The sequence below is a fragment of the Streptopelia decaocto genome, assembly GCF_964273445.1.
Source record: "Streptopelia decaocto genome assembly, chromosome: 8".
NCBI classification, from domain to species: Eukaryota; Metazoa; Chordata; class Aves; order Columbiformes; family Columbidae; genus Streptopelia; species Streptopelia decaocto.
The window spans coordinates 17,859,318-18,375,657 of record NC_138662.1 but is presented as its reverse complement, the minus strand read 5'-3'; the positions used below and the strand labels follow the sequence as shown (position 1 = coordinate 18,375,657).

Below are 516,340 nucleotides of genomic sequence, written 5' to 3'. Positions count from 1 at the left end.
ACTATTGTTGTCTGTGCTGTTTGCTGGGTGAATAAACAAAGGACTTCAATCTCCAGCCCTGATTTTCCTGTGATGAATGCTTTGTAAATGCTGATGGATGGATCAGGGAAGGATAGAAAGATAAAAGTCTGACACATCTTGCCAGTACTGAATTCATATACGGATTGAAAGTGAAGTGTAATTACCACCCAGATCAAATTCTTTCAAGAGCCAGAGCTGTCTAGTCCAACAGCAGATATTTATTTTTAGGGCTGATCTTTGTGGGTTTTATTAGCAATGCTGCCTTCCCTGGGGTAAAAGCAGGGGAGGGAAGAACACAAAATCCTCTTGAGCTTCCATTGTTACAACAAGCTATGGAAAGCTTACAGGAGAAACCTTAATTCTGAGAGCAAGATATATTTTTGTGATGTTCCTTTTGAAATATTCTCAGCTTTAAATTGGCTTGAGGAATCAGTGTAATAAATCTGGCATTTGAAAACTAAATGATGTATTTAGAGAAAACGTAACTTAGTAACTCAGATAAAGGGTATGATAATGAATGTTTTTCATCAATTGAGACAGTCCCGGGCAGTTAATTTTACCAGTAATCATGATGTATAGATAAAGAGGTTTGTATAATGGGTCAGTTCAAACCTAGATATGTCTCTGTTCGCTATAGCTACACAAGAGGAAGGAGTTGGACCTGTCCTGCTAATAGGAACCCTTGTTTAGCAAATTTGAAAACCATTGCCAGGCTGTGACCTGCATTCCTTCTGTATTTGGATAACAAGCAGTAACTTCTTTGTTACATTCAACTGGGTTGTAGGAATTGAGCAATCTGAAGGTGAGTTATGGATTTTTTTTTTTTTGCGTGGGCTACTCAGATCGTAAAACTGAAGAGATGAACTTGGATGTGTTGTTAAACAACAAATCGTCTAAAGAACCCGGAGTGAGATCCCAGCAACGTGATTTCACCACCTCTAAGTAGATGCTCATATTTGTCTTTGCCATCTGGGGAGAAATCAGACCTGCATAAGACTTTCAAAATATTCTGAGGGTTTCAGCTGAACATCTCTATACAAAATCAGGTTTTATTTCTGCAGCATTTTGTCTGAATAGGACTGTTCTGCCCAGCAAAGCTTAGTAACTGCCTACTTATTATGTGCTAACATCCTAGTGCTGGAAGGTATTTGTGCTTAAACACGTTGAATCACAGACCTCTAGCAGTTGCTCTGAAGAACCTTCCAGTTAAAGCAGAAATAAACATTTCTTTGTAGTATTGTTTTTCAAAATAGGTTTATAGGGAGGATGAGAATAAAAAAAGAATGAACAGCATAGAATTCCTGGTTAATATTCACAGCAGCACATAAATGAGAGGAAGCAAATGGATATTTATTTAGAGAGAGGTGGCCACTTTTCACCCCTGGCAGCCCGTCCTTGGCTGTGTGGGCGCTGTGGAATCCCAGCTCCTGCTCTCCAGCCTGGGCTCCACTAGATGACGCTGTTGGACAGAGTTTGCTGGAGAAGGGCTGTGCCCGACCTCCTGCAGCCCTGGCTGCTTTGCGGTGACACTGGGAGCAAAACCAGCGCTTCTGTGTCAGACAGGGGCTTTGTCTCATGGATTTGCTGTGTAACTGCATAGGGAGATGCTGAGAATGAAGAATAATAATAATAATAAAAAAACCACTCTGAGAAGTACTGTAAATGTGTCAACTGGTTGATCTGGGATTACAGGCAGGATTCAGGATTCCTACAAGTCCAAATGAAGAGGATGGAGTTTCAGCTTTGCTGTGATACCTGTAGTAGCAGTTCGGGGCTCATGGCTGTGTTAACAGCTGAGTTCTTTACATTCTTGTGCATATATATAATGCAATTATTGCTTACAGGTGGCTCCAAGCCTATCATGACCTGTCTGTAGCTCTGAAAACACAGAAATTTTCATCCTGGGAGCAGGAATTAGGTCTTAAGCAGATGTGGTATCCCAGGTGTTAGAAAGGAGGATTCCCCCCTATAGGGGAAATGGGATTCAGTGGCCAGGGTTAACATGTTGAAGTTTGTGGCTGCCAATCCAGTGGGAAGAAGAATATATTAGAATTGATTTTGGTTTTTTCCCAGCTATGTCAATACGCTTTTCCTCTGACATGCTGTTTCTATCATTTCTGGACAGATATTGAAGTTCTTATGTAGTAGTGAATAAAACAAGACAAGTGGATCAGGAGCTTCTAACCTCTGTCTCAGGACTTAAAAGCAAACGTCCATATAATTTCCTGACAGTTGACAGGTTCATACTGGATAAAAGCAAATGCTTTCAGCCATCATAAACCAAAGTTCTTTATTACACAGTGTGGGAAATGCTGCAGTTGATCTTGTTTCCAGGTTCTTTTCAAGACATTTGGGATAAATTACTGTATAAAAGAATGCTTTTACAGTCTCTTTACAGTTTGTTTACATTTTTAAGAGTAAAGGCTTCTTAAAGGCAGCCCTTCAGGAGCGTGCATGTGTGGAACGGTGCGATGCCACTGTGATAACTCCCAGTGCGGAGCCACCTGCGTGCATGTCTTATGTATCCAGATGTTTAAGAGCATACAGCCTTGAGGGTGACACAGGTAGAGATGCTTTGGTTACATTGTGAACTGGCACATGGGGTGTTGTCTGTGACCTGGTACAGCTGAAGCAGATGTCAGGGTGACGCTGCAGGCTGTAATGGCAGGTGCAGCTGGATGGAAATGGGACCTTCTGGTTGCACCCCCTGATTTTCCACTTCTTTGAGTTTGTTTTTCCCATATTCCTGTGGGCAGTTGGGTGGCTGTTTATGCCACCTGACCTCTTGATATGTTGGTCAAGACAAGGCTCAGAATGCAAGGGAGTGTCAGGAAGATGTGCCAGGAGAGGGTCAGGTTGGACATTAGGAAAAGGTTCTTCACCCAGAGGGTGCTGGACACTGAACAGGCTCCCCAGGGAGGTGTCACGGCCCCAAGCCTGACAGTGTTCGAGAAGAGACTGGACAACGTCCTCAGACACACGGTGTGAACTGTGGGGTGTCCTGAGCAGGGACAGGAGCTGGACTTGATGATCCTTGTGGGTCCCTCCCAACTCAGGACGTTCTATGAATCTATGACATGGGAACGCCTGCAAGGCTTCAGAGCTTTCCTGTTCCAACAGGGCCGTATCCATTCCTGCTCCACCCACCCTGTTAGGATGCCCTCTTCTGGTGTAATAGCTTCTCTCTCCTATCCTTTGGCTATCGTCTCACAATGAAAAATACATATTCTGTATTACCCAAGTTGCTTAGGAAGACCTATACATACCTTGCTTTTTATTTTTTTTTTTAATGATGTTGCTAAACAAGACCCTCTATACTTACCAAGAATAAGTAGAATTTAATGGCAGGATGAGCATTGCAACGTTTGTAAAGGTCAAGACAATGAAGAGGTCCATAGAAATTCTCTCCCAACTTAGGAGAACAAATCGCAGTAGAGAGGGTGCCAAAGCTGAACCAAGTCTTGATTAGCCCTGAAATTCAAGGACATCTGGATCCAGATAAAAAGCTGTGGTCAGCTTTCTTCTCTAAATGAACTGAATCCAGACACCCTTGGACTTTGTGTTGAGCCAGTTCTGGAACCCACCCCCCTCTCTAATCTTAATTGATCTATGTCCCTTTTTGTGTGGAGCTAAATTAAGAGAATTTGGCATTCTCATAAAGTGGCCAAACCAAACACTCAAAACTTGGGAAATGTAAGAATTTAAGTTGTTGCTGCACATTGACTACAGCCTTTATGCATATGCATTATGGTATTGTCTTTAATCACAGGCTTGCATACTATTAAAACTCAGCCCTGCTTAAAGTGCGGGATGGATATTGCTCATTTAATGAGCAGCTATTTAATATTTTCTTTTATCTTCATTGTTCAGTATGTACCCCATGGCTTATTTACTGCGCACTATTCAAAGCCTATTCTGAATACAGAATTATTAATTTCCTCGGGAGCGTTCCTTCAGCAGGCATCGTTATTGTATCTGGGTGCTTCACAGACATGAAATAATCTATTTTCACATGCTTCAATGAAGTGAGGGGATACTGCACCCCTACTGACAGATGGCAAACAGAGATATGAAGATTAAAAGGAAACTTTGCCAAAGCTTTTTGAGTGTTTTGGGACTTTTTTTTTCTCCTGAGTTCACGACTCTGCGAAATATTTTATATATTCAAAGCATAGTTTCTACCAATTCCAGTTCTAGCTGTGAATGCTCAGCAGTTTTGTAGATCAGGGTCTCCTGTTGGGTCCCTAAGAGGATGAATGACATGCTGTGAAAATGTGAGTTGATTTGCTTAGCAACACGTACAAACACTGTGGGTGGCATACAGTTCTGCAGGAGCTGCTTCATGCATCTTTAGGAGAGGCTTGGACTGATAAGCAGAAGGAGAAGAGGCTCAGTTCCCCTACTCCCAGGTGAATTCCCAAACGCCTTTCTCCAGCTGAACCCTGGCCATGAATCATCTCTCACCTTCGCCTTTGTCACAGCTTCTCTTTCCAAGTCTGACTTTCCCTTCTGGAGGCTCGTGTCCCTGGTAAGAGAGGTTTCCCCAGAAGGCAATCCAGCTTAAGAGCTTAGTTTGGTGATGGTGACCAGCAATCCAGTGGGGTAAGTGCTTTCCCCATTGATGACAGAGGCACCTGAAGGACACCACCCTCACTAGGCTGAAGTTACTCCTGGTAAATGACCTACATTTCCATCTCTGTAGCCGCTCTTCAGCCCCACTCAGTGCATTTCTTGGCTGTATTGTCTCCTTCCCCCTTCCTCCATCCCTGGTTCTTTCACCCTATGCAGCCCTGTGCTCAGTTTTTACGCATCGTCCAGTCCTTGCCTCAAAGTGTTTCAACTGGTTTCTTCCCCTTCCCATTAGTTTTCTACTTTTTACCTTCTGCATCAAGACAGTTTCACCATCAGTCCCACTGGCTTGGCAGCAAGCTGCTCATTAAAAACGTGACCTGTGGACCTTCCCCTGCCTTTTAATGCCGGGATGTATCTCAAACAGGTGGGAATGAGACTATACAGAAGAAGTTCCAAAACCTAGTCCTGAGTGCTGCATGCTCAGCTTAGAGATGTAAGTGCACACGTGCACATCTTGCCCATATGAGTGCTGCTGGGAAATGGAGATTCGTAGTGAAAACAGCTTGTTTTTACAAACTTACCCAGTATTGTAGATCTTTTCCCTTTCAAGAAATATTGATTAAAGTCTTTGAAACACAGTTTCTGAGTTTCCCAGGAATAGCATGAAACACTGAAACGATAAAAACTCTTTTCTCCTTCAGGATCTTTTTTAAGTATAGAGATTTCTAGATTTTGTCTTAAACATGACCAAAACAATGTATTTTTCTCCTGTCTCATTTGGGCTAAAATTTTCCTTTAAATAAATAAATCAGCCTAAGAGAGATACTCAGCATGGAAAATTTCAGACTGGATAGCTAAAGGCTGGCAAAGTTTTCGGCAATTGAAAAGAGGATTTTCTAATGAATGGGAAGTGTCAAGCAACCTTAGTAATAACTGATGCTACCATCCCTTGCTTATTATAAGTACAATTATCAAATGTTTCAGTAAAATAGTCTCTGTCCCAGAAAGAAGTTCCATTTTAGTGCCATATCCCTCAGGCTTAATACCTTTGTTACTAAATGAAGCCTTGATTGCCAAGCTCTAAGTACTTCAAAAGGAATGTTCTACTTAATTCCCATTCACAGTTGTAATTCGTGACGAGTCTGAATGTCGAGTGCACCTGTCAAGGTGCTGGTTGTGTGTACAGTATTGCTGGCAACAGGGACTGTAGTAAAACATGTAGAATAAATGCCACAGTTCAAGTGTTTTCCTGAGATAATGGGAATATTAGTCAATTAGAGCAATCCAATCAAAATCAGAGATAACAGGGCAATGAGGTAAGTGGCACCGCTGGTACCTGCGCAGTGTTTTCCAGAGAAACAGCCAATGTCACTCCCCAGTCTCAAGTGACACTCGTCTGGTGGGGAGAATCTTAGCAGGGAAAATGAACACAGCGTATCTGTGGGTAAAGGTTATTGAAAGCTGAGCCCGTCTTAATTTTGAGGGTGTGTGTGTAGATGTGTAGGCGACGATGTGTTCTGAGATGGGTTTTCAGATATAATTCAGAGATCAACTGCAAGGAAACCAAAATCAGGAGCTGTTTTCAGTTAAAATGTCTTGTAGGGGGGTATGTCAGGATGGGATGTTCCCCCTCAACTGACTTCTGGCCTTGGGAAAATCAAACACATTTTTCTGCTTTTTGCCTTGTTCTCTCTTTAAAAGCCAAAGCAGCATAGAGGGAATTGGACCAAATTCCTCTTTTAGGATGCTGCTTATTAAGTTATGTTTGGTTCCACCGATGTATCAATAGGGTTTATTTTCAAGGCATTGGAACTGGGTGGCTGTGTTTGAAAACCTGGCTTGGCTTGCAGAATCCTTACAGATGCTAAGAACAAAAGGATCTAGTCAGAGTCCAAAAACTGCACAGTCCATTTGCAGAGTGAATTAAAAGGTGGTTCATCCAGCATTTGATTTTTAGTCTTAGAAATGAGAACCGGTAAGGAACAATTTACAAGAGACATTGCCTGCAGTACTTCATTCATAGGGGCAATGCAAACCAAGTATCTTGACACTTCATCAGATCTTTAACTTGATTTCATTTCTCCATCTTGTGGCAACATGCTAGATCGCTTATAAGCCATCAGCTTCCAGCACCGAATAGAGCAAATACGTAGGAAAAGTCAGGAAAGACAAAACAGACACACAATACAGGAGGATAAAATGGTAAGCTAGGAAAATGGGTTGGCAACAGTATAAGACCTAGAAATCTATTGTGTTTTTACTATATAGAAATACACGATTTTTTTTCTGTGCGGTTTATGATTTTGATAGACTGGTTCTGCACGCCATGGAAAGTTCCTACCATCAACAGCTCTGCTGCTTCCCAGGAACCCCAGTTTGCAACACTTCCTTTGATCTGGATTTGTCTAAGAAAATGACTTAAAGTTCTACCTAAAGGGATGGCTGCATTTTCCTAGAAGTACTCTTCTCAGACCAGAACAAATTACCAATAACAACCTGAATAAATGTCCAAACCACTTTCTGATGGTTCCTTATATGTCTTTCAGTGGATTTTCATCTCTCACCTTAAGATTTCCTAACCCACGGCCTTCCCTGTAGGCACCGAACTTTTAGCTGATTATGACCAGCTTCATTCTATGTAATACTTTCTTCTTTCAGTAGTTTAAAAAAATATACCTATTGATTTGGTTTAAATTGTCAGGACACTTATTTTCTTCTCCTGAAAACAGATACTATAGATTTTTACTTCAAGGTAGTTATAACTGTAGACTAAAGTAACCCTGTTCTTCAGCTTTAAGTAAAATTCATTCTCCTCTCCAGACTCAGAACTGAAAGTACATATTTAGAATCAACCCAACTTTTATTTGACCAACCCCAAATTTGCATAAATTTTAGGTATGGATATGAATCTAGGATTTAATTTTGTGACTCAGATTAATCTTTAGAGGGGAAAACCCTGTGTTCCAGGTTCAATTTATGGTTGATGTGAGATTTCAATAATAATGACTAACTGAAGAATAGAGTAGAATGCCTCTTGGGTTTTCCCGCGAAGAGCTTTTCTTTGTTTTTATAAATATATATATATATACACACATATATATATAGTAGCAGTGGACAACAGAGGCCCTGGGCAGGAGATTTCAGGCACCAAGTGGAGTTTTCTCCTAAATTACTGTCGTTTTCAACACTGTTTGCCAGCAGCTGGCAGAAATACTTCATGTAAATATTGTTTTAAACTGCTTTAAACTCTAGGAATGGCGGCTTTGTTGTCTTTACCGACCAATTTCATGTGATCTTAACAAAATATTGACTTCAAACACAATCTTTGTCCCTGAGTTTGGACTCCCCTGACATTCTGTCCGTGACTCCTGCACTGTAAGTCTAGTCTCAATGCATCGGATCCAGCTGCTTTTCATCGCATGATGACAATGATAATGATTTGTTTCTAGGGAAATACTAGTAAAAAACAAAATCAATGTAATTTTTGGTACTTCATAGATTACATAAGAGTCAAGAAGGTCCCTTTGTGAAAGTGTTTAAAACATGCCGCTTCAGACACGTGGTCACGTTCCTGTTCAAAAGCAGATTTCTCTTGTCCCACAGCGATCACCCATGGAATGACATTCTTCCCTCACTGACCTCCAACAACTTCATGTAAGTGGGTAAGGTGGAGGAGTTCCTGACCCTTCGGTTGACGCCTTTGTCATTTGACTGTGCTGGCTGCCGCTTAGTTTGTCAATGAAAGTCCGAACACCCCATGTTGTGCTGGAGGAGATGACATCTCCTTGTCATTCCCACAAAGCATTCAGGTCTGTTCCCCCAGAGCACAAGGGCAGCGCTCCCAGTGAGGGGCAAACAGGCCTAGGAAGCGTTTTCTTCACCAAGTATCTGTTCAAACTGCTCTCCGGTGTCTCCAAATACACCGCTCATTTTCATCACACTATTTCTTCTGTTGCCTCAATACACAGGCTCCTGCAGGGACAGCACCAGCTCCCTGAAAATACTTAGAATAATATATGATTTCACTTGATATATTCTGTAGGCATATTTGTCTATTTGTAAGATACCTCTGGCCTCTTACTTTAGCATCTTCACTTATGTTTTGAAATATCTGGGTGTTCTTAAATATATATATTACATCTCCTACGTTGCTTGGTTTGCTTGGCATAAGAGACAACATTGCAGCTGTTGCTGGGTAGGACCCCATTTATGATCCAATTTTTAGATGCGTTTGATGACAGACAAAATTGCTATTTAAAATCAAACTATCCACAAGCACGGGAAGGATTTGAACAATGAATGTATCTCTTTGTATATAATTTCTGTATTTTCCAAACAGCAATATTTTTGTTGTTAAAGAAGATCAGAAAGTTGTTTATAGTCTCTCAATAAGGACGAAAACACCTGATGTTTTTCTCCTGTGACCGATACGCTCAGCTCTTGGGTGGTAGGTGTTACAGATGCTACAGTTAAGTACTTTTAGGGGCAATCCAAGGCATACTTGCTTTTATTTTAAAGACAAACAGCATCTTTTCTTCTTTTAAGGTGATTATTGAGTGCACCCTGTGTGACACTTCTAATGTTTAATTGTCTACATGGCCATAAACAACCCTGGAGTTGTGATTCATTCCCATTGCTTGCTGCTCTAATGCTTTGTGATATACTTCTGAAGCCATCAAATGCAGAACTGGGAGCTGGACACTATGCAGTCTTGTGTCCTGTTCTGTCCACACCTGTTTGTATCCTAAATTGTCCCCATGGTGTAATGTGTCACCTGGAAATGTGCTACTGGGAAGAGTCTGAGCGTGATGTTTTGCTCCATAACCAAATTTGGGGTTTTTTGGTTTTTTTTTCTTTTTTAAATCTGCTCTGGAAGGATATTTTTTTTGGTAGTATTTTAAAGACAAAAGAACATGCCCATCTTTTTAGAAGAATAAATAGCAATATGGCTAATTTATAACCCATTTTAATAAATCAGGATCAGAGACTAAAACTGAAAAGTTTTCCAGTGAGCACAACTGTGAGAACCGAGTCCTGTAGCTGCCAAGGGACACACATGCATCATTTGCAGCCTACACTTGTCTACCCAGCCCATCCACATCTGAGCTGTGTCTCCGCAGAAATAATAATCCCGGTGACTTTCAGACACTTAGAGCTTTGTGACGCTTTCTGTAAACAAAAGAAAAACAGCCAGCCTGGAATGGGCTAAGTCAGATGAACTAAAACAAAGACATCATCAACAGAATGGTACTTTAAAAATTCATTTCGAATAGACTAGAGTGTTATCCCAGATTTATGGTGATTGTGACCCTTGAAGCTCTCGCCAAGTTCATATGCAGTTTGTGTGTGGTTTTTGAACGCTCGGCACAAAGTGACATTGAGAGGGGTTTTTTTTCACATGCTTTGCTTCTCCCACTCATTCAAACACCCCGAGGCTTCTCACAGAATAATTTCAGATGCTGTTAGCTAATATGTTCATCTGCATAATTTCATCTTTAAGATTTTCTCCCTATTAAATGTGTGATTGGTATGAGGTTTTGGGGAGGTCATTATGTGAAATGTGATCTTAATGAAGGGGATGAAGGGGACTGGGGATTCACGTGTACATCTTGAAGAGCCCCACCGCAGTGCTGCGAGACTTAGGAGCTGCCTAAGGTGCACTTACGCCAAGAGACGAATGACTGAGGGAAGTGGGGGCAAATCGAAGGGTCCAACCAATGCGTACAATGCAGAGGTCAGGATGAAACTAAAGGTTTCCTAAAGCGCAGCAATTGGATTTGGAAAACTTTGACTCATGTCTTTGCGAGAGTGTTTCCCCCACCAGATGTATTACACTAATTACTTTGCTTTTAAAAGTAGACCCGTCTTAACCCAAGCTTAAGCTGTGCTCTTGCTGTGATGCCCAGGAGGAATCAACCAAGTCAAGTAGCATTTAGAAAGAAGATGACATTACTCAAAACCATTAAGCTGAACAGTAGTAACTTGTAGTAGTAACTTAAGGAACTTGTCAGGAGCTTTCTGACAAGACACTTTTTCTCCAAAAATGTTGATTTGTGAAGAATCAGCTGGAGCAGATGTGGAAGTCAGCCCTACCACCACTTAGCTTGCAGCAAAGGTGCTACAGAACTCATCTGCAATAAGACTGAGCCAGGATTCAACCCAGCTCTAATTAGCAAGAGGGACCTGAGCCTGGCTTTTTGCTGCCAGGCCATAAATCGATGGTCTCCCATGTCTGCACATGCTCTCACTACTTTTGGCCCAATTTGTATTAAAGTATCTATACAAAATAGAAACTCCCAAATAGAAAGACTGGGTCAGAAACTGATTAAAAACTAATAGTTGCGACATTTAACTGGAATGACCCAGGGACAAGTCCTAGGCCTGAGTCACGCAGAGCAAAGGCTTGAGTTTGTACTTTCCCCGTTCCTTGTGAGCACACAGGGTGCTGAGCAGGTGGAGCTTTCTAATATAGGCATTTTCTTTCTCAGCCCCTGGCCTTGGCTTTTTGCAGCTTGTTTTTGCACCTTTACAAAGGCTTGGCTTAACTCCCGCTTTGTAGAGAGCCAGCTACGGCGAGACCCTGACCCTGAGCAGGACCTCTGGCTGGAAATGAAGCGCGTGGGCAACGTGGGTCGTTGCCCTCTGGAACTCAGCGCTTGCCAGAAAACAAGCAGCTGCTATCAGGTGAGGGACTCGCACCCGTAGTTTCAGTGGAAGAGGTCAGTGCCGTGGATTTGAGGGCACCCCGTTCAAATCCAGAGGGGTTTGACTACGGACCTGAACATCACCCTTAGGGATTTAAGGAATAACAGGCTGACTGAAGCCCTGTGTCAAATAGTTGCCGTTTCAGTGCTCTCTGAAGGGGTGTTTGATACAGGACAACCTGTAGTAGTACCTGTGTGGCTGCATCAACAACATTTTTCTGTCCTAATGTAGCCTAAGGGACATCAGCATTAAGGGCATGGTGACATACTGAAAGACATGCTGGGGGATGCAGCCAAGGTGCTTTATTCACCCGGAAAGAAATCTATTGATTCTAGGAAAGAAGAGAAGGTTTTATCAGATTTTTCACCTGTCTGACATGTAGTTCAGATTTTGAGGCTTAAACAAGCCCGTGCTCCTGCTTTCTGCTCTCCAGGATTCTAAGGGTTTTGACTAAGACAGGATTATTAAGCCCAGGGTTTCATGGAATTGTAAATAAGGGTAACAATACCGGAGCCAGCGCAGTACATTGTGTGCTCCCTGCATATGAAACAGGTGGAAACTTTCTAACCATATCGGTTATAGGCCCTGCAGAATCACTTCTCATTATGTCCTCAGGCTGCACTTTCAAGATACTTAATGTTGTTTTTAAGCCCCTTAAGCCATGTAATTTGTGAGTTTTGTATGTCTTTAATAAAAATTGACATTTCTAGGGCCTAGTTTGAAGAGAAAAATCTCGGAATTAAATCTCCTCAATGGTTCGGATAAGAGCAGATTGAAGGGGGGGAAGAAATAAACACAAACAAGCAACCTGAGGGGTCCTGATTTTTAAGCCACATCACTGGTTTTGGCAGACTGGACTTGGTGTTTCTGTAGGATAGGCTGATATAAAAACTGCATTTAAAATGACATAGATGATAAACAGTAGTGGGAGAAAGTTGCATATACAGCACAGGAGGGAGACAAATGAGGGATCAAAGGCATCATAGTGAGGGAAAGGATTTCAGGAAGCTGAAAGAATAGCAAAATAAAAAAAGAGGGCAAATTCTAGCATGATAAAAATGAGAACATTTGGAGTTAACAGCCTGGCATTCCGACACTATTGGTGAAGCTGTTGCAGCTTTGCCGTGTTGGCCACGTCCTGTGTCATTATGGATGTTGTGCTGTAAGGGTCAGTGTGTTGTCCATTTAGACTGGCACTCCTAAACAGCACAAGCCGCTGAATGGCAATTTCTAGTCACAGAGGTGTAAATTGTGTGCGACATTAATGTAGCACCAACAACTAAAATGTTTCCTTGCAATGTCATTAGAATGGGAAATGGATTGTAATGCAAGTCTGGAGGGAACTGAAGTGATGCTGCTTGAATGTGAAATTTTAGCGGGGGGAACAACTTTGTACTAGTCCAAGGTTATTGATTATAGCATTTAAAGTGTGAAATTCTGCGGAAAGCAATTCCTAAGAGAGTTGGTGTGTGGAGCCCAGCAGCACTATGATATGTGAGATATAACAGGAAAATTGTTTCAATGCAAGTCTGCAGAGACAAGGAACAATGTCACTTTACACGGAAAAATTATTGCAGCACAAGTCCACAGAGACCTGTAACAATACTATTGGGTGTGAGATTCTGTGGGAAATGAATTTCAGTAATGCTCTGTTGGGCTGAATAAGGTTATTAGATTATAACGAGAAAATTATTGGATGGAAAGAGGGCTCAAAGAAAAGCCACAGAACAGATAAGCGTCAGTAAGTTTTCTTTTGAGGCAGCAAAGATACACAACCTTTCCTGTTTCTCAAGCAGGGGAGGCTCAGCTTGGGTTCCCAAGGAAATGTTGTGGATTTTAAGTACTCGATGATCCGCTGGGCCCCGGGATGGCTGAGGAGCAGGTAGAGGACAGGACATCAGCCTCTTTTCCTCCTTGGGCCTGTCTGCTCCCCGGTCTGTGCCTCTGATGGGAGCACATGGATCAGTTCAGAGAGTTCACACCTCGGAGGCAGCCGCCGATCTGTTTTGCTCTGCAAAGCTCAGCACAAACCAGTCCAGACTGCAGGTATGGGAACGAGCAGCATGTCAGGGAAATTGTTTTCTCTTACTCACTTCCTCCAGCACCGTTGTAGCAGGCCCGGTGGGGCGTGCTTGATCCAGATTTGTTTCAACAGCTCATGGTGTGTTACACAAGTCTGTTACTCTCCCTGTGTCCAAACATAATCACAGTTTAGGGAAATTTGAGCTCAAGTCATCCTGGCTGTCTACGAACCTCAGGATTTCAACAGCTTATCAGGTAGCTGAGGTTTGCCTTCGAATCTGAATTTCATAGTAGCAGCCAAACTATCTCAGCATGAGAGTACACCAAAACAAGATTCTCATTTTAAGAAGAGAAGGACAGTTTCCAGGCAAGTGATTCACCTCAAGTCCTGTAAGCACCAAGTTTTGGAAGACAGCATTAAGTAACATCTTTAGCAGATGAGGTTATGATGAGACAACCGGAACATTAGGTGTTCCCGATGTACCATGGATATAGAAACAGCTTTTAACTGCCAAGGTCATCAGCACCCAAGAAATACCATAGATAGGTGGGAACAGGAGGTGTGAATGAGTGGTCTGATTCAGTTATGTGTTTTGAGAATAAGCTCTTAAAGCCACATTTTATATAATTTATAAGTAGGACTTTCCATAACATGACTGTAAGAAGCTGTTTGTAAATTTAGTGGTGCTTGTTATATTGATATGAAGACAATAGCTACAAATAGGACAATACCATAAAGCATTACTGACTTGCTAGCCAAAGTGCAACCTTTTCTGCAATGACAGCTCTGCATGGTCTCGCCGTGTTCATTATAACATGGTTGGTTTCTCTGACTGAAGCTTGCTGAGCGATCTTCTTCATGGCAATCCATTTGTTCACCAGTTCCTTCCCCCGTTATTCCAGCAAGAGACCTAAACTACTTCTCATCTGTCATGAATTTCTGTATAAAATCATCCATGTTCTTGGCAAATGTCATGTCCCTCTTCTTCAGCAAAAATAAAGAATTATTGCTCAGAGAGCCCAGAAAGACCTGTTTGTCTGAAAGGAAGAAATCAACATCTCCGAGACAAATAAATTGTCTGTGTCACAACCTGTGTCTCACATTTCTTCTGAGGCTGGGGAAGTATAAAGGTCCAACTTTGGAAGGACGTTGAGATGCAAGAATCAATTCGTGTCCGTCTATAGTTCTCAAGATATATTGATGTAAAATTTAAGGAAGGCACCATGCAGTGGTTTGTGGTTTTTTTCTGTAACTATCAGCAGAAGCAGTAAATCATATGAAGAAGCATGTAGTCATGGCAAATGACTCAGTCCTTTCTGCTAATGAAAGCAGAGGCTTCAGTTCCTGTCTTACAGGGTAGCTGATTGATTTACAATATAACAGCTTCTCTTTCAGGCTTCCCAGTATTTGTGTGCAAATAGATTTGGAATGAGAACTGATGAAACCTGAAGATAGGGACTAGATTGTGATCTTAATTGCTTCTGAAAACGGTCTTTTCAGATTTTCTAGATTGCAAAGGTGGAAAAGCCCACATATAAAACCTTGTAACAATTCGGTGGAATTTTTTATTGTTGTTTGAATTAATCGCCTGTCATTAATCTTGATCCTTTGGAGAAGATGGACAGCCTGTGCCCCATTCTCTTCCAGCAGAGCTCCCTGGGCTTTCAAACTTTCTCTTGAAAGGGCAGAGGAAATCTTATCTGTTGCGTTTCATCACAGCCACGTTGGCAAAGGATCTTGGGGACGTTCACAGCATAGTTGGAAGCTACATAAAAGCAGAACCTCTTATTATTATAGATGACTTGGGTTTAGATGTATCCTCCCAAGATCTTGGAGCCGCAGCAGCTTATTCTTGTTTTGATCAGCTTTGAGCTGATTCTTGATTGTCGTGGATGGGAAAGCAGCAGCAAATCTGCCTTCCCTGGGGATGTATTGGGTGGATGCTGCATGTGAGAACCCTGGGAGATTTTCCTCCCATGTACTCTGAGCCAATGGGCCCCATTTACACAGAGGGTCATTCTACACAGAGAAACTACACAGACTTAACAAAATTATTTCCCAAATCCCTACTGTAGATCGGTACATATCTGTTACATGGATGTACTTACACTCATTTAACTGAGTATCAGATCGACTAGAAGCTCACTAGAGGAACAAAGCTTTATAAAAAACATCATCTCTGTGTTTGTGTACAGCAGTTGGGGCTGTAATTCAGATTTTCAGCCTGGCAAATCTTCATCTCAACTCTTTGTATTTAAAGGAGTCACTGAATTTGCATTCAAAGAAGGGCAGAAACAGAATTTAGTTCGTTTAGAATTCCCGATTCTCTGTTGCTTGATTTCCCAGTCTTTACAGTGCATTAATATTCACTTCTTATCTTAAATTGTTCATCGCTCTTTATTTTAATAGCTAGTTAGCCCGCCGTATTACAGCACAGTATATTCGGAAACAGTTTATGTGACCTTCTCTTAATACTGAGAAAAGCAAATGAAGAATCAATTATACTTGTTAGTCAATGAAGAGAGAAGAAAAGTAAATCAACTTAGGCTGTAGCAAGGTAATTGAAACTAAACATGAGCTAAACCTTTATGTAGAACACTTCAGCGTGGATCAGGATGCCTGGGGAAGTTGTGGAATCAGCGGAACAGGAGATCAGAGACTGACCAGATACCTGCGGCTCAGAGAATATTGGGAGATAAGGAAATCAGTGATGCTGTGTGTGAGGAAGCACTTTGGACTAGATCACAGGTTAATATTTCATTTCAGCTTAAACAACCATATGTCCATCCCTCTGTAAAATAAAATGTCCTTGGGTTCAAAAAGGAGAATGAATGTAAAGAAGGGAAATTGGGTGAAGAGCAGAAATTACCAGATCATCTCAGTGCTGGAAACATCCCATTTGTCCTTCCCCCCAAATCGGAGCAACGAGAGATCTACACTTTGATGTTAATTCTCATCTATACAGTCTAGAGCACACATACAAATCCAGTAATCCTGTGTGCTTCTGAAGCGCAGATTGCATCTCAATTCCCAGCGGTGGAACAAAGAATCTTGATGGATGTCAGAGACCCATCAGAACAACCCTACAACTCAGGCTTCTGAACACCACACGCAGGCATCGCACTGAGAGCACACGCAGCCATTGCTTTCCTCCAAAAAGCCAGCATTATTTTATTATTTCAGAGCCTTACATAACTGCGTGGTGAAAATGAGAACACAGATCGGGGCCACAAAACATTCAAGCAATTCTCATTGCAAAAGAAACATAAGCTTCAGCATCCATCAAACAATTCTCCCTCCAAATGAATAGTGAACGTACAAACCCACCATCTCAGCTTGTGTTCCTTTGCAAAAGAAAGCCCTCTGGGGTTATTAAAAATAATAATAAAGTCATCCAGGCTCCCAACAGACAGCATTTGAACATCATGTCAAGTTCCTATAAAGTAACGCAGCAACACCTCCTTTTACTAATTTCCCTAAATCCCTCGTGGCTTCTCACTGCTGCAAATTAAGCCCACATTCCTTTTTGTCACCCTAGCAAGAACTGCAGTCCCAGTGTCCCCTGTGTGCAGCTCTTTGAGGTCGGATGCTTTGGGCTGTCTGGTTGTTCCTCACGCCTCCCGCTGCGGGGCCCGATATTTGCCCTGCCCCGTCATTCTGCCTGTGCCCCCCAGCCTGTTCCAAATGACTGTTCCTCCGCAGGGTGTCTCGGAGGATGACTTGGTTGGGACAATGTGGGGTCAGTGACAGCATCAGGCGCGTGTTGAGTGATCTCATGGGGAGGGAGCAACGTTCTGCTGAAGGCAGCAATCTTCTGCTTTTCGTTTTAATTGGATCTTCACTCTCACGGTTTGGCAAAGCCCGGCCTGAGATCTCTGCCGTGCCCAGCGCAGATGTGGCCATCTGTGTTCAGTTTCTCTTTGGCTCTGTAGTTCTTTTAATCCCAGTTTTACCTTCCCTCTGTGCTCATAACTCCATCTTTATTTTGTTGTTACCCTGTTCCCTGCATATTCCCAACCAGCTCCTTCCCATTCCTTCCTTTATGGAAAAGCACCACGCTCACAGAAACCCACCAGCTTTTCAAAGGTGAGTCCCCATGTGCTTCTGAACCGAATCCAGAGAAAGCAGAGAAGTGTGGCTAATAGCGGGGACACGTATCATTTCTCATCTCTGAGAGCCACGAACGGTCGGAGCAGGAGCTCAGTCTTGGCATTAGACAGGTTCTTAGGTGGCTTTTGGGGAGCACAAAGCAGCTTCTTTGCAGTGAGGTCTTTCCTGTGGGATGTGAGCGAGGACTAAATCTCAGTCAGCCTTTTAGTTGTCCTAATTAAGGACCTTGTGGTCTTTGATTAGGGTAACAGCCACAGTACTACTTGTATTTCAGTGGCAGTGTTGGGGTTCACCAAGAAAGCCGCACACTTTGAGGGCAGGTCTGGGAACATCCATTATTTCATCAGCTTTGGGAGTAACATGTAGTGGGTAGAACCAGAGGCTGGCTATGTTTCCCTGCACCATTGTCTCCACCAATGTCTTCTGCAGACGTATTTCACCTTGTTGTACTTCGATTTTTCCACACTCGTCTTCATAAAAATAAAGATAAATAAATTTGTCCCCCCATGTGAAGCATTGGCATGGCATTGGGTGAAAGACATAACATTAGCATGAAGTGTTATGGTCATTTCTATTCATTCAGTGAGCACATTCAAGGGAAGTTTGTTTAAACAAGTGCTGCTTTGCCTGATTGAACAGTCAGCCAGGAATTAAGCCGCTCAGAGATGGATCTTTGGCCTGGTGCCACCATCATGAAGGTCACATCAAGGGCAAGTGGGGCTCCTCTTTCCCCACGCTAAGATACGGCACGGCAGTAAATACTCATCAAAAATTAGCATTCCACGTACAGACAGGTGGCAAATGTATGTAAGAAACCCAGCTTCCAGAACAGCGTGGTTTTCAAAAACCCTTGGTGACAGAAAAAATATCTAAAGTGGTAGGAAAAGAGACTGAAAGAAAATGTTGCAGCTGTTAGCACACTGAGAACTGGTGGTGACTCAGGTGTAGCTGAAACTGAAGGCACAGAGTACGTTTGCTGATGGTTTTGTATGAAAGCAATCTGCAGGTGAGAGGGAGAATGTCCATACATGATTTCCCTTTCTTTATTTTTCTCGACAGGCATGTTTTTTACCTGTTTGTTTGATTCCCATGAGATCTTCTGAAATGTCTAGAGAGCATCGGGGTGAGCAGCTCTGTGAACCTTTGGTGAAATGGGGCTGCAGTAGAGACAGAGCTGTGCAGACAAGGAGGGCCAAACCTTTCAGAAGCCGTCAGGAAAGCAGATCAACACCTCCCCTTTGCTGGGAGGATTGGCCCATGAGCACTTTCTGCACTGCGTGCCCACCAGTAATCCATGGAAGGGCATTTTTTGGCTAGATTAGAGAATGCATCATGGTGTCAGCAGCTGTGACTGTTTGGTGGGGTGAACTAATTTGGGCTTTTCTCCCCAAGCTAGAACTTGCAGTGGGGACTGTCACCAGGAGATGCTTCCAGATAAAGCCTGGCCCTTTTTGAGGGTTGGATGGCAGCAATAAAGCTTTGCCACCCCTCCGACCATCACTGCTTAGCGCCTGCAGGCTCACCGTGCCCCAGCACACCAAGCTCTGCTTTGTCAGCAGTAGCTGTCACTTCATCCTCCTGCTCCGAGCCTCTGAGGGCTTAAAAACAATTATTCTAGAAGTGCATGAGCAGCCAAGGGAGTCTGTGTGTCTCCTCCTCCCCCTCTAGCCCTCTTGACACAGGGCAGGACATACTTTCATCCTATAGCCCCAAAGCTGATTTGCTGTGTGAAGCGGCTCCAGTCAGATTTCTTTCTTGGATCAATTCCCTGGCCTGACTTAGGTGCCCAGAATGTGTGTCGTATGCTCAGCAGATCCCACCCAGGCAGTGATTTAATCTGACAGTTATACTTATTCATGGTGACATCCCGGGCAGGCAGCAGCGGCACAGAATGTTCAGGCAGCGCAGGGAGGAGGACGTGGGACCGACGGATGGGTGGATATTGGCAGCACCGCACGCCAGAGCCCGGCCGAACTCCTGTCCCCAGCGGGTCCCCTTCCTTTGCCTGCTCTGCTCCGAAAGGAGCTGGGCTGGTTTTCCATTCAGCGCATCCCGGTCCAGTTGCTCCCAGAAGGAGCTTGTTACACACAGATACACACTCAATAGGCTCCCTCAAGCAGAGTAAATGACGTGTTTGGAGAAAAAGGGGAGGGAAAAAGAAGAATTGCAAAGCAGCCAGCATGATGGGGCTGTCGCCTGGCTGCTTTTTTGGGGGATCGCAAGTGTGCAATTAGCATGGGGAACCATGGCATTTTTTTAAAGACACCCACTGCAAGTTCCTGGTGGGAGCCTGGGCTGGTAATTTATTTTTCACACGAGCGGTTCCATGGCCAAGTGAGCGGCTGTGGGAACTGAGCTGTGGTGGGGCCGCACTGACTGAGCCGGGAGACCTGGGAGACCAGCTGCATTGAGGATTTTTCTGTGTTATCTGTGCATATTTGCAAGGGTTTTTTTAGATGTTGCAAATTTTTAGAGCTGGTGATCTTTATGTGATGTCTGGCCAAGTGACACTTGGATGTGCATCTCTGGGGTCAGAGTCAAGGTCAGGTTCTTCTGAGGTTCTTTACCCAGGGAGATGGATCCCTAATAATCCTGCCTCCAATCCCGTCCCTTCCCCCTCATCTTTATCTCAGGTCCATGATGGTTTGATGGTAGTTTCCTCCTTCTCCTGGCTACAAGGCGACTGTCCTGAGTCCTCCCCCTTTACTCTCAACAAGATCACTCGTGATTGCCATTCAGATCCTCCGCTGACCCACATAGCAGTTGGCATCTGTAGGTGGAAAGATATAATCACAGGCTGAGGATCAAACTGGATACAAAAGGCTGGTGATGGGGAGGGCTTTTGGCACAGCCATGGAGCGTGTGCTCGCCCAAACAGCCCAAAAAAGGACAAAAGGACATTTTTGCTCCCCGAGACCCTGTTGTCCCGCTAGAAAATCGGTTCCTCCAAGTTATTATTGAATTGAGAAATTAGATCATTCAAGAAGAGTAAAACCAACTTGTTTCTTCAGAAGTTGTTTGGGAATGAGTTTATTTCATTGACCTCAACTCCCAGCACTCAGGGTATAGGGCTCCAGGAGATGGTGAGATTTGCATTCACATTTTTAAAAGAATAAGGAGCTGGTACTTTCTGGTGTTGTCACCTCCAGGGTTCATAACTTGCAGCTGTACTTTGCAATCAAGACAAGTAAAATATTTTCTTCCCCCCCCCCCCCTTTTTTTTACCCAAGTCGAAATTCCCAGTTTATCACATGAATTTAGAAGCTGGGGATTAGACAAACTGTCAAATACTAAGGTGGCCATAGAGAAAGCCCCGACGTTTGGCAAGCGTGTATTCTGCAGCTGTAACTGCCATCAGTCTAAGTGGGAACGATCAATGAGATACAGAAATTGTCTCACAGGGGGAATTTCCCAAGTTTGGGTGTTCTGGAACTGTTTGAAAGACTTGTGTAGAAATGTGCAGGTCAAAAAAAGAGAGATTACTTTTCACAAATCATTCTGAATTCATAGAAATGACATTGCTTTGCTAAGAACAATAAGAAATTTGATAGAATACTTTTGGCTCAATAATGGACTGATTTGGCAATGCAAGTAGGTCAGTCCAGGCTTCTTTTTCTATCCTTTTCAGGGAGCTGGAAAGAAGATGTATTTTTGATATTCAAAATACAAAATTGTGAAATCTTGCTCTGGCATAGATCAGTTGTGCTTGATATTTATTGAACAAGCAATCTAGTTTCAGCTTCCAGAATTCATTATAAAACCGCCAAGTTAAACTTTGCTGTAGAGTGAGCAATTAAAAACCGCGTATTTTATACCTGAGAAAATTACTGTTACTGGTCTTCAGGAAAGATGCCATCTCCAATATTAAGGTGCTAAGGCCTTATAAGGACTAGTTAGATAGATACTCTTGGAACGTTCCAAAAAGGACTTGTCATTCCGAGAAAAAACGTTAAAAAACAGGTGGTTAATATGAGCTAAAATCCTATTGAAGAAGACAGAATTATGTTTCCTATTTGTGCATTAGGAAGCCAAGTACAGGCAGTTGGAGACTGGGCTGAGTCATGACTTGTCGATAGGTGAGAATCTCAACCTACCTTCTCCTCGGTAATATTTTTCCAAGGGAGAGGACTACATGTGCCTTTATAGAGGAGAGTGAATGCACGATGGACGATGCACACGGTATCTACGTTAGGCTGCTGTAGCCGTACAAACCAGATGTTCTGAACAAAGGCTGGCCCCTCAGGAACATTGGAGGAGCTGATGAAGTGGTCCTGAGTATGATGGCCTGACATAGTCTCCTGAATGTCACCAGGTGTTGTGACCATCATGCTTCTTGGGGCACAGTCCAGTTGAGCTCTTTGTGATGGCAGAAGGTGCTTTTCTCTCCCCTGCTTGAGTACCTATGAGGGAATATTTTCAGAACCCATGTGTTGGATGTCTTGTGCTAGTTCTCAAACTGAGTTTGACACCATGAGATCGTCACTCTCTCCCAGTGTCCAGCCTGGCCTGTAGCACTTTTTTATGGCTCTGTTTCAGCAATACAATCCATGCTGCCGTTCTACCTGTTGATGAACCAAAGCTCTGTGTCCTTTAGGGCAAGACATGCTCTTTGTTCCAGGACAAGTGCCTCTGAGACAAGAGACACTCAGGCTCTTGTCCCTTCTTCTCCCACTTGGCCACTTTTAGTTTGGATCACGCTGGCTCCTTTCTCCCAGAATTGTCCAGATAATTGTACACACTCCCCAGAGACAGCCAGGACACAACACTCCAGCTCATCCTTTGTATTCATAGGGCTGGAAATGGGGATTTTGAGGGTAAATGCTGCGCTGTGGGAATGAGAGTGGGCTACCACCAAACCCAAACCAAGGCAGTTCAGTTCATGGTCTTCCTCCATCATCCTGCTTTCCAGGCTACGGGTAGTAATGTCCTGTTGCGTAAAGTGCCTTTGTGGTGAAGAAATGCTTCAAGCACCCCACGTTATGTCTTTGAAGAGCTGTACCCAAAACTATTAGTCTGAGTGATGCGATGTAAGTATTTTCTAGGTGGTGCTTGGTTTTCCCTGGCATGTTTTGGAGATGTCAGGCTACACGTGCTAGCAAACCGCATCTGATGCTGCAAATCTGTCATGTGCTGCTGCATGTGTTGCTGCCCAAAGGCTTTGATATCCTGGGTGTCCACGTGAGCATTCCTGCTTGTCTGTGAGTGGAACCTGTGCCTGTGGACTTGGCTGGAGATCTAGAGTAAAGGACATGTTGCGATTTCAGCTCTGCTCCTAATTGCCACTTTGAAATAGGGAGGCATGTGTGGAGCCAGCAGCTGTCCAGGCAGCAAAATGTATCCTTTTACTTGTTATAAGAACAGACTTTCTGGGCCAGGCTAAAAATCTGTGTTGTTCTGTATCCTGTTTTTATGTCTAGGCAGTGGTGGAGGCGCAAGATCGGGAGAGGTTCAGAGCGATCCTTTGCCTGGTACGTCCTCCAGCCTTCCAGCAGGGTGAGATTAGAGATCTCCTGAGTCAGAAGTGCGATTCCAGCAGTAACCTGGGAAATGCTGGTCCTTCTTAAGCACTTCAGGAATGCACTATCCTCTTACTGTATCACAGTATCACAGTATGTTTGGGATTGGAAGGGACCTCAGAAGATCATCCAGTCGCTTTGGAATATCCCAAGGTGCAGGTAGGGAGGAAACAAGTACCAGAGCGATGAAAATACCAAACTGCAGCGTTGGCACAGTACTGCGGGTGAATTGCAGAGCTAGTTCGCTTTGCCCCAGATGGAAAGTCCTGGCTGACATCTCTGTCTACACAGCTCCAGGCTGTGAAGCCAAAGGAGAACTTTGAGGGATAGTGCACTTGGACAATGTGTGTTTTACTTGCACCTGGTGGTAGTGAGGACACATATCCCTGGTCAGCAATGTCTCAAGCCCACTCTTGATGAGAACCATCAGCAGTAGCTGTGCCAGTGTCTGTAGTGAGAGCCTGCCCAGAGCTCAGGATCCAGCCCTTAGAACCCAAAGGTTCAGAGATTAAAACAGAAAACGCTAAAGCAGATCTCCAGATATAGCACCGTGCGTCACCATCTCTTCTGCCCCAGCTGCTGAACCCACTGCTGCCCTCGCGCCAGCTGGTCCAGGGGGGTCAGCGCAGAGCTGCTGCTGGTGCCACAACGCATTTTGTGCCTTTAAGAGATTTGGCTTATCCAGGCTGGGACTCAGTGTAACGTGTGGGCTGACAAAGAGCACTTGTCCCTTCCCCCATCCGTGCCCTGCCAGAAAATGAATTTGTGAGACGTGAGCTTCTGCCTCCAATCTGCTGCCACGGGGGAGCCTGGCACTCGCAGGCACGGGCACACACGCACGTGTGCGCGCACACACACGCAGACACGCTCGCAGGAGTGCTCAGGGACACAGTGGCCCTGGCAACGTGCGATCTCACACGGACGGTGGCGAGCAGACCGGGGTCCAGGCACACAGCGGGTGCTGGAGCATCCTGGCTGTGCCCAGCATGGGATGGGGAGCTCCGCTCAGCGAGACGCTGCGGGGGTGATGGGTTTGGGTCTCTCATGGGTAGGTCCCAGCCTGCAGAAACTCCTTGAGAAGATCAGCTGGGAACATTTTGCTTACCCTGAGAGCAACTGGGGATCTTAGGTCACCTGGAGGCATAAGCAGTGTGGTTAAAAGAAGAGAGCCCAGCTGGGAAGGGACCCTGGTAGCCCTGAGCATCTGTGAGCACAAGGACCACTGGAGCTCGGCGCTGAGCTGCCTGTATCCTTACTGGGCATGGGTGGCACTGGGAGGGCAACAGAACGTTTCTTCAGTTTCAGTGTGAGGAGAATGGCACCATGCTTTGTTCCTCCTATTGTCTTAACACTGGCTGACCACTTGCAGATGCTTAGGGATTGGGGTTGGGGAGGATCTAGAAGTCCTGGGAGTCAGGAGATGTGGATTGTGTACACAGCTTGTTCATGGTGTAAGTGCTGGCAAAGATAACAAGGCAAAGCACTTGCAGCTCCTGGACAAAATATGGGATGTTTCCTTGAAACTGAATTAGTGTAAGTTGGCTGGAGCCAAATCTTGAAGTCCTTCCTCTACACTTCCATAGTTGTTCTTGAGATTGAAAAGTGCTAAGCTTTCATCTAGAGCTTTGCTGGTGTTATTGGCAAAGACTATAGGACAGGGCCCACTATTTAGTTTGACTCAACGACAGCTACTCCCCCATCAACACGCACACAAATTGAGGAAGGGCTTTTGCTTGAGGTACACATTTCAGGTCAGATGATTTAAGAGTATGTAAAATCAACTGCTACAGAAGAGGTAATAGTGAGAGATGTGGAGGGGAGAGGGTCTGGGGAAAGTCACAGTATCATGTTATCCTCTCAGGGGCTCTCAGATGATTCTCAGCCATGCCATCAGCCAAACGTCTCCTCCCCAGTAAGGCTGAAGATGTCTGTCTTTTTTGACTCAGCTGCCAGAGTCATGTTGCAGAATTTGATCCTCCTGCCTGTGTCCCTTCTCCTCTCTTCTGATCGGCCTCTGCCCACCGCTCTTCTGAAGCCCGAAAGACTTCAAGATCATGAAAGTGCAAGTGATCTCCTGTGGCCCCGTGGGCAGTGCGGCGGGTTCTGTCTTCACGTCCGATACGGTTTCAGCCTTCCTGCTGTCCTCTGCTGTAATGCTAGATGGGCTGAACAGATGGGGAGGTTGGGTGGCAGGGCACAGGGCTGACAGCTGCTTTGCAATTATAAGTCTGGAATGCGATTTGAGGGGTCTAAGATACTTAGTGCTGGGGCCTTAGTGCAGGAACATGGATCAAGTAGGTCAGGCTCTGCACCGGAGGAGGAGCGCAGGGAGGAGCTGTTGTGTGACAGCTCCTTCCTTAGGAGGTTTATGTTTTGACGTCACTTTGATCACTGAGATTTTAACTCCCTATTTTTTGGCCATTAACTTCTGTGGTTTATTCCTAGGTTTAATTTATTGTAGAGACCAAGTGCTCGTGGAATGGAACTGAATTTCTTAGGCATTTTACGACTTCTGGCCATTGGTCCTTATTGGGAGCATCAGAGGGTTTACCCTGCGGCCTCTCTCAGAGGAAAGGCAGCATTTACACCTGGTTTCTTATGTGGGAAAACAGAGGTTTGTGGAGATTAATGGGTTCGTCCAAGCTTCGGGCTCACCATGTAGTCACGTGGAATTCAGCAAAGCATCTCTGTTCCACAGCATCCTCCTCCTCCCTGTAAGCGCCCAGGTTACACTGACTTTAATTCATCTGAACTTGATTTTTCACTATGAAGGACTGTCTTCTAAGGAGATGCATGGCATGTCTATTTTCATGCAGCAGCTGAGGTAGTTCACTGCTGCTCCCTTTTTATGGCTTTTCAGTGTTGGCACAATCATGTAATTAGGACCTGGTTTATCTGTGGATATTTTTGCTTTGTCGATCTGTCTCATTACCGACGAGAGGTAATCAGGGACTTACACATCACAATATTCTATGTGCTTTTGACTTTTGCAGGTAAAGTTCATGTATGCAAACCCAACTGTATCTATATTAAACTGACGTGGAGTTTTCAGCTTCCATCCTTCTGAGCTCAGAGTGTTGCTGTAGCTGATCTCAAAGAACAGCGAAAGGAATTTTTGAGAATTTTTGCCTTTTCTTGTAAACTTTTTACCCCTTCAAATTATAGTAATTGTGTAGAGTGGCGAGATTTCCTGAGTCAGTGGTGAGTCTCTGTTCTCCGAGAATAAATCTTCTAGGGGATTGTGTGGGAGACTAATGTGGTCTAACTTATGGGGAGAAGTTGGCTTGTTGCCCTTATCCTACATGAATAGATATTGCTGTCTCACAGTAATGGCATCTGTAGTATTAAGTGACCTCAAGTATTTCAATCATATATGTTTGGCCTTCACCAGTGTAATGAAGTGGACACAAAAATCACTAATTTGTTGTTAAGAGCACAATTTGTTATTAATCTTACGACAACTCAATTTTAGGTTGCTTTTTCGAGGTTTTCTTTCCAATCTTTTCAATGGGAAAATTGCTTTTAGAAAAAAAGAAAAAAAAAGGGGATATCTTCCCAAGAATTGGAAGTGTTGGCAATATAGAAGCTGGATTTCTGTGTTATTTCTGGCCATGTTTTGCTGGGTAGCAGTCCCAGCAGCATGTGTAGAATGTGCTCACCTTGAACCCTCAGCCTGCACCTCATGTTCTTATGTAGGAGGGGTTTTCTTTAAAAGCTTGAACCTCAGGTCAGGCTTATGATAAAACAATGGGACAAATCCCAATTTTAGCATGTGATGAGATATTGAATCAGAGCATTGACCTCTTATTTTGAGGTGGGTGAAAGAATAATGTTTGTTTCACAAGAAATACTGAGGCTTTTGAAACATAGATCCAAACCGGCCTGGCTGACCGTGCATGACCCAGATCCAACTTCGGGACATTTAACAGGGCCACAATGTTTAGCCTGATCAGCTTTGCTTTTCAAAGTCAATTTTCGACATACTCAAGGGTTGATCTCACTGTGGTTCTGCAGATTGGGCACCGAGTGCCACCACTGTCCAGTGTCTCTGCCAGATGGCCCTGGACCCCGGATCAGGAAAACAGCTTCTACAGTGGAAATGTCTAAACAGACCTGAAAGTTCTGCAGGATTTTTTGCCATTAGGAACAGCAGATGGTGCCAAACCTTGCTGCTCATAGGCTTCCCATCTCTTGAGGAGTCTCCACACAAAACCTGTACCGCTTTTGCCATGGTGATAACACCTTCTTTGAGTCTACCTGATCCAAAGGATTTCCCTTAGGTGGTCGGCAACAATCTAATCTGCATAGCTGGCAGCTTGGAAGTTTGAGTATTAATTCATGGAGGTAAATAACTAGATTGAAGCGTTTGAGGTCCAGCAAGATTAACAGCACATCCCCTGCCAGTATGAAAGACTGAGCTTTATAGGGAGGGCATTCTCAGTATTTTTGTGAACTGTATGAAACAGTAGCTGCTTACTCAGCCTTGAACACAGGATGGTTTGCTTTCCAGTATCACGGGAGCAGTTCATCTCAAATTAGATTTCATGCATTAGCACAAGTGCAGGGTGACCAACCTCCAAGCTTTTGAGTGGCCCCTTCCCTCTCACAGCCCCTACTCTTCCTCCTCCCGTGCCAGCCTCCATCTCTCCCTGCACACCTGTGTGTGACGGGAAGGGGACACTGGTTTTTGCTCTATGGTCTACAGAGCTGAGCTGCTGCGAAGTAGTAAGGAAGCTACGGGGTGATGGCTAATATTGCTAGAAGAGATCTCTATTTCACCTCTTGCTTTCCACACGTTTTCAATTTCCCTGGTCAGCAGCAGTCCAGGTCCTCGTGGTGTTGTGGCAGACACTGAAGAAATTGTTTGTCTGTTCAGGTTTCTGTTCCATCAGGCATTCCCTTCCCTTCCCTTCCCTTCCCTTCCCTTCCCTTCCCTTCCCTTCCCTTCCCTTCCCTTCCCTTCCCTTCCCTTCCCTTCCCTTCCCTTCCCTTCCCTTCCCTTCCCTTCCCTTCCCTTCCCTTCCCTGGGACTGACTCCATGCTCCCTCATCCCTGTGAGACCTGCAGACAGCAGCACCAACTGGTCCTTTCCACTTTCTGTTTGTAAACTCTTTGACTCCATTCTCACCATCCCTTATTCTTGCAGTAAAGGCACCAATCTGGTCTCTGCTCAGTGCAGGGGGATGCGATGCGCTTGTTTGGGAACTCTAAGAGCTCTTGGTAATAGTCAGAAGTAGGGCTGGGAATGTCAGGTCACCTTAGGTAAAGTCAAGTTCTCAGATTGACTTTTTATCCCTTTGTTGTAAGCTATCCGTCCTTTTCCCTCCTGTAATGATCAAAGGATTTTTTTCCCACTGTCAAGAGATCGCCACCTTCTTACATCAAGTCCAGAGGGAGCGATTCTTCTCTGTATCCTCCCCCGGCTCGGAAATCTGGAGTAGCCCCATTAATTTCAATGAGTCTGCTCATGATTTGCATGGATGCAACTGAAGCAAATCTGGTCCAGCGATCTGAACTGCAGTTCCCATGGCAACCAGCAGCCGCTTCAAAAGCACAAACCACCAGGCAGAAGGTGCGTTTGGCGTTGAAAGGGGGGACTCCAGCGTTCAGTTTTCAGCCACGGGATGAGAACGTCGGCTATATTTGGAGTGCGAGCCCGGGGATCTATTTCTGACTCTACCAATGAACCCTTGGGAGAACTGCCTCCCAGTGCCTTAGTTTTCCTTCCAGTCAAACGGGGATAGGATTACACAGGAGTGTTTTGAAAATTGATTCAGCCTCCTAAAATGCTTTGGGAGAGATCCTTGGATGAAAGGCGCAGTAGATCACGAGCTATTAATAATATCGCTTTATGCCAGCATCGAATAAAAGAGGCTGCGTTGTCAGTGAGTGAGTCCTTACACAAACACAGGCATTTCCAGAGGAATGCAGAGCATCGCGTGGGGAGCAGAGGGGGCTTTTCTTGAGGTGTGCTGACGTACCTTGGGTTATTTTGGTCTGACCCAATGGAAGGTTCTAACGCAGTTTAGTCCCAGCTCAGGTTCAGAAGCAGCCAATAAGCAAGCTAACTGAGTTCCAAATCCTCTTCTTAAATTGGATAGAGCTGTAAGTATTAACTGCGTCCTCTGAATCCTTGTCTAACAGCAGGAAGGAAGCAGTAGGTTTGCAGAAGTATTAACAGCTGATGACTTAAATTCATTATAGGAACAGTCTAAAGAACCGTTCACTGAGGGAGGCTGGTCAAGTGCAGGTCAGGCCCAGGTGCGACCTTTGGTCTGAGTCGAAATAAAAATGCCTTAGTCCAGGATCTTGATTTGTATATTCACAAGAAGAAAATAGACTTTTTGACAGATTGCATGGAAAACAACAACAACAAAACCAAAACTAAACTAAAATAAAAACAAACAACAAACCAAATCCACCTTGCCCTGCCCTGGGCACACAAAGCTCTGTTTCCTTGGCTATAGGAAAGCACAGGTGAAGGATTTCAGAGCATGTGCTTTTGCTGTGTTTTAGTTACAGCGAAGATTTGTGGTAACAAAGGAGATCTAAGGAATCGCAAAAGGGAAAATAGCAGCAGTGGTTTCCAACGAATGGAAGCAGCTTTTGGAGATAACCAAGTTTTCATATCGGAGGGGACCATTCTCAATTCTGCGGAGTTTTCACCAAAGGACTTTGCTGCTGTGCTTCCCAGCAGAGCTAGAAACGCTATTTAAACGTTTCCTACCGTTGCTGAATCTACCTGAGGTCTCTTTAGTTATACTGTTGAAAGCTTACTGGATATTTGAAAACCTGCTTGCACACTGTTGTTATGATGGGCTGTGTTAGACTGACACTGGTCTGTGTTACAAAGAGAAGGGTTATACAATAGAATACATGTTTTGAAGAAGGTTTATGATTTTTTTGCTATTTTGATAGAAATTTCGAATTAAAAAAGAACTCCTTTATTTCATTCTAATGAAGAAAATCACTCCCTCCTCATCTCTTTTTGTTCACTTCCCCCAGTCAAGAGGAAGGCAGGGAATGGGGTACCCGCTTTCCTTTACTCACCACCACAGTTTTCCTAAAAAAAGCACAAAGTCCCTAATATCTTCCTGATTAAAATATATATATATATATATATATTTAAAAATAAATGAATTTGGAAATGCTTACTCAAAGCAAGCACATTAAAAAAACCTGCAAACCCACTTTTCAAACACATTTTTGACCAGCCATAGTTAGATGACAAGTGTTGGTGCCAGACCATTTGCTCTGGGGTTCCCATTGTTAACACTGCTGGAACTGCACTGGTAACAATGGAGGAAAATATGTAGTAAATTTTGCTAATGAGAAGGCGACATTCTCACACAGTCATTTTTGAACATTGAAAAGAACATTCAAAAGCACAATATATAAAGCGAATTCCAAAAAGATTTATCCTGGGAGAGAAGGCTGAAGCAGAGAAGAAAGCCTTTCATTCCACCAATATTAATTCAGATAAATGCAGTTGGCACCAGGATTAAAAAGTTCTGAATGCTGAAGGAGCGCAATTCTTTCTTTTTTTCCTCAGCAGAAAATACTGTCAGAGCAGCCAGCCAATTCGCTTCCCTGCTTTAGAGGATAAATATAGTATTTTTACAAGCGGAAAGGACTCTTTTGGATTGTTTCCCTGCATTTCCAAGCTGTAGAGTAGGGTGAAACTCTTTCCTCCATCACCCTGTCGTGCACCCTGAGGTGGTTGCTCCCCTGGCTGAGGGTCATTGATGCTCAGACAGAGGGGGAAGGTGGAGCGTTATTTGACGGGAGCATCTTGCCCTGCACTTTAGCAGCTAAATAAAGTAAGGTTAATGGAGCTAAGTATAGCGGCCTGGCTCTCCAAGATGATTAAAAGGTGACTTCGAAACCATCTACAAATGTTTGAAAGGAATCAGCGTCAGGAAAGGAAAGAGGTATTGATAAAAAGGAAAACAGAACTCAGGGCCTGACGGTGAGCAAAGGAAGATATGCTGGGCACCAATACCTTGTTTGCTGGACATACAGCCAGCCTAACTAGGGAAAACCATAAATATTTGCTATGGAAGTTTGAATGAGTCAGGTCTGTCAGTTTTTCCTCTGACACGCAGAGACTGTGTTATAAACAATACCATGGGTGATCTTAAAGTTTTTTTCCCTCTGAAGCTCCAACAGTTCGTTCAGACACAAACATAAAGGAACACATCAGCCCTACAGATACACCTCTATGAACACAGGGAGGTTTGCAAGGTCTGATGGACCATGAGTCTTTACATTTTGGTTGCAGGGACCACTGCACAGCATGTGAGGCATCCTGGGAATGGCTCAGATGCAACATCTGGAATGTCCGAGCTTGGTATCAAGATGAAGTGCACACTGAGGTTCCTGAGCATCAATCAAACCCGATCAGGCAGAGCATTGCCCAGGGCTGTATGGCCAAGGCTTCTGCAAGTGTTTGTACATTTGTACAGAACCATCTCCATATTCTTCCTACTATTTGCTTGATGTCAGAAATGCGCTTGGTATCATAGAGGAAAAAAATGTTTTCAAGTCTTGTATTAGTGTGATAGGCTCTTTTCTTCCCTTGCCTTTGTTGTGTTACCCAACAAGGCAGCATAGTTCTCCCAAGCTGTCAACTCCAATCACTTAATTCCACTTTTCTGTGGATCTGTAGGTGAGGAAATGCTTCTGTAAGTCCTCTGGTGCTTCCAGCTGGAATCTTTTGGCACATCAGCTTCACCCACAGATCCCAGGGTCCTGGTTTTCCTGGGCACAGCTCCTTGCTGTTTGTTTGGCAAGATTCCCACAGCGGCACTTGTGGAATGCAGAGCAAGGGGACCGCAAGCACCAACAAAAAGCATCAGGCGCTCTGATGAGTCACAGACGTTCAAGCGTGGCTGCCTCGGCAAGTCATTTTATAATGACAGGTGTCGTTTATTTTTGGATTCTGAAAATGTTCCAGTACATTTGCTTTCAAATCCTGCCTCCGAATCCACAGGTGCAAAAAAGCCGACAGACGGGAGGGCACCAGCACACAAGGGCAAGGCAAGAGCACCTGCGGAGGGACCACCAACACCCCCGAGATGTGCTGCTGGAGGGCTGCTCACTGCGATCGGCATCGGCTAATCAGTCACAGCATCTTCCAGCATGTTCCTGCTGTGGGCTGTGATGGTATCAGAGCGGTACCCACCATAAGACAGCGAAAGAAGGCGCTCCTGGGGCTGGAATTAATTCCCCTCTGCCTGTGGAGTTCCCTTGTGCCCAGAATAATCAGTAGGGCCAGTAGCATTTAAAAGCAAACACACATGACTGTGTCTCTGATAATGACATTGGAAAAGTAACAGAATCTAATTATAATTAGAAAACAGCCCCAGCAATGTCCCAGGATCACAACGACCATCCTGACTTTGCCACAACAAATGTAAAAATATATCAGCATATTTATAGCTTGGTATCTCTGTGCACTTGCAGCCCGGTGACAGGCCCCTCTTGCCCTGTTATGTGTACCCTGCTGTGCTTCACAAGTGGTAAATAACAGTGACTGATGTGACTGATGTTTATATGGTGTCATTACTCGATCTACCTGTTAGTCTAATCCGCCTGATTTGAGAGGTGATGTCCCAGCTCTGCTGCCCGTCCCCTGTGCCCCTGCCCCAGCCTGGACAGGGCAGGACTCTCTTCTGCCTCAGTCGCACTTTAGTTTAATTTCCCCGTTGCTTCAAGATTCAGGTGAACAAAGGTGTCAAGTGACCACAGTGTGTGTGTTTCAGGTGAACAAAGGTGTCAAGTGACCACAGTGTGTGTGTTTCCCCTCTGCGTCCTCCGGTGCAGCAGCCTCAGGTGGAGCCTGGATTGTGAGCGGACACTGTTCCGCTCAGGTTTAGGCTGTCACACCCAAGTCACTTTGTGGAGAAGAAGCAATTCCAGACAAGAAGCACTGAGATTTCTTTTCCTATCTGTCCATCCAGCAAAGCAGAGCCACGGTTTTGTGTTGTAGAACCATCCAGAGAGCAACACATAACTCAACATTGGCAGCAAACAGCTTTTGAGCACTGCGAGCAGGTACATCTGAAACATCAACCAAGATGGGAAAAGCCTGAAACTCTTAAGCACACAATTTACCATCTTATGCAGGTAGAGGCAAATATGAGTAGGCTTATATAGTGATTTACTTTGGTTGATTCAGTCTCATCCAACTTTCAGAATCATTCCTTCTAGCCAAAAGCCAGCTTGGAAGCAGCCAGTGCTGCCCGCGGGGCCCTGGGGTGAGTTGCTGAAGAGGAAGAAGGAATATTGGTGTGAGGGAACGCAAAAGCCAGGAATGCTTGCAATTTTAGCGCGTTCTGTGTTTTCCATGTAAGACATTCCCCAGATTTTGAGGGCAGAGGTTACAAAAAGCTCAATCATAAAAGTTCTCCATGTAAGCAATCAGGAGCCGTGCCAAACAGGAACAATTCTGGGAAATAACCGTTTTATCTTTGGTACCTAACTGTATTTTTAAAAATTTAAAAGCCTTTTATTATGATTAATTTCTTGTGCTCAGGAAGTTTATGCAGCTGTCCTTGATATGGGGTGCTTGGCCCTTGGTTTTTCAGACCCTGTGAAGTCCAGCAGCCAAAGAAAAATGTTTTTCAAGTACAGCTTTTTTATTTCTCCTCTGGGTACCTTAACTCAGTTGCAGAATTAACCAAAGGAACTTACTGTGAGAAATACAGAATCCTGTAAAGGGATTTAGAGGGATTTGGGAGATTTAAAGATTTTTCATCATCATGATTTGGAACGATCAATTTATCTTTTGAACATGTTTTCCCATGTTAAGCTCATGAGGAATATGAAAATCCTATTAGGGGGGTGAAGCAGATATTTCTGTTCTTAGAAGATGCACCAACCCACCTCCTGCACGACACGGGCATTGAAGGCCACCTCATTTCTCTTTGCTCGCTCCTTCCACTGGAGTCATCAGGCTCCAGTTACATCAACCATCACATCTGTACCTGTGTCCCGCTAAGTGACCAACATCGCCCTTACTCTGGCTTTGAAAGCTGTGATGAAGCTGTTGTAGGGCTGGGAAAGTGCTGTGGATTGAAAGTGTTCGCCTGTGGACCGAGCTCCTGTTTGTCCTCAAGCCATCCCTCTGTGCTCACATTGCAGAAGGCTTTCCTTCTTTGTTTTAACCCCTCTTTATTTATTTTGTGTGAAACAATCCATTTTATTATCTACTACTTATTATTTACTATCTCCTATTATATTTTGTTCATCTACTATATATTATTTACGATCTGTTTTCTTAATCTAAATGCCATTCAGCTGGAAGGCAAAAGAAGTCCTTCGAGTTGCCCCCACGCTGCAGCTCAGTGCATTTCTAAGCAACCTTGATTTGAAATGGAAATTGCCAGTCCTGACTGCCTGCTTTCCACACCTAGAAGACCATAAGCTGAGTCTGTCTCAGTTTTGTTTATAGGTACATGGAAGGTCCAGGAGAAACAGTCTTAAATCCCAGGTGTCGATTTTGGAATTGTCTCCACTCATCTCCTGATGTTCTCCAGAGACAAGCTCTGTTCTTTCTCACAGAGGAGAATATGGAAAACATATCATGAAACAAAGCTTGGAAATAAGCAGATCTTCCCAGACTTGGCATTGCTTTTCCCCATCAAAAGACAGGTGGAGCAATGTGGAGCTATAGAGCTCATGAGCAGGGCTGGAGCAGAGTCCAGGAGTTAGTCAGAGGAGTCCAAGCCACAGTCAAATGTAGCTGGCAATGTAAATATCAAACTTAGAAGGTGGAAAGAAGGAATGATTGACTTCGGTCAAGGAAGCTGCCGGACTGAGGAACACGGGGAAAAATGACAGATATTAAGTCAAGGTAACAAGAGAATGGGGTAATGCTTTATAGACTCTGTGCAGAAATGGCTCTGTGTTTGAGCCATCAAAAGACCTGTAAGGTAAAATAGGGTTTACCTGTTCTTAAAAACTACAGAGCTGGTGGTGATAAGCAGACGCACTCAAGCAGGCTGCTTTCCAGGGACTGGTCACCAGCAATCAGTCCCCTTCACATTCCAACCATGTTCCTCTTCCAACAGTGAAAGGCTGCGCAGGACTTCTGGTTTTAGCATCCACAAATGCCGCAGATTCTCTCTGTAATTTCAGGTCATGAAGATTCTGGGCTGGGATGTGAAGGTGAAAACGCTTGCATGTGAGAGGCTCACACAGGCCGAACTCCTTACATGCCAGGTGTGACACAAATTCTCATTTACATCATCCCAGAAGGTCCTTTAAGAGAGGAATGCATGTATTGGGGTGACACAAAGGCAAAAATTGTTTGAGGGAACCTGTTTATTTGAAAAATGTGCCTTGCTGCTCCAGTCTGAATTGTTTGTCTTCCTTGGAACGAAAGAATGTAGGACATGGAGGAGAGGCTTGCCAGAAAAGCCTTTGGAATTGCAATGAAATGGCTGTGTTTGTGCTCAGAAGGGTCTCAGGCTTGTTGCGCTCACATCTGCTTTAAGTTATCCTGATGTTGTTTTCTTTTTTTTATTTTTTTTTTTATTGAGTTTAACATACTGAGAAACGCACAAAGCTCTCCAGCCCCCAGGCACAAGAGGAAAAACCTCAACAACATCCACTGACCCTGCCACCATGTGCATCCTAACAAACGTTCCCAAACAAATGCCGGCGATGACAAATCAGCCCGGAAGCAACTCGCTGGTGGGCGCTTAATTGCGCACTGAGGCACTCGGCGCCTCGGAAGGACGAGGGCGGAGGGCAGATAATGAGGGCCGGGTTTGCTAACAGTGGGCACCGGCCACAGTTGGCAGATTTGGGGGAGCACAGATCGAGACAATTATCGCGTTTGGCCGCGTGATGGATGTTGGGCTGAGTCAGCCAGCTGCTAAGCAGGACCAGAGGGAAGCTGTTCTCGGGTCTTCAGTCCCGCTTCTTAGCAAAGGTGGCTCTGAGCGGCCTTTGAACTCCTCCTATATATAGAGTTTCTTCAGGCCTATGTTATTTCTGTAGTAAACTGCCCTCAGGCTCTCTGTGGTCCCCAGGCAGCTGAGAACGGCTGCAAAACGGCGTGTTGTGACCGGGCTTTTCCCTCCCTGCCTTCTCCATGCCCCGTTCCCAAGGGGCAGGGGAAGCAGCCATGAGCCGCTCTGGCCTAAAGATACCAGAGATTTTCACTGAGATGGTTTCTACCCAGTTCAAAGGGGAAGAGAGCACAAAAGGGATTGGGCCCTGTGGGCCCTGGTTGGCCTAGACAACAATTCAGTTGGCTTGGGCCTGGTGTGTGGACGGCAGCTTTATCATGGGAGCCTGAAAGATGACAAGAACAGTAGTGCCTGGATGTCCTGGGGGAACCTAAGGATCTCCACCCTTTCCTTTTGCACGTGAGCACCAGTGGACAGAGACTGAAGAGACACCCTTCATGCTGGGTTGATGGACCAAGCACTGGTGCTGGTGAGAGCTCGTGGATATCAAATCCTGGCAAAGGGCAGGGCGAGAGATGTTTTCATGGGTAGATATGTGGTTGTTTGCATGCAAATGTGTACAGTGAGAGGGCAGCTACACGTGTGTATCACAGATCCCGGGATCTGATACAAAAAGGACACAGGAAGGCGGATATGGTGCCTTCCCCTTCCAGCTTTGGGATGCTACTCTAAAGCGGCTGTCATTTAAGGAAAACCGGTTCCAAGTTTACTTGGCTCATCCGGCTGCAAACTGCGGAAGGATTTCCCTCCTAGTTCAGCTGCCACAACTGGCACACGGCAGAGAGCTGGAGGTGCCGCACGGTGTCACCGCAGGGTGACAGCAGCACGGAGTCGGTCACCTCTGCCAAGCCATTGCCGTGGGGGTGCGGGGAGACGCGGTGGCAGCTGCCGTGCTGGCACTGCGGGCCTGCGTGTGCATTGAGGGTGGCTTTGTCACTGCGTGTGTGGCTGTTCGTGCATGGCCGCTTGCTGCAGACACGGACAGTATTTTAATTACATCAAACGGTGCAAAACTGAGCACCTGGCCAGCGTGGGCAGAGCAGGGTGTGCACCCATGTAAGAGGAGTTCTGGGGTACACACGCGTGTGAGCGTTTCCGTGCAGTCTCCTCACTGTGTCCGACGTGCCCCTGGAGGTTCCTCCTGCCCTGTTTTGCACGTTGTTGGACTCGCCGGGCTGCTCACAGGTGTGCGGAGTGTTCGCCAGCCAAGGAGACTGTCTAGACACCATGTCAAGCTGACCAGCTTCAAATCTCCCTCAGCCCGAGGGGGCAGTCGCAAGCCCAGGAGAGGCCTTATCAATAAAACATTTTCCCTGCGGGAGGGTTAAGAAAATATGTAGCAGTTGATTCAGGTTTGTGAGAGAGAGGGGGAGCTCTGTCCTTCTGTCCTGCCAGGCTCGCCCTCATTTTCTGTGTCAGCAAGGTGCCCACTGCTTGCTGCGCCTTTTATGCCGCATTATTTGTTGTTAGTGATCGTTTATTTTTAGACAGCAAATCTCAATCTGCGATGGTGTTTTGGTTTTGCTTTGCAGGTTTGCTTTTCTTTTGGGGAGGGTTGCGATTTACCGCTAAGCTCTTTTGGCATCCGGTGGACAAGTACTTCAATCAGCAAATAAAGCAGGATGTTATGTAAGGGGAATAATATTGACACAGGGCTCCCTGGCCTCGGTGCATCTCCCCCTCCGTAGGTGATTAAAGGCTTCAGCATCCCCAGGGAGGGGGCTGGCATGGCATGAGCATCTATTTGCTTCGAAGCATTTTCCCTTCTTTTAAATCCAAGGGACCCAGTGGATTTATGACCAGCCTGGGCTTTTTAAGCAGATGGCTGAGTTTGTTATCATTTTATTTGAATGGTAATAATAACTCTGCAGGCTGAGAGGATTAATGCAAGAAGTGGAAAGCTCTAGCACTTCTTTTCCCGCCGTGGAGTTTCCCACACTCAAAGGGTAAAACACACAGCACCAAATCTTTGCCGCGGGTGAAGCAAAGGGTCTGCGCTCACAAGTGCTGTAGCGCTGCTGTGTATTTCCATAGGACAGTGTTAAAGAAGAAAACAGGCTCTGGACTCTTTTTCCATTTCTTCTTTGTGAACTAAAAAGAAGCCAAAACTATACTGTTTTTTTAATTATTTTTTAAAAGGTTTTTTAAGCAAATACTAGCAGCTCATACCCTGCCTACCTTGTATTTCATGATAGAATTTAGACAGCTAGAGAACCTGTAGGGAGAGAAAACCATGAACCCTGAGAGAGGGAGAGAGTTATATTCAGTTTGTATTTTCTGTTTGTATTAACATCTCCTTTTGTTAAGCATCTTATAAAGAGCTGAGCAAAAATCTTTGCTTTTTAAAGAATTTAGCAGTCTGCCATCATAAAAAGAGAGTGAGCTCTCACCATCGCTATTGCCGACTGTTTAAACATGGAGAATCTGCCTCCCTTAATGTGGGAAGTCTGAGTTCAAAATAACGAAATGGAAAACAAGAGTTTCCATAAGCACAAGAACTAAAGTAACCTGGTGGATTTGTACCTGTGGTTGAGGGTCACTGTGGATGCTCTCATGTCTAATATGGTTTGAATGCTGCCACTGCTTCCCCTCAGAGAGAACTAACAGCATCTCTGCCCCTCACCATTTGCTTATTTGCACAAACTATGCAAGAAGTTTATGTCTTTGAGACCTTTTTAAGCCCAGTTTCTTTAGACTGGCAGGCTCAGGACCTGGTGTTCTTTCTTTTTTCTTGTCACCTTTCAATTATTGCATCTTTTTTCTACTACCACGCGGGAACAAAAGTAACAGAAAGTGAGAATTTGTATTAATAACGTGGGTCTGGTTGCTGGAGCTGTATGAAGACCAGTAGATTTTAGAATCTTGTGACAACACTTTTTGACTTTCGAGGTCTCCAGGCAATTTGCCACCTCAGGAAGGAGCAGGCCAGCCGTGCCAGTGTGCTTCTGGAGGGACACAGAGGAGAAAATGATGCTTTGGGGCTTTGTAATAGATGCTGAAGAAGAAGAAGTGATGGAACGAGCTAAATAAGCTAAACCACAACCAAAAGGTGAACCATTCCTGCTCTCCATTGGTGCTGTGTTCTCCGGTGCCTTGGCAAAGGCTGTTAAAAACTTCATGTGCAGAGGCGAGATTGAGCATCGGGGCTGATTTTGAGTTTCACAGCCGAAATGTAGAAAGTGAATCATGGGTAGAGTTCTCTGGGAATTCTCTGGCAAAATGTTTTCTTCATCAGAAAGCAATCATTAACTGAAAACAAACAAACTCTGTTTCATCCAAATTAATAAATTCCCTCTGAAATACAGGCTGAATTCCCCTGGATCTGTGCCTGGTTGTTGGGTGGCTGGCAGAGGGCCGGGCAGGCGCGGGGGGTCTGCAGCTCCCAAGTAGCTCTGCCGTGTGGAACTGGGGCTCCCAGAGCTTCCACGGTCCCACTACACATCCAGGACACCACACAGGTTTGGGTTAGGGCTCAAACCTTCTTCCCTTCTGCAGGAAAGGCAATTCACTCTTGTTGTGGCACCCAAAAAATGACTTACTGCGTTTCCAAAGTGTTGGATCGGTGCGAAAAGCTTCTAGTATCCTGGGTGTTGGATTGTCCCTTGTTCACACATAGTCCTCCAGCAGAGAGAAGTTGGCTGGTTGATTTGAGCCATCAAACCTTCCTCGGGAAAAGGTCTTTCCTTTGCCAGGATGTACGAGGCACAGGCGCTTTGCAAAGATGAACTTAATCCCAAAGATGGCTCAGCTCCAGATGGGGAACATCTCCTTTGGAGGAGTAGTATTGCAATTGGCAGCACCAAGGTAACCTATCGTCACAAGTTCTTAGGAGAGCTCTGAGGGTTCCAGGGCACTCCTATCACACTTTCTTTTGGATAAGGAAAATCTGAAGAAGCCGAGCCTTTCACTGCTTTACTTAAGGACACTGAGGGCAGCTGAAATCAGTGCCAGATCACTGGCAGTGAGCAAGAAGACTATTGTGCAGGATGATCTTCTATTCTTGGTCTTCACTGAAGCTTTTGGACATATGCAAGGAGCAGATAGCAATGTAATGGAATCACTGTATGTTAAGTAAAGCCTAGCAGGAGAGCAAGGAAACTACTATAATATCGTCCAAGGGGATGTTTTCCCGTGTTTTGGTGGCTCCATAGAGGACATTTGTAGAAACTGCTCTCTGTTGGCTGCACAAGATCTCAGTAGAATCACCACAAGCTTGGCAAAGGCTATTAAAGATGAGGTTTGTCCTAAGATATTATGTAGGTTGTCATCTGTTGGAAAGGCAAAACTATCCCATTGTATTTATATTCTTCCCAGCATTAATTTTCATCTGCTATTACAAGGTTAGAAACAAAATTTACCAAATTTGTTCTCCATTACTGTTAAAATGCTCAACATATTTAAAACACTTTGAATTCCCATGCTGAAAGGTATTGTGAAAGCAGTGTTCGTATTTATTATTAGAATGAGGTTAACAGGCAGTCTTGCCTGTAGAGACATCTGGCAACAAACCCTCTGAACTGAGCAGAGGCCACTTACTAATAAGGTTTCTAAGTAGGGAAAGGGACAGGGTGTTCTCAAAGATCCTGGAGCTGGAATTAAAACAGGGAGGTTGGGCTTATCTGTGTGATTTGCCTGTCTCACTTTAGGACCCTTTCTGGACTTTACTACACATAGAGCTGAAATCAAATAGTCGGCCACTCTAACACTGGGTTCAACTTATAGAACTACAAATGAGCTGCCTATAGGCAGTTCAGGAGAATTCTGGGAAGGCATTGCCAGCAGCCAAAATATTTCTTTCCTTTCCGAGTGGATAATCAGAATCAGTTTATTCTGCTTGCTCTAGCAGGTATTCTATTCTCTCTTCAGACAGCAAAGAAGTTTGCTAGAGAGGTAAAGAGGTTTCTTTTCTTGCTTCTTATTTTAAAGACAGGAGGAGGGAAATACAAGGGTGGCAGCTGAGGTGGGGAGGAGAGTCAAAGGTTTGCAGACACAGTAACAATGATTTGATGCAGAAAACGGTGGGTGTGCCCCCCTCTTTTTTAAGTGGATACCTGACACAATCTATGTGTACATGTGGCTCATTAGGACTTAGAGTCCAGGGATGACCCAAACTTGTAATAGGTCCTTTCCATAGGTACTGAATTTGGAAAAAATGCATGGAAAGGGAAACACAGGGTACTCAACTGACCTGTGCTGGCGAACCAAACTTCATTCTCAAACTTTAAGAGACCCGGGACGTGAAATCGGAAGTTTGTTAGAAAATACTTTAATTAATCCATCAAGTTAAAGGCAGTAGTATATGATTAGAGAACAGAAAATGTAGTACCTATAGTTAAGATGGAGGGAGGCAGCGATCTGAACAATTATAAACCTATCAGTAGGACTGTAAGAGCGTATAGGGTTATCAGAGCAATGTTTGAAGGAAACAATAATTAAAAACAAGCAACTAATGGAAAAATGGGATAAAATACAAATGTTTACCAAGGATAAATCACGTCTGACTAACCGCGTGGTTTTCTTTGATAAGATAAATGATCTAGACAAAGGAGACGTGATAGATCACATATGTCTGGATTTCAGTGAAACAACAAAGGTATAAGGTCACGATGGGGAGTTTTTAGCAGAGCTGGAGAAATTGGGGATTACCACAAGGTGAAAAATGGGAAAGGAGCAGGGTAGAGGGGACGTGACAGAGGGTAACATTAAAAACGGACAGGAGGAAGCTACCAGCACAATTCTTCAAAGAAAATCTTGATGTCTGTCTTAAGAGTTTTAGGAATAACATGTTTTTAAAATATCCCAGTGAAATCTGGTGATAACACAAAGCTGGAAAAAAAGGTCAGTGCAAAATGGGAAATCAAATGGGAATGAAGTGGTCTGTTAGGCTGCTCCTTGTTGAGAAGCTACAATTTAAAAAGTTAAAATAATCTTTTCTTATTATGCTTAAGAAGATAAGGCCAAGAGGGGAAACAGTTGTTCTGGCACACAGAACCAGGGTGTTAAAATCTATTTAAGCCGAAGATCAACTTTGGCACGGAAATAAAACAGCATGAACTGGCCAAGAACGCTGTTATATTCTACTGGAAATATATGTTTAACCTGGGGATTAGGGATGTTTTCAAGCTTTCTGGAGTGACTGTTTAATAGGAGTAAATAATTTGTTTCTGGGGTGACATTTGATCATTTTATGAAAGGATTTCTCTGATGCATGAGGACTGTTGGTGTTCATTTGCCCATATTTTCTGTCCTTGCCTCCCGTCCTAGGGAGACTGAAATTCTGAGAAACTTTAGGTCACAGCAGGTCTGGAAACATTCCTTCATTTACTGGGGTGTGTGGGTTTACTTCTGACATTGTAGATGTGAGTCACATGCAACGTGTCTGTGAGGAATGACAATCTGGTAAATAGAGCCCTGGGACACAGGGAATCTGGGTTTCATTCCCATCCTATTCCAACTTGTCTGCACGCTCTCGGATAAACCACTGGTTAAGAATTTTAGTGAATCAAAGGCTCAGTGCTGAGCCCACTGTCATCAGTGGGTGGCCACCTCACGTGAAGAAGCAGTTGAACATCTCTTTCTTGTTTGATCTGAGTACCTGAGATGGGATGGGAAGGGAAGGGAAGGGAAGGGAAGGGAAGGGAAGGGAAGGGAAGGGAAGGGAAGGGAAGGGAAGGGAAGGGAAGGGAAGGGAAGGGAAGGGAAGGGAAGGGAAGGGGAGAAGAGGAAGAGGAGAGGAAGAGGAGAGGGAGAGGAGAGGAGAGGAGAGGAGAGGAGAGGAGAGGAGAGGAGAGGAGAGGAGAGGAGAGGAGAGGAGAGGAGAGGAGAGGAGAGGAGAGGAGAGGAGAGGAGAGGAGAGGAGAGGGGAAGAGCCCCCAGCATTGGACACCACAGTGGGTTGGGCACTGCCTGCTTTGAAGCACTGGGACACCTTCATTGTGAGATACTGAAAGAAAAATGCTACAGCCTGGTTTGGAAAAGCTCCAGCATCTTGGGTGTCTGCCCAGCCACAAAGACACTCACCTGGGATAGGGTCTCAGCAAAGGATCAACTCATTTTCCAGTGAAGATTTACACGTCAGTTCATTCTTGTACAGAACAAAAATAGTTGCTGAAACCTCACTTTTTTATTTTAAATTTTTCAGTTTTCCACCATTGTTACCTGAGGTCCTCCTCCCTACTAAGAATTAACGGCATGTGTGAGGGCTGCCAGTGAGTCTAACAGAGGGAGCAACTTGCTTTGGTCCCCTCCAAGGGGTCAGGGAGGCCGAAGGCAGCAGCTGTTCTATCTGTGGCTTTTCATTTCGCTCCCCATGCTGGAAACAGAGAGTCTGTGATTTCCTCCGAGTCCAGCCAAACACTGGCTGTGAGTGACAAACCCCACAAAGAACAGCGAGTTCGTGGCATGTTTTTGCAGCTGTCAGCTTTAACCCAGAGCAAATGAGAGTGAGGCAGCTGCAGCCTCCTGGGGCGGCCCAAGCCCCAGCATCCTATCCCCTTCCCAGTGGAATCCTTGCATTGGCTCTGCTGGTTTTGCTGACTGCACAACCTGATTTACCTTGACATTTCCAGAGTCCTGCAGCACATAGGGTCCCTGCAAAGTTCGCCGGGTGGTGTGGTTCCTTATCTCCCCCTCCTCGGACTGGATATTCAGTGAGTGCCCATAGCTGCCTCTTCCATTTGTCCTTTCATCATCATCATGATGGTCATGGTCATCATTATGGCTGGTCACAAAGCGGCTTGCTGCCCCACTTTAAAGGCTTCCAGCCTCTTTCAGGTCAAGCCAGTTATTTGGGATGATGAGCTGAGGACTGGTTTTCTTTATGAAACATTGCACAGTAGAAACACTTAGATTTGCAAATGGTGATGCACACAGCAGCTGGTAAAGGCTCCCAGCAGCCTTGTGATATGTTGACCTGCTTCTGTAGCTGGAGAACAGCAAGACCAGAATGGGATTCATCTCAGGTGCTCAGCCAAGTGCAATACAAAATGTTAACATAGATACGTTGGTACTAAGCTGAGGAGAAATATCAGGCTTTATGGTACCAGTTATGCTTCTCTAACCATTAGGCTGCTCTGCAAGCCCTAAATGCATGGGAAATTTCAAGAAGGGCCCTGGAAATATCCTCTAGATCTTGGTTATTAATTGACTGCTCTTCCTAAATACTTAATCCTAACGGCCAATTAAAGTCACTGATACTCCTGCTTGAGTGCCTATGAGCTTGCTTAAGACGTGATGCAGGACCCAAGATAAGACAAGTAAAACTGACAGAAGCAAATAATTTTTTGTATGTGTACTAAACATTGTAGGAAGGATAGAACATCAATGAAGCCCACACATGCATTTCAGAGAGAAAACAAATGTATCTTTCCCCTGTTGATGAATAACCACATGAATCTGCTTCAGAGATTATTTGACTTTGGCGAAGAATTGGGTTTGTCAGGACTCCGAGCAGGACGTCACATCATTGTGTGTATGTATGTATGTATGTATTGTATGTATGTATGGAAATGTATGTGAGAGAATGCAGGGAGCATTGCCTAGAAGTCCACGCACAGCACTTTTGGATCAGTCTTAGTTCCGCCAGTGTTTTGCTGAAACACCTTAGGAAACCTCACCTAATCTCTCTGCTTCTGCAGCAAAGAAGTTCAATTACAATCACAGAGCCCCACATTGTGTCAGTGGTTGTGAAGCCTCAGAAATGACGGTGTGCAAAGAGCTCAGAGGGCCTGGAGGCGTTGAGAGCATCGCCCATGTGGTACATATTAAGAGAGGCAGAGAAAGAGATTCCTGTGTCGAATGTTCATTTGTAGAAGCTGAGATGAAGACAGGCGAGCTGACTGGAGCTGCGCTGAGCCCCCAAAGTGCTGCGGCACTTGGGGAGCCCTGGGCTGGTCGGTACCATGGAGGAGACAGGCTGGCTGCGCTCGGGTACGCGAAGGGATGTTCTGAGGGACAGCACACATCAAATACTCTCATTAGTAAAACGACACAAAATGCTGTTATGGCTTGAGGCTGCAGCAGGGAACATTTAGTATAAATATTAGGAAAAAAAAAATCATAATTCCAAGAAGAGTTACAGCAATTGGAACAAACTCTCAGGGGACACTGTGGCATCTCTTCTAAGCCTCCAGTCGTCGCTCTGGGAAGATTAAATAAATAAATCCCAGTCCGTGGCAGTAGTTGGGGTGGTCTGCATGATCCCCGGCACTCCCTTCAGCCTCAAACAATTCTCTGAATGGGAGGAATGGCTCGTTCGCAGAGCCCGCAGCTCGGGTAATGCACTGACTGCTCTTTCAATTATACACAGCTCTCCAGGGCAGGGCCCATGTTTTCTCTCAGCCTTTGGAAAGCACCCAGAACATATTAGGCAGCACCACAATATAAATAATAACAACCCACTGTCCCCATCTCAGCAGTGGAACAGCCGCTTTCTTCACATTCCCTCCTGCCCTGCGAGCTGCAAGGCCAGACAGTAGCCCGCTCCAGCTGAGCAGTCATTTCAGAGCCAGCCCAAGGGCAAAATCCCGTGGCTACAGCACATGACACGGGGAGCTGGTGTCAGTCCAGCTCTGGCAACCCTCCATCCTCTTCCCTTTCCGTTTTCTCAAGCAGGTAGCGGCTCCAAGGACGGGATTGCCGCTGTCCGGTGGACACGTACTGGTTGACCTGGGGGAGGAATGCTGCCCTGCCTGGGAGATGCTGTGCTGGACAAGTCGGGATGCTTGCAGGTCATGGCAGGCACAAACTTGCTCACCTGGAGCTGGACCACAGCATGTGGTAGAATGGGTGCAGTGACTGCTGCAGGTGGCAGCGCAGGTTAGTTAGGCCAGGCCTAGGAGGTGCCACGTTGTGTTTTTTGGCATAATACTAATTACTGCAAGAGAGCTCTTATAGGTATTCCTGTCACTGCAATGCTGCCACCTGCTCTACAAGAGCTGTCCTCAGCGGACTGAATTGCACTGAATAAATTTGAGTTCCCCTTGCTAAAGCAGCTCCCTTCCCGCCAGACTGCGGGGTTTGAGAGTCAGGGTAGCGTCTGAAGCCAGAGCTTCTCTCATTCACACCGAGCAGGAGCAGAGCAGCCAGCGGAGAACCTGGGAGGCTGCCAAGGAAGAGCATCCCCAGGGTTCCCAGCTCTCTGCTGCGGTTGTTGCACAGATGGGAAGGTGGCTCTTGCAGCACTGCGAAGTCCCCTTTGGTCCCATCAGCTTGGATTGATGTTCCTTTCTCTCATTCTTGCCTATAAAGGGGCTGCTTTTCCTGCAGTAAGCAGTCTTCCAGCATGCTGCTACCCTCTTTGTACTCCAAAGGAAAGTAAGACTGGTAGCGGTTTTGGCAGGGGAGAAAACACTGGGAACACCCAGATGTCCCCAGTGACTGCCTCTTCTGGGTATAGCTCCTATGAATACTAATATGGAATGTGTACTGTTTATTTTTCATTGATCAGCTCTAACATTTGAGCAGCCAAGATAATTTCAGTTGAGAGACACAGAGAAGTCCATCTGCAGTCGCTGAGCAGCTTTGTCAGGTGTTCAGTGGTTCACATCTGTCCAGCTGGATCACTCCAGCCTGTGTTCCCAAACTGGAAACAGAGCAGGCAACTCCGCATTTTTTTTGGCACTGCAGAGTGTCTGCAGATTTATAGAGCTATAGAAATAGTATTGGCCACAAAACAATACTGGCTACAAGACACACGGTGATACCTAAATAAGAACAGCTTCAAGCCAGAGAGGACATTCCCAGGGTTGTCAGTAGAATCTCATTTCCTAGTTGGAGGGTGTTGAATGACTTATGGCTTCTGACCTGGGTGCCAACAAAGAACTCTTAAAGATGTAGGTTTACCAAGCACCGTGCAAACGTGATTCCTCCTCCACCCCTGCAGGGTGGATAACTGAAAGCATGGCTTTATTTTCAATACGGAGATGATGATCTTCAAGAGAAAGCACAGAGACATTAACTGATTTTCTCAGCGATGCCTTAACAGAACATGGTGAAGAGCATAGTGCACTTCATCCCCAGCACTGTGCTTAGACCACAAAGTCCAAATTTCTTCCTGCTTTTTCTGTAGCTAATGCAGGGCAGGTTTTCCTGACTACTCTGATGAAACTACGAAGCAGGAGCCACTTTGAATGGCAGATGACATCTGTCTGACATGCCAATAACAGACAGGTGATAATGCTAATTAGAAAAAGACAAAGAACCTGTGATTGAGATCTGAATGAGGTGATTCAGAGTTAAAGCCAGGGTTTCGCAGGTTAGGAATACACAGCGCTTTTCCACCAGACCCACAGCCGAACTGGAAATAGCGTACAGGTTCCTTGTGGTTCCATCTCTAACTGCAAATCACAAAGCCCCACAGAATACTTAGCTGGGGATGGAGACATCTACTGAAATCCACCTCTGCGGTCCCCCTGGTCCTTCTGGGGCAAGGTGGGAGCCCATCTCATCAGCCCAGTGATGAACACCTGGGCAGCCTCGTTAACCTCATGAGGTGCAGCTGTAAAAGGCCCTGCCCAGAAAACCTCCTGTTTCTCTGATTGAGGCTGTGAAACTTTCTTTTGTACACTTGGCTTGAAGGAAGACACACCACTAAATGCTGAGAGCTGGCTGCATTGTGAAGGGTGAGTGATATTGAGAATTGGCTATTTTTTTTTAAATCATTGTTATTTTTTATTAGGAAAGAGGTAATTACAAGCTGTGTCTTGTGAGGGAAAGGTGTCTTAGAGTCTGAGCAGAGCCTGGTAGCTGAAGAAATGTCCCTAGTAAGTAAAAGGGACTAATTGCCTAGAAACTGGTGTTGATGGTCATGGTGAGGCCTCCAAAAGTTGTTTTTCACTGTTGTGCCCCACAGCAGCTTTCCCGTCTGTGAGCCTGGAAGGTGTTGTGGTCTGACATTCAGGTTTGAATTCGTAGCTGTTTGTGGTTTGTTGCTTTCTAGGGGGTATTGATGTAAGACCATAATATTGCAGTCCGTAATGGTTTTAGTGGTAACTGATCACAGCCTTTGGACAGTAAAAAAAATTCCTACTGAAAACCTTGTAAAAAGAGGGAGAAGAAACTGTGTTTTGTGGCAAACTGCGTAAGAAGGAATGGGTTTATGTTGCTGGAGGGGAGGTTTTGATGGGATTTCAAGGCAGTGAAGTCCTGGGACTCGCTGCTTGGTAGTGCATGGAGTCTCTAGTGCTGCAAAGTTTTGAGGGCAGTTGGGGAAGAGCTGGTGAGGCTTGACAAAGGTGGGGGGTATGGAAACGAGGTGACCTGGGTCTGGGGTGGATTTTTTTGGTATTACTTCTGGCCTTGGAATATAAAGATGAGTGTTTCAAAAGTGCTTCTTGTTGATTTATATCCTTTTCTACTGAAATCTATCTACATCTCGCTCTTGGTGTCAGTGGGAGCAGTGTCAAACTGGTTTTGCAAGTCTCAGCCTTACTAGTCAGTTCAAATGACCACTGGGATGCTGAAGTTTTTGGCCTGGGCTAAGTTTGTTCCCTCTAGCACAAGGGAGTACTGCCTGAATGGCAGATTGGCTTTTCTTCTGTTCTTCCTTTCTTACTCTTTTTGTGGTTCTGAAGGATAGTGACAGATGTTAGTGTTCCTCTCTTGCTTATTAATATTCCCATACTATTCCCTGGCACGTTTCTGCTGCTCCGGCGCTGCCCAGCAGCTTACACTGGCAGTATGTTGAGCCAAGATGTGTACAAGTCCTGTCTGGCTCCATTCCTTCCTTATGGCCTGATTCATGGGGAGCTTTAGCTTGGCAGGGGGAGGAGGAGAGAGGAATAATTACACCAAGACAATGTGTTTGGCAAGAGGCTTCTGTCTTCCTCCCAAACAACTACAGAAAATACTTGTAAGTGAGCAGGAGCTAGTATTTTTATTTTTTTTCTTCCTATTTGAGCATCTTCTTTTCTCTGGATGCTTTTCTGCAGCTGGGATTAAGCTGAGCATGTTTTTTTGCTTCTCATCAGGACTGCTGTTTCCAAAATGAGGTGGGTGTTTTGGAGGGGCAGGACACTGGCTGTAGGAGACCGGACAGGGCACAGCCAGCTGACTCGGATATTCACCTTACGCCAAGCAGAATAGAAATAGCTGAAGCATCTGGATGTTTTTCCGAAGTGTCATCCTTTTGAGTGACAGCTTGGAGCTGAACGGGGTATGGGGAGGAAAGTCAGAGCCCTGCTGGGTGCAGGAGGGGAACTGAAGCAGGAGGAGGAGGCTGAGCTGGAAGGGGAGCAGGGCTCACTGGTGCTGGACCTGCCCATCAGCGTGAAGGGACCTGTCCCCCGTCCTCTGGGCACCCAGGGCTGAGGAGCTGGCTATGGGCCACCCGATCTAATTCTGGAGCCATTCTCAGGTTTTCTCTCCTTGGTTTCCCAAGTCTGTCAGGAGCGGCACGCAGGCATCTATTAACCCTGAGACAGCTGCCGCTTGCCAGTCCCAGCTGTGTGTCTCGTTAGCAGAAACCTCCAGACTGCTGACCCTCTCAGTTGAGGAAATACTAGTGGTCTGACGACAGGACCCCACCTCCGAGTGCCTGGAAATGGAAACCTCCCCAGCGCTGAGGTCGGGCCTTATGCCCATCTGTTTGTTTGTTTGCCTTTCCGAAGGCCTTAGCGGGCGTTTCAGATGAGCCCCAAAGAGGGAGAAAGACCTTGAGCACTGACTCCCTTCCAAGCTGACCTGTCTGTTCCGAGTCACAGAAACTTTCCATGCTGTATAAAGCAACTGCCTCTCAGCTTGTTTACAGGTTTTCTCATATGTAACTCCACATGTTGTGTTTTACAGGACATAAATAACAAACGCATAGCAGGCTTTCATCTCCAGCTCGGTGAGGAGCTCTGTCCCGGCCACTGCTGGATCCACCTGCATGGGGAACACCTATTATGTGTAGCAGAGGTGGGGAGATGAGAAAGGAATAAATAGGGCAGAATTAGTCAATGTGCGCTCTGAGAGCATGTCTGTCTTCATCCGCGTGTTGGATGATATCATTGAGTCATTTTGGTTGGAAGAGACCCCTTAATACATATTTATCATATGTATGGTAAAGTGTGGGAATGGAAGGAGGTGGGGAAGAAAAGATGTGGAAATGGGAAGGGGCAAGAGGGCTGGGTGTAAACAAATAGGTGAAAAAATGAATCTGTGGGAGATGAAGAGAGCTTGTTAATTAAGATGCTGTACCTTCAATCCTACAGTGTCTACTTGAATTTACTGCAGAAAAAATTGCTGCTGAAATCGATAATCTAAATGTGTGTTATCACTGCCAAATGACTGCAGGTTTTTCTTCCTCTTCATTTATGAACATTAGCATATTATCTTGTCCCACCCTGCCTGAAAGAATTTGCTGGGGCAGGCTGATATTCAAGGGGTGCAAAGCCACGTGAACACGCTGTTGATAGGGGAGATTTCCACCCAAATTGAAGGTGGTAGGTGGTGGCAGCTGGATCTTTGACTTCTTTCCTGAAGAGCAACCAGTTCCTTCCTCCCAGTATGGAGCAGGGACTGCCTGCCCCTGAGCCTATAGCTGGCTGGAAACTGCACAGGTGTGCTTATCTTGGGCTGTAAAATCCTTTTGGCCATCGAACAGGCGGCACTGTGGGTGACACTGTTCCTCGTCCTAGGCTGCTGGGCGACTGTGGGTACCTAGAGCCTTTCACATTTTGTCACCAACTTGGAATCTGGATGGGAGGAATTATAGGTCAGCACTCCCTGACAGCTGTTTAATGGCCTGTGGAAATAGAAATGTTGGGCGCAGTCCAGTTTCTGTGGGGTTATATGTCAGCACTGCAGATCCTCCCATCGTAACTGACACTAATTGTTGCTTTTATTGGTAGCAGAATGGCCAGGGGTGAGGACACCTGGGAGGCTGGAGCTCAGGTGTGCTGGCGGCAGGAGGTTGGAGCTGCTGCAGCTATTTCTGTTGAAAGAAGTGGTCAGGCTCCTGTGTTGCTGCTCATGTGCCTCTGGGGAGCCTCTGATTTGCTGGACTATGAGATGTAGGCAGGTGGCTGGCTTGATGTCTTCTGTATCTTCTTCTTGGTGAGTGAAATAAGTAAAATACCTGGAGCAGAATAAGTGAAACACTGAAGTCCCTAGGCAGAGGTGGGATCACACGCTCTTATTCTGGGGAGCTTTGGTTGTAGGTGTAAACCAGGTACGCTCAGGTCAGTTGGTGGTAAAGGTGGGAGAAGGGCTCCCAGCAGACTCCACATCACATCCATTTCCACCACGTCCTTTCTCTACAGACTGCAGTGCGATGCAGGTTTAGTGCCATTACACGCTTAATTTGCACGTGGAGTTACTGGGACTTGTGAGCGAGGAGGATAATGCAGTGTGCACCATTAATTAAATTCTAAAAGTTCTGTCAAGTAGTTGTAACAGATGGTGTGTACGGTCTGTTTGGACCTTTGATCTGTGGGTTTCTACCATAGAGAACTGCAGAGTTATGCAGTTAGAAAGTTGCTAATTTGCTCATTAACTGTAATATTACAAGAGAAAAGATGATGGATGGAAAAAACCTGGGGGCGTTTGCCTACAGGATGGCACTGTTTTCGCACTGCGAATAGATGCTTTCAAATGGTTGTGTGAAAAATGTTTATTTTCTGCTTTTATTTACATGAAGCTGCTGAGGAAAAGCCACACTGCTCTGTCTTTCATGAGGATGGGATTTATTGTCTCATAGCCATCTCAAATGGATGCAATAATTATCTGGGAATGCGTGTGCTGTGACGTGATTGGATGTCAATAATTAATCTACAGATTGGATTCGCATATAGCTTGATTCTACGAGTCCTTAGGCTTCAAACTTGTAAAGGTGTAACATATGCATATTCATATGCTTAAATGCTGAGGCTTTTGTTTGGGGGGGCGGTGGGTGGTTTTCCAGAGAATAGGAAAGTCTCCGTTCTACTCTTCCCTGTGTCTGAAGTTTTCAAGTTGTTGTTCACAAATTATTTCTGCAGAGAAGAGCCGTCAATTTAAAAAGTCTCAATGTTCTGCTTCAGTGTTTTCAGGACAAAATATTAGAGAAATGCTGAAACATCTTGACATTCTTGATATTCAGTGATGAGTTGGTCTAAATTTAGAACGAAGAACAAACAGCTCTTCCATCCTACCGCCTGTTCTGTCATGTGCTGTGTCACCTTTTCCTCTGCTGTGTCAGCTCCAGTGATGCTCGTGAGCTTGCACTGCGACTCAGAATCCACTATACTTAATGTGAGACCCTTCAAACTACTGCTGTGCACAGTGCAGTACTGCTGTGCACAGTGCAGTACCCAAGCCCAAATTGGAAATATGTGAGATGGTGTGGCCACGGCTCAAAAGGATGGTCGTAATTATTTGTACTGGAAACTTCCCACACCATGCAATTCTCTTCCTCAGCACAATAAACATCTTGAACATCAGCTCTAGGTTTTATTTTATGATGTCAACAGTTCTTAACCATAAAAGTGCGGAGATGCGATAATCTTACACGGCAGAAGATCCTAATGTTCCCATCGAATGTGGTGCTTAGGCTCTAAGTGCTGGCCTTGTGGTGATCTGCTTCAAGTCAAGAGGGTTGTGTTTCATAAAACAGGGACCAGATGAGAAGGATGTGCTGTCTGTCTCTGATGAAACACTGTCAGATGCCTCCTGGCCCTTGATGCAAGTTGATGTCAGAACAGTAAATATTCCTGGAGAAGAGAGTGCTGAGAAAAGAATGAAAGGGAAGGGGGACGAAGATCGAGCAGGTTTGTTTTCTTCAATATGAAATACAGGCAGTGCATGTTGGCAGAAATTTTGACAGAAGCAGCAGGGAGGTGTCCACAACAGCCTATTGCAGTGTTGCCAATAGTTGTGCTGGAGAACTAGACAGAGGTTGTAGTTTTATCTCCTCCCTTGCAAGTGTGTTCTGCAGTGGAGCTATGATTGCAGTTGCTGTTCTACAGTGGATTCACAGCAGCTGAGACCTTCAGCCTTGGGAGCCCAGAGTCACGATTGTGATGGGGCAGAGCTAGTTCATTTGTGGGGCTGGCAGGTATTTAAATGAAGTCTCCCATTAGCTCTTGGGCCGCAAGAACTGAACCTTGAGAAGCAGCTTTCAGACGATCACTGAGAAAGCTACAGTCACGGTTTCTTGCAGGTAACGCACTGTGGCCTGTGGGTACTTTATGCTCTTTGGGGTGCTGGTGATGCAGAAGACAGTGAACTCTGACATAGTCATTTCAAGACTCATAATGCATTTTGAAGAACAGAAATTTTGAAAGGATCATTCTAATATCAACAAAAAGCCAGGAGAAATGCCAGTGATGGGGGAAATAGCTGATGCTGGGTCAAGATGTTCTAGCCTTCCAGGGAGGGTTTATAGACGGATACGGTAGAGCCGCTTGTGCTAATATATGGCTTGGGAAAGGTGCTTGTGAAGGAAAGGGCAAAGCGGGGTGGCTGTATCTCAAAGCAGTTCCAGCCAGCTGATATTTTCATCTCTTGCTGACAAAGCTGTGATCTTTGCTAGAGCCACATGTGGGTCACTCTCCTGCCTGCACGGTCGCATGATGGGACATTTACTGCTGGGGCGTTCTAGGGTGGGTGAGGGTGGCGTTGGGGCGTTCTAGGGTGGGTGAGGGTGGCGTTGGGGCGTTCTAGGGTGGGTGAAGGTGGCGTTGGGGCGTTCTAGGGTGGGTGAGGATGGCGTTGGGGCGTTCTAGGGTGGGCGAAGGCGGCGTTGGGGCGTTCTAGGGTGGGTGAGGGTGGCGTTGGGGCGTTCTAGGGTGGGTGAGGGTGGCGTTGGGGCGTTCTAGGGTGGGTGAAGGTGGCGTTGGGGCGTTCTATGGTGGGTGAGGGTGGCGTTGGGGCGTTCTATGGTGGGTGAAGGTGGCGTTGGGGCGTTCTAGGGTGAGTGAAGGTGGCAACGGGAGGCAGCTACCTGGACCTGCAGCTGAGGTGGCCAGCAGGCTGGCCATGGGTGTGAGGAGGTGACATGTCACTCCATGCCACTGCCAACAGATTTATAGTGAAGACTAAGCTTGGCTGTTGGGGATATTTGCTGTCTGAGTTTTCTTTTCTAACCTGAATACAGCGTGACTGGACCGATCGCCATCCCCAGGGCTGCGGTTCCCACTTCCCCTGCTGCGACACGGCTCTCCAGCCACTGGTGTGGTCAATTAAGACCCATCAAAACCAGTCTGTTTAGGCTGGTTGTTCCAATGCAGTCACGAGGCACGCAAGCCGTGCGTGGTAGAGATGACTCCCTGTGTTTTCAGGCTTAATTAAAACCACATTACATGCCACACAGTTCTTAACTGAAATCAAGTCCAGTTTGAGTCTTTAAGCTGGAACAGAATGAATAGACCGCATCTTTAGGGAGTGTGGGCCAGCCAATGGCTTAAAACCCAAAATAATACAAAAAACACAACCAAAACACAGCCAAAAAACTCTAAACCAACTCTGCTTTGTATCCAGAGGCTGAGACGTAATTTGAAGTGACTCGCTCAAAATCCCTTGGTGGCGTGGGTAGCTGAAGCCATCGGGTATCTTGTTTACTTGTCTATAGAACGTGTTTCTGTTGAGTTCTGGCACTGCTTGTTTAAACACGCCTGGGAGCAGAGGCAGTGTGAAAACACTCTAAATCAATAAAAATAGTTGTAAGGCTGAACAAACACTCTAGATTGGAACAGTTGTTGATCTTCAGGATCAAAATGTGAATTTTTTTTTAGTGAATGGCACCTACGTTGGTGATCAGGAAAACATGCGTGGCTATGGAGGGAAAACTGAGCTCTGCACTAATCCAGGTCTAAGAACGCAGTCTCTCGGACCTGTTTCCATCAGGTTCAGAGCGGCTGCTGATGGGTTTGCCAACAGACATTTTACTGTTTAAGGAAACGTAGAGGTTTTCAAATTCTTAATATAATTTTTCAGAGCTTCTGATGAAAGATTGATTTAAAATATTTTATTTTGGTAAAAGCAGTTTGGAGGCCTAGAAAATAAACTATTTTTAAACTGATTAATTTTTAGGACATCTTGGAGCAAATTAATCTTGTGCCTTTTTTACTAAAAATATTTTAATGAGTGTTTTCAATCTATTCATTTATATACAGTCTATACACCTTGATAACAATTCTAATGTAAACTAGTGATGTATGATAAAGCTTTTTTCAAAACACTTCCCAGCATTTTTAATGATGAAACTTCAAAGCAACAAAACAGGGATAACTTCATGTATTTTACCAGGTTTAAATTAGGGAGATCATGAAAAGGATTTGGAAGGTCAGAAACCTTTCAAAGAGAAAGGGGTCACTTTAAAAGACAAATTTGAACTTGCATTTTTCTTTAGACCCTCTTGTGATTTTCGCACTTGCTGGAACACTTTCAGATAATTCCACGTTTGAAGCACCGAGGTTTGCTCTGTGTCGTGTTTGTGTTTTCCCCTGTACTGAGCTTTGGATGTGAACGATTTAGGAAGGAAAAGTAGAGGAAAACCAGCAGAAGTGTGGAATCTCCACAGACAAACCGCCGTGCACCACACAGCGCTCGCCAGGCCCAACAACCAACGTGAGACTTGGAGCTGGATCCCGAGACTTTGGAGCTGCAAAATTGCTTCTAATTTGCTCCTCCTGTGCTCCCAGGAAGGGGCTGAGTGGTGGGTGCTGCCATGGGCAGGGTACAGGCTGGGGCCGTATGTGCAGCATGAAGAAATAACATCCTGGGAAATAAAAAACCAAAGAGAAGTCAGTCTTGTCCATTCACTACCAGCGATACAGTTATCAAAATACAAAATTAAGCTAGTTTGCTTGATTTATTTTCCCACAGCCGTGCATTCCCTTTGGCTTTTGTGTAAATAAACAAGAAAAGATAAATTCCCTGCCTATGAAGAGCGCCTTATTCTAAGAATGAGAATAGCTTGGTCACCTCACACTTTGAGCTGGAGGTGTCCGTGTCCAACCCACCTGGTGCATCTGTGGAGCACAGCACTGCTGCAGCACCCTGTGCTTTGGCAATAGCTCTTGATTAACAGTGTTCGGTGGAGTGGAAGCAAAAATAATGAGAAAAAAATTTAAAGCCTCTGTGAATGTAATCCATGGGGAGGGGTTTTAAGCAACCTGTCAGCCTCAACCATCTCCAAGATGACTCATGCAAGGAGAAGTTCAAGGGCAGCGATATCACTCTGGCACCTGGTGCTGCCATTAGCACGAGGGATGATCTCTGTGTCTTTAAACAAGCGTGTGCTTTCTTTCCCAGGAGCTATAACTTGTCTTTTCAGTTTGTTTTAAATGAGCGTGAAGAAGGCACTTAGTGTTAGATCCTTAGTTGATGAAAAAAATCATATCTGTGCTGATTCATCTCCGGCAGATGTCCCCCAGTCCGTAGTTTGGGCTTTGCCTGACTCTAGTGGTGTGTCTGCACTGACTCAACAGGACCAGTCCTGAGTATTGTCTGTGCACACATACACAGGCATTTATCTACAGATATACACGTGTGCATATATACCTCTTAAGTCTGAAGCCAGGTTTTGGGGAAAAAAAACAAACAACAAAGTCTTTGTCCCAGAGGGACACACAGAGAATACCAAGCTGGACTGTGTGTGCTGGAGGAAAGAGGGCAAGGCAAGAAAATATCGTCACTGTGCCAAGCTCAAGGGAGGGTCCTCAGCCATAAGACTGGGAGGTAAATCCAACTTCATCTTTCTGCACCTCAGCTCTGTTTCTAGGAGCAGCTGACTCTTCCTTTGTGGTGGTTGGAATATATAATTTGAAGTATGGTGAAGCCTTATTCTGTGCATCAGAAGTGTGTCATCCTTTCCTCTTGTGCTTTTTATATGGACTGAGTAGTTGTGGTTAATCCTGATTTAGTGAGTGCCAGCTCCTTCTGCTTTATTCCCCTCCCAAAGGAAATTCTGTGGGTTTAACTATTAAGAAACTGTTGGTGAGGGTCTGTGTGAGCCAGATGTGTTTAAATGTGAGCACAAATGTAATGAGGGGAGATGCCCTTGTCATGAAACAGGACACATGAGGGGGCTTTGGGGACAGCTACTGGTGATATTGTGGTCACATCATCAGTGCCCCCTATGAGACCTGATTCTGGGAGATGCTGAGCTCTATTGAGTTTATGCCTTGTGTGCAATCTCCATTTTCACTTAGTTTTAGGTGTACATCTCATTGCCCTTAGTAGAATGTTAATGTGCTAATACTGACACACGGTCAGGTATTGGAGATATGCAGAAGAGGAGGCTCAGGAGTTGTTGGGGTAGGATGCAGGGTAAACAAGGCATCTCTAGAGAAAGAGGAACAACTAGGGCTGCTAGAAGCAACTCTGGGGGCTATAGGAGTTGGAGCTGAGAAAAACAGCCTACGGACATAGCCAAGGACCCTCTGTGGCATCTAATTACTGCTCGGTCAGAGAGGCCTTTGAAAACAGAGATCTGCTCTTCAACCTAGCTTTTAGCAGTGTGGAACACAGAATTGCTTTCAAGTATGCAGTAAGTGTAATCAGCTACATGGTTTTATATTTGCTTTTGTTATGCCTTTGCTGTGAGGAAAGGTTGGGAAGGAACCGCCAGCTGATGATTCTATAAATGGTCCCAAAGATGCTTGAGATGCTCCTGTTGTTAGTGTCTGGTTCAAAGCGAGGTGTCTTCGCACAGTGACCTATGACTCGTATGCGCTGCCATGTTTCTTCCTTCAGAGATGGATTAGAGGCTGTGTCTAAAGGTTTCCGAGACGACTTAGTCATTGGAGTGCTTGAATGGAGCCTTGCTGACATTTGTTCTGCTTTGTTTCCGAGGCAGAAGTCAGGCTACCTTTAGCCAAGCGAGCTTCTGACTTATCGCCCTCCACCTGTTTTGCTTCAGCAGAAAGCTGAGTGCTGGCTTCAATAACTCTGGCCAAGCAGCCCCGGGGGAACTGGGTTACTGAGAAAATATCACCTCAGGTTCCTCTCTATTTCTGGATCCTGCATACTCAAACGCAATGAAGTGTGGGTTTGTGAATACGACTCTAGTAATCGAGAGATCTGGATTAACTCCCATGCTCTGACCTTGCTCTCTTGAGAAGACTGGAGACTCATTTCTTACTGTAGCTAGCAGTTTTTGCTGGTCGTGTTGTTGCTCCGCTGCCTGTTTAGGCTGTAAGCATTCGAGGCACAGTTTGTCCGCGTGATGTGCTTGTGTAACGCTGGCCTGTGGTTACATGGCCACATCTGTGCCCAGTCTGCAGAGGATATTGGTCTGTCAGAGCTCCCAGCTGGCTGGCCTGGCTTTCCGCCTCCAGCTGCAGAGAATCCTGCTTTTATTGCTCCGCTGGTCCCTGTTTTCACCCCTGGTACTTGCCAAGGTGGCATCTGCCACGTTTGTACAGAGCAGGGCAGAACTGGCCCTGACGTCTGTGAGAAATGTTACGGAAAGAAAAATAATAAGAGGAAAAGTAGAAAGTGAGAATATGGCCTGTGAGGCTTGACTTTCGCTCCGGGTCACGGGTGGGCGGGTGCATCATCTGCTCTGACAAGTGGTATTTTTCCAGCATCCTCTGCTACTTTTTTTCCTTCCCCCTTATCAGTGTTACACCGCATTTAGAAGAATTCCATCCCATTGCCTCCAATGCTTCCAGACATCGGCTCATCCCCAGCCCCTTCTGACAGGCAGCTCCTTTTATGTTTGCTCTCTCAGCCTTACCGTCTCAGCAGAGCAGAACAGCGGTGTTGGTTTTCTCACTGGGAGTGACTCGGAGAGGGGATTTGTGAGTGGCCGGGTGCCAGGGACAAAACACACTGTCCGTGTGCGTTAGCGCGGTGCCAAGCCCTCCCTGCGCACAGTAACTTTCCTCTCCAAGCTGCTGCGTGCCAGGGGGGGAAGACACACTGAAAAAGGGAGGAGGCGGCAAACGAGAGGAGCTTGTGCTAAATCTGACCTGGCAAACTTACACCAGCTACGTGCCCTTGTGCTGGCACTTGGAAGGTGCTTCTCCAGAAAACAAATAAAGGTCTCCGGTGTTGTCTGGCGATTGTTCACATCCCACCTGGTAACTAGCAGATTTCATGGCAGATATCTTTATTCTCTTGCACGTGTGCACTTGCAGGGTCCTGGAGGTGCTTTAGGTGGACAATAGGATAAATTACCCAGATACAAAGCTGTAGTACGCTGGATTAAATCAGGCTGTTTCACCAGTCCGGTTCTGTCCTCCCATCACACAACCATCAGGACTCCTGGGTGGGAATAGCATGAAGAGCACGGAGGTTAAACAGCAAAGTGGTCTGTGGGGCAAACGAGGCATGGGAATTATGGCTGGTGTTAATGGTGGATTTGTATCTGTCCTGTCCATAAGTACCACGTTCAGAACACACCATGGGGATGTTAATGCTATTCCTAGTGTTGTGTAAGGTGGTGTAGTTTCTTACTAGGAGATGTGTGTTTAAGGAGCAAGGTAATTCATCTTCATGCCACCAGTTACCGTTCTATGGATACGTGATCTGCCTGCTGGAGGACCTGTGAGTTCATGTTTATTATGGGTTACACAGCTGAGTTTAAGCCATGAGTTTTCCTTGAGGTTAGTCCATTCATATTCAGGTCCTGGGTGTATGGCATTCATTCAGGGCCAAATTTGGATATTCCTGTGGACCCTGTTCAGTGCCTTGGTGCAATGGCAAGGGCCTGTTCTGCATGAGCCAGGGCTCAGGCTGCGGCAGCTGGTGCCTGACACGGCCAAACCTCCCACCTGCGCACAACATGTGGCGGAGGAATTGCTGACAGCCCCATGGGAACAGTAGTTGGGAAAAGAACACGTTTCTGAGCGAGGAGTAACTTGTATTTCCAAGTGTCGATAGGTATAATTTGTGGTGTCTACAGATGCGATAGAGACAAGGCCAGGAAAGAGAAGATGATGTTATTCCCTGAATCCTGCTGGGAGATGGGCAGGGAGAAAAGTGGGGCTGTTCATAGTGCCTCACAGGCAGCAGAAATGATGCTCTACACTCAGGGGTTTTCTCACCTGTGCCAAGAATATGTATAATCTTGAACCAGCTGATGAACCTCAACTTGCACATCTCAAAAAAAGGTGTTCCAACATTTACCAGCTTCAGGAATGATGAAGCTTAATGATGTTTTCAAAGCTCTTAAAAATCCTCAGGGGGGAAACTGCCATGTACATTCCTAAGTACATAGCATCTCGGTAGCAAAGTATGTGCGAAATGTTTGGTTCTGCTTAGATTTAAAGCAAACATAATCACAGGTAGTGTGTGTCCAGCAAATAGAGGAGTGGAAAAGAGAAACTGTGTTGGTACCAATGGATCTTGGTGCTGTAGACTCTGAGGAACGGGACTGGAAGGACAGAAGGAGCCAAATGTAAGCACTCCAGATTCTTATAGCCCAAGAAAAGCATAATAATTGCAAATAGCAGATTCTCAGTTGTTTCATGCAGCTGTGAATACTTGTCTCTGAAACCAGCCATGAAATGAAAGTGTGTGAGAAACAAGTTTTCCAAAACTGTTGTCCAGCTCCTGCGGAGGGGAAACGCACAGTGTGTTTTAGAAGCTGGCTGAAGGAAAAGTTATGACATTTCTCCTGCTTTTCCCCCTAGTGGCTTCTTTCCTTTAAGAAAAACTCATGTTCTAATGTAACAAAAATATAGTTCCTCTCTATTTTTAGAAATTGCATAAACAAGTCTAATAAACAGAGAATGATGGTGGTGAGGGAGCTCAAACTGGCTTTGGATATTGAACAGAAATAGATATGGACTTAACCAACCAAAGGTCCCATAAAGCGTGTTTCTTTTCCTTTTTTCTCTTTTCCTGGAACTATTATGATTGCAGGATTTTGGGATCATGTATAAATAAATCTGGCCAGCAGACTTGGCCAGAGGTTTGGAAAGATAATTTCTTGGACTTTTTTTTTTTTGAGGAATGACTAAAATTAAACATTAAAAGTTTTACTGATTAACTGTAAAATGTTATTGGGTGATTTTTTTTCTCTATTAAGTTTCCCAAATGTTAAGCTAGGGTCCAGTAGTTATTGGGAAACCAAGTCCCACTGTGATGAGGGAAAAAAGAAAGTATAAAAGAAATCCTCAAGGGATAAACAATTTGAACAAGAGCAGCAAGATGGTAAAAATGAGGCAAAAGCAACATGTAAACTGACTTTTGGCAAAGTGATTCCTAATTGCTGGCTTGTTGGTTTTTCTAAGCTCAAGGAGCTTCAGTGCTCAAGGCATTTAAAGCCAGACTGCACAAAGCATCAGCAGATAAATGCTGTGCAGGGTTTGGAGGGAGGATGGAAACTGCAGGAGCCAATAGATGTTCCTCCATTTCTAAGCCAGCATCGCTCTCAGACCAGCTCCTTGGTTCAGTTTTTCTCCCCCAAAAAGAAATTTTAAACCCAATTAACCACATCAGGTGATGTGGCTCTACTAGAGTAGAAGCCAAGCTTTTCAAACACCCGAGTTTTAGTCCTGCGGTGTGTGCGCAACATGGGTTTGACTCATGTCCTCTGTGTGCTCTTGTTTGTGTTGGGCAGAGGAAGGAATCCCAGGGTGATGAGCACAGAACTGTTGAGTCCTGATAGAAATGGATCTCTTCTAACCATCTCTTTAAACTCTCTTCCTTACCTAGTTATATGGAGATGATGGGTTCCTCATGAACTCTGGTCCTAAACTACTTAAGATGTTTTGAAGACCTCGATAGGTAATCGAACGATGTTAATAAAACAGAGGAGGTGAACCGTCCTTATGATAGTAGGATCGTGGGCTTCTGCTCATGCCAGAGAGTAGTGTCATGATATATTTATACACCACCAGCATAAACAGTATTTTCCAGAGAGCTTTAATACTTGAGGCAAAAATGTTTTGGAAACAGAAGTTGAAGTGTTCAGAAACATTGAGTTCTTATTCATAGGGTTTAAAGTACCCAAACTTACGATCCTTTGTTTTTCCAACCTCTATTGCTTGTTTCTGAGTTATTACCCATGTGTCTAAGTCTTGGTTTTGGAAAAGAGGAAGATAATTTTACTTTTGACTATGAATAAATGCTGCTATTGTCTGCTCTGTACAGCTCTGCTCCCTGTGGTTTGTCTTCACCTTGAACTGTGTAGGACTTTCCTTCGTGCCTTTGTGTGTAGGAATCTGTCTCACATTTTCATTGCCTGTTACCAGACTCTTTCCAGGTTTGCCACAGGGCTGGAATGTGATATTTTGGGCAGGGTAAACTATTGCTAAGATTGAAGCTTCATTATTTAATACAGCGATAAATTGAACTAGGCAGCAAAGAACCAAGGAGAGAGAAATGCCAGTGGTTGTAGTAGTTCATACCAGCTCTAATTACTGATATATCCAGATGGATCAATTTGGTCTCTACGCCAAATCTATTCTTTGCATAATCCACACGAAGGCAATGAAGTTATGCCTTGTCTTGACCCAAAGTGCTCTGCAGTTGGCAAGATGTCTCTATTTGTCTTGCATGTTTGCCTTGTCTCTCTGAGCCCACATTGCTGGATCCTCCATGGTTCTAAATGGAGGAGGGGGGAAAAGGATGATGTCACCATTCAGGGAGTATATTATATACACCTCAGAATCCAGAGACAAGATTTGGTGGAAAGGGAGCGATTGCTGTTGGTGCAATCGTGGAAATCTGGGTGGGTGTGCACCTGTTAGCTGCCCAGTACATGAAAGGAAGGAACATGCAATTATGTGGTAGTTTGGGGCAACCGAAGTGTATAATGATGATTGCTTATGACAACAATTACATTTTTTCCAGCAGATAACTTAGTTCTGGATAGCTGGTTGAGTGTGCAAAGGCAGCGCCTAGTCCGAGTTTCAATTCTCCGAATCTCTCTTGCTTCCTATCCAAGTTTTCTTTCCTCTGCCAAGAATGTATTTTGAAGCAGCAGATGCAGTCCTGTCTGGAGGAAAAGTAGCTCTGCAACCTGTTGGGCTCCTGCTGGAGAGCTGGTGGAGCTGGCAAGGAGTCTCCTTCCTCCCTCCTGACCTTCCACAGGGGCTGGCCAGAAAAGCACTTGGCCTCCGTTCTCCTGCTAACAACGACTGGGCTCTGTTAATTCTCTTTTGGTTGACAGCCGTTCCCTAGAGAAAACGTTTTCGTTATTAAGGCCAGCCCAATCTAGTAAGAGTTTTCTGCTTTAAAATATGCAGGATGGATCCCTCACGTGGTATAAGTTGATGTGGCGGTGTCCAAGTCACACTGCAGATCTGGTCCATGTGTTTTAAGTGGTTGCCCTTTGGTTTGTCTCCTTGATTTACAAGTGGTCTGTGGATTTTTACTCCTGACTTTCAGGAGTTGGAGGGCTTTGATTTCCCCATCATCCTACAATAGCAGCAGTTGTTTTTCCACGACTGGGAAAACTTGTAGTTCTGTTGAACCTACCAAGTTGAAACCCTTCTAGGAGCGTCTAACATGTAAAAATCAGAGTGGCAAAGGAGTCATTCTTGCTGCCAAACAAACTCTAGATCTCCTTTCCCACCCTTTCACTGTTGCTTTCTGCAGAGCTTTTGTACATCTTCAGGATTTAATTTCTACTTGCTCTTCTGTAGTAGCGATGGCCCAAAATAACTGAAGGACATCCATTAATTCACAGCAGGTTGGAACAAGCCCTTGCTTGAAGACCAGATCCTACTTTCAGAAACCAGACCAGGAGTCTTTGGAAAGGGGTGATTCCCTCAGGAGAAGTTTGCCCTTCCAAGCTGCTATTTTGGCTGTGTGTATGAATTATTTTTCCATTTATATCCAACTTTTCAGGGATGAGAGAGGGAAAAGGTAGAGTTCATCCCCAAACAAGCTCCAACCCCTATCTAACTGCTTTTTGCTTTTAAGGAAATGAAGTAATATTTATGTGCAGAGGTAATCCAGAAACGGGAGCTCCTGCCAAGACACTCGTTTACCTGAAGCTTAAGGGAGGTGATGTTTGTGTGTGCCCAAAGCTTGAGCAACTACTTTACATTAGAAGGAAGGTGGCAAACATGTCAGCCCTGATCCTATCAAGACAAAAGCTCATCACCCCCAAACCCAATATTCTTTGCCATTTTGATGTGCCTGGGAGCACACAAAGCAGCCTATACTCACCCAGCCTGGTTGCTGCGATAATACTCTGAATTTCTTGTCGTGCTGTCCAGCTGAGATGGAAAAGTGACTTAAAAACACCTTTTGAACTGTTGCCCTTCCATTCTGGCTAGTTTGTTCCATATGGCTATTTTTGTTTAAAAGAGAAATCAAAACAAAGTTCTATGTAGAAGTTGCAGCAGAAACATGAATCAGGGCTGTTGATTTCTGGCTCAGTCCTGTGTTTTATAACCATTAGAACATTGTTCCTTTTAACCGCTGTTTCACTTGATGTATGGGAGCAATGAAATGGGAAATATGTTGCAGTGGCTGAACAGCCATTGGCATTTTTCAGAGACCTTTGGAAACTTATGTGTTAGAAATATTTGCTTTATTTGGATTATATTCTTTTTTTTGCTATTGGGAAATAATGGGATCTACGCATGATTATGGTTGTTGTTATTGCTTTTTTAGTGTTTTACTGTTGCTATAATGAGAGCACTGAGAACTGATGTGTTGTAACAACATCTTTCCTGCCTCATTATTAGATGTACCACTGTTTTATTTGCCTGGTACTTCACAACTGAACTTAAGAAATTAGTGATGTTCTCTTTGTCTCGCTGTTGGAACCAGATAACATAGCATCAAAGGCCTAGGGGTTAATTTTTATGAGGTACCGCTGACAAATGAAAAGCCCTGAATGTAATTTTAGGACTGTATAAATGTAGGAGTAGTAGAAGTATCTAAGATCCTCACCTGTTGGAGAACAAGCCGAGATTTAGTACCAAGGTGAGGGAAAATGCTGTGGCTGTGAAGATGCTTTACTCTGAACACCAGGACATGGAAGACAAATTCTACAGCAACTCTAAGGCCAAATCGTAAACTATATTTCCTTGCTGACCTCGGCTTCTCAAATTCCACTCTCAGCATAAACAGCTTCAGGAAAAGCAACTTGCCCAACATGTATTTACTAAATCAGCATCTGCCCATTGCTTCCTTTTTGGTAAACTGAGAAACAAAGTGCTCTGAAAAAGATGCTTTTGCTGGAAGTTGATTTGCCTGGGGGTTTGTTCTGGACACCTGAATATGCAAACTACTCCGTACTTAATAAATGTGGCAAATTCATTCCCAACTCTTCCTCATGTCAGGCTGGCTTTCCCAATTCATCTACATGACCCCTGCAGATTCAGTAAAGGCAAAAACTCTCATTTAGGAAGTGGGTTGTGCTTCTGTAGAGGAAGTAAGAGTTGATTTCATAACGTTGGTGTCACTCGCTGCTTAGCTCGGTGGACACATGAATCTGGGAAACACTAAGGCTGCTTTGCACAAAATGGCACAAAAATGCTATTGCTAAAACCTGTCATTGCATCTTCAGAGCTTTTTCCTTATTTCTCCCTATACCATCAGCCCCAAAGCTGAAAGCAATTAAAACTTCCATATTTTTTTAAATGAGCAGTATTCAATTGACTACTATTCGGTTAAGGAAATTTCTGCTATGTACTCTAGAGCATTTAATGGGAAAAGAATGGCACTGAGATCAGGGAACGGTCAGCAAAGAGACTTTAGCCCAGCAGAAAGCTTTAATAGTAGGAAAAAATGGTTTCTAAACAGAATAGGAAGGAAAATTTGAAATTTTGAGCCATATAGTAGAAAAATATTCGAAAGAGGTTTTCAAATGAGAAACATAAAATGTCAACATTGCCGAGCAAAATAAAGGTGCCCGATGCATCAAAGGAACAGTTGCTCTTGTGCAAATTTTGCTCTTTCTTTTATTCTTCGTAAACGAAATCAACCTTTATTATAAGCTGAATGTCTGCACTTTGCTCTTAAAAGGAGCTATTATAAAGGTTTGAAAAAGGAAAAAGGGAACAGAATCTCCAGATGATAAATACGAGTTAGTGCTAAGTGGAAAAAGTCAAGGGGGGAAGAGGAAATAGCTGTGAAAACACTTTTTGAACAAATAGCCGTGCTGTAACTTTGTGTTGCGAGGTCGCCTGGATACCCTGGAAGAACAGGGATCCTTCTATATATATATTAGCTAGTTTAGTGTGTACTGCCGAAACTTGGAATGTAACTCCAGGCACTATTTACAAATGTTTGGGATGAAATAGTTCCAGAAAACCAAACAAAGAGGGGAGGGAGAGAAACCATCCCCAAACTCATCTTTTCAGTTTTCCCCATCACATTGCTATGTAGAATCTGAAATAGTCGGTAGGTGTTGGCTTGTAGAAGCTGAGGTGGAGGAAAGGAGTGACTTAGAGTAGATATTGAGTAGAAGCGGCTGGAAGGGTCCTTGGCAGATGAACTTGCACACGGAGCAGAGGTGGGCGAGCGCATTGGGAAATTCCCAGTCTAGGTTTGGGATGGGGTCATGGAAGTACGTACCCCCCCTGGACCAGGAGCTGGACACCTCCCGCTGATCCTGCTTGGCCATTCCCCTGCCCCAGGCACTGACTGTGCCTTGCAGTGATGTGACATGAGTGTCACCCGCTCTCCCTTGGTGCTTCTTGCAGCTTTGGAAAAGGATATCCCAATCCATCAGGAATGCAGATTATGAAATGTTTTGAAGGCAGGAAGCAATAGTCATTTAGATTTTTTTTTATTATTATTATTTTGATGGATGCTTTGCATCTTTATGTTCTGCTCTGTGATTTGTATCTAACTGTAGAGGGGTAGGGAGGTATTTGAGATACTCTTTTTGATCTTGGCATCACTTTTCTTGGGCTTGGAACCATTCCACTCAGTGTTTCATTTAGTCTGATTTTGTTCACTGATCTTCCTTGATCTGTAAAGGAACATATTCTTCCATCTAGGCCTTAAATTCACACTTGAATTGAGACTTTCTCAGTGTTGATACACTTAGGAAAAACAATCAGGATGATGTGGGAGCGTCACGATTGCTCTGAGCTGTGTATCGCAGCCCTGCGGGATTTCACAGGCGACAGGGCTGTGCAGCAGATGGAATCCTCGTGCTCTGAAGCCGCAGATCCCGACCTCCTCAGCTTGGATGAGTCACCGTGAGCTTGTTTCTTGTAGTGGCTGATGACATGCAATGAAAGATTCTAATTCTGCCCAGTATGGGGCAACAAGGCATCTTCACTGACTATTTTATTGCAGTTTTGTGTAAATCTCTGGGAATGCTGTTTCAGGAGCCTCCAGACAGCCAGACTTTAAAGTTCCTTTGCAAGACAAACTCAGTCAACATATTTGGTGATCATATTTTAATTTTGACTGTTGCTTTTGCTTTGAAGAGTTAGCAAATGGTGTCAAATGCGTTTAGTGTGGAGAGACAGCCCACTTTACTCATCACCGCTTGGCCATGTTTTACATTTAGGACTGAACGTTATCCTCATAATGAGGCCTCCTTGATGCCAACAGAAATTCAGAGTGAATTTCTGCATACGGCACAATTTTTAATTGGATGTCGGTCCCCTTGCGCCGGCTGAAGAGGAGGTTGCTGTGTGGTTAGAAGGGCTGCCCGTGGCTTCAGGGGTTTCTCATTGCCAGCCTGTTGGGATCAAACCCCTTAAAGGTCTGTCGTAGACTCTGAGTGATCCCCAGATCATGCAGCCTCCACTGCTGTCTCCAGTTCTCTGCCTGTCTTGCATGTAAAATGAAAGACTTCATTTTTCAGACTGTCAAAAATGTTTTTCATCAATCCCTAGGCTAGAAAAATTGGTAGCCGGTGAAAGCCAAATATTTGAGATGTTTACCTCTGATAAGGAAGCACACACCGTGAAAAGTGACGCTCGCCAATGTTGTCTTTGTGAAAGCAGAAGGATGTTCTGGGGTGTTGTAGGTATGTGTCACCTACACACCTTCCGCGTATCTGTGCCACCTGCACTGTGGGCAGCAGCCTCGGGATGCCGAGTTATGGTGACACGGAGTTTGCCGTGACCTGATTTACCCTGCAGAGCTTTCCGCAAGAGACCTGCGCCCGGGGATCCTGCAGGTGATCACGGCTTTACAAACCAGCGGGCTCTCTGGCTTTCTGCTGGTGAACGCCACGTCAGCCAGAGATGTGACGTGGGCACCTCTTGGGTGGGCAGAGTTCTGTTGGCAGATGCCTCCAGGGCAGGTGAAATCATCCTGGTGAAAGTGTGTTTTTAATGGTAGGGCCTTATAATGCTGTAGGATTGGGATTGTAGGGAGAGGAAGGGATGGTTTGAGCAGCTCGATGCCAAGTGCAGCTTTGGTATCACCAGATGGGCACGAGCAGCGCTCGACCCCTACGGCACGGGGACATCTTCTGCCAGGGTTACATCTGCCATCTCGACTGATATTGCCCTGGTAATAAAGTGTTTCTTTTTATTTTCATCTCTGTGTGGATATTTGTGTCGTGTGTTGTCCCAGCACTAGCAAAGATGATCAAATTAAAAATACAGAAAAGCATTGCAGGGTGTTTATTCACTAGAACACTATGGTTGGTTTTATGCCACGGTAACTTACTGTTTGGATGAGTTAATTTTGGACAGTGGCAACACAGGTTTTAAAGGGTACAAGCAGTTTAAGGAAATAGGAAAAAGAGGAGCTGGTAGGAGGTAGAGCAAATAGGCTCTTGTTTAATGCCTGGGGATTTACTTCAGTCATGTTCTACTCTTCAAATTAATTGTTTGCTCTGATCTGAATAGGTATTTCCCCTTCACTGTATCAGCTGAAATATTTGCATCCCTCAAAGTTCATATCACCTTGCAAGCGAGTTCACCTAAAGAAAACGTCAGCCTTAGCCAAGTCAGAAGGGAAGAGAAATAAAAAGCGGGGTGGAAGGGAAGAAACTAAGAAAATAGAAAAGAAATGTGTTTGGGGGAACTCAGGAGAGTGTTCATTGTGTTAGCCAGTGAATCTTAAACAATATTAACTTCTTAGCAACACTGATTGTGTTTTGTTTAAGTAACAAAGGATATTGTACACAGATACATTCATCCAGGGCAGATAAGGTTTGCACTGGACAGTTCTTTTGTTGGCCTGGCACTTGATAATTCACTCGAATTTAGCTATGGGACTAGAATTATGCATATTTGCTTCTAATGGAGGCAGAGGTTAGACATAAGGCTCCCAGTAATTTTCCAGCTCCTTGCTAAATTTAAATCTTAATAGAATGGGGCCCGGCCTGTCATCTTTGTGTTTTCATGGCAGTCCCAATGGAGCGGGGAAGCAAAGGGTAGAATTTAACCTGTCTCTTCCTCTCAATAGCAGGGTAGCACTTTTGTGTTTGCATCTCTCTTTCCATCGGAGATTTCAAAGCATGCGAATATTCTCTTTATGTCGGTGGAAAACCCAAGGCATGGAGCAATTTGGTCGCTATTCAGCAAACTGCTTCGTTGCACCCCACATAATGAATTGTAGGAATACATCCTTTGCAAAGCCCTGCATTTAAGTACTAGAACACCCTATAAATATGAATAAGATAGGGAGAAGGTGTTGAATGATTGCTGACCTGCAGTTATGCGTGAGGTCAGCATCAAGGATGGGGGAAAAAAACCCTGGGAATCCTGGATCCCATCCCCATATTAAATTGCTAGATATGCCTCCCTTGCTTTGAGCAATTATTTCCCTTGCTAAGGTAACTTCTTGTGAAGTCTTTGAATTGTCAGCTAAAAGTCAAGTATGGATCAATTGTTTGGTTTTATAGCAGCTGGCTGATTCCCTTGGTTCTGCGGTGCTGATCTCCTGCCACAAAGGATTTCATAGGGTGGGAGGCCAAACTTCTTCTCTTGCCTCTTCCCCTCAGTCTCGTGGCTTAAGCAGGAAAACAGTATAAATCCGGTCATGTCCTTATTGCCAATGAAAGCCTTTTCTATCAAAAATGGAGAAAGAAAGCCATTTTTCTGTGCTGACCAGCTTATATAAGAAGTGGAATGAATTCCTTGGTAATCAGGGAAATTAAATAAAGCTGAGGAGACAGCATAAGGGTGTAAATTTAGTTATTGAAGCGCTGGATTAAGTTTCTGGATGAGGCAGGCAAGGAGGGCATGGCTTTCGTGGGAAAACGCCTTTCGGCCTGGCAGGCCTGGTGCTGAGAATTCTCTGGAAGGGGAATTTCTTTGGTGCCCGTGTGAAAGTGGCTGCCACACACCCAGAGTTTACTGAGTCACACCTGGACCAACCCCAAAATTCCCCAAGCTGAGCTGAAGCGGACAGCTTTTCTCTTAGCTTCTCATCCTAATCCTTTAAAACTGAGCTCCTCCTGTAATCCCAGCACAGATTCCCATTAAATTTGAGGTCCCAGCTTGTCTGACAAAGGTTGAACCTTTGACATGATATTGGTGATTTTTAATGCTGCTCCCGAAGGCAGAAGGGCTGGAAAGCTTTCCAAGATGTGTTTGACTGATCTCCTTCAGTTCCTGAATCCCAACCAAAGCACGCAGGCAGGCTCTGGACACTCTCACTGTTTGCTTGCATCCATATAAATGGTTTATATTAACCTATCTCACAAGGGGTTTGTGAGGATTAGTTAATATTTGCAAGACGTTCGCGGACATGAAGTGTATTAAGTATCGTGAACCAGTTCCTTCCTATTTAACTTGCATGACCTGGCAGAGGATGCTGGTTTTCCTCTCTGATCTACATCTCATAACACGGCAACCGTCTCCTGTTTGGATTCTCCCGTCCTCAGCTGTCGGACAGCAACAGCAAAGCCTGAACTCCATTATTCATAGTGGTTTTCCCTTTTAGAAGAGAAGGGGAAACCTGTGTGTGATGCTGCGTAGGCCTTGGAATAAGCAGAAAGTTGCCCTACAGGACAAAATTAATTCGGGCTTTTCAAAAATGCGAATTTCTGAGCATAAATATAAGCTCGGAGTGGCTTCCTCAGCCTATGTTTAGTGTTAAGTCAGTGGCTTCTGCTTCAGAGTCAAAGGGCTCCTTTGAAAGCTTGTTTGATTTTCCAGATGTATCAATCGATCTGTTATTATTATTCCCCATAAATCTGTTGGATTCTTGTGAAATACCTGGTTTGATAATCTCATCGAAACTGGGTCTTTGAAGATACCTGGCAGGGAAAATCATTATCGATAGCCCTTTTTATTTCCTCTTATACTGTAGGGTGTAGTGTCAAAGGGTGAATTTGCTCTCGTTTTAATTGCAGTCAACTTCTGCCCCACCAGGTAAAGCTTTTCCCGGTCCATGCAATTCTTTGCATATAAAGTAAAATGTTTCTTCTAATTAAATTTACCTTTCATAATCTGGGGTCCGATTTGTTTGTTTGGGGTCTTTGTTTTGGTTTTTCCCCTTCTCTGGGGTGGGTGAACTCAATTTTCCTGGGACACTGCGGTCAGGCCGGTCTCGTGAGGCTCTGGCTCCCACCGCTATGAACTTAGTTCTGTATTTCTCTCTCTGCGTTAATGCTTTTTGGAGCTTCTCAAAATCATTAACCCCGTGAAAAACCTGTTGCCGATGGCCCAGGGCAACTTGGGCACCACTGAATGTGGAGGACGGTGTTCAGGCCTGGGGAAAGGTGGCTCATTTTTGCCTTCAGAAATGATGCGGGAAGGCTGGAACAGGGAGAGACAAGAGCTCTTGGCTGGTGGGAACCTCAGATTGAGGAGGGATTTGGGGGTATGTGCAGCAAAATCATTGTCAGTGGCAGAACTGATGCTGATTTCATCAGGGTTTCAGTCTGGTATCTCCAGCTACTCAATACTGTTGATTTGCTGAAAAGAAGTAAAGAAAACATTGTCATGACTGGTCCTGGCAATCATGGCCATCCTGGGGCTACATGACTATTGACTGGTTCAAAGCATCACCTATGGAAATGACCATGAAGAAGTCACTTTTCCTTCCGATTTATCAGCTGTAATTAGAGGAGGCATTTGCCCCTTTTCATTATGGAGAGGTGAATGCCAGGGTAGGAGGAGAATTGTGTTAGCAAAGAGACAGCTTGTAAACTGGATTTAGTCATTTTAGGCATAAAGTTAGGTTGTTTAAGCCTCTGATATGAGGGTTAGAGGGGTCTTTTTTACAAAGGACAGTGGGAGCAAGCAACCAGGGTCATTTTATAGTTCAGCAGCAGGAGTGGGAATCGCTCACTGTAATAGCAAAACACGGCATTGGACAATCCAGAAGGTTCTTCCAACCCTGTATTCCCAAAACATGTATTGGGCAATAAATATAAAGGGCAAGGAGACTCTGGTGGGTGGAGGCAGCGTGGTGAATCGCAGCTGGGAACTCAGGTTATGAACCAGGATATGTAGGCCAGACCTTGGCTGCTGTAAACCAGCACAGGCTTTGTTAAGCTGCAGTGGTCTAGCTCAGGATTTGCCCCTTGGTGCTTAAAAATTCAGCAATTTTATGCCCAAAATTCAGTAATTAGGTGTTTGGGGGGGGGTTTTGTGTGTTTGTTTGGGTTTTTTTATTGCCCTTTAGCCCATTCCTGGCTTATAGACATCAGTTTTACTTCCCTGGGGAATATATTTCAGGCCAACAGATTTATAGACTTCACCATTTTCTGAGTAGTAACTTTAGACCCTCCTTTTTTTTTTTTTTTTTTTCCAAAGCTTGACTTCTTTTTTCAATCTCAGCTGAGCCCTCTGAGCTTTTGCAAATTCCTATTTTCATGGTAGTTTTCTTAGCAAGCTCTTGCCAGCCCTTCTGTTCCTCCCCCATCCATCTGGCTGTGCCACTCACATTTAGTCCTTTATCCTTCTCAATCACTTTTGGTTTTCCCCTCACCCTCTGGCTTTTTTTTTGTTGTTGTATTTGTGGCCTTCAGCATCCTGGGAGTAAATTAAACATAGAGATGCGTCCTGCCCCTGCTCAAGGAAAGTTGCAGTTTCTTTAGCCATGTGTTGTTTTCATTAATGCCATAGTCCAAGCTTTGATCTGATTTCCTTTCTACAGTCCATTTAACATTAACATTTTGCAGTGATTCTGCTACGCAAGTATCTTTCCTGTTATTTGCCTTTTCCCCAAACATTTCTGTTTGCATTCTCCCAGACCTCACAGGTTTTTCCATTTACTCCCTAGGTTTGCAAACTCCCTTTGAATTGTGTTTTCCCTGCCCTCCCGGGTGTTTGCAGCACTTCCTGACTTAGATTCGATATCTGAATTTAATTAGTATGCTCTCTGCTCTCATTCAGATCCATAATGGGTCCACCAGGAGCAAAGTGGAAGGATGAGCCCGGAGCAACGTGTGTCTCTGCACAGGATCAGGCAAATGAACGGCAATAAGCATTAACAGGGAAATTGTTAATATCAATACACTTCTTTCCTGGAGAGAGTGTTGATGGGATCTAAAGCAAAATGATACATGAATGTTTAGTCTCAGGTGGCATCTTTTGCAGATAAATTTGAATTAAGCTGTAATAAATTCATGGCCCTGCCTGTTAAAGCTGTCAGCAAAATGCGTGAGGAGCCCAGCCAAGATGTAACACAAGCACGGATTAGCATCCCACAGTCTCCCTGGGATAACACAAACTCTAACTCTAATCTAGCTGCATTCCTGGGATGGAAGTAGGACATCTAAATAACGGAATGCAGTTTGTTATCAAAGCATAAGCCTCAATTAGAGAGAACCCAGAGGTTCCGGACCAACATAAATTAATGCACTGAATCCCCTCTGCATGAGAATGACTGAAGAGATGGAACCTGAAAGAGTCTTAGCTGGGATTTGTCATCATTTTGGTCTTTGGGGCCCGGCCGGACTGCTGCCAGTGGTAAGAGATCGGTGTTTAGATCAAATTCCATGACAATCAATAGTTTGCAAGGACATATTTTGTATGTTCAGCAAATCAGCAGGTGCTATTCAGAGATGGATTACTCCGTGCCATCTATCCACATGTGCTTGGCGTATGTTCCATTATTTATGTTCTCCTGGGATAGATCAATACATCTATTGATCTACTGAGCGGGCCAGTTTTTTCCTCCCCATCATCATCAGAAAGCTGACTGATGACTGTGTTCGTTTTGCTGTGTTATGTTTTTAACTTCTTTAGCTTCACCCAAGAGTTAAAGCAGTAGATAATCCAAGCTCATCTGTTTTTCATCTGGAAGTTTGGATGTATATTTTGTGAATGAAGACACAGCCCCTGACTGATAACACTTGCTGTATTCATCAGGAGGCACACGAGGCCATCTCAAAAGTGCAGCATAAAGACTCACATGTAGGTAGAATATAAAAATCCAAGGCACAGGGAAATATTAATGATACACACAGCGTGGCCTTGTCCTTCTGATATAGATGAGAGCGGCGAGTGAAAACGTGAGATCACGTGAGAAAAATCCCGATGCCCCAGATTTAGTAGCCGCCAGTTTCCTGTACAGCAGCAGCTGCTATGCCGAAGTCACTGTTGTTTTGGGAACTCCAAAACTCAAGTGTTGTTTACACCTGCTTTGCCCAAATGCAGATGATGGGGCAGGAATCCCGTGGTCCTGGGTCAGCAAAGGGGATGGTTTGTTGTTGTGTGGGGGGGAAAGGAATTGAGGGCACTTTGGAAGACCTGGGGGCTTGCTGAGGGAGCCAGTTAGAGGCATTAGTCCAGGTAATATCAAAAGTCTACAGTGTTGATAGAAGGAAAAAAAACTAAATTGGGCTGTTTTGTTTGGCTGTCGGGTGGAAATGACTGAGGAACGACCGCTTTCTGTGCTGCTTCGGAGAAGGCTGCGGTTAAGAAAGACACTGTGGCTTGTTGGAGGTTCAAGTGAGGAAAGCAATGGATTTTTTACTCTGTGGCCGTGTTGAGAGAAGGACCTGGCAGCAGACACACGTGCTAGAAAACTGTGAAGTGAGGGAGACAAAGCTACACTGGCAACATTGGAGTGAGTTATGTCTCTATTTGTCTCTTCTGTAAAATGCATTGCTTCTTCCTCCAGAGATTCTGCAAAAGATCTAAGCATGAGTAGCAGACACTTCAACTGCAAGTTTAGAGGGCAAGATGTCTGCCGTACAATTCTTATTCTAGAATCAGTAGCACAAAGTACCCACTTGCAGAGAGGCTTCAGCACATCTAACTTACCGTCGAAGAGAACTTCCCAGGCTCGGCATTCAGTTTGCAGCACAGCTGAGAAGCCGAGTAAGAGCTGAAGGGGAAAGTGTGATGTGTGTAGACAAGATGAAACAAGTCAGAGACTCTGCACCTGCCTGTTATTAACTTACATAATCGAGCAAAACCAAAGCACCACCAACATATAGAGACTTGTAGCCTGCAACGCTCCATTTTTTTTTTTTGGTTCTCCCTAGATTTTGGAGAGACTGCACCTGACCTTTGTATGAGCTGATTCTAGATGTGCCAAGCAAGCAGTTCAGTAACAAGCTAATTGGAAATAATGATTTTAATTAGTGTAATTGGATTATGCCAAAGTGTTTTTTTGGGGGGACTGTGCCGTTCTGCTTCAGATAAGTTGTTCAAACTGTCCTGTTTGTACACCGCTCCTAAACCAGCACATTGTGTAGGGGTTTAGGCAGGGAAAAGGGCACTGGCCAGAAAAAACGCTTGATTTACTTCAGATTTGGTATTTAATAACACAAGGAATGTAGCAGGGATTGCAGCGGGTTTTTACTAGAGCAGCAGATTGTTTTTGTAAGCTGTCGTCACGTGCACCTTGCTTTCTCAGGGAGTCAGAAGGTTATAGGTATTTTCTTAACCTTTGTGTCTTGCTTGTCATTAGCAGCTGAGATCCTGTCACCATCGACTGTGGACAGAAAAAGCAAAGCTCTTCATTATATGGGATCTTACCTTTTAATGGGAACAGGTCATCAATCAGTTCTCCGAAGTGCCAGAGGCCTCAGAAATTATAGGTAGTTGAGATTAGATTGAGACATGCCTGAAAACTTGAGTATCTTTGAAATAGTTGCATCTCAAAAGGTACTCGTCTGCAACTAATTACGTCTGCTTTCAATTAGCAGAGGAAACAACTAGCAAATCATCAGTGTTATTTCCCTCCACAGCACTTTTTTTGAGGCAGCCTTCCATAACCTTACGTACTTGAGAGCGTATTTTAGCACTAACACTCGATATGGATGTTTCTCCTCCTGAGAGGAGCTGTGATTCTCACTAAGGAAACTCACAGAATGCAATTAATTCATTTACTGCAGCATGGTCCGTTATACTTCAACAGATCAGCATTTGCTGCTGCTTGTAGTTGGTGGCTGAGTAAACTCTAAGTAAACTCAGTTTCAGAATTTCAGCATTGGTTTAATTCCTTGGCATCTCTCTGTGCGTTTTTCACATTGAGATGGAATTTGACTTTCACGTGCACAGTCCTTTTCATTCCTGTAGATCCTCTACATGAGATTAAAATGGTGATATAAATAATGCCCCCTGCCCTCAATGAGATCACGGCAGGTTACTCAAACACTACCTCAAAGTCAGATTATGATGGCCAGAGTAGAATGTTTGAAGATAAGTAACTGGATAATAAAACTAAATGCTCATTGGTTATCCAGGGAAACTGAACAGAAAAAAACAGCCTGGGAGAAGTTGTAAGAATGATTTATTCACATGGTATTATATTAAACATGTTAAGTTTGGGGTGTGCTGGAGCCTCTCTTTTATTACATCCTTACCAGTCAAGTGAACATGGGTTTAGAAGAAAGGAATGTTTTAAGCAAACAGTGCTGACCTAGATTTTCAAAATGGGTGAGCTTGAGGACACCGTCTTCATTTTATGCCTCGTTAACTTAGCCTGTTCTTCAGGGTTTCCATGGAAACTACCTCTTCTTCGGTGTCAGACAAACTTTTGATGGCTCGAGTAAGAAGGCAGCAGGAGGCACTAGGGCAGAGAATGTGTTAGAGCCCTAATGGAAGACGGCAGTGAATGAACTTCGAACGTAAACAAAGGAGCGGTACTAGAAGACCATAAATGTCAGTGCATTGACACCTAGGATGATTCAGCACTGCTAGGGGATGTGAAAGTACAAACTTAACAGAGCATGACCTTGTTCTGATAGTTAATGAAGTTAAGCTGGGCTCAGCATAAAATAACAGATGAGTCTGACTTTCTCATTGTGGATGAATAAGCAGGGCTCTGCCCCAAAATTTCAAATATGATGCTGCTGAGGGAGGATTCAAAGTGCAAAAGGCACCTGTAGTACAAACACACTTCTGCCATATGGCTGTATTGCACCCGGTGCATTTCTAGGCTATTGTATGTACTGCACTGTCCCTGTCAGTCTGGGATGAATCGTATGAAGTTATTATTAATTAATATAACATTATTGTATTACAAATTGAACTATTCTTCTTGGCTGATATTTTGAAAGGACTATATAAAACACAGTCAGCACTCATTCTGCATTGATTCTCACTTGGTGTTCAGCTCTTAGCGCGTCTTTAAAAATCACAGCCATGAAACATGGTAGAAGCCAAGCTTTTCCGCAGTGCTTCCAAGCAGGTGCACGTGGTTTTTGCAGGCTCAGTCACTTATTTGTACGAGTGTGCTGTGTCATTGGCGTTGGGTTATTTGCTATCGCTAGTGCCCAGTAAGGAAGAGGCGCAGCACAAAGTACTTAATCTGGTTCATTATGGGTAAGGGGTGAAGAACAGAAGTCAGAGCGGACAGATCCATCACCAAGCTGAATGGATCTTTATGCTGAATACAAATTACTTTCTTCTTCTTGATAGTGTAAGGCCACCCTATCTTTACAGTTTCAGACTAAAACATTTCCATTCTGCTTTGAGAAAACTTTTAAGCTTGGATGTCTTGCTCACAGTTTTACATCTTTCTATGTGATCTCGTAGTTTATAAGTCAAAAGTGATATAAAGTGTTTAGATTCTTGTCAAAACAGAAGATTTCAGCAGAGTCAAACTGAAAATTATGCAGAGAGTTGGGCATTAATGAGCAGGGAGCTGGAGGTGTGATTCTAGGCTCTACTACCATGGGATTCAGGACAAGTTCTCTGATCTTTTTCTCAAGCCTGTGTTTCCCAATCTGTAAAGTAATACAATGGTATCTGTCTTTTTATAAGTAGTTCTTTTAAATTCTTTAAGGTCTGCATATGTACTGGGGGATCTATAACTATTTTTGGACCAACAATTGGGCTAATTGCAAGTCAGAAGCCCTTGAGTGGTGCTGTTGTTTGGAAGTAAACGAGCCCTACTCTTTTGCTCTTCAGCTTTGAGTACCTTTTATGCCTGAATACAGAATTCATTATAAACAGAGCTGAACTGGGCTCTTGAGAGGTTCACAGGATGTCAGAACTCGTCTTTCTCTGCCTCTTTGCTCGCAGGTTTAAGTTGTGGTCACGTAGTTGATGCATGGGAGGTACAGAATGGAGGTAGGTCAGGTACAGTGGCCTGTGGAACATAAGCATCTATTCCGTGCGGCACAGTGGGTGTGAAGACTCAGTGCTCAAGTTGAATTTCAAAGCTGTAGTAGTAGTTTAAATCTGGCAAGCTTCAGATTGGCATCCTAGAGTTTAAAATAGTGCCAGCCCGCTGCCCTGTCATTGTGCTCTGTTGAGAACCAGCAAAATACAAGATGATTTGTGGAGACTTATAATGTGATGCTGGGGAGGCTTTGGTTGGAGCTCTTGGCTCGCATTTTGTGATCCATATCTCCAGGTAGCCCCACCGTCCACCGAAACAAAGACCGCAGACCTGGAAACCAGTATGCAGCAAGTCAGCTTTGCTCCTGGGGCTTTACTTGTGAGATGCTGTTCACTGCGACGAGCATCCTTGTGAACTCACCATCTACCTCACCGCAGAACTCAGTCTTGGGTGACAAGATGAGCTGGGCTGGAGCGGGGGAACGCTGCCTGGCTTGTACAACAACAGAAACAGTTGGTGTTATCAAAAATAGTGGCAGTTCTCTCCACTTTGCGTGCAATGGCCTTGCTGTTGTACCTAGCGCAATGGTGAGCTTACACCTTAGGTTCTTGTATTGGTACATTAATTTCTAAAGCTGTCTGGTGCTTAATGAAAACATACAATAAGGAAACTAGGGCTACTCTGCATGAGCTGGTGTCATGCGAGGTGGATAAGTGAGGGCAGACCTGCTTTAGGGACAGGTTTCTTGCAGCCATAGACAGTTAGACTGGCTTAACACTGCAAGGGTTTTTCTCTTGGCCATTCTTTCGTCTAGTGTAGACAGGTCATTTCAGGGGACTCTTGTTTATCTTTGAGCTTTCAAAGGATCGTGAAAGCACAGAGCAGTACAGAGATAAAATAACATGCATTTGTTTAATGTTATGGAGTATGTGGAACAGAGTTACCTGGACAGCATGGAAAGGCCTCTTTCAGTTCCTGTTTTCATAATTATGTGGGCTTTGTAAAAGCTCAATTTCTCTATGCAGCCTTGAGGATCAAATTCTGCTCTCAATCCCGTAAGCTTAATTAAAATATAGTTAGGCTGATATGATAAAAATGTTGCTGAGGCGGCTCAAGTTCTGCAGTACAACGTGCCCGGGTGTAAAAGGAGAGACAGACGTGAAAGCACAATAAAGGGAATTGCTAGGCCGGGAGTGCTACAAATGGCTTGACCCTAACAGTGATCTCAGTGTCTGTGTTGCCACATGTTTTTCCTGTGTTTTGAATCAACCTTTCTATAGAAATCGCTGAACTTGCCTGAGCACGGGCTTGGCTTGACCACAGGCCAGCTGGGCTCCTCTGGCCGCTGGTCTGTCACCTTCAGCATCCTGCCCCTGATGGCACAGGACACATGTTTCCAAGGTTTCTTCACAGGGATGGGAACTGTTGTTGCTCTGATTTCTTGGAAATTGGGCTTTTAGGTGCACAGGGATTGTGAAACAGAGGCTGGAACACGCTGTTTCAGCCGACCTCCTCCTGTGTCAGCTGTCACATCCATAGGCAGAATTGATCATGCAACACACGTCCCTCCAGTCCCCTTGGGTGGGGAGCAGTGGGGACTTTCAAGAGCAAGAATTAGTTAGTCCCAGCTTCTCCACTTTGCCAGCAATGCAAATGTTGGTTACCTGAAGGCTATTTAGGAAGAAGCCCATCACGATAATAAGTGAATATTGAAAACAACATCTTATGACCAAATATTATGAAATCAGCAGACCACAAAAAAAAAAAGAAGCAGAAGTTGCTGGGGCAGATTCCTCCTTTGCTTTCATGTGACTATCTAATCTACCCTGACCTGCCAAGTTATTTGAAAGAAGGATGCTTTTGTCTGAGCTCAGGACACAAATATCATAGCACCTCTCTGTGTTTGCTAGCATGGGTACATTGAGGAAAATGTTTACCAGCAGGAGATTGGTGCTGCTAATGCAATTCACTGTTATGGCTTTTTAGAGGCAGAACTCACTGCGATGATCTTGTCTGAGTTTTGAGGGTATTAGATCCTAAAGGTTTCCTGCATTTAGATAGAGGGTTTTATTATTATTTGTTCTGAGAAACAAGTACCTGCTATTAACGGCAGATGTGATGAAGTTAGGCAAGGAAAGAGAGTACCTGACCTTCTTTGTAAGATGCCTAAAGCAGAGATTATCCTTAATTATCCTCAATATTTGTCCTATAAATTGTCCTGTGGCGGTCCAGGCGTGCCCTGCAGACACTTCCCCGGGGCGGCCCTGGGCGGCAGTGTGCGCCCGCGCCGGCTGGGACGCGTCGCGGGGTCACAATCCTTCCTCGCCTTCCCCCTGGTTTCCAGGGATTAGTAATCAAGTTGCTGAGCTTTACCACAAATAACCGGTTACCGTCACCTGCTCCGGGCGCCGCTGCTGCGCTCAGGAGCAGGGCAGATGCCAAGTCTGCCCTTCGCTCTCGTGTGCCACAGGGGACAATGGACGTTTCCTGCACCCCAGCCCAAGGTCCAAGGGGGAAAATGGGGGTGGGGAGGGAGGGGGTGCTGGATTTCCCCATCCTCCCTTGTTCACGTGGAGAGTCCAAGTTACAACTGAGTAATCACAGCCACCCCCAGACAACTGACTCCTGCTGTGAAGCTCTCACAAAGTGTGATTAATTACATGATTAAGGATAGAAAATGGGTCAGAAGTGAGTAAATAGCTTTGTGCAGGGGTTAACCGGGTGTGTGTGTCCTTGGCCTGGCGCAGTGCTGCTCATGTTCTCCATATGCCACAGACTCGCACCCTCCAAGACATCACCAATGTCAGGATAAGATGGGGCCTTACCAAACTTTTGGACTTGGTGGTGTAATTCCCTGGAAGTGCATGGTAACCTGCTTTTCTTTTTGAAGATGTGGTGTTTTTAAAGTAGAACTGTTTTCATCTGCCACCACCGAATGACCACACTTGGTGCCCAACATGGGTGAAAGATGGGGACAGGCAACAAGAAGTGAATGTGTGACCACAGTGTAACGAGTTGTCATCATCAGGGGGCTATATCATTGTATTGATAGTTAAGATTATGAAGATATCCAGATTTTTTTTACCTTTCTCAGAAGGTATTTCAGTCACTAAAGAATCTGTCTGGAGGCATTTAATTTCTCTGAGGTACTATCTTACCTGATTGAAGAACTGTCCTCGCTAAACATCTGTTTTCTCATATTGCTATAGATGTTTTGGAAACGTCTTCTCCTAAGCTACCATGCAAGCATCCTTCCTTTCCTGTCTGGAATTCAGCCCTGGCCTTACTGAGCAGAAAGTCCCATTCTTCAGAGCCAAGGAGGAACGGTTTTATTATAAGTTTACGTAACTTGAAATACTAAAGGGCCCTAAAAATTGGCAGCGTGGAAAACTTCACAACATTATAAACCACCCAGGCTTCAGCACAGAGAACAATTTATCCTTGTCATATAACTCCACAGCGCCAAAAAAAACAATGCACAGCTCTGTCAGCCTTTCATGAACTTTTTGGTCAACATGATGAGTTTCTTAAGAAACAAAATGTCCCATCAACACCCAGGAATTGCAGACCAGCTTTGAGACACAAAATCAGTTTACTGAGTTATCTCTTCAGCTAGAGTTGTGTGGTAGGGAAAGGGTTTCCTTACAGAGCATTTGCACATGTCTAAGTTTAACTGAAGATTGTATTAAGATATTCAAGTTGTTTCCTCTTCAGGTGTAGAACCCAAAATCCAGCTGTCAACTTGCAGTTGAAGTAGAAGCTTTCAAGGGCAGAGGGAATTCCTTTGTCTCTATAAAGCTATTGCCATGTGTCCTGAAGCATGAGGTTTTCTTATTAGACTACTTAATTTTTACTAAGATCTAGTGAGTTAGTTGTACCAAAATCCACTCTTTTTCTTGAGCAATTTCCTCAAAATTTTCTTATATCTCCTGAGCTCATGGGGTAATTTTCATCAAATCCTTGTGTTTTTTTTACTAAGATGTGTTGAGTTTATTTTGCCAATTATCTCAGCATGAAAGGCATCATGAAGTCCACCTCTGCCAGGCCAGGCAGCGATTGCCTTAGACTTTCATGTTGGGAAGAAAGTAGGAAGTGTAGGATCTCCTGAAGAAATGAGAAATGCATTTTATGCTCTAGGACAAATACAGCTGAGGCTGGACTAAGGGTCCCACCCTTTTGAGTAGCCACGGCTTAGAACGTATTTTCTCTAAGTGTCAGTGTTACTTAGAGTAAATAAATACCATCTTGTATTTGGGAGGGAGATGAAAGCAGAGGCCTAAAAAGGTAAATTCTTCTCTTAGTGTAGGGAAATTGCAAGGGGTCTCGGTGCTCTGAGAGACCCTTCCAGGTCACCAACTCAATCCATCCTAACATAGCGCTTCTGTTATCGCTGTTTCCCACAAAATAGTTCTGCTGCTTACACCACGCTGCTGTGCAGCCCTCAGAGACCCGCTGGTGCCGTCGCTGTGTTGCTTGGTAGTAGATGTCCCCCATCAGTGACCACTGTCTGCTGGAACCCACCTCCTCAGTGGCCACTCGAGCAGCTGCCTCAGTGGATGCCGGAGGTCGGGTTTTGCTCCTCAGAAGTGCAGGTCTCTACCTCTCCTTGCTCCTCGTGCTTCAAACTAAACTAACAGAAAGAAGAACGGGACTCGGGAACAGGGACCGTGCCGTGAGTTCTCTGCATTTGTGAACTCCTGGGACAAACCCCGAGACACGGTCCCTTTGGATCAGCTCGACGTGCGTGCGCTGGCGAAGCATCTGGATGCTTAGGCAGCTGTTATCAGATCTCTGTTTATAAATACGAGATTTTGGATTTGGCTTGAGTGCTTGAGCTCACTAGCAAGCAGGCTTCCCCCCCACCCCAACAAAAACACAATAACAACCACCACGAACAATGACTGTTTCACCTCTCCCACATTAGCTATTAATAATGTTAATTTACTTCCCTTGAGAGATACCATATGTTCCCCTTCCTGATCTCTCTACAGGCATAAGAAAAAACTAAGGAAATTAGAGAGACTCCATAACACTGATGGCAACATCCAATGTCTTATCAGGCTTCCTGTTGTTGGGAGTATTGTTTTCCTTTAAAGATTAATATTTACAATGGTTACTTAGTTATCTTAGTTCATTTGGTGACCATTAAAGATTCCAGCCCTGAATGCGATGAATGAACCTACTTTTATTTGTCCTTGATGACTTATTTGTCTTGTGCCTCGTCTGGCTGAAAATCAAGGAAAATAATAATTGGGTTGGGCTTTTACTGCCATTTCATAGGAAGGCTCAAAGTGCACGTTTTTGTTTGTTTTAGAATGGGAGCCCTTACCCGCTGTTTCTGCTGATGTATGCATATTTAAGAATATATGTTTTGCGATTAGTAGCAAAGTTAAAATAGGTATTTTCCTCTATTTTTCTTAAGCTGCGTGCCCAGTTTCAGTGCTCCTTGGGGGGAAAACAAGGGTGTTTCACTTTTCATCCACAACTGCAGCCTTACAGGCTCACCCAAGGGTCTCCAATGGGACAGAAAAGCATTGTGTGCCCAGGCTAAAGAAATAATGCTCCAATCCAGGGTCAGTCCGTTGTTTTCTTCCCCTGTGCATCAGCTGAAGTTCAGAGGGGTTTCTCAGCAAGGGCAGAAGACACAGTTGTTTTGCTCTTGTGTTTTTGGTTATGAAAGCCCGGGGGCGCAGCGGGAAGCAGTCACTCAGTGTGGCACAGATAGAACACTCAATCCTGCCTCCAGAGCTACAGAGGCGTTTCTAGGGCTCTTGTAGGCATGAGGGATTTTGAAATCACCTTGAGTTGACTTCGTCCCTGCTGAAGAGGAGCACACGAATGTCCTTGTACTCACAGGGGTATTAGATGCAGCCCTGGAGAACGACACCAGAGACAAAAGCGGCCCATATTACAAATCTTTGCGTTCTAAATTTGTACCAGGTGCAGCTTTACAGCAGAGATGAACACGGGCGCATGAGTGGTTTTCAACCTGTCCTGTTTTTCTTCTCGGCATGGACTAAAGATGCACCTTACCTTCCCTGGAAGGTAGAAACTCCTGTCATCTCTTCATCGTCTGCCCTTAAGATGGGTTCACTTCCATCTCTGTGAGTTGAGCTCCCACAAACACCCTTCTGATGGTGACCCCCACCCTGGCCGCCTCCCCCTGCATCCTTTCTCCCGCAGCCCGTTGGCATTTTCTCAAGTCAAGTCCTCTGGACTGTTAAGACCAGGGTTACAGTCGGGTCTGTTCGCAGCCCAGAGGAGCGGAGGGCTTGTCGTGATGTGATGATAATTTTGCAGCGTGTCCGCACGCTCTGCGTGTGAACCACAAACCCATTCTCAGACACAGTCAGCTCTCAGAGAAGGGATAATTTATAATAATGACATTTCCAAGGTTTCTCTCTCTTTTTCTCCCCTTTACCCCTCCCGGTGTTTGGTGAATATGGCACAAACCATCTCAGCTTTTATAGGGGGAGGCTGGTTTTCTGGTTTCTTTGCAGACTGCTGTCTCATCCTGAAACTGCAGATTTGAGGTGCTTTTATAATGAATTCACTTGCACCGTGACAGATGTTTCTGATACGATAAGAAATGTGGCCCAGGAGCCAGTGGCGCTGTGGAGCCGCTCACGTTCCTCACCTGAATTGCAAATGCAATATTGCGTTCTTATCTGTTAAAAAACACGAGCAACTGCACATATAAATAATACGCCACCAACTGCCAGCTGTTTGTGCCAATGACATTCGTCTTAAAAGAATCGCTCCTTCCATCATCTGCTCTCTTCCCTCTTGCAGAAAATCTGCAGCTCTTTTGCAAGTACAGCAGGAGAGATTTGTTTTCTCTTTAAGCTGCAGACAGAGCAGTTACTTTAGAATAATTATGTATGAGCAAACCTCGCTTCCATATTTATGGCACAGGTAGTACCTGTTGTTGTTGTTGTACTTGTTATTTTCTGCATCTCCCTGGGCATAAAAGTGTCAGTGCTGCTTTCTCTTTCTTGGCAAACGCTTTTTACAGCACTCACTGTCTTTCAGTGGTTTCAAGGTTTCGGTGCTGAATTATATGGAAGAAAGTGTTTAAAAATAATTCTTCTTTTAATGTGAAAGAGAATGGCAAATCACTTTTGTGTTAAGGTTTGTAAAAGGTTGTTTTCTAGATATTTTGAATTTAGGTTGAAGGTACAACCACCCCTAGAATCCCAGACACAGAAGCAAGCAGGCCTGATCGCTTGGTAACTTTTACTATTAAGTCTTGCAATCAACCAAACTTAAAAATACTACCAGGTGAAGTTGTTCCGGTAATTGCTCTGCTGCATGTTTTATAAGGGTATAGCTGGGAAACACTTTGCAGCATTTTGCCAGCTCTGGGCAGGGATGTGTTTCTGTTACAAATGACCTTCTGGGAGAAGTTGACTGGGGCCGTGATTCATTGGCAGCCTGCTGGTGACAGCCTTGTTCCTATTGTTCTAAAACTCTGGTTTCACGTTTCTCCAGTTAGATAAGCTGCAACCATTATCTACACAGTGAGCTACAAATAAAGTGTGATGTAAGGATTAAGCTTATTATCTGATTGGCAACGTGGGACCACTTTTCCAGGTTAAGGGTTTGAGCAGATCTTTAACAAAACTCTGTCTTTTATTGCTTTCAGCAATGTATTGTCCTCCCAAAAGATAAAATATGCTTTTGGAAGCTGCAGTGTGTATATATAATGTGAGCTATAAATAGTCTGGAGCTGGTTCTGCACAGCACTGGTGCGCAGAGATGTTAAGGACGGATTCTTTGCAGCGACATTGGGGCTACTGAGAATCATCATTTGAAAGCAATGGCTTTTAAATGTAATTCAGTATGTTCAGATTCACACCAAGATCAGAATCTGGCTGGGAACGTCATATGTGTTTTGAGAAATGATGGAATTTGGTGGCCTCAGCTTAATCTTAGTTTTAGTTGGAGATTATCTATCCATTTTGAGACTAATACCAAGGCAAATGAATTCACTTGTAAATGAGGAATGCTTGATTATTGTGCTAGCTGAAAAACAGGTCTATATACACCCACAGTTCAGCTGCTGTAAATGGATGTACGTAAGGATTTAGAAATGGTTGCTATTCAGCTCCTTCTGATGGTAAGATGACTTTCAGCAGTTGAATGATATATGATAATGTTGATATTCACACAGGCTGTTCCATTACCAGGATAACGACCACAATGGCCGATCAGTCTCTTTTTTCTTCAGGCATAAGCCGGTTACAGGCTGACATTGGAAACGAGTTCTCTGGCTGAAGCGTTATCTTCCCTGCTACAAACAGGGTAGGGGCCATGGGGAGGGGGGAGAAGAAGAAAAGTACCTGTTCATAATGGGTTATCGACCGTGTGTTATCTCTTCTGCTGTAAAATCTTAATGGGACAAAGCATGGTAGTATTACTAAGGGCATACAAGGCAGGGTCAATGCCAGAGTATTAACCTTACTTAGCCAAGTTTTGATAAATATAATAGATCTCTTGTTTGCAAAAGGATTTTTACAGCAGTTTCTGGTCACGCGTTAGAACTCGCTGCGTTGCGTTGCATCCTCTCTCACACTCAGCCAGCAAAGAGAAGGGATCTTCCCACCGTTTTCTTGTGCCCTTTAACTTCAGTGCAGTTTTGAGGCCCAGTTCTGGGTGCTTAAATCCTCTTTTAAGTCTATCAGGTATGCCTAAGATAATGAGTCAGGCCTGAGGTGGAGACGGAGGCCGCTGGGCCTCGGTGGGGCATGGCAGATGCTGTGTGATCACCCCTAGCGAAGCATTTGGGGCTTTAGTTCTGTGGCAACTTGCTGTGGGCTGCACTGCAGGGTTCAGAGCAGCTTTTATTCATACTAGTGACTTCCTGGTGCCTTTTGGAGTATTTGCTTGAGGTCTGTGGTGATTTCAGATGTAACTAAAGGCGTGTAGTTTCCTTCCGAGGATGATCCATCCTGTAAGGTTGACACTTAAACGCATCAGACTTTCCAGTCGCCTTTACTAACCAGTTTATTTGACAAACTTCACAGTCACTCTTAGGGCAGGACTTGACCCCTACTTATACTTAGTCTCTTATATGTTGTCTTGAGAGCTCTCAGAGGCTGTAGAAAGGGGGCAGGAGAGCCAAGAACAACCTGTTTTGTATATTCCTTCCAGCTCATGAACCACTGTGCGGGGACACTGCAGATGGGCCGTACTGAGATGTACCGCGGTGCGGGGCCCATTGTGGGCACTGGGAAGTAGAGCACATCTTAGAGCTGCCTTCAAGGTGCTCTAGTTCATGCCAGAGAAAAGGAATGGACCTGCAAGGATCCAAAAACCACTTCGTCCATCTAAAACTGCTGTGCCACCCTTTCTGTCCTTGGTATGTGTATGCAACTAGGATAGCCAGGAGCAAGGAACTGCCTTTCCACAGATACACTGATGCTCCCAGACCAGAGACACATAAATCTGGAGATGAATAAAGCACAAGATCTAAAAGCAAACCAGTGCGGCTCAATCACATCGCGTTGCTGGGAGCTCCTTTCACACCACCTTCCTTTCACATTCTGCACCCTCATGTGTAAATGTCTTTGCTTGTGTCAATCCACAGACCATTGACCTCCAGGGCTGTTGCTAACAAGCAGAACAACCAGAATCAAACTTCCAGGTGAGCACTTTTCACTCCCTGATCTTAGCTCTGGTGCTGACTGTGGAAACATCTCCCCCTGCCTTCAACTCCTTCAGGCAGAGAAGGGAGTTTCTATAACAGACATAGCCCTGTTATTTATCTGGGCAAGTCTGAGTATTTTCCCAAAGAATTTGTGAAATACTCTCTGAATGATCAATGGCACAAGCATGTGACTCCAAGTCACTGGACAAGCAGCTACTTAAAAAAGCACCCACTGAAAAAGCAAGTCTGAAAGCCTGTCTGGTGTTAGAAAGCACTTAATTTAGAGAAGCGCCCATCTCGTGAGCGAGTGTCATGTCATAAGGCAATACTGCAGCGTTCCTCAAGGACAGCGCACAGAAATAGGTTCTGCTTTTCTGCATGACACACGGGTAATGCTATGCTGAATGTAAACATTCTAATACCCATGGCCTGTGATTTTTTGTTTTTAAATTTTGTTTCTTCCCTGGCCATTTGACCCCAGCATCACTGAGCTGTTCCATTGATTCATATAGTCTTGTGCATTACTAGTTTCAGGTTCCCTGGTCTCGTTCTGGCACTCAAACCTTTTCAGCACCTCCGCAGTTGTCTTAATTTCATCAGCCTCCGAGTTTGTAAGATTACAGCCATTTCCCAGGTGTGGATAACATGTTTCTATCCTTGGGATGGAAGATCTGGTGTCTCAGATGCGATCTTATCATCATACGTTGTAGTTAAGTAAGACTCGCTGCTCTCGTGTTGGTTGCACTCGTTTTCCATGTCCCTCTGTTTTCTGCTGGGCTGATTTAGGGCGTGCTGTGCCAATGAAGGGCAAGAAGTAACAAACTGTGGTGAACTATGCCTTTTGCATCTTTATTATTTCAAAGAGTTCATCCCCTCTTTTCAAAGACTATGTGGATTTTTCTGTTTCACAAATAAGGTTGTGTTTTGTCTAAATCCTCTCTCTTTGACAGGCACAGGAGGCCCCATGAGCTTCCTGACAGTCGCTCTTCCTCAGAATTACAGATATTTAGTGAATTCCCTTGCCACTTTGCAATATTCTTTCACCAGCTGTTTTCTCCCTCTATATAGTTTATATGGCTAATGGGCACAGATTCAGAACTGTTGAGTAAAATGACCAAATGTGATTATCTTCCCTGTAATAAATTGTGCAGAATGGGTCCCTAAGCATCGTTTTATGTACAGTCCTTGGCAGTGGGAGCCGCACCAAGACGTGCCAGCTCAAGTCTGGTTCCCCTGGGGGGGCTGTCAGAGTGGTCAGCAGTTCACTTCAGGCTTTCTCTTCATCCCTCGCAAGGTTTCTCTATTTTCAAAAGCACTTTCATCTTTTACATACCTTCCCAACCTCCCCTTGCCTCCCCCACTAATTCTTGGTTAGGGTAGACCTTCTGGTACCCAAAGTCTAAACCATATACATTGAAGATATGAACCACTATGATTATATATCTTAGAAAGATATGATGGAGGTGTAGCTGAACTCCTCTCCCTTATCCTTTCACATCCACCTTTTCTAAAAAATATTTGCCAGTGTCATATTCTAGTGGATCAATAAAGCAAATGACCTTGCTACTGGAAAAAAATCCCGAATATATCTTTGATGTGATTGAATCTCCCACCTTCCAACACTTCCATATGCTGTTTGGTTTCTTTCGACCAGCAGGAAGAGCCCAGACATCAGCTGGATGATGTTGTAACCTTCAAGAGAAGAACCTTCTGTTCCAAGGTGGATGATCATCTTTCTTAAAAGACCCCTTTGTATTTTCATGGATACTTTACAGATGTTGCAACTGTGCATGAGAACCTCATCCAGATATGAAATATGCACTTCAAAGTGTGCTTCCACACACCACTGAAACAAGACCTTGTGCGTTTGATAAATGAAATGGGAGTCTAACCTGGTTGTACAGATGCCACATAGCTACAATGGCTATGATGTGATTAGTTTTTCAGCCATGAACCTTTGACAGCGAGACTTTTCTTCAAGAAGAGGGTTTCTTTCCTATACCGGTCAAATAATTTTCAGTTGTCCATCTGTTTTTTTTCTTTTAACTAAATTACATCTAGTCTCTGCAGAGTTAGGGACTACCATCCCTTCTCTAATGTACATTACCAGGATGAATAAGATTATATTGGTTTTGGTGTCTCTTTCCCATTTAACAGTAAAGTTTTTTTCTTGATGCAAACCATTACTCATGAAGATGCATGTTTTCTAACCATGATGTTGGATCAGTATCTGCAGATTTGGGATCTGTCCAATGCTCCATCTTCTCTGCCAGAATTTTGAATTCCATCCTGGTTGAAGTAAATTCATATATATATATATATATATATATATATATATATACATGTTGTTTTTTAAAGGCAAAATTCAAGCACAGCCAGACAACTTGCTACAAATCTGAAAATTTCTGTCCATCTGACCTTCCATGGCTAAAATTGGAGAAGTCTGGGGCAGAGATTTGTAGCTCGGTAGCAATAACCACAGCAACTTCTTGAGCCTGATCACTTTGGCATCTCCACCAGTTGCCCATTTCATAATGGCACAAGAGGAGGTGGAAGGCAAACCTGACCTTGGTGCGCTCTTACGAGCACAGCATGGCAACGAAAGACAGGAAGAAAGAGAAAACAAATTGTAATTCAATAGGGATCAGCAACCCTTCTGAAAGTGCTGTACAGTAGCAAACAAGTCGTGGTCTCATGCAAATCGTTACAGGATCTTCTCCTTGCTGCTGATGTGCTCTGGTGCTCACCAAGTTTCATTCTAACGAAGCATGACTTTGTTGTCCTCGTTTGCTGGCCTGCGCTGCCAGGCTGTGGGGCTTTGCCCTCATTTTTGAGGGAAGGAGAAGCCCTAATATTGGCTTTGCTGGTTTCCCTGCATGCTGAAACATTTTCAGCCTAATCTCTTTTATTGGCAGCAACCAAAGCTGGATGCTAAAACCTCATCCAGAGACTGAATAATCGCAAAAAGGGGTTGTACACAACTGCCTCATGTGCCTGAGTGGTGCAAAGCCACAGACCCCAAATGTCTTTCTCCTCTTCTTGTCTTCAGTAACTTGAGCCCCTCAGCTGTCTGGGTGGTGGTGGGTCCTTTCATACACTTGTATTAACTGGTTCCCTTTGGATTCGAGATTTATATTCTGTGTTTTCCCAAGGCAGGTACGTAGGTTGGCTGCTCCCAGTACTGCTGAGCTTCCACTTCACATTCCCCAAATTCCAGCCTGGTGTGCCTAGGCAGGTATCTCTTGGCTGTTTAAATTGAAAAACAATAACATTGAAATACACTGAGGTCGAACAGAAAGTCAAACAACTTCTTTAGGCTTAGAGTAAGAGGGTGAGAGAGATTCTGTGGGCAGCAAAGCTAAAGGAGTTGGTCTTTAATGCAGGAGCGGAGCCGCCGCTCAGAGACATGTAGGCTGAGCAGGGATATGATGTGAAAATAGGAGAAACAGCTGGTTGAAAAATTCCCAATTATTTTAATTCTAGGGAAATTCCAAAGCAGGAGGCTTATGCATATATATGTAGCACATCTAAACTGCAAATGCTCTAACAGCTAGGATTTTTAGTGGTGTTTTCAAGATCTGTTCAAACCACTTTGCCATTGTTTTTTCCACCCACCCTTCCACCAGTGAGCAAGGATGACAAAGCAGAGTTAGAAATCTGCATATTAAAATTTTCACTAACCACACATTCTCAATGACCGTAAAGAGAAAGAGACAAACTGATGTGCAGAAAAGCAGCTATGAGAGCTCATATAATTTGCATGTCTGTTGATAAAACTGTGTTACTGTATAAGGAGCGGTTTGGGTATAGTAACTGTTATCTGAATAATCATGATGTGCAAGTAGAGAAAACAATGATGTTTCTAGGCTCTGTGGAGAAGCAAAATCCCCGCTTTAGCTCAGCACAGCTGAACTTTGCAGCCAAGTGCTTAATGCCATACCAGGTCAGTTGAGGTAGAGTTGTCTGTCACCGGAACAGTCAAAAGTTACAGAGCTCGCTATCCGCCAGCTGAGCGACACCCAGAAATTCTTTCCAGACTTATAAACAAGCAAAGAGGCAAGTTTGAACCCGAACTTCAGGGTAATCGCGCCACTCAGGAGCGTAAACAAACATGGCACCGACTGGGAAATTATTCTTGAGGTGTCACTTTTGACTGATCCAGACAAGAGGTTTCCAAAGTTTGGGTCGTGCCCCTGAGGAGCGCTGATGGAAGAGAGGTCACGAGCCTGGAAATGAGGTTGCGAGCCAACGAGCTTGGGAACTGCTGATGTAGAATGAATGGTCATGTCAAGGGGGTCCCCTTGGAATACCCTTTTCCCCCCCTCTCCTGCCTCAGAAACAGTAACTCAAGCGAGTTTTAAAGCTGACAAGACTAGCCTGTTTATAGCACGCTGCTGTATTTTTAACAGTAGATCTCTGGAAATGAGCCCATGATAATTAGGGAGATGGGAGCAAGGAAAGCTCTGGAGGGAAGGATGTGGGACAAAGAGAAGGGGAGGAGAGGCGGGTCTGTGGGAAACAGGATCTACCAAGCAAAAATAAGATTCAGTAGTGTTGATGGGAAGAGATGGATGCTTTTTAAGGTTGTAGCGAAGTTTTAGAGTGTGATGTGGAAGGTCAAATTCCTCTCTCAAGGGGTCTGAGGGACGTGCTTGTGATCTTCCTCTGTGAGAAGCCCCTGGTGCTGAGCTGGATACCTTGGTGTGAAAGGACTGAGTGGAATTAATGTGTGGCCAGAGTAAGGTCTGTACATTTAATGTATATACAGAAATAAGGTAGTTGTCTTTGAGTTGATAAACAGCTTCCTTTATTGTCCTTGTGTTTCCAAAGATACCAAAGCTAGGCCCTGAATTTACATGTGTTGAGAGTAAACCACTTATTCAGAACTTTGGTGATTCACTTTGTAATATTTATAGTATGAAAAAAAGTGGAAAATAGAAGCAGACCAGAAGATTAGTGTAGCTTGCGCTACTAATTTTGCATCTTGTCATTATTAAGAAAAACATCTTAAGTTTTAGGAATGTTTGGTTAAGGTCTCTAAATGTTGAATATTGGAGATTTTCCATGTTAGCAATAATAAGCAGCTGTTAGCGTTGTAAATGTTCAGCCCAGAGCAGGGACTCGCGGGGCCTCTGTTGCTGATGGGAACCCTATTTCTTGGAAAGCCCTGCAGAAGCACCTTGTGAGCAGCGGATTGCTGTCGTATCTCCCACGTCAGGGTCTCTGCAGTCCAAATGTCCTTATCGCCAGGCCTCTGAGATTCGTGGAAACCTGCTGAACTCTCCTTAGGAAATCACAGAAACTAAACCTGGTGCTGGTCAGTCGGGTAAGTTTTTGTAATACCAAAGTAGTATCAGGACAAGAAGAATATCAGCACTGTTAAGTGGATATCTTGAGCGATCCCAGAGCACAGAGGAGAAAAGCGATAGCTTTTGGGCAATTAGGAGGGAGTATATTGACAGCACAGGTTCAAGTTAAGGGTGGAAATTGGGCCTGGAGGTTAATAAGCCAGCACAGACCATCGTTGAAAAGCAAACATTAGGTCTGTGTGGCACAATACTGAGCTGCTACATGCTATGTACAATGCAGAGGTAAAATGAATACCGTTGTGTGGTATTTATTTAATAGTGTTATGTGAGATGTGTTCACCAACAGGGAGATTTTTGCAGCCGGTGGGTTTCCTGGGCTGTGTCTTCTTCCAGGCCCAAAGATGGAGGGACCGATCCCGCTCCAGTGCTGAGCAAGGTGCTGTGAGCCAGCGTTGGCCACAGGGCAAGGCAGATCCAGGTTGCTTGTTTGCCTCAATTACCACTACAGGGACTGAAATATTGACCCAGAGCCATTGATGGTAGAGAGAGGGGGAGTGAGGGGATGGTGTTGTGAGTGAGACCCTGAGAGCAAGGAGACGTAGGGTTTCTTGAGCCTTAAACCCCCTGGCAGGGCAGACACAGGGACTGCTGAGCAAGGAAACTCTCTGCTGCCGCTCATTTCTAGCAAGATAAAGGCTTTGTGACCATTTGATGACTAGATGAATTTATGTCAGTTTCAAAGAGAGGCTAATCGGTCAAACAAGTGATGCTTAATCCTCAGGCCCCTGTGTCAAGGGCCCTGGGAGCTTTGCTCTTGAAGGCACCTAATTTTTCAGGATGGTCCAGACTGAATTTGTAGGTAAGACTCAATTAAGGCTTTTTATGTGCATATCTCTTCAGTGCAAGCCATAGCGCTTGTTCACAGACGTGCTTCAGACGTGACCAGATCCGTGCAGAACAAGCCCGTATCTCCGGTGCTGGTGATCCAGCATGGACCAGTCTCCACAAGTTTGTTTTCATGGTTTAAACCAAGCCTCTTGCTTGTTTGAAAAATTCAAGGTTTTATTTCCTTAATTACCTTTAGTTTTGGAGCTGCCCTTAAGGCTATTTGGAATCTATTGAAACATGCCGAACTCTAAATCAGAGGTTCCTGTATTTCATGTGGAATTCACAGAAATCAAGTATGAGGTTTCTGCTTCAATCATGTGGAAATTTATTTTAACTTCCAAAGCATACTGTGTTTTCTCTCAAGAAACAGATTATTTCTGTTTAATGTTGAGCTCAGAATATATAATTTCAGGCAGACTGAAATACCTTTTTCCAGTCTGCAAAATAACCTATGGGGAAAAAAGTACAGATCTCATTGTGATGCTTGAGATTGTCGTAGTTCTGATATGTGACTGGTGACGGTGCAAGGTAAAGAAAGGCTCTAGGGACATGCTACAGGATATTCATGGCCAGTTTGTGTCATGACTAAAGTGACTGGTGGCTTTAGTACAGAAATAATCTAGTCCTATAGCCGACCCTGTGCATCTCTTTGGGTACATTAATCTCCAATGTACTTCTGTTAGTAGATTTTTGTTTGGTTGGGGCTGTTTTTCGTTGTTGGTTTAGGGTTTTCTGTGTGCTGGGTTGGTTTGTTTTTCCTTGATACCATCTGTAAAAACCTCAAGGTATATGGCATTTTCTTTGCAGGGAAATTTTTCTAGAGGACTGGCAAGAATTTTTTATTCTAATGTGCAGTCTCTTCCTATTCTTAATTCTTCCTGTTATTGCTGATTATAGAGCTCATCGCTGCGATGGCACCCTTAAAATAAACTGTTACCAGGTTCACAGGTCAGTCGCTGATACATAATGTAAGGGCTCGTTCCTGTCCTCTTAATGGAGCTCCTAGATATCAAAGGGAACTTTTCCTGGACACACACACAAATATTCAGCCTATCAAAAGTCTGTAAGTCCTCAGAATAAGTGCTTCACCCAAAATGTAATGCTCCCAGTTGAAATGCAGACATGATAAAAATGTCAGATAAAAACATGAAGGGGGAAAAATTGGGGGGGGACTCTTCTTGCTACCGGCTGCTGCAGAGCGGAGCTGGAGAAATAGATCCATTCACTTAAGTGCCTTTGAATTATAAGCTTTCTGTTTGCAGACAGCAGACTTGTTTTCTTTTTTTGCATTTCAGCGTTAACAGGGCTTCTCCTAAGGAACTGTGACTTTTAATGTCATTATGTATGGATTTGTGTATATGTGAATGAGACATACAAATTGGTTACCAAGATACAATTTGAAGCAAACATCCTAGGGCCTTCCAAGTTGGCAGGTTGGTACTGATTACTGAGTCATCTCAGCCCAAAATATTAGCTTGTATTTTTTCATTTTGGGCTGGAGAGGCAAACGTCAGCCATCTTATCTGACTGATGCTATCAGGTGCTTTCCACTCGTTTCCTAATGTATATCCTAGAGACAGCCAGACACACGCAAGTCTGAGTACGAATGGCGCTGAAATTAAGCAGGATTCATTTTAGTTTATCGGAAAGGTGGAGCAGCTCAGCGAACTCCAACAACTGCTCTATAGTGGGGTAAGGCCTTGACAAGCTCTTTCAAGCTTGATTTAATTTGCCTCATCTCATTTGTTGCTTTCCTCATCTTCCTTTCCTCTTCCCTGTGTGTTGAAATTCTCTGGGTGTGGTCTAACATGTATCATGGTTTGTTGTGTTGTTATTCCCTTGTTTTTAATTTTATAGAATAGTGACTGCTAATTAACAACCCGTTAGCTAGTTCTGAGAGTTGTGCTAAACATGGCCTTTAATAATAGGGGATTGATAAATGGCAGGGGAGCCGCTTCCAGTCCTGCGTTCCTTCAAAGAATCATTTAGCAATGCACAATATTTCTTGATGCTGCCTAATACCTGTTTGTGAATTGGAGCTGCTGCTGAGGTTTTCTATTTTGTCCTGCTGGAGTTGCTGAAATGGTTTCATTTGACAGGAGAGTATGTTCAGAGGAGAAATACTAAGATACGTGGAACAAAAGTATATTTAAAGTCTCTCCACCCAATCCAAAACGGGATTTCTCAACATCTTGTAGGGTGTCTGTAGCATAGCCAGCTGCAATATTAATGGCACTTTACTGCAAAAGTACCAGAGCCCTGTAACTCTCACATAATAAATGAATTGTAGATACCACACTCAGCAGAAATAATTAGCAGGATTTACACTGTGTTCTCCTCATAAGGAATGAGTCAGTTCTTCCACGCTCCGAGCATGTGGAAATTCTCAGAGAAAATGCAGCCGAGTGCAGTTAATGATTATAATTTAATTTAGGTATTTTTTTGCTGTCGATGACAATGTCGTAACAAATAACTTACGAAATTTCATACCTTTGTGTCAGTGCGTCCGAGCTTGTGAAGAAGCTTATGGCTGAATATTGAAGTTTTAGAAGATTAGCGTAAGTTAAGAGAACTATTTTCAGGAATGTAAATTTTCGTAGGGCAAACCTTTTCCTTTCTAGTTCCCGGTGATCAGAAAGCAAAATTCTTACACATGTTTACAAGCAAGATAAGCTGAACTTCAGGAAATCACATGATTTCCACCAACACCCCATATTTAGGCATTTAGATGAGGAAAGCAATGAAAAAAACCTTCCCGTTACCAGCCTCCCGAAGCTGACATATATTATCTCTGCGTAGCCACGCTCCCGTATGTATGGCATAAGGCCCCTTCCCGCTTTGTTCCAAGAATTTATATCGCCACATACTTCGGAGAAATCGAAGTCACGGTCCTGACCTGAATGTGTGGCGGCTGATACAGGGGGGACTTTGCTTTGGAAGCTCACAGCAATGTGTGCAGTAGAAATGAAAGTACAACCCCTTGTGCACCTGGCTGTTAATAGCTAAGTAAATAAGCAAATCTGCAGTAAATAACAGCGTAACAGAGGGAACTACTTTATCAGAATCAGAAAAGTAGAAATCTAGGAAAGAAAGGGTCTACTGTTAGCATTTCTACCAACTCTTCACCTCCTGTTCTCTAATTACTACAAACCTTCATTCTTCCATTTTCAATAGAGGAGAGTATAGCTAAGAAGAGAGATCGTGAACTAATGTGATGTATGTTTGGTTTGGGATAAATAATGTTAAAATATCCTGCTGTTGTTAATCCTGAGGTCTATGTTCAGCTCCAATGTAACAGGTTAATTCCTCAGGGCTGAGATGTTTCTGGGTGCCTCTTCAGACTCTTCCCTGGTATCTGAGTGAGATCCCGTGTCCTGAGGTGTGTGTGTTCCCAGGAAAGTGTGAAAAGAACCATTATATCAGATATAGTCCAAAAGTGGTGTGTGTTCTCCCTTCAGAGAAGAGAGCTAAGTTGCAATAAAAGTAATTGTGGGATTTTTGGAAGGGGGTAGATGGCATAGGGAGAAAGCAATGTGTTGCAAGTGGGTTAATGCAGCCCATGGGTACCGTATGTTTTGAAATCCTTGTGGTCTGGGTAGCGACCAGACAGTTATTTTAGCATGATTCTCGCAGCTCCACCCCACTGAGCATGGAGTTTCCTGCTGCTGTAGAGCCCAAAAAGTGCCTTTGCACCCTGGAGCCCCTCTGTCACTTATCCACAGAAATACAGAGCACCTGCGCAACAGGACGTTTGCAAGGAGAACTGGAGGTCACTGTTGCCCATACCTGCTATTCTGCAGGTTGCTGCTTTGATACGTTTCTGCATCATCAAACTTCACCAAAATCCATGTTTGAAGTGCAGATTTCCTGGTGAACTCTATGGAGGAGGGAGCCGGGCCTGTGTAGAAGTGCCAGAGTTGACTGCTGGATACAGAACGAGACCTGAAATACAGGGGTCTGGAAGGTAGAAACCTTGTGTTATGTAGCCTTTCAGTTCTTTTAATTAAGATATTAGTATGATTGAGTTCCTGCTTTCATACTACACCCCAGTGATGCCTACTAAAGCTACTCCTTCAGAGAAGGCCTGCAGCTGGTTATCCAGATAATGAATAAGGGCAGGGAGAGGGGGTTACCCATAGCTAATACAAAACATGTGCCAGTCAGACAGCGCCTATTCAGTGCATTCATCTCTTAAATGTGATACATGCATCTCCTTAGAGCACAGGGATAGCCTGAGGCACCAGGACACTGCCAGCGGGTGTGGGTCTGTGTCCTGGCTGCCATGCAGAGTGGGTCAACCCATGGCCCAGGTGATCCATCCATAGGTAATCAAACACTATGTCCAAGACATGATTTCACTGTTTTCTTTGTTAATGTAGTGGTTGTCAGTCTGACGTAATCAAAAGTTTTGCCACTTACATTGATATTCTTCCATATTTTAATTAGTAACTGGGCTTGGAGGGCATCTTAAGATCAGCTGAGCTATATAATGTAATATGTAATATAATTGTGTACATAAAATACAAAAGTAACATTGAGAAGGAAGTGAAGAGACTGTATAAAACTATGTAGAGTGCATGGCAATGCAGCTCATAGTCATCTTTTGAAGATCACTTGATGTGAGTGGAAAAGGCTTATCTTCCTATAAGTAGAGACATCCCTTTGCTATGACATAATCTCACTTTTTAATCTTCCATCTCCTTTATTCTTGCTGGAGAAAACAGAGAGAGAAAGATAAAATACACTCTGGTGACCCCTGCATCTCAAGAGTCCTTAATGCTGTGAGTCTTTCCTGGCAGGTACCTTTCTAATGACTGTTGCTGGAGGAGCTTCAGAGTTGTTGTTAAAATGGTTTGTTGCCTTTAGGACCTAAACCTGCCAGATGAAATCCCTCACCATACAGGAGATGCAGAGCCTTCAAGAGGCACTTATCAGTAGAGTCATAGAGTCATTTTGGTTGGAAGAGACCCTTGAGATCATTGAGTTCAACCATTAACCCACCCCTGGCACTAACCCATGTCCCTGAGAACCTCATCTCCGTGTCTGTTCAACCCCTGCAGGGCTGGTGACTCCAAGATGTGTCCTCCCTCTCTCCATCCAGAGGCTCTGCAGCTCCAGGGAAAACTCCTTTGGAGGAAAGTGTCTGAAATGCTTCTCTCTGACAATCCTGAACAATTTCTGTACCCTGTGCAGTAAATCTTTTACTCAGAGGATGGCAAGTGAATGGGGAGATTGACCCTGGAGGGACTGACAGGCAGATGGAGCCTTTCTTACTTCCTGGGGCCAGAAAGGAAAAGACATCACTTTTTTTTCAGTTAACCAGTATTAGATAAAATCATTCACAGCAGCCATCAAGCTGATAATGAGACAGGCTCCATTTCAGGGAGATTATTGCTTTATTATGGAGTGAGCACTTGGCAGATGCCTTAATTTTACAGAATTCATTTCACATTCAGAATCAGTCCCTTCCTACCTGATCCAGCACTGTTGATGCCAGGGGGAGTTTTGCCATCGATTTCAAACCTCATCAGGCCTGAGGATTCTGGTCCTTTCTTTCCTTCATCCTTTTGGGCAGTTAAGATGCTTGTGCAAGGTGTGCGAGACTGTGAGATGCGGGGACCTTTGTGCCACATATGATGGGAGCTTTGCCCCAAAGTGCTGACAGTCAAGGCGTAGATTCGGCATAATGAATGAAAGTAATTAAAACCAATTGGGAATAGGCACGGCAGAGGTCACGGCAGCGAGAGCAAGGGTTGCTCTGATTCAGTAGATGAATGTCCTGATTAAATCGAATGCGTCAGCAGCTTGAGGCTGGGAGGAAGAACCGGGGTGTTCGAAGGATGTGGCTGTGGGGAGACCTCGTGAGCAGAGATTAGGAGGGACAGTTCATGCCCAGAGGACTAGAATAGTTTGTCCACTAGTTTCATTGTTTTAAGGCATTTAAAACACACTGGGTTAAGCACTAACAAAGGTGCCCAAGGGAACAATGTTGTATCAGTTATCTTCCTGAGCATTTGACTGTTTTGGTTCTATTTATTCTAGACAAAAGAGCCTGTTTGTGATGTTTCATCTTTAGCATGAATGTCTCTAATTTGGACATCCATTTAATTTGGAAGGTTTCCACCAGCCACTACTGCGACTGTCTGATTAAAGTCATGACTTATAACCAAACGTCTTTCTCGCTCCATGTTGCTGACCGCAGCTTTGGTTATGAATCGTGAAAGAATGTTAAAATCCAGTGTATTTTTCATTTTGTGGGATCTGTTTATTTTTGTTTTTAACATTTTGATTGGACAATAAAGAATGTCAGCGATGCCAGTTACAAGTGTTTAGGTACAAGTTTGCCTTTCAGCCACTGCGGGGGAGTGATTATTTGCTTTTTAGAACTGACAGCTGTGGATTTTTAGTTCTTTTTTATTTTTAATCTCTGGAAAAACATTGCCTTATAGAAAAGCCTGCTGTACAAAAGGTAAAACCAGGGCCGGGTTGGGATGATGACACCTCCATCATGTCTCATTCACCTTTTCAGAGAGCAGTAGCAATGAGCTGAGCGGCGTTTGGAAGCAGCAGCGTTGTTGCCTCTGTTTCCCTTTAATTCCTTTCATTGGTCCAGTGACTACACGTGTCCCGATGACACATTTCTGGGTCACATGCCCCAGAAAGATGGGTTATATGGAGATACACGGTGTGGAAAGTATTCCAGCTAGAGACCACGCTGACAGGTTCCACACATGATGTAAATCTGTGTATTCCTCACATGGACGTTATTAATAGCACAAGACTGAGACAAGGAGAGACAGTTACATTGCTCTTCGTGTAAATAAAACAACAGAAGTATATTCTTTCTTGTTCCTTATCATATCAAACCCGTAAATAGCTAATTGCCCTGCAAGGCAGCTTAGGCAGCACATGAGACCATTGGGAAACGTGGAGCAGCGGAGTCAGAGCACAGAGATTTCCCCAAGTTTGGGCTGTGGGCACGAGGGCACAGCATCCAGAACTGGAGAAAGAATAGGACACCCAGATAAGTATTTAAAAAACTAGTCTCAAGCGTAACCAAACTGAAGGCTTGTTTTGTGTCTGGCCCGGTGGACACTTGGCAATGGAGGGGTGAGATGGTTTTCTTCCTCAGCTCTGCCATCAAAGGGATGCTGCTGCCTTTTCCAGTCAACTCTCTCCCATTCAATGGGACGTGGGTCTCTCCCTGTGCAGGATACAGCCCTGCGTGGGAGGTCAGAGGGAGAAAATGCTGTAACCGTAGGCTTTGTTCTGATTCTTCTCAGGTACGTAGTCACTTCCACTGTAATTCTTTCAGCTCATGGTAGTAGCAGCGAGCTGTTGCTCTGGTATATGAAATAAATACAGATGGAGGCACAAACCAGAGTGTTAGGACATTGCGTATCCAGTTCTCTGTGTTCCCACCGACAGGAAAAATCTGAGAAATGTGTCTAGAGAGACTTGATCCAAGTATTTGCATCTTCTTCCAGACTGAATAAACACACCTGCATGGAAAGGACTTCTATTAGCTGTGACCCTCCTGTATTAATCACAAACAATTCATTCAATCTTTGGCAACGTGGAGAAGTACAGAAAAGCTCTCCCAGTTTGACCTCTGTGATGTGTATGAATTAAACTCCAAATTTATAGGGTTTATAGCTGTACAAAGGGGTTCGCTGACACTCTTAAGTAATGTGGTGAATCTGGGTGAAGACACAGATTCTAGGTAGCAAATAGGGTGAATTAAAAAGGAGAGCTGTCTTACAATACAAGAGACTTAACTTCTGTCTGCTAGTGAAATTATTACCCGAATTAGACAGTAATTCACACATTTTTATTTGAAGAACAACTAGAAATTCTTCTTGGGGGCTCCAAACCATCCTAGGAAAAAGAGTTGTCTCCCATTCGTGCACCTTTTATTTGAATGGGACACTCAGATAATCTGTTCCTAAATGTAGGCGGGGAAAGGAATACTATCAACCTGGTACAGCAGACAACTAGGAATCTGAATCACCATTTCTCTCCCTAGCTCTGCACCCAACAAGCATTTTGACCTTGTTTTCAATCCTCAGTTTAACCATGCTTGTAAAATGGATAAACCAATATATGTTTTCTATGAGGATACTGTAGAAGTCAGGGTTTTTGTCCATGAAAGATGCTTAGTGCGTTGGGCTGCGTTTTTGCAGGTTCACTCTCAGAAAAAAAGTGTAAAATTCAAAACATTCCTCTGTGTCCTTCGGTTCAAATGATGGAAATAAATTAGAAAAATGTTTTTTAAGTGCTAAGCAGGACTATCGCATTTACATTTGCACTGTGAGCAAAGAATTCATCATAAATATGCCAGGCCAACACTGTTTTCTATCATGTTTGGGGATGATTCACCTCCAGTACAATCAAAATAAAGACATATTAGTGGCTAAGGATATTTGCTAAGTCTCCCAAGCCGATACAGTTTACCTGTAAGGAAGAAACAAATTTCAAATTCTACTGATATTTTTTTCTCTGTGTCTCAATTAAACACTCAAAATTAAATTCCTGAAATTCTTCTGCTACTACTTGTAACGGGTCAGAAATGTCAGGGTACCCTTCAAGTGGAGCACTCCTCTCCAAGGCACTTTGCATAGCTTAATTAGTGCACTTATTTCTTTCCCTGCGCCTTCTCTAAGGGTTTGCCTTATGTCAGATGCTTCTAGTTATTAAGAATCAGAGCCAGAGGTCGATTGATGAGCAACTGATTGCTCAGGCTCAATGTAATTTAACGCAGCAGTTCACATGAGCAGTCTGCACAACCCCTCTGGGGACCATATGTGCAGAGGTGCTCCTGGATGTATGGATCTATAGGCTCTGTGCAGTGCAGCATAAGGTACACATGCATCAGGGATGACTACAGCCATCACCATGACACTTTCTTTTATTCTACCATAGCAAAGAAGCTTTCAAGCTATCAGAAATTAGCTGGTAGGTGTTTTTTCTCAGCAGGCAGTGAAGGATGTTTCTAATGTCTGCAAGTACCTTTGTTGCCCCAAATGCCCAGCCCTGGCTGTATAATTCTTATAATTAGACAGAGTAGCAAATGGTCCTTTTTTAAGGCTTGGAGCCAGTTCAAACCTCAGAGTCACTGGTTGAATGTTTTTCTGTCCAAGGTAACTGCCTAAGCAGAACTAGTTCTGATTCTGGCTGGCAATATGTCATTGAGTCCTCTCAAACATTTACTTGTGAAAGGTGAGACTTTGACCCTGAGATACCAAAAATCCTTCAAACTAGATCACACATGAACAATTCATATAGCAGGTGGTGAGGTCTCTTACCAAACCTTTTTGGCACATAGCCATTATGTGAATGTCACCCACAGGCATACATGTTGTATGGGGTTTTTCCATTGGCTTGGGTTCTGTGCTGATCCAATTATGGGAGGAAAAGTGGACTTTGAGGAATGCGATTCAAAGGACTTGCGCTATTGAGCCTGTGGATGAAACCTGTCTGTGTAAGTCATAGTAATGACCTGTGAAGATACCATAAAATGAAGACAGCCCATGTAGGAGCAGCAAATGTATTGCTCATTGGTGGGACAACTGAGCAGGCGGAGCCAGACAAGGGGGATTACGGAGTGGAAGGCAGCAAAGGATGCTGTAGGAAACAACAGTCACTGCAACGCTTGCTCCTCTGCCACCCTATAGAGGTCTTGCTAAGTTACAGTTCTTACATAGGTTATCCCAGCCCCTGAAAAGACTGTGGGTGTGTTTTTAAAGACCTGGTGACAATGTTACCTGCAAGTTCTGAAACACTCAAGGAGTAAGGAGTCACTCAGGTAAAAATAAAATCTGTCCAGATTGATGGACCTTATTCTATGAGAAAGGGTGGTAAGCTATATAGCAGGAGAGTGCTGGTGCAGTGGAATGTACGCTGAAATTGGTCCAGGTTTATCACTGTATTTAATGCAGGCGCTGAAATACGGAGACTCTCTGAAGAACAGCCTCAAGGTTCTTGGTATATTTTACCCTACGTGTTAACAGTGCTGTAAAACATTGCTGGTAGACATCTTATTCAAAAAATGCCTACCTTCTTCCAAAAAGCTTTGTATTTCCCACCTGTGGTGCTGTAGCCTACCCCTTTCTGCTAAGGGAAACCTGATAGCCCCGTATATCAGTTCAAAGATACTTTCCAACCCCTATATTGTCTACTCACAGTAGCTTTCTCTTTATCAGATCCCCCTATGTATTCTGGCAGAGCCCCAAACATTACAGTGGTTTGAAATGCTCAGCTTTGGAGTGCGAAGGCCGGCACACGTGAAGTGAGTGGTGGAATCTCTTTGTTCCTGTGGTGCTTTTTGAGATTTCAGATTTTGTGACCTGTGAGGGTATTCCTACTTTAGCTGGCAGGCTGATCAAGGAAAACCAATTATAGATTATGCACCTTTTTTTTTGCTCTTAGGGCCAAAAAGCTATTCAACCCCGAGCACATCTTTTTTAATCAGTCTGCTGGTTGCCTGTGTTTCCCTGTGTGCTCCTCTCGAGCTGCCTAGAGCACCATGTGGCACTTCTCAGCTTTGGGGATTGTAAAGACCTTCCTGGCTCTAATGAAAGAGAGCGGCATTGTAAGGCCTCTTCATAAGGTTGAACTCTATGGAGGAAAGAGCAGGGGACAACTTGTCCTGTTGCCTTCATTTTATATATTGACAAATGGAGGTTTGGACAAGGCAGGCGTTTTGACCTAGTTTACCGAGAGAGCAATAAGGAAGTAACCCAGAAAACACCCAGGAAATTCTCCAAGTGAAATAAGACAATAAAGTTCCAACTTGGCTTTCCATCAGGAGAGCTGTCCGCAGGGCCATCCACCTCTGTTGGCTTTGCACAGCGCTGGATTTGTCACTTAGCGCTTTTCAGAAAGAACAGTTTAAAATTTGCCTTCTGGTGAGTGTAAGCAGAGGAAAGGTGATTGTTTGCGTCCCGTGTGTTTTGCTGTGGATGGGCTTGGGGTTGGCATCTCACGCGGCGCATGACGTTACATGCCGAGCGGGTGAAGGGTGGGTGAGGTGGCTGCCAGGGGTGCCCGGGCTTGTCGGGAGGATTCTTGCCATTCCTGCCCACTTCTTTCTCTGTGGTCCTTCTGAAACAACACGAGCTATTAGCAACGGTTGCGTTATGTAATTCATTTAGGCGGAAAACTCCCTCATGAAGTTTATGGTCCTGTTCTCCCTGAGGCAAATGGGTCAGATGGGGGGAGACGAGCAGCTGAGCTGAGGACGCACATGGACACCATCACCTGCCCTACGATCGCAGCATGAAGCTTCAACCAGATCCTCCATTTGAGCATCCCGGGACTAATCTGTGCAGAAGCACAGCCCCTGTAGCAGCCTCTGTGCCCTGGGCTGCCTGTGCAGGGGCTCCGAGGGGCTGGCATGGCAACACTAGCTTGTAGGAGCATCCCTGAATCCTGGCTCTACCTGCACCCCATTGCACCTCCTGAGTGCTGGGAGGGGAGCATCATGGGAGCCAGTGAAAGGCTTTTCCTCCCCCAAAATAAATGCTAAGAAAAGAGAATACTTATCTCTCGCCAGGGCCTGCTATTGAAAAGCGGATCTCAGTTCACATAAGCAGGAAAAAGACATTGAGGCTTATTTGTATTTCTGCCCCTGAGCACAAAGGGGCTAAAAAGCAGGCGGATCCCACCGATTGTGTGTTCCTCCTGTTTGGAGATGTAATCGGCATCCACATACTGTGCCACAGCCTTTCCTCATCTCTAGGGGTTGAGTTGGGGCTGGGATGATGTAAAAGGGTGGAGAACCTCCAGTGTGGGGGTGAAAACCTCCAGGATAGGGTTGGAGGAGCAATGGTTCCTGATTCAGCATCTCTCCCCCATACTGTGAGGTGTTGCACACACAGCTCAGAGCAATGTTCATGGGGGAAGGAAGAAAATACAGGGTCACCCTGTTCACTCAGTCCCAACTTATCAACTGGAGAAACAGGCTAAGTGTAAACACTACAAACGAAATGGATGTTTCACTCTGCTACTGATAAACTTATCAGTAAAGCCAATGTGCACTCTGGACCCCTAGGAAAATATACAGAAAATGTGTTAAAGAAATAGAAGTTGAGGGTCCTCAGCTAACCCCCAGTTTACCATGCCCTGGGTGTCAGTATCATGTCACTCATTGCTCCAGCCAACGTGACTCCAAGGTTGGGATGTTGTCAGTCATTGTCACAAGGCCCAGTCTTACTTGGGCTCTTGCTGCTGTGAGTGCTATAGAGATGGATGAAAAAGGACTGTTGCAAAGGTGCTGGGAATAATGGATCATGGTGGGGAGCACCGTCGTGAGGCCCTGCTGGACCTTGGGTGGGAGATGAGGCAGTGGCCTTTCCAGCTGGTATTGTCCATGAATAAGACCATTGTCCTTTACAAGGAAGCAAAGAGAAAACTGTCTCTTCTGCTTCCTTGACTGTGGCACTGAGCTGGTATTGCCTCACCGAGGGCTCATCCTCCAGCTCGGAGGTCTCAGAGCCCCAAAGTGCCTTGTCCACATCCCCTCAAGCGCCTGCTCTGGTGTCCTGTTACACACAGACCACTTTGGCCAGCTGGATTTTGTTCCCTGCAAGTGAGTGGCTGGGAAGTAGGTGTGTTTCGTGGAGCTTATAATAGAAAGCTTGCTTTGACCTCTACGACAGAGAGATTAACACCATTCCAGAATGATATAGTGCATTTTTTTAAGGGTCCAAAGGCAATTCCCGATTATAGAACCTTGTAGCACTCAGGATACAGCAGCGGCTGAGAGGGATTCCTTCCTCCATCGCTGCTTTTTCTGGTAGACTTCAGTGCTGCTGAGGAAGAACTTGAAATGCCTCATGGATGACTGAGCCAGACTCTTGCAGTTCTGCAAAATCACACCGCATGTCTCTGAGACAAGAGAATGAGGAAATTCTTGCACCTATCCCTACCCCTTCTCATCAAAGGAAACCACATCAGAGCTGCTTTGAGGTGATTCTTTCTGGTTTGGGATTTCCAAAGTTTCTTTTAGAAACTGTTTGGCTGAGATCCACAGGAAGTTTGCCAGTCCTTATGAAAAATTTGTCATCGACATTAAAGATCCGTTTGCAATAGCCTCAGACTTCCTTGAGTTATTCGGCTCTGCAGATGCAATTTTAAATGCTTTGATCCACAGTGGTCTAACCCGCTAAATACCATTTATATTCTTATGCCCAGCACTGTTGCTTTCATTAGCGCACGGGCACTGAGAGCTGGGCCTGTGGTTCTGCTCTCACCATGCCCACTTTTCCAAGAAGTATGAAACGTTGATAGCACTCCGAACAAGGAATGTATCGATCTGCTAATAGTATCAGGCCTTGCATTTTTAGTTATCTTTCTGGAAATGCGAAAGTATAAAATCTTCTTGCTGGGTAAATGTGTTCTCGTGCCCATGAAGAGCTTGATGCAAGTCAACCCTCTGAGCCTTGGTGAGCCAGTGGGGATGGACCTGGACACTTCCTTTTACCATATTTTCTGGCATGGGTCCAAAGAGAAAACACAATAAGGCCATAAACCAAAGGGAGTAGATTTATCATTTCACTGATTTGCCTGATTCTTCTGTGTTGTTACTTGTCTCCTTAAATTGCAGCACGTTCCTCTGAATTTTATTTGTCATTTCTTGACTGAAATTCTTCTCAAAACATTTGTGTTTCTTCAAATAGAACCACCTGATCTGAGTTACGTGCCTTTGGTTAAAAAGGAGTTATGCACTGACCCATCGTCAAGGCCCAAAATTAAAGGTGCTTTCTGGAAAAGTGGCCTTTAGTAAGTCCTTGTGTTTTCTTCTGTGATTACAGACTGGTACTCAATGACCCGTGGATGCTTCTCTAGGTGGGACATGTTTAGCTTGTTGTTAACTATTACCTTATAGAAGGATAGTCAGGCTCATACGCTGGCAGGGAACAACCAAGACTAGAGTTGGAGGCAAAGATTTTAGATGTTTTTGGAGAATTAAATGCGGATTTCTAGGTGCCAGCAGCACCGAAATGAGAAGATATATGAACATGGAAATCTACCATCTAGGATACTAACAATACGGAGCTCTCTTTGAAGGATGTGTGTGGCATGGCTAACATATGTAAAGCTGTATTATTTACTCCAGAAAGATCGTGCTGCAAGTCGATGACACACTTTCCTTCCTCTCTCTACTTCTCCTTTTCTCTCTGTATTTCGGCCTTTCCAATGTCAGAAGTAATTTACATCTCTACTGCAAACTATGCCTGTCCTTTTCTCTCATGCTTTTGGTGTATTTCATCCCATTCGCCTTCAACATTCTCCCACCAACACGCACAATGGGTGATGGTGCAAATCACCGCTGCCTTTACTGGCACCAAGTGAAACCCAGGTCTGTTGACCTGGGAATTTCCAAGGGCTCCCGTGGCAGAGCAGGTTGCAGACCGATTCAGACACGTTTGGTGGTTCAGCCGCGTTTGCCACAAGAGGGGGTGAAGAACAGCAACCGTCTGTGGAAATTTACTGACTCGCTGAAGATCTCGTGACTTCTTGCTAAATCGGAAAATTCCCAGTACGAGAAGAAGAATTGTTTCTAAATCACCTGTGCGGCCTTTCATCATTTACCTGAATATTGCGTGGTCAGTGATGGACAACAATCCATCATTTGCCAAAGGGATGGAAGATAAGGAATTCATTAGTCAAGACATTAGTTTCTAGTACAAAGAACTTCCGCACAGACGGTGAATTTAAAATACATATATATTCAACAAATCAGCACATAGTGTGCCAACTCTTGTGAAATATGTGCACGTTAGGAGTATGAGTGGGAGCAAATACGGTTGTGAGGAATCTTTCTGCAGCTTCTGTTTTCAAACAGTGATTTGCAGAGAAGTCTTTTTCTTTTTTTAAAAAAGGTAAATATGTACAAAGCTCTTCACATCATCCGAAGGGGATCATGGTTATGATGACTAAGAGATAAGGAGGGATTTGCCTGTCTGAAAAACTTGCCCTCCATTTTTCGAGAAGACGGGTGTTTTCAGAAGTGGTAAAATACCACTGAGTGCACAATGCAGGGCGTAGCGTCAATTGGAGCTCTGCCATTTCACGGGCCAATCAAAAACTGTTGAAATGCAAGATGCTTCAAGGCCCAGCTCTGCGTCCTGCACAAGAAAAGCCTCCAGTGATGTCTCCAAGTAAAGCTCTTAGTCTTCAGCTCGCAAAAGATCAGTGTAATACCTACTACAAAGCCAACAGGAATTTTGCCGTTGGGGCAGTTGATGTTCCTAGTCATCTTTATACTGGACTCTATCATCTACCTATCGGTATGAATAGCGTTTGTTTAAAAAATTGTGGAAAGGAGATAGGAAAAAATCAGGAGAAACCATAGAAAAATGCCCTGAGTCTGCATTGCGCCTCCAAGTAGGGCACAAAGTGAATCTGAAATCATGTCATTTCTAAACAAGCCATGGCTAGAAGTAGAAACTGTGATGGTGATAAGAGACAACCAGTACAGGCAACTCAAGCACCAGTAATGGCAACAGCCAGCAGAGCCTGCAAAGCTGCTTCAGTGCGTGGCGCAAGGCCCCGGTGCTGCCAGTAATGCTGCCCAGGCTGGTTCTGCTTTAATATTTTTCATAAGACTTTGTAAAGACAAGGGACTGGCTCATGTGCAGCTGCTTTTAGGACTAGGGGGGGAGGAACGGGGTAAAAAGGGGTATATGTTGCGTTCGGTGTTCCTTATAGTGAGGCCTGATTTCTAAGCCTTTGCTGGGGCACCACAGTATTGAAACACAAATTCAAATACTAACAAAACTGTAGCAATTTTAGGCAGGAATAGGCTATTTGCAGGTGGATAATTAGCTAACTGGATAACAACCAAAGACTTGGTTCGGTACAGCATTAAGGCAAGATACAACATACTGGGACCTGACACACTGAAAATTCTCTGGATGTGTCCAGGAAACAGTAAAGAAGATAATCCTAAAGATGCCCCCAAAAATTAAAAACCACTTAAGATCAGAAGATGGAACTCACAGGGAAAACAAACACATTAAAGGCAGCAAAACTGTAGCCCGTACGTCATATAAAATGAATGCAGCTCATCGTGCCGAATTGTTCACGCTCAGACCATATATGCTCAGCCCTCGACAAAGTGATCTCTTCACAAAGCTCCGTAATGCAGCAGAGTCAGCTAAGGAGCGATCAACAAAGCGGCCATTCAGCTGTCAAAGCGATTTTCAGCTGTATTAAAGCAGAATAGGACGGGACGGACTCCGCCGAGCCTTGTGCCGGGTGCGTGGTGCGGGGACGCTGCCCGTGCACACACGTGTGCGCACACGTGCGCGGGACCGGCGCCCGGCGCCTTCCTGGGCCCGCGTTCCCATTGCAAAACGCTTATTTAAGTTGCGTTTTCACTCTGCACGTGAGGATGTCACCAAGTTCTGTCTGTTCCAATGACGTGTTTTGTTTCCATGGGAACCGGTGCACTTTGGGGAGAGAAGAGCAGGAGGAGACTGAGGAAAGTAGGAAAATCAAGCAGCATGAGAGAAATGTGTAGCGTGAATAGATCATTTGAGTCATAGGGCTTTTAACGAAGTGACTTGTGCCTTAAGGCAGCAAGATGCCTTGTTTATTTACGGGTGTGTCATTCCAGAATAATTAAAATCTGTTCAAATATGTCAATTAAATGAATGCAGCATCCTCATTCTTCGTATATACTGTCCACCATCAGCTAGGCCGGCTGTGCTGGAGAGGCCAGGCTGCCGGTGTGCTTCCTGCTGATGGGACTTTTGCTCTTTGCGATGTCTCTGGTGTCGTTAGCAGGTGTTCCCCATCTTCATCCCCAAACCGGGGAAGGAGGCAGAGCCTGGGAAACTGCAGATTTCAGCGAAGGTTCAGTGAAGTACCTGTCAAGCCTCCCATAAAAAGCTGTGTATGATCTGAACCTCCCAAGGGGCAGGAGGGGCAGGGAGAGGCATACTGGAGCTGTTCGATGATTTTTTCCTTCTTAAAACAGCCAACTTGCCATTGAATCATTTAATCGCTAATTAAAAATCCTGGATAAAACAAGCTGTCTACAGCTTTCTGGCAAACATCCCACTGACTTCAGCGGGGCCCAGATTTTACCCTTTCCTTGGCTGCGGAGCTTGCTTGTTGCCGCTGCTTTTTCTTTAGCTGTTTCATGCCAGATTTTTTTTCCCTTCACTGAATGTTTTCTTTTCATGTTCTGAAATATTATATCACCTCAGCTCCAGCATATAGGGTCTTAACACAATGGACTCCAGGATGTAGTCCATGCCCAGGCTAGCTGTGTTTCACCCATGTCCTTTTCTGTTGAACCAGAACTTTCCATACGTGAACGCTGTTGGTAACAGCATGAAATTCCCATTTTATCAGTGCGTATTCTCTGGTACACGCTTCTCCTGTCTTCTTTTTTTTTTTGTATTTACCAGCTGTATCCTCTTTAATTTTGCTTTTAGGCTCTGCTTTAGAAGAGACCTGTGCCGGTTTTGCCTGGCGCTGAGGGACTCCAAGCTGCACCCCTGCTGCCTGCTTGCTTGAAGGTAGGGATGTGCCTACAAACCCTGCATCCCGGGGGCTTTTTGGCAGAGCACGCTTGACATTTTGCCCTGTTCTTCATGAGAAGCTACTCTTGGTCACACGTGGCCCATGTACCAGGGACTTGAGCCCACAAAAATTGCCAGGACCTACTGCATTCTTCAAAGCTTTGGGCAGCAGGGTGTGAATCTACGGCAAACACCATCAGCACGTACCAACAGATCAGGTGGCAAAACCCACAGCCTGTAGTGTTGATATGTTTCAAGCCTATACTGTTTAATTTATCTTTGTGCACCCAAATCAATGATATCTAACAGTACTGATAGTTAAAAGTCTTATTTGCTGGTTCACGGACAAATCATAATAGTAAAAAGAAGCTATGTGAAGGGAGAAATTATTTTGCTGATCAGCTCTGCTCTTGATGGCTTTCCTTCACTTTAAGCTTTGAAGTGTACAAGTTATATGCCGAATGCTCTGCTTCACTTCTTTGTATGCAGACAGAATAAGTGGTTTGTAAAAAAGGTGCTTTGAGGATAATGTAGGATTTTTCTTCTCTGGGGAATCCATCAGTGAGGGTGTTTACTACGTATTTGTGAGACACCTTGCAGACCTTTAGACTGGGCTCTCAGATGTTCATTCTCTTGGACTTTTTATGGCTAACATTTATTCTTCTTTTAACGGTGAGCTCTCAGAACAATGCAGAAGGCCCAGTTCAAACTCCCAGCAAATCTTACATCGCTGCTGGTTTGCAACTGGGCTCCACACAGGCCTCAGCAAGATTTAATCCAGCCTTTTCTATAGCGTTCATTACAATTCTCTAAGGGGGCAGGGAAAATTACTTTTGTCTTTAATGTTCTGTACTAGTTAATATGTGATTTATGTGTTCCAGAGGCTGGATATTACCTTTCATGCTGTGTCATTCTGTAAAGCAATGCTGAGTGTGAGAGAGAGTGACGGAGCATCTCTCATGCTGTGCTGATTTATTGCATGTACTTCTGCAGGGTGATAAAATACCTCGATCACGTCAAAACCGCGCATTTCTAGATAGCAGCTAATATCTAAATACTAGATATTACGTGACAAGTTTGAAGGCCAGAAGATAATGTTCGGGGTTGATGTCTGTGCGCAAAAAGCAATCTGAACGCAAGTGTAACTGCGTGTGAGTGAGGAGAATTTACATGACTGTAAGCTCAGGAATGGGCTGTTAATCAAGGACAAGGATAAATGAGAAAGGTTAAAAAAACTTAAACCAAAAAAGCTTGTGCAATCCGAGTGTGCTGTTTATCATCCTGCTGTACCAAAACAAAATTTGCGATGTACTTTGACAGGATTTGCCAGACTCATCGATGCAGTTGGTGCTGGTTTTCATCCTCTCTCGTCTTGCTGTTTCCTGACTTCCTTTCCCAGCCTTTGAAATGTGTATCCTAATTTCGCTCTTTTGCTTTTAATGAAATAACAAAATTAGTGTTTTGACCTTGGAGCCTTCTCTCACAGTAGAGGATTTAAAATTGTTAGGTGAGAGTCAGCAGGAGATGATGATACTTGGTATTTTCTTAGACATTTTCCTTAGAAATGTTATAGCTGAAGTATTTATAATAATAAGGCTTTGTTGCTGAATGCCAAGGCTCTGAAAGAGGTAACTGAACCAGCAAGGTCTGGAAATAGTTCCTAGATAGAAACTCAGGGGGAAGGAGAGGAGCAGGGGAACACCAGCAATGTAATTGTATAACCGAGCATGTAATTTTCAGTAAAAGAATTTCTTTGTCCAGTTCAGTGCTTTTTCTTTTGACAAATTACTTGTGTAGAAACTGAAGTTTTTCAGTCTCTGTGCTGTTCCAAATTTTAAGTGTTTGGTTTTGTTGACGTGGTTATTTTTTTGACATGACTTAGCGGTGATGAGTCCGTGTTCGAGCGGCGCGATTGGTCAGCTCAGTCACGCTTAATGACTTAAGCCTTAGAAACTACGTTTGACTCAGGAAAGTGTCATCTGGTTGTTGGAAGGAGAGTTTGCCACATTACTCAAAGTCAGTGAAATTTACTTCTCATCAAGAAGTTTTGCTGTGGTAGGACTTAACAAGACTCCAACAGTGTCTGATCCTCCTGCTCGTTTGTTCTCCAGGGCTGAGTCTTGCACAGAGCGACAGCCACGAGCAGATTTTTAGTCATGGCTGTTCTCAAAAGTAACTGAAGATCCGTCTGATAACGACCCAGGATCTTCACAAATACTTTCTCACGATTTCTCTACCATGCGTCAGCCGGCCCTTCTTTTCTTCTATTCCTTTTATTTCTTCTTAGGTTTGTGGTTTGGTCATGCCTATTTTGTTCCTGGAACTAATCTTGGCATTTAGAGTAGATGGTTTTGAACATTGATGAATCTATGTATAGAAATGTAGATATATTAAGCGGTTGCTTTTTTAATGGAGGCTGATTTCTTTTATTAAGCGAAACAGCAGACCTGGATACACAAGTTTGAGGCGTGTTTGTGATCGGGCTGTGCAGTTGCACCAAGTGACCTTATGATATAGTTCATGCTGTGCTGCACCAATTGAGACTTGACCCAAGTTCCTGCCAGGTGATGATTTCTTGTCATTAGCTGGTGAGATGTTTCCCTTATCTTAAGTGAATTTAGGGTATATTCATTGATTTCTTTTGTTGAAAAGTGCTGGTTTTCCATAAGATCTTTCTCACTGGGTATCTCCTTCACCAAAAGCCTGGTGCCATCTCCCAAGACGTTACCTCTGTAGTATCTGGCAGCGGGATTAAAAGCAGGTCACGGCGCAGCTCGTTTGTGTGAACATTTCTAAGTCAGCCGTTGAAAGACATTTCCCTGAACACACAGAACCTGCGAGTGTTTCATCAGGAGGTGTTTTTGTTAAAGGATTGCCAAGGACAATACAAAAATTAATCTTGGTTATAATGGAATCCTGATACAAAATGCATAGTTTCTTCTTGGCAAATGAGGTGTTTGGCATCAGCAAGTATTTACATTTACGTTGTTTTTAAACTTGTGTGTGTGCTGGCAGGTAGGGCGAAATATTTCCTAGATGACCAGACAATTCCTAAGAAAAGATACATCACAGAGCAGAAATTTAGAAACATTCTCTTTTAAAAGGGTGCTATACGATCAATACACTTACACCGGGGTTTTACTGGATGTCCAGAGTACATCTTTAATTGTCTTTACATAGGTTATGCCTCAATTTTGTTGATGTTTTATTTCAGAGCTTTCCAGTTTTCTACTGTATCAGCAGTTGGTGAGCTGCCCGTCCTTGCGCTCCTGCTTTGGTATATTCCCATCCATCCATGTCCTTAACAGATTATTTTTCTCTGTGCACAAGAAAAAGTAACAGAAGTGACTATTGATTAACTCACCACACTGTTTTGCTCCTTCTCTTAGCTCACATCACTAAGTAAATGTAAATAGTATTTATATGTCGTCGTAACTGTAAATGCTTGGTACTTCCACTTTTCCCGTGTTCCTGGTGCTTGGGTGAAGAGAAACCACAAAACACGGAGAAAATGTTGATGTATGTGATTAGACTTGCGTGGACCTTGATTCCAGGAAGAACATACACGCATGCTGATAAAAAGCTCCTTATCTAAGAAATAAGAGAGTGTTTCTTAAATGAAAGTCCTTCTCTGAAACGGAGCATTTGGTTGTTGGGTTGTTGTTTTGCTTGTTTTTAAAATATTTCAACACCCTGCTTATAGTGTTGTGAAATCCTTGCTGGGCCTTAGCCAATTAACTGAATAATCCTTTACTTGCTTAATGATTTTATAACTCTTCTATGTAAGATAAACTTGTCATTAGTTCATTTAACTTCTCTCCTGCATTTTGTGCATGAATAGCATCTAATCTCATGGAGATTCCAAGTCTTGGAGACTTAAGTTCTTGCAATATATAAAATATGGTGATCAGAACACATTTGGACAATTAAAGTTGTCATAATGTTTTTCACTGATATTTTTAGTATTATTAATAATAATTACTATTATATTATTAAATACAGTGAGCTGTCTTATATCCCATGATGTTGTTTTCCACTTTCATATTTACATTTATTAGTAAATATTCAATTAAATTCATCTTTCACTGCTTCTTATGTGACATATTTTGAAGAACTGATTTCAAATCTGCGTCTTATAATCTGTCTGCAAAATAGTCCTTTCTGCCTAAAATTCAACTGAAAGGTTAAGATCAAAAGTACGATAATATTACTGAAGACATCAAATTACTGAGCGGGATTTCTCTCATTACAAAAGGACTGAATAGGAACACAAGATATTCCCTACATACTGCAGACTTTCTCACTGTGTGATTGTTGATATTATAGTTCATGTTTTCAAGCATTCAAGTAATGGACACGAAATTGGAAGCAGGAGGAAAGGTACAGAAATCATACCTGGAGGCAGTGGGGGAATGAGAGAATTCTCATTCAATACCAGTGAAATAAATTCCTGTCCACAGGGCATAGGCATTGAGAGGAAAATAACTTATATGAAACCAAGGGCTGTAACAGCCTAATTTTGTTCTCTGGACCCGGATAAATTTCATCCTAACGCAATAAATAAATATATAATATAAAGTGTAATGCTATTTCCTGATTCATGATCTTGTTAGACTCCAAATAAACATATATCATGCTGGAATTGTAATAACACAGGCTTAGTACATATAGACAGAATTGCATCCAGCTGCTAAATATGAAGAAAAGGTACCAAAAGGGAATGATTTAGAGGAGAATAAAATTCTCCTTTAGACTCAGTGATGATTCTTCTGTGTTTTCCCCTGGAAGATGGTCCTTCTTCTGTACAGATATTCCTAAATAGTTTCTTTCTTGGGCAAAAAAACACCCCTACTGATATTAATTTCAGATTTTTCGCTATATATTACCATTATGCTGTAAGCTGAAAAGTAACTTTAAAAATTAGAAAGTTCAGCAAAAGAATTTAATATGACATCACTATCTAATAATATGCAGCAATATTAGCTATCCATGTGTCTGTAGCAATATAAAACTGTTTTCTCTTTGCACCCGGTGTCACCTGAAAATGTTTTTTTTCAGGCTCAGGAACAGTGTAGAGTCCATATTTGTCACATATTGTAGGAACAGGAGAAGGAATAACAACAACAACAACAGATTTCATTATTACTACCATTATTGTTGCTGTTCTTATTACGAATATCGTTTATTGCAACACCTGCCATGTGGCTGGTGATTTTCAGACACTCCAGCGCTCTCACTTTGCTCCACAGAGCTCATAATCCAAGGACACAGAATCACAGAATGCCCTGACTTGGAAGGGACCCACAAGGACCATCGAGTCCAACTCCTGTCCTGACATAAGTCAGGGAAGAAAATATCAATAAGCAACTTATGGAAAACATATCTATAAATCAGCAGGCTCCTTTATAGCAATAGAAGCAGAGATTTGGGTGAGCCCTGGGAGGCTGGAGAGGGCTGAGGGTTTGGCGCCTGGTGCGGTGGCCTGAACGCAGAAAGAAGGAGCTCCAGAGCTTCGAAGGCTTGAATTTGCTCCATGCGGGATGGGAGACTGGTTGAGGACTTCAAACCCTCAGCAGGGGAGGTTCTTGGTGAGCCTTTGTGAGCAGAGATGTGCTTTGAGATGGCAGCAGTGGGGCAGCCGTGGTGTAAATCCATCCGGCTGTATGGATTTCAGCGCCGCCCAGCTGAGGATTTGGCTAGCAGCTTACAAATCCCCAATGTTTCACACATCGGAGTACAAAACAACTGGTTTATTTTCAAACTATTGTGTAATCGTGAGTCATTAGCCTCTGCTTGAAGAGGATCCAGCTACCTTGTCAAGGAACCAGAACAAAACTGCGCATCTCAGGTGACTTAGTTACACAACGTGGAAAACAAACTCCTTCTGCCAGCGTGTCTTGGGCAGTCCTTGCACATCCCGAGGGACGTGTTTGGTGCCACGGCCTGAGATTCTCCCCATAGCAAGGCCAGATCTGTGAAATTGCTTCTCACCCAGCCTTAAATCCCATTTAAGTCCTCAAAATAGATTCAGGAGGATTGTGCTGAAAGGGCGATTTTCACCCTTGATGGCTGAATCACTGTCACATCTGTGTTGAGTTGCAGTACAGCTCAGTCTCTGAGGGAAGAGGATGAGGATAAGAAATAAATGGCCAATGCCTCTTTAAGAATCCCTAAGACTAAAGTAATAAAAAGGAAATACAATAACTCAAATAATAAAACCATTATCGTACAGATTTCATCCAAACTTTCCCACAGGGAGGCCACCTGGCTTGTGTTTTACTGACACAGCTGTTCAAACTGGTTTTACCTTTGCTACAGAAAAAAGTAGAGGAATCTGAACAGCTGTTTGGGTTCTTTTTTTTAATGCCTTCAGTAAGCAAAAATAAAGGCAGGTGACATGAATAAGTGATGTGAAACTGCCTCCAAAGATGCTTTAAAAACTTTCTGGGACCTCATCCGTAGTGAATAAAGGTCTGTTGGGTGTGGGAGGAGCTGAGCCGGACGAGCAAGTGGGACATTGGCGCTCACTGCTGCCCAGGTGGAGCATTAGCTGTCCAGCATCTCTTCTCAGGAAGGAAAGACTCATTTAGATTGGGACAAACTTGGTTATATTGGAATCAGTCCACATTAACCCCACTGACTTCACTGCAGTGACTTAAAATTTCCATAACTGAAAAGCACCCTCCAGAACTAATTTTGCCTAAAACCATCCATAATCAGCTCCAGGGAACTACTCCTGAAGGAGGTAGCTGAAGGGAGAAAGGAAACAGAGCTTGTAAGGATGTCTGAATAGCCATCATTTCCCAATGAAAAATGACATTTTTTTTTCTATTTTCAAAACCACAGTGTTGGGGGGGGTGGAAGAGTTGGCGCTGATTAGTCCTGCCCCTCCTGACACCCAGCGCACTCAATAGCATCCCAGCAGGTTCATGAAGCATCTGGGTTAACTGGGTGATGGAATGAAACAAGTGGGAGCCGTTTCGCTTTGGGTCGCCCAGCGTTTCACACACCTCTCGCGGCAAAGCCTCTGCGTTGCCAAGACAACCCCGAAGAAATACGAAATCCAGAACAATACCCTGTGTACAAGAAGCCTCCTATTCTTTTAGTGCACGCGTTCGGTTTGAACGTCAAGAGCAACACTGCCCTCCGCATCAACCCAGGTAAGCCCAGGTAAAGCTATAGGTGATGTCTGTAGGATTATAATGACTTGCATTTATAGCTTGTCTTTTGTCCTGATGGCTGCCAAGGCTCAAGGGCTGGCACTGAGAGCCTGAGCAGTGTTATTCCTGCAGTGCAGCGTTACCTAGAGCCGTACAGATGGAACCAGGAGGGTTCCTGACAGCTGTCGTGAATGTAATTTGGGGCTGGGGAACTGACTGCTCTCCCCAGCCTGGCTGCGTGGGAAGGTGTCTGCGGCGAGCAGGGGATGCCGGGCTGCGATCGCCTGCCTTTACAGTGGTTGCTAAAGATTTCTCAGGCAGCTGAATGCAAGGTAGTGCAGCCATAGAGGTCTTTTCGCTCAGTAATTGGGATGCAGCGAGCTGCCCGCAGTCTTTAGGTCAAAGGAAATATAAATGTGACTTAAGCCTCTTTACTTAAGGACCTGGCTCAATGCAGGGCAGTGGAAGGTCTGGAGCTTTGCGTATGTTAATGCTTATTTATTTAACCCAAATGAATGAACATTGGACAAAGGTCCGGGAGGTCAGAATAAACATCTTCAGCAACTCTTAGGGCATCCTCTTGCAGGCACCAGGAGCTTTTCTGTTTCTCAGAGAAAGGCTATGCGCACTTTGTAAATATAACCTTCGCTTTTCCACATTCTCTCCATATCATCTAAGCTTCCTATTTTATTCCCAGTGCTAGGTAATAAGTGATGCTTTTGTTCTGAAGAATGCTAGGAATACTCATTTTACTATACCTGAAGTTGGCACTGACCTCCTCATTAGGAATGGCTGCACCCTTAGGAAGTAATCTAAGATCTCCATTTGGTTAAAGCTCTTTAATAAATAGAGGAGCAGCACTTGGAGGAGGGGACACCGGATTCTGCGTAGTGGTGCATCCATTTTACTGTGCACCCAGTGTGAAGACAGACCCATTTCAGCCTGCCTTGAATCATAGCAGCATCCCAAAAGTAAGCAGGAGAAACGCCATCATCTTTTTCATCCTTCCATTCCTTGGCTCTCCATTCCCTTTGTTCTGTCCTTTGGCATCAGCTGCCTGTCAGGATGTTCCCAGTAGGAAACTTGGCAGCATTCCGGGTGTATCCTGATGAACTCGGTCTTTACACAGAGAGGGATCCCTGGGGGGAATTGTAGCCTCCACTGTTCTGCTGCACCCCTAGAACCGCATAATGTTCCTCCTTTTGCAGTTGTGTGCTGGGATGCAACAACTCCAGGACGTTTAGCTCCAGAAGGCGAGTAGCAAGCAGTAGTAGCTGGTACTTTGGTGTAACAGGAGCACCAAACCAGCAGAACAAACCCGTTGATGCTGAGGATGACATGTCTGTACTATTGACATTCAGGGTTTTTAACCTGAGATAGCACTAGCTTAGTCCTGTAGGGTGAGCTCTGAAACTGGTGCCGTATGAACCGAAGCACAGTAAGTCTGGGGTTCACTTTGGAAGCACAGACCTGATCCAGACTGAGACACAGGTGTAGACTGGCCATTTTAGGAGCAGAGGATCAACCAAGGCAGTGCTGAAAAGCGAGTGTTGCATTTTGAGCATCATGGCAAGGCACGCTGAGGCAGAGCTGGTTCTGCTCTGATGGCTCCACCAGCATGTCCAGAGCTTCAGCGTCCACGTAGGTGACAGTTTCTTCCTGAACTGTGGGAGAAGGAGCCTTGTGAATGAGATGCGGGGCTGCACTTCCAGCAGCAACCCTGGAAACGACAGTTCTGCCCTGTGCCTCCTTTGTCTCCTGAAGAACAAACTCTGCATCACACTGAGAACCATCACACCTCCGTTCTATTAGAAGACACATCGCCGAGGTGAGGCAGCCCTGAGCTCAGGCCACTCTGTGCTCCTGTTTTAGCACCATCGAAACAAACTGGAAACCCCTCGCTGCTCCGGAACAAAGGAGGTGCATGGTAGAACTGCAGTTTCATAAACTGTCGAGTGGGAGTTGGAGCTATTATAGAGAACATCCCGTTCCAAAAGGAAACAAATGACAGCCCGACGCTGCCGGGTAGCGGTGACGTGCGCGGTGCAGCGTGAGTCAGTCTGTGCGAGACTCAGACACGGACCTAGAGGGAAAACATTTGTGGCAGCGGGACCGATCACATGCTCGTAGATGGAATTACCTCAGCTCGTTTTTCATGGGGGTGTTAATGTATTTGCTGCACTTCTTGAGCAAAAGGCAAATAGCAGCACAGAGGAAAAAGTCGCGTGTAGGAGCCGTTCTATCTGTCTCTTCTTGCAGCCTCCTGCTTCCCACCCACACTCCTGCACAGACGGTGATAATGTATCACGAGCCTTTTGGTATATCACTGTTTCGTTCAGTAAAATGGAATGTGCTGTTGTTATTGTTGTTATTTGTGTTGTTTAGAATCCCCAAACATGTCCCATTCCAAAGGCACAGGTCCATGAATGGGACAATCAAGTGAATTATTAGGAAAATATTTTGTTTATCACTGAAGTGGCGTCTCGCTGTGATAGTCTACAGCTCAGCTGAATGCTTGTATTCATTTAAAAATGAAAACTGAAGCCTAAGGATCCTTTTAAGGCCCTAAAGGAGTCTGTGGAGCTAATTCTCTGGTATGTGGGGGATGTGTAATGATGTATAAATTGTGAAATGAATTGGGCGTTTACTGGAAAGTTATGGTGATCTCGGGGGTAATGTCAGAGATAAGAAACCCTGGCCATGGTTTGAGGACGAGGAAGCTTTAGCAGAAATACTACCTTGAGGTTTTCCCATCCCAGATGTTTTTCCCACCATTTCTCTCCTTGTGTGACTCTGCAGCAAGCCGCATCGGGAACTGGTGGGGGTTAAAAACCAAATGCCCTGTAAAATAGGAAGGATTTTGTTTTCTTCCTCCTTTTTTTTTTTTTTTTAAATTTGTTTGGTTTGGATTGTTTTTGGTTGGTTTGTTTGTTTGTTTCAGTCTATTGCGACTCCATCAGTTCCCCAACCAGCGTGGCCCCGGGAGCAGCATTGTTGGCCCAGCTGAAAGGCCTGAGTGTTGTGTGTCCGGGGGGAAATGCTGGTGGGGCTGATGGTGGGAACTGCGACAGCTTTGCCACCAAAATCTGCAAATCAGTAAACCGTAACCAGTAAAACATTGCTCCATTCAGCGGCAGAACAGAACCACTGCTGTGCCTCCAAGAGGCTGGAGTGTTTCTTTGCCAGGGTCGGAGGGACAAACCGAAGGAAGGATTTGGTTGCGCAGGGTACCGAAGTCTCATGGTTAAAAAAGGCCTCAGAAAGCAACAGGAGCCATCAGGTGTTCCCCATCTCTTGTGCTGGACTCTCATAAATGTATTTGACCTTTTCACGGAGGTTGAGTCAAATCTGAAGCAGGACTGCGGGTTGGAGTTGTAGTCTAATCCTCAGCCAGGACCCAAATAGCGTGAGCTCAGATCGATGATTCAGAGCGAAAGCAGAACTCTCCTTGCACCGGAACGGAGAAGTTTGGGCTGCAGCTTTCTGTGTGTAATTGCCTGGTTGACATTTAAAAGCAGTGGAAGCTCACCGGGCACCCTTTGCCACTGGCCACGGAGAAGGCCTTGCTGGTGTAGCTACAGTGTGTCCATAGGTGAGGAAACGGCCCTTGGTTGGCTTTAATCTCCAGCAATGCTAGCAAAAGCAAACAGGTATAAAAATGCTTCATTACACATTTTGCTTGTAGCAAAGCCCTGGCAAACCAAGCTGGCTGCTCCTGCCACAGGGGGGTCTGGCTTGGAGCCTGTGGGTGCCTATCTCCTCCAAACGGGGAGCCCAGAGCTGGAGCAGTGTCTCCAAGTCATCATTATCTGCTGCATCCTCCTCTGCCCTGGCACGGGCACCCTCCCCTCTTATCGCTGAGGTGGCAACGTTTTGTTTGCACAGCTGAGCACTCTTGAGCTGACTCTGCACCCACCAAGGTCATAAAGTCATTTGATCTCTTGACCAAAATACCTGTTGTAGCCTCTGCTCAGAGCTACAGGACTGCTGCTGGTGTAGCTTAACTTTCTGCGGTACTACAAAGGCAACCTTCCTGGAAGAGGGAATGGTTTGCCAGTATTGCAGAATGGTAATTTTATGCCCATAAAGAGCTCTTAAAGCAGTTTTGAAAACCAGCCGCGCCCTCGCTGTCCCGCTCTCAGATGAAGTGCCAGCACCATCAAATAAAGAGGTGTTTGGGGTAGCAGCCAGCGAACAGTTAGTGTGCGGCACCGCGCCGGGGATGACGGGAGAGGGTTTGCCTGCTAGTGGGCGTGAAAAACAGGGCTGCTGCTCCTCCGGCTCGCCTGTGGCATCCCCCACGACGGATCGCGGGCTGGAGCCCCCTGTGCCAAGCCGTGGTCTCAGTATCTCGCTCTCCCTGAGGAACAGTCCTGGCCATTATACTTGGCACAAAGCTCCAAAGAAACACCGAGGGGCAGCCGGCGAGCTGGGCCCCGCCGAGGGGCTGATGTCACCGGCCAGCTTGGCTCTGATGGGGACAGAGGGCTCTTCATGGGCCGCAGGAAAACACGAGCTGCGTGGGAGGCGACACGTCGCTCCAGGAGGGAATGAGGCGAAGGTGCTGGAATGACCCTGGGAGCGTGTGGGGGGCCACACCTCGGCCCCCAGCGCCGAGGGTTGGGAGGAGGTCACCTCCCATTTGGCTTTCTTCCCTTGGGTTGTTTTGAACAATTCTGCCCTTGTTTTAAGAAAGGATGGAGGCGGGGGAGAATGGTTTTATTTTAGAGGAATTCCCTGTGACTTGAGCTGCCTGAATTAGTAGCAGGGGAGATGGAGCAGAGGAGGATGGTACATGTCCAGAAGCGAGGGAGGGAGCTCAGGCTCACCCAACAGCGTGACCAGTCGTGCCTGGAGCACGTCCGATCACCGAGGTACCTTTGCTGGGGTGTCTCGCTGCCCCCAGCCCGCAGTCGGCTGTTCTGTGTCGGCGAACAGCGTGGCAGAACTGACAGAGGCGCGTGGCACCAGGGCCATATTTTTAGCAAGGACGAGGTGCAGCGCATCACACAAATGAGCACAAGTATCATCGAACCCGCTGTCACCAGAGCAGGGAAGCACCTCCCAGCACCTGCTGCAGCTGTTACGGGGGAAAAGGGGGATGCTCAGGGTCTGTGTGCAGCGCTCCCTCTTGGGGAGGGGGCTCACGCCATCGCTTCTCTGTCTGTAAAGTCAAATTCCTAAAAGTGGCAGCACTTGTGATCGTGCTGACACAAACAGTGGTTGCTGAGCATTTCTGAAAGTCTTTGAGATTGCCTAAAGAAAAGTGTCGAGTACTGATGATGATAGAGTGCATTATATCTAATTATAAAAACCCTGGAATCGGCTATTTCCCCTTTCTTCCGTCATTCTGATATAATTGGAAGCAGGAAGACATTCACAAAAGAAATATTGTTTCTGTGAGCAACCCATTTTTGCAGATTTTCGCTGAAGGTTCAGAAAGAACAAACTGAAATAATCCTACAGACTTTGGCTCGCTTACATAAAGCCTAAACTGGCCACTGCATCTGATTTTTCTAAATGGTTCTTTTATGTCTGCGAGGAACTAAGTGAAACCTCCAGATTTAAATATCATTGAACTGTAGGACTTTGGAAATCCAGATTCAGTGGTGGGTCAGCTTCAGAGCCTGAAGTTAAGATCTGTAATTGTGAGTGGACATGCTGGGAATCAGGATGAGTAGCAAGCATGCAAATTCAGTATTTAATTAGGAGTCACAAGGAATCAAAATAGACAGCGAGTTCCATTAATGGAGAGGCAGACAGAAGCACTGAGCGTGATTTCCAGTAGATGCGAGGTCACACTTGACTAAGTTGATATGGTTGTCAGGATTTTATGAAAGTGCTCACGAACTGCAAAGTTTCATGAATTTTCTCATGACCAGAGACTCACACCGTGTTTACTATTTGCTATTCACTACTGTCACTTTTCACTAATAGAGGCAGGAAAACAGCATCAGGTGACTGGTACGATCGTCAACATATCTAATGAATAGCCAGGACTGAATGGCTGGAGCAAAGGATGGTGAATGCCTTAGAGTTAGAAAGTGATGGGCCGTGGGGTTTTTTTGTGGGTAACAAAGTTTGAAAAATATAAGCTTTGGTTTTCAAATGATTTGCTAACTGAGATAGGGATGTGTGCTAAATTTGCAATTAATATTATTTTAAAGAATAGATCAAACAGCTCAAGCAGATTTCCTCTAACTGACAAGTTCCATTAAACAAGAAAGGTCATTCTTAGTAGGAGATTTTAATATAACACTGAGAACAGAGAACAAAACAATGAATGGAAACATATCAGCAGTCAATTTCCTGAGAATTCAAGCCTGCATTATACTTTGTTCTTTGCTACAGCCACGGCTCTGTAATTATCAAGCGTATTCATAGGACTTTTTCCTATTGACACTCAGCGTGAGCGTGGCTGGAAAGAGATTAAGCTTTTGTGGCCACCATTTGAATTTGTCGAACTAAAAACAACCTGCAAGGCTGTGGGGCACTGGATGTCTCGGGGGATTTGCGATGGTCTGCGGAGCCCGTGGGTCACAGGTTCAGACGTGGGCGCTGGCGGGTGCAGGACCCGTAGCTCTGTGTCCCAATCTGGGTGGCTGGCTCCGGTTGCTCCTTGCTGGAAGAGCTGGCACCGTCATGAAGTGATGACTGATGATGAGGCAGATGCTTGAAGTTGTTCTTCTGTTGTATGACTAAGATATGCTTGTTGGACCATAAATGGGGATCGCCGGGTAAGCCATCACCCATCTGCTTTTCCTTGGAAAAGGACCTTCGTTCCTCCAGGACTCCCATCTAGTCTATCCCATAGACACTATAGCTGCCTCTCAAGCTGGCTTCTAGGTCACACCAGGCTAGGTTATCCCCACCAGTGCTACCAGTGGAACCTCATTTTGCTATTATGCATTGTCTTCATGCTTCTCATGTGCCCCATGCCTGGGAATCCACCACAGTGTGGGAATGATGTCTCTGTGAACTGCTCCCTGGCCAGCTTGCGTCCTTGGGGAGGACGTGGTGGGCATGAGGAGCAGGGCCCGGGGGCTGCTGGTGGTGGCTGCGAGGAAGATGCGGGGATGGGGATGTGGCCATGGGCCGCGGGGGGGTGAGCGAGGCAGGTGTGGCTGGGGACAGGGGTCCTGCAGAGCTGCGGGACAGGGCGCTGGGAGCGCCTCCAGCCTGAGGTTCTCCAGAAGGTTCATGTTCATACTCATGTAAAGAGAGCCTTGATTTCATCTGCATAACCTGGCGTTTCCTTTCCATAGCACAGATGCACTGGCCAGGCAGGACGTGTCTCCCAGGGAGCACCGCATCTATTTGCTGTTTGGTGCAAGTGTGGTGGCAATTCAGCCCCTCAGCTTGCAGCCTCGCTTCATTCCCCAGAATCGAGCACGCACCACGTCTTTTCACACAGGTCTCTGTTTCTGTGTAAACAACCATTTTAGCCAAAGATGGAAAACCAAAATCCTGTTTACTCAGGCTCCTTCACAGTCCCATAGAGCAGGAGTGTTAGTGTTGGTGTTCTGGCTCAACCCCAACTCAGGTAATTACTGTGCATTCTGCCCTACTTACACACCCCCCATAGTTTCAATTAGAGCAATTGTTTTCATTTTTCTTTCCTGCCCTGTCAAGTATTAATACAGTTGCTGGTAAGCTGCTGGTGTGGTCCCTTGCTTAGGTGTTGTGTTTCCATGGTAAAGGCAGACATCCTTGTATGCACACCTGGACCGAGTCCTCATTGGCACAAACTGGTGTAATTCCATAATGGAGCTGCATTGATTTGCACCATGTGAAGATCCAGCCTTCCTACGCAGCCACCTTCTTCCCTCTCATTAAAGGCTCTGTATGAATGCTCATGATCTGTTTATTTTTCTACTCACTCTTCCGCTCGGTTTGCAAATAACCTGAGTTTCGAGTAGTCGTTTACACTTATGGTCACAGTGGTGGTATATAGAGAATACAGCATGCAACTTTTTAGTGTGCTTTTCCCCAGCTATTTAAAAGTGGCGCCATAGGGATATCTGAGCTCTTTCACTCTTGGCTGTAGTCGGGTAGATAGAGTTCATAATGAGTGATGGTTTATGTCATGAATTGCTGGAAAATATGTTCTTTGGAAATACATCTCTCTAAATGTACCAGGAGCATTAAGAACATGGAAGGATGCCTGAAAGCTACACAGCAACAGGAGATTACATGCTTGCAGCTTCAGCCACCTGGCATGTGGAGCATTAATGTTCGCAGCTGAGGGCTGCAGCACTTACTGTGCTGTTTATCTGATCGACTCAGCCTTCCTTTCATCTGGTAAAGAACGTGGCTTGAAACGGCACGTGTTTGGGCTGGTGGGCTGTGTGACACACGGTGGGGTGAGGTTTGCTGGCTGATTCTCTAGTCTGTCATGTGGCCCTTCGGATGTTTTTGACCATCATATGTATGTGTTGGATGGACGGATGGTTGGGTGCATGGAGGCTCGAGCAGATCATGGCTTAGGCTGCTGAGCTGCTCAAGGCTGTGGTCGTGGAGAGTGACAGGGACCTTTCTAGTGACCTCCCACTAGAATAAGGCCCACATGCGGAGGTACAAGTAAGCTGGCTGTGATTTTCTACATAAAACAAGCAGGCATTACCTTTCCCAGCACTCCCGTTGGACAGTTTCCTGAAATGCACAAAATGCATTTGTGGCTCAGTTCTCAGCAGCAAAATAAGGTGGGAGCAGATTCTCTGCAAACATCTGGTTGATTCATGCAGGAGGCAGTCGAGTTGCCTTCCCGTATGCGTCTGGCACTGTGTAAGATACTGTGATACACCTGAGAGTCTCCATGTGTCACACGAGCTCTGTCTGTCCCTAAAAGAGGGTCTTCTGTAGGTCCTGTATTTTACCTGCCAGCTCCCTGCAGGTGCCTTAGGTGATCACAAGCTTTTAAAATAGCTCTTCTTAATTTTTTATCCATATGGGGAGATATTTTATGTCTTCAAAAACTTCCCCAGGCTTCTGTATTTCTAAAATGACGGTGGCCCTATAGGTTTAAAATGACAGTCGGCGTGACCCCAATGCTGGCCTGCCAGTCTCTCTTCCTTATACATGAGCTGTTTGCAGAGTCAGTGCAATTCTTTATATACAGGGTTTTTTCACCCCCTTCATGCAAAACAAAAGGGTTTGGTTGTTTTCCCAAAGCAAACAGTCTGTGTCAGCTGTCTAAAAATCTCGACCAAACAGCACGAGCTGTTATATCCACGTCCATGAGCGGCAGGTCACAGGTTCCCCGCAGAAGTGCCGGGGAAGGTAAACAGCTCCGAGCACGCCGTGTTTGCCACGCCATTCCACTGCACAGCAAAAGCTGCCCCCAGCCTTTCTCCCTCTTATGCAGCAAATCACATACCGCTTTGTAACCAGCAGTTAATAAAAAGAAGCCAAATGATCGTTCTTTACAAGACTCTTATTACAGCCCACCCAAGACTTTTCCCTTGCACGAATAGCCTGTGGGAATTTAGCCACCATGAGTTAATTCAGGATAGGTTTTAACTCTTGGGCTCAATCTAAAAACAAATCAAATACGAAGGAATACACCTTTCGTACCGTGCTCTTCCAGAAAGAGAAAGTTCTAGGAAGACAAAAGCCCTAAACAGCGGAAGGTTTATTTGTACTGGTCTGTATGAAGCCAGTTATTATCCTATCAATTGTTTGTGTAGCCGCTGTTTACACAAGTGGAAGATGGCACAGCAGAACACGTACCAGCAGTCTGCGTTGTCTGATGACGCCCCTCGATGACAGAAGCCGGAGTGGGGTGTCCCCTGGGCAGCTCACGCTGGGGTTAGAAGGGATGAGATTTGCCCCCTGCAATGTGGGAGAGCTTTAGGGGTGCGCTGCATTTAGGTGGGGTCAGGCGGGCATGGCCGTTCCTCCCCAGCCGTGCCCAGGGGAGGGCTCTGGTTTGCTGCCCGATGCCTGGGGGTAGTTGCTCACGGAGAGAGGGGTCTTTGGTTTTGCAGTTTGGCTGCAATAAGAGCAGGAGAACCAATCGCTCCCCGACACCCTCCTCTAATGTTTGCAAAGGGTGTAATTGTGGTATCCCACCCGGCTTTTGCTCAGGCTTTAGAGGAGAGCAAGCAGATGGAAATCGGGTTTCAGCTACCGTCACCTCCAAATCACTCCTCAGAGAATTATTTACCAGGTAGCGTAAGCCTGGGTATAGTGCTCCGGACCATAACGAATCATGAGGTTGCTGACAGAGACCTGACCTCAACTGTGTGCAGGGGGAAAAAGGATGTTTTTGCAATCAATTTGCTGTCTAACCAGTTGCCAAGGTAGAGACTTTAACAGCATGGATGATACTGTCCCTTCTTAACTCAAGTCCTGCCGGCCACTTTTCACACCATCTGGAGTTTGTGCAGAGCCCGCTTTGGGAAGCCGGCCAATGAAGAATTACAACTATCTAATCTTGCCTCGATAAAAGTGTGAATAAGCATTTCAGAGCCTGACTGGAAAACTACCGCAACCTGTCAACGCGCCTTAGATGGTGCCTGAGAGGGCACCTGATGACACACTGAACAGCGCGTCTCAGGAGATAAACCGGAGTTGGCTCGTACCAGACACGGGGCTGCAAACAGTCAGGTTTTCATCAACCAAAACAAAGGGCACAATGAGAATGTAACTGCTGAGCTTGGGGGAGGTGACAGCCCCATCCACACTGATCCCCATGGAAACCAAGGCACTTTTTTGAGGGCTGGGACTGTGTTTTTACAGCGGTTACTCCAGAGCCACTGTCTTTTAAGCCTCTGCAGCAGTCTCTGCTGGAAACCTTTGGTTTCACACTTTTAGTTGTTTCTCAAATGGGATGAGAGTTGGTCTGGCCTTTGGTTTCCAGTGTTGCAGGGTTCCTAGTGGTGAATTTTTTTCTCCCACCTTGATTGCCACATAGCTTTCCCCACATTGCATGTGGCAATATGGATTATTTCACTGTAGTGGGCACTAAAAATTGTAAATGGCAGCTTTTCCAACTCACCAGTGCCTGGGCGACAAGGTATTTTCTTTAGCAACGTTCATGGCTTGACATAAATTTGCTTCTTAGCATCACCTTAGAAAGAATCCCCAGACTCACCAATATGAGCATGTGTGTTACCACCTCTGAATTCTCCTTGCACTGCGCTTTATTGTTGCTTATCCTGGTGCATCAGAGATGTTTTCTATGTCTGTCATGTTTTCTCTTTCAGTCTGGCTGCTATAGGGTCTGAAGGTTAACTACAGAAACCTGTGTCAAACTGTCTGAATAAGAACCTGCACCTCACGCTGCTCACAGAACAATTCTGCTTTTTTTTAATTATTATTGTTTCAAGGAATGTTCCGAGAATAGGCCCAATTTGAGGCAAACCAGAATGATTCTCATGGACAAACAGGTGCCTTTATGCTGCTTTGCAGCACTGAAGAACACTGTTCTGTGGCCTTTTTGCACATACTCACAGGTAAAATCCGTGGGAGTAACTTGCCCTAAAAGCCCAAAAGCAAAAGCTGGCCAAGCCTGGCTCCATCTCTATGCAAGTGTTTCATTTTCTCTGTAACTCTCCCATAGCCCATAGCAGGCGCTGCTGCTGGATCCGTGTTGTCAAAAGGTCTCCAAGCAGGGCTGGCTGTTCCTCGCTGTTCAGGTGAAGGGTTTTTCCCTGTTGTTACTGGCATTGAGCTGTATGGTCGCTTCCAAGGCAGGCTGCTCCCTACAGAAGAAGTAATGTGAGCTGTGGATCAATGTGAGGGGCTTGTTGTCACTTAAGTGCTGGAAAAGGACCATTGCTGGGGGTAAATCTCTTAGTTCCAGCCCACCTAAGCAAGTCTGGTTCCTGCTTTGTGCTCGGAGTTGGTGTTTTGTATGCCTGGACATTGCTGTGGGGTGAGGTACAAGGACACTGACGGGATTAAATCACTGATTTCAACATTATTTTGCACCTCTTTCATTGTTATTTCTAGCCCCATGGCCTGTTGGAGTCACCTTTTTGGCAGCAATTTTACTAGGATGGGGACCCGACTTTTACAAACCTCATCCTTTGTTTCAAACCAGAACTAACTTCTGCTGGTTCAGGTCAGTGGAGCCACATCCCTAAATCATGAGGAATCAGGAGGAGAACAGCCCCTGGAGCACGTTTTCTCTGCGGTACCTTGCACAAAAGCAGGACTCACAAAGTAATTCAGATGAAGTTTCCTGAGTGGTTATCATCAAGTCACACACTGATGGGCTGGTGGTTTAAATCCATTGTAGAGCAGGGACTTGAGAGGAAACAGTCCCAGTATCACTGGCTGGGGCTCTTAATGAATATCATCACTTAATACCCAAACACCAGTGGCAAACTCCTTGGCTCCTTTATGAAAGAGTGTGCAGAGCCACCTCCATCATTTAAATCACCCATTTTGGGTTTCTCTGTGCTTCAGAAAAGAGCGGTTTGCATGCATCACCCGGAGAAAGAAGATGAGCCCTGATATGCCATTCAAAACCATCGTTTTGGCCTTTATGGTCCCAGCTGTAGGCAAGGGCTGGGGTGAAACATGTCGTGGGAAGGCAGATAACGCAAACATGAAAGCAGCACAAAACATGAGAGCCTATAAATAGCAGGAAATAAAGAACAATACTGTGATAAAATCCATAAGACAATAAAGACCAATGTGGCAGAGACCGTTTCCCCCCCACCCTTCTCCAGAGTTTCTCCTATTTCCCAAAGCTGCAGAGATCATCTGACTGCTCTGTGGTAAAGTCCAGTCAGCTCAGCACCAACTCAAGTTCTTGGAGCCTTACACAAAGTATTTCAAAACCCTGCTCCTTTTTCTTTCTTGATGTCCTGCCATGGCTATTGTGGTATTTTAAACCATTCCCAACTCACCAGCTTGTCAGAGCAAGGAGACAAGAGGGAAGAGGAAGGGGGGAAAAAAGCCCTATGGAGATTTAGAGTCATTAACAGCCTTTATAGGGTTTCAGACATTTTTGTGGTAATTCTTTGGAAAGGACACATCCATGATGAGCTGAGGTTTATTTTGCCACTGGCATAAGAAATGAGACTGTTTCCAAGAAAATGTTTGCTGTTTACCAAGAGGAGGGCAAATGTAACTAGAAAATGGCAATGGATGGGAAATAGGCACCTCGTTTAAATTTCGGGTAACTACCAGCTCCTTACCTGGCCCCACCGAAGTGGGTCAAGAACCAAGCAAGTGTCTGGTGGCTCCTCCATAGAGTGGGCACTGCAGAGCTGCTTCCCTTCTCTGGCAGCAGCAACTGAAGACAGTTAATTAACCGGAGAGATACCCATCACTCATAAGCCTGGATCTCAGAGGAACATGTCCTGTCAGGAGGTAACCGCTCCATGGGCCTACAATGTCATGAGAACAGCAAACAAGTACTCCTTGCTGTTTCGGACTGTAAACTTCTCTAGAAACCAGATTTTGCTGAGTATTTCTGCAGGACCCTGTGCTATGGTGCCCTAATTTCTGGACCGAATCTTCAAATGGGGTAACGCTGACTTACGTGAAAGGAGTTAGGCTGATTTATAGCAGTGGAGGCTTGAGACCTTATTGTAGGGAACAAGAGGATTATATTGGTTTCAGAGTTAATGTCAGAGCTGGGACTGCAACACAGGAATTACTGGGCAGGTCTCTCCATTGCTTCTGTTAACTTAAAAGAGGGAGTTGTACTGAGGAAAACCTCCAAGAATATCCGATTTAATGGCAAATCCACCCTTTTTTTTTTTTTTTCCATGGCTGGTTCTAAGATGCTTGCCTACTAATGAACGTGGCTTTTTGTGCTCAAACAATGGAGCTGCTCCCTCCTGGCCACCCAATCCTCTTACAGGACCCCACCAGGGAGATGCAAGGACAAGTTCGGAGGTGACACAAAGAGCAAGGTGTGTTATGCAACAGGCGACCGCTTTGGTTCGCAGGGATCAGAGGTGACAGCAAGGCTTTAGGAGGTCCAACTAAAAGGTTGGCTGGGCACCACTAGTGCTACATCACACTCCATCGTGAGGCATGGCAAACAAACGGGGGATTTATGTCCCTCCACAGCTGGGCCTGGCTTTCTGAGCACATGGGAGCACGTCCCACACTATGCTCTTCAGCTTTGTGTCCCTTCATGCTTTGTTATGCCGTTTCCAACTCTGTTTTGTGGGGGCAGAAAGCCTCAGAGGATCTCCCTTCAACCCCATGGACTGCTTCTTCTGTCTGAGGCCATATTTTGATCCTAACGTTTACAGTTTTCTCCTGTAGGGTAGTGGGGCAGATATTCCTGTTCTGCTTTTTTATTTTGGACAGACAAGAACATTTAGAGCAGGGAGATGAAGCAAATCAGCCAATTCTTATCTTCTGACTCCTGCTCAGTGCTTTAACCCTCACCCACCGTCTTTCCTGGACACTACAATGTTTGTAAGGGGTCCTGGCGGCTAGAAATTTGACTTCATCTGGTTTATGAAATTCTGCTTGTTCTGCCTTTCTTCATCATTAGCCCACAAGGCAGCTCATGTGCTTTTCTGTATCCAACCTTTCTTTCTGCCTTTTTTTTTTTCATGTTTCCAGAAGGACTTGTTCCTTCGAACAGATGAACCACACACTGAGAAAATGAACAGGCCAGATTGTCTGGTGCTCAGCACCCACCACTGAGGACAGATTTTCCGGAGATCTCAGTTTCCAAGGAGGCATCTAAATAAGTGGCAGATACTCAAAAGTGGAAACGTGCCCACTTATTTTGGTGCTCAACTAGTGCTATGGCTGCTTTGAAAAACTCACTCTGCTATGGCTGTTCTCTTATGCTACAAGACCTCCAAATCTCCCTCTTTTGTACCCTATTTATGTCTCTCTGCCACGCTCATCCTCGTGCCATGCTCCATCGTACAGGTCCCAAGTGGTCTCCTCCTGCATGTTGCCGTGTCCTTCTGCTGTCATTGAAAGGTCAGGACGTACATACACTCATATTTCCTTCAAGAGGTCCATCAGGGATAATGCCCCAAACGCAGAACATATGTGCAACATAAATTAATTGTTAAAGCTAGTGCTGATTGAAGTTTGGTAATTCAGCCTGCGGGATATACCATATGTTTGAAGTGTATTGTCCAAGTTTAGATGTTAAACTCCCAAGGGCAGGGACCACTCCTTCCTCTGTGTTTACATAGCATCAATAAGACCAACAGTGCTTGGGTCTGAAATACATTAACCTCAGCCAATGCATTGTTAAGTTTAATAATGACTAGTTAACATTAAAGCACAATGGATAAAATATATAGACAAAGACATACTTTGGCAGAGATTTTTGTCATGTTTTTGGTGCCAGATTCCTACCCAAGTAAATGGTCACTGATCATCTGAATCACTGACATTGTCTTGGAAAACTCACCCTGCAAATTGCATCATCCCGCTTTTCCCTTTTTTGACAATTGACACTAAGCCATGGATCACTATTTTAGTCAGAGCCCACCTAAGTAAAAAGTCTGGAATAAGAAGGGATCTAAACGAGATGCCAAACAGTGAACTCTGGGAATCACAGACCCAGGGTGTAGATGAGCAAAGGAAATAAAAAGGTTTTGAATGCAAGCACTTAATGTCATTTCTTATTATTTACCTCATTAATTTGTAGTCCCCAGAAACCACACTCAAAGGTTACTGTGCACAGGCCCTCCAGCGAGAGGATAAGCGAACTATAGGAATAAATCCAAACCCTGTCTGAACTGACAGGCTGTTTTTCAGAGCGAGTTATGCAACATGTTAGTACCTCTAGGTATAGGACCACTGGGATTTAAACTTGTACAGCAGATGGTCCGTGCATCATTGCTGGAATGCGCCCGCTGACCCCAGGGCAGAGCCTGAATGGACTTCAAAAGAGAGACTGAGCATGCTTCAAAGTGTTATTGTTTAAATGTTCCACTAAATGGGGACTCCGGAACAAAATATCTAGCTGAGGTCAGTCTGAAAAATGTCAACACACATAATGAGAAAACAGTGCGTTGTGTGAGAAAGAATATTTAATAGGGGTATTCTGGCTATTTTGAGTTGAAAAAAACCACTTTTATCATGTGTGTCAGCAGGTTGTCATCATCTAAGTGTCTTTCCTCATCAGCTGGGAGCTTCATTTGCTTCTGTTGGAAAGAGCAAGGTCTGTATGTGAAGGTCATAAAAGCCTTCAGAACGCGTGGTTTGTCCATAGGCAGGTACGCTGGGAGAACCGTCAACCCGAGTTATGGCAAAGGTGTGTTCCATACAGCACTGACTTATCCTTGACAGCCTCCCTCCAGCTCGTTTCAGAGGAAAGCTTGTAAGGACCCCATGTTTGGTTCAAGAGCATGATCCTGTGATTCATAATTGTGTACTGTGTTGTGTTCTGTTCCTCCCAAAGTCCTTAATGCCCACACATGGCATATACTTTCACCAGTGCAATCCATGAGTTTTGGCTTCTCCTCACTCTATTCGGGGGGAATTTCAGTAGGGAAAGGATTGGGTTAGTGTTCAAATCAACAGGATTAATATTATGAAGGAAGATTTCTTCTGCAAGTCAAGCTTAACAAGGCCAAGCCTTGAGTAAGAAAGTTGAGATTTGGCCTTTGATTTGCTGGTCTGGCTGGGCTGCATCTTAGCTGTTGTAAATATGAACAGTCCAGTAGTTTTTATTCTAGAAAATATTTTCCATGGTGGCCACTGGCAATTCGACATGGGTGGCTGAAAAATAATTTCCTTTGCTGGAAGCTAACAGCACCAACCTGAACTTTCCCAGCACCTCGTCCTGCCGGAGCTTGCCTGTGTCTTGATGGAGACACCTCACAATAACACGCAGATTAAAAGCGAACCCTCCCTGCAGACGTAATAATGATCCAGTGCCAGGAAGAGAAAACAAGCCCCATGTTAAATAAAGAGAAGGCTGGTTCCTTTCACATATCAATATTCAATGAGATCAGCTGACTTGTTATGCTGGGGTGAAAAAAAAGCCACCAGGCAAAGTAAATGGCTAAAGGAGACCTGTAGGAAAGTGAGGTGTCCTGAAAGAAGATAACTTGGGCCTGTTTGTAGTCTCTGTATCTTTGCGGCTTGTTGTAACTGACGCAAAACTTGAATAGCAATCAATTTAAGTGATTCAAAAATAGCATTCACACCCTTCCCGGAGTCCCCGTTACACTCGGTATCACTACTCAGCTGTTAGCTGTGGCCCAGATTAAGCAAAAACTGCCAAACCGTACCTAACTGAGTAGGAGTTCAGCAAAGCTTTCAGGCTTATGCTTATCTACAGTGTATGCTTAACTTCAGCAAGTATAGAAACTCTTTGTTAAATAAGACTTTTAGACCTGCAGAGAGCTGATAAAAACATCATTCAGAGTTTCACCTTTTTTATTCTGTTTGCAGAGTGCTACAAATAGCTGATACTCGGTGTGCAGATTGTTGCAAGTATTCAATGGTCGAGATTCAAAGTGTGTCAGTAAGTTAAAGGTGACCTGTTACCTCAGTGTTCCCAAAGCAGAGGAGTTACAACACATTTCTGATTAACATAATTGGTTTTAGGAATCCTGGTTCCCTGGAAATAATGTCACTCCAAACCAGATGCACTCTGCAGACTCTCCAAACTCGAGCTTGTTAAACTGTTCATGGAGAATAAAAAGCATGAGTCAAGATGAATTGAATTTATTTTAAAAATCCAGACAAAACTTTGCACAACAGGGAAATAAACTCCAGTAAACTGAAGGAAAAGATATTACATCCATTACTCAGCTCACATTTTTTTACTCAAGTATAATAGGACTATAAACATTTTCTGTCAACAGCTTACAAAGAAACTTGTTCTGAAAGTGATGCATGGTGAGAACTTGCATCTAAATTGGGTACATCTAAATTAGACTCTGAATACAGAACATTCCCAAAGGTGACTTTTGGTTAGAGCTAGTCAAGTAACGCAAAAAAGGGTTCACAAATATTGAAAGAGAAAACACCCCCCAAACCTCACAGGAGTCCTCCCTTCTTATGTTTATTGTGCAGGAGTATTTGGGGGACAACGTGTTTATTTGGGTTTGCACTTTGCGGGCAAGCAGCCCCCAGTTCTTGCAGAAATAAACGCTGTTTGGTGTTCTCCTCTTAGAGTGAAAAACGTGGCCAAGTGTTTTGCTGAACAAGGAAGGACTTGTAGATGCACTGGGTGAGGCCTATAATATTTCAGTTCTCAGCTTTAGTAGGTGGCAGAGATTCTTTCAATTCTCTTGCTCATTTACATTAAGCAAACAAACAGAATTCCCAAACCGCGAAGCCCACAAATTATGTATATAGCTAGTCTATGTAATCACAAGTTTCCTTTATGGTTACTTTTATCTTCCCTCTCTCTCAAGCTTTCCTCTGCCTATATTGCTGCTTGTCTTTATTAAGCCCCACATTCTACGAACATTTATGTGCATGATTTACTTTATGCTTTTAAGCAGTTGCAGAGAGTTCAATAGGTGTTAAATAGATAATGAACTAGAACACAATAGAATGGCGTATCTGCACAGATCGGACTGAACTGAGCGAAGCTGCAGCTGTACAGAGAGTTCAGCACACGGGTAAGAGTTTGCAGGGCCCCGGCTTGTATGATCCCCCAGAAATTACATTTGTGTTTGTGCAGCACCTGGCACAGAGGGACTTTGAATCTGAGTGGGATCCCCAGATCCCAACGTGCTGTAGGTAATTAACTGCTATAGGGACTATAATTAGGCACCAAACAGCAAGTACTCAGAGTTCAAGAAGCCTCTAGCACAGGGTTTTGCCGGTACATCTGCTGACGTTTGCATCTGTGGATGGGTCATCAAATGCTGCCTGTTTTGGGAATGCTAAAAGGTTCCCATCACCCATCAGCTGCTACCTGACCTCTTTAAAATAAACTTGTTTTAATGGGCATGTGCCTGGATCACCAAAGAGACTATCAAATTTGGCACCGTGCTGCAGGGGGAAAGCCAAGCCTGGGTGAGAGTCCCTGCTCTCAGATACCCGATCATCAGGTCAAGGTTGTGGCACAGTGACATGGGGCAACGAGCCCCTTGCCTGCCCAGCGGTTAAATCATCATTATTCCAGCCATTTGTCACACACCGTTATACAGGGGTATGCTTAATATCAGCTAAAGGAAAGGTGAATGACTGCAAGCACTCTGTCAGGGCTTGAGCGGATATTCAGCAGCGACAGCCGCGTGCCAGGCGAGGGGCCCAGCCAGCAGCTGGCAAGGCATGTTTTGTGTTGCTTTGTGAACACAGACTATGCAAATGTATTCAAAGGATGTTCTAGAGGCAAATTGGTTGGAGCTAAATTTGCCCAGATGCTCTTGAGTCTGCTTATTAGAGCCCTTAGCTTGAAAATGAGCTGGAACTGATGAGTTGAATCAGAGCTGACTTTGGGATCTTTGCATATTAAGAAAACCACAACCGGATTAAATGTGTGTATGTCTGTGTAGCATGGAAATTCAGCTCTGATGTCTCCTCCCGCTACTCCCAAGATGAGGGCTTCACAATGCTAAATCTGTGGGAAGCTCCTGTAGCGGACTGAGCAACTATTTTGCCTTGAGTTTTTAAGTTAAGAAAAAATTTAAAAGATAGTTTTCTCTTTCATCATTTGATTTTTGTACCTGCATTTCATTTTGTCTGCGGAGACACTCCTTGGCAGCGAACTCACGCCTTCCCTCTCCTCTTACATGTTCCATTACCAAAGGTGAATAATTAAGACAAATATGAAGAGAGAAGTATGTACTCGTTTACTGAGATAATGAACATGGAAGATGAAATCACCTCAATCCTGAATTAAAAACAACTGCTCGAGGATCCTGTTATAGAATCACAGAATCATTTTGGTTCAAAGACACCCTCAAGGTGACTGAGTCCAAATGTGGCAAAAGACACTGGAAGGTGGCGAGATGTGTTGTGTTGATAGCAGTGGTACTTTTGCTTCCTTGGACTTCTCCCCCTATAAATGGCAACTGTTGAAACCTTTCTTTCACCTGAGTATTGACTTTCTACTCTAATGCAAGAAAACTGTCTTGAGCAGCGGCGTAAGCCAGTTTCTCCAAGACAACTGGTGGAGCGTATCTGCTCGGCCACAGGGCATTTTCACAGATTGACCGTACGTTTGCCCTATTTTGTGGCCACCTCTGCAATCGTTTGGAGAGCTCCAGGGCAGCGACTCTGCCATGTCACCCTAGGCCAGATATTCGCTGGGATCAGCCTTGTCCGTACCCCCGCCTGGGTGTACAAAGGTGGGAAAAGGCTGGGCCGTTTCCTGCGCTTAAACAACCCTGCACTGTTAGCTCAGGGACAATTGAGCCTCTGGTGTTTATACTGTCTTTGTCTGGATAAACTGTATGGATACAGTCCCAACACAGTGGCTAGGAGATTTTCTTGCTGATTTTCGTGGTGCCGGCATTTCACCCTCAATGTGTATTTTAGGCATCCCTGTCTTGAATCAGTTTCTTAAGCCTCTTAAAACTGTGTTGAGGTTATGCTTGGATTTCTTCTTTATTATAGTACTTGTCTTTTGCTGAGGAAACCAAAACTGGGCACAGTTTTATAATGTGTGGTCTTCTTGGTGCCCTATAGAAGGTAAATGTCACCTCTCTGTGTGACACATTAAGTGATCCCTTTGCATAGTCTCCTCACGTATCCCCAAAGAATTTGACACCAAGGATGTCCCAAGAGATTGTCCTCCCAATGGCACCCTCCAGGATTTGAGCACTCAGCTCAATGTAAAGCTCAAAATACTGCTGAGACACACACCGATACTCGGTATCTTGCACTTCACAGAACCCAGATGCATTTTACACACTCCAGCTAGGAACTGGGGTCAAATCACAGAATTTATCTTCTTTCAGCCTTCAGCTTTTCTAACTGTGTTGTGATGATTAGTCTCCAGCTGTGAGGAAATACAGAAAGCTTCTTATTCAGTAAGTTTTCAGTAATCCTAAAGAAGCCACTTCCTCCTTCCCCAGAATGGCACAGCCTGTGCTCCTTCAGAAACATCTTCCTAAATAACACCAGACGCTGAAAATACCTTTCCAGCCCCATATAGCACTTATAGCATAGTTGCACTGACATTCAGTTCAACGTGTTTACCATTTCCTTCTGGATTCTTCCTCGCCTAATTCTTTATGGTGTGTTAGCTCAGCTAAGCGGGGAGGGGGTCCTGTAGAGGTGAGACTGTCTTGTGCTTAAGAGAGAGATGGATCTATTTGTATTTTTTGCTTGCCTTTGCATTCGATTTGTGCATCATCCTGGGACTGTGTGCAGTTTTTCAGCCTGAGAAACATCTGGAAAAAGTGTTCAGTAAAAACTACAGATTTAAAATAAAAACAAAAATAAGCCCTACCAAACAAACCCCTGTATTTGTCCCTAGAGCTTAATGACTAAACGATGATGGCATAGAAGGTTCTGGGGTTTATCCATCCTCAAACATCCTCAATGACAATTCTACTCCTGAGAAGAAGTCAGAGCTGGTCAGATCGAGCCCTGGCATCTTTCAGTGGATTATTCCTAAAATAAAGAGGCTTTTCCAAGCCTGGTGGTTTCAGATGTTGTGATCGGTGTTTATTCATTTGTCCTCTCTTTCCATGGAACTGGCAATGGCTGCTGTTTCTGTATCCAATACCACTGTTATGTCTGTTCCTCTAATCTAGCTACTTATATGGTCTCCACCGTCGTAATGTTTGAGCACATCCCAAGAATTAAAAAAGTACTCCTAGAACAATAACAAACTCTCTCATTTTTCCTTCCCAGCCTGATCTTGAGGTTTTGTGCCTGTATGTGTGTGAGGAAAAGCTGAATTGAAGAAATGGGTCCTACCTTCAGCTGTGAAACCAGACGGGGAAGGGCTGGCCAGGAGAAGCCACCCCAGTGACCAGGGCTCTGCCAGGACCCTTGGCCCCTGTTTTCTATGATTCTTGGAATCTGACAAGCGGTGAAAGTTATGAGGAGAAAAGGGTAGACGTGGGTTTTTATTTTGATGAGGAAAACCAGTATTTCTGCCTAGAGATGAGTTACCCTGAGGAAGTCTATTTATTTTGGCCACGTTTGGATCAAGACCAGAGTTTCTGTGTGTTTCTTCTCCATCTTTTTCTGGGGATTGGTGTATACTGTTCCTGTGGACACTGAAGTCACCCATGGCAAAGTTTATCCTGCAAATTCAGCCTCTGTTCTAGATGGCTTTCCCTCTAGAAGGCCGTGACTACTTTTTAATGGCTTGTTGGGAGCCTGGTCTTATCTGCTCCCTATGGCCCAGTTGTGGTGCTCTGGACCCACAGCCCTGGGGAAGGAAAGGCTGATGAGCCTTCAAGTCCATCAGCTTTGGGCTGTATCTATGGGGAAAAAGTGAATCCCATGTGCATGAGATGGGCTAGGTCTGTGGTGAAGGTTTAAGGGCATTAAATCCTACCTGAATAAGAACAAGCTGAAGCTCTTGCCATGTGTTCTGAATCCAAGAGGAGCAAATGGAAGAATTACCAATGTATAAAAATATAAGTAAACACATGCCAATGTTAATTGGAGGAACGTGTCCTTCCCACTGACCTTAGCCCATGTGACGGTACCTCTGCTGCAAGGGACATGAGCCCTTGATTTCTCATCCGCAATCAGCAGACAAAAACCTCATTTCCAGCTGAGGGATTAAACTGCACGTGAGGAAATGATTGCGTGCGTACTCGACACACCTTTTTTTAGACCTGGATCAGCGAAGAGAAGTATCGTTATGTCTCATATTTGGGCTGGAAACTGAGCAGTTTGCGTACTTGCAGGAATGAGATACAGTTGTCTCAGAAGTTTTTGTTGGCAATAGGACAGGCAGCTGTCAACACTTCAGTCTAGAAGTAGATGCAGCTTATTAGGACAGTTGGATATCATCAGATTAGCTGGGCTTGGAGATAGGGTGAGACAGGAAAACATATGACAAGAACTGGCATCGCAAACCCTCCCCCTTCAGAAATACTACCTCAAAACCAAGGAATGCTGTGGTCCATCAGAGCCAATATCAATAGAATATATCCTAATTTAAGGGCAGACTTGCCAAGTATTTCAGCATGAGTTTCAGTGCCCCTGGTACACATAAAAGTTATGGCATCAGTTCTAGATTAGTTACTGGGGCTCTGGTAATGATGTTCCTGGCATAACACTCCTTGCAAACACATACTTTGGAGGAGTTCCCATACATATTTTATTGTCCACCAGAGCTGTGGTGGCAAGCTGTGTGAAATCTATCCAGAAAACTGGAAAAAATCAACATCGGAGGGAAAAAAACTACAAAACCCAATCAAAGATGGCAAAGCCTTTCTTGTGTAGACCTAAAACAAGGTGGCTGGCTGTGGAAGAGTCACGGAGGACAGAGTTTTGGACTTTCTTTCAATACTCCTAGATGACTGTCTGAAATACACTGTTCAGTTTTGGTACCAGAAAGATGCTTGCAGACTGGAAACAATTCAAAGATGAATGGCAACAAAAGCAATAGCAAGAAATACCTGAGTGGCAGCAGGGACTAGTTTTGAAGAAAGCTTAAATAGACTTGGATCGGTGACAGACAAAGGTAGCCAAGGTCCTCAACAACACTCCACATGTATTCGAAAAATGTAAATTTTCGAATCTGCATCTGCAGCAGGCAGATGAAGTGTTTGTCAGTGTGCATTGCCGTGATTTGTTTCTTTTGTTCGAAACGTTTTTGTTCTGAGCTCGCTTCTTTTTTCAGAGCTTGAGCCTTAGCTTTGCAACCCAAGCAGCTGGGATAGAATCACAGAATCATCTTGTGTTTCTTTAGGACTTTTCATGAGATGAAGCCCAAATGGTTTACAAGGGTAAAGGCCCTTCATGGTAAAAAACTTGAAAAAAATAAAAAGGAAGAAGGGAGGAGGAGGATTAATTTATTTCTCCCAAAATGTGGTTGGCTCTGGAGTTAAAGAAAATAGGACCTGGGTTGTCCAGTGGGTGAGATCCTTCTCCCTTTACATTACAGAGTCACAAAGGATTTGTTATCCACTCTTAGTTCATACCTGAGGACACTGTGAGCAAAGAACAGAACAGCTCCCCAGTCATCAATACCACACTGCGACAAGCAGCACCAGGACTAGACGTTTTATCAAAATACAGGGGAGGAGTAAGAGACAGAATCGCAATTTCCTTGAAGGGTATTAGGCTTCATCATCACAACTGCTGCCCCCATTCTTAACCGTGAGGATGTGCAGCTTGAGTTTGAGGTTATTTCCGTGCTGAGCGTCACCCCTGCTTGCTCAGGACCGACTGGAGGTTGCCAGAGCAACATCAAAACCACTTCCTATGGAGCGTGGACGTGCTGTGCAGCCTCCCGGGACTGCACCCTCAGCAGAAGTGATGAAACTGCAGGCAGGAAATGCAACGCAAAGGACTAAGAGGTGTGGAAACCATAAATGGGGATGTAACATCAACCACTTCTTAGTCAACACTAAGGGAAAATAGGAGTGTGGTGGCCTTATATTTAAAAATCTATTCCTTTGTTGAGGCAACTTTTATTCTGTTGGTAATCAAGAGGAGACTGCTTTATAAAGAAAAGAAACGATTTTGTTTTAATTTGAACAACTCCCTTAAAATACTATTTATGTGCACACTGGGCCTGTGTGACATTGTTTTAAGCCTTATGCTTGTATTCACCATTCATTTAGTTTTCATTACTGCCAAAATCTTAAATGCGAGGGCATATGCAAAACCTGCTGGGTGATGTGCAAAATCTTTCAGTGTTGGAAATTTTTCTAATGATGAAATACTTTATTAATTGCTTCTATTTTATCTGATTACTGGCTATTGCCACATGAATTCTGAGGGCTTTGCAACAAGGAAGATCTGCACTCCTTAAATTGTAACTGTGGATACACTAAAATACTGTGTAAACACCAGTATTCATTATCGTTCAGACAATTTTCAGTTTCAAACAAACCTTCCATGAGAATTTAGCCAAGAAAAAGACAATGGATTCACATCTGGGCTGTTTACTAATAAACCCCCAAGCATTTCCGTGGAATTTGATTTATTCCTCAACTGTACTGGTGTGATCCTGGGAAGGAAAGTTGAAGATCTGCTTGACCTGGAGGTTCTTTTCCAATACACTTCCTACTGGATTCTGTGAATTGGGGATTGCTGGAGCAGTGTTGCTGCTCAAAGTGTTCCCAGTGCTTTGGTGTCCAGCTCGGTTGTCGCGTCTCCTTGGCTGTAACAATAATACAGCAACTTCTACTCGTTTCCCCTCATATTCTCAGAACCATTCAGATTTTGGTATATGCCAAACGGATCATAAAAACATGGACCAGGAGTCTGGGGCGGTTATTTCTGCACCAGTGTTGGTGAAATTCCTCCTGGAATATTGTAGCTGGTTAAAATATCACCTTGCCTAGAAAGCCTGGGCAGACTGAGAGGAAGAGGAAACACCAGAGAGTTTGAGAGACTCACCTATAATGAAAGATAGAAGAAGGGCTTTTGAACCAAAAGACAAGCAGTGATTTTGACACGAGCCCCAACACAAAGGTCACTGTTTATACAGAAACATGGGAAAGATCTTATTTACATTACAGCTGAGCCAAGGGGTGTGGTTACTATATATGTATCCCCTGATTTATTTACAACATGGCCAAAATGATGTGTTGTGTAGCTGTGATCCAACCAGGTCAGAGTCCCACTTGAGCCATTGGCTTAAACTGGTTGTTGTCACCAAAGCTCCCCGGCCACAGCACTTCCCTGGGCAGCACCCAACGGGGGGCAGGTGTCTTGTAACCACCTCCCCTGACCCAACAACAGTCACAGGGAAGTGTTGGGCTAATGGTGTGGAATCGGTGAGAAGAAAATGCCCTTTGACTGCTAGAAAAATTCCAGCAGCGTGACCTGTTAGGCTGGCAGGAAGGTACCCACAACAGACCCACTGCGAACAGCTGGGCTGCGGTTAAAACTGGGTTGTGCAAAATCTCAGAGACGATGCAGGATGGAGCACAGGTAGGGAGCCAGCTGGCTGGCGAGATGCTGGAGATCTGCAGAGATCTCCGTGGGTCTGAGGCTTCTCTTCCATCTCTGGTTTCTGCCCTCCTGACGTTTGGGTGCGTTGCTGCCCTGCCATGTGATTTGTTTTATAACCCAGAGGGGACAGCTGAATTCCTTCTACAGCAACAATATTTTTTTGTGGTGCCAATGCCACGACCTTTATTCATGACAAACAAAGCACAAATGGGGAAAGCAGGGTGGAGCTCCATCAGAAATGTGATGTAAACAGCTAGAAAGACGTGGCTGCGCTCCTCCAAAGCCATTTCCCACCAGGTGAGAGTCAGAGCAACACCGCAGAGATCCTATCTGATATTTTGTTAAGCTAATTGCCTATACCTAAAAGTACGGTCTAAGGAAAAATGACAAACTGAACTTTCACTCAGATTGGACAACAACATCAACAACAACAATAGCTTCCAAAGGTTTTGATGGAAACAAGCTCCCATTCCAGGTGTCTGCTGACATATTTTAAAAAGCCAGCTGCTTTTCTAGTATTCATGAAAGTAACATGAACAATTCAGCAGGAGAAGAGCTCCCGTTTTGTTGTGGAAACAGTCTCTGCAGTACCCTTGAAAATTCATCCTGGGGCAAGTTTGAAATAATTCATGCTTTTGCTCTTACAAAAATATCTTCATGTTTGGACCAAACAGCTGTGATGCTGCTGGAGAGCGGCAGAAATAGAACCTGGATTCTAAACCTGTGTCTGACTGGGAGAACTGGGAGCTTGGTCTCCAAGGAGGAAAGTGAAAATCAGGCAGCAATATTTGCAAAGCATGGAGGGCATCCCAAACCCGCTTCGGCTGCTCCACAGATCGCTGGGATGTGCTTCCCAGGGAAACGTGGGAGCATGAGAACAAACTTTCACACTTGCCTCCATGAAATGATCTTTTGAGGTCCCTTCCAATCCAACGAGCTCAACAGGCAAACATGCAGGAGTAAAAATAAGAAAACTTCAGGTCTTTGGCTGACAGAGACAGTAAAATCGCTCAGTGCTACAGGCAGTCTGTGACAAACTCTGCACAAAATAATAACTGTTTGTGGGCCGTTTAACAATCAGCAAGTGATAAGATTGGGCTTTGATACAAACGAGAGATGACTAGCACCGGCCAAACAGATTTAGAGGCACAAATCTGGAATTCTTGTGTTTCACGCTGAGCCTGTTCCATCCCCCCCACTTTTCCACGTTCTCCTGTGTAGAGACAGCAGAGCAGGATTGCTCTGGCTGGGAGACACAGGCAGCAGCTGCTCTGCAAAGATGCAACACTGGGTTCGTATTGCTCTTTGCTTTCTTGATCACAGGACCAGTACTGGGTACCTGGCAGGGAAAGCATGCCTGGTTTGGGGGCAGTCCCAGCTGAATGCTTGGTTACCAGGCTGGAAGGATGCGGGTGTGATCTCCTGTGTCGGTGGATCTCGGGGAGGCAGAGTCCCATCATTGCTGGTTTGCGTTGTGTTTGACACAACAGCTGCAGGGCCAAGCAGGGCAAAGGGGCTCCCGTGCACCCCCAAACCGGAGCCCAAGGTAGCTGAGAGTCCTGGGTAGGTTGGGGGAGGCATTACAAGCTCACGTTGTGTATTGCTTTACATTAATACAGCTTTGTGATTACACACTACTTTGCTTGGATGGGCATTTAAAATAAAGTGTTAGTAAATGTTATTAGCCACGTGTGAAGGGAAGATCAGATGTCTTTTTTTTTTTTTTCTTTTTTAAGGAACAGTAAATAACCCACAATTTTCAGAAAGAGAAGTGTTTCTAAAACCAGGAAGGAGCCAAACACAAAGCGGTGACTGCTCCTGAATCCCAGGTTGTGTCCATCAGTCCTGTCAACTCTCCTTATCTCTGGCTGAGTTTATAGAGAGGAGAAACGTGGTGGTGATCTGCTGGGCCTCCAGGATGAAGGCCGGGAATGCCACGTGCATGTGTGTGCATGGGCCAGGCAGGGTGAGGCTGCCAGTGCATGGGGTTTGGGGCATTTTTGTCTCCTTAGCATCCCCCTCGTTCCAGCTTCTCTTCTTCCTAAATGGCTCAGTCTTTCAGGAGGTGGGGAGGAAACGCCTTTTAAAAATACCGTTGTCAGGGCCGCTTCTGAACAACACAGCAGATACACATGCTATTAAAACACGGGGACAGGCACGAAAACTCCCTAAAATTCTGCCTTTCTCATAACAACACCAAGTGAGTCACTCTGGCCCCCGGCCAGGACGGCAGCTCACTGCTCAGGAAGCACCTGGGTAAAACTTTCCAAAACCTGGATCTGCCCAGGTTGGGAGATAAGAATCAGGTATCCCGTAAGAGAAGTGCAGGGATGCCGCACGGAATATTGCTGGATTTATTTTAGGCAGCGGAGATTCTGGCTGGAAGATCACTTGAGAGCATGCCAAAGGCCCAGAAAAGGTAACTGCTTCTGGGAGGCTCAAGGTCACCCGAGCCTGCCAGCCGCTCCTCGGTGACATTGCTGCCCTGCGGAGCCACGCGCTGCCGCGGAGGGGGAAGCCGAGGCATCCTCCTGGGAGCACGTGGGCAACGTGTAAAGTGTTTGTGCCCAGCGGACGGCGGACACGGATGTGCCAGCAGCTGTCTGGCCACCACAACGGGGTAGCCCACTGGTTGCTGTAGTTTTAGTCAGTGTTTATTTCAGATGAAATTGTGGCCTGAACAGTTGATTTTTCTTAGTTTAAATCATATATCAATAAGATATCAAACAGAAATCAAAACAGGGCCTGTGGTTTTGGCACATTCCCCATCACTGAACCTGCCAGTGATGGAGCCGGTTTACAAGCCAAATACAAAGACAACTAAAACCCACAGGTCTCCTTGAAGAGGAACCCCAATGGCTTTAAATTCTAGGAAGAATGTGATTTTAATGCTACGGGTGGTCCTTTCCTTACATCAACCTAATTACAGACGAATGTGAGGCATGTCTGATTCCTAAAGCGAGGGGCAAACCCAGAGGAACCAACCAGCCTGGAACCCAAGTGGTCTCGCTGGCTTTTGGACACAGTGGAGAGGCCCAAGTGAATTGCTGGTCAGCTACCTGGGAAGAAAAACCACTGACATATCCAAAGGTTTTCACTGGGATTTTCAAAGGCTTATGAGCAATTTAAAGTCAGTGAAAGGAACGTACTATAGAATGAAAAATATAGGTATTATTAAAGAATGTCTCCAAACTGAAACCCAGCCAGTTGAGCGGATGCTGCTCCGTGGCTCTGCCGGCCCAAGCGCAGCTCCCGCGGCTCTGCCTCCCCTGGCACCAGATGCGAGCGGTTTCGTTTGCCATTTGGACTGGTAGCCTAAAAAATTGAAGCGCTGTGTCTTTAAGTTTGTATTACATGTTTGCTTCCCAGTTTTGTGAATTAGAGTCATGTAACTGGATGAGCAGTTACTGGATAGCTTGCAGGCTTCAACTGAAATTTTCTGTTTTTTCTGGATGCTCAAACATTTGATGTCCTTTCTCTGCACGCACTGCATTAATTCACCTGGCCAGAAACTCTGTCTGTCTGAACTGCTAAAAGCAGACATTGGGGAATGGTTTTGTTTCTTACAGTATTTTCTCTTAGCATTGGCCTACACCTGCCAGTGTAATTTGTCAGAATAAACTAGGTACTTTGAAATCATTTTTTATACACTCTTGGTAAGTGTTTCACCATCACTTCGAGAGGGAAGGGAGCAGAGGGACCCATAAGCAAATAAAAAGAAATATGAACATGTATGAATTCACTCAAGTGATCACTCTTCTTCCTCTTCGGTGAGTTTAATCCATTGGCTTGTCTGATCAGTCATGTACGTTGAGAGGGCTCGGTCGCATCAGTGAGCTCACGCCACAGATTTCTGGTCTATTTTCCACTGTGCTGTCACCCGGGATGTGGTCAGCTCGGTGACCAGTTCCAAATGGAATGGAAGGTGTTCTGCATGGCAGCCCCTGACCCTGCTGACCTTCTCTATCTTTTCAGAGCGGGTCTGCCACAACTTCTCCCCCATCTCCTCACCTACATCTCCTCTGGCTTCCCAGCTTTCATATCATCTTTGCAGGACCCGTGTAGCCATCTCGGCTCTGCAGGAGCTGCTCTGCTCCTGGGGCCAAGGAAATCTCTCTGCAGGCCACGCAGCAGCACAATATTTAGCTGCAACACGACAGGTGTGTTATTAGCAGGGAAAGAGGCGCGTTCAAAATGTGCATTGTCTCCACGCGCACCTTGTACTACTGGAGCAGCGCTAGCAGAGGACTTCACCGAGCGAATGTTGAGCTGCAGGGACTTGAAGCTTTACTTTCAGGACTGAAAATGTTAAGTCTGGCCATGTGCAAGGACATGCCAACATAAGCAGGATTTACTTTGGTCCGCGGGCAAAGCTCTGAGCAGCTCAGCGAAGCACAGACGTGCTCCGGTCCTGCGAGAGTGAACAGCACCTGAACCCAGCAGTGCAAACCCCAAACCGTTCTACATCGTGTCAAATAATGACGCCAGAATTAGATCCAACAAGATGACTTTTTAATTATTATTATTATTATTTCCATCAAGTGCATTCAGAGGCGTAGCCTTTTCAGGGCTTGCGTCTTGGTTACTAATAGAAGCATTTGCCTTCTTCTGGAAAATTGAATTCATGTGATAAAGAGGAACTTTAAAATCAGATTCTGATGAAGAACTTCTGGTATGAGTGCTCTTCTGAAATACAGAAGTGGAAAATGCAGATTATGGGATAGAAAAATGTTTTGTGGGGCTTTTTTTGCATATTTTATATGATAGAACAATGCCAACATTAAAAAAAATCCATCACCTGTTGATCTTGTCTCATTTTCAGAAAATTTAGGCAGGAATCACAAGATTTGAAAAGAACTGTTATGTAATAGTTCAGGCAAAAAAATGATTAAAAGAGATAAGTTACCATACATCCAGTACTAGGTAAGCAGATTAAAAAGAAGAATACTGGGAAGTACAATAACTGGATTTAGTAATGCCACATAAAGTAAAAAGATGAGCATGAATCTGAATTGTTGCACAGAGCAAGTGCTGCAGGATTTCCCTCGGGGAACAATCCTCGATTGGCAAAGCGTGGTCAAAGAGAACAAACCAATCTTTATTGCGTTCAATTGTTGTGATTCTGTTTAAAAGTTCGAGGACGTCAGTTTTAGCATGTGGAATGCAGTTGTGAAAGAAAATGGGTTTCCGGAATTTTTGGTGATTGTCTCAAATCCACACACATACTGGTTATTTTAATTTAAGGAAAAAGGATTTTGTTTCTTTATCCTGTTACATAACACGGGATCTATTCTCCCTTCAACACACAAGTATGTTTATCATTAATCTTAAAGGGAAACAGTCGTCTTTCAAAATCCTTTCTGAATTTTTTATCTGTCTTTTTTTTTTTTTAAGTTCAATCCCAAATAACTGGATATGAATTGAAGATGAAAGCACTTTTTAATTTTTTAAATTAGATTACTTTAACCTCATTTATGCATAGTTCTTATACTGCTCTTCCCAACAGTAACAGTCAAGAAAACAACCCCATTTTTTTAGAAGTTACTTCAAAAATGCAAAACATACGGTTCATACGGCATCCAGCAGGAGCCGGAGTACCTGTTATTGGGTTTTAGATCATTTTTATGAAGCTGGCTGGGTTTCAGTTTGGAGACATTCTTTAATAATACCTATATTTTTCATTCTATAGTACATTCCTTTCACTGACTTTAAATTGCTCATAAGCCTTTGAAAATCCCAGTGAAAACCTTTGGATATGTGAGTAGTTTTTCCTTCCAGGTAGCTGACCAGCAATTCACTTGGGCCTCTCCACTGTGTCCAAAGGCCAGCGAGACCACTTGGGTTCCAGGCTGGTTGGTTCCTCTGGGTTTGCCCCTCGCTTTAGGAATCAGACATGCCTCACATTTGTCTGTAATTAGGTTGATGTAAGGAAAGGACCACCCGTAGCATTAAAATCACATTCTTCCTAGAATTTAAAGCCATTGGGGTTCCTCTTCAAGGAGACCTGTGGGTTTTAGTTGTCTTTGCGTTTGGCTTGTAAAACCGGCAGGTTCAGTGATGGGGAATGTGCCAAAAACACAGGCCCTGTTTTGATTTCTGTTTGATATCTTATTGATATATGATTTAAACTAAGAAAAATCAACCATTCGGGCCACAATTTCATCTGAAATAAACACCGAGTAAAACTACAGCAACTTAGTGGATTGCGTGGATTAGTGAAATATCCTGTACGTAACAGCAATAGCAACAATTCTATTCCCTGGTTTAGTAATGCTTAAAATCTGCAATCCAGAGTCACTGCGTGATGTGCAAATCCCTCACAAAATCTGCCTCTCTTTTTCAAGCTCAGGATCCTTTGCCATACAGGGGAAGCCCAAAGGTTGCCCCATATAGCTTGGTATAGATTAGGGTTTGGAGAATCGTTAATGTGATGAACTTACTCAAACCATCTTTTTGCCGTTCTCACTTATACCCATCTTTACAGACAGTGCTGTCCACTTGTCCCCTAGATTGCTGCTGGACTTTGTGCCTGGATAAGTTTTGCCTTTTTGATTTTAATGGTTATATCTAAAATCTCCCCAATCCCTGCAAAACCTGTTCCTTGTTCGTGCCCTGCCTTGGACCTGAGTACTGAAACATCACATTCCCTTTGGCAGCCACACGTTGAAAAGAAACGAGTTTTTGTCCTGAAAAAGGAAGAAGTATTAAATCCATTTCTATTTTGAAATGCATGAGAAGTTGCTGATGTGCACATTTTAGATCGTGGTGTGATACTTGTCCCCCCACCCACCTCACCTGACAGAAATCAGATCTAACTCTGCCATTTGCTTGTGTTAATATGCATCCACCTGCAAAACGAGACACTCTCATCCCTGCCCCTCCAGAGCTCTTTCACAGGGTACAAACACAGTGAATCTTCCCTGACTTTCTTGCCTTCTCAGTAGATTTCCACACGTTGTAGCCAAGCTGGGGATTTGGCCCAGTGTCTTTTTTAAACCCTGTGACCCAGACACGGAGATTAAAAAAGAGTTATGTTATTGGATTAAACAGATACAAGAGGTGCTCACTGTATCAGCACCCAACACCTTAAAACTCCAGAGAGCAGCTCAGCATGTTAATGGTGAAAACAGTCTCTAAGAAGGAGGGAAAAAGCAAAATAAGGTGATTACTTGGGCTGGGGGGCAAAAACCTGCCGCTCTGCCTGGTGTGCAAAGCAGCCACAGGGACGTTATATTCTGCTTTCTATAGCATCGTAATATTGGATACATTCAAGATCTGGGCTACAAGTAATTTGAACTACACTTACCTGTAACCAGGGTGATTTTGGCCTGTCTTGGTTAAGTTTGGGTTAATGCCTTTATGGTGCAGTTTTTAAGGGGTCAAGCTTGATTACACTCTGAACGGCACCAGCGCTCATTGAAATGAATAGAACTGCAGAAGTAAAACTACTAATAGATTAAAGCCAGACCTACAGGAAAAGGATAGTAATTTCAGGCACCATTTATGTGCCTAATATTATACACATGCTTATGCTTTGTAATTTGGACTCTAACTTGTGATTTCAGTTACATAAGAGAGGCGGAGGAGCCAGAGGCATTAGTGCTCCCACAGCTGAGGGCAGAGGTCCCCCAAATATTCATCAGGCACATTCTCAGTAGTTGTGCTGTCTCATCATGAAACAGCAGACAGCGATGTACATATTGATGACACAAAAGGATTAATTATTATTATTATTATTATTTCACTTATTCTAGGTACTGTTTACATGCTTCTGACTTCAAAACAGCTTTGGCTGTTCCTTTTTTTCCCCAAAATGTATTTTTTTTTTCCAAACACAGGGAGCAACCATGTGCTTTTTGTGTGGCTGACTTTTAATGAGTGAGAAGCAACAGGAGACAGAAAATGCAGGCTTTGATTCCTCTAGAGAGCTTGAGCAAAATATTCCGCTGCTGTCAGTGGTACAGCTGTGCGGGCAGGATCCTGAGCACAGACCAGGCTCCACTGCTTAGATTGCACCGATGTGCCTGCCGGTTCCTAACCTGCGTCGAGGCATCCGCGCTGCGACTGAACAAGTGGCTGTGCCGGTGAGAAATGTTTTGCTTCGTTCCCTAGAGTGGCCAGAGCCACCTGTGTTTGTGGTCCCTCGTGAAGTCCCACAAAATTCTAGCTGCCTTCAGCAAAAGATGCCTCCCAATCTGAAGCTGCAGCACACAAGAAACCTGACCCAGAAGATGCAGGTGGCAGCGTGCGCTACATCATGTTACTCGTTTAAACCAGGCTGTTTAGTGGAAATGTGTCATCAATTAGCTGTATGCATCCCATACCTGCATCTATTTTTCAGTTAAAAACCTATTCACTTTGCACATCAGCTCGGCTACTGGAAAAATCACAGAGTGACTGTGGCAAGCTGTATCGGGCACGCTGTGCTGCCAGCACCGAGTGTGCGGGAGGGGTGCAGCTCTCTGTGCTTTTGCATGAACCAGCTGGGGAAACCAGCCCTTTCTAGAGACCCCCTGGACGCTGCTGTGATGGAATTTGATCCCCCGGCAGCCTATGTATAGATGATGGGCTCCAAAGGTGCGTTGACCAGTGACTGCTGCCCTAGTTTATGGTGTAGGAAGGCAGGGTCTTTATTGTACCTGGGAAAGACCACTGGGACTGTTCGCTCTTCTCTGGTCCATCTTCACTGTTCCCAGTGCAAGGTTAGCACCGTGGGACTTCTGCGAAACACAGATGGCCCCAAAATCTCCTTTTCCCTGCCGCTCTGCCCCCCACAATGCAAACAGTATTTTGCGGTACAGAGCATCTTACTAAGTCTTCAACAGGGGTTATATGCAAATGCCTAGCGAGTCTGTATGCTGCTTTAACCTTTCAATAACGGAGCTAGAGGAGATGTGGGTAGGAGAGCAAAGAGTCTTATAGCCGTTCGCCTGCAGGAGAAAAATCACCGGCTTTCAGTGCAATGAAACCCAAAGCCAGACAAAACGCTGCCCTGCTCATTCCTCCTGCCGATGGCCCCGGCCGCACTTTGTTCTCAGGGGCTGAGCGGTGCCGGGAGCTGCTCTTCTGGGAGGAGACGGAGAAGTGCGGAGACATCCCGGTCTCCCACGCACCTGCCAAGCCACGCTGCTTTGTGTTCCCTCCTCCTGCAGGAGCCGGTTGCCGAGACCGAACGCCTCAAAAGCCTTAATGAGCGACACCGGGGACAGAGCCCGAGCTCCCGCCGCCTTCCCGGGGCTGGTAAAGTGGCCGCGGAGGAGCAAAGCCGGGGCCCGGGCGCAGGGACGAGAGCGCCGGTGACAGCACCATGAGATGCTTTGTCTGCGAGTGGGGCGCTCTTTGTGTAAAGACAAAAAATAATAAGTTGTTTTCCTTTTTTTAAATATGTATCTATATGAAGTGAGGAGAGCCGCGGCAGGCAGCCCTCCGCTCCGCTCCCCGCCCCAGCGCTCCCCGGGCCAGCTCGGGGGCGGCCCCGCTCCCCGCGGGGGAAGGAGGGCGGCCCGGGGCGGCCCCCCCGGCGGCAGCGGCCGCTGCCCCGCACCCGCTCGCCCCTCCCCACCGCCCCGCGGCCGCCTGCCAGCCCGGGCTCCGCCGCCGTGTCTGCGGCATGGCCCCTCCTCCCCCACACCCCTTCCTTTAGGCTCCCCCCTCCCCAGCAAAGAAGAGGCCGTGCCGGTGTTTTTCCACTCAGCAGGATGGGTGATGCTCAAAGCTCCCTCATTAGACAACAGACACGAGAGGTCAGGAAGAAAGCGCTTATAAATTACCGTTTCCTCCCGCTCGGCGCTGCTAGTCGCGCCGCACCGCTCCGCCGGACGCGCCGCAGGGGCGCAGCGGCGCGCAGGCACCGCGGGCAGCGGACGCAGGTACCGGCGCGTCCCGGGCGGGCGGGCGGGGAGCGGGGCTGCTCCTGCTCCGGCTGCTCCCGCCTCTGCTGCGGCGGTGGGGCTGGCGCGGATCGAGCCCCGCATCGAGCCCCGCATCGAGCCCCGCTGCCGCGGCCAACAAAGGGGCGGCCGCTCCGCGCCCAGCGGAGCCGAACCGAGCCGGGCCGGGGGCGGCGGCGTCTTCCCTTTGTCCGCGCTACCTCGGGTGCGCTTTCCCCCCCCCCCCCTCTTCTATTTTTTATTTATCCATTCATTCTTCTTTCAACCTCCCTCAGCTGTCTCGTTACCCCCGCGGGTTTTTTTCTCCCCAAGGGGTTACTTTCATTCCCCCCCCCCTTTCCGCACCTTGCGTTAACTTTTTTTCGCGATAACAGTTTACGGCAATTACCCACTTGCTGGCGGCCCTCCAGCGCATCTGCGGAGCACGCTGCTCTCCCCGGCTATTTTTGCCCGTTTTCTCTCGCCTCCCCACCCCTCCCCGCTGTATTTTTTCTGGCTGTCGTGCGCTAACCTCAAGTGAAGAGGCTGGTACAGGCAATGCTGCATCTGATGTTAATGGGCCTACCTGGTTGGTAATACCGCTGGATGCTTCTTCCTTTTATCCCCCTCATTTTCCTTTTATTTTGTTGATCCTTGGCATGCTGAAATCAAAGTTGTGATTGGGGCTTGGAAGAAGAACACAGTGACTACACAGGGCAGGTTACCGAGGTCAGTTTGGTGCAAAGGGGTCGTAATTCTGGGTTCGTCTCGGAAACTTGGATCCAAAATTCACCCGTTGGCTTTAAGGTAATGAATGCCCATCTCTGCCTGATATTGTAACAGGCGGCATGTGGGAGGACTTGCAAGGTTTCCATATAAGAACATGGGAGAATTTATTTCACGCTGGTGAAGAAATGTGCAGAGTATGTGTTATTTATGAAATGGAAGGCAAGCTGTGTTTCCCTTAGGCGGCTCTGAGAATGGCAAAACTTTGTATATAGAGATTGTGAAAGCTGATTTCTGCTCTTTAGTAAGAGGTACGTTTAAAGGAAAGCGCTGATGAAGAAGTAGTGGTGGGAGAGGATTCAGATAAACACAAAGAAATACAACGCCCCGTGTATTCTAGCACGGTTTGTGCCAAGGTGTAAAGATGGATGGTTTTGGTCAGTTCCCATTATTTTAACCGTATTGGGAAAGGCATTAAGAAAATGTGCCGAGAGGAGCTGGTTACGTTGATAGCGCTATTTTGGTAACTGCGTTTTTTTTTTTTTAATTGCTTGCATGTCAAAATATTTTGAATTTTGGACTAGCAAAAGAGTGAGACAGCCCTGATCGGGGGACATGTCATTGGCTGTGTAATTCAGAGCTCGGGTGTCAGTTGCTACCGGTTTAGATTTTATGGCTTTTGGTTTGAGGGTAAATCAGCCCATTAAAACCTGCTGCTGTGGAATTTGGAAGGGAGAGTCGCTGCTGAAAACCCTGATGGTTTTTGACAGCCGGGTGTTTACCTCTGGGTCTGCGTTTGGGCGAGCTGACTGCTTTTTGGCATTGCCTACCTTTGCGCGAGTACTATGGAAAGATTTCCCTGAAGGCTGTTGGGGTTTTTGGAAGCAGAAGGTGCGAGGCAGCCAGCAGCGTGACGGCGACGGTGTCCTCGCTGGAGTGAGTGGCGGCTGAAGCCGGAGTGTGGCGGGAGGACGTCTCCGTTGCCTGGCTTAGGCTGACACTGGAAACTTCATTTTTGGCACTTTCAGAGATAGCATCTTTGTGTTTCCTCTTCAGCTGTCTGCTCTCTGCTTTGCATTTTTTTTCCTCTCTCTTTATTTTCCTGTGTCTCACCTCTGTTCCTTCCCCTCCCCACCTCTCACGGTTTGGGGTGCGTTGAGGCTGCACCCACTGGAGGGCGCAGACACCCTTCCCTGCCCGGGGGCACCCGGACCCCCAGCCTGCGGGCGGGCGGAGGGGGGAAAGGCCGTTTCTTGCTGTAATTTATTAACCCGCAGCTTTTACCGTGCGGCGTTGGGGTTCTTTTCTGTCACCCTTTGTACGACGCAGGAGGTTGCAGATCACACTGTGATACTTGGAGGTACTGAGAAGGTGCTTGAATGCTTAGGGGTGCTACATCAAAATCCCGGGGGCGGGGTTGTTTGTTTGTTTAGGGGTGTTGGTTTAGAATCCAGCAGAAATTTGGAATGCTTCAAATGATTTAAACACTAGCAATTTCGATTTTATTTGCCTTTGCTGTAACCAGGAGCAAAATTAGGTATACTACTCTTTGTTGCTAGCTGCTGGTTTGTAGCTTTTGGGTGGGTTGCCTGGAGGTTTCTTAAATCTCAGTGGTGAAATGTTTGGGCTGTGGCAGGAGGCTTCGCTCTGTGTGAAATGCCCTATGAAAAGAGGTGCAACATTGTCATGGAAAAACATGAAGGCACTTTAGGTTGGCTCACTGTTGCTGCACAGTGCTTGGGAAACCTGCCGTGCCGGAGCAGGGTTCTGTTTGTAAAGCCTCGGGGAGGATCTTGCCTTACACTCATTGCATCTATTTCAATTAGGTTTTATTTTTTTTTAAATCGGTATTATGCCTAATGGAGACTGAGCTACATCTCAGTGGCTTCCAGCCAGGTTCTGTGGGCTGGGTGTTTCCAAAGAGACTCGGGGATACAAACCTTCCAGCAGGCTGCCGTGCTTCACGGACAGTGATGCTCCCAGGATCTTCATCAATGCACCTCAAGATTAGGCAGCAACCCCCTGTTATTTTAATTTTACCCCTTCTGGGTTTTCTAATGCCTGATAGTTTTGCCCCAATGGGCAACAGGGCAATGGCCCAAAAGCGATGTTGCCAGTTCAGTTGCAGAGGGGTCTGTGCAGGCTTTTAATCATGCTGGGCAAATGATTCTGAAAAGATTATGCTGATTTGTTTCTTTTAAATTTAACCATATTACAACACATAAAAATGGATGGGAAAGTCAGGGTAGTTAAAGACTTTTGCAAGTAATGCTTATTTGATTGGTCATACTAATAAATTGTAGATCGTTTAAGAAGTGCAGCTTTGAATAGATTACCCAGTAGGATTAGTGCCTTCGACTTCTTCTCATCACTAACTTAATTTATGTGACCAGAATGGATCAGAGTTATGGTTTTTAAATTAGTCCTGAGTCCAGTCCTCTTAAGTGCTTCTGTACACAGACCTCAAGTTTATTGTAATGCCACTGGGGGGAGGGCGGCTTGCGGGATTGAGTTCTTGGCATTTGGAAGAAAAGCGTGAGGATGAAAATGCAGTGATTGAATATTTGTTGAATTTCTTCCATGCATGTGTATTCACTTGAATCCTCAGCTGTTGCAGTGCCACGGATTTAATTGATTCGTGCTAGCTGAGTATCATCCCAAGGCATGTAAATCTCTTTAAATTGCTTACAGGGTAGCTAACAGTGATGTAGAATGTGGTAGAAATTAAGTGAAACTGCCACTCTTCATTGTCCTTTTTCCCAAAAAAAACTGCCATTGGAAGGGCTACCATGCAGCCAGTGGCTGGTATCCTCCAGCATCTTTTGTGTTTATATCAGTCTTTCTCTTTGTGTTCTCAACACGCTCAGATTTACACCAACACAAAGCCGCTCAGTGCTGACCCTAAACCCTGCTCCAAGAGCATCCATCCACCAACCCCACGGGATGGTGGAAGGGGAGCGTGGATCAAATCCCCATCCTACCCGTGAGCGCTGGGCGAGGGGCAGGGGCTGTTGTGACCCGTGGGCTGTCGGGAAGACTCGTGCATTGCAGCAGTTACTGGGTTTCCTGTTGCGGTTGTTGTCACCCAGCACAGTCACAGCCTCGAAGAACTTTGTGGCTGCCTGACCTGGGCTTGAACAGTCAGTGCTGGAGCGCTGGTGTGGAAAACGCAACAGTTACACTGTGCCAAAAGGCAGCAGGAGCGCCTGGCTTTGGGGTGTTGGGGTCCGTAGGCTGCCCGTAGGTAGGAGAGAAACTCGTACGTTGCGGCACAGGGTTATCAGTGAGCTGAAATGTAGTTAAGAGTTCTTCCCTTTTTGCTTCAGATCACGTGGCGTTTGCATTTTATTTTACTGCTGCAATGTAATTTCTTTGCTCTTGAGATGGACATAGTAAAATTCTCTGTCATGTTTTACACAGAATGAAACAGATGAGAAATGCTCTCCTGTTTCGGCATTGGTAATGTGTTCAGTGTCTTTATGTTCTTCAAAATATAAGTTAATACGGATGAAATTCAGAGAACACTATGCATAATAACATGGAAACATGTCTGACTTACCTTGCTAGACCCATATTTTTTCCTTTAAAATATTTTTTTGCCTTTTCTTTTTCTCCTTTTGTTTTTTTTCCCCCAAACAGGAAGAGAAAATCCATTCGGGAGAGCCTCTTCTTCATGTAAGTGTTATTTATCCTTGTTTATGAAACTACAAAAGGGTTATAAAACTCATTAAAACATTCAACTACTGAAAAATTTACCATCTGTTCATAGAAACCAAGTATAGCGCGTGTAAAAATAGGCTGTAGCTATACAGTAATAATGCTCAGCAACTGTTACCTTAAATCTAGTTCAGTTCTTCTGTGCATATTACTGCAGAATTTAGAAACCATTGCAAAGCACTTTGCAGACGTTTAATGAACATGCCTGTAAAGCTGGCGTGTAAATCCTCAGGGATGATATTAAAGTGGTTTGCCCAGAGCAGGGGAGACCCATAAGTGAGAGCTCGTTTTAGCCCCCCAGAGTCCCTGAACCCCAAACCCTGTGACAAGACTCAGCTTCTCTGCCTTGGATCCTCCAAAATCCAAGTACTGCCTATAGAGCCTGTTTGTTTGCATGCATGTTTACTAGCGTGTGGGTAAGAGAGAGTGTGTATATGTGTATTTGGCCTCAAATAGCCTATAGATATTTCAGGCCTATTCTACAACCTATGGTAATAGCCATTAAAACAAGAGTAACCGCCAGCAGCCATTGGTGAATACTGGTGCAAATGTTCTGTGAAAGCATTTGGCTCCAGACTGACTGAGCCCGCTGCACTATTTGTTCTTCATGGGACCAAGAAAGCTGCATGTCATAAAAATACATCAGTTTTTTCCACACTATCTCGTGACCTGGTTTACTTGCAGATCCTCAGATCTGAAAACTCTCGAGTACCATAGGAAGCTCTGCTTTGGGATTTCTTCCTAGTAAACAAAACTGATGAAATGTTTTAAGGGGCTGCATAGATGAAGACTCTTGTTGCCTCAATGCAAAATTAGCTTAGCAAGGAACACAGCTGCATTGTTCCCAATGCAGAGCCCGCTTTGCGTAACTTCCAAGCATGACCTGCCCACGAGCGCTCACCTCGGCCTCATCTCACATAAGTCAACTTTTTGTGTCCTTTTTAAAAGAATAACCTATATCTCAGAATTGCATCACTCTCATTATGCTTGCGTAGCAGCTGCTGGTTAATATGTAGCAAAACGCCGTGTGGTAACAAATGTTTGTTTCTTTTATTTAGTTTTTTTCCTTCGCTATTGTTGAACTGGAATGTTAGTTCAGCTTGTAGATAAAAGCGGCTTGCGCAAGGTGCCCCGGTAGACCATGGTTTCTGTGGCTTGTACGGTAGTTCTGTAGGCAACCGTGTTCTGCTCTTCCTCTCCCTGTGCTTCCCTTCATCTTCCTCGCGAGGACAGGGGTGGGCTTGGGGACAGGCAGGGACCTCGCAGCCCTTTCCATCCCGCAAAGCATCAGTGGGGGGTTTTCCTGAGCCCATAGCCAGTCAAGCATCTGTTGAAAACACTCTTTATTTGCGTTGTGTTGCTAGCAGAGACGTTGTAAGGTGCTTTATTTAATAGCTTTAAACCACAAGTGTTCTTTGGCTGGTTTTATGAATAGCATAAGACAAGCTTTCCAAAAATAAAAAAGGTCAGTAGTAAGTGAAGAATACCCCACAAAGGCTTAAAGAACTGTCCTTCCCTGCAGCTGGAATCTGAGCTGAGATTAGCTTAATATTTGTATCTTTGAGAAGGTACATCATCATTTTTTTAAAGGTAACGGAGAAGGAAAAATTCCAGAAGGCTTTTAATTATGACCATTTTCAACATTTGTAGCCCATTATTATTTCATTCTAGCGTAGGAAATTAAACTGCTTGAAAAGCCTGTGAAGCATATGCTTCCCAGAGATTTTACATGGGAAATAGTGCAACAAAACTCCCAAAGCTCCCAAATACAGCAGAATGCAAACGGGCAAATGCTACAGCAGAGACCGTATGGTGTCTGAAAACTGCAGAATAACCACGCAGCGCAGACCTGAAGAGATTTGTCTGGAGATTTCAGTATCACAAATAATCGGGAGCTTTCTAAGTCCAATATATTTACTCCAAAATTAATGAGCAATGAGAAGTTTGTGGTCCAGAGGCCATTTGCGGTGCAGCCTCCCATCAACTGCTGTGGCTTTTCAACAGCTAACGGCAAGCTTGGAGCATCAGAGCCTCATCCTTCTGGTTCTGTGCATGAAATATTACGACCTTGACTCGATTACTCTATTTGTGGCGGTCTGCGCATTGGCTCCCCTTGGCTTCTTCAGCTGGCTGAGTTTCCGAAAGAGAGTTAATCTCCAGGGATGGGGATGACGAGGCCATGGTGAAATGGCAGGATGGTGAAGCATCCAGGACAGGGACCTCTCCCAGACCCTCTTCAGAGGGGGTTGACTCCTGTGGCGGTGAATGCTTGGTGGGGATTAACCCCCCAGGACTGTGACTTGGACCAGCCACCGTGACAGGAGGTGACCACTTTGAGGAAGGACTCTTTGTGACAGTAACCAGCCATATGTAGTCGTAGTGATAAGAAAGGGACCATCTTATTGTAGTCACTTTGCGACAAATACTACCACAATTCATTACTTTCCATCAGTGCCTCATCCTATGGAGGAATCACCACTGCCCATCTACATTGAGGAGGGGACAGAAGTCCCGATTGGTGAGTGCAGTTGGGATGGGATATGTTTAAGGGGGGGGTGAAATGGTACTTGGGTTTTATATTCCTCACATTTACGTATACCCGTTTGTCACTGAAAATTGTAAGGCTTGTTGCAAATGTTTGGGGATTTTTCTTAATGCAACTGTATTGTAGAGCTCCTGAGGATTGTTAAATACTGCTAGTCTTGGGCGTCATCTAATCATAAATCAAAGTATGTAATTTATGCAGTGACATTAAAAGCTTCTGTGCACGATCTCTTAACACAAGGCTGGGGAGGACCATGACTGTCACAAGAGGTAGTTCCCGCTTCAGGCTTTGACCTCAGTGTTGAGATACTCAGAGTGATCTGCCGGTTGGGTCAGCGGTCTTTGGCCTTCTGACACTGCCCGGCACCCAGCACTCACATTGCACACACCACTGGGGGGCCAGAAGAGAGCTGGAGAGGTTTGCCAGTACCTGCATTGCACATCGGAGTGCTCTGCTGTGGCTCTCTTGTCACTACATGGATATATAGGTTTGGGTGGGTTTGGTGGTTGGTTGGTTGGTTTGTTCGGTGGGGTTTTTTTTGGGTTTTCTTTTGGTTTGTTTTTTTGGGGGGTTGTTTCATTTTGTTTTTTAAACAGAGGAGCAGTCTTTCAGGTAACCCATGAAGAAAGAGACTAAAAACAAATCAGTAAGTTGGTTTGTGGTGATCTGTTTGGACTGTAGAAACCTGTGACAGCAGCATTTCCCAGAGCCCCTTATTCACCCTGTTCTTGGTTACACATACTAAGTGTGCCTTGGCTACCACCTTGGGAGTCTGCCCCGTTGAGCAGATGTGGCTCTTCAAATAACTTTTTCTTATTATACATCCTGAATTTTTCCATTCCTAAATTCAAGAAATTAATTCTCGTCCTACTGTCTTCTGAGCTACATGAATTCCCTTCCTCTACACACAGTACCCTGAAGGCATTTGTAGCTGGATCTCAGCCCAGGAGTCTTCTGATTTATAGACCATATTAATTTAGCTCTCTTATTTGTTCCTTAGATCATTTTTATTGTCCTTATTGGTACTTCCTTTAATTTTTTTATCTCTTTTCTAATTTGTAGAGGCTTGAACAGCTCATATGATATCCACTGTGGTTGTTTCAATGCAGCATTATGCTTTAGATTTCCATATCATCCCTTCATATGTCCACATTCAGAAATAGCGTAGCTTTTGACCCTTCTCCTGCATCACCCAGTAGCATCACACAGAGGAACTGTATTACCTGGCTAATCTTACCTGCAATCACCTTTAAGTTTTTCTTGTATTCATGGCTTTGCTAGCTGCGCCTCAGACAGTGTCACTGCTCTCCTGAGATGCAGGGCTTTATATTAATACTTCCTAGCACTAAATCCCCATCTCATTGCATGCCACTTGCTTATTTTACCCAGGAGTTATTCAGGACAGTATGCCTATGTATTTTAATGCCCTGGGATTTTATCATTTATGTATAAGTTGTTGCTGTTTTGTCATATACAGAGCAAAGAAGTACTTACAGTTTTATATTTTGATACCTAGCACAACTGTTTTCTGCACATGACTCCAGACTCCTTTCCCATCTCCATCAGACCAGTTTGCATACCTCCCCATACCTTTCCTTCCTCTAGTTATAAAAGTTCATAATGTAAAAACTGGCAGGTTTAGCCTTCTCCTTGTCTTCATTTTGTACCTTTTCTCATCACACAGCTAGTGTATTGTTGCTGCATCCCTTCTGTGCGTGGCACAGTGTGGTCCTTGCCCTGGTAGATCATCTTTTCCTCACCTCTTCTGGGGTTGCAGTCAGCTGAACATCTGCGCAACATCAGTCCCCTCTTGTAGAACCATTAAGGCTGAGTTCTGTCCTGGCCCCTTGTGTTTCATCTTTCCCATTGCACTGAGGAAACCTGAGCTGCTGGGGTGGTGGTACCTGCACCAAGAAAAGCACTGGAAGGCCGATGAATCACAAAACTGGCCAAACAAACAAAAAACCCCAACCTATGAGTGAAAAGCTTTTTACAGGATGTTTGTTTGTTGCTGTCATGAAGCACATTTGTTGGGTCAGGCTCTGAAATGCAGCAGTAGGTGGGAAATGGCCAAATTGGGTTGGGGAGGGCATTGTGTTTATTCATTTTAAATTAGTATCTGGACTGTCAATACAGCAAGCTGTGGTTGAGGGGGAATGTGTGGAAAAAGTAAATGATGCAGACATGGGAGCAAACCACAAGCTCTGAATTTGGTATCTGAGTGGCTGACATGGGTCAGGGCATTTAGAGCAGTTGGGTGCAGTATAAATTGTCGAGCTAGGAAGTCAGACGCAAAATTCTGATTTGGGTCTGGCTCTCAGTTTTGTTCCTACTTTCCATTGAGCTCAGCAGTGTGGTCCAGATCCAGGGTACCCATTTGCACCTGCAATAGAACAGAATAGGACTAAAAATAAGTCCTGCCTGAGTTTATATTGGACAAGAATAACACACGGTGTAGTTGTTAAAACAATTCAGCACAACCATCATTTACTTTTAAAGGGTGTTTGGAGAACTTAGATTATTTCCTCATCTAAAACACTTTTTGGATAGTATACTGTGGTGGCCCAAGCCTGACTGGTGGTGGTAAATTGTTTTATAGCTTCTCTATTTATTAAGAAAAAAATGGAGAAATCAGTAGGTTTCTTTCGGAGTCTAAATTTAACAACGCTAATTATTTCAAGCAATTTAAAAAGGAACATAAATCTCACTTGTTTATTACAGCTGCTTCATGAAAACAGCAGCTACAAATAATACCCTATAATGAAAATCTAGCTAACACTGTTATGAATTAACCAAAAAGAGAGTGAGAATATGGAATCTGGACAAAGGCAGCGTTTCCTTCTCTGAGGGAGAATCTTTGCATTGAGGAGAAGGTGGTTATTACCTTAATACTGGTTTTATTTCCTTGGGCAAAATGAAGACTTTGACATTTCTGCGTAGGTGAATAAGAATTTCGATTGGAAAAAGGTTTGAGCTTTACTAAATTTTGATGTACTTTTGCACTTTCTTGAGTACATTCCTAGAGGTAGGTAGGTTAGCGAGATGCAACAAACATGTTAATAAATCAAAGATATTTCTGTGGAGATGGAGAATATTTTGTGAGCATTAGCAAAGAATCTACAGAATAACAAGGAAAGAGCACAGGACTCCCTGGGAGTCTTGATTCCGGCACAATTTCAACTGCCTTCCACACAATTAAACAGTTCAGGAGATTCAAGGTGAGGAAACAGGCAGAGCGGGTCGTTACTCACCATTGCCGTTCAAGCTAAAGTCATGGCCATATTCCCCAATCACCATTTGGAACCTGTTGTGTTAAGCACTGCAGAAAACACCTGAGGCCACACAGTCCAAATTTACATTTTATAAAGCAAAAACTCAGGAACAAAAGATTTATAATGCCAGTCGTTGTATTTGGCCCATACAGAACACAGCCGAGGGAATAATTGCCTCCCTGGGGACTGGGGAGCAACAGAGCTGTAGGCTGTGATGTTTGTGTTTTCCCTTCCAAGTCATATTTTGAGACATTAGTGTTGTTTAATACTTGCAAAATTAGCTGCAAATACATACAGATTCAGGGTCTCATTCTCAACTGATTTACACCAGTGTAGCTTTGTCGATTGCAGTGACATTTCTATTGCTTTGTCATTGTGTAAACAGCCAGAGCCTCTTTATCAGGAATCAGTCCTGCTGACCTTGAGACCTGAGGCACTTCTGCTGTACCTCTGAGTCCCTACGTGGGCAAAATCCCCATGGCCCACTTGTCTTACTGATCCAGTTCTGGTTATCATATCACTGGCTTCAATGGACTTGTGTCACGTGTATACCAGTATTAGGTAGACCTTGCCTATACAGGGCTTTTTCCCCCCATTAAATCATCTTGGTGTGATGGAAAGCTCCATGAGTACCCTGAAGCCATATTCTCTTGGCGATACTCACAAGTCATGGTGTAGCCCAGGCTCATTTGAGTGATCTTGATTATGGGACATTGAGTGATCTTGATTGTGGGACATTGAGTGATCTTGATTGCTCTCCCAGGCTGGGAGAGCATTCGGCATCTTAGGGAGAGCTGGCTCTGTGTCTCTTCTAGGCGTTTGCCTTCCCTTGTTAGGGAAGAAGAGCATTTCTGTCATAATGCACATCAGGGTTTGCTTTTTCATAAGGTGCTGGCACACGGAAAGCTTGATTTTGCCAGGCACCGAGTGCCTTGTGTAAGGTATTGAGTGCCCTCCTATCCTTTGCAGCCAAAAAGGAGTTGATTGCTCTTGGCATCAGGCGAATCTGGACCCAGAAGACCACAGGTAGTATTTGCCAATTATTTACGTGCTTTTGCATGCCAGGGGTTGTCTGAATTGATTTCCCTAGCATACCAGAGATTTCAGGTGTTAATGACACTTGTGTGCCACTAAAAACATTATTTTATTTTGTTTTAATAATAATATAGGAATAAGCATGACACTCATTGCATTGCCGTGGGGAAATTAAAAGCCCCCCAAATTATCTACAGTCCAAGTAACTATTAGCTCTTCAGAGCTATTGCAAATGTGTGAGTTATACCCTGAATGAGCACCATATGCCCATTTATTGTGGCACCGTGAGTCACAGGACCCATTGTGGAAAGCAATAATTGCTTGGCATGCATTATAACATTCAGCGGGGTTTTTTGTTTGGTTTTCTTGGAGGAATATGTTTTTACTCTCACAATAAAATGAGTATTGTCTGATATGCTGCCACCAGGGACTGTTGCTTATTTTGTACTTGACCTGGAGCTTTTTCACTCACTGCACACACCCTCTGCATCTTTTCCTTTCCAACTGCGTGTGCGCTCTGCATGCAGTATCACAATATGAAGATTGAGCCTTCCATTCGCTAGTGTCTTGTCATTTTGTGTTAATCCTCCACTCCCTTTTCTCCCTCATCTTCTGTCTTTGTCTAGTAGGGAAATTTAGATTGGTTATGAGCAAAAACTGTTCACCCTGAAAGGACTGAAGCAGTGGGACAGGTTGTACAGAGATTGTACGGTCGCCACTCTTGGATGTTTTCAGGGCTCGACCAGATAAGGCCATCAGCACCCCGGTCTGATTTTGATGCTGGCCCTTCTTTGAGCAAGAGGCTGTGCTACGTGACCTCCAGAAGTCCCTTCTAACCTAAATTATGTTATGGATCTGTTTAATGCCCAGTTCCTGTCTGATTCAGCTGTGATGCCAGGGGTGTCATTGACTCCCCACTGCTCATTGGGTGGTTGCTCATTGGGGTCACTCTCATTCACACCAGCATAGAACAGGAGTGACCTCCTGAAGGTCAATGAAGTTACAGTGGGTTTACTCACTTGGGATCAAAATAAAGATATAAGTGGTAAACTCAGATGAGATTGGTAGATGAAATTTGGGTATCTCTGAGAATAGTTGGAATTTTATCAGGATTTCACTTGAGATCTCTTATCAAAGAGCTTGATGCATAATTATATCAGGATGATAAATATTTAAAAAATAAAGATCACTTTTTCCCCCCTTCAGTCACAAATCCCATTCTCTAGCAGCCTTGAAGGGAGCTTTGGGGTATTTAGGGTTTAGCGAGTCACCGAGTGCCCCCGCGCAGCGGGACGTGCTGGTTTCCTCAGGTGGCTGTAACCACGGGAGGGAGTTAATGCTGCTCAGAGCATCTGCTCAGCTCGGCGCCTCCCACCCCGCAGCCACCGCCAAACAGCTTCGGATACACAGAGACGCGGCCGCAAGCTCCAGAGAGTCGCACGTTTTCTATGGGGTGGCCCATACGCGAGTCAAAGAACACCCTTTGTCATTAGCACAATTGTGCCGAAAGAAAGCAAAACGACACTCGGATTCCCCGTGTCAGTCTGGGGAGTTTTCAGCAATGATCTAGCTGTTATAGAGAAGAGGGGAGGAAACAAACAAATAAACCAACACACCAAAATATACCACTCCCAGTTGATAGGAAAAAGAAAGACAGGAATAATTTTATAGGGTTGCTTTTTCAGGTCTGCCAAGATAAGGTGATTTTTCTCCGTATCTCTCCGTTATCAGCAAGAAGTATATTGCTAACGCAAACACCTTATTTCCCATCAGCCTCTGTCAAAAGTAAATTTTACAAATGGGGCTACCATAGTGGATTGAAGAAAGACTAAATATGAGCAACCAAAACCCTTCTTTGTCTGTTGTTACACAAGGTAGTATCCTAAAATCCATCTTTAACAGGACAGATTTGCTTTTGTATACTTTTTCTAGTGATTGCTGCCCTCGCTCTTCTGTAACCACATTAATTCTCTTTCCTCATACAGATCTTTAAAGGATGCAGAGGGTTGCTCTTTTCGGGGAATATGGCAGCAGAAGATAGTGTTGCTTAGGAGGGTTGAAGGTCCCTTCTGCTCACTCTTCCTGCAGTACACAAGCTATAGATTATAAGTCGAATTTAGCAGACAGGATGATATTCACATGATGAATTTAGAGCGATACGTCTGACTTTTATCACCTGGGTTTCTGCTGCTGCAAAACTATCCGAAGTTCATGTAGCTCGTGTCACCTGCTTACAAAAATCCAGAGAAGTAAACCAAAGGAAGTTCTCTTGCTTTCTACCATTTGTTTACATATGGAGTGTTTTTATGGCTATTTCAGCTGTTTGTCATGAGCTCATCATTTATGGTGAAACTGCAAACAGTTTCCCACCTGTCTGTAATAAGCTTTTGCACACACACACACACACACACACACACACACAAGATCATGAAGAACTATTGTAGTTCAGCTACAATGAAACAGCTTTAAATATTAAAAGTTAATATGCCAGATTGGTATCCAGTGTAAGCATGTTCATTTACATGAAATTTCACTAAGAAATAATTTGTCATCACCTGTTCAGCTTTATGAACTGCATCTCCGAACCGGTCAACAGGAGTAGGTTCAGTTTACGGTAGTCAAGCTGGGACTGTAAAAGCAACCTGCAATGAAAACCATCAGCTGGTGTTTGTTCGAAAAGATAAGAGATGGAGAAAAATACTCCGGCTGTTCATAGATTGTCGTGCTATATTTGGAGATGCTTACCTGCAAAAGCCAACAGAAAAGCAAGTACCTGTAGCGTGCGTGATTGACGCTGGTGTAAAGGTAGGACTGCAGATACTTGTTTCTTTTATTGGAGTCAGCCTTGCTCTTAGGAAATTCCCTTCAGAGGCAGCGACTCCGGGGTGAATGCAGTGGGGCTTTTGTCCGAGCAGTGCGTGGGATCAGGGTTTTGTTTGTGCTTGGTGTGTGCTCTGCACTCTGCAGAGCGCGGTATGCAGAAGCGGTTTATACCTTAGTTTCCTTGGAGAAGCGAAGTATTTGTTCTGGTGCTGTTTGGTTTTCATATCTCTTGACATAAAAACGAGCGCAGCTCTCCGTGGATGAAAGCTGATGTCGGAGGTCTGTGGTGAAAGCGGACTGACTGGGAATTGGACTGAATCATGTTATGTATAAAAGCATGTTGGTTTAATAGTCAGTACCAAAGGTTCTACTTCCCATTCAGACCTTCAAAACAGATGGGTAATGATTAAAGAAATTGTGACTTTTGATCAAGTAATGCCCATTGAGAGGCCTGTAGGACATAGTGTTATTCCTTCGGAAACATCATCCAGGAGCCCAGTGAGTGGCTGCGGCCATGGAAACGCAGAGGACGGAGCTGCAGCTGGAACCTGAGCCAAGGCTGCTCTGGGATTTAACAAGAAATACCCGTGTCCAGCCGTGCAAGCCAGCACCTGGCACCAGCTGCATGAAAGCAAATGGATACCATAGTGTCTACACAGCCTCGCTTTGTGTGTGCGGGTCTGAAAGTCTATAGTTTACCAGCCTGTTTTGCAAAGTTGCGCTCTCCGTGAGCTTGTTCATCAACTTTGCCACTTCTTTTGGCAGATCCTCTGCAGAACCCCCCCACTGCCCCCCGCTGCTCTGTTTTGCTATCAGTAGTTTCAATTTCATTTCCTGTGTGAAACTTCATAGGCTAAGGTTTCTGTTCCATTATTTTTTTTCGTGAAGGAAAGAAAACAACAGCAGTAAATTGAACCTTAGGGTGCTTAGGCAATCTCTGGCAGGGGAAGGTGTGTGGGCAGGGGTGCCCCGGGCGAGCGCCGTGTCACCCGAATGCCGTGGTTTGGCAGAGAAGGTCATTGCCCCACCTTAGCCCTACATCTTAAAATTCTACAGCTCATTTCCATCACTGCGTCACATTTTTGCTGGTAATTACTGCTGGCATAGAGGAGAAGTGAAGACTAAAATGAAAAGTAACTTGCTCTTATCATTAAGATTTAGAGCTTGTGGCTCTGTCCTCAGGGCTTTGTAACCTCAGACTTTACAGCACTGTAATGGGGCTAATGCTGCCCATCGTGTGCATGTAATAGCTGTTTTCCTGGTACAAGTTGGGCTGTTTTCCACCCACGCTGCCGTTGCACAACTCTTCCTTCCATTAATGTATTCTAGAAACAAAAAACAATCAGGTGTTCTGCAAACGGGGCATGGAAACAAAGAAGAAGAAAGCATTGCTCTCCTCCACCGATGGTGCTGGGATCTAGATTTGTGGCAGTAAGGTACCGTATGACCTGTTTGAACAGCTGCCACAGGTGGGATAGAAATCCGTCCTCAGTTATTGTTTAAGATGAATGGATAGAGGCAATATAAACACAACTCCGGCTTTGTGTGGAGGTGGCCTAGGCAGGTAGAGCAACATTCTGGTTACAAAGCTGATCAAAGCCATCAGTGAGTATGGAAAACTGCTTGTTTTTCCAGAAGCACATAATCTTATATATATATATGGTGTTTACTTAGTTGGAAAACAAACTGAAAAAGTACAGTAATCTTCAGTTACGAGAAAATTTAAGGCTAAATTAAGAATTAGTTGAAAAAACAGGTGAAGTTGGAATGAGTTGCCCGCAAGAAAAAATTACCTTGAAATAATGAATTCATGCATTTTATTGCACATTTGCTTCAGTAAATGGCTACTTTATTGTTTCTCTTCCCTGCACTGCTCAGTTATCATAGCACGGAGATTGCTGCGTGACGTTAACATCTTGTAAGTGCCTTGCAGATGTGTCACATAAAATCAATACATTATTAATCACATGCAAAACATCCAATAGGCACAGTGCACGCCACTGAATATTCAAGTTCATAAGCTTTGTGGGCTTTAAGGCTTTTGCTTTTTTATAAAGCAGGATGAGAGGCGTCCCTTATAGATTTTGATGTGGTTTATTTATGGCAGTAGAACTAGTTTAATCAACACCAAGACTTATTAGAGAATTGTTACCCACTCAACAGCAGAGCTTCAGAATCAAAAACGAAATTTGAACACGCTTGTTCCTTTAGTCAAAAGTTGTACAACGGCATGATACAAGGTGGTTGAGGAGTTGAGGATGTGCACAGTTTGTGGAATCTTCTTCAACAATGCGTATCTCTCTTGGAAAGCCATCGCCTTTCCCAGGCACTTGTATATACACCTGCATTTTGTTAAGGGCTCGTTCTTAAACACAAGGGCCTCGAGAGGCGGTGTCACCCTGTGAATTAATGGTTCTTCGCCTTCACAACGGGCGAGCTGGTTCGGCAGAGGCCGCGTGCGGGGAAGGCAGCGCGAGCTGGTGCTGTTGACAGTCAGGAGGCCGTTAGCTGGAACACCTGGAGGCATTGAATTAGGTCAGCAGTTGGCTTCACGTGGACAAAACCAAGTATTAATTGGATGTTCTCCCGTACATAATTACCAGTACAGTGTACCAGGAATGAGCAGTTTCCCTTCGTTCTCCCTGCCAACCCTTGTTTTCACACTCTCCTTCCCTGTGGTCCTCTTTACAAGAGTCACCCTTGGGCTTCCCTCTTTGAGGAGGGGGCAGAGCAGGAGGATCACGCCTCTCCCATGCAGGACACTTGGTTTCTCGGGATCCAGGAGACACTGTGCCCGCAGAGGATTTTGGTAGGATGGAGTTGTGACCATCGTGGTGCGGTGTGCCATCCTCTGCATCGCTGCATCCCGCACTCTTCCTCACTGATGGCTCTGGGGACCACCTCCCTGGGGAATCAGGCTTTGTCCCCCTGAGGCTGTGAGGGGGGAGGCTTCGTCCCCCTGAGCCCCCGTGTTTAGGGTCAGGGTCATGCTCCCTCTGAAACCCACTGGGGTTTGTGGATATTCATTCTCCTCCTTTCCACCCCACACAATGGGAAAGGAGTTTTTAATTTCCTCCTGTTCTGGGTTTAGTTGTAGCTGCTTTGTCCTCTCACACAAATAAGTAGAACAAAATGAGCATCTAGAGTATTACGTGACTGCAGAGTTTCTGCTGCTGAAATCTGAGCAAAGATGCAGGATTTTATAACAGCCCCGTGCTGTGACATGGTACCTATTTGAAGAGCATGAATGGAAACACCAGCGAGAAAAAAGCATATGGGGAAAAAAAGATACCTTTTGTCCAGAGGACAAGCGATGAAGAAGAAATTGCATTAAGCCCAGGGCATTCCTTTCCAAATAGACTTCAGATTTATAAAGGGCTGCATTCTGCTCCTAGAAAAAGTTCAGTAGCAGGTTTTCCAGTCAATTGTAAAAGACTAAAAAAAAGCACAGTAATGAAAGAAAAGGAAAAGAAGTGAGAAGGGAGATGGGTGAAGCTGGAGAGGAAACTGAGAAAGAAGTGGATAGATCTTTAAATAACTACCTATACCCAAGGAAAAGTAACAAAAATAAAAAAGAGGAGTCTGTTAGAAACAAAGAGAACAGTGAGATGTAGTTCGGGGAATTTTTAGAGGCACTTTTAAGAAGAGAGGCAACATGTGCAATAAAGGGAGCAGTATTATTTTTCAGAAAATGTATGTATCTTGTTCAATGAAGCAGAAAGAACTTGGATGTGAGTTAAAGACGATAAATGAAGTCAGGTGCTCTTTGGATACTCGGTGTGGCCTCGAGGGCTGCCAAACATAAAGGCTTTTTCTTCTGCAGATCAGAAAGACTTGCACTAAAGCCGTAAGTTTGATCAAGGGGCTGTTTATTTTAATAATGTATTGATTGGCTTAACCACACTGCTCCGGGAGGGAGGGAAAGCTGTCAGCATCAAGAATTACAGCTTTCAAAGTTCCAAGTAATCCTAGGAAATGAGCCAAACATAATAAATGCAGTTTTATTTGGGACCTGATCCTACTACTGTTGAAATCAATAGCAGCTTTTCCATTGCTCTCAATGGGAGTGAAAGCTGCTTAATTGAAGAACAGCTCTGATCCAGCAATCAGGGCAGCTAATTTTGAAATATTCATGAATATAGAATAATAAACATTTCAAAAAGGTTCAACCCACAAATAGATTGGCAGATCTAGGAAAGTTCAATTTTTTTTTGAGGAAGGTTGACTTCAATTTCCAAGATACAAAAGAGAAAAATGGCAGAAGAATAAGGCAGATGGTGATATCTAAAGAGGCAGTGAGCTGAAGCAGGGTTAGGAAAATTAACTGTGTGATAAACAGATGACTTTCAAAAGCCATTGAGACAGGAGAGAAGAAGAGAGCACTGAGAAACTTACAATGTACAACCTACACAGGTTAAGCATAGTAGCAAAGGGTCCTTGGAAGCAAAAGCAGTGGTGGTACATACACATCATGCTGCAACGCTAGTCCATAAAATCAGCAGAGCGGCTGTACAGTCGTTCTCAGGCAGCATTCCCACCAAGGTCAGAGATGATCTTGAGTGTGTGCTTTTGCTTTTAGTTTTCTAACAGAAGAAGGAGCTAGAAAGCAAATGTTTAGTTACGATTATAGCTACAAATTCAGTATGTCATATCCCTATTCTAAGTTTATATGCATTGACCAAAAAAGACATAGCTCCTTTGCTGTGGTTTCTGATCTTCAGATGCAAGGCATACATTTTAGCATGTGTAGATATTTACAAACGCATGTCTGTGTGTACAGATGGACTTTGATTTTTGTGTGTCCATCAGCATTTGGCAAAACACTGTTTTGAAGACTTGATTTTTTTTAAAGATTATTAAGTGAGGCAGCATCCACAACGGATTTGTCTTCGGGCTCCTTCTGGCAGGTGTTACCCTGCGCAGGTCGCCTGTCTCTGGCTGTGAGAAGCTTGGGGCGGATCATTGCTGTAATCCCAAAGCAGAAATTGGACAGTGTATTTTCAGATGGGTAATCCAGCGGTTGTCTGTCAAAAAAAAAGTCAGTAGTTCAGCCATAACGTGAGTTGTGTCTTTTCTGACAACAAGCAGGTCCTGTCCATGCTGGTGGCCTTCTCCCGTCTGCATCTCTCGCTGTCTGATCCCACTCACCAGTGCCTCCCCCTACCCCTAGCCCTCATTTTGGTGCATGTTACGACGGATTACATTTCAATGCCAGTATTTTTGAAAGGGTATGGGTTATCCGAGGTGCAGGCTGTACGTGCAAGGACACGATAGCAGCAGTCCAGTCGATGGCCCAGGCCAGGCTGGCTGTCAAAGCGCTCTGCTTACGGCTCATCTTTTGGTATTTTCAGCTGTGCACCAAAGACTAATCAGTCACGGGGGGCAATGAGGGAGCTTGGGTTGTTGCAGGGCTGTTTCACATGAGGAGATCTGTGCACCAGGCTCAAGGGGTAGATGCATGATTCTCCTGCAGGAGGACGGGAGCCCTCAAGGTGCTCTGGTGGTACCAGGGAGCAGATGCTTGAGAAATGCAAAGCACCTGTGCTTGCTCCCTTGTTCTGCTTTTCCACATCTTGCCAGTGTTGATTTGACAGTCAATAACTTCATCCTCAGTTAATTAGCATTTGTACTGAGGTGTGGGAGAGCACATCCTGGGCCTGGCTCAGTGCGGATCCTTTCTCCCGTTGCTTTCGGATCAGGCTCTAGCCGTTTGGCTGGACTCAGCGCTGTAAACGGCAGGCTTGACTGCTGCTTTTTATTTATCTGTATTAAGTTCATCAGATGAAGCCAGAGCTTCCTGGGGCCGTCCGAAGCTTCCTGGAGGGGGTACTCTCACAGGGAGATGTGGCTCCTGGAAGGCAGACGTGTGGCTCCGGGAGGCAGACATGTACCTCAGACTTGGATCATTCCTTTTGGACTGTGTGGTTGTAAGAGCATTTTCTTACAATATATTTCCTTGGGGGAATCAGATGGACTTAGATCTCGGATACCATCCCCACTAAGTGATACAGTAAAAATAACCTATTATTCTCTGGTTCTGACCTGGGCGGTGACAGCATATTGTTTCAGCATCTCTGTCAGACTATTTCCCTTAAGAGCCATTTTAACCTCACCCAGTGGGACATAACTGAAGGAAATGAAACTCCAGCCCCATTAAGGAAAAAGACAATGCCTTTCACTAAACAAACTTGATTTTCTTGGCTTTTCTTCGCCAAGGAGAATCGCCTGTACCCCCCACCCTTGCAGCCTTTGTAGACAGTTCCTGTAATTGGGAATGGCTGGGTGGACACCAATGGTTGGCAGCGAAGGGGGATAAATCTGACATCCCTTGAACGTGACACAGGCTGGGACCGCAGTCCCAGGTGGCCGCTTAGCGTCAATTCCTATGGTATTGGTCAACGGTACGTGCCTGCCAGCCACAGCTGCCGGCCCTCCAAACACAATTGGGATTTTAGCAAGACCAGATAAGATATACACAGAAAGACTGGGCTGCTACTGATTTGTGCAGGTGCTGGATGGGTACTGGACCACTCCCCACCAGCTGCAGCTGGTGACTTGCAGCAAAGTCGTGGTGGTCCATCTCCTGGCTCCTGTACGGTGAAACAGCCACCCAAAAAGCAAGCGTGACCTTGAAGATTTGTCATTTGCGGGCTAAGGCAAAGATGACAATCCATCTTCACGCTCCAGCTAAGGCTGAAACAAAGTTTACACTCAGTAATTAGGTTTTCAAACGTGGCCATTAGTTTGGGGTGTCTTCAGACAAATTAGAGATCCCTTTTTAAAACACAGTTACACACAGTTGAAAAGCAGGAGGCTGAAAAGATGCCATTTCACATTGTGTGGGAGTAATCAGGACAAACCACAGGGTGGTCACTCTGTCCCAGGGTCAGTTTGGGTTTACAGAATGCAATCAGCTGGTCAGGCTTGCAAATTCTGGGTAGAACTGACCAACACCTGGGTCAAAGTAAATCTGTGGGCAAGAAGATTAGAGCTGGCAGAAAAATGAAGAACTCTGTGTCACGAGATGGAAGCAGATTGTAAAACAAACTGCAATCCTGGAAGATTGTTTTCATCTCGGAGGTGGCTAATGTCCATAGGTCCCCTCAGTTTTTTGACATAAAGGTTGCGTGTGTGCCCAGTGTTCTGTTTTGGAGCGTTCCCAGTAGCAATCCCCATGGGGAGCAGTTAAGCTCCTGTTTCAAACTTTAATCCTGCAGGGCTCTGTAAATCTATATATCTCTGTGCCCTCTTAAGCAGGTTTATGGCTGTCCCTGGTCACTGAAAAATTGTCTGGAAAACAAGAGCGTTCCCTAAACACTAGGTGTGAGTTAACTCTGTACATTTTCTTCCTCTGTTGATGAGTATTTCAGTAACCCCTGTGAAGAACAGCTTCCATGAGAGACAGTCCAAATGCCCTCCATTCCTCAGCCCAGAATAGCCTGTTGCCTGATGGTTATGACATTCTCCTGCAAGATGAAAGATAGGGATTCAGGCAGCACAAACAGCAAAAGAAAATGAAATGGGGCTTTCTCCGTGCCCGGTTGCTGTTGCAATGAGAGCAGGACATCAGCCACCTTGTAGGAACCTCTGAGAAGATAAGTGGTTGTACCTACATACATTTTTTTTCCTCCCTCAATAAATTACTTCGGGGGATGATGCAGAGTGGTACCTGTTTGGGTCTTGGAGTGAGATCATAGAATCATGGAATGGTTGGACAAGGGGTGATGGCTTTAAACTGAAAAAGGGTAGATTCAGATTAGATATATGGAAGAACTTCTTCCCCATGAGGGTGGTGAGGCCCTGGAACAGGCTGCCCAGAGAAGCTGTGGGTGCCGCATCCCTGGAATTGTTCAAGACCAGGTTGGACTGGGCTTTGAGCAGCCTGATCTGATCTAGGGGAAGGTGTCCCTGCCCGTGGCAGGGCATATGGAACTAGATGATCTTTAAGGTCCCTTCCAACCCAAACCATTCTATGATTACCTTTCTCCTTCTATGAGCTCTCTCTGCTGTTGACCAGGAGGCATTGCAGTTGCTCATATCCATGCAGTCAGCAGTAGCCTTTTTTAAAAGCCAGTAGAAAGTCATAAAGATTAGCATTGTGAAGATTAAAGTCCCTTCTTAGATCATGGCCTGATAGGTGACTGCTGTCGCAATAACTGCTTCGCAAAGGCCACCAATATGTCAGTGGGGCAAATATCGAGCTGCTGTGGTTTGCAGAAATGTTAGCCTTCTGAAACTTTCCGTGGTGGATGGAAAGATTTACAGGTATCGTGATGCATATCTATCTCAAAAATCATGTTCGGATTAAAAACTTCCTGCAGAGCTAATGTCAGCTCAGGTTTCAGGTCACTGCCACAAGCTAAATCAGGTTAGAGATCAAAACCAGCAGGCAGGTACGAGGGAGGCTGGTAGCTATCAAACGAGATAATCTGTAGCATGGTTTCTTTATGACCGTGCACCCACAATGACAAGTATAAGCCGGGAATGGTTGTGGTCTGGAATAAACTTGCTGGTTTGCCTGGTTCTGGTGAAAAATTTCACCTGCTTTTCAGTATCAAAACACTATGTGAAAGTAACTGGTCAGATCCAGCTGAAGTCACCCGGGTTATGTGGGGAGCGAACTGGCCTCATGTGCCTGAGGTCTAAGTTAACATAAAAACTAAAAGTTAGTCCAAAATTGTTTTCATTGGGAAATCCGGGATAAAAAGGTGCTTGTTAGAGTAATTATTTCTGTTATTATTTTTACACAATCTATGATTTCTGAACATCATTAATTATATGTATAAATGTTAAAACCAGCTATGCTTTAATATAATTTGTCTTTTGCATCAGGTGACTCATGCCACTGACTATTTAATTAACTAAGGAGCCATCATTCTTGGCAAAGTGTTTGATTGCATAGGTGTGTATAAGACAATAATTGAATATAAAGGCTTATTTTTGTCCCTTTATTGATCCCAAGGGAAAACAGTGCAGTTGTGAAAATGGAATAAGCTGAAAAGATTCCCTCAGTTCCTGCAGGCTGATTAGGACAAATGACTTTCCATTCCAGTTTTTATGAATGTATAGTTTTCTGAAAGCTTTACAGTACATGAGGGAAACGAAATCGCAGGCAATAAATGACACAGGATGGTTCAGGTTATTGGGAAATAGAGGAATGGGTTTTATCTGGAAGGGTGAGATTTACTGTTGGGCTGTATTTCACTTAAATGTTTGAGAAGGAATCGGATGCAGTGATTTGTTCCTTATTATGGGCATAGAAGCAGCGGGAGACTCTTGCTCAGTAACACCATTCGCTGCTGCACCTTTTGTCTGCAGCCAGCAGTGGTGACAAACCTTTGCTGTCCCCTACACTGTGCTGGGCACAAAGAGGTGACCACAGAGTCCAGGGATGGTTTGAATCTTGTGGTCAGTGAAGGCAGCAGATGTATTTTCCCAGCTCAGCTTGATAAACAGCACTGGTTTTTATGGAACTGAGCTTGGTTAAACAGTGCTACCAGTAAAGATTCTTTAATAAACCCAGTGTGTTTTCTTTTTTTTTTTTCTTTTTCTATGTAGAAAGCAGAAATATGGCGACAAAGGAAAAGCTTCAGTGCTTGAAGGATTTCCACAAGGACATCCTCAAACCTTCCCCCGGCAAGAGCCCGGGGACACGGCCCGAGGATGAGGCAGAGGGAAAGCCGCCCCAGCGCGAGAAGTGGGCGAGCAAGATCGACTTTCTGCTCTCCGTGGCTGGGGGATTTATTGGTTTAGGCAACGTCTGGCGGTTTCCGTATCTCTGCTACAAGAATGGCGGAGGTGAGTGTTTCTTCATTTCATTCTCGTGAATTGATCTCTCAGTGCCTTCATCCCATTTAGAAAAAGAATAATCACACATCTGTGTTCTGCCTTCTTCACCAGTGTTTGGGAGAGATCGTTTTATTGCTTAATAGTTTTTGTTAAAAGTTAATTATGGAAAAACAACAGCAATTTAAAATTTTCTGCTACTGAACCTTTCCTGCTCTCATACTTCTGCTACGATTCAGTCTGAGTTCTAACCAAAAGATATGCTATTAATATAGACCAGTAGGATTTCAGACCAGTGCATTTCAGAATAGGAGCGTTCTGAGCCATGTGAAACTGTTATGTGCGTAACCCCATTGTTATTGCAGATTTTCACTTCAAAAAGGTAAGAAAATGCCCTTTCCAGCCTTACATACCAATTCCGCTTACAGAGCTTGAATATGAGCGAGAATACCCCAGAATCAAATTATTGTATACTGATACTAATGTATCAAATATGTTTATTTAAGTCTGTTAATGTTTTTTAGACTATCCTGTGTAAAGTCACTCCATCTCAATTTTGTACTATTCTATTTTCTCAACAGGTGCATTTCTTATACCTTATTTCATTTTCCTGTTTGGGGGAGGTCTTCCCGTATTTTTCCTGGAGGTGGTGCTAGGACAGTATACCTCTGAAGGTGGAATTACATGCTGGGAAAAGATCTGCCCTATTTTCACTGGTTAGTACATCTTGTTGTGCTTTACTGCTTCAAGACACCTCTGTAAACCACACGCAGCAACACTATTCCCCTCATGTCCATTAATTCAGCTATTTGCTGTAGTAATTGAGGGTATGATATTGGTTCCTGGAAAGGTAGAAGTCAGAGAGTCTGAAGGACAAAGTAAGGTATTGATTTTGATGTTATCATCTTGTTAACTGGCAGAACTGCTGATAAGCAAGAAAGAAATTGCATATTATGCCTTAAAAAGGCAATTGAATGTTTTGTTCACAGGTATCAGAGAAAGTGCTGGTTTGGAAGGCTAGAGTCTTTTATGTGACCTTAGTGAAAGCATCTTCAAAACATTATTCTGTTCTGGAAATCAAATTCCTTCTGCCATATGAAAGCTTATCTTGGGCATCATCCCTCTGGTACTGATACAGCCACAACCTGGACAGCACTTTGTGGTCAGATTCAGGAACAGGACTTTTGTTGGCAAACAGGCGTGTTGGTCTGGTGTGATTCAAGGGCCTTGGCCAGCAAATGAAGAATCACCCACCACTCACATGAATTATATGAATTATGGGAACGCCACTCTGCAAGTTACCTAGAATGAAAAATCAAAGACAGGTTAGAAAAACTCCTGAGGATGACTCTTATAGATAGATTATCTTCTACAGCCAGACAGCACAGGCAGAATTGTGTGCAATAATTACACTGAACAGAGCGGCACTCTTCAAATCCCTTTTGGAAAGAGTGGGCACTTCACGCTGAGGTGTCTCTGTCACTGTTCAGACGTCTCTCTCCCCTTATGTCACCCCAGGCAGAAGTGGGGGCTCACACTCCCACCTGGTACTTGGAATACTGCTGAAGTGGATATAATTGTGCTGCTTTAGCTCCATTTTCTTAACTCCTCTTCCCACTTTTCTGCAGCCTTTTTTTGAGGAGGAGGAGGAAGGAATGTTCCTCATTTAAATACCAATCTCTCAGGCATCCATAGTGAGAAATTGTAGCTCTAATAATATGAGCAGCTGTATATCCTGAACGAAATGCAGCTGTACAGAATAAATAGCACTTGCTCTTGTTGTTTTCACCTGGCATAAAATTAATGTCTGGTGGTAAAAAATATTGTTGCAATAAGATTTGTTACTATAACATTTGAAGCAGGTATCCCAGATGCTGGGGAAGCTGTCAGAGTGATGTTAGGGGGAACCTCACAGGCTTTTTGTCCTCTTGTAAGAGACTGCTCTAAGTTTTTAAAGGAAATATCTTATTTTCCCTGTTATTCCTAAATGGCTAAATTCCTAAAATTCCTAAAAGTTCTAGCTTTTTGGAGCTAGAAGATTTTCAGGAAAGAGGATTTTTTAAGAGTCCTTTCATTTTGTATTTAAAGAAATAGCGACTGCTGCTGACTTAAGTAGTAGTATGAACCTACCACTGGAGCTGAAGTGCCGAGCTAGGAGAGAGATACCAGACTCAGGAGCACAGTTGTGATATTTAGTTAAAACCTCCCCCGAAACAGCGTTCTGCCACCTCCTGAAGTTGTCTAGGACTCACTCTTATCTGCCCGTGACCCCGCTTCTAAAAACAAACAGGGAACATTTTTAATCGGCAAATATTGATAGCAGAGTTAAACATTGATCTAATTAACCGTAACAGCTACAAATATCACGCTTCCTTTGCACAAGTGAAATTGGGGCAGAAAAAGCAGCTTTCACGTTGATAGCTTTGGAATTTTCCTTTTTAATTCATGCAAGAACTGTCTTGCTTCCTTGCTTTTGTTTGTTTGCACATGGGCTGGGCTGAGCCAGGCGCTGAAGCTGGCTTGAGGGACACTGTGGGGAGAATGAGGTTGCCCAAGAAGTGGGGTGGTTTAGCTCCAGAATAAGCAAAGCATGATGCCTTGACTTCCCTCTAATAATACCTGAAATAGCTAGGTTAGTGTTAAATTGGGTAGACACCCTTCAGACCTCCCCTGCATTGTCAGCAAACCGTAGGCAGGAGCTCAGCCCTGAGTGCCGTTGCCAGTCAGAGCTGGGGGCAGGTCTGTGCTTATGTGTGATTGAGTTGGGCGTCCAACAGTTTGCAGTAGAGCAGGATACAAGTCCATGATGCAGCAGGAACAGCACCAGTTCCATGAGATCACAAGGCGCCCGAGCAAGAAGCATCTGTCACATCTGCACGTATTTCTTTCCTCTCGCCAGGAATTGGTTATGCTTCCATAGTGATTGTGTCCCTTCTGAACGTGTACTACATCGTGATCCTGGCCTGGGGGCTCTACTACCTGTTCCAGTCGTTCCAGAGCGTCCTGCCCTGGGCACACTGCCACCAGAAGTGGAACACGCCGACCTGCGTGGAAGACACTCTCAGGAAGAACAAGACGCTCTGGATATCACTGAATGCCACTAACTTCACCTCTCCTGTCACGGAGTTTTGGGAGTAGGTATCCCCGCTTTGTGGTGCTTTCAGGGTGCTTCATTGGTGTGCCAGAGGTCAGGTTTTATGGTGGCCTTGTGGGGAACGTTAAACAGGAAAACTGGATGTCAGTTCATTGACTGGTGTTTGCTACTGTCCTGAGACAGACTGGCTGTGGAGGAAGGTGTTAGATGTATAACCACATTCATTCTAGAGCATACGGGGAGCCCTAAAAGCCCAGTGTAACGTCTGTTTTGGCAGAAAACTTGTTTCATTCTAGGTTGGGATTCTCTAAATGCAGCACAAGAACAGAAACAAGTCACTTCAGATGCCCTGATAACATGGATTTACAACAGCAAAAGTGACAAATCACCCCCGTTGCCTTTCCCTCTTCCCCAATTGTTAGCATTTGCAGCACACTTTGTGAAGCTGTAGAACACCTCCTATCTATCTGACAACGAAGCAAGGCATTCATCTCGGCAATAAAACTGACAAGGTGTTGAATATTGTCCCATACTGTAGGTTTCTCAGGTCGTTGTTGTTACCTCATTTTTCTCTGTAACTCTGAGGAAACTCTGTTTTGCCAGATGCCTGGATTTCATCAGGCCTAAGCTTCTTATTCCCATTTCTGTTATTTTTCAAGTTTTAAATTACATTGCATAACCTGATTTCTGAAAGGGCATGACCTCAAATCTCTGTGTGTTTATATAGGTGTCAAAACAGCAGCAGAGGAAGACACCCGTAGGGAAATTTAAATCCAAAGGATCTACAAATAGCTTAGAAAGATTTGTTTTATTTTGTTTTGTTTTGGCTTGCTCAGATGGTCATTTAAGAGTAGAATTATTTTCTGACCCAGCTTGGCTTTTTCAGTGTGTTTAAAGTCTAGTTTGGTCCCTTGGTCAACTTGTACCTACTTCTCTATTTTTAAAAAGAGGCGTCAGCCAATAGCCCCAGCAGGAATGGTGTTCATGCTGAAGATATTTGGCATGCATCAGGTTTAGAAAAAAATACTCTTGTGAACTGTGCTAAAACTTGCAACACAAGAGCCAAAATACAAAGGGCAGGCTGGATCTTGGACGAGCAGTTTGTCAAGAGGCACCGGTGACTGGTGCGAGAGACGGGGTGCAGGCTGCAAGAGCAGCTGTTTTCACCGCGCCATGAGCCCCGCGTTTCCTCCTTGAGCCACAGATCCATTCCCAGGTGACTTTCTCCCTTATAAATAAAGAGGGAGTTGGAAACATCTGTTAAATTATACCTTGGGGTACTTTAGGGAAGCTTGGAGGCAAATTGCGGTGGAAGAGGAAGCAACTTTCACTCCTGTGGACTGTCCCACAATAACTTTGGGACTGAGGGCCTTGAATCCAAATGAGTGGCTGGCTCGGTAGGATGTTCCAAGGTCTCCGCAAGGCCTCCTAAAGAAGCAGGGGTCCACAGTGCTGCCCCAGAAATATTCTCCCAGCTCTGTGTTCATCTTTAATTTTGTGCAGTAATTTCGCTCACAGGTCCTCTTGTACCTGACGGCCACCATGGGCTTAGGAGCCTCCTGATATGGCCATGGGCTTGCCCTACTGCCCCAGAAGCTTCTGCTCCTGTAGCACACAGATTAATGGGCCAGGTTGTCTCCCTGGGACCCTAAGTGGCACATCCACTTCAACAGGCTGAAGATACCACAGCGGAAGGAGATAGGGCGGGGAGTTGGAAAAGGGATTGTGAAAGAAAGAGTGTGGGGGTTCCAGGACCAAAAAGGGTGCCAGAGCTTCCCATGGGCTATGACATGGTAGGTATGTGGTGCAGAGCCTTCTGGCCGGGCAGGCTGTCCATAGGTTGGGGGAATGATAGGACCGTATTTGGGTTGGAGCTTCTAGTTAAGTTTCCTCTAAAGTAAATCAAGTTTCTATCCTCAGAACTCCTCTGGAAGCTGAACCAAAGAATCCTGTAGGCACAGCCTGACAGGTTTAGGCAGGCTGGAGGAGAAATCCTCAGTCCTCACAGCGCTTTCCCCTTCCCATACTGTTTCTGTAGCTCAGCCGGAGCAAAGGTTGCTCAGCGATTAGCGCTTGTGGAGGCAGCTCTCCTTGCGCTTCGCTACCACTTTAGCTTTTGTCCTCAAATAACAGCTCTAAACATCACAAACTGAACTCTTCCCTGGAGTCGTGCTAGGGAGGAGTTTGGCTCCATAGTACTGCTCATGCAGACATACTGTCCATAGCTCGCTGTTGCATCATGAGCAAAACTGCCCTTAGCAGAGCAAGCTGCCTCCAGGACTTGTGGCACTTACAGAAGTATTAAAAATAGCTGTTCTCTCCACATAAATAACTATTGGTATCTTAAAGTAAGGACAGAGATCACGCAGCACTGTTGTAGTTAAAGTCATGTAGCTTTTACGTGGCACAAGTATTTAATATCCCCAGTTTTCTCCCAGCCATGCTACTATTCTTCACAGTTCTGAAATGAAAAATAATTTCAACAAGTTTCAGGTACTTTGCCATTGCAGGCAGTGCCAGCTACCGCGTCAAAAAGACAGGTCAATAAATAGTCTTTAACTGAAGACATCCATCTGCTTTGTGGCACAGTTAATTCCAGTTCAATTCAGGGGTTTGTGAGTATTTGGTTTCTGAAACCCAGTGCCATTTTTGTTGTAGGATATTTATGTAGTGTCCTTACCAATATTGCTTTATAAAACGCTGCCCAGATATAATTGAGCACATTGATGCATTAACCTCTTCATGTTGAATAACGTGTGTCCTTCGCAGCCTGGCCTGACATTTCGGTTCATTTGAATTAATGTTCGGTGCAAATCACATGCTTGCTTGAGCAGCAGTAAAAGGGGTTTAAGCAAATCTGGCTTTGCATCAGGAGACTTACCTCTTGGTATCACATGCTTCAGGTCTTATTTCTGAAGATTTTATTTTAAAGTCCAAAACCTTCAAGGCTTACACATGTACAGAAGGGATAAGTGTTATGGGGTAATTATGATTGAACAAAACCTCTGATTGTGTGGCGCTGGCCAAGTGTTTATAAACATTTGGTAATCAGCAGACTTTATTTGTCCAAATCCCAAGAAGGGCCGTCACATGCTAGTGGTGTGTAATCCCGAAGGGAGCAACACAGAACTAAACAATATCTGGGGCAGCTGTCTCTGCCTTCCAGGGCAAATTGAGAGTTTTAGAAATTGTTTTATATTCTTCTTATCATAGTCTTCTGGTCCATACTGCTTCGGCACTGGTTATTCTTGTCCATCCGACATGAAAGGGTGCATCGCCTTTCCTGGTATGAAAGGTCCTTTCTGCATTCAGTTGATTAACGAGCTGGAATATCCTTCAAGGATTGCATAACTCTCCTCATGTTATTTTTGTTTATGCTCTAGAGCCAGTTACAGCTCCTGTGGCATTTCCATATTGCACACCACTAAAACAAACTAATGTATGACCAAGGTTTAAGAACACGTGTTTACAGCAAACTCAGCCCCAGCCTGTTGTCCCATCGATTATATATGAGTGACAGTTACTGACAGCATCAAGGCTATAAATTAGAATTAGTAACAACTTCATGCATAAATGGTGTGAAGGTAGTTGAGTGGGCTTGGCTGAATTTAAGCAGCAGTGGGTTGTGTAACAGAACTGAAGAGCTGTTGGCTGAGGCCCCTTCCTGAACTTGAATTTTCAGGGTGTTTTCAGGTTGAGTGCTTCTGCTGCAAAAATATGTTGGGTTAGAATCCATGAAGCAGTTTTAACGCTGAAGCTCCCCTGGTAGTTTTGAGCGGATTCCTTGAGGTAGTGGGTCTTTGTGAGAACAAGCCAGCGCATCATTTCGTACACTTGCTGCCTTACCATCGAAACATAATGTATCTGGCTCTTAATAACCCACTAGAGTGTCCTCCAAAAAAGCTTGAAAGGGTTGATGGGACAAACTCTAGGTGAGATGACCATTTGCTTTTAGTTCCCTAATAAAAAGCAAAGAAAACTTAGCTGAATGCATGTATAGAGCTCCCTCTTCCAAAATATATTTGCAATTAATTATTCACGGCTTCCTGAGAGCGAGCTCTATAGGCTGCCTTTTTAATATGAACTGCCCCTTAGATTGGAAAATTGCCATTTATATGTAGAAGAGCCACATGGTTGCAGCTGAAGTTTGTCATCTTATAAATGTATTTTCTTCTTTTGTATACACACAGCGGGTTTTTCCCTGGTTTCTTGAGGCTCAGGTGAACCAGGACTGCAATTTTGTGCCAAATACTCATTACCGAGGGGTTTCTCGTAGCTGTTGAATAGCTGTGCTGATTAGGGCAGACTTACCCTGTCTGGTGCCATTAGTCCTTTTCCATAACAAAATACACGTTCAGCGAGAAGAAAGCACTTGGTGCGAGAACACATTCACACAGGTAATCTGAGTGAATTTGGCAAACAGAGGCACAAGAACAGGTGGGTGAGGGTTTGAGTCCTATTAAACTGGTCAATCCAGGGGTTTTTTTTCCAAAAACTAAGTGCAAATTTTCCATCGGTGACTTCATGTGCTGTTATTTCCTTGGTAGTAGGAAAAGGAAAGAAAAAAAAAATTAATTCAGGGGGAAAAAAACCCACAGTGTTTTTTCTTGTACTGGATCCAGATACAAAACCGCACACCCCACATGTGTGGTACGGCACCCCAGAACGCTGTGGTTTCTGCTCTCCGCGATGGAGGTGAAGGAAAATGCCTGATTTTTGTAGTTGTCTGAAAACAGAATTTAATGAGTGTTTTTTTTAGGTAGCAAGTTCATTTCTGTAGTCTCAGGGTCAGGCATTTCTGTTGTGACTGAGGTCAAAGTTCTCCTTGACTTAAAAAAATCTTGTAGAAGGTCTTCAGAGTTCAGTTGCTTCGTTTGTGGAGGAGTTTTATCTAAGTGAACAGTAAGAAACAGTTTGTTCTTTCATACGTATTTGACAAATGAAGTAAGTGTCGGGCGCGATAAGGTGTGTCCAGTGTGTGAGGACACAGTATATTGCAGGAAAGTAAAATAAAAAATAGTTTAAAATCAGTATTTGACAATGATTCATGGCAATTACCGAAAGAGAGAAGCCTTAATGAATTTCTTCCCCTGAGGAGCAGAGTATTTTTCTGGTTGAATGTTGCTCCCTTAAGACGCCGTTTAGGAATTTCTTTTTATTTATTAACCTAAGTGACAGAATAAAGTTTACCCAATATCTGGAGTTAGCTAAACAAGACCTTGGTGGCGGCCGTGCTGGGGACGGACAGTGTTTGTGTGGGGGGGCCACAGGGACACCCGATCACGGCTCCAGCCTTCGCCCTGCAAAGCCGCATAGCATGATGTTCCCTGCATCGCTTTTTCCCTTTGGTAATGAATGGAAATGAGGAGAAAGACATGGATGCAGGGCAGTTGCAAGTGTCCGTGATGGAGACACCGTGTGCGACGCTGCCATGTGGCTTCAAAGGCGGGTTTCATGGCAATGCCAGGGTGAGCTGGTCTTGTGTCTTCCAGGGAGCAAACGTGAAAGCCTCAGAGCTTTGTTCACGCTTTCTTATCTCTTCCTGAAGCAGTCACAGGCTGCTAGAAAGAGCTTAAAATGAAATAATGTGCCATATATTGAAAAAAAAGTCCCACAAGCTTAGGGAAGGTGTAGGGCTGCAAAGCTCAGCTTTGCTCCCATAAGCCGCACTGACTTAGCAAGCAGCGTTCGGGGGGCAGGGACATATACGATACCACGCTATACTCGCAGACTGCACAACCAGGCTTCTTCATCTAATTTTGTTTCTTTTCAACTATTCAGGCGCAACGTACTGAGCTTGTCCTCGGGAATTGAACATATTGGTATTATCAAGTGGGATCTAGCACTGTGTCTTCTCCTCGTCTGGGTGATATGTTTCTTCTGCATTTGGAAAGGAGTCAAGTCCACTGGGAAAGTAAGTGCTCTTTTACCTCTTTTCTAATCATTGCAGTTAGCAGATGTTAGGAATACGAAGTAGTGCTGCTTTTAAAGCTATTCACTATGCCCTTGCAAAAATATGTATTTTTTTCACTGAATAAAAGAGGGACTTGGATTCAGCTGACATTAGAAAGTGATTGCCAGTTCCCAAAATGCCCATGAGTCAAGTAGCCGTTACTGGAATGGCATCAAGAGGCAGATACCAGCACGGTTCGAGTGCCACTTCATCTCTCTGGGGACGAGCATCCCGCTGGTCCATGTCATGAGCCTGGAAGGTCTTGGGCTTGCGGCGTGTGGTGCTCTGCGCACCCTGGCCATGCTCTCGCACCGGCCAAGTTCATTCTCAGTGCAGGGGGCTGGATGTTAACATAGCTGTGGTAGGGATGTTTTAAGTCAGTGGAAACTGCTGGATGCACAGCATTTTTGAAATGCTGCTCGCTTACAGAAGAGCTCCGTGTAGACACCGAAGACTAAACTTCATTACTCGTTTAGAAGCGCTGTCATTTACAGAGATCTTGGATAGTTTGTGTTTTTAGTCTCATCGTGTGCTCTTTAGTAGCATGTTTTCCTTTAAAGGATAACAAATCATTCCCGAACCTCATCCTACTCCAGTGCAAGAAACAAATAACAGAAAATCTTGACCAATCACTTAACAACATGAAGCACAATATTATTGCCCCTTGCTTACAGTAGTGATTTTAAATATGGTTTAATGAGAAGAGGCTTTTGAAGCCATTGCACGTGTGTGGCTCTTAGCTTTCAAACCTGTTGGCTGAGGCAGCATTTCAGATGAATCTAACAGAGACTGAGAGGTCTCTAGACACTAAGCTCCGATACATTTCTTGTCAAGTGAGTGGAAGGGAGCAACCCTGTTAGTGTCCCACCTGAGAGAAAGGCCAGAGCAGGAGCCCATCCTTTATCAGCCTCCAGTGAAGCCCAAGAAGAGCGAGCAATTGCAAATGCCTCAAATGCAGAAAAAGCATCATTTAGCAGTTTTATTTTGTTACACGCTGCAGAATCAAGCAGGAGACAAACCTCCATAGGAAGCCAGACCTCATTAGTTCCACAGTTGGCTAAACTACTTGATTTACTGTCTTTTCTCTCTTGCTTTCCCTGATTTTTATCATGGAGCCTCATTAAAATCACGCTGGTAACTTACCCTGGATTCCCGCCAGCTTTGCCCCGTAGAACACCTCCCACACCTCTAAAGCATACGTTGACAAAAATATTTGCTTCTCTTTTCCCTCTGATTGATGTGACCCAGTGAGGCGATTGTGTAAATTTCATTATAAAGGTGAATGCAATAAATCTCCTTCAGCAGCCGAGTCGCAGCACATGTTCCTGCAGTACCTGGTGTCTGCTTGCGAAAGGTTGCGGTAGCTCTGAGAGGTTTTTCCGAGCTCCCCATGGTACACTATTTCCAGCCCTTCTGAAGGTAACAGGTTGAAAACAAGTCTGTTAAAATCGGTTGTCTAAAGATTTGTGTTTGCTGGGCACCCAGCAGAACGGTCTCATTTCTAAGACAAGGCGGTTGGTGGGGATTTGCTGCCTCCTCTCCGCAGCATCGGAGCTCGTGCCGAGTCAAAGCCCGACAAAACCATTGGAAAGTCTCCGGTTGACTCCGTTAACTTTGGGGTCAAACAAAAGTAAACTGTAAACTCTAACGGAGGACTCGAATTATTTGAGAAGTCTAGTTTACTTTAGTGGATGGTTGTTTATAGCACTTCCCTGCTTTCCAACGTGTTAATGGCTCTTTGGAGAGCCGGGGGAAAAAAATAGCCACATAGTTTTTAAATCTCGTAGTAGCGTATTGGACAAATAAACACAAAATCATGAGGAAAAATAATAGTTGTGCTTATGTTTTGGATGTTGTGCTTGATCTTAAAAATTCCTCCAGCATTACGAGAGAATCCGTACCTGCAGTGCGAAGGCCACTTGTGAGTGTTGTTCACTCAGTTCCTGCAAATCTTGCTTGTAAGAAAATTTTGATTTTCTCATAGAAAGCATAGAAATCCCCCTTTTATCCCTCCGGTTTTGGTGAAACTAGGCTCATGTGCCATATATATTGTCAGTGGAAAATATACAGAAAATTCAAGGGGAGAATTAAAAAGCATGTGTATGAAAAGGTTTCCTTGCGTTTTATGGAATCAGTCTGGCTCCATGAATGATTATGGCAATGCAGTCTTTGATTTCTCCTCATTATTCTCAGAGGACGCATTTAAGAAGAAAAATGGTACATCCCACAAGCTTTGCTGTAGTTAAACAAATTCTGGAAAACACCAATATATTTTAAGTCGTGGCAGCAAACTAATTACCTGGGGGGATCATCTGACTCCAGGAAAAACACCCTTTCTTGGAGAGTAGTGATTCTTGATTGCAACACAGCAGTTATATAAAGAATGAGCAAAAGAAAAATGTTAGAGGTCAAAAAGTGTGGGTCTAAAGATAGAACTGTCCAAACGCAAGCTCAATTAACCCTCACACTGGGGATTAAAGCAAAGGGCTCTTTCATCAAACGAATGAGAAGATAACAAGAAGTGGGCTGTTGTTCAAAGAGAGTGGGAATAGAGGTTAAAGATAATGAAGACATATTCTCAAAACGGGATGAATAGATCCTTAGTTTCCAGTAATGATGTTGCTGAACAGGCAGCAAGGGCAAGAATGAAGTTAAGGGACTGGAAATTACCAGCGTTGAGGCTGATGCCAACCTGAAGGGCTTCATGCACTCAAGGCGATGGGAAGGGAGATGCAGGAGCATGGACCGAATTATCCTCATCTCTGACAAAAGTGTGCCGTTGCCTGTAAGAGCAATTTAAGCCCCCCCTCGATGTAAGAGTTTCTGGCTGTCTCAGGGTAGGGCTGGGGAGGGCGCAGCGTTGTTTGCAGATAAGTCTTGCGAAACACTTTGCGGGTTTTGAGTTCAAATAAAGAATGAGGTGCTTCGGGCACCCGCAGCCAGGGGATCTCTCCAGCTGCCCCGGCCAAGGCGATGTCATGTGAGCAGGACAACCAGGGCAAAGGCAGATTTTCTGACCGAAATCATGAGTTGTATAAAATCCTGTGTGTCTCTGCCTGACGTGACCTCTGAATCCACTTTGCCTCAGGCCTAAGCAGTAAGATGGTGAAGACCATTATACTAAAAGTCAGTGCAGAAACACTCAGGTTGGGTCCTTTTTAGGTATGAAGGGGCTTTGAATTCCCATCATTAGATCTCTTGATCCTGGTGCCACAGACTAAACTTACCTATTTTTTTTATTTAAATTGCCAGGTAGTGTACATCACTGCCACATTCCCATTCATCATGCTCCTTGTTCTACTCATCCGTGGCGTGACCCTGCCTGGAGCTGCAGAAGGCATCAAGTTTTACCTTTATCCCGATATCTCACGGTTAGCCGACCCACAGGTACAGAACTGGGACTGGGGAGCGGGACGATTTCCTATGCGAAGGAGAATGGTGGAGGGTGATGGTGGTGATATAATGGCAGATTTTTTTTCCCCACAGTCTTTAGAGATATAAATATAGCATGAACATTAATGCTGGGTTATATTTTCCAGAGATCTGCTTGAGAAGGTCGCTGTTAAATGTGTTAATGCATCTTTCCGTGTGTATGTACGTGTGTGTATGCGTGTGTACTTTTTTTTGTATCAAAGGACTCTGAGGCTGTAGACTCTGTCCCGTTATACAATCTCAACTTTCTTGTTGGTAAGGTAAGGGAGATGCATTTTTTTTAATGAGGATAGTCTTTAGTTTCAAAGCAGAGACACGTGAGCTTCACAGATGGAACAACAAGCGACAACTGTGAGTACCAGTGTCACTTAGTGTCAATAGGAGGAGACTGGGAAAGAAGGGAATGAAATAATAGAAGAAAGAAGACCCGTGGAAAGGTGGAGAAAAATGCTTTCAGTCCTGGCTAGCGGGAGCTCGGCTTGCTCTTTACGTATAGGCTGTGATGAGATTCATGTCTGTGCTCACATGTGACACTCGAGCAGACCAGCATAATTTCTGCAAATGGTGATCACATGAGAAATGAACAAAATTGCAATATCCCCCCCAAAAATAGAAAACAAGGGATTTTTGAAAATAACAAAATGATGGCCACAGCGAGAGGGAATGTCTTTCTTTGCTATTTCTTTCTAACGAGTAGGTGGTTAAGTAGGAAAAGTATAACTGAAAGAAACATTGCAGAAACTTGGTTCGTTCTCTACTCTTGCCCTCTTTGTACAGGACACCCGCTTTATAGGAGGCATTATATTTTACGAATGAATCACCGTTTATGGGACTCTTATCATTTTTATTATCTACTCTTAGCCCTAAGCCCAGTGCTGAGGTGGTGGGAGGGAGGAAGGGACGATCTACATTCTTAATTCTTGCTTACTTAGACTCCTTAGTGTTTCTACTGGCGTTAGCAGAGTTGCATTATCAGGAAGAAGCGAACAGATGGGATTCGGTGGATGCATTTTGATAGCTTTCTATGTATTTTCTAACCGAGAAGTTGATGGTGTACTGTTATTTCACTCTGTATGTTTTTTTAATGTAATCAGGAGAATCATGAGACTGAGATCAGATACGTATCTTATAAAGTGCATTGTATTTTACTTGTTTTTCCCCTACCCCTATCGCTTTTTATCCTGCTTTTGAACAGATACAAAACAAACCAGAAAGCTAGAAAAATAAACCAAATGCACAAATGTGTTTTCTCAAGCTTTTCACATCCTCAGTTTAGTCAGCTGATTGTAACCGAAATGAGTTACCACAGATATAAGCAATGTTATAAATACTTCTGCATTTCCTATTGCTCTGAAACACGTTTATTGTCGCGCCAACAGGAGGGATCAGCTGAGTGACTAAGAAACTAGAAATACTGAGCATCTCTGGGGAGGTGATATGGGAACTGTTGTAGAGATGATGTTCTTGTGGGCTCTGACGCTAACAGTTTTCTTTTCCTATAAAAGCCAAACTTGCAAATGTGATGTTCTCTTTCCCTCTCTCCCCAACCCTTTAGCTATTACCCCCAATGGAAGCAATTATTGTGTTGATTTTTGCATAGTTTGAACTGTGTGTTTGTGTCGAGTGTTGCAATGCAACAGTGCCAGTAATAACAGTCTTTCTGTCTTTCCCTTCAGGTCTGGATAGATGCAGGGACACAAATCTTCTTCTCATATGCAATCTGCTTAGGAGCAATGACTTCCCTGGGGAGCTACAACAAATACAAATACAACTGCTATAGGCAAGTTTCCATCCAAGGGGGTTTAGTGTTTTAGCTAAATGATGTAAATAAAGTAGGGACAATGGGTTAATTTTTTTTTAATTAACTTGCTCCATGACATATGTGTGACTTAGGGACTGTTTGCTGCTGGGATGCCTGAACAGTGGTACCAGTTTTGTGTCTGGCTTCGCAATTTTTTCCGTCCTGGGCTTCATGGCACAAGAGCAAGGGGTGAACATTGCTGATGTGGCAGAGTCAGGTACGATGGTATTTGTGGCAGTGGTGGTGGGCACTGCCGCCCAGCGTGTGAGCAAAGTTCTGCAGACTCAATCAGCTAACATCTAAGCAATAAAAACAGGACAAGGTTTCCCATAATCTCCGGAAAAATAAGCACATTGTTGATTTGGGCTTTCACGTAGAGCAGTGAGGGTTAGCCGGGGTTGTATTGTTTACTCTGTCTTGATTAACAGGGCAGCAAACACATTTCCTAGAATGTGCTAATCCATTAGAGTTGAGATTAGAGTTACAGTAACCACTCCATTATCTAGGGTCATTGATTCAACAATTTATTCCATCCTTCTTTTCAGACTACCTTTATTTTCATGCAAATAGCCAGTGTTTATGTATATTTTCATACCTTAGTTTTGCTTGCTCACAGCGGAGAGCTGCAGTGGGAGCGTTACCTTGGCCTTTTGCAGGGACATACACGCAGACATTCCCAAATCTCCCTGAAATCCAAGAGAAGTTGGAGAACTCCATCTCCTTGGTTCTGTGGACCATTTCATCCACGTGAACTCCAGCTGTTGCAATCCTGTATGTGCCGTCTGTAGCTTCAGGGTGAGGTTGTCAGGCCCACGAGAAGCCCGTTTTGAAACTGGCTGCACACTTAGATTCCTCCCTTGGTTCAGAAACGTTCTTCCCATTAACGTCCAGCTGCACACTTGCAGCTGAAGGAGGCTGAACCCTCAGAGCAGGTGAATGTTTCTCAGACAAAACAGAAGACATTTTTTGCCCCGTGCATGTCTTGTCCGTGAGGGCAGGTATAACCATGTGTTCTCATGTAGAACCGATTAGATGGGAATTACCGTTCAAAAATAATGAGTCAGGCCTCAACCGCCAAGAGGCTTAAAGCTAATCAGATTCAAGTAATAACAATGTCACCTGACTGCACTTTTGTCATTTCCTTCTGATTTTTTTTTCTTTCTGAGCAATTTTAATTCACCCACATAGTATTTGACAGCTTTCCTCTGCTTTCCTCTGCAAACAGGCTATTGAAATGCAAAAGTCAATAAGTCTTCTGATCACATGGCTCTGGAATTAAGTCTTTAAGAAAAATATCTCACTTCACAAGGGCTAATGACAAACTAATGGCATTGGTGGCACCGCTGGATTCTTGGGTGGCTGCAAATGGCACACCTCTCGCAAGTGTAATTAGTTAACAGTCTTGGCCAGAATGCTTATTTTGATCAGAGGTTGATTGCTTTGCTTGAAAACAGGAAGCAAGGGAATAATCCTATTGAATGAATCATAAATAGCCCCTTTTTTTTAATATGTAGGTGGATCAATTCCAAGAGTAGCATTTTTAAGTATTTCCACATGAGGTTTTTATCTGGTCAACATTTATTCTAATTTTTATTATTAAATCTGTGTGAAACAGGCAGCTATATCCCTGTTGCTTTACATTTTTAGAATTAAACCATTTTCTAGTCACGTTGGATTTTAAGTAATTTTAAAATGCAAATTAACTAACAAACTTAGTGTCTACATAGCATTTTTTCATCAAACAGCTCAAAAAGCATTTTTTTAAAGGAGGGATTTTTTTATCTTGCTATAGGGACAAGAAGGGCGCTGATTAGCTTCCAAACTCAGTTTTCAGTGTCTTGCATATTTTGCTGTTGATTCCTTCAGGTTTTCTACTTTATTTAAATTCAGCCCCAGTTGCTAATAGCCAGAGACTTCAACCATCTCACTGTTCAGTGGGTTGCCCGTCATCACCGCCTGTCCTAAGGGATATTTTTGCATGGCAGTAAACATTACCCAAATTATCCGAACCACTCCCCATGGGTTTCCTCGCTGCCTTTCTCAGCAGAGATTGAGTGCAGAGCCACCAGAGACCATTTGGTCCCCGTGGGATGAGTGTCCCAGGACCCATGTGTGGCCATGGGGGAAGCTGTCGCTGCTGACTTCTCAGTGCAGAGACATTCAGCAGGAGCTCGAGCCTCTTTTTTTTGGCCTTGCCTTTTTTGGTTTCTTATGCTGGCAGGTCAGAACGGCTCCCCTGGGTCGGGAAAGGTGAGCAGAGTCACTGCCACTTGGCCGTGGCACCGGGGAAAGGACATTGTCCACGGGGCCAAGACCTCCTGCTCCCCCCGTCTCGTCCCAGTGAGTTAAATCCCTCCTGTTTCCTTGTTTACCCTCTTGCAAGCCAGAGGAACATCAACAAATTTGCTGACATCAGAACCTCATGGCCACATCTTTTTTCCTGTGCCAAATTCAGCCTCAGCGCAATGTGCCCAGGACACGCTTGTCAGTGAGCGGTGGCTTCTGCTGGCCCTTCACCGTCTCTAAAGGGTTTACACGACAGTTAAATTAGACCCCTGTGGCTTCCAGGATTTTTAATAAACAGCCCCTAGATTATTTTTTTTTTCAGAAATACTTTTAAAGGGAGCGAGGAAAGCAGCAGAGTCTCCACAAAGCCATAGTGAGTCCTGCCCAATCTGTGCTGTGTCTCTGGCTGGATGAAATACTTGACTGCCAGTGCAATTTGTAGCAGCGTTAAAACAGCACAAGATTTGCCTTTATTTATTTATTTATTTATTTATTTATTTTAATCCCATTTGCAAACAATTTCCAATGAAGCGGGCCTGACTATAGCGCCTTGTGTTTCCTAATGCCGGCCCGCTCTCTGCTCTCCAGCCAGGCCGCAGGCTTTGCCGGCAAACGGCCAGCGAGTGGGCCGGGATTGTGGCAACCTTAATTAGCTCTTAATAGCAGCCACAAGTCCTTCACTTTTGCAAAACACCCTTCAGAGCAACAGCGTTTCACCTTAAATACAATTTTTAGATTATTTACGTTCAGTCGAGGGGATGCCAGGAACATTTTCTTTCACACGGGCTTTTCTACTCTTTATATTTCAACACTTTGTTTCAAAGGACAATCAAAGCTAGCGCAGGGCTAAGGGCACAAGGCTGTGTCACAGTGCAAGGACAGTGTCACTGGCCAAAGCGTACAGAATTGCAGCAGGTTTTGAGGAGAGCAGTTTTACATCTGTCTCATCTGTTGCACAGATCAGCTGCAAATACCATTGGTAGCGGTTCTTCCTTAGGAAGGATCTACTGCATCCACAGAGTCAGGAGGCAAAAAGCAAAGCCCCCCCCAAATTTGAGACATTCACTATTTTTTTGGTATCTTCTGTCATATAAAATTTTAGTTATGTTTCATTTTAAATAAAATTAGTTGCTCGATTGTTGGCTAATTTGTATTTATTTCTGCTCAAGTATTTTCAGTGACCTAAAGTTTTCTTTAGTTTGGAAAAAAAGTCATCTTTTTTTTCCCTCTTTCTCTTGTTTCTTTTTCCATCTTTCTTGTTGGAAAGGAAAAGCAGGAGGTAGGAAGAGCATAGTTCCAGATTTTTCTGTCCAGATGAGAGATAAGATTTCTGTCCCCACACTGCAGCAGTTTAAAAAAAGTTCTTTTTCCTATTGAAAATTACTTGAATCCACTTGAAAGTCCTGTTTTTTTTGAGGCTACTTAAAACAAGCGGATGAGCCAAGCATTCCCAGGTTTAATCTGAATTTCAATCTGCCCTCAGAACTTTTTGGCGGCTTCACCAAATTTCTGCAACCACTTTGAGAGCTTGCTGTCCATGCTGGGTTGCCAGTGTTCCCGTGTCCCGCTCAGAAAAGGATCTTTTTCTCTCGACAGAAGCTCTGATGAGCGATAGCTGGTACCTCCCGGCTCCAGATGAGCGTGCGAGGGCTCTGCCCCTGTGTCGGGGTGTGGGTACCAGGGAGATGCCATCTTGGTCCATGCTGCAGATAAGACCCAGTCTAGTGATGAGCCCTCGCATACAAGACTTGGCTTTCCAGACCGGAGAAGCTGGACACTCAGTCCCAGCCCCGCTGCTCCCAGCCTGTTTGTATCCATCACTTGGCGCTGATGTTGGTCGTATCAGTGTCACGGTGGCAGGTCTGCCGAGGCTGGCTGGATAGGGGCAGATGATGTGACGGCACGGGAAAGCCATTTTACACAAAGTGATTTTACACACCAGCATTTTTTTTTAGGGACCACAGCTATTATAAGTAGGAGTAGCCTGATCACCTCAGTGCAGCAGGGAGGGTTTGCAGAAGCGAAGGAGCAAACTCCCGGAGTGCAAACCCCGCTTTAGAAGAGCCGTGCTGGGTTCGGAGGTTGCATACAGAGGGAGGCAGTGGTTGTATTTAGCCAAGATCCCAGGGAGCGTTTGGAGCAGAGCCCCTTCCCTGCATGCAAAAGAGTTTCATCATCATCATCTTCATGGTGGCCATGTGGGCTAGCGGTGGGATCCTGCCATTCCCCCGGGTCACTCCTCCTCCCCTGCCCCCAGCCCTGCCCCGTGTCTGCGCGGGGCAGGTGTAGGATCACCTCCATTATTGGCATGTTTGAGACAGATGTTAAAACTGGTGATCTGTTAGCAATGGCCTTGGGGGTTTGCCTGTGGTTTCTGCTGTAGTCATGCGTGCTTCGATTTCAGATAAAAGAGCCAAACTGTTTCACTTCTGGTATTTCCAGCCGCGTTTGGATTTATCTGAACGGAACCAGGCATTCCTGCATTTGAGGGTGGCTACCTGTGTCAAAGAGCTGGTACTTACTATTTCTCTTCCCTTCCCCCTTTCCTATTTTCTCTTTCTCTAGGTCCAGGCCTGGCCTTCATTGCCTACCCAAAAGCTGTGTCCATGATGCCGCTGCCCACCTTTTGGGCAATCCTTTTTTTTATTATGCTTCTGTTGCTTGGACTGGATAGCCAGGTTAGTATTGTGGGTGAGAGATGGGGCTTGTTGTCTCAGCACTGCTGAGAAAAGCTGGTTTTATGGGCATGAGTTAAGAGGAAAGTACCTCTAATGCTGCTTAAGAGGAATTCGCCTGGGCTGCTTTTTAGTACAGGGGCTGCAATTTGTTGGATTTCTTGACTGATAGTATGTTATTGCTCCATAAGTCTTTGTCATCAGGAGTTAATGGAGTCCACAAGACCAAGGTAGTACAACCTAACCTAAATATGGGTCCCAGTCTGGCCCAAAATACTACCGTTTTGGTCATGATGTAGTGTTTTCCTACTTCAGAAAAGAGCTTAATCATTTTAAAATCATAAAAGACTACAGCAATCTGTTCCACAGTGGACTTTGGTGCCATTGCAGTAACCTGCAGTGTGTCTACCCCATCATTAAAACACTCTGTAAGAATTAATAACTATTAGGAGTACAAGCTTTCATAGTTGCCAAGTGTCAAAAAAGAAAATCAAAGCCATTTTGAGGCACAAAAAGCACAAAATGTTTTGTACCGTGTATCCAGGGCGGCTCCATGAACAGTCAGAGGACAAAGCCACAGCCTTTTTCAGTGGCCTTAGTCTCGCAGCAGCTGAGCAGCCTGAGGTTCTGTTGGTTTTCACTTCACCACTGCACATTCATTTCCTCCAAACAGGCCAGAAAGCGTCTCGGGTTCCAGCTGTACTAATTTTATAGCACACAGTGCTCTTAATTAGTGAGCATGGAAAAACTAGAAAGTTCAGTCCAAGAAGTTAGGTTATTTTTCCCAGTGGTTACTTATAGGAATGTTGGGCTGAATACTGCCAAGGAACTTGTAAATCATTTCTAGATAGTCCACTTGAAAGGAAACATGAGTGACCAGGGATTATGCAGTAACTACACATTCAAAATTGCTGAAGTTTTCAGCTTTCTGCACTCAAATGGAGAGTCACCAAGAGTATAAAAACCCAGTTGTTAAGGATTAAATGTTCACTTAGCCTAAACGCTCTCTCATATGAGGAGAGATCTCTGAATGGATTTTTACCCATTTGTTGTGTACTTAATCTCTTACATTTTTGATATTCAATTTGCCCTAAATTGCTCTTTACGGCTTAATCTTTGAACTCCAGCGAGCAACTTTCAATCATTCCAAAGTAAATGTGAAAGCGCCCAATGCCGTGGTTCAACAACCCTGTGCTTATGCAAATTGGAAGCTGTCTAGTAATTTTATAAAGCTCCTCACTGCGTAGAATGATTAAAACTAATTGGAGCGCTTAATTTCTCTCCTCCACCCCTCAGTTATTTTGGAGGGCAGTCAGGCAGGTTTCTGGAATGCTGGAGCAGTTTGAGATCAGATCAGCCCAAAGGAAGGGGTTGCATTTAAAAAGAAAACCAGTTTTGCGGAAGTCGAAGTAACAAGTCAGGGGCAACAAAATCAGGTGGAGGGTTTGCAGGAGGGGCTGTATTTCCAAAATGAAACTTCAGCTCACGGTCAAAGAAGGTGGAGTTGTTACAGGGCACTTTTGGGCACTGTAAGAGCGATATAGATACTGGGTAGGAAAAGGTAGCTTTTCTTGAAATAATGCTACTTCATAGACTCTCCGTGATAACTCATTAGTTATAGGATAATGTATCCACTTGAAGTGAAGGTCATTTCCACAGAGGCAGCCTTGGTTCTCCATGGTATCCTCATGTCTTCAGTGAACTTGGTGCTTTTGTACCTTGCTGGGCTGGAAGTGCAGCTCAGCTGAATGATCCCGTCTTCAGATTTGCTTGGGCACAGCTCAGTGGTTGCTTTTCTCCATCTGGTTTCTGATTAACTTTAAACTTTTGTTCAAATCCAGTTTGGGTTATTTGGTTATTCAAGTTACACACCTTACATGTAGTTTTCCAGTGGAAAGTTAGTACAAATACAGTTATCCGGAAGCTAGATAAAGAAAGATTTTTAGCTCATCTATTCAGAGCTTCATTTTTGGTTTAGACATGCAAATAGTTTATAAAATCTTCGTGTGGGGACTGTGTCAACAGCACCATTATTGCAGCACAGGTCCCCAGAGCCTCAGTCAGAGCTAATCTGCTCACAGGTTCAGAACAGACAAGTTCAGTCAAGAATTGCTGCTATTTCCCATCAAAGTTTGCTTTCCCTCAGCTGGATTTGCACTAGCGAACCCAGGAGGAGAGTTTTATCCAACTGTGGAATTGACCCAACTAGTACTGTGAGGTTTTCTGACACACCAGAAAGAGCCTGGGAGGTACTTTCTTAGCTGAGGCTTTTTTTGAGTGATTCCTCTCTGCCTCTTTTCTGGCGTACATCTTGTATTCATCTGGAACAGCTACAACATAAACCCCGCATAAGTACCTTCCTGTCATCGAATTAAGTTCCATCATTCTTGCAGCTTACATTTCCAGAGCCCCTTTGGTAGTTCCTAAGGCCGCTAGGAAATGAACAGCAATTCCGAAAGCTTGTTCCAACCTGAAAACAGCCCCCGCGCTTCATCCTCCGGGTTCCAAAGGAACGGCAAAGGAATTTACTTATCCAGAGCAGCATTTTGCCGCTGAGCACATTTCGGGTGTTCCTGTGGAGCGTTCTTTCAAGCACGAGCCTGGATAAAACACACAACGCATGATTTTCAACTCACATTTCTTTATTGTTGTTTTTCTTTTTTCCCTCTAGTTTGTTGAAGTTGAAGGACAGATCACGTCATTAGTTGATCTGCACCCATCCTTCCTAAGGAAGGGTTACCGACGGGAAATCTTCATCGCTATAGTATGTTTCCTTAGCTATCTTCTGGGACTAACTATGGTGACTGAGGTGAGTAGCACTGGTGCTGGAATTTGCCTTCTTTTTTAGCCAGTTTTTAGGCGAATTTTGCCTGCACAGAATCATCCGCTCAGAGAAGCGCTGCTCTTTAAATCTACAGAGTACCTTTCATCCCTAGATCTGAAAGGATTTTGAAAGGGAGCTCTATGTTGCCCCCCTTTTCTGTCAGAGGAACAGAGAAATGAGATCTCATTAAATTCAATCTGATCTCAAGTACTCATCAACAGGAGTATGAATATTAACATCTGTCTCCAAATGATGAAACACATCGGGAACCTTCGGCAGAGCAGATTAAGAATCCATCCAGTGCATGCAGGGAAAGAGATTTTTATCTTAGTTACACAGATTTGAATCGATTAAATACCCCTGGATTTATTCTTGTATAAACAAGACGGGAATATGTTCCAGTGGCTGCACTGTTGTGATATTTATCTCCAAAATAAAATCCAAGCCAGGTTTCAAAAACAACTGGAAGAGCATGATGGTGCAAATTAAAATAGCACCTGCAACAGAGGTGCCTAATAAACACAGTTTTTCAAGTAAAAGTGCAGGTATATGTTGGTCAGTGTAGCGAGAGCAAAGATTCCAACATTGTAGCATAGAATTAGAATGAAATAATGAACTATTCTCATAAAGTCCTTCCACTCGATTCATAAACAAAGACCTTCCTGAGGAACTGGCTTCCATTTTTAGTATTTTGGAGACATTAATGTTAGGAGGTGACTTATTATTTCTTTACATCATTTGTTTCTATAAATGCCCATCCTAAAATACTTTTAAGAAGGAAAGATTTAAGTGTCTCAGTAGCTTAGACTAAGTGGCTTAATTTTGTTTAATCGTTGTCTTGTTTGGAATGCTTCCTGTAGTAAACACGCATATTCCTGGGGGAAGGTAATGCCAAATATTTACCTTACCTAAGTGCTTGATATTTCTTCTTGTTAGACTGTAATCATTAAGATATGTTGATAAACATGACTGGGACCTGAGCCTGAAGTACTTATTTTTTCCCTGTTGGATCCTAATCCGTTGTGTCTCTCTTTTACAGGGTGGCATGTATGTTTTTCAACTCTTTGACTACTATGCAGCTAGTGGTGTATGCCTTTTGTGGGTTGCATTCTTTGAATGTATTGCTGTAGCCTGGGTTTATGGTGAGTGAGAATCTTTTCATCTGATACCTTTTGATGAGTCAGTGACAATTTTGCGAGCCAAACCTTTCATCTTCAGCCACCCCAGCATCTTCTTCCCAGCAACAGACACATGCCATTCATATAAATTTGCACTGACCTCTTGGAGACAAAATTGCAGCTGGGATGAAGCCAACCTCCAGTGTTTTTCCACACAAAAATGAGTATTTTTCCATTGCCAATTAATAAAGACACAATTAGGCGTTTACGTTTGCTATGCTTACAGATAAGAGTTGAAAGTCTGGCCAGCCGTGAAAATTTCTGTTTGTCTCTCAGAGAATTCCTTCTCAAAGCTGCCAACCAAATGGGAAATACAAAAAGCCGACAGAAAAGTGTATTCTGTCCCATTTTGTTCGGGCGATGCTGAGTGCTGAGGTCTGACAGTGGCCTCTGTATCTGCCTGAGACGGCAGCTCAGGACGGATCAGATGTTTGCTGCTCAGAGCTGGTCATTTCCCTGATTTTTCATGTACTCCATCTCCTTAAGAAAGCAAAACACACAAGGCCTTCATTCTGCATCTATCAAATCTCTGTAGAAGCAGGGTGGACCGTTGGGTGCATGACGGGATTGGGAGGGATCAGCATCACACTCCTGCATCCGGATAATGAGGGGTGTGTGGGATGAGAGAGCCCCCCAACCTTCGAGCTTCTCAAGGAGAAAATCACCTTGAACTTCACACCCAAGGGAAGCACTTGAGGAATGGGTCTGACACCCTCATCTTCCCTTTAAATACCACTTGGGGAGAACGGGAAGGCGGCTGTAACCTGCAGCTTATACATTCAATTCTGATGAATGCTCTCACTCTCTGTTGCAGGCGCTGATAATATTTATGATGCCATTGAGGATATGATTGGATACAGACCTGGTCCCTGGATGAAATGGAGCTGGATTGTGATCACACCAGTTCTCTGCGTGGTGAGTAGTGACCTGTGCTGTTTCCAGTCTTCACACAGCAGCTCTGAGCCACCTCTCGCTGCTTCTCCTCAAGTGAAGACTGTTGCATTCAGAGGCCAGTTTGCGGAGAGCTGCTGGGGGCTTGAACATGCCCCTCAAAGACATCATCTTCTCAGATGTTAGCTGGTAGCGGGACAGCTCTCTGCCGCGCAAATTGCAGTTGGCTACATTTGAGTGGGTTTTTCTTAGGATTGGTAAAGTACTACATTCGTGACACAGAAAACTCACTCTCCAAAGAGCAGTCCCTACTTTAAGTGAACTGCTAGGCCATTTTAACCAGAAGAGTTGTGCAGTCTGAGGCAGACACTCAGCTTGAAGTGCTTCATTGCCTGGCGGAGAACATCCCGGTAAGCTCCCTGCAATGTACAGCAAATATTTGTGCCCTGAAGAAGAACAGGCAGTGCTACAGCTGTTCAGCACCATTGCTTAACGCCCTATTGTCAAGCAACAGTTTACCTATAAGCTGATGCTCTTTCAATTATTTAAATCTAAGAATAGTGCCCCAAATTTTTTAAAATACACATGGTATCCATCAGCTCCATCTTTCACTGCCTCTCTTCCTTAGGGCCAGCGATAGCACCAGAGCCATACTGCTTTCAGCATTTTTGAGCCTCACTTGGTTTTCCTTTCTCATCCACAGGGGTGCTTTATCTTTTCTTTGGCCAAATACAAACCACTGACCTACAACAAGGTCTACACGTACCCAGACTGGGCAATCGGCCTGGGCTGGGTTCTTGCCCTTTCCTCCATGATCTGCATCCCTATGGTGATGGTCATCCGCATCGTACAGTCAGATGGGTCGCTCATTGAGGTAAGAGCAACCGGTTTTCTGTCCAGAGGAGAAAGGAAGCTTTAACTTGCTTTGTTTTATACAAAATAAGCACAGTGCTTGGAAAACTGCCACCTTGCCCAGGTAGGGCAAAGTTGGGTGCCTCTCCTGCAGCGAATGCAAATAAGACTGTTAAAGGTCACCTGTCCCTTGGGCAAACAGTAGAAACTGAACAAACATGAAGCCTTCTGTCCTCAGACAAACACCAGGTGATTTTACTTCTACAGTTTCTAGCGTGGCAGGTCGCTGCCTCCATGTGTAGACAAGCACTTAAGGACCGGGGTGCTTCCAAGTGCCAGATCTCTCTTCTCCAAGGAAGAGGGGGACAGGGGAAGCACCATCCTAACAATCACTGAGAAAACAGGAGGGAGAGAGAGAACTTGGGTCAAACACGACCGTCTAAGAGCTCATTGAATTTCAGGGAGATTCAGATGCACCTGTGCACTGTGGGACTCTCAGGCATGGCCTTTGCTCTGGGGAACTGGAAAAGAGTCAAACCTTCTTGCCAATGGGCTTCACTTTTGAGCTTTTTTTTCTTTTTTATTTTGTTTTTAATTCCTAATTAGTCAAAACACTGAACTGAGATTGCTCTGATCTTTGGAAACGTTTGGGCTGGATTCAGACAGCGCAGATTCTCTCTGGTTTTGCAGGCTGTCTCTTGCCCTTCGCAGTTCAGTGCAGGTTCCCCTGGTTTGTTTTCCTTCCAGTGAAAAGTTTTGAGAGGCTCCGCAAGCATGAACCAGCAGTTCTCTCCTAAGGTTTCAGATTAGTTTTGTTTTTGCCTAATGAGATGATCTTCAGTGCAGCCCGGGGTGTTCTTGGAGGAGAAAGTGGGACGCTTTGGGTTAGGAAAAAAGAGAGAATGGAATAAAAAAAGAACATTTCCCAGAGAACAAATTCTTGCGTTTGTTTTTCTCCAAGTGTTAATGGTCTTTTTCAGCTGTGGCCAGAGCACTTTCATTAGTGTTAATTTTCCTGCCTACATTGTCAGCATCTATTGAGAGAGAAGTCTAAAAGTAGCCAAAACACTCCACAAAGACCATGTTAGGGAAGGAAAAAGAGTAAACACTGGTCAGATGCCATTTAGTTCTTCCTTTGTGAACGGAGATGTAGGAGAGCAGTTGCCACTTGGCAACGAGCGGCTGGGCGAAAAGGCAGAGCTGTTTCTAAATGGGGAAGGAGGACGTGCATAATTTGAGCAGCAGCTGTGGCGCCGAAAGCCCCACGTGCAGGACGCTGGATGATGCCGTGGGTGCCCTCTCGTGTCCGCCTTGTCCACGTCGGGTCGGGCTCTGCAGCTGAGCAGAAGTCGAACACTGTGCTCCACAGCCCGGGTCCCCGTGTCCTCACAGAGCCGCGCGGTGCACGCGTGTCCCTGGTGGCCACCAGCCCCATCCTTGGCTTGCCACGTCCTGCACGTGGAGATGCGGGGGGCGCCGCTTGCTCTTCTCACCTTTGTTTTCTTATTTCCTTCCAGAGGATAAAAGCGGTGGCCGCCCCCAAGGAAGTGAATCGGTGGTCCAAAGAAACGGAGAGCGGCACTCCCTTCTGCCCCAATGGAACTCCGAATGGCGGATTGATCAAGCCAACTCATATCATTGTGGAAACCATGATGTGAGCTCTCTCTGTGAGAGGATAAACCTGCTTTAACTGCCGTTTACTAACCATAGATTCTCATAGGACCAGGTTTACAGAGCTTTATATTTGCACTAGGATTTATTTTTATTTCTCACAGAGAAAGTTATTTTTTGTGTGTGTTTTTTTTTTAATATTTTGTAAGGTAATCACAGCAGATGTCTCTCTGTAGGGGGAGAGCTTTCATATCAGACTAGACATATTACAGGAATTTACTATTATTGGGTTTTTTTAAATATATATATCTTTATCTCTAAATATTATACACCTTACCACTTGAATTGATTGTCTTGCCAGCAATACATTCAAGTCTCAGAAAGCAATTAGAGGTGCTGGTGTGGTTGGGAGCAGGGTAACCTACAGAACACACAAAAGGAGCTCTGTTGAGAGATACGACTGAAAACAAAAAGACGCTGTTTCAAGAGCATTTCCAAAGGTGTAGTATTTCCACCCTCTGGTTCATTTGTGGTAAACGACAGGCTTCAGGGTCACCTTAGGGGAAGGGTACAGTTAAGTTTAGCACAGTCCCTGAATAAAGATACAGGCGGGCGGCTGGAGCGGAGGGTTTGCCGGGGGGCAGAGCAGTTGGGGGTGAAGCGCCCTGCAGCTTCCCCGGGACCCCATCACATGGATGAGAGGAAGGCGTTTGCAGGTTTTGGCGTGGTTCCCTTCTTTTTTTTTTAAGATTTTTGTGTTTTTTCTTTCTTATTTTCACTTAAGCGCATTGCGTGCTGTCTGCACACGAGTGGGGAGCTCGAGTACCCACTCTTGAGTTTTGCAGCCAAGCACATTCTAGTGCGGTGGCACCGAATTGTGCAAACTGGGAGAGGCAGCGGGGGCGAGTGCTGAGGAGCTGAGAGGGGAAGAGCAGCACCTGCGCTGCAGATTTTCTTCGCTTGCTCATTTGTTAATTATTGGACTTTGGTTTCGGGCAGAAAAATAAAAGAACTCGTTCTGGACTCTGACTGCCCAAAGGTGAACGCGAACCAGGTCATCCCGACGGGAGGAGCAAATCGCTCACCTACACCTGGTGTAACTGGTGTTTATAACAGACATGTTGTTAATAATAATAGTCATTAAGATAATAATATCACTGAGCAAACAGGTGCTTTTCATCCATGTATCTCAAAAATGCTTTGCCAAGTTCAGTAACCGGGATTTGCTTTGTTTATTTATTGGGGTTGGGGTTCTTTACTGTTGGAGGAGCAGCCAAAAGGACTCAGTCCCTTGTCCCATGTTCCTAAATAGCAGCAGTGGACCTAGGGCCCCCAGTCTCCTTGCCCATCATTGGGTTAAATTGTAGTTTTATTTTGTTTTAGGGTGTGTGGAGGGCACAGACATATTTATGAGGCTTGTGAATTTTATCTGCTGAAGAAACAGGGCTTTTGGGGTTTTAAGTTAAAGCAAAGGGAACATGTAACACTGAAATGTGTTGTATTTGGTCAGAGGGAATTTTGTAGCGTTCCAGGTTAGACTGGGGAGCGAAGAGAAACCACTACAAGGAGTGTAGGAATGGGGGTTCTGCTTCGTGTGGGCCAGGCGGGTGTTGCCATGGGCAGTTGCTCCCTGAGGACTGTCCAAAACATTAAACTTGAGCAGGTTGTGCTGGGAACAGGTTCTCTGGTGAAACTCAGCCTATTTCTTGTGGGCATTGTGTTGGGGGGAGAGGGTTTTTTTTTTGTTCTTATGATACCACAGATAGGTTATCCAAAGGTATTTAGATAAAATGCTTGATAAAAGCAGAGTTTGTATCTGCTTATTCTACTGTCAGCTTAGTTTGTCAGGGCAGAGTTTGACATTTCAACAGGAACATATCCAGTTCTTAACATTCCTACACAGTAGTTTTACTTTATTTTTTCTTGACCCATGGGCTAACTGGCTGCAGCAGCATTAACACTTGTTGATAAGCTTGTTGGTTTTCTCGTAACAGAAAAGGGGTGATTTAAAAGTTAGAGATGGACCAAATTAATTTTTAAATAAAGAAAAAGTGGCCGCCTCCATAACTTTCCAAATCTTTCCAGTTTGAATTTGTCCACATTTCTACATCAGATAACTGAATCGCAGCAACAAAACCAGCCAGGGCAGAACTGGTTTTGTTTTCTTTTTCTGGTCGCTGTATTAGGAGATGAAACTTTTCCACTGCAGGAGATGGCAAACATCTAATGACACCTGCTGGGCCGGTGGCAGGAGCCATCCAGAGGTCACTGCAGGAATTCTGTGGGCCAGTGGGTGTCATCAAATGTGCCCAAAATAAACATGCATACAGCTTTTTAATTTTTTTTTAATACGCTTTAAGCATCAAAGGCAATGAAATGTAATCAGAGATAAGTCTCTTAGTGGGCTTTGGCTTGGACCCCCATTTTTGAGTTGCAGTTGGTGTCTGCAGTAACCAGGCGCGCTTGCCTGGGGGAGGAGGGAGCAGCAGGTTAGGAGCTTCAAATTAATGGCTCCTATGAGTGCAGATGGAACACTGATGCTTGATTTTTATTTTCTTACGTGTATACATTGTCATACAAGTGCTTTGGAGATATAGTTTGCACATCACCTTCGTGCTGAGACGAGCTTTAGTTAGGGAAACAAATGGTTTGGCTCCATCAAAGCTGCCTCTGGCGAGTCAGCCGGGTGTTGGTTCGACCTTCTCCCGCGTTGTGGAGAGCGTGTGTGTGTGTGGAGAACCAGAGGGCCAATACTACACCTTTTGAAGTACAACTACTCGCGAACCAGAGCCCAGCCCCGTTTCTAGAGATACTGTGCCATTCAAATCAGTCGCTTCCATGTACCAAGGGAAAACGTCTCGCGCGTATGCAACGGCCTCCTTGGGACGGTCTCCGGCCTGCGTGACCGCCAGGAGTCACCTGGTGACCCACTGGGCCACCGGGGGCTGAGAAATCATTGCTTCTGGAAAACAGTTCCCCCCATCCCTTCTTCCCCTCAAAAAAGAAAAAAAAAATATATATATATATATATATATATTGTCTTGGTTCATCTAAGGATTGAGTTCCAATGATAACACATTTTTACAGTTTTGGGGTTTTTTCCTAACACTTTTATCAGATTTTTGAACTTTTCTTGGTGATCAACTTGTGTTTCAATATGATCCTCTGCCAAATTTATTAAACAACAATTTTTTTAAAAGACTCTGTGTTTTCTACCTATTTCTGACTGCAAATACAACTGATTTTTTTTTTCTTGATTTACTCGTTTTAACACTTGTGACGTCTTTTACTTGTTTGATGTAAATGAGGAACTCTATAGTAAAATATCATGACTAGTCATAGAGGAACTGGTTTGGAAAAGTTGGTGCAGTTTTGGCATGAGATCTTTAGAACCAGATCCAGAATAAAACAAGACAAACCCCCCCCACCTGTTCATATTTCATTTCTCTTTGTATTCTTGGGTTCTTCTGGGCTTGAAAACGGCAGATTTTCAGCAGTATTATTTCCAGCTGAACTGAGATCGCACGATTGTAAAGGGGAACATTTACCCCACACGATTTTCTGACCTGTTCCTTGTTTTTCTCAATTCTCCAAACTTTTTCAGTTCATCTGTCACTAGTTATGATCTCACCGAATGGGCATCTATTGTAAGGGACTTTACCAGTAGTCTGTATTTTGGTATTTAAACAGTATGGTTTCATAAATAGAACTGTTTTTATTGTCGTTGTTGTTGTTCTCGTTTTCCTTCTCAGCCGTAGCTTTCCTTTCTCATCTGGTCCAAACAAATCCACGCGCTTAGAGAAGTCCTTCAAAGTGTGAGATAGCAGGTCCACGATGGATTTGTTCTTGTGTTTGTAACTGAAAATACAAAAGCCTGGCAGCCGTATTTGCCATTGAGAACAACGCTGGTGGTCGCCCTGTTGAAGCACCACGGCAAAACTGATTTTCGCTGTTGTTCTTGGGGAGAGGAGGAAAACAAACAAACAAACAAGTGCAGCCTTACGGTTGCTTTAACACCAAAAAAAACCCCACCAACCATCAGCAGAGCCTTTGGTGTCACTGTCAGGAGAGCATCTGTGTTCAGTCCTGTGCACATCCTCCTTCCTCAACTGCAGCTGCTCTTGGCTCCTCTTTGTCTCAGCGTTAGACAAGTCGAGTAGATCTGAAGACACATGGACATTTCCATTCAATAGACCTTTTATAAGTCTCCTCCCACTTTATTTTTTTTTTTTTCGCTAAGGAAGCATCACAGTTTAATTGAGGTCATGCTTGTCACTCTTGGGTTCAAAGCTCCCACTTGTTGCGTCCATGACAAAACTCCATCCGTGGGAGAAGGATTTGAACATTGTTTTTTTTAAATAACTGATGATTAGTTTCCACATCTCGTGGTCGCTGCGGGATCACGTGTGGAGGCATAATGTATATAAAATGTTAAATAAGCTGTGTATTGAATGGAGTGGACAAGTTTTAGTTAAGCAGCTTGAGCACACTTGGAAAAAAGATGACCCTGATGTAATTTCCAGGAGATTCAATGGAAGTTGCTCACATTCAGTAAAAAAAAAAAAAAATAATAATAATAAAAAAAAAAATCTATGTTTAAGTAGCTTAAAACTTTTGCCTTCGTATGCACGTACACAAGTGAGGACATTGCTTCTATTTGTAGGTTGCAAACCGTGTGTCAGTCTTGCAGAGCTGTTTAGGATGAGGATTGCGAAGGTTTAGGCACCACTTGCCTCCAAAGAGCCAACGTGCCAGGGTGTCCAAATGGCCTTTCCTGACTTGGGGTGATGGAAGAGGGAAAGCAATGACAAAATCCCGGACCAAAAGGCCTCTCCAAGGAAGCCTTAAGGTTGGACTTGAAAACTCGCAAGTGCCACGTGGCTCCGGGTACGGGAGGGTGGGTGTGGGTCAGGACTTGGACTTGTTTTCTCTAACAATGAGCATCCGAAACCTTGTGGTTCGGATTGACGTGTAGTCGTGTATTTGTATATTTGCATGAGCAAAAGTCAGGAACTGTCAGACTCTAGTAGCTTGTTTTAGTTCTTGTAATCAAAGCTAAGCTTAAGAAAGAACGAATTCCGTGACACTTGACACTAGAGAAACACATGAAGTAGTAAAAGAGAAGCCCCAACCCCCCAAAGCTCCATATTCCATCAATTTGAATTTATGGGAATGCTGGGTTAAAAAAAGACTTGAGCATAATGAGCAGCAGCTGGAAAACCTGCCCATTCCGGCCCTGCATCCCCTGCTGGATCACGGCTCTTCTCTGCCAGCCCAAAAGAAACCTGGAGTGGACAATGCTGCTCTGCTTTAAGAAACAAAAGATTAATAATTTAAAAAAAAAAATTGTTGTTGTTTCTATTAAAAAATAAATAGAGGAAAAAAATATGTTTTTCTGTGTGTTTTTCTAATAGTGTGAATTGGTGATTTCACCTGTATCCCAAAATGAGCAGAAAAAGCTTTAGACACTTAACGTTTTGCAGTTTGAAAAACATTAACAAATCAAATCACGGCCACATCCCATTGAAGGTGGAAAACTTCAGTGACAGGGCTTGTGACTGGAAAAGAGCCTGGTCCTGCTGGTAATGCACAAACAGCCTTTTGGTGTCAATGCTGTGGATGGATTTGGAACAACCAGCACAGTGTCAGAATTGAGTCGAACAGCCCTGAGCTTTAGTAGTAAAACAAACAAACAAACAAACAAAAAAAAAAAAAATATATATATATATATTTTTTTTAAGGGTGTAATTTTTGAGAGGCTTTGTCCCCACGATGCACATCAGGAGGATGCTTGTGCTCCCTTTGCAGCAAAGGGCAATGTGGCCAGACCTGGGGAAAAAATAAATAAAAATAAAAAATAAAGGGAAAAAAAAGGCAGAAGAAATAATGAGGAAAAATATTATATTATTTAAAAAAAAAATTAAAAGGTTGGGCTAAGGAGCTGTGCATGTGTGCTTTTGTGTGCGTGCATATGTGGGGAAAGCTTCGTTCCTGTAGCGTAGTACAGATGAGCATGACACACATGTTTTTTTCTATCTGCTTTCTGCAGTTGAGATGTTAAAAAGATTTGATTTTTTTTTTATTTTTCCTTGATATAAACACTGCAAAATCATGTTGAGAGGCTGGAAAATAATATCCTGAGGGGGCGAGTTGACCATGTGTCGTCTGCTCCCATCCCATTGCTCCCAGCCATGGGCCCTCAGCAGCGCAGCATCCCGGTCCTGCTCTGAAGTGCTCATTGTTCAATAGGGTGTTGTTTTTCTCCAGTGTAATGTTGTGATTGTTACCTTATAATGTTGCCAGGGACTTTGCGTTATAAAAGGTGGTCAATCATGTTTGATGTATTTGGCTAAAAACAGTGATGTATTTTTGTTTTAATGACTATTTAAATTCCTAGCAGCTGTGCCGACAGTAATGTGATGAGTAGCACATACAGCGAGGAGGTGACGGTGACCGTGACCTCCTTAAAAATGTCATCTGAACTTTTCTTTTTTTTTAAAAAAACAACCTTAAAAATATTTTTAAAGCATTTTAAAACATTTGTGTGTTCCGAAACGGAATATTTGTATTAGGAAAAAAAAAAAAAAAAATCCTGGAGTGTAATTTAATCCTGAAACCCCAAGCCTTTGTGTATATGGTAAATGTTTGTATTTTGCAGTTTCTGTCCTGCTTTTTAGATAAATAAAATGTATATGGATATTTTTAAGTCATCTTTGCTTTTTTAGATGAGTTTGTAATCACCTTGTAACTGAAAATAAATCTTTCCTTTATAAACCAGTTATGCTTTTTGACGTTTGGTTTGCTTTGCTTTTTCTGTTTTGGTCTTTGAGCAGCTCACTTCTTCCTTTAACACTCTCTATTGTGGGGTGGCCACGGTTTATTGCTGCCTTGCCTTACACCATAATGGGCTAACAGGACAGGGGTTGTTGTTAGGGTGGGGGGGTTGTCATAAAATATTAAATATATATTTTTATATTTATATAATATATATAATTTTTATATACTATATTATATATTATATAAATATAATATATAAAATATATATAAAAATAAAAATATAAAATAAAACTATAAATATACTAAAATACAAATATAAAATACAATATATTTTAATTATTATTATTATTAATTATTATTAATAATATATTATAATATTAATAATATATTAATATTAAATATTAATATATTAATATAATAATAATAATAACAACAACAACAACAACAACAACAACTCTGGGCAGCAGCTCAGCCCCACACAGCTGCTCACTCACTCCTCACCCAGTGGGATGGGGAGAGAATTTGAATGGTAGAAGTGCAGAAATTCGTGGGTTGGAATAAAGAAGAAGGAAAGACACAAAAATTATGCAAAAGAAAACCATTTCTCAGCATTAACAACTCGTCCATCGGCGGAGTTGGCAATGCCTGGCCTGAGCAGCCCGATAGTGGCACAAACAGCAGCTGCAACGTGTCTCAGGTTAAAATAACATTAAAAATAATTTTTAAAGCCACTAAGCATCGAGCTGCTGCCAAAGAGCTTCATGTGCACATGCCATGGGTGGCCGTCACCTGCCCTGGCTGCAGCCGCTCCCTCAGCCAAGGTCTGCGGGACACAAGGGGACATTAATGGGAGGACGCTGCCCGTGGAGGTGACAGGCAGCACATACCGGGGGAGCAGCACCGTGTGGACCTTGTACGTGCTGCCCGCGGTGGGACCCCGTCGGTCACGTTGTTGAACCTGCCATCGCCTCGCTTGGCTCCGCGGGGCTTTGGCAAGTCCCCGCTGCCAAATGTGTGACAGGCCTTGCTGTGAAGTCTGCGCGCCGGGAGGGCGGCCAGAGATGGCAGATAAGGCTTGTTTGTGTGGCAATGATTCCCCAGGTCTAACCAGGAGCGTTTCCACACTGTGCTGAGCTTCCGAAAATTCCTGCGCTACCCACTTGGCCATGAAGAGTTGCAAAACGCAGCTCGCCCTTTCCCTGACCGTGAGCAGATCCCTGCGGCCTCAGCCCAACGTTTTCTGCCCATGCTGGGAGCACAGAGGTGCCCCAAACCCCTTTGTAAGAGCAAAGGCATTAATCCCCAACGCAGGGACACAAGGAACTCCATCCTGTGTTCACAGCTGTCATCTCACTGGACATCTGGTTTCAGAGGTGAGCTGATTTCATCCTGTGTTCACAACCGTCATCTCACTGGACATCTGTTTTCAGAGGTGGGCTGATTTTAGCTACCTGTCGAGGTTTGATTGTGAGGTGACAATAAAACCGTGGCAGATGTATTGTTAATCCCCCCCCCCCGTCATTTCCCCCTTCAGCCCCTCCCTCTCCCCACTCAGGACAGGCAATTGGGAGGGAAAGAAGGACAGAGAGAAGAGAGTTGGAAAAATTAAAAATGTTTTACTAATGCTACCAATAAAAATAGAGAAAAAAATACAAAATATACAAAACCAATCTTGAAAGTCTCAGCAACTGCAGGACTGGCACCCAAAGTCCTGGACTGGACTCTGCAGCCAACTGGAGCTGGATTCAGTCACTAGGCCTCAGTTCGCAGGGACGACTCGCAGGGTCCTCTCCTAATGTCGGCCATAAGGAAAAAAAGGGACGAGATCCTCATGATCTCCCACTTTTATATGAAGTGTTCACGTGAATGGGATGTCATACTCCACTGGTCGGTTTCTGGTCACCTGTTTCTCGTTGCCCCTCTGGTGAGATGTACAGCCATCCTTATCAACGTCCTCGCATTCCATTGCTATGTCTACCAAAACACGTAGCTGTTTTTCCAGGGAAACGCAGCTAATATGAAGCTTTAGCTGACAGGCAAATTCACTAAAAGAGAAACTTGTTTGTAACAAAACCAGGACGCTACCACAACACCACTCCCCAGGGCACCCACTGGAGCTACCGGGTTCTGAACATCGCACGGGCCACCTGCCAGCACCTTGTCCTCCAGCAGTTTCCTAACACACCTCCAGGGATTAACCACGGCTTTGCAAAAGCTGCCACAGCCACATCACAGCCACCATGTGCTTTTCTGGGTCTCCGTTCTGTCGTGAATTAGCCAAGGTTTAACCCAGCGAGATTTAGTGTGTCACCAAAGTGAAGCTGCAAGTGATGCTGTAACCATTGTCCTGCGAGGTGTCTCCTAAGAGGGGCTCCTCTAATGAGTTAGGGCTACAGCAGAGTGCTGCCTCACTACCATCCTCCAGCACAAAGAGACACGAGCCAAAACAAACGCATTTCATTTGCTTTTATTTAACTAAAAAAAAAAAAGTCAAAGTCATTGCAATCCCATTTAAATACAGAGATTTACAAATAGGTCCAAAACAGGACTAAAATATTCTTTGAAATGCTGTACTTTTAAATATTGTGCTTTCATAGATACATAAGAAAATTAGCATATAAAAATACTTTACAAGGAATACACTCTAATATATGGATAAAAATACACATTTAAGTAATGCATTTCATCTTCATTTCATTCAAAATGCATAGGAAGGGATACAAGGACCAAGTTTTTCTTCCTTTTTTGTTTTTAAAGCCTTTAATAAAAGTCTTCATTAAAAACCTATGAGAAGCCCCAGTGAGCTTCCACTGCTCAGAATATTGCATATAAAAACACTTTCGGCTGCACTGTCAATGCTCCACAGTATCAATTATGGCACATTATCTAGTTGTGGCAGCAATGGTATGGGATATTGCATACTTGAAGAGAAAATGGCTACAACAACAAATAGCTGGATGGGGCCATACGTGTGTCTGGAAGAAACACCCTGAAACGTTGCGCTATTGCAGAGGGACAGAGTCGCAAAGTAGCTTGGGGACGGACAGTGGGGGGACAAGTCCTGGCTCAGCAAAGTGACAAACGTGTGGCACATACCCATCCGACACCCTACACAAACGACTGGCACGCAGGCAGCGATGGAGGAACCAAAAGGATGAGCAGGGAATGGGGGTGGTGGGCACTGGGTCACCAAGCAAGCTCCTCATCCACACCATGCCCGAACCTTCCCAGACGTGAACATCATCATAAAGTGCTAATCCGTGAAACGTGGGGCAGGCAGATGAGGAAACCAATGCAAACATCACAGTCCCTCTTCCCCATGGGTCTGGGGGCTGTGGGGAGGGATGGGAGTGACCACAGGGCATCATGCTTGCAAAGCAACAGGCAAAGGCAGGTAGACCTGGGGCCAGCAGCCAAACCCCCATGGACACATACGCCACCCAGGACACAGGACACAACCTCCATCTAACGATGGGCTTCTCATGCCATGGCCTGACAGGAGGCGACAAGACGTTATTAGTTCAAAGCATCAGGGACAGCCCAGGGAAGATGGTTAGTCTGCCATTTACGTGTGGGCACAGACCATGTTGGCAAGCATCTCCACAAAGCCCAGATGAACAAGAGGGCTGGGGATTTGGGCAGGTATTCAGGGCCTTTAGCCTCTGGTATGGCCACCTGCTCCGTAATATCTGCTCCAGCACAGGTAACCACATCACTCATGGGAATCGATGGCAAGACGAGGCGTCTCATCCCACTGCAGGCAAGCCAGCCCTGCCGGGGAGCGTGGATGAGGATGGCGGGAGGCAGTTGCAAATATCAATTTTTGCACAAGAATTGCATCGAGCCACTCTCAAGTACATTTTGAAATGTCTTTTAAACAGGGCTCACCACAGCCCTGCACTGGGAGTGCAAGGGGTTGCAGGAATCGGTTTATGAGGAGCGTGTAAAAGATGGAGCTGGGCACAACAGAAAAGGAAAGGCGTTTCAGTCTTTCTGTATGTGATTAACTAAGCAAATAAGAAACATAATAGCACCATGTGTGTTTATAGGATGGCCAAGGCCTTCAGGGTGAGGAGGGTGCCAGAGGCCGGACCCCCCGCACCCCGACAGCCGCAGGGGGTGCCGGTGGACGCTCCTTCCTCCCATCGGCAGCTCGTCCCATCACCAGCACTGCCCACGGCCTGAGATGCGCATCCAGCTCTGACCTTCCCAGCAATATTTAGCTGTCTACAGATGACAGCTCACTGGAGACCCGCCTCCCCACTTGCAGGTTATGGTACACACAGCATTTACAAATACCAGTGCAAAAAACAGGAAAAACACCCCAAAGACCACAATAGCTCAGCAGAGGCTCCGGGCACCGTCCGCTCTGCCCCCGTGGCTCAGAGTGTCTGGACGCTCGCCTTGACCTCGGTGCCGCGGGCCGCCTGTGCCGGCGGCTCTCCCGTCCCCTCCAAGGGAGCGTTGGCAGCCAGTGCCAAGGGGTTTCGGCTAATCACCAAGTCCAGCTTATCTCCAGCCTCTGAAATCAGGGGAACGGCCAGACAGCAGTCAAAGTCTCTCGTTCGGATGCGGTTTACCTGCCGGGATGGATTTAGGACGTGCCATGGGGAGGAACAACAGAAAGACCATGTTTGTTAGTCAGAAAATGCAAGGTTGGTGCTAAACCCACACCTGTGAAAACACACAACTCTTGAGGGTCCCTGATTTCAGGTTCAGGGCAGAGCAGGGGCAATCCCTTCAGGCTGAGCGCATCCTTGCTTAGCTGAGAAATGATGCAATAACCATCAGAGGAAAGAGAAAAAGAAGCCTGGATCAGGAAAAAACCCTGATCCCCAGTGTCTGGGGCAGTATTACAAGTATTAAATACTGCAGGGCTCAAAACTAGTTCTCCAGTTCAAGCCTGAGGGGAAAGGTTGCCATTTGCCATTATTTGTTTTGCCATCATGCCTTTTACCGGCCTTAAGTTTGTGATGCGGGGTATTCAGCACCTAGAAAATGAACACAGCTCAGACCCTCAGGCTTCTGCCAATTGTTTTCCAGCTCAGCCAGCAGTAAATTGAGACTATACTGAACAGTTTCTGCTTCTGCTCTCTCCATTTACGTACTTCATTTTGGAGGAGCCCGGATGCATTTCATATGGACTCAGAAGGCAGCTGCAAATCCTCTCTGCAGGATTCAGCAGTGAAAGCTCTTGCATTGCTGTGTCTTGCAGACATTCAAGCACGTTTCTAGGCTGGATCACCCACAAGAACCACCCCAGCTCTCTCACCTACAGCTACCAGAGCATCTGGGCCTGGTGCCACGACAGCTCCGGAATGGAAGGGGCTGGCGAACAGCATGGGGAGGAGAAGCAGGGAAAGGAGAGAGGAATTTCCCACCCACCTTCGGAGTGAACATAACCCCTGGGGCCAGGCGCTGCTTCCTTCTCTGGGTAAGGGCTGGATGAGTCCCTGCCATCCAAAACCCTTTCCCAGCATTAATACACGTCCACGGAGCTGGGCTCTGTGACGGTAGCAGTGTCCCCCTGCCCTAGCTGGTGTCCACACAGTTGACCCCAATACTTAGTTACTTAGTTACCCAATACTTAGTTACTACGTACAGCGTAGTAACTAAGGACAATTCCTAGACCGCATGTGGAGAGTTAAGCCAGCAGCTCGCTCTGCCTTTGCTCTACGCCAGCCGGGCAGTTCCACCGTACAAGCGCCATTAGCGCAACGCCGTGCTCCAACAAATCCATCCAGCCAAGAGTCAGGGGGTCTGTTCCAGCAGGGCCGAGGTGTTTTGCTGGCCTCCAAGCACATCGTCATGCCCATATAATCAGCAGTGCTGTGAAGCAATGCACCTCTCTACTTCCTGACAGGAGTCTCTTGTGCCGGGTCTGCGATCCCTCATTCACAACTCCGCACATCGCCGTGATGGCAATCACCTTGTCTCCTCGGAGGTGTAAGCCGTGCAGCACAGCATGTGGAAGGGGGGTGTCCAAAGTCTCCACGCCGCTCTGTTTTAAGATGTCGGGCACACCTCCCAGAGCACTTGGCACTCGTCAAAAGCGACACATCGAACATTCAACAGAAAGGCAGCCCAGAGCCTAATTAGCTTCTTGTTCATTCTTGCTCCATCTTTTATTTGAAGCTGAGAAGGAATAATTGTATAGCAGCCAACTGGCTGGAGACCATAACAAGCTTAAACAAGGTTCCCCACAGCGCTGCCAGTTCTCCAGTTACCTAATGTACATAACATACTGGCTCTAATCCTACTGCTAACAACCCCCACCTATAAATTAGTAAAACTAAACATCTTTCTGAGTGTTTCCAAATATGGTCACAATATCTGCACTTCCAAATGGCGGCAATTTTTCCATTGGGGTTGCAGTTTCTCAGTTGCTGTTTGAGTTGCCCCAAAGCTAAAATAGTTGTTTCTCATCCATATAAAGCTTCTCTCCAATCTCCGAAACTCATCGTGCTCTTACTGTCCCTCTGGTGGTGTGATACACCCTGGTCACATTTATTACAGACTGTGCTTTTGACCAGAGTTTTTATTCTGTTTCTGCATCAGCCATTTCAGATCAAGTATCTTTCGAAGAAAAATATCCATGAAAAACACTTTGCTTCAAGGGTGTGTCTCCTAGAAAACTCTTCTAGTTGTCAAAGGCATGCACGGAACTTCATGAACTCCACAGGGGGCTTTGCAGGAACACAGATTTGTCAACACAGTCTAGTTCATCCAAAAATCACCCTCTAACACGGAAGAAAAAGGACTGAGGGTGAGAGGGGGAAGCAACACAGCTTTTCGGTTGTTTTGAGCTACTCCAGCTCAAAAAGGCCAGTGCCAGGCAGGCTGTGTCCTGGAATAGGTGTAACCTGGGGGTACTACCTAGTGATTTCTCATTATAAAACACAGTTCTCATGGAGCGCTTGGTAGCTAAGTGCTCACCTAGTTGGCTAACTATTACCTTTCATTAAAGTTAGTGCTGCCATGGATGGGTCTCACTTCTCTCTTCCTCTCAGCCACTCATTCACTCCGTCCCAGCCTCCAGAACTGCATTTTGCATTTATTACCTGAAGCACTCTGTCATATGGCTTGAGGCCACACTGATCTGCTGGCCCATCCGGACGGACCATATTTACATAGACACCTTTTTCTAGCAGGCCGTCTGACACACTGAATCCAAAGTCTTCACTCTCCGGGTCTTTGTGGAGTGTCATCTGAAGGGGAGAAACAGAACACGTGTTTTAATGCAGCAGAGGCAGGAGGTGATGTACAGGGTTGGCAGGGCAGGAATGGCACAGTTATTGTGTGTGGACCTACAGCAATTCTGCTCTCCTGGGCAGATTTTTCTCAGCCTGGGCAGCTAATACAGATTGAGCCTTATTTATCAGACACCATCAGCTTAGGTAGATCGCATGGACAAGTGCTTTGGTGACTGGTATAAAACCACAGACATGACAGGCCCTCTCTCTTGGACGTGGAAGGAAACACAAGCAGTGTAATACAGACTGAGCTGCCACATCTAACCCAAGAATCAACAAAGTAAGTGTTATTAATAGAGCATCACTTTCCCTGGCCCAAGTTACGCTGGGCATCCTCTGTGTATGCTAGACCAGCACATGAAAAATGATCGCATTCTCAAAGAATTTTCAAAATAGTGTGTCAAATGTGAAGACAGCTCATTTTTAACACATCACTCAGCAAGATCATCTACATTTCTCCATATTATTCATAAGTTCTTTTCAAAAAATTTGTATCAGTAAGTGCTGACGTACTGAGGACAAGAACTGGGTAACTTCATCACTCTTCCTTTGAGCACATCACGTTTTGGCCTTGTCTAAAGGAGGAGTGCACTGCTGGAAGTGAGGTGAGGTGAGCACTGGGAGCAAGGGACAACTGATTCCTCGCCCCCAACAAAATCTCCCTTTGCCTCCCATGAACTAGGAGTGCATTTCTACCACACTCTTGGCTGGGTGAGCCTCGTGGATGTGCGGTCCCTGGGAAGAACAGTGCCCAGGATGATGTACAGGAGCAGCCCGTGTGGCCTCAGCCTCACCTCCAAAGACAGTCAACACCAGATGCCCCAGCAGAATGAAGCGTCACCCTTTAACGTGCCTAATTACACATCTCTCCCCCTTCAGGTACAAAGGAGTTTTATTTAAAGACAGATTTGCCATGCCCTGAGGACAAGAGCAGATGAAACATGAAAAAGTTGTTTATTCCATCTACCATAACTGCAGGTTTCGTTCTAAAGTCACACTAGGAAAGAAAAAGGCAATCAAATTTTTTGAAACCTCTCCAGCTCCCTTCCCTGCTTGCATTCTGCATCAGCAGCTTCTACAGTTAATTACTTCTTCTAATTACCATTGCCTTGCACCATGCTTAAACTGGCTTAAACATTCAGCTGGGTACTGAATTCAAACTACTATCCCAGCTCCAAGTCCTACCATTTGCACCCCTTCATGAAAGGCTGGGGATGGAGTGGAAAGAGAGGGAAAATAAGTTATTTTTAAGCTATTAAAAGTGGAGTTTTTATACAAACAGTGGCCCACTGAATGGAGCATGCTGGTGGAAAAGGGTTGATGGGTCTCCATAGGGCGATACTTTGAGCTCTCTTGCTTGTATCTGTAGCATCAATTAACAGACTCCAGAACACAAAGACCTCAAAATCTCATATAATCAATGGAAAGAGCAAAGCACAGGTTTGAAGCCCACTGAAGCAGGGTGACTAAACCCTGCTACTCCTCTGAAGCTGTCCCTTTCTCTTAATCTGACCCTCTGGAAACCTTTGCTGCAGATCTTAGTGAGGGACAACTTTAACAAGGAACAAAGGAGATTTTCTCCAGGGTTGCAAAGCTTCTATAGCTTTAACCGTTGAGATACCGCAGTGCCACAGCCGGACAACCCTGGGCAACACAGACCTTGTGGAACTCGAGGGGGGTAGGAGACATGATTTCCTGCATCTCCTTCTCGATCTTCTTCATGTCCAGGTTCCTCTCGCTCTTCTTGGCAGGGGAGCTGCTGCCCTTGGTCTGTCCATCGTCACAGCTGGAGTTTTCTTTCCTCAATGGGCTCAGTCCTGAGGGGTTGACAGAGTCCAGGAGCACCTTGCTGCCCTCCAGGCCCAGGTTGTGCACGCTCCCCGTCATGATGGACGCCTGTAAGGTGAGGGCACAAAGTCACTAAGACACTCTTCTGAGCTGGCAGCAGGAAGATACGGGCCACACAGCAGCAAAAGTGGCACAGACAACAACAGGAGGCCACCGTTGTTCTCATTAATCAGAAAAGTAATTACCAAGAAGCACTTCCAGTCAGCTATAAAAGCCATTTCCCAACCTCAGGAGTCCGCTGCCAGGTCTGTCGCTGACCTGCTGTGTGCTCTCCCACCCCAACATGCAGCTTCTCCTTATTTTTTTTGTGACTTCTTCTACACAAAGAGGGCCAGGCAGGCTGCATTGTGTGCTTCTTGGTAGTCAAGAAGGATGAACATCCTGACCTCAGGGGTCTCCCAGAAGAACCGTCGGCTGCCTGGCTCTCCAGGCTGCAGCTCACCATCAGCATTGCTCACTGCTGGCAATGGCCCAGCACAGTTAACCTGGGACTCCACTGAGGCCAATTCAGCGGAGAAATTAGGATTTCATCTGTCAGTAAATGGGAGCCATCACTGAGCAAAACTGAGTTAAAAATATGAAATTAAGTAGTATTTAAGCCTGGTCACCCTTGATAGCATCCATTAAAAGATGCCTCTAAGTAGATTCTACTCCATTTGGCAATGCTTTTCGCTAATGAGATTACACTCATCAAAGCTAACGAAGGAGTCAAGCATCCAGTCTGTAGAACCTCAACTGGCTCCAGGTCACAAAGTCCATGTAAATAGCGTAATGAAAGCTGTCATTTCAAAGTTCAGGCTCCAAGGGTCTGCAGTCCCATTAAATGTCAAAAGGTAGAAGAAAGAACAGGAAAGGTAGGGAGCAGATAGTAAAAGTCAGCAATGCTAAACGTGGCAAGCCAAAAAGCAATTGCTCCTGTGCACACGGGAAATATCATCTGACCAAATCTCTAATCAAGGCACTCCAGCTCTTCGCTCCAAGCTGGAACAAAGGCAAATAAAGTGAATTCCGGTGGTAGCATGAAAATGCCAGCACCATCCGGGTTATCCCAAATATTGATAGATAAAACACAGAAAACCTTTTAGCAAATGCTGTAACCAGCTCGTACCCAATGTCACACTGTTCCTACAGCATTCGACTCCTCCTCTTTCTTCAAGGTATTTAAATACTCCTTGCAGCTTCATAAGCAATTTGCTAGGTGCTGTGGATGAAATGCAAGCAGCAGAAAGGGCAAATCTGGACTTTTCCAGCTTGTGGCTGCCCCACATTATTTTTCCTCATGTCTTGGCTGCCCTCAAAGAAAGCAGGGACAGATTCTCCCCCAGACATACAGGAAAAATCCAGTTTCTACTCATACTGTGTAATCTGGGAGTGGATTGTTTCTGTGCAAACCTGCTTCCATCTTGCAGGACTCTTATGCTCTTTCAAATGTGGAGTGTGAAGGGTCAAATAAAAAAAATAAGATAAAATTAAAAAACAAAACAGAAGCAAAAACCCCAAACTGTGACTGTCATAAAATCACAGGAGGCCTGGAGCTGGGGTGTAGAAACCTGAGATACAGCGAGAGTCCCAATGGGCTTTGCACATCCCACACCAGGCCTTGGGAAGGATGGGCGCATGGAGAGGGAAGAACACATCAGTGATACTTCACATTCAATTAAAGGGCAGTTGACACCCACCAGACTTATGCTAAAACACAGCACTTTTGCTTTTGTCAACAAAACTTTACAAAATATTCTAGAAATGTGCCAAACGCACCAAAACCCTAGAGGGGCTCAGCTTTTGGTGAAATTTCTTTACATTTCTTAAAGCATTGCTATAACTGTCAAAGCTCCACGGCCTTAAAACAGCGTGAATCAAAAGTACACAAAACCCTGCACCACAGATCGCTGGAAAAGGACTGGGCAGAAAGATATTTTCTCTGTCCTGGCATTTCACAGTAGCCCAACAAATCCCTCTTTTACATTTAGATGCCAGCCATTATACAGAAGAGAAACATCTATGCATCATTTCAGAGAGATACTTTATCCCAAGTAGTCAACAACAGTTCAGAATAGTTGACAGCGGCTGCCTAAACCGTTTCTAAATACATTCAGGTCCATAAGATAAGTGATCAAGGGAAAAAGTTACTGTTTGTGGAGGCTGGGGGGGTTGGTTTTTGTGTGGGTTGTTTTTTTTTGAGTCAGCATTTTCCTAAGCAGTTAAGATAATAAATATACTCTTTCATGCTTCAGCACCATAAACTCGAGATTTCCTCCCCCACCTACAGTTGCTAAGGAGCAAGGAGGAAAGAACAATTAGTAAGTCCCTTGTCACCCATATTTTCACATATAGACCAAAACGGGACTTTCCTTTTCCACTTCCAATTATTCAGAAACTGCCTTTTCTCTCCAAAGCCAAAGCAATATGAAATTGTGCATAAAAACAGGCCCACTGGGCTGATGGAGGGAACGACCCAGCGAGTTCTCCCCAGCCCTCTGCACCCAGCAGGGGAGGGATGAGCTCGGGGGGTCTGGCTCCTTCTTTTGGAGATGCTGAATGGGGGAGGGGAGCAGCACGGGTCCCATCCTGCCACGCAGGTTTTGCTTCCCGCTGCTCGACAGTCGAGACAGAGGCCTTTATTTGCATCCCACAGCTCAGAAATCCAGGCTCCTCATCCTATAACCGGACACAATAACATGACCTCCAAAGTATCTTGGATAAAGAAAAGAGAAAGTGGTTTGTGAAGAGAGGAAACACCTTTATTTCTGCAGGAAGCAATTACTTTCTCAGATTTTTCCATGGGGAAGGCTGGCTGAAAAGCTTCCAATTACCTCCTTCACTCAAACAGTTTCCGGCAGAGTGACAGCTGAATGCAAGATAGATGTTGGGCCCGTCTGTATTTGAAGTAAGCCAAGGCTTTAGTCCCAGTGTGGTTTTGGGGGGATCCTTTTGCTTCACCTTTAAGTGCTTTGGACAGACAATGTCTTTCCAAGTGGAGTGTTTACCGTTTGACCGGCAAGGTTTGCCAACAGTCACATGAAGATTGTTGGCCAGCAATAGTTTGCAAAAAGAGCGTGGAGTTCCTGGTGGGTAAGTCATCAGCTCGGGGAAAAAGTGCACACAAGCAACGGTCTAACGAGACACAGTTATCCATTAGCACAGACACTGGCATGGATTAAACTCAAACCCTTCTTCACACCACTGGCAGCACAGAGATGCTACGGACAATTAACAGATCTGAGGAAACAGTCTAACATTTATGGTAAAACAATCAGATCGGCAGCAAATTCAGAAAGTGATTTACCTCAATCTCCCTCAAAAGTTCAGACTGGCCGCATGTTTCCAAATCCTCCAAAGCTTCTCCAAAAACACGCCAAAAACTATCCTCGTGAGTGGTCTCAAGGCCATTTTGGCGGTTGGGGTATCTGTTGTAACGTAGGAACCAAACATTGTCAGCACTCTTCTGCAGCGGGATGGAAGCCGCAAGGCTACAGCAAGTGTCTCACCAGTAAAAGCAGAGACTTGAGGAGTCTTCATATACAAAAGCAAACAATACGAACTTTTCAGACAAGAGTCCGAACACGAGACCTCCATGCATTTACTAACAGGGCAAGTGTCCTTCAAAGGAAGAATTAAGTTGGTGTAGCAATGTCAAAGTTCAAAGGGTAAATTAAAAAGTGCCTGTAGGAAGATTGTAGGTTTAGGAAGACGTTTTGGTGAAATAGAGAAGTGAAAGAAAAAAGGATGCGTTATGGGTAAACCAGGAGCCTCAGAGACTGTTAGTACAAAGGCTGATGGGATAGAGCTCAGATCTGAGACACAGAACACCTGAGAAGAGAGAGAAAAACACAGAGGGTAACAGACATGGTGAGAAAATGATAAATACATTAGGTCTCTATGAGAGTAAATAATGCAAAGATGTATATAAAAATGATTCCCCTGGGCTGGGCAAGCAAACGCACACTATAGCCAGCAATAGTGACCGTGTCACGTATAACCCATACAAACCAAGTTTCATTTGCTTGGGGATGGCCAGGGAACTGAGCTGTGACTTTCAGGAGGTCTCTCTTTTCTTTTGCTATATAACAGTCATGGCACTTACACCTGTGTAAATATTGCCACCAGTTAGTTCTCTCTACAACAGAGAGTCAGGGTGGAGAGAACCTCTCTCAAACACATGTTAACATGAACATTGTGTGCCTCTTGCTGGGGGTTCTGCAATTTCCCACCTTGGCAGTTTCAGCATCTCTTATCTCTGACCACAAGGCAGGGTCATTATCTGACTTCTCAAGCAAATAGCAATTAAAGACACTGAAGTCCTCTGAAAAAGCCAGAGAAGTGGGTGACACTGAACGCTGCTCACTGAGCACCAGACAGTGCAAAACAGAGGCCATCAGCACTCAGTTTAACAGGACCCTCTTGAAGGAAAAGCTGCAGTGCTAAATCACGGTCACTATAAACCCACTAACGTGTCATGGAGATAGACCCCAAGGAGATAGTGACATTACAGGAGCCCTAATGCACTTTCTACGCATCTTATTAGGAGCTGCAGGGATGATGCACCACCTCTGCAACATCTGGCAGCATCTCGCATGGCTTAATGGTCATCAGCACCCCAGAGGGGAAGCGATGGTCATCCACCAGAGCCACGTCACACAGGCACAACATTTTATTTGAGTGCAAGTCAAAGAGACGTTGGCCTCCATTAAATATATAATGACCCCTTGGGCTATTAATAGAGCATTTTCCAGATCTCTGTTAACTGCAAAGCCTTTAGCACATGCTTTGCTTTTCAGCCAATGGGTTGAAAGGGAGTCTGTGGCAGACATCAACTCACACACACGCTTTTGCTCCTCGCTGGATTGTGGCCTGCCTGGAGAGAGCAGTATCTGACATGGCTTATTGTCTTTTAAATTCACCCCCTGCCTTTTCATCAGCTTTTAAAGGACAGTAGCCTTTACACCAGGCAGAAAGGTCAAAAAAACACCCAGCAAGACTCTATAAAAACAAACCAAAATTTCCCCCCAAAAGGAATTTTCAATTCTTTCCCCTTACTCATTTCCTTCCTCTGCTCTCAGGTTCCCAAAGCAGCCAACGTCCCTTCCAGTTACCTGTTTCTTGCCTCTCAAATCAGCAATATAACAAACACATCCAGGACATGGATGTATCAGCATGGGCTCTCGCACCACTGGGTCAGCAGGGTTTTCCAGGGTAAAGGCAGCCAGGGTTAGAAACATTTTGTTTTTCTCCCTAATAAAAAAGGCTCAGCAGCATGAACCATTTCACTTGTACTTTGACATCAGGGCTCGGAGCCCTCATTAGGGACATGCACGGCTTGGAGTGCTCAGATTCGCTAACTTTGCCTCGCTGGGAGGGCCACGAGGGATCAGCGACCTCAGTGAGCTGGCTCTCGCTGAGAGGCAAAACAAGAACAAAGTCTCCGCTGCTGCCAGCCTTCCTGCCAGTTTGATCATCTTTAAATAGGTGGAAATGGCCATGAGATGTTCTAAGGGTTTTGTTTGGACAAACAAAAAGTTAAGGGAAAAAAAAAAAAGAACCGACAGTAACAACACGACACACACAACTATGGGGACTCTGGAGGATGTCGAGGGGAGGGTGAGTTACGGAGCAACGAGGCTTTTCCACCATGTGTGGGCTCAGCAGGGGCAGCCTCCGGCCAGGGCAGATCCAGCAGGATTTTCACCCAAAGCAAGGGACAGATGCAGCCTCTATATGGGCTCAGGAGCTGTTGCAGGATTTCTCTCCCTCTGGCTGAGCTGGGGGGTTAACTCAACCATATTCACTCGGTGTGGCTTTGGTGGTGGTGTTGGAAATGCCAAAGTGTGATGGAGAGACATCCAGCCACAGCTTTGGGGGATTTTAACTTGAACATGCAACCTGGTCATCCAAGAGCTTTGGTTGGCCTTTGTGATGCTGAGCTGTTGTGAAGCTGCATCCTCACTCAATAAAGTCTGGCCAACACATGTGGGGACAGCCCTGATCGTACCTACTTATTACACCTGAACTACAAAAATACTGCAGCCTTTACATGGCAGGAGTATGAGACATTGTGAAAACCTGTGGTCCATGCAGCTGAGACTGCCCTAACTCCAGACACAAATGTCACCTGGCCATGGCAGAGGTGTCACAGAGCTGTACCCAGGATAACCTGGCAATGTGGTGGTTCAACAGGGCAGATCACCAACCCAGCACCCCTCCCCATGGCTGCCTGATGCTGAGATGGGAACAACGTTGGCCACTCCATCACATTCCCATGCCCCCTTGTCCCTACACAGTGACACCCACATTAGCAGATGTGCCTCCCTGTCTCCTCCCACTCCTCCGTACCTGCTGGGCTTGTCCCAGTCATCTTCACTGAAGCTTCCATCCATGTAGGGGTAATTTTTCCTGGGGTCCCCCGGGGGGGTGCTGCTCTTTTGCCTGCTGTGTCTCCACTCGTGTGGATGGAGTGCTATGCCCGCAGCCTGAGGTATGTACGTACCTAGGGAAGGCAAAGAGGGTGGAGAGAGAGGGGGTACTACCTGGTCAGAAAACCCAAATGGAGTAAGTTACGCTGAGCCAGGAGGGCCTCCTTCCCCAAGTCCCAAACCTGAGGTGATACGGATTGCATACTGCTCCCATCTCAGGCATCCGACAGGTTGGTCTTCCCATCTCTTCTTGCTTTAACCAGGATCTTGTCATAAGGTGTCTCATTTCTCCTTCGCCCCTCCACTCCTGACTAGCTTTGTGGTGCGGGTCTGGGATCCACAGACCTGGCACTACACATACCCACAGATGCAGATTCTGCCCCCAGCCAGCTCCAGCCATAGTTAACTGCTCCATTTTGCACACTGAACCCAACAGAAATCGTGCTGTTGAAGCAACCACCTTTAAATACAGCGAGTCCTTCAAAGGGTAAAGAGAAGATGCTGCCAAACCTCCCTCAGCATGCCCAACCCCTTTCATTCTGAAGGATTTGGAAGCTTGATTTCTATTAGGAAAAAAAAAAAAACATATTGATTTAGATTCTCAACTGTCTTGGGGACTTAATGGAAAGCACAACAAAAGTAATAGGATATAGAAGGATGGAAGCAAAGAAATGACATCCACAGCAGCCAGAAGCAACAGCCACCCTTCAACAAGTGTGCTGGTGCTGAGGGTACCCGGTGGTGGTCACCAGCTCCATGTGCCCAGCAGTGGTAAGTGAGGAAGAGCTACCAGCCATTCCCACAGCCAGCAGAGCCCTCCTGGGATCAGCCTTTGGGATCAGCTGGTGCGGGGACAGAAAACTGCTCCATGGACATGTGTGTGAAAAGCAAGGAACAGGAGGAAAAACTCAACTGGCCTCAGGGAAAGGGAGGCTCACCTATATCATGTTTGATAGGAGATCAATACAGACTGTTAGGATGAAATCAGGCAAGTTTTGCTATGTCTGCCCCCAAGGACTCCTCTGTACTGTGGCGTCTTACTCTAGAGATGCAAATCCAACGCTACCAAGTCATAAGATCCCCAGGTCTCAGGAGGAGCTGCCTGGACAGAAACCTTCCAAAACAGAGCATTCCTCAGCAGTGTCAGTGCCATCTGCAGTGGAAATTAGTTTCTTGAGTCCGCTGCCCACCTCCTGCTGCCCATTCACCGTTTCAGAGAAATCCTCACAGCCTTTCCAAGAAACATTGTACGCTTCCATCGCACGCTGTGCCAAGCGAACAGGAAGAGGTAACGGAGAAACACATAATTAAGGGAGACTTGACCTCCCAAACAGCTAAGAGCGCTGGAAATACCCAAAGACAACGCCAGAACTTTCTTTGAAGATGCCAAGGCCTGTTATTTCACTTAGATGAGTGTTTCCTCTGTGTGTTTTTAAAGGTTAGACTGCTCTGGAGAAAACCCCAGAAAAGTGCTTGCCAACACCTTACAGCAGTCAGGAGCGTTCGTCGCCTGTCAGAGCAGAATGAGGTCGCTGGGTGCAGGTCCCTGCAGCGGGTTTGGGCAGGGCACAGGGGGACAGGTACCACAGGGGTACCTGTGTGTGCAGGGCTGTCACTTGGGTGCCACCAGTTTCGCCTCCTCCTTCCAGGGAGACAGGCTGGATCCCTGGGATTCAGAGCCACCTGGTGGCACGTTCCCCGCAGGCCCAGCACAGCTCCCTCGCCCAAATCACAGAATCATAGAATCATTTCAGTTGGAAGAGACCCTCAGGATCATTGAGTCCAACCATAATCTAACCTAACTCTAGCATTAACCCATGTCCCTAAGAACCTCATCTAAACGCCTTTTAAACCCCTCCAGGGATGGTGACTCCACCACTGCCCTGGGCAGCCTGTTCCAATGCCCGACAGCCCTTTCTGGGAAGAATTTTTTCCTAATATCCAATCTAAACCACTCCTGGCACAACTTGAGCCATTTCCTCTCATCCTATCACTTACTACATGGGAGAAGAGACCAACACCCTCCAACACAAATCCTTCCTTGCCCCGTTTCCTAAAGCCGTGGATGAACCTAAAACCTATAAGGCTGCACAGCCCAATCTATAGTTCTCCATTTGGGGTGTCAAGTTCAGTCTCCAGGCTCTGTGCATCCCCCAGGCCTCCCTGCATCCTGCCTTCCATGGCCGCCCCACAGGAGATGCTGCATGTCCTTGTCACTACCTTCCAGCTTCTGTCTTCCCAGCCAGCACCGGCATGTCACCGTGCAGCCACATGCAATTACCAGGGAAGACGAGCGAGCCCCTGAAGCCAAGTTGCAGTCTGTGGATGTTGGGCAACTTGGCAACAGCCCCGCTCCCCAGGGTTCTGTGCTCAATTACTCGTTCTCAATTTACCGGTAAAAGCAATCACTTTGCTAAATCCAGTGTCCAACTTGTGTTAACATTCAACTAGATGGAGAAGGATTGCAGCATTAGGAAGGCCAGGGGATGCCTCCTTAATGAAGCCTCCAGTCCCAACTGCACTCCCAGATTAAGACCTCAGACCAACAGAGGCTGAAGAGACAAGAGACTTCTCCAAGTCAGAGTGCAGTGGGCACAGGTACATGCCTTGCTCAGCACACTTAAGGTGCTTTCCAACACTACTCCTGCATCATCCCTCCCTGTTTTCACATTCTGTTCCGAACAGCAGTCTTTTCACTGGTTTTCTTTTACAGCGGTGATTCAGGGTTTTGGTTCGTTCCAACATGGGCTAAAACTAGCTTACGTCACTAAATCTGAACTGGAATAACTATTTTCCAGTGCTTTTCTCCAAGTAAAAATCTATTCCCATGACTAGAAAATCCTCCATCCCAATTCCATATGTCTGCCAGAAGCCACAGCTGAATAAACCTGGCCTCGAAGACATGTGTTCATCTGATCACTCACTAGAGAGTTAGAGATACTTCTTGTAGTATTACCTTAATTATTTTGTTAAGTAAGTGCTTCTAGTCACAAGACATTCTTGTGGATTTTAAAACATCCTGAAGAGGATTAATATGTCCTACACGGCCTCTCTGGAGAATTAAAAGTGAGCTATGGACTCTGTAAGACATATGGAGAGTGAATATTTCCTCTGATTATGTGAATTATAAAGTACTGTAATGGTTTTGAAAACGCTGTGAACAGTATGATGCTGTATAAGCCAGAAGTAATGTGCCAATAAAAATCTAAAACACAGACACCAACCCCGAGCACCACATGAGTGCATCTTAAAATACATTTTGTTCCTTGCTGTAAGTGAGAAGCCATGCAAATGTGGTCAGACCACAGGCTTTGGCTCATGTTCAGTCTCCAGACAGGCTTGGAGGCTCTGCTTATCTTCGTCTTGGCCCAGAGGCCTCTGAGAAAAGACAACCCTGGCTTACCTTGGCTTCCATACCCGGCATCAATGCCAGAGCCATCCCAGGACTCCATAGCACTGTCCACGCTAGGAATCGTGGTGGAGTATATCTCAGACAGCTTGCTAGTTTTCTGGGAGTCCGTCAGTTCATCTTCTGGGTCGCTCACTTCATTTATACTCCCCGTCTTCTTGGGATAGGGTTCTGAAACCAGAACATGTTGCTTCAGCAGGCACAAAGAGCAAGCCTGGTGGAAAGCCTTACGCTGCCATGGGAACAAGCCCATGGAATGTAGGGAGCAATCATGGGGGCTTGAGGATGCCCAAATATGAGAGAGTAGGGACCAAACCTCAGTTCACAAGAACATCTTCCTGTGCTTTTGGAAGCTTCCTCCAAACAGTCCTGCCCAGAGAAGTGTTGGCCCTTGCACAAAACAGCCCAAAGCTCCTCTGCTCTCAGAGGGCCTAGAGCAGCTTCTAGTCGGGGTGTTGGCTGCAAACTTTCTGTTACAAGCAGTTGTTTTAATGCATTCCAACAATAATGCAAGCTGGTCACAAAATACCCCAGCTGAAGTTACAGCCCCCTTACAAGATTGTCCAACCTGGTATCAATTCAAGGTTAATCACCACCTCTCCAGAAGCTCCCATGCAGTCTCATGACAACAGTGGAATCCCTGGGCCTGGTATTTTGAGGCTGAATTTCCCCTGATTAGTGGAAAATGGAAAGCTGAATGTGGATGATGAAGCTCAGACATCCCTTTCATTATTTTAGTAATAACAGGCCCTTATTATCATTATATCAAATTCCATTTCAGGAAGAAGCTACGCAAGAAATAGTTTTTCAGCACAAGCATTTCTTTGTACTGAATATTTTAAAGTCCTTGTTGATTAGAGATGCTGTTAGCCATCCAGCCCCTGGATCTCCGATTCGCAGCAGCTGGGTTAAAAAGCCCTCTGAAAGTCTGCATTTGTCAATGAGGACAGATTATTTTACCAAACAAAGCCCAGTGTCCTGAAAGTCCCTGTTTTCTGAGTATTCAGAAGATTGCTCACCATGATTAACTCAAGATTACCTTGAAATTTCAATTACACCTGCTTCATTCTCAGAATGATTAACGAGTCTCCAACTGGCACTTGCATGTCAATTATTTCAGCGAGTGGCTGTGACAATGCTAATGTCAGCAGGGGAAAAAAAGAGCATTTCAGAACATGGATCAAGATGCTTGGGTGCAGGGAACAAGACTGGGGTTTCTTGAAGAGGAATCAATTCCCCTGTACTACCACAATTTAAAAAAATAGACAGAAAATACTGGGTGTGGGAAGAGACAGAAATTCAGTCAGAATTCACCTGCTACTTGCTGAACTTCATGGACAAATCTCTGGCTGCAACTTCGAAGAAGTTGGGGAGAAAACTTCGCATGTTCCTTGATTTTGCCAACACACCCCTCTCCGTCCCCCAAAAGAGTGGCTCGTCCGTACTAAATACGCTACTGCTCTTTGATACTGTGTCAAGAGGAACAGCTTCACAGCCACAGGGAGCTTGGCAAGGAAATGAGAAGTGGATTTCTAGAAGGACAGGAGATGCTTTGAAAGATGATCTTAGGGCCAAGAACCAGGAAAAGGGGCATAAAAGATTTATTGTAAACCACTTTCAAAAAGTTGAATTAAAGGGTTTTTTTCCCATGGATTCTATAAGCTCAGAGTCCCCTTGCTCATTTTGGGGGATTATATTTAAAAAACAAAACAAAACAAACCTGCACTCTTCTACTTTTAAAATCATCTTCTGCTTCACTTCTGTGTGAAATGCTCACACAGAGAATGGTACCAATGGCACAAGGTGTCAATCTGAAAATAAATTATCATTTCCAATAAACCTGCTGTCTAATCTCTCCCCAGTACCACAGAGAGTTGCCTTTTCAAAAATCTGTAAGCAAAAAAAGTCCATGTTTTCCCTCTATCCCAGCCTTGCCACTGACCATGCTGCCTTGTCTCACCTTCCCCAACACAAAAAGGTACAGCGGTACCTGCTCCATCGCCCAGGGTCCTACATGGGGTGCACCTTCGCCCCCCACCCCAAACCAGACCCCCCAACTCACTCTCCGTCTGCTTCTTGATCTTCAGCGTGACCGTCTCTCCCGCCATCTGCAGCAGGTGAATGGCTTCGCTCAGCGGTTTGCCCTTGAGGCTCACGTTATTAATGGCCAATATCCGGTCACCGACATGGATGGCTCCGGTTCTGGGGAGAAAAGGCACCATTAGAAACCTCAGAGAAGCAATTTGCCTCTGCAAGACATGTCATTAAGTTGTCGCTTGAAGCAATAGCATATTAACTCTCAGTGCTTTCATATATGTCTTGGTTTCCCCTTGGTACACTGTATACTCATGATTCCCTCTTCATCACCATTACCAGGAATCCGGGTTCCCCTCCCATCTTCCCCCTGTGTATATACATAAATATATGCACAGCAATGTATGTACTCCTTGGGTCCCAGGCCCCTTGGAAACTGATGCTGCAGACCAGCTTACAGTCAAAACTCTTCAAAGCAAGGGGGTCTGTATGCTAAAGCACAAGTATTTCCAGTGTGTGATGTTCATATTGATGGAAAGAAATGATGAGACAAACCTAGAAACCCATTAATTAAAAATAAAATAGCCCAACACACACAGATTATGTGTTCAAGCATGAGATGAACCAGTTGCAGATCAGCTCATGATGTGTTTAAAGCTCACCCCTACACAGCTGCACCACTGTGACTTTCTCCACCAGGACCAGCATTCTGGAAGAGTTTACCATGTTTTAAGCACAGGCACGTTACAGCACTGGCTTCTGCTCTCAGCTAAATAAATCCTCGGGCTTCAGCAACAGCCAGGGAAAAAAACCCAACAAGTTACTGCAATTCTCCTGCTCTGCTCCATCCGTCTGTGTCTACCTCAGCACCGTGAGGTTTAGTGATCAGGAACCTGTGTGATCGAGCCAGGAGGAGATTCAAATCCGGACTGTAATATCTTTTTGTCGATGGCAAAGCGCCTCTCCCAGGTTACATCTCCAAATTGGACCACTGCTCCTGCAGGATTAGGATTTTATATACTGTCGCAGGCAAAAGAGCTGCTTGTCTTTCCCTGAAATGTGAAACTTTTGCAGACATGCTGCTGTAAAACATGTACTATAAGGGCAGCAAGTCGGGAAACATAGCCCAGCGGCAGGCAGGACTGCTCAGTCTGCGCTCCTGCTGCTGCTGAGATGCCTGGGCAGTGGCACAGCCATGCCAGACAGCCACTAGATGTCTGTCTTGTCCCACCCAAACCAGCCTGAACGAGCCCCCAGGGAAAATTTGAGCATTCAAATAAATTACAGATCAAACTGGAACAGGGGTATTAGTCTTAAAAGTTTCATTTACGTAGTCAAAAATAAAAAAAATAGAGCTTAACTGCTGGCAGTTTAAACGTGATGCTTTGCTCACTACAGTGGTTCAGCATTTGAGGGCCTCCTGCTGTAGCCCTGAGCCCAACATGGGGTCACATCTCCTACCCAAGACGCCGGCCTGACCACCTGCCCCTGAACACGACTGCTCTGCAGAAACTGGAAATGCAGGGGAAAATGCAGGAACCATTAAAGACAAAGGTCTCGTTCAGCCAGGTACTTTTCTTCAAGAGAGGAAAGTAAATCAAAGTCCAGTCCTCTCATCTGGCCATCTCCAGGCACCCCTGTGAGGACCAGCAGACAGAAGCCAAGTGGGAGAGGCAGAGAAAGCTGCTTCTAGCTAATGACCCTTGTGCCTCTCCATCCGCACTGACAAGTCCTTAATTCCCCTCAAACACAAACCAGCCCAAGGAGCAGAGTGCTCCATGTCCCTTCTTGCTCAGAGGACACGTGCAAGAGCAGAACTGAGCAACAGGTAAGTCACAAGGTGGAAAAAGGTCTGCAGGCACTTCCCAGGAAGCACTGGAGAAGAGGTGGCTGTACACATGTAGTAGGGATTTTCTTGGCACATAGGCAGGGTCACCATCACTCCTCCCCTCTGCCAAGACAGGATGGTGCTGAGCACTCCTGGATAAAACCCTCCTGCAGCCACCCCCATTCTACTTGACCAGGTGGCACTAGAAGAGTCTGGTCAGGCACTTTAAAATGCCAGAAATAACCCAAAATTGCTCTCGGAGAACCATTACACCTCAACCAGAATTAAACAGTATTGTTCAGGCACATCACCAAGAAAACGGAAACCAAGTCCCATGGTCCAGGCCAAAGCCACCAGCAGGCACTGAAGGAGGAGAAACACAGACTAACATGGGAGAGAGGGAGCCACCACTTGACACCAACCCAACAGCCTGAGCTGCCTCTGTAGGTTTCTATAACATCAGACATGTACAAGGAGAAAAACGTTCAAGGTCAAGATCAAACCCAAGTCGTCTGAATCTGGAGCCTTTTCAGCTTAGATGGCCTGTCACCTGCTGTGACAGACGTGTGACAGATCCTAGAGGACACCTTGCCTTTCCCATCGCCGCAGCACAGACCTTCCGCCCTGCCTCTATGAGAGCAGCCAGCGTGTTCCCGTTACCAGATGCCAGGATCTGGTCCACCCCGTGCCACCACTGCTGAGACATGTCCTGTGCTCCAGCAAAAAGTCAGGCACAGATTTGGGTTAAATCCCTGTCCTTCGGAAACCTGTCCCACCCTTCAGAGCCTGGCTAATGGCACCTGTGGCACAGGGAAGGGCAGTGATGGCAGGAAAAGGACAAGTTAGGATAACACTGGGACCACCTCTCTTCCCTTGACAAGGTCAATCCACTCCCTTCTGTTGCTCCCAGGAGAAAAAAAATAACAGCATCTTTCCTGCAGGCAGCCTTCATCGTCACCCTCCCCGCAGCAAGACAAGGTTACCCAGAGAAGTCCCCGCGCTGCTCTGTCCCCACACTGCTCCTCCGCACAGCCACCGTCATTTGTCACTCGGCCACAGTGAACATGCTGAACGGCTCCATTGCCCTTCTCAAAAGGCTTTTCGTTCTTTACTGCCTGCCAGCTCCTGATCAAAATTCAGTAGTACCGCAGCACTTGCCTGCGCAACGCTTCTGTGGAGCAGTCGCTGATGTGTATCTGAGTTCGCAGGAGGAACGGCAGCAGCATTACAAAGGAAACTGAGAGCAACAAGGGCACGAGACTGTCTTCTGACACCTGACAGCGTCCGGGCTTTCTGTCCTCGCCCTCTCTCACGCTGGGCTGCAGGTACAGTGCAGAACTGCTATGCAGAAAAATCTCAGATCCTCTGTGGCTATTATGTTCTAGGGAAAAAGGCTAAATCCTACAGTGGCAAGCAGTGATGTAAAATCCCCAGAGACAAGAATCACTAAGTCCATCCCTCTTCCGTACTACTAGGGAGACACTGATGTTCTGCTTTCTGTACCAAAGGAAAGCAATGGAAATGTGCAGCAGCAGAGTGTCGTGAGAGCTCGAGGAGCCCAATGCAGAAAGAGGCACTGAGCTGTTTTACAGCCCAGCTGAGTGTTGCTTTGTAACAGAAAAAAAACAATCAGCCAGATCTGCAGTCAAAATGTCCCCAAGGTCTAGCACTTTCCACCTATTTCTTCAGGGGTGTTTTGCTGCTGTTCTCCCTGTCAGGAAGCACAGGGTAAAGCAACCTTATGAGAAGCATGAGTCAGGGCTGCTGAAATTATCTACTTACACGTCACAGCTACCGTATAGACAGATTAATTAAAATACAGTGTATGACTCAGTTCCACCTTATATTCTCAGCAAAGTCCTGATCCTTTAAATCCTACACGTGCACATACATTCAGACACAGGAACAAAAACAGTCAACCTCCCCGGTTGCTGAAGGTAAATCTGCACCTACACGTCCGCTGCTTGAGGCACACCAGCCCTGCACGGAGATACATCCACCTGCAACAGACTAAGCAACCAGCAAGAACAGGTCAGAAAACTCCTGAATTTCTGTGGTTTCAACAGGACACACCGCTGTCGTGGTTGTAAGCCACAGTTTACCAATAGGCAGGTCCTGGACCGAAGTCTGTGGTGGTTTTGTGGGCAGGCTGGGCACTCTCCCCACACAACACATGCCCAGTAAATCACAGACCAGGAAGCATCTCCATGGAAAAGGGGCAGATAAACACATTTTCCTGGCTGCTGATTCAACTGACACACTGGATGTGATGTTTCCAGAAGGGTCCTGCGTTGAGCCTCTCCCATTGCACTGACAACTCAGTCCCAACCACCCCACAGCTCCTGCACGTGGGTCTGCAGAACCAGAACAGGGCTGCCCCTGCTTTGCAGCGCTTGGTACCTTCATAGCACCTTTCCTTTTTAGCAGACTAAAACACCTAACAAGAGTTAATGACAGCAGAGGACATTTTGCAAAGTTCAAGGTCCCTTCCTGCATCAGTTCAACCCCTCTGCCCCCAAACCTCACCTTTCTGCCAGTCCTCGCTTAGTCAAGCCTGAGATGACAATGGGATCGAAAGGTTCCTCCGTCCCGGAGATGGTTATTCCCAAGGGGCCGCCGTATCGCTTCAGTTCCACTGTGTAGATAATAGCACCGGTTGTCTCCTGCTCATCTGAAAGAGAAAAGAGGAATGCTGAATTTTTTAATTAGCCCTATAAAAGAGGTCATAGGAAAGGCTTGCAACATTTAGAAGCAAAAGCCTGAGGTCGCCAGCCACGCTCATACAAAATAGGATTTTAACCATTCAGACCCTATTTAAGGGCAGAATAACAAAAATAGAATATAATCAATTGGAAAGTGATGACCAGACAGGCAGCAGCCCTTATCGTTGTTGGTTTGCACTACCTATTGGGAAATGTCATTACACTGGATAGGCACAAGTTTGCATCAGGATTTCTGTACCAGAGTTATCTTCATCCTTCCTAATCTTCAATTTGACCAGGTCTTCACATTGCCTTAAAATCTGCACAGCATCCTCCATTGAGCAATTGTCGAGTCGGATGTTATCAATGGCTAACAGCTTGTCGCCCGGCTCCAAAGTTCCAGTTCTGCGTGGAAAGGAAAAGAAAACTAAAAGTACATTTGTATTTGCCTTTCAGATCCTGTGACGCGTTCAGTCCTGCTGTGGCGATGACAATATTAACTTTTTATTGCCCTTGATCTTTCCTGAGAAACAACCATGAACAGAGTCGGGGATAATTATAACTTAAAGAGAGGAAGCTTGTGCAGAGGGTGCATCAACACAGAACAAGGGAGGAAAATTAGATATACAGCCTGGGTAACCTACAGCACTGAAAAATGCCTGATGTTTAACTGATGGATATTCTACCTTTTATGGAAACTCCTGTATGAGCACTCATAGAAATGAGCCCTCTGGCAGCACTAAATTCCTCTGAAAGCCTTGCTATGAGGTGTTGAGATCAGAGGTGAAGTCAATAAATGCTGAGTTATTTGCACAGTTCTCCACCAGTGCCCACAATTCACTCACCTGAGCAGGAGCTGAGACAGAGTAAACTACCTGATGAGCCACAGCACCCTATGGGATATATGAAGCCCTTTACCACATGCCCTTTAATGCTAAACATCTATCTCCTATGGAGTTAGCCGACCTGTGAATCGGTGCCCCGGCCACCTTCTTCATTAGCTCAACTCTACTTGCTTCAATATAGATCATTTTTATCACAAACCCTACTGTGGTCTAAGACAAACCTCTAGTTTGAAATCTCCTTGGATGCTGCCAAAATTCAGACCCAAGTATAATACTGCTGCTTGGGCTTCATTCTACCTCTCATTACAGGGCTGGACACTTTGTGATGGGTTTGGCAGATGGGGAATTCTGCACTCACCTGTGTGCTACGCTCCCCTTCTTGATATCAGAGATGATCAAAGGCTCCCCAGGCTTTCTGCTTGCAGCTGCAAAAGAGACACATGGGTAAAAAGCTTGGTATTGAGTCTGCTCTCTAGGACAGGGGTGGTTAATGGGGAGAAGGAGTTGAAAAGAAATGGAATTTATATTCCTTTGACAAAATGATGCTTCACACTCAAACTCTGGAAGCCATATCAGGAAAAAAAAAAAAATTGAAACCCTGCAAACATGTTCTGGTCGCCTTTTGCCCAAGTTAGCTAGCTGCTGCCTTTTGCCTCCTCCCGAAGTGTGTCCAGCAGCAAAAGGTGGGATTGCCCCATCCCAGCACTGTTAAACAGCCGCTCACCCACGTCTCTGATGAGAGACAGCAAGTGGCAATGGCTATGGTGGCAGCTGGACATCAGCCCTGCTGCCAAGGGAGCACCCAGCTCAGCGCCGGGGTTAATACAGGCATTGCTGTGATCTTGAAGTAAAGTGGCTTGGGAAGTTTTCCAGATGGAAAATAACCCAAGAAGAATTAGATAAAACACTGTTTTCCAGCTGATTCAGCTTCCCAAGCCACTTCATTATACAACAGGATAAATCAGGGCTGGTCCCAGTGCTGGAGCTGGAAGGGGTCACTTCCAACTCTTCTCTCCTGCCTGGCCCCGATAACTGTTTCAGCCCACGAGAGATGTGAGTACACATCTCTGGGAGCATTTGCATTTCCAAATCTGCCTGCAAGACCTGCTGCTCTCTTGAGAAACCCAAGTGAGATTTATGACTCAAACCCCTCCTGACCTCCCTGCCATCCGCACACCAAACACACACCAAGAGCGTCCCTTTCACACCGTGTCACTCCCTCCTGCCTTGCTATGGGAATCGCATGCTCTCATGTAAAGCTGACAGAGCTTCTCAGCAAAAGCTGCGTGGGAAGGAAGAAACTTAGGGCGTCTGAACACATCAGATGCAGGTCAGAGATTAAAATATCTGTGATGCATGTGGCACCGAGGACGCAGAGATCCACCTGCCTGAACAGCAGTTAGAGAGCACTGCAGAAACTCAGACATCAAGGAGTAAGTGCTTCCTCTTAGCAACCTCTCCGCTCTGGCTTTTCCTGTTTTTTATTTTCATTTATGAGATTTTACAACACATGTACTGACCTGTCACCTTTAAGGATACTCTCTCTCAGATGTAACTAAACCTCCTGTACTGAACAGAGCAAAAAACACGGCCAATCTCAGTCATAGCACAGCTGAGTATAGAACTTAGGTCAGACCAGGACTGATTTTATAATAATCAGATATATTTGTGGCTGAGAGAGGTGTACAATGTGCTGGTCCGAGCAGTGGTGATGGGAGACCCCGTTGGCACAGCCTGAGCCCTGGGTCGGGCTGACATTGCTGCATGTTTAATCATTCCCTAGCCTGGTTCTGTCAAAGCGATCCAGGTTAGCAAAAATACTTTTCAATGCAAGGTTTGTTTACTAGTTTCAAAGCAAAGGTGGCGTGACAGAAAGAGGTTAGGGCAGATCTCCATAGTCCTGGTGGTGGGTTATAGTATTCAGTATAGTTATTTCTCTCCAAAGGACGTTGTCTTGGCAATTTGTTTGCTCCAGGAAGACACAGTTCAGGTGTCCAGCCTTGCCTCTGGGTCTTACTTTCCCATCTATAAAATGAAGACAGCAGCAAAGGGAGTTGAGAGAGGAGATGGATGGAGAGATGGAGGCAGAAGCTGCTGTGCAGGAACCCGGGCTTGCTCTTGGCCACCGCTCTGGCTGTGACCTCCATCTGCCGGGGCAAACCACTTCAGGAGGGAAGTAGGCTCGTTTTCAGACACATCTGTATTTTTGGCAGCTTTACCAGTACCAAAGAGAGTTTAAATCTGCTCCAGTGGCCCAGAGAAAGCTCCATAAATCAACAGCTGGTGAAGGTAAAAGCGTGGGGTGGGGGAGAAACTCGCAACGAAAACACTGCTTGGCCGTGGTGACAGGGCAGTGATAAAAAAAGTGAATTGATCAATACTGTTATTTACTTTTTATAAATTGCTTTCAGTCTCTTGCCACCTCTGCTGTGATTCTGGCTCACTTGGTGTTTACTCTGTGATGGATGATGAGGCCAGAAACACATGTCCGGTTTGTGTTTTTGATAGAATGCATAATGACTTGAATCGGTAAATTATTCCCCTCCAAGGAGCACGAGCACATATCTCACAGGCATCAACGCTTCAACCCGTCATAAATGCCCTTCGTTATTGACCAAGCCGAAGCAGCACCTGCCAACGTGTAATTAAAAAAACTGTAACAATGCCATAAGAATATGTTTCAGAAAGGGGGCATTTATAAAGGGGAAAAAAACAAACAAAATCAGAAACCAAATAATCTTGGGATAACTAAGGAATGAGAAGAGGAATAAAAGCAAATCAGAATCTATTACAAGAAGCAGCAGTGAAAATCAAATCCCCAGTACCCAGCTTTTTCCTCTATCATTCATTAGTTTTAGCAGCAGGCGCATATATTATCAGTCCCTCCAGCAGGATATTTATTGCGCTGTAGATCTCTTTCCTTTCAAAATCTCCAGGTAGCAAAACCAGGATAGAATATCCCACTTCGGTGAAAGCAGCAGAGTGAATCAGCTGCAAATCTCAGTGGAAGCTGCGCTGCTGGTGAGGGGATACGACAGGAGACTGATGGCAGGGCCCAGGTTAATCCAGCACCAGCAAAGCTGGAGTTGCTCAGCCCACAGATCCATCTTCTCGCTAGGACTGTGATTACACTGCTTAAGCAACTAAATCGAAGTTATCTATCTATCCAAATCCCGTTTTTATCGCCTGCAAGCAGATATACTACCTACTCCTTATCTGCAGTACTTCATGCCAAGGGCACAGGAATTGATTTGTTAAGTTATATAAAGGTAATTTGATAAACATGCTATATAAAGCATTACTGCATATCTAAAATGAATGGTAATTTCAATATCTGTTTAAAAAGCAGTAAGAAAAGACCTATACCCTGCAGCAAATTTCACAACTAGACCTTGGAGAGGATATTTGAGACAGACAAAAAAAACCCCAACAAACAAACACCACCACACCACACACACACAAAACGGCCACACACCAACCACAAAAAGCAATCTTTTGTGTAATCAACTATCATTTTCCAGAGGCTAATAACAAATCCATATCTTATTTTAAGAGGTCAGGTATTGAACATACAAGAATACACAACTATTAGCTTCTCACTGCTGGAGATTTTAATTTGTAAGAGATTTACAGAAAACCTGCAAAGGCGTAACTGTATCATTAGAACTGAATGCAGGCAGCAAGATCAGAGCACTTAAGGCGCATGTTCTGCTAATGGAGATGAGTAGTTCAGGCTGACAAGAGCGGAATCTTCACATCTCTGTGTCAAAAACCTGAGTTTGCACTGAGTCTTTGCGTCCTCACCATTCTGAGCACCTCGGAGGTCTCTGCAAACAGTTGAGCTCCACAGCCCACCCAGCTCTCTGAACCTCATAGAGCAGAAAGGAGAGCACGCTTTGCTCTTAAAGGAGAGCAGTTTTTCTACAAACAAATGCAGCTTCTCCCTGGGACAGAACCCGAGGCACCGGAGGATGGAGAAAATCAGGGTGATTTTGCTGGCTCCTTGTCCTGTCACCCCCCGGACGAAGTGCAAGGAGGCAGCACACACAAGGCAGCGTTGGTGTTTTGCTTTGCTAATTTTCATTTAGCAAATGTAGGAGACTGAAATGAAACTTCAGGGCATCGTGCCACAGAAATACAAAGCGGAATCAGTGAGAGTCTCACCCCCTGGATTTCCTATTCATCCTTCAGGGAATGGAAGGGGAAATAATGCTATATGCATATATTTCCATCATGTGTCTTAATTTGCTGCATCCCTCTGCTATGCTGTGTTTGAGCAGGGGGAAGAAACCCACCTGTGCGCACAGATCACAACCAGGGGCTCACCCGGCCCAAGCTTTCTCTTTCTAGAAAACCGTGAGACCTCGGCGATGAAATGTCCTCAGCAAACATCTGCCCCTCACCGGGAGCACGCACAGACCCTCCACGTTCATCCCAGACCCGGCAGCGCCCGCCCTCCTCCCACAAAAACCTCCTGGGTCTTCAGCCCTTCTATGAACCTTTCCAGCAGATTGATGGTTCCTCCCACAGCCAGCTCCATTACAAGAATTCGTCCAACGCATCCATCAAGAATCCTGCTCTCCCCACTTAGCCCATCTCCCATTTAGCTCTGAGAGCCACAGCACAGCAAGGACTTGATCAGTTTTATTTCTGTAGCACTCCTCTAATGAGGTCAGAACACTTTCTGCCTGTGTAAGAAGGCAGCGGAGGAATTAACTACAGATGAACCTGCTGAAGCTCAGGTAAAACTCAACGAAAGCAACTCATCTTTCATCGACAGTGTAGCTGAACCACCAAGTTTATGGACAAACCCAATTCTGTGGCCACAACAGTGCAGGAGGATCTTCTACTGACTCCTCTGGCTTGTCTTCTATTTAATCTGCCCGAGTTCTACAGAATAGGGAACAGGAATTGAACGTGGGAGGCCAGTAAGCCAAGTCCTCTACTATAGAACAGTAGTTACACGCTTTTTCCTTGTCAGAAGGAGAGCTGTAAAAGCTGCTTCTAGATCTATACAAGCATCCAAATTAGCAGAACCAGGAGGAACTGAGCATAACAGAGTTATTTTTACCTCTATTCTCTTGCATCACACTCCCGCATGCACATCATGTCCCTGCAGGAGGTACCATAAGGCTGCTTGCTTTGGTTTTCATGTTTGGTATATTTATCTGCCCAGTCAGAGGCAGAGTGACAAAGTGATGATCTAATTTGCTAAGGGTCATGTGGACATAGGCTTATCCGAACTAATATATGAAAACAGAATTAGAATTCAACTAGCATTTCATCCTTGCCACCGCATTTTCTGGCTGGCTTTTTGCTCCAGTTGTAAATATAATTTTGGCTTTGATTCAGCAAAGGACTGAAATACATCTTAAGTTTATGCATATGGATTACTTCAACAATGTCCTGCAAATGTGTTCAACAATCAAAAATCTATTATATTGTTCAAAAATTGCTTTGTAGTTAGATAATGGGTATCTAACTATTTAAAACCCAGGGGTTAGTTTCTTTTCATTTGGAAGTGATTTCCAAAAAGTGTGTGAAATCAATTCTTTAAACAAATTTCAAATGAAAATATTTTCAACATAAAAATACATTTGAAGTGTAAATGCACACCTGAAGAAGGTCCCATTTAAGTGAGGCTGCACAATAACAACTGGAGAGCAAAAAGAACCTGGGAGTTGCTGGCAAAAACTAAGCTTTGAAGCTGAAATGAGGTGAAAGCCCTGCTCAAGCCAGCAGTTTTTTGCTCCCAGATCCATCATCCTGGGTTGCTACGTGCAATGGCGATGCCAACGCAGCGGGCTGGGCTGCTGCACCGTGCCCCACTCCCCCACTGAAATGTCCTTACAGGCACCCTGCTGCTTTCTGAAAGCACTTTGATGTGTTCAGATAGTAATTGCTACCAAGCTAAATGTTAAATACTGTGCTGCTATTTCTGAGGATTATCCTTGTGGCACAAATAGGGGAAGCTGGGAAGAATGAGAAGAAATAAGACAGGGCGCAAAGTCGTCACCCTGTCGATGTTCGAGTCACTCCTGAGAATCACCCCACTTAGACCAGAACACCTCCAATTAACTCACTGACTAATGCTGTAAATGCCAAGAGGTAATTATAAATTGCTTATCTATTTTAATGAAACCTCTTTTTACAGTGTCCCTAGCAACTGCATTCCCCATACACAGCTGGGTCCATGCTCCCGGGAGCTCAGACTCAAGATCCCATTACTGCAGTCTCACAAGTTTCTCTGTTTCAGCTGAGAGGTGGTGGCAGCCTCTGGGCACAGCAAATCTGAGATGATTCAACCCCGTTTACCCAGCAGGGAAAGTGGGATGAGTGACGCAAGACCTGCTCATATTTCATAAATGAAATGTTAACTGATGCAAGACAAGACTCCTGGCCGGCCAGAAATTTGGGATGGATCTGCCTGTATCATCCCCATACAGCATCCCCTCCAAAGAAGCCAAAAGGTCTTCACATGAAAAACATGCTTTAGGAGAGAAACAAAGATAATTAGAGAGAAACAGAAAAGAGAGAGGAGAAAGAAAAAGGTTTATGTCCTGTTCTCTCAGCGCCCACCAAATTGTGGCACAGGGATCTCCTCTTCCATGGTTGGGGTTAGTCAAAGCAAGGGCTCCTGGCAAACCCTGCCCAGCACCTTCTCCTGCCACTAAAGTGCCTTCCCCCCACCTCTAAGACCACCCACCCTTTTCATCCTCCTCCTCCTCCTCTCTACCCTTCAAGCTGTGGGTTCACCTCACTCTTGCTTTATTCCCTCCACCCTCCCCTGCAAGAGTCCCACGAGACCCAGACAGGAACATGATACGAATGTGAGCAAGGAAATAAAAATAATATTACTAATAATATACTGTACTATAAGTCGTGGCACAGACCAGCTGATCATTTCAGATGTAGAATGAGAGGAAATGGCCTCAAGTTGCACCAGAGAAAGTTCAGATTGGATATTAGGAAACACTTATTCACAGAAAGGGTTGTCAGGCACTGGAACAGGCTGCCCAGGGAAATAGTTGAGTCACCATCCCTGGAGGGGTTTAAAAGACATGTAGATATGGTTCTTAGGGACATGGTTTAGTGCCAGAGTTAGGTTATGGTTGGACTCGATGATCTTGATGGTCTCTTACAACCAAAATGATTCTATGATCCTTTGCCCCAACCCTTCATGCAGCTGCTTTTCTCTGCGGCAGGCAGGGACCACACATCTAATTCAGTTTGGGATAAATCACAAGCACTGTGAGCACTGTCAGGAATCCCTACAGAATCTTCTCTCTCTCCACTGGGCCCCTCTGATGTGCCAGGGTGGAAAAGCAGCAGCTCTTGCAACTGCAAGCACAAGTCTGAGCAATACTTACAGCTAATTGTAATTCCAAGCTCTACACCCCTTTTCTTGGGCAATTTAACATGGAAAGTACCGCTGCTGGGTATGACAGACTCTATAAAACCAAAAAGAGACAAAAAAGAAAACAGGAGAAGAGAGAGAGTTTTCAGTTGAATGGATGGTTTCTTTGGAACCAAGAAAAACAAGCCCATAAAACCCAGTTTTATTGATTCAAATAAGGTTGCTATTCGAGGCCCTGCAGACTTCAGGTTAAAATTTGGATTCTGATTAAAACTACAAGCTCTGAATGTCAAGTGAAGAGCTCATGTCATGCTGTATTTCAAGACTGAGGCAGCTGTCAATGTAAAAGGAAAAGTTTTTTTGGTTTTGGGGTTTTTTTTGTAATACCGAGCTGCACATTAGCCCCAGCCAATAGCTTTGGCTTCCTCCTTGTTTTCAAGGCCATAAATTAACATAAATATTATTCATAGTAATGGGCAAATAATTAAAGTGCAGGTGGTCTCTTCATCTACTCCTTACAGCCAAGTGGCAAGAACAAGGCACTTATGAAGGGATCAGAAGAAGGACCCTCCATCTTAGTGCATATTAGAGAACAAGAAATGGAAAAGGTCCTCACAGGGTCCTCTTGCTCTTCCCTCTGAGCTCTAGTAAATACCTCACGTATTTGTGTGAATACACCCCCTCCTACAGGTTAGTAAAGGCCCTGGCAGAGTCCTGCTGGCAGCGAGGAGCAGAAATTCCTTTGGCAACGTACCTGCGACGTCAAATTCGATCTCGAGCACCACTTTGTTCGTGAGCGCAGCATCACGCAAAAGCTGATTAGCTTCCTCCATGGTCCCGTCCTCAGTCGCAATGCCGTTGATAGAAAGGACTCTGTCTCCTACTTGGAGCAGCCCACACCTGCAGTTCATGTTGGGAAAAGAGGGAAAGGGGACAAGGAGACAGAGGAAAGGAGAAAAACAACCCCACAACCAGGCATGAGTTACTTTTGCCAGGAAAATCTATTACTACACACACAGAGTAGAGACAAATCTGCAGAAGTGGCCCCAAAGACAAGATAACTCATTCTGCACTGCCCATCCCAGTGCTGAGCGGCCCTGGAAGGTCACAAGGCAGAAAACCCTCGTGGTTTGCCTAAATTCAGACATACTTCGCAGTTTGGTTGTATTTCCTGCAACTTGCAGGAAGAAAAAAAATGTAGCTCGCACCTTCCTGAAAGTCAACACCATGGCCAACTGGTGCATGGTAAGTGCAAGGGCACGCGACCTCCTACCCTATATAACAGTATACGGCTCTTTCCATGTGCTTGCACCCTCTGAAACCCAAGCTAATGGCACTGAAAATTGCACAAATTCCTCTGTTTAATACATGGCTAATACTGACTGAAGCTACAATCCAGTGAACTCACTGAAACATCTCAGCAAATTAGATAATCATTTATCCCTTGTAATTGCGTTTCTGGAAGCCAAATGTACATGGATACTGTTTAACTGCCTTGAAAGGTCAATATTATTCCCATGCGATATCCTGCCAGTATAACCACAACTGGCACTTTGGGGTTTTTGGCTTAGACATGCGTTCTTCAAGAGCACAGATCAGCAGGTTTTTTTACTTTGGAAGAAAAACAACGATGGCAAGGCTATGCTGGAGATACACTGCTGAAGCATGGCTTGTCTCTTGGGCCCTCTCTGTATTTCTAAGCAAGTTTTTTTTCACACATGAACCACCACATCCAAAATGCAGCCTCCCCCCCATATAACACCAGCAAGACAATCTTCCATGTCACTGAACTAGCCCATGGCTCTACAAAAATCAAGAGCGCAGCATTCCCCATGACTGGCCATGGGCAGTGGGTTGCTCATCCTCCTCCTCCTCATCCTTCATCAGTTGTTTGCTATAACCACATCTTTCCAGATTTTCTGCTCACATTTGTAAGGCTGTCCACTTGAGCAGAGCTTGAGAAACCATTCCTCATCCATCATTAACATAAGCTACAGAGGGGTCTCCAGAATGGGTCAAAGGTTATGAGAACAAGTCTAAGGTCCACCTCTACATTTGTAGTTATTTTACCATAAAGATTTCCCAGAAGGCATCGACTATCCTGTTTTGAGCCTTCTCCAAAGAATCTTTATTCCCTTGCTCTTTAAGGATCAAGCACATCCTTTGCCCTCTCCTTTCTAGATGTCACCTTCCACTGATATTTCATGGAAGACAGCTTGGTTTTTTACTAATCCTTCCAGCCACTCTTCATCACTGACACCCATTCCAATTGTAAGAAAACATGGTACTGCAGCTTCTGGCCACGTGAATATAACATGAAAAGCAAGGGACACTGGCTGTATTATTCACCTCCAAACAACAGGACATACATGAAAGGACAGGTTATCAAGAAAAAATACACACATTCAAATTCAAAAGAAATGCACAAGCACAACAGTTTTTCCCAGTGGCCCATCAAAAGCAGAGAAACGAGCAAATTTGGAGAGAGCCCAGGGAGGTTATTTTACTGGTAGGAAGCTATTAAACTTGCAGTATATTTATGCTGCTGCCTGAATTCATGCCACCCATGGAAAAATGCCGGTTATTTTATGGTATGTAAATTCAGAAGTGTTTGTTCAAGGAGACTTGGATTAGGACAGACAACTCTATGGTGTACAAATGAATCCACCCTTGCGAATAAATTGCATCAAGTTTAATTACGGTCCTTTACTGGACTTGTGGCTATGCAGCCACATAGTCGTGCTTGGACATATCAGCTTATAAATATGAAGATGGCAAGGAGTATGACAGAGATGCCTCCTCCAGCACCAAGAACCCTCTTGCTATGGCCAGAGTGCACCTTTTGGAAAGGAAGGATCGACACCAGCATCACACAGACATCACTTTGCCATTTCAAGGTCTCACAAGGACACAATCCATTTTGGCACCACCATTTCAGCCACAAGGGCTGAGAGATCACAGGACACTTTTACTCAGCATGAAAACAAACACTTTCCACCCTTCTCACCAGAGCTACCGTCTCACAAACAACTATTTCTTTTGTTTCTTCACTCATGGTGAATTTGCCTGGGTATTTTATAGCCAATAGCTCTGTTAGGTCAGAAGTCTTTTATTTCTTTTGCATCTGTGTATGCCTGCACATCTGTATCTGCATGTCAGTGGGCAGGTCCCAGCCCCCAGGAGATCAAAGCTTTGCTGACAGCTTCACCCAGCTGCCAAACTTCCCTCTTACAAACTATTCATACTCAAAAGCCAGAAACACAACGATCAAACAACTGTGTCTGAGCAGAGCTAGAAAACATGTAACTCAGCAGGAAGCATTGATTTTGGATACCAGGATGGAGAATCCAGATAGTCTCCCACTGCTGTCAGTGACAGCTGGGGGAGGAAGGACACAAAAGCTGTGTGTTTCAAGGCAGCCAAGAAGGGATGTCAGGCATCTTCCTATTCCACCCTCCCTGCTGATAACAGGGGCTGAATCACTGTCTCATTTGGAGCCCAAAGGCTTCATCTTGCACCCAGAAAACAACAGGTGGGGAGGGAGATCTATTAGAGTCTATTGGCTGTAAAACAAATCACGAGTCAGGGAGTTTAGAGCTTTTGCTTCAAACCGCCTTCCGCAAGCTAGCACGAAGCAGATAATAAATACGAGGCAGCCCAACCTCCCTGAAAAGAGGGCAATGCCATCCTGCTCCCTGGTAGCACTCAAATTTGCTGGACACCCAAGAGGCAGCTCCGCCAGGGCAAGCCAGACGGACAAAGTGATTATGGATCATACCCTTGTGCAAGAGCACATTTAGATTTGCAGGTCTTGCACGGGAGTGTGCAAACAATGCAGAACAGAGCCCGGCTGCTGAGCCTGATCCCTTTATCTCCACCAAACTCCTGTTTTGCAAAGGGCAACAAGTGCAGCACAAGAAAAAGTGTAGCTCAGCCAAGAGCCCAGCTTGGTAAAGGGGAAAAAAATGGTTCTAATGTCTTGGGCGGCACTTATACAGAACCTCTCAAGGGCATGGTATCTAGGAAGGATGGAACACACAAGCTCTGTGGGACAGCAAGAAACAACAAGTGAAATGAAAACATAAAATTGCCTTTTTCACCTTGCTGCAAAGCCAGCGCACTTATCACTTCAAGCTGGGGAGGAAAGACGCATGGTCTAAGAGATTTAATCCCCAAATCAAATCCAGGCTGCAAAAGCAGAGAGGATTGCTCCCTGTCGCCAGAAAGCAGCAGCCAGGAGAGCGCGAATCCTGCTGGGTGGGCAGCCGAGAGGCAGAGCGGAGTGTGTGACACATCAGAGCCGGGCAAGACCGCACCACGAGGCTTTGCTTTCACTACAGGCTCGGCAAGAGCATAAACCAAAGGATTTCGCACATCTCCCTCCTCCCCTGGGACAGCAGGCTTTGTTGCTGCCTGATTTATAAGAGGAGTTTGGTGCTTTGCAATGTGAGCCAAATTCACCCTGGTAATAGAGGATAAAATAAACCAAACCAACCAACCGACCAAAACAAAATACCATCACTTTCCTTTTTAAACTCTGTTTGAAAACAAACAAAAAGCATAAAAGGCTTTTGAAAGCTCTCTTAGCTTGCATCACGCAGCATAACTCTTTCTCCTGTGCCAGCCCCTTGTCCCCATCCTCCCACAGACACAAGCACCAGGCACCGGTGCTTTCCCCTGCCCCTGCATCAGCTGCCTGGGGGAGCTCCCACACCAAGACCACTCTGCACCTCAAGGACTCTCATTTCCTTTTGCAGGTGCTTTCCCAGATGTATGACTCCCCGTGGGCTTGTGTCGGGCTGGCTTGAGGATACCAACCATCAGCACATGCTGATGAGACCCTTGGAGTCTCCTCCTCCCCAGGAAGGGTCTGCAGCAGGTGCTGAGCACTGGCACATCATTGAACCTCAGGCACCCTCGGCAGGATGGGCCACCAGTGGAAATCACAGGTGGGAAGAGGAACCAGTACGAGGCTTTAAGTGCCATCTCACCCCTCACTGTCACATCTAACAAAATCAGCTCCCCTTTCCACTCTGCAGGAGCTCAAGCCATGCTGGGACCTGATCCCTTTAGTGAGAAAAACTTCACTACAGGGCATCTGCATTGTCCTGCACAGATATTTGGGCAGACTTTACATCCAGCCAGCAAGGGTATGGGGAGAAGTTTAGCCAGAGCAGCCAGAGCTCCTGAGCTGAGACTCGGCTGCTGGAGCAGCCACTGCTCCCAGCGTCCCCAAGGGGTGACACGCAGCAGTTAATGACACTCCTCCATTCTGCTCTTTTCCCAGCATTATTGAGCAAAAGCAAGAGTCCTTAAATGCAGCACCCACCTGCTTCTCGACCAGAACCCTCCTCTGCAGTTCAAAACCTTGGCTTTAAAGCCAGTTTATACTGCTACAATGAAACCTGGCAGAACACACTTTGCTAGGCCCACTTACTTAGATATTCCCCCTTTCTGCACCCAGACAAAAGCTTCATCTTTAAAAAAGAAATAAAAAAAAAAATAAAAAGGAATGGGAATGGCTGTCTCCCACAGATACACGCTCCCTTCCTCCTCCTCCTCCCAGAACAGCCGCAGCCTGGTGCCAAGACGTTCACCTGGGATGCGAGGGAGGCCGCGGTCAGCCGACGAGTGCAGAAATGGCAGTGACAGTAAACCATGCCCAGTGAAGAATGGGAGATATTACAAAGATGATAGTAAATATCTACATGAGCCTCTGAGGAGAGAAAACAAACCAAACCATGAAATGTTCAGCAGCAGCACCATCAGCATCCAAGGGCAAGGTCTCTAACCTCTCTGCCGGGCTCTCGGGCTCAATAAAACGGACGAGAGGTGGGGAAGACAGGGTTTCAGTAGCAAAGATGCCTCCCTGGAGCTGAAGTCCGAAGCCATTCAAAGGGTCTCCCCTGAGCACCACCTCTGTTGTCTCCGTGTGGACTATCTGCCCGCCAGGACCCACCGTGCTGGAGGCCAGCGACACTGAGGAAGAGAGAGGCAGAAGGTCAGGGAGGTCACAGTCAACATAGCAGGTCTGGTCGTGGACCTCAGTCTGGCACTAGTGGGGACAGTGACCAAGGATGAGGCACTGACAGTGCTGAGATGAGCAGTCCTACCCCAGCTAAGTCAACAATAAGGACAGCAAAGCAAGCATGCACACCCCAGCCAACTGCTTCTCTTACGTGAGCTCTTGTGCTCCTTCTTCTTCTGCCTCCTCCTCAGCATGGTGGTGCGGGGGCTCATGGGGTGGGAGCTGCGAGGTAGCGTGTTGGAGTTCTGGCACGGGAAGCCCTGCGCGTTCATGGTGGGAGACGAGAAGTTGGCAGCCACCAGAGCTGGGGAAATAACAGACCACGTTAAGGATGTGTGCAGAGAAGATGGCAGCAGGTTCATCTAACGGGTGTTCATCAAACACCTAATGTGTTTGGACTACCTCCTTCTTCCCGGGCTCAGGACAAGGTGAGAACCTTGTCCTGGACTTGCAGCTCCAGGAGAGCTGAAAGTGGGCTTGGACTCAGATGGACACTGCTCACTGGTGTGCGCTGACTCCCGTGGCTGGGCTGCCTGTCACTGTGGCACCCAGGCCACCAGGTGAGAAGCATATCACGGATGCAGGGCAGCCAACAGCAGGTTGGCACCATGGCACTAATGAATCTTAAATACTCACAAAGAGAAACCCCAGCTTGAACTTGAGCTGCTGGGCAACTGGGTTGCCCTGTCTGCTTCCCACAGTTTGGACACAGTGCGATGATTCCTCCTCCCTGTCTTACTGTCATAAGACAAGAAACTTGGGGCTGAACAGAGCCTATTTCTTTCAAGAGGTGTGTTTACAGATTCTGAAGCAGCCATAATCTGGCTGCTAACATGTTGTGTGGCACCAGAGCTGAGCTGGATGCATCGCGTTACTACACATCACCAGAGACGTCCTCCTTGTCCCACAGCAACTCGTTTTTGCCACATGAAACTGGGCACTGGGTGGGGAGTTAGAGGATGGGAGACGGAGGCTGCCCAGCACACGGCTCTCAGTGCTGTTACCGGATCTGCGTGTGCTGGGCTGCACACACTGGTTTTGTACTTCAGCACTGGACCTGTGGAAACAGCCCCCAGGCGACCAAGGACGAAACGAGTGACAAGCCAGGTTACAGAGTTGGGTATTAAAGAAATGGAGGGCACAACATGAATGAACATGCGCAGGGGTGGGGGCAACATCATGTGCTGAGGTTACATTTGCAGTAATCCTGTCCAGATGTCTGGTTCCAAGTGGGTGTCTTGCAGTGCCCAGGATGGTGGGTGTGACAGTAGTTGACACAGGGGTCCCAGCAGTGGTGGTGGTCACTCTTCTGCACCTTAACTGATGGCACCCAGGGGAGCAGCAATCACCACAGGCAGAGAGAAGTTAGAGAAAGAAAAGGTGAGAAGCATAAGCCAGGAGATTGTAGAAAAGAGCCTCACACTGGCTCTGAACAAGTCAAGACCCAGCCACAGTGTTCCAAGCACCAGCCACAAGTTTCCCACCAAGGCCATCAGCGTTCTCCGACAGCACCGGGGAAACCTCCTTGCGCTGTTTCATACCTTGCTGCCAGAGCTGCCCTCCCAGGAACAAGGCTCAACGCCTTCCACACATGCCAAGGACTGCTCTGAGCACTGCACTTGGCTTCAGCAGTGGGTTGTTTAGCGGCTGCTCTTGGCCAGGAACCCATGGCAGGGTGCACACATGAATGAAAGACAGGAGGAGCAAGGGGCCACCTCCAGCTCATCAGAACAAAAGGGATTTTATACACTGCTGCTTAAAGGCAATTACAGAGGGCCACCAACACAGGAAAAGATGCCAATGCTGTGGCAAACAGCAAATAAAAACATGGAACCAACATGGAAGACTCTATTCAAGGCCATGTAACTGCTTTAGCTTCAACCCTCATCCCAGCCCAGTGTGTGTTGGCAGAGATCTGTTGCAGTGTGACACCCATCACCCCAAAACCCCCTGTCCCAGGACCTTTGGCTCCAGTCACAATGTCATGAGTCTCCTCTGAACTGCCTCAGACACCTCTCCAGGCACAGGTCCCTTGTCTGTTCTCACCAATTCCTCTTTTGCCCTTGGCCAGCACAGAGTCAATCATTTTTCCTCGCCCAGCAGCACTGGGTTTTCTCTCCCAAATCTCTGCACCACACTGTTTGAATCTATTTTCTTCCATGAGGAATTGCTGGTTAATGAGCAAGATTGCTTTTATTCATAAACATGAACAGCATCCCACAGCGGAGCATCACTGCAGCCACGAGTTATCCCAGACCTCTGCATCTCGCAACCACTTCCAGTGACTAGCAACCACCTTTCTAGGACGAGATCTCCTCCAGGCTCTGTATCCTCCAAATAGGCAGAGACTCCACCAGCACTGGCACTACCGGAGCTTTCTGAGGGTGCACACTTGGCACAGGGACTCAGTTTATTCAGAGTCCACCCAGAGATCTCATCTAAAGGTCATCTGTTAGTGCCCTTAACAGTGGAAACCCATATTGTGTGTGTGCATCACAGGCATCAAATCATTTAGGTCAGGATTTCCAACCAATATAGTGATGGTATTTAGTCTTTGCTAAATACTTAGTGAGTTTAGCACTTATTGTATCAATCTCTTAAAAAATCCATTTCCAGCTTTGGGGTTTCTATTTTGTGAATTCAAAAGTAAATTCAGAGCCAGGCAGCTCTAAATTTAAAAAAGTAGCTATGTCTAGACAAAAAGGAAAGTTCTTAATAAAATGAAATACTTTGAACATGAGGGATAGAGCTTATGGGCATATATACAAAATCATTTAATCCATTTATACTAATTAAAACTCTCCCATTTGTCTATAAATACTTAGCTCATATCTGTGCCTTTGAAACTCGGCTGTCAGCGCATCAGGAAGGAGACAAGATTTTGGAAAATTCTGTGATAAAAACCTGCAGCAGCCTTCCCCATGCTTTCATACATCATCCCTGCCTGAGGAAACCCATCCGTCCCAGTATCGCTCTTGGGCACCATCCGCTCCCGCTGATCTTGTGAGCAGGGCGTAATCCTCCCACAAACTCTCCAAACGCGCCCGGAGCCACAGAGAAAGCAAACTCAGTTTGACAAATCCCATGCTTCAGCATTAGACTGTATTTTTGCATGGCAGCTGCAGCTTCAGATCCCTCTCTGCCTCCTCAATAACCGGATTTTGGTTACACGAGAAGCCACACTTAAAAAACATCCTGAGTAGCCCCACACAGGCATGTGCTGGAAGGACTCAGTAACACAGGCGCTGAGCAGGGATGCGTTTGCACCGTCTCCTCTCTTTGGCTGCTTTTCCCAGGCTTCACTCCCTTGCCAACCACAACAGTTTGCTTTTGCATGGCCCATTTTTTCCTTACTGCCCCTAGTTTGTTTCCCTAAACTTAGAAGAAGGAGCCTGTGGAGCTGGCACACAGCACTGGGAGCAGAAGGCAGCATCTCTCCTAAGTCCAAACACGGTTTGTCAACTTCGGTGCAGTTCTTCGACTGCTCACCATAGGCTGCACGGGGCTGTGGCTGGTTACGCCAGAGGAGCACTATTTTGTGAGCTGCTCCTCTTGTCCAATGTGCTCTCATAGAATCATTCTGTTTGGAAGAGACTGTCAAGATCATCGAGTCCAACCATAACCTAACTCTAGCACTAAACCACATCCCTAAGAACCTTGTCTATAGGCCTATTAAACACCGCCAGGGGTGGTGATTCAACCACTTACCTGGGCAGCCTGTTCCAATGCCCGCCAGCCCTTTCGGTGAAGAATTTTTTCCTAATATCCAATCTCTCCTTCCCATCCCCACCACCACCTCCCTTACCCATCTCCATCAGCACTGGTGAAGGTCCAAGCCCAAGCACTGATCTCCAGCCACACACCTCTGCTTCCTAACAGCCATGTGAATGAACAGCATCCTTCCCTATGATCTCCCATGTGTTAGAGTTTGATCAAAGTGGGAACAATTCCTATATCCCTTATTTTTTCATAATAAAGCATTGCAATTACTCTGCCAGGTTGGTGTTCTGTATTTCTGCCACAGCAAACTGATAAGTGTATGGAGGTTTGGGTAAAAAGGCTCTGAACGCATCGAGCTGTCCTGCCACAGATCCTCCTCCTCCTGAGCTGCTTCTGAATGCACATATTGTGAAAGAAGATTAGGACCAGGGCACTAATGGAAGGAGGAGAACAGTTCATTTTAACAGCCATTGAAAAAGGATTATAGCTTTCCATTTTTTCTTGGGCACAAAGGTCAAGTCATCCATTCCCTTTGCTAAACTGCTTTAATTCTGCACAAATTGGACTGGACATGTGAGAGATTTCTTTCTAGACATGGAGATGTTATTAGATTTTATGTTTCACTGCATTAAGTTAAATAAGACAACACAGATCTTTTCCTCCTTTCCCCAAACTGCCCTAGAAGAGAATGATGAGCTGTGCCCAGGGCTACTGTGCACCAATATTATTAAAATGCATATCCCCAAGAGACAAGTGATTGAAAATGGTTGCAAAAGGGGCTGGTACTGAACAGTCATGCCTGAAATACCTGAATTACAAGACCACCAGTATGGACTGTAACAAAACTGCAGGCAGGATTTGCAACAAATCTGCTGGTACTGAGGCTCTCTTCACAGCGAGGTTCACATGAGAGCCTGAGTCAGCCTCTCACGTGGAAGGAGAAACGAAAGGTGAGCAACAAGGATGCTCACCAGGGTGAATTCCTGATGACATTTACAGGCATTTGGGGCTTGATTTCACTGGAGACAGATTTTTTTTTTTTCCCATTATTTCTTTATGGGGGTGGTGGAAAGCAGCAGTTACAGATGCATTCACTCTACCCCCGGCTGCTCAGACACAGTGGCCTTGGAAACAGGCTGGTCCAGCAGATGAATGCTTGTGTTACAGCTTTGCTCCCAAGGGAAGTCCAGCAGGACCCTACCTAGATACCCATGTGTCCTTTACAAAGCCTTCCCAGGCACCAGCAAACGAAAACTGAGCTTAGAAATATATTTGCCAGCACCAAGGTTGTCTTCCTCCCTCTCCATTAAAATCTCTTATCTGAGGTACTAAGAAAGCGCTTGCACAGCACTCAGCACTGCAAAGCCCTGGGATTCCCAACTCCAGTTTCTCCATTCAAGCACAGATGTTACCTTTTTTTTTTTTTTCCTATTCACACCCTTGAAGAACATCATCTAATCACACGCATTTCATCAAAACATCTTTTTTTTTTTTTTCCCTTCACAGATGTCCCTCTTTGGAGTCTCTTGCCAGCATTCAATAGTAGCAAAAGCCCCAGCAGAGACCTCAAGTGAGTTTTAAGGGGAACCAACAGTGTCTGCACAGAAAACACACCTGTTTCTGGAGGCTTCAAAGGCATCCTGCTTTGGTGAACAGGTAATATCTCCAGCTTGACGATTTCTGAAGTGGCAGCTAAAAGCTGAGTTGCCTCTAATAAGGAGCAGTGCTCTGTGCTCGTGCCATCAATGGAGAGAATATGGTCGCCAATGTGCAACGCACCACATCTGCAAAGGAAACAGCAAGTGAGGTAATGATACACACAGCCAAAACCCACGTCCTTACAGTTGGGAGCAAAAATATACAAAATCCAACTGTGAATTATTGTGTGAATTCACGTGGGTTTTTTTGTTTCCACATGTCTTTTTTTTTAACTTCCAATTTGAACCTTAGGTTTAAGTGTTGTCAAAACACCAATTAAGATGGTTCATGCTTGAGTCGGTGCTGCTGGTGGCTTGACAAAGATCTACTAAGTTTTTAATAGTGCCCACTCCCAGCTAGTCTGCATTGTTGAGGGCTCACCCAGCCATGTAGTAAGTCCTACTACCCAGCAGTTAAGCTCAAAAATACAACTAACCACAGCTAGGGCTGCATTACGGTCTGTCCTTCTGCATCCCCGTGTAAAGGGTGAGTAGCTGATTTGCCCATCAGGAAAAGGCTCTAGCCAGAAGTCTCCAGAATAGGTATTTGCTATTCCAAAGCTGCAGGGCAGTCAGAGCTGAGGTTTTTAAAACAGAGCTCAGCTTTCACATGCACTGAGTTACATTCATTCCCCATGAGGAGAGTCCGCTGGCGTTGGGTTAGATATTTTTAGTACCCTTAGCGCTAAAACCACATGAGCATGGCGATTTCAAGGCAAGGCAGAGAAGAATAGTATATAACTAACACGAGAGAAAAAAGGCAGCGGAAAAGGAAAAAGCCAAGCTTAGAAACAGCCTGTTCAGATCTGTACCTGTCCACCACGCTGGCCGGCTTGATCTTGTCAATGACAATGACCTGCTTGTTCCGGTGTGTGGTTGTTGTCAGCGTGATTCCCAGCGTAGATCCCGGAGTCTTTGCTATTTCAACTAGTAAAGGACCTGAAGCATTTGCTACAGTATCTGCAAAACAAGAGAAGCATCTGAAGACACATCTCATACAGCCTTTCTAAACACAGGGGGGAGGCCAACAGCACTGACTTGCCATGTGTATCATCAAACCCGTAGTTTTGACATCCTACAGGCTGTATCACGAGGTAACTTAACGAAGAAGTAAATTCAAGAAACAAAATTGCTTTTGCACTAACTATATATGATAATGAAGAGATAATACAACAATTCACTCGTGAACACAAGCCCCTGCCTCTTTTCTTGGGGTTAAATAGCAAGACCAAGAGATTGCTCAAAGGCTGTGTAGCAGTCACATCGACAGTATTAAAAGCACAAAAAAAGGAAGAGGGACCAAACCAACAAAAAAGCAAAGGCACAGAGAAACAGCATCCCACTTTCTGAAGTAACCAGAAGTCTTGTGTGTCAGTCAGCTCCTGTGTGCTTCAGCAACAGCTTCGAAATATCGCCTCGGCTGCTCATTGCAGCTCCAGTGTGACAGTGGGAATGCGGACACAGAGCTACCTACCTGCACGCTCACAAAAGCCTTCTCTCTCTCATCAGACAACACAGGGGTAACTCATGTCTAAAAGATGCATTTCTGCAATAAGCTTAATAGATGCTGAAAGCGAGACCATGAAACTCCTACGGAATTGCACCTGTTAGCATAAGCCTGCACCATAGCTATTCATCTCTTCTGAGAAACAGGGAGGAAAGAGAAAGCCTGTGTCTCTGGCTGATTAGACAGAAATTCCCTCCACCTCTCTTATACATTTGCTTCCAGATTACCTAAAGCTATTGTGAAAGGGCTGGATTCACAAATGTGTTATTACCAGCACTCAACCCACAACCAGCACCCCGTGTGTAGCTTGACCACCCACAAGAGCACTTCACAGAAACCCAGCCATCCGCTTCGAAGGAAAGGCCAGCAGAGCCCTCTGAGAGCTTGATGCCTCCTTGGCGCTTAATTATTCATAGTAAGGCTTTTCTCCTCCAAAGCTACACTCCACTAAAAATGCTGATGCTACTTGGCTCCAAAACTTGATGCATGGCTCACTCTTGCTCTCTGATAAACGGGAGCGCTGATGCAGATCTCAGAAGCTAAGCCACAGAGAGGTCTTTCCTAAGATTTGCTGAAGATTCTGAGTCTCTGGAGACAGAAGTTTCCCTGGGGATCAGCCAGGGGACGTTCAGGCTCTGGTCTACTCAGTGCCCTTTTTCCCAGGGGAGGAAGGAGGAGGAATGAGCCACACTAAAGTTTACACAAAGCTTCAAATAAAACACTGCTTATTCTCTGTTGAGAAGAACCGCTGGGGAGACCTGCAGGCGCTGGCAAAAAGCGCAGCCCCAATTCCATCAAAACACACAGAAAGCACCCACCTAAAGCCTGCGGAAGGTGCACTTAAGCCTTTGGTAGCAAAGGAAGCACCAAGAGACTGAGGATCGATTCCAACAGCAAACAACAGCTATATCTTGGTTTTGCAACACATACCCTCTGAAGCGGCACAGAAACCTATATTATACCAGCTGAAGGGAAGGAGATACGAAAAAAAGTAATGGAAAAAAAGATTACTGGAGTAGTAGACCTTTCTTTGCAAGGAAAATACCCAGGTTCTACCTGGCATTCAAGTTCTTCAGCTTTACCAAGTGTTTCCCAGAGTGGGTCTCAGCGTGGTGATGAGAGGAAAGGGCTTTGGGTACCTTCTCCCATGGCAGGACATAAGTATCAATAAGACTGTAGGATATCACAGTCCTGCCTCCAACCCGCGGTCCCTCTTCACACAGTATGTGCCATCCCACCATCCCTTTTCATTCCTACCTCCAGTGGCATAAATGACAATCACTCCAAATCCATTTTATAGAGGCACTTGTTGGGGAAATACTAGACAAGCCTCTCTTTATTATTGTAGGGAAAGATTTGGCTCAAATCAAAGGTCAGGAGTCTGCAATTTAGCAATATTTGTGAGGCGTGATTAACATGGGGCTATTACACTCAATCTAATTTAAAAAGAAACACAAAGAGGCCAGGGCAGGCCATGCAATAACCTTACTGTAGGGAGTCAATTTGTGTTGCTGCTTTGGCATCACGAGGTGGTTTTGCACCATCACGCACAGCTGCAACCTCACCTGGCATGGAAAAGGTATCCGCGGCTCTCCTGCATTTCACAGCAAATCTCACCTTACTTAAAGCAAGATACTTTCTCTCAAGCCAAGAGCCTCTAAGTATTTGTTCTGAAGGCTCAGTATTCATGAGATATTCATCCCAAATGCTGCTCAACATGTGCTGAGGGCCAAAAATCACATAGTTGCAGAGCAAGCATCACTGAGGCCAGTGACATGGAGTGTAATATGGATACAGCAGCTTGCATCATTTCTCTAGGGTTTTGTTACCAAGGAACAGGAAAACCACGTATGCTGCCTCACGTGGCTGTGCAGATTTTCATGTAAGGGTTTGAAAGTGTTTTGCAAGCAATGAATCGTGCTTCCCAGAGGAGGATGGTACCATTTTACAGATTGGGAAATGGAGGGAGAGAGAAGGAGAGAGAAGAGAAGCCAACCTCCTTGCAAATGCAAACAAAATAAACCAAAAACTACTAGAAGAACCAAACCAGGGAGCTGCCCCCTTCCTGACACCGCCCAGCAACTTGTGATCCCTCCAACTTCACAGGCTGCCTTTCAGCAGATGCCAAGCAGTCACCCATTTGCCACCATTTACCAGCCCTCCACTCCATCAGCAGGAGAGCCCCTCAGCCCTAAAAAACTCCAGCCTAAAAGCAAATGGGCAGAGGAGCAACCAGTGGAATGGAGAGGAGGAGAAGGACACGGCAAATCGCTTTGCTCATTCATCATCTCTGGCAGAGAGCTTCCCCTCCATGAGTCAGTCCTAAAGGCTTGGAGCCCAGTGCCTGGTGTGATGGCACACAGAGTTTATCCACAGCCTAACGAAATTCCACCAGTTTCTGGCTGATCAACTCATTGGTTTTGGGTTTTTTTTTGTCATTGTTATTGTAGTTTTGTTTTTCTTTGTTGGTTTTTTCTTTGGGTTTTGGTTGGTTGGTGGTTTTTTGTTTGTTTTTACCTCCCCCCTCTTTTTAAAAGGCCCGTGAGATAGTGTCAGCACAGGAAAGCATCTGTTCATTGCAACGTTTATCTGGCAAAGGGCAGCTATTTTCCCGATGCCCAAGGGGAAGTGCATGCCCAGTTCGCGTTTCTTTTAAATGCAAATGGCAGATTAATGTAATTCCTTTGGTGGCCTTGAGAAATAGCAGCCAATCTGATTAAAAGCCTGCCGCAGCCCCATCCCACGCTGGCCTCCCCAGTGACAGCCGGGGATGCTCGGTGGCGATGGCAAAGCAGCAGCCGTGTCCCTCACACTGAGAGTGGGGTGGCCCCATGCAGCTCATCCTCAGCACACAATTTTGGCTGGGAAACCACGCAGACAGCTGGGGAACGCTGTGATTCAACACTCCCCCACAGCAGCCTTGGTCTCTCACCAAGGACAGATGCAGAAAAACAACTTTCCCTCCTCGAGGGTCGGCCCGCACCACCCCACGTGTGCGGCTGCAGCGGAGTGCAAGCACAATGTAAAAACCCCCCTTTTTCCCTAGGGATGAACAGCTTCATGGTGTTGCCAGCTCTTATAATGAATCAAGGGAACTGTGTGACCACATGTCCCCCCTCAGCAAGTTTTCAAAATCGGAATTAAGAGTGTTCCCTTCAGGCTAATAACATCCCTACACTACTTCCAGCACCTGTTCTTCCCTTCCTTCATCATCTTCCTGTGGCTGGTAAAGAGAATGTCTGTAATAGTTGCGATTTGGGGATGATGCACTCATCTCCTGATGCAGTTATTAGCTGTTGCCTGGCAAAACTGTCTGCAGAGATTGTTTTAAGCTACATGTTCTGCGTCATCTTGCCTTAAAAGAAAGCACGGCAAATCTATCCCTTCACGGGGTTGGGGAGAAGCACTCTCAACGCAGAAATTATCTAAGAAAGGGGCTGTTTTTACATCTTGGGAAGTATCTGGTTGTGGTCCCCTGTACAGCAACACAAGATAGAGAATCACTGCATAAAACCCTCCCATCACTCTGTGTTCATTCAGCCCTAACCGTTTTACATGGGAGAGTTACTCAAGAAGAAATACCAAGACACCTTCGTGGCTATTTTTGCTCCAAGTCAGGTTTGAAAACAATCAGCTTTCTGCAACATAGGCACCAGGGGATTGTACAAACAACAAAATCCCAAAAAGACAGCCTATTTCCCATGCACCATTAATTACTTGCTACTGTTCAGACTTGACAGCTCTGTGCAAAATCCCTCCGCAACTCCGCAGCCCAGCCAGCCTGCCAGGAGAGGAACAGACAACTCCTACTGACCACTGCAGCGTTACCACGCTCACAGTCATATAGAAAAGTGGAAAATGGAGTTGGGTAGTTCCTGGTTTCCACCATTTCGGTGTTTCCTCTTTTTCACGAATACCAGCCCATTTCTAAAGCTGCTCCTGTAGCGTGGCAGAAGCCGGGCAGCACGCAGGCAAAGGCCGAGGCATCAGGTTTTCCTTCCAGCTCTCCCAGTGGAGAACATGCCCGCGTGGTACCCAGGTGCCAGCAGCCTCCTCCCCTAGGGAGACCCAGTATGTCCACGCTTGTGGAGTTTGTGCTGGAAGGAAGGGGAAAGCTCGGGGGTAGGAGACTCAAAAGGAAGCAGAAAGCCCTCAGGGCAGGCACAAGGAGCTGCCTTATACTGGTGCAACCCTCTTGCACATTGCATGGAGCGAGTTCTGGTGTTCACAGCTCTCTTTCCTCAGGGGTTGCACAGTATTAAACTCTCTCAGCTGCAGATCCTTCTTATTTCCCTCCTCACTGACAAATCAGAAAGCAACCTGCTATCACAGACTCCTATTCCTCACCTGATCCTAGGCTCAGATATGCTGGACTGCTTTGCAAGATTTGCAGAAAATACTCCAACCTAGTCCAGCTTATGGCTCCGGTGGAGGCAAAAACCCCTCTGGAGATGTATATGCAACATCAAAATCTAATGCACAGCTCAACAAGTTTCCAGAACCAATACAGCTTCGGACTCTGTGGTAACCTTAAACTCATTAACGACACTCCCTGCAGTAACAGCTGTGTGTCACAAAGCCAGCTCAAAATGACTTTACAGTAGCTAATAATAAACCCTTTCCCAGGGCCTGAAACTGAAAATCAAATGAAAAAAAAAAATAACACCAGCCCTTCAAACCCTCAAACTTAACAGCTACAGTGTAGAACACTTTTTAGAAATATCCATCCTCAGTAAATTCTGTCTTGTTTGGGGTCAATAGGCTGATCACCTCTCATTTATTTCAGAAGCAGGTCTGAACCAATGCTTCTACGAAAGGGAATAGCTCCGGAATTAAGCAGGGTCAAAATTCAGAACCGAAGCCACAGCCACATCAAGTCTTTGCCTGCTCGCAGCTCAGTCCCCGCACACATTTAATAGCGGCATTTGCGGTACTGGCAGAGCACTCCAGTCCCCTTTAACTCTGACTTCTCCTATGCCCTCTTTGCCTACATTAGAAAAATCCCCTTTCTCCTCCTCCTCCTCTAAAACCAGTCATCACTCCCATCGAGACACATCATTGGATAAGGACACTTCAAATACATTCAACCAAGCCGGCTTTGAACTTGACGCCCTGCACCCACGTTGGCAGCGCATAGTTCAGCAATTTTTCCACAAGTCTCCTGGTTACTGTGTGTAGTCTCACATACTTCCCAGGCAGCCAGAGGAAATGTCACCGCAACCCTCTTGGCCTTACCCATGATGGTCACGTCGTACTCGATCTGGAAGAGCGCCTCCTGGCTGCACTGCCGCAGGATGTTGAGGGCATCGGCGTGGGTCATGCTGTGCAGGGGGATCCCATCCACGCTCAGCAGCCTGTCCCCGATTTTCAAGGACCCCTCCCTGTAGGAAGCCACAGGCAAAAGGAGTTTTTGTGTATATGTGTATGTATATATTTCTATTAAGATATATTTTCTACATATATTTTTATATAGCTATCTATATTTTATATATATTTCATATACTTGTATATTTAGTGTGATAGATGTGTGTCTGTAGATATAGATATTAAAAAAAAAAAGTCAATTACTTTGATCCTGTAGGAACTGAACACTCCTTGGGACAGCAGTTTGGGTTATTTATAGTACCAGGCCCATCATATTAAATTAGCAGTATGAGAATAGATAGACTGCCTCCTGCTTTCCACCACAGCATCAGCTCTTCATCTGCACAAGGTTAATTAAATGGTTGCCTCCAGAAGAGGAATTTCTTCTTATAACTATAACACCTACACATGGGTCAAGCCTATGAGCACCAGACCCATCCTCCCCACACACCACAGGTCCTACACAACCTGTGACATTCCACACCACCAGCATGAGAAGCCTTGGGGGCACCAGCAAGGAGAACAAGAACACGTGTCCAAGAGCACGGCGAGAGTTGCTGGGCTGTCTTGTGAAAGCAAATGCTGGAGGTGCAAGATGAGCATTACCTGTCTGCTGGGCCACCCGGCCTCACGTAGGTGAGCACCAGAGGTCTGGACTTATGCCAGTCTTCGTGGGCTCCTCCTGTAATCAAACCGGGAAAGCCGTAAGTCACTAGAGGTTTCCAAGTCTGAATGAGAGTGCTGAGAATGGAGAGACATTAATCATGTAACAGCTGACACAGCCTGAAAGCAAAAAGACTGTCCTGGATTATGCAGCCAGCAGCCCTTGGAGGCTGCATGGGATGCTCTCCAGGACACACTTCCACTTCTCAGCAGAGGTTTATAGAATCACAGAATGGTTTGGATTGGAAGGACCTTAAAAGCTCATCCAGTTCCCCCCTGCCATGAGCAGGGACATCTTCACCAGCTCAGGGTGCTCAGAGCCCCGTCCAGCCTGGCCTGGGATGTCTCCAGGGATGGGGCATCCACCACTTCTCTGGGCAATTACGAAATTCATCTTCTTATTTTTCTTTTCCCACTTCCCAAACCACCCCTGCCAGTGATTGTCCCCTTCTCGTTTTTCACTGAAGAAGCCACTAACCTCTGAGCACAAAGCCAAAGCTGTTGCCTTCTTTGTAGAGGGACACCTCTATGGTCTTGGGAATAATGCCAGCACTGCTCTCTGGCACTAAAGGAAGAGAGAAAGATTCAGTTACCCCCAGCCAAGCCTTTTCCACTCCACTCTGCAAAATGATACCAAAAATCTATCCAAAATGCATGAAATGAAAGTCCAGCCCTATACCTATATTGTATTTTCCCTGTCTGGAAGTTAAAAAAGCCTGACCCAAACATTTGAACCAACCATCCTGTTTTGGGATGATTTCACCGGCTCAGTGTTGTGCATCTGCCCTCAAATTTGTCTTGGTTAATACTCTGACATTCAAGTAAAACCACCTCGTTTATCAACTGTCTTTAATGTGTTCAGCATTGCTCAAAAGCCAGAAGCTTCTGCCGCAGATGGAAACTTATAAAAAAAAACCAACAGCAGCAAAGGAGTGAAGTCACTGGCTGACCTTAAAGAAAATGAAAATCCCAAATCCTCAGCGCAAAAGGTTGGAGTATTTTTACCCTGCCTCTCATATTTTGACTTTAAAAAAGATTAAGTGAATCCTTTAAACTGATCCTAGGGGTGATTCAGTAATTTTCTGTTAAATACACAGTACTATTTAATGTACAAAAGTAAAGAGAAAAGGAAAGAAAACTGTTTCTGTCCCTCGCCATCCCCTGCTATTTAATGATTTATTGAACTACCGCAGTGAATATGTGACAATTTCCCAGTCTTCTCCATCCTGAACAGCACATGGCATTTACGCCTGGTCCACTCCGAGAAGATCAATTCCTAATCTTCAAACCAAGTGCAATGAATGGCCACAAGGATAATCAGAAAATAAAAATAAAGAAAATCAAGACGGAGAGCTTGACTTCAACCTGGCAAATCGGAGCTGAAGTCTGCACCAACATTTCCCCTTGGCTCAGGAGGGGGTTTTTGAAGCCAATCTCCCCACCATCCTCACTGCCACCTCAGTCCTCACAGCCAAGCACCCAAATTAAGGTTAAACTAACCCTTAAACTAACCCAAAAGGTGTACATTGGAGGTCTGATACTGCCTTGCATGCAGGCAGCCCTGGGACCAGGCTACAGCGAGGCCAAATAAACCCCCAGAACACTGTGTCCCCCCCCAAAAGGTGCTTTGCTCCTGCTGCTATGCACAGGCTGCTGACAGGGACAGCCCAGAATTGGTCCAGAAGGGACAAGCTCAGGGGACAAGAAGGCTCCCAGCTAATGGGTGTTACTTACATATCAAGTAAAGAGTATAAAGCATCCGCAAATGAGGTCGGAAACTATTCCACTTCTGTCCTAAGCATCCAAGCATGAAGTTTTGCAACAGCCTTTTTGTAAGATCAGTGGGCAGTGGGGAAACCTAAGCTAAAGTTTAATGCAGGACTTGGCTTGTTTATGAAAGAGGTGATACGACATACTGGCCTGAAAACCAGACTTGGACTTGCAAGGTCTCTTCCAAAGCAGGAAATTATAGAGTGGGGAGAAAAATTCAAACCCATGAGCACAAGTGATTGAATTGCACTCGATTTCTTCTCTTTGCCCAAGGAAAGAGAATGAGAGAGGCGGTTGCACGCAGCAGTAACAACCCCTCACCGCAGATAAAAGCCCACAATGAACAGGAGCACGGCAGTAATTGACAATTCTCTGTAATTTGCGGTACCTCTTTGTTTGGATTAGTCACAAAGAGCATCAATAATCTCATTGGAGTCACTGCTTCAATGTGCTCTTCCCCGCTCACTCCGAGGTGGGGACGTTTTGCGCCGCTGCTATTGATCGAGCCATGCGGTATTGGCACCGCTCCCTGGCTGGTCAGCACAGCTCATCAGATTCCTGATGGCCGGGCTCACCGCTGAGGAGCAAGGTTAAGAGCTGCCATCTCTAGTGAGCATGAAAACACGGAAAACTTGAACCACAGAGGTTTTGTTTGTTTTACCAGGGTTGTATGCAAAAGCTAACTAACGTTTAGTTAGCTAGAACAGAGAGGGATGATGGACAGAGGTTCAGCTAATTCAGATTTAAGTTTTTTCTTCTTAGGGCTTTATATAGTCATTCATACACTCAGTACTTTTCATGTAAAGGCAGGAGCTATAGCAAAGCTATGAAGCGTAAGATAGCTTCCTACCTGGGGCAAAATATTTAGATTTCATTAGTTTTGTTTTTCCTGTCATCTTATTTTTAGTTGTTCTATTTCTTCTGCCCAATCATCTTCTGACTGATCTGGGTAACAGAATGAGTAATAACTGGGGAGATCATTTTCACAATGGAAAGACTGTGATGAGAGACTGTATCGAGGAATTTGTTTCAATCAGTACAAACAAATCAGGGCAAGAGCGCACAGTCCCCCACGCCGGGACACAAGCCCTGGCTGTGTGCATTGGGCTTGTCAGCTTCTGCCACGGACCCTTAGCTGGCGAGCAGATTGCTTCAGCTCCCCTTCTGAAAGCACATCACATTTCAAAGCATCTTGAGGAATAACAGCACTTGTCACCGTTCAAAAAAACAGGATCACAGAATCACAGGATGGTTGGGGTTGAAGGGACCTCTGGCGATCACCCAGTCCAACCCACCTGCTAACGCAGGGTCACCAGAGCAGATCACACAGGGTCACATCCAAGCGGGTTTGAATGTCTCCAGAGGAGACTCCACAGCTGCTCTGGGCAGCCTGGTCCAGGCTCTGGCACCTCAAAGTAAAGAAGTTTCCCCTCATACTCAGACGGAACCTCCTGTGTTTCAGTCTGTGCCCATTGCCCCTCATCCTGTCGTTGGGCACCACTGAACAGAGTCTGGTCCATCCTCTTGACACCCACCCTTGAAATATTTATCAGCATCAATAAGATCTCCTCTCAGCCTTCTCTCCTCCAGGCTGAACAGACCCAGCTCTCTCTGGCAATACGTGCTTAGGACTGAATAAAACCTCCCATAGTCATGCTCTAAAAGGGAAAAAAACAAGCCGAAGCAGCATCAGGAGGCAGATTGGCCTGTGCTACACTGAGTCACTCCGAGGCAAGACAGAGCTAATCAGCCATCTCCCGCCGGTGTGCATGAACAGGCACCCACTGTGCTGGAAAAAGCGCTCTGCTCCCGCTGCACACAGCTCCGCAGCATCCCAGCGCTGCGAGCAGACCAAGGCAGAACGGCAAAATGCCCCCGGACTCTGCCGTGGCCATGACGGCTAACGCACGAGCAAGCCCATGTGCACCCCAGGACAAAAAGCAGCCAAGAAAAGGGAGTAGTGTTATCGGAGAGGCACCCACCGGCTGGCGGGAGCTCATACTCGACTTCCAGCACTACCCTTTCGCCCACGTTTTTCAGCAGGCTGATGATCTCGTCATGCCGCAGCTTGGTCAGGTTAATGCCATTCACCGACTTGATGTAATCCCCGACGTTCAGCTGGTCGCTTCTGCGAGTAAGGAAAAAAAATCAAAGCAGTGGTAGCACAAATTCTCTACTACACTCAGCATGGATGTGCCTGGTGAAGCTTTAGTAAGTGGGGGATGTCCTGAACAAGCCACCAGCGCTGGGCTGATCTCAGCTGTCTGATCGCATGTGCCTACTATCAGAGAGAAGTGCTAAAAGCGACGCTATCTATCCTTCCCAGTGGCAAGCGTTCAGATCTGTACATATAGAAACAATTGCGCTGTACGTGTTCACAGCCTCTCTTTTTGTTGCTCAATTCCCATTCATGTAGAGCAATCAGTCAAAGAGAAGCACACCAAGAGATGTCTGAAAAAAAAAAATCCAGCATGGAATAAGAAAACATCTTTCCTCTTGTCTGGTTTCTGTAAAATTGTTCAATTACCCCTTCCTTTTCTCTGCTTCTTGGAGTCTTTCTTTCTCATTCCTTTTCTGAGCCAATAACGTTACTTACACACTCAGTATTCAGAACAGATACAATATTAAACCACTTAGCTTGATCAAGATGTATTGTACCATGCAGCTCTCCTGACAAGGCTGCCTAATTTCACAGAATCCCAAATATCCCTACACAAAACTTCAGAGCATAATTACACAGAGCATGAGAAATAACTCAAAATAGATGTTCTACTTACTGAAGCAACAACTTTGCATTCTTGGGCACTCAAAAAAAGGCAGTCGGGTACCAACTATTTTATCTATGATGATATTCAGTAAGAACGTGCAATTATTCCTCTCCAATTTTCCTGTGCTCTCTGCATCCCATTTTGGTTTCTCACCTTGCAGCCAGTCCTCCCGGCCTCAGATTGGAGACTCTTGGCTTTCCATCTTTGTCTGTGCCACCTGAAATGGTTAACCCGAGGGTGCTTCCTTCCTTCTTAATCAGCTCCACGATGGTGACCCCTCTGAACTCCTCTGAAAGATCAGGAATGAAGACAAACATCTCAGCAGAAGACACATTCCTCCCAGTCCCGAGGACATCATTTTCCTACAGGTGGTGGGAGAGCAGACCTGGGATGATTTATATGATTAGTTTCATTTTATTGAAAATGAAATTGTGAAACAGAAGTTTGACCTGTTGGACCTGCAGCAGTGGAGGGAAAGTGTTGCATGCATGTCTTGCAGGCAAGACAAAGCAGGACTAAGCAGAGGAGTGAGGGCTTCTGAAAGGATCAAAACTTGGTGTTTCAAGGTGCTGGTAGCAGTGGAAGAACTCAAAACCAAGAGCGATGGCATCTGGGCAGTGGTCTAGGGACAATACCTAGAGGAATTATGTTTGATATGGAGTGGGGTGGGTGGTAGGAGGGCTGCATGACAGGCAGTCACAGTTACCAGGTAGGAGGATGCTGTGGACCTGCAGTAGCTGCCTGGATGGACAGAACAGGGTGGCTCTTAAAAAATTGTGATTTAAAAAAATACCACGAGACATCAATACAGTCGGGACATAAAGAACATAATGTGGAGAGGGGGTGGGAACCTGCCATCAGCAGGGGAAGGAGCGGGGAGGCATGAACACACATTCACAGCAGTTTCCCACCCATCTGCACCTGGTCTAAGTTAAACTTCCTCCATATCGCCCACCTCATCTGCAGCTGGAACTGAAGACACAAGTCACTTTTAAAACCTGGTTCCACGTGCACTGCAAGCCATCATGTGTATGGCAGGGTCAGGCTTAGGGGATGATCCCTAAACTATTCCAGCTTCTGGATTTGACAGGGAGGAGGGGAGCACGTTAGCAGGAGAGCCAGCACCAACTCGAGGAAAGACCAAGAGCTCTGCAGACTTGGCATAAGGCATCTCCATGTTAATCCACACGACAGCACTCATACTCTTTGCTCAAAGGAGGACCAGCATAGGACAAATCAGATGACTTTCATGCCTTGCCAGAGCCTCCTCTAAGAAGCTTTCGCAGAATTTGTCTACAACAAGACGCTCCATCCACCTTGATACCTCTGGTGCGTTGAAATCTCCCACAATTTTACAGGAGGAGAACAGTTTCCCTCGCACAGGGTGCCCTTCTCCAAGGCTGTGGCAGGGGAAGGTGGTGATGAGCACACAGCAAACAGCAGAACTGCAGCTGTGGAATAAAACCCACGCAGCAAATGGCCCAGGGGGTTGTTTGCATAGCAAACCACATCAGGCTTAAATGAGATGTTCTATTTGGAGAGGGAACATTTGAAATCTCTTCCACACTATGATTTCCAGAGCATGGCAGGGTCTCTGAAATAACATATTGACACAGAAGATCCATGCTCGTGCAGTGCTTCCCCCTTCCATCCTCTTTCACTGGGAGAAAACACAGTGTCATTTGGCACTAGCACTTTCCTCCTTGTGTGATGCCACCAAGGCACCAGAAATTTCCCCTCGCTTTGAGTCCTGCCATGCAATACCTGTTCTGTAAAACACTTCCAAGAATAATCCATATACTTGATTAACGCGAGTGGGGAACCTCTTTGCAATCTAGCGCCAGTCTGGAAGGCATTCAGGCACTGCTGGAAACCTATTTAACGTGGCACTGGCAGCTCGTTGTGAGACGTCAGGTCCATAATGCTTCTGCTTTTTAAACGCAGTTTTGATCCCTTGCCAACTACAGTAACTTAGTTTTCAATTCACCAGCCCAGGATCCCAGGGGCTGCCAGAAACTTTGTGGGGGCTCCCCACGGTGCTGGAAGGAACACCATCCGGCACTATCCTGCAAATTTCCTCTCAACTACAGACAGGACTGATCAACACAGATGGTGCCGCAAGGGGAGATTATTAGCTCAACAGGATTTAATTTTGATCCTTGATAAGTGTTTAAAATGAGAACTCCCAGAGTGCAATTACCCATTGTTATGGGTTCAAGGAGAAATCGCTGCTCCGAAAAAAGGCAAGTCCCCAAGATCTATCTATCAAGGTATGCAATAAGGGGTTTTGACCAATGCCTCTATAAATCTACTGCTGCTATTATAGACACACACACACAGATGTAAAAGTGAACTGGTTAAGCAGCAACTGGTCCTTCAAGACACAGTCTTTAAGTATGATAACAGCCTTGTATTCCTTCTATTGGCATATAAGCTTGAATTTTGCTGCTCAAAGCATCCCAGGGCAGGAAGATCACACCTGAATTTTGCCCTTGCCATTGAGATGCCCTGAGCTGGGGTCATTGGATATATTGGCTCTTACGAGTGAGGACTCAGCTTCTCTCCATCAGGGCTGCAGTACAGTGGCAATGTATTGTGGCAGCCCCAGAGGATACAGAATATACCCTAAAAAATTGCTGAATGATGAAGCAATGGCAAAAGGGTCCTGTTTCCTCCCCATCCCCTACAACACACCAAACCAAACCTGTGTCTGGGCCAATTAATGATCAGAAGTCAAAATCAAGCCCCAGGCTTTATTAGGAAGGACACGAGCTGTCCAGAGCAGCCCATCCAAAGCTGCTGGCAGACAAAGCCCAGCACCCCCAGCAGCAAACGTACCCCATTTCTCCACTCCCTCTTCAGCTCCCGGGGCTGTTTCTGCACGGGAAGGTTTATCTCACAAATGTGCTGTGACTGACTAAATAGCAAAACAAACTTAGTCATATGTGGGAAATACGAAGCTTGCCAAATGCTGCCAGTCTCCCTCCCCACCCGGCGAGCTCGGATGTGGCAACGCTTCTTCCCTCTCTCCTTCGCTGCTCTTTTCCTCTTTGTGGGTGTCATCACTGCCCAGGAACCAGTCCTTTCCCAGCTCCCTGTAACCACCAGCAACAGCTCCACACCAGACTATGATTGCAGCAGTAACATACCGCTCACCAAGACTGGTCACTACCACTGCCTTGCTGATAGATGCACCAAATGGGTGGCTTGGGGGGTTTCACCCACTTCAGGGGTAGCCAGGTAATGTGTAATGGATGCTTTGGAGCAGGAGCTGATTCCCGCCTTTACCTGGGATGCTTTGCCTCCTGGAGACCAAGGCTGCGTCCATCCCACCAGAGTCCTTGCTCCCCTTCGAGTAAGGGCCATCGTCTGCGAGCAAAACCAACACAGAAGCTGAAATTAGTACCAAAAAGCAAAGAACAACAGAACCAGAGCACTACAAAAAGTTTGTCCTGGTGACTCCAGAATTGGGATCACATCCATATCACAGACTATAGGCAAGAAAAAGCAATACCAGCTCTGGCTTTGCACTGCACCATGTGGGCTACCTCACTTTTTAGAGAGGGAGGGAAAGAAACAAGAAGGCAATAACATTATCTGATTTATTCCTCTTGGAGCTAATCCATTAGGAGAGAAAAAAAATTCCCTTACTCCTGTAATTATGTGGAACAGCTGAGGACAGAGAAAGCTGCGGCATTAGTCTCACAATTTTTAAGTCTGTCATTATGCTTGTGAAGAAACTTACGGTCTTTGGAAATGGAGTTATACATCAGGACACTAACAGGGCACTAAATCACTATACTTGAACAAAATTGCCTATTCTTATAGATCCCATTATTTCACAGTCACATTTTCCTGCTGCTCTTCCAGCCTCTGCACAATATAGAGAGCACCTTCTAAGTGATTTAAAAAAAGAAAGTCAAAGGAAAGAGAAAATAGTATTAAGCACTGTAAAGGCACCATCCAGCATAGGTTAAAATTTTAATTTAAAAGTATTACAACATCTTTGTATTTGCCTGTTGGAAGACTCTTACATGGCGTAGAGGTTATCTGCAGAGAAGGGAGCATGCTTCTACAGATTTCATTGCCATCCATCTAACATGTCTATTTTTATGGCATTTCCTAAAAAGCTGATGCTTTTCCAATCAATATTTTCCAGTAACCATGTAGTATCAAATAACTCCCATTCTCAGTGGCCACATTCCTGGATTGCCCTTCCCAATTTTCCAGTAACTGTGAAGGTTTAGAAGTTGCGCATGATGGTATAAATATGGTTCCCTGAAAATCTTATCCATTTATTCCTGTTCACAGCCCTTATTTACATTTAAGTTACAGAGAAAAGTTTTTGTCTCGCTGTGTACAAAGGGAACAACGACCTTAGTTCAACCGAATTCAAGACACTGGTCTGATGGTGTAAATTGAACCACATGGGTTACACTTAACCACTACGAGATGAATTTTGCTCAAGGGTCTGAACATTTTTAAAAGTAAAATGAAATAAGATCCCCCCCCACAAAAAAAAAAAAAAAATCTGGTTTTAATTCTTGCACTTTCAAGCACAAAAGAGTTTTGGCTGAAAAATAAGCACCAGTTAGCTTTTCATCCCAAATTTTGCAGCCCACCGAGGGACAATGCAGATGTCCAGACCCTGGACTCTTCTCCTGCATCACTTCAAATGCTTCTGCATTGCAACTAAACTGAAGATTTCCAATGAAGCAAGAACTGGCACTTGACACTAGACCATCACCAAGCTATGCCAAGCCATTGCTGCCAAAACACATTGAACCTTGATAACCAAGCAGCCAGGACCTCTGTGAAACAGGGGAAAAAAGCTCTGACTTTCAAAAAATAAGGGGAAGAACATGCTGGATCAAACAGCACTGCCCTGACCGCAGAGATCTCGCTGCGTTACTCAATGCTGACACTGAAAACAGCAGCACTTGGCTATAGAATTACAGCAAGCACCACAGCGAGCCATTGATTTCAGATAGGTGCTGGAACAGCCTGGCATCAGCTCTAAGAGAAGAAGACTTGAAAATAAAATTTGCCTTTTTCACAACAAAACTTCTTTGGGTGATGGGGAAGCCAAGGTCAAGGTTAATCTAGGCTTAATGACTATGGAAAGAAGTTTAATTTACTTGGGACAGTTTAGCTCCAGCATGCCAACTCTTCTTCAGTAGGTGTTTGATAATGATGAAGATTCAGAGCTTTCAATCTCTGCCACTGTTGACCACATTCATCTCAATTTCTCTCTCTGAAAGGTTTTCGCTAATATCCTACCTTACCCTCTCTCTGTCATCCCAGGCCATACAGACCTGCAAAGTCTGAAAACAGGGATGGTTTGGGAGTACAAAGCAAGGTGGTGTTTCCCAGGGGAGCTGCAGGACAATACTGATCCCGCTACTCCTTGCCCACATTACTCAGCCCAGCAGCTACAACCTCCCAAATGCAGCAGCACATTGAAGGAGGAATCCCAAACCCAAACTCAGGATACCCTGCGTGAGATGAATCTGCAAAAGGCACCTGCAAAACACCCTAAGACATCCAGGGCTGGATCCTCTCAATGTCACCAGAGCATCAGTGTCACTCTGGATGGTGAGGACCACCCCAGCATGCAGCTGCCTTACACGTGACAACGTTGCTGCCGGCTCTGACCCCAGGTTCACGTGCTCAAGGCAGCAACGCTCTGCCGCGGACGGGATCCCTGCATTCCCGGGAAACCATGCAAGATGACTTGAAGCCAACTCCATAATCTGCTGGCAAAGTAAAGCAGTCAACCATCTGCTTCACATAAACACACCGCCCTGAACCAGACAGCCACCAGCACCCTTCTGTGCTTCATTTCCCCAGCACAGCCCCAATCATGATTGATACAAAACCCCAGCTCACTAACGCTTACCCTCCCCACCCCACTAGCTGTTGGCAAATGTGTCCTGGCTACCATTTCAGCAAGCAACCAGGTTGCCTGCGCATTAACAACAGCTTCTTCCACCAGCCAAAGGCCAAGAGCAGCAACTCGAGCTGCTGCCGGCAATTAGCAACGTGTCCCCCAGCACCGTCCCGCGCTGCTTCGGTGACAGCCCTATCAGCCAGCAATTAATTAGCACTGCATCCCCCCTCCTCTTATTGCTTTTCCCTTCCCAACTCAGTTGATTATGCAAAAAATGTTTGGTTTTTTTCGCTCATTACCTGGCTAAAACGTTTGAACAGGAAAGGAAGCTGCCACACGCCGCCTGCCGAGGTGTGAATTGGCATTTGCTTGCATTCGCATCCCTGCCGCGCCGCTCTTTGTTCATTTTCAGCCGATTCCCTGCTCTGCCACTCAAGCTGGTATTAATGGAGTCACTTTATTCGGAGTTGTTGATGGGTTTTGTTGGTGTTGTTTTTTCTGGAGGTCGTGATGGTGCTTTGTTTTTTAAAAAAGTAAATTCCTTCTCTTTGTTCTCTTAGTCGTTTCTCCTGCCTAGCGCAGCATCGGTTCAGACGTGAGCCTGGTAACCACCCTGATTGCTTAGCTGGCCCGAATCACAGCCCCAACCCAGGCACTGAAAATTCATGACCCCTCTACTCCCTAAAATGGGGAAAATAACCTTTTTCTTTTTTTAAGCCAGTGTGTGTTCTTTTTTGCGAGCAATCAATGCTGGAGCCATTAGAGGTATATTTTTCAAGCTTCTTCTCTCACACCAAGTGGTCCAAAAATTTTCCAAAGAAAAAAAATGGTGTAATTGCTGATTTTGAAGTAGTGCTGTTAATGCTGGCTCTAGATCTTTCAGAAAAGCTCGCCAAGAACACAAAACGCTCAATAAAACCAAGAGTGCAACACTTTGCATATATTGATGCCATGGGAATCTGTGACAATATACAAAAGGTCCTGTAAGTTCTCTGAGAACAGTTTTTTCCGTTTGGATTTACTAACACCATGGAGAGAAGAGCTCCCAAGTCCCTGCCCCTACACACACGGCACTGAGGTCCCATCTCATTCCCTCAAAAACAAACTAGACAGATGAAGAAGTAAGAAAAACATCTCCTTGCTTTAGCTGAACTACCAGGGGCAGGAAGAAGGGAAGGTCTGGGCAAACTCCAACATCTCATGGTGCTGCAAGGGTGCAACATGTCACCTCCAGCCAGGGCACTGTGTGTTTTACACTGTCCCTGGTTAATCAGGATTGTGCCAGTAGCATCCAGGTTTCCAGGCAAGACAACCCAGGAGCTAAAGAGGCACTGGAGGCACCGTCCCCTTGACAGACAGCACAGAAATTGGCTCAGGTTTTCCCAGGAAGGATGAGACGGGGGAAGAGGTCAGCAAAGTATAGGTATTTCCTGGGAACTTGCACCTAAATAGAAGAAAATTGGCAGATCAAGTCTTTCTCTGCCTCTTCCTCAAGGGAAACCCCAGCTGGGATTTGGGGCAGCACACAAGGAGCTACAGTCACAACTGCAAAAGAGATGGCGCAAAATAAACATAAAATTAAATTTTAAAAGAGAGGGAGAAAGGTGAGGGGACATTTGAACAGCTCTTGCTTTACTCCGGTGTTTCATTTTTTGTTGTGCTTGTTTTTTGTTGTTGTTGGGGGGGTTGTTGTTTGGTTTTTGTTCATTTGGGAGGGTTTTGGTTTTGTTTGTTGGTTTGGGTTTGGGGGGGTAGTTTGGGTTTTTGGTTTGTTGGTTTGGTTTTTATTTCATTTTGTTTTCCATTCCCTGTCTCAGCATCTCACCACTAAGTGTATTATCTGGGAAGTGGTGTCCCCAGCGGTGAGGTGCAGCCATTCTCCCCTCCCTGTCCGGATCAGACTGGGAGGTATCAGACAGGCAGTGACAGCAGCAAGGAGAACAAAAACTGGCCAGAGATCAGTCTCTCGGTGGTTAATCAGCATGGGGTTGTGTAGCCAGCGCTCTGCTGCTTCCCTCATACATTCCATTTGGCACCTCAGCTCCAGCGACAGCCATAAAAATGTCCTGTCACCTGCTCGGCCACCAGCACAACCACTTCTTCCTGCTTTTTCACCGCTTAATGTTCTGGGCATTCTCTACTTCTGCCCACTGCTTTAGGGGAGAAGACAAGAAAGGAGAAGAGGTAACAGTTGTCAATAACTGAAATGCAAACAGCAAGAGAATAAACCCAGTTAACTGGGGGCATGGGGAGAAGTGGATCTGTGCAATGTCCCCATGCTCTGTCCTTCTGAGAGCCACTTCCATGTCTTTGGGTTGGGTTTTGTTGCTCTTTTGGATTAAGAACTGGGAAACCGATAGAAAACACAAGTTGCTCCATAAGCAGCAGAACCTGGTCTCCAGATTCCCCATGGCTGTGTCCGATGTGGATTCTCTTAGGTCTAATAGTAAGGTTGAATTTACCTCCTTCTAACTGAGGGTACAAACAGGAATCTCCCCTGTAACCAAGATGCTTGTTTGCCCATTAATCACCCAGCTGGTTGATTTGCAGGGATCAGCTGTATACACGTAAATCAATTGTAACTCCTAAGAAATCCACAGCTTCCCTAAATTAGGGATCCCTGGGCTTCCTGAACAGTTTGACCCATTTGTTGAACTCTCACCAAGGTTGACTTGCTGCCTCAGACACCCCAGCTTTCACAGAGCCAGTGGGGACACCCTGGGCCAAATTCTCTCTCTGTAGCAACCAGCAGCAAAATCAATCTCAATACCACCATGACTTTTCTTAGCTAAATTCCCAAAGGGATGTGAGCACAGGCACGAGGATCTCCTGACATCAGTTCGGCCTCAAGCCAACCTCTGGTTAAAAAAAACCTTACTCGGAAATAGCACTGATTTAGGAGTTCATTATCCTTGCCGGGGGGGGGGGGGGGTGGGGAGGGGGAGAAGGGGTTTTTATTTCATTTAGAAGAGTTATTAGTCTATGTTATTAACAGAGATCACCTCTTAATGAAAATCGGCATTGGCTAAATAAGATTCTGCAACAATTAGACTTGCTGTCTGCAAGTTGCTCGGATTCCTAGATTGCTTTAAGACAGTTCCTGCAGAGAAAGTGCATTAATCTTGTGAGAAGACCAAGAGGTAAAACCTCCTATTTGTTTAATGGAAAAAAAAGGCAGTTGGAGACAGTTATTTTGCCATAGGGTAATTGCACTCCTTGTTTAGAGAAATAAATACTAAAACAGCGTCAAGAACCAAAAAGCTGCTCATGGCAAGGCAAGCTGGCATTTTTTGCTAGAATAAAAGCACGAGGTTGGAAGCAGAAACCCAAATGACTAAAACTAAGTGTGATTTGATCCATTTTGAGGCGAGTAATCTCTGTAGGGCAAGGAAAGAGCAGTCGGGGTATGTGAGGGTGGGTCAGGCAGCCAACGATGCTTCAAACACCAGTTGCCTCGGGGCTATAGTCTCCAGGTCTCGGCATTTTAAAGATATCTGGGTGCCTGAAGATGCAGACGTGTACTTCAAAAACAGGCTGTAACCATCTATCTGTATCTTTAGGCACCTAATCACCTTTAAAAAGTTGTTACATTACTAGAAGGAGAGGAAGGGAAAAAGATATATTCACGTGCAGCTGTTCTGAATCTCAAATTGGCGTTTAGCTCCCAAATTACACAGCCCCCGTTGTTGGAGGGGGACAGTAACGCGATGCTTCCCACCTCTCTCCAGGCTGGTGCTCTGTGTGGCATCACACCTAGTGGCATTTTATGCACCAGTAATGGATTTGGGTTTGATTGCAAGGATCTACACAACCAAGCCTCCAGCACATCCCCCGCAAAGGGAGGTTTGGGTTATTTTAGCACCCTCGCAGCAGGTCGGAGATGGCTGCATCAGCAGCAGCCTCCCATCTTCAAAGCACTTGGCCTTTAACACAAGAAACAAGAAGATCCAGAGAGGCTTGTGGGAAACAGCAGCAGGTCTGTGGAATCCTTGACAGAAAATATGGGAGTAGAGATCAGCCTTGAAGATATTAAGGTTTACCCTTGAGAAGGATGGGAGTAAAGGAGTATCCGGAGGTATGGAGTTGTACCCGTGAGAGAGGAGAGATGTACCCGTGAGAGAGAAGGGGATAGAAGAATAACATGGATGATAGCAAAATTAACCAATGAGATGTTAGTGCTGTAACTTGTAACCAATAGTGAAAAGACACATGAACTGGTAGAATTGTATAAAAATGCACTTGTAGCAATAAATGGCACCCTATTACTTTCATCTTGAAAGAATTTGGTCCATGTCGTTTGTCCGTCTCAACCGCGACAGAGGCTGGGACAGGAAACCAAAAAAGCCCATTTGGAATACTGTTACAAACAGACTGCATGATTTTCCTGAAACTACTTAATCACGGAGTCCACCACAGCCCAAGAGCTCCTTCCACATCTTCGCTTCAGGCAAGAGACTCTGTTTCCATGAAGATCCCACCTCCCTTGAGCCTTCCTCAGCAGGTGGCTTAAGTTTTCTTCTGCTCAACTAAATCCAAAGCTCCTTAGGCCCTTTTGTACATGAGTTCATTAAGCCCAATACAGATGTTCAGTTCTTTTCCCATCTCCAGAAATGCAATGTTCCAGCTCTGCATCAGAAAAGTGAAAGAAATAAGTACATTGAAGCCAAACAAACGGATGAAAACATCTGCCAGTAACCTCCAGACTGTTTTCCCAGAATACTGCAAAAGTTGAGCTACGGTTCATGATCCTGCCCTACATAAAACTGGCCCAAGCGTACAATAACAAATATACTAAATCCTCAGGCAAAGCAGCCTGTGCTCCTGCAAAGTGCCCAAAACCAAGGAGAAAATAATGTCACTTTTGCTTCGTGATTCCGCAGCACAATTTCATTGTCGTGACATTGACTGTTTTGCTCGCTGCATACAAAAAAATCCCTGACCTTTAAAAGGCCCAGGGTTTTCTGGCTTTCTGTTCTCCAGAAGGTGAAGTGGGGCATTGGGGTTATGTGGGTGAAAAACTTAGTGCCCTTCACAGATCTCATCTCCACCCCATCAGCACAGGGCACCCTCAACACGACCCTCCTATGGCAGCCTCCCAGACCTAAGCAGGGCTTTGAAACTCTTCTTTGCACCAGGAAGATTCTTTAAAAAATTCCCTTTCCCTTTACCATTGAGCTCAGATTGGAATGGACCAAGTTATACTAGGAACAGCCCCTCCCCAATTTCATAAATAGATGCACCAGTAAGTTTGTGGTACAACTGGCAGAGGCTGTTGTGAAGAAGAGCCTCATTCTTCCCTTCACTGGCGACAAACCCCCTCACCGCACCTATCCGTGTGTTACACAGAAGATAAGGGCTTGTGGAAATGTTTTCTCTTCGAGGTTATTCCAAGAGGAAGTTGTACTTGCTAACTTGCTCTCCCTGACACACGCAACGTGAAATGGATCTCCCCACACCCTCCACATCTCCCCTTCTTTTCTTCTTATCTACCAGCCCTTCTAAGGCATGTGTAATTTCATAACCACTTGCTGCATTATTCACAGGAAACAGATCTATAGAAGATACAACAGCCTATTGTTCAACAGAAAACTCCATGCTTTGTTCTTGTATTTTTTTTTTTTAATAAGAAACCAAAATTACTTTTAAAGGAACAATTTCTTTCGAGCAACCATTTTCAACCAGAAATGATGTAGATAGTTATTTGCGTAGCAGTAGCCTTTATGAGACCAAGATAAGAGCCAGAACATGCCTGTGTTATCGAGCAGGTTGCCTTCCAAGGGATAACAGAACACATTTCTTCTCCTTTGCAAACCTTCAACAAATACATAACATTGACAGAAGATTCCTGCTTCTTATGGAGAAGCGAAGAGAGTTTCAGCATTTAGTAAATGAGCAGAAGATCTAATTTTGTGTGTGTGCACACAAAGCCCATTTAAGTTGGTTCTGCAGAGAAGCCAGGCTTTGGAAAGATTTAATTCACACATCAACTTTCACAGGATATTAAATACTTTCCAAGGACTGATCTAAGTCCCATCTGATAAGAATAAAAGCTGGACCCGGCTTGCAATGCCAAAATGTGGTACCCCTCATGCTTTCTTTAAATACATGGCGTTCCATAAAAAAGCATAAAAGGGGAAGAAATGAAAAGGACATGATTTAAGAATCTGCAGTCAAGTCTTTAATATACCTGAGACATTGCTACAATGCATTGTCTGTCACCATTATTGCTTTGGAAGCCAGTGCAGAGGAACTCTTACTTATCTAATCAGCGCATCTGAGGGAGTGTGCGATAGAGGACCTGGAAGCAGTTCTTAATTTCCACTCAAGCTGAACTGAGAGATATAAGGAAAAAATATTTGAAAAAGTCACTAGAATTTTTTTCTTAAATCCAGCTCAACTTTTTTTCCTTGGTTTTCTGCAAAAATTAACTTCATGTGCTGTCTATACATCCATCCATCTACCATCCTTTTGCATCTCTGGAAACCAGTGGCCAGTATCCATCAACCTGGGGGAAGAGAGAGCTGCCTGAAAGAGGGTTATAGTCCTGTAACGTTCATTAAAATTGAGGTTTGAGTAGGAAATACCCAAATTATTGCTCTCAGCAAAGAGCTGCTGTGCAAACCAGCTCTCGACCAGCTTCACCACTTGTTTTCCTTTGCATGGTAGCAAGGAGAACAAGGGATATTTGTTGCAATACTGTTAAAAAAGGGTTCTTTTGCTCTTCTGCTCACAAAGGAGTGCAGTATGTTCTTCTGAAGTAATCTGTGACTTCTTTTCTTTCTTTAGTTTAAAAATGTCAGGGACAACGCTTTTTCCATTCTGGTGAGGATATGCTTTTGTGCATTAAGTTAGGCTTATTAATTGCTGCTTGAAGATAGCACAGCATAGTCTTCAGCACAAAAAGCTTTTCCCAAACAAAACCCAAACATCTTCACTTTTATGCACCTCTCCCAAAGCATCCTCTAAAAACGTCAATACCAAAAAGGTCCCTTTTCACTCACTGAGCCCTCTCCAGTTCACTTTTCTTCAGCACTCCCCAGATAGATTGGAATTTCTAGTGTTATAGAATAAAAATAGAGAAAGGGAGAGAGACTTCCTGCAATCCCTCTCACCCTCCCAGGCATTTTCAAACAGCTTCCTCAGTTTATATTTAGGAACGACCCGGTTACAGGGGAAACCACGCGGCTCCGCACCCCCTTACAGATCACATTTGCCCACACGCTTTATTTGCAGTAATTTTGTACACGAGGGACAAGAATAGTGCAGAAGCAAACTCAATGAGATTATTACCTCTCCATAGTTCTAGTGCCTGAAATGATGTTATTGAAGTTACATTTTCCAGACAATCCAGCAATTTCTCTTATTAAGCAGTGTAGCCTGTACTTGGGAGAGTCTAACAATAAGTTAGGAAGATGAAATATTGCTGACATGCTGACTGTGTTGTCTGAAGAAACTACCTTTCAAGAGTAAAAACTAAAGAGGAATAAAATACATTTTCAGACTGATCTCTCATGACAGTGAGCAATTGTAATGTGGTGAGAAATGGCCGATAAAGTCTAACGCCATTCCCAGGGAAGAATGCCTCTCTAGATACAACCGGGTTTATTAATCTACGCAACAGGCAGCAGTAAATCCTAGCTGGCAAAGGAATACAATTTTCCCTTTTAACTCCACACAAGCTTCCAAACTTTCTCTTGACTATGGAGATGGAGGAGAGAAGCAAAGCAGCCTGCTGAAGAAGAAAAGACAGCTCTATTGTGGCTTTTAAACCAAATTAAACTAAATATTGTCAGTTTATTAGACTTCAGCACTCAAATCACTGCTGCCACCTAAACCTAGAGGCCAATATTACCTGCTTATTTAAAAACAGTTAGTCAAAAACCAAAAACAAGCTCTACCAAGAGCATGCATCAAATTTTAGCACCTGTGTTAAACTTAGAGCATACAACGTGGAAAGCAACTAAGAATGGCAAACCAGTCTTAAGGAAACCTGCTAGAAAAGAGAACTCCTTAGATGAAGGGCTGGGGAAAACCTCTTTGTACAAGGAATCGCATCCTGCTTCCCTGCTGATCGCCATGAGCAGCATCGGTTTGACAAGGGCAACCCCTGCACCAGCAAGATTTAACAAGGGGGCAAGGGGACCCCAGCGGGGTTGCTCAAGGAAGGTCACCCCATCACTCATCCAGGTTGGCACCTTCTCTCTGCCCCCAATTACAAACCCGCTCTTGCTCAGGAAAAAGGCCCAGAAAATGAGATGAGGAATCAAATCTGGGAGATACACTGGGCCAGGTCAAGAGGTGCTGCGATTGATACGGGTCCACGTGTGGTGTGAATCAATCTCAGTGCCGACTGCAGTAAGAAAATCCATGCAAACCACAAGCAAACAAACCCAACAAAACAACAAAAAAAAATTAGCATATCAGGCAACAGAAGAGATGCACTTCAGTGCAGTAACATTTAATAAAAGCATGAGGCAGGGATCAAGGGGTGAAGCAAGAAAACAGATTTATATAAAACCTAAAGAATGCCATCAGCACCTGTATAAAAAAGTCAAACTATGAGAAGGAGATCTCAAAGCTGTCCACAACCTCGTTTGCTGCTGCACTGATCTTATCTCAACTAGGCTACAGCTTTGAAAAGAGTCACAAAAAATCAGAGCAGTTTGGTGACCGAGGACAACCCTGGGTACCTGTAGCTGGCACAGGGCTCAGGGGCTTCCCTGGCTGTGGGCACAGAATAAACCAGCCAGAGCCAGCAGAGAGCAGATGTACCAAGTCCCCAGCCTTCTTTTGAGTGTGTGTGTGGCTGTATCTCCCACAGCTTCTTCCATCATCCCATGGCCCAATGCACCAAAGTATCTCACAGCCAGGGTCACCATCGATGTTGCAATGGGGAAATCACCCAGCGGGACCCCCAGCTCGCAATGCAGCCCCCAAGGTTTGGGAACCCCTTTTAGGAGGACTGCAAAGACAGCTAGTTCTGCTGCTAGATGGCACCGCATGAGAAGACATTCAATACAGTGGGTTGCAAATCAGGTGTTTTATACCGTATTTGCACTGCATTCTGATGCAAAGTGCTTAAAAAACAGTGGGAGTCAAGAAATCAGGAAGAAGTTCCAGACAGCATTAACTATTTTAAAAGAAAGATTTCTGGCACCCCATTTAGACTTGTTTCCAGCTTATCCACGCAGCTCTGCTAAATCTTACTAAGACTTAATTCCCGTAAATGTGATTCTCCCCTCAGTGTTCAGTTAGGTAGCAATGTTTCAAAAAAAGTAAATACCAAGTCGTGGGAGTTGGATTATTCATTCATGTGGTAAAAGCCATTATATATGAATATATACAGATGTTCCCACTTCATGACTGTCTAAACATATGTAGATTTTAGACTCTGACACACAAACCATCTATTATGCAATGGCCCATGTACGTGGCTGGGCTGCTTTTCTCCTCAGCTGTGTCAGGAGGATTCACAGGGGCTGTGTGAGAGATGGAATAAGCTTATAGTTAAAAGACTAAAGAAAGTTTAAGCAAGAACCTTACTTAAAACGAAAGGAAGGAGGGAGAAGGAGAGAAACATAGAAGAGCTGGGGAATATCAGATTTAGCAGGACAACAAGATGAAATAAAGTTTTAAAGCTCAAAGTTATTTAATATTGGAACTGGTGTGGTCTGACTCCATCAAACCTGCGGTTAAAAATTTCCTTGAGTTGCCCATTAAATGTTGCTTCCAACAAGCTCTGCTCCTGGTTTTGCCCCACTTCTTGCTTCCCATCAAGCCTCGGCTGCAAGCTCTGCCAACACCCCATCCTCCTAACGGGCTGGTGTCCAAAGATCAGCACAGCACCACCCTGATGAAAGCAAACATCTGTTTAGTATGAAAGACGGATAAGACCCCACTCCAGCAGATTTATTAATGCACTCCAGCTGCTTTATGTAGCTGCCTTCATGCAATTGGTTGTGCTGGTTTCCGGTTGCTTCATGTTACATGGGTGATGCAACACAGGTGAAGAACTCAATCTCAGCTACAGCCAGCACAAAATTTCCCAAAAGGCATAGAAACTCATGGTGAAAATCAGAACAAATTGCTACAGGCTGGGCTGTGCCACTCTCTGGAAGGCTCACAAGAGATACTTATTCTTGTAAGCACCTGTGAGCAAACAGGGACAGGCTTAGGATTTTCACATGTGCAGAATTCGAGCCTCACAGACCTGTAGGTTAATTTTATTATCAGGAGAGGGATGCCAGCTGCAGGAGCCATGGACTGGTGAACAGGGACACTGGTTAAAACAGTATTCACCATTTAGTGAGAGCCTGAGCTCTCCTGAGCACCACAAAAAGCCAGAGGGACTCACCTATGGCAGACTCATACCCAGGACTGGGAAAAAGTCATTTTTGCTTTTTCCTTAGGCAGATATGTGCTTTCCCTTTGAACAAGGAAGGGATTCCAGTTGAATGTGGAAGAAACAGTGCAGGAAACCCCCAAGACCTGCACCCCCAGGCCCAGCATGTTTATATCTGAACACGAGCATTCATCTGAAAGTACCCAACACACATCTGAAAAGATGCAGCTGGGAGTTTTACAGCTTTACAAAGGATAGGAAGCAGCGATGAACTCAGGGAAAATTCAGGTGTAGCTAAAGACTGCAGAGTCTTGGGGAGAGAGGGGACCGGAGCGAAGCGTTTCTGCACTCAGGAACACAGGCCATTAAGTGTAATGCTGCACATTATGCTTCCCAAATACCCACTTCATCTTGATTCAACAAGGCACTTGTGCTAATAAAAATTAAAACCAGCAGGTTCTGTCGAGTGTGTAATAGATGCGTGGAAGAGCAGCATGTGCAGGTATTTCTAAAATTAACTATGAATACTAAACCTGACAACTTTTCAGACCTCAGAAGCCTGGGGAATGCTGGATGTGTGCACTCTGCAGGGTGCTGTGCAGGTACCTGCCCAGGGTCCTCAGGATTAGCATGGGGAACGCCCCCACACCAAGCATCTCCCATTTCTACCGTGCTAACCTCTAGACGGAGTCTGGATGCCTCCAGGAGCAGATATTGCCACGTACTTACCTCTTGCACTGCCTGCCAGAACCAAAGGAAGCTGCCAAGTAATACATCCCCACCAGTTTTGCACAAGTGTGAATGTCTATGGGTCTATACTGGTGTGAGAGAGCTGAGATTGCACACAGGGGAAGGAGATAGGAGAGATCAGCTCCATGAATGTTACATACAGCAGAACCATTTAATGATTAAACACACGTGATTGTTTACAAAAGGCAGTGTCACATAAATCTGCTAGAAGCTAATTGCCTATTATAGCTCATGGTACCACTCAAGTTGGCTGCTGAAAGATAAAGGGACTTGTAGAAAGGAGAAAAGAGCAGCAGAGCTCTGCTCGCTCACCTCCAGCACAGCCTCCGGAACGTTTTGTTCTCCAGTTCCTGCAAGGTGAATGTTTATCCTCCTCTAAGCGAAGGGGTCCCTCTGCCCAGCTCACATGAGTAGGAAGGCAGGGGGTAAACTGAAACACAATGGGGAAGGGGAGTTGCTTTGATTCTTTTTAAAGTTGTTGTTATTATTATTAATAACCGACTTCTCTTTGTTTCCTCATTCCTCTTGCCCAGCCTCACAAATCACAGCAGCTCTCTGGACCGTTCCTGGAGCCAGCCCGGAGCTGGGTGACGTTTGCCACCATCTCCACAGCAGCAGCTGCCTTGCACAGCCCAGCTCCAGCAGCAAAGATGGGGGAACATCGGGGAAAAGGGCCCCCTGGTACCAGCACGGGCAGGCAGGGAGCCATGGCCCACAGGGTAAAAGCTTGTTTGGGAACAACATAGGAAGTAATGAGTGATGTGTGCACTCTGTCTCAGAGCTCTTCTAACTTTACCCTGATTTTAACTCCACAAGTAGAGGCTTTACAAATCACCTGGGCTGTTTGATCCAGTTCTATATGTACCTGAGCATCTTCTCACTGATTTCTGTGGATTTGAGGCATATCTCTATGGCCGTATACCCCAGAATCCCGTCTGGCCATTCCCACCTCATACACAAACACGAGGCTTCATTGCAAACTGCAGAGGAGTCGGCTGAGGACGGACCTGCAGAGAATCTGCCCCGAGATCCCCCTGCACCTGGGAGCTGCTGGGCTGCAGGTTCAAGGAAATTTGCAGCATGAGCAACAGAGCTCAGTGTTTCACACACATTAGGTTAAAATGGAAGTGCACTACACTATTGAAAAAAAACCTTTAGCAAAACATGTACATTCATCTTATGCCAAGAGCTCAATCCTACCCAAACGGTGCTGCATTCCACAAAGAAATTACCTTCTATAAATCACTGGGGCAGGAGCAGGCCGTATCCCTCACCATCAGGCTCAACCATCCACTGCAGTCACGACCCCGTACGGATCAGCCATCGTGCCAACAGCAGGAAAGAAGGGGATCTCCACCGAGACCTCATAGAGAAGCAGATTTACTGCCGGGACAGCTGCAGCGAGGCTGGTGGAGCAACGTTGGGGACCTGTTAGAGGTTTGACTCAGACCATCATCATTTGTACGGTGGCGCACACGGCTGCTCAAAGACAGCAGAGCAGATCCGAGACTTAGCTCAGCTGTTTGACTGGGAAAAGCCACTGACTGGAGCTGTGCCATCCCGCCCTGGCGATGGCGAGAGCTCCCGCAGGGCAGGGGATGCGTGTGCTGGACCTGCCGGCTCCAGGGACACTGAGGGGGAAAAGTGATTTGGGAAATCAAGCAGGTTGGGTCACTCAATAGCTGCAAAAAATTTGGGATACAACCTCCAAAACAGCAGCAGACGCCAGAGACCCACTGGCCTCCTTTGGGAAAGAGGAGGATGCAGTGAAACAAAAGGATGCAGCAAATCCCATTTTCATCCACACGGCACGGCAGCAGGGAGCCAGATCTTCCTCTTACCAGCAGAAGTTCCTGCCTCCCAGGACAAAAGCTATTTATTCTCTTTGTAACTGCTCCACAGCCCTTCTTGCCTTCATGCCAGCACTGTTCTCCCCAGACCCAAGACAGCTCTTAACTTATAGCTTCATTACAATATACCACACAAGCGTTAATTATACATTGAGACTGGAAGCTCGAGTACTGCTGGGAAGAAAACCACAACTCCTTCCACCTTTCTAATGTGATTTCACGAGCCCGCACAATAAGAAATAGACTAGTTGCGAGACATGAATAAGTGGGATCATCTCATCATCTCTCAGCCATACTAAATAATTTACAAGGCCATTTTGGGACTGACATGCAAAGCAGTTTAACAATGATTTAACAAAAAAAGTATGATGTTGCATCCTTTCATGGTTTCCAGGTGTTGGGACCAATTTATTTCACTGTAATTTTCAATTCAGGGCCTTTTTTTTCTCTCCTCCCCACAAAAACCTGCAGCTGCCAACGATGCTGGCATCCACAGCAGCTAGGAAATGAATTTCCCTGTGAAGCAAATTCTTCCAGGATGAATTGAATGAAGGCAGAGCTCATAATTGCACATTACTGAAAACATTTCTGATAAAAAACTGGGAGATATTTTTAACTGCATCTCCAGTTGAAAATTGCTGGGAAAGATGCTTTTGAAAAGCCATCATCTCCAAGCGTGTAATTATCAGATCCTTGAACAGAAACACACGGTCAAAGGAAAAAAAAAAAAAAAGCTTTAATGGAAATTAAAAAAATCAGGATGACAATTGTTGGAAATGGAAGGAGCGAAAATCTTAATCCTGTGTGATTTTGCAGGTCTCTTAAGTTAGCGGGCTGATTTGTAAATCCACAGATTAATAAATTTGGCAGCTGAGAACATCAAGCGTGGTGAGGTTTGCGGGTTCTTTTGTTATCAATGGAATAATAATGATAATATTAAGAAGAAATCGGAAGCAGACTGGCAGTCAGACTGTCACAGAACCAGATTTCCCGTCTCCCCCTTAAGCACGCTTGTCTTGAAACAGTGTTTCTGCCACCTGGAACAGACAGGCGAGCCATGACCTGGGGGTCCTATCCCATCCAGGCTTAAGCCCATGCACACCCTGATGGGATTACTCACATGCTAAAAACTATGCGGTAGCTGAACTGACAGCTGAAAAGAGCCTTAAATGTTCTTATGCCTGGTGGCGCTCAGTTGTGAATTGATGAATGTTGCTAAATAGTTATTTTTGCTCTACTTTCTCTCCTCCAGTTCTGCGCCAACACCTCTTTCTGGTTATTATTACTTGTTAGTTTTAATTGTTTCTTTTGTTTGCAGTATCTGCACATGCCTAAACACAAAAGCACAGGCACCCTTGCCTCCAAGTTGCCCAACACCTTTTTCTGACCTTCTGGGTAAAACTGTATACAATTTCCACCCTTGAGTTAAGTAGATAATATCACAAGCGATAAACATTGGCATCCACACACAAGTATCGTTTTTAACAGTCCGTTTTGAAAATAAATCAAATCCTACGTGCCCTAACATATACAAACGCTTTGGCAGTGTGGTTATCCTTGGCTTATGTGGATTAACAAAACGCAACATACATTGTAAAGAATAATGAACCCGGACATAAAGCCAAAAGCAAGACTTAATGCACCACATGAAGTTCAGTCCCTTACTATGGGTCACTCAAAGCCAGGGTGCATCTCTTCGTGATAATGAGATTTGCTTAGGCAGGCTGGCAGGGAGACAAACATCTGGGTTGGACACTGGACTCCAACAGTTACTGCTGGAGAGAAAACCTCAATAGAAATTATTCAACTGACACTGCGGACTGACGTTTTTGTTAAATCTGCCTGGCCTTTGCCCTGAAAAATATCCTTTGACTAACAAATGTGTGCTGATGAGATGTGCACAAGCACAATCTCTTAAGAGAACAACCTCTGTAACCTCCGTACAGGAGGGCAAAAACGGAATCAAAAGAGAATTCTTTCTATAGGCCACAAAAAAGTTGTAGGAAATTAGTCTTTTTTCTTATATAAAAAGCAATTTTGGTGGAATGGATCAACTGTAGGAACTCATTTCCACTGTATAGATCATTTATACTTAACACAGTCAACAGAACTTTAGAGACCTGGCCACTGAAGCCCAAAAGCCATCAGTGGGTATTCTTAAGACCTTATAGAGGATGGGTAAGACATCACAAGACTGCAGGAGAGCAAAATGCCATGTTCAGCTCGGGGAGGGGGGCAAGTGATTTCAAAGCAGGGACGAGAGAATTACAAATCCATCACCTTCTCTTTCAGTTCCTGGAACTCACCATCTGTGTGTGAGCTGCTAAAGAAAATGAGGAGGACTAACCCCAAACCTGGATCTACCACAAGTCATGCCCACTCAATTTCTTTCTATGACAGAGCAACACTTCTGGCTAGACAGAAAACACGGGTTGTTGTATCTCAGTTCTAGAAATGCCTCTGACACTGTTTCACACGCTATTTTTGTACGTATGTTTGGGAAGCAGGATACAGATGATTATGAAGTGTATGCAAAACTGATTGGAAAACCACACACTAAGAAAATTCATCAGTTGTTCACAATCAGAAGGGACGGATGTATTAAACCAAGACTGGTAAGACTCCAGGTTCTCATTAAATGACCTGGATGATTGCAGAGAGATTGTTCTTATTGAGTTTACTGACAGCCACCAGCTATGAGGGGCTAGAAGGAGGCTGGAAAGTCAGCTTTGAATCCAGAATGATTCATACATGTTTGAAAAAAATATAAATACACAACTCAGTAGAAGTGCACACAAGCTACCACACCTGGGCGTGAATAATCAAATAAATAAAGGATGGAGAAAAACTAAGTGACAGTTGCAGAAAGACTCTTTAGATACAGTAGACTGCAAAACCATATGTAATTCCATAGTGCCATGTCATATGCAAGAAAAGCTGACACTGTGGCACATATAAAGGTGGGTATATTCTACAGATCTGTGAAATATTCCTTTGCATGGGTAAAAGCCTCAGTTGGAATGCAGTGCCCAGGTGTGGGTACCACAGCTCAAGAAAGATGTGGTCCACTGGAATTCATTCCAATTGAATCAGTTCATTCCAATTGATGATCAGACATCTAGAAGACCATAACTTCTGAGCGTGAGGGGAGGAATGAGATCTCTGTGTTAAAGAAAAGAGAGGGAGGAGAGAGGAAGGGTTGTTGCTGTCTTCAGACATCTGGAAGAGTGATGCAAAAAGGGAAGGAGCAATCTGTCATCTGTGTCAGGACAGGAACCAATGGCACCAGAACTGCAAATGCAGAAAGTTTTTACTTAATATTTAAGTCTAGTGAATGAACTTGAGCTGGTGTGGTGTTTCAAGCTTGGATGCATTCAAATGCAAGACGGATGGATGATAACACAGGAATGGCAAATACTCAGGGCAGAAGAATGGCCCAGACAAACTCTCTCTGCCCAGTTCTGGCTCAGGTAAACTAAGATTGCCATGATTCAGCTCCGGTTGCAGAGATGTCTCTTGGTATGCACAACCCCATTACTTTTCTCTTAATCTTTCATTTTGCTGCCACTGAGGTAACGCTGACAAGTGACGTAAGCAGCTTGATGAGCAGGAGTTATATTAAATAGCACCATTGTGATATATTCTTCAATAAGAAAGATAAGATCTTTCTTCCTAGGAGATTTATCTATGAAGATTTCCTCCTGTCTTATTCTAGCTGCTCACATTAGTTTTCTATCCCTTTCAGAATATTTTTTTTCTCTATTTCTCCCCCTGCCTATTTGGCAAGCTGGGAAGATCTGGGGCTATGGCAGAGAGAGCACAGCTCAGAACAGGGGACCTAATCCCCTGGAAACCAAGCAGGAAGGGGCACAGACCTATTAACAAGACTTTCTTCCTGACCATTCCCACCCTGCAAACCAAGAGTGCAGCTTGTTGGTCTGAAGGAAGGCACAAGAAAATCACACTGGTCTCCTTGGTCTGCAGAGTCTGTGTTGCTTAAACTAAAAGCACGGCTTCTAACAGCAACAAAAAAACACCCTTAAACCAAACAACAGAAAAGCACTTAACATTCTCATCTACTACCTCTATTTTTCCTTCGCCTTCTATACAAACAATATTTTTAAAAATAAAAAAATAAGTCATTCAAATGCATACATTTGAAATACAAAAGGTCTTATGAAGTTGCCTATGCCATAGTCAATTAACCATTTAACTTGGGCTGGTTTGTGATGGGCTCCTCAGCTGATCACTCGGAGCAGCACGAAGAAGATTCAATGAGCTCCATCATCCTGCCCATCCCTGCAGTGATCCTGCAGTAAGGACTAACTGAACATCAGGTTTACTAGAGCGAAACATAGAGGGTCTTCCTGGACTTAAGAAAGGCCAAAAAGCATTTCAGGTAAGTCCTCCAACTGCAAGATTACGAGGTCTCTTGTGGAAACACACCATCACACTGGTACCTGCAGAGCCACACACACGCTTGCTCTAACCAGAAGATCAATGCTTTCCCCACCTTCCACAAAACATCACTGCTGGTTTGCATTCTCTGACCCTTCTGTTCTGAAGGACAGGCAAAAGCTCAATATTATTGAAATGTGCCACAGTAAACTTTCGAGAGTAGCTGGTGGAGAGGAAAGAAATCAAGACTCTAATGGTTGTGGGCCAGGGAAGCAGTTCTGAAACATCTGGATGCCTGTTTGAAAAAAATCCGTTTTTTACTTTTGCCCATCACACTTAAAGTGCTAAAATGAGTCATTTTATTGCTTCCATCTCAGATGATTTCCAGAGGATGAGATGAGTGCCATGAAAACAAAACAGGTTGACAGGAGAAAATCCCATTAAGAACCCAGGTTAAGTGACCAAAAGACAACTTTGCTGAGCTTCAGCAAACGCAAACCGAGTGCATTGTAAGCAGCCCCCCAAAGGTATTCTCAATGCAGTAAAATAATTAAGAAAAAAAGGGATGTCAGACACAAATAAGATGGTCACCCACCCCTCTGTCCTTCCTCTGTGGCTGGTGCAAAGGATGGTCTGTGGGATGCTGAGGAAACCACTTCCTACTGGGTGATGAAAGCATGGGCTTGGGCCTCAGGAGCACCACCAGCACAAGGTCCAAGGGTATGATACCAGGGTGAAGAAGGCTTCCTTACCAGCTCAATGATGCACCATTCCCTGGTACATGACAGAGCTACACATCACATTTTCCCAAAGTTCTCCAAGAAAGGTTTAGGGCTGAGATCAGGAATACTTCTCCTTTGGTCACTCAACGCCCAGACAACATGACCATTTCCAGCAACACTGCAATCACCAGGACTTGCATGAATGAAGCACCAGATGCATCTGGTGACATGTTTGAGGAACTGTAGGAATGATCCATCCCCCTGTGGCTGGTGGCATCCAGACTCCTGCAGCACAGCGGTGCCAGCCACCTCTGAGCCAGGGGCCCAGCTTATGGCTCAGCCCCAAGAGCAATGGGAGCTCCTGCCAAGTTGTCTTTTGATCTTTTTGTGGAACAGCTGCATTCCTGCCCTGTTAAATCACACGCCCAGACTCCCTCTGCCTACCAGGACTCTTCGCCATGTCTCAGGCAGCTTTAAAATGAGCCCCAGCCCCTTAACCACTCTTCGGTATGCTGCTACATTATGTGGACATTGCATCTAGTCACTGTCCATGGAATAAGGCAACACAGCCAGGTTAAGCTGCTTTACACCTGGTTTATTTTACCTCTCAGATTTAGGGAGGAAAACAATTGTCTAAAGTTAGGTTGATGCTTTAGGACATCCTGGGGCCAAGGAGAGGACAAAGTCAGTCCCAATACGTCACTTCAGGCAATGTAAAATGATTCAGAAACCATAAATTACCTCTGTACTTCCAACTCAGATGCCTCAGCTTTCAGAAGGGAAACGCTTGCATCAGAGCAGCAGGGTGAGCTCCATGCAGTACATTTAGCTGCAACAAACAGAGCTACAGCCTGCAAAGTACCTGAATACTGCACCAGGTTAGAAATATCAGAGCCTGTCCATCCTGGCAAGATGGGGGCCAGGGTTTGGTGTCTGTGCCCTTTGTAAAGGTGCCCTTCTACACTCTTTTGCAGAGATGAAATACATTTCTCATACTCCATGGTAATAGTGGATTGCTCACCTCAGGTTTCTAAAACAGAGCTTAGCGCCTCATTGAAATGGCAGATTTCCAGGAGGAGCTGAAATATTTATTGACATGGCAGCAGTAGGTTACACGGGAGACGGGGGCGATGGCAGCGATCCCACCATGTTTCGCAGAGTCTCTTACTCCCACCTTCCCCCCTCAGCCCCGTATTTACCATTGCTGAATGCCCAAGCCCATTCACACGCTGATCTTGAAAAATAACAGTTACATTTAGATATTGTTAAAAGTAAATACATTAAATAAAATAAAGCTGTAAAGGCTCTGGGGTGCCTTAAGAGCAGCCCCTGTGTCTGCCAATCTTCCAGCTGGAGAAGGGGAAGGGGGGAGCAGCCTGAAGGGTACTCTCCAGTGGTCACAGGGAGAAATTCCTTCCGGAGAAGCAGAGAGATATTTTGCAAATCAAAGCAATTAAGTCACAGTTTGTATGCAAAGGCTGGGATTGTGAAACCCCCTGCAAAGTAGCACATGAAATTGTTAATGATTTTTAAGGTGGTTAAAGGAAATGTGAGTAAACAAAAGTAAACTACTGAAGGAGGGGGAAAAAAAAAATTAGATACAGACAGGCTCACTCACCAAAGTCTGACTGCAAATCCTTTTTCAGTCCACAAAGCATGTCTGCTGTTATCTATCAAATCATTCAACTAATTGCAACAGCCGCTCCTTTCTCTCCCTGCACTGGAATCACTTCCCAGGCAGCTCAGGCCGCCTCCCAGAGCCCAGCGGCACACGCTGCTCCGCACTTCACAGCACGAAAAGGAAAAGAAATAGTCCTGGGCACTCCAGTTTAAGAGGACTCAAAAAACGCGGCGATCCTTCAGAAAGAAATGTCTTTACATGGCTGTTTAAAGTGTGACTCGTCAGTCCCGTGTGAAAACAGGAAAATGAAGGGTATAGGGTTTTTTAGCTAGTCCTAAAAATCCCAGTGCTAGTTCTCTCGGCTCGACTGGCCATCAGGCTTTGCAAAGCAAAAGTTAGAAGCGCAGTGATTAAAGGGAACAGCTGGTGGAAGGGGAGGCAGCCACTGAACCCTGACTCCCCGGCAGATGCAGCAAATGTCGAGCGTGCACTTCATTCCCAGCGGTATTCCAGCTCGCGCTCCGCCCGGCAGCGGACATCATCCCGCGGAGATGCGCTGGCCCCTTCCTGCCCGAACCCTTCGGTGGCTTTCATGGGGATTTCAGGCAGAGGGGAAACAATAAATAAATAAAATTAAATAAAAGGAACCGCGGGCAGCTGGTGCTGCAGCAGAGCTGCCGCTGCCCCCGCGCCGTGCCCGGAGAAGCCGCAGAAGTTGGCCGGCAGCGGAGCCTGGAGCAAAGCTCCAAGTTGCAGCAGCGGCAGCGGGGCTGAGCGAGCGCCAGAGCAGGCTGCGACTGCAGTAGTGCCTGACACACTTTCCTCCCCTCCCACCCCCTCTTGGCAAGCGTTTGCAGAGCCTCCAGCACCTTTCAAGGCAATGTCAAGCTGCTGTCAAAGCATTTGCTGCCTCCCAAGCACACACACATGAAGAGCGTAAGGGAGGATGAAGCCGCAGTCTTATGTCCTGCCTACAGCGTTTTCTAAAAACTCAGTTTAACCCTTTCTTAGGAAGGGCAGAGGAGCTGTCAATGGCAAAACGCCTGCAAGTCCTGTTCCGGGATTTGGGCAAGCAAAGGACTGCAGCAAGGCTTTGGGGGCAATGCTGGTCACCAGCTGGCTCACAAGGAGTCCTGCCCTCTGGGACACGATGCTTCACGGCTTACCCCAAAACACCGGTCCTGCACTGTGGGTGGAGATGGGGGACTGGTCTAGGAATAAATTCTTGCAATAAACCAGTCTTTGCTTCCTTTGCTATTAAAATGCAAAATTAAGTAGGCTGACTTGTGTTGGAAATACAGAGCATGAGGGTGGTGGTACCATCCCAGCCCGGGGGTACAGGGAGCAGCAAGGGTGCGTGCAGGGCTTGCACCCCACCTGCAACACCACCTACGTCCCCATTTCAGCCAAGCTGTGAGACAAACTCTGTTTCTACCAGTCAGCCCACAGCTTATATCCAAAAGTCAGTTTTCTCCATATTCACTATATTCCATTTGGAACTGGTATCATCTATAATGGCAAGATTATACCCACAAATGGTGAAGGGAGAGCAAGACAAGCATGATCTGAGGCACAAAAACACAAAAGCCATCTACAGTTTTGTAGGAGGGTCCAGTTGTGCTTGAGACTCCTACTAGATTTGGCTGAAAATGGTCAAGAGGTTCAAAATTTAGAAGGTGGCATCCAGACTCCTGCAGACTGCTGTGGAGAGGCAGCACAGTTAAGTCTTGTTTCTGTAGGAAACAAATCAGGATAAATCAAAAGGGCCTGAACACATGTGGATGTGCCATCAGGAAATTCTGTAGACCCTAATTCTCTATAGCACACGTGCAGAAGGAGAACTGGGTTTCAGCCTAACATCAGAGTTCTTCCTTGGACTGAAATGCAGCCACATCTCTATTTTGATTTGAACTCAGCTGTTTCATCTGCGGACAACTTATACAAAAGCAATAAAATTACTAAGTAAGAAAAACCTACTTACAAAAGAGATATTTTGGTCCATAATTTGTTTTTAAGAAGTTGTTCGGTCAGACAATAGACTTAATTAGTAATTGAGCTGAAATTTGTAATTAGAAATCTTTTCACACAGCTATTAATGCTTTTGCTGCAGAGGAATCTCATCTTAAAGGATAAAACCATCTCCAGTTCCACCACAAACACAAGAAGCAGCTGCTAATTTGAGAATTGCCCATTGCTTTGGATGCCATGAAACGGACATCTCCAATAGGATGTTTTAAAGAAAGCCTCTACGCAACCATTTATATTTGTGCTGTGTTTCCCAGAATATCCACTGTGTTGAGAATGGGTATGAGAGGGCAGGTCTACTACATAGCTGAAGATGCTTGTTTTTGTGGGCAAGAACTGTATGGTGCTGCCCCATTCCTCTGCTACTGGTGAGAAAGAGGAGGCCCTTATTTTGGCACTTCAAACCCATAATTTATGGTGGCATTCACTGAGTTGGTTGGCAAGAGCCCAGTGTGCCAAGAGCCTGGTGAGGATAAAGATGTTTACTCTAGAGTTTCTGGCCAAAACTCATAAAGACAACATTTTCTTCATGTTTCAGGTAGCACTACATTAAAACCAGTTGAAGTGAACAGCTTGAGTTTCTAATGGAGAAGGAAAAGGCTTCACTGCATACACCAACAAAATCAGGCAGCCCAAAAAGATACGTTACAACATCATAATATACATGTCATAAAAGAACATGAGTCATCAACTAAGCTATAGCTTGACAACCAGTATGTAGAGCTTTGATTTTTTCATGAACAGTCTGTACATCCTCCTGTATCTCTTGACATCAACTTTATGCTTGTGTGCTCGGAATTAGCAGCTATCCAAAAACGTTCTGGCAATATCAACTGCATGTAAGCCCCACCTAAAAATGTCTGGTTTTTACCCATGCACTGTGCCCATCGGAAAAATAAGTTGATCACACACCTCAGTTCTGCTTTCCTGGCATGTATTGATCTCCTGTTACCATTCTAGCAGTAAAGAGGGTGTAGGAAACACTTCCTTGGTCACCACCTTCAATCTAAAATGCTGAGTTGAAAGACAGTGTGGGCTGAGGACAGTCCGTGGCTGGAACAGCTGCTGGGTGGTCCCTACTGGAAACATCCATCTGCACAGGCTGTTGGATCTCATCCACGCAGCTACAGGGTAATACCAGTCAACAAACCACCAGGATAGACAAAAGGGAGTTGGCTCTTCTTAGGAACAGGCTGACCTTAAAGCAAAATCGTTTGTTATAAAGAAGGAGTAGCTACCCTTACATGTACACACATGTACTAGCACTTAGTTTATAATTTCTTGTACCCAACACTTCATATACTTTTCCCCAGAGCTAACGTACAAATCCTCCCAGAACCTTGGTGCGAGCAAAGCTGCAAACCTTACATGACTTAAAACGGTTGGGTTGACATTTACAGAATACACTTTTATGCAAACAAGACAGGGAGGACAGCAGAGGGAAGATCACAAGCTATTCAGGATATCAATGATTTAGTCCACTGCTTGACGGGTATTCGTTCCTGCGATTTAAACCATTACTTATTTAACCACATCCAAAAGCATCCACGTCAGAAGTCACAGGACTGAGGAACGCTCCAGCAAGACCCCGAAATGGACCATTTAGCATTGAACATACTCTGAGCCCGGGAGAACATGGAAAGGATCTCGCATCGCTCCGCAGTGGGAAGCCCCAGGAGGCTCTCTGAAGACAGCTGAACAAACGTAATGAACTGTCAGCCACAGGAAAATGATGAGGAAAAACACCAACCACACGCACTTACTGTGAGCAGAGAAACACCGAAGTTCTAACCGCATATAAAAATCATATTAATAGCAACAGAAATTGCTTTGGGTTAGGGAAGGTTCAGAAGCAACTAATGCAGATAGTTCCTGTTTCTTTTAAATTCAGATCTTAGATTAAGATTTTACATTGCTATCCCCCGTTACCCCCATCCTACTTCTTCCATTTAAAAAGAACCTGTGCACATCAAGGGTGCGCCTGGGGCTGGGGACCCTTCTCCCTGCTCATCCACCCTGCCAAGGCTTGTTACTGGCACAGCAAACCCAATGCTTCCAGCATCCTACTGGGAAAGACAGTTTTTACTGGGAACAACAAGTCTGCACAAAATCAAGAGGTCAGGAGAGCCTACACTCCTCTATTGATTCTTGATTGCAGCAAACGGGGAGGAGGAGGAGGGCCATGAGGAAGACTCATCACTCTTGGTGGAAGAGACTTCACAGCCGATTACCCAGCTATCCACCGACTGCACATTTCCTCCATTTCATCTGCTCCAATTTTACGTAGTTGGACTTATTTAGAAACCCCAGACAACTGCACGCCAGCCCGAGGCCTGCAGCGGGGCTCAGCTCTGCTTGAAGCAGATGCCCTATTTTTTTTTACACACAGACCCAAAACACAACACACTATTTTATTGGTATATTTTTATGGGAAAGGCAGAACAAACTAAAAAAAAAAAAAAAAGTTATTTAAAGAAAAGGGTATTTAAACAGTTCAATAATGGAGCCAGAGGAAGAAGTCCTTGATTATTCCTTCCTTTAAGTGCAAATTCCACCAGCCAGTCCTAAACATTATTTATTACAGGTAATGAACACTGAAAGATAAATTAACCCATCCAGCAGGCAATTAGAGCCTTTGCTGCATGCACACACACAGAGCACCGAGATGGCGAGCGCTGCCGGAGCTGCTTCCAAGAGCCACATCCACTCCCTCCACCACCAGAGCATAATAAAAAGGTTGCTGAACATTTTTTCTGCTTAACCATTTCAGAAAAGGACATCCACATCCGTCACCGCCTGACAGCACCGCGGCGGAGCGGTGGGGATGCAGGATGCCTCCCGGAGCTGTGATTAATGGGAAGAAGGAACCACTGCAGTGACCCCATCTCCATGTGACACCAGCACTTCAGCGTTCCCCAATTATGCGTTTTGCCTGTACACCAGCATTCATAACTGGGCTGAAATGCACACTAAAGTCATAGGCTTTTAGTTTGGAAAAGAACCAAATCTCAAAACTGTAGTGACTGGAAGTTGCAGATTTTAAGAACCTGAAACTTTTGGCTGTTGCCAGTGACCAAACATCAGCAGATCTCCTTCCCGCCTAACAGCGTGGGATGTTTCCTCCCTTATTGCAGGTAGGTGCAAGCCCACGCACTTCAATATTCACTTGCTAAATTCACAAACAAGTCAGCGAGTCTGTGTCTGCGACAGCACGGGTCCTTTCTCTCCAAATCAGTCCAGCCTTCTTCATTAGACACCTGGTAAGAAATTAGAACGAGCAATGGCTCAGTCCTTTCCTTTTGTAAGCAACTAAAGGCCAAGTGAGTTACCTAGAAGCTTTTAGCTAAGTGGAGGAGAGAAAACATCTTTTCTCAACTTTATATACACAGAAGACACCACACTCCACCAAAATGAACAATGAACTACATTTAACTGTCACGACTATCTTCACTAGCTGGTCTCAGCCAGAGGTCCTCTGAACTTTAAGGGTCTATACGTTCACCTTCCAAATACATATTCACTGATGCTTTACCTTTGGTTTCTCCACATGTGTTCATGGCAAAAACTGTTGTGTGGAACAAGAGGAATAAATGGGCACGAGTAAAACTCAAGGGTCAAGTCACTGGGCTGACAAACGAGATAGGATATATGATCTTCATTACTAACAGCAGCAAATTTAAGGGGCTGGACTACATGAAAGGGACTGTCATTGAAGAGAAAGAGCTACAGAGACTTGGGAATTAAAAAATTCTAGCCCAAAACCTAAAAGAGAACAGCATGCTGCCATTTTCAGTAGTCACAGGGGTTTCTTTTAAGCATTTTAGGTACAATGTCTTTCAGATCCACAAAAACATTCGTCACCATGGTCCCGAAGGTGACTTCATGCACACCTCTCATCCTTCTCCTGGCCTCCCCCATGGTTTGTCTTGCTACTGGGGCTTTTCTCATTGAACCATGGGGTCAGGTCTGTGCTTTCTGCAACCACCTGGCAGAGGACGTCACACCGCTGGCTAACACAAGCATTTCGAACGGCAGTCACGAGCCTTAAAATACAGTCACCATCACCAGAATCGTGTCTGAAAGCCATGCCCCCACCAAGGCACAGTCTCACACCTCTTGAAAGCATTTCTGGTTTTAACCTCCACAGTTCACCCACCTCCTCCAGGCAGCTCCTCCTTACTGAACCCTTTTAGCCAATACAGTCATGAAAACAGGTCCAAAACCCTGCTAAAAGGACTTGTAATGCTCTGTCTGCATGGGAGGAAGAAAGTGCTCTGAACTCTGGGGAGCTATTGCATTACAGGTCCTTCAGTTGCACATCAGGTTATGCACAGAGCAGCCCCAGCCCCATTGCCCTTGCTGAGGCCACAAAGAGTTGGAGCACACCTTTTTCCCCTCAATACTCTATATATGCTATGCCCTTTTTTTCTGAGTCACTGAACTTTACATGAAATCGTACAATTTACCCCAAGCTCTGGATTTCTGGATCTCGGTAATCAGAAAAGGACACTACAGGGTTGGGGATTCCAGTGCTGATAAGAGAAACAGCGGAAGACAAATAGGCTGCAGCAAAGTACAAGACCTTTTATTCCCCAGCCAGCTCTAATGATGCAAAAGAGCTCGTTCAGGGACCTTGTTAGAAGAGATCATCCCAACAAAAGCAATTCCCAGCTTTCCAATGTGTTTTTTTAAGCCAAATGGAAATGAGCTTGACAAGACACAGCAATAAGCAATGCAGCAGGAGGTTAATGATCTATTGGCAACCACCAGCCATGCCAGGGCACGGTGGAAGTTTATGACTTGCTCCAAAAGGAACAGAGTTCTGAAAGCTGTATGAACAGCACCTGAAAGCGAGTCCACCACTTTCATCTAGACAGAGCACATTACTACCATTTATCTCTGCTCCTGTGGCTGCATTGTACAGAACAAGCACTTTTTATGGGCAAAGCACACACATTTGGGGATGTTCCTAATGGGCTTTACTTTTTTCCACCCATCTTTCATAGCAATGTAGCTAGGAGATATTAAACAGCCTTGGGACACAAGTAAAATCCTCTTGAGCACACACTGAACCAGCTCAGCAAAGAACAACAAGTGAATGGAGGAACCATGCAGGAATGGAGACCAAAAGCAGCGCCATGCAGCTGGGTGAAACCCAAATACCTAATAGCTCTCACCTTCTCAGCTTTTAGTGACCAGTGCACTGGAATGGTGGCAAGTTGTTTACAGCTGAAAAACTGGAGGGAAAATAAGCGTCCCAAGTTCTTCAGTGACAGGACTGGTTCCCGGTTTTAAAACACTCCAGTTTACAGTGAGTACATGGCAGCTGCACTTGGCACCTCAACATCAGCACCAGTGCTGCCCTGGCAGGGCCTGGCCATGATCTCACCAGCAGAAATGCTGTTTCTTCTTTATATTTTATTAATAACATCCATAATGAAAATAGCGATGGGTCTGTATTAGCAGTCAGCCAATATCTACCCTCCTTCCCCTACTATGGGTAGGCAGTTTAGATGAAAAAAGCTCCATCCCATAGACCACGTTAATCAAAAACAGAAGAGAGGAAACATCTCTTGCTGTAGAACTTCGGGTACAGAGATAAAGTGGGGAACTGGCACTTCAGGCCTCCAAACCCAGGACAGCAGCCCCAGCTCTGCCTGGGGGAGCACAGGTGTGAACGCATTGAGGGGGCTGCAAAGCATCCCTGAACCCCTTGCTACCTTACATGCCACAAGGTTTTTGCAATAGTAGGGACTGAAGACTTATTCCTCTGGCTCCAAAAGGACCTGGGTGCTTAAGCCACACCAAAGGCCCTTCCAGCAGCAGGGATGTGCGCCATACCACATCTCACCCCAAGGGAGAGAGCCAATGCTACCGCTTGCCTGAAGGACGGGTCTTAACGTTTAGTCAGCATCCAGCTCCCACTCCTCTCTGTGGGAAGAAAAACCTCCACATCTTCCCCTTAAAAGATTTATCTTGGCACTGGTCTTTTCAGAGGCAACGCTGCCAACACAGATGGAAAAATAAGCAAGTGGGTCATCAGTCTTAGCAGTTGTCGCACGGTTTCTTTTCAGTGAGTAGCAGTGTAACAATGCATTAACAATAAATGAAATGCCATGTTAACACTAATTTGCATAGCACAGAGGCACAGTGCTTTGCTTCCTCTATTCTCCTTCCAAACTCTCCTGACCTGCATATGAATCGAGATGAAATTTAATTGCTGGGGCATTCAGCAGAATCTCTGAATTCCTGCTTAATGAGGCTTCATTTGTACTCTGTTGCATCAGATACCTTCTCTCCAAGGTGCTGTATTAACTAGTTCAGATGTAAAATATTTTCCAAGGCATATTTTCATATGCATTTCAACAAAGCAGCAGCAGGAAAAGCGCTGACTGCAAAAAGACAGTGTTAGTATCATAGCATGATAAGGCTAGCAAGGTCCCAAGAGCACCAAGCCATATTCCTTACCTTAAAAAGAAGTTTTAATAGATTTTATATCCGCTCTTGCGTACTACCACACTGTACCTATGCCGTGCAAACCTTCCAGAAGGGACAAGGCAAAGGAAAGTGGGAGGTGGGACCTGGCCATGGCCCGCATGGGAGGCAGCCAAGAACAAGGAGCAATAGCGGTAATTTTGGTGACTCAGAGAAAGCACAGCCCACGTTGCACTCAGAAGTCAGAGCTCCGGCTGGCTTTGCATTCAGACGGCTCACAGAGCTTACCTCATTCAGGAGTCCTTGGCTGTGGCCAGAGGTACCTCAGCCTGCAAAGCTGAGCAGTTCCCTGAAAAATCAGCCTTTTTTATCTTTTTTTTTTTCTTAAATAGAGCCTGGCCAGTAACAGCAGCACAGGCCCCGCTGTGTTTCAGAGTGGCACACAGTGACAGGGCACAACAAGTCCCCTGAAGCACAGTAGATCACGTTAACTTGTGACGGCACGGGACACAAGGGTGCATGGGCGGTGCAGGCAGGGAGACCCGGTCAATGGGAGACGCCGCAGTCGCCAGCGCTGGATGAGGCCAGGAGCGGCTCTTGGCTCCTGCCCGAGCCTCTCACCCATGCGGGGTCTGCAGCACCGGCTGAGCAACACCAGCATCACACTCGTGCAGTAGCTGCAGGGGACACGGGGGGAGCAGATCGCCATAAGCAAACAGAGATGACCCAAAAGGCACGGCAATGCCGCAGTGACCGGCATGCAGCTTTCCGACACAGGGTGAAACCAGGTCACGCTCTCTGCCTGCTGCAAGGAGGCTCCCGGCTCTACCCACACGCCCCGAGGAGCAATGTGGCTTTGAGAAGCGCTCGAACACGCAGACGCCTTCGGACAGAGTTGATCAGCTGCGTGTTTTGGGGCAAGGCGTTCCCATCTGCTGGTTTGGCTCTAGCTCCGGCTTGTGATGTTTTATCTCCCAAGATGGGACACAGCGGAGCCACACACAGCTCCAGGTAACCCCCAAGTGCTGGGACCAGTGATACATAGTGAAGTATTTTGGATTTAGAGCATGCGGAGCTCCCCAAGGGATTGCAAATCACTTATTGTTGTAGGCTTGCGAGATGGGATCAGCCTCTCTCCTCCCATCCAGACTCCCCAGAACTGTTACAGCATGTTCAGAGTGGTAAGGAAAGGTTTATCCTTGAACTTGTGAGTTACAGGAACCCACAAAAGTACTGCTCACAGCTCCTCACCAGCCTGGTCCAAACAACAAGTGGGTTTGTACGAGTTGCAACAGGCAGAAGACAGACCACAAAGTCAGTTTGCCATTTGCATTACAAGGGGAAAGACTGGGGAGCAGGGTATGGCACGAGGCAGTTCTAATTATCCCAGGGTAGCTAATTACAAAGGATGTAAATTAACAGAAATAAAACCACATGGTCAATAATAGTATTTTTTAAGAGCTAGAAATTTTAGCCCATTATCTTTCCAGCTGAAAAGCTTTAATTGAAAATGGCTAATCTTCCAGTGGGTTCAGGAAGGGTTTACAAGCTAATTGCTCTCTTTTCTTTAGGATTAACACTGTGTTCTGCGAACAGGGGTGGAGGGCAGCAGATGTGCAGCCTTTACTCTCTTTAATCCAAATGCCCCCATTGCCACAGATGCTCCCAATGCTGTGCGGTGGCATAATGGACTCGCTTTCTCGCACATAAAGTGGTTGTTCCGAAATGAAATTACAGCCATCTATTAGGAAGGGAACAATAAATTTCCTCCACCACGCTTCCCCATCACGAAAGACACAGCATTAGCTTCTAACAAACCCCCAATGGAAGTTAATCTTGCAGGAGAGAGAGCAGCTAACAGATACATTTACCATTCTCCTTTCGTAACTGGTAGCTGGTGTCATTTGGACGTGGGCAGTAAAGTCATTATCCTGCAGAAGTCAGAGCGTGATCCCACAGCCTTCAGGGTGGCCAGGACCTGGCTGCTGAGCTCGGGGCTGGGAGAAGATTCGAAGGAGCTGGTGGGGAGAACGACTGCCTTCCATTTCAGCACAAAGAAATTGCTTTCGTTTTGCTAACCACAATGGCAAATACAACCTATCGCCCTCACGGGCTGCGAGCAAAATTAGTTGATAATCTCGACTACCTGGAGTAGATAGGATTTGCGTTACATGAGAAAAAGCAGTTGGGTTGATCGTGTGATCTCTCTGGGAGAAAGGCACTTAAGGAGGGAGAGGAAGATCCCTAATAGCAAAGGCAGAGTAAACCCTAATTCTCTGAAATGGGACGGGGAGAAAAAGCATGTTCAAAGACACCTGAAAATGAACAAAATCAAGTTGTGACCACTCAGCTCTTACTGCGAAAGGGCAAGGAGGACTGATTCTTCACAGGAAATCTGCACCTCCCTGGGCATCTGGCACCTCCTTGCGAGGTCCTGACTAGCAGTCCAAAAGGGATAACGCACCCGTCAAAGCATTTCTTCATATTCCCTTTCTCAGATTGGTGAAGGCCACACCATAGGAACAGCACGACAACCCATCCTACCCCTGTAGCTCAGAAAAGCAACAAAGCAGCTGGGGCCAAGAGGGATGGGGAGAAGGATGAAGCATTTGGTGTCTGAATCAGAAGGAAAGTAAAGCTAATATTTTATACCATGAAGTCTCAGCACTACTGCTCAGAACAAGAGTAGCACCTTTCAGGAAGGTGCCAAGGAAGGGACCCATCCCTACCCACATGAGCTAACGAACCGGAAAGCATCACCTAGGCTCCCTCTAGTATGACTAAAGACATCTTTTCCTAGAGCACAGTTCATCTCAAGTCCCTTGCATTAAGTTCTTAACTTTAGCAATCTGTAAACCAGAGAGAAAATTAATCTCCTTCGAGAGAACAGCAAGTACAGCTTGTTAACTGCTTCCCCAATTCCTTCTTCCCCTAAACCCTAAAATTTCCTGCTGAATCAAAGGGAACATACTAAAGCCCAGCAAGAAAGCAGTGCAACCACCACCCATACAAGAGCACCTCAGTCAAACCCACGGTAGCAGGAGACACAAGAGTCCAGGGAACATGTACCAGACACAGAAACAACAAAAGCTCAACTAGTTTTTAAAAACTGAGTTTGTGTGAAGTTTAGCTGAATATTTGCCTTCTCAAACCCTTGCCTAGAATAGTCACGAAGCCACTATCCTAAATCAAGCTTCTTGCTAGCTAGAGAAATGGAATATTTCATGTTCAAATGAAGATGAATTGTTGGCAGTCAAAGCATCACACTGCGCTCAGCAGCGATCTCTATCACGTAGAAGATTTCCTCGACTAAGGGAGTAAACTTTCAAAGCAAGCAAATGACAGACACGCATATCACAGGCATATGACAGTATTAAAATCTAGATGGATACTGAGATATTAACAGCATGAGTTAGAAGGGGATATTTTCAAAACTCTATTAACCCAGTGACCCAGTTTATGAAAAAGACGTCTTCTCATTTGTACTTTTTGATTACACATAAGAGGCAGCAAGTGCGCACTCTCTGCTACCTCAGCACCGCTTCACTTGCTGAAGCACAGTAGTCACGTGCAATAAGGCATTAAAAGTTAGAGATTTATTCATATTTTTGCCATAGAGTTTAGAGCAGAGCTGTTCCCTCCACATTTTATTTCCCTGTGCTTCCCTGGACGTTATTTCTGCTACTCAACTGCACAGGAACCTCAGAAGAAGTTCACTGACCAGAGCTACACCTCCTATTCCAAGAATATATTTCTGTGCAAGGGCCACTGTGAACAATATTGAAAGGCTCATGGCTGCAAACCTTATTACTCCACAAAGATAAACGTACAGAATCCAGGCCAGAATCAACACTGGATGAATTATTGCCAAGAAAACCAAGTTTTGCTGTCTCCCACCTTCCTATTAGCTGACATTCTTGACACACAGTAATAACCAGACCTACTGCAGAACACATACTAGCATTACAGGTTTTAAAGAGGTCCCTAGAAAAAGTTTTTCATAACAGAAATATTCTCTCTAACTACTTACAGAATAGTAATTTAAGAATATTTATTCTCTAAAATATATTGTACTATAAAACCCTTTCACTCAACTATTAATTCATTGCTAAGAAGCAGTGCCAGGCTTAATAGGACGTTGAGATTTGAGTGAAAATCATTGGGTTTCTCTCTATATGGCTGGGAATTGATGCATGTATGTTGGCTGGGGAGGAGACAACAAGAAAATAAGTCTTGATCAAAACAATCAGACAAAGCAATAAAGCTCACAGGTGCTCTGAACCAACAAGCAGCACCTGAGGGATGGATTGCAAAGGGGGCACTATAGCTTCCTTGCAAGATTTCAGGTGTGTCCTCGCAGTAACCGCACTCTCCTGCGTGCTGGGCAGATGGTGGTCTGAGCATAACTAGCTGACAATTACCTCATTTTTTCTGTGATTTTCCAAGGTAATTAAGAACTTAATTCCTTTAGAAACAGCATTTGCCTCAAGCCTGCTGGGGTGGTTTTTTAGGCAGTAGTCACACCATTGCAAAGGATGTTTGTGATCTGAATTGCAGCCGTGTTAAATACGCCATTAAATATACAAAGCACCACATAGCCTTAATTATCCCCAGAATGACTAATTCCTGGAGTGAAATGCTTTAGCCAGTGGAGAAGGGTGCTGGAGGAGGACAATGCAAATGCTCTTCACAAGTCATTCCTGTAGCTGCCACATCAGTCCTCTCGTACAGCCACTGTCTCCTCTCCCATCTTCTCTGGTGAAAGCCTCCGTCCATCCTCCTCTGGAATAGCATCAGAGTCATTTTGGTTGGAAAAGACCCTTAGGATCATCAAGTCCAACCGTTAACCCAACACTGGCACTAAACCATGTCCTTAAGAAACTCATCTACACATCTTCTAATCTAAACACCTCTGGGGATGGTGGCTCAACCACTCCCCTGGGCAGCCTATTCCAACCCTTCCCATGAAGAATTTTTTCCTAATATCCAATCTAACCCCACCCCCCTGCAATTTGAGGCTGTTTCCTCTCATCCTGGTGCTTGTTCCTGGGGAGCAGAGCCTGACCCTCCCTGGCTCCAAGCTCCTTTCAGGCAGTTCAGAGATCAGAAGGTCTCCCCTCAGCTCCTGTTCTCCAGCTGAACCCCCAGGTCCCTCATCCGCTCCCATCACACTTGTGCTCCAGCCCCTTCCCCAGCTCCATTCCCTTCTCTGAACTCACTCCAGCACCCCAAGGTCTTTCTTGTCATGAGGGCCCCAAAACTGAACATAGGATATGAGGTGCAGAAGTGCTGCCATGAAGGAACCCCATGGATAAACACAAAAATATCCCCCTTACTTGAGAGGCATCCAACAACATACATCTTTAATGGGACCACTCAGGGTGAAGGGCTGGGAAGGTGGATACCCACGGCCATACCTGCTCCCCACTGGGAGAATGGGGGTGGGCACATCCACACTAGCAGCCCCCACATGTGCTCATCCCGCCTCGGGCTGGCTGGCTTGGCCTCCTGGCCAGGATTCGCCTCTGCAGAGGGCGATCCAAGCACACCAGCCTCCCTCGCTCTAAGAAGAAGGTATTTGGCAGGATTTGACAGTTGAACATAATTCCAGATGAAACAGGCCAGATTGAAGGATTTTTGTGTAATTAGGAGTATAATACTGTATTTCAGAGCCTCCTAAACACTCACAGTTAACAGAGGGCAGAGTGCTCGGCAGAAGCCCGTCTCTCATCACAAGGGACTAAAGCTGGCACCAAGTGGATGCAGATCTTCATTTTCTTTAATAGATCAGCAGCCCAAGAGCAGTGACAGACAAAAGTCTGTCCCAGAGTGAGCCAAGTCCAAAGCAGATGTCCTCAACCAGATGCCGCAACTCAGAGGCATCTGATGTTCCCAGAGCAGCTGTGCAGGTACCCAGGCTTTGGGGAAGTTTCTATAGCAGCGGGATGCAAAGAGAATTTAAGCGTTTACATGGTGCAGCTGATTTACAGCAGCGTGGCTACATTTAAGTCATTAAGGCTGAGGGAAAAGCCTGAAAAAATAAGGTGCAATTCCCTGCTGGAGGACTTTTGATGCTCTTCACTCCCACAACAGTTTATAAGTCTCAGATTTGGGGTTGATAGATCACCTCCCTGTTACCTCTGCCAAGGCAGGTGTGTGGTTCCTTTATACTCCAGCTTTTAAAAGCCCATAAAACCCCAAATTTCCAACTTTCAGAAAGACCTAGTCCAGACAGTACTGTGAGATACACTCTTCTCTAACCAGCAGGTGAAAGTGTAGTGGTTACAGGGCAGCATCACCTCTTATTGAAGTGGAGAAGAACAGGACAGCTATACATGCACATTTTCTAAATATACATGCAGATTTTCTGCAAGGCTGCCAGGCAGCACCACCATCAGCTCTTTCTCCACAGGGCACCGTGGTGCTGGGGGAGCTGCAGGGGTACGAGACCCCTGAGACCAACACCATCCCAAACAGCAGCTGGAAGCCAAGAGGTGACAGATTTCAGGCTGGTGGGGACCTTCCCAAGCGTTCTTGCCAGCCAGCAGACACCTCCATGGGATAAGCTTATCCTTGCACCACTACAAGAAATAGACAATTTTCTTCCCTTGGGCAAACCCCAAGGCAAAGGTGCCAGCACCACCTCCTCAACAGGCCAAGCTCAAGGCTCAGATTAAAGGGGAAACTTCCCTGTCACCCCAATTCTACTCTACAGCAGCCACTCACCCGCACCCTATCGCTCCCTCTGCCCCTGGCCAGGGAGCCACTGCTATTCCAGGAGGGATGATTGTGTGCAAGTGAGTGCTGCCAACACACAACACACCTGCCCCATGGAGGCACTGTCTGGGGTAATATTTGAGGTGCTTTCATTGCTGTTTGCAGCCCTGCATGCTCTCATGCGACAGCACTGCCTGTCACCAAGCCCTAGGGTGACAGAGCAGATTTATGAGTTAAGAAATGAGATGTATGCCTATATCACCAGGATGGGGGAAAATCACAGCTGCAAAGTTGACCCTGCCATCGGGGCAGCTACAACTTTTCCTATGATAATATTGCTGCCTCTTTGCTGTCACAGCCCCCTCCCGACTCCTTTGCCTTCCTGCAAAAAGGGGCATCCTTAAAGGCTAAACTTTGGTTCTTGCAAATTTAAGAGTTTCACATTCTTTGAAACAGGAAAAGTTTCAAAGCAAGTGAGAAGCAACTGTGTGGGGCTTTCTCTCACCTGCCTTACAGATGAAAAGCTCCTAAGGGACATTGCCACAACACCTTCCTCTCCCTGCAAGTGCCACCTCGCGCCCCCTCCCTGGAAACACTTGCTGGAAGGCAACTGAAACTTAAGAAAAAAAATAGTGAAAAGGACAGGCAAGGAAAGGAAAGCATGGGGATTGAGGAGACAGCAGATTAATAGCCTGGCATTTATGGCAGTTTAATAATAGAGCTGTCACAATAGGAGAGATTTACTAATTGCAGAGTCATTTGCTATGGATTTCCATCAAGCTGCCATTTAAATCGCTGTGCATTTTTTAAGATGGCTTTCGAAACAGGGGAAGAAGGGACAACACACACAGTACTTATACAGCTAAATTTAGGAAAGCATTGTGTTTTCTTACAGATGTACAAGTCGATGAGGACAGCAAGGAAGGAGCCAGCATTACTGTGAGCCCAAAGGAGTGGAGGGGCAGGTATATATTTGTGTCTGAGCCCCACTGTGCAGCAAGCGGGTCTTAAACCTGGGGACAAGTTTCTGACCTCAAACTAAGCCCTGGCAAGTTTTACATCTCTTTAACCAGTGACCTACTAATACCTCCAACATCTCCCCAGGCACCAAGCTATAGCTCCGATCTGTCTTTTTGTGCAATCAGTCAGCACCAGTTTTAGTGGCAAAAAGTCATGTTAAACTACAGATATGAGAGTCATGATCTCTCGGGGATGGCAGCAGGGAGGATCAAGTTGGTCCTTCTTCTAACTGACTTCAAAGTGAGCTGAAAGCTCTTAATCCATATGTTCTCATCAGGTCCCTGAGGCCACCAGTGCCCACCCAGCAGCGACTCACAGAGCTGCAAGCACTCAGGTCCTCCTGGACTTGCAGCATCAGGGCTGTAGGACAACTGTACAGGTGGAAAAATTGCTCCAATAAAAACCTTCATGGAGAGCTTTTATCTGGTGGAAATACCTCATTCCAGTTAAAGCTGGTGTTCCTCAGCCTTGACCAGAAGGCTTTCCAGCACAGCCTGGCATGAACCAAAGCCAACCCAGGTGTAAGCACCTAGTGAATGAGAGAACCACAGGATAGAAAAGACTGTCAGGCAATTGAACTTGGTGTTCTACATCCTAGAAGAGCACCCTCGCTCTTTTGGGAAGGAAAACAGGGTCTCAGCACAAGCAGGAACAGTTCTGCATCCAGCACTCCTTTGCCCCTCCAGCATCAACCCCCAGGACTCATTTCCCCCCAGAATAAAAGGGGGACTACTATCCTTTGTACCCTGGTTCTTGCATCTACAGCACCACAAACCACCACTGAGGCACCGCGACAGCCACAGACCATCCAGGCAGCCGCACACTGGGCTTGGCTTAGTGCGCAGGAGAAGCTGGGGAGATGTGCTGGTCGGGGGCCCAGGGTGAGGCCACTGTCCCATCTCGGCCAGGAGCCCAAGGAGAGGCAGAGCCTTCTTCATTGCACATGCTCTCTGACAAAAAAGGCCATTTTAATCCTCTTTTTCTTGAGGGAAACAGGGCTCTCTTGGAAGTTTGGTCAGGGCTTCGCCTTTGCAGATCATCAACAATTAGCAGCCTACACGAGTGCACAGTTGGGGCTTTTGAGGCATTTCAATTCTGCTGTCATTTAATAACCACCAGTGACTCAGAGGCTGCTTTCTGCCCACACGCTGTGGCCTAGCACTCCAGATCTTTTTCATGCCTTTGAATCCACTGGTACAGAAGATAAAAATCTATTAAACAAGACTGCTTTAGCATTGCATCTGCAGCTAAACTGACACACCAAGGGCGTGATTTGATCCGTTATTACATCTGGGGCTGTTCCCAAGAGTGTTGTGCAAGTGCATGTCCAAAAAGGATGCTGTATTAATGCAATATAGGGTTTATCCTATATCATCTTTGAGGACAGAACAAGCCAGCACCAGCTCCCATCCAGCCCCAGCATCTTACTCTTGCTACAGCTGTTTCTAAGATGTTTGGGTCTACCAGGAACACATTTAGACATAGATGAGATATGTTAAATGGCATTTTTCTTCTCAAAGGCACAATCAGTCCCCGTTTTACACTTAGCAGAGATAAGATGGCTGATGCATAATTAGTTTTATTTTATAGAATGCTTTGCCATGAGCATCCTTAAACAGAATTCCGCTATAATGAACATACTGTACAAGAAGAGTCTTCACTGAAGCAAACGTCATTGCCTAGGGACAAAAGTTAGACCTAAGCAACTTTAGATGCATTACTCTACATCTTAGACAAGGCTCTTCAGTCATGTTAAGACAAGCCAACTGTGCCAACACATATGTTCACTATACATTCCCACCAAGTTGAGGGCAATGTTCACCCCCAGCTCCCTTGCTAACTGAATATCTCCTGCTGTGCCTACTTCACTCAGGAAGGCGCAGAAGGAAAAGGGCTTCCCAGTCACCTTACCCATGGTACCTTGGGAAAATCTCTCATCAGGTTACGGTTGGACTTGATGATCCCCAGGGCCTCTTCCAACTTAAATGATTCTGTGATTCTAAAACAAAGCTGGATAAACAGGAGAAGTTAACACCAGGATGCTGTGCAGAAGCAAGAAGTGAAGAGCTGCCCCAGTGCCCAGGGTTTGGGATCCCACTCGCACTGCCCTGGCTTGGCGCCCAGAGCTGTCAGCCCCACAACCAGTCTGTCCTACATCGCCATAATACATGGCACAGCCTCAGGACCACTGCCCGGCTGTACCTTTCCCCATGACAGGCTTCCATAAGCAAAGTAAAAGGTAATAGAAGCGAGCAGTGCTATTTCATTTGTCCTGCAGACAGTCTACAAACTCCCTCATCTTGAGGCTGATGCCAGCGGACAGCTGGTATGGTATCTCTTACCTCCACAGATCCCTCCTGGGAAGCGCTCAGGAGCCCAGCAGCCTGGGGTGCTGCTCCATGGGACAGGCGTCTGTACAGCCAGGCTGGGAAAGCCAGCAGTGCCCATGGGGAGCAATGACCCGCGTGTTTTCTTCAGCCAGACAACACTGTGCATGCTCTGAGACATGGCAGAGCCTCTGGCTATTTCAAATTTTCAATTTCAAGTTATTTCATCTCTCTGAAGAACTGGCTTCAGCATCTAGGCTGTGTTTGCAGCCCAGATGCCCAGTGTTGGCTTTGTCTCCAGTCTAGGATCCAAGTGGCCACAAGTCAGGGACCTCAATGTCTCATGTGTGGGCACTCGTGTATTGACAGATCTGCTCTTGATGTGCTTGCATTAGAGCACAAGCCTCCCCCATCCTGGGATGCTCTGCATGGAGACAGGACCTCAGAGGGAGACAAGAAGCTCATTCCTCAGTAAGGATGACGTCCAAAAAGTACCCACACCATGCTACACTTCAGTCTCCAGGCAGATGCCCAGAGGCAGTGGCTGAACTAACCTAGGTAATGGTTTTCCCCTGGAATTGAAAGAGACTATGTAAGACTGTCTCCTCTCATCATCTCAATCTAAAATTTGTTTAAAAGCCTCAAACTCCACATTTCTGCATTACCTGAAAGTGCCAAGAGCAACTACCGACAGGTGACCAGGAGGCAGTTCTCCCACTGTGATCATTCCAGCTCCTTCCAGGCAACGTCACAAAAGATCCTCTCAAAATGTGCCTGTACTAGTAGCCTGCTGAGTATCTGCTAGGAAGATGTGTTCATTAGCAATGACACCTCTGCTATTTTAAATGCAAACAGGACCTATGATCTGCATTTATGCCATCTGTGTGCTTTAGAGCAGACATTGCTTGGGAAACCAACCCATATGCATAATTACCAGCACTGCTTGAGCCACGCTTCAGCTGCTAATTAACAATCAATTTATGTTTTCAATTCTAACATCAATATTAATATGAAGTTTTTATTAATGCCATAGAGAGACACCCACAAGTATACAATGAGTATAGCTGACCTTTCAAAGCAACTAGAGAAGAGTCACAGGAGATATTCTTGTCTTCTTTATATATTCCCCCCAGGTGGTATCGGTGCTGGAGGGCACAGTCAGAGGGATGGAGCCGCATTTGTGTCGACAGCCCAGCAACCGCTGGGGCTCCAGCTGCAGCCCAGGGCAAGGCCAAGTCCCCCTGCCCCTCGGTGGGTCCATGAGCTGCAGGAGCCATGAGCCAACTCTGCCCTCTTGTGATCACAGCCGGGCTTCAAACCTCTCCCCCCTCCCTGTGCATCAAAAGGGAACGGGGCTTTTGTCAAAAATAAATACTTCCAGCAGACATGAGAAGGACCATTTATTTATTGAGCTCTGTAAGAGTCAGAAGCTGTTGGTGGGATTTAGCAGATCCCTCAGCACTCAGGGCAATTCCTGCTCCTCTCTGGGAAAAGCCAGACCTCAGGTTTGCCCCATCACTTACAAAAGGGATTCAGCCCCCCAGCACCTTGCCCTTGCCTTAGGCTGGGGCACTGCAGCCACAGGGCTGCTTGCAGGGAGCACGCTGGGCATGCTGGCAAGCCTCTCAAGTCCCAGGCCTTTGGAATGGCTGTGCACACAACACCAGATTCTTTGGGTCAAGTCATCTCTTAAAAAAAGGCTGGAGAAACCTCTCCCCACTACAACATCTCCCCCATCCTTCCTTACTCATCCACCCTCCAAAGCCAAGCTGGCTGCACAAACTATTCCCACACATTTCTTCCCAAGGCAAGGGCTGGCCAGAAAACAAAACCAGGGAAAAACCTTCATCTCATCACCTGCAAAATTTTCCCTTCCTAAAAAGGAGCATCACTTGTTTCAGAGGCTGTTAGGCCAGCTCGTTTATAGGCAGCGCTCTGCCTGAGGCTGGAAGGCAAAGCCTGCAATGCGTGGTGCTCCACGAGAGAGCAGCATGTACCTGCAGTTGAGTGTTGGACTCCACAACTGCTTTTAAAATGGCTAATGCAGAGCTGGAGGAGAACGGGGACAGAAAGGGATGCAGTTCAGTATTTTTAGTCTCACACGCACACATACAGGGTCACGACGTGACCCTGCAAGAAAGAAGGTGCTGTGCAGTTGATTGTTCCTTGCTTTCGTGTCCCTATAAGCTGACCTATCATGGCAAATAGGTGCTGGATGGTTCATAACAAAACAACCAACACCAACATCATACCACCAACAACCAACACCAACATCATACCACCAACAACCAACCAACCCAAAAATCACCACCCCAAAACCAAACAAAACCCAGGTGTTCGGGAGAATCAGGCTTCAGAGCCAATTTCTACTCAGTTGCACCAGGCTCTTCATAGTCACAAGTTGGGTATTAAAGGCAGGAGGGCCTGACTTGGCCATCATAATAATTTGTTGGTATTCCAAACAAGTCCAATAGAAGCTCTGGATACCCCTTATCTCCTTTCACAGCTTTTTGACTGGAACTCAGATCCGGTTTTGACATCTGTCTTTACTGCTCCCCTCATGTAAACGCAACAAGCCACAAAAGTAATGTGCTAACTTGAATTAAGTCTCACAAAGAGCAAAGAAATTTAAAAAATGAATATACATCAGCCTCTGAAGCCAGGCCTTTCTGAAGGCACAGACCAGCCAACTAGAAGGAGATGGGGAGGGGGTCCAGAAAGTTGCTGGGTAGTGCAATGGGCAGTAAGAGTATAACACAGTGCAAAGCAAGAGCGGCACAGGTTATTTGTTGTCAAGATAATACTATCAAGAATATTTAGGTGGTATATACTGGAAAATGAAAAATGACCAGCACCTTGCAAAAGACCTTGTAACTCTGGCTGAGAATGGAAAGGGGAATATAAAAGAAAGCTGCGATGTGCCTACCTGTGAGCTTGGGAAGAGCCTACAAAATCCCCACCATAGGTTGCTGCACTAGCAAAGGAACACGGGAGAAACTGGTAATACATTTAAGTGCTAGTAAAATATATGTACACACATATATACCTATATATGTCTTATCACAGAAGCTTGTTAAATACGTCTCCATCACATTATGTCACCACTGCATGTCACTGTTTAGACAAACTGACAAGGAAAGATTTGAGAAAGGGTTTAAAAGTTCTGTGAAGGATGAGGGGATGCCATCAGCAACCTTGTGAGGGCAAAGCAAAGACACAGAAATATATGGAGGGAAAAAAAAGGTGAGAACTTGCCCCTCACAATGTGGCTACAGGAACTGCCTGAAAAACCCAACCCCGAGGGACATCACCTGCTGCAGGGGTTACACTTTAGGGAACACAATGATTTCTAACTGGGATATTTCCCCAGGCTAATTTGTGGGAAAACTGCTCAGATGGCTGCACAGTCCTGTGTTGTTCAGGCCGGGCACCGAGTCCTGCCAGGGCTCACCATGGGGAAGGGAACTCTTCAGGAAGTGTAGTTTGGTCATTGGCAAAACACCTTTTCTCACCTTCTGCTGTTCTGATAGCTAGCGCATAGATTTTTTTTTAATGCATAGATTAATGTTGATTTTTTTATTTTTTTTTTCTCTGGGATATTCATTAATCTCGCTGAATTTTGTCAGCCTCCCTCTCCCATTGCCCTCCACCCAGATATACTGGGGGGAGATGGAGCAAGAACTCAGACTGACAGATGATCACTTGCTGGCTGCCCTGCCCCTAAAGACACTCACACACGCATCACACAGAGCACCATGAATTAGCATCGAGTCTCAGGTCTGTCAAACTCAATGAGTGCTGATTGATGTAGCCTTTCGATTAATGGATTTTGTCAGGGAAAAGAAGGAAAATTACAACACTGCCCAAACTACTGCAACAGCTGATGTAGACTGGAGAGTCAGCTTCGCTGGTCGCCCCACTCGCAAAGCCAGCCTCTGACAAAGCCTTCCCTCTGTTTTCTGATTTCAGTTACTGGTATTAAAAATATATATATAATAATCAAATAAAGCCAACTGTGCCATCTCACTCCATTGAAACCTCTCTCCCATAGCAATCAATTGAAAGGCTGGCTGACGTTTACAGGAGAGCCTTTCAGATCAAAGCACGCCGGGTCCGCTCAGACACACCTGCTTGCCTGTGTATCTCCCGATTAGCTCTGAGTCCAACCCAGGTCAACAGCAGAGGAAAGGCAGGCGTTTAGCACACACAAACTGCTATGAGCCATCAATGCCCAGCTTCCTACCCAGTCCTGTATTTGCAGTTCCCTTGCTCCAAGCCTCTTTAGTCATATCCCAAAAACTGGGATATCAGCAGGTCAAGGGCAATGGGTCTCTGGTTGGGACTCCCCTGTATTAGACGACCTATGTGTTTTTCCTTACTGCACACAAGGTTGCACAAGGCACTCCAGGTCACTTAAAGAGACTATATTTTGAAATATACCTATTTTTTATTATTATTACCACAACAGTGGTTAACATCGCTAGGATGCATGTTGGTCACCCTCTCCAGACACTGAACACACAAACACACACACACACACAAACACACACACACACACACACACACACACACAAACACACACACACACACACAAACACACACACACACACAAACACACACACACACACACAAACACACACACACACACACAAACACACACACACACACACACAAACACACACACACAAACACACACACACAAACACACACACACACAAACACACACACACACACACACAAACACACACAAACACACACACACACACACACACACAAACACACACACACAAACACACACACACACACACAAACACACACACACACACACAAACACACACACACACACACAAACACACACACACACAAACACACACACACACAAACACACACACACACAAACACACACACACACAAGCACACACACACACAAGCACACACACACACAAGCACACACACACACAAGCACACACACACACAAACACACACACACACAAACACACACACACACAAACACACACACACACAAACACACACACACACAAACACACACACACACAAACACACACACACACAAACACACACACACACAAACACACACACACACAAACACACACACACACAAACACACACACACACAAACACACACACACACAAACACACACACACACAAACACACACACACACAAACACACACACACACAAACACACACACACACAAACACACACACACACAAACACACACACACACAAACACACACACACACAAACACACACACACACAAACACACACACACACAAACACACACACACACAAACACACACACACACAAACACACACACACACAAACACACACACACACAAACACACACACACACAAACACACACACACACAAACACACACACACACAAACACACACACACACAAACACACACACACACAAACACACACACACACAAACACACACACACACAAACACACACACACACAAACACACACACACACAAACACACACACACACAAACACACACACACACAAACACACACACACACAAACACACACACACACAAACACACACACACAAACACACACACACAAACACACACACACAGAGCAGTATCAGCTCCCAACACCAAGCACTGAGCGGACAAGTTGCTCTTGGCAGCCGTGTCACTTTCCTTCCCGGGGACAGGAATGAAACCAGTGACAGCTCAGTCCCCTCCGTCCAGGGCCAGCACTAACCCAGGCTACAGACATGCTGAGCACAGTGTCTGATAGGCTTTTAAATTGTTTCCCTACCAGCATGGGCTTAATGGAAAAATCCAATAATAGTTAAGAGTTCTCCCTTACCTATACACTCGAACACTGATAGAAGTAGAATTAAGGGACACCAAAATTCATCAAGGAATCCCTTGAAATGGACATTAACTGTAAGGGATTTTCAAAGTAAATTCTGCTCCTGCAGACCCCCACGCTCAGAAGGTCTCAGTGAGAGCGATGCACTCGGTACCATATGGAGTTCTTACACAAAGGGATGTGCTTCCCTCATTACAGAGATCACAATCTCCCATGGCCTTTGGTGGCCTCCAGAGCACACTCCTCTGGGGCAGAGCTCTCCTTGATGACAGCAGCACACCATATTTTAACCCCTGTAAAGCAAAGATCAGGTCTACAGCCCAAAGATTTCTGACCTCCCCAGGCAATGGAGTTGAACTACTCAGTGACACGGGTACAAGAAGGTCGCCACTCATTTATAATCCTGCAACAAACCCACCATGAAGAATAAACTGCAGGCAGAGAAGCAGCAAGCGCTGCTGGCGGTGCAGGGGAAGCTCGCTATAGGAACACACAAAGGTATATTAGTGTTCTATGACAGCATTATTTAGGAAGTGTTTGGAAGATCTAAGGTCCATAGGAAAGCAGTAAGTAGTAAATAGCTGGATAATGTGAGCTTACACATAGCTTGGGAACAGAACAGCAAGGATGAATCTGTAATTGTCAGAAAATATGGGGAGAAATAAAAAATAAAAATAAAAAATAAAATTAAATAAATAAAATAAAATAAATCACTGCACTTTGGCCAGATACCTTAGGAAGCAAAAAGGCTCTTAATTTTTACAGATTTCAAGAGAAGTAAAAATTTGCTATCTTTAAGGGATCCAGATTTGAATAGACTAAGTTACTAAGGGTTATTTCTGTTGTACCACCAATGTAAATTTGGATTCCTTGCATTCTCGAAGACATCTAGTGTTCCAAATAATCAGCATGCAAAAGGCTTAGGAAACTACAAGTAAACCTTTGGCTCGGGTTCCGCAACACAATACTTGTTAAAATAGCAACCCAAAGCCCTGACCTCTTTGTAAATCCAGCCTTTCCAGATACAAGGAACATCTCCTCCCTGTCCCTGTCTCCCACCCAGCGGATGGGGATGACCGTGGTCCCTGCAGCAGCAGCCCTTGGTCTCTACCTCACGTACTTGAGCTAATTCAGGAAGACGATACAAGCACGGAAAGCCTCTATAACTTAAGTAAGTACTAAAACATCCAGATGAAAACATTACTCAGTACATTAAAATATAATTATGGCCAGTTAGGAAGTTAAAGCACAAGATAATAACTTTAGACCTCCAGAAGAGAAAGCAGTCCAGTTTGGCTTTCAGCACAGCAAGCGGCTGCTGTTCATGAGGTTGACAGCAGAGAGACCTTTATAAAAAGGACAGAGGAGCATTCAAAGGTATTTTGCAGGGAGCAATTCCTTCCAGTTATTTTGTTAATACCTGCATAGTTCATGTCACCTATGTGATTCTTAAGGTTGTTTTTCTCAGCCTTAAGACAAGAAGGAATCAAAGGCTTAAGAGAAGAACAGAAAGATCAACAGAAAACAACCCACACCGCAGTGGACCGCTCATCGCTGCACTGACTCATGCGGAGATTAGATACCAGGAGCCGTTTGCAGCCCTAGTCAAGCAGGACACACGGTCCTGCTGTTCCAGGAAAAGTAAAATAAAATAATCACTTCTTAGAGATGACTCAAGTCCTCACAACAAGCTCCCACCTCACCAACTCTTTGGTCACTTTGGAAGAAGCCAGCGTGTTCCCTCCCGCTCACAGTGCACAGTGCACCACCATCCCCGGACCGCTCCAGGGATGCCCAAGGAGACAGCTTCCCACAGCGTATTCCCACCAAGTCCCAGCTTCTGCAGCATCCTAAATTTCACCATGCTGCTGCCCTCAAAGCACTGAACCAAGACCACCACACTTCAGATGCCCTCAGCCACCAACGAATAAGTTTTAAATCCATTGCATTTAACAGGCAAACCCCAGATCCGGTTACAAGAATTAGCCTCAAAGGAAATCATCCTTATTATTAAAAGCGCATAACTAAGGAAGAATACAGACACAGCACCTCCTTTTCCTCTTCCTAACTCAAAAACGCCAACAACGAGGCAGTCAGGGGATCAGAGAAGTTTTTGTTCAGTTAATGAAATATCAGCTGCAAGATCTGCAGAGGAGCTTAAACACAAACCTCAGACATCTGTATCACAATCTACCCTGCTCGCTTGTAGGGAGATTTAAAACAAAGCAAACCAAAATTTATGAAAGGTTAATTGAGCCACAAAACAAACCGAGGCTCCGGTCAGCAGTACAATTACCTCGGAGCACCCGCCACCGCAGGAAGGTCTGCAAGAAGTGCATGCTCTTCTTTCTTAGTCCCAGAGGAGGTGGCAGCATTGGCAGGACCGGGTCTGCGCCACCACTTGCTCACAAACCCTCCGGCATCCCCAACCTCCTTCCGTCCTCTGGTGCTACCTCGGTCCAGCTGTAGCGAAGTGCACCTGGTCTGCTCTGCTAATCACTGATGTGGAGTCTGGGGCTTTTCTCTCTCATTCTCTCTCCCTCTCCAAATAAGCAATTAGCATGAATAATTACAGCTCTGATGATAATACCCAGCCACCTTTGAGCAAGAGGGAAAAGACTGTAATTAACTCTTTCTTAGTGATCAGAGGAGGTTGAAATAGCACAGGGCTAATTATCTTCTTCTGGGACGCCTCCTGGCTACGGAGGAGCTTTGGAAAGGGTGAGCAGCAGAGGTGAAGTCGCATCCTTTTGGAAACATCTCCATCCAACCTGATTTTGTGTGTCTGCTACCCAAGCAGTCATTAGACATGCACACTGGGGAAAAGAACCCACAGTTTCCCTGTTGCATGCTTGACCAGCAATGGGTCATACATCCAGAGACCACCGGCAGCATTACCCCATGATGAATCTTTGGCCACCGAGGACTTTAGGGCCGTTCCCCCATCGGGGAACACGTTGTGGCGATGCATGGATCCCCCTGTGTGCAATGCAGAGATGCACCAGCAGAAGGGTTGCCACCACCAACCCTGCCCGGGGCTCAGGAGACCCGACCCAGGCTGGAGAGGGCACCGATGCCCACCCTGCTGTGGGCTTCTGCCATAAACCCAGCGCAAAGGTGCTCCCACTCCAGCACCTTCTTCCTGCCCCATCCCCCAGGCTGCAAAGAAAAACGTATAAATAATGCAAGTGAAGACATGAGATCAGGAGGGAAGATGGGATGATCATGTTTAACATGCCTTTGCATCAAACGGGCTTTGTCCCCATCCCAAAGCCAGGCAGGTGGGACAGTTGCACAAGAACATCCTGCTCCCACGTTCCTTCCAAGAAGCAAAACAACTACACGCACCACCCAAAAAAAGAGAATGTGAGTCCTGAGACTAAACGAAGGGTCAGTGGTCCTCTGCAATAATTGCCCCAAATGTCCTGCAACACTGAAAGGGGGCAGGGTTAGATGATTGCTATAACATGCTCTCTTCGTGTTACTGGAAAAGGTGATTAATCGAGTTATTATACAATCCTGGAATGCTTTCTTGCTATTGCAGCGTCTGGAGATGTTATTAGACAGCGCTGCACTGCAACAGCTGGGTACGTTGCCCTCCAAACACTCCAGTTTTTATTAAAAGAGTACAAGTTTTGTTAACATCTCCTCTTGTACTCTCTTGACCTGAAATGTTTCAGAGTGGAAAAATTAGCGTGTCTATGAACCCTTATCACAAGCCTCAGAAAACCTGCTGAAATTTTTATAAGTCTCCAAGCATTTAAGCATTCATTTTCATATTGCAAAGACTGCGCGTTAATTCTTTTATTTATGAAGTCAAGGTGCTCAGGGCACTGCAAAATATAATAAAGCAAATTAAAATGCAATAAAATATTTATTTAGATAATAATTTGAGAGACTTAATGATTTTGTAAGCGGGACTTCACCAGGATGTTGTATGTAATGTGTATTATAAACTTCCTTACTCCATATACTCTTCCACTACAAAACTATCTTTTTTTGCTAATTTCTTGAAAATTAGAAGGTAAACATAGTCTTATATACAGTCTGAATCTGACAAATTATTATGTATGTTAGTTTCCTGTAGCACTAATAGTTCCATGGACATTAGGCAGACTAAGCAATGGTATAAAGTGAAGCTTATATGTCAAGACCCAGCCTTTGAAATGGTAACTATTAATATGACCAATATGGCTCAATGGTTATGATATTGGGGCCTTAAAATGTTGTTTTGTTATGACAAAAGTACAGCTGGGATACCTACACTTATGGTATGGCCCAGTGTAAATTCGAGAGTCGGTTGGGTTTGAAAAAGGAAAGGGCATTTGGGACTTGAATTTTATTTTGAGTGTGGTTTAATTACCGGAGCAGCGAGTCCAGCCTCTGCTCTGGATTTTTTCCTCAGCATCTCTGGCCCAAGGGGGCTGTTTATGTGCTGTTGATGGATACTGGAGGTGGAGGCACACGCCATCGTACTCCGGTTGGAAACCAGACGTCCTTCCCACAAGCTGAATCTGGCTCCAGTGGCACTGAGCACTGTGACAGTGACAGTCCCCATCACGCCCTGGGGGCAGACGGGGCTCACAGGGACCCGCTGCCACCCCCCTGGGGGGTGTTGGATCTGCATGTTGGAAGTTTTCTGGCGAGGGCACGTGAGCAGAGGCCATGAGCACACGTGCCTTTGTGCTCCATATCTGCTTAGGCAGCCCCATAGAAGATTTTGCACAGATTTACACCACAGTACAGCCCTGGAGGCCAAGCAAAACATCCTCAATTGATCTGGCAGGGATGAGACATTCAAAAATTATAACCTCTGGGGAAACTGCAGCACAGATAACATCTGGAGAGAGTAAAACGATCTGCAGGCAGAGGTCTGAGCTTTAAAAACAAAGACACGGGGACATTTAGAGAATCAGGGCCTTGTAGCTCAGTCATCTGGCTCAAAGCCTCAAAGATGCTATTTGATTAACACCTTTTGGTTACTTCAGGCTTCCTAAACAGCGAGTTTGTGAGTGATGCAGCCTGTCATCCTCTGCTCTATATACTCAGTACTGGCTGCCTTCAGGTGTTACTTTGCTAAAACTTCCAATGCTTTCAATTAACATGTAGCAAAGCCATCAGTCACTATGTCTTCCTGGCAAATAATTACTCTCCCTGGCTCCTTTCCTCATCATTGTGAGCTTCCATTTAATTTATGGACCCTAATAAAACATAAAGAAACCCAGGCTAATGCTTCATCAGCTTCCTAAGCATAAATAACCAGCTTTCCCAACATCTTTGGTGGGGAAGGAAGTTCGCACTTGACTATTTAACAGACCCAGAGGACGGGTGGCTCGTCCAAGTTTGCGGCAGGGTGAAGGACAGACTGACACCCTCCGTGTCACATCTGCAGGGCTGAGGCACGAGCAGCGGTTCCCGCGGCAGAGCCCCCCACGCTTCCCACGGCTGCCACAGAGGCGTGAGATGAAAGGAGAAGGATGCGAACATCAGAGGAGGCAGGGAGAAAACATAAGCTAATTCCTTGCTAATTATTCAGACCTCAGGCCTCACCTTATCCAGCGGTTGGGGCTTCAAGCAGGCAGCACAGCCGAGGATGCTGAGGATGCTCAGAGGGAGGAAGGTGCTTTCCTGAGCCAGGGGGACCTGCCAACCCTCCCTGGGCCACTGGCTGCACATGGATCACAGGCCCTGATGCCCCATAGGACACCTGATGGTTCAGGTGTTGCAAGCACTCAGCTGACCCATTTTGAAACACAACCTCAGTAACACCACCACAGCACCCTACACCTGTCCATGCACACAGAGCGTGTGAACTCAAACCAGCACCCAACCACCATGTCAGGCTTGGGGGTACCCCAATACCTGCCCCACCATGGGCACAAGTGGGTGCCTGAGCACTGGGTGCAGAGAGCTGGCAAACTTCTTCACACGCATGGCCTCAGAAAGCAAATCAAGGCAACAAAAACCCCCAAACCAAACAGCTGAAGAAGCTATGCCCGGGTGATTACAAAAACTTGAACTGAAAGCTGATCAAAAGGCATCCAAAAGAGAAAGGGAAGAGGGCTGCCAAGCCTGACTCCCCAAATAAAGTCTCTCTACTGACAAGTTCACCTCCGATTTGCGATTCCTGTGTCTGACTGCATCTGGAGTCAACGCCGGCTACATCCGATATCTCGCCTCCATGCAAGCACCCACTGGAGTGAGAGGCTGTATTTGGAGGGACGGGGCGCTTGGGGACAGTTGTCCCCATTGCTCCCCACTGACTTTGGTTCATGCAGGAGCTGGGACTGTTGGCCGCCCACAGGCAGAGCCCTGGTCCTTGCCCAGCTGCTGCAGGATGGGATCTTGAAGCACCAGAGCCCAAAGCTCCTCGCTCTGTGATCCAAGGTGCTGCAAGGCACTTGAAGGGAAAAAGCAAAGAACTGTGAATCTCAGCAGAAATGGGGGTTGTGCTATTCTACCCCACTACTGAGGGAGAGGATTAAATAATTAATCACAAAAGCAACTGAGTGTTAACAAGCCGAGCAGGATCAAACTGCATGAAAGATGCAAACCCCCCCCGACCCTCTTCGGTGTGCTGACAAGCCTCATTTTAATAACTCGACTACCAGAGCCGAGAAGATACACCACAGATAAATAAATGGATCCCAGCCCTCGATGACTTGTGCTTGTCCTGGGGATCAGCTTGAGATCTCCTTCGCCACCAGGCACAAAACCAGTTCAGAGACGTGTTTTGCACAGGGAAGAACTGGGAGACCAAGGTGTCCTGGGCTTTGGGTGGTCATTGCAAGCACAAGCAAGGAGGCAAGGGGGTTCTTCTGCATGTGTTGCCCCACTTAGTGGCTTTAGGGGGAAGGGGGACACGCATATGGAAGGGAAAATGCAAACAAATAATGCTGCTTCAGTGCCACCTTAAATAGCAGAGCACGACTTTTCAGAATTGAGCAGCAGCACCCAGTAAACAGGAGCCAGCGGGGACAACAGCCCCTGCACGAGTTGAGAAGAGAAATACATGAACGTGCCTTAGTGTCTCTCCTGGGTGCTCTATCATGTCAGACATGCTGAGGACAGAGATTTCAGTCATTCGAAATTTGTATTATCCTGCACACAATATATATCCCTGCACAGGCTACAGGGCTACAATATACTACTGTTAATAATACTAACACACAACTAGTATAATATAATTTACCCAGTACCAGCTCTGCAGTACATTGCACACCAGACCAAGGCAACCCAGGGAAGATGCTGTGTTACACCAGTTTGTTATGGAGCGCTTAATTACTTAACCAGGACACATTTACATCACAGTCCCTTGATGTATTTTCATCAGTCTTTTTCCATCTTACAATAGGAAAGGATTGTGCCAGCTAGCGTGAAAAAAGAGCATTTGGACTCTAACGCACCAATAGATACAGGGGTAAAAAAAAAAACAACCAATAAAACAAAACCACAAACCAAAACTTCTTTGTTTGGCTTCCAAAACATCTTTGAGAAGTTGAACTGATAGGCAAGCAATAGGCAGAGAGTTGTGCAATCCTTCGCTCAGATGTGACAAAACTCTGTATGAAACAAAGCCCTCTCTCCTCCACCATGACATAAACATCCCAAACTTTGTTTAAATTAAGTCATAACCTAAAACAATAGTCACACTTACTGAATTTCCAGTCTCCAAGCATTATTTCATAATACTATGGGCATCAAAACACCTATATTATCTTGAATCCTATGTATTTTATCAGAAAAAAACAACCGACTACAAAGTTAACTCCTCTGGCTGCAACTCTTACTAAGATCGGAAGAGAGCAAACAGAATCTTGCTGTTTTCCCCACCAAGATATAAAAGCCACACGATGCCAACAGGGTGAAGATTTACTCTGGGACAAGAACCCTGCAAACAACGGGAAGCTGCAGGACGTGTTTGCAATTGTGAAAGATGGGATCATAGCGCACGTTGGGGCACAGAGTCCACAATTCAGAATTCACACAGGCACTTGCTGGCTAGAAGTGGCTTTGCTGCAACATTTTAATGATACATGGGCTGAATATTTTGCATTTCTGTGCATAAAGCCTCACTTCACCAGAATGAGGTTGTGTCCCTTGCGGTGTATCATTTACATTAAGATCTCCCCCGCTTCTCAGCATGACTTTTATGTCCCCCCACGATTTAGACAGCAGAGGCATATGTATGTGTGAGGAGAGACAGGAGGAAGAAATATCTTTTTTAAACATTCATTGAGCTGGAAGTGTGGAAGATGCCAGCATTCGAAGGGTTCAACTGATGTGGAAATGTGGCTCTTTGAAAAGAAGGAGTTGAACACCAAAACTGGTTCAGTGCAGCTAAATTGGTCCCCTAAGGGCCAGTGGTAACAGAAACCTTCAGTCCAAATAAGAACAAGTGAAATATTCAGCAAACAGTATTTGATGCTTACGTGCAGGGGGGAAAAAAGTGGTGAAACTGTTAGAAAAATGAAAATATCACATTAGTGATAGAGGTTGTTCCACATCACGCCAAACCACCAGTCATGTTGGGCTCCCTCCAGGGAACGTTGCTCGTGGCAGTGGTGAGGAGACACTCGGCATGGATCTGAGAAGGGTACCCAACGAGTGACCACAGAGAACATGGGTTCTGACCCATACAAGAGTGGGACAAGCATGAAGAAACTTCCCCTGTGACCCAAAGCTGCCTCTGGAGACCTTCAGCTTCAACAGGATTCCACAGCTCCTTCTGGGGAAAAGGCAGCATTGGATGGACAACCTTAGACCCAGCTCAATACTTTAAGGCTTCTAAAGGTCCAAGCCAAATTACAGGTGTCTACTATGGGGTTTGCAAAGAAGCTCTAAACAAAACAGGTCTTGGAGCAAATCCCAGACCAACGCAGTCACAAGAATTTGGTACCATGACACAGCTCATGGCATGATTTCATATTAGTCACCTGATGACTTTATGTCCACATCCACCTTCCAGGTCTGGTTCTTCTCAGTCTTCTTGGACCCAAGCACTCCATCCCAGGGCACCTGTGACCTGGCTTCTGCCTCCGCGGACACAAAAGCCATGTACCCTCTGCCTGAAAAGCGGCTCCTCAACACACCCAACTTGCACGAAGCAGGACTGCACGACTTGACAGCAAAACCAACACAGCAATGGCCTTTGTTTTCCATTGGTAACATCGCCAAGTCTCTCAATGTGCGCCCCAAACACCTTTTACTGGCTGGTGATATTCAGTCCTTGGGTTGAACTTCATCTGATGCCTGGAAATAAGAAAGGGACCAAGCTCCTGTTGTCTCGTTGGGTATATCCCAAAGCAGTATAGGGAGCACCAGCCCAAGATTACAGCTAATCCATTTGCATTTACCAGCAGCAACATGGACATGCTGCTGAGGCAGGGGCTGCACAGGCTTTAGTTCAGGCTCTGAGGTTCCCCAAATCAGGGTATACCTGGCCACTAAGGCTTTTTTTATCATCAGCACATCTCCTGCATCGCCTGTGACCTGAAACCAGCCTACTCCCCTGCACAAAATGGTACCACGTTAGCTAGACAAACACACACAGCCTGAACTTACTCAAGAAAAGCTCAGCTCTTGACCGTTTTCCAAGAAAAATATATCAGAAATACTACAGTAATTTAAATTTACTCTGTGAGGGATGCTAGAATTGCTTTTTGTTGTTCAAATCAGTCCGTTTAATCCCCTCTCTGTATTTCTTTGGGTTTTCTTCACAGAAAGGAATGTATAAATGCTCTAGTACCTGAATTTCTTGAGTCATTTGAGTATCTATTATTACGATCATTGCTTGAAGACAAAACTGTAAGCAATAGCTGTTTCTGGGGCACGAAGGGAGTTAATCAGTAAACATGAGAATGGATTCAAAGAAAGAAAATGCATAAGAAATTAAGTGCTCAGGGAAGCAATGCTTGCTTTAACGGAGGAACACAGTGTATTGTTACTATTTAAATTCCTTTCTTTCTGAAAACGTTTCATTTTCATGAATGTTCAGCTACATATCATAGAAACAGAAAGAAGTTATTTCTTCTTGCTTTACCAATCTAGGATGAGTCTGCCAAAGAAAAGACCTTGCCGGTATGTCTGGGATATAAGACCATAGGTGTTGCTAATATATGGGTACAGTGGCTTATATACAAACTAAGTGGCCACTATTTTATTTTCCAGCTACGATCACTGAAGAGAGGTCAGATAAACCAATGCTCAGCCTTGGAGTCTTCACTTACTAGCAGTGGAATTACTTCATGGAAAAAAAAAAAATCTGTGTTACTGCATTCACAGCCCTGTGTGCACTCCTTGTTGCACTGGCAGCAGATCTGAACTCTCTTGTCTTGCAAAAACTGGACTATTTTTTTCCCCCGTGATGACACAGAAGCTGTACGTATCATAACCAATTATCTAAACTAACCTGAGATGCCAATTCCAGCTCTGGATCTAAATCAGACACACCAGGGATCTGAGCCGGGATCTCTGCTCACGTGAATGTCATGACCAACCCGTCAGTGCCTATTTCTCAGGGAGAAGTCTCTTCAGTCTGACTGTGATCAGAAAGTTCATCCTGGGCTCAGGAAGGAGTTTCTAATGGCAGGTACATCAAAATACAGATCCTAGAGATGGGTTTGAATCTCAACTAAAAAACTGCCAACTACCTCCATTTCTTGGACCACTCACATGGGTTGCAACAGACCTGGGAATAAATTCGGTGGGGAGAAAGACTCTGCCTTCCTCACTACTGGATGTGTCAGCTACATTTCTGATTTCCAAAATTTTTAAAGACAAGCAAATATATTTTAAGTAAAACAAGATATAAGCAAATGGAGAGGGGGAAAAACCCCAAGACTTATGTGCAAAGCCTCTGACTGAAGAAGGATGGTATTTTCTCTTGGTTACATGCCAGTCAGCAGAGAAAAGGCCACATTTTCTCCTAGAAAAAGCTGAGCCTCTGGTAACTTCACATTAAGACAAGGTATGCTCACACAAAGCTATCTTAGCAAGTGTTGTCTTTTAATCACTTTTTTATTTGGTGTTTGGCCCCAGTGCAATGGATGCTGATCTATCCAAGGCAGCTCAGTCACAGCAACAGCAATAGTACGAATCAAACCACTGCAAGATTCTGGACAAAGGTTCAAAGCACTTGGTTTTTGCTCATATGTTTTCTCAGTGGAAAAACAAATGTGTATGAGGAGCAAATACGATCTCATGACTGCTCCTATACAGTCCAGCGCACTCAGATGGGAAGGGGCACGTTGGTTGTGAAGACAGACGATTGATTTGAAAAGGCAGTTTGTTTCCTTTTGGTTTTTTTACTTCCCAAAATAGACTGCAAAGGAGGAAATGCAGACAGATGTCTTGGGGATTGCCAAATCATGTGGCAATTTTGTAGGGAGCACAACTCTTCCCCTGCGCCCTCCCACTATGAGTTATCAAGCCTTGAATTACACACTGCTGTTGATTTCCACAGCTTTGTGTGATTAATCTGGCTACACTCTGTAAAGCAAAAAGAGCAAGAGGGAGAGAAAGGGAAATCACTCCCTAAAAAACTAGGTTACAATAACCCTCAGGATGTGAGCGAAACCAAGAAGAGGAGGAAAGTTCCGCATCAGGCTGACAGCCTGGGCAAGGATACAGCCCCTGCTCCAGCACATCGGACCCGCTGAGCCTTCAACGCACAACACAGCACTTTGAGAGAAGAGAGTTTATAAAGCCTCATTAAAAGAAAATCATGAAAATAATTTTTTCTAAGACCCAAGAGTGAGGCACATGGTGCTACTTTCCTTCCCCTGTGTATGGTGGGATGCAAGTAGGGAGCAAAAAGCTAGAGAAGCACTTCTTGTTATTAGCTAACTGTTGCGTTAGGAGAGAACAGCTGGTGGCCACCAGATTTGTTGGAACTAATTGAAAACTGACCCTAATTTTAGCCTACAGCAAGAGCCAACCTTGTTTAGCTTTCTGTTTGTATCTAACTCATTAAAACTTTTTTTGCCAGGTCACAAAAATATTAATTAAAATACAGACCTTTATACCGCGCTAATACGTAGCCTTATGATCTCAGGACTCCACACCATTTTTATTCTCCTACTCTTCTGCAATGCACTGTTAAAATATTTTATTAGTTAAAAAAGCCATTTCAATTCATCCATTACCATGCAAAGTAATTCCATCAAAGTACAAAATGAAAACCTAGTTCCTGACCAGGTACCTACAGTGACACAGGAGAGAAAGCCCAGATCTGCCAGCAAGGACATAAAACATCCTGTACTGGTATCATCAGTCTGTAGATAACTTGAGTTCCTGCCTTTCCAGCAGCTGATTGTTGGAAAATTTTTTAATATATATTTTTGTAGGCAAATATAGGAGAAAAGTTAAGAAAAAAAACCTCATTTGCACTATTGTGGGGTTATAATTTTGTCTAGTTGCTTCAGATGTCATGCTGGAGGCACAGAGCAGCCTGGTGGGAGCCCTGAATTTTAAGACTTTCACAAGGAGGGAGAACAGCATTATATAAAATTTACTGGGGGTGCCCATGCAGTGATTTTACGCTTTGAATTCTGTCAATTTGGGTGGATTTTTCTCAATTAAAACTAAAGTACTTCCTGCCACGCTGAGAGAACAGAACAACTGATAACCTAATAAAAACTCCACCAATTTCCTTGGCGTAGCCCTGGGGCACAGGAGCAGATTGGCCTCCAGACCGACCTCCTGCAGATCCCGTCAGCTCCAGCACCCATGAAGAAGTGATTTGGCACATCCCCATGGGGGTGCAAAGTCAGCTGCCTGCACACGAGGGAGGAGATGCTACAGATAAAAAGCTCTCCAGGCACAGGGGAATAAGGAGATCAAGGTCTTTCCTCACCTGTGTTAAACACTGGCTTCCAGGCTGCTTCTCTTATTCACTGATTTAGAAGGAGTAGGTGAAAATCTCACATAGCTGCATGTAAGGAATGGAGTCAGGAGGAAAGTATCTCAATAACTAAACAGGGAAAACAACTTTCTTTTGGTTTTAAAAGCCAAGCCCTCTCCAGTGAGATGTACACAATGGAAACAGAGAAACTTGACAAGCAGAATACTAATTCTGAAATAATATTAAACAGAATTGTTTATATTGACCCTGAGTTCACTGCATCTTACAAACTTTGGAGAACTATGTTGTATTTTAAAAACAGTTAAATGGCAATTGTCAAACCACACTATCATCTGAATTTGGATTTCTCTGTCCCTCACATTCTGCACATTGGCCAGTGGTGACCTCATGGACCTTCTACAGCTTTGCAAATTCAAGGTCTGATTTTTCTCTATATGATAAGGCAGACTAAATGTCATCTGAAACAAGGGTGGGTTTTGTTGTTTTGTTTCATTTTCTCCAAAATCATCTGGCTGAACTTGCAAGGCAGTGATGCAGCAGCACTTCCCAGCTTCAGGAGCTGCCCATGTGTCACCAGGACATGCCCTTGTGCCAGGGGACACATGGGGCAAGGGTGACGTTCAAGGACCTGCATCCGATGGGCAAACCCAACCACTCAAAAAAGCCTTGATAGATAAGAGGATCTACAACATTTTGAGACCTCTCAGCAATACAACAGCAAACGACTTCCACATGCCATGCCCCATTCATATCTCTAAGCAAACAAGAAGCCTAAGAACAAATTTATGAGCAACCTACAGTCAGTACTATTAAAATTACTCCTCAAGACTGCTTTTGAAGGTCTCGACTCCATCATCCAGGCTGCAACACCACATCCCTTCGCCAGGGAACCCATCGACTGGAGCCACGGGAAATGCTCCCAATGCCATCAGCATGGCCTCCACGTCCTCCTGTCAAGTTCTGCCTTTAATTTGCAAGGCTGTCAATCATGCACAACCCAGGATCAATAAAAAACCCCACTACCCAAGGACAGAGGGAGGATGTGTCTGGAGGTGAGTTATGACAGACCTGGAGGGTAGAAGGGGCTGAGATGAAGTTGAGTATAAAGTGAAAGTCAGTGCTCAGGAGTCACGTCTCCCTGCCCTCCCTCCCATATTTAGCTTAGCATTAAATCACAGTCTGCCCACAGAAGACAGGCAACCATTTCCTTTCCCTAGAGAAAGCATAAACTGCCTTTCTTCTGATTTTGAAAGCTCTTTACGGTGAAAATATTCATCTTGACAAAAAACAAAACACTTTTTTAGACAAGCAGCAGCTCAACCAAAAAGTTCCTGGTTGGGATAAAGGGGGTTGGGGGGAAGCTAAAGCACTGGATTTTCTCACTTAGTGAGATGTTTAAAGAAACAGGTATATGTAGGTGGGATGTTTTTAAGCGTCTTGGTCACCAAAGAACAGCTTTGCAAGCCTGCTGAGGCTCCTAGCTTCTACTGGAATTAATGAGGTGCTAATTCCTACCTAGTGTTAGAAATCTCCCAATTCTTGAAACCGCTGGTCATCAGGACATGGTAGGAAATGTCCTTGTCCAAAGAACAGAAACCCCTCGGTTGGGTTTACCAGCCTCGCTGGAGACATCTCCTGCCTGTTCAGGCTGCAAGTCCATTTATCTTGCCAAGGGGCTGTGAAACCAAAAGGCATCAGGCAATGAAAATCTTTAAGGAAATTCACCCCGTTTTTGCAGTGGTTTACAGCTAGGGACAAAAACACCCAAATTTTCCAAACTACTACACAAACAGCTGGGGACGCATTGTGCATCTCAGCAAAGGGACCATGTGCCTGTTTAATGTATTCACAGCAAGGCAGGGAGGGTTTTCATTCTTGTTGCCACCAAAGCACACGTGTGGAATCTGGCCAGGATTTGCCCTCAGGACACCAGCACATGCTGTACCTTTCCAGCAGGAAGGGTTAATGCCACTTTAGACACTCTGACCTGCACCCCGACTTCCCTGCAAGGATTTATCACCTGCCTCTGGGCTACAAGGGCCCCTTTTTCATTCAATTACCCCCCTTAAGGGACCAATATCCTCTCTGCCCTGGAGCCCAGAGGAAGATGAGGGATGAGCTGGGGCTGAGGAAGCCGCACAGTGTTTAGAGTAGGTGACAGTCACCTGGGATTCTACGGCATCAGGCTGAAAAATGGGCTTCATTAGGAGACATAAATAAAACATGCTTGATCATAAGTTATTAATGAGATCCGGAAAGGGCTGGAGCACAGCCATGCTGACAGGAGAGGAATTGCGGCCATCGCCAGCTCAGTGGTTTGAGCTTAGGGAGTTTCCCTAAGCTTTCACTGCTGCAGAAGGAACAACCCCATAAATATTCACTGTAGGAGCCTCGGAGAGTCTTCTGCTATGAAACATGCTGGTGAGGACAAATCCTAGGAGGCAACGATCATTGTAAAGAAAGGTGGCCAAGTGAGGGCTGTAGCATTGCACTCAGCCTTAGGCTCAACCTCCACAGCACAGCTGCACTTGCAATTAAATTACAATCAACTTGGAGCAGAAAGGGCATCTCCCCTCACAAGCATCCAGCACAGCCAGGCAGAGCACAACATGTTCTGGGGACACGAGGTCACAAAAATGCCTGGACTAAAGGACAGATACTTAGGCTGGGTTATCTGCCACTCTTTTACACATCCCTCTGCCAGCCCTTCGCTACGTCTTCCTTTCTCTCTTCAAAACAAAGGCGATTAGGATTTTTAGTGCCAAATGACAAATGCTTTTCCCAGGCCTGACCATCTCCTGAGATGCAACAGATGGTTTGTTTCTGAGCATTTACAGACGGGATGTGCAGCAGAGTTCATTACTCACTAGCGTAATTCATACCAGCTCCCATCCTTGGTTGCTGCCCGCTCACAACGGGCTCACATGAGTAGCAACAGTGCCTGGGCATCAGTTATTTTTGCTCAGTCTTTTGAGGATGTACTTTAAACATCAACTATCCCAAAATATAGAAGACAAGTAACAACATCCCTCTCTGCCTGTTCATTTTAAAGCTCTAGTCTCAAAAGCCAATTCCAGCTCAGTTTAATCCTTGATCAAAGCAGTACAATTTAGCATTGGATTAGTGATTCTCTCATTTAAATCTGTCACTAAGAAATGCAGGTGATCTAAGTAAATTCTAAATATTTCAACCAAAGCCACTGCAACTGTATCAGGTAGTACAGGGATAACACTTTAAACTTTCCTTACAACCTCGGGCTGCATTTTCAGTGTCTTGCAGCCACAAATACACTCATTCTACCCGTGTCAGAACAGTCTTTTCAACTTCTCTGCAAAGCTGCAGAACAAAAACCCCTCATGATGTAAAACTTTTGCCAATTCCTTTAGGATGCTTGAGCAAAAAAGCACATCAAGGAAAAAGAACTGGAAAAAAACTAACAAAAGCACCAAATCTTCTCCTGGCATCTCCCAGCTAGAAAGGGCCCTGGGGTCGTGTTTGATCCGAGCATTTCCAGGCATCCCTGTCAAATGGGATGTGCCATGCTGCTTGATTGAGACTATGAAACTCCGACCAGCACAGAGAGAAGCCCATGAAGCCTCCAAACCAGGGAGGAGAAGAAACAAAGAAGCATCAGCATAAACTATCAAAGGCGAACGATGCCAAATACAAATTCATACACCAGAAGCAAGCTCAGTTCTGGGGCTGCCACATCAGGATGGTAACTCCGGGGCGAACATGCCCTTGTGAGCGGCAAAGAGCACAGAGACCGTCCTGCTGATGCCTCTGAGCACCCACCAGAGGAAGCAGCACGGCCAGGCAACCATCACACACGTGCTCTCTTGCTCTCAGCATCTCGACACACGATATCAAGTGTAGCAGCCCTCAGGCTCCTGCTCTATACTTGGGTCTGTCCCATAAAATCACAACCTTGATCCCAGCACATACTTTTTTTACTTACTAGGCAAGTCAGGCATAGAAATTTCACCCCAGACTTAAGGTCTAGCTCGTCTCAGAAATATATACGTCATGTTCAGGCCCTTCCCTTCGCTACCCAAGTTTTGTACCTGCGAGTGTTCTCAGAGCTCCTGTGCATCAACACACAAACCCCTGCGCCACCAAGTCTCTCTCCCCTTAAGTGAGACTAAAAGCTGAGTTTATGCATTCAGTGCAGCCTGAAATCAATAACACCCAAATTACATCAAGACTGTAAAAGCTGTTGCTCTTTAGAGGTCCCTATAAAAACACAGGTCATCTTCCTTTATGCCAAAGGACTCTGATCTGCTGCAGGAGCACAGGAAAGCAGAGCTGCCAGTGGTCAGCAATGGCTCCAGGTCCCATTAAAATGCAAACCTTTCAGAAATCAAAGGCGGCAGCGATGGGACTGAGCAGGGGCTGTGAGCCGGGGGCTCTGCAGCCACCAAAACCTCCGCCGTGGTTCCGAGACCCATTTAACACTCACACAACTAAACCAGGGGCAAGGGACCCAGGGATCACAGTCCAGCACAAAGAACTTCTTTACTTCTCATCACATGCAATGTTGTGGGACTGTGAGAAGAGAAACACTGTGCTGTCTCAGATTAATTTACTCTGAGATATATTTAAAATATTACTGCTTCACAAATCTCCAAGTTGGTTTTCTCCCCGCTGCCCTCCCAGGTTTCTCATCCTTTCAACCCACTCCCCTCCTGGAAGAAGCACAGGGGTGGGACAGACATCAGGACTCCCAAACAGTCTCATGGAGTCCGGCAATCACCCAAGTGCCTCTTCCTGCAAAGTAATATCTCCCATATGGGAGGAGGGAAACCTTGTGAGACACTGAGGCAAACCTAATCTGCTTTACCGCAATAATAACCGTGGCAGACAGATAGAATAAAAATCCAGAGAGTCAATGGGGAAAAAGAAAATATTCAGCCTTCAAAAAATATACGACATGCAATAAAGTAAAATTATCCTACTGCCCCCGCCAACACACACAGAGGGTGAAAAATCAATCGCAGACCACGTAGCTTCTTTCCTCCTGCCCAGCTAAGGAAAAGTAAACACACGTCCCCTCCAAGTCCCTCGTGGGCAGGAGCGAGCCGCCCCACTCCGCTCTCCCCGTACCTTTATTCCGCCGTCTCACCACCCCGAGCCGGCACTTGAGCGAAACAGCGAACATCTTCCCAGCGCAGCCTCCAGCGCTCGCTCACATGGCTCTGTGCGCTTCTCCCTCCGCACCTCTGCCTGGCTCTGCGAGGGGCTGCCGGCTCCAAATTAATTTATGATTACTGTGAAACGGAGTTCTGCTTTGTGGAGTGGCAGAGGGAGCGAGAGGGAAGGGTTTTGGGGGGAGGATGGTAAAGACTGAGCTAGAAGGGGGCACAGACCCTTTCCAACAGTACTTTCAGCGTGGGGCTGTTCCGTCTCGTTATCTTGTCCAAATGAATAAAATCACTCATTGATGTTCATAAACCTATTGCCAGTCTCCTGCTTTTAAGGGCTGGAAATCTGGTACTACATTAACATATTAATTTGCAAAGTAATATTATTCCACAGCACATAAGGGTGCACGCTTGTACTTCACCAGAAAGCTAATCCAGACCACACCAAAGCAAAGGAGGTAAAAGCCCCTGATTTTATGGGACCAGTTCACTATAAACCAGCACCAGTCCACTTACTGCAGGATTATGTCCTGGCTACAGCCCCAGTAGCATTAAGTCTTGCCAAAGAAACTTTTCTGTAAATAAAACTTGTATCTTGAGAAACTACCAACAATGTCCCACAGACCTGAGAGCAAAGCCACCGCCCCAGGGACACATAAGTCACCTGTTGAACATCAGCTCCCCACATAACACATGTGATGTATCCCAAGTCCCACCTCCTACTTACAGGAGTGGGATGATGGACCATCTGGAGATTTGTGCTGGGGATGGAGCAGCCTTGGGGCAGTTCAGGGCTTCACTTTCAAACCAGCTGGAGAGCTTTTGTTTTTATAAGGTGTTGCATGTAGCAGAGGAGGGAGGGCAGGCCCAGGCAGCATCCCAGGACACAGCTGGCTCTCTTATTGAGCAAGAAAAAACATCGGGCTTATTTTGGGCAGAGCTACCAGGGAATTTAGGGGAAGGCAAAACTGATGCCTCACTCTTGGCAAGGGTCCCCATGAGGAGTCAGCCCCATACTAACCCTCACCAGGAGCTCGTGCTATGGGAGGAGACGGTGGTTTCTTTTCAGCTGTACCACCGGAGGGTCTGTGTGGGTTGGGGTGTTGGTGAGACCCAATGCACCCACCTGTGATGTCCAACAGGGCCTACCATGTGGGATAAAAAGGAGTTTGAGGGACATGCACAAGGACTCAAAGCCAGCATGACAGGGTAGATTTGGTGCATCTAAAAAGGTTCCTTAGTCCAGCCAGGTCTGGTGACCAAGGGGACATGAAAAACCAAAAGCCTGTGGGTTTTTCCCATCCAGTGACAAGACGAAGTTCATAGTGCCCAAGTTACTCTTTGTCAAATACAGGCAGCACAGTGGGGTGAAATACCTATACAATGTATTAAACACAGTGAAATAAATCCAACCCAAGGAACGGCCATTTGAGATACTAGATGAGATGATACAGTGCTACCTGTTCTTTTATTCAGCTTACTATTCTGATAACAATCTCATTTTTTCTCACATGCTATCACCAAAAAGCAGATTTCTAAAGGAATAATTCTCTGGAGTTTAGAATTTGTGGGAGAGAACAACAGTGGAGGTTTACCATTAAGTCTTTAAACAGCTTGGTCATATTCATTTGCCTTTTTAAGCTGAAGTAAACACAGACTTGTACAGCCTGACAGTGCCTCAAAACAGTAATTCGCAGAGCTTCCATAGGCAGAGTTTTCTCTGTGTTCCACACACTCTTCTGAGACAAAGACACTCACTGAGGACTCTGTCTGACCAATGTTACTACTCCCTATCATCTGACTTTTAGACCCAAATCACGCTGAGTGCAGCTCACAACCCTTAGCTGGCCCTTCCCACTGGGCTGAGCCTTATCCTGGGCTTTTGGCAGCTGAAGACGGAAAATATTCCTCGCTCTCTCTATGGGAATTCAGACGATGGTAGAAGCTCTCAGCTGCTTCTTACCATGGCCCCGGGGAGCTCAAAGGTGACTTCCAGGAACTCACTCCCAGTTTATAGAACAAACCCCCATTGCCAAGTCAGTCCCTGAGGGCTCAAGGCTGACCACAATAGGTGGACACTTGGGAGTTTACTAACACAAAACCTCTGAGCACCTTCTCAGCCAATATTTCTGCTGACCCCACAGGTGACTTAGGAGCTCACAAATTGTTCCCACAGACCAACTGCTCCGCTGCATCTCTTGAGGAGGCCCCCAAGAGACACGGCACAGAATCATGCACCCCGATGCCCGATCACAGCAGTGCTTTGCCATCCAGTCTTTGCACTTAATTTCCACTTAATTCAGGCTGGAAGGACACACACAGTTCGGTAAATTTAAACTCAAAGGTGTAAGTTTGGAACTGAATGAAAACGTAACACAGAGTGACCCAGAACGTCTTCCAGCAAGGAAAGGGCTAAAAGAGAACTGCTTTGAACGCGAGGCAGCATTAGCGGCACAGCAAACTGCAATCCCAGAGGAGCTAACACCAAATTTCAAATTCAAGAATTCCAATTACAGACCCTCAAAACTCAATAAACCCTCGGTGCTTTAGAGAGCAATCTTCACGTAACAGCACTAGAGATTTCCTTCTTGTCTCCATCTTTAAAACAGAGTTAAAAGGATTGTTGAGTGCATACATGTATATTAAGTATAGATAAATTTAGATGTAATGTATGTATGTAAAGGCCCGTACAGAAGATGAAAAGCCTGAGCGTGTTTGCATTGTGTGAGAAACAGGCATGTGGGGCTGACGATGGGATGAGGGATGGGGCCAGGCAATGGATCTCCAATTAATTTCGCTGAAGCTGTAGCAGAGGAATCTATACAGTTTTCCCAACCAAAACCCCATTTTGTGCCAGATTTCGCCTGCTTTCACAACGCTGAAGTCCCAGTCTACACATTAGACTGGAGGAACCGGTGCCATTTCATCTTCTCTCTAGGTTCATCACTGGGATTTGAGCACATTCAGGTGTAAACCTGAACATTAAGATCCAGTTGACTCTCCTCTGAGAGGCTCAGAGAACTTCTTTAGCCGGGGGAATTGCCTGGATGTCCCAAGAGAATTGGTTTTACCTCAGAGGAAATTCTAGTTGCAAACAAAACACAGCTGCTTCTCTTTGATACTGAAACAAGTGTGTTTTCAGCTCTCCCGCATATAAATCCAATCCTCATTTCAGCTGAGGAAATGACTGTGGGGACGCTGGTCATCAAGAGCACACAATAGAAGGAGTGAGAAATGCAGCAATTAAACTAAGAGGATAAAAAAGCATTTGTATAATGGGAAATCTATTACCATTTATCATGGCTGGTATTTGAAGTGGCTCTGCCAAGCCATAGAATCCATTGCAAATAGTGCAAGAGGATAATGAAAACAGATATAAACCGAGTATAAGAAAAATAAAGCAAACCACCATGTGATTAATGAATATACAGTAATCAGAATATATGTATGTACTGCTGCGTTTATCTCTCTGGCAATTACTACAATTTTATATAATGGCGAACTGTGGAGAAATAGTAAGGAAGAAAACAGTCTTCTATTCATGAAAACATTTAAAATAAGTATCAGAACAAAATTAAAGGAGCAGAAACTATTCAGAAGTAGAGCTCACGTTAAATTAGCTCATGTTCCTCTTGAAGTTGCCATACAGTTTGTTCCCTTCCTCAGGAATAATAATGCAAAATCCCATGTGTCTAATACATATCCCTAAAATTACACACTGTACTAAAACGTATTTTAAAAGGCAATATTTCCTTACCAACAGGTACAGGTATGGCTGAATGCATTAATGTTACAAATACTGATAATAATGCCTTTGCAAATTTGTTCAGATTATTCTCATCTTCTCTTCACTAGTTTAAAGGATGTTCCAACCTTACTTTAAATATGCTCAATTCTGTGTGACTATAGGTACGGTTAGCGGGTAGACCCATAAAACAGGTTCTGGGGAGAAAAATGCACATTTATATAGAGAGGTAGACTTCTCTTTTTTTCTTTACATTTGGTATTTACACATTATTTGCAAAAAATAAAAACAGTATTACCAGATACTGGCTAACAGGCTTTTTATCATCACTCTAGATCAGACTACAGTGAACTGGCTAACCGGTGTATGTCTTCCATTTAAAAAGAAACCACAATAAACACAGTTCACTATAGATAGTTTTGCTCTATAAGCAGCATGACTAACTTCTGATTGGAATAATTTCTGGTATCAGTAACAAAAGGTATGAAACAACTTGCCTTTTTACCACAGCGCTGTGTTAAAATCTTGCCCATGGTAAACAGATTTTGTTGGATAACTCTGTCCAGTAAAAATAGACAAAACAGACTGGCTAACAACAGACTGATGGTTTCTCTCAAAAATATTCATTCCATAGTGCATGTTAAGATACACCATTGCAATTAGCAGACAAGAGTCTGGGAGCTCTTTGAGAGCCACAGAAGAAAATAACATTGGCCAAGTGTGGCATTAAAGCATTTGGAGACAAAAAGCCTGCCTTAGATAAGCAATTAGGAGCAACGCTGAAACAACAAATTCAATACAGTTATGCCTTGAACCAAACCCAGGATGAGTTGATCTGTAAAAATCAGATATCCCAGAGACCCGTGGGATGCTATCAGTGATGAACTCTCCTACCCAATGCACAAATTCCTGCAGAAATACCCGTATCCCCGTGTAAAGCGGAACAGCACCAGTGAGCCAGGTGCTCACCCCACAGACTGAACAAACCCCCGGCTTCAAGTGTATTGCCTCTCAGTGCCTGTTAAATCAAACACGCTGCTAATAAGCGCTGTTAGTTCAGGGCAGGGGGTCACATTGAACCTGTTTCTCTTTGTGTGTTGACACTGTCAGTCACAAAAGGTTTGGGAGAAGATGCTCAGCCCACACTCACATCTGTCCTGCTTTAACTGATTACCCTTAATAAATTATTCCGGTGACAGCATGAACGATTAACAGTTTCATTGCAGCCATGCTCAATTAGTAGACAATTCCCAAAAGGAAATGGTCTAAATTACACTTTACAGGTACCTTGCCTGGTCCTAATTAGCACGGCCACAGTCTCCAATGGAGTAACATCAGGGGGGAAGCTTGATGTGGCACTATTAAGTTTAATTACCCTGACAATAACTTACAAAGTTGACAGTCTGTCATGAAACTGTGTCCAACTAACTAGACAAACAGGCCTCAGTCATTAACCTTCACCCTTGGAATTTTTACAGTTTCTTATATTCTGCATTCACGACTGACTTCTCTGACACATGCTCCGAGCATCCTGCGCAACTTTTCACAAACCCACCAGCTTCACAGAAGGCCATGTCACGAGAAATGCCACGTTTAATTTTTAGCTATACACAATCATTTCCCTGAATTAGAACTTCTCCAGACTCTTGACCCTCTGTAGCATCAGCTACAAGAAAACAGCAAGAGGCTCTCTGGAGAAATGCCTGGTTCTCACTGTTGTATTTGCTGAGACCATGAACGCAGCCGCGTGGAAGCACCACGGTCCCACAGTTTCAAAAGTACCACTCGTGGGGACTGCACCTCAACATAAACTCCTGAGATGCTAGTGGTTTATATCTAGATTAGGCTGAGACTGGAAACCAAGGAAGATGCTTTAAAGACAAGTGAAGGCCAGGGTGATGATGTCTTGCCACTTGTCCTCTCCATAATTCACAGCCCAGACTGGCAGGAAGGCTGACCATGTAGGATTTGATGGGCACTTTTCTGCAATTCAAGTGGGTGAATGGCATTTCGATTATGTCCCAAAGCTAAGAAGGCAGCTAATTTAAACATTCACATCTATGGTCCTTTCTTGAGCTTTCAACTTGAGCCCTATCAGTATTACTTTGACATCTCCTCCTATTATCATTATTTTATCAGCTGCCAAGAGCATCTCAACAATTCATGTGTAAAAGTATCCTTACATATTCTTCCCTGGTAGCATTTCAGTGGTGATGCTGCAGTCTTACCAGATCCACAGCAAACCAAAAGCTCGGGTGCTTGGTGCTCAGCCCATCTTTTTTTCCTGCTTCTGCACAACACAGAGTGTAAGAGAAGACAAGGCCCTACTTGGAAATGCTGCTGCTGCTGCAAGAGTAGTAAATAACAACTATTTAATAGGAAGAAAATATTGCATACATTTGGAAATTGGGTTACCAGAGCTGTATTTTCCCAAAGAGCAGTGACTGAAGTGGCACATAAGAAGCGTGGTTTTGCAGGTGGAACACTGTTGCTGAGATTCAGCCCAAGACTGTAGTTTATTTTGCTGGGAAATGCTGAAGTCATTCTTTAATAATTAAATGGTACAGCATGTTTGTTCAATCTGCGAATCCATGGACACGGCATCAGTCTTTCCAAGGAGACAGCTGAGTCTCCTGAAGCAAGAAATTAAAATAGTCTTATCTCCATGTGCTGTATTGCCACTCGCTCCGACTGCCAATTTACTTGGGAGAAGGAAAGTGTCTTGCAAATGCTGACTGCAGATGCCAGCCCAGACGGGGGTCACGCTGCGCCTCCCCAAATGTACTCCCAACAGTCTTCTCACTGTATTTTACATTGCTGTTGTGGTAATGAAGCAATTAGCTAGTAACAGCCAAGGACGAGTTAGCGTGCCAAAGGCCAAAAGTCATTTCCCTCTTAAGCGGGTTCTCATTACCCAGTTTAAGTGCCAGCCACGGCTTTTACTGTGAGCACAGTTAAAAGATAATTCACAAATCTGTTACTTACAGGGCACTGTAACCGCCCAGCCCCAAGAAAGAGCACAGGGAAGCTGCAGTCACTGCAACATGCAGCGTCGCTTTGCAATTAAACAGCCTCACTTTAGACATGTTATGTTGGGAATTTTTAAATAATCATGCAGAATCAGTTCCTGTTTCTGCTAGGAAATACATGTACCTTTTAAAGTAGCTTGTTCGTGCTGGTAGACTTGCTGTTATTGATATTTAGCAGCCAGTAAAAAAATACTTTGTTTTTTTTTAAGGAAAAGACTGAAAGCTCCAGGTTGCACAATTATTTAACAGTAGCAGAGTGATCAAGAGATCATAAGGACCCATGAACTGAAATTTATTATTACCATTAAACAGTGCAGCAATATTATGGTTGCTTTTATAGACCTCATCTGGGGACTTGTTTTGCCTGCATTGTACAAATGCTCTTGTATCGCGCTGAGTGCGGTTTGAGAACAAATGGGCCAAGAGAAGTAGAATTCTGTCTATTTTAAACTGTTACAGACAAGATTCCTTTTCCAAAATAATAGTGATAAAGGTGTTTCACCCACAAGAACAAAGCACTTGGGGAAAGAGTACATTTTCCATGTTTGGTCTCCTTAAATCAAAACCAGGTATCTGCCTTCCAGAAAGCCAGCTAGAAGGTTTGCTTTGGTCTTGTCCAAGTTACTAGGGATACACAGATAAAGGTTTTGGCCTGTTTTTTTACAGGACATCAAGCTAAATTAGCCTTGTCCACCATCAAATCTAATGACTACATCCACTGCCATGGATAACTGGCATTGCTTTCTTGTTTCGAAAACAGCCACACCAGTTTACTCTGGTAGAAAACCTGCCCACCAGTGGCTTGCCCAGTATTGGACTGGGGGCCAAGAGCAGAATAGGGAACTGTGCCCAGTCCTAATTAAATGCACACATCCACCTGAAAACTCGTCAGTAGTTTTTCCTACTTTAAGCATTTTCCATTCACAGAAGGCCTGATTTGCTCACCCTGTTTGACAGCAGGTGCCGATTTACCAGCCCCTATGGTTATCAGACCCAGAGCTGCACCATCACAGAGGTGACCCAACACTCTTCTAAGACTTGACTGCACCCAAAATTAACTAGAGACTTGCTTGGAAATGCCTAAATTGTAGTAATTATCATCATGATGGCATAATTAAAAATGGATGAATCTCACTGACAGGTGGTATTTTGGAAAGCACCATCAATTTCATGCTAAGGGAGATACTTTTCTTTTGCCGTCCAAGGGAGACTTCAAGAACTCCAGCTCTCATGTCTACTCTCTTCAAACCTCATTTATTATCCCTTTTTCCAACATAATTTCCTACCCCGATACTCTACACTTCCCTCATCCAGGAATTGCCACGTTCATTTGTCTAATTAGCAATGCCAAACTCAGCCCTTCACAATTCAGTTTGTACCTTATTTTACGTTGACATCTAAAGACAGTATCAAAGCTGCATTCTGTAGTCAGGGAGCCTGAAACTCTCACACTCTGTTTGCATTTCCTTATTAATGGATTAGTCCCATCAGCACGTGAATGAGCTGGAAAACTCTTTGCTCTGAAGTCCATGTTGATGCACCCTACGAGTGGGGCTTCAGATCGACCAGAGGACAGATGGTATAATGCACGGAGTTTTCTAAAACTCCTACGCTGCCCAGCTTTACTTGTTTTTTATTATTAATCTGGCCAAAGCGAATGTTGCAGAGAAGTTAATTCAGTACATGCCTCTGCTTCCCTCTGGCCTCCAGGCTCACCTGTGCTCGTCTCATCCACAGACTAATTCCAGATCCTGATGCAAAAAAAAACAGACTAAACCCAGCTTCTGCAGCTACTTGATAAGCAAGCGAGGTGCGGGTGGCATCTCTAACCATATGAGCATTTACATACTTACCCTTGAAAAAACCCGACTGTCTGTACCCTTACAGGTGTTCACTCTTACTCATTTCCTCAGTGCATATTACAAGGGACCCCAAGATGGAAGGACTGCACTGAATCTGATCGCTCCAGGCCTCTGAAAGCTGGAACCTGCAGCTTGGATTTAGCTGCTCTCTAGAGCTCAGCATCATATGAAAGGTGAGAAAGACGCAAGCAGAAATTCATGGAAAGCTTAACAGTAAGGAAGTTTATTTATAAGGGCAAGATTATGCAGGTTTAAGGAACTCATCTTTTTCTTTTTGCAAATATTAGCCTTCAGCAAAGACATGAAAGCATTTGTCTTTAGTATAAAGAGGATATCACCAGCTAATTAATTTCTAGCACCAAACAGTCCAAATGAAGAAGGTTTAATTGCTGAAAATGCTGAAGCAGAATATTTTCCCAGCAAAATTTATGTTTGGTTACAATGGATTGATACTGTTTGATCAGAAGCTTCCTCTGTACAATTGCCTTTGCTGGAAGTTAGAGACCCCATAACCATTCATGATCGTTTTGTCACCTTTGGATCTCCAGCGTGTCCCAGCAATCCCCTTTGCACAGCCGCCGCAGGACGTGCAAGTGGGGTGTCCACCAGGAGCTATGAGCAACGCAGCTCCGTGAGCCTGTTAGCAAAGAGGGAGATCAGAAATGTTGAGGCTCCTCTTAGGAAGCACAGCTTTCTCCTTCTGCTGCTCACCACAAGGGAAATCACTTTGAACGGCTGAAAAAGGGCAACTTTCTAGCTCAATAGACCAGTTTATATCTTGTGATATGAGCATAACTGCTAATATCTGCTTCATTTACAGTACACTCACTACCGTAGGGCACAAGCGGGGAGAGGATTATTAGGGTCTCCAGCCTGTTGCCTTTCTCAGGATCCTTTGCCGTTATATATCTATTTATATATCCCTGCCTCAATGCTATTAACCCTGACTTCTTGAGAGCCACACATTAATCCCTGCCCTTAGGTTTTCCCCTTTCCACCAGCAACGACACTGTTCCCATTAGCAGAACACCTGGGGCAGTCTCAGAGCTGTCCCAGGACCTGCAGCAGCTTAAATCTCAGCTGCTCCACTGCCCTTTGCAGTCCAACCAGCACAGTCCTTAGACCACGACCAGAACCACACGGCACAGCTGACGTACACCCAGCCTGGTGCCAACGCTCTGCCAAAAGGATCTTCTTATGCCTTTTCTGTCTCTCTGCCTTCCCTGATGTACAGCCTTGTTCAAATCCCTTCACCTCCTGCATTCCCTTACTAAACAAATACATAATCTCAAGCATTTATTTAGAGGTTCCTCAAGACACTATTTTAGTTATCACCGCTTTTACCACACGACATCTTCACACTTGGGTGACACGGAGCTCTATGAACAGTCACATTTGAAGAAAAGAGCCATAGGAATACACAAATTGCTTTTTTCTCCAGCATCTGAATTTATGGCTGGAAACTAAACTATCAGCTTTACAACAATTTACAGCTGTACAACGAGACCCATGGGATATAAACAGAGGAGAGAACCCTGCAGGACAATAAATTGCCACAAACAAAACTGTCATCATGACACGCCTATGAGCCATGTGAAAGCAGCCCTGCTGATGGGACACAGTGGGGGGCATTTTGGCAGCTGCTCTTCTGCTGGCACGAGGTACAGGTGCCTCTTGCAAAGCAGGCAGGGGGGAGATGCCTGGCCCTGGTCTCCACCACCACCTGCAGGTCCTCCCATCTCCATACCAGGGTCTGGGACACCCTGCTGGCTTCTCATGATGTCCAGAGCAGCAGCGCCCAACTCCTGGTGATGAGACACTTCTGAAAGGTTATAAAGTTCCATCGGGTCCAAAGGCACCTAAAGCATCCAAACCCCTTGGACAGCCCAGCCATGTAGTTTTAGACTCTTTTATTGGTGTGGCACCACCCTGGGCAGGCACCTAAGATGTTTGTCTTCACCCCAGGGATCAGGTGGGACAAGACTGGTTCCAAGAGGAGCCTATTATCAATCCCTGCAGCTCCTGATCTCCTTCACCTGCCCAGGTTGCATCGCTGTGGGTCCCCATGTACCTCCAGGCCCCAGTGCTCGTGAACTTCAAAGCCAGAAGAAATGCAGAAACAATTCTGGAGAGCTCAGCCAGTGGCTTTACAAGGATGGCTTGGTTTTAATTATGTGCCTGGGGGATTTCTTGTGGGAGGATGAAGCAACTAGGTCTGGCATCACTTAGCAATGGAAAGGTAGGAGTTTAACACAGATGATCTGAAAGGCTGAGCAACATCCCTTGGAATGTATTTATTTAACCTAGAAGTTGAGTAGCTCTGTATTTCTAAGGTAGCTGATCCTGAGTGGAAAATCAGAAGAATAAGTGTATCTTAGCTTTCCAAGAAACCAGACCAAAAATAAATAAATAAATCAAATCTCCAGTGTAAATTTAAATTCCCCACAGCATGACACGTGGCTGGGATGTGGGTTTATATTCAGAACCGTGGTACAGTGCAAAGAGATCTGTGACAAACTGCATACACATGTAGGTCACTGACAATCCCTCCTCTCACACCAAATTTCTCCCCCTGTTGAGGACAATGTGAGATCTTCCCTTTGCTGAATCTGCCTTTCTGCTGAGACATCACAAAGCCAGGCAACTCAGCACTGCTTTGAAATGGGGGGGAACAAAACAAAGAAATCCAGAGACACTGTCCACAGGGAAATCCAAGGAGCTACAAGAAGATAAAACGAGATGCAAAGAGGAATCCTTATGAAAATGCATAAGATGTGAAAAACTGACAGGCCAATTAAAGGTGCTGAAATACAATCAGAGATTATGCCACTGCCGTGCCCTATTGTTCTCCAACCTCCTTTTGTTCCCTCTCCCCAGCATCCCTCAATCCGTCCTGCTCATCCCCCAACCAGCGACTACCGCACACATTACAGACCCACCACTGCTCGCCCTGTGTCTCTGCACAAATTGCCTGTTTTTCACCCGTCCTGAGCCAGCTGATGGCATTTCTGCTCTCTGTGTGCTGCTCCCGAAGAAGGCACGTGAATTCCGAGAGCCTGCGGGGAGCCGGGGCTGCGTGACCCTTCTGTAAACACCACGCTAATCTGTTTAAGATATTAGCCTCCCATATATGTGTTTTTAATAACAAAGGCAACATTTAAATGCTGCCAAGGTCTCAGAGAGACGGTAGCAGACGCAAAAGAGCCACCTCTACCATATAAACAATGGAAAATGCTCTCTTATCGTTTCATACCGCTAGGCCTCCAGGCTGCAAAATAAATGATTGCATTCATTTACATTTTATTGTGGAGATATAACTGGCTGGAATAACTGCCAACAGAGAACCCGACTGCAGGAATGCACTATTTTTCTCCCCATTTGCCTTAACAGATGATTTTTTTTCTGGCGATTCATCTCTATCACCATTGTCTAGATGGCAGAAGGGGCATTAACCTATTGCCTATCTTGAATTTAGGGGAAAAAAAGCCATTGGTTCAGCATTTTACAAAGCCTCAGGCTAACAAACTGTTACAGAGACTCTGAAAGAGGGGCCCTTCACTGAAAGCATATCCAGGCACTAAAGCCCAAAACTTTCTTACATAGTCACACATTCATGTGACACATCCCTACAAGCCACGTGGAAGTCAGCCCATGGGACACCTTCACCTTAGCCAGTCACTTGTACATCCCTTAGAGTCAACAGAGAGGAACAGGCGCTCTGAAGAATTCATCCTGCAGGTTTGAGATATCTATTTTGGATTGAGAAGCATCAATACATAGAATCATAGAATGATATGGGTTAGAAGGGACCTTAAAGATCATCTAGTTCCAAACCCCCTGCCATGGGCAGGGACACCTTCCCCTAGACCAGGTTGCTCAAAGCCCCAGCCAACCTGGCCTGGGACAATTCCAGGGATGGGACATTCACAGCTTCTCTGGGCAGCCTGTTCCAGTACCTCACCACCCTCATGGGGAAGAAGTTCTTCCTCATATCTGATCTAAATCCACCCTCTTTCAGTTTAAAGCCATTACCCCTTGTCCTGTCACTACATACCCTTGCAAAAAGCCCCTCTCCAGCTTTCTTGTACCTTTAGGTACTGGAAGCTGCTCTAAGGTCTCCCCAGAGCCTTCTCTTCTCCAGGCTGAACAACCCCATCTCTCCCAGCCCTTCCTCATAGGAGAGGTGTTCCAGCCCTCTGATCACCATCATGGCCTCCTCTGGACTCGCTCCAACAGGTCCATGTCCTCCTTATGTTGGAGGTCCCAGAGCTGAAACAGTATTCCAGGTGGAGTCTCATGAGAACAGAGAGGCAGAATCCCCTCCCTCGACCTGCTGGTCACACTTCTTTTGATGCAGCCCAGGATACAGTTGGCTTTCTGGGCTGCAAGCGCACAGTGCTGGGTTGTGCTGAGCTTCTCGTCAACCAACACCCCCATGCCCTTTCTCTCAGGACTGCTCTCCATCTATTGTCTGACCACCCTGTATTTGTGCTTGGGATCGCCCCAACTCATGTGCAGGGCCTCAAGCTCAGAGGCCAAGGTCCAGCCCTGGCCCAATCTGTGTAACCCTGGGCAAGCCCAGTAACATCTCTATGCCCCCCCATCTCCAGGTGTACGTGAAGCCATCCAGCCACCCAGGGTCCTGCAGGGCCGCCAGATGCTCCAGGATGGGGTCAGAAAAGCATCTCAACAGAATTAGGTGGGTGAGAAAGAAAAAAGAACAAGCCCATAAAATGTTCCAAAGCTGCAATAAAACTATTGCAAACAAACTACCAAATGTGACAGTGACAAGAACAGTGACCTACATTAGTATTTTCATCTTAAGTATGGTTTCATAAGCGCTTCATATCCCTTGGACACTGGCAACGCAGAATGAAGGAAGCTGAGCCTGAATGGCCGAGCACACAGCCCTTCACGTTCTCCTTTGCCGGGTCACAGCCACCAGCAGAGAGTTCAAACATGCTGGGGAGATGAATGCTGCAAATGCCCAGTTTTTATGTTCCAGGCTTCTCTCATTTGGCTTTTTTATAGCTAGACTAAAACTAGAATAATTTTCCGTGATATTGCAGCCACAGCATAGTTTGCTTGGAAGATAAAGGCAGATACAACAGACCTAGGTCCAGACCAACTTTGGCCCTAGCACACTTTTGCAGGCAACAACATCCCTCAGAAAAATGGAAACCTAAATTTGTCCATCTCTTATTGCTTTTCTGTTGCACAAGTATACATAATAAAAATCCAGGCTTAAATACAACACGACTTATCAAACAAAAATCTCAATAAGCTACACGTTCCCCCTGCCTTTTTAGGAACGCCATGGCACCACACACAGTCCCTGCTGTCCCCATTCACAGATGTGCAAAATGCAACCCTCGCAAGCAAGGAAAGGTTTGTAAAGGAGACCCAGTTCTCTGCCCTTACCGCTTCTCCCACCAATATTTTTCAGCCCTTGGAAAGCACAACAGCCATCACTGGCTGTAGGAAGCTCTCCCATCACGTAAGCAACGGTATCAAACAGGCACGTTATCCCCAGGCAAGCCGGAGCATCCCTGTTTCCTTACCACCAGTACAGAGGTGCAGGTGGCACAAACCACCCCGGTCACAGAGTTCCCGGCTCTCCCCTTCCTCCTCCTCCTCCTCCTCCACCCTCAGCTCCTCTCTCCATCTCTTCCTCCTCCTCGATGACTTCTTCAGGATCTTCAACACCTTGTTCACTTTATTCATTTGGTCTCACGGCTGCAGAGAGGGGATGGGATCTCCCCAGCTCCTGTGTCTCAGCAGCTCCAGTTCCCCGGGAAGGAGGGACAGGCAGAAGCAGGCAGGTCACTGGGAGGCACGAAAGCGCTCGTGTGTGTGTATGCGTGCGTGTCTCTGTGTCAAAAGCTTCTTTCCACCCAAAGAGAGTTTTGTGGGAGGGGGGAAGGAGAGAGCAGGCATTTCTTCTGCCTGATGACTTGGGAAAGCTCATAACTCACAGGGGCAGCAGATCTTGAACAGGGTTTTCAATTTCTGTTTTCAACAATACATGCATTCTGGCAGATTTCAAATGCTCCTCAGGCAAAAAAAAGCCAGCATCAGCTCAGAAAAATCAGTGACTCTGAAAGAGTTCTGGCTCCATTTCAAAGATTAGAAGTAGCTAATGCAGATAGCAAACAATATCTGCATCTATGAGAAACACTAAATATCTGGGCGCTCCATAGGAAAGAACCTGGACTTTCCTGGACTTACATAATTACATTTTCCAGCACCTTTCAGACATCACTTTCTCACTGACATCTTTGGAAAAAGGCAAGTAATATCCCGTTTCCTGCAGACACAGCAAGGTGAAGTCGCTAGTCAAGACACTTTTAGTATAAGCACTGAATACAACCCTACAAATAGCATCTTTATTTCCAAAGTCTAGACTCTCTAAGCTTTCAGGATACCTTAGAGCCTCTAAATGTCTTAAAATGACCCTCTGATGTTTTTAAACAGACTTTAAGGGACAAAAATGCACAGCCTCCAGTGTCCACCCAGGGCCATAGTTGCCCTCGGACACCCACCAAACCACTGAGAGAAGGACGCAAGAGCCCCATGTGAGAAGCTCCGACGTGACCTCCCATCCATTGCAACCTCCAAAGATGGAGCTGAGTCCCTTCCACTACTGCCATGACTTGAGATAGGTACTTATTACCCTGCTTGTACCCAGAGGAATTAGCAGCAGAAGCAGGTTCACTGATACTCATGTCAACCCTGGGCCAACCTACAAAGGTATTTGGATGCCCAGGTCCTGTTTGCAGGATGATCTTCCCTTGGAAAACTTTGAGAGTTGAGGTAGCTGGGGCTACATACAGATCCCACAGGACCCCTTTGCCCTCGGGTCCTGCAGAGCAACTCATCATTGTCCTACCTCCCACACGGATGCCAAGAAACTATCCACCATGACTGACTCCTGGCCATTTCAGGGAAGAAAGGTGATTTTGGGGCAATGACTGTCAGCTCAGGAAGAGCCCTCTCCATCCAGTAGGATGGAAAGGTCCTTCACCAAGCAACCACGTGAGGGACAGCCACAGCTGTGCCCAGCAGCAGGACTGGGAGCCCATTAATACGCCTAAAACTCCATTTAGAGCGATGTAATCAAGAACAAACCCTGCAGTAGACAGTATTAATGGATGTACAAATTAAATTATTATGCACTTCATTTAAGGCATTATAAATAGAGTCATTACCCTCACCACTGAGCAAGATGCAACCCACCCCCACCGCCCCCAGTCCGAGGCCAGCGCAGGGCAGACTGGCCCATCACTGATTCCAGCTTTAGTTAACCCTGTCAGGCCTGAACTCCCCTGCCAAGACATGGCCACAACAGCAAGCTTTGGCAGACACAGGCTTCTCAGCCCATTAAGGCCAATATTTTAATGAGACGCAGCCCCAGACAAGCAGTGCTGCGCAAATTGCACCACCCCAGGAAACCGTGCTGTTCCCATGCATCCCTCTGGGGCACAATTCTTCTTCTTCCACCTTTCTCCAGGGCATGAGGTAATTTGCACTACCTCATCTCAGCAGTTTACCACAATCGGAGCTGGCTCGGCTGCCCAGAAGCAAAGGCAGCTCTTCTGCTGAGCAAGGATCTGTCTGTCTCCTCCCCAGGGCAGGATGGATGTGGCTCCTTCCCCACACTCCTGCCCACAGGAAGCAGCCAAATCAAACCCTGCTCCTCATGAGTGCTCATCCCAGTTTGCACTGGTCTCTTCCACTTGTGATTCCCTTGTTCTTCGCAAGCGTTAAGGCTTTCACAAGCGCCCTGGGAAATGGGCAGGGTGCTCGCCCCAGACTTGCACAAGGGAGAAACCCTTTGCGGTGGTTCCCAGGTCAGGTATCAAGCTGGCAGCAGAGTCCCAAAGCGAAGAGGAAAACGCTGTGCAGGCAGCAGGGCTCAAAGGTGATGGGTCTATAATTCCTGCTAACACACAGGAGAACCCGACAGACTTCACCCCTAGTCCTGCTGCCCTTTGCTCAGGCTCCTTCTTTGCACAATCTTCAGCATCCTGGTATCCTTCCCCAAACGTTCCCTCATCTCCATCTCTCTGCCATCCCAGACTCCCTCCATTTCCTCTCCTTTCCTTTGGAGAACAGCTCTAATCCTTCATGTATTCCTCAGTGAGATTTATGAGTACAATTTCATTTTATTTTGATGGTTAATACTAGCACTAATGCTGCTGTCATGTCTACATAATTAATAATGAGACTAATAATGCCAAAACAATCCAAGAGTCACTTTATTGGTCTTCAGTGTCATTAGTTAGAGCTGCCATAACCAATTCAAGTTGTCGTCCATACTGAGTCACCATTACAACTTCTCCTATAAAAAACATGGATCTGGGGCTGTAATGCAGCCCAGACTCTCAATCCACCAAGCAACACAATAGAGGATCACGAATCAGGGTGATCCCCTTCTCATCTAATTAATATTTCAGAGACCTGCAGCAATACAGTGAGCTGCAGGGAAACAAGACAGCAGGGAGCAACATAAAGCATTCTGCTGAGATGAGCTCTCAGGGACAAAAGATGCAACTTGCACATCTCCCATGACCGTAAATGCCACTTGCACTCAGCCCATTCTGCATTTCCCTACCTGCCACAGCATTGTGTGGCCCATCACACACATGGAGAAGGAAAAACAGTCTGTGACGCAATGTCACTGTCTGCCTGAGCGTGCAAGTACCTGTAGAAATGCTGCTGCCTACAGCAGAGAGGTTGGTGCCCCCCATTCTTAAAACCTGGTTTAGCTGGGCACTACAAAAGGCAACAAGCCACCACAAACCACCCAGGCTTAGCTAGGCTACTTTTTCATGATTAAGTAATCACGAGATCTCATAATAACCTGGTTTGGAAGGATTTCTGCTTTATGGCCAGCCTGGCTGTTAATCCTATAGATTGCGCTCACACTGCTTTCAAAATTTATTCCGCAGTCAGGGCAGCAAGTTGTTCTCTACTCATGTGAAGGCTGAAATCACTGCCTCAAAGCACTAACAATTTACAGGGTGAAAATCCTTCAAAGCAACTCACTAAATACTGTGAGTACTGGAAACACTTTGGTTTCCATTTGCGTAATCGCACACTCTTTTCATGTCCTGTTCCCACTTAGCTTCACCACCTGCTTCTCACAAATTATCTGAAGTTGTTTGATTTGGTCAGAATTTAGGAAAGTTCAGTAATAACAGTTTAATATTGCTAAATTAATCCAAACTATTTACTTCTCCCTCCTTTTCCAGTCACAGTCCTAGAGTTAAAGTATAGCAGCTATTAAGTGTTTTCCAAAGCAAGCCACGCACGTTTCAAATTGGTCTCAATTTAGCGGTTTTATTTTTGTGTTAAATGATAGGGAACAGCATTAGCACAAGGGTCATTACATGAGGCAGAGCACGCAGCGGCTGCCTCTTGCCCAACAAGGCTGGAAGAGCCTCGTGCTCTGCTCCAGCCCAGGCCTCCTCCTCCTCTCTGTGCTCCTGTTCCACCCCAGCCCTGACAGCAGAGCTGTCCTGTGCCCCATGGAAGAGTCTGTGTTATTAGGTATTTCTCAGCACTGGAGCATCCCAGGTGATTTCAAACAGGAAAGCAGCCAATGCTCTTATCCTCAATTTTTACAAAACGTTGGTGCAGCGCATCCACCACAAATACAAAAGGGAGGGAGGTTTTCAGCAGGAAGACTAAGGGATGCAGAAACACAGCCCTATTTACCTGTGCTGGGCTGCCCAAGTCACAGCTGATGGATTTAAGCATACCCAAACCTCCGGCCTGGCTTTGGCAGGCAGCCCTCAGGTAAAACCAGACACATCCTTCTCCAGAATTGGTACTTGGAAGTAAGTTCCCAAAGCCTACAGGTCAATCCCCACATCACCAATGGCAATCACAGGTCTGCTGCAGCATAGAGAGATGCAACAGAGATTCCGTGTCCTTGTTCAACACTAAGCAAGTGCCTCCAAAACAAAGGCACACATCCTACTCCAAGCACTTGCCTGATCCTTCTCCACCACTATATATTTTGCTTGTTGCGTAAATCCGAGTTTCTGCTCAGCTTAGTGAAGCTGGCAACAGCACAAAACTCCATCTCACTTGCTGCAGTTATTAATGACACCACACAGCACTGCTGTTAGGCTTCACACCATGAAGTCTTCAACTGTTTTAACGCCAATCTGTAGCACTGACCCGCTCTACGCGTTTCTGCTGCCCCCCTGCCGTTTAGCTCCCTTCACTTGGATGTCTTCTGGTTGTTTCAAAGTCCACGAGAAGCTTTTGTGAAGGCAACCGCTTGGTGTCTCACAACTGCTGCATTTCAAGCAAATCAGCCTGGGCTTTTGGCTTTATTACAAAATACCGAACACGACAACAAATCAAGGCAACAAAGAAAGAGGATAACACTGGTTGGAGGTTCGCCACCTGTGCACAGCACCTCACCAGCTTGACTGCAGCTACAGAAATGAAGGTTGGGGACTTCAAAATCTTCAAGCAATGGAAGAGGGCAGGCCTGGCAGAGCAATTAAGGATTCTGTTACTTCCAACCACACATGCTAAACTCATGCTTAATTCAAGGGAATGTTGTCTCAGAATTAAAATTGCCACCCTTCCTCCCTTCCAAGGAAAAAAAAAAAAAAAAAAAAAAAGGCTCAAATGGCTTTAAACGTCTTCCCAATATTGAAAGCACCAGATGCAGATTTGGCTTTTTGTTTGTTGGTTTTGTTGGGACAAAACCCCACATATCTATTCAAAAATATCTGTGGATGAATAAAGGGCTGTAATCGCCATAGCGACAACAAAAAACATACTAGCCACATAAATATATGTCAGTGCCTGACAGCAGCCACGGCACTTTCACTGTAACAATAAGAACACCAAGACCAGGGAACAGACGGTGGCCATTTATCATGGGAAATGATTAAACATGCCTGGGTAAAATGTGGACTTATCTGACATGCATATTTTCTTATTTAGGAGGAAAACCAATTTCATTCACTCCTCCAGATTAAGGATTCCTGCGGACAGGACTCAGCTCCGATGAGGGCTGCAAGGGGAAGGCTGTTCCCAAATTCCTAACTGCTTTGCCCCTCTTCCCTGAGCTTCCACCCAGGGTCTCGTCTTGTGTGCAGAGCATCCCAACTGGCTCCTCACTGACTATTAATGAGAGTCTCTCCTGACCCTGAAGCTGCCATCCCCAGGGAGAAGCAGCCAGTGCTGCTCCTAAAACCCACCACCTTCTTCTTAATGTTCTCAAGAGACAGCACATGGAAATGAGGTCATGGGCTTATTACAGCTGCTCTGAGGCTCAGATTTGCCGGTCGGGTACTAAGGAAATTGAAACAAAACTACTCTGAAAAGCAAAGCACAGCAATGTTTCTGGTACAAGAATGTTACCGCACCAGCACCTCAGACAGTTAAGAAACAGAAGGAATGACATTTCTGCACCAAAATTCCCTCTCTCCTCTTTCTCCAGCCCAACTCAAGTCAAACCCAAACCTTGGTGTGATTTCCACGTGCTCTCCGCCACCAATCTGCCTTTGCTTCCACGCTGAAGTCATGCATCAGCAGGATGGTTAAGGAAGGACATTTCCACACCAGGCACTGTCAGTACAGATTATTTCACTCCTCCCTTAAGCTCCTCAGGGGTGTAATTTGCAGGAAGCCCAAATAAAGCAGATGTCTGAACCCCTCGGCTTGCAGAGGTAGGTATTACTGACGCCTGTCACCAATGGCACTGAAGTTTACCATATTCTCCACAGACATTTAGGTTCTGACCTGTAATCACTACAGATATGCCCAGGTGAAGTTGAAGCTCTTATTAAAAAAATAATCACTGCACAGCAGCTCCAGACAAACAACAGTTCCTGCTAAAGAACTTCATTATAGTAACAGCTTCCTGGATTTTATCAGGACTAGGTCTTAGCTCCATATTTCCACATTCCCATGCTGTTTCATGAGCTTGTATTTTCCTAAAACATGTCAACCCTGGCTGCTGGTGAGGGGCTGGCGGCCCAATACCAGCACTTGGTACCAGAACTTCAGGATGGAATAAAAGGAAGAGGTAAAGAGAATAATGGGAATGAGAAGATGGGTAAGTAGAGAGAGGAGGAACAGAAATAAAAGGGGTTTCTAATGAAGGATATGCTCTTCCAAAGGAGCGGCAGGTTCTAAGAAATCTTTTGATAGAAGCAGCTCCATTTTCATGGGCATCTAGAGGAGCCTTGGCACTGCCTCACTCTGCTGTGTTTCTCCAAGGTTTCCAAGTCCATGTAGCCACAATATAGATAATGCTCAAACAAACTGGGTTGGGGATCTGTCAGGACAATCTCAACAGTGAAGAGAGAGAAGAGGAGGGATGAAATCACTGTCTCATGGATCAGACGTGCAAGGACTCAGGATCAGATGGATGCTGAAGACTGAATGAGAAGCACATGCAGTTGGGTTTTCACTTCATATAGTACAAGCACCCGCCACGGTGGCCAAACTAACTGCGCGGTTCAGCAGTTTGCTCAGCCCTGGCTGACACAGGCACACGGAAGCACAGGGTTCCACGGAGCCACAGAGGCTGGATGCCCCAACAACTGCAAACTGGACATGATTTTCTTTAGTCTCCTACTGCCTCTCACTGAGGAGCTCAAATGAAGCTGACAAGAATAAAGCCAAGTTCAGCCAAAGTCCCATGGAAATGCCAGGCAGCAACTTACTCTCCTGGAAACACATTTCAGTGTTTGAATGAGGAATACTGTGAAATTTCAGCTTCCTGGCAAAATTTAAGTTTAGGTGTGTCATGATTCAGAATGCATTTTTTGCCCCACAAACCTCAGAAATGATTATGGAAATCAACTTCTCGGTGGGCTTTAATGCAAATAAACTTAACTCCAAACACTTCCTAAATCTCACAAATATCCACAGCAGTGACTGCTGCAGGCAAACAGACAATGCCACATCCACTTCAAGAGAATCTGAAGAATGCCCTTGTCCTGATGAAGAAAAAGCTCTAAACTTTTGGGAGAAAAAAAAAAATAAAAATAAAATAAAAAGGAATAAAGCCTGTGGCAGTTGAGACTCATTATCACCAAACAGCCCCAAATGGCTATTTCAAGGTTTCTGGCTGACTCAGCTGTCAAAACCTTCCATCCTAATCAATGTTTATAAGAGCATTTGCACATAGTGGGGCTTCATCCAAGTCAACAGTCCAGCTCTTGGTAATTAAACAGAACCACCCGTGATAGAAAAAATGCCAGTATTGTCTCAGTTAAGGAAAGATGTGCTGGGTGAGTCAGACCTATACATGGAAATGCTGTTTCCAAAAATTTCATCCACTGGAAGTTATTATGGAAGAGGATAAGGAGGAGACAGGGCTAAGTGAAAAGGAACAAAGCAATATTCCTAAACTTGGGTTGAATCCAGAAATTAATTTAACTGGGACATTCTAAGAAATGGAAAAAGTAAAAGGAATTTATTTAAAACTGGTATTTTCTTTTTTATAGGGCTTGGAAAACAAATGCAGCGCAATGAGGTTGTTTTTTTTCTCTGTTTTTGGAGGAGTTATTCTGAACGCCTGGGTGGCTGACAGTCTTATTTAACATTCAAGACCTACAGAATTCTGTCACTGAAAGCAGAGGATAGTCCTGTATCTCTCCATCGCACAAACCACCAGCTCAAGCCAGGAAATAAGAGAAGGCTCCTGTTGCTTATGGCTGGAGTAGCAAAACCAGCCCCAGTGCCAAGCGAGCTCGCTTTGCCTCGGCTGTGACATCTCCACATGCTGTACCCCTCTCCAAAACAGATGAGCGGCCTATTCGAGGCATGTTTATTAAAGACCAATCAAAGAATTAAAAATAGCTCCGCTATCCTCAGCTGAAAATTAACCTGTGGGTTGCAGAGTTTGGCTTTGATGTTACCGACCGCAATCCCTGTGAACAGCTGATGGACGGAGCCTGGAAGGCACCATCAGAAATCTGTGATCTTGACACCCACCCCAATGCACAACCGCAAGAGGGTCCCCTCCCTCCCTGCGCTACCAGCACAACATTAATTCCTGGTGGAACAACAAGCCCATCAACTAATCATGACAAAAAGCATTAATGACCTTGCCTTTCCTCATGCCAAGGCATTCTTAATGCACATAACCACTGCGAGTGATCGACACGGCTATAAACACAAGCAAGAAAATCCCAGTCAAGTGAATATCGCCCCATTATTCCAGAACTTCTGACAGCATCCCATTATGTCAGATTGCATTGGGTAAGGTCATATAATCCATCATAACCCGACTTAATGAGGCAATTAAAAACAAATGCATTTCATGGACAAACGGCTTGCTATATAGCCCTTCCCTGATTCCACTTGGCTTCACATTTTCTTAGGGGTGAAGAGTCCAAGACAAACTAAAAGGAGTAAAGGAGTTATTTATTTAACTTCCTTTCAAGTACACGAAGCATAAAAGTGATACTCTCCTTCAAACAACAGGTAAATCGCTATGTATCTGAGGGTGACAGCAGAAAGGTTTCCTCAGGGCTGAACAGATAACAAACAACAAAAGGCATTTTGAGCCTTTTTTTTTTGAAGTAACATAAGAGCAGCATGACAGCAAGACTTTACAGAAGGACTGAAATAAAACACATTCCAAAAGCATCACCACGGACTGGTACTGCAAACACACACAGTTCTGCATCACCGCAGCAGGACTACCCCAACCTGAAGCCACAGCACATCTGGAAATGCAGGGGTTTGCCTTTTTTGTTGTTAGGTTTTATTTTTCAGTAACGATAGCACAGGACACCCTCCTCGGTTCAAAAGGTTCCTCCTCCACCTGCACAGGAGATAAAGCTTCAGGCTAGAAGCACTTTGGCTACTTGGACACACAGAACCTCCCCCCTTCACACAGCACCCCTGTGAGTCAGTACATCTGCAGGCAATCTGTTTTTCCTGTAAAGCACGGATTATTAATCAGTGCAAGAGATAAGGCATCAAGCTGGTTGGGCTGACCACCTGGGATTATTTGTACTTTTTCCTCTTATTTTGAGAGAGAGAGTTGCACTTTTTGTTTTATTTTATTTTTTTAAAGCAGCATGTTGGATCTGGCTCCTTTACCTTCGCATCATCTGGTACCCTCAGGCGATGCACCCCTCACCGCCCGGGTCATTTGGAGAAGCACAAGCAGCCGCGCAACTGCTCGGCTTGTCCGAAACACCAGAAGTCACGTTACAGGCAATTAGTAGGGGAAAATTTAATTTGTCACTGAGGAACATGCACCCCCAGGTTCATCCATCGCTTCAGCAGGACACGCCAGCCAGGGAGCACCCGGGGACACAGGGACCTCGTGCAGCTTTGCTGCTGCTGTGGAATCACTGGTGAGAGTTCCCGGTGCTCTCAGTCTAATTTCCCTGATCTCAGAGGTGACACTAATGCACTGCTGGTGAAACCTGAGAGCAGAACTCATCCGAGAGATCCCCGACTCCTTCCTCATCCTGAGCAGCTTCAAAGAAGCAAACCTGGCACTCGCAGCTGCCAAAGCAACACAGATACAGAGTCCAAAGAGCCCTCAGGGCACGCACAGCATCCATACGTATGTGACACACCACAAAGTCACATAAACAGGGTCATAGCCATACTTAATATCCACTCTCAAATATAGAAGAGATAATTCTGTGCTGATACAGACCAGTAACAAACTGGGATTTGCTCATCCCGCAGAAAAGATGAGCGCTTTGTAATGATTCCAAAACCGAAACTTTCTGTCTCAGGGAAACAGAGGAGCTGAAATGGAACCCTCAGTCCCCTCCAAGGCTGCCTGTCTGTCTGTCTGTCTCCCCACTCCGAACTACGAGGCAGGAGGTGCTGGGAGGTCAGCCTGTGCCTTGCAAAAACCAGGAGGAGCTGCAGCTTTGCACAGAGTGCAATATATTTCTGTGGATGTAAATGAAATAGGCAGAAGCAGTTGCACATGCAGTGCACAGGGACTAACAGCAAAACAGGCCGTGGAAGAAATGTATTCCTGCTTCCTAGCAAAGTAGTTACTGCATTTATTTTGCCCAAAAAAAGAGAAAACTACAGAACTTCAAATGAGCAAGAATCCCTGAGTCCTCAAATATCTTCAGAGCTATTGAATTGGGTGACCTGAAAACAACTGCTCACTCAATAAATGGGATTTTTATAAATACATGTATCAGCAAATGAATATTTAATGTTTTCTGTACATATCAGTGTTCAGGGCTTGCAATATTTAAGCAATAAGACTTGTCAGAAAATGTAGTGGCCATGAGATAATTACATCTCTGGGGTATTTTGATGCACAAAGGGCAGACAAGCACAGTACTATGTCAGGATTGTGATTATGTCATGATTATAACATCTAGAAATATGTTATTGCCAGTAAAAAAAAAAGAATAATCTATACACGATGACCACTGCACGGCTTTCTTGGCTTAAAATAAAATAATGGTATGTTCTTTATCAAAAATAATAATGACACCACTATACTGGCAATGTTGTCATTGCAACTGACACAATATTTTCATTAGAAGCTGCTTTCTACCACTAAATATGCTATTAAACATACAAGAAATTCTCAGCCTATAACATATTTTCTCATGTTTGCCCCTGAATTTAGAGTCAATTATACTTCTTGTCAGAAGGAAACCATTTCAAAAGTGTTCCTTTTAGCCCCTTCTGATATTTCTGAATAAAAATAGATGTCCCCTGTCAGCAAAATGCTAACATATGGGCTTTAGGAAGAATTCAGTCACGCTTAAGTACTTTGATGAATCAGGACCTAAGACATTTTTTAGATACCGTAAGCCTAATTCTGCCCTCCTTTTATGCTGGTGTCAATCTAGACTAACCTCATTCCCTTCAACACAGCTAAATCCAGACTGACATCAGCACAGTCAGACCTGGCTTCCTGCTCTTTTAAAGGCTTCCTCACTGCAAAACCCCAATAAAATTTGTTGCTAGGGCAAACATCTCTCTTGAAACTCCTGATGTGACACAGTCCTACCTTGCAGGTCCAAGGCCTGACCGGGGCTGCACGTAGGAGAACATCAGGAGACACCATCCATGTACAAGGTTTGCCAGTGCTGCGGACTATCAGCAAACATTTTACTTTTTAGGACCGCTGCCAATCTGAGCCTTAGGGAAGGCTTATTTTATGCAAGAGAAAAGCACTGATGTCCAGGCTTTGCCAAGCCTGTTTTTCATGGTGGATCTAGATGGAAAGGGTCTGCACAGGAGGTGGCAATGGACCCTCCACTCCCCCTTTTCTAACCCAGGTTTTTGCAGGGACACGATCAGCCATCCCACGCCAGAGGAGAGCGATACAACCAACACCAGCGCTATGCCATGAGGAGTGGGTTCAGCTGTTCAGAGGAACAGAGCTGTGATTTCCAGGAGTGATTCTCCCTGCCCTTATAAATAAATGACTTACTGGCTCTTTGACCAACAAACTGGTACTTCCCATCCCTTTCAGGGTGATTTTCACCAACCTTCTGGTGAGTTGTAAGTCACATCCTGAGCAGGTGAGAAAAGATTTACAGGAGCTGCGTAGGAAAAAGCAAACAAACCAACCACCTACAGCTTCCTATAGCAGCACAACAGATTGCAAGTCACAAAAGAGAACAGCAAGTGTGCCCGAGATGGTTTGGAGACCACAGTTATTGCTTTTTCAAAACCAAGAGACTGGGACAAGCCATCCTAGAAAACGAGACTGGAATCTCAGTGGGTTTCCACCCAAATAAATAGAACTAATACAAGGGACCAGGCAGAATCCAGGAAATTTTGCAGACAGACAAAACAACTTAGTGCCCTGTCCCTCTCAGCTCTGTCCTGTTCCTTTATCTTTGATTCAAGATAAGTTCCCAAGAGTATCTTGCACAGAGAAGAATAATTTTGCAAGATACCCTGCCAAAACAATGAGCAAGAACAATGGCAACACTTTTTTTTTTCTGTGAGAAATCACCCCAGAAAAATAATATTATTGCAGAAAAACATTCTCTCTTAAAGCTATTTTGTATGGGGAAGGCATAAGATGACACACACACACACACAAAAGTAAAACCTTCCTATCTCCCCCCATTTGCAGTTTGCTCAGTGCTGGAGTTGAGCAAGTTGGGGGTTAATCCTGCAAGGCACTGAGCAGCTCCTGCAACACACCTTAAGACTTCACACCCCTAATTAATGATTAATTAGGACAGCAAAGTGCTTTGCCTTCTCCATTGAAGTGAAGAGAGTCCAGCTGAGATTCAGCTGAACAGCTGATGTGCTCAACATGCTGGAAAAACACGCCTTGCATGGAGCGGGCTCAGATCGGGACTGAGGAGGCACCGCAGCACTAGGCCACGGGGACACGACCCGCTGGCAGCCAGCTGGCCCCGAGCAGCTCTCGCTGCCCATACCCCATCCCTGACCACTCCAGATTGCACATGAACACCACACAGAAAAACAGAACCGAGTGCAAGAATATTAGAAGTATAAACCGAGTGATGAAAGCCTTATGAAGGGCACATTTAAGAGTGGTTTTACTATCTTAATTCAGCCTCTGAGTGCATAAATATGAAGGGGCACATTATTAATTATAGGATATGTCCTATTTTTGACTGAGGATCTCTTCTTCCCCTTCAGTGGTTTAATGGTGATTAACCAAACAGGCAAGCCCTTCCACACACTGATGAAACCACAGAGCCACAAGCTTCTCAGTGTCCAACTCTCCTCTCCCCAGCCAAAGCTGCTCTAAATCCCGGTTCCTGTGTTCCCCATGGCCACGCCACCCCTACAGCATTAATCACCGCAGCATCCAACTGCCTCACAACTTTTGAGTGATTGACCTTCACGATCCTCCTCAGAAGCGAGGAGGGGGTTTCTGCTCTCCTCCAAGAGCATCCCGCTGCACATGGCCACAAACAGCCAGAAGAGATGGTTCTTTTTCAAAATCCCATTTTGACACTTGAGAAGAGATATATAAGAAAGTTCAACCTTGCCCTTGTTCTGGCCAGCAGCGTACAAGTCAGATAAAAACTGCTGCATGTGGAACAGAGCAGGTTTGGAGACCCTGCGCTTGAGCAACACTGAGACCGTACACTCTAAGAAATCTTGGCTCTGTGCATGCAACTAAACAAGTATTTTTAGTCTGATGGAATATAGGCCAATGCGTTCCCCTTGCTCTCCTCCCCAAGAGGCACAAAACATTAATTCAGCCATTTCATTAATTCAGATTTTACACATCAAAGTGAAGTGCTCTGGGTTTGTTTCTGGATGGGACTGAAGATGCTCCCAACATCAGACCCTGGTGGGAGAGGACATCTGAGCCCCGGTGTGAGCCCAAACACCCATGTGGGCAATGACTGCTTGAAGATGGCAAAGGCTGCCCAGGTGCACATCAACCTCTTGGGGATCCTGAGCTGAGGAGACATTAAGGAAACTATCCACTAAAAAGAGAGCGAATACAAGTTCATTTCATTTTCTTCTCCTTTTTATGGTTCTCTTTTATTATGATAATGTCAGGTAACGACATGCTGCAGGCTGCTCATGCCCTGCCATACAGTGAAAGAGCCCATGTCCACCATGCTGTTTGATTTCCCACCTCTGCAGAAATACTGCAAGAGTAAATGCACACACCACTATCCCGTCCTCTCCTCCCAGATCACGGCTCCCCTGTGTGCTGGGAGATCCTGTCCAAAGAAAACTTCTCCTGCTGCTGCAAGGCTGGGCGAGACTCAGCACAGGAAGATATTAGGAGAAGATACACAGGCAGATCTGGAAAGCAGTGAAATCCAAGCACAGGAGACTCATCCGTCACAGAAAGCATTCAAATACGTATGTATATTAAAAAAAAGGCAACTTATTCATCACACCTGTGTACCGTCAAAAGGACAGGCTCCTTGTGCCTGCTGAACATCCTGCATGCTCTGCAGTAACTGCACTGCTCAGTGCTCAGATGGGACAAGAAACAAGAAAGGCTGAAAAATACCTTGAAATGGGGCAGCTGCTTAGAAAGCGAGAAAACATGGTTTCTTCCAGGAGACTCCTGAACTCATCATTTACTTGTCTGCATGAGGGAGAAACCACAGCCTGTTGCCTCTGTCGCAGGAGAATAAAAATAAGCTACAAAGATTATGTTGAAATGATCCCCTTTTTCCAAGCTCCCTCATCTGAGTTTCCCAGCTTCTCGCAGGAACCAAGAAGCCCTGGGCTGCAGAGCTGAACTGGAGCAGAAACAGAGAGGACATCTCGCAATGCAAGAGAGGATTTTTAAAACAAACAAACAACAAAAAACAGGGAGAAAAAAAAAAAAAGTAGAATTGGGAGAAGTAATTAAGCATTTTCCATCAAACTTGACATTTGGCATCTGCTCAGGTGTCTGCTGAGACTTGCTTTGTTTCCAGTTAATATGTATAACATAATGCGATTTAGCCTTTAGCTAAATAACTCACAAGAGCCCAAATTTGGGGAGGCAGAAAGGCAGGTTTAGGGGTGGGAGGGAGGAGATGGGCAGCATCTTATTTACTTCACTTTGAAAAGTGATGCAGGGCATCTGGTTGCACATGTGTATACAGACATATCAGAGAAGCAGTGCAGCCACATCTGACCTGGGTTAGACCTGGCTAAACAGCACAGCCACTAATATGTACAGCACTGCATACAAGGCTCAAACCAGCTTTCTGTTACTGGGCACATTTGTGCTTCTATGACATGGTTGAAATGAAGGAACTGGTCCCACAGATGATTATATACATGCACATTTAAGTGCAACAGTTCTCTTTGCTGTGGAAAGCCCGACCATTTCTACCGTCTAGTACTGAGCTTTGCAAATGCAAGGAGACCCAAATTAAGGACCCTTTCAGACCCACAGTGGAAAGGAAGCAAGCTGGTCATTTCCAAGTCACCTAGGAAAGCCTGAGTGTTGTCACCCTCCCATCTCCCGTAACTTATGACCATCCCTCTACATTCTCGGTTCAGCAGGTAGACCCGACCCTGCTGCATCAGCAGCAAGTGCTGCCTGTTTGCTGGAGTGATTCCAAACACACAGCGAGTTGAGAAAAGGGCACGGAGCTGGGGAAGGGGCTGGGAAGTGTGATGGGAGCAGCTGAGGGACCTGGGGGTTCAGCTGGAGACCATGAGCTGAGGGGAGACCGTCTGATCTCTGAACTGCCTGAAAGGAGCTTGGAGCTTGGAGGATGTTGGTCTCTTCTCCCAAGTAGCAAGTGATAGAATGAGAGGAAATGGCCTCAAGTTGCACTGGGGGAGGTCTAGAATTGGATATTAGGAAACATTTTTTTCACAGAAAGGGTTGTCAGGCATTGGAACATGTTACCCAGGGCAGTGGTGGAGTCACCATGCTTGGAGGGGTTTAAAATACACTGACATGAGGTTCTCAGGGACATGAGTTAGTGCCAGGCATGGGTTAATGGTTGGACTCTACTATCTTGCAGGTTTCTTCTAACCAAAACGATTCTATGATTCTATGAAATCTCTCCCAGCTACAGCTCACCAGCTACATCTTGCAGAGATCACAGCTTCCTGCAGGAAGATATATAGGTGCTTTTGGGTGCAAAAGCAGTGACAGAGTCATGTTCTGACCTCATGAGGTATCCAGATGAAGACTGCCTACCAGTCAAGAAGATTTCAATTAAGGCTCTTGGCATGAGGAATAGAGATGAGCCCTTGGAAGTCACCTTCCTGAGCAATTCACAGGAGACAAGTCAGGAGCAGAGCCCGGTGCTCTGGGATTACTGAACTGAGGTGTCAATCAGCCGCTGGTCCCTGCACTCCTGATTTGTGCGATGGAGATAACAGGACCATGCAGCCCTTTACAACCTCAGCTCTACTCACAGCCCCGCTCTGTTCACTGTATCTGCTGCCCAGGCCACCAGCTTTGCAGGCAGCTGTTACCAGCCACACGCTCGCAGCAGGAAGGTCATGAGACATCCCACATCCCCCTTTTCCAGGCTGCTGATGCATGGGGTGCACATTCCCCAACACAGAGACAGCTCATTAAAGCAGTTTTCCTCCCTTCCTGCTCATACCAATAAATTGTGCCACCCGTATTTATGACTCCAGTTGTCCACAGACACCAGAGCTGTGGGAGAAGTGCAGAAGCATTTTTTCTGTGGCCATGACTACACAAAAGGAGCCAAACACAGACCCAAGGTAGATCTAAGGCACAAGTGCCCAAAACAGAGATGCATCTCACAACAACAGTATTCACCAGAGATGTGAAGGAGAAAGGAATAAACCACCATAAAAAGAAGTGCAGGATTTGCTCTGAGGTGCTTGCTGCAGGCTGATGTCTGCCCTGAGCCCTCCTGAAAGAGTCTTTTATCTGGGTTTCTGTTAAATGTGTGATTCTATTTACATACATCCAGCTAATTCAATCAAAACTGAACTCTAAATTGGTCCTCAAGGGAATCCTCAAAAACACTTTTTGCGCAGAAATGAATATCAGAAGGCAAACTGGGTGGGAGAATGTCTCCCAGCAGCTCAGAAATACTGTATAGATTGCACACAGCAAACCCCACCTGGGCTTCAGGCAGGGACACAGCCCAGCACGCAGGTCACTGAGCACCCGGGAGGGAAGGACAGGGCTCTGAATTCATGGAGATCCAGTGAGGTGACAAACGGGAATGAACATCTTTGTAACTAGTGAGGTCCTTCTCCAGTGGGGCCCAGGTGAGACACCTCTCTTGGCTTTCTAGGCAACTCGTCTCCCACCTGGCAAAGAGCTTCAAGACAAAGGCCACAGAAGTAATAAAAAAGGAGACCAACCACAGTGACTTAAATCCCACCACTTTCCTTCACTGAGCTTTGCTCTAAGTCTCGCTAAGCTGGTCCTGCTCTTCTCAAAGCCAAAGTGCAGATTGTAGTATTTTCCCTTCATCCATAGCATGCTAAGTTACACAAAAACCATCCTCCCTTGTCTGCTTTTTTCCTTCCTTTTAACACTGAACTAATCTTCAATATGTAAGAACTCTACCGGGCTGGCAATGTGGAGAGATAAACTTTATCCTATGGCACATGTGGTGGAGGCACACACGCCTCCTTGGTGCCCCCGCCACAGCCAACGCTTGGCTTCAGCACCAAAATCCTCCCATCTGTATGTCCAGGTATCACATGTGGATTTGTCCATAAGGGAACAAATGGAGGCCACCATGTCATTGTACACAAACCACCCAACAGCCATGTTATTGTGAGGACCTTTTCCTGCAAATAAACTAGTGATCTAGACTGAAAACGCATCAATTCAGCAACAAATCCCTTGAAACAGTGATTATGGTATTTGATTATATTCATATGTTAGAAGATGGCCAATTTATGATGCAGATTTCCCATCCTTGTGTAGATATATACTTAGCATTTCAGTTTGCCTTCTCAAAGGACAACTTCTGGGTCACAGGGTAATTTTTAGAGCAATTTTGTATAGCAACAGCAGCATTTCCAATGAAAAGAATACAGAGATATTAATGCTAGAAAGACCTCAGTCAAAAAGCGGCTGCTGTGCTAAGCACTGCTGTATTTGGGCCAGCTAAAAAACATAACAGAAAGAAAACTTCAGAACAAAAAGGAAAAACAATACTAGATGAACAGAATTCATACGGGAAAAATTCATCTGCTTTTTTTCAGACATGCTTAGTGTAGGGTTTTTTTTCTCTGAGTTGCTGATCAAAAGTGCTATTGACTGACACAAATTCTCCCTTTTTCCCAGTTCCTCCTAAGAACAGCCACCAACCAAGAAGAACTTGACATCCAAACAACGGCTTCACACTAACCTTAATCCTCTACCGAGTAAATCAGCAAATCTCCAACACTTTGAGCTTAACTGACCTTTCCCATTGCCTCTCACCAGCAGCGAGGGGGAAGCGCAGCTGTGAGCACGGCCAGGGGGGCGGCTGAGGGGGAGAGGGACACTGCTGCTCGGTGGCAAAACTAACAAATTAAAAGTTAAAAAATAATAATAATTCAAGAAATCCTAAACTCAGTCACCAGTTTAAAAAAAAAATAAAATAAAAACATGTTTCGCAGTAGCCGAAGGTGACAGAGCATCAGCCACGGTGACCTAGGCTAAGGCTCCATCTAGCTTGATGTGCTGTCTTCAGCAGAAGACACAAGAAGACATCCAGTGAAGACCAAGAACAGGGCAGGGCTTATATGACACCCCCAAGCAGATTCCCAGGCTTCAAAATACCTTCTGGGTTCTCCTGAGCCTGATCTTGATCAACACATCTCTCCATCAGGCACTTCTCCTAGGGGAATGGAGAGGAGGTCTGTGCTGGTCTACACAAACCTGCATTTACAACATCCTTTGGAAAGGATTTCTACAAGTTTACTGTGAACCACGTCTTCTTGTTTGTAGAATTTGGCCCATTAGCATCATAAAGCACGTATGGGTAGAGGTGGTATATTCTGAAATGGCTTTAAGCAAGACTGGTTATCAAAAAATAGTCAGAGTCAAGCAAAATTTGCAATGCTGAAATTCTAAAGGAAAAGACAACTGCATTTAATGAAGTACAACTGTTTTACCATTACCATTAAATTGTTATTACGTTTCTTTGAAAGTTAGACTGACACAAAGCAGCTGACTGTTGCGGAAAAAAGTATCATATGACGGAATTTTGGGACTGAAACCTTATAACGCACAATTTCTGGTCATTAGCTAAATGGAAGCATATTGAACTCCTTAATCACTACGAATAAGTGCAAAGAAGACAACAAATTGGAACAGATCTTGTCAGTTGAATCCAAACAAAATACAATAAACCAAACCCAAGTCTGCAGTGGCAGCTGCTACAGGAAGCTAAACAAATAATATTAGAATAGCAAAAGGCTTGAAGCCACGATCACACTAAGAATTTCCACTCACTTTAATTGGCATAAAAATTGACTATTAAAAAAAAAAAATTAAAGGTACGCCTTCTCAGAACTTCCTTAAATCAGCTCTACCCTAATTTTAACCACATATTTACTACCAAGCAGTCTAGACAGAGCAACCACACACTGTTTACTCCTGTTCACAGATGCTAAGATCTTCTTGGTCTCCTGGTTGCATTGATGAACATTCAACCCAAATTTTAACTTTCCCCCATGTCACCTTGTTAAACAGGCTGGGAGATTGCACAGAGCACTGGCCATGGTGGTTTTTGGATGCAGCACATGAGTCTTTCAGCTGGCCTAAAGGAAACTGGGGAAAAATGTAGATGACATCTCTCCACGCTCGGCATCGCTCCTCTCCCCCCTCCCCTTCTTGGTGGCCTTTCCTTCTATTTGTAGGGCTTCTACCCATGCCCAGCCCACCAGCACACTACCCCATCGCTTGCCAGTCATTTTGAATCAGGAAAGGCTCCCAGGTTGAACTTTAACAAGCAGGAACGTGCATTGCTAATGAGACACCCTCCCCAAGAAACTTCCTTCAGGGAACAGCGCACATCCTCCCTTCTCTAAGTGGAAAACTTCAAGCAGAAAGTCTACCTCTTGTCACATTTGATCTTTGCACTCTGTGCCCATATCCCCACATGCTGTACGAATTTAATACTGACCCCTCAAGGGTTTCCTGATCATCTTGCTTGCAGAATAAAGGTTATTCTTGGCACATTAAGGTAAAGTGGCCAGACACTTCAGCTCACCTCTATAAAGGAGATTTTTGCTAGATTTCCAATGAGCCATGAGATAAATGCTCCCTTGGACAACCACTGGTCTGTTCCACGCAGCAATTCCGACAAGAAATTTATTTTGCTCCCTGATTCTAAAAATCAGAACTGATCAGAGCAACTTTTCAGAAATAACCCAGGTGATGTGCCCACCTCAGAAACATCATGCCCTGGATGATGCGGCGTTTCAGTGCTCACCCTCAACACAGCTCTTCGGGTATTCAATTCTGTGCCTTGATAATCAGCATCCTCCAAATAATTAATGAAAAAATTAACTAAAAAAATAAAACCACCCCTCAAAACCAAGTTTCTTGTCTTAAGCAACACACTGAGCAGCACTGCATGGAAGCTTTAAAACGATTCTATTTTAAAACTAAGTCATTCCCCTTCCACTGTCAAACAAACATCTCACAAAAGCCCATGTGAAGGTCTAGAGGAGACGGAAGTCATGTTATTTTTCTCAATCCAATTTTTATCTGAACACAGCTCAGAGAACACAGACCAGTCTCAATCTCCCATGGCAGGCAGTGGGAAGGCAGATTGCTTCTGCTGGCTCTTCAGACACATTTGTTGCTGCAGAGCTGTATAGCTGTATTCAAATAAAGATAAATTGGCAATTATTTTTATTTCTCTTTTTAGTTTTAGGAGGCACAGGAATAAAAAAAAAGCTATCTATATTTAGAGGATCAATTAGACCATCTTGGATAAAAAATAATGAGAAAAGATCAAATTGAGACATTATTTTTTACAATTTCTCTGTATCTTTGCTGTTTGTCACCGCATTAATTGCTGGTTTCAGGTGTCTCTGTTCTGCCATCTCCTCATTCCAGACCCTGTTGCTCTGCCACCCAATGGGCCCATCACCGTTTCACAGGTTTGCAAACCTTTTTGAAGACATCTAGTTTCACTTTAAAATAATGTGCTGACACGTATTAAATAGAATTCCTGGGGAAGCGAGCAGGAGCTCAATCCAATGCATCCCGCCATCCACTACCCCCTATTCCAAGACTCAAGTCCCCCCCACCAGCGCTCTGCTCCCAGGACAGACCCCTCCCCAGCTAATTGCCCATCCTCCAAGTCCCAATTCCGTTAAAATTTTCAAATGAAAACGCTGCTCTGGCCACATGCAGATGACCTGTCACTGGGAGAGTTGTTTACCACAGCTGTAACTCCCAGCATCCCTCTCCCATCACTGCCATTCAGCTACAGCTGTTATTCAGTTACATTCCTCTCCTCTGAGTAAAGTTACCCAACTGCTCTTATATCAAAATTCAGACCCTCTGACTTCTATATTACACTTATATTGTGGCTATTATTTGTATGTTTATGCTTTCCTGTGGGTATAGTTACCTGATACTATTATCTGTGTAGTTAGTTATACCTTCCTAAGGGTATACTTACTTTGACGGCTGTATTTAAATCGTCTTCCACGGCTGTAGTTACATTGCCAGGTTCATATAAATAGTGCGGTTATGCCATACAGTCAGCAGGCAACGCTTGCAATGCTGCAATTATTTATACAGCATGAGGATCCCACTGGTATAAATACCTCACTCAGAGTTACATTGCTCTCCGTATAAATAATCAGTGGGAAGCTTTACATTTACATTGGAGTAATGCACAGTGCGGAGATGGGAGGCAGCAGAAAACCAGACCCTGTGCAGGCACCTCCATAAGATGTGTTGACTTTAGAGCTCAAAATTTCCCCAAATTTCATTTTCCAGACACAAAACTTCTCGCTTTGTTTCAATAGCATCATTTTCCAGGTGAACTGCTGTACCTGCCTAAAGGACTTGTACTATTTTCCATCACTGCGATATCTCAATGCCAAGTCTCATAAGACAAAATTCACTAAAACCCAGGTCTAACTAGGAGCAGAGAGGTGTGGTGTGACAGCCAGCCAACACCACACACCGGGAGCACAAAACGGACTGTTTTCTCATGAAGGACAATGAGTTTCACTGCTGTTATATTACTAACTCATCAACAAAAATTATTATGTCAATGTAGCAGGTTAATACACAGCAGATCAGATCAAAGCTCCACCTAGTTCATCATCACTTCTTATACAGAAACCGCATGACAAAAAGATGAAAACTGGACAGACCTATATGGAAACTAGTCCTCTCCATCTCTGCATTCAGTCCCACTCACTCCTCCCCAGCATATATTCATATATCCACCTCAATTAACATCTGTTCTGCAAGGGTCTAAGAGGGACCCGTACTGGTAGAGATGTCTGGGATAGGAGGACAGTGCTGGACTCCACAGGCAACTGCCATCTCATCATATTTTAAAGGCATAGAGCTTGTCTTGCCTTCCACAGGGAAGATTGTATTGAGCAATACCTACTGCTCTGTCAGAAGCATTTTCCACTAATACGTATCACTGTCCTTTCTGACAACATTCAGATCCACGTGTGTCCCAAGAATTGGCAGAAAGGATTGCTACAGCAAGCAAAGCCGGTATCTCTGCAGAGATTTGATAGTTTGACATGGAATCTCCTCAAGGGACCATCTCAGTGGAAAAAAAAAATACATGTGTTCAACATGATGGGTCTCAGGAAAGAGGGACTTCAATGTTCCACTGTGAAACAGTGTGGAAATGGTTTGGAGGTGACATCCTTGGATCAGAAGGAGCCTCTACCAGCCTATGACAGGGCTCACCTGCACTCCAGTGATGCCACCAGTGGGGCACTTGGCACTGGGAAGGAGCATTTGCAACCTTCCCATGCAAGGGTGAGAGAAGAGTCCTTCTTCAGATAACAGTGGGAGAAAGTCCCCCACGTCCCCCTGCCATTGCTTAAGTGCAAGTGTAAAATTCAAGCACTAGTCAAACATCTAATACTCTCTTTCTTCTAGTTTCCCTACATCTTTCCATTGAAAAAGATCCCTAGGGACAGACACCACATGCTGTGGCAGATAAGATTTGGTTTTTTTACCATGTAGGATTTTCCCTCCGTGATGCCTTCTGCCTATATGAGATTTTATATTAGAGGATCTCAAAGCAAATAATATTAAATAAAATGGAAAAATTAAATCTTTCTAAAACAGAATAGCTCAATAAAACTTCAAATTACAAAGAAGTCGTAAATATTTCAAGCAAGACATAAGTCTAAGTGATTAGTCCGGGCTCATCAGGTTATAATCACAACTCGGATTATCTCTAGTTCCAGTGTTTAATTTTAAGCACTAAATAGGGTGGGGGTCATTGTATTATTGGCAAAAAATACACATCTAACTCTTAAGGAACAGTGGAAGTATTCCTCCTCACCTGTCACACCGTACCCCCAAAATCTAAGGAATCAGAGTTAAAAGAAGAAAAAGTTGAATGGAAATTCCATCCAACTCTTTTTTAAATGTGAAAACATTCCCCCCTCTCCAGAGCTAACTCTACCTGCACTTTCAGCCCATACAAAAGTCCTGGAAACATTATAAGATGTTTCACAGCCAACTGAACCGCAGCCACCACATACCAAGCACTCAAGTGCCTCAATCCATAATGGCTGAGGCCAGGAGGCACCATTCGATAACTGGTGACAACTCTCTAACACAGACCATTACTTTTTGCCCAGTTATCTTTATACTGAGCTCAGCAGTGCATAATTACCTGAAAAATATATTTCAGGAAGGCATTCAATCATGATTTGAAGGTATTGAGAGAAGGTAGCTTCACTCTATTCTTTACCTGCCTTGGACTCAATGATTATTTAAAATTACTCTTCAAACCATTCAATCTCCCTTCTACTATAGCTTCATCTGGCTCCATCTTCCAGCCATTAGTCCTATTATGCATTTCTCTGTTCGATTCATGAGCCTTTTAATATCAAGTATTTTCCTGTAGAAGAGTACTTATTTATATCCTGTAACTAAGCCACCGCAAAATCGTTTAGATAAGCAAACCCAAAGGATTGAAGGGGTACCCAAGCACCTAGATGCTTTTTTGCCCTTGAAAAAACAAAGTTTGAAGCTTGTCCATCACTAAGGGGAAAAAAGGAAAGAAAAAAAGGACATTCTTGTACATATGCTGCAGGCTGAGCTACTGCCTAATATAACCATCTGAAACCTGAAACGGAATCTCTCCCTCTCTCTCGCGTGTTCATGACAAATGGCCAGATGAGAGATTTATACAAAGAGTTGGATAGTCCTGAATCCTTCATACAAAGCAACCTTCTCTTCTTTCACAGATGCATATATGACATTTTCTTGTCCTGTCAAGAGGAGCCATTAGACCCCTCGGATGCAAACTGAATGTTGCCTCAATGTGTTAAGATCACATCCACCTTCAGATCAGATAAATACTTTTTATGCCTATAGATCTTGTGAAGCTTAGGCAAACAGATGGATCAGTCTCTCTGTGTATCTTATAAGAATCAAAGACTTCATGATGGAAATAATGCCCCCTTTTTCTTTTTTTTTTTTTTTTAAGAAAACAACAATAGCAATTGAGAAAATTGTTCTTCCAGGTCTCTGTCCTCACAAGGCAAAATATGTCATGGGGGCAATCACTTAGACAAGTTAATGAATCACTAGACCCATGATCTTCAGGACAGAAAATATTGGCCATATACGAGGCATAATGAATATGGTGACCAACCAGAACTTCAGTATTAAATTCTACCCTGACCTTTGGTGCATAGAATGTGTTGATGGGCTTTTCAGCCACAACTTTTCAATGGCCTTGTAAAATATGTGCTACATTTTTCTTTCCTGGGTCATATACTGGGCTTCAGGAGGTATGTCAAAGACTAAGCCTCGATTCCCAGAACATCTGTAAACAGGTGCAACATTTTATGCATCTGTAACAGTTTTCATGTGTTTCTGTGTTTGCAGGACCAGATAAATAAAATAAAAATTTAAAACAAAAAGATATAAGTTATGTGGGGTTTTTCATTTTTAATACAGTTTTTGTCCAGACCTCTAGATTACTTCAAATGATACTGCAAGGACATGCTTAAGTACCAAAAGATTAAAACAAAACAAAACACACTCCAATCTTTCAAATTTTCCAAGTTTTGGGAAAAAATGCATATAGAACAACTATTTGCAGGAATCAGAGTAGATAACTATGGTGATTAGGAAATAGAAGACAATTTCCTCACCGGTACAGCTGTAATCTGTGTCGCTCGGCAGCCCACGCCGTGTCTCAGGTTCTGCTCCGAGCCAGGCTGGCAGGAAAAGCTCCTCTGGCCGATCACCCTCCAACACACTTGAGCTAACACCACACGTACAGATGCAAATTCGAAGATCTGAAAATGAGCTGCACTTCAGGCCTGGCCCCTCCTTACAGGGTCTCCACAGCCTGATTGATCCAACCATGAGTAACAGCCACGTGTCGCTGCATTTAGCCAGTTAAGCAGCAATAGAGAAGAACACGAGTTTCATAAAAGCTTCTTAAGCCTAGAATGAACATACAGCTCATACAAAATGAAGCTACCGTTTTACAGGTCCAAAAACCCAGACGCGAGATCAAAGCCACCATGGACCATGCTCTGCAGCACAAAGGTTGTTTTGGGTATGGGACCGAAGTCCTGGACAAATCCCAAAGCACACGGAGCTCCCCGAGGCGGTGAAGAGATCCTCACTTAAACTACAGCGGCTGGGTCACACACTAAATGCCCAGTTCAAACACACCAAGGCTGTGGGGCCATTCCTAGTGCAGCCATTGCCACCTCGGATAGTACATGACAACGCGAGAAACACGATGTCACATGTGATGAAGGCAGCAGATGCCAACAAATGACCTAATACAAGGCAAGTGAAAATAAACAAGCACATGGGAAGCTGTCAAAACAGCCTCTGTATTTAGGTCCTCCCTATTGAAACACAATACACAAACACAAACTAATTTCACAAAGTCACTGTGAAGGCGTCTTAGTTTCATTTTTGTTCAACACCAAGGGAAGCAGCTCCTGACTGCTGAACTCGAAAGCTTTTACGTACGAAATGTGGAGGCGGCAGAGAAGGCTGACTGATGTCTGTGCTCCACTGATGCCCACAGGGATTCTGACATGGGCTGTGATGAAACAACAGTTGCCCCCAAAATAAAAATTATTGCAAGGAACAACTTGTCAATATTCAGACTGCGCAGGCCAGCACCACATGAATTCACAGGTTACTTCTCAGCTTGGCTTTGTTTCTCTCTCTGCTGACTGGACATGCTTTTCCTACATGAGAGCTTATCTTCACAAGCGTCAGTGCTTGCTTTTGGAAAAAAACAACGTACAAGCCTCTTAAAATTAATGCCTGTTGGATGAAACACACCACTTGGAAGACTGTCAGCGCTTAACCTGTCAAATTAAAAATCTGAGGGTATTCCCAGAGTGGCCAAGCCTTGTGATTTTACTGGAACTCTCACAACATTTGCTGTTTCTTTTAAATCCGCAGTTCCTGAAGGCAAGTAATTATGTGAGAATCTCAGGTTTTGTTTTTGAAAAAGCCACGCTTTTAAACTTCACAATTACCAACAAAAAAGCTCTGAAAACAAACTGACTGTGGCTTAAAGGCTAAAGAACCATAATTCACATCAAGAACTGCAAATATATTATTTATAAAGAAAAATAATCATTCAACATCTAAACTCACTTTTCGAGGCACTAGGGACGGCAAATCTGGCTGAAGAGAATTAACTCAGGAGAATATTTCAGTACTGAAAATCAAAGGTGGAAAAAGAATCAAAGACAACTCAATATTGCATTGTGAGTGAACAGCTTCAAAAAACATAATTCAAAGTATTTCCCCAGCTCTAAAGGTAATAATAAACACATAAAGATATTAGGGAGACACAAGGCAGAGCAGAACAGCGGTGAGGGCAGAGGAGAGACAGACACACCACTCGGCTCTTACTCTAATTCAGAACAATACAACCCATAAGGATCGCTGTTCCAGGCAAAGGTGAACATGGAAAGACGTTTGTAAAGCATTTGTGCAGTGACACTAGAGCTACAAGAGCCAGAAAAAGCTACTTGTGGGCTTCAGCAACTACATGTCCAGAATATTGATAGGAACTAATTCATTATTTATAACTTCGGTGTTCTTGCAAGCAAGGGACTAATTAGCACTGACTGAAGATGAGGTGCTTTCTCAGTTTTGAGTGCACTGCTCCATCTCTGCCTCTCAAACAGCTCCACTGCTCCAGTTCTCAGCTGGTGTTGCTGTTGCACGTCACCACCTTCTTGCACAGACAGCTCCATCCTGTTCACAGGTCTGCAGAGCCAAACAGTCCTCAAGGGCCACCACTGACTTTGGACACCGCTGTTTTCTGGGTCCCCGGTTCAATGGGCTAAAGACCTTGTTCCTGCAACACAGCACTTTTCAAAAAGCATCCGCCAAGATAAGCATCCAGAAGTCCTTATCACTGCCATATTTACCGGCAAGATCCTCACTTGCAGCCAGAGGATAAAACATGTCAAAACCTCTAAAATGTCTTTGGTGCCTGCAGCCCTTTGCCATTCAGGTTCATAAATCACTTCTGCAAATATTGCCTTTAAATCAGGATTTGTGGCAAGGTTCCAAACACAGCAATAACCCTTAAAACCATCCATTTCTTCTCCATCTCCTGCAGTGACTTGCAGGAGCTCCAGCGAGGCACTTGCCCCACGGATGGTGCCAACGCCAAATGGGTGGGATGAAGCTCTTCAAGTGTTCAACCTCTTCTGATGGCACAAGGAAGGTACTTTCAGCTTTCAAATATGCTATTGCGTGTTCAGGCTGCCACCTTGTCAGCTTGAAAAGAGCTCTCGAAGTAATGAATGACTCCTGTTGTTCCTACCAAAACAGGGTATCGCTCATCCTGACAGCATAACGTATGTGTTCCCCACAGCTATGCAATGCACGGCAGCACCCGTGCAATTCATAGCCATTTTACAGTGGGGTGCTAAGGGGTTTATATCTTTATGTAGTTAAAGTAAATTCCTTATTGTTCATTCAACACACAAACATTTAGCCATTACCCAGGCCTACTTGCTTGTCACAAAAAAAAGAGGTTTATCCTCCTGGGCTCCCTTCTCTCCTGAAGAATTTAAAATGCACACAAGCAAGCACAGCGGTAGAAGGAAAGCTGCTTCATTAGTTAGTTTTCAAGGTCAGAATCAGATAATTAAGGGCAAAATTAAGGTATCAGGTCTCATTCAGATCTGAAGCCCCTCCACACTTGATCCAGCTATAACAATTAGCACATTCCTACCTGTAAACCCCCATTTCACACTGCAAGCTTACAGGGAGCCAGAGGTGGCAACAGAAACATCTATAATACGAAGTGCACTTCAGTTTCCCTAGCACACAAAACCCAAAAAAGTTCCGTAACCTCCAGGGTCAGCTTTCCCAGAAAGGTGTTTGCAACAATACTCACCAATCTGAATGTTAGAGTTGGTTGTCAAGAATACAGTAAATAACGGCTAATAAATTAGGAAACGGTTCTCTACAACAGGGTAAGAGCAGTGGTTTGTCGCACAGCCATCATGTCCTGAGCTCCAAAAGCTTGCCCAGAGAGATGGGCTGGGAGTTTGATCAAGCCTCACATGGTCCTTGGGCAGCCATGGACCGTGCCGACCGGAATAACAGCAAGAACAATGCAAGGGAGCATGGAAGGAATGAAAAATCCCATTGAAAGGCAGGTGATTATGGTGCTTTATCTTCTATTTCTCTTTCTCTGTCTCTCCTGATTGCCCTTCAGCAAGCGCTGTGACTGACAGGTACACTGCAGCTTTCCTGCTGCCCTGTCCAGGACCGTGAAATTGTGAAAAAAATTGCAAAGAGAATGATGAAATAAATACCTTTCTATTTGATCTACCACGGCGCTCACGTGACAGCTGCTCCTCTTTGTACTTCTGGCAACAGACCTTAAAGGAGCATCCTGGAAATTAAAGGCAGCTGAGAGATATGTTGCACAGCTGGGAAGGAGCCCATGGCAAACACAATCCCAAAGAAACCAGATAGCACGACCAGCACAAAATCCCGGCTGGCACAAGAGCTGTATGGCCAGCTGAGCTCCTCTGACCCCATTGCTTTGGTCCTTCAGCATCCACACCACTGCCAGCACAGGATGGGGACAAGAGCATCACTGTGTCCCTGTGTTTTGCTCAACGCCCCCCCCCTCCCCGAGTACATGTGTTTATCAAAGAAATTAAAATCTGTGTCATTTGCCATTACTGCTCCATTTACACCACATTCAGAACATTAGGCTGTTTTGTTTATTCAGCAACACATGATTATGTGATTGCTCTGACGTGAGGGGAGGCCGGGGGAGCCCGAGTGTGGGGAGGAAGACAAGAAGATGGAATTGCATTTATTTTCACAATGCCTCTTGGACAGAAACTCATTAAGGTTTAACTCGCATCCCTCCAAGCAATCATAACACATAAACATAATGCAACATACAGTGCAAAGGAAGCTCTTTGGGGGAAAATAGCCTGGACTTGGCACAAAGTGGTTGGCACCAAACCCGCAGTCCGCATGCAGCTCTTCCGTACACACAGTGCCCCCTCCACACCTTCCAGAAGCTGTGAGGCCAGAGCCTTGTCTCCCATTAAACACTATTTTGACTTTGGCCTTAGTCATTTTATATTGGCTGAGTAGACAGCCCTCCACACTGCAGAGAATAAAGTCCATACTGATGAGAACACAGGATGTCTTGCTGCAGTCAGGGTGCAAGGAGAAACGGGGGACCCAGACAAAAGTACAACACTGATACGCTGAATCTCTCACTTGATCTGCAGCAAAACGTAGCCCTGAAACTGTTCAAGTTTATATGTAACACCAGATGTAATGGAAGTTTGCACCAGTGAGACATTAACCTGTTGGAGGATGGAGGCAGAAGGCGAATTCACACCTGTGTGGTTTTAGTTATTGCACAGGGAAAGGAGAGAGAGCAGTCACAGGGAGCTTTGTGTGCCAAGGTAACGTTTGGGCACCTCAATCAAAACCAACAATCCCCACAAGTGCCATTCTAATTTCTTCTGACCTTAGAATGGCCTGAGAACACCTTCATTTTTGACATTAAGGGGAACACGTGCAAAATAAAGGTGCTTTTGAGCTAAGCGTAGTATTTTCTCCTGTTCTCACTGCTGAAATCCAGCGAAGGCAAAGCAAAGCCTCAGCAAACCAGACCCAGACACCTAGGGTTGGAATGTCTCATCTGTGTACAGGTAACCACAAAAAGAGGGGATGGAAATGAGAACACCTGGGGTCCTGGTGCAGCTGCCAGCAATTTGAATGCATCTTTACAAGAATTGATGTTATAGAGCTTATAACACCGTGGAAAAGCCCATTCACACTCTGTTCATCCATCCAGGGAGGGAACAGCAGCGGGGAAATCCTCTGAAACACCTTCACACCCAAACCCAGAAGGATGGGATCCTAACTCTTGTTACTTTTACTTGCATGCATCTTAAAACTACTGAAAGGTTTTGGTTTAATTTATTTATTCCTCCCTGTCACTAAACAGTTCATTAAATCCAGGTCTTGGAGGGTGCAATTTTAATTAGCCCTTAGCTGTCTCTAGGTGAAAAGGGACCTCTCAGAAGTTGGCAGGGACAGTCGCTTGGCTCTGTGCAGGCTGAATCACGGAATAACTGATGTTGGAAGCTGGCACATGTTTATTCTTCTCCTCCTCTAGCATCAGGCCACGTGGGGCACTTTTAGGACTGAGTCTGCTGGGTATGTGGAGACACCACCTTAATCAGGAGCAGCAGCAGAAATAAAGATCTGCCCTTTGCCTGCCTTGCTGGAGGTTGGATGCCCAACTACTTGTGAACCTGCCCTGGCTGCCACAGGGGTGAATAAAACGAGCTACCTCTGTTGATAAAGCTTCGGCTTTTTTCCCTAACCCTAAAGCTCCCTCCTAACCTTCACCTCCCCATCTGCTGTTTTAAGCCTGTTCCTCCTTGACCTGTTTACTAAGGACACAGAGAATACCCAGAGCCTCTCATTCGCCATCGGCAAACCAGACCTGATGTGACTGAAAGACTACACAGCCACAGACTGGAGGCAACTTCAAAATATAACTGGAAAATTTCTGTTTATATGTGCTAATAACAGCATGGCTCCACTCTAAAAATGCATACAACAGACTTCATCATCTAGTGAATACAGACATCTTATCCATTACTAAGTAAAAACATCAAAGAGTACATGGAAAAAAGCAAACATAAGCTATCTGCTCCCTTCAAACTAATGAACACTCTTTCCTGGCCAGAGAACATCTGCCATGACCACAGCAGCGAACACAAACATCACCAGTGGAACATTCATAAAACTGCACCTTTATAAATAACACCTCGCTCGTTAACACAGGACAGAATAAAATATTAGGAGCCTTTTATTTAATCCTTATTTATTATGGATGTAAAATCTGGGTCTTGTACTCAGATCCTTCATTCCCGAAGGCATTTCCCAAGCAGACAGCAGAGCCCAGCAGCCCTGGAGAAGAGACATCCTTAGCCGCTCCTTGCTTTGCTGAGCTTCACATACCGTTTCCTCTTAAATCTCACCCAATTTCTGGCTGGTGACACTTAGTGTTTCTTCAACAGCATCTTTAAAGCATTTCAGCTTGTCAGATGGCACAAAGAATTGGGAACGCAATTACCTTCAAGTTTTAAAGAAAAGAGAAAGAATTCAACTACCAGGGTGCAAGAGCACTCGCTAGGCTCTGTGTAAATTGTGGTGCTGGTTCAGCTCAGATTTTCTTCTTTGTATTCCACATCTTTCATTTCATACAGTTGAGCCTGAATGCTTTGGCCTCAAACTCCTTGCAGAAGCACACAGGCCCCCCTACACAGCTAAACCTCTTTTCTCCTGTTCCTTCTCACCTTGAAGGAAAAAGCATCAGCTGTTATCTAGAAATCAGCAGCACTGAAAAAATAAGCATCCTTTCAAGTCAGGCAGTCCGCTGGTACTCACGTCCTTCCCTGAACTCAGCCTACTTTCACCTCTTTCATTCCCCGCAAAGATTGAAACACCTCAACTGTGCGCTGACTGTGCAAACCACACGCTGAAATGGGAACGCTTCAGAATAAATTACACTGAAAACTAACAGGTAGGCAAAGAACTCAAGGAACAACTTAGGAGCATGTGAACGAGTAGGTCTGTTAAACCGGGACACTGCAGACCGTAGTTTAAAGCCACACGATGCCCCCTGAGCATCCCAGTGCTGGGCTGTGCCTCTTGGCAATTTGCAAGGCAGAAGTTGCTTTTCCCTGCAAGGTGCCACGTACAATACCCATGGATGGTAAGTGGTGTCCCTGTTACACCCAGGAGACAGATGCCCTGGGAGGATAAAAGCAAAAATACTGTAATCAGTTTGTTGGCAATAAGAAAACAAGAAATCAATGTTGTCCTATTCCCTTCCACCCTGAAATGTATGATTTGCAATTCTCCAAGTCCATGTTCTACAATTTCTGCCTCATTCCCCACAAGCAACAATTACCGAAACATCAGCCCATTAGTTGAATCGAAGCTTTTAGAAACTCAGGGGCCAAGCAGGGAGCACAGTGCCCAAATCTTTCATCTTATTTCTCTTACCACTGAACTAACAAACAAATGACACAATGAAAAGGCAGTGTCAGATACCCGATCAACTCCCAGAACCCAGGTAGCAACCAGGGCTCTTTTAACCAGAGACGACAAAAACCCATGTGTCTTAGCAAAACAGAGCTGTTCTTGAGTTGATTTGTGGTTAACCTTTGAGCAGAGCCCATTTTCCAGGCTCCTAGTCCAACTCTGAGCTGTCTGGACAGAAGGAAAAATCTGCTCCCACTAACACTAAGCAGATGGCTTTCGATTTTTCCCAGGTGCTAAGCACACACGGTTCCCATTAAAGTCTGCTCCAACTGTAGAAGTGCAGAGCTAAACCATAAATCCTACTTCCCGGCTTCCCTCACGTCCAGCTTAGTTATGCTGCGGCTTATTTTGTTGCAGTATTGACCTCAAACAATAATTGAAAAAATAAATCAGTGTGGCTAAGCCACACATTCAGTCTCACTCCTGCTCTGTGCTCAGCCCAAGCTGGATGTCACTGAGCTCTGCTTCCCAGGAACACTCGAGCTGCACTGTTTCATTAGGTGATCCTGAAAAAGAACTAGCGAGAGGAGCTTTCTCGAGCCTCCTCTTACTGCCACAGCAGGGTTGCTTTTTGCTCTGCAAGGCGTGCTGCTGTTCCCTTCAACTGCAGGAGAAACATCAGTCAACAGCGTCAGCCCAGGTGTGGTGGAAGCCTTGAGATGCTCTAAGAAAACCAAGAGCAAAGGGGCTGAGGAGATGCAGGAGGAGGGACCAGGGAGGTTACAAAGAGCTTGTAAAGAGTTTCATTTGCCTGGAAGGAGAGGATAAAACAACCAAGAACAGACCCGATTGCCAGCATCCTCTAAATACAGGTCCCAACCTGCATCACCAGGGAAAATCCCTCTGAGGGATTCTGCAGAAAGAAGAACAGAACCAGACACCTCCTGCAACAGCACATGGGAGACACAACCCCTCTAATTTCTACAGTAGGCAGGGACTTCAAGGGACACGCTGCACTAAGTTTGCATAAGTCTGGAGTTTTTACCTCCTCGATCTAAAAACGAGAGTATGTTTGTATGAATACACGAGGTTACGCAGCTGTAGCCGCTGCAGATGTGCAGGCAGAGGGGGTTCTGCTCATCTCAGTTGCTCTCCGCAGCTTTGGAAACCCATTTGTCAGACTCATTCATCTGCCATTTAACATGCACCAGGAGAGGTACACGGGCGATTTAACAGAGCAGTGAAATGCCAAAATATGTAGAACAGGAAGCAAAAAACACCACTTGAAAGTATTAAATAATAGGATAAAGTTTACTCAAAGTGGGAGCACTCAAACAGAGGTAGCTTCATCCATGCCACCTTTTCCTCATGACCCACTCACAATGAGGTTGGTGCTTGCTTTGGCATGGAGCAAAAGCAGTAGTTATCCTCAAAAGTTTCACAATTTCCTGCCAAGTCAATGCAGGGAGAGAAATTTCTTTGAAACACTTAATTTCCCTTCTAATTTTCAAAAAACATTATTAAACAGAATGACCTCCTAAACACCAAGGATTCCCACTCTAAAAAAAAAAAAAAATTTACTGATGTTATTTTTCTCAAAAAAACCTAATTTCTATCAGAATAGTGCACTTCTTGTTGCACCAGTTGCTTTTATCAAATCAGTGCTTGAGGCATAAAAATAACTGTCATCCCCAAGCAAACATTTCTTTCCATATATGCTCCAAGCACAGTACTACTTCACAAACTTCACAGTAACAGCCAAAAGTCAGTGTCCCTGGAGACTTGTCCACACCAGGATCACTGACACAAATATTCCATCTGCAGTTTCAGTGCCTCCAATAGCTTTGTGCAACTTCACTTGCATCCACATCGTTCCTGGATTATTCATCTCTGGCCTCTCCTCCAGGGTTTACCCCGATCTGCTGCAGCCCACCCTATATAGAAAACACTTGGACCAGAACGAATGCGAATCCTTCAAGATCCCACTGGAATCTGGGTTTGCAGAGACAATGAGACTTTGGGGCCACCGATAATTGCCCAGGTTGTGCTTCTGCAGCCCACAGTGGGGTTGTGTTGTTCCACCTATTCCCAAATCACCTGGGGTGTGAACGCAGACACCAACCAAGACCAAAACCTCCTTTAACATCAACTCCTGACACTATTTGCATGGAAATAAAGAGATATTTTTGTGCTACTTTTCTGGTCTCCATCAGCCACCAGCACAGACCATCTACAGGTGCCTTTGATTGCTGTTGCTTCCCAAATTCTAAGTGACTGGCAATCCCAGAGCAAAGTTTACACTAATTCAGCAATCACACTGTATTTATTGAAAGGCTTCTAATCCCGTGAGCAAAGGCATTCAAGAGGCTTAAGGAAGGGAAAAGCTGCTGACAGGAGAGCGTGTGAGGAGTTACTCATAATGACATCTTAAGAGGGTCTGTAATCAACAACATACACACGGCACGGGGAGTCAGATTAAGCACGGCTGTCTTGCTAAAATGATTTGAACTGTGATGTGGGCATGAAAATGAGGCAAATAAATGCCTGTAAAAAAGGGGGGATAAAGAGGGAGACAGGTCCGCATTATGATTTTATTCAGGTCACCAATGAACATTTCAAGGCTGAGAGTCAAGCTGTCGGTTTCCTGGAGGTTCCTCAGATGTTTTGACTAAATGGGAATTTTCTTGTCATCCGTTGACATTCGGATCTGACTCACTCTTTTTTTTCTTCTTCTCCTATGCACTACACGCACTTTCATGTGTATATGCAACAGATGTGCGTGCCCAAGCACACATTTACACAAGCCATTTATCCATGTATTCTTGGTATACTCTGGTTATTCCAAGCAGAGAAAAGAGCATTCTGGCCATAAAGTAGCTGCAGACTGTGCCTGGCAGTGCAATCTTTCCCCTCTCTGTCCTATCAAGGTACCTTACATTTGATATCATGAAACCACAAGACATCATTACCTGTAGAGCTGACAAGAGAACAGCCTTCACAGTCCATTTAACCTCTCTATTCAAACAGCAAATCAATTTTTTTTTGCAATGCAGACACCTGTCCCAGTAGGGACTAAACCAACACTCACCAAATTATTCTTCCCAGATTACAGAGGAGCTATCGGATGGTAAAGACTTCCCACCTAGTGACTCAAGCTTTGAGTCACTGATGGAAAGATTAAAGTCTTCCCACTTTCTGAGATGAAAATGAGAAAAATCATCCCCTTGTGAAGGGCAGAGCAAACAAAATGTCTCTGCTGGCTCCCAGGACACAGGCAATATCTGTGCACTGGCTGGGAGGTGAAGGGCTGCTCAGGAACACTTGTACTGCTCCTGAGGTTACTGCCAGCATCCCAAAGACCTGGGACCATCACGGTGTTCGGCTCCCCTGGGAGGTTCTCTCAGGCTCACAGAGCAAAATTTCATCCTTGCTGCACCTAGAGGGTGAAAAGCAAAGCAAGACTTTTCTCCCCTTTTTTCTTTTTTTTTTTTTTTTTTTTAATTTAAATAAGCTCTACCTGGAAACTTCACAGTTCAGGGAGAAAAAGCCACATTGCCTCTTGCCCACAGGCTGAACAAGCACATTTCCTACACAGTAATACTCTGTGGTAGCCAACAAAAAGACAAGCGGATTTCCCTTAGAGAAACTTTCTCGGGACTTCAGGCTCCTCAGAGCTCCCCAGTTGCCAAAAGCCAAAGCTCAGAACAACCCACACCAAGCAATGCCAGCACCAAGGGCAAGGCGCACACATGAGCATCCACAAGTTAAATGCATGGAATGATGAGGTTTTTGACTGTCTGCCCTCTACAAAGAGTCTTGATTTATCTAAACTGCTGCTCTTTCTTTAAAAAGACAAAGCAAAACAAAAAAGCAAAAATCATTTATGTATTGTAAGGATTATAAAGGAATTTATCCAAACCTGATATTTTTCACAATATGAAAGAACTTTATGGTACCTTAATTACTCAAACCACCAGCCACCCACCAAAGAGAAGCGCTGTCAGTCTCATTTTAGACAGGAGATTAAGGCAGAAATTCATGCCCACCACAGAAGAGACTGGCAGCCTTTTAGCAAACACTGCCAAGAGCGGAAAACTGCCACGATCCATGGCAGTGCCCTCCGGCTGGGTGATTTCAGAGCACCCCACAAAGCCCTGCAAAGTACACCCATCACAGTAAAGGATCTATCTAGACATGGCCTAGGTGGAACGGGGGGCTATCCAGACACATCAGCTGCATTTATGTCCTTCCTGCTCTCACTTAGGATTTTAAAGTGACAAAAGGGAGGGGAGGAGGAAGCAAAGGTTGCTGGAGCTTGAACTCGAGATGAGATGCTCAGAGCAGCGTTTCCCACAGCCCCAGCCCCACACGGGGACGATTGCTCAGCAAGTGCTAAAAGTATTTCCAGCGATTTCCTACAGTCACTTTCCTGCCTCAGAATCATAAATTACCACTGACTCACTCTGTACGCAGTGACCGGAGGAGATAATTCTGCAGTTATGAGCAACAGGGAGCTGGCCTGTCTGCTCACAGAGATAATCTACAAGCAAACATCTGCATTGATATGCATCCCAAATTTTTAACTTACATCTCAATTCTAAAATTGGTTTTCTGGCGTTCCTCTAGCTCATCTCTATCAACTCTCTATTCTCTGCAGCATCATCTCTCTCCACTCACCATCTTAAATTAATTTACCCTCCCAGCATTCCCACAGGAGCACTGTTACCTGCCATCCTTACATTGCCAACAGGTAACTGAAACACAGAGGCTCAGACCTGGATTCAGCTCTACAAGTTTTGCTTTCCTGAGGGCTGTGTGTCCCCAAAGACACAGATCCAGCCAGGAACCACCTCTGGATGCAAAATCTCAGGTGGGGCTGAGGTCTCCCTGCATAATTTACTTAATGTCAGATGGAACTTATGAAAAATGAGATAATTAACCCAACATCTTTCAAATACCAATCAAGCAACCTCTCTAATTGACCGGTCTTATATCTCATGGCCTCAAGTTGCACCAGGGGAGGTTTAGATTGAATATCAGGAAAAAATTCTTCCCGGAAAGGGTTGTCAGGCATTGGAACAGGCTGCCCAGGCCAGTGATGGAGTCACCATCCCTGGAGAGGTTTAAAAGGCGTTTAGACGAGGTTCTTAGGGACATGGGTGAGTGCTACAGTTGGGTTATGGTTGGACTCTATGATCCTGAGGGTCTCTTCCAACTTAAATGATTCTATGATTCATACAGCTGGTGCTTCTGTAATGTGTCAGTGACCACTGGTGTACTGGTCTCCTGACAGCACAGGATGCACTAACAGAGCCTGAAGCCAGCTTGATCCTCCATTACCACCTAGATATCAAACACCTTCTGGAGGAAAACAGTGTGTTTCACCACTACACACAGCTACGCTGGGACTGGAACCTCCTCAAAATGTTTTTATAGTCTCAGGTGATGCAAATTGCGCTCAGAGTTCCATCCAGCAAAGGAGATGTGGAGCAGAGCAGCTAATCCCACTAACCCAGGGGAAGCCCATGTGGAATTGGCAAATCACAGGTTTCATTCTCAAGAGGGTTCAGCCAAAATCATGATCAGCAGCACCACGACCCTTGAGACCCACACTCTGCCATGTGCCACCCAGCACCGGCACATTTTCCAGGGCTACTTTGTTTTTTTTTTCCCATCTTCCCCTCTCTCATTTAAGCTTTTACAATAGATTTAATAATAGAAATGTTAGTACCACATGGCACGGCTTATGAAATCATTTGGGAGCAGGACTTCATTGGCAGGCAGAGACAGTTAAGGGTAAGAGCTGAAACGTGACCCTTCTATGTCTAAAAGGGATTAGCCTGTCATCAGAAATAAATAACCAACTTTTTCACCATCTCTTGAAAGAAAATTTCATAGACTCACTCAGTGTCAAAGGTCTAGGTCAAAAGAGATAATGATAGTAATTCGATCAGCTCTGAAAAGCAACAGATCCCTAAAGCCTGTGGGGTTTTTTGCCTTCTTTTTTTTCTCCCCCAAAAGTTTAAGCATCTCAGAGGTGGACTTGGAAAACTACAACATCTATTTTGAGCCAAAAGCAGAGACATAGGATTCGCTGAAGTAGTCTGCAGACAAGGGGATTGCTTTTTTACTGCACAGTTTATCATCATATATACTTGGGGAAGAAAAAAAAAATATATATATATATAGAGAGAGAGATTTAAGGAAAAAATATGCTAATACTTTTGACACTGTATGTCAAACACTTCCCTCCAGTGGAGAGATTCAGGATTGCTCTCTTTTTTTTGTCATATACCCTCTCCAGATATTTTAATTCTAACAGCACCTGCTTGTTTTTCTGGTGAATACAGAATCTCACCTGTACTGCAAGAAGTGACTGGAGTATCCAGTTACTGAAAGGGTAAAGTGGTGATGGGTTTAATTCACAGATTAAACAGCTAAAATAAAAAGCCAGCTAACCAATCAATAATTTTGTCACATCTCTGCTGTAGCAAATGTCACCTCTCCTGGACACTGCAGGATGGGTAAGTTGCCCCAGGAGTAGATAAAGCCATTATGTCAAGGGCCTGAACATCCAGCCACCAAATGAAACGTACTCTGCAAAGGAGACACCTGCTGCTGCTGCAGCTTGAGCTTCTTGCCCAGTGTAAGTTTACACCACAGCCCCAGTGTTATTTCATTGTAGGTTTTGCTTTCAAGTGTAGCCTTTAAGCAGAGGTGCTCTGCACAATCTGCCCTTTGCTTGTACAAACTAATAGAGCGTTTGTGTGCTTGACATTTCACGTGGCATTACCGCCCTGTTCCCCGTTCCCATCACGATGCTGAAAGGGCAATCGATGCAGGCAAGGAGGAGGAAGAGCTGTTCCGATGGGTTAGGCCCTCCAGCTGCCAAAACAAGCTTCACAGAGTAAAGCGATAGTGAATTAAACCAAGTTAATGAACTGGTAGAAAAATGAATTTATATCCCTGCTGCCTGCATCCTTTTGAATTAAAAAAAAAATCTTCCTAGTCAGAAAATTGACCAAACATCAAAATTCATAATCTCTCTAAAACAACATAAACAACAGACTGGAGCATAAACCACAGATCAAAGTCAGTGGGAGTTTCTCCAGCCTTTTCTGTGAGCTTTCCATGGAGCAGTACATGATGAAGGTTCAGCTCAGTTACAGGTATGACCTCCACAGAAAACTAAGTAAGAAACTCTGAACACCTCTTACAAGTTTCAAGGGCCAGAGAGTGCAAAGAGGGGCTGGGACAGAAGCCATGTTCATTTCAGTGACTGACGATCTAATAACAGATGAAAACTCAACTTATTTGGACTGGTGGCTTCTTGCGCACTGCTGACCACACTGTGCTCCTGAGAGCCACCGGTTTGGTTGAGGACCAGCTGGTTTCTGTGAACCCCTGCTCACAGCAGCATGAAGGCTACAGGGAAGCCTCTAAAACGTTGCTGGCCATGGTGTTTCCTATGTCAACCACTCCACCGATCCCTCAGGATTACTTACAGAACAGTGCCAGCAAGAGGCCTTCAGCCTGCAGTTGGCCCCCTCAGATTTTCAGGCCAACAAGGGCCTCCTTGCTCCTGCAGCCAACAGTTCAGTCGCACCTTGAAGAGACTGGTACCCACACCAGCACCACTACAGTTGCCATCTCACGTTCCTGCAGTGTCTCCCACCCAGTACTGACCACAGCTGATAAGACATCACCACTGTGCAACTCTAAAACCAAACACAAACAGCTTTAGCATTCCTTATTTCTCTCCCTCCTAATGAGTCTCATTCCATTTGCTCAGCCTAAAATCTCAACATGATTTTTCCTGGGCTGACAGAATGCAAAAAATCTAAGGATGGTTATCAGGGTGGAGGGGGAAAGGAGAAATCAAACTACTTTCTTTCTGCTTCATGCATCGTTACCAAACATTATGTTTAACAATATCAGAACCACACTGGCTTTGACATTAGCATTATATATAGCACAGAAGCCGACCTACTCTTGCACAGCTCTAAGACACCAGCCCCATAGCACTGATAAGCTTGGAAAACAAGGCCTGTAATTTTGCTTTAAACACTAGCTGGATGTTTATTTGAAGTTCAAGACTAGCTTAAGACTATTTGTTTTCTTGTTGATGTTTGTGCTTCCTCTTCCCCTGCATTTCCTGAGACTATCTAGGAAAGGAAATGCAAATTTACAGCGTACAGTCTCCCTAGTTAATCCTTCACTGCTTATTAGGATCGGTTTTCCACTCACTTTTGCCTCGCTGGCCACCGAGACTCAAAACCAATCATCCATACAAAGACAGCCCTTCCACGTGGCACTGCAGGGCTGTTCGGAGAGGTCAGCAACGAGAGATGTTCCACAGCTATAGGTTGAATGTCACACACTCAAAAAATCAGTAATATTGAACTGAAATGACCAAATCCTCCTGGCAGAGCTAAAAATAACAACATAGAGATCACAGACTTCATCCACCTTCAAAGAACACAGTGGCTATGAAAGCAAAGTAATCTTTTGCTCCTCTCTTAAGAGGATGGGACACTCAACACAGACAGAGAGATACAAGCTCCTTGTCTCTGGACCAGGTTACTCCACTGTTAAGATACAACACTATCTAGGAACAAACAGCAATGACTCTTCATAAGTCACAGCAGGTTGTGATACAGCGCGTCGTGGGCCCACAGGACACGTTATCTCAGTTTCTCAAGGGCACGTCTCTGTATCATGGAAGCTGCTGGCACGTACGGCCTTAGCAGCCACACAAAATAAAAAAATAACTTTGGATCTGAACTACTTCAAGACCCAAGGAATGAAGGCTGGATTTAAAGCTCCAGGTCAGCTCTAGTGCCCTGGTTTCAATCTTTATTTAGCATTCAAAGAGACCTGTCTCTTGAGGTTGAAATTCATACAGCTTCTCAACTCAGTGTGCTGGGTCTTGCACATGGAAAGCAAAACCCAGGGCAGCAAGCTTACAGAAGCGATATGCAATATTTTGGTGTCGCCGACCACAACACCTAACAAAAATACCTAAGTTTGAATACTACAACCCCAGCCCAGCTCTTCTTAGGCACATTTCAGCTGAGATTTAACAGACCTAACCACAGAGCTACGTTTTCACACCTCCCCATAGATCACCTTCATCAGTGCCTTTTGCCCAACAGAAAGTCAGGGGATTCCAGGACTGTGATTGTTCTACGATTCAAAAATTCACAAGATAGTAAACTCTAATTGAAGGTCAAATTTTATGATCTTTCATTACAGAAGAGAAGAAGGGCTAGATGACAAAGGACAGCCAATATCGGAATTTTCCTTCCTTAGCCTTGAAATATGTTCTTCACCTCAACCTCCACTACTCCACTGAACCCCTTTTTTTCTCAACACCCTTCCCTGCAAAAAGGGATAATACTGTTTTGGTTTTGCTACTTTGAGGAAGATGGAGTTAGGAAGACAGACCAGAGGAGCTCAACTCTTCTGCCAAGGACTGGGGGTCAGAGGCTGCCCAACTAAGCGGGCTGGGGACAGCCCTTAGTGGAGATGGGAAAAGGGGGAATTCATAAAGCACAGCACTGATTCCAGCCTGCAGCAAAGTAACGACAGCGACAAAGCTCTCAGCAAGCTCTTGGAAGCAAATCCAGCCCCCCCAACACACACACACTTGGAGAAAAGGGTATAAAATCATCTAGAAATTGAGGAACAAATAGACAAAACACTCCTTCCTTTCTTTGGCCATGGAAATACAAACTAGCTCTTAACGGAAAAGTCAATAATGGCAAGATGACGGTTCACCGCAGTTTCCAAAGCCCGGGGGGATGATGTTTTGTGTTGGGTGATGCACAGGAACAAGGAGACAATGACAGAGGCAGAAAAAAACATCATCCAGCTCTCCAGCTATCCTAAAGCTGCAGAACAAGAGTCAAAGCAATTACCTCCACAGCTTCACAAACCTTTGCACCTCTCTGTTAATGTGTCAGACTTCGTTACATTAATTGTACCTTATTTTGCCGTGGGAAGAAAAATAAAAAATAGTGATTTGTATAGAGAATAGATAAGAATACACTTCTATTTCCCTCTTCATCTTTCAACTCTACTGCTTGTGTTTCACTCTCTGACTAAATATTCTCCTGCATTGATATCTCCTGCTCCATTTACCCTCTTCTCTCCAGAGACCCCACAGCAACAGGCCAATATTCATCATCTTCACAAGTGCCTTGTATCATTGTAGTAGATGACACTAAAATACATCCTGAAAGGAGAATCAAAATTCCTATCCATTGTGGGGAAACTGAGGCATGAGATTGCTAACAGACATGCCAAGAGAGCAGAGGCAGCCCGTGACACAGTAGCACAGATGCCCCAGTTAGCTTGAAAACATCCTTATAAACAGGATGGAAATATCATCGATGAGTGGATATAAGTGCCAGAGATCCCACTCACTGGTTTGTACATTTTAAAAGGTCTCAGTCCTTGAGGCCTCTCCAGCCTTCTCCTTCCACTTTCTGCTTTCCAGCCCTGCACTGCTGGAGCAGCAAAACCCAAGCTGCTCCCGAGACACTCATCTACTCCTGACAGCCAATTTGTTCTCTGTTAAAATTCGATGCGCATGACTAAATGCAACAGAGTCGCCACAGTTTAGAGTCACCACAACTTCCCGTGGTTCTGCTGATCTCACGCACCTTTCTTGCCCAAGAAAAAGGTGAAAAACCACCTCCTGGTGTGGGTAGCGAGTGACAACCCAGCCAGCTGGAGAGCTGCAGGACCCCAAAGCTCCCCATTACATCCAGACCAGGGACACACAAAAGAGCTGTAATAAAGTCCATTCTCCCTCTACACACCCTCATTTCTTCTACAAAATCCTCACTTTTCATGACTCCCCCTCGCCCCCTCACCTGTAAGCACGGCAATGCTCTCAGCACTAGATGTTTCCAATAACTGATCTGAACCATCCTCTTCCTCCCCCCTGTCCTTCCTTCAAACTTCAGTCCTTCTCCTGGTACCAGCTCTAATGCTTGAGCTTTACAGGTGTGAGCACTCAGGCAAAAAGCAAATTTTACACTCAGCCACTCAAATATTTGCAGGCTAAAACAGTCCAGCCACGCGGCTATCCATCTGCAAACATGTCCAAATACGCCGTTCCAAATTCACGCTGCCATGGTCGCATCCAGGCAAAATGCAGCACCGCCAGCTGATGGACACAGCGAGCTGCCACAACAGGAATTGCAAACACCTTTAAGGAGTTGCTCAATTAACTTCAGGCCAAGAATTACAAACTGTCAAAAGTTTGCTATTAAATGTGAGCACTGAATAAATATGTGAAATTCACAATTTTTTGGCAGAGAAAAGAAGGACAGAAAAGCTTTGCATATATTCTGTGTTAATGCTGATGTGCTCCTTTCTCCTTCTCACATCTTCTCTCTTGTCCCCTGTTGAGATACATAATTTGTTGTTTTGGTCCCTTCACCCTTCCAGAGTTCTCCCAAACTCCTGAAATTAGTTTCTTGCTGAACGTCTACAACACAAATTCATTTGGAGAATGTCACAGAGATTGAACTGAGCCATCTGGTTCCTCGGAGAAAAAAAAAATTATTTCTTTTATGCTTCCGCCTATGGTTTGCGTGTTGCCAAATTGAGATTATTCAGGCACAAAAGCATTTAAGGATTTGTTATTTTTAGATGAACAAACACAGATTTCTTTTTTAGGATAATTATCAAGCTAATATTAAAACAAACAAACAAAAGGAACAACGGAAGTCCAGCTGCAAACTTCAATACAGATGGAGACGTTCCTCCAAGAGGGGCTGTCCATGTTTAGAACTCCTGGCGACACTGCTCATCTGGAAGGAGAGACGGGAGCTGCCATATCCACAGCAGGGTACAGTGCAGGAATGACCAGCCGGCTGGGCTTGGAGCGTCGCTGGACATGGGGACACCTGCACCAGCCCTGCGAGTGGCAGCCTCCTGCTTCTCTGCTAACGGGGAGGAACATGTGCAACAGGATCACATAAAACTTCAACAGCATGTCCAGGGGCCTTGGTCCTAGACAGGATCATGCATTCTACAAATGGTCCAAAACGGACTAAAAAAAGTAATCCCATCACTGTTCAAGTGAGGTTACAGTCTGTATGGCACCCCTGCCCTTCACTGATGGACGGGCTGATCATCCTCCCCCAAGTACCTGCAAGGGACCAGCACAGGACGGCGAAGAGAAGAGCTCCTGGATTTGGGGCTCTTTGGGTGAAGTCAGGGCCAGGCTGCCCCAAGAGGTTGTGGAGTCTCCTTCTCTGGAAACATTCAAAACTGCCTGCGTGATCTGCTCTGGTGAACCTGCTTTAGCAGGGGGGTTAGACTAGATGATCTCCAGAGGTCACTTCCAACCCCAACCATCCTGCAATTTTCATCCAATCCCTTATTTCTCCACTGGGAACATAAAAGCAAGTCCCTCATGTTCATCTCTTGCTCTACAGCCAGCATCACCTTTGGGCTCCCCAGCAACAGCTCTGGGTGTCTCCATGTCCAGTTACAAGACCAGGTCTTTACAATGCAGAACCTTTGTCCAAAACCAGGCAAACAGAACCATCCTTTGGCTCAGAGGGAGCAGGGAGACAGTCTGGTGAAAGACTGTAGAGAGCTGAAAAGCCACTGCTGTGATTAACAAAACCATATCCCACTGCACTCACACTTTCCTCAAGGCCACCCACAAGTGACTGCCCCACGGCAGCCCTTGGCATAAGGCAAAGGGACACAGAGCTGGAAGACAGCGCTTCCTATTCGTGTTTCCCAAAAGGATATTTAATGTACTGGAAAGCTTCAGTCTTCACAATAGAGACAGAAATGAGAGCAAAGAGTCGAGAAATCCCAATTCAGCATCCAAACAGCAGAAAGGAGAAAAGAGGGGAAAAAGCCACAGAAGAGGAAAAGGCAGCTGCAGAGAAAGCAGAGCAGCAATCAGCGTTACTGCGCAGTTCCCTCCAACAGAATGAGGATGGGTAACAAACTGTAAATAAACGGTAAAATGTGCCATTCAGAAGAGACAAGGCAGACGTTTGCACACAAGCATGTGCACACAGAACACCTGGGGACAGAACCCAACCCCTGCTCTGTCAATAAATATAGTGTATGTTTGCAAAGAGAGAAAGGTGGTAATAAAACCACAACACGGTGTTGGTTTTTGTTTGGTTTGTTGTTTGTTTTTGTGTTGTTTTGGGGTTTTGTTTGGTTGCTTTGGTTTGCATTGTTGGTTTTGGGTGGGGATTTTGTGTGGGGGGCTTTTTGTTTGTTTTTTGTGGAGACCGACATGTTCTATCTAGTAAGAAAAAATACAACACCGAGCAGTACTTGAAACACAAGGATGAGTCTCCAACAAATTTCTAAGGGGTAGAAGTTCTGCTGAAAATTACTGGCAGGTATCTTCATGCAACATTGTAGCTCAAAAACCTTCAAAGATCAAGGATGGAAAAATATTTAATAGAATTCAAAATGCTCTAACAGTGTTTTGAAAAAGCAGTGACTCTTATAGCCGTATGAAAACACTCATGGCTAGTCAAGCTCATACACTTCAATTAGCACTTTGTTCACTCCTTAATGACTAATAAATAGTAATTAATGAGTTCCACTCTATGTATTACCTCCTTCCCCTCTCATTACTATTATTTATACGTTATGCCCGTTAAAACCAGTTAACTAAGCACTTGTAAAGCACATCCCTTCTTCTGCTGATAGGTGGAACACAAAATATAAATATGTATCAGCACCCTAATCAAAACAGAGATGATAGTGATGCTCACATGCAGGAAAAGGCTGTTTCAGAGGGGTTATCTGGCAGCTGTACAAACCGCAAGATCGCTGCTGTTGTGTGCATGTGTAATGTACTGTACAGAGGAACCATACATTATTCTGCATCTCTTTTTTTCCTTGCACATCGTGCCTGAGGCAGGCTCAGCGCTGCGGGCAAGAGGCTGCATCCAAGTCTGCAGAGAGGCGCAGAGGTGAGTCGGTGCTATTTCTCATCACAGCTTCCATTACAAGATCCACAACCTGGCACCTTTCACAAGCAATAAATTCATATGCAAATTGCATAATGGGCAAAGATTAAATGAAAGGAGAAGGGGAGAAAGATAATTCAATGAGGCTTAAGTTCAGTGGTTCACACTTTCAAAAGATACTGATCAATAATGATCTCACACCTCAGCTTCTTTAACATCACCCTGACAGCAACATGCTTCTGGTCATTAAGACACCCCTCCCAGCATGTACCTGTGTTCCCTTCAGCTTCCCTGGGCAAAGACAAGGTCCCTGGGACAGACAATGCAGCAGACAAAGTATAACCCCAAGTACAATCCTGCTCTACCTGAGCAGGGCCAGGAGGGGCAGCCCAACAGGCAGTCTCTGGTCCAGCAAAGCGGGAGAGCCTTGTCCAGGTGGGAGCGTCACCAGCCACCAAGCAAGGTGGGCTCACGGCTCTTGAGGTTGCAACAAATTGAGTCAGGGCATGGCACAAATATGATTTAATAGTTGATTGAAGACTCAAAACTTGTGTGAGGGTCTCTGCAAAATCCCCCTTGAGAAAGGCTGAGATGGGTCACATATCTCCAACATCGAAATCTTCCTGATTACTCTCACATTTACCTCCTTTACTTTGTATTCCTTTCAGACACAGCTCCAGAGTCCTAAAGCCCACCTAGACATAAAGCACATATATTCTGATTTGATACTATTGCAGCGGCAGGGTGAAAGCTTTCATGCCATTAAACCTGCCCTGCTGATCTCTTTATCACTTTATATACTACAGCCACATTAACAAAAGGACAGCAAAGTCATGTTATCTGGGTAGTTCGCATCCCTCCTCCGCAGCACTTGTGCAGCATCCAGATCCCAAGAGTCTGCAGAAAGAAGGGGAGGGGACAAGCTGCCCAAAAATAACACTGTGCAACTGTATTCCTGCATCTGTATGTGTACAAGACAAAAGCAAAGGGGTTGGAAAGCTTTATGGCTTAAACCGAAGACAGGGAAAATGCAGAGGAGAAACAATCAAGGGGTGCAACAGGAGATTGTGACTTCTCCTTGATGACAAGCTTGAAGAAAAGTCATCATATCTCATTCCCTCTGCTCAGTGGAAGGTGGTGGCTCCGCCAGGTCCCTATACCTTTTGATTTCCCCCATTTGAAGTGTGGTGAAAATGCAGGTACCATGTTCCCCACTCAGTGGGTGCATCTGCACCACCAGCTTCTCTGTGCCCAACTCCCTGCCTTGCAAGAAGGTGTTTGGAAGCAAGACAGGTAGGACATGTCCTTTAAGAGTGTCATTTCCCTACCCCCTAATAATGGTAACCAAGTCGCTGGTGCAGAGAGTTAGGCTGTCATCTAGTGGCAAGCAGGAAGCCTGCAATTAAATCTCTCATTAAGCAAAACCAAAAATGTGTGATACTGTGAAACACTTCAGTTCTTTGCCATTCCCAGCCCTCTCCTCTTCCTGGTGACCTGTTCATGGGAGAGACAGCAAGTCCTTTCAGTGTTACTTCTGCAAAGAAAATTAATGTTTTAGTACTGTTTGGTGTTGCAAATGTGGAGTCACCTCCCAGCTTGTCAACATCCTCGTAACCAAGAGGCATTTCTCCTTGGGCTGGGAACAAGAAGAGGTGCTGACCCTGCACGTCACTCCTTGGGAAAGAGCAATGGCCACACACAGCTTTAAGGTGTTCTCATGGTCCCTTTGTGGAGGAGCAAACTGCCACATCCAGCCACAAGCATCCCAGCTCAGTTATGTGTAAAGCAGCCTAAATAAAGGGAGAAAACAGGGAAATTTTCCTCATTGCAACTTCAGCTCACCCTGCAGGCATTACTCAAGTCATTAAATGAGTTTCTGGTGCTGCACGTTAAGCACAGGTCAGCCACACACCACCTGGACCAGCAGCCCCACACCATGATCTTCAGTGTCCTTGGGGAACAAGAGCATTTTCCAAGAAATGTGATGGATTCACTGCAGTTCAGATTTTCTTTGCGGTGCTTCTGAAGACTGAGCCTGGCTGAGATGGCACGAACAGCAGCCACATCTCCCCATGCGCACACCGGCAAAGGGGTTAACAGTGACCCACGGCAGAGCAGAAGAGAAGGGTGTTCATGAGAATAGTTGCAGTCTTCATAGCAATAAAACCCAGTGAAATGGAGGAGCAGGCAGAGAAATGAAGCAATCCTCCCACATCTCAGGAGCCCATTCCTCCCTGCAATCTGAACACATTTTGCTTCTCTGAGCCTGGCACCCTTTTTCCCCCATCACCAAGGGGTTTCTCATGCCTTCTCAACTTGCAGACAAGTCAACAGCTCTGGGGTCAGATGCCACCTTCACTTTACAGAAACAATGCAACATGCATTAGATCCACTGCTCCCCTGCAGATCCTCTTGCATGTGGGTCCAGTGGCTTACAGCAGCAGAGTGAGCTGAGATTGTTGAACCTCCACCTCAGATGAATGAAGCTGCTACCCCGAGTCACACATGACGAAGAGCCAATGCGCTCGGCACACATACAGCTCACTAAGTTAGGGGTTTTTCTTTCATTTTTCCAGCAGCACCAAACTTTCATTTCCCAAATAAAACAGATTTCCCAACCTCCTGCCCCAGGAAGGAAAAAAAAGTTATTTTCATTAGGGGAAAAGGGAAAAAAAAAATTCAAATTCAGGCTCATGAGGGAAATGAAAAAAAGTAGATAACTTCTGTGGAAAACACCAAATAAGGCATATCTCCCATATATTGCCCCATCTTCCACTGTCATTTTGTGTTGGAAAAGAGAATTTCCATCCAGCTCTAGTCATTTTGTCCCTGTCAGGTCAAATTGGATCAGCTCAATGAGCGGCGCTTTTATTTGCGGTCATGTTTGAAACAGATAAATCAGGCCAGACATCAATGGCAAAGTCCCAATCAAGTGAGTGTCTCGGAAGCGAGGCGTACATTATTGCAGGGCAGCAGCATTGGAACAGATTGGCAGGTTTCTTGCTTCTTACACAGAAAAGTGGATATTTCTTTATTGAAGTGGGAACAGTGGGGCATCTTATCAGCCTCAGGGGGAAGAGATCTTTGCGATGATGAGCAGCAACAACTATGGGAGGAGTTTGCCGGCCCCGCTGCTGGGCACAATGCAGTGAATTAGATCTTTATGAGGGAGCAAATCCTATTTAGCCCTGCTCTTGTACTGCTTGGGACAATCCTGTGTCTAACAGGACACCTCCAAGTCCCAAACCCATGATAAGAACACGGCCTTCCCAGCAGAGCTCAGCATTGGTACCAGTTACCGTAACCTTCTCTCCAGAGCCAGGAGCAATCCCAAGGGATAACAGCAGCAGTTTGCCAAAACAGGTACTTGACTTCATCTGTCTCCAGAAGAAATGTCTGATCAACAGAGCACTATGTGACCTTCAACAACACCTTGTTGGAAGACACTAAGGCTGCTTTTGCACTAAACCCTTGACTGGATGAAGAGAAGCTGGTCAGTCTCAGCAGAAGTCCTCCAAAAGGCACTAGAGATCATCCACCTGCAGCCATGCAGACTAGCAACACAATTCAGGTTTAGCTGCCAATCCTAAAGTATATGCACAGCTGAAACAGGTATCGTCAGAGCCCCTGGAGATCTCCACAGCCCATAGGAGAGGAACAGTCCCACTTTTAAGGCTCTGGACCAGAGATCTCAGCAAGAATGAGGACATTTGCCTCTTCTGTGTTCCAGCTCTCCTTGGCTGAAGTGGAGATAACACCACAAGTTGCACAGGAGGGCTGTGCGGTCGCACAGCATTTCCCAAAGGCTGTAAGACCTCCTGATCAGGGACCTATATACACTTCCAACACCTACAACACAACACCACGGACGTGGTTTAGTGACAGAGTTAGGTTAATGGTGGACTCTATGATCTTGAGCGTCTTTTCCAACTAAAATTATTCTATGATTCTATCAGGGACTAACGTGACACAGGTAGCAAGTGCAGGACATCAGCCACCACCACACCTGAGCGAGTCCTGTGGTCACCCCATCCCAGCTGGAGCTGCACGTCTCTCTATGGAAAGCTGCTCCTTGTGGAGAGAGGTCCCTGTGGCTCCACGTGCCACAGGGATGGCGAGGGGAAAGAGAACTAGTTCTGCATGGTGACTGCAGTTTTCTTATCAAATAGCCTCTTGTTCCTAGTCATTCTCTCCTCAATCAAATTAAAAGACAATGGACTGAAAATAAAATCCATACAGAAAAAAAAAAAAAAGCACTTTTCCAATGAACACAATACAAACTCAATCTCCAGAACTCAATAGTGTCCAACACTACAGAGTGAAAAGCTTAGCTGATTCTTTCAAAGCCTCATTGTTTCCAGTAGCAGATTTACATCTGTTTTCTGGCTCCTGGGATGGAAAAAAAATCCCATCATGCTCTCCGTGCTCTGGCTGCAGAGTGCTTGGTGGTCTCTAGCTGGCGTGAGGCCGACATTCCCTCTGAAATATGTAAAATCAAATACAAGGTGCTTTGTAAGGTTTCTGCAACGTCATAGAGAAACAGTTTTCAAGCTCTTCCAGGCATCACCCAACCAGCTAGACCAGGGCTGGCAAACTCATTTTCACCAGGGCCACATGAGCCCCATGGTTGCCTTCAAAGGGCTGAATGTAATTTTAGGACTATATAAATGTAGGAATAGTCACATTTATACAGCCAGACCATGAGTCCACAGTTCTCTGGTGTATCACCCTTGTGTACACTCCCAGCATTAAACGCAAACACATTTCCTAACCCAATGTGACTGCAGAGGGCCGAGCTACACGCTATTTCTGGAAACATGCCTTGAGCAACACTTTCATTAATCTACAGCTGTTTGAGCAAATTATTAAGGCTACAAAGCTACAGATCTTTTCTCTTTAAATCAGACATAATCGTAAGTTAATATTTCTTGTGGGCTTTGAAACTCTGCTCCTGGAGCAGGAAATGTGTAACAGTCACTCCGAATACAATTTTATGGTTGGATTTTAAGCATAAGTAAACAACATAGACACCCTACGTGTAGCATAACTGGAGCAGCCGCCTTAGACATTCAGCAGATGGTCTCCTCTGTAATTTGCACACTCGCTGCAAAGCACTCCAGCCAGGTCTAAATCCCAACAGCCACACCTCCAGAGTCTCCCCTTGCATCAAGCATGCTGATGGTCACTTCCATGAGATGCTGCACCGACAAATACAACAATCCCTCTATTTGAGGGCTGGTTTATCCCATACTTTTTTTGCAGAAGAAGTCTTCTCAGGACAAAAACTATCCCATATCACATTGTCATGTAGCACTTGCCCATAAATTTTAAACAAATTGTCTGTTGTGTCATCTCAACTATAAAGAGAATAGACTAGAGATTCCTTCACAGTGGGCCCTCCATGGAGGTGACAAAAAGTGACACCTGGGGAATCCAGGAAGCCACCCCAAAAGCTGAAATCCTCTAATGTCTCAGCTAAGGGCAACCACCAGTTCCTGGAGAATAAGAGCCCCAATTTGCCACAATTCACCCTAACTGTGAAGCATCCTGAGTGACCCCAATGTGAAGAGCTGAACGTGAGTCTTGTTCTGGGGTAAGCCTCCTACCACCTACTTCAGAGATCTGGGAGGACAGGAATCTCTGGGAGGAGCTCAAGGTCTGGAAGTGACACCAGGTCCATCCTGTAGCTCCTTCAGTCCTTTTCCTGCTACTGCAACCTCAGCTGCTACCCACACCATCCAAGTCTTGCTGTTTTACACAGTCTGTCACTGAGAACACTCCTCCTACCCATATCATACTGCTCCCAACCTAATCCCTCTTGCTTTTCCTGCTTCACACCCAGTTCTTGCCTGCCTGGTGTGACTTTAATCTCTCCTACGCAATGTCACACACAGTAATCCTTGCTCTCCCAAATCAAATACCGTGGGTGTAATCCTCCTTTCCACATTTCTAAGGAACTACAATCTCCATCCTGCACCCTTGCCTTTCCCTGTCCTCCCACAGTCACAGACGCTCGTCCTGAAGGGCCTGCAGAGCCTGACACAGCACTCACAGATGGATACAGGGGATGTCTACCCTTCCCAGCACACTTGCAACAGTTCACTGCAAGTCCACAGATACGTTTAGCTCATGCAAAAGTTGTTGTCAACCTCTCCCAAATAAAGCCAAGGCTCCCTCTGAACTGCAATTTGGAAAACAAAAACAAACACCAAACCAAAAAAAAATAGGTCTTTGTTTTAAAAAGCACCGTAACCATTTCCTTATGGTCCCAGATGGACTGTTGGGTGCTGTGGCTGCTGCTCTGCAGAAGCCACCCCAGCTGCTCCCCTTCACCATCAGCAATGCCTGGAAGCAACACGGCATCAACAGGATTTCTATGGGGATGAAAACGTTTTCTTATTTTTTTAATTCTTTTTGTCCCCTGCTGCTTGTTCCATCATAAGTTTTTTCCTGGGTTTGCCATGTCTGTCCAGCAAGCTGCACATCATCTCAGCCCCACAGAGCTGCAGCCAACCAGCTCTTCCACAGCACCTCACACCCAGGGGCTGGATGAACACCCAGAGCTCCCGGCAAGGGCTGACAGGGCTTTGATGAGCTGGGTACAACTCTTCCCCCTGCTCTTTTGCAAGCCCAGTTGACTCATGAAGGATATTACACTCTCAGGAAGTGTTTTGTGCTTTCTGTTTCCTATCTGATCCAATTGGTTGCTGTTTAATGAACTGGATGAGAGATATGCCAATGGAGACCTTGATCTAAAGTTCACTGAATTTAGTGAAGTCATAACAGCAGAGATTTGGGGCAATAACTAGCAAACATCCTAATAGCCCAGAAAAATAAGATATTTATTCTGATCCAAGCTATGCTAACTTAAATCCAGATTTCTTCCACTGGATTAATCCTGTAAGTTGGATGGGGAAAAAAATACTCCTAGTGTTTTCTACAGTCATTTTCAATCAGAAAGGGGAGAACGTGCATCCCATTCTTACTGATGATGGTATTCTCACAACGTTACTGACACTTTAAGCTCCCCAATGTCACTGGTTATGGTGCGAGCAAACACCTCCAAACCCCCAAGCCTCTCACATGGCCGGTGGGAGAGCAGTCAAGCAGCATCACTGACCACCTTACGTACTGCTGAACGGGACCAATGGGTGCGAGATAAAGATGAGGTCTGAACCTAATGCTCCTGCCAACAAGGAGAGCTATTCCCTTGCTCTGCCAGTTCAAGAGCATCTCTCACACTTCTGTTTGACTGAAACAAGATGCATGAGGCCAAGGAGAACCCATATAACTTCTGTTCTCATCACCACCCCCAGCCTGAGCTCAAAACTACACGTTTCCCCAGCCAGTCCCCCAGTCCTACAGTACAAAAGACTTAAGTTTAAGTAATATCTCACATTGCTTGACTTCCACCCTCCTGTCTGAGCGACGTGCTTGTCCCAAGAACTGCTCTGCAAGCCACTGATAGAGGCCAACATCACTACCATCCCATGAAATTAGTTCTCATTCCTTCAGATGAGACCTTCATTGCTATGCTACTGTGACACATGAGCACAGAGACAAGGTTGGTAGGATCAAGCCAAGATCTCAGTCAAGTTCAAGACTCTTAGCAATTTATTTTTCCCCCTAGATAACCAAAGACAAAGGCCAAACACTTTCAGAAGCACCTTGCTGAAGGAGCAGGAGCTTTCTTGACAAATGGTCTTTTCACACTTGATTAAGAGCATTGTACAGCACCTGGATGCTCTGAATGAAGAAAACAAGCAGCAATTAGATGTTAATGAAACCCTTTAAGATGAAAGGCAATTGAGATGCAAGCCCAATCTGCTCACAGGTACATACCACACAACAGGCAATCATGAATACAACCTACTTCGATCTAATGGCTCTTTCCATCACTCCTCCCTCTCTACTTTCTGGCTGCTGGTGGTGGGAAGATCAGTTAAAAGATTCTTCTACAGCCCAGGTGGAGCTCAGAGAATTTTTCATTATCCTGAGTCTTCAACCTTGAGCTTGCAGCTAAGGATGCATTCACTGCCTTTTGTTTTTTTCTCCTCTCTAAACACTGTCTAGAAGGATTATTAGCAAGAGCAACTTGTACCACCTGGGCCTGAATTGATCAATACACCTGAGAAATGAAAGACCAGCTCCAGGACCCTGAATTCCACCTTAATTGTCCTCTTCTTCCTCCATCTGCCTGTTCCCCCCTCACTGATAAGCAATACCCAAATGGGGCTTTTCCTGGAGTCATCTTTTGGGGGCTCTCTCAGGAGGGTGCAGGTCACCCACGAGCCCACTCGGACACCCTGAGACAGGCTCGTCCTTCATTTCCCACATCTTTTATTCATAACCCATGAAGGAGGCTGAAGAGTCCTAATCCGAGCAGCGAAACCAACGTGCACACCCTGCAGAAAACAGCTCAAACATCTGCCCATCTTGGCCTTGACTCTGGCCACAGCCTGGTGTATTATGACTGTTATTTTGCAATAAGACTATCAGAGAGAATAACAATAATTAGGGATTTATGGCTCTCCCTCCAATGCAACAGGAGTTGCAGTCTTGGGCAGAAGCTGCATTACCCTGGACAAAGCATCTCCCTGCTAGTTTAAGCCCCCTTAATCCCTTAAATTATTGCATTCTGCCCCATAGCACCTTACAGACCCCCAAGCAGCACAGCGCTCAGTGCCTACTGATAGCCGAAAATCCCATTCAGTAGCCAGTGGCAAGTACCAACAGCCTCTGCGCCATACGGAGGTACTACTGCTTCAGGCTGTGCACATGGTGCTCTGCTTTATGACAGCTTCTGAACCCTGCTGCCTTGGAAGAGCACATCAAACCCCACTGTCACAATTCAGAAGATGCCATCAAGAGCTGGCCAGGAAAAAAAAATTAACAACAACAACGCGGTTTTGTTTGCTTAATTAAAACTGGCTTCCTAACAGCAATTATCATGGTTCATATCAAATGGCAATTAAGAAAGCAGGATGTGACTGCTGGCTTTGCTCAAAACATGACCTAAGCCTTTTGTGGACTCCAGCAAATCCAAATAATCATGACTTAGCCCAGTATGGAATTGTCAGTCTAATTTTATCCCAAGTTCCACTATATTTACATTTTCTCTGTAGTCTTCAATTCAAGCACATACAAGAGAGCTTCTAGTTTTGCAAAGGAAGTGACAGTAAACAAAAACCCTGAAAACATGACCCAAGTGCATAGAAAAGTTTTGAAACCACTGGCAAACAGAGAAACTTTTTTTCCTTTAAATACCTTCATTTTTAATCCTGTCTCTTGAGTCTTTAACACTCCAGCTATGAGTTCTGAGCTGGCAACCCAGGGGATGATGGAGAGAGACTGAGGAAGGCAGGAGCTCGTGCTCCCCATTAACCCCATTAGCAAAGGCTTCAGCCTAAGCCAAGGAAATCAAAGCTGCTCTGAAGCCCCCACAACTAAGCTGATTTACACTAGGTAAAATCCAGCCATAGGTGCTCGTGTACCTGTCCACAAATTTCCAGATCCTTCTGCCTCACCTCTCTGAAAGGCCCAACTGGTCACGACCAACAGGTCATGCTCATGCCCTGGAAATTACGCCCTCGGTGATGCATTTGGCTCCATCCGTGATCTGTTCAATACATGATCTGTTCCATATGGCTCAAGAGGCATTTTGTTCTATTCACTGGATTCTAAGCTGTGCTGGGAACACTCTGTTTTCCATTATAAGACTCTGTCTTTTATTGCTTTAATCTCCACCAAATTTGGATGGATTGGGATGACATGTTTCATGTCAGGTGTTTGCCTCAGGCTATACATAACTCACATATCCGTGTACATAAAATTTGGGAGGAAGGGTAAGATTTCACATGAAGCAGTTCTGCTGTTTCTGAGGCCAGCGATGGGAGGGCCGAGTCCAACCACATCCCACACACGTCCTCCCCACCCCAAACAGCTCCCATCTCCTGTTCTCCTGACACATCCCCAACTTCAATTTTGCACCAACTTCTTTTGAATCACTTTGCTCTCCAACTGTCACATATCACAGTGCAGAATTTTGGACACTGCCCGTGCATTCTCTGTATCCCCATAACTTGTTGACTAGCCATAGTTTTGGGGTACAACTGAAATCTTAATTCTGATCAGCAGCTGACAGCAGAAACAAAACTCCAGATTTGCATGTCATTCCCTGTGACCCAGCCGAAATATGACAGTGAGTTGGCTGGAGGATGACAATGGTGACAGCCCAAGATCCTTGTAAGAGGTGGAAAGGAAAAACAGCACAGAGGTGTAAAACCCTTTGCTAAAACATCATTTGGGTCTCCAAGGGTTAGGGCAGTCTGAGACAAGAAAGGAGATGAAATAACCTATGGTGGCATCCTCTCCTATAACAGAGCTAATAACAGAGACACATTCTGCTTCCTCCCAGCATGACGAGCCACACGCCCCCATCGACAGGACCATCAGCACCCCTCCACTGCTATGGGAACACTATTCAATTGCTGCTCAATAACAGGAAATTACTGTCATTTAAAAACAAATGGCTGGTGGGGGTGAGGAGATGTGTAGAGAGGCAGATATAATGAAAAAAATGTGAAAACTTCTCAATAGTGAGGAATCTTGGAAAACATTATATATAATTGCTTCAAAAATGAAATCATTATAACTGATGGAATCAAAGCAACTCTCTCTTCCACAGTATCAATCATTGACCCAAGGTGCACATTCATCTAACAATCTGGTCTTTTTGCAGGCTGGGAAGAGGAAAGCAATTACTTCCATAGCCATCTGACACACATCGCGGGAAGATCCCCACTGGGAGTCTGATCTTGTTCACAATTCTTCGGGAAAGGGTCCAATTTGACAGGCAACTATGCCTGAAAGGGTGAAGGTGTTCTAATGATGTCCCCGTGCCAGAAACTTTGCATCTTTCACTGAAGGACAGACACACATCAAGAAGATAAGACTCCAAGTGCTGCTGATACTAATACAATCAACTTCATAAAGTGTGAACAAGGATTTAAAAATCTTTTCCAGGGCACAACCACCCCCCTTCTCATTTTCCTCCCATGTGGTCCCCAGGACACGAGGCAGCACCTCTGACTCTGTTTGTTGCTTTCATTACATTAAGCTGCAGCCCTAATAAAAAAGCAATTGTTCCCACCTCGCTTCTCTGCTGCCATCAGGACCCACCCCATCCCCTTATACACACACAGGCAGAGCAGAGCAGGCTTCAGACACGGATATTGAAAGGAGATAAGATAAATTGCATAAAGAATGAGGAAAAAAAAGCAGGCAATAGCTTTTGACGTGATTTGACTAGAAATAATTTTTTTATATTTCCGTATCACTGCTTACAGAAAGCTTCACCTTTTCAAAAACCTATGGACTTGCTAGAAATTGTTAAGACGTGCCCATCTCATTATAGCATCCTAGTTAGTAGAAGAGAAGCAGAAAACACACATGTTCAAACTTCAGTCTCTTAATACATTGGTGGAAAAAAGTTTGAGAGAATGAAAGGATTTCTACACAGCAGAGACCAGAATAGAGTTTCTGTTGTTCTCTTTGTACTTTACTTACTCAGCCTCTACCTCAGTTGCACCGCACACAGACAGAAAAAACTAATCATTTTGCTTAAATACTCTTTACCTCCCCAGGCCTTCAATCAAGCATTGCAAGGGATGGCATCAGATGGGACTGAAATAGCTAATAAGTGTTCAGGTAAAGTCAAAGAAGGTCAGATGCACCACTTGACAGTTCTCAGGTCAACCAAAATACACAGTAAAATGAAAGGAAAGATTTAAAATAATTAGTGGGTGCCCCTCTTGATTTAAGAAAGGGCAAAAAGCAGAGCATCTGCATACATTATGCCTTCAGGGAAGCTCATAACTTGTCTCAGCTGCACCGGGGTCTCTGGTCCAAGGAGTCACCCCAACCTGTCGTTGCATGTAAACCTTCCTACCTTCCCATCACAGGATAAACTGTCCCGGTTGCACATTCCCCTCCCATGTGTGCTCTGCCCAGCACTCCTCCCCCTTTCCAATTCCATCAGAAATACTAATTACTGTAATAGCCACATCAGGCAGAAGTCTTGCAAATTTAAAGGAAGGCGCCTCACATTCTTCATCTTTTCCCTTCCCATGTCAGAAATATAAAGTAAAAAAAAAAAATGGAGCCAATCCTATCACATTTTTCAGACCCTTCAAAATCCACACAAGTTCATCCATCATCCACTTTAAATGACCAAAGCAAAATGGTCTGAGACGAAGCAGCGCAGGGCAGTCCTGTCAGCTCTCTCCTAAACCCCAAAGCCCAGCAGTTTGGGGTTGGCACCGTTAGCGATGCCGGACCCCGATGCCTGTCTGGGGTGTCTCTCACCCCGCTCCATGGTCAAGCAGCAACAGCCTGGAGAAGATCAGGGCAGGGCTCATCAGCTCAGTAAGCACGTTAGAGGCCACATGTTTCATTAAGGTATCGTCAAATTCTGTCACAAGCCATTCCTCCGCTCCCTCTTACTATGTTAAAAAGGGTTATGCTTTACCATCAATTATTCTGAGCCTGAAGCGATGCTTGCGAGGCTTTGCCTCCCTCCCGTGGTCTGAGCACCAAGCCCTTTGATCAGAGAGCGGCAGCTGAGCTGGGAACTGCCACTGCCTTTCCCTGGGAGCTCCTCTTCATGCCCGTCACCTACTTAAAAGCAGGCGGTGTTCAGAGCTCCTTTATTCGTTAAGTGACAGGGTTGGATTTCAGCCCACAATTGGCCACTGGTTTCAGTTTATGGGAGATCTGTCAAAATCTTTGCTGTACCCAGTGCGAGGTTAAATAAGAGACCTGTCTCTATCATCTGACCATTTGGGAACCTTACAGAAGATCATCTCCTTTTCTAGGTACAGACATCCTATTCCAGCTGTTCCACTTGTCCCCAGGAATAGGGCTGCACAGGGATAACCAGCACAAGGGACCAGAGGCGCAGAGCAAGCACATCACAACAGGTCACGTTTCAGCTCAGTTGAATTATAGATGGAAATAAATCTGATGGACTCTGAGTGTAACATCCCCAAACAGGTATAACATCGTCCTGTTCTACTCTGCCAGACACAGAGAAGGAAAATTGCAGCAGGGTTGCTCCAGTAAAGGGGAAAAAAGGGGAGAGAAGAGAGAGGGAAGGAAAAAAACATATCTATATCTATATCTATATATCTATATCTATCTATATATATATCTATATCTATCAGCAAACCCCCATATTGGAACACACTAGCAGGACACCTCAATGCTCTCCTCAACTATAGATAGAAAAATATATTTCCATAAGTATTATAGACACAAAACCAACATCAAAACACTGTTAAAGGATGTACGTGACTCAGCAGCACCCTGCAGGCTGCAGCCACCCCAGCAGGAAACCTGGGCACAGCCAACCAAATGCACAATTTGGGGAGAACATGGTCCTTGTTGCTGCTATATTTTGAATATTCTCATCATTAAAAAAAAACCCACACAATAGGCTTCCATAAGAACAGCAGCACTAACGGAATCTCCCACCACTAGCTGCATTATCCCCAAGGTAATTTTGGAATAAAGATTTTTTTAGAGTTGTTTTTTTTTTAATTGTTATTGTTTTCCTTTTTGAATGAATTTTCAATGAAATGCTATTTTTATTGAAAAAATAATTGCATCATTATTATTTCCACTTAAATTTGTTCTTGCACAGCTTCAGGGCAGCCCTATTTTCTTCTATCATCTTCTGAGGCCAGAGTAACCCCGCAGGTAGGACCTGTGCGGTTGTACACTGGACTGAGGCAGAACATCAATTCCTTCCACTTGTTTTGTTCTGCTTTTTATGGAAAAAAAAATAATTCTGGTAGATTGTGTACAGGGTGTTTCTCTGTGCACCAATAAGGAACAGTTAGAAAACCAGGAAGGACATATTCTACAACTAAATCAGTCCTAAGTGTTTCACATTTTCCACAGATTTCCTGAAAAAAAGGAACGAACAACAAATGTGTCTTTCAGTAAAATATGAAAAACTGAAATAGCAAGAATTCTCAGTAATGCTTGCTTCCTCTGAAAAAAACGTTTCTCCTAGAAAAAAGTATTTTTATGAGAACATTTTAACCAGACAAATGGCCTTTCTGTGAGATACAAGCCATGCAGTACATTAAACGAGACCAACTCATGGCTTTCTCACCGGGGCTTTCTACAGTTTTCTTTTGCTTTCATTTCAAACAAAGGTCAACATATAGTGAAAAACACTGGAGCCGCTCTCTGCATGTGGGAGAATGAAAAAGGCAAAAAGCACAACAGCTGTCAAGGTTCTGGCAGAACAATCAATGAAATAAACACTGCTCTGTGTCTGACAAGGGCCCGCCAGTCCTGGCCTATGATCCGGGCTCCTGTGGGATACCCACAAAAATATACAGCAAGTAAAAACATCCCTACCCTGACAGTCCGAATCCTTCATTTCTGAATCTTTCTTGCAGGTGCAAAGAGTCAGCTGCCAACAAACACCCTGTGCTTGTCACCAGGATCCTAAACATGCCCAAGTCCAGCAGAATCGGAGAATTCAAAGTATGGGCAGCGTTGGTCAAAGCAACAGCTTGTTTTGGCTGCCAGAGATGGGCACAGGCAGCCCCAGATCTGTGTAGGAACTGGGAGGTCTCAGAGTCAGCTCAGTGTCATAGAATCACAGAACGGTTTGGGTTGAAGAGACCTTCAGAGCTCATCCAGTTCCCCCCTGCCATGAGCAGGGACATCTTCACCAGCTCAGGTTGCTCAGAGCCCCGTCCAGCCTGGCCTGGGATGTCTCCAGGGATGGTTCATCCCCCACCTCTCTGGCCAACCTGGGCCAGGCTCTCACCACCCTCAGTGTAGAAGATTTCTTCCTCATGTCCAGCCTGAATCTCCCCTTCTTTAGTTTAAAACCATCACCCCTTGTCCTATCATAACAGACCCTGCTTAAATAGTTCATCCCATCTCTCTTATCAGCCCCTTTTAAGCACTGAAATGCTGCAATAAGGTCTCCCCAGACCCTTTTCTTCTCCACCTTGCTTCTGTCATCTTCATCCTGCTTCTGCAGATGTCAAGGTAACGTGCTACCAAGCAGCATGTGGAGAGCTCGCAGGGGTCTGCATTTTGGGCACCAGTCAGATTTTGTTTCCCCTCAGTCAATTAAAATTTTAATCGGAAAGTAAAACATCCCTAATGAAAACATCAGCAGATTTGGCAAGCCAGCCTCACCTGGCTGACCCGAGCTGTTAGTGGTTAGATCATTACCTATGCCTCTTCAACAAACAGAAGAATTGAGGTGGTGGTTTGGAAGACTGAGCCATGCCTCTTACATAAGCTCAGTTTTCAACAAAATTCAATAATTAATTTCCACCCTGCAAACAGAGCTCTTTGCAATTCCATCCCGCATAAGTTCGATACCACTTTCCATTTAATTTCCTCCATGCCCAGGATGCCCCTCGCTTTCTTCACCCTGCAGTTAATGACTGTAATACATTCCCCAGAGACACAGGTTTGATTTTTTTCCCCCCTCCAGCCACAACAAGTCCCAGCAAGTGCAATGCAGGCAGCTCCTCCTGGTCGAGTTCTCAACCAAGAGACTGAGATGTGTCAAAACCCTCTGGGAAAGTCTCCAAGCACCATGCTGGGGCACTTAACCAAAAAACCCTCCTGTTCTCTCTCCAAAGAGCCACAGCCTCTCCATCACAAGTTTCCCCAGAGCCACAAATTCCCTGGCAGATACCACACAGGCAGGATGGAGGCACAGCTGGAATATGGGATGCACATCTGGCAAGGGCTCTGTGAGGAGCTCACCAATTCCCTGCCACTGGCAGAAGCACACTCAAGTCACGACGAATTTTCCTTTTGCACTCACATTGACAATCACTTGAACAGAGAAGGATGTGACCACTCTGGCTGGGTCTGCAGCACCTCCAGGACCCAGCTCTGCTGACCGAGCCCCCAAGATCAACACCGTGTCTGTAGTTGTGACTACCCGAGGAGGGGTGATGATGGGCTGTGCTGCTACCGTGGCATTTTACCTCCTCCAGCCCAACTTCATGCTGGTTTCCCAGGTCTCCGAGAAGTGACAACTTGTGCCTGTCTGTGGCAGCTCCAGAGAGGATTAACCCTCCCAGCAGAATTGACCCCTGCTCGCCCTTATGCCATCTCAGACCTGCAAGAAGTAGTGGATCACACTGATCCATTCAGGTGTTTCTTGTAATGTTACAGATCAAACTGATTTAATGTTATTGCAAATGTGAAAAGGTAAATTGCATTGCCTCATCTCTTGCTTGTAACTTACCCCTTAGGTGATCCAGCAGGGAAAGGTGGCCTTTCAAGGAGGATTTAAGCTCAGCCTGACCACACAAGACAGTTACTACCTACCTTTTGCAAGCTTGGACTTTGTTCCCCGTGTCCACTCCTTGGCTCCCCTTCTCATGCAAAGTCCTTCCTGCACCAGGCACCATCTCCCTTTCCCCAAGCTGCCTTACAACAGCCTCCACAGCCCAAAGTTAGACAGAAAGAAAAGGTAAGAAGGCCCAAATGTCTGCAGAGAGAATGCTCTCAGCACCCCTGGACACAAACACACAGCCTCCCGGTCTGGGGGTGGCAGGGGACCCCCACACCCCTGAGGTCAGACACATCCCCCGTCTGACTTCTTGCACTGCTCTGTTGAATGCACACAAGGAATGCAGACTTCAGCCAGGTACACCCACCAGTTACACACAAAACCAGCCAACTCCATCCTCCTCTTGCACCAAAACAGATCTGGGGTAAATCAGCCAGTATCAAAAAGGCAGATTTTTTTTCCAGTTTCTTATATTGGCTTGGCATACAGGCAAGTTCACCAAGCTCAACAGCTATGTCAACACAAAGAAAATGAGAAGCGCAAACCCCAGATTCTATTTTTAAACAGGCAAAATACATCAGGATATGGGTCAGACTTGACATCTGATCCAAACCACCCATGTCTCTCTCGGCTTCCCAGCCGTGGATTAGGGACCTGACACTCCAGCACTTCTGCAGTAAATCAAGGTGAGCCCATAGGAGTCAGAGGGCGAAAACTGTTCTCAACAGCTCCTGAGCATTTCAGCACTGTCCCCAAAATACTTGTGGCTAGCATGCAGCTTTAAACATAATCCATCAACTTTAAGGGTTAAATGTCCAGAATTTAATTAAACTCAATACCAAGCAGCAAGGAATAATACCCAGAGAACAAAAAGATACTATCTGTCTTCTATTTCTCTTATGCCAGGGAAAGGAGAACCTGTTCTTTATTACTTCGGCACCAAAATTCCTGTAAAGGCACACAGGTATATGAAAATATAAAAACAACTGATGTCTTTGAAGGAATATAGCACTTATTCTGATATTTATTAAACAACTCTTCTGTGGTTTCTGTACAGCATAAGCAAAGGCTACTTGTATGTCAGAGGTACAGAAGGGCCAGGATGTTAAAATGCCCTGCGGCTGGGGACACAAGCAGCTTGTGGAAAAGAGCAACACTTTCCCCCTTGGGGAGGGGACATGGAGCCAGCAGGCAGAGGTGTCCGTGTGGGCAGGGAGCAGACGTGCCCAGGAAGGCAGGTGATGCTCCCAGCACAGGATGCACAGCTGAAACCCAGCAGTGCAGAGCCCAGAACTCTGGGTTTTCCAGCTGGGAGGGAGATTTCTGCACAGCACATGCCTGTCTCAGCTTCAGCATGGTGTTAACTGCCAGCTATGTCAGATAACTCCTGGGAATCGCCACGCACGGTGCTCCCATCCTACCTGGGACTTCTTTTGCTTGCAGAAGAGAGAACAACTTGTTCCCAGGTACAGTCTCAGCTGGCATCTCTGGCTGCAGCAGACTCAGACCCTTTTGATGGGGATTCCAATAGCTACAGACACACACTGCAGCTGTAAAGCAGAGGACAATTTATCAAGGGAACGGGTTGACTCAGCCACAGAGGGGCAAACCTGCACAGCAAGAACAGGCAGCAAACACATCACCCCAACAGGACACGAACTCCTCACCTTTTCTACCCGAGGCAATCTCCAAGACATAGCTATGCTACATCTATGCACAAAAATCAATCAAAACAGATAGTTAAGCTGTCAAATTAGCCACCAGAGGGAGTTATGGCAATACAACAAAAAAAAAAAATAATTAACAATACCAAAATAAAATTAAGCACTGTAGATACTGAGATATGAACTCAAGCAAAGCACCTTTACTGCTCCCCTGCACCAATACTTCCAAGGCTGCAGATGACAGAACAGCCATCCTGACCCACCAGCTGCAGTCTGGAGTGCAGGTTTGCAAAGTATCTGCACAGCCACGGAGGTGTGGGGCACTGCCTGCCACGCACACAAATACCACAGCTGCAAACGCCCCAGTCCGCAAATAAAACCCTGCAAGGGCAAGTCTAGCTAGTCAGGACACCGGCATCACATTAAACCCTGCAACACTCTCTTTAGTGATCTTTTTAGCAAGAGATCTTTATCACAAACGTGACGAAAAAAGAAGCTGATGCCACCAGGAACTCACTGTCTTTAGCAGCTCCCTGCTCTGGTACCATGCATTTCTTCTGCCTGACCCTTCATCCTCATCCTGAGCCACAGCTGCCCTCTTCATCATATTCCTGATTTCACATCCCAAAGGGACACTCTGAACCATGCTCAGCACAGTGGGAACCTGATCAGAGGTCTCTAGACACTGCTGTGGTAGGGCTGATAAATAATTAGTTTACTACATTAGCTAGCGAAGAGAGGATAAAAGGGATAGAGATTAAAACAGAGGAAACATGATTTTCCCACCACTGTATCTATGAAACAACACTCAATGGTGCAGGTACCATGCTGCTCTATAATACCCACCTCATGATATACCCCAGAACAGAGAAAGGGAGATGTAGAATATCAGGGAAGGAAGAAGAAAGAAATGTATAATAACACACATGGTGGCACTGCATCAAACCTTTGCCCAGTAATGACATATTTTGCAATTACTTAGCATAACAAATCAAAACACACAACAATATACCCTTTGGGTAAAATCTAGAAGAAACACAACTCGTCTCCAAATGTCATCAGCTGTAAGATTATTTGCATCCATATTCTCTCTATCTTTATCAGCAAAAGGACCTTAAATTAAAAAGACCTCTTGCCCTACCATAGCTCTGCAGGGAATTAAAAGAAACGCTACGCTGTTTCATGTGCCCCCTGATGTTCTTTGATGCACTCATTAGCAACAGGGCCCTTCTCATTTCAGAAGCAGCTTTTACAGGGCAAAAATGACTGTCACAGGGGATTGCAAAGAGCAAGGTTTGTTTTCTTGAGGACCTGCCTCACTTGGGGACAGGCTCTGGTAGCACATAAGCTTTGACAGCATCTCACTCCTCTCCTGTGTCAGTGGCAACCATTAGCCCCATTTCATAGGAAAGCCAGAGGCACAGGCATCATGCAGTCAGTTGGCAGCAGGAGGAATAATCAAGCTAATTCTGACTCATCTTACACCTCCTTAACAAAATTTCACAGCCACCATGATGCAACAGGCACAGGGATTTTTGAATGACGCTTTTACATTGTCCAGACCAACAGCAGCTCTTGGGAAGGCACACGTGTACACCTCCACCGCTCAGGAAGCGACAGGGCTCAGCGGTCCTCACCAATGGGAGGTGGAGTGTTCCCAAGGACTTGCCCCCATGGGCTGGAGGGAGGCCCCTTTATCTTCTCTTTCACCTCTACCTTGGGACAAGGAGGTCTGAGCTCTACAACCGCTTGTCCCACCAGGGACTGTGGAAGGACCCCAGGTCTTCACTCCCAGTGCTGATGTCTGAATTCAAACAAGTCAAATTCCATTCAGCGCCAACAAAAAACTCATGTCTTGCACTGGGGTCCAGCAGCATCTCCCACAGCAACCCACCTCAGAGGCAAGGATCCCAGCCATCCTGCCTGCAGCCCTTTCAGACGGCTGTCCCTGGCCACGCTGCCTGTCCCTCATCCCCCATCTTCACCTCTGCCTGCCCCCCAGCACCCCACCCTGCCTGCCCTGCACGGTCCTGTACGGCTGACACTGCCTTCCTCTGTAATTCTCGCACCTCCTCCAAACAACAAACAATAGAAAGTCATTTAAATCACCCTCAACTCCCTGTTGCAGGGGAGCAATGCAGCATTAACAAGGCAGGGCCAGCAGCATCAAGAACAGTTCTATGCATCAGTGCTGGTCCAAACCAGCACAAGGCTTTCCCTGAAAGGTGCAAACAATCCGTTCTCTTGAAGGACCCAGCCTGTCTCTGAGGATTTTCAGAGGAGAGACTTCTGCATACCTTGTGTTTCCAAAGTCTAGCACAGAGATGGAGCTGCTCATCACTGAGCCCCTGGGGACACATCAAACTCCTGGCACTACAGGGCTGCAACACATTTAAAGCAATCTGGTGCCTTACACTGCCATCTGAATTATAACACTGCCTTCCAGGCTGAGACTCAGCAAACGCCTCTTCTACACCTTCTGCTGCAACTTTTCTACTCCTCCTGATAGCCAACATGATTTACTAGTAGCTTGGGACCAACTTTATCACCTTGTAATAAAAACTTAATCTCTTACTTGCAATCTACTAGTAACCTTCACAGTCCCTTGACATGAGCCACAGATGTCAGAGAGCAGTAACTGCCCTTGGTAAATCAAAAGGTCTCAAGACTTTTCCAGGCAACATCATTTTTAGCAGCCACCTGTATTTTGGATTTGTTAGAAGGCTGGAGTTGTTTCACATGGCTACTCAACCATACATCTTCAGGCCATTTTGGGATATTTGTGTTCTAAGCAGTAAAGTACAAAATAAGCTCTGATTAATACACTGTAATTGTTGGATGATCCTGGTGTCTCGAGCACACCAGCTGCTCCCAAAGTGACAGAGAGAAATGGGAAAGTATTTCCATCTGTGAGGGATGTGGTGCTTCAGAGTGAGCAACCCATGGATTTACAAAACTGTCCATGGGGGAGTTCAGCGCAGGGATGAAGGATAGCCCAACAGTCAGAGAATCTGCATTTCAATCTCTCCCCAGCATTTAACATGACTGGAGGTAAATCACCACCAACCTTTATCTGCAACAGAGAAACAACTCTTTCCATCCATGAAAGCTGTACGTAGCCAGACATTGCACAGTGTTCAAGGTCAGACCAGTGATGGAGGCCATCAGCTAGATAGATAATTATTTGATTGCTCTGGGTGAAAAGCACCAGGCACCACCTTCTCTCATAAGAACGGCTTAAGCAACAAGTACCTGGCTGCACCACATCACCTGAAGGGCAGATCAGAGCCAGAAACCTGTGTACACGGCAAGCTTCATGTACCTTTCCAGGAAAATTCAGTTTACAAAACCTATTCAAGGAAGGCTGGCAGCTTCACCAGAAATCTTTCCACAAGTGCTGGTTTGCATGCTGCTTAGGTTTTTGCTCTAACCAGATTTTTGTTTCTTCTTGCAGATGAACATCATAAGTGGATGCACCTGAGGAAAATACAGCTTAAGCATTCACAACACTGGTGTTTTCAGTTTAATCCCAACAAGCATCAACACCCCAAACATGAGCTGGCCACAGCATAGAGAAATGAAAAAAAAAAACCAAACACCCCCACACAACAACACCCATGTCACCACTCACAGTTTGGATCCACAAACTAAAGAAGCCAGAGAAAATAATACCATAATTAACTAATGGGATTAATTCTGAGACAGTGCAGTCTCTTTAGCAGAAATAAAGCGGGGTGGGATGGAAGGGCAACCAAGAGATTACTGGCTAAAAGCTAGTAAAAAGACCATTTACAACAGACAATTCTACCCATCAAAGGCACGTGTAAGTCAATGAACTGTTGATCCATCACCCTTGTTTTCACATTCTTACAATGCTTTCAGCTTCTTGCTTCAACACACCCTCAGAGCTATAGCTCCAAGTTCCCCAGAGATCATCTGCTGTTCAAAGCAATCACATTTGTAGAGGACTTGGAGCTTGTCTGCTCGATTTTTAATGATGTGTGTACCTGTTCAGGCAGATTATAAACCAGTTTCACCATTATCAATCACAACAGTAAGTTATTCAGCCCGGCAAAGAAACATCAAACTCTTTTGTTTAGTTTTGCTGCACTTGAAGGAAAAAGCCACTGAAGTGTTCTCAAAAAGCACTCAGCAAGAGGGATAAATTAAACCGTAAATAGAAATGGAAATGTGAGAGCAGAGTCGTCAGTTACTGCGGCTCTTACAGTGGTTTATCAGTCAGCTCATGGCAAAGGTGCTGTGCGAGAGAGCAGGGGAAACAGGGCAACACATGAGTTGTCATGCAGTTTCCTAATCAGAGAGCTTCAGCAGGAGGAGGCTTGAACTAAAACAAGGGATACTTGCACAAGAAAGAGAAACCAAACCAGTAGAAAGGCAGAGATCCCAACTTGAATTGCGCTTCCCAAGGTTGCCACCAACTTTCTGCCATGCCCTTCTAGAAAAAATGGCAGAAATTATTCAGCTCCTCAGCTCAAAGCCCACCTGTGAGACTGAGGTCTCTGTGAGCACCAGTGCCTGGCTCACCGCCACACCAGGATGGGAATTATTTGAAGAGGGTAATAAAAACCTCCTTGCTTTTATACCTCACCCCACCACAGGTCTTACACATCACCCTGATGCTCACCCAACCCCTGTGGGACTCAAATATCTTCTCCAAACATCACAGGCAGGTCAACCCCACAGACTGTAGAGTCGGCAAGGTGCAGAATCTATCTGCTGCCCATCCAATGCTTCTGTCAGTTCACAGCAGATGATGGTTCCGTATCCCACCTTCACCATGGCCCATGCCATCGATTCCCCACTTGCTTGGGGTTTGTCTTTATGACAGAAACAGCATTGTACTCACACACAAACCACTGCAATCTCCCTTCCCTCACACACACACACACCTTTGGCTTCCTCTCTGCAGAAGCACAAGCCCTTCCTTAAATCTTTCCCCAGCCTCTAAATGATTGTCTCTCCAGGAACTTCAGTTATACCAAGAAATCCTCTTTATTTCATGCTCTGCACCTAAACCCAGCCCTGCTCCCTGCAACTCCACAGCTGCATGTGGATGCTCCTGCAGGGAAGCTCTCGCACCCATCCTGCATTTTGTATGAGGTGCCAAGTGTTTGGGAATAGCCTTCAGTGAGTCATATTATATTTATGATAATCTCTTTAAGCTTTGCAATGTTATCTCTGTGTCACATTCTTGACTTACAGAATCAGGTTGCTTTTTAAATGTGAATCAAGGCAGTGTACAGCCCAAGCTCACTTTGAAGCTTTGATGCATGTTCCTTGGAAGGCCAAAGTACCAGTAACCATGAGGTACAGTACAGGGCAAAAATAAAGAGAGGAAAAGCCATGAAATACTGCTCCCCCCGGAGCTCAATTACTTCTGACTCATCCTCCCAAATGAGTTCTTTGCCTCCATAAATCAGAGGAAACAGAAACATTCACACTACTGAGAGAGGGTAATTATTCTTGCACAGTGTGAGGGGGAAAACACACACACTAGTAGTGCCAGCTCATGAGACCGTGGTGTCGACAGCGAGAAAAACACGCTTTGAGAAAGGCAGAGCATCCTGATGAAAAGGGACAATATCGGTTGTTTTACGATTTTTCTAAGGCTTTTCCTTCAAAGCAGGAAACTTAAAATCTAGGACATTTCTCTGACCTTTTCTAAGGCGTGTAGCTTTGGATTTAGGAAATATTGCTGGTCCACAAGCAGCACAGAGGAGATGACATGACTTCAGTCATGCAGATGCACTATCAATCACACAAAACCATATTGTTCAGTGTCATCTTCTGCAGTATCCCATACACATCACTAGGCCAAACTTTAAATCCAGAATAAGAGTTCAAGAACATACTCATTCACAGATTTAGTTACTGATTGATCAAATTCTGCCCATCAGCTTCCCCCCTCCCCCCCTTAAGGTTGTTTTTTTTTCTGTTAGAGTAATTCAGAAAAAGCCAATAGCAGACAAGCCTTTGGACACATACAAATATTTTTATTTTCTTTTACAAATTTGGCCTGGCAAGGTTGCTTATACTGTGGTTTGAAGCTTCTATAGTGGTTTTCTCAGACAGCAGAACTCAGCCTTTCTTGGGAGTACTGCAGCCACAAAGCTCACGTTGGCTACCCCAGCTGCTCTTCAGAAGAACACTGCCGTCTGGCCAAGCCTAAAAAGGGCATTTTTAGGCTTGCAGCTGTTAGCAGCAACTCACGGAGCTAGCAAACAAGAACAGGGAGAGCGCATTTCTAATGGACACTAATATTCGAAGTTTCAAGGCCAGAAAAACAGCAATCAACCAAAAGTAATAGATCCAAACCTGAATAAGAGTCATATGTTTAAAAGTGATTTAGAATCTAAACAAAGGGCTGATGTTCTGAAAAAATGTCACAAAAGCACCGTTCCAGCCCTCTTGCCTTACCCTTCCACATCACCAAAGTATTTCCGGGAGGAGTGTTAACAGCAATAAGAAAAGGGGTAAATCCAAAGCATGTAAAGCCTAATGGAAGAACAGTCACAGTCTCAGCCTTGTACAAAGCCAGATGCACAGAATGTTCATTCAGTCTAACACTGAGGTGAGCGGACACACATACTAATTTCTTTTCAGGACAGTCATATGTCCTTATCATATAGAAGAATCAACACAGATGCCTCTACTGTGCTTGAATGCCAACAAAATGCCAGGCAGGAATTTCTAAATAAGATGTGGCATCTACCTGGCCAGTTTTGACCCAACCCAACCCTACTTGATCCTCACTGTCAAGCCCCCAATCTGTGGTGGAGACAACAGAACTACTCCTGGGGCACCTAATGAAGAGCATCATGTTGGTCATGGTCCCACAGGGTGTGCCCCTCAAGCCTCCAGAACAAGGGCCCTCACAGATGTCAGGTGGCACCAAAAGACAGGACAGCATATGGTCACATTAATAATTACACAGCCATGCTAAAGGAAGATTTCCATAGTAATCACACAGAGTTAAAAGATCAGAGGCTGAGCAGCAGGCAAAAGAGCAGCGTGCATGGGGTGTAGCCTAGTAACACAAAACTACTGCAGCAACCTCAGGGATGATTCATGAAATGCAGCCAATTATATTAGAAATAAAAGACTTTAAAAAAAAAAAAAGCCTGACAGGGTCTGCAGCCCTATTGCTGGCAGGCACACAGATCCCAGAAACATTTCATTCTGACAAGGTAACACTTGCCTTGAGCAAGAGGAAAGATACCAGCACAATTTGACCACCAAGACCGTCAAGATATCTGTCCAGTTAGAAAATGAAATTAATTTGAAGATTGTTCCCCCTTCCAAGAGCTTCCTTTAACCTTTATCTTTTTATTAACAGACAGAAAACCGAGGTACACTTCCAAGAACAGGATCTCATCAGCTTTGCTTCTTCAGTGCCAACATGCCATGACGTAGGTGGTGATGAAAAACAAGGCCAGTGGAATCCACTGCTTCCCAGCCCTGCTCTGAACAGGCCTCAACAAGGTTAATGGGGACAAAGCTCAGCATCACACATGCTGCACAATAAGACAGGTCTGTGAGACACCCAGGTCTCCCAGGGCACAGTCCTCCCAAGACCTACGTGCTCCACTGGGCTGAAGTCCCATCAGACTCCAACTAAGCCCAAAAGGAATGGCACATGTTGGCAAAGGACCCATCTGCACCTGTGCCATGACAGCAGGACACCCATGGGTTGAACAGTAGCCTTGCAACCTCAAACATCAGGTAGGGAACAGCATGGATTACCATCCTACTACAGTACACAGAAATCAATTGTCTCCACTCAAGCCCTCACCCTTTCCTCTTGACAACACCCACCCTGGGCACCTTTCTGCTGATCCACCACTCAATTAACCTTTCATTAAAGGATTCCCAGGCATTTACAAAATGCCATGGCATCCACGATTAGCACTTTATTCCACATGCATTGCTTCAACTACACATCCTGGTCTACACTCCCCTTTGGAAGCACGACTTGAAGTCTCACCCTCCATCCAACGCCCCTTAGCACCAGGATGGAGGTGGCCCACCAGAAATCGCTTTCTATTTACCTTCGCCGTCTCTCATTGTTTTCATAGACCTCTGCAAGATTTCCTCTTAGTCATTTCTTTCTCGGCCTAAGGAATCCTGGTGGTCTTAACTCCTGGTACAAACAAAAAAACCTGGTGCTTATCTCTGATTTTAATCCTGCTCTGAGCCTCTTGCCAGTTCTCCTGACTGTTCCAGAGCCAGGAGATCAAGAGCAGCAGACAGTGCAACCACAGCCTACACAGCTGCGTCGTGTTTTCTTCCCAACACCTTTGCTAGTAACTCCTAATGTTCAATTTGGTTTTGATCACTGCTGAGCACAGAGTTAATACTACCAGAGCTCTACATTATAACCCAAGACCTCAAGGCCCCAGAGCCTGTTGGCATCTCACAGCTCATCATCTCATGTACATGTAGAATTATTTTTGTCCCTCACTTCACATCTTCCTACCCTGAAATTCATCCGTCGTTTTCAGCCTCCTGCCACTCTGCCTCAGAACATCCTTCTCCACACCTTCACACTGTGTCTTTACTACCCCAAATAATTTCCTGTTCTGACAAAACTCATTTCCTTCTTTCTTGTTCCTTTTTCAAGTCCCTGATGCATATTTGAAGTATCCAAGGTCTCAGATTGAGACCTTACAGTACTCTGCTGGTGACTTCCTTCCACCAGGAAAACTCATTATTTACTTCCACTTTCTGTCTCTCTCCTTTTAACCAACTATTTTTTCCATTAAGACCTTCCCTCTTTTTCCAGAGTAATTTCACTTCATTAAGCATCTTCTGTTAGGAACCTTGATGAATCCAAGCAGGCTTTATCAACACACTTGTTAACTCCTCCAAAGATGCATTTTGTCCTGTGCCTTCCCATGTGGGTGCTTACAGATGTCTTTGCACTTGAAAGCAAATTCTGAGTTTCATGAGAAGCTTTGCTAACTTTGGCCATTCTAAAAATTCATGCAAAAGGAAAAATTATGTCCCAAAGTGCCTCTTCTGTCATCTCAAACACTTCCTGAATCCATCTTCCATTTAAAACAAAAAAAATCCTTGCCCAAACATAACTATCAATACTAATGGTCTAATACTAATAGCAGTGGTCTGCAGATCATAATTTGGTAATCGCTGGTCTGTGGGAAGTTGCTACAGCAAATAAACACAAGGGTTATGTCACCCTTTATTGCCTCCCTCGGGGAAGATAATGCAGAGGAGGAAATGAGGCTTCCAGTATTGACAGATTTCTTTACTGAACTTCTGTCTTTGACAGTTTCCCACAGGCTACGCTGCCACAAATGCAGTATTGAATAATTACATTGCTTCTATTGCTTCTCTTCTCCCTTTTTCAGCTAATCACAGAAACTCTAAAAGCAAACAAAATCTGCGTTTTTAGCAAAGTTGTCCTAAGTGTACCCTTCAGACTTTGCCCTTGTTTAAATATTATGATAATTTGCATGTTCAAATTCAGTAAGTGACAGCACACCTGTAACTCCGAACATACAGACTTCTGTGCTAGATGCCTCACAACCACCAACAGCAGAAAACTTCAAGCAGAGCAAAACCTCCATGTGTCAATGAAGTGAGAGCTTGAGACTTCACACACACACACATTAGAAAGGAAAAGAGTCTCATCACAATCTCATCTGAATATAGTCTTTGAAATTCACTTCTGATACGTGACCTTTAGCATAGAAAGCACCTCATCCACACCCTCCCTTCTATTTTTAATATCATCCCTTTCAGGAAGTTGACATATTTCATGTGCTTTCATCAAGAACAACAGAAAAATCCAAAAGAAAAAAAATTATAGATAACATAATGTTGACATTTGATGTTGGTATTTAGCCATAACGTCAACTTTGCTAACTTCACAATTTGTCAGCAGGGATCAGCAACAGGGATCTTTCTACATTAAGTAGTAAATAACATTATTCAACGAGACTTTGAGAGTGTATGAATACACATGGCTCTCAGACTGAGAGAAGAGGGAACTTTACCTCATACCAGTGTCTGCAAAGCTTTGGGAAAAAAATGGATAATTTGCAAAGTGTGGTAATTAGGTCCCAGGCAAGGGCTGTGAAGACCTCACTCATATGGCTTCAGAAACCAATGTTGCATATCTGTTAGCAGTACAAAAAGCCCACTAGCTCTGTATCAAGGGTGAAAGTACACCTGAACCTCCTCCCCAAGAAGTGACAGTTCCAGCACTTCCCGCAAGAAGTGACACTTCCCAGGCTGCAAATGCAGATTACAATCAATGGTGCTGATGGCAAATTGAGGAGAAGAGGGGCAGTTCATCTGCCAGCCCGTGAAATTGCACACTGCCATCAGAAGCTATTTCCTTCAATTCAGAATATCCCCTCCCTTTTTTCCCCTCTAACAATGGGCCCAGAAAAAGCTGGGGACATCTGTCAAACCCAGATGGCTCACTTGGAAAATGACTGCGCGTCTGTTTATAAGGAAAGCGACAGAGTCAACAGAGAAGGGCTGGATATTTATGTACACTGGAAGCTGCTCATCTCTGTGATGACAACTTGAACCGGCTCCCAGCTCTGCCGCAGGCGGGACCCCAGAGCTGCTGCTCCACAGAGGGACCTCGGGTGCCCTCTGCAAGGGGCCACGTCCAGGGAAGGTGAGACCAGAGGGTTGAACTGCTCCTCGCCAAGCTCTCACAACCCTCTACCTGAGAAATTCCCTTTGGGAAAAGGAGATCCAGAGGAATATTCAGTGTCTCTGCACACAGAAGGAGCAGACTATGGGTTCTGGGCTCAGCTGTAAATAAAATGTAATTCTGCCCGTTAAAAGAAAAGCAGGGGGAGATAAAAAGGAAGCATAACTCCATACTGAAAAGAGTAATTTCCAGGGGATTAAGCTATTGTGCTATTTGCTCTTGTCTATTTTAGCTGCCGCTCAAGATGTTAACCTCACTACTCCCAATGAAGCAATGAAAACAATTATCGTGCTGGCAATGGGATTTGCAGCCGAGAAGAAATGTGTATTAAAGGAAGAAGTGAGGAGTGGTGCTATGAATAACCACTGCTAATCCCAGCAGTACCCTAAACCCAGCAATATCCGCAACATGGCACTGCAGCCTGGGACACACAGGGACAATACATCTGCAAACCACAAACCCCCCAGAGGACAGAGCATAGCTGGTGCGGCAAGGAGAGCCTTACAAAATAAAATTGGCATGAGGACATGTGCCTTTGCTCAGAAACCTTCATTTTTACTTACCAGTAGATGCTACCAACAGAAACAGCATGAAAACAAAAACACCCAGAGGAGCAGCTCAGAGCCCTTGGAGCAGCCCTGTGTGTCCTAAAGTTACTTTTCTTCTAACCAAAACTTGTTTGGTTTGCTGGAAAATGGGGGAAGAGAATCAAATGCTCCATTGGATCCCGGGAGGTCCCGGCTCACTGCAGTGCAGATGCCCACATGCTCTCTAGCTCCAGGCACCACGCGAGCAGGAAAAGCATTTGGTGTTCCAGAAGGCAAAGGAAGGGGATCTGAGCCTAACACAGCCCTCATGGCCTTTCGAAAGCCCTCACACTGTCAGCCTGCAGCACCCAATAGCCACACCCACAATTCCATCGCAAAATTAAGTGAATTTAGCACTTGCAAAAAGCGCCACACTGGCAGAGTTCGAAAAGTGAAGCAGCCTGCTTAAGGACAGAGAAATATGGCAAATACTTACTTTTTTCCGTGCAACCCCTTTCCACTAGTTGTATGCCTTGCTGGCAAGCGGGTACTAGGACACAAATCCTTTCTTACATCATTTGCTCTTTAAGTAAATAGAGAGGTAGCTTTCACCGCTTCCACCAGGCAGGAGATATTCCTGCAGCACAGCCAGCCCCCAGCACCCTGCCACCCCTGGGGAACCACAAGGCTCAGCATCTCCCAGCCAGCCCAGGCCAGTGACAGGCAGGCAGGGACCTTCCACTACATCTTGCCCATTTACTTGCTGATTACAAAAAGGGTCACAGCAAAAGACGACTTTGGTGGCTTTGCCAAGTCCTGTGTAGCTTTGCAGCTCCCCATCAAGTTTGAAGACTGCTCTAAGTCGCTTTCGTGCTCCTATTTTTGCTGCCTGTGCTGAGGATTGCTAAGGGACCATGCAAGACACTGCCTCTATAAAAAAAAAAAAAAAAAAAATTTACAATATCCTCTTCCCCCTAATCTTGACAAAGAAACAGGTCCTACTGTATTTCCAGAAATCCATCTACTTTGGAACAAGAGCATCAACCCAGCAGGGCAATCACTGGAGTTACGTGTCAGGTCCCTGCTCCGTCCTTCCCCCTTCTGCAGGATCAGGACAAAGGATTGAGTTCCTAATAGCAGAATGAGGCAAACGTTCCAAAGCGCACTCCAACAGAAGGTATTTCTTCTGCCTGCTTTGCTTCTGCACTGGGGTACAGCAGCTGTGGCATGGGCTCTGTCCTAGCTGGGGTCACCCAGGGCAGGAGGGACACAGCATGCAAGTCCCTTGAGGCCACCCGATGGCCACCAAGAGCAAGCACTGCAGAGCCTCCTCTCCCAGCACCAAGTTATTCCCAGATCCCCAAAACTCACCAATAAACTGAGCTTGGAGTTCAGATCCTGGACATTAACATCTGAGGTCTGAGGAACTCAGGCCTGCAGGGTTAGGTCAAGTCCAACTCCAAGAAATATTTATTTTCTAGGTAAACTAAAGATTAACTGTTCAGAATTACATTAAACTGAGAAGATGAGAATTCCATTAGCTAATCTAATTTAATCTGATCTGTTTGAATTTCATTAGATGTGGCTGCCCTGGAGACTCAGTAATGAGGCTCCAGTACATTGGGATCCTGACTGCTTCTAACTCAATCTCCCACCCTGATGTGGACAGCTGTAATTGTGCTAATTAGCTGCAGAACCTGTGATGTACTTCAGCTGAGCTCAGGGTGAAGAGAAAGATTAAAACAAAGGCTAATGAATGAGAAAGCGCCAGTGTACTTGCATACAATTTACAGGACAGGAATAACACACCCTGTGTGTGCAGATGCCTTGACTTGGACAGGGGAAGGCACCGCATGGGTACAAAGCATCCCTGGGCAAGATCAGTTAATTAGCTTGATAAATTAATGGATGAGACTGAAGGAAAAAAAAAGTTTTCTTATTTAAATAAACCCCCTACAAGTTCTGCCAGCCATTAGAAATTACACAAAGCTATTTTGGAAAATAATCAGAGCATTATTATTTCTAAAGTTAGCCTACTTAGTTGTTTTACATATACAGAAGTTGTTGCTTTTTAAATTAGTCAGCGCTCCCATGGAGATGAAGAGGATGCGGTTTGAATGAGCAGTGAGACAGCCTGGATGGCAGCGCTGGGTCCCAAACCCTGCTCAGGGGAGATGAAGGGCCCATACTGCTCACATTGCAGGGGCACAAACTGGGTCCAAGCTCTTGATCAGGGCACATATCATTTTAGATTTTTGTGTCAAAGAACCTTTGAACTTCAGCACCACGAAGCTGTATCCATAAATGAAGTCGGATTGGAACAGGAGAAGCACAGGCAAACCACAGAGAGTGTTCAAGCTCCCAGCTCTCACACCATCACATCTAAGGAGGGCTGGCTCAAAATCTATGGTCCATCTGACCTGCTTCAGGAAGGGACGAGGGTCCTCCAGCCACCAAGACCAAAACCAAGATTTACAGTGTCAACACTAAGACACTGGATGCTGCTGAGGTTTTTACAGGTGTGTTTGGGTTGGGGTTTTTTTTGCCAAGCTACTGATATTTGGGAAGAGGAAGAGAATGAGATGTTACAAAATCACCTGGACTCTGCCAAAGGAGAGGTTCTAAGGGCAGAGTCAGGCCACTCTGATAAGTGTATTTGCAAGACACATGCTACAGCCCCTTCACCCTCTGGCTGCCTTTCCAGGTCTCCTGTGTCTCCTTAGGAAGACAACCAGGACCATCCCCAGAGCCTCCCCAACCACACTGAGGCCAAAGCCTTTAATTCAGGCAAAGTTTTCTGACACCTGCAGCAAACACACATCTCAAAGATTCAACCATCCCAGCCAGCCTCTTTGCTTCTCTACAGAGTAATTACAGAAGCTTTAACAACCTGAGACACTTTTCCAGCATAAGCTCTTGTACTTTACCTTCACTGCAGCCCCCAGCAAGCGCAGGAAGAGATCATTGCAATGAGCTCATCAGGAAGACACGGAGGTACAAATCACCCCAGCACGCTCCTGCCTTGATTAACGCCTCCTTTGGAGCCTGCAGCCATGGGGAGCCAGAGCTCAGAAAGCTGTGCAGGAGCAGGTTTCACTGTGAAAAAAGCAGGATTTAGGCAGGTAGGAATTCTGTAATCATCTCCTGGCCTCTCACACAGCCCCACTGGCACTCAGAGCAGCCTACAGGACATAGAGGACTTGAGAGAACCACCCAAAAATCTAAGAAACATGACCTCACTCCATTTGGAAACACTAAATGCATCCAAGCAGTATGGGGAAGATCTTATTTATAGCTGGGAAAAACCTGGGTAGAATTAAACCTGATCTCTCATGGAACAGTGGCTCCCACTTAAATACTGAACTGTTTGTGGTTGAACCTATTCCAGGCTTTCCCATTCCATGCAAAGTCACATTGATATTGATTTCAGAATTACTTTCAAATTACAAGTGCTAGCAATAAAATTAACTGCATGAATTTCAAGCATTACACTTCTATTGCGATTTCAATTATCGATTAAGTACCATGGCAGACGCATTAAGTCTTGAAATGTTAACAGTGATTATACCCTCAGTAAGTCTTCAGAAAACACCAAGCTGGGCAGGAGTGTTGATCTGCTGGAGGGTAGGAAGGCTCTACGGAGGGATCTGGACCATCTGGATTGTTGTATGAGGTTCATCAAGACCGCACACTTGGGTCACAACAACCCCAGGCAGCGCTCCAGGCTCAGGGAAGAGTGGCTGGAAAGCTGCCTGGTGGAAAAGGACGTGGTGGTGTTGGTCAACAGCCAGCATGTACCCAGGTGGCCAAAAAGGCCAACAGTATCCTGGCTTATATACAGAATAGTGTGGCCAGCCCAACCAGGGCAGTGACTGTCCCCCTGTGCTGGGCACTAGTGAGGCTGCACCTCAAATCCTGGGGTCAGTTTTGGGCCCCCTACTACAAGACACTGAGGTGCTGGAGCAAGTTGAGAGAAGGGAACAGAGCTGGAGAAGGGTCTGGAGCACAAGTGTGATGGGAACGGCTGAGGGACCTGGGGGGGTCAGCTGGAGAACAGGAGCTGAGGGGAGACCTTCTGATCTCTGAACTGCCTGAAAGGAGCTTGGAGCATGGAGGGGGTTGGTCTCTTCTCCCAAGGAACAAGTGATGGGATGAGAGGAAATGGCCTCAAGTTGCCCCAGGGAAGGTTCAGATTGGATATTAGGAAAAAATTCTTAATGGAAAGCGTTGTTGGACAGTGGAACAGGCTGCCCAAGGAAGTAGTGGAGTCACCATCCCTGGAGGGTTTAAAAGACACATAGATGTGGCACTTACAGGTGTGGTTTAGTGGAGGACTTGGCAGTGTTAGGTTAATGGTTGGACTCAAAGGATACTATGATTACTTTGCTACTGTGGGGGCAGGTGGGAATTTCTTGGTGTTTTCTTTTTCCTTTTTGTTTGTTTGTTTTAATTTTGGAAACAATGCTTATGCTGAATACTCTGCAAGCTGTAGTTCAAATGCTACCACATTCCATGTGAGTGCATTAAAGATAGAAACTGTTTATAAATCAGGCAAATACAGCAAGTTTTGATAGCAAACAGTGAATAAACCATCATGTGTTACTGGCCTGGTTGAAACAGCTTTCTAATTAGCAATGGATGGCCTTCATGTCTTAAGTATCCTTGTTGATCAGCTGGTATTTATCTGAAGAAGCTGCACATCACCCTCCAGAGGCTTCAGTGAAATGAGGTGTCAAGGGTTTATTCATACAGAAGCAAACAAAATTTACAATCAGCCTGCTATGCCAAATATATTACTGGAGAAACTATGTTGGCTACCATGGATTTTTTTTTTTCCTAGATGACAGTAGCCCTGGATTTTTAACCATTAAAAAAAAGCAGATTCATTATCATCTGTGATCCCCATTTACCATTGCACAAGCCACAGAGAGAGCAACAAGAAAGGGTGACGGGCACATCCCATGGAAACAACACAGCCCTGTAACTCCAAGGCTGATCAAATCAAGCTGGGTACAATATTCCCTTTGCAGGGGTCCACAGCTGCTTGCACTCATCACCACAAATGCCCAGCAGCTTTCAGCTCAGGCACCTCCACCTCCCTAATTAACACAGAGATGAAGCCCAGATGAGGAGCAATCACAGCAGTGGTTTATCTGCCCTCGCCTTTTATCTTTCTGGAGCAGAAAAGCTGAGGTATGGGGATATGCTTACCAAGAGGGTTTGCAGATGTGCCTGCAGACAGATGCGCACATCTATGCCAGAGGATGGATATGGTCAGAGGGTTGAGAGTTTATCTGCAACAAGCTACTTAAAGTTGGAGCCATAAGGATTTCCACAGTCTTGCTCCACTGCACACAAGTCTTGTAAAGCTCTGCTTGGCAGCTGCCTTCTCTGGCAAAGCTGGTCTCTGAAGGTTGGCCTCCATCACTCCTCTAATTCATTATTCCTCCTAAGTTAAGCTGATAAGCTGTGCTGAGCATCACTTCTCAAATCACTCAGCAAAATCTCACAGCGGAACAAGCAGTTTCAAAATTCTCAGTGACTTAGATTTTCCCTCGTCCTTTCCCTTGTGCTGTTTCATTGAAAACATTTGCACAAAAATCAAGAGCCCAGTTCTCATTTTTGTACAGTTGAAGTTTAATATGAACACGAGCCTGGTCACTGAATGCAAAAGCCACTCCACATATGTGGCGGCAGCAAATAGAAGCCACAGGTGCAGACCTGTATCATGCCCCTAAGGGCACACATTGAGCTGCAGCCCCAGCACAGCAAACCAGCACCCCTCCAAAGAGTTCAATACCACTCTCCAGTTTGTAGGGTAAGAGACCCCATATGCACATGAGGGTTCTAATGGGCTATGCATTATAAAAATACACAGCAGAACTGGAGCAGTTTAAAAGAACATCCCATCTGAAGTTAAATTACAGCTTTTAAACACAAAAACCCCCATTGCATAACTCCAGCCAGCAAACCCTCACTACTAGTGAGGATGTTTCACCAGCCAGACCTAAAGACAGGACACCAAGAGATGCTGCAGCTGCTAACGACACCAGAAAGCTTCATGGCTTCCTCACAGCAACGCAGTGAGAGACCACATCCTAGGAAAAGGCCATGTACCAGCAAGGAGCTGGGCGATAACTCTGCAGCATGGATAAGAGGCAGCACCCAGCATCAGGTACAGGAGGGGCCCTGGACTCCCACTTCACACTTGCTCCAGGAGGGAGGAGACGCGGCCCATGCCAGGACTCCCCGCTCTGCACTGTCTCTCACGGTGGATGGTTTGACTCTAATCCACAAAACCTCAGCTGTTTCTTCGTGATAAATCCAGTCCGGAAAACTAGCACTTTAGAAATTAGCAGTGTCAGATCTTGAGGGGAAGCTGTAAGTCTCCAAAGAGCAGCAGCACGCATTGCACATACACCCACAGCAAGTGTAACAAGCAGCAAGCATTCATTCAAGAGCTGGGTGTTGGATCACGAGTCAGATCTGAACCTGCGCACCTCTTGCCTCCTTGGCTTTCACACTTCGCCTACTCCACAACCCGATCATTCATGCCTCAGCTTTGCAATATTTCCCTCCTTCCTGAGCAGTTTGACCTTTTAGCTGGAGACACAGGTACCCCAGTGATGTAGGGCACATGCAAGGACATGTCATTTAACCCAAAGGAAGTGGGGCTGTTGCTCTCACACAGTTTACAGCTGCACTGAGAACCTCACAGCTGCAGGATGGGAGGGAGGCCAAAAAGCACGGGTGGGTTTCAAAAGGACATCACCCAACTCCCAGCCAGTGCTCAAGGAGTGTGAAACTCAGCCAGGACTGGGAGGCAGAAGCAGGGAAAGGTTGAACACAAGGAATGAGCAGCCAATGCACACACTGACCCCATCCCACTGCTCTGGACTCCCTTTAGTGGGATAACTGTGAGAGATGGGCTGAGAGTGTCTTACCGATACCTTTCTCTTACCAGTTGTCATCATTTGCTAAGTCAAGCTTAACCCAGCACACCACAGTTCTCTGAAGACAGCAACCGAACACTGGAACCCATGGCTGGCTGGCTGGTGAGCTACAAGATTGACCAAAATCAAATTTAAATCAACTTAAAGAACATTAGAGCTAGGATGCAAGTCTACCCTATAGCTAAGCTTAGCAAGGGGACTTCAATTTGATTTATCTCTGGAACATTAATGAACTAGTTAGCTCTGTTTCTCTGGGGAAACATCATCTCATAATTCACATATTTTAGTCAGACAGCAGGGAGGGGAAAAATTATGAAAACAGTTGTGAAGCATTTGGATGTGCTCAACTACCAAAGACTTTATAATGAACACAGTTGTGACATTAGATTAGTGTTTCCCAATGCAAAGAGGATTTTGTTTCAACTAGAAGCATAACAAAGAATTATAGCAGCTGTGCCTGTCATTATTCTGCTTAGCCTGTTAATGGAATTGGTTTGCTAGAACCAAATTGGTTCAAAAGATTAATTAAGAACAGGTGTTTCTGTGCAGTAACTTCTCCACACCACACTGAGAACTTTTTGTGGCCAAACCACCCACACTCTTCCTAATGACCTGCAGAATTTCCATTTGCTCATTTCTGGGGGCAATAAAATAGTAATAAAATTAAATTCAGAACTCTGCCTGTGTGACAGCATGTGCTGCAAGGCCCAGCTTAGGAGAAAAGCCATGTCCAATGAACTAGCAAGGCTGGCCCTTGTGAGCCTTCTCCTGAGGATGGTGTTCCCTGGGAACGTCTCCTACCTCACTGGATATCTCCAGAGGGATGGTCTTTTACATCCCAAGGGAGCTTAGAAACAAATTTTTAGTCAACAACAGCTGAAACTTATTAGCTTCAAAAAAAGAGTGGTTTGAAGAAGTCTAACTATAAGCAGACAAGTTTTGTGTTCGGAGGGTTTGTCACCATCTCTGCTGGCCACACACAGTCCAGACCCCAGCCAATGTCAGAGCCACGCTGGCGAAACATCTTCTGCAGGCCAGGGCTTCAAATACTGCTCATGCAGCAAAACCCAGTCATGCAGAAAAGGTCTGTCTGTCAATTCAGGAGAAAGAAAAAAAAAAGATTTTTGGATCCAAGAATTAATAGGGAATCTGAGAATCCTGCTAAAAATCCATGAAAAAAGTTCAAAGCTTACTGCACTGAATATTTGGGTTTGCTTTTAAGAGGGTTTTTTGTTTGCCTTTTGCCCACCCCCCCACCACGTACAGACCCAAGACAAATATTGTCTCAAGTTAGAAGGAAAAAAAATGCACTGAGTATTTGTGAAGGCACAGAACTCATCACCCAAGTCGTCCTCAGAGTAGATAAGAAACACAAGTACCTGAAGCAGACAGCTTAGACAAAATATAATACTTTATATGACAAAGTACTAAGAGCCTACAGCCATACGTTGCAGTTGTACTACCAGAGGTGGTAGCAGTGCCTTTTAGCAGCAGAGGGGCTAACGGAACTGCGTGATTGCACATCAACTGCAGTACAGCCGGTGCCAAGCGATGGGGACAGCGAGGACCAGAGCACAGATCAACACCCTGAGGATGTGAAGACACAGGAGGGAGCACTCAACCCCTGCACATGCATATGTGAGCTCTTTGCATTGCTAATTCCTCAGGTCTCCTTACATTAAACAGGTTTACTCAGAGCCTCCCCTAGTTCAGTTATGGCCTGACCTCAGCTCCCTTCTCGTTTGTGGAGGTGGGACAAATGCAGCTGTACAGGGAAACACAGCCGTGCTAGTTAGAGGCTTCAATATTATTGGCCACAGCAAGGTATAACACACCAGCGTACAACAGCCCCAAGTAGATATTTGCACGGAGGTTGTAGAAAAGCCAGGCAGCATCATTAAGTTCGCTGTATTTGAAAGCAGGAGATACCACACAGCCAAACCAGAGTTTCACAAAAGAGCAGCTCAGAGTCACACAGCCAGGGAGGCTTCATTCACACACTTATCTCTTTGGAGAGCACATCAAAACCCCCTTGTCTGTGATCCTTCAAACACGGCTCAGTCACAAGCAGTCAGGATTACAGCAAGGCCAGACTCAGAGGAAAGCAGACTCAAGCTCAATATTTTGTCACGTCCTCTCTCATTTCAACTCCCAGAGGAGCAGAAGAAAGTGAAAAGAAAGCATATCTGAAAAGTTGTTTTAATTTCATTTCTAAATGTAGGCTCAAGTGAGCTCCTGTTTTACCAAACAGCTATTATGTTACCTCAGAGCTAATTCCCATGCTTATTCCAACTTAGCTCTGCTTTGTTTCAACCTCTTTGTTGATTGATATAAAATCCTGAGCAACAGCAGTGTTTGGAAGGGAAGAGAAGTAGAAGGCAGACGCACATTCCTAAAACAGTTGCTACAACTCTGTACTATCAGCTGCCTCAAAACCACCCCACAAATCACAGCCAAACCAAACAGCCCATGAGACAACTGTGGTTTTGTTCTCTCTATGGGTCAGTGGGGCAGCCACTGGCCATCGCAGGGGGGAAGCAGCACCCTGGGTTCACTTCCCTCCTGTTATCAGCATGTAAATATAAAACTAGTGCTACTGAAACACTTTGTCTCTTCTAAGAGGTAAGACTGTAAAGTGAAAGTGAGGCATGATACTTTTGTGTTTACAGCAGCAGCTGGGGACTGACATGGAAAACACCTATTAGTTTTGCAAAATAGGAAGCCAGACTAAGTGCCTACTGACTGGTGGATGTTAATAAACTCCTCTGTCCGATGTTACCTGGTCCCCAGGCACAGGGCTGAGCAAGGCTGCCTGTCGATACAGCAGGATACAGCCCTGGCCGCTCTCACCTCCGCACCTCTGCCTGCTGCTTTGCTGCATCTCTTCTGCCAGATCACCTCTCCGCAGAGCAATTACATCCCTACCAATACAATCTCACCAGTTCTGTGGCCCCTGCGGGATGTAAAATGAAAAGCGCTTGGCAGCATCCCTGGGCAGGGGAAGCCATCCTTCACAGCTGAACTTCAGGCTGAACGACTGATGCTCCTGGCGATTCTCATTTCAAGAGGGAAGTGGGGAATGTTGAGGCAGCCATACCAGGCCAAGGAGGCAGGAGATCCTGGTTAATGCAGACAGCAAGGTCCTCACAGCATCCTGCTGCAGGGCAAGCTGCTCCAGATGAGCGAGCCCTGTGTACCCCACTGAGGCACCCCCCAGCTCCAGTGCCAACAGTCTGCAAGATGTTCAGAGCTCTGAATCCTCTGGGGTTTGCAAACAAAGTCAAATGACTGCAAGACCATGGGAACACCTTCCCCCACACACCCCTAGTAGGGTTTTCATGCTATGCTAGTATTTCCCCAATGCAGGTTTAGGTCTTGGGGTAAGCACAATGCGTGGGGCTCTGGATTTGGTCAAATCATATTGGTCTAGCAGCACTGCTGCAAGAAACCTAGAGCTCTCCAGAGAGATGCTGCAGACATGCTACAATGGCCAAGTCAGGATAGTTTCCCCTATTGAACTGCAGCCTGGAAAGGGGTATTCTGGACAGCTTATCTTTAACAAGGTTCTATCAGTCGGCTGAATTAATTGGACCTGCTCTGCACAACACCTTGCGTAACATCAGGGTAATGTGGATTCCATGGGTTGGGAAAAAAAATCTCCTTGCTTACAAGTCTAGGAGAAAAACTAGCTGAATATTATAAAAAACATGGTCTACCCTGAAGGCAAAAAGCTGTAGAGAACAAGCTCTGTGCATGGAGCACACAGGACTTCCACAACTCAAGAAGGAGCCAGGGTAAAGACTGTGTAACAGATCTTGTACTTACAGCCTTATTCTAAGCATGAAATCCCACCAATTCAGCCTTGGCAGTGGAGAACACACAAAACCACTGAGCAGCAGTCACACAGCGCCTGTGCCTCAGTTTCTGCAGAGCCCGGTCCCCAAAGGTGACAGCATCCTGCAGCCAGCGCTCCAGGGAGGAGCGGGACCTCCCCTGGAAAGACACTGCACAGATCTGCCCTGCCTTCTGTTTTAGCTTTAAACCCAGTCTTACGAATCCTGGGAGCACAGAGAGAAGAACGAAATTACTGCCCAGAAATAACAGAATCGTGCTGGAAATATGTATTTGCTCCCATTCCATGGGGAATGAAGATGTCAAGCTAAAAAAAAATTAGTATGAGATCAGAATGATTCTGTGATCAAGAACAGAGCACTGTGATTAAGTACATTTCATAGTCTACCAAGCAGTAAAACATGAAGATGTTTGCCACACAAGCTCCATAAGGCTGAGGAAGGTATCCTGGAAAATGCTCAAGTTTAACAGAATAAAACTACATTTCAAAAATCCACCCACTTGCTCTTGTATGACCATACACTCCCTTCTCGCACAGGCTACCCTCGCTTTGTGCATGTATATGATTTGTGTTCCATCTCCTGCCCTTTTTGGGACTCCTTAAATATTGTGTTTTGCAGATCCCCAGATAAGATATTAATAAATATGTTCCCTTTCCTTCCCGCCATTAGAAACCCACACAAGACAGCAGGAGAATGGGCCTCATCGCTCTCAGGATCCCATTTCCAGACTTTCAAGTGCCTTTGTCCTCCCCAAACCAAACTGATCCATTTGCAACAACAGAGTGGAGACCCCCCAGCATCACCAAGGATATTGGCTGAAACTGTTCTCAAATACTGTATTGAACTCTAAAAAATATCCCAAGGGACAGTTTTTACAAATAAGCTCAGGTTTGCACTGAATATTTGTTACCAGGCAGCAGATGAGGGTTCATAGACAGCCAGGTCAATGTTAGTGATTTTTATCCACTTCTTCCATGCAATTGTTTCTTTATGAAATCCAGAGTTGCTCACTACATTAATATCAGTATTCAGAGCTCACATCCTATCCCTCTCCTCAAAAACATCCTGGCATCAGAGAACTCCTGCTGGGGAACACAATAGAAGAAGAAAAATAAATAAGTGAAACACCATCTACTGGCACACCAGCAGTGGTTCCTTCATGCATTATTTTCCCCTGTATTTCTATAGTGCATCTCCATCCTTTTCTCCCTCCAGCTCCAAATTTCCACTGCTAAAATAGGAAATATCTTACTGAGTGCACTCGAACATGCAATCACTGATTTCCCTGATCTTTTCCTCCACAGGATGTGGCCATGTTTTCCAGATAATTAAAGATACACTCACAGTGACAAGAGGGTGCTTTTTTTTTGTTTCATTTGGGTTTTTCTTTCTTTGGTTTTTGGAGTTTGTGGGGTTTTTTGTTGGTGGTGGTTGGTTTAAGTTGTTTTGTTGTTGTTTGAAACATAAAATTCCCAAACCACAACCTTTTCATGCAAGATCACAGGATTTTACATGTTTTTTTTCCCCTCCAATTGGAACATCTTGGCCAACCCACTCTCAATTTAGGGTTTTTCATGGCAAAGTGATGTTATTGGTTTTCTAGGAGTTTTTCTTTAAAAAAAAAAATCAGGTAGAAAGATGTACAGAAAAAGGAAAAATACGTTTCAATAAAGAGAGTTTACAATAACTCCCAAGTGTTTCACACATTGCACTTAGTGCAGGAGGATTTTAATCCCCTTCCCCCTTCAGTCTTTCTCTGGGCTGACCATAATTAAAGGGTTTTTTTGCCCTAAATGCTGCAAATCTCTCAGGACACATCTCTGCACCAGCAACCCCACTGCTTTTTCCATGTTTACCGTATTTTTGTGTTGCTTTCATCATTTCACTGCACCCTTGGCTTGTCATACAGGTGCTACATCCACATCACACAAGTACATACCACACCTGGTGCATCCTCACCTCCAGCCCCATCATCTCTGCCAATAGCTTCTCTCTCCACCTTGATGTTTAGCAAGACAGTTGTGATCCTGCTGTACAAAAACACTTCCTGGTACTAGAGAGCACTGAGAAATGTTATAAACCTCCTTTTTTCTCTCCTTCATTAACTTCCCTGCAAGTAATTCTCTTTCAACAAGATGAAAAAATAAATCAATAAATCACTTCCCAAGTTTTTTTTCACTCATTAAAAATCTAAAGGCATTTTTTATGGGCGAGCAGAGCAAACTAAAAAGGATTTTGAAAAAATGAACAAAACAAAGTATTTTGAACTCATGCTTTGAGATAGTCTTTTTCAAAATGTTATTTTTAGGTGCAAACAGTCTGATCTGCTCTGCCTAACACCCAGTCCAACGTCAGCGCTGTCTCTAAGGTTATTTTCCTTCAAATTCCACAGATGTCCATTTTTGTGTTCAGTACCTTCCAGAGCATCCATCCTCTATCGCTCAAAGGCTTTCAACATCCTCATGCCAACTGGTTCAGAGCTTCACCTCTTCCTTGCTCAGCCTTTCTTGGCTATTCTGCAAGACGTCAGCTTCACTTCAGCCACCCAGCCTGGCTCATTTCCAAAGGTTTCTTTAAATACATCTGCTAAAGGCTGCCCTATCTCTTTTGACACACTACTCAGATCTGGGACTCACCAGCCTTCAAGACAGTTGAATTTCACAGTCAGCAGCTCTAAAATGACCCTTATTTCCACCACTAACTCCACCCAAGAAAAGCTGTTCCTGGGATGTCCCTCACTCTCTATGATCATGCAAATACATTATTTTTAAGCCAGACTCTCCCCTTTCTGTTCACAAATTTCCCTCCAGTTAATGCTCTTCAAGCTCTGCTGGCTTCCCCCTCACCTCCTAAATAGAGGAGCTCATATCCTCAAGTCACAGATGCACCTTCACACCCCCTGCATGTGCCTTCTCCTTGGCCACTTTCCCCTTTGTTTCCTCTTAAGCCAACAACTCCGCTCAGCTCCCCGAGCGCTCAGTGCCGCTCTCCCACCGCTCCCGCAGGCACAGCACAGCTGGGAGGAGAGAGAACAGGGCACAAGAGAAATTCAGGGTTATCCCAGGCTACAAGAGGTGGATGAAAGGGAAAAGGGAGCCTAGAAGCCCTTGGCCAAGGTGAACCCCCATGGAGGGCTGGTGCCCCTGAAAAGAGCCACCTCCATCTGAGCATCCAGCAGCAGATGCAGGGCAAGAGCCTGATTTGAGCCTCAGGGGCCAATGCTGATCTTGGAACACCATGGGAAGGAGTAGCCTTGAGCACCATGGTGTGAACAGCCCCACCAAACACCTGCGGGTTTATTCCTTTACTCATGGGGCTGTCAGTGGCACATCCACACGTGGCACCTCCACTCATGGACAGAGCGCTCCCAGAAATGAGTGGGTCCAGTAAGGCAGGATGCCAACAGAGCACGAAACTATCATCAGAGGCTATTAATGTTTTCTTAATGTATGAACTGAGCTGGAAATGGAGCAGGAGAAAGAAAATTAAAAGCTTGCGTGGATACGGATGGTGCCTCCCCTGCCACGCAGACTTTTGGAGACATTAGTAGTGGCGGTGGGAAAAGACAGATCCTCCTTGGCTTTCTCTTTGCTGCTGTCACTGCAGCACTGTTCATGCTAGAAAAAAATATGCTACAGCCTGCTCTGGCTGCTCTCTTATCTGGTTCTCTCTTCTCCTAGAGCCACAGAAATTTACATTAACACAGGATCTTTGCTCCATTGAATACCAAGACTCCCTGCAGGAGATCAAAAAGCAGCCTTTGTGGTGTGGGATCTGCCTGTTGTAGGAAAAATTACACCATTATAGACCTCTGCCTCCAGTTTGAGACTGAGAACAGTGAACTCCCAAGCAAAAAGCCAATATTCAGAACAACAGAACTTGTAAGAGGTTTTAAACACCTGGAAACAAATAATAGGACAGCAAAATGCTCCATCAATGAACCTGCACAAGCTCACTCTGAATATGAGCATCCTGCATAAGGTACCTTGCTCCAGCCTGTACACACATCCCAAACCCCTGCAGACCAAGCTTGTCACAGGATGACTCCAGATGTCACAGACAGGAATAAACAAAAACACACAAACCACAAACAAAATATGCCCACCATACACATAGCAGGCAATGGGGCAAACCCATAGGGACGGGTTTATCCCAAATGCAAAGCATGGCCTGAGCTCTGCTCTGGGACAAGGAGCAGAGGCAGTAAATTGTGAGCAAACTCCTCTTCAGGGCTAATGGGAACATGAGATGGGATTTCCTTACCACCCTCAGGGTTTGTCTTTATATAAAAGCTGCTTGCATTTAATTACAATCAGTTACATTAGTTACATCAGTCGATTTAATTAAATTGCAAGGACACTCGTAAGTTGATTTAACTCTGTCTCAAATGGATTTAGCAAAAGTTGGCAAGAAACTAAATCAACATAAAACAAGATTAAATCAACTGAGGAGCATCCACACAGGATTTTGCAGAAATTTAACAGAAATCGATTTGAAGACTCATTTTAAATGAAACAGAGCAACTCAGGCACAGAGAAAGATGAACTTTTGGGATGAAAGTGAAGTGTCCAGCCTTTCAACAGCCCTGTCCAATAGACTTGAGCTGTGAGAAAAGCCCCCCAGCCCTTTTCTCCATGTTCTAGAGTTGGCATTTCATTTTTATCCACATAAAATTTATTTTATTCATGATTTTCAGACATGTTTGCCCAACAGAACTCAAGCAAGCAATTACCATTTCCTGGCCTGGCACACAAACCAGTGGCCACAAGCCATACACCATACAGCTGCAGCCTGAACAGGGAGAGCGTTGGTATTAGGACAATTTTTAAAAGGCAGTGCATTTCTGAGCATTATTTAATCCACCTCAAATTAACTCCCAGCTCTGAATGTACACGTTAGTATAATTGCAAGCTTTCAGCACTGAAATTTTCAGTACAAAAGGGGACACATGTAGGCAGCGGGTAACAAAACAGGCCTGTTGCAGGCAATTGTTCCAATTTGCACTGCGCTGTTCCTGTCCAGCAGCAGCAGCTCCAGTGGATGCAACAAACACAGCACAGGTCTTCAGCATGCACCCGAAACATCCTGTTCTGTACCAAGAATGGAGGGATAGAAGGGTAGAAAAGTACAACAGTCAGCTGTGGGAGCACTTGGCTCCGTGCAGCCAACACCAAGGGGGTTACAGCACTCCCAGCAGGATCTACCCCAGCTACCAATCCAGAGATGCTTGGAAATAGCAAAGACTGTTGAGGATTTACAAACTCATCCACTCGACCAAACTGCTCATTTCAGCTCCAGATTTGCCGGTGCCAAACCCTTCCAGCTGATACCAACCTCTTGCTTACACTACACAAGTGGCCTTTTTTTCCCATAGCTGCATTTAAACTTGCCCTCACAATCCAAGCAGTTTTTCCATGGGACTGAAATGGTCCTTACAGCTTTCCCAACGAAACAAGTGATTCATGACCAGTTTAATGCCACTTTTTATACTGCTCTAAACTAGGTTTACAGTTCAGTGACTAGCAAAGAGTAAAGCCGCCATGGTTTCCTTGGTGCTGTGATGACCATTATCATAGTATTCTAAGCAATTATGCAGCTGCCATAAAGTTTCAAGATCGCTCTTTATTTAGGTGAAGAGCCATTTCCACATCCAAGCTCTGTAGAAGGGAAGAAAGGAGAGAAAACCCACAGCCCAACAACTGCAGTTTGGGAAAGAACAAGTTTCTATGCCACTTCAAACTATTCCAGCCCAAACCTGCCATGAGGATCAAAGCAGCAAAACCTCCTTGCGCTAGAACCCCAGAGGCTGCAAATGGGATCTGTCATCCCTGCAAGGTGGGATCTGTGGTCAATTTAACCACCAGAGGCCAGGTCCCATTACAGTTTGGCAACCTGGGCACATCCCTCCAGCTCTCAACATCCTACCTGTGGGATGCATCCTACTGCTTGTTCATAACAGAGCACAGCAGAAGTGCTGGGAAGCAAGCAGTGTTAGAAATAAAACTCCGCAAGCTGGTTAGATTCAGTTTAAACATTATGAATGCCTAAATTCTAACATATACACACACATCACATTAGAAGTTACACTTCCAAATGCTTCCATATTTACTTTCCTGGGAGTTTAAGTTTATAATTAAAGTAAAACAAATACCAGGAAATTTTGTAATTAGTTTATTGCAAAAAAATCGGTAAGATCAGGTGTGCAGAAAGGCAGCAGCAGCGCTGCACTTTCTAACCACACAGAGCTCAACTCTGCAGCTGGTGCTTTGTCAGTCCACAGAGTCAGTAATGACAAACCTGCCTCTGATGACCATAGTTCCAGCAGCTTTGCTTTGTTCGCAGCACCCTCCTCACTTTCTTGCCCCTGATAGCATTTCAAAGGATTGTGAAGTCCATAGCCCCACTGTTTGGCTAACAAATTTCCCTTTACCAGCTTCAAGCATTTTACATCACTTTTGTTCTTCTATTGCCAAAACAGAAAGACTGAATGCTCCCATTTAGCCTTTGCCAGACTGTCCATTCTGGTATGTATTTTGCTGATGTCCTTTCCTATACATGTCCTTTTTGGAGTAGGCTCCCCATCTTTACTTTCTTCCCAATAAATTTTTTCCATGTCATTAATCCTTCTTCCATCCTCTGAATACTCCCTAATTCTGAAATACATTTTCTCATATGGAGTGACCATCACCCACTGGGGTCCAAATAAGATGACCGACATATTACACAATGACATAACAAGATGAGCCATTTCAGATACCACCCACTGCAGAATGTTGTGTTTCACACCCCAGAAACCTGATCCAGTAAAGCAAATATTTCAGGAAATCCTGGCAAGCCAGCACCAGAGGACCAGACTGCTGCAATTAATAGCGATTTCACTCCCACAGCATTGCCCAGGGGTCATGCTCACCCCCACAAAGCTGCCTGATGGAGCTATGGGGGAGGCCACCCCGTGACCCAGGCAGCTCCAACATCCTTTTCTGCGTGGGCCTCATGCCTGGCACCTTCCCAAGGGGCTTGATTTCTCCCTGCCCTCCTTGTGCAGTCAAGTGTTAAATATCAACCAGTGGCCTTCCTACCTCTTTCCCAAGGGGCTTATTTCACTGTTTCAGCAACCCTTTAGCAGAAAATGTAAGGAGCTGTCAGCAGCACAGCTAATGCAGTCATCACCCAAAAGCCAGCAGCCCTGCTCTATGCAGATATTTGGAGGTTATTAAATAACTTGAGACAGGATGCGAAGGTGGTGAGGGACTGAGATTTGCACAAAAAAAAAAAAATCATACACCCAAAAATCCTGAGAAGAAGGAAATGAATGATTAACAGTCATGAAATGCACAAGAGGGAGGCAAGGAAATTTGCTGCCGTCTCCTGCAGAAGATGCCAAGCAGGAATGGCAAGCTGCTCCCTGTGCTGCTCACACGCAGTGCTGAGGATGGGAAGCACCAGCTGCCCCTGCAGCAAGCTCTGTCACTGGGAAATTTATCCCAGGACACTCGGCTTGCACTTTCCTCAACAGCTCATCTCAGCTGCAAAGTGAATGCTCTGTGGACCCAAATTATTTTCCAGTCCCACTTCCTGCAAATCCAATGAGGTTTTTGCTTTTGGCTCAGAGCAACAGTAAATCTCAACAGTAAGCCCAAAGTTACCGCTTGCCCCCAACCCCTCACTGCCCATGAATGCCTTGAGGAGCACAGGGGTGGAGGAAAAGCACATAGCATAAGCCAGGCATCAACACACAGCACCAAGCACAGAGCAGGGCAAGCCAGCCCCTCTGCACACTGAAATCCCCACAGCATCACCACTGCTCATGCTGAGCCGGACATCTCAGCCCACAAGCCAGATGCTCAGAAACACTATATCCCTGTCCATTTGCAACTCTGCTTTATGGGATTCAGGAGCAGCCCTAATTTCAGCAACATGTCCAGCTCCACAGCACCCCAGGACTCTGATGGTGTCTTCCACTTACAGGAGGGACCCCAGGAGTTCCATTAGAGCTGGCACAGAAGCAAACACAACAGCCCTTCTGCTGCCAGCACGCCTGATCTGCTCTGTTCCTACTGACCACGCAGGAGCAGCTGGGTGCACAACAGCTCCTGTTTCTCCTGATGGATGCGTCTATTTTCAGATAAATTTTCATGAAAGATATAACACGAACAAATCTACTACTGTTACAGAGACTCAGTATGCTACCAATAGAATAAAAAAGGTCCTCATCTGCCTCCCAGCTAATTGCATGCAATATACTCCTAAACCCTCTCTAACCTTCTCTTTTCATACACACAGACTTCCCTGGGGCATAGAGACAAGAGAAGTGTATTCAATCTTCATTTCAAGGTGGATTAAAGCTATGGGTTACATATATATAATGGGGTTTTTTAGCTTGTATATATACACACACCCCCGGTAGCTTCCAGTGCTTGGACATGGATTTCCAACACAAGATAAAAAGATCACAAGGTTCGTGCATGCAGTGGTTTAGGTTCAGGCCCTGGCACAGCCCTGACTCTGCCAAGCACTGCCAGGGTCAAGCATCCAGCTAATGGCTCCTGGAAAACCAGCATCACCTGAGCTAAGAGGCTCCACAGCCACAGCAGGCTCAGCAAAAGGAATGTGCGACATCAGAAACACTTGTCTGTGGGTACCTGGCTAGACATCAAGCAACCTGGACTCAAACTCTTCCTGATATTTGTTCCCCTCATCAGCTTTTATTACAAAGGAAAAGCCAAGCTCAGCTTTCAGGAGGGAACAGAGGTGACAAGGAAGGGGAATACATGACACAGAGGTGGTTGTTTACCAGATGTCACTTCTGACCTCCTACTGACAAGATGAGCTGTACAGCAGCATTTAATCCCATGTAGCAATGCCGAGGGACTCCCAGTTGTGCTGTGTGGGCATGTTTCTTCTTTAGGCGAGGTTCTCACCTCACACACCCTTCTCATTTAACAGAGCCAAGATACACACGTAGCTCTGAGGGGAACCCAGCAAAGCACATGGACTTCTGTAAATGGAAAGCAGAAGGAAAGGATGACAAGCACTGGATCCACCAGCAGACAGACTGCTTTTCCCACTACGCCAATACAGACCTAGATCAATTCATTTGCCATCACAAACAAACTAAATATAATACTGGAATGAACTAGAGCAAAGCTCCTCGGTGCAGCAGCATCCTGCCCACATCCACTACAGTGAATTACACCCTGGAGATGCAAAGTATATTTTCCCCAAGCAAATATATAACACTGACACATACTACATCTGTGTAGCCAGAGTGCCATTTACAGCTTCCACTAGGAGCTAAACACTGGGGATTTCCATACAGAAAGCTTGTAAGCATGACTGTGACACTCTCAGAGAGAAAAAGGGTTAAAAATAAAGACAGAACCAAAAAGAATAAACTTCTCCCAGGTAGTGGGCTCTTCTACCAGTCTCCTCAAGAAGCTGCCACCCACCTGCCCTTGGACAGGGCTGGCTCATCTTCTGACCAGGAGGCTCAGATCAATACCCAGCAACATTGCTGATCAATTTTTAAGAGGAGTAACAGCCATCTCACCCCTCACTAAACAGCTGCACACACATTATTTGCAGTTACTGCCAAACCTCTGAAAGATCCACTAGAGACCACACTAATCAATTTTTATTTCTAATTAAACTGTTGCCTGCAGTATGCTGGAAGAAACAAGCAAAAAGGGACTACCCTAAATGAACATCTTTAGGAGGCAGGAGAGGATTTACACCAAGTGGTTGTTTTTTTGGGTAGGCCAAAGACAAGAGGCAATCTGCCAGGCAGCCAAGACACCGCTCCAACTTGGGAGAACAAATCTTTCCTTCATTCTTTTCTTCCTGCTCTTAGTCACCTCCACAGGCCTTCTGCCTTGAACAGGAGGTCTCCAAGGACTTGGTGAGGTTCAGATCTCATGGACTGACCAGCATGTCAGTGTCACTAATCACAGCCTCCACTGAAGAACAAGGCAAATTTCACTTTTATTGAATCTCTGGTACCAATTCCTCCTGCCTTGAAGTCAAAGGGTCTTCCTGGCCAGGTTCACCCAGCATCTCCAGATGTCTTCACCTGCCTCATTAAAACACTCCTTGTCATAACAAAGGGTATGGGCCCTGTTTATTACACCCATCATTTCACATGGCTTACACTGGGTATCCAAACTGGGGCTAAAGGAGACAAACCACTGATTTCCCTCCAGCAATAAAGGAAGGAAAACAGGGAGGCAGACTGGCTAAGTTGGGCAAACAAATCCCATCCTACAGCAACTTCATTTGGAGTTTGCCAACAGGGAGAGCCTCCAACCATCTGCTAAAAATGAAACATTAGGGAAAAATAAAAGAACCTGAGAAGTGTTGCTGACAGTGAATGAAAACCGCCAGTGCTGTAGCTAACATGCCTCCAATGAGCTGAAAGGGTGCTGGTCTCTGTGATGCCTCAACACCTTACACAAAAAACCACAACACACACAAACACCACATAGCTAGAAAGTGTTATGGGAGGGCAGACAAGCTCAAACTGTCTCAAGGATGCTCAGTCAGATCCAAGGACAACAGTATGGGCATAGGAAAGAAAGGCCAAGGCAGGCCTGGAGAGTGAAGAGAGTGTGGGTGTGGGGGGTGAGCAATCCTCACACATTCCCATTTCCTTACATCTGAACTGAGATATAACTGTATTTTGCAACACTGGGTTAAGAATTTTACAATTCTTGTTTGGGCAAGGAGGCAGGAAGAGGTGGTCCATTTTCAGAGGACAGAATAACTAAATGATCACAGAGTTGAACTCTAGGAATCTGTAAAAAAGATTCCTAAAAGGTACTCCACCATCTTTTTATCTTAAGATAAAGCCAGCAGCTTGGACTTAAATTCTTGTGTGCCTTCTTCCATTACTCACAGCCTTTGTGTCTTCTGTTGCCTCCTTTCTTCAAGTCCCAGTAAAGCTCTTGAGAAAGCTAAATGGCCTCTTCTTTCTGATCACAGTGTCCTTCAGGGCTTGGGACACTGATAAAGATGACATAAGAGCTTAGCAGGTAAGAAGCCATAAAGATGAGAGAACTCCCCAGAAGAGTTCAATAACAAGCTGGAGAATAATGTGGGCTGAGTCACATTAGACACTTCAGCAGCAGTGTCAAAAGCTTACCCATCTTCTGCTCTCAGGTCTATTGTGGACAGCCAAGTATCTTGCAAAAGTGCACACCCAGAGCAGTGGGACAACCTGGCTGACCAGTTGCTTAAGTCACAGTGACCCTGGAAGGCAAAGGCTTGATCCATGCAGTAGATGCTGCTGTGCACAGATGGCATCTCTGGTGCTCACCACAGAAATGATAAATGCTACCAAGGTGCACTAGTTAAAGAGACTCTGTGGACAGGGAGGATTGAAACACCCACTGAAAGGCTTGATCAGGCACAAAAGGGACAACTGTCCTGACATCTACTTGAAACTCCAAGTGACAAGAGACACATTGCACTGCTCAGTCTCCCCAGCCAAATCAAGACAGCCTCAAAATGCTATTTCCTCTCTCCACACCCAAATCTTACTACCAGATATAAGCAGTTTGCTGCAAGACTAATTCACAGTGGGGAAAGTACTTCAAGTTATTTTAGTGCTTAAATCTTGTTTCATTTTCCACCTCCCCAAACAATCCTGAGAACTAAACAAGCTGTTGCTGAGCTACTTGCAAGGATTTATTGAGTTTCACAGCTTATTTTGGCTCTCAGGAGCAAGCTCCTCTGTTAGTTTTGCTTGTTTGCAATGCAGTGATTTGTGCTGCTAGAAGCTGTATCCACTGCAGAGGCAGCACTTGGGAGTAGTTTGGAGGTGCTTTACTATTCCCTTTCTTCTTGTTTTTCACTGATTTCTGGTGTTTTGTCTGAGACAGCCTACACATATAGATAAAGTAGAACAACTGCTTCAAAAGACTTCCTGCTGTAGGTGTTCAGGATGGAGGTAAGTGGAGTTGAGGGCTCACAGAACAAACACACCTACCTGACCTCATATTCCTTACCCCAGGTTCAGCTTCTAAATTCCTCCTTGCTCAAGAGCTATGCACTTGCAAGAGCTCTCTGTTCTCACCAGCAATCTTTCCCCTCCAGAATTACTTTGTATTCCCTCTTGAGATGTTACAGGATTTCTATCACAGCTCATTTACAAACATTTTGCCTAGTACAGCTCCTGGTTCTGGGCAAGAGGATCAGTTACAGCTCTTCCACTCATCCCCTTGCCTGTGGCCTCTTCCCCTTCTCCAGCACTGGTGTATATCCCTCTCACAAACATTTGCAACACCCAGGCAAGCACTGTCATTCCTACACAAACCCCACAGTGAGGTTCCCAGTGACCCCCCAGGCTGGGGAAATCCAGGGCATCTCACACACAAGATGCAGCTGTAGTTTGAGCAGTGATTGCAGGCACAAAGATACAAGAGCAACAGCATTTCTGTGTGCACAGGGGGTTAAAACAGAGATGGGTTTATGCTTGCTGTGTCCCTTGGGATAACAACTGATGACAGCCTTCACTGCTGCCAGAAAAGAGGATTTCAGGATTGCCTTCTGAAACCTGTCTGTACCCACGCAGCTACAGTCTGCCCACACCAGCACAGCACCATTGGAATAAAGCTGGCAGAACACCCATGCTGTTTGCAGGAGTGCTTTAATGTGACCAAACAGTTTATATCCAACTACCAGCTACTAAGAGAAAAAAAGCAGTCACCTCCCAGATGACTCAAGTAGCCTGGGAAGAAGGGACAGACCTTGTAGTTTACAAGATCACAGCCTGAATAACACAGTTCTTCACATCTAAAATACTTATGCTGGAAGACTAAACTAAAAGCTCCTTGTTACATTCCATAGACTATTCCACTGGGCTTACAGCAGTGGAAACTCATGGTGCCCACAGGTTTCTAGCTGAGGAAAACCAGAGGAGCCCCAGGCAAGCCCTCACCCTGCTGTCGAGAAGCATCGCTTCCCCTGCCCTGCTTCAGATCCAAACATCACCACAAGCTCTCAAAACTAATCTGAGAGCCTGTAGCACTGAGGCAGTAGAATTAGACAGAAAAGAGATTTGCTAACATTGGGAAGAGCTGATAAAGCAGACAGGCTGTCCTAACTATTTAAAGGAGCTTCTTGCAGCAGCTGGAATAATCTTGCATAATGGGACTCAGGGATGAGTTGGGGAAGAAATGATAGAGGCATTTGCAGAAACACTAAGGAGGAGGATAAGCCATACGTATCTGGTCATGCATCTCTCACAGCAGCTTTGCAGGGAACTGATGAAGAGCAATAGATGCTCACTGCCAAAAAAAGTGATGAACCAATGGCAGATGGCCCCAGCACCCTCTCCTGCTCCTCCTGTCCCTGGGGACAGCCACACAATGGAGAGCAAGGTACACGGCACCACTCAGATCCTTTGCCTTCCACGTAGTCACAGTGCAGCCAATAAATTTGCCGCTGATGACAGTAAGATTCCACATTCATCAGGCAGGGCAGACAAGGAGAGTCTTTCATTCAGGTGACAGGCAGCTCCTGCAAATGCTGGTGTCCGCAGGCAAGGATTTTAAAACATACATCCACATGCACTAAAGAAAAAAACCACACACAAACACAACATTAATTCCTACTTCCAACCATGCAGTATTTAGATGCTTCAAAAGTGTCCTCACAGAATTCAGCTGCTATTGGGGTAGGCATTTCTTCAATAACTCTGATTTTGTACCAACCACATGTAGCAGCTACTGCATCCTCCTGGGAAGAAACAAGCTGGCTTTTCTCAAGGAATGCATTTTTGTAAATATTTCCCTCTTAGAAAAAAAAAAAAAAAAAAAAAAAGAGTACCACACACAAAACAATCTTTGCTTTCTATTTGGTAATTAAAAGATACTGGAAACTAAGTTACTCACACAGAAATTAATTCTAAAAGCACTGATTCATATTAACATGCAACAGAATAGTACACACAAGTTCAGGCAGCAATTTTGGGATTAAGTGTTTTCCTGACAAGACAACTGGTGGGGCAATAATGGCAATGGTTCACTTATACCACCACAGATAGTACTATGGAAATAGTTCAGTCTTCTATTACAATTTCTTCCACTCTGAAAAACAGCAGGAGGAAAAACAACAGCCAAGCCAAAAAGAAAATTTCCAAGTTGCTCCCACATGTGGATTTGGGGCATCAGATACGTTACTAAATTAAAATGTGTTGAACTTTTGGCTGCAAGAAGAAAGACACACCATACAAACAATGCAATTTAACTTCCAGGTTTCCATAACTCCTTGGTTCCTGTGGGACAGGAAACATGGGGAAGGAGTCCCAGGACACCTGGAAAGTGTGACAGGAGGCACAGATAGCTCAGGTCTAAATGTAAAACTTTGAGGGATTTAAAGTCAAGATAAATTACTAGATAAGTACAGTTCCTAAAATTTTCTTCACTGATTGGTGCATTTCCAAGCAGCAGAGAAGTCTTTTCTCCCTTCACCCTCCTTTTCTCTTAAGTGAATACTAGGGAGAAAACAAGAAGCCCTAATTCATACAATGATCACATGCAGTCCTCAAACATCCTCAGTATCATTTACTCCTTCCCCTTCCCATGAAGTCACTGGAATCAGAAAATATTCCAGAAGGTCTCTTAAGAGATCACCAAGACCATGCTGTCCTCACCAATATTTTTGTGACAGCTTACAACTTGGTGCCATTTAAAAAACATAATGAACATATTCTCTCTTCCTTCAATTGGTGATTAATGAAAGGGTTGACTTTTACCAGGTCCCCAACAGATGCCAAGGGAATCTCAATCTGTTTGTCCTCAGTAACAAATCATCACACAGATAAACCCAAGTGCAATTTTCCAGCTGCTGCATAGCAGCATCATCTAGTCCACCCTTCCATAGCTCATCTTCCCTAATTCTTCAAAAGAGGTTAAAGAATTAACAGGAGAACGAGCTCATGCCAAGGGAGAATGTTTCCAGTTATTTATAATCCCAGTTTTGCTCCTAGTGAGTTGGCCAGTATTTAATATACAACCTTATCTGAGCACCTCCACAGCAGAGCTTTATAAAAACACTAAAGATAATCGTAAAATTTTGAAAACATAAATTACAGACCTATAACAGGAGGTTTAAGTCTTCAATTCACTTGGAAAAGGAGCAGCTATAAATTACGAAAAATACAAGCTCCAGAAGAATACCTCCGTGCTAGATTTCACTTTATATACCCAGAATAAATTTCCATTGTAGACAGGGGGACATCTGTTTACTCATTTCCCTGAAAAATTCATGCCACAGAATAGATCTATCTAGAGCCTGGTATATTATTTCTTTATGTGTCTTGGTGGATAGAAAGAATAATGTAATTAAAAATAACTCCAAGGTCAAGATATAAAACATCAACACACTACAAGTTGCCCCACAGGCTTTTTGCTAAGAGCACAGGTAACTGCTTAGCAAGACACCTTGGCAAACAAATACAAGGATCCAGATTCCATGCAATCATTTAGCTGAGCCTTATTGGGAATTCCCTTCTCCACCTCCACCTGGACCTCTAAAGCCAAGGGCTACAAAGCCATAACTCCATGGCTCATGTAGAAATTAGTTGCCTTGAAATGCAAATAGCTTTAAAGCAACTAAATAGTTTAAACTGCCAGCGTGTGGAAAGAAAGTCATTATTTTATAGTGATCAGAGGTGTCTGAGGTGCTTCAGAGAGCAGACAAAGGCACAATCCCCATGGACCTTACAATTTGATTAACTTAATTAACCATGTTATTTCCCTAGTTCCTGGTAACTCCTTAAATCAATGAACTAAGACTTAATAGCAAAGTACATACCTAGAAGCTTTATTGATCATATCTCCACACAACACTCACTGAACTCCTAAAGTCACGGCTTGGCATAAAACCTATAAAATATACTTGGGTAGCAGACTTTCACTTGATTATCCCAAAGTTCCATGCAGGTACCCGAGATAGGAAAGAAGCTATCAGGAGCAGGGATTGAAATTTTAATAGCAAGAGAGCCACTAAGCTCAGTATTATATTAAAAAGGCAAAAGAATCATTACAGTATTATTCAATTTTAAAAATCAAAGTTTTACATTTGTTCATCACCTCTCATAAACACGGACCCCAGAGTATTTTACAAATGCACAAGGAGGGCAGACCTGCAGTCACACGTTTCTCCACACCTCCTCTGGTGACCTGGAGCCCAGTACACACCAGCAGCTCCTCAGCCCAGGAAGGGAGGAGTGAAGAAATCACTGGCTTTTTTGTGCTGCTTCTTCACTGGTAAACAAAATTGCGACTGCAACAGCTTTCACACACAACATAGAACAACAGCAGGCACGGGGGGACCCCTTAATCCCCTTTCACTAGCCCTTGTCCAGGTTGATCTATTACCAGCTGCCAATGACACCGAGGAAGTTGTTCATTTTCGAATAGGTCAGTGACTCATCATTTTAACTCACTTCCCTCTGCTAAAAATCAATGAGCTCCTGAAGCAGTATCATCCTGGATGACCAGTGTTTTAACATGCTCAGCCATGTACTGAGCAACACTGTGCCAGATAAGACATTTTCTACCACTTTTTGGTCACTTTTTCCAAATATTTGGCACAATTAGCTTAATTTCAAGTATGAAGACATTAAGCAGAGAAGGGCAGCCATAAACATCTCAGCTGCAAGGAAAGCAGAGCCCAGAAGTGCCTTCCAACATCAGGTCACCACAGTCAGCCATGGAGATGGACTTACTCTCTTGGTGGGAAGCAATCACCTCCTAGGAAGAGGACACCTTTCCACAAAGGAGTTTGTGTGTGTTGGGCAGATCTCTATTTGTCTTCTCTTGCAGTGAAATGGGAATATCAGACACTAGAAGAGAGCTGCACTGTACTAAACTATTCCAACAATGGCACAGTCCAAACAACCACCTCCATTCTCTTGCTTACTTGGCTGCATAAATAAGTTTTCCTGCTCCCCTGTCCATACCCAAATTGTTCTTTTCCACTCCAAGTCCCTACACATGAAAAGAAGGGAATATCTCAAAAAAATCTTCAATGAGCTCTGTCCCTTTACTCACAAAATGTTCCTCAAAACACCATCAGCAACACTCTCACAGCACAAATCAAAGCGGGGGTGTTGCACGATAAAATCTCTCTCACCTCTGACTTGCAAGCCCAACTAAGTCACTGTGTCAGAACTATCAAGGGTCGAATAGCTTGCCAGGGGCTAAGCTCAGCCTGCTGCTAACCAGCCAGGTTGGAGGCGACAGGTAGACAGGGAACACGACTCACACACCGGCTGTCACATCAGCTCAGCGCAGTGGGACATCACAGGAAAGCTGCCAGGCTCCAGCAGGAACTGCTGAACGAGGAAAGCTGCAGATGGGGAAGAAGTGAGGCAGTGTGTCCAGAGAGGAGCTTGCAAAACTGGGGCTGTCACAACTCCACAGTGTTTTCCTGGCTTTCACCTACTTGGTATTGAGGTTCAACAGGTCAAATGCCAAACTACCCCACTGTGCTGGGGCACAGCTAATAATGATATCACATTATACTGTTAAACTATGACAAGCCCCTAGAGCCAATTCACTCTAGAGTTACATTCACTTAAAAAAATGCATATGTTCGTATACATAGAGGGAATTCCTCAGCTGTTTTGCATCACAGCAGAAGCACCATCACCACCTGCCCTGTAATGCAAAGGCTGCTTTGTCAGTGGTTCTGCTTTACACCCCGCTGAAAACAACTTCCACTTTGACACGGGGACTTGGCCAGCATGCCCACCATGCCAAGTGCAAGACATCTCCCTGCAGTATAATTTAAATTTGCTTTCCCTGCACACTGCTGAAGAGCATCTCCAGCCTATAGCCAGCTGTGCAAGAGCTGGATTTCTATAAGAAACTCACAGCTGCAGAGGGAGATAACAGTGAAACAAGCCCCTCGCTCAGCACTCCAGCTCCTGTCCCTCACTCCCACCACCACATTGAAGCCAAACACCAACATCACAGCTCACAATTAAACATCATGGCATGATTTTATGGGAGAGAAAAGCAGCACAAAAAAAATAGCACCCTGAGGACTTCAAGCTCACAGATAAGTCAGTGGCAAGGCAATGAGGGGTAATCAGGAATCTGTGTCCCCCGGCCCCGCTGGGAGCCCCCAGAGAGGAGCAGCTGCTTTGAGCAACACTCAGAGAAGCAGATGGGTGGCAGAGGACAGTGCTCCCTGGCCAAAAGCCACAGTCCCTCTTAATTATTCAGAGGCAGAAACTGGATGGCATTTGTCACAGCATTGCCTGTCACTGAATTACTCCCAAGCAGGACGTGACCCTTGGCGAGGGGCAGCCCTGCAAGCCTGGCACTGTGAGCTGGAACGTGGCTACTGCACAGCCTGCCCCCCCTCACCACAAGCCCTAGAGAAACCAAGCATCACAGCCCAACTTGCTAATTCTTTTGCTTTCCACTCCCCAGCCCACTTATCAAGCCCCATATACGCGCACCAACAGAAATTATATTCAAGTATGACAGGATATGCCAAAAAGTCAATCACAATGGTTATTTAAAAAAAAAAACAACACACCACCAACCCAGGAGCCATCCCTATACATGACCAACCACTCTTGGCAGGTGGTAGGGGAGGAAAATCAGAATAAATACAATTAAACAGCCAAGACAGACAGCTATGCTCTGTGTTACGTTTGAAATGCAGTCTCCAGAGGCTGAGGAAGCAGCATGACTGACGAGGGCACATTTTGAAATTCCTCAAAGGCAGGTTGCCTGGATGTGCAGCCAGACCCAGGCTGACAGAAATGCTGCTAACAGCACCTAATTTGCTAGAGGATTATCACTTGATGTAACAGATGGAAACTAGATTAGATAGCTGGTAAACTCGCAGAACAGATCATTACTGTAGAGGGAAATTTTTACCCACTTGAACAGAACTCTTCTGCTCAGCCATGTGCTGAGCAACACTGTGCCAGATAAGACATTTTCTACCACTTTTTGGTCACTTTTTCCAAATATTTGGCACAATTAGCTTAATTTCAAGTATGAAGACATTAAGCAGAGAAGGGCAGCCATAAAATTGTACTCAGTAACTGCGCTTTCCTATCTGTTTTGATCTGAGTATCAAAACCTTCTAAAGTCCAGTCCTTACCCACTTTGTGCAGATGTGAATAATCTCATGCAGAGGTTTGCAGACTGGTTTTCCAGGTGGCACACAACTCCTCAGTCCTGTTAATATCAATGGACAGAAAAAACTCCCCACCACTGAGAACCTAAATGACTATTTGACTTTGTTCAAAGCCCTACACCTCAATCCCCAACACTAACCCATTAATTAAAAAGTGCCAGCCGCACTGGAATGGCTTTAGTTATCACTAGACTATAAGCTGATCTGTTGGGGAACACGACAGCTATTTAATGCAACCAGGTGTTACTGCACGAGGTGTTTGGATGGGATGTAAAGAAGGACATGAAGCCCAGGAAACAGGCTGGAGTAGCAAAATATGACCAGTAAGTTGGAGCATGTTCACAGCATCAACATGTCAAGACATGCCAGGGGTTTTGCAGCATGCCTGTACTCTACTTTTGTTCAAAAGAACGTAGAGGCAGCACACACACCAACCTCCAGCCCCACATGGGGACACAGCCCAAACACAGTATCTGCAGCCACCTTCCAACCCCCTGAGAAGGGACCTCCACAACTTATGGCTTCTGTGTTAAAGAAGTTAACCAAGTTAGCCAGTTAACCAAGAGCCAGTTAGCCAGTTAACCAAGAGCTGTTTGCAAATGTTATTTAAAAAAAAAGGCAGGAATACAAGTTCTTTCATTCTCATTCACTTTCCAGCAACTTCTATTGATTTCTGCACTGCAGAGTTAAAACAACTTGCCTTCCATGTCCTCCAGTGCTAACAGCTCTGCTGCTGGCCATTCACCAATTTGTTTCTCCACTTCCCATTCCCTCTCATTGTTCTAGAAATATTTCCTTATTTAAACTAAAAAAATATGCAGTTTAAAGTACTTCATCCATCAATATGGTTAAGTAGGCAAGTGAAAGCTTTGACAGCATCCACAAGACCACATCATCTCTGGATCCTGAGGTACAGAAAAGGCAAGGAGTTGTCAATTATGTCCAAATCCTACAAAGTGTGTAGGGTCACCACATACCATTGCTAAGGAGCGGTGTCCTTCAAGCACAGACACCGGAGCTGCTCATCGCCTGGGACCCACAGGGATGCATCATGCAGAAACACGATGTCAGAGCATGCTGGCCACCAAGGTTTATTCCTAAACCACTGAAGATCAAAGATACCTTAAATCACCAGCTTGAAGAGGAAAAACAGAGATAGAGGAAGGGTGAAGAGATGATGCTCCCAAGGAGGATGGAGACTGAGGCAGCACTGTTCCCTGCCCTCCCATCACAGAAGAGATGCTCATAAGGATTTTTTAAGACGTAGCTGCTTGTACAGCAAGGAGATTGACTGCTTCCTATTCCAAAATGAAAGTAAGCAAAAGAACACTTAATCTAGAAACAAAAGTATTCATTCCCAACAGAGCCCTCTGTTCAGGATTAACACATAGCCCTGAGACAAGCTGCCACAAATATTTATAACTCATCCTCCCAGCTCTTCGCTAAATTCATCCCACTGTGACAGCCCCAGGGAATTTCTCCAGATTCCCAAAAGCAATGTATCTGAGCAAACTGTTTAATGAGGGAGTCTCCACTCCCGGAAACATCATCATTTTCTGGAAAACACACAGTAAGCACTGGATCTGTATCAGGAAAGCACACTGGTACCAAGTGAGGAAAAAAGGAAAAAAGACACTTAGCGTCAATAATTTCTGTAATACCATCACACTGCCTGACAGTTTGCCTTATTCTCTTACTTTTCTCTCTCTTTTTTTTTTTTTGCATTTCTTTTGCTGCTAAAGCTTCAAGGTCTCTGCTTGCAAGGGGGTGCAAATGAAAACAAGCCCTCCCACCACCACAAGTCTATGCGCTGGTTCAGGGGTCCCCCATGCCAGAGACTCCACATCACCTAAGCTCTGCCCTAAGAACAGAGCGGAATTTTTTCTATTCAATGTGAGACAGGAGGGAAAATAATTTCAGAGGCCAATCTCGGCTCCATCCCACAGGACCCAAGTAAGATCTCTCAAGCTTGACCTAATCCTTGCCTCTAGTCGCAGCTCCCCTCTCAAATTGTATGAGGCAATACTCAAATGTGAGCCAGGACCTTTGCTTCTCCGCACAAATGAATGAGGTGTCACCGAGATGACTAACAGCATCACACGTACAAGAAAAAGTTGATAACACCAACAATCCAAATAAATACTCAGAATAGCCTCCAACTCTGGCAACAGAGCAGCATTGAAGGTTAATATAACTGCTAAAACGAAAGCTCTGTAATGCCTTGTTCACAGTGGAAATAAAGTTGTTAAGCAAAAAAGTGTGTTACTTTATAGACTGACATTCAACACCTTGAAGAGTTTAGAATTGGATTTATTCTGCAGCCTTAGCAAGAGGTATCTACTCATCAAGATGCAGCAGTTCAGCTGGCAGGGTCACTGATACCTCTCTTAAATAGAGGTAAGACACAGATCTAACCACACCTGAACACAGTGTTCCCTTGATCTCCAACAGCACATGGTAGCCCCCTTCTCCTTAAATGCAGAGTGGTCTTCATGCAAAATACCTGGAGCTGTCAGAGGAAAATACATTTGATTGAGCTAATTTCCTAGTGGAAAACAGCAGTCCCAATGTTATCAGTGGAATCAGCAAATTTTGCTGGAGCCAGAAAACAGTTCCGGCTCAAAACCAAAAGCCAGTAATTACTAGATGCCAAGTTCATTTAACATTAATGAGGGGGAAAGTCAGTAACAGGGAAAATTGCCATAATTGTAGAATTTATCTGTTTTAGTTATTTTATCTGAACTCCATCTTCCAAAGACAAAGGCGAAGGGAAGGAGAAAATAAAAATAGATAATTAATTCTCTTGACAAAACAAGAATGTGGAAAAAATTATCCTAATTTAAAATTGAAGGATTCATTACTTTTCCTCTCAAAGAAAGAAGTCCATGGGAAGGTCCAAGTATAACTGAACCAAGTGCAGACCCTTCCAAGAAGAGAGGGTTTATATCCCCGTGTGTGGTTCACCAAGGACTGCAGAAGAGGAGCTGCCGTTTCTGACAGGCACCATCAGCACAGGTTTTATTTTCCACATTAAATGCTGCCCATGCTCTGATCCCAGTTACACCAGTATCAATCTACAGTAGCTCTACTGGTTTCAGGGACAGAAAGTGACATTTACATGGTGTGACTGCATTTGGCCCATGATGTGTGTGCAAGAGCAGCACCCGTACACATGGGGTACACTGGCACTCAGTGGAGCAGGAGATATGTGGCTCCTCTGGGAAAAGAGACCATTGCATGAAAAATATAGCAAGTTTGACTTGATCTAGACATTACTCAAGCCTTTCAGGCACAGATCACTGCTCTGAGCTTCAAGGGTTAAGACTGGCTTTTAAGAGAGATGTCTCCATTCACGTAATGCAGAGCTCCAAAATGCCCAATTCACTGTCTAAGGGCTCATCTATGAAGGGATAAATTTTAATAGAGCTATAGCTTGATAATTATTCTACTTCAGTTATACCTCTGTAAATTCACATCTGTTTTAAAATAAGTTCTTTATTCCACTATAACAAAGTCAAGTAATTAACAAAATAGTCACTTTTATTCTGAAACTGGGCACCCATAGGAAGGCCTACACAGTTTTAAACACAGAAGGAGATGACCTGGCATAGGTACTTTGGCTCTGCACCCAGCAAGGGCCTGGTTGTGGGTATAATAACCAAGCAGCTCCCCTACGCTTGTGTCTGCTTAGAAGAGGCAAATGGTAAAGATGCAGAGCAAATCATCTGCCTCTTAGTCTTGCCACAACCTCCATTTAACCCAAGCAATGCTCATCTCAGTGCAACTCGGAGCATCTGAAGACCTTGGGTCAGCAGCTGCAGTCACAGCTCGGGACTGGAGCAGTTTCAAATGCCGCGTCCACTCCCTGGGAACTGCCCACGTGCGTTTCCACTACGCTTGGCACAAGCCCACAGTAGCACCAACAGGTTTGGAGAACAGGCATGGCCTGAATCCAAACAGATCTGGCAGTTCTTTTCACTCTGAAATTCTCCTGGCTCCCACAATTCATGGTTTCCATCAAGGTCTTGAGCTTCCTGAAAAGTTCCCCCCACGCTTTCCAACCTTGGCACCTCTAAGGGTGCCAAACCACTGCAGCTGATGCATTTGCTCAGCATTAAGCATCATTATTTCATGTTGCTGATAAAAACTATTTTGCAAGAAGCCCCACAGAGTGCAACAGCTTGAGAGAGAGAGCAGAACCGCAGAGTGTCCATACCGTTTCATACAGCCAACTTCTGTGTACACAGGATCACATTTGGGTTGTGTAATCCAGCAGGCCACTTCAAAAAGCAAAACACTGATCAGTCTGTCTTTAATCAAACTCCAGCGAGGCTTTAGAGTCATTCTGTAAAACCCTCATGGCTTCATCCCTGAGTTGTGCAGGGCTTCAGCAATCGTGAAATTCAGCTCTGATTGAGAAGCGCAAGATCAAAAGCAGCAGCCCAAAGCCGGCGCAGCGTGACAGTGTGACAGCCAGCGAGAAGGGAGCGGGCACAGCGCTGGCTGCAGCTATTGCCGCCTCACTTGATGGGGGCCAAATCCACATCAACATATTAATGAAGGAAAAAGACCCCATCAAAGTCTAGCAGGATTTGCTCTGGCTGTCCCATCAGTTTGATGAATGAACATTATCCCTTAAGCTTCACCACCACAGCCTTCAAGCAATCCTAATTCCCCACCACACTTCACTGGAGGGTCAGAACCTCTAGCTTTACATTTTGTTTAAAAGCAGTGGCCTGTATAACGAGTATTACCAACAAACAGCAGCCCATAAGTTCCTGAGCACTGCATGTGCAAGTCCTCATGTCCAACAAAGCCTGAATGCACTGTAAAGAATCACATGCAGGAATATGTTAATAAATCGCATTCAGCAGACAGACATAACAGCCCTTCAACAACAGAGCAGTTCAATTGCACACTAGTTAAGTGACAGCTATCCAGCTGAATTTCTTTACTGAAAGTAAGTGCCAGTACAATAGATCATGTTATTATAGGTTTGGACAAAAGGACTCTGTAAGGCAATGTATTAAAACTGAACAGACTGAGCCTGGCACTGAAGGATGGTTCTAAGATGACTTGATAAATACAAAAACCTCCTTTCTGAATGACTGAGTTATTTCTGATGTGGCAAGAACAAGAGCAAACACTTAATTTTAAGCACTAGAATAGTTCAACTGATTTCAGGTAATACACACCTCAGTTTGCAAAATCAAAATGTTTATGGGTAAGCAAACAATTTTTTTTATGGTTACTCTAATCTAGTTATTCTACACATAACACGTGCATATCACAAATAACATGGAACACAATGAAAGATCTTCTCATTTTCTGCTAATCACACAAAACCTGCGAACTTTCATCTTACTGAGATGTTTCTTATTGAGGTGTGGGATTAAGTAAAGAAGAATCCCATTTCCAGTCATAACCATAATTTCACAGCTCTGGAGCAAAAACATCCCAGTACACTGTTCTGAGGACAGAATAAAAAGCTGATGTTTACAGCCCAGCTGTTATAAACCCCCTCAAGACAGACTGCTGGGATATTTTTACCTTCCCATTATAAAAAATTTAAATAGCTCTGCCAAAGCCATGAAAAAAAACCCACCCCACTGCTAAATTTTCCCCAGGGTCCCAGTCCTGCCAAATTGTACCTGCAGAAAGCTAAGGCAGGCGAGAAAGAGATCTCGCAATGGTTTTGGGTTTTTTGTTTTGTTTTGGTTTTTTTACTTTCTTGCCCTCATCCTGTAAATCAACCTGCACTACAAAGGATTTTCCTTTCCCCACACACCACGGGACACCTCTGCCCATGACTGCACAGCAGCAAAAATGCCCCATACGCTCCTACAGCTGTTTCCAAGGTAACCAGCAAGGAACCATATACAAGGGAAGGAAGCAAACAGCAGCTACGCAATCCTGCAATATCGGCACTTCTGGAGCAGATCTGAGTTGCCCTTTTCCCCTCCAGCCTTGCCAGCTGCCTCACAGTTCATGCAAAGGGTGGGTAACTCGCTTCGTATTTTATAATCCCATCAGACAGTCTTCCTTAAGGTTTGGGTTTTTTTTTTTTTAAAGGCATCATACTGGAGTTTTAAGGTTAGAGTCAAATTTTCCTCATTTTACTGAAGTAAAAGCATCTGGGGGAGGAAGCAGAAATATATCAACAACCTAAATTTACACTCAAACCTTGTATTCCCTCCCAGTAGAAGCAGAAAAACATATCAGGTTTAGCAAAGGGTGCCTGCCCACTACTGCAACCCATGTTACACAAGTTATATGCAGCTAGATAAGTTATTTCATTACAAGGATAACAGCATCTCCACTGCTCTGTCTACAGATACAGTTTATCCTTTCCAGGCATCTGGTTTTCACATCCACTCAGATATGCCAAAATCCCTAGAGACTTTCCCACCTACCCACATACATTCATGCTCCCAAAGCAGAAATTAGACTCTGCTGCTTTTACTACTGAAAGCCTGGGAGCAGCAAGGATACAGCCCAAATCCTGCAGTACTCACAGAAAGGACAGTGGGACCAGGGGGAAGTCAGGACAGGAAAGGGTCTGGCATAGCCAACTAGTTCACTCCACTGCCCTGAGAGAGGATCAGCTATCAGGGAGGTAAATCAGCAGGAGATGTGGCCACACAGCTCTGTCTACACAGCTATAAACAGAACTGCCTGGCTGGATGCTCCAGCCTCTGCTCCCAGGTCCACTACAACCCCACAGCCACATAGAGCAAAGTAAATCAACCCCCTGACTGGAATAACTGGGCTGTTATCACTACAGGCTGGAAAGAACACATTTTCTACCAATAAATTTCCAAGCCATTAATATATTTTTTTTTTCTGCATGAAACAGAATAAGGAATAGCACACCCCATGTACAACCCTCTTGTGGCTGGGAACAAAAATACCTTACAGAATGAAGCATTTCTGCACAGTGGTCAGGAGTCCTAGCCCATCCCTCAAGGGATAGAAGTTTTAAGCAAAAACATGCATAAGGAAACTCACTGTTTTGAAATGGCAATCATACTTCAGTACAGTTCACATGTGTCTTGCGTTTCCCTATGTGACTTACAATGGCTGGCCTTTTAAATACCGTGATTAACAAAGCACTGAATGGCTGCAAATTGCAGGAGATGTTCATCACGTTAATATTCAGTAACCAAAATATACCACCCTTCTAATCACAAATACCCTCCTGATGAAAAACAGGACTAGTCCTCGGAGGCAACACACTGATGGCACAGAGCACACACACCTGGGGGAAAAGCTCCCCAGCTTTGATAGCCAAAACAAAACCTACCACATCTGCATAGCCACGGAGATGCCAACAAGGCAGACATAACTTGTTCTGAATAAGAAAAACCAGAAGTCAGTATTTCTTCATAGACTGGTTGGAAGGGGGTTTGCAAAACTGAAATCTGAACTGAACCCTGCAGAGATTTCTTGGCAATGTTGTACATGATGTGAAACCTTCTGTAGCATCCAGTTAAACCTCAGACCATATTTGATAACACTGCAGCACCACAAGAACATCACCAAATACGTTCTCTGCTACCCCTGCAGAGTTATATGCTGTAATACAACCATCAAACTGGTCACCTCAGGGAAAGGGGAAAAGTTCCATACAAACTCAGCACATCCTTTAGCAGGTACATACCTCCTCCTCTACATAGCACATCAGCTCAAGCCTGCAAGAATTATTCCTCTAGATAAACCATTCTGTGATTAACTAAATGGTAACTTTCAAAGACCAACTACCGCTGAGCCAGCCATGGAAATAAATACAGTGTCACTAAGGGAAATGCCCAGTGTCCCTGAAGGGCTGCACACCAGCCACAGACTCACTGCAGCACTAGGACTGGAGTCAGAGAGAGGGAAACTGAGGCATTACATAGTCCCAGGGACAAGAGCCAGTACAGACAAATGGAGTCACAAGGAAAATAACCTGGCAAACACATTAACCCAGGACAGCAGGAGCTCACTGCTGTAAATGACTTATAAGGCCCCTAAAGCCACCCCAGTCCAGCGGTCCCAGAGCATCCCTATGAGCTGCAGTGGTACAAAAACCCTGCACCACAACAGGGCTGAATTCACACCAACAGGTCTCTGTATGTCGAACACAGGATCAATTTACTCTTCAACAGGATAAGATTTTTAACAGCTCTGTCTCAGGTGGATGGAGTCTCTGTGTGGAAGCTGTGGTCCCAGAGCAGTCAAACATCAGAAGCAGGTGGTGTTCTCCCACAGAAGCAGGGTAAGAAAGACTCAGCAGCTTAACAACTCTGTCCTGACACCTTACAGGGCATTTAACACCACATTTTCTCTCCAGCAGGATCAGAAAATTCCCCGATTTTCACTTTACTCACACCAAATAATGCAACAGTGCCACTTCAGATATTTGGTAGGTCTGCTTACCAGTGTGTGATCTAGAGAGGCGGTCAGGTGAAGGGATGCAAAAGAAAAAACTGCTGTTAACCACATGCACACACAGAGTTGAGGTTAATGAGACACACATTCCTGCTCACTTCTGCCCATCCCAGATCAGCTGCTCCACCTGAGTCTTAAGGGAGCACAGAAGAACCGCACTTCAGAGACAAAGTTTCCCCACCACTCCAAACCCAGGAGCCGGCGCGGAAGGTTTAAGCCCCGCTTTCGCTATGCCACCTCGTGGATGTTTCTCCTGACTTTTATGAGCTGCAGATCCAATGTTTATTTAACATCACACTCTTGAGCATGTAAACAAAATAATTCACAGCCACTGTGAGCAACAGAAAGCAGCACAATAGGAATCAGATTACTGCGACGTGCAATTCACGAACCTTTTGATCCCCAGCTGCAGTTGGGCACTGGGAAAAATTACCAGGTGAAAACAGCAGCACCAACAGCTTTAGAAAGTTGGAGCTCAGCCGCTGCAAGCCCCTCTGCACATCCAGCGAGGACCGCGCAGCCACCTCTCGCCCAGACTTGCCCCCACCACTTAGAGAAGAAAAAATAAAAAAGCAGAGCCCAAGCGAGCCGGAGGATGGAAGGACAGATTTGCTGCAGAGAAGTTTACCGGTACCAAGAGCATCCCCCCCTCCAGCCCCTTCATTCGCAGAGCTCCCTGGTATCTCCCTTCCAGGAAGACCCTTTCCCCACCACAAAAAAAAAAAAGCGAGGTGGAGGGTAGATCCGAGAAGATCCAAGCATCCCCGTGCACCTCCCGCCCTCCTCCCCCCGGCCGCACTCACCGTCCTCCTGCATCCTCTGCAGGCACAGGGCGAGGCTCTTCCTCCAGCCCGGCATGGCGGCGGGGGCAGCGCTGCCGCCCCCCGGGGCAGCGGCGCGGCTGGAGGGGCCCGGGGGGGCTGGCGGGAGCGGCGCTGTCGATCGCGGCCGCGCTCCCCGGCGCTTTATTGCCGGGCGGTGCGTGCGGCGGCGGCGCCGGGCGGGGCGGGGGGAGCGGTGCTGCCCGCCCCCGCCTGCGCACACACGGCCCCGGGGCGCTCCCAAAGCGGGGCGGGGGGTGCTGAGAAGAAATTATGCGCATATAGATTTTATATATTTTTCCCCCAGTGGGGTCTGCTTAGGTAGCGCGGGCCCCGCCTGCTGCCAGACAGCGGGGACTGACCCGCACCGGCGTTTCTGCGGTTCCCAAATCACCAGCTGATGGTGAACAAATGCGTGCACGGGAAGGGTATGGAAAACGCACTATTCATATTCTACATTCCCTTTACAGCTTTAACCTGGTGCCTTTTCCCTTTAATGAGCAGCAGCTGCCTCGTAGTCCTAACACAGGTGTGTTCATTGAGGCGTGTATTTATTCCAAAGTTGCATTCACTGGTAAATAAAAGTTGCACAGCAGTTTGGCTGATCTATTGCATCTTTTTCACCACCACTTGCAAGCAGTTGAAGCACAGGAGAGACTGAAAAGCATCTTTGTCATCTCTTAATATTCCAGAGGTTTTCAATGCTTTTACATGGACACAAAGGAGATGTTTATTGCATATGCCAGGGTATTCATGTTTTTAATTTCCTGGGGGAAATATATCTCTGCAGTGACGAGCAGTTTTGTTTGTTCTTCATTAGGTGTCTTATTAGCTGGCTGGTAGGTCTCACTCTGGGTCTCTACCTCCCTTTGTGAGAGTGATAATATTATGTGTAACAACTGCTGTAATCTAAAATATTATGGATCAAGCTCTCTTTGGAATAGCATGAGCCAGTTCCAGTTTCAGAAGGCACTGATGCTGCCAGGGTTGGACAGGGCAGCTGCAATGCCAAAGGAAGAAATTCATCCATATGGACTTCAGCTTAATTTTCAAACCAATTTTTCTGTCCCAACCTGAATGAAAAGCAGTTGCCACAGGACAGTGGAGCAGCCTGCACAGGGGCAGCAGCCTCGCCCTCTGTGCTCTGCCCACAGCTTGTGTCTGAGGAGCATTTGCCATTTCGGGTGCTGGCAGCCAGGGCAGCCAAGGGTGACACGGCACATGCCGAGATGGGCAGCAGGAACCCGGAAACCTCTGCAGTGCCTGGGGAAAACTGAAGTGGCTCAACCCAAAGGCACTTGGGAGAGGGTCCACTTGAAATAACCTCTTGCAGCTCTGTGCACATCAAAGGGAGAAAACAAGTTTCTGCAGAAAGGGGCTGAAAGTGGAAACCTACCAAAATCCAAGGCTTTGGAGGAGTACTAGAGGATGAGGCTCCTGAGGTACTTGAGTTAAAGACCTATGGTTAAATTAGCTGACTTTTTTTTTTTTTTTTCCCACTCACAGGTTCTTGAAGAGCAACGTGGAGAGGTTGGTTTGAAGTTACTGATATCAGTCGCGTGTTTTCCCAGTGAGTTAAACTGAGATGATCATAAACTCATGAGAACAGCCTTCTTCATTGGAGTGTAAGAATCTGCAACGCTGCAGAGGGCAGACACGCAGCAGCACGCAGCGCCTGAGAACTGCATGAGAGTTTCCCATCACAGAGCACAGCTACAGCTCTGGCCCTGCCTGTCCCCCAGCAGCAGCACAGAAAAATTCGGAGTAGAAACATGTATGGATTGACTACACACACAGCTGCAGCTTCTTGAAGAGCTCCTTTCTTTATACTGTTATTGCTCCTCATGGGGAAACACAGCCCTCCGCAATTTCATTGCAAATGTACCCGGTTTGTTTGGGACTCGCAAGAAATCACAACTCCATAGCTGGATTTGATCAGGGCAACTTCTAGGAAGTTGGTGATATGCACCAAATCTTTTAGCTGACAGCAAAACTCAGGAGCTTTTAAGAGAAGGACTAATGTGAAGCCAGCATACATCCTGGTAGAAGGAGATGATGCTGGTTCAGTAGTTAAAACCCAGCACACGGAGACAAGTGCTCTTGAATTATATGACTGACTCAACCACCCACACAGGCAAATCACCTGCCCTTTCTGTGCCTTAGTTTCCTCAGCTGTAATTTGTAATTGCTTGATGATATTCAGATTCTGGGTATTAGAAAAGGATTCCCAGAAAACTGATTGTTATTGATCTAACACTGCTCTCAGGAAAAGTAATGAGAGTCTGAGGAAAACGTGACATAGGAAGGGGTTTTTAAAAGTAAGGTCAAATCTACACTTTTTGTACCTAAAAAGCTCATCTATTTTTGCCATTTACACTGGCTGATCTCATAAAAGACTCTCTCCCTTAAATCTCTTCAGACCATAGTGGCTACAGCAGCACTACTTTTAAAGGACACTGGTGCCCCAGAAATAATTAAACATGAAAACAGCAAACACATTACTAGTTGAAAACATAGCTCAGGGCTTCGAACAGTTGAATTTGACACATACGTTTTTGTAGAAAGAGCTAAAGCTAATATGGTGAGATTTTCTCAAGCACTGCATGTTAGCCTAACTTCAGTACTCAGATGGGAAACTGTGTCAGAGAAAACAAAACATAGCTAAAAATACTGGTAGTGAATTCATAAGCAGGATCAGTATAAGACATGCTATGGGACACTTTTGGAGGGGGAGTCATGGAAGGGATGTTTCAAGAAGCAGAAAATCCATAGGAAACCTCACAAGTGAATATCCATGTCCCTGAGCAATGTCTAATCTTTCTGTATGCCTAAAATATCCAACCGTAGGATTTTAGGCACCACGGTGACATGGATACTGCCACAACTTCAGAAAGTGCTGCTGTCCTCCCAGCCTGTAGAAATGGTTGTCAAACAAAATTTGTGAGGCAGAGATTCCTCTTAGGCCACATGCCCTGGGACAGGGCGACCGGTTTTGATCAATTGGTGACTTAACCATGCCCTGTCCATTGACTGTTTCTCTAGCTGGGGGTCCTTGCCCTGCTGAGGAACACATACAAAGTACAGCACGACTGAAGTCCCAGCTGGTTGTAAGTTGGGTAAAAGGTGAGGTGTCTGCACTGCAGCGCCTGCAGCCTAAACGGGCATCACAGCTCAGAACAAAAAGCAAATTTTCTGTGCATGTGTATTGGGGTGTCTCTCTAGGGCTGAAGGGGTGACAGTAAGTCTTGAGTTGCAGGTTTGCTCTTAATGGGTTTGTAGAAAACATAGTCTCTGTAGTCCTGGGTAGCTTCAAGCTGTGCAGCTCCCTCCCAGCAGCTCCTTGGCACAGGAGAGAGTTGGATCCACTGTGCTTTAGGAGGAAGCTGGAGGAAGAAAAGACGAAAGCACCAAGTTTTCCAGCCTCAGGAGCTGGCTACTGAGCAAACGCTCAGGTCTGTCAGCAAGGATGCAAATCAGGCTTTTCATATCAGATGAATCTCACACTTTTTAGCTTTTTAGCTTCCCCTTTGTCCTTGATCTGTTTGCCTCCAGACATCTCCAGCAAATTCTCCTGTCATGTGCTCCCTCACCTTGAAGGTCACTCCATCATCCCACAGTGAGAATGAGGTAACTCCCTGCAACCAGGAGCATTAGTGAAAGGAGACAATCTTCACTTTCAGCCCCAAACAAAGTGATTGTAGAGTTTCCCTCTTGCCATTTCTGAGTCGGTGTGGATGTGGCACTTGGAAGACCCTTAGGAGTAGTGTTCTGGCCTCGCACCACTCCCAGCAGCCTGAGTGACAATGTACCACTGGTGAGGTGGCAGCCTCAAGGCCACACCATTTCAACCATGATCTGGAGGCATCACAAAACCCTCTGCAGAACAGAGAGGACTGTGGGCTTCCCCCTCCCGTATTGACCTACTGCTGCTGCCTGGCAGCATTCAACAGCTAAAATCAAGTTAGAAATTACTTTGACCTATGTAATCTTGCACAAAGGAAATCTGTTTAGGTATCTAGAATAATCTTTTCCTTTCTCTTTCCCACTCCTGGAGTAAAAGATATGTTTGTACCAGGGCTTGGCTACTTTGCTGAGTGTTGAAGCAGTGCACCCTGTATCCTTACAGCTGTACCTGGGGCAGGCAGGGGACTATGGGCGACCTATTTCCATCCCACTGTGACATGTAAATAGCACACTTTCTAGCTGCTTTAATGAAGAACTAGTCTCTACTTTCACCTTCTAGGCACATGGAATGGGCCTGGGGATACAAGGCATAAATCTCTGTCACAACACAGCGGCAGGATGGGTTTGTCGCACACTGCTGCACTCTTACCTATGTGCAGCTGTGTGTCCCATAGCCCACAGGCAGCAGTGAACAGCATGGAGACATGGGAATTTGAAAATAATCCTGTCACGTAGAAGGTTAAAGGCAGTTTTAAAATGGATTATCTCCATTCTGCTACCACCACCAGAAGTTGATTAATAGCAAGTTTACTTACTAATCCAACTTCTTTCTGTTTTGCCTCAAATGCAAGCAGTGCAAACAGCTTACTCACTTTGTTGTGTGCTTCTTGTTAGGAACTTCAGGGCATACATTCCTCCTATGGACTTTGCAGAATTGTTCATGTCCAACTAGTTTTTGCAGGCTGGAAGCAGTCTGTCATTCTGCCTTTTCCGGGTGATACTTATCTCTCTGAAAGGCTGAATAGCTTTTAGACAGACAGAGTCTGTCTTTGGATTTCATTGACACAACTACACACCCCATTTATGGGCACCACAGGGATATGGTCACAAGTGCTCCTTGTTTCTGTCCCAAAGGCACACTTGGGGTCAGCTCCAAAGCTGGTTCCTCAGCTCCTTCTTTGGAAATTACAGCATAAGCATGAAGGGGCTCAGACAAGTTCCTCACCTCCTTCCAAAGACATCTTCATTCTGCAAGAGCCCTACAAATTAAGTGTGCAACAAGCTCTGAGTGCTAAAGCAGTGAGGCTGCCTGCCAGGCAGCAAACCCAGTGGTATGAGGCATCTCCACTTGGCCCTCCTCCTCCTGCAACACCATTGCCATCAGGCCTCCTGTCTTCGCTGACCTGACTGCTGGGCCGATGCTACTGCCAAAGCTTTGGCTTTGCTTTCTTTGAGGGTTCTCAACTTGTAGATGCTGTGTAGAGCAAGCTCCAAACACCAGACACCTTTACTGCCACCAACACCAGACTGGATGTCCACCTTGTGTTCCCGAACAAACACAATCTTGCCACTCATTGCCAATGCCTCACCACAGAGGTTCTCCACATTCACCTACAAGTGACCCAGCAACACGCAAGATGCTGCTGGAAGGACTACACAGCGTAGCAAGACAATGCCAGAGAAGCTTTGCATCTTTCTCACTGCTTGTCCAAAAGAATCAGTGTTTACGCAACACTCAGAGGTCTGTGCCTCTTCCCGTGCTAACGGGGGGGTTTAGGGCTGTGCAGTGCCCAGATCTCAATTGCAGCTGCTGCCTATCAATTTCCAGCCTACTGAGGCACGTGTTAGAAATTCAATACACTGGGATGACCGTGTATGTTATGTGTTCTTCTGTGTACTCTCCACATCCAAGCAGTCGGCACTGAGCCTGAAGCACTATCAGCTCATACAGTTGCTTAATGCTCTTAATATTTGCTTATAACTGTACGACATAAGAGACAACGCCATTTGGTCCTGTCTTGTGTGAAAGCCTCCTCAGGACGGCCAGCGGACAGCTTGGTCTGGGTTACTGTGAAGATGCTGTGTGATCTGAACTGTTATTTAGGAAGACAGGAGAATTTGAAAACAAGCCTGAACCTACTCAGTCACAGCAACCTAAGAACCACTTCTAACTTGCGATTGAAGATGCTGTTGCTGGAAACATGTTCTTTCTCTTTCAAAACTGCCTTCAGGACTCCTTCCTCCCCCTTTTTCCTTCTGTTAGCTTCTCCCTCGCACACACCAGCTTTTCCCTTAGACACACACATGCAGCAGCACTAATAAATGTCACCCATTTGCACCGTGTCCAAGTGCTCAACTTCATGGAGTTACATAATCTTCTCAAGCAAGAACAGTGCTTATCACTATTTCCCCACAGTACAGATCCCCACACCACCCCACTGCTATAGAAGGGTTTTAATTCCAGGCATTCACTCAGCAGCAAGATTTGCCTCTGGCTACACAAGGTTTCATCTCTGCTCCTCATTGCAGAGGTGCCTCAGGGGAGTTTTACAAATCACTTAAGTGAAAGAGTTACCAGGCAGGGGATTGTCAGCTCTGCACCAAGAACCCCAGCAATCAGACAGATATCAGCCTGGCAACGTTTCCATTGAGGGCATGCTCTACATTTTGCTTTGATTTCTCTGTTGATAAACTTTTCTCCATGGGGAAGGATCTCTAAGCTGTCCCTACACTTCCAAACTGCATCTTTCTTGGGTAGCACCTGTGCAAGTAAAAAAATGTTGCTCGCCTGGGATTTGTCATTTCTCCCAGGAATAGCTTTTAAGAACCATGGAAGAAATATATAGCTGAAGTACTTCACAGCAGCAGGACCTGCCATGCCCAGAACTCCATTTACAAGTACACTGGAAGGAAAGGGAGGGCAAGACCAACCATCCCAGGTGCTCAGGGCAGCAGCTGGCAGGTTGGACTCTGATCTGTTTGGTCCTGCTGATCCTGCTCCATCCAGACCCCCTGTACTGTGATAAATGAGTTTATGAGGTGACCTTCACTTGTGCATCGGTGGCAGATGGCTCAAGACACGAAGATGGGCTTGGACCCCACGCTTCATTCCTGCTACAGTCTCAGGATCCCTCCTGAGTGTCCCTTAGACTAAAGCTGGCATTAAGCACTCATTTGTTCCACCAAAACCCACTCTGAACTACTACACTTGACAGCAGGGAAACACCATCCATCCATCTTTCAGTAAGAAACATCAGCTTTTGCACCTCATGAAGACTATTTTCAATATTGCCACCAAATCAAATTCAATGTTTTCCTTTTTTTTCTGGTCGGTGAACAGAAGCAGTTTGAAAAATGAGCAGGATGCAGAAAGCAGTGCCATCGCTCTGTCAACATATGTTAAAAGTCATTACTATGACTGTCTTGCTTCCTCGTCCTTCTTATTGTGACCCAGCTCCAGCTGTCAGTAACACATTAATGACCACAGCCTATTTCAGATCAGGGAAGGAGGCAAGACAGTTGCACATCATTGAGATTGACTCTTAGTCTTAATGGAAACGCTCTGTACTTTTCCACGTACATTCAAAGGGGATGGAAAAAGACAATCATTGCCATTTCAGTGTTCTGATCTCTCCCGAATGAGCTGGTAGTGAAAGAAGTACAGCGGGCAAGAGTTTAAAAATGCAAAGCCTCCTTTACTTCCATGTAGTGTAGGCTCCCCTCTCCACTGCTTGATAAAATACTGGAATTTATGTTTTGTACAGCTCCTTGGTATAGCTGAGGAGTTGCTTGGCACTCATCGAGGCTTTAATAAAGCAATCATTGGACTTCTGCCTGATGTAGTTATTCATTTTGAAATATTACTCTATTTCTCATTCCACTTGTCTATATTTGACTAATGGCAGCAGTGCCACACACACTTCCAAGCTCTCTTTATGTACAGCGACTCAATATTTCTTTTCTCAATTATTTCTAAAATAACATCTATAATCACTCTAAGCTTTCTTTTGTGATACATATAGCAACACTTTGGTGCCTTCTGGGCTTCTATTTTAAGTAGCCTTTGTACCAGGAGGCCTGTCCTGAGGGCTGAAGTCCTGTTCAGCAACAGGACAGGAATCACTCAAGCAAAATAAACGTGGATTTCCTCAGGTTGTGTGTCTTGGTGCCCCTGAAAACCTAACAGCCCTTTTGGAGAATTCCTTACCTATTTAATCATTAGTCTTATCCCTAGCAAAGCCATTGTCAGCTGTGAATTTGAAAGGGTGGCAGCTGCTATGTTTGTGCTACTTAACGTACAAGCACTAGTCCAACTCTTATTTCAGAGATCTGGTCAAAGCAGAAGCCAAAGCTTGAATCCCACTAACCCCCGCAGAATTTGAACTGGCAGCCTGAAATCCAGGCTCAGCTCTTCTTGCAGTTCTGGCTTCTTCACTTGTCTTATTTCTCACCTAATTTTCCAGGTACGAGACTGAGGGAATGGGGAGAAGAAACCAATTTACTCCTCAAATGCTGGAGAACTGACAGGGAACTGCAGGCGCAGAGTCTCATCTGTGTGCGGTAACCTCTGCTAAGTGCTCACAGCACCGCTGACATATAAACTATACAGCTGCACTAACAGTCTCGTGCTGCCATCTACTGCGTTAGGATCCCGTCACTAGCACGAGTGACACCCCTGTGACATTGCTGCAGAGGGAAACTGGGACTGAGCCATCACCAGCTCTGCCTTAGATGCTGCTATCTGTTTTCCTGGCAAAAATTTTGCTGTACAGTCTTTTGAGCAGCTCCTCAAATACCCACGATGCTCAACCAATTTGTCCAGAAAGACAACTTACCTCCCCCATTTAATGTTTTGGGGGCAATAGATGGGATGATGAATATTGAGAAAACTTTATTGTAGATATATCTAATGGTTGAAAATAAAGAGGAATCCAAACCAGAACAGATCTAGATTTAGAGCTGGGTGGGTGCGGGAAGTCCCATTGTTCTAAAACATCTAACAGCAGCTTTTCACGACCACAATATCAGAGAAGGAATACATATACAAGATAGTTTTGTTCCCTTAATAAATTAATCATAGCTTCCACTTAGACATCTACATGGGCATATGGAAGATGACTGCTAGGTAACAAATGCCCATATGGTAGAGAAACTCCATACCCAATTATGCTGATTTCAATCTCTCCAGTGCATCAAGGTAAAAATTATCATATGTCAGAGATATGTCCTGCCCAAGTGTGTGGATTTAATCATTTGTATGCATCAGGAAATCACATACGGAGCCATATTTTGCTCAATTATGCCAGCCCATCTTCTGCTCGGTGTCAAGTACAAACAGAAAGGGTGCAGAAGAGATGGCTTCATGTCGGCGTCTCAAAGTGCAATTCAAGGATCACTAATAACCAACAGAACAAAGATTTTACATGTATGCATACGTATTCTTTAAACAGACACATGCTTTAGCATTTATAGCCTCAGAAGACGAATGAGAAACTTCTGGCTTGTTTTCTGTGGTTGTAAGGAAAAAAATGTGCTGTTTTGTACTGGATTTAGACCCCACTCAGTTCACACTTTAATGACACCATTCAACATATGTTTTAAAAGCACCAACAGCAATTCAATGATATTGTGCTAGGGCTAGTAAATATAAATTATCCCCCTCCTCCAAAGGAGTGTAACAATGTGCTACAGGACCCAGATTCCTGCCACCATGTCAGAAAACCTGAATTTGCTGCCGTGAGCCTGCTGGTTTAAAATAATTCAGCTCAAACACCAGGATATAAACAGAAGCATTTCACAAGCAGTGAAGGTGTTATAAATACAGCTCACATCATCACCCTGACACTAAATGAACATAAATAACAGGGTTTATACTCAGAGCTAGAAAGTAGCCTCTTTGGAAAGTCACAGCTGCAATGAGCATGTGTCTATCTACCTGACACAATCAATATCCCAGTGTTTTCTTTAAAAGAAGAAAAACAAAGCAGGAAGTAGGTACGTGAGCTTTAAAGTTTCCAACTGTTATGCTCTGTTAGCTGTCTTTTAATAGACACAACTTTACCACTGCAAAAGCTGTATCTTCTAGGCCAGGTTCAGATTAAAGACAGGGCTGTAAGCATGAATTCACTGACAACACCCTCACGCAGATCTGGACCAGCACTTTGGAAGAGGAACAGATTTCAAGATAAAAATGTGCTTTCTAATGGGAAAGCTGTATTGTGGTTTGGGGTTTTTTTAAATAAAAAGTCACAATTTTTGGGATGGATCCTGCAGCTACAGCAGTATTGATGAGCAGAAAAAGGAGCATTGAACCCAATCCCTTCTCATAAGCATCCCCTAGATTAAAGCCTGTCATATTGCCCTCTTGCCTTACCTCTGTCCTGCATTCTCTGCAGACAAAAAACAAGTCTCTTCTTCCAGCACGGCATCCCAGACCTAGAGACAAAGAAATACAAGTCTGTAGTGTCTCAAAGGAGCTTGCAGATGTGCCGCTGTAATACAAAACACGTCTTCTTTATTGGGCTGCACCTTGACGGAGAGACAAGTCCATCTGTGCTTGCCAAGACAGGGAAACTCTGCGTCATGCGAAAGCCCGACTGAGAACCATCCCGGCTGCGTTTTGCTGCAGGGATGGAGCAACTTCACATGTCCACAGCAAAAGAAACAGATGGTGAGAGAAGGGTGGACAGATGAATGGGTAAATCTCAAGGAGTTGAGCAATTTCTTAAAGGGCATGTTTGTCTTTTATGCCAGCTGCACAGAAACCACAGACAACAATATATTCACAACACAATGTAGTCCAACAGCTTCGAGTTCTTGTTCAGGGCATGAAAATATCCACAGCTGCCCTCTGATGTAATCAATAAGGCAGTTTTCTTTGGAACTTGCTTGCTTCTTACATCTCCAGTTTAGAAAATGTATTTATATCCCTTGGTACTGGAAAATAGTGAGAAACCTCTCATCTTTGGAACTGGTACGCAGTTTTTTCTTATGACTGTCAGGCTTAAGAACATGCACACAAGCTCCCCAAAGGAGGGATGGTCATTATGCCCATTTTCATCAAGGCTTGCTAAAATGAATCCTAAAAAATATCATGGCTATTAGTATCCGTTTTCTAAGCTAATTTCAGTTGCGATAACTATGTCCCTCCTACAGATTCTGTTGTAAGATGGCATTGAGCCTATTTCTGATCTAAGTTGTTGGATGCTTTTAGGGAATTCCTACTTTCTAGCTGTATTTGAGAGGAACTACAATTTCTACACAAGTAGCACATAACAGCGCTCCCTCTCTCAGAACACTTGCAAAAAGAGGAGAGCAATATTGTTGACACAAAACATGATTTCAAGTTCATTATAAAACTGCACATAAAATAGAAGTTCCCATAGAACAGGACAAGGCTATTTTAGATCTCATTTCAATTTCGCATTAAGTCACAATCAGATTTGTCCCCACTTTGGAGTTTGCAAGCAAAAATAAACTAGCACAAAAGCAGTCTGGTATTGCAGCTTGTAACCCAAGAGGGAAAAAAACAGAGAGCCACATGTGTGCCAGAAAGGGGTTACAAACACTGTTCGTATGCACCACTTCTAGTTTTGATTTTTCTGCCTAGGATAGCGGGAAAAAAAGTCAAACATTTATCAAAGAATTACAATTTTATTCCTAACCTGCACATCTGCTAATTACATACCCAAACATATTTAATTTTTAGTCTTCCTGAAAAAAAAAAATCCATGGTGTCCAGCTAGACTTTTGACCAAATGGTTCTCAGATTTTTGTTGTTGCTTTGCTGCAGCAATTCAACACTTCTGTAAATGCAGTGCTAAAATACAGAAACATACAGCCTTTAGGAAAATGTACAGAAGTAAGCAAAAAATATATGTGCTGAGACTTTATCTCAGGAAGAGATGTAACCTTTGCTGTGGATGAAAGAAACACTTCTGGATCTCGCGTGTTACAAGAATTAGTTTGCAAACAGTTTTGCTTGTGGCATAGTCGTTTGTGGCCTCACACACACTGTTTGGGCTGATTTCTCAGTATTGTCGCTAGGTGAGGTCTGAACAGGCATCAATGCATGATTTGTTGAAGTGAGGTTTAATTAGAACAACACAGATGTTTTCCTCCCTTTGTCCTATTTTTCAGTAATGCTCGTTTATCTTCTTCCATTGAAGATTAAAATAGTAAACCTTATGGCTCTATATGAGCTGCACTTTTCTGTATCTGTTGTCTCCCACCATTTTCCCTTCTTCCAAAAGCAAGACAGCTTCACTAGGGCCACAAAGTGCTTCTTTTGGAATTGAACACTTCACACTCCCTGGAATACAGGTGTAGTTTACTTAACAACTGAGGATCTCTGTCAGATTTGCAACTCTGTGTCCATAAACTATTTAAATATGGGCCTGATCCAGCTTCCCGAACACAAAAGCAATACATTTAAAAATCAAAAGAACTGTATCTGACACTTCTATCAGCTGTCATATTGCCAAGCAACAACATCAGAGCACCTTATATTTTTCCACTTTATTAAAGACAAGCGAAAGGCAGATTCCTCTTGCAGCTCCAGATAATTATGATCTTCAGAATCGCTTTGAATTAAAACCTATCAGACAGTCCTTTTTATTTGTGGGGATGATAACAATGCAATGAGCCACCCAGTAAAGCACTCAATCTTGCTCCTGGAGAGTGACTTGTGCTCATCTCTGAGGTTGAAGGGCTGGCTCTGCCACACATAGGTGGGTTTGTATTTGGGTGTCACGTAGGTGGGTTTGTATTTGGGGATCATGTAGGTGGGTTTGTATTTGGGTGTCATGTAGGTGGGTTTGTATTTGGGTGTCACGTAGGTGGGTTTGTATTTGGGGATCATGTAGGTGGGTTTGTATTTGGGTGTCATGTAGGTGGGTTTGTATTTGGGTGTCATGTAGGTGGGTTTGTATTTGGGTGTCATGTAGGTGGGTTTGTATTTGGGTGTCATGTAGGTGGGTTTGTATTTGGGTGTCATGTAGGTGGGTTTGTATTTGGGTGTCATGTAGGTGGGTTTGTATTTGGGGATCATGTAGGTGGGTTTGTATTTGGGTATTATGGACCACGCTTGTCAATCCTGCCAAGCTGTGGCTCACCAACCCCAAGCTCCCTCAGCACCGACCCGTGCGGGCAGAGGGCCAAGGCCAGCAGGACGGCCACCGCACTTCAGCCGAAGTGCTCGGCTTAAACCAGGCAGCAGTCACAGGGCTAAACCCAGCCTAGCGCTGGAGGACGTGCCTGTCTCCAGCTCCTAGGGGCATTTCAGGTCTCGTCTCCCCAGCACTGAGCCGCCCGCAGCCTGCCCTGCGGCCGCAGCTCCAGGCTGACCGAGGCCGGGACAACTGGGGGTGCCGGGGACCGCGCACCTTCGCTCCGCACCCCAGCACCCGCTCCCTTCTCCGCCCGCCCCTGACCTCCCAAACATGGCGGCGGGGAGGGCCCGCCTGCCCTCAGCCGCGCCGTCGCAATAGCGCTGCGCTTTACGGTAAAGCCGCAAAGCGGGGAAGAAGGCGGGTTAGCCGGGGGAGCGGAGGCCGCCATGGACCGGAGGAAGAAGCCGCTGGATGTGGCCGCCTCCTCGGTGAGTGAGCGAACGTGGCCACGGCCGCGACGAAGGACAAGAAGCCCATCCCCGGGAGGGTCTGTCGTTCGGGTGTGAGGGGGCCAGTCGTGCCCTGTTAGCGGGGCCGGCGCAGGCCGTGCGGCTGGGCCGCTCCCATGGAACCACAGGGCAGCCTGGGTTGGAAGGACCTTCCCGGCTCACCCAGTCCAACCGCTGCCATGAGCAGGGTCATCTGCACCCAGACCAGGGTGCTCAGAGCCCCGTCCAGCCTGGGATGTCTCCAGGGATATCAGCACATCGGGGGCTGCTTTGTGGCTCCCCCACTGCAGTGCCCGCTCAAGCCAATGCGGATGTAAAGGGTGACGCTGTGCTCGTAGTCTGAGTGCGCCAGGGCAGAGTCCGTTCCCATTTCTGCTGTGATGGTAAAATAGGGCTGTGAGAGTGAAATCCCAGTTTATTTCCTGGGTTTTTGTAAGGAACAGGAGGCAAAGGGCCTTGGCAAAGGGCCAGTGAGGTGCTGCTCATGTGCACGCTCCAGTAGCCCCTTAGAAAGATGTTGCTGCCAAACACTTTGTTTTTCCAAATAAACAGTTAATATAAACTGTGGGTTGTTGTATATGAAACATTTAAAATTGAAGTTTTAGGTGATCACTTCAAGGCATTCAGAAAAAAAATTTAAAAGGTGTTAATTTGCAACACTACATGTCATTGCTACAGGGACTTGAAAAGCAAATGCTTTAGTGGTTGGGACAGATATTAATACCAGAGTCCACTTTCCTGATTTAATGTACCTGGGTGAAATTTGTCTTCCATAGGACCTGCAGTGATGTGATATCCTCTAACAGACTTGTTTTTTTAATGTAATTTCAAGGCAACATCCTGGCTGCTGCTGTTGTTTCCTAATAAAAGATGAGATGGGTGTTGGTTAAAGATGGCAGTGCTGCTTATATAGTTATTAAAAAACAATCTGAAACTAGATAAACAGTATGCAAAACCATGGTAAAGTATATGTACTTTATGAAAGCAAACTTTTATCAGTTATATTCTGAGACAGGATTTTAATAATTACCTAATGGTTAGAAGTTTCCTTTTCAAATTCAGTAATGTTATGTCATTAGTCCCTCTTTATTTGCTTGCCATCAGGGGGCTGGTAAAATCCATATGGAATTATGTCTCTCTTAATCCCATTATGATTCAAAGGATCAAAGATAGATAAATAGATAGATTTAAATCCTTAATAATTATTTGTATTCTGTGGTTTTTGTATATTGTTTGCTGTAAACTTAAGAGTGAACTTTGTGGTTGGATCAGTGCTTCCAAGTTCCACATAAAAATGCAATGAAATGCTCATATAACTGCAAATCCAGACTGTTTTACTAGAAATACAGTTATTACTTTATTACAGTAACTGATGAATATCTGTGTGACATGTCTTGGTTATTTATTTGCTTCTTTTGCTGCTGATGCAGTTGGTAGATCTCAAAGCAGAACTCTTCCGAAAGCAAGAAGAATTCAAGAAAGAAAAGCTGTTGAAAGATGCTGGCATCTTTGCAAAGCCCAAAACTTCTAATAAGGTAGAACTATTTTTCCATTAATGTTTTTGTCATTCTTTATCCTTAAAGTAAGAAAGTTCCTATTCAGACCTAAGTAAATAAATATTCAGAGCTGTGTCGCTATTCAAATGTGAAATCTTCTGATGAGAATGTTCTTTAAATTTAATTTCCAGGTGGGATTCTTGTGCACAGCAGAAAACTTATCTTTCTGCCCATCTAAATTGCCACTTAATCTCTGTTTCCCAGGAAGCAACAGCTTTTGTAACGATAGGAAAAGATGTTTCTTGTTTTTCTCTGAGATTTTGTGTGCTTCTCTGAAGGACGGAGGATGAAATATGGAGATGAAATGTTGTTTAATCATTACCATTTCAGTATTTCTATTGGTTTCTTTATTTGTTGTTATAAAATTGTGCTCCACAGAAACCAAGCATCTGGAACAAACAAAACACAGGAGTTGCCAATCGAGCTGAGAAGGATGTTGAGCAGAAGACAGAAGAGGATGATATATTAGATAAATCAAGGTAACTCTTTGGGTCTGTAAGCAAGGACTGCTTTGTAGACCTTGTATTTCCATGTTTAGAAAAGCACGTAAAGCAAGGTATGGATGTTTTGGATGAGCAGTTCTCATTAGACCAAACTGTAAGACCAGCAACAATTCCATGGTCTTTACCAGTAACGTACAAACCGCATCCCTGCAGCCTCACACTCGAGGAATGCCCGTCCTCACCTTATCGTAGTTGTTGAAGTATGTCAGGTTGCTGATTTCTGAAAGTCATCTTTAGAATTAAAAGCCAGCAATACATTATAATTCTATGGCAAAGTGTTTCTTGGACTTGACAGAAAACGGCTCATTTTTCTGCAAGATTTGACTCATCTTCTAATTGGGTTAGTTGTACAATAAGACATGTTGAAAATGCAATTTATACGTCTTTTTCTATTTTTCTATAAGCAGTTTCTAGTTCTTCAAAATTGTCTTCTACCATTCCAGAAATTAGTTAAGGTTTTCAGATTTTCTCTTCATTTTTTAAGAATAAGTGTAACTCCATGTTATATCTTTCATTTTTTTTTTTTCCCTGTGAAACAGTATTTCAGTATCTCATACTTGCAAATAACGGCCTAGTTCCCAGTATTTATCTGACAGACTGTAGTAGTTAGATAGAGCTGGAATACTTGTAACATCATCTTCCTGCCTACTTGACAAATTACACTTAAGATTAATTCTGTGACTACACTAAAATTATTTTCAGGATCAACTCTGGAACTGGGTATCTCTGTATCTTCAGAAAAGTCAGTTAAGCTTCAAAACAAAAAACAGGCATAAGTCAGCTTCTAGTAAACATTTCAGGCACCTTTGGTACTTTCCTGTTCCCTTTATCTAAGGCTAAATTGGTCATTTTGAACTGTGTTTGGAATTGGTGGGATTGCAATGTTGGGTTTTTTTATTTTTCAGGAAGAAACTGGAAGAGAAAGCAAAGCTGTATGAGAAAATGACAAAAGGCGACTTCCCAGGTGAACAAAACTGGTCTAAAATGACTTTTTGATATATATATATATATATGTATGCATATAAATACATATATGTAATTTGTTTGTAAAGTTCACGCTAAAAGTTGGTATTTTTGTGATTTACAGGTGATTTACAGCAGCTACAGTATGAATTCACTGCTTTTCTTACATTAGAAATTTTGGGGGGGAGTTATTATGCAAAGTGTCTTACATAGATTATTCCTCTTTGAAAGGGAGGCAACATATAGGTACTAGAGGAAATAAAATTACTTTCTGAAGGACAGCCTGTTCTAGTAAAGCACTATGGCCTTGTTCCACTCATTCATTAAGTGGGTGGAATATATTCTAGTTTTTCAATAAAGAATCTTAGAGAAACAAAATCAATTTATTCTCCAATATGCAGTCTTTGGATTGCGTTGCTGATATTCCGTCCTGCATTCTAATTCTTGGACCTTTATGAAGAGGAGAACGAGAGGAGTCTGGCTGGTCCATATGTGAATGCCAGTCGTGCAGCTGCTAGGGTTGGAGAATTCTAATCTGTCCCTTTCTTCTCTCATTCAGTCCCTTGCAAGAAGTAATTATTAAATCTTCTTGCGATTAATCTCTATTTTCTTTACCATATTTTTTTCTGTCTATATGACTTCACCACTTTACTGGTTTAAGAAGTACAGTAGTGATTGCTTAACTACTGCCAACACACCGAATGTCAAGCATCAGAAAAGTTACATAACAAACACTATACTTCTGAAATAGTTAATGAGCAGAGAATATTTTAGTGCAAAGATTACCACCTTTTCTGTATTGTACACAAACGATTGCTTTAAAATACCCTCAAACTTCTATGCAGAAATAGAGCTTATCACTGTGGAGTTTGTTGGGTACTGGATGAGATTTAAGTATTCCCCAATAGTGTGGCCAAGGGCATTGCTGGCAGCTGAAAAGCCAATTGTGGCTATTTTGTATGGATTTTGTGCTCAGTTCTGTTCTTTTCATGGCTGTTCTCTAAGAATCGATTTTCTGCCTTAGATGAAGAAACTGAGGATTTATATCTAGTGGATTTCACTCAGAAGATCATAGACAAACAGCACGAAGTACAGGAGCTGCATCAGAGCGAAGCTGCTAGAAAGACTTCAGAAAAAGAGACAGATGATGAGGAAACTCAACCTGAAATGGAAATACCACCACCCGAGGACCCAGACGAAGAATGGTTGGTACTGCTGGGCGATGGGCTCCGACTGCGTGGTGCTTTCATCAGTGTAAAGTGTCAGAAATTTACACTGACATATTTTACCATTCACATGGTGCTTTTCTGTCATTGCTTATGTCTCACTTCTGTGACACGTATTAGTATTAATATATTGTCTATCTCAGTGAGGCCATATCCTAATGAGGATATTTGGGTGCTAGCATAATTAATGCTAATTATTCAGCAGCCATAGTTAGATCTTGACTATAGAGAATGTAGACTTTTTTCCTACTGATCTTACTTTATTTAAAAAAAAATAAGTATTGAGCATGTACTGAGTTCTAGATATCCCTAGAAATTATGTAAAAGACCTTACTAAAAGCACAGTTCTTTAAAAGTTTGGGGTTTGGCAACTAGCTTGCCAGTCATACTTTTTCAGATGTAATATTAATTCTTTAGAATGGGATAATTGAGGCGGCTGGATGCTGAGGAACTTTCTAGCATTACAGGACAATAGTATAGCTCTTACCGGCTTTTTGACAACTGTAAATTAAGCATTCAGTACTACAAAGAGTTGAATAAGAAGCACAATATGTGCTTCAAAGGAACATTTTGCTTGCATTTTAGTCAGCCTTTGTTATGCCAGCTGAGTGAACGCTATCAGCCTATTCTAAATGAGTTTTAGACTGATAATTGAAGTATATTGTACCAATTCATATCCACAAGAAGTCAATGCTGCATCATTATTTTCACCATGGGAAGCAAGTACTAGGCTCAGTTTCATTTTAGTGTGAAAACTGCATGACATTGTAAATTTTGAAGATATTTTTACTGCATTGGATTGTCAAGGCAAACAGCCGGCACGAAGTGAGATTGAGTAAATGTCTGTGATAAAACTGTGTGTGCCCTGTTCAGATTGTAACCTCTGTTAATTGAAAGGTAGAATAAACTGTCACAAACGGAGAGACTGAGAGGGGATGAATGGAAAGTGTCACTGCTTCTGTCCTCTGGTTAAGAGTTCTCTAAATCTGCAATTATAAGTTCTGCATCAGATTTCCTTTGCTTTCATTACAGGGTTGATTATGTTGATTTCTTGGGCCGATCTAGACGCTGTATGAAGAAGGATTTGCCAAGTCTGCTTAAAATGGACCAGGAACTTCAAGGGAAAAGGTGTAGTTTCTCTAATGGAAGTGCATGCTCCTTGCAGTATGTACAATATATGTTTTTAATGAGAAGGAAGAGAGGTTTTGCTTTGTTACCCCATTCTCAATCCGGAATTGTTGATGCTACTTCTTTCTATAGATTTGCTTTAGACAAACTTCTGCTGGTTACATCGTTTTGTCTTAAAAAATAGAGTAGCTACAGAGAAATTGTGCATTACTGTGATTTTATGAAATCTTTCTATTATAAATTCCTGTGGTATTCCGAGGCTTCTATTTTATTCCACCTTGGCAGCTGGCAATTTGAAATAAGAGACTGGTGTATTGGTTTTAAATTGCAACAAAATGGAGACCATGAATATCAAATAAAAGCCCCAATGAAATTTCTAATAAACTACTACGGGACGCTTTTTGATGTAAATGTTGACTAAATCTAAAACATCACTTAAGGAGCATAGTTTGCACAGAGAAGTTCTAATAAATTGGCATAGCAGTCTCTCAGATACTTGATGCATCTTTTAAAACTGTGGTACCTATATGAAAATTGTATTTTATTGTAACTTCCAGAAAATCCCAGAGAAGTGATTCCTGGTTCTGTTTAACCTGGAAAGCGATGATAGTCCTTTAGTCATTCCAAATTCATCATGATACTCAAAGTGAATATGTTAGATCTCCATTTGTTTGGTTTTGCTTTTCTGTTAAACAGCTGTTTAAGAGCTCTTCTGTTAAAATTATTATGGCAGAATTGTTTCCAGAAAATAACAAAGTGACCTCAGCTGAGCCCTTACTGTTGCTGAAGTGAAAATTCATTCACACTAACAACTCATTAGCGTGTTCTCTATATTTTAAACATAAAGTGGACACGAGTGCTTTGAAATTGCAGTCTCTGCATTGATACAGATGATGGTCAGCAAAACCAGCTTTTGGTAGACAATAAAAGAAAAATATCCTGCTGCTTCTCTTGGGAAAACAAAAATATTTCCCGTATGGGGTGTTAACACTTGGCATGGACTTCCAGGGTAAATTAATGGCTAGTTTTTTGCTATTTCAAATACTTTTCGTTTTCTTACGTTAAATCTGAAATGTTTCTATATGTGATTGCTAGAATCCCAACAGATGCTAATAAAAGTGATTATTTCGTCTCCCATTCTGTGATTTGATAATGATTTCATAAAGCCTGTGAGAAAGAATATGACTCTGTTTAAGTCTTTCAACAACATGTTCTATTAGTACGTTGTTTCAGAGGTAATTTTGTATTTCTGTCTTCACCATGTATGATAGTCATCAATGCTGCATCGTTAAATGGTGCCTACAATGATCTGTGTTATGTAAAAACTGCAATAGTGGGTCAGACCCAGTCATACTTTTGCTGTTCAATACCATAAAACTAGCAAGTTCTGCTCTGTAATCCCTAACCTTGTTTGTTCTTTTTTTAATTAGGCAAGGCCCTGATGGGACTACTCTGTTATCTGAAGACATGAGAAGAGAACTTCAGAGACAGCAGTGGGAAAAAGAAGAAGAAGAAGCCCTCAGAAAACCCATAGGACCCATACATTATGAGGACATTCGAGAAAACGGTATACTTCCATACTTTATACCACTTCTCTTGATATCACCAAGGAGATTAGTTTTAGAGGAAGCAAAGGAAAATTACTTCTTGTACCTATATGGCAAAGTGTAGGTGTGTGTTAAGCCACGTGTAATAACCATTCAAATTGCCAGTATATAAATCTAGATTTATTTTTCCTCAAATTGTATTTTTTTCAAATCTGTTTTTCAAATTTCATTATCCCCCTCCTGTGTTCTTCAGGAATCTACATACATCATCTAAAACAAGCGCTTTTTAGCCATCTGAAACTAATGCGTTGTGCATTGTTGGGAGTAATTCAGTGCGTGAAAGCAGGGTGTATGGTCCTTGTAGTTACTGTCAATTTTAAATTGAGTGTAACTTTTTCTTTTCAGAGGCCAGACAGCTTGGCGTTGGTTACTTTGCCTTTTCTCGTGACAAAGAACTTAGGGATAAACAACGGGCAACACTGGATATGCTAAGAGAGCAGGTAAGAGTTTAAAGAGTAAACATCCTAGTTTCAGTGGTCACTGTCTTCGGTTGATTGTATCTGTCTTATACTAGGAGATGCCTGTGGCTGACTCTGAAAATAATTGTGCCTCTTTTTCTGTGTTGAAACATAGTACTTGATATGGATTGCTTTTAGTTGTTTAGTGAAGGAACATTATTATAATAATGAAGATTAATTCATGTTTTCCTTTGCTGTTAAGACACTTGATCAGAGAACTAAACGTGAACAGTTGAAAGAAAAAAGGAAGGCAGCTCTAGATGCAAGGCTGTCTAAACTTCGAGCACGGAAGATTAAGAAGTTAAGGGAAGCTGGATTAGAAGAAGAGGCAGAAAAACTGGAGAATGCAGGTATGATCTGCTGCCTTTTTAAGTTAAGTGCTTGCTATTTAATCTTGTACTTGATTGATGGACACATATACTCTAATTGATTTAGGGTTGGACATTCAATATATTGGTATTATGTATCCTATATATACAATTAGTATGACTGTTAAGATAGTGAGAGTTCATATGATTGTGTATAGATGTAAAATCATGCCAGAAGTAGCTTAATAAGGCAGGTAGAAATGTGGTATGTAAATCGTAGGCTTTTTTTCATTCACACCTGAGAGCAGGAATTATGTGTGTTAATTATGCGGGTTGAGGTTAGAGTGGCTGAAATGTTACTGTTTTTTTGGTTTTTAAGATGAAGTAGAATAGAGGTAATAACAAGTTAATTTTGATATCATATAATATAGACTCATAGAGTTTCAGTGCTGTCTGAAAATTGGACATCCAGCTGACTTTAGGATTTAGGATTATGAATTTGAGTTCTTATCCCATCTCTGCACTGTCTCCCATATGACACTGCCTGTCACTCGTACTGTCTCCCCCTGTAAAATGTGGCTATTATTTCATTATGGCATAATTCTATGCAAGCAATTAACTGTGAAGAGTTCTGGAAATAACAGTAATGTGCCACTGCTGTTACTGTTGTTCAGAATGCAAATTGTTTTCTCCAGTTAATGAAATGGAGATAACACGCTAATGTTCTTATTTTTACTTGATTTTCTAATTTCAGTATAACACTCAACACATTCCTTTTTGGTTTATTATGCAATAGATTTTCAGCAGCCTTTCTGGTACAACTACAAAGATAATGAAGTGTCTCTTGGCAGATAGGTTTCCTGATTGTTATCTGGGTTACCCATTATCTTTTCTGAACTAATATGCAATAATTAAAAAAAAAAAAATCACCTCCCAACTCAGATGCATTTCATTATTAGAATGAAATTAGATAACTAGTATGAGCTCTATAAATGCAAATAACTCTTGGTTCCTATTCCTCCTATGAAGTTCATATAGATTTTATCCCGTTACTAACAAAAACTACTCTCTCTTTCTGTAACATAGAGCTGAAAGGTGTTACTGAGGAACCAGAAGCTCCGAAAGTTACTGCAGCAAGTAGAAAGGTTGAGGTTGTTATTCAGGAGAGAAGAGATACAAAGCCTGGCGTGCCTTATGTCCGAGAGTGGGATAAAGGCAAAGGTAAGGAAATGTAGATTCAGAAACATTTATTGGAAGCGTGTGCACAATGCTACTTCATTTCTATTTTGTGACAAAGTATGGTACAAATGAGAAGCAATGAAATACTCTCCCTTTGTACTGATGACTATCTAGTGTGCAGTGCAGTGATTGGCAAGGTTTGCCTTAGTGCCAGTAGCTGCTATAATGTCCCCATAATTTTTTCTTCTATATGAGTTATTCCATTTCTGGATGATCCAGAGAGCTTGACAGAATGAAAAATTTCATTCTGTTCATAAGACTTACTGTCTTTCTTGATGTGTTTCTGTAGTTTGTGCTACATGATGACAAGAAGAAGTTACTGGTTTTTTGCCACTAGAGATCATCTCATCATCTCCATCTTCTAATAACTAAGCTATTAATGCTTTGCTTGGTTTGTATTTTGATTCACCCCTAACTAATTAGTTGTTTTTCATAACCAATGACCACATTGTTAAAGGATCTTAAAGTGACTAGGATGAGTTATATAGAGGATGGTGGTTATCTTTAATGCTCCATGCTTTCATTCCTGCTCTGTCAGGAAAGTGGACTGTCAGCTTAGCTAGCAATCTCGTCCTAGATGGAAAAGGAACTTCAAATGGCTTCTCACAGCTGCATCTTCTCTGCTTGCTAATTTGTTTTCCCTCCTTTCTGACTGATCTTCAGACCTTGAATTCTATATTCAATCTACCTTTTTCCCTGTTTCTAACAGAACTGATGTTTGGGCAATGGTCAAAGAAACAGGAAGAACTCAGAGATGAACGAGATCCAGAATTTGCGCCACCTTCTGATTACTTTCTGGGACAAAAGAAAGATGATAATTACAGAAGTCGGAATTCAAGCAGTCCTGAAAGTTCCTCTGAAAAACTGGAAACAGAGACAACACAAAACCAACAGACGCCATCAGCGCAGGTCAATGGCAGCAGCACTGAAAACGTGCCGCCATCAGCGCGGGCTTACAACAGCAACGTTCAAAATGAGCCGGTGTCAACCGGGGCCCGTGGCAGTGACACTCAAGCGCCATCATCAGAGGAGGATGACAGCAGCGAGGATGACGATACAATGCCGTCAGCACAGGCTTATGGCTATGGTGTTCAAGGTGCACCGCCGTCGATGCAGGCGTACGGCTATGGCACTCGAGGTGTGCTGTCATCAGTGCAGGCTTATGGCTATGGCACTCATGAAATGCCATTTCCAATGCAGGCTTACGGCTACGGCGCTCAAGGCATGATGCCACCAATGCATGCTTATGGCTACAGCACTCATGATATGGCATATCCAATGCAGGGCTATGGCTACGGCACCCAAGATGTGCCGCCAGCTATGCAGGCATGCGGCTGCAGCACCCGAGATGTGCCACCAGGGATGGAGGGCTGCAGCTGCAGCACCCAAGATGTCCCACCGGGGATGGAGAGCTGCAGCTGCAGCACCCAGGATGTCCCACCGGGGATGGAGGGCTGCAACTGTGGCGCCCAAGACATGCCGCCAGGGATGCAGGCCTGCAGCTGCAGCACCCAAGATGCGCCGCCGTCAGCGCAGGCCTGCGGTTGCAGCGCTCAAGATGTGCCGCCAGGGATGCAGGCCTGCAGCTGCAGCGCTCAAGATGCGACACCTTCAGCGCAGACTGACAGCAGCGACGCTCAAAATCAGGAACCGCTTTACCAAAGTTTAGATGATATGCTGTCTTACTACAGACAAGTGACTTGAACTGAGCAAAACGATAAGGCAAGAATTGTGATTTAAATAATTAAATGGAATTATCTTCTTGGCCAGAATATTTTTTCCCACATCTGGGAAAAATAAGTTCCTGTAAGTAGATAAAAATAAGTCTCCTGGAGAGCTAAGCTATTTGACATCATGGCTGTACTTTTGCCCTGTTCTTTTTTTTCCCCCTCTTTATTAAAATTATGTGACTTTTTTTTTTTTTTTTCCCATTACTTACTTTAGTATGTATTTCATTTTAACTCTTTGCCAGTTACACCTGAACTCTGGAGTATATTAATGGCTTTCTTTCAAAGGAGGAACCCTACCCTGTTGCTCCCCAGCTAACTTCTGGTTTGGAGGTACAAGTTCAGTGATATCTGTACAAACAGTATTGAAATGGCAGACCCTCTGCTCCTAAATACAGAAAGATTTTAGGACATTTGTTACCTACCTAATCTCCTGCCTTTGGGAGGTGCAGAATATTATCTAGTGAACGGTGGTGCAGAGTAGTTCACATGGTCATAATGGCTTCTGCATTCCTGACGTCAGTATATGGCTCATAATTCTGTGAAGCAAATTAGAGCAGAGAGAGGCATTGCAGAAACCAATAGCGATAGTTAGACTAAGAATAAACACTTCACTGAAGTAGAAGTCTTGATACCTGAAATTACTGGCTGGAATATGCCTAATACTGTGCTGATGGAAGTGACTTAGCTGTCATGTGTAAGCTGTTTAATTAGGGCAGCCTGGTTGTTACAGCACAGGAAATAAAGGGCCTCATTCAGCTTCCTACCATCAGTCTGGGAAAGCTTTGTTCAAACGATGTAACTTTTGTGCACTTGAGCGAATGGTAAGTTTGGACTGAAAACAGCTTAGCTTTATGTTGGAATAAACATCTAAGATTTCAGTTGTAATTAGCAATTTTGTTTTGTGAGGCATGGTAGAATTGGTTTCCAGCGTAGAAAAACTGCTTTTTAAAGCAGGTAATGCATTTAGAAGTATTTTATGAAATCTATTGGAAAAACAATCCCTTTTGACCAGAAATTCTTTAACTAATCCATATTTAAATTTCATAGCAAGAAAGAATTTAGTACTATAGTTTCTTAGTTCCGACAAAGGACAGACTAAATGAGTGGTTCTGCTGTTTGAAGGAAATCTAAAAAAAACAACCAAAAAAAACCACAAAACAACAACAAAAAACCCTGGCATGTGTTTTATATCTTTGGAAGGTCATAACTTAGAAACCACTATAATGCCCTTGGAAGATGGGGGTCCAAATGCTGCCATTACACTTTGGATAAAAGGAAATTGGAAGATTCAGATTGGCAGAGCTGCTAAAGGCTGCAAAGGAATCACTAGTTCATGCCGACCCAGGAGCTCTGTGCTCAAACTGCTGTTGTATCTGTGTTATATTGTGCCTCTCTTTCTAATTGTTTAAGGCAGCTGGGGGAGGAAGGATCAGCTGGAACATAAAAGCATGAGAAACTCCCCCAGCAACTCCCAGTGTTTTGAAGCTTGCTGGGGAGTGCAGTGAAGCATTTTAGGATGTTCTGGGTTGTGTGTTCATGCTTTCTTAGCCACTCTCAGTCTAGAATCGTCGTACATTACAATTCTTTATTAATTAAGCCTCAGAATATTTAATAGCACTATCCACATTCTGTGGAAAGAAAAAAACTAAAATGCAAAATGTCTTATGTGAGGTCACAAAGCAAGTCTGTAGCAGCGGTTCCAAGCCAGTCCTCCAGCCTGGCTGACTTAAGCCAGAGAAGTTTCATATTTAAGACCTCACGTGAATCAGTATGTGGAAGTTGTTCAGAGTAGGGTGTGATTTCCTTGGAGCTGAAATAACTCAAAAGAGTAGACAAAGTACTTTAAGACATTAGAGCTTGACTTGAATTCATTATAGCAATCATATCCTTCAACAGTTTTCCCTATAAACAATATTTGCATTTATTCCGCTACTATTTTAATCATGGGCATTCATTTCGTACTGCCTTCTGGGCTTTGTTTTTTCTGTGCCCTTCAGACTGTGGGTAATTTTATGTATATATGTGATTTAGGAGCTATAACGTCTTTGCATTAGTTTAACACTGAGCTGGAGCTGCACTAAGGAATGAAATGCCATTTATAACATAGTATTATGTAAAAACATACGATCAAAGTGTTCCTTTGTTCAGCTCCATTTCCATAGCCTGTATTAAACACAGGAGGATTCTTGGCCAGGAAGGCGGTTCAATGTCTACGTTAAACTAAAGCCTATTGAGAACAGCTCTCCCACAGCAGCGATCTGTCACTTTGCCATTTGGTCTCTTTCCCTCTTGTCTTGATTTTTGGCTGAACCGCCTTTGCATATTCTCTCATGCTGCAGAGCCCTGAGGATTTACTCCTTTTTGTCGCAAAGGCATTACGCGGGCACAATCGGGACAAGCCGCAACAACAGATCGAGCTTGTTCCTCGGTAAGCGCAAACTGCTTTCGGAGCGATGCTGAGGATAGATGGAAGTACACGTGAGCCTGTCTGGCTTGTTCGTAAGGAGATACATCTGTCACTGCCTCAAGTTGGTCTATAATGTTGTTTCCCTCAACTTGAACACCTGGTAGGTTAGAGTGGCTTTTTATATGCATTATAAATACTGGCACTGTCCTATAATCTAACACGTTCCACAAATGTAACAATGCTTCAAACAACAAGGCATTGGAAACTTGCCGCGAAAGCGAATCTGCTACCGGACTCATTGGGCAGTGATGCCATTTTTGTAATGCCGCTAAGCGTATCGAGGGCAGTTTCTTTTAAGGTGTCCCGTCTGTACGCAAGTAAAACACGCTAGGCCACGACAAGAAGGGCTTCGGCCTTTCGTTGCAGGCTAAAAACGCTGCAGCCAAAGTCTCAGCGTGGGCTCGAGCCTGTATTTTTGCCTTTTCTACCTCCCTTTGCATAATCGGTACCCGTATACAAGCTTCCACCATCTCTGCCCGAGAAGCTGTTTTTCCCAAGCTGGCTAATATCTGTCAGTATTGGGTGTTTGCATTCGTCGTGGCCAAATCTTTCCCCACAGCAGCTTTTGCCTCTGGAGTCAGGTTAGGAGAAGCATCTATAGCTTCTTTTAAACGGTCCACAAACTTCATATATGGCTCCCCAGGATCCTGCTTTATTGTAGAATAGGGTGGCACAGGGTTACCTATATTTGGTAATTCTTTCACTGCCGCCACAGCAAGCCCCCGCCACAAAATCCTCGGAGGAAGCGCCGCCCGAGCGGCACCATCCGCATATCGCCACGACCCGGTAATCGATCCATGCTAGCTAATCGTAATGGATCATCAGCTGGTAAATGAACGTTTTCTAATACTGCCAATTCCACCTTCCCCTGCCACTTGTCCAAGAACAGCAAATGCCCCATTGGGGGAAGCAATAACTCTATCAATGCCTTAATATCGGTTGGAGTGAGTACTCGCCCCTTGAAAAATGAATCCATTAGCTGCATCACGTGCCTATTATCCATACCATATTGCATAATTGCTGTTTGCAATCGCTTAACCATTTTCCAATCAAAGGGCGACCACTGCCTTTGTCCTCTGTTATTGATGTGCAGTGGCATTGCTGTAATACCGCCAGGTAACATAATCCCTTCAACCGTCGCACCCCTGACTACCCATTGTCAGCGTTGCCCTGCATTATGAGAGTCATCTCGAGGAGTGTCTCTCTCTACCCTGACGCATAGGGGCAGCCCCCAAATTATCATTACTATCATTCCTATACAATTTCCTTGTCTTTCCCTGCAGATCAGTAAGTCGACGCATATTTGTAAATAGATCTGCTGACCCAGTCTCCAGCCCTTTTCCATATCGCACTCTCAAATATTCATCCGCTTCTCTTACAGAAGCACAGAGCACATCCATCCTCTGCACATTGTCTAGCCCATTTTTGTATTTGCTCCTTTTTAATACGGAGCTCCTCAGGAGCGAGGTCCAATTCCGCCCCTCCCCTTCCCGTTTTTACCCGTTTTTCACATTCCCTGCCAATTGCCTCTAACCCGTCCTTAATTGCATATGATGCCTTTTAAAAGCTAAGATACCATTAGATGGCAGTAAATGTAAAACTTCGTGGTTAATAGCATATAAAAACTTGCTGCATCTGGCCCTCCTGCCGTTTCAGTAAGTCCCTCAGGCTCTGCACACGGCTCTCCTCCCAGAAGTCAGGGGGAATCTGTGGCGCTCCATCCCGCCGTTCCATCAGGTCCTCCGGCAAAGGCACGTCAGCCGGATTAACTCGTCCTGGCTCGTCAAAACTTGCCGATTGCTGCCGTTCATCTTCGTAGGCAGGCAATGGCTCAATGGGCGCAGAGGGTATAACTTGCTCTCCGCTCCAGAACTACAAATGTGATACGGGACATACCAGGGGTATCGATTTTTCAGAGTTCTCAGAGCAGGGGCAGCTCACGGCAGGCGGCTCCAAGGGGACGGCACACGCTTCCGGCTCTCCCGAGGCATCGTCCATTGGCCGACTGACCTCCCCCCGCCAGGGTCCGGCGAGGTCGCCCGCCTCGCGGCTCCCCCTCGTGACCACTTCCCACGGTTCAGTCCCGATCTCCTCCCACGTACCAGGAGAAAAAAATCTGTCCGTCGATCGGACACAGCCCTTCCGCAGGGCCAGTAGTAAAAGACGCCCCACTGTGTCTTTTTCCAAAAATCTTCCTGTTTGTGCAGCCAGCCACAGAACACGTTTCACTATTACTTTTTCTTCCGCAGGTGCTGCGTTTCCCACGCCACCCGATTCCCCGTATATCTTTTCCTTTTAACACTTGGTCACGGCTGTGAAGAATCTGAGCGAATGTGTCATATTAACTTGTCCAATCCTTCGGAAACTATTCAGAGTACTTTAGGGTTTGACAAACGGTTTAACGTGCTGTTTTAGTGACCTTTTAACCTCGAGTGACCTTTTGACCTCTGGTGACCTTTTGACCTCTGGTGACCTTTTGACCATTGGTGACATTTTGACCTCTGGTGACCTTTTGACCTCGGGTGACCTTTTGACCTCGGGTGACCTTTTGACCTCGAGTGACCTTTTGACCTCTGGTGATCTTTTGACCCCGAGTGACCTTTTGACCTCGACTGACCTTTTGACCTCTGGTGACCTTTTGACCTCAGATGACCTTTTGACCTCGAGTGTCCTTTGACCTCAGGTGACCTCTTGACCTCTGGTGACCTTTTTGACCTCGGGTGACCTTTTGACCTCGAGTGACCTTTTGACCTCGGGTGACCTTTTGACCTCAGGTGACCTTTTGACCTCGAGTGACCTTTTGACGTCTGGTGACCTTTTGACCTCGAGTGACCTTTTGACCTCTGGTGACCTTTTGACCTCGAGTGACCTTTTGACCTCGAGTGACCTTTGTACCTCTGGTGACCTTTTGACCTCGAGTGACCTTTTGACCTCAATGTAGTTGCAATAGCAGTAATGAAGTGCAGGTGCTGTTGCTTCAAGTGAGATTCCAGGTAATTTGATATGGGTTGTGGGTGGGGCCTGGGGTGATTGATCCCTCCCTTTCCAGGGGATTGTGGGAAGGGGTGGGCGGGGCTCAGGGTATTTAAGCCCCAGTCCCCAGGTAGTGAGCTCATTCAGCTCTGGGACTGCTTCGGTGCCGGTTCTCTGTTGTTCCTCAGCAGCTTTTGAGCTGTTGAAGCTACGTGGGCAGACGTCTTAGGAGAAGCGGAGGTGTCCCTTTGAGGTAAGAGCTTTGGGCACAGCTAAGGTTCAGTAGCAGCTGTAGTAGAAAGGTTGTTTGTCATTATGTTTCATTTGTTGATTCAGTTCCAGGTGCTTTGCATTTTCCAATAATTCCTGACCACGATGAAGATGGAGTGTTGTTTTTTGGTTTGTATTGCTGTATTAATAGCTGTTAATATAATCTCCTCTCCTAGAATAGTGTCTTGTCTCTAGAACCTTTGCAGCATGCAGCGGCCCCCCGTAGATCATTCAAATGTACCTCCCGGAACTCAGCCAAGGTGAGCAATGACTCGTAGGCTACTACCGATAAATATTATTCGGGTGTCTAATCGTACGCCTGTCCTTGTTTTCCTTATTGTAGGTGACGATGGAGAAAGTGACAACTGCAGGAAGATCCCCGTTAGCCCACGTCATGTTTTCCTCTGTTGAAGATGGATTCGGTCCCTTGGCCCTCTAGAAGTTAAGTGGAGGCACGAGGGCTGGGAAGGGGCTGGGAATCGCAGGGCCGGGGTGTTTAAAGTTCTGAGACAGAAAAGGGCCGTCCAGGAGCAGTCCCCTTTGGGCAGATGAATGGGGTCAGGGAATTTTACAGTGTCATGCTAGCGTGTGCCGGGCAGGGCAGCTCCAGCCTGTGTCTGCATTGTGGTGCAGTTCGGGAAGCCTGCCTTGCGCCTGTCAGTCGATCCTGGGGTCTCGTTGCGTTCGAGGGACCTGAAAGGCATCTCGGGTGCCGTCCCGGGATCTGGCTCGAGGGCTGGGGAGGGGCTGGGAATTGCATGGAGGGGGTTTAAAGCTCTCATAGGGGCAAGGGCCGTCCAGGAACAGTGCCCTTTGGGCAGTTAAAGGGTCCAGGGAACTTTACAGACTGATGCCAGCTTGTGCCAGGCAGGGCAGCTCCAGCCTGTGTCTGTTATCGTGTAGGCAAAGGTTGTAGGCAGAGGGACAACTTGGCAAGAAAGAGTGAGAAAAGAGGCGAGCCGAGCACTGTAAGCAGGTGTGTGGTGTCAGAGGGAAGATGTGCCTTGTGCCTTTATACTGTGTGTTTGCTCTGCTTAGTCAGCGTGTGTTTTCTTGTGTTGCTGTAGATGTTGAGGAGGAACCTGGCGATGCTGGAATATCCCTGTCAGCGCACATGGTGTTTTCATCTTTTGAAGATGGATCCGGTCTCTTGGCTAAGCGGAGGCTGGGGGGCTGGGAAGGGGCGGGGAACCGCAGGGAGGGGGGTAAAGTTCTATTTGGGGCAAGGGCTATCCAGGAACAGTCCCCTTTGGGCAGGTGAAGGGTCCAGGGAATTTCACAGTGCGATGCCAGCGTGTGCCGGGCAGGGCAGCTCCAGCCTGTGTCTGCGTTGTGGTGCAGTTCGGGAAGCCTGCCTTGCGCCTGTCAGTCGATCCGGGGGTCTCGTTGCGTTCGAGGGACCCGAAAGGCACCTCGGGCGCCGTCCCGGGATCTGGAACGCCGGTGCCGACTGGCGTAGCGCCAACTGGGCGCTGGTTTTCTCGTATCAGCAGGTGAAGGCGTGGCAGGTCCTTGCGTTTCGGACGTTTCTGGTCAGTTGTGTTTTATGGTGTCGTTGAGGGCTGCGGCGGCAGCTCTGCTCTCTACCCATCCGGTCTCAGGGACTGGCACGTCTTCCCAGCATCTTGAAGTTTTTAAGCCGTGCCGCCCTCTCTGTGTGTTTGCGCCAGCACCGCCGTCTCCTAAGGGGCCATGCCCTTCGGGCTCTGGAGCTTGGAGGAGACTGAGGGGTGACCTCATTAATGTTTATCAATATGTAAAGGGTGAGTGTCAGGAGGATGGAGCCAGGCTCTTCTTGGTGACAGCCAGTGATAGGACAAGGGGTAATGGGTTCAAACTGGAACACAGGAGGTTCCACTTGAATTTGAGAAGAAACTTCTTCATGGTGAGGGTGGCAGAGCCTGGCCCAGGCTGCCCAGGGGGGTTGTGGAGTCTCCTTCTCTGCAGACATTCCAACCCGCCTGGACACCTTCCTGTGTAACCTCAGCTGGGTGTTCCTGCTCCATGGGGGGATTGCACTGGATGAGCTTTCCAGGGCCCTTCAACCCCTGACATCCTGTGATCTGAACGGTGCCCGGGCTCTGAGGGGACCTTCCGGGCTCGCGCGCGCCGCCCCGAGGCGGGAGGCTCGCGCGCGCCGCCCCGAGGCGGGAGGCTCGCGCGCGCCGCCCCGAGGCGGGAGGCTCGCGCGCGCCGCCCCGAGGCGGGAGGCTCGCGCGCGCCGCCCCGAGGCGGGAGGCTCGCGCGCGCCGCCCCGAGGCGGGAGGCTCGCGCGCGCCGCCCCGAGGCGGGAGGCTCGCGCGCGCCGCCCCGAGGCGGGAGGCTCGCGCGCGCCGCCCCGAGGCGGGAGGCTCGCGCGCGCCGCCCCGAGGCGGGAGGCTCGCGCGCGCCGCCCCGAGGCGGGAGGCTCGCGCGCGCCGCCCCGAGGCGGGAGGCTCGCGCGCGCCGCCCCGAGGCGGGAGGCTCGCGCGCGCCGCCCCGAGGCGGGAGGCTCGCGCGCGCCGCCCCGAGGCGGGAGGCTCGCGCGCGCCGCCCCGAGGCGGGGCGCACGCGCAGCGCGGCGGTTCCGCGCGCTCCTCCGCGAGCTCCGGAGGGGAGACCCGCGCCGAGGCGGGGAGGGGCCGGCAGGACGCGGTGCGCATGCGCAAGCGCACACCAGCGATAATGGCCCGCGCGAGGCCCGCGGTGTGCGCGGCTGTTGGTGCGCATGCGCCAGCGTCATTCTTCGCGGACCCTGGGGGGGCGCATGCGCACGGCTGCGGTACCGGCCCGCAAGGCCGCCTGCAGCGCCGCAGCCTGACCGCGGGGGGGCGCCAGAGCCCGCGCGCCGCTCCCGCCCCGGAGCCGCCGCCGAGGGGCCGGACGGGGCCTGTCCCCGCCCCTCCGCCGCAGGGGTCCGGTTCCGTTCCTGCCCTGCCGAAACGTGCTTCAAGAGCACGAAGAACGCTGCGTCCCCTCGACAGTCACCCCAGCCCTCTAGAAACAAGGAAACCTTTGGAGCACTGGCGTCTGCAGTCTCGTCCTTAGGAGCCACCAATGTCTGCAGATTTACCATGTAACTGCACACAGACACGAAGTGCCTCACTGTTTCCCGAAGCAATCTGCCTGTCCTGTGGGAGCAGCCCAGATCTCACCATTACCGTTCACTCAGGTAAGAATCACAGAATGTCCTGAGTTGGGAGGGACCCACAAGGATCATCGGTTCCAGCTCCTGTCCCTGCTCAGGACACCCCACAGTTCACACCGTGTGTCTGAGGACGTTGTCCAGTCTCTTCTTGAACACTGTCAGGCTTGGGGCCGTGACACCTCCCTGGGGAGCCTGTTCCATGTCCAGCCCCTCTGGGTGAAGAACCTTTTCCTCATGTCCAACTGACCCTCCCCTGACACATCCTCCTGCCATTCCCTCGGGTTCTGACATTGGTCACTAAAGAGGAGAGGTGGGCGCCCACCCTCCATGCACCCCCTGTGAGGAAGGTGGAACTGCTGAGCTCTCCTCGTCGTCTCCTCCAGGCTGAGCAAACCAAGAGACTTCAGCCCCTCCTTAGTTTCCTCTAATGCAGACGCACTCCGCATTCATTCTTTCCCCCTTAACTCCTACCTTGCGAATGTCACATTCCTACCTTGAAGTTTCCACACCCAGTGTGCTGCCACTGCTGTTCATGCCAAAAATTTCTAGTTCCATAAGCACTGTTTCCCTCCCCTCTCCCCCACAAAGGCATCACTGGGATTGTAATGATGTTGGTACACAGAAGTTCAAGGAAAACAAGGTATAGGTGATTATTTGTAAGACAAAGGCAAGTTCAGCAGCCACTGGGACTACAGGGCATAGTACAACAGTGTACTTAAGTAGTAATATGAAAAGGAATATTGATTTGGATAGTGGCTGATGCTAAGGCAATCACTTTGCTGGCAATGGAAATATAACTCAACCTTTTGTGCAGACAAAACTTCCAGCTCTTACGAGAGCATGTGCTGATATCATGACACCTTGGACGGCTGCAGCTAAACCTCAGCCTCCAGATTAAAACTGCGGATTTTAACACTAAAGCCTGACTCTTGTTATCAAAAGAAGAGCAGAAGTTGAAATTCGGTCTCATAAATGACCAAACCAGCAGATGCTTTCAGGCTTCATAAGGTTGCAAATGGTCTTCAGTAGAAGTTTAGTTTCCAGTATAAAACAGTAATGCAATTTTTAAAACAAAACCTACAGGTAAAGAGATAAAATATTACATCTTAACAAAAAAGATTTATTATGACTTAACAAAAAAGATTATGACTAAACAAAATGTACAATGTTTCCCAAGTGACAGTGAGTTTTCATGACTCTCTGAAGTCTGCAGGTCCATTGAGTAACTCGATCACTTCTTACCCTGCAGTTTGATCAAACTACTTTTTGCCAGACTTCTTTATTCCACCACTGGCTGCCAAAAGAAACAACACAACTTGTTAGAAAACCGTTAAAATTTAGTTCCTCATAAAATCAAATCCCCACTAGAGTGCCTGTACAACTCAGATCCTCACTGGTTAATTGTTTTTGCATGTGTTACTCTTCTGTATTTGTGGTCTCACATACTTTACTCCAAATGAATAACTTAAGAAAGGGTTTCTCCTGGAACCAAATATCCCCTACAAATCTACAATAGAAATAAGTATTTCAGCAATCCCTTTGTTCCTTTATGGACACTGTCCATTGTTTATTTCTTATACAGTAGGTGTGTGGTCTGGTCAAGTCAAATACAAGGCTAAGGGAAGAAAAGCCTCGGTATCCCTATAGCAACCAGAGCCCCTGCTTGGGATCAAAGCTCCACAGAAGCAGGTACTGGAATAATGAGAATTCCAGTTCTCTGGAATTAGCTATTCTCTGCAGCCCCTATTATTGAAGAGACCAAAGCAGGGTGGAAAACCACAACATATTAACACAGCAACAAGTGCGGCATTCTTTGCAAATGCTATTTTTTACAGCATGTGTCGTGTATGATGAGTGGAAAGGAAAAAAGAATAGCAAGGCTACAGCAAGACAGGCTGCAAGGGCTGATGGTCGACAGCAGACCTTACACTGCAGTGAGACTGACTGCACTGCTGAGGCTCTAGGGAACAGTCTAGCCTTCCCACAACAACATAATAATCGCTGTCTGCTTTGGCAAGCATTGGACAAGGACCAGATGACTGAAATTCAGCCTAGAAGCAGGCAGAGTAATGTCAGGAAAGAACTATGAAGAAATCTGTAAGCTGAAGTGCCCTACACAGAACAAGTTTAGGATGGTAAGGACACAGAAGAGAACTGTTTTGCATTGCTCTGTAATACCAAAGACATTCTGAGTCCCACACCCGGCACATTTTTTGTACACCGCTAAACCAGAGGAACTAGATCAATTTGAGATAAATAAACAAGAAATATCCCAAGTCAGTGGGGCTGGATGGCACTCCCTCCAAGAGCACTGACAAGCTCTAACGTGAAAACGCAGAACTGCTGGCTAAGATTTGAAACTTATCATTACAGCCACCGTATCAGAGGACTCACGGACTGTCAGCACAGCTCCCAGATACAGAAAGGGTTCTGTGAAGAACTGGGGAAATACAGACCAGTGAGTCTGACCTTGATCTCTGAGAGGATAACAGAGTCTGTAATAAAGCAAATGGATAAATCGACCCCTGTAAATAGTAAATCCTCCCTCACTGCTCTGCTGTAACTCTAAGGTCATCATTAAGTGCACGGATAAAGTGAATCCAGGGGATTTCATATTTTCAAACAGCATCTGACAAGATGCCATAGTAGAGCTTGTTAGTGCAAATAAGTTGCTACGGGATTGCTGGAAAGGTCTTTCTGGAACCTTTCAAAACCGAAGCTTGCTGAAGAATAGGAAGCAAAGTGTAAAGTCTAACGGTCTTCACAGAATAGAAAAGTGATTAGTCACATTAACGAGCCACAGGTCAAAAATACCTAGAGGGAACAGGCAGGGTGCACCTTTAATGTCTCTAATCCGACCACTGCAAACTTGAGTGCACAGGCTCAAATTAACACATCTGCTCACTGAGACAAAGACTTGGCTCAATGCACCATCAGGATGCACCCTCCTGTGACACAGCTGACTTTACAGTCCTTAGGCAAAAGAGATGAAGCCAGACTAATTTCCAGCCACAGTTTTCTTTTTCTGCCAGGAATCTACTGCTCTTGAAGAAATTCATCCTCTAAGAGAACAAGGACTGGATCTGATAAACTTTCAGGACTGTGGCAAAGCCTATGTGTAAAATATCTTGAAAGAAAAGGACGGTGTGCTAAAATAAGAGTAGAAATGTCTCTGCATGATCCCACTGGAATAGGTTACCATGCCAGACACACACGTGATTCCCGTGATGCAGAACCTGCATCAGGAATTTGGGGATAAAAAGGCATAGTGAAAGAAAAGAAAAAAACAGCATCTGTTACTTATCATGTGCACCTGCCACTGACTTTCTGGTGTATGTTCACTAACACAGAAGTTCATGCCTTTTTATGTTTCTCAAGCAAAAGCATTAAAATTTTGAAGCCAGCAAGCCCTCCATTTTTCCTATCAGGATGGCACCTCACTTACCAAGGGGCCCTTTTCCAGCAGCCTTTGCTTTCATCTCCTCAAGTTTCTTTTGCTCCTCCTTCTGCTTTTGTTTAAATGCCAGATCTGTCTAAAGAAAAGAACAACAGTGTTTGTTAACATCTCCTCCCCCAAAAATTCAAAAACAACTGACAAGCAATGAGAAACAAATGTAACGTTCTAAGAGCAATAAAAACCTGACTGAACTGATCAAGATGGCTGAATACTACACAATGGGCAAAACCTTGCAGAACCATGAAAGATTTTTTGCTGTACCAGAACACGACTAAACTTTTAACTTTGTATGTTTCACCTTTATGAAATTAAACAAGTATAATTTCCTATGGCATAATCTCATTCTGCCCTCTGAATGACTGAGGTTTGCACTAAAACCACTAATTAACATGCCACCAGTGTCACTGGGAGCCAAGCAAACAAGTGCTGTCTAATAATAAAGGTGGCTTTTACCTAAAAAAAAGGATTAATTAAAAAAAATATATCCTTCCGCACATATGTCAATATTTTTGCCAGGTTTAATACATTTGTATCAGTTCCAAGAAATCCAATGAGAAGTAGTCTTTTTCCCTAGTGCTCAGGATTTTGGGATAACTAATCTGAGGACCCTGACAATTGAGATTCTAGAGATTATTCACCAGTCCAGTCCATGGCTCAATTACCTTTATAATTGAAAAGTTTTCTTCTTTGTTAAGTTACAGCTTCCCTTGTGGCAATGTAAGCTTCTTACTTCTCCTGCCTACCCCTCACAGAATAGACTATTATGTTTATTGCAATACTGAGAGGAAAATATATATGATTACACCATGTTTGACACCCACAATTTCATTTATACATCTTTTATCATTTTCTTTTGCAACACTTGATTTTCGAGGTTGATGTTCAGTGTATGATCTACATCCCAAATTCTATCAGGTGGACCTAGAGTTTAGCCAGCCACTCTCCTTGTGTAAGTTAATTATTCTTACTAAAGGAAGGGACTTAGCATACATGCTTAATTAAATTAACCCATTTTTTTAAACCTCTGATTTAGTAAGATAACTTTGGCCTCTGACAGTCTGTGGCCCCTCCAAATTTTCTGTTTTTTACCAAGAGAATAAGCCACACTGTCAGTCAGTTAGCCAGCCGAGGCACTAACCAAAATAAATAACACTTAAACTCCAAACAAATACAACACTTCACAAAACCTCATTTGGTGTGTCCGTGCCATCAGACACCAAATTGTCAGTAACTGCTACCAGAGCGTGGGATCCCAGAAAGTCGCACGTTCCCCTTCAGCTCCTTTTGCGGTCCCGTTCCTGACTCGTGGTCCCGTTCCTGACTCGTGGTCCCGTTCCTGACTTGCATTTGGGAACGTGACCTGTGCCAGCAGCCAGAATGTGCACCAGCTGCTCTTCTCCACACACTGAGCTCTGCCCTGCTACAGAATACAACTGCCTTTGTTGCCCACACCTTCACTCAAATCCATATTGGCTATTCATTCTCACACTATTATAACCTGGATCCTAGCAAGCACTCAACTAGTTCTACCATTTCTTATTTAGACAGCTATTACTTTTTTTTCTTTTTTCAAAGAGACATCATATTCATCTTTTTCCAGGCACTGGTGCCTCATCCATCCTCCACAATCCTAAGAAATTACAACTTATGCCCATACTCCGACCCTTACATTTAACTATCTTTAACGTGAGATTCACTGCTACCCAATTTATTTTAACTGCTCGATAACCCCCGTTTTTTGTATCCCACTCCAGGCTCTTGTGACGGTGTTGATTTGTCAGGACTCCCGATCCCAGCCGCTGCTTGGGGAGGACACTCCGGCCTCCTCCGCCCGCCGGCACCGCCGCGATCACCGGGATCACCCGGGGCGGCCCTTGGTCCCTTACAGTGAGTGCTACCGTCAGAACGCCGCCTGGCACAACGTGCCGTTTAATAAACAGTGTATTACTGCGGAAAGCGGCCCAGGCCAGAGCCCAGCGGTGCCCGCCCGGTGCCGCGGGCCCCCCGGCGCTCGCCCGCCGCCTTACCTCGTCCAGGTCCTTCGTCTGCTTCTTCGGCTGCTTCAGCGGCTTCTTCTTGCCGCCTGCAAAGACAGAGGAGACAGTGAGGCCCGGGAAGGGGAGCGGGACCGGGGGCCCGTGGCCCGGCCTTACCCTCTCGGCCCGACATGGTGCCCGCTCCGCCGCGTCGCCCCACGCCCGCGCGCGCACGGGAGGCCGCTTCCGTCCTGGCCCCGCGCGGCTGCCGTAGCGCTTCCGCCGCCGCTTCCGCCTGAGGCGCCGGGCCGGGCCCCGGGCAGGTTGGCGGGGCCGGCGGGGCCGGCGGCTCGGGGGGGGCTGCCCGGGGCGAGGAGCGGCTCCGCTTGGCTCGGCTCGGCGCTCCGGGCGGGCGCGGCGCAGGCGAGGTCTGGCGGTGGAGCCCCCGCGGCGGCCGCTCCGTCCCGCGGGTCGCCCTCTGTGTCTGAGGTGAGGCCGGTGCTGCGGCCGGGCCGGTGGTGGCTCCGAGGGGCGGTGACCGTCCAGCTGCGCTGTCTGTAGGGACCGGGAGTGCAGGCTCGTAGCTCTGCGTGCGGTGGAAGGGCCCCCCCGGCTGGGAAGGGCTCAGTCGTCTGTAAAAATCAGAGGTTTTTTCCCTGCAAGTATGAGAAATTGAATTGTAAGCGTGTGGTGGTGTGTTGCAAATTCTGTTTCTATGTTTTGGCCGTGACAAAAGAGATATTGCTATGAAATAAGATTGTTATTAGTCTTATTTGTGTGTCTAGTGTCCAATATGTGTAGCAACTGTGGTCTCAACGTTTTGACAGAATGTCAATGTCTGCAGGCAGAGGAATGTAATTTTCTTACAAGGGAAGCAGGAGAGAGCCAAAGCGTTTTATCTTGGATGAAGCTTTCGTGACTGTCTTAGGTCCTGTTGGCTCAGACTGAGATTGCTTTCTTTGCAGTCTGTTTGCAGCTGTCTATATAGAAATCATTCTAAAAATCTCATCTTTTTCCTTTTGCTGTGCTGTCTCCATAGCCTGAATATTTGGTAAAGCTCTTCATGTAGTAGTGGAATTAAAATTAAAAGAGGGAAATCTTGCAGTGTAGAATGGACAGAAGTGAGCTGAGGTTTTAGTACATGGCCTGCGACGCAGAGTACGTGTTGTAACAGCAAAATGTATGAGTGATGTTGGAAGGAGACAATTTGCTTCCTTTCCATTTACATTTTGATCTACCATATTATTATGCATATGAACTGACTGGTAAGATTTGCACAGTGCTCTTTGGTGTTACTACAGTTTGTTAGAATATATACAACAGGGAATGAAGCTGTGGCATTCAGAATCAGTAACCAGCTAAAAGCTGATAAAAAACATGTTCCAGTAGGAAGAATCCTCTCCTGTGGAAATACCCGGATTTTCACATAAGTGACGTCATTAGCCACCTAAAATTATCATGGAAAACTGTTTTCAAATAATTTTTAAAAACTGTGCAGCAACTATCAAACCTTCTCAATAACCCATGTTTCTATATTACTTTAGTGAAAACCTAATATAGTCATACTGAAACTTCATATAAAACCTTATTTGTAAGTTTTCCTGTTTAGAGTTTTCAGAGGAATGCACTCACTTGGGAATTAAGATCTTATTTACAAATCAACAGACAGAAAAACATAACTAGCAGTCTGCTTTTGCAGTGTAAGCAAGAATTTTAGGCTCATTTTAAAATGCAGCCCTAGCTGTGCATTCACTACCTGATATTTTTCTGATCTTATTGCTCTTCCTTATGTTTTACTTTGTCTTCAGTTCAGCGCTTTGGTGCTTTCTCTCTGTCATTTATGTTTCTGCATTCTTCAACACTTAGACTTTGTGTATCTATGGAGTGTAAGGTAAAGGGAATGATCAAGCCCCATTTCTTATCGAGACTTTTTTCCCCTCTCTGTCTTTTTTCCTTTTCTATTCTTTTGCAGAATTATTGGTGCCTGTGACGTGGTATGCCAACCTCAAGTGCAAAATCTCACACGGCAATCACTTCTGTGCTGAAGCATTAAATTACTCTGAAGCTGCTCCTTCTGGTACTGGATCCGCACATGGTCACTATTCACGCAGTGAGAGAATTAGTAATCAAGAAGCATGGTGGAAGTACTTACTAACAGCAGAAGTGCAGGAATCTGTGGCAGAAGTGCCCCTTGTTGAAAATTGTGCAAGTTCTCTAGGTAAGTAGTGGTGTAAAACTAGTGATGGTTTAGCCATTCTTGAATTTTATTTGTTTTGGTACATGTGTAGTTTGAAGAGGTATTAATCAGCCGTACTTCAATAATTGTTCTTCTTCCTCCGTGTAGCACTTTTATTCAGCGATTAAATTCAAGACATGGGGCCAATGAAATACAAGTCAAGTGTGTCCTCGGTGTCATGTGGTCTGCAATATCACCATTCGTTGATAAAGTGGAGTCCAAAAATTAATTTACACATAGTACAGACTTACTGCTCATCAGCACCTAAGAGGCCTGAAGCCAGGTCTGCAATAGAAGTGACCATGGGTCTTCTGAATCGGCTGACAGAAGCTGGGACTGTTTTGGGAAAAAACTCCCTTCAAAAGGTGTCTGCAACATGCAAGAGTTGGTGGGACAGATATGAAGAGTTTGTTGGAATTAATGAAGTTCGAGAGGCCCAGGGAAAAGTGACAGAGGTAAACATGGAGATAATGTGGAAATTTAGAAATTCCGGGTTGAGCTATTTGAAGTATAAACACTGTGAGGCAAAAAAAAAAACCCAAGAACTCTAAGGAGTCGTGTCTTCTACCATGCAGATGCTATGAGTGTTCTAGTGTATGCATGTTAGTTAATATAGCTTATACCTTAGACTGAAATGGAGTGTGCTTTCTTCTGTTGTTGGTTTTGTTTGGTTTTGGGTTTTTTTCCCTAAAAATTCATATAATTAGTGATTTAGAACTGTCTGGTAAAACGTCTCTAAAATAAATACTCTTTTTCTCTCAGGCTGAAAATGTCTTTATGGTAGCTCGAGGGATAGTGCGAGAGGCTCGTGAAAATGTAGAAGCCCAACAGATGAAACTGAAGGAAATTCGGGACCGGCTGGACAGGGTCTCTCGGGATGACAGCCAGTATTTAGAACTGGCTACTCTGGAACACAGGCTGCTGCAGGTAATTTGTTGGTACTTGAGCAAATACGACGAAAATCTCTGTGCTTTGCTTCCATCACTAGTGACTGTTTTTGCAGATGCAGTTCAGTTCTGAAGTTTTTCTGATGATACTTGTTTTAGTTAATTGTCATAGATTGTTTGATCTACTATGCAAATCATATATGTTAATGCTAAAATAGGATGGTGAATTTAGGGAAGAAAGCTGAAGATAGTGAGCCTGGAAAGACGAGTGGTGGCTTGACATGACTCGTCAACAAAAAGCTGGGATTCAATGAATTAACCTCCTCTGTGATGGGAGAAGCTCCTCTCTGGTTGTCAATCTGTGAAGACTCTCTCAGCTGCCTCCTATGTGCCTTCAGCACCCAGGCAATTTATTAAAGCTTTTGTCAGAAAGCAGCAAGAGTGAGGCTGCTGTATGTGGAGGAGAAAAAGCAAGACGATGAGGCTGGGGCAGTACCCTCAGCAATGGGACACCTCAGCTGGATAAGCCAAGCTGGGCTGGTGACACAAACATGTTTATTAACAGCCCATCAATTGGAGATAAACACAAGGTAGGAAATCCAGATGAAACAGCAAGAACAGCAGGGAAGAGGCCTGGAAGCAGGTACACCTGTGGCAAAGCCCATGCAAGGAGGGGGTACCTGTGCCTGAGCTTAAACTGAGCTCCCGGATCAGTGGGTGGAACATCAGGAAAGAATTAGGGAGCTGTAGTTGTCTAAATAAGGGATTGGGTCTGTGTGGATGAGACTTGAAGGAGAAAAGAGCTCTGTACATCTATGAAGAAAGGTAGAACTCAAGTCCCTGCTGTCCATAAGGTGGTGGTGCCATCTCACAAAAGAAATATATGCTCAGAAAAATTAGAATATTTCTGGGAGATGCAGCGAGCTGATGGACAGGTTCACCACCACCAAAAGCAGTGATTCCTTTGCTAAAACAGTGGAATTGTACTGCGGGAAAACAACTGGAAAACTTTCTACTATTTTTCTGCGATAAAACGGTTTACAACAGGAGCTGCCCTGCTGAAGCCAGTGAGAAAGGAGAAAGGGAAACCATTTATCTGTGAGCAGGGTAAGGAAGAGAAGGCAGAGGAATAAGAAGTGTCTACATTCATGCAATGAACACGTCAGAGACATCCTTTCCAGTCCTATTTTCAGTTCTCATTTAAGGGGTTTAGAACTGGAAGGAAGAAATGTGGTAAAGGCAGCGTTTGGAGAAAAATTAATGTAATGGCGAGAGAAAGACTTTCCCCACTCATACCCTTTCTCTGTCATCAGCATGTGACAGATTCTTGTGTAGAGGATCATCTGTAATTCTCAATGACCTTTTCCTTTTCTCAGTTTTCACTTAAAATGATGTCTCATTGACTTAAGTAGGATTAAAAGGAACATTTTTGAAACGGCACTAATGGACACTCTTCATTTCTATTCCTTCATCTGCACTGGGGTTTTGGGGGATTCTTTTATTATTTTTTTTTTTAGTGTAGAATGTATAGCTTCGTATTATACCTCATATTGCACCTTCTCCTTCAAATCACTGTGTTTCTTGCAGGAAGAGAAGAGGTACCGAGCTGCCTATTTAAATGCAGAAGAATCTGAGAGAGAAAAATTCTCTCTGTTCTCTGCAGCTGTAAGGGAAAGCCACGAGAAAGAGCGAACAAGAGCTGAAAAAACGAAGAACTGGTCTATTATTGGTTCTGTACTGGGAGCCATTATAGGTGTTCTTGGTTCCACCTACGTTAACCGAGTAAGGCTGCAAGAATTGAAAGTCTTGGTGCTTGAAGCGCAGAAGGGCCCAATAAATCTGCAAGAAGCCATCAAAGAACAGGCCTTCAGTCATTCCTTACAGCAGAAGGATCTCAGTGACATCATAGCAGACCTGAAAACTGTGCTGGAAACAAGGACATCACAGGAAATAAAAGAAGGTGCTTTGGTAACTAGAAAAGACAGGAATGACTCCGTAAATATAGATGCTCTTCTAATTCCTTTAAACGAACAGCTAAACTACACTAAACAAGTCAGTTCATGTCTAGGGAGTTTGCAGCAGCAGTTTAACAGTCTGCAGGAGAGTCTGGCGCAAATGACTTTGGAGATGCAGAGTGTTAAACTTGCGGTTCATTCCAGACCTACAGAAAGAGCGATGCCGAGGTCTGCAGTGGAGGGTAAGGGCCAGGTTTCTGCCATCAGAGATGTGATTTTAGAGTTGTGTGATACTGAGCGGAGACTGGAAACACAAATCAAGAGAAATTCTATTTACAGCACGGCAGTGACATGTGCTATGTTTGCTGTTACTCTGCCAGTGCTATATATTATACTTAAAGGGAACTGATCTCTAATTAATTGCCACAGTTTACTAGATTAATAAAAGTAAACTTGCACTCTAAGTACTCAGAGTACAAGTCTGACTAAAGTTGCGTTAGCATTTCTCGTTTTGCTTTCTTCTGTATATTCAGAGAACTTGTAAAGACTTAGTCCAGCCACTGCTGCAGGCTCCACGCGAACAGTCTTTGTCATGCCTTGTGGTTTGAACTTCTCAAGTAAAGGAAATTCCACAGTTTCATCTGATGATTTCATTCACTGCTTCACTCTTTTACTATCCAGTCTTCTATATCATGCCAATCAGTGACTCTCACTCTGGAGCTGTATTTGTGATTTTCTGTTCAAGTGATTCTTTTAATCTATCATTGATCTAAATGCTAGATTTTACCATATTTGCCCTGAATTTTTTGTTTTATTTTGTTTCTTTTTTTTTCTTTTTTAAAATTCTAGCTCCAATGCAATGACTTGCAATATGACAAATAGTAGGGGCCATGCAAATAAGAAGGCTTGAAGTTACCATGATACAATGTGACTGTACATCCAGATGATGCATTTAAAATACATTTAAGTTACATGCGGTAACATTTTCCTAGGATGGTTTATCATGAGGTATCCAAAAGCATTTCTGGAGCTTGAGCTATTTGATAGTTCCATGACCTGAAGGCTTGCAGGCAGGGAATAAGGGTTCAGATACAGAAATGTGTTAAGTATGATGACGTTTATTATGCAGATGCAAGACAATTGTCCTTTCTCTACAGGCTTCTCTAGGTATTTTGTGGGTTTAGTAATCATTTATGGAGCAATCACTTTCTTATCCTTACTCGCATCTCATTAGAACTTTCTCTGGTTTTATTCTTTTTCCAATTTTGTCCTGTCTGGAATTGAAATGCTGGTCTACAACAGGTGCTTTTAAGCCAGTACGTTAATGGTAACAGGGTTATTCAGACTACTCCAAAATAATATTTGGAAAAAAGTGAAAGGTCCAGCTGCCTGTTTTTCCTAGAAGGGATGGAGAGTGTCTGGTTGTGGAAAAACGCCGTTTGTCAGTATCTGTGTGCGGCCTAACACAAAGTTGTTGGTATCTCTGTGATATGAAGTAGTTTTCTCTTCAGAATGACTAAGTTGTGTTTAGCATACAGTCTGAGAAGTGGGGGGTTTTGGTGTTTTTTGTTTTTTCCCCCATTGGCTCTTTCTAGTTTCTTCTGCCCAGTAGCCATGTTAAAAGAGCTTGAGGTTTAGATTGTGAGCTCCTAAGACCGGAACATCTTTGGGACAGGGACATTTGCACTGACTTCATTTGGTATTGTTAGGTGCTATTATAACACAACTGAATAAACAAACAATCTTAGGAAAGATCTGTGATGATTCACTGCTTGTAAAGGAGAGGAAATATGCAAAATGGTTTTGGGAAGGACCACTGCTGATTTATACATTGATAAAAATAGAGTTTGTAGTATGAAGTGAATAACAAGCATCTGTCAGGGAAGCTGTTTGATGCGATGCCTTGAGAACTAGGATAAAAATTCCCATAGCCTGGCTGTATCAAGAAGTGTACACATAAAACAATGCAGTTTTATAAATCTGTAATATTTCGTTTTCTCATTTCCCAAATATTTTTACAGGTTTTACTTCTTGAAGGAGCTTGATGAAAATCAGAGACAAGTGTGTAATTAAAGGGGAAGGGATAATACAATGGTTCTATTTGTAATTTGGCAACACTAGTCACTAAGAGTTTTGTACTGTTTAGTTTTTTGCAGTTTTGTTTGGATTATTTTTGTTTGGTTTGTTGGTTTTTTTGGGTTTTTTTCCTTTCCCCTTCAATTTAACTACATAAAGTTAGGCTGCCTTATTACATAAGTAGCTGAATTTTAGATACTCAGCATTGCTGAAAATTATGGATTGTATATACATGAGCATGGTTTTAAAATGCTGCATGTTAGGCAGCTAAACTTCAAAGTTGGGGCAACTCTCACTGAATTGTACTTGGTGGCATCAAAAATGAGTAGAGGTCCAAGGCTGAGCTTGTATACAATAAAGAAGAGAATAAAAAACCCAGGAGTTGTTTATTGTCCTGAAGAGATCTGCTTTTTACCCGTTTAAAGAATGTTTGATGGCAGGTAGCTGTAACGTTACCTAGAGTTACGGGAAGAAGTCAGTCGATGAGAACAGTAGCAAACAGATCTGTGATAAATGAGTTTGAAATACGTGACCTGAAATTTGAGAAGAGCTGGATGGATGGTGTGATGTGTTTGAAGATGAGAATAACTGGATCTCAGCCTGTGGAGGGAGTTTGGAAGATTCAGGAATAGCTTCTGTGTGTAGAGCTGGCAGAACTCACAAGTGATTACTGAGGTTCTCCTATTTCTGCTCTTCTGTGAAATCCTCATATGTGAAGTGACAGCACAATAATTTCAATTAGGAAAAAAAACCCCATAATTAACTGTCTATATAATAATTAGGAGGGCAGATTTGTGTATTCCCTCAATTCTGGGTTAATCATTGCTCCATTGTGGAAATGATCTAAGTCTGTAGTTTGGCGCGGTGCCGCACTTGTACCCCAAAGCCAGAAGGCGCGGCTGCAGCAGGAACAGCTGTACCTTCCGCGAGCTGAAGGTGATATCCAGAAAGACACTAAAACACAGACTATACGCGTAATCTGTTCAGTACTTCATGCTAGATCTTTGTTATGGTAACGCAGGCAGCAAATACACGTTTGAACAAAACCAGCACAACTGTACGGATGTGTTTGCTCACAGTAGTTCAGGTACTTTTGCAGTACTGAGAGTGATTTACACCAAGCACATGTTTCCTGACGATTCAGCCATGGCTAAATGAATAGTTAATTGCCTGTGCTCTTCTGGGCTATTTTAGTTTTTTTTGGGGAGTGGTTGTTGTTATGTTTTTTTTTAAAAGGTTAGCTGTTGCATACCTATGGATTATTAATGAAGTTTATAATAATTAGTTGAATTTTGCTTTTGGAATGAGGTCTCCCAGCTGAACTTTTCCTCAATGCTAAAATTCTGCCTGCTAAAGCCTTTTGAGACTTCAATTCTTGCTCTTTCTGTGAGCAAAGCCCGCTCTGGGCAGGATGGCTCAGCCAGGCCTGTGTCCCAAATACTTGTCAGGTAGGAGGGACGGTGGCTGCGATAGTTTGTACAGGTCTAGTGAGGCCAGGGACTGACCTAGGCATTGTGTATTGGTCAGAGAACACCGGGGCCAATTGAAGCTAATTCCACTATCAATCAAGACATGGAATATAAGTTAAAGAGGGAACCTAGTAACAGCAACAGGAAGCCCTTTGACAGACATTAACTATAGAAAAAGAGGTGGCAGTGGCCTGAGCTTGGCCCGTGTTGAGTTATTTTGAGTTCTTACTGCTCCGTGAGAAACCACGAGTAACTCAAAAGCAAACAGCCTGGTAGCCGTGGAAATAACTCCTAATGCGGTCACCGCAGACTTCTAACAGTAGGGGTATTCTGAAGAGAAAAGTTGCCATTCCTTCCACTCATGAAAGAAGTAGCAAATGTTACTTATGAATATAGGACAAAACCAATTATATGTGGTATCACAATCAGGATATATATATATTTATTCATTAACACTAGAGTTCTGCATGTTCCAACATCCTGGTGAAAAATTGCGTTGATTTCATTGTAACTGTCTGTTTGCAAAAGATGCTTTTTTCACAGAGTATCTTCTAAAAACAAATACTTCCATCTTTAAGGAGCTGAGGAGTGGTAGAGATGTCCCGTTTACTTCAGAAGCAGGACTGAGATTTACAGTAGGTGTGAGGTTCACAAGCTCAGAAAAGGGAGACAATGCTGGGTTTGTCTAGAATATATTTAGAACTGTATTTTATTGCCAGATTTTTGCTAGCAAGTTATATTTGTGACCTTCCTCATAAAACAGAGAGAAATGCAATTTCTGGTGTTTGGCACTTGGTGGATAATCTAAGAAGGTGTGAGCTTAAATAAAGCAAAAAACAGCTGGGCCACAGTTTTTATTTTTGAGGAGAATTAAGACTTCAGGTAATTATGGTTGTGGCAAGGTTTTGGAGTTTCCATCGTGGGAAGTTTTTAAGAATGGTTTAGACAAATATCACTAGGTTTGGTACAGATACAGACAGATCCTGTCCTGGGACAGGGTGGATTCAGTGAAGAGTTTTCAAACTATACTGTTTGCAGTGCTTTTTCTTTTTTTAATAAAGAGGGAGAGTCTATGGATAATTTGATGCCTTAGTCATCCTAGTGCAGGTTATCCTATAGTGCAAGTTATAGCAGGATGAGAGATTGTTGTTCTGGGAAAATAATTGCTCAGTTTACTACAGGCCATGTGGCATTGGGTGCCAGGACAGAGGGAGAGCACGTGTGTGCACAGCTGCAATAAAGTATGATCCTAAAACTATCGCCTTAGTAATTATTTTTCAGAATCAAATTTGTAAAGTGACTTCTTGACCAATTTTTAAATACTATAAGGAGGTTTTTTTAAAGGCTGTTTTTCATAGAACTTTGCACACTTCTGTTGTGAGCCTCTAAATGGCTGCAGCCTACACTGGCCTTCCTGTCAGTTTGCCTGAAGCAAGCTGGCCCATTAAAGATTATTTTATTGGAATACTGGCATATCACAAGCTCTCAGGAACTTTCCTGTGCTTCAATACTTGTATTTAAAAAAAAAAAACAAACATCTATGTTGATTCAGTGAGCTGATCACCCAACCCTCCATATTAGTTTTGTGTATATAATCTGCTCCATCAAATACATCCAGTTCTTGGTCTTTGTGGGGGTGATTGTGACAATCTGTGGCTGGAGCCCCACATGCAACGTTGGAAAACTTGTTCATTATGACACTGGACATGTCGTGCAAAGGCTTGGGCCACAGAGTTCCAAGATAAAGGGATTGTCACAAGCATCCTGAGCTTGTTTTGCTGTGTCTCACCGAAAGAAAAGTAACCGTGTGCAAATCGGTGTGTGACAAGAGAGGCTCTTACTCTGTTCCTGCAGGTTCTGGGACACTGGGTTCAGACCGCACTATTTTTGAGGCACGTTCAAAAGCAGATCCCTAAACGCTGACAGCGTGCTGCTAGCAAACCTGGGGGTGCCCAATTGAGGGTAATGAAAACCTTCATGCCATTTCTAAATGTTCTGACAAACTGAAAACTTGAAAGCAAGAGAGTCAGATTTCAAGTAGGGTGGATGTAGTCAGCATCCCGTTGGTCCCTGAATTACTGCTCTAAATGCAGTTTATTCCCAGAAGCTACAGACAGTATTCAGATATCCCTCGTGACTTTCTTAACCCATCTCATCTCCTGCTTGGAAGGGAGGAAGAGTAAGAAGAAAATCAAAAGGAGCATAAGCAGCTGCTAGCCTTGTGATTATCATAATAGTTACGTAAGAAACTTAGCTAACCTGCTTAGAACCAGCCACGAACAAGGGCTTTTATAGAGGAGGATCCTTTATGGATTTAAATATGCATTAAAAAAAGCTTCTGAACAAATGGAAATCAGAAACTGTTTAAATTTGTTCCTCAGTACTTGTTCTTTGTGTAACACAGTTTTCAGCTGTGTGATGTTTGATAACTAGCTTTTTCTCTAGTTCATTTTTAAGAACTGCAGAAGATTTTTGTGCAGACCAATCAAAACTCCTCCATGCAGAGGGAACGTGTGATCCTGTGGTGATTTTATGATATCCTGATCACTCCAGAGGGCTTTAAGTGCAGTAAAAGGGGTAGGAGGGGGGAACTGGAACATCCTTCAAGTGCACAGAAGCTCTTCTCGTACTGCTGCCAACACAGACCCTGACATGGACAGGAGGAGAATTTGCTTTTTGCTCCTTTTAAAGTGGAGCTTGCAGATGTTTTTTACCAGATGGAAGGGGCTGCAGGTTGGGACTGGCTCTGGAGAAAAGGCACAAAGGGGATTAGTGTTTTGAGTCAGGGATGTGTTGGAGCAAAGAAGAATTTGGGGTTTTTTAACACTTAGTCACCAAAACTGGATTTTGGTGGAAGCTGCTTGAGTGCAGTTAAAATGTCTCTGATCATATGATGAGGTGATAATATTCTGTTCAGTGAGCTCTAACCTGAAGAGCAATTCAGTGGGTTGGGTGTGGTAATGGGATGGGGTTTTTCTCTGTGTGATGAAAGGAGCAAGTAAGGGATCATCTCCTGATGGGGGTCCTTACAGGCTTCTGCATATGGTGGGTCCCAAGGATTCCCCAGAATAACAGTGCCAAGGAGCCAAGGTCCAGGGAGGCAGCTGGCATCTGTCTCTGAAATAATCCTTCCTCTGGAGGACTGTGATTGTGCTGCCAGATCCTGGGGACTGTTCAGCATCTCTAAACTTTCAGACATATTTTTTTCCTCATAAAATAGTCGCTTTTTGGGCCAGGGGTGGGAGTGTGAGAGGCTGATTGAT

At 45.1% G+C, this 516,340-nt stretch overlaps 5 protein-coding genes across 20 annotated transcripts; 3 read left to right on the top strand and 2 right to left on the bottom strand.

Moving 5' to 3' along the window:
- Positions 1-95,570: 95,570 nt before the first annotated feature.
- On the top strand, positions 95,571-211,789 carry SLC6A6 (solute carrier family 6 member 6). 16 transcript variants are annotated; one of them, XM_082060250.1, is made up of 19 exons: positions 95,571-95,678; positions 111,437-111,520; positions 158,877-158,912; positions 161,407-161,472; positions 165,741-165,797; positions 178,188-178,427; positions 178,997-179,131; positions 181,315-181,549; positions 187,291-187,423; positions 190,715-190,849; positions 192,571-192,674; positions 192,788-192,912; positions 197,547-197,659; positions 200,328-200,465; positions 201,520-201,622; positions 202,473-202,573; positions 203,253-203,423; positions 204,919-205,055; positions 208,765-211,789. In XM_082060250.1, the coding sequence occupies exons 4-19, from the start codon at positions 161,418-161,420 to the stop codon at positions 208,829-208,831; spliced, it is 2,049 nt and encodes a 682-aa protein (XP_081916376.1). In that variant the 5' UTR covers positions 95,571-95,678; positions 111,437-111,520; positions 158,877-158,912; positions 161,407-161,417; the 3' UTR covers positions 208,832-211,789. The 16 variants fall into 16 exon arrangements, with proteins under 16 accessions (XP_081916376.1, XP_081916380.1, XP_081916371.1 ...); XM_082060254.1 differs by lacking the exon at positions 165,741-165,797; XM_082060252.1 differs by lacking the exon at positions 111,437-111,520 and having other exon boundaries at positions 95,594-95,678.
- A 4,382-nt stretch (positions 211,790-216,171) lies between these two features.
- Positions 216,172-466,200, bottom strand: GRIP2 (glutamate receptor interacting protein 2; the record flags this gene model as incomplete). Its single annotated transcript, XM_082060237.1, has 24 exons — positions 216,172-216,369; positions 218,851-218,997; positions 220,702-220,938; positions 224,177-224,297; positions 227,221-227,374; positions 230,704-230,880; positions 232,772-232,911; positions 237,098-237,242; positions 237,533-237,678; positions 238,477-238,543; positions 245,489-245,569; positions 246,230-246,375; positions 251,268-251,454; positions 251,655-251,807; positions 252,698-252,823; positions 256,838-257,007; positions 257,733-257,880; positions 263,663-263,808; positions 264,398-264,473; positions 264,933-265,019; positions 268,207-268,352; positions 269,146-269,281; positions 272,281-272,361; positions 466,146-466,200. 24 exons carry the CDS (start codon positions 466,198-466,200, stop codon positions 216,172-216,174), a joined length of 3,270 nt encoding a protein of 1,089 aa, XP_081916363.1.
- Positions 466,201-479,354: 13,154 nt separating this feature from the next.
- CCDC174 (coiled-coil domain containing 174) lies at positions 479,355-490,948 on the top strand. Its single transcript, XM_082060241.1, has 11 exons — positions 479,355-479,445; positions 480,897-481,001; positions 481,401-481,501; positions 482,431-482,489; positions 483,513-483,693; positions 484,747-484,842; positions 486,273-486,409; positions 486,795-486,889; positions 487,110-487,257; positions 488,302-488,436; positions 489,164-490,948. Exons 1-11 carry the CDS (start codon positions 479,404-479,406, stop codon positions 490,156-490,158), a joined length of 2,094 nt encoding a protein of 697 aa, XP_081916367.1. The 5' UTR covers positions 479,355-479,403; the 3' UTR covers positions 490,159-490,948.
- Positions 490,949-500,118: 9,170 nt separating this feature from the next.
- TMA7 (translation machinery associated 7 homolog) lies at positions 500,119-506,292 on the bottom strand (the record flags this gene model as incomplete). Its single annotated transcript, XM_082060355.1, has 5 exons — positions 500,119-500,315; positions 502,467-502,554; positions 504,506-504,561; positions 504,632-505,110; positions 506,252-506,292. 5 exons carry the CDS (start codon positions 506,290-506,292, stop codon positions 500,281-500,283), a joined length of 699 nt encoding a protein of 232 aa, XP_081916481.1. The 3' UTR covers positions 500,119-500,280.
- Positions 504,803-514,597, top strand: CCDC51 (coiled-coil domain containing 51). The gene is made up of 5 exons (XM_082060268.1): positions 504,803-504,943; positions 506,427-506,672; positions 506,799-507,145; positions 507,453-507,617; positions 509,165-514,597. Exons 3-5 carry the CDS (start codon positions 506,828-506,830, stop codon positions 509,939-509,941), a joined length of 1,260 nt encoding a protein of 419 aa, XP_081916394.1. The 5' UTR covers positions 504,803-504,943; positions 506,427-506,672; positions 506,799-506,827; the 3' UTR covers positions 509,942-514,597.
- The last annotated feature ends 1,743 nt before the right edge of the window (positions 514,598-516,340 follow it).

What these genes read in the sequence shown, in the direction of transcription:
- SLC6A6 (XM_082060250.1), top strand. Translation starts at nt 161,418, where the DNA reads ATGGAGGAATCACCACTGCCCATCTACATTGAGGAGGGGACAGAAGTC. An exon ending in TGCTGATGTGGCAGAGTCAG is followed by an intron (nt 192,913 to 197,546) that starts GTACGATGGTAT and finishes CTCTTTCTCTAG; the next exon opens with GTCCAGGCCTGGCCTTCATT. An exon ending in TGCTGTAGCCTGGGTTTATG is followed by an intron (nt 201,623 to 202,472) that starts GTGAGTGAGAAT and finishes TCTCTGTTGCAG; the next exon opens with GCGCTGATAATATTTATGAT.
- CCDC174 (XM_082060241.1), top strand. Translation starts at nt 479,404, where the DNA reads ATGGACCGGAGGAAGAAGCCGCTGGATGTGGCCGCCTCCTCG. An exon ending in GACAAAAGGCGACTTCCCAG is followed by an intron (nt 482,490 to 483,512) that starts GTGAACAAAACT and finishes TTTCTGCCTTAG; the next exon opens with ATGAAGAAACTGAGGATTTA. An exon ending in TGGATATGCTAAGAGAGCAG is followed by an intron (nt 486,890 to 487,109) that starts GTAAGAGTTTAA and finishes TTTGCTGTTAAG; the next exon opens with ACACTTGATCAGAGAACTAA.
- CCDC51 (XM_082060268.1), top strand. Translation starts at nt 506,828, where the DNA reads ATGGGGCCAATGAAATACAAGTCAAGTGTGTCCTCGGTGTCATGTGGT. An exon ending in CCCAGGGAAAAGTGACAGAG is followed by an intron (nt 507,146 to 507,452) that starts GTAAACATGGAG and finishes TTTTTCTCTCAG; the next exon opens with GCTGAAAATGTCTTTATGGT. An exon ending in TGGAACACAGGCTGCTGCAG is followed by an intron (nt 507,618 to 509,164) that starts GTAATTTGTTGG and finishes TGTTTCTTGCAG; the next exon opens with GAAGAGAAGAGGTACCGAGC.